This window comes from Callithrix jacchus, chromosome 6 (assembly GCF_049354715.1).
Source record: "Callithrix jacchus isolate 240 chromosome 6, calJac240_pri, whole genome shotgun sequence".
In the NCBI taxonomy this organism is placed as follows: Eukaryota; Metazoa; Chordata; class Mammalia; order Primates; family Cebidae; genus Callithrix; species Callithrix jacchus.
The window spans coordinates 6839233-7415948 of record NC_133507.1 but is presented as its reverse complement, the minus strand read 5'-3'; the positions used below and the strand labels follow the sequence as shown (position 1 = coordinate 7415948).

Here is a 576716-nt window from a genome sequence, read left to right as displayed (position 1 = left end):
TCAAACTATTCAAGTGCCTTTAAGGAGCTTGGCGTGTTGCGCATGACCCAGTGCTGCTGTGGGAGTGTAATTTGGTGACAGCATGGCGGGTGGAAGGGAACCCCAGAGCGCGACCAGCACAGTCTGAGACCAGCGCCAAGTCCTACAAGTTATGATCTACAAAATATCTGTTAGCAAAGCGTGTTCAGGGTTTGCCTTGAGCCACCAGCCTAAAATTTAACTCACATTTTGCATGATTGCTGGAATTGACCCAAAAGAACAGCTTTTCATAAATCTGGTTCTAAATGGTTGACCTCACCCAGGAGTGGGAAACGCACTACAGAAATTCCATGCCGAGTGTCTTAGCCACAGAGCTTTGTACAAGGTGAATTATTTGTTGAAATGCCAATCGATTTTTCAATTACGATGACTGTTCAGAATGGCACATCGGCCAACCAGTAAGACTCAGGTGAAGTGATTCCCGAAGTGTCTCCTGTGCACAGCCCCTCCCCACTCTCCTTCTGCAAAGAGCTGTGTTTATGAGCTTCCTCGCTGAACTCCAATTTCAACTTAAATTCTCTGCCACAAATACATTTCTTCCCCACTCTTTTCTCCTGCCTTTATAGTTCAGTAAAAATGCCATATGAGAGGAACAGCTATTTTCCCCGTGGCTTAGCGTGGCAAGGTGGCTTCTGACATCAGGGAAGGGCCACATTTAAATTAAACTCTTGGCACTGCTGGTGAGAGGTGATAGGTACGCTCCCAGGAACTGCCTCCTCTCAAAACTGAATTTGAATTTGACCAGAAGCCAGAGGGAAGTGAGTGATGCTTCTGCAAAACATGAAGCGAATCCAGTTTCCCCCTGAACTCACCCCACTGCGTGTTTTCTGTCTCTTGTTTTATTTATGTTTCTTTATTGCCCGAAGATTTCTTTTAGACACCGGAGTTGTAAGTTACCACCCACCTACGATCCAAAAGAAAAGAAAGGTCAAGGGCAGGTTAGATGCAGGAAGGAGGGCGCCAGATGAAAGAAACCGATAGGGCAGCGCTTTCTTCCTGTGATTCGGTGGGAGATTCTGGACACAGATTTCCAAAATCGGTTACTGGCACATAATGACTTCAGTGGCAAGGCAAGTGAGCGCTGATGGTGAGGTGAATTCTCCCTCCCTGACTCCCTCCCAGCAGAATGAGAGGGCTAAGTTAGAAAAACAGCATGGACCGTATCCCTCAGAAGCATCTTAGTGAGACCAAAGGACACACTTAGGCGGCTCTCCCTCTTCTCTTTGTCTCAAAACCCCCTCTGGAGCCCCAGACCACAGGGGCAGCTCACACCCTCTGTGTGGGTGGGCAGGCCGCAGCCCCATCCCCCACCCCGGTGTCAGCCTGGTTGAAGAGGAGAGATGGAGGAGACCAGCTATCTGATTGAAGTGGCGGGAGATGAGGCAGGCAGAAATGTAATTACCGGAGCTGAAATCGGACGGAGCCACAGGGGCCCCCCTCACCTGCCCAGTCTCCTCGGGAGCTCATTATTTGCAAGTGTATCCCCAAAGCAATTCTGAAATAACACAAGGATTGAAAACTTGTTTTCTGAGGTGGCATGGGGTGCCTGGCGGTGCCCATGTGACGTGTGTATAGTGTGCATCACATGCAGACATCGAATCCGGGAGACCCTAAGTCAGGGATGGCGCAGCTATGCCATCCAAGGTGGAAACCATGCCCCACACAGAACAGGCAGAACGAAGATGGGATAGAGAGCAGTGGGGGTGTAGCCCTTCCCTCAGATTCCGAGGCCTCTCCAGGCAGAATCGAAGTCTGTGCAAGAAGAAAGCTGAAAAAAGCAGGGCGTGGTAGCTCAGACGTATACTCCCAGCTACTGGGAAGGATGAGGCTGGATTGCTTAAGCCCAGGAGTTTGAGGCTGCAGTGAGCTATGACTGCACTACTGCACTCCAGCGTGGGCCACGGCATGAGACTCTGTCTCTAAAATATATAAAGAAAAGAAAAATAAATAGAATGTCACAAAAGATCGATGACGGTGCAATTTGACATCAGGATTCTGTGGCCCTGTTGGGCACACCGATTGCAAAAGTTCACAAAAATAGGCTTTGGGTCAGGCTCGGTGGCTCACGCCTGTAATCCCAGCACTTTGGGAGGCTGAAGCTGGCTGATTGCCTAAGGTTAGGAGTTTGAGACCAGCCTGGCCAAGATGGCAAAACCCCATCTCTTCTAAAAATACAAAAAACTAGCCAGGCGCAGTGGCAGGTGCTTATAATCCCAGCTACTAAGGCAGAGTCGCTTGAACCAGGGAGGCAGAGGTTACAGTGAGTGGAGATCACGCCATTACACTCCAGCCTGGGCAACAGAGCAAGAGCCCATTTCAGAAAAAAAAAAAAGAAAAAACTAGGCTTTGGCCTCTGCAAGGGTGACTTGAACCCTCAGACCTCACCTCATAAATATAGGGGAGAAGAGTTGAGCTGTGGGTGAACTTTATTTTCTTCTGAGTTGGAGTCTCACTCTGTCTCCAGGCTGGAGTGCAATGGTGTGATCTCGGCTCACTGCAGCCTCCTGCCTCACCCTCCCAAGCAGCTGGGACTACAGGGACGCACCACCACGCCCAGCTAATTTTTTGTATTTTCAGTAGAGACAGGGTTTCACCATGTTGGCCAAGATGGTCTCGATCTCTTGACCTCGTGATCCACCCTCCTTGGCCTCCCAAAGTGCTGGGATTACAGGTGTGATCTACCGTGTTGGGCCCAGGAGACAAGTTTTAGTGCCTGCCCTACTGTGTTGTGTTCCCACGGATGACCCACCTTGACGCTTTCCGTTTCTTACTGTAGGTTACAGGTATAGATCAGCAGGTGGCTGAGTCCAGCTCCGGGGATCCAAACACCAGTGCTGGCTTCAGCACTCCAGGTAATCTTACCTCTTTCCGCTTCTGAAGTGGGTGTTCGTGTTTTCGAGGATGTCTCTTTTCCTCCTCATCCTGTTTTCTCCTCTTCTTCCTCCTTTCTCTATTCCTTATTTAAGGGGCTGGAGTTTGCAACAGCCTTTCCCATTAAACACTCTCCATGCTCCCCACATTCCTTCCTGTGCCTGCGTCCTCTACAGTTGGCATCCTGGGAGACCTCCCACGCTCTCTGGGGAGACCTCATCCCCTCTGCCCGCTTTCTCACTTGAGGGGTATGGATTTGAAGAAGAGCACAACTCCATCTAGGGTCGCCTTTCCAGAGCCAAAGTTTTACCCACCGGGTGAACGGCATCTCCCTCTGAAGAAGGTGCCTGGGCCGGGCAGCTGGAAGGGGGGCACAGGCTGGAAGTCATGTCCTGGAGGGCATTGAAGGACACGTGTGCAAGGGTCAGATCCCCAAACAGACAGGGTGGAAGTCAAGTGCAGAGCCCGGGCAGGGGAGGTGGTCTAAGATTCTAAGAAAGCAGGAGGGCCCTTTGTAGCAGAGGGAGCAAGGACACAGAGGCCAGGCGAGCCCAGAGAGCCACCATCTGAGGCCTCTGCGAGGCGCCACGTGGGCTGGCTTATTTGGAGACCACAGTTAGATAACTCATTTGATCCCACAAAGGGCCAGGACGATAGTCCCAGGGCACTCTGTCCTCTCCCCAACGCTCACTCAACGTCTAAGAGAACAGGGAAGGAGCCGTCTTTCTGGGAGGCCACCTTGAGAACCGGGAAGGGGCTTCTGGGAGGCCACCTTGAGAACAGGGAAGGGGCCGTCTTTCTGGGAGGCCACCTTGAGAACCGGGAAGGGGCCGTCTTTCTGGGAGGCCACCTTGAGGTTACAGAACGCAGCGTCTTTGCAGTTGTGAGACTGGAAGTAATCTTGTCCTTCCCTTGGTCACTCCAAGCCATCAGAAGCTGTCCAAGGTGCTCAGTGGCCTTCCCGGGGCAACCCAGGGTACAGTGTGTTTCAGTCACTGTCACAGGGTGGCCACACCTGTGGCACATCAGGGTTTGGGCTGAGGGGGACCAGTGCTACCAGGCCCCTGACTGTTTGCCATCTCAGGGCAGGCTGAAATAGACAGGGGTGCTCCTCACCCAGAATTCAGCAGAGCTGGATCTTCCTCCCTCCTAGGACCTGGGTGCTGAACTTTACAGCTGACTCAGGCACCAGCAGAGCTTCCTGCACCCAGGCTCCTGCTGGGCTACAGAATCAGGGCTCTACTAAGGAGAGGAGCACCTTGGTGGCCATGTGACCTTCAACGCTGCTCTGCCTAAGCCCATTTCTGCAGCTATGGGATGGGAGTAAACCAGGGCTGCCTCACAGACAGGCAGTGAGGATGAAGTGGGAGGTGCCCGGAAAGGCCTGTCACCCTGGGGCAAGGTCACAGACTCGGGGGAGAAAAGGGTGGCAGGAACAGACCTGAAGCCCCCACGCCTGGAGGAGTTGAGGCTGCCATGATCTCCAAAGTGCCCCCACGAAGGGGATTCACCTTGCAGTATCCATCCCAGCACTAGCAGGGGGCTCTGAGGGCACCTGGTGACTGGAGTGAGAGTACAGGAGCACTTCTCATGCTGTCTCATGCATGCACACCCCGTGGAGATGGTTTTAAAACAGATTCCCATTCAGCCCCCGCGGGGTCCAGCCTTGGAGTGGTTCCGGGCAGGAGCTCAGCCCTGACCCACATCCTGGTCTGGAGCAGCAGTTCTTACAGTTTGGAGGGCACCAGAATTCCCTGGAGGGCTTGCTCTAACCCCGGTGGCTAGGCCTAGGACCAGGGTCTCTGCTTCCATGGATCTGGGGTCCAGCTGAGAATCTGCATTCTGGGATCGTTCCCAGGCAAGGCAGCTGCTGCTGCTGGCCAGGCATCCACACCCTGAGAGTCAAGGCCAGTGTCCTGTGGGCGGAGCTTATCCACCTGCCTGCACTGCCCTGTCTGGCTGCACACCAGGCCTGGGGCTGCATCCCTGCATGGGTGGGCCAGATCTCAGGTCCACTAGGACCTGGCAGGGATGCCTTGATGTCCCTCAGAGCTGCTGTGTATCCCTGCACCAGCCCTGTTCACCCAGACCAAAGCATCTGATTTCTAACTTTTAATCTCTTATGTAGTGTGAAGGGTCTAAGCACCACACCCATGCCATTCCTGGAATGATTTTGGGGAACTCACTTGGTTCCCCCAACTTTCAACAGCATAAAAGCGGTGATTGTCAATTTTTTTTTTTAAGACTCCGTCTCACTCTTGTCCATCATGCTGGCGTGCAATGATGCAATCTCAGTTCAGTGCAATCTCTGCCTCCTGGGTTCAGGCAATTCTCCTGTCTCAGCCTCCTGAGTAGCTGGGATTGCAGGCGCCTGCCACCATACCCAGCTAATTTTTGTATTTTTAGTAGAGACGGGGTTTCACCATGTTTCCCCGGTTGGTCTCAAACTCCTACCTCAGATGATCCACCCGTCTCGGCCTCCCAAAGTGCTGGGATTACAGGCATGAGCCACTGCACCCAACCATGTCAATTTTATTCAGTGTTTCTGCACCCCCAGGGTTTCAGAGTTCATCTAGGTCTGGAGTTCGAGGGGCAGGCCATGTCCCACATGAGCATCCCCTGAGGTCGCCCGCCCTAATGCCATGTCCCTTTTCTTACAGTACCAGCTGACAGCACAAGCCTCCTGGTGTCCGAGGGCATCGCCACGCCAGGTTCCAGCCCATCCCCCGATGGCCCTGTAGGCACCCCAGCGCCCCCTGAACCTGCCCTTCACCCTGGCTCTGTGTCTCTGGAGGATCCTGGCATGGGCTCACAGGTGCAGCCAGGACCTGGGCATGTGTCCCGCTCTACCAGCGACCCCACCTCATGCACATCTGGCACAGCAGGTATGGCTGGCCAGGCTCACCCATGTCCTAAGAGTGTGGCTGGCTTTCCCTGGATGCTGCAGGTCTTAATGACCCCTGAGACTGGAGTCCCGGCCCTGGGAGTCCTGTCTGGGACCACACTGGGAATGTGTTCTTGATGGCCCCTGAGCCGGAGGTGGGTGGGGAGCAGCCTGTGGGCCCCTCTGCACCCCACCAGGTTTGTCACTCTGGCAGGGAAGGAAGGATTCAAGGGACCCAGAGGCCAGTCCCAGACATTAGCTGTGAATGCTGCACACGTGCTCCAGGACCCAGAAAAGCCCTAGAGTCTGGCACAGGACAGATGACCCCCAATGATAACTCTGGGTCGTGGGGGGGTTTCGTCGGCTGGAGCCGCCCCAGGCAGACGGGTGTTTTCAGCAGCACTTCACAGGCACCTTGGCCGCAGTCTGCACACAGCCCAGAGTTTTCCAGGAATCGCCCCATGCGACTGTGTCCACAGGCAGTGCACTGGAGTCTAGGACCTGGCACCAGGTCCCTATGGCCAGCAGCCCAGAGTCCTGGGCACCCTGGGGTTGGAGACCTCACACCCAGTCCTCATCGCTGTGTTTCGGAGGAAGCACAGTTTGTGCCAGTAAAGACTGGTGGGACTTTTTCATGACAGTGAAGTGCAGGAACTGCAGCAGGTCCTGGCCCAGTCTCCTCTCTGTGGTCTTGCCCAGCTGATTCTGACCGGAGCCCAGCCACACCAGGAAGAACCGAGTCCCTGAAAGGAACTGGGGCCCACGGTGGCCAGTTGCCTGGAGGTGCCCTCCTGGTGGAAACACCAGGTGTGGCACGTGTAGACTCCCTGGCTGCGGTCATCTCTGTATTCCCCCTCCTGCATCCCACTGCCGGCTCACAGCGGTCGAGTCCTGTCGGAACCCTCTGAAACACCCACCTCTGCTGGTTCTTCAGAGCTCCAGAGCCTCTCCACAGTAGGGCCACAGGGGCCTCAGGCCCACATTCACTCACTGAGGTTTGGAGGAGGATGCCCTGTACTTGGAGGCGCTCATGGGTCCACTCTGTGGGCCCCTGATGGCTTTGTGTGGCCTGTCCCCCTCAGTGAAATTCATGCCTCGGCACCCACACACCTGTCTGATGCCTCTGTCCCCTCTTGGCTAGGCTGATCCGCATGCCGCAGGCACGTGGTGGGTATTCCCATGAAGGGTGCAGGGCTGTTTTTGAGTCACTGGCCCATTGCACTCTGCTGGTGTGGGACCCAGGACACCACTTGACCCACGGCAGACCTGGCCAGCTGCAGGGCGGTTCCTGTCTGATCTGCCACTGGGTGGGTCACAGTTCAGCAGGTTTCTCCTGCTTGCTCGCCATTTAAAGTACACGTCTTAGTCACAGGCAGGTCATTATCGTTTTACCGGTAATTCCTCTTTCCCTTTCACATGTCCACTGAATTCTCCTGCTGGTTAAGGCAATGCCTCTTCGCACAGACCCTCGTGTAGCCAGGATTCTAGCTGAGCGGGTGGAAGGCGGGTCCCTGCTGGCTGCAGCGGCCTTTCCCCCAGGCCTCGCTCCTGGAGGCTACAGCCCTGGAGGTTGACACCAGCTCAGCTCGGTTGAGAAGGGGAGGGGGTTGCCGACAGCAGGGCATGCCCAGAGCACCGGCCCAGGAACGCAGAGACCACAGCGGGGGGCTTGTCCCGAGAGCAGGCACCTCTCTGCTTTGGTGCTTACCTCTTTAAGGCTGCCTTGGCTTTTGTTTCCAGTGAGTTTCAAATGGCATCTTTTCCTTTGATTTTTAGTTTCCATGTCTCGCTCTGCCACGGCTGCCTGTTGGGCCCAGCTTTCACCAGCGGGAGACCCAGATACCTCGAAAGTTGACCAACGGCCAGCACCAGAGGCCTTGCCGGCGGCCTCCAAAGAGCAGCTGCGCTCTTTAGTGGACAGGAAGGCCTATGTGGACACCAGGGTTTTGGTGACTAAGTTTCTGGAACACTCACACCGTGCCCTTCCCACCGAGGCGCAGCACGTGGGGGGTGCCGTGCACGTGGCCGTCACCTCCGAGGAGCCCCCCGAGGAGGAGGCCGTCTTCAGTGCCAGCGTTCTGGACCAGGTATGAAGGAGCCACAAGTCTGGCCGTGGACAGCAATGGGCCTGGTGCCACAGATGTTCTTGCCAGAAGCCGCCTTGCCTGACAGAGGCCTCAGGCCCAGCTTGGCTGAGGACAAATCGGGGGGCGGGGGGACACCCAGCATCATCTGGGGGCAGTGAGGGCAGGAAACTGTTACTCCCTCTCTTGAGGGGAGCTGAGCAGTCGTTTCCTAGGGGATTGCATTTCCTGCCTAGCCTGGTGATTCGGAAAGATGACTCTCATGTCCGCAGTGAACTCTCTCTGGCGTGGAGGAGCCTGAACTGAGCAGCGTTGCACAAATGTGAATACAGCAACAGGGGACACTCATGTCACCTAAAGACTCTAAGTATCTCCAAAATCAGGGCCATCCAAAGCAGGAGTCTCCCACCCCCAATTTAACTTAGTGTTCAGTGGACAGAGAGTGGCATCGAGTCATGGGACATTTTCTCACGTGGTTCTCGGCTCTAGCATCACACATTCATCATGCTCTGGCCCATTTCCTATGAAAGGAGATAGGTAGCTTTTTCCTTTCCAGAAAGATGGCAGCCTGGGCCCAACTTCCTGCCCCCAGGGCTACGGTATACACAAATGTCCAGTGAGGGCTTCTGCCACAGCCCGGCCACCCCAGGGGACAGGCCAGCATTGTGGGGGGTTGGAGGTACCCACCATCTCCCAGTCTCCTGGGCCTTGAGCTCAGCCTCCCTCTGTGGGCCTCCCTCCTCCTGGGCCCCCTTTCTCCAGGTTCCTGTCCTGTTCCTGGAGCAGACCCTAGTTTGATCCTTAACAGTAAGTGCTGATTCCCAGCCCCTTTGGAGGTCTCCCTTGTATCTAAGCTCAGCTGATTGAGCTCGGTGGGTCCAGGTCTGGGGGAGAGGGGCTGGTTTCTCTGGGAAGTGGTCCCTCTTGATAAAGCAGGTCCCCATGACCCAGAGCCACCCTCCTCCGGGCAGCAGACACACCTGCGCAGGAGATCGTAAGCCACTGACAAGCCCACACAAAAAGGAAAGCAGACCCCCACCATGCTGCTTATGCGGAAGCAGGCCCAGTTTGGGGGTGGCTTGATCATCTTTGACTTTTTCAGCCCCCAGCCCCCTGTTTTCTGGTGGTGTCAGTGGCAGCTGTTCCCAACAGTGGCCTTGGAACAGTGCCATCCATGAGAACTTTCTGCAGTGATGGAAATGCCCGTTCAGGACCACTAACTAGCAACAGCCCCTGAGCTGCGATGGGTGGGCTCTCTGGCAAACAGAGCAGCCTCGAGCCCACGGTCTCCCCAGAGAGCCTATGGGCTTGGCATGGGGACACAGGGGGCATCAGAGGGTGCCCACCACTGCTGGGGGCCAGGGCTCATGCTGCTTTTTCCCTGGGCTCTTGGGGGCTTGTCCTTGAGCTCCCCCAATTCCCCAGCGCCACTGGGGCCAGTGTGCTGAGGAGCGTCTGTGTGGCTGGAAGCGAGGCAGGTGGGGAGGTTCCAGCCCAGCTGCGCAGAGCCTGCCTCCAGCCCTTACCCCGCCCTGGGGCTGAGATGTAGGACTCTGCCAGCTGTGGCCACTTGAGGTTTCAGCTGCTTTAGAGAGCTGAAAACACACAAACCAGGCCTTTCCATGACAAACTGCACTTTTCCAGGAGAGACGTACTAGAGATGAATTTATGGGCACTTTATTCAGACTGTAAGACAGGAAACCTCTGATGTTTCTCAAGTAGGGGCTTCTGAATTCACACAAGGCAAGTCCCTCTGCAGGTGCGAATAATTGATGGCTTTTCAAAATGGCTGCCCGGAGCAGCACTTCAGCCGCGCCTGACGCCCTGGCCTCTGCATCTCCGCCATCTCCGAGGTACGCTGGGGCCGCGCCGCAGGGTGTCACCTGCTTGGGGGGTCCACACAGCATTGTCCTTGGGCTGAGCCCTTGGGTGGGCCAGAGCCGCAGTTCCGGTGAAGCCAGCGCCGCCCCACCCAGTGGAATCGGCTTCTGGCGTGTTTTCATCATGCGGCTGGGGCACAGGCCCCCTGGACCACCCAGCCTGGTGTTCGGTGTCCTTCCCTTCTCTGCAGCAGGGCCCGGACCCACCAGTCCCTGCGGTCCCCACACCAGCACCCCCCCCACCCAGTTCTGGGTTTTCACTGGTGGCAGCTCTGTTTTATGGATACGGAAACTACCCAACTTGATGCCAGTGGGCTGGAATGCTCTGCCTCCTGGAAACGAGGCAGTCAGGGATGGGGTGGGGTGCCCCCCTCAGCCCAGCTGCTCAGGGCCACTCATGGACTCTAGGAGGGTCCAGGCTCTGGGCATCCCAGAAAGGTCCGCAGAAGAGAGAGGTGCTGGTAGACTAGGGAATGCGCTGGCAACTTGACCCAGCAGCTGTGGTGCCCTCGACCCTGGCTCCCTGGCATGCAGGTACCAGTAGCTCCAGCAGCAAGAGCCCAAGTCCCAGGCTGTGTGTCGGCTCACAGAAAAAGGGAAGGCTGAATTCCTCCCCTCCCTGTGCATCCTTTCCCCCACTCCACTCCTGCTCCCTGTCTGGGATCTTAAATAGGCCAACGGTGGCAGCTTTGGGGGCAACACCTCCTTCTCCAGCTCAGCTGGGCCCTGGGCTTCCCCTGCCCTCCTGAGACCCAAAGGGGGCTGGGACCTGCTGTGACACCACCACTGACCCCAGCCTGGGGGCCATGAGGATGCTGAGAGGGGAGAACCTGGACCCCAACTCTTTGAGATGCAAGGTTGGAGAGGGGGAGTATCATTTGCAAGGACCTCAGGCCTTCCTTGGGTGGAGATGAGGATCCACATTAAATGCTTATAACACACCAGGCCACAGAAAGCTCGTTACCCACGGATGCTTCTCCCCACCCATGCTGACTCTCAGAGGCTGCTAAGGCAGAATTTATAGGAAATAGTTTTCAAGCCACCAGAGACCTGTTTGTACAAGTGGAAGGGTTGTATTTATTTAATGTACCTCAAGGTGTTTTAATAATGATCAGTGTTTTAATAAAAAGTATTTCTGGCCTCTGTGTCTCTGAGGTATAACTGGGACAGAGGCAGGCTGAGAGCCCGTGTGTACCGCTGGCCAGGGGCAGGGTCCTGAGTGGGCGGGGTCTCAGGGAGCCTGAGACACCCATGCCTCTCTTGGTGCTTCCAGGAGCCTCAAGAGGCTCAGCTTTGGGGCAGCGTGGGGAAGGCAGGGCCTGGACACACGCAGGCCCGCCCACACTGGCCATGGCAGCCTCTCCGTGGATGCAGCCTCCAAGGGCTGCTGTGAGGAATGCGGGTCTGTAGCTCAAAGTTCTCCATGTAGGTTTTTAAAAGATGTGTAGGATTTGCTGGGAGTCCTCCTCACCCCGACAGCCCGCATGTCCTCAGCTGGCCAGGGCTCTCCTAGCTAGGACCTTCTTCCTGGCCCTGTCAATAAGAAGGTTCCCCTTGGCCTGGGCCTCCTGAGTGGTGGCCCGTTCCCTCCAGCTCTGACTCAGGTGCCATTTCTTTTCATTCCGCAAAGATGTGGTCATCTCCGGCATTTCTTGCTTCTTGGCCACGTCAAGAATGTATTTCTTCTCATTCTTCAGCATATTCAGAGCAAGCGCATATACTTTTCAGTCTATGACGGAGTTTCCTATGGAACAGCTTTCTTTGCCTCTACAATGTATACTTTCTGGGAAGAGGGAGGCATGGAGTGGCGGTGTGCCTTGAAAGGCTGTCTCTTAAAGGCCCCTGATGGCTAAGGTCAGCGGAGGCAAGCCCTCGGCCCACATCCCCCAGGCGGCCAGCTGATAAAAGTGAGTCTTCTCCTTACTCTGCAGTTCCCCAAGAATTCCGGGCCCTGAAGGTGGTCAGTGCTCATAGTGTGGTGCGCACGCTTCTGTGGGCAGGCCAGAGAAGAGGGCTCCTCCCCACCCAAGGCCCTCAGCCTAACCCAGCTGGACCCCAGGCCCCTGCCGGTGACCAAAGCCCATGCTTGCTACCCAGCACACCAGCTGACGCCAGAACGGTGGCCATGAAGAAAGGTAAGTGCTGGCAGAGCTGCCAGAATCATCGCTAAACAGGCTGTCAAGGCCTCACAGGTGCAGAGAGGGTGCTGGACAGGCCTCAAAGGTGCAGAGAGGGTGCTGGACAGGCCTCACAGGTGCAGAGAGGGTGCTGGACGGGCCTCACAGGTGCAGAGAGGGTGCTGGACAGGCCTCAAAGGTGCAGAGAGGGTGCTGGACAGGCCTCACAGGTGCAGAGAGGGTGCTGGACAGGCCTCAAAGGTGCAGAGAGGGTGCTGGACGGGCCTCACAGGTGCAGAGAGGGTGCTGGACAGGCCTCACAGGTGCAGAGAGGGTGCTGGACAGGCCTCACAGGTGCAGAGAGGGTGCTGGACAGGCGGTATGGCTTTCTGTTACACGCCTTTCCAGGGGTCGTTCCCATCATAATCTGAAGCAGCCCAGGGCTCTCTGGCTCCCTCATTCTGTTAGTGCTCTGCGGCCTGGTCTCCCTCCTGGGGCAAGTGGGTTGAGAACCCGGTGCTGACCCACTTACCTGGCATCATCGCTGGCACTTCCCGTTGCCCAGCTGACACCTGGTACCCAGAGTGCCCACCCTCCAACCTGATTAGTGACAGCTCCCGAGGCTCAGGGTCTAGGAGGGGCACAGAGCAGCTTCGGCTGCCACCACACAGCACACGTGCGGAGTCACATCCAGGCTTTGAGTGAGAGGGCAGGCGGGCACCGGCCGCTCGCGGAAGAGACCAGCCGCATGCAGGCTCTGGGTGAGAGGGCAGGTGGGCACCGGCCGCTCGGGGAGCAGACCAGCCGCATGCAGGCTCTGAGTGAGAGGGCAGGCGGGCACCGGCCGCTCGGGGAGCAGACCAGCCGCATCCAGGCTATGAGAGGGCAGGCGGGCACCGGCCGCTCGGGGTACAGACCAGCCGCATCCAGGCTATGAGAGGGCAGGCGGGCACCGGCCGCTCGGGGAACAGACCAGCCGCATCCAGGCTATGAGAGGGCAGGCGGGCACCGGCCGCTCGGGGTACAGACCAGCCGCATGCAGGCTCTGGGTGAGAGGGCAGGCGGGCACCGGCCGCTCGGGGAACAGACCAGCCGCATGCAGGCTCTGGGTGAGAGGGCAGGCGGGCACCGGCCGCTCGGGGAACAGACCAGCCGCATGCAGGCTCTGGGTGAGAGGGCAGGCGGGCACCGGCCGCTCGGGGTACAGACCAGCCGCATCCGGGCTCTGGGTGAGAGGGCAGGCGGGCACCGGCCGCTCGGGGAGCAGACCAGCCGCATCCGGGCTCTGAGTGAGAGGGCAGGCGGGCACCGGCCGCTCGGGGAGCAGACCAGCCGCATCTGGGCTCTGAGTGAGAGGGCAGGCGGGCACCGGCCGCTCGCGGAACAGACCAGCCGCATCCGGGCTCTGGGTGAGAGGGCAGGCGGGCACCGGCCGCTCAGGGAACAGACCAGCCGCATGCAGGCTCTGGGTGAGAGGGCAGGTGGGCACCGGCCACTCGGGGTACAGACCAGCCGCATGCAGGCTCTGGGTGAGAGGGCAGGTGGGCACCGGCCGCTCAGGGAACAGACCAGCCGCATGCAGGCTCTGGGTGAGAGGGCAGGTGGGCACCGGCCGCTCGGGGTACAGACCAGCCGCATGCAGGCTCTGGGTGAGAGGGCAGGTGGGCACCGGCCGCTCGGGGTACAGACCAGCCGCATGCAGGCTCTGGGTGAGAGGGCAGGCGGGCACCGGCCGCTCGGGGAGCAGACCAGCCGCATCCAGGCTATGAGAGGGCAGGGGGGCACCGGCCGCTCGGGGAACAGACCAGTCACACACACGGCTTTTCATCATGACTTCTGGTTTATTAGTGATATGCACGAAGTCTTCGTACGGGCAGCTGCATGCAACACGGGGCACTCCTAGAATACAGTCGTCCTAAAGCTTTAGTTACTGCGTGGTAAGGCTTTTTAAGTCACAGTGTATTCTTCAAGGCCTGGGCCAAAAAAAGAGACTTCGGGACAAGATGACATCAGAGTACATGGATCGCTAATGAACTGGGCTGGACTAGATCTACACACCCGCCACTACAGCTCAGGGCCGCCGCGCCACACTGGCCGAGGGGTCTGTGCTCACGGCTGGCTACCTTAAGCATGGCTGAGGTCGCGTTTTCTGGCATGGGTTTCGTTTCTTCGGGCGAGCATGTGCGTGGATGAGAGTGTGTAGATCGATTTTAAAGGGGGGGCAGATGCCTGGCCCTTGTCTCTGTGGGAGCCCGGCCCAAGAGAGACGATGGGAGAGGCAGGTGTGGTCACAGGTCACGTCAGAAAACCCTAGAGTCTGAAACAGCCTGCCAACATAAAAGTCCAAATAGTAACAGTATCTAAATAAATAGGGAGTTTTCAGGTTGAGGCCATCATCCTTTATTTACAGTCAATCACATGTCCCCACACTTTCATTACACGTTACGTCCTGGGAGCTGGGCTGCCTGCGTTCCTGCAATCAGTGACAGGCAGCTGTTTAGGACCATTGTGGGGGCCCACAGGACCCCAGATGTCCCTACTGAGGGGTCAAGAGCGACGGCTGCCCTGCCCCAGGAGCTGCGTCCCTCGGAGGCGCCAGTCTGCTCTGCCCAGCTTCAGGGAGGACACACACACTCCACACCACACACAGCTACCGAGATACACCCTGGCTGGCGGCAGGGGGAAGACAGTCCAGAACGTGGCAAAACACGAACGCTTTAGACATTTGTTCTGTGACTCTCCCTTGAGAAAGACATACCCCTTTTTGGCAAAGTGAAATAAAAACCAGGTAGGTGGCGAGGGCACGCCCTTTGGGGAGCCGGTGTCCGTGGCTGGGCTGTGGCGTCGGGGTCAAGTCTGCGGCCCGGCTCCTCTGGGCCCAGATGGGCCTGCCCAGTGTCCAGGCTGCGTGGACAGGCTGGGGGGAGCCTAGATGTACAGTGGGGTCTCCTGGCCTGTGAGGAGCTTGAACATGGCAGCAGGCATGGTCTTCATGTGGATCTGCCGACAGAGACAGGGGGCTGAGCCGCTGCCCTCTCCCCCACCCGTCCCTCAATCAGGTGAAAGCAAATGACAGATGCATACCCCACCGAGTTCCACTTCAAGTGCCCATCTCCTAGAGTGGAAGAGGAAGGCCAGCCTGTCCAGGCCCAGGGAAGACATAAAATGCCTTACAGGTACAGCAAGCGAGACTCGGGTCCCTACCCCTGGCTTCAGAGCGTATATATAGTTGAGTGCTAGTTTTGCTTCCCCTCCAGCTGACACCTGGGGGTGGAGAAATGGGACTTCTGGAAGGGACCACAGTTTGCTCATCTGCTGGGGCTGGCTGGGGGTGCCCAGGCCTCAGCAGAAACTTTGAGGGGCACATTCTGCTTCAGTGAGGAGGTGGCCAATGAGGGAAAAAACACCTCTTCTTATAAAACTAACACCGGCCAAGCCAGTGTGCTGGGAAGGGTCTTACTGGGGCCCAGGGTGCCTCACAGCCCTAGCCTTTGAGCATTTGAGCAAATGACCCTTCAGAGCCTGGCCTCACGCCCTGGCTTGAAAGGGACTGGGTATACAAGCAAGGCCTCAGACCACCCCAGGGAGGCCAACCATGGCGGGGGGGGGGGGGGGCGGGCAGGGGCGGGCATGCCTCATAATCCTTTAGAGGCACTGGGAAGAAGCTGACCCTAAATGTCTGCTTCCAGAACAGAAGGGGAGCTCTGCTGCCCACTTCCCCGCCCCTGAGCACCATGCTCTCCTCTGTCCGGCCTGGGGCCTCGCTGGGCTGTGGCCCTGGGTAGGGGCCCCTGCTCTGTACGGTGGGCTGCCACAGGCAGTGCTGACCTTCCCCCCAGGTTGTGGCTGCCTACATCTGCCCCTCCTCAGGCAAGCAGGGCTCAGACCCTGGGCTGAGCAGCATGGCATGCAGCCCTCGTTCCCCCACTGGGATCTGTGTGTTGGGGGTAGGTTTCCACTTTTCCTGCTCCCAGCCATCTATGTGGCCGTGGAGGGTTCTGCTCCTCCTCCTACTTCTCCATCCATCATTCCTCAACTGGAACCCACCCCGAGGCCCCATGTTCTCACACGTCCATCTACACACACGCCCCCAAAACACACCTCCACACCCAGACTAGGGTGCATTCACACAGCTACACACGCACCCTGATACTCATTTCCCACGCCTGCCCACCATTCATACACATCACACCCCACACACATGCACTGGCCAGGCCCCTCCCCTCCATGTACATGCCACCCCCACCAGCACCATCCCCCACTATGATCCTGCCTTGTGAGCTCTGGAGAAAAACCTTGAGCCTCCCCCGCACCATCCTCACAGTGCTGTGGAAGTGATGCCAGAAGGAACTGGACTGTGGGGGGGTTCAGCCAGTGAAGGATAGGGTGAGTAGCCTGGCTGTGGGAGGGGATGGCCAGCAGGGCCACAGGGCAAGCCTGCCAGGGTGGCCAGAGCTGTGTGCCCTGCAGAGCTTCTGAACTGGGCGTACAGGTCCAGTCTCAAAAGCAGTGTTCAGGGAGCTCCCCCAGGGGGCCATGCCCTCCTGGTCACTCAGTTGGAGCCAGACTAGGATGGCTCTGCTAGCCTGCTGCTCCACTCACCCTTGTCACAGCAGCTCTGGGTGGGAGCCACAGCCTGGCAGGCCTTCAGATGCCCTGTGTCCTCTGGAGCGGGAGAGGCTCACAGGGGGCAGGCTGGAGCACCTGTGAACCGGCACACAGAGGCGCCCAAGGTCCTCCTTACCTCCCCGACCGAGTTGGAGAGAGCCTGGACTATCTTCTCGTGGGCTGTGGCCACCACACTCTGCCCGTTGATCTCGATGATGCGGTGGCCAACTCGGACGCCCCCTCGCTCAGCAATGCCTCCTCTCATGAGGCTGCAGATCTAAGCAAACATGGCCAAGTCAGCACATGTTCCTGCCACACCTGACAGGCACTCCGCCATGTCCCCAAAGTCCCAAAGATGGGATGTGTGGAGGGAAAATACATGCACGTGCAATTCATCCACTGCCCTCTGTCCTGGCTTCACAGGTGCCCACAGCACTCTCCTGCTCTCTGAGAAGGTGGGTACAGAGCCCTGCACCTGGGCATGGCCAGGTGATGTCCCCTCCTTTCCCATCAGCTTCAGTTAGCCCCCCCACAAAACACAGTCCACACAGAGTTCTCCCCTTCCTCATCTCCCTCTCTCCCCACCAGTGCTCCACATAGCTGTGTGATCTGGGGCAAGTCACTAAACCTCTCTGTGTCCCAGCTTCTCCAGTTCCTATGCTCCTCATGGGGTTATATATCCAGGGAGACCAGCAGACTGAGGGGGAATCAAACTCATCCGGGGCAGGGTTGAATTCACAGGCCCCCATGAATGGGCGGCCCCCAGGCCACCCCATGGTGGGGAGAGCCAGCCCCTCCTTCAGGACTCACAGCAACGGGACCATCCGTGAGCAGCATCGGCCACCAACCTGGGCCCACCTGCCTCCTAGGCTGGGCAAGGGGGTGTGGGAACGGACAGGCAGCTCCCCAGTGCCACTCAGGAGGCAAAGGTGGTGTGGTCACCAGGCTTGGCTGGGCAAGGTCAGCCCTGGGGACAGCACACAGCACCCCAGACTCTGCACTGCAGGGCTCCTTGTCAGAGCCCACTATCAGCCCCCAGCTTCCTCCACTGTCCCCGGAGCTGAGGTGGGAGGCACACAGGCAGGGCCTGGTGATGGTCAGGGGTTGCAGAGCCCAGGTGGCTCTTCCCAGCCCTCCTCCCCGGGGCCCAGCCATGCCTGGCCACAAAGTGCTAACAGCAGCCACAGACAGGGCCCCAGCTGACTTTCTGCAGAGCTGCCAAATTAGCTGGAGCAACTGCTTGTGCCCAGGTCACAGGTGTGCAGAACAGCCAGGCAGAGCCAGACCAGGCCAGACCACCAGCTGGGCAGCTCCTGTGGCACCATCCTGGATAGAAGTCCCAAGTGGGGTGCACACGACTTGTCCCAGCACCTGTGCCAGGTCCAGGGGCCACAAGGCTTCCTCCTTGGCAGGGAATAGGACCCTCGGGCCCACCTTGGATAGCCTGCGCTACTTTACGGATTTTCTCAGCTGATCTTCACAAGCACCTTTTGAGGGGAATCCAGTGAGCACAAGTGACTTGCCGAGGGTCACACAGCAGGAAAGGCATGGCTGACACTGGCCGATGCCCTGTCCCTCTTGGTCCTCAGCACTGGGTAGCTCTCCCTTCCCAGACTCCCCGTGGGTCCATGGCTGAGCTATCTGGCCTGTGGGCTGTTAGCAGTGGGCAGAAATGACAAGGGTCACTTCCGCCCTGGCCCTGAAAACCTTCACGAGGTCTTCTGGGCTGCCTCTCTTCCTGCAGTGCCAGCCAGACACAGAGCACCCAGTGGGGGCTGCCAAAGCAGCAAGCTATGCCAGCCACTGTACCTCTCTGTGCCCCAGCCCCGCCTTCCCCACTGCACATTAGCAATATGCTTTCAGTGTATAGAGATTCACGGGACTTTTTATAGCAGCCAATCTGCTCTAATGCAGCAGGGTCAGAAACGGAGCCTAAACCCAAGCCCTGTGACTCCACCCAGATGGTGGGGGCGCCCTCCACACCGCTTCACCAGGAAACGATGGAGGAGACCTGGTGCCTGTCTTCTTGCAATGTTCTCCCACTGTCTCCTCCATGGCTGCGGGGGGCACACACCCCTTCCTGTCACCTCCACGACACTGCCCCCAGTCCTCAGTCTCTCTCCTCCTGGGCTCCTTCATACTCAGGGCTGGTTAAACAATTTGGGTATTGCCAGCCCTTTTCTTTTTCACTCCATTCAGTGGCCATATCTCTGCCCTCTGGGTCCTTTGCAGGAGGAAAAACAAAGGAAAGAATGGTCCAGGCCCCAAATGCAGGTCAGAGACAGGGTGCCAACTCTGGGCTAAACAGCTTTGGCCCGGGGAACTGGCACAGGTTTTTGGGCAAAACCACACTCAAACCCAGCATCACCTCCTCCGGGCAGCACTCCTGCCTCCCCAGTGCCTGGCACAAAGCTTGGTCAGGTACTTCACAAATGTCTGCTGAATGAATGAGTGAACATGTTTGTTGAGCACAGTGAGTGAAGCCACGATTGGCTATGTCCAAGCTACAGTGGCTGGCAAAGCCTGCTGCCCTCCCTCCAAAGGCACCTGGAAAGGCTGGAGGACCCAATCCATGGCCATGCCCTGGTCTTCCCCTTCTACCCAGGACCTCCCAGAGAGTCGTGGAAAGTGTGTGCCCTGGTGGCCTGGGTCCTGCCCCATCAGACAGGAGCTGCTTCCCCTCCCTGACCCCTGTAGCGGTGATGGTGGCCCAGGGCAGAAACAGGAACTCACAATGCCATTCTGCACACTGAAGCCCAGCTGGTACTTGAGGTCTGGTCGCTTGATGAGGACTGTGGTGACCGGGGGACAGCTGACGATGTTGAGCTTCACCTGCGTCTGGTTCTTCAGGCCCTGCAGAGCACGGGGACAGGAGTCACAGGCTGGGCCTCAGACGTCAAGCCCGACCCAAGAGGAGTGAGGCTGGCAGGGTGGAGGCCGGGGCGGTGAGAACACACTCTGGGCGAGACACACAGTCCCCTCTCAGCCTCAGTGGCCCCTCTCTGCGGGGGGCGGGGGTGGTGGTGGGGGTGGCGAGCCCTGCCCTGGCCCTTAGGAGGGCTGCCAGGTTTCCAGGGTGACATTGTGCGCCCTCTGTCCCACCATGCTCAGGGTGCCTCTGCCCTGAGGAAGATGAGCTGCTGTGGGAGCAAGGCCAGGCTCTGAGTGCCAGTGGGCACAACCAACACACCTGGCACCAGGTCACCCTCAGGGTGCTCAGGCGGGCCATGATCATCCACATTCAGGAGATCTTCCTACATTAGGATGTGGGACACTTTCCTCAAAGCCCCGTGCCTTCCAAGGACGGACCTGCAGGGCAGGGGGTGACCACAAGAAACTGTGAGTGAGGACGAAACTATCAGTGGGTGCCCCAGGCTGCTGGGGTCCGGAGGGGGTGAGGAGGCACAGGGAGGAGAGGAGCCCAAGCCTCCACCTGGGAGTTCTAGCCCTCGGCAGGTGGTGCTTGGCGCTGAGCCCTCTGATGCCGCTGGCAGAGGCCTCTCCCGTGCCTCTGTGTGGCTGCCCATCAGGCAGAAGCTCTGCCAGGCCAGCTCTGAGAGCCGGTCCATGGGATGCTCTGGCCTAGGGAATGCCCTTCCATCTCTCAGTCTGAACAGAGAGGAGGAAGGCGTTTCCTCCAGCACCAAGACCACAGCAGGGTAGGGAGGAACATGCCTCCCTACCTTCAGGGCTGGGGGTCAGGCCATGGTGGCTCACAGGAGCTGCCAGCAGCAGGCAGAGCCCACTCCTCTGTGGGCAGCCAGTGAAAGCCCCACCCCACCTGCCAGTGACCCTTCTGCCTGACCCCTCACAGCAACAGGCGGTCAGCCCCCAAAGCTGCAAGCTCGTGAGTCTGATAATCAGGGTGGCCTTCTTACTTAAGGAAACCTGTGTCCCGGCACTCAACCCAAGAGCACTGAAGGGACTTTCAGTGATAATCTAGGGAAGTCCCAGGCAGAACAGGATAAGCTGGTCACCCCAAACTCACTGGTCCTTGGGTCCCTGCCCAGGGCCATATGGCTCAGCAGAGGGCTCAGACAAGCCCTCCCTTCCTGCCCCGGGGCCGCCTGGGTCCACCTCTGATTCAGACATGGAGAATGGTCTTGAGTTCAAATTTTGATGCTATCATCAACCATTCACTGGGTGGGTCTCCCTGGGCCTCAGTTTCCCCATGAGTGAAGTGGGGGTTTGCAGATCAAGTGAGGTGAGGCTGAGGCAACCCCTGGGCAGAGGGTCCCAGGGCACCCACCTTGATGATGCCTTGGCAGGTGGCGAGGGGCAGCCCCACCAGGCTGGTGCCATTGATGGACATGATCTGGTCCCCGATGCTCAGCTTCCCTGAGCGGGCGGCTGGGCCGCCATTCATCATGTTGGCCAGGATCACCGTGGGCAGGATGGAGCCCCAGCCTGACTCCACCACCACAACGCCCAGGATCTCGCCCTTGTGCTTCTCCAGCTGCAGCTGCAAAGGGATCGGCAGTATGAGGGGCTGGCAGCGGGGCCAGGGCCTCTGCCAAGGACCCATGGGAGGACAAGGCTGACCCTGTCCCAGCACATCCCACCCTGCCCTGGGATCCAAGGCCGGCTCATCTCAGCCAGGAGAGGTCTTGGGCTGGGAGCCCTGCCCACCCACCTCCAGCCTCACCCCACTCTGGCTCCCACACCCTCCTGGGAACCTGGAAGTACGGACCCCATCCCCACCATGCCCAGCACTGACCGTCCTGCCCCAAGCAGGGCTCCAGTGTCCTGGCTCCTGCTCCTCCCATCCCACCATACCCACGAGGCCAGAGGAACGTTATGACTCCAGCACCCATGTCTTGCCCCCGCCTCCCGCCTTCACTCTTGTTGGAAAAGTCCTTCTACAGGAACTGGCTGGCATGCCTTCAGCAAGAAGCCCGGATCATGCATTCACTCATTCAACAAGCAGCAGAGGCCGTCATCCACTCATCCACAGCAGACAGAATCATTCAGCCGTTCAACAAACAGTTAAGCTATGGGCCATCCTCAGGGTATTTGCTCCTCTGTCCCATAAGAACTTTCCAAAGACACCTAGGGGAAGCCACTGGGACCAACTACACCTCTGCTGCTGGCAGCTTCCAGCCTCCCCTGCTAGAGCACCCACGCTCCCTTAGAGATCCCACATGCCTTTCAGAACTATCTCCTGGGTGCTGAGCACTAGCTGATGATAATAGCAGCATTAAAAGGCATATTTTCAAGGTCATTAAAGCTGACTGTAATCAGCTTCTTTGTTACAAACACCTCATTTCACACGCAAGTGCTCAGCTGGAAGGCAGGAGCGAGGTGCACATTCAGAGCTGCACTGGAGTCTCATGGGAAGGCAAGGAGCCCGGGAAGGAAGGCAAGGATCCTGGGAAGGCTCGCTTTGCAGGAACCTGGGAAACAGAAGCCGGCAAATGTGGCCTCCCTGAGGCCAGCGGGCACAGCTTACCTCCTTGCAGTTCTCTGAGTTTGAGAAGTGGATGAGGTCGTCGTTGTACATCTCCTGGGTGTTAATGATGTCGCTGTACTCCTTCTGGCTCAGGTCTTCAGGGTTGATGCCATTGGCTCGCAGGAATTCCTGGTAAGCCACGCTGAAGGCCTGGCCAATGGACTGGGCGATGAGCTGGGCCTGTATGGAGGGCAGGCCCGCTGGAGACAGGCACGAGACACAGGCTCCCTGCAGCCTCTTCAGCAGGGGTTGCGGCAGGGCTGGGTGCAGGATGCACCCGTAAGAAACTGGGGGCCCTTCCTCATCTGGTAAAGGCTATCTCCACCAGCACTCCCCCATGAGCAAACCCTGGTGTTCCCCTGAACCCCGGAGGTTCCTGCCTTAGCTGTGGCCTGGCCCAGACGCTCCAGGTCAAACCCATTTCAAAGAAGGTCTGGGACAACAATATTATTTACTACATGTCATATTCTTGTTGCTTGAGATGAGGTCTCACTCTCTTACCCAGACTGCAGTGGGAATGCAGGTGAGCACAACCACATCCAGCTAATTTAAAAAAAAGTGTTTTCTTGTAGAGATGAGGTCTTGCCAGATTGTCCAGGCTAGTCTCAAACTCTTGGACACAAGTGATCCTCCCACCTTGGCCTCCCGAAGTGCTGGCACTGCAGGTGTGAGCCACTGCACCCAGCCCCATCTGTATTTTCTTCCCACTCATTCCGAAAATGGACTTTCAGTGTGTTTTCCGGGAGCATCGCCCGTTAGTTGTCTACCCTGCATGCATTTCTCAGTAGCAACATGACCCAGTGCCCACTGGAGGCAGGGCGTGCCTGGCTGCTCTCCTAGGGATGTGTGGCTGTGCCAGGCTGGGCCTGCAAGACCTGGGACTCCACACAGGCCCCACGGAGCACGACGCTTCTTTCTACTTCCACAGAGCTGCATCAGAGGACACCACGGACTCTGACATGGCAGAGGCCTGGACACTGAAACAGCACTCAGGGCCTGGCCGGCCACCTGCTGATACGCAGACAGGAGACAATGGGAGGTGAGAGCTGGGCTGAGCTCCCGGAGGTCACCGAGCAGGCTGGCAGCTGTGCAGCCCTGGGAGCGCCACGGGACTCTTGGTGACGCCTCAGTCCACAGCGGGCCTCCTGCCAGGCTCTGGGCTGTGTGAGCCCTAATTACGCTCTGTCCTGCTTGTCACCTGCCTCCCCAACTACCCTCAAGGGGGTTCTGCACCGGCACCCCTCCCCAACCACTACTAAACAGGATCCCAAAACAGGTAAAAACAAGGGCTTTGGCCTCAATTCCCTTCCCACTCTCCATGTGGCAGGATGTAAGAGCGGCAGATGAATATGCATTGGGAAAGGGAGGCTGGGCCGGATCAGAAGCGTGCAGCAGGAGGCCTGCCCTCCAGCAGGCGTGGACCTGCCCTCCCGGACGGGTCCTAAACGGTTTCCAGGATTTGCGGGTTCCCACACCAGCATCTCCGCCGCGGGCCCACCTGGCTGGAGGCGCGGCGCCTGGGCACCGCCAGATGGCGCCGCCGGGCTGGCCGCTGCAGAGCTGGTGGGCACGTGGGGCTCGGCGGCGGGAGGGCCGGGGGTGGGGTCCGTGCAGGGGAGGGTCGGGCCTCTGGGAAGAGCAGAGTGAGGGACCTGCCCCTGCCCCACGCACTCGGGATCTGGGGGTTCAGGGACGCAGAGCGGCCCCCAGGCTGGGAAGGGCAGCCTGAGAGCACTGGAGCCCCGGGAGCACCCCTCCACCGCCCACGGCCCTCGGGCTCCCTCGGGCCACCCCCATTCTCCCTCCCCTTGGACGATACTCTCCGCCCCTGCAGAAGCTCCAAGCCCAGGGAACCAGCTCCGCGGGGCTGCACCTCCTTCAGGCGTCATCCGGGCCACTGCTGTGCCGCCAGCCGCAGCCTCCCCATCCTTCCACGCGGGTCCCCGCTACCTCGTGGGAGGTGTGGGGTTCAGGGGGATTTCTCTGCGGCTGGCCCTTCGGAAAAGGGGGCACCCTGCCTGCCCCAGCTCGCAGCCAGCCCGTGGGCGTTCACTGCTGCAAGGCCAGGAGCCAGCCCAGGCCCCACCCAGGGGCTCAGGCGGCCTCCTGCAGGTGGGCTGTGGCCAAAGCCTGCAGGCGCCGGAGAGGTGGGGACGGAGAGGCTGCGGTACGCAGGACCACCCTTCAGCTCATCTACCCCGCCTTGCCCCCCCCGCCCCCCCGGCCACTGAGCTCCACCACACAGGGGAAACCAAGATGCCAAGCAGCCGGTGACCACCTTATGGTGCTTTCTGTGGTCTCCTGGGCGCCCCACTCCACTCTCCCAGACCTCAGAACCCTGTACTCACCCCAGCAGCCCACCTGGATGGAGCTGCCATCCGGGTCCTCCTCTCCCGGCAGCTGCTCAGGGGCCCCCAACGTGCCACCAGCCAGGCCCTCACCTCATTCCTTCAAGGACCACTTGGTGCCCCACGCACCACCGCCTGCACTAGCTCTCACCCTCGCCTCCCACTGAACTGAGGAACCCGAGGCTGCGGCGGCATCAGCTGGCTTTAACCCTCCACGTCCACTGCACCTGGGGGCTTCGGTCACCAGCTGACTGCCAGCCTTCGCCACCGGGTCTGCTCCTGGCCTCATTCTGCCAGCACCTGTGGCCCATGCCAGGTCTCAGTCACACAGAAATACCCATCCAGGTGTCCAGAGGTCTCCATGTAGCGGAGGAAGGCATGTGTGTGAGTGTGCTGTTGAAACCCCTTCCTCCTGTAAATCTGCCATTGTGCCGAAGCATTTCAAGTGGACCCAACTTCTCAGGAAGATGACTGCGCCAGCCACAGGTTTGAACGCTGTGTCTTCAGAGTTCAAATCCATGCCATATTTAAGGATTATGACAATATGGGGACCTTTCCCTATTGCCCAGGTCCCCAAGACACCCTCAAGTCCTTATGTGAAAAAGAATGCCGTGGCCAACTGCCCATGAAGGATAGATCTTTTTTTTTTTTTTTGAGACAGAGTTTCACTCTTGGTGCCCAGGCTGGAGCGCAATGGCACAATCTCAGCTCACTGCAACCTCTGCCTCCCAGGTTCAAGCAATTCTCCTGCCTCAGCCTCCCAAGTAGCTGGAATTACAGGCATGTGCCACCACACCCGGCTAATTTTTTGTCTCTATTTAGTAGAGACAGGGTTTCTCTGCATTGGCCATGCTGGTTTAGAACTCCTGACCTCAAGTGATCCACCTGCCTAGGCCTCCCAAAGCCCCGGGTTACAGATATGAGCTACTGGGCATGGCCATAGATCATTTTTTAAAATTTCACTCTGGCAACACCCACAAAACTGGCTCACCAGCAGCCCCCCTGCTGGTCTGTGAGTTAGATCGGCCCGCAGGAAGGGCAGTTTCTCTCTGAGTTGCCCTCTTGGCCCCGGGGCTCCCTCCTCAGCCCCTGTGTCCCCCTCCAGGCTAAAAACAGTGCTCTTCTCCAGCCCACGGAGGGAGCCCAAGGCCTGCGAGCTCTTCCTGAGTCTTCGGTGTCTTTTCCTTCAGAATCCCTTTCTACTTGCTCAGAAGACACAGCACACACAAAGGCAGAACTAAGCCTCATGTGCAAATGTGCTTTCTTAAGACAGCATGCCAGGGGCATGCGGAAATCTGCATTTTAATAACAAAAGTTACACAAAGATTAACTTCATTTTAAGTGGGGAAAATGTTTTGTAAAGGGATTTCTTCAAATAGATAGCTCCCTCATATATTTAACTACAGCTCCCGAAGAACCTATTTCAAGAAGTACAATAAACCTGTGTTCACGATCTTTGCAAGCCCAAATGGTACTTGAAAGAGCACTCATCCACTGCAAAGTCAGGAACGGCCAGAGGGTTACCACCCGAGCCTGGATTCTGCGGCGCCTGAACCCTGGGGCTGCCTGGGCTGGGAACCTGGGGAGTGGAGTGCCCTGGCGAGGGCGTACTTACGTCCTCCGACTCGAACACATGGCAGATCATCTTATACTGCTTCTTGCCTTCCTGGGCCCCGGGCGTGGTCTCGATGCAGTCCTGAGAGGCCGACCGGGGCATGCGGCGTCTGGCCATCAGCACCACGATGTTCCCAATGTCGGCGATATAGGAGATGGTGCGCAGGGCATGGTCCATCATGGTTTCCTGTCGGGAGGGAGACGACACCACGTCAGGGAACGAGACTGGGACAAACCACTGAAAAGCGCTCCAATTCCGCTTTCACCACCATGATCCTCCTGACATTTGGGGCCGGGTCATCCTTTGGAGGGTCATCCTTGTGGAGGGCTGTCACGTGCTCTGCAAGGTGTTAGGAGCATTCCAAGCCTCTCCCCAGGAGAAGCCAGTAGCACCTCTCCCTTCCCAAGTGTGAGAACAAAAAATATTTCCAGCCATTACCAAATGTCCCCTGGGGGACAAAAATCATGTGGACTGAGGACCACGGTCCTACTTAACAGAGCGTTTTAGGGCACTGATTTGCAGTCAAAGTCACTCTGCCCTCGTCTCAGTCCCAGCTTCCAAAATGGACTGTGCGGAACCTAGGGAGGCATGTCAGGCGAGCTCTGGGTGTGCCTCTGCTGGAGCAGGGGCTTGCCATGGAGTGAAGCCCATACCCTCTTGGATGAGAGGCCACCCATGGCTCTGGAGAAGGGTCCCTCCTGAACACTGAGCTCCCCGTGGGCCCCGCAGTGGCCTGACCCAGCCTTCCTGCCAAGCAGAGGAGGAAAGCATCAAGGCCAATGTTTGCCACTCGGTGAGCTCTTAGGGAGCCCCAACAGCCTGGGCCTGGGTCAAGAGAAGCCCAAGGCAGCGCACGTGACCCCAATTCCCTTGAGGTCAGTTCCCTCGGCCTTGGGCAGACCCATGACTCTTGATGGGTTTTGTCCTTGGACAGGAATCTCCAGCCAGCATTTTGCCCACAGCCCCTACCTAACAAGACTGCACACAAAGCTCAGAAAAGCTAATCCATTGGTCCTGTGTGCTTCTGTCCTGCATTCACAAAAGAAACTCGGGTGTTTCTGCAACCTATGGACCCCGTTTACTCCACACAGAATCCATCTTGCAGTAAATGCTGCTCCACCTTTGTCTCGGTGGCCAATTTTTTTTCTGGCCCAAGCCATGGGGGTGTTTCATAACCATGAGAGTCACCTTCCAGGGAGGGACACTGGAAACAGAGTGGCTCTTCAGCATGTCCTGATTTCTGTCACTGTCATAAATGCCTGAATCAATCCCCAGGTGTCAGAAAAATGCTTCTTCCCCAGCTCCCCAAGCTCCCAGTTCACATCAATGGCTGTATCTGCTCTCCTGCCCGACTGGCTATTGTGGCCTTACAAGTCTCTCTCATCTGTTCCCTCCTCTCGAGCTCCTCTGCCCCAACAGCTTTAATTTGCATGCCCTGTTCAGAATCCAGAGATTTCCAGAGGGGGAAGAAAAGGGAAGACAAGACAAGGGGCTGGTGGGGTGAGCCCTGCACTGGGCCAGGCTAGATTTCTCCTCTCTCCTTCCCAGGATCCAGCAGAGGAATTACCCACAGTCCCAGCTGAAAGAGTAATAAGAGGCCCAGAGATGTTCAGGAACTTGTTTAAGGCTATACAGCTCATGAGGATGGAGCCCAGCTTCAATTTCCAGCCCCATACTCCCGCCCCAGGTGTGGCATCTGCCGTGAGCACTGGTGAGAAGGGTTATGGTGGCAGGCCTAGCAGCTGTCCCCAGAAAGGCCCGCCTGCAAGACTGGCTCTCGCTGGCATCTGGGAACATGGATCTCAGGAGGGTTCCCAGCACCCAAACTGACAACCGTGGTTCCTTCTGCCTAAACTGTTCATGCAAACAGCGTGGTGTAGGCTGCACACCTCCTTTCCCTCTGGGGTCTGGAATTTTTGGCAGATGCCAGGCAGAGGGTGCCTGTGGCCAGCCCCCAATAAACACCTCAAGTGCGGAGTGTCAGCGAGCTTCCCTGGTAGACACCACCTCACTATGTTGTCACAGCCCCTTGCCAGGGAGTTCAGTGTGTCCTGTGTGAGTGCGGGGAGGGCTCTGGGAGCCTGCATCCCTTTTGCTGATTCTGCTCTGGAGCCGTCTGCTGAAATAAATCTTAGCTCTGAGCGCGCTGAGTCCTGTCCGTCCTCTGAACCCATCCAGCCTGTGGTGGTCTTGGGGACCCCCCAGCACAGATGGGTGATGACTTGTGGGGCTCCGAAGGTGGGAGGGGGATCTAGTCTAGATGACTTGCCCACAAAAGATCAGAAAATGAAGTCCAAGCCTGTGAAGTGTCGCAAGCCAGTGCCTGAGCCCTGACACCGTCTCCCTCATTTCACACCAAGTGTCAGGCTCCAGGAGGGGCTGGTATGGAGGAGTGGGGAAATGCAGGACACAAAGATCATGCTACAAGGCACAGACCTGGACACAGGGGACTGACATGAGGAGGAAGGGTGCCACCGTACCCACATCAGGGTGTGCCAGGGCCTGGAGGGTGGGCAGGGCACGGCGCTGGGGTTGGGAGTGGGCTGCAGCATGAGCGACACGATGGAGCTGCTGCTTCCTCTGTCCCCAGGTGTCAGGATCCCCAGGAGTGGGGAGCAGGGAAGGACCCAGGGCTCCCAGTAGATCTTCCTGCTCACAGAGCCCTGGGGTGACGCCAGCAGGACTGCCACCTGCTGTGTGCTCCCCACTGCTCCCGCAGCCCGGGCTAGGGGCCTTGGATTGATGCTTGTGGAGGGCACAGGAGAGAAGCACTGAGAACCAGGGCCGAGACCGTGGGACGAGGCGGCGGCGAACCTAGGAGCGTATATGATTTGAACGACTGTCAAACGCTTACCTGCGTGTCCGCATTTAAAACCTTGATCCTCTGGGTGGAAATGAAGAGGTCCACTTCCGTCAGCGTCTGGGTGTCCCCCTCAGAATTCTAAGAAAGGACCGTGATACTATTAAAATCCAAAACCAACTTGGAATAGAGGACATGCAAATGGCATCATGACAGAATGCCCAGCATCTCTGATCACCACAGAAATCCAAATTCAAACCACAACGATGTATCACTTCCTATCTATCAGAATGGCTGTGATCAGAAAGATCAGAAGCATGGGCACCGGGTGGAGAAAAGGAAACCCTGGTACATTGTGTCAGTGCAGCCACTGTGGAGACCAGACCAGCAGTTCCTCCAAAATCTCAAAACAGAACCTCCACGTGATCCGGCAGTCCCACCACTGGGCCCGTGTCCAAAGGAAATGCAGTCAGCGTGTCTAAGAGGTACCTGCACTCCCATGAGCAACTGCAGCCCTACCCACAACGGCCAGGACGTGGAGTCAACCCAGCGTCCACTCACGATGAACGGATAAATACGTTCACAGACACTGGAGTCTTACTCAGCCTCAGCAAAGAAAAAGGTCATGTCATTTCCAACACATGGAGGAGCCTAGAGGACACGACATGAAGTGAAATAAGCCAGGCGCAGCGAGATAAATGCCGCGGGATCTCACTCGGGTGGAATCGGAAAACGCTGACCTCACAGAAGTAGAGAGCTGAATGTGGTTACCAGGGGCTGGGGCAGAGGAGGAAGGGGGAGTTATTGGTCAGTGGACTCTCCTGCTAGATGGGAGGAATGAGTTCAAGAGCTCTATGGTGTAGCATGGTGACTGTTAATAATATTTCAATTCTTAAAAATTGCTGAGTGAATATAGTGTTCTCATTATAAAAATTATAGCTGAGGGCCGGGCGCGGTGGCTCAAGCCTGTAATCCCAGCACTTTGGGAGGCCGAGGCGGGTGGATCACGAGGTCAACAGATCGAGACCATCCTGGTCAACATGGTGAAACCCCGTCTCTACTAAAAATTACAAAAAATTAGCTGGGCACGGTGGCGCGTGCCTGTAGTCCCAGCTACTCGGGAGGCTGAGGCAGGAGAATTGCCTGAACCCAGGAGGCGGAGGTTGTGGTGAGCCGAGATTGCGCCATTGCACTCCAGCCTGGGTAACAAGAGCGAAACTCCGTCTCAAAAAAAAAAAAAAAATCAAAAAAAAAAAAAAATTATAGCTGACATAATGCACGTTAACTAGATATATCATTTCACAATGGATATATTCTTCAAAATATTATGTCATATGTAGTAAATACATACAATTTTATCTGTCATTGTATAAAGTAATAACTCCAAGGAAGGCTCAGCAATTTTATCAATTACCATGAGTCCACGGAGAAGGAAATGCTACTCCATAAAGAAGCAGCCATCCAAAATCCACCTGTGCGCTACCGGCCACATTGTCTAGCTAAGCGTGAGTCCTCGAGGTAGCCTGTCAGAGGCACCCAGAAAGGCGGAGAGCCGGCCCTGGGGGGAGTGTGAACAAGAGAGGGTGGGACGCCTGGGTCTGCCACCACGGCCCCTCCTGTCAGTGGCAAGCAGGGCCCCTCTGGCTGACCCTTGTGGAATTTGTAGACTCAGGATACGTTTCCTGGTTTTGGGAGGCTAAGTATCCTTAAGAAATGGGGAAGACATTTTCAGAGAAGCTGAATGAAAATGTCAGCCTTTCCTTCTGATTTAAACAGTCACCATCGTGTCTGCCCCACAGCGGCCTTGGGGGACTGAGCCCTGGGACTGGCCTGAGAGCTGACTTCACAGTGACAGAGAGAAGCCAAGAGAAGTGCCACACAAAAGGCCTGAATTTGTCACCACCACTGCAGTGTGCCCAGCATATGGCCGTGAGACAGGTTTTATGGGCTGTTCCGAGCTGACTGAACACTTCAGGGTCTGCCCCAAACCAGGATAGCCTTTAGCTGGTTTTTACATTTGTAAGAATCCTAATAACCACTGCAGAGTGGCAATGAATTTCAAGTTCTACTGGTTTGCCCACCGAGGTGAATAATTCTCCGTGGTCAGCAGAGCCCAGGGTGGTTCCATTTCAAAATAGCATAAACTTTGATTTAATTATTTGCTAGAAAATCTGAAATAAGAAATCTCCCTGCTGACAATTCTTCAAGAATTCTGAGTTGCAGAGAGGCCTGGTATCATAATAACAAATGTATTTTAGCTCAGTTATCAGGGGAAAGGGTCTTTGGGCTTTCTCCCAGGGCTGACGCCGCTTTTGGCTTATTTAGAGAGAGAAAGGAGTTGAGAGCAGTGCGGCTGACCATTGGCAGCCACCGTGGAACTTTTCCTGTTTTTAAAAATTGGGTTACACTCAACACCAGCATGCATTTAAAGGTTATATTCATGGATTGTGGCTCAAAATGATCTTGCTAAAAAGTAGGTCAAGCCAGAATTGAGTGAGAAAAGTTGCAAGTGGACCTTGGCATTAATGATAGCCGTGTAGGAAACCGGAGGCTGGGATCCCTCGATGGGAGAAGAGGGCAGCCTGAAGCCACCCAGGCTCGAGCAGAAACTCGTCAGCAACAGGGCAGGGAGAAGACACCCGTCATCCTCCTTGGCAGAAGAAGGGAGGGTGTCAACGGCACAGATCCTACAGATACCAGAGAACAGGCCACAGGGTGGACCTCTGCACGTCTGTAGATGGGGGTATCACCTGCAGTCATCAGCATGGCCAGGTCAGGAAAGGGACCGCTGGCAATGATACTAAGCACCCATTTGCCAAAAAGAAAGAACAAACCATAATTAAATGTAAGCTGGCTGCAGTCCATAGGGTCTCCCTGCTCCAGCTGGACTAAGAGGCTGCAGGCAAGGGCCCCTCTTTTTTTGGGAAAGCACACCCCCAGCTGCAAGTCTGCAATGCATGGCACGTTCTGCCTTGCCCTGAGGAAATCAGCCCAGGAAGAGGAGCATGAGCAAGTTCCTTCTTCTCCTGTACCTGAGCAGAATCAAAGGAGATGCCGCTGGGCGAAAAGTAGACATCCTAGCTGGACCAAAGTGTCACTGCAGAAGACGGAGTGCTCACATGGGGCCCTCTGGCTACCGCACCAGAAAATGGCATTACTTCAAAGCAGGAGGGGAACTCAATCTCCTGCTGTTTAAACAGATGAAAACAGTGGGCAAGAAGCCAGTGCCCAGGCCCTTGGGTCTGACCCCGGCCTTGTGACACCAACTATTTTGATATTTTCTGTATGAGGAGGATTGGAAAAGCCCCAGCATTTACTAAATGACCAGGTGACAAACAAATGACTCAGTGTCAACCCAATTTTTAAAAGTCTGCCAGCGTTTAAAAATCTATTTTCTTTTTTACTTTCTTTTTCTTTTTTTAAGAGACAGGGTCTCACTCTGTTGCCCAGGATGGAGTGCAGTGGTGCAAACATGGCTCACTGCAGCCTCCACCTCTCAGGCTCAAGTGATCCTCCCACTTTAGCTTCCTAGGCATATGGGACTTCAGGCATGTGCCACCATGCCCACCTAATTAAAAAAAAAAACTGACTGGGCATGGTGGCTCATGCCTATAATCCCAGCACTTTGGGAGGCAGGTGGATTACCTGAGGTCAGGAGTTCAAGATCAGCCTGACCAACATGGTGAAATCCCATCTCTACTAAAAATACAAAAATTAGCTGAAGTGGTGGTGGGTGCCTGTAATCCCAGCTACTTAGGAGGCTCAGGCAGAAGAATTGCTTGAACCTGGAGGGAGGTGGAGGTTGCAGTGGGCCAAGATCGCGCCACTGCACTCCAGCCTGGCAACAGGAGGGAAACTGTGTCTCAAAAAAAATTGTGTAGACAGGGGTCTTACTGTGTTACCCAGGCTGGTCTCAAACTCCTAGGCTCAAGTGATCCTTCCCACATCTGTCTCCCAAAGTCCTGGGATTACAGGTGTGAGCCACTGCACTCAGCCTAAAAACTCATTTCCAATTAAGAAATCCCCGCACGGGCAAACTGAGCTGCTCACCCTCCTGACTTAAGCCTAAAGTACCTTTACCTATCAGAACAATCCAGAAATACTGCACGGGAGGCCCAGGCCCGAGACCCACCACACTGTCAAATCAACTAAAAGTCACAGGAATTTACAATGTCCATGTAAAGCAGGGACATCACGGCATTATCCGGGCTCCAGGACGCAGGAGAGGCTAAAAAAGGGGAACTAGTGAATCCTGGGTGGTTAAAGAAATGAAGTGTCTGTGGTTTCATTCACAAACGTCTGAGATTCGCCTGCCAAGGAAAGGAGGAAAAGCTGCTTTCCAGCATTATTTGGATCCCCAGGGAGCCCCCCTCAGCCCCCACCACCCAGGACAAGCCATAGAAACACAAGCAAACACCACTGTCCCAAGGCCTCAAGGCCCCACACACCGCTTTTTTCTTGATCTTAGCAGCCTTTTGCATCCTCTGAGAGCATGGAAGACAAAAGAAAAGACAGGTTGGCAGGCAGAGAAGGCAGGCGCACAAGGTTATGTTACGCTGGTGGTCAATGCTCCCCACACGCTGGCCCGGTGCCTGGGTGGACAGCCACTGCCCGTGTCAAGCACACACAAGTGCCCCTGGAGCACTAGCAATGACTGTCAACCACCCCATCTATGGAGGACGGGAAAGATGCCACCAGCCAGCAGGAAAGTGAGGCAAGCTCCAGGCATCAGAGCAAGGCGGGGGCAGGGGGCAGGGATCAGGGGTCTGGGGCGGGAGGGCCGGGCCTTTGCTGAGGGGCACTGGCTGCCAGGGCTCAGAAGTGCCCTGGGTTATCTGGCTTTCTCCTGCCCACCCAGGATGGCCTCATGGTGCTCTTCTGCCTCTGTTAGAGGAGGCTGTGGTGAGGGCTAGGAAGGAGGCTGCCACCATTTCTCACCCCCTGGGCTGGCGGGCATCTGCAGATCCTGTCTTGCTCAGAGAGCTGCAATCCCCTCCCACAACCCCATTTAATGTTGCTGGTGTGGCCTCATCTTCACCTTGCCTGGCCTCACCCACCATGCAAAACCAGACAATCCAATGAGCACTTTGAGCTACAAGGAGGTCAAAGCCTTTCTTGAGGTCCTGAATTTAAATAAAACATGATTCATTTATCCCCCTTTCTGGAAGCACTTTGAATAGCACTAAAAACACACATACTGTGGAACTGGGATTTAGAACTGTTTTATGACTAGAGTGCTTTGGAGCGATGATCTTTAAAGGTCGTGCTTCCGGGATTTCGTGGGCCTCTCATTAAGGAGCTGGCTGCCTCTGCCCAGCCCAGCTTTCTGCCAGCCAAGGCTGCCCTCAACCTCGCGGGCACCTGGGCCGCTCCTGCTCCCTGTGTCGAAGGCTTTGCAGTCAGAGCTGGAAGAGGGCCTGCGCCCCCTCACATTCCCTCCCGCCAGGGGCCCCCAAAGTGCATGGGCATCCCGGAGGGCCCCCGGAAGCACCTCTACCTTGACCCGGCTGACGGCCTCCTGCGCTTGCATCATCCTGATGTTTTTGGAAGGGTTCCGTTCTGACAGCAGCTGGGTGGACCCCAGGTAATTGGCAGCAAAGATGATTCCATCAATGAGGTCTTCCGGTTCGCAGGGCCCTGGAACTGACGGAGGGCAGAGTCAGAGTCTCCCTAGAGGAGAAGTCCCCTGAACAAAGGACTTGCAAGCCTGGTCACAGCATACAAACAGGACTTGGGGCAAAACAGAAGGGCCCAACCCTCACAAATCTGCAGGCAGCCAGGGGCGGCCGGTCTGCTTCCCTCACTGCACAAAGTCAAAACTCAGGCCAGAAAACGCAGCCCAAACGGTGTCAGGAGGACAATGCCAGTATTCCAGATGACTGTCAATAAGGTGACAATCACAGGCTGCACATCCAGAAGGCATCACATCCCAAACATGACAGCATTTTCCATGCCTTCCCCGCAGCCCCAGAACCCTGAAACTGTGCTCTGGGCTTCTCCTTGGCCTCTCCCTGTGCATCTGTCCCAGGGTCTCCAGCCTGCCTGCGGCCTCTCAGGATGCCCGTGTAGCTCCTCACACCCATCGCACAGCAGGCCCACGCTTGGCGACATCATGCTTGTTCCATCTGCTGCCCCAGACCATCGGGGCCCAACAGAACTTCCCACCAGCCACAGTGTAAGGTTCCATCTCTGTGGTGTCCAGTACAGGAGCCACTAGCCACATGTGGCTTTGAGCACTAGCACTGTGGCTCCTGCAGCTGAGGGCTGGATCCTCTTCTGGTATGTCATTTTAATTAATTGAAATATAAAGAGCTACATGTTAGAGTCATACCCAACCTACCCCAAGTCCAGCCTACCCCCCGTCCATGTTGCCCACAAGCTGATCTTGAGTGGCTCCAGCTGGGGTGGGCAAACCTTTTCTGTAAAGGCTGAGATGGCATGTGTTTTAGGCTTTGTGGGTCTCTGTTGCAACTATTCGCTGTTGCACCTGAGGCGCAAAGGCAGCCGTAGATGATTCGTAAAGAGGAGGTACGGCTGCATGCCAAGAAAACTTTATATGCAAAATCAGGTGGCCAGGAGGATTTGCCACTGCGGCTGCAGTCCTTAACTGGCGGTGAGTGCACGTGACGGGCTGCGGAAGGTGTTACTACCCATCAGCAGAGCCGGAGACCTGGGTCCAGGGCGCCCGCCCACAGGTCCCCGTCCAGGCTGCACAGGCACCTGGAGCCAGCAAGTGTTCGGCAGCAGGCAGGCTGCCTGCAGTGAGGCGGCCGGAAGGGTGGGCCTGCGGCAACTGCCGCTGGCCCACACTGGACCCAGAGCACATGTCCCAAGCTACCCTCTGAAACTGTGCTTCTCTTTAAGCCCACATCTTTGGAGCTGCCTGGGAAGAAATCTGTGTTATGCATTCACTTCAGCAACCCCCAGCCCTGTGGAACTGAAATCAAAGCTCCAAAAGTGGTCGCAGTGTGGATCCATGAGCCTAAAACTTGTCTTTCCGAAGGCCGATACCAGGGGCTCACACATCAGGCCATAACACGGGAAGCCGCAGACGCAAAGATGCAGCAGTCATCTTTCTCACCCCATGCCCACAGCTCACGCACTAAGGCCAATTTCGTAAAGCGCTTTAGAACAAGGCAAAGTGTTCTCAAGTGTCGGGGTCTAGAATTGGGACCCTGGAAGGTCCCAACTTAGGAATGCCTAACACCTCCCCTCCTGGTGCAACCAGCTATCAGCACTGACTAAGTGGCGTTGAACATCAGGGCTGTGTCCTGGGGGTGCAACAGCCATGGGACCCAACACTGGGGAAGCCCACCAAAAACACCTGGAGTTGTACAAAGTAAACTAGGATGCCAAGTCTTTTCAGGGGATGTGAACTTGCGTGAAGGCAGCCAAACCCAGGACAAAGAGACAGCAACTCTCTTTGGATGGGATGGTGGGAAGGCGATGCTGAGGGGTGATGGGTAAGTGGAGACACAGATACCAGGAGGTCAGATGCCTGGAAAAGGAATTCAATCTGTAAAGTGACATCATCCTAGGCCCCATCGGAAGGGAGGCTGGCAGCTCTTGGGATCCAGAGACCCAAGGGAGTCTCCCAGCTCTTCCACCAGCCCTGATCGGCGAGGTTCTGTGCCCTGGGTCAGGCACCCAATTTTTGTTTTTTGGCCTCTATTTCCTCACCAGCAAAACAGGGGGTGGGGAATTCCTGATTTCTACTTCCATGGAGTTACTGCAAAGATAAATCATATGAATCTCCTAAAGCCTAAAAGCATTTAAAATATGCAAGACAGGCCAGGCGCGGTGGCTCATACCTATAATCCCAGCACTTTGGGAGACCTCGATCACGAGGTCAAGAGATCAAGACCATTCTGGTCAACAAGGTGAAACCCCGTCTCTACTAAAAATACAAAAATTAGCTGGGCATGGTGGTGCGAGCCTGTAGTCCCAGCTACTCAGGAGGCTGAGGCAGGAGGATTGCTTGAACCCAGAAGGCGGAGGTTGCGGTGAGCCGAGATTGTGCCATTGCACTCCAGCCTGGGTAATAACAGCGAAACTCCGTCTCAAAAATAAAAATAAACAATAAAAAATAAAAAAATAGAACGCAAGACAGTCGTTGATGAATTATTAGTTTTTGTGTCTAGCTCAAAAGACAAGTCATAAACTGTGGCTAAGGAAGGGCCCCCGGCAGCAGCCTCACCGCAGGCAGCATCCCAATCCAAGTCCTGCTCCCTCACACAGCCTCGGAGAAGCCTGAGGGCACTGGGGCTGGAAGGGCAAGGCACACCCACTGCCACACTGACAGTGGAAGACAGGGCAGGAATGGATCCAAAGATGGCCGCATCCTGGACAGTAGCCTCCACCATCGCCAACGCCCCGGAACCTCCCAGCTGCAGGTGCGAAGTGGCACGAACCTCTTCTAAAGCCTGTGCCTTAAGGGGCGGTAGAGACGTGACAGGTCACGGAAACACCTAAGCTTAAGTCACTTGGGGAAGAGTAGGGGGAGGAAAGCCCTGAGCAGCCTCAGCTGTGCCTGGCCTCCCCCGTGGGGCCTGCAGAGTCCCTGACCCCAGAGAGTGTGACTCACTAACCCTGGGGTGGGGACCAGGAGCCTGTACTGTTCACACACACACCATTCACACTGATGTGCAGCCAGTTTGGGGACACCAGGCCTCTAGCAGACATAACCTCCTGCCCCGGAATCATCTCTGGAGCAAATGAATCAGCAATCTTCAGCCTAACCCCTCTGGGAGGCGCAGGCCTGTGCATGCTTCCATGCAGGGGCAGTGCCAGGTGGGCTGCCGGGGGCTGCTGTAAGGCTATTCCTACAACCCAGGCCCCCAGCGGGAGAAGCCTCGGCTGACTGCAGGGGTCCGAGATCAGGGTCAAACCAGGTTCCTCCTTCCACCACAGGCCCCTCACCCCTTGGCTCTGGAGCGGATAAACCTTCTCCCGGCTGGGCAGGGCTGCAGCACCAATATGGGGGACTGCAGGACTCAGGGGTGGCACCAGGGAAGGACGCCCTGCCCACCTGTCCCTCGGAGGGTACACTGGGGCCTGTCACAGGGGAAGCAGCAGCAGCCCCACAGAGGGGACAGGAGCCATGGATCCCAATGCAGCACCCCCACCCTACCCCGGGGCTTCTTCAGAGTGAAGTGCACGCATCTGCCTGGATGGGTGGCTGGGACAGCCTGTGGGACAGGCCTGACTGCCACAGGCTCGCCAGATAGGCCTTATGCTCCCTTCTATGGCATCCAGCTGTGGGGCCAGGAAGGACCCCAGAGCCTGAAGTAGGCCCGTTCTTACCACCTCACACCACCCTGCAGTCCCCAGTGAGCGTGGCTCAAGGGCACCCCTCAGTGAAGCCCGAGTCACCCCGTGGGACCCAATGCAGTGGCTCTCACTGACCACTAGATGGCGTCACTTTGTTCTGCAGGAAAGCACTGGCTCTCCCAGCCTCACAGCCCCATCGGGTGCCCAGGCCCAGGGCAAGTGTCCTCATGTCCTCTCTGTGGTGGGGGCTACCTGGCACCCTGTGGGCTTCAGGCCCTGGGGAGGCTGGGAGGCCGGCTTTCCCTTTGGAATCTGACTCCCACCTTCCCAGGCCCTGCCCCCTAGTTGCTCCCTCGCCAGCCCCCAGGGTGGCCCTGGTCAATGCACCAGACCCTTCTCAGGTTCACATTTCCGCATCGACCCACGTCCTTGAGTGGATTTAGGAAAGACTGACCCACCTCCCCCTGAAGTGAGCACCGCCAGTTCTGGGGCCCCTCTGGGCACAGACTGCTGCATGTGAAGGGTGCCCCATCCCAGGCAGGGGGGTCACCCCTGGCACCCACGAATGCCTGCTCCTCCCAGGACAGTCGCGGTGAAGCACTCAAGGGCCTTGCTGCAACTCCACCCGCCGCCACCCACCTCTGCCTGGGGGCCTTCCGTGCCTGTCTTGCTCTTTGGTTCCATGGGAAACAGTCCAGTCCCCGGTGGCCCACGTATCCTGCCTCCCACTCAGACTTACCAGGGGAGGAGAACCCAGACCCAGAGAGGAGTCTGAAGGGGACAGCACGGTAGGGGGAATATTTCAGATACATAGGCACAGCTCTCAACTTCCACAGGAAACGCAGAACCAGAATCCAACAGCTTTGTTAGGAAATGAAAGCAGCTGGCCCCACGTGTCTGGGAATAAATTGCTGTCATTTTGCTCAAGTCTTGCACTGACCCTAAGCTGAAACCACCAGAGGGAGACAAAATGACAAGAGAATCAAGATACAGGTTTAAAGGAGATATTGTCTCCCCAGAGAGGGATTCCTCCTTTTCACACCGTGTATCTTACTCACATAGGCGTATGCTCAGTGTATCTGCACAGTCTGGAGAAGAATAAGGCGCTCCAGGGTCTCCCCTGATGGAAGAAGCCTCTGTTTGAAAGGCCGCTTAGGAAAGCCCTAGACCCTCTGGACAGGGAAGGGGTAGGGAGTCCCACAGCTTCAAGCCTGAAGGTCTCCACCCCACCACCTTTGGAGAAAATTAACCTGAACATGGGTGGTGGACAGAGCCTTCTAAGGTGCCCGTGTGGCCCCAGGGGGTCTCATTAGCTCCAAGACCTGTCCCTGCATCCCTGGGGGTCTGGGAGAGCAGCAGCACAGGTGCACATGGAGCTGTGGGGGTGCATCCACAAGGCCCACTGCTCTCTTCAAAGGCAGACCTCAGTGCGACAATGATACATTGTTCAGGCAGATCACAAGGTCAGGAGATCAAGACCATCCTGGCTAAAATGGTGAAACCCCGTCTCTACTAAAAATACAAAAATTGGCTGGGCGGCCGGGTACGGTGGCTAAAGCCTGTAATCCCAGCACTTTGGGAGGCCGAGGCAGGTGTATCATGAGGTCAAGAGATCGAGACCATCCTGGTCAACATGGTGAAACCCCGTCTCTACTAAAAGTACAAAAAATTAGCTGTGCATGGTGGTGCGTGCCTGTAATCCCAGCTACTCAGGAGGCTGAGGCAGGAGAATTGCCTGAACCCAGGATGTGGAGGTTGCAGTGAGCCGAGATCACGCCACTGCACTCCAGCCTGGGTAACAAGAGCGAAACTCTGTCTCAAAAAAAATAAATAATAATTATCTGGGCATGGTTGCACATCCCAGCTACTTGGGAGGCTGAGGCAGGAGAATCACTTGAACCAGGAGTCAGACGTTGCAGTGAGCTGAGGTCACACCATCTCACTCTAGCTTGGCGACAGAGAGAGACTCCATCTCAGCAACCACCACCACCACCATGGATTATTTGAGAGTTTCCGTGATCAAGAATCTGGGCATGGCTTAGCTGGATGTGTCTGGCTCAGGCCCGCTCATCCGTCAGGACAGCAAGTGCTGAGTGTTGCTGCAGCCATCTGCATGCTTGAAGAGGAGGGATCCACTTCCAAGTTCTCTCATCAGGCCGCTGGGCAGAGACATCAGTCCTGTGCCATGTGGGCCTCTGGATGGGGCGACTGCCAACCACACCAGGCTAGCTTGGTTCCCTCAGAGGGAACAAGAGAGAACAAGGGCAAGAGATCCTTGTTTGTAACCTGATCTTGGAAGCCATAGCCCATCGCTTCTGCCATATTCTCTCAATAGAAGTAAGTCCAGCCCCTACACAGGGGAGGGAACAACTCAAAGCCATGAATACCATGAGGTGAGGTCACTGGGGGCCATTTCAGAGGCTGCCTTCCACACAGACCTATACACTGTCACCAAATCTACAGCAGTGAGCAACCACACCACCCAGGTTACAGCCTCTAAATGTTGTGTCACAGGCTCCTTGGAGAAAGAACCAACTGGTTCCAATCCTCGGGCATGAAATATTTAAGATGATCCTGGAATATACCAGAAGGCAAGGAAATGATCAAAGACTGCTGGGTTCACACTGATGGGACTCAGAAAACAACCTAAGGAGGCTCCTATTGGTAACCATGGTAACAATACACAAAACACACCAACCGCGCTAACAACAGTGCACACAACCTGACTGGTTATCTTTAAACACTGTCGGGGAAACTCATTCATTTGTAAATTTTTCAATAACGATAAGAAATCAAGCATTTAAACTGCTTTTCTTACAGGAGCCATATTCAGGGTAAACACATACTTAAGGGAAGGTTTCTCTGCATAGAAAAATTCCAGCTAATTAATGGAGAAGAAATGATGAAATTAGAACACCACCATATGGCAACCTCTAATCAATTAACAGATCTAGGCAACGGTCGTTAATGGTCGCTAATATCACCAAAAAAGAGATGATCAGATATCACATGCCTCCTGATAGAACACCACAATAATATGTAGGAAAGTTTTTGCCTAAACAATCAAACTAAATCTGATCAAGCCTCTATGTCTAAAAACAGCCACTATTTTATAGGACACAGAGAACAGAGGAACACATTAAACAACACCATGAAGATGAAACCAGCAAAATCCACACGGCAGGAAACTCTACCGGATAAATGATACAGATTATTCCACAGCAGCAGCAACAAAAAACTGGGAGACAGAAAAAAAGAGATGGATGGACACCCTACAAGAGACGTGAGAGAATTATGAAATGCATTTATCAGTCTCAACAGCGGATTTCGTTTGGCTCCCGATTCAAACAGCACCCTGTCAACTGGGAAAATACAAACATTAACAAATATTTAATGCTCTAAATAAATATTAACTTTATTTTAGTTGTGATAACAGGATTGACATTACATTTAAAACAGAATTCCTATATTTTAGAGATTCAATGTGGAATATTTAAAGAGGCTATAAGATCTGAGATTTGCTTTAGAATAATCTGGGAAAAGGGTCAGGGTATAGATGAAATACCACTAGCCCTGAATGGGGAAATACCGAAGCTGGTGATGAGTATAATATTCTATGTTTTCGAATGTTTAAAATTTTGATGATAAAATTAAAAGTATAGATCTTTCAAAAAGGTGTTATTTTCAAGAAGCCACATCCTTCTATTATGTAAAGTTGTTTCTTGTGGTCTACCCAATCTGATTAGGCAAGAAGAAGGAATAGAAAACAAGAAAGGAAGCAGCAAAAGTCATTCTTCTTTGCAGATGGTATGATTGCATGCCAGGAAAAACTCAAGGAAACAACTGAAAATCTATTTTAAAAAAGTAACAATTCACTAAGGCAATGGTTTCAAATGTAATACATAAAAATTGATAGCTTTCTTTCTACCTACAAACAGGAATATGTTGAAAAATAATAAAATGAAAGTCAGTATTTACAAACACAATAAAAGGGATAAACACCAAGGAACAGACAAACAAGATGTGTGTTGGATTTTTATGAATAAACTTTATCGATGAAGATAAATGAGCTTGAATAAATGGAAAGATAAATCCTTCGTTGGCTAGAAAGACTCTATGTCATAAAGCTGACATTTTCTCCTCAGTGGACAGATTTAAAGCATGAGTAAAATACCAGTAAGAGTCTAATAAAATACCAGTAAGAGTCTGTAGTGGGCTGGGCGAGGTGGCTCATGCCTGTAATGCCAGCGCTTGGGGAGGCCAAGGCGAGCGGATCACCTGAGGTCAGGAGTTTGAGACCAGCCTGACCAATATGGCGAAACCCCATCTCTACTAAAAATACACAAATTAGCTGAACGTGGTGGTACTCGCCTGTATTCCCAACTACTTGGGAGGTTGAGGCAAGAGAATCGCTTGAACCCAGAAGGCAGAGGTTGCACCACCGTGAGTCGAGACTGCTCCACAGCATTCCCGCCTGGGTGCTACAGTGAGACCGTCTCAAAAAAGCAAAAACAAAAAGCAAACAAACAAAAAGAGTTTGTGGTGAATAACTAGACGAGCTGGTCTTAAAGTTCCTATGGAAAAACAAAAGTACAAAAATAGCCCGGAAAAAAAAGTCTGAAATGGAATGATGCCGGCAAGGTCTTAAAGTCACCCTACCAGGTGATAGAATGAACCATAAATCCCCAGTTAATAAAGCAGCCTGGGTCTGGAGCCTGAATGGGCCATTCCCGTAACAGATCCATAAACAGATCGAGACCCACATGACGATTGGGGTCTGGTAAAGGCAGCATTTCAAACCTGCAAGGGAAAGATTCCTTGGATAGCACCGGCATAACCGGTTAGCTGTTATGGGACAAAATGCCTAAAATGTAACTTTTCCGGCATCCATCCACCAAGATAAGTTCCAGAAAAATCAATTATTTAAAATAATATCATCAAAGTTCTAGAAGACAACTTTAGTTTTATTTCTGGGTTTTTTTCTTTTCTTTTTTGAGATGGAGTCTCTCTCTGTTGCCCAGGCTGGAGTACAGTGGCACAATCTGGGCTCACTGAAACCTCTGGCTCCCAGATTCAAGTGATTATCTTGCCTCCCAAATAACTGGGATTACAGGCACACGCTACTGCACCCAGCTTATTTTTTGTACTGTTAGTAGAGATGGGGTTTTGCCATCTTGCCCAAGCTGGTCTTAAACTCCTGAACTCAGGTGGTCCACCTGCCTTGGCCTCCCAAAGTGCTGGGATTATAGGCATGAGCCACTCTGCCTGGTCAACAAATTTTCTTTCATTCGTTCATTCATTCAGAGACAGAGTCTCACTCTGTCACCAGGATGGAGTACACTGGCATGATCTTAGCTTACTACAACATCCGCCTCCCGGGTTCAAGAGATTCTCCTGCCTCAGCCTCCTGAGTAGCTGGGACTATAGTTGTGTGCCACCACACCAAGCTATTTTTTCTTCTTTTTAGTAGAGACAGGGTTTCACCATGATGGCCGGGATGTTCTTGATCTCTTGACCTCGTGATCTGACCAGCTTGGACTCCTGAAGTGCTGGGATTACAGGCGTAAGCCACCATACCTGGCCAACTTTATTATGAAAATCAGTCTCAGGAGTGTGATGGTCATCCTAACCTCAAAAACTCAGTAGGCTCAAAGGAGAAAGACGGATACATTTGATGAAATGACATGCATAGCAAAGTAAAAAGCATACCAAAAAAAGAAGAAGAAAAGAATGGTAAGCTGGGGTGAACTTTTACAATACAAACCAAAGGGTTCATGTCCTTTATATGTAAAGAATAAAACGAATCAGTAAGAAACACCCAAATTCCCAATTGCCAGGGGCTGCGGGGTGGGAGAAATGGGGAGATATTGGTCAGATGGTACAAACTTTCAGTTATGAGATGACTAGTCTGCGGTTCCAGTGTGCTGAACTATCACGGTATTACACCCTGTATTGTTCACTAGGAATCTGCTGAGACCATAGATCTTAAGTGTTCTCATCACACATAAAAAAGGTAGCTACGTGACTTGATGGCTATGTTTTGTTTTTATTTTTTCTGAGACGGAGTTTCGCTCTTGTTACCAAGGCTGGAGCGCAATGGCACGATCTCGGCTCACCGCAACCTCCGCCTCCTGGGTTCAGGCAATTCTCCTGCCTCAGCCTCCTGAGTAGCTGGGATTACAGGCACGCACCACCATGCCCAGCTAATTTTTTTGTATTTTTAGTAGAGACAGGGTTTCACCATGTTGACCAGGATGGTCTCGATCTCTTGACCTCGTGATCCACCCGCCTCGGCCTCCCAAAGAGCTGGGATTACAAGGCTTGAGCCACTGCACCTGGCTATGTTAAAAAGCTTGACTACCATTTCACCATGGAACCTTGTATGACTTGAATGTACAAAACCTTTGTCAATTATTTGCCAGTAAAGCTGGGAGTGAAAATCTAACAGAGGAATGAACGCAGGAAACAAACAGGCAATGCACTGAAAAGAAAAGCCCCTTATGAACACATGAAATAGCATTTGGCTTCACTGACTATGAAAGACATGAAATCAACAAAACATTTCTTCGCACTCACCAGCCTGAAGCTCACGTCAAACAGCTGGTCATACAGTGTTGGTGACAATGTGGGAGCCTCATACATAATCAACTCTCATACATAACCAACAGCAGTGTACACTGTCCCCCCCGGGAAGGCATTCTGCCCGTATCTATCACACTTAGTGTGCTCCTGGCCTGTACCTCTGACATAGCCAGGAACTGTCTCTATAAAAGAACCCACACCCGAACAAAAAAGGCATAACCCCAAGGCTGTTCATTTCTGCACTGACTGGAAATCTAACAATTGGTCCGAGGGGGCTGGTGAATACCACATCCCACATCCACTAAACTGATCCTGTGCTGCATTTAAATAATCAGGTGGACCTACTGTTGTCTCCAAGATCTAGCAAGAAACGAAAAAGCTCAGTAGAGATCCATGCAGCCAGCGCAATGTCTATTTAAGGAAAAGGGTCTGTGGATAGGGTGGTATAGGTCTCAGAAATTCCTGGAGAAAATCACGAGACATTTAAGTGGCTTCCCCTGTACAGAGGGACTAGGGGTCTGGGATGTACGAGAGGTACTGAGGAGGTACTGTGGGGATTTCCAGGGCAGAACTCTTTAACTCTTGCAGCTCTTGCTCTGATTCAAGCACTACTCTGAGAAATCTTTAACAACTTCTACTAGTGAATGAAAGTTCAAGTTTTAAAACATGACTAATTCTTATTTCTGTTGACTACATACAGTACTGCAGAAACATGATCTTGTTTGGAAAAAAGATAAAGTCATCTGTGTTTTCATAACCCCTCTTTAGAATGCTCCACATCCCTTGTAGTTCCACAGGGTGACCTTCCCTCCTCTCCTCCTGTCCATCTCCAACCCAAATAGGCCAAAGAGGAGGAGGTGGGAGATGTCTTCACTTTAAGAGTTTTATCTGGGCCGGGCGAGGTGGCTCATGCCTGTAATCCCAGCACTTTGGGAAGCCGAGGCGGGTGGATCACGAGGTCAAGAGATCGAGACCATCCTGGTCAACATGGTGAAACCCCGTCTCTACTAAAAATACAAAAAAAAATTAGCTGGGCATGGTGGCACGTGCCTGTAATCCCAGCTACTCAGGAGGCTGAGGCAGGAGAATTGCCTGAACCCAGGAGGCGGAGGTTGTGATGAGCCGAGATCGCGCCATTGCACTCCAGCCTGGGTAACAAGAGCGAAACTCCATCTCAAAAAAAAAAAAGAGGAGTCTTATCTGAACAGGTTTACCCCAATTGTCCACTTTAAGAAATAGCAAACTAAGTCTCAGATCCCACGCTCCCACCGCATGAAACCAACAAAGCAGCTTTACCGCTGCGAGGAGCCGAGAGAAGGAAGGGGTGACAGGTGAGCGCAGCTCTTGGTCTGCTGAATGGACTGGTGTGGACTTCAGCCCTTCTCCTTTTTTCTTTCTGCCTAGAACAAGATGCAATGGCTGAAGCTGCCCACACAATGTGTGACGATGAGATGACAAGCCTGAGAGGAGGCCATGAGACACATCGGTGCCGACCCGGACATCACAGAGCCACTGAACCGGCAGCCTCTTGCCTCTGAACTTCTTTACGGAAGACACACGCCTCCTGTTTGCACAAGCTGATGTTAGGTGGGTATTTTGATACTGTACCCAAATGCATTCAAACTGATACAGGTGTTTAACTGGAGGAGCTTCTGCCAAATTCATTCCATTCTAGGGTTTTGCCTCACCATTATGATGATCTCTTCCGGGTGCTGGGTAGGATTTTTGTTCCCTGAAGGCCTTGCTGACTATAAATGCTATAATAGTAAGGGATGTTCTTTTGCTTAAGTTTTCTCCATTTTCATAACAAAGGGCTTCTCTTCTACAGAAGAAACTATAAATGCAGGCTTCCCACATTGGCTCCAGTTGGTCACAGCGGTTTAGCCCGTTTGGAGTGGCGTAAGGCATCCAGCCTTGTTTGGATCTGTTTTGGAAGAGTGTGAGTGGTGCAGGGAACTGAGTTTTCTGGGATGCCAGGAGCTAGAACCAGAGGAACCCCAGGCACTGACACTGTTGCCCAATCCCTCGAAATCCCACTCTCTGCAGATACGAGATTTGTTCAAGGGCCGGAGAATTTAATGTCCAAATCATGTCTTAGTGCGAGGGTTCTGTCCAGATGACACCATGAGACACTGAAAAGTGAGCTTCTTGGACCCATGAGACCCTGCCTCACGGGAGCAGTGTGACAAGCACCCCCACCGTGGCTTCTGCCCACCCAGGAAAATGGTGCAGTGATGTGCTGCATTCACCCTGCTCATGAGGTGCCAGCTCCTATAAGTCAGGAGCTCCATCAAACCCTACGAACAGGCATGTGGGCAGCGTGGTCTCTCCCAGGAATCATCACAGCCTGCCCATAGCCTGACGTGGCCTGAAGAGAACCAGTTTCAGCCAGTTTAAACCAGATAAAATGTACCTAAAATCACATGTAAACTGCTGGCCAAAACCCATTTGAGCCTATTCGAATTGGTCAAAATGGAACCAAGTCTCCCTGAATTGCCTGATGTTAAGTCTGACAGTTTAAAGCAGATTTCTACCCAATCTGAGCAGCATTAAGCCAGTCGTAACAGTCAAAATTGATTTGAGCCAGTTAATCCAGTTTCATCCAGTTGGAACTGGTTTAGCTTGGTTCAAACTAGTCCTCTAAAGGCAAATTTGGGGGCTTCCGTTTCCCCGGCTTTAGTTGTTTGCTAAAAAAGAAAAGCAGCATGGGAAGGGCTGAACGTCATTTATTTCTGAAGACTAATTTACCTTGCTCACATAAATATTTATAAGAGTTAATTACCAGCTTATTGAAAGAATTAATGAAATTCACATTGTTTATTCTAACACATTAGCAGGGGCAGGAAACATCCTCCTGACAAAGAGAGAGAAACCCTCCTGAAGAAGCTCTTTACTCTGAGGCTGGAGCACTAGCAGCAAACCCCGCAGACCTCCTACAGGGGCCCCGTGGGGTCTCTGGATGCTCAGCTCCGTCAGAGCCAGGCAGGCGTGCTCCCCATCCCCAGGAGTGACACGGAACATATCAAACAGTCTCATCCTTTACTGAGTGTTGAAATGCACTATTAACCTCCTCAAAAAGGGTGGATCAGTAAAGAAAACCAAAGGACCAAAAAATAATAATAATAAATAACAGCTGAATTGGGATACGCTTATATCCACCCTGAGAAGTGTTAGCTATAACCAGCGGTTTATAAAGACACATCTCAATCTATTCAATCAACAGTGTCGTCAGTGACGTGATTAGCAAGGTTCATCAAAGTGGGCAGATCAGCTGGACCTCCCCTCCCCACTAAGTGGACTACATCGTGGTCAAACGGCCAATGGCCAAGTGTCTTGCTGGAAGGCGCACTTTGTAAACAAGCTTTGCAGGTCAGTGCCGAAAGTAAAAGCACCATTCGTTTTGATGTAAAAAGAGGCCGGATGCCCCTTGAGAGATAAAATTCAGAGTCACTTACCAGCCACAAAACTTGGAAATGAGGTCACCTTCTTTGTCTGTCAGGAAATATGGAAAAATCAAACACATAGCAGTGGTAAGTATGCAGTCGACCCGGTGAAGGCAGGGCTGTGGCCCACGCCATGAGAACAGCGAACCCCCCCGAGTGAGGGCGTTCCCAAGATGGCAGCTCCATACAGCAAAGTAGTCTTGTGCAGGCAACATGATGTTGGGGAGGGGCCCAGAAGCCCACCTCTAAAATGTAGGGACCCTCAGACTAGCATATCCTGACTAGAAGGGAGCCTAGAGACCATCCAATATACTGGTGCTCCAGCCGCTGGGTGTGACCCGCCTTGAAAAGCAAGATAAAGGAGACTGGATACCAGTCCATCGGTGGCCACTCTTACTTCATCAAAGTTAAACGATCTCATGTAAACTATGTTACCTAGAAAGGGAAAAGAACCTCCGTCACAGCGGCGTTACTTTATAGGAGATTGCTTGTCAAAACCTGTCCTTGATTTAGAAAGCTGGCTCTCAACTGGGATGATTTTGTTCCCAAAGGGACAGTGGGTAATATCCGGAGACATTTTTGGTTACCACAAATCAGGGGCGGGGATGGGGTAGCTGCAGGATCTAGTGGGTTGAAGCCACAGATGCTGCTCAACTCCCAAGTGCACAGGACAGTCCCCCAAGGAATTACCTGGGCCTCAATGTCAACAGTGTCACTGCTGAGAAACTCTAGTCTAGAACATGGTTATAAGACAATGAATAGAAGACTTTCTATCAAATTAAGAAGCACCAATGATCCCCCACATCCATACATACACCATCTGCAACACAGGAGCCCTCCATGGCGTGGTCCTAAGAGCAGGGAGGCCCTCTCCTCCCTCCTCCCAGGCCTGCGTGCCCTCACCTCCTCCCCATATGGTGACACCAACTTGGCTTGACCTGGACTCACTCTCCCCCAGGCACTGGGTGGGAGGAGAACATCATGAACAAACTGAGCAGACCACCATTGAGCAGGCCACTCCATCATTAGATGAGCGTTCTGGCCCAGACCTCTCATCCTTGAAACAAATTACCTCTGGGATGTTGTTATTGTCAACGGGTCCATTGAGATCAGAGCGCTGCTGCTTCCTTGGCTGCTCCAGACCATTGCAAACCTGGAAACGGGGAAGTTAAAGATTCGGTTTTTACAGGTTAGAGAAAGGCAAGATGCCAAACCTGGATATGCAATGTGATACGATTCTGTAACACGCATGTGTACGTAGGTGTGTATGCAGACAGCTACTTCATTATACTTAAACTGCTATGCACTTAATATGCTATTTTCATACTTCTAAAGAAGTTACGTTAAATCATTTTTAAATGTATTATCTTTTTTTTTTTTTTGAGACGGAGTTTTGCTCTTGTTACCCAGGCTGGAGTGCAATGGCGCCATCTTGGCTCACCACAACCTCCGCCTCCTGGGTTCAGGCAATTCTCCTGCCTCAGCCTCCTGAGTAGCTGGGATTACAGGCACGCGCCACCATGCCCAGCTAATTTTTGTATTTTTAGTAGAGATGGGGTTTCACCATGTTGACCAGGATGGTCTCAGTCTCTTGACCTCATGATCCACTTGCCTTGGCCTCCCAAAGTGCTGGGACTACGGGCCTGAGCCACCGCGCCCGGCCCAATGTATTATCTTTTAATTGCCATCAAATGCACAGAACGTCAAGTTCACCATCTGACCATTTTTACGTGTACAGTTCAGAGGCACATCCACATTGTTGCAAAACCACGGTCCACATCCACCTCCAGAACATTCTCCTCTTCCCAAGACTGAAACTCTGTACTACCCATTAAGCAAACTCCTCAGTAGCCCCAGCCCCAGCCCCAACCTGTGCCCCTGGCAACCACCATTCTGTTTTGTTTCTGTGAATCGGGCAGCTTTCGGAACTGGCTTACTGCACTCAGCAAAATGTCCTCAAGGGCCATTCACACTGAAGCACGTGGCAGGATCTCCTTCCTTTCAAGGCTGAATCACATTCGACCGTGTGTTCATGCCACATCTTGTTTATATCCAGTCATCTATGATGAGATGACACTTGAGCTGCTTCCAACGCTCGGCTGTGTTGAATGGTGCTGCGGTGAATGTGGGTGAGCGAGTATCTGCCTGAGTCTTCACTCTCACTTGCTGGGCGTACATACCTGGAGGTGAAATCACTGGATCATGGGATGATTCTATCTTTCTTTTGTTAAGGAGCCTCCACACTATTTTCCACAGCAGTAGTACCATTTTACGGTCCCGCCAACAGTGCCCAAAAAGGTAAATGTTTTTAAAAACTCTAAATTCTTGGATGAGAATAAATGCAAATTAGCCAATCTATTACTAAAAAAATGGCCCGAGTACATGTCATAAGTCTTCTCTTAAAGAAGACACCAACCTACAACTGCTTCTACTTCAATTAATAAAGTTTAAGGATAGGTATATTTTCTCTGTTTAGCTCCTTGTACCGTCCAGAAGATGGAAGCCAGATCCATAGCCCTTAAATCCCCATCCAAGCCCCAAAGGAGGATCCGGAGCCTGCACAGTAAGTCCAGTTCCAGAAATTTCTGAAAATAAATTATCAAGCAATAACAATATGATGATGGCAAGGAAGACACTGATGATAAAAGTTACATTTACCAGCTGGGCGCAGTGGCTCACGCCTGCAATCCCAGGACTTCAGGAGACTGAGGCCCAGGCTGGAGTTCAAGACCAGGCTGGAGTTCAAGACCAGCCTGGCCAACATGGTGAAACCCCATCTCTATTAAAAATACAAAAATTAGCTGGGTGTGGTGGTGGGTGCCTGTAATCCCAGCTATTCAGGAGGCTGAGGCTGGAGAAGCACTTGAGCCTGAGGGGCAGAGATTGCAGCGAGCGGAGATGGCACCACTGCACTCCAGCCTGGGTGACATAATGAAATTCAGTCTCAAAAAAAGTTACATTTACCTAGCACCTTTGGGTTTACAGAAGCCTTTTGCGTACACAATGAATATTCTCCATCCTGCTTGACAGGTGAGAAAACTGAGACCCCCAAGTGTCGGGCCAGCTTCTCTTGGAGTCGGGTGAAGCCTCGAGGTGTGGCTGCCAGCCCTGTCCCCTGTCCTAGTCTATCGCTGTCTTCCTCTTTGGTTGAACTCTGCCCCTCCAGGGGTTTGAGAAAAATTAAAGGACCAGGGCCCACCCTCCCAGCACTGATGGGGACAGACATGCAGTGCCCCAGGCAGTCAGAATGACTGCTGGCTAAGCCTCCCCTCCAAGATCACAGACACCACTGGATTTCAGAGGCGATGGGAGTGAAGGGTGGTGGGGGAGCAAGTGCCAGTACTGGGCTTTAAGGATGGTGAGGGAGAAAGAAGTGCATTCTGCTACATCTCAAGAAAGCTACAAGGGGCTGCCCTTCTGGAGCTGAGGGGGTGCTGGGGTGCAGCTGGGACCCAGAGGGTCTAGATTCAGGTGGGTCCTGCATCCTTGTCCTGCTGTCCCTACCCCGAGCCCCATGAGTTCACAGGCCTGGCCAGACCACACCCTGCTGTCCTGGTACAACCCAAGGCTCGGCTCTGGCTTGTGTGGGGCTGTTGGTATGCTGCCCTGCTTTTCGAAGCCTAGCATCCCAGGAGCAAACCTATCCTTCATGCATGAGAGGGCTGCGATCCACCCGGGCCTCCACTGCAGCACACCCCGCGCTGACCATGCTGAGCAGTGTCCCTTTCTGTGGGGCTGGGAGAGGCCCAGGTACTGCTTCCTCCCCCCACCCAGCCCTAACACTGCCTTCCTGCTATGGCCAAGGAACACCAGGCAAAAGCTTCCAAAGGATGCAGCCAGAGAATCTTGCCTCAGATGCCGCTCATGTTCTCCTTAAGTAAATCTAATTTAGGACATCCCCCTAGAGAGCTCTGCTGAGGACACTTTGCTGTTTCAAGGTTCACATAGCACACATCAGTCTTTTACCCTCTAGTCTGAAAGTTCTCAACACAGTGCCCTTCTGGGTGGACTTGGTTTCCTGAAGGGCTTGACTGCCTTACTAGCTGCTAGACAGGCACTGGTCATCTCAAAAAAACCCCAAAGAAACCAACTAACCAACCAGTCAATGAAATCAGGTTAACAACATCCCTTCTCCAAGCTGGGGGTGGGATTTAATTTTTCAGGCAGAAGGAGCACCGCAGATGTAAGGCCACAGACTCTCATCAGGCGGCCACATACGACAGCAGTTGGGGGACACAACAGGAGCTGCACCCCCCATGACAGGGCTTGGCCAGCCATTGTACCTTTGCACAACTTCAAGCCAGGGCTCAAGGCCTGGCCAGGGACACACACTGATTCCCACAGCCCCATGCTCTGCCCACTGGACTCCTCAGTGGGGGGCCACAGTGTGGGGCATCCCTGGGCAACATGAGGTCTTCTCTAGGGGTGACCCTTTCCTACACATCAGCGTTTCCTCTAACTCCCTCCCAAGCGGGTGTCCACTCGTCACCATGACAACCACATCTCACAGTAAACAGCAGGGGCTGCTTTCCAAAGAGGCAGGAGGGTGGGCTTGTGATGCTTCTCCTTGGGAGAGCCCATCTGGTACTCTAATTTCCATCTCAGGGGTGGCGGGGTTGGGGGCTGGCAGCATCTGAAATTTGCACAGTTGAAAGCACACACGGATTTGGGGCTCCTGGCATCCTAAAGATGGTATTTAAATCCTGTTATGCCCTCCCCCAAGGTACAGCAGCCAACCACCCCTCAAAATCAGATGCCAGCCAGGGTCACCTCAACTCCCCACAGCCAACAGGGGACATGGGGTCCCATCCCTCACTGAGTAACTGTAGTGGGGCCTTCCCGATGCCACGGACTGAAACCCACATCCACTCGGAGATGGCAGTGGGCACAGCATGAGAAGCATTGTGTGCCCCCGGAGCTCTGAGGACAGAAAATTAATGTGTGGTGTGGCACAGACTGTTCACAGCACACCAGGACGAGGGACAGCTGTTCAGGGCAGAGGTAAGTGATTGAAATAAAAATACATTAATGCCAATAAATCTTTCTAATAAACGTCTTGGTTCCAGTTGATGAAACTAAAGCCTGCTTTTTAAGTGTCGATTCTGATTTTGCCTGCTTGATGAAACTGAAAATACCCCAACATAACCACATTGCTTTGGATGAAACATCAAACCAGTGCACAGCGACTCTGCTCAGGCCATCTGCAACAAAGGCAGCATGCTTCCGAGCACGCTGAAGAATGACACGCATGTCAGAAGCTGAGGTTAGGGACAGAGAGCAATAGCAGAAAGCCAGGCTAGCCACAGCCATCCCCAGTGGCCTGTGAAAATTCTCCCCAAACGTGACCTTGTGACACAAATCCTGGGCGGATGAATGACTGTTAGACGGCAGTCTTCTCTGGGAATCACTTCACAGTCCTGTTTTCAAAACAGGCAGTCAGGCTGGGCGTGGTGGCTCACGCCTGTAATCCCAGCACTTTGGGAGGCCAAGGCAGGTGGATCACCAGGTCAAGAGATCGAGACCATTCTGGTCAACACGGTGAAACCCCATCTCTACTAAAAATACAAAAAAGTAGCTGGGCACAGTGGTGTGTGCCTGTAATCCCAGCTACTCGGGAGGCTGAGGCAGGAGAATTGCCTGAACCCAGGAGGCGGTGGTTGCGGTGAGCCGAGATCGCGCCAATGCACTCCAGCCTGGGTAACAAGAGCGAAACTCCGTCTCAAAAAAAAAAAAAAAAAGGAAGAGTTGATCATCCCTATTCATCTGCTATTTCAACAGGCACTTCTTCCTCCACCCAGCTCAGGAGCGGCGGCCGAGACCTGCTGTGGCACCAGAACTCCAAGCAGGACCCACGAGAGCCTGACTCCCTGGTTGGATGGAAGGTCTCACTCAGCAGCATGGAAGTCTTCTTTCAGAAGCCCCTGGAAAACATGACAGTATTGTTCTTTTTCTTCCACCCCTCTTTACAATTCAGGTCACTCCTGTGATATTTATCTTGAGGAGAACGGGCGCTCGGATAGCATATTTATTCAAATAATAGTTACTCCCCTGGGGGAGATACCTGTTCAAAGCAGATCTGTGGCTTTAAAGTATCACAACAAGACACATTGGGAAAACCAGCCAGTCAGCTTGTACTTAAACATCTCTAGGCAGGCCTGAGAATGGGAGGAGGAAGGGGAGTCCCTCCTGCATCCGGTATCCAGACATTTCATGAAACATACTAAAAAATTATCCACTATCTATCTGAAGTGCAACTTATTTTTTCAATTGCTTATTATGGTAAAATACACATACAATAAAATGCACTATCTCAATCATTTTTAAGGGTATAGTTCGGTGTTATTAGATTCAGAATGTTGTTCAACCATCACCACTATCACTATCTTTGGTTTTTTGTTTTTTTTTTTTAAACGGAGTCTCACTCTGTCATCCAGACTAGAGTTCGGCGGCACAATCTTGGCTCACTGCAAACTCTGCCTCCTGAGTTCAAACAATTCTCCTGGCTCAGCCTCCCAAGTAGCTGGGATTACAGGTGTGCACCACTGTGCCCAGCTAATTTTTGTATTTTTAGTAGAGACAGGGTTTCACCATGTTGGTCAGGCTGGTCTCAAACTCCTGACCTTGAGATCTGCCCACCTAGGCCTCCCAAAGTGCTGGGATTACAGGCATGAGCCACCGCGCCCAGCCCATCAACACTATCTTCATAACTTCTTCTTCTATACCCATCTGAAATTCAAATGTAACTGGGCACCTATACTGTTACTTGCTAAGTCCAGCAGCTCTATGGGGCAGACAGGCTGGCAGCACACTCTGGCCTGGCTGTGTTCTCCATGCCTGGTCAAATCTCTCCTCCATCACTGATCACTGGCGCCACCTGCACACATCCTCCACTTCATCGTTCACTGTCTCCTCACAGAGCCCTGTAAAGTGCAGGCAGTGGATGGCTATGCCCAGTGCCACATTTCAGAGCAGAATCATATTTGTCTAAAGTTGTCACTGCATTTTCAGGCATTGTCAAGTACTGTCCAAAGGTGAGTCCACATGGCCAGGTCCGAGGAGGTCCCCGTTACATGTCTCACACTGCGCAGGGCAGCTCTTGCTGAGGACACAACAATGCACACAACAAAGACCCTGACCTAGGACAGCTCATCTTCCAATGTGGAGACAGAACCCAGTGATCCTGCCAGCCTCAGACACTCCACAGGATGAGCCAGGGTATCAACAGATACACACATGAACAAAAGCAGGCCCTGGGAGACCAGGCCAGAGGAGCTGAAGCCCGGAGCCCAGAGACCAAACCATCACGGTGACAGGGCTGTTTAATTTTTTTCCTTTCCTGTGAAAGCAATCAGAACCCTCATGCATTGCTTGTGAAAATTTAAAATATTCTGTCACTGTGGAAAACATCTGTGGTTCCTAAAAAAGGGAAACATTGAATGACCATATGATCCAGTAATTCCACTCCTCGAGATACACCCAAAAGAGCCGAAAGCAAGTGTCTACATGAAGGCTTGTACAAAGATGATCACAGCAGCACTATTCACATTAACCAAAAGGTAGAAACAACTCATCAATGGATGAGTGGATAAATAAAATGTAATGCAGTCATTCGGGGGAATATCATTCAGCCAGAAAAATGAATGAAGCACTGACACACGCTACAAGAGAGATGAACCCTGAAATCACTAAGCTGGTGAAATAAGCCAGACGCTAAAGGGTACACATTGTCTGATTCCATCTTTATGGAATATCTGGAATAGGCAAATCCAAAGGGAGAGAAAACAGATTTTTCACTGTGGGGGCTGGGGAGAGAAGGAAGATGCCTCCCAAGTGCAGGCTCTCCTCTGGGGGCAGTGAAAGTGTTCGGGAACAGCGGAGGTTGCACAACATTGTACTAAATGCCACTGAATTGTACGCTTTAAAATGGCAAATTATATGTTATGTGTATATTAATACAATTTAAAATAGTGGGAGAATCAAGAGTTAAGGAGAGCCCTGTAACAGTCTCCAATATCCTGGCCTATGAGAGCCCCTTCACCGAAGCTCTAAGGAGGTCACCCGCCAGCCTGTACTGAACGAATGCTCCCGTGACTGACACCCAGGCAAAGTGGGAGATGGCCCAGGCAGGGGATGGGTCATCCAGGCGGCAGAGGCAGCTGCCCACCAACCACTGACACTCCTCCTCCTGGTCATCTGTCTCACATACCAGATGCCGTGCTGGGTCCCTTTGTGGGGAAGATGGGAGCTCCGCCTCTCACAGCCACCAGTGCTACATAACTAGGGAGTATTCCACTTGGTTTTGTCCATTCCCAAATGAGAAAAAATCTTCAGCAACCCTTTCTTTTTTTTTTTTTTGAGACAGAGTTTCACTCTTGTTACCCAGGCTGGAGTGCAATGGTGCGATCTTGGCTCACCGCAACCTCCGCCTCCTGGGTTCAGGCAATTCTCCTTCCTCAGCCTCCTGAGTAGCTGGGATTACAGGCACGCGCCACCACGCCCAGCTAATTTTTTGTATTTTTAGTAGAGACGGGGTTTCACCATGTTGACCAGGATGGTCTCGATCTCTTGACCTCGTGATCTACCCGCCTCAGCCTCCCCAAGTGCTGGGATTACAGGCTTGAGCCACCGCGCCCGGCCCAGCAACCCTTTCTAAGCCACTGCTCAGGAGCCAGCACCGCTGCTTCTGCCACCGGCTCTACACATTTGCTGCAAATGCCTGCAATTTTTCCATCCTGCTAACTTAAAATCAAGAAACCCTGTGTGTACAGTTTAATGACGGCAACGCACTGGGGCTCAAAATCAATCACGCAGCTTTATCAGAGCCTCAAGCCTGTGGTCCTCCCAGGAGGCATGACCGCTGCCTCTCCTGTGTTCTCCCAGCGGCCTCCACGCTTGACCAGGAGCCCTGCACACATTCTGACGGAAACAGCTTGACATGTGAGAAAGGAATGTAACGATGGTAAGCAAGCCAAAAGGAAATTCAACGACCAATAGTAAGTAGATATTAGACTCTGAATTCCAGAGGGCGCTTTCTACAGCATTTAACTTCCACTGATTTAGGTAGCCCAGTTATTTGTTCTCCTAATATGAGGAGTCCACAGTTCTAGTCAATAAGATTAGTCCCAATACAAAAAAAAAAAAAAACTGAGTTTATTCTCAATGGAACTGCCTGAGGTCATACACACTAAAATTAAGTCCTACAACTCATAATTTGAAAAGCAAGCTTCACCAGACGATAAAAAAGACACCAATGATCCAGTTAACTTCCACTAAATCTACCTGTCTACTTTTATGAATATACAAAGTAGAACATCTGGGATATTTAAACTTACGGAAAAGACAAGAGGACAGCAGAAATAGCAGTTATTTAATGTGGAGTCCACGATACATGTTTATGTCCATGACACTCACAAGGCACGACCACAACCACTTTAGTGTAAGCCACACCCTGGAGGATTTACGTTCCTTCCACTCCTGCCAAGGTGGGATCATGACCCATACAAGACCTAGGAGAAAAGGGGAGGCTCCCCTTCCCACTCAGGTTGTGGCTGTATTATTAATCCATGGCTCATTTTGGTCTTGAATGTCCTCCTGAAACCTCCCGGGGATGTGCCGACCCGCCACCCTACAACTGCACACACCAGGTCCACAGGTCCGCAGGCCTGAATGGGTGTAATCAGTTCATCCCTACTGTGGCTAAATCCAAATAGTTCTGATTGGCCCGAAATGTTTTTACTTCTTTGTGGGTGATATAGTTTGGATATTTGCAATCCCCAGTGCTGGAGGTGGGTGTAGAAAGTAAAACATTCTTTTTCTAAGTTTCCCTTCTTGTTCAAGAATAATAATAATAAATGTTAGAAAGAATAGTTTCTTTTAAAGACTAACTTAAAGCCTTCTTGCTTTTTGCCAGTAACGCATGTCCCAGCTCGCAGCCTATGCCCCTTCCTTATTTGGAAATGTTACTGCTTTTCTAAGTCCTTTTGAAAGCAACTTCCTCTTTTCCTTTGTTCTCCATTGCTTTACCTATTCTGGAAAGTTTTAAGTTATTAGCCAATCAGGTTTAGCTTAAACTGCGAGGTCTGGCTCCAATCAATGAGATCAGACACAACAGTAAGGACCCAATGCATAAGGGATAAATATGCCTGCCTTTCCTTTGTTCATTGTGCTTTCATGGTTAAGACTGCTGACACACAGCACCCTTTCTGCAGAAAGTAAAACTGCCTTGCTGAGAGAGCCTTTGTCTCAGTGCTGATTTTTCTTTGCAATACAGGGGCTGATGAGACAAGAGGGTGAATGAGTTGATGCTGCCACTGACAGCAGAAGCCTCCACCCTGACATCACACCCGAGCAGCTCTGGGGAGCAGTGTCTCCGCAATGTAAGCCCACCTTGGGCTCCCAGACCTGCACAGCCTGGCTGCACCCACAGCAGACCACGCAGGCCACCTGTGGGGCAGACCCAGCAGTGAGTCAGCTCCCAGTGTCTCTGAAAAGGACCAGGACCAGATGGAGGCCTGAACCCCAGGTAGCTATTGACACTGGAGGAGTGGACAACAGTTTCTGCAAGTCTACCCAGCCCAAACGTCCTTCAGCTCCAGCAGTTTGGGCCTTGGCTTGGTCTCAGCTACAGGGAGACCAACTTCTCTTCTGAGAAGGTTGACTGGAAAATTGGGGGCAGATGTGGGTGTGGCAGGTCCATTCCATTCCACATCTCCTTTTCCCACATGTCTGAGTTGTGTGTAGTTTTCCTGAGCTGCCCATGGTATTCTCTGACATAGGATAAGGAGTTATTCTTGGTCAGCCCCTACTACCATAGTCCCATGTCTTTTCATAGTAGCTGATTAGCATTGGTCGTGATCTAATGCTTTGGTGTAAAATTCCCGTGCCTGCCATTGCCACACTGTCACATCTTGGGCAAGCACACCATAGGTGACAGCATACATCTCAGCGTGTTCAACCACGGGATCCTTCCTCCTAAACAGATGTCTCTAAAACTTCTTCACTGAGCCCTGCACTTTCTAGGGAACATCATGGACTAACTGATTTTGCCAGCTGGGTGTCTCTCAAGCCTCTGGTGCATGAGAGGCATGATGCCGGCACCATGGAGGCCCACAAATGGAAGGCATGGAACCTTGAGAAACAGATGCATGTAGAGAGCTCGGGTTCCGTACCCAATGCTCTCACTCCCCGCAATCTGCCCTAGGCACACCACAGGCAGATCAGTGCAATTCAAGCCAGTATCTCTTACACACACACAATGAGCACCTCAGCCTGCTGGCAACTCTTCAGACCCGCTGTGCAAGTCCTTCTAGACACTGCCCATCTACCCCCCGCCATGCCTCTCCCTTCCCAATCACCAGAGCTGCTCAGGCTCAGGGGACCCTGCCACTGGGTGGCCACCACCAATGGGTGTTTTCTTCCCTAGCCAAGATCTCTCCTGAGCGCCCTGCTGCATCTGGCCTTCCTGATGTCCCTCCCCTCAGCTCCTCAGGTCTCTCCTGGCTCCCCTCCACACCCCAAATAGAACCCTCTGTCCCTCTCTCATCACCATCCCCAACCCAGGTCCTTCGCCTTCCCATCGTCGTTCAGAGCTCAAATTCCTGTCACAACTCCAGCCTCTCCATGCTGAGGACACTCGCACACCTCCACGTTCAGCCCCACCTTGTCGGCTGCCTTCCCAAAGCCCCCCTCAAAGTCCCAGAGCCTCTCTGCCTGTCCCCCGCTCTGGAGCCTGTCCCAGAAGCCAGCCTGGAACTTGCCTCCTGAGCACATGGCCACACCTAAAAGGGGGCAGGAGAGCCTCATGTGTTCGTCTCCCTCTAGAACGAGTTTAAAATGCAGGATGATACCACTTTCACCCTGGCAGCCCCAGTGACTGGCACATGGCAGATACCAATTCACATGGGTCATGTGGGAGGGATGCAGGGAGGCCCAGCCCCCGACATCAGGAGCTGCCCAGCAGGGGAAGTTGGCTTTGAGCTGGGGTGGAATCTGGAAAGAGGGTGTCCCAGGTTAAGAGAGGCTTGGCTATCATTTGGAGTCAGTGAGAGACAGTGGTCCCAGGCCCAGCTTGCCTGCCTGGAGGAAGAGGTGTATGGGTTTCTCAGCTAACTTCCTGTTAGACATAGGGTGTGAGAAAATCAGGGCAGCCCTTGGGGCTGCGTGGCTGTGGCCCCAGCCCCCAATCAGTGATTCTCGAGTAGAAAGAGGTGTGTGAGAACACCCCAGCAGGGCATAAGCCACACTTAGGAGGGTCCTCAGAGGGGACAGTGTGGTGGCACATTGGGTGGCCCTTATCCCACCTCACCCCCAGCAGCTCCAGTGTGGCCCTGGCCAGTCCTGGTCTTCCTCTTGTCCTGTCTCATAAGCAGGGCTCACCACCTCCCCTGTGTCACTCCCAATTACAGGGCTGTCATCTCCCTCCACTGGTGTTCGCCCCCGCCCAGCATGGCCTGTACCCTAAGTGGGTGCAGGGCCTTGCCCACCCGCCTCCCCCAGACCCAAATTGGCTTCCCATGGACTGAAAACTCGTCATCATCTGCATGAGTACCCCACGCCCCGAACCATCCACACAGACACTGACCCAGATCAACTCCCCTCCCACAGTTCCAGGAGACGAGGGTCGCTGGCGAGGTAACCCATCCAGAATGTTCCGGGACCCCGAGCTGCTGCAGCAGGGTGGTATGCAGGCTTCCCGGCTGTGGCCCCAGCATTCCTAACCACTGTACTCTGCTCTATCCCCGAGGACTGGGGTGTGTGGGAGGAGGTACCTTTAAGGTCACCATTGGTGGGAGAGCTTTGTATGTCCACCCTGTCACAGTGCTGGGAGGGGAGGAGCATGGGGAGGGCTCAGTACAGATGACAGGGCACATAGGAGCCTCCCAGGAACCCTCCTGTGCAGGCTCCCCAAGGGCAGAGCAGGAGTGCTAGGCCTGATGCCACGGGCAAGTGGGGATGAGGAGCGCTGCAGAATCTAGGGCAGGGCTGCAGAGAGGGGCAAGCCAGCTGTACTCCACTGAGGCCCGGGGGCTGGAGAGGACCTTCCCCTGCCCAGACAAGCCATGCCCCATGCCCCCATAAGCCCCTGCCCTCAGCACCACCTACAGGCTCTTTCCCAAGCTCCATCCTACTGTGGGCCAGGTTTAGACAGACCCCAGACCACTCCCTCCTGGGTGTAGTGCAAGCCCCAATGCCCCTCTTTGCAGGACCGCCCCATCTGCACACCTGCTGCCTCTCTACCTGCTGATGGGGGAGGGCACCTGGGCGCCAACGACCCCATGCCAGCCCTGTCTCATTTCTCTTCTGTAAAACAGATACTGACACTCCACATGCTGCCCAGCAGGGCACGTGTGTGAGGCCCTGGCTCGGAACACACGAAGTGCCACTGCCTCCCACCTGGGGGGCACACCCAGTTACCTGTGCTCTTGGCACCTTCTCTCCCTACCTGGCACCAGACTCTTATCACACTCTGACAAGGTTTTTCAAAAAGCGAGCCACTGATGAATCCTAAGTCACGCACAAAGCATCTCTACGATGAACAATGATAACAAGTCTGCGTTTGATGCGGCCTTGGGGCCCTTGATCACGCTTCCCTTTAACCGTTGTATTAAGTTGGCTACGCTGTATTGATTTTTCTTTTTTCATTTCTTTTTGTTTGTTTGTTTCTATTGTCAGAAGGCTCTTTCTAGAAAGCAGCAGCTGGGCCAGGGATAAACAGAAATCATGAAAACCCAAAATAATCATAACGTGTATTTGGTTTGCCATTCCAAGGTGTGGAGCTATTCGGCACTTGCTGAGTAAATCAAGTATCTCAACTCAACAGTCACGGAGGTCCTGGACGAGAAATGCCTGCTGCTCCGGAAACTTCCACGGTCCAACGGAGTAAGCCTCTCCGGGGAGAATATCATACAGGGCTGACTTTTTCAGAGCACCTTATCTCCTGAGAGACATCACAAGGAAACAGGTGTGATGGTGGCACCAAAACAATCCGTCCAATCCTTGCCAAACCTGGCTGCTTCACAGGCCACCCAGAGAACACGCCATCCAGGGCCACCCCACAGACCCACAGAGCTGGAATCTTTGGTGCTGGACAAACAGGCTCTTACGGTCACCCCTCCCCCAGCAGTGTGGGTGAGCTGCCCTAGGGAAAGCGCTGATCTGCAAACTACTCTTTTCAAGGGAAGTGTGCCAAAGAGTGCCAGGTACACACATCCAGCCTCATCCCTGGAGCTGTGAGACTGAGCCAGGCACTGGGCACCCAGGTGGGGTAGAAGGCCACACGGGGAGGTGTAGGAATACCCGTTCCATCAGGTCACTCAGTGCGAGCCTGGCTGGACCCAACCCGTATATTCCTCAATCACTGCGTGTAAACAAAAATCAATACTTCATGTCAATAAGGCTCACTAAAATTAAGAAAAATGCCACATGAACAATCTTTACTTGTTTGATCCATGCCTGAGCCCTGGTGAAGTCAGGACATGTTAGCACTGAGATGGGGACATTTTACAGACCGGGGGCCTGTGTGTGTGCTAGTCACCTCACTGGTACCATATCCCACTCACTGACAACAACAGGGCACGCCAAGCTTTTCAACAGCAAGGAAACAGACAACAGAGAACAGCCCATCGCTCTCCAGGCGGAGCACTGCACGGCTCCCCCACACTCACTCACTCTGCAGCAAGCAGGCTCAAATGCGGACTGCACAGACCTGGACACTTCCGAAGGCTCTTCAAAGGCAGCATTCTGCAGTGTTTAGAGGCATGGGTTTTGGCATGACACAGTCTGTTCACCAGGAAGGTAGTTAGCTGTGCCATCTGAACACAGGACTCTAGCTCCATCTCAGTCGTTCTGGAATTACTGAGATCATATTCCCAACACCCTTAGGTGTCAGGTGCTGGCAGTCACCACCAACACCGCTCCCACCTCCTCCGACACCCATGGACTTTCCACAAACCACAACATAAGAAAGGTTTCACTGGGCACAGCAGCTCACACCTGTAATCCCAGCACTTGGGGAGGCCGAGGTGGGTGGATCATAGATCAGGAGTTCAAGACCAGCCTGGCCAATACGGTGATACCCTGCTTCTACTAAAAATACAAAAATTAGTCGGCCTGGGGGTGTGCGCCTGTAATCCCAGCTATGCAGGAAGCTGAAGCAGGAGAACCCGGGAGGTGGACGTTGCAGTGAGCTGAGATCACGCCATTGCACTACAGCCTGGGTGACAGAGTGAGACTCCTTCTCAGGGTGGCGGGGGGAAGGGAGGGAAGGAAGGAAGGAAGGGAGGGATCTGTAGAGGCCGAGGGTCCTGATGATAACACAGTGACAACCTTTCTTTCCAGCATCACCATTGGGGGTGGTTGATTCATCCTGAAACGGAAGAATACAGGGAGCAGTCTTGGGAGTGCATGTGTCCTGGTCCTCTGCCCCCTAGGGTGTAAGGCTTTGGTCTGTATTCTCCCACAGGCCCTGTATGGAGGGAAAAGGGCTTGCTGATCTACCACGTTTGGGAAGCACTGGCCAGGCAGGCTGGTGACTCCACTACAGCAAACACAGGACTTTACGCCACTCATGTGTAAGAAATCAGAAAACTCCACGAAGGGAAAGACTTTACAGCAAAGTTCCCCAAACTCATTTACCAACCAAATGCAGCCAATTCTCATTCACACAGTTGTGTTCTCTAAAGCTGCCCTGAGCAGTGAGTTGATGATTACTGAATACACAGCTCCTAGAGATGATGTAGGGTTAGGTTCCTATGAGTCTTGGAACACATTTTTGTCAATGAATCAATACACAGCCTTGTTTTATGTGCATTTCTGTTTAAAGACACCTTGTTTAATACACATTTCTTACAAATGATGAATTACATGCCGTATTTCTTTATTGTAAAATACTAGCTGAGAAGAACTTAACATTTCCCTGACCCTAGATCACAAGACAGTGACGTTCTTGGGCTTTCTGCCTGTCCACTGTGCTTTTTTTTTAATCGGTCACTGTCCCATGAACCTGCAAATTTAGCCATTCCTCCCTCTTTTCCTCGACTTCATCACACACAACAGAAGTCACGTTAGCAGCTCCCAGAATGGCAGCATAGACGAGTCAGCTCTGTTGCTCAGGCCTGAAGAAAGCATCTCCGGCACACATAAGGCACATGGCAGCCATTCTGTGCTCAGGATCACTAGACTTCAGCGCTACACTTGAGGGCCATTGTATCACCCACACACACACACATCAACAAAACGCAAAGAACACTAAACGGATCGTGAAAGGAATAGCTGTTTACAGCAGGAGAGCCGCAACAAGGAGGCAAAGCCCTGTTCAAGCTCAGCTGGGAACCTGAGAGTGGGTGACTCAATTCTTCTCCTCTCCACCTACATCCTGGAAGAAGTTACAAACCCACGTTAGCATGTTAACAAAGCTGCAAATATGAAATCCATGAATAGCAAGGATCAAAAGGCACTTTGTTTACAGAACACCTCCAGGAGGATGTTTTGGGAAATCCTGACCTAGGTTTGTCTCTTTGATGCAAAAACTCTCCACAATGGAATTCTACAACACTATACAAAAGATTTTTTTGCCTATATTTTCCAAGTTTTCCTCAGGAAACTTGCAGTGCTTCAAGAGAAGCTTCTTTTATTTTACTAAAATAATTCATGTGTAGATCTGTTCCCCATCCTGTCTTCCTACAATTTTAGAAATTCCATCGCCTTCTGTCTCTCCTATTGCAACCCCCGTGCAGACCTCTTGGTCTCAGCTGACTTGCAGAGGTGAGAGGGCTACTGCAAACTGGAGCTTTTCTAAAATGCCCAGCATCCTCCAGCTCAGGAGGGCTCCAAAGGCCACACCTTCCACTTCCCAGCACATGCAGCAACTCTTTTTTTTGGGGGGGGGGAGGGGCGGGGCCAGAGTCGCGCTCTGTCGCCAAGGCTGGAGCACAGTGGCATGATCTCGGCTCCCTGCAGCTTCCACCTCTTGGGCTCAAGTGATTGTCCTGCCTCAGCCTCCGAGGAGCTGGGATTACAGGCGCACATCACTACACCCAGCTAATTTTTGTTTTTTTAGTAGCCAGAGGGTTGCCCCATTTTGGCCAGGATGCTCTCAAACTCCTGACCTCAGGTGATCTGCCTACCTCGAGCTTCCAAAGTGCCGGGATTACAGGTGTGAGCCACTGCGCCCAGCCGGCAACTCGTTTTTCGTATCAACCAGACCAAAGCAATGTCCTTTGTGAATACATCCACCCAGACTGGGAAGAAGGAGCCATCCAATTAAATGCTTCTGCACCCAAAGGAGGGGGCGGGGTCACACATGAGTCATCAACGTCTTAAAATGCTGCTGAGATGATGAAAATAATATAAACAAAATCAAAAGGAAGTGCACTGAAGAGGAACACATGCGCAGCGGAAAGTCACACCTGCAGTGTAGAGCGTGCTCCCATGAGACGGAAGCACATCTGAACCAAAGATGAAGTGGGGAAACAATTAGACAAGGTCGTCGGGGGGAAATGGTCAGTGCTGATGTACAGCATGGGGATTTATCCTCAGGTAAGAAACCCAAAGAGGGAAAACATGATTTGTACAAAGATGTCTGTGGCAGCCTTACGCCTCAGGGAAAATGCCACCCGCAAGCTGCATGCTCAATGGCAGAGTATGTGCAGAGAAATCAGTTATATGGCACATTGCCCAAATGGAACACAAAAAGGTCAGTAAAAATAATCGTGGAAATTATATAGCAACATGGGGAAACATTTATCACATGTCAGATTTTAAAAGCTGTACGACAAAAATGCATTTGGGTTATGATGACAGCTACATGCGTCATTTATGCTCAACGCTATGGTCTGAAAAGGAACACAAATGAAACATGGAGAAAACAATTTTTATATTTCCATTTTTTCTAACTCAATTGTACTATTGCCATTCATTCGTGCAATGACTAAATGCTACTCAGTGCTCTTAAAAATATCTAGGACAGCTGGGCGCGGTGGCTCACGCCTGTAATCCCACTTGGCACTTTGGGAGGCCAAGGCGGGTGGATCACGACGTCAAGAGATTGAGACCATCCTGGTCAACATGGTGAAACCCCGTCTCTACTAAAAATACAAAAAATTAGCTGGGCACGGTGGTACGTGCCTGTAATTCCAGCTACTCAGGAGGCTGAGGCAGGAGAATTGCCTGAACCCAGGAGGCGGAGGTTGCAGTGAGCCAAGATCGCGCCATTGCACTCCAGCCTGGGTAACAAGAGCAAAACTCCGTTTCAAAAAAAAAAAAAAAAAAGAAAAAATCCAGGACATAATTATTGAAGCTGTGAAATGAGTAGAAGAGGTGAGGGTTGCCACACACTCTCCTCCAAGTGAGTCATCTGCAGCATCGCTTCTGCAGCTGGAATGTGGCACGTTGTTGAAATGAAGATTCGGATTCAGCAATGTGTGGGTGGGGCTCCCCAGTAATGCCGATGCTGCTGGGTTAGGGTTAAAAAGCAAGACTCCTACAGCATCTAAGTGACCAATGTTGCCCATTTCTCCCTTCAGATTTTGTTTGTTTATTTATCTATTTATTCTTCACCGCAACGTTAACCAGAGGCGTCACTACGCTAAGTGGACAGCACTGGGAACAAAGAGGCGGGCGTGGGACGGATGGCGTCTTATGCACCTGTTTGAGGCCAGGCCTCTTTGGCTCCTGGCACAGCCTGGCTGTCTCTCAGGGGAGTAAGGGGATTGCTCTTAGGAAAGCAGGTTGCGATTTCAAGCAAGACACCACCAAGTCTCCCAGTGCACATGCTTCGTATGGAATCTTGCTTTCAAGATGACTCCTACGGCTCTTTCTGGTCAGGTTTCAAAGAGATCCTCGTCTGGAATGGGGTACTCAGATCTACACGCGTGGAGACCCTGCCCACATGCAGTGGGTCTGGTGGAGTGCTCAGAAACAGTAGTCAGGGCCCCCGGCACCAGGGCCCTTGTCAGGGTGGAACTCTGGAACTGCCAAGTGCTCCCCTCGACAAAATTAATTTGTGAACTGATAAAGAAAGAAAAAGGACAAGCCAGCACAGCACAGGACAGGGAAGGGAGGGCAAAACAAAAAAAGCCATACAATCATTAACCAGCTTAAATGAGCTTTTCCAGTGTCTCAGACAAGAGCATTTCCTTCAAGGACACCCTCTCCTTAGGGAGAGAAGCGGCCTCCTTTTCCATCCAATGCCTCTTCTGTGAAGAACAAACCTCCTCTTGACCCTCCACAATGGCTGCGGATGTCCTCCACCTTGACGTGCCCTTTTTTTTTTTTTTGAGATGGATTCTTGCTCTGTCGCCAGGCTGGAGTGCAATGGCGCAATCTCAGCTCACTGCAACCTCCGCCTCCTGGGTTCAAGCGATTCTTGCGCCTCAGCCTCCTGACTAGCTGGGACCACAGGCGCGTGCCACCATACCTGGCTAATTTTTGCATTTTTAGTAGAGACGGGGTTTCACCATGTTGGCCAGGGTGGTCTCGATCTCCTGACCTCGTGATCCCACCACCTCGGCCTCCCAAAGTGCTGGGATTACAGGCGTGAGCCACCGCACCCAGCCCTCCATGTGCCCTTTTAAGCAGCAACTACCACCCACCCATTCATTCATTACCATTCATTCATCTCCCAGCTCTCCAACCCCAAGATCTCTGGGTTTTGTACCCAAATTAGGATCTGGTTAGCATGAAGCACAAAAGCAGAAAAACATCAGGTCTTGCTTACTCCCCAACAGGCTCTAAAGATCATTCTCCTTGACAAGAACCTGGCCAGCAATGCGCTTTGTCACAAGATGCAGCATGTCACACGCAGTGCACAGCCCACATCAACCTCTGCAGTGCCTTCACCATTGTTGCAGGACAAGCCCAGGGCCCACCAAAGACCAAACACAGAGGCGCTCTGGCCTAAAGCCCAGACCCAGGGTCCAGGCCTCCTGGCCTTACGGGAGAACTCATCCCCTAAGGGAGAGTGCCTCATTATCAACATCCGCTAATATCATGGGAGTTCCTGTGCATCCCACAGCCCCGTAAACATGGCATTGCTGTGAATCACAGGAACACCCCCAACGTGAAGTCAACTGACACTGAACGTGCTTTAGAGAAAACATAAGACATCTAAATACAAGTGCGGAAAATCCAAGTGTCAATATTTCTATTCCAAACCCAAGCTCTCAGTACACCCCTCCACACACACACTCAAACACACACACTCACACACATACTCACACTCACACACACACACATACACACACACTCACACACACTCTCTCTCAAATTCATGAACTCTTCTCAGAAAAAACAGTTAAGGCTTTAAAAAATATGAAAGCAGTCCACATAACTGGACAAACAGAAGTTCCTTTACACAAGTCCAACAATCAATCACATCTTTATATACTCACAGTGAGGCTTTTTTCTTTTTTTTGGAAGGCAGCTTTTCAAATGTGTTTATTAGAATGCATGCTGACTCTGGTATAATTAAAAGAAAACACAGCAATGCTGACATCCACTGCCCTCATTAGCATGTGTTTCTTCCCCAAGGTTTTGTCAAACTTTCAAAAAAATTCCTTTTCCAAATAGTTATTCACAGCGAATTGCCCACCAGACCAAGGTCCCCAGGCTTTCAGAGACACTTCTATTGTGAAATGCATAGCGGCCCCCACCCCAGCCACCAGGCCACCCACCACTGGCCACGGCAGTGTGTGAGCAGCAGCGCCCCCACGTCTTTGCCACTGCCCTGCTGGTCTGAGTACACCCCTGAGGATTGACAGGCTCTCCACAGACACTGCCCCACCATGAGCAGATCCAGGGTAGCGGGGGAGAAATGGACCCTCTTCTAGGGTGGGAGTCAGGGCATCTTCTGTGAAACACCAGTGGCCAATCAGCCCTCAAAAAGACTTTACTTCTCAGTCTGAGGGGTGAGCATAAGAGTGGCCAGAGCATTCACACAACATGCTTTGTAACTGGACCAGTGAAGGGCTCAGCCACCATTAGAACTGCAAGGCACCCACCCCTCCCACTGCCTTGCTTCAGCATCTGCAAGGGCTGTACCAGGAGGTTCTTCGCTCTTAGGCCCCTCTGCTCCCTTCCCCGGGACAGCTAGAGTCCTACCTGCTCGTGGGGCCACTTCGGTCTCTCCTCTGGGGTCCTGGTCTTGGGCTTGAAGCCTCTCTGGGGGTCTATAGGATGCTTGGCCTCAGGAGGGAGGTTCAGTGACTTAGGCCTGGCCTCATGCCTGCTGGGGCTGCAGCTGGCCTTGCTGGGAAGGCAGGCCTCTGCAGAGTCCCCAGGCTCTGGCTCAGGCCCATGCTCAGGGCTGGCCTCACTGGCACTGGTGATACTGGTCATGCTCAGGCTCATCTTGATCTCAGCCACGATCTGGTCGATGTCCTCCTCCTGGTCCTCCAGGTCCCCGTCCCCGCGCCTCAGGCGATAGGGGGAGGCGCTAGTGTTCCCGCTGGCCTCTGTGGGGTAATAGTCCTGGTATCCCTCTTTGCTGGGACAATGGGGGCCATCTTCTTCCTGGTCGTCGGCCTCCAGGACTGAGGGCTCGTCCTCTGGGATGGGCAGGTGGCCGTCTGGGTAGTCCTGGCTGCCTTCAGCACCATGGCCATGGGGGTGAGGGCCTGCCGAGTCTGTCCAGTCCTCCACCGCCTCCTGGCACTCATCGGTGTCCACGGGGTGCGTGCCGTGGGCCAGGTACTCCTCCCCGTTGCAGTCCATGCCCTCTAGGTAGCTGTCGTCCTCGGGGCAGTAGCGGATGTAGTAGGTGATGCCCTCCTCCTCCTCGGGGAGGCCCTCATCGTAGTCCTCCTCCTCGGAGGTGTTATTCACGTAGTCAGAGCTGGAGTCCCCATCGGGGCTGTGGTTGTGGCACTCCTGCTCCTCAGGCGTGGGGCTCTCTGGCCGCAGGGCAGCCAGCTCCAGGCCCTCAGGCACATAGCCCTCCAAGGGCAGCTCCATGTCCTTGCTCCCAGCCTCCTGGCTGTGGGGGACAGGGCCCGGCCTCACCCTGTGGTCCAACATGCTGCTCCCCGTGCTCTCACGCTTCCGGTGGGCCATGGCGGGCACTCACGCAGCCATCATCTCCCGGAGGCAGCCACTGTGGGGAAGAACATTGGGAAGGACAGAGTCAGAACCCCACAAAGCCCGGCCACGCGTGGGTCCACTCCACCGCCACGGCGCCTCCCACCATGGTCTCCTGCAGCAATGTGAACACACATCCATTCAAACAGTGCGCCATCCATACCCCGGCTGACTCATCATCAGGAACAATGTGCATCTGTGCCAAGGAGAACGAGGGCACATGGAGCTCCATGAAAAGCAGACAAGCGAGGCACTGGCAACTTGCCAGGACACCTGCCTCTACCCCAGAGCCCACAGGCTCATTCCTGACTTCTCCCTCAGTTTGGGTAGCCCAGGTGACCAAGACAAATGGTCATAAGATCAGGTTGTTTGCTCTCAAGGGGACAAAGGATGCGGCTGTGGCCTGCAGGTATAGTGGGGTGACAGAGGAGCTGCCGAGACCTGGTAGGCCAAACTGGGAGAGGGCCTGGACCCACTGTCCACGACTCGGCACTTTCTTCCTCAAACCACACTGCTGTGGCTTCACTATGTCCCCCAGAGTTCAAGTGTTGAGAGGTGGGACCTTTAAGAGGTGATTAGGTCATGAGGTTCATGAATAGATTGATGTCTTTTTCTCAGGAGGAAGTTCTTCATTGTGAGAGTGGGTTTGTTATAAAAGTGACTTCTAACTGTCCCTCGCCTTCTCACACTCTTCCCTGGGATGACACAGCAAGAAGGCCCTTACCTAGATGCTGACACCTTGACCTTGGACTTCCCAGCCTCCAGAACTGTGAGAAACAAATCTCCATTCCTCATAATCACCCAGTCTCCAGTATTCTGTTGTAGCAACAGAAAACAGACTAAGACATAGGCACTGTCCCTGAATAATTTTCAACAGTTTTTCTTTTAGCCCTGTCTCTCCGGGCCTGGCATGGGGACAGAGGCTGGAGGCAGGGAGACCAGCAAAAGGCTATTCTACCCTCTAGGGAAAGAAAGGGGCTAGCATCAGGACAATGGCACAGAGGATGTCTAAAAGTTTGCTTAATGCTCTGCTTCTTCCCCAGATGTTTGTCATATTCTTTAAACTGTATTCTTTTTTTTTTTTTTTTTTTTGAGACGGAGTTTCGCTCTTGTTGCCCAGGCTAGAGTGCAATGGCACAATCTCAGCTCACCACAACCTCCGCCTCCTGGGTTCAGGCAATTCTCCTGCCTCAGCCTCCTGAGTAGCTGGGATTACAGACACGCACCACCATGCCCAGCTAATTTTTTGTATTTTTAGTAGAGACGGGGTTTCACCACGTTGACCAGGATGGTCTCGATCTCTTGACCTCGTGATCCACCCGCCTTGGCCTCCCAAAGTACTGGGATTACAGGCTTGAGCCACCACGCCCAGCCTAAACTGTACTCTTATATTACACATGCCTTTATGCTTGAATGATAGTTCAATTATTTTTAAAAACTATATTCCAGTAGTAAGAGTTTACACACTTAAAAATGCTTAAAATGGTAAAAAAAAAAAAAAAAAAAAAGAAAGAAAGAAAATACTGTCTATTTTACTGCAATTTTTAAAAAGGAAAAAAATGGAGAGCTTCAACTAGAACAGTGGCAAGGACAGAGAAATGGCTCACCTTAGATGGCAGGAGCAAAGGGATCTGAGCTCAGATGGCAGCAGGGAGTGAAGACGAAGGGGAGCTACTAGTGACCCCCCGCAGCCACTGCCCAGGCTCTAATCCCTCCTCTTCTTTCCCTCTTGTCTCTTTAGGCCACAAACTCAAGGCCTTCCAAACTGTGTATCCCCCAGAGCTCCCGACACAGCACCTCATTTGCAGTGGTGCCCAAAACACATCTTGTTATGAGACTGAGCGTACCAGATGGTCACAGTCACAGCAGTATGAACATTCCCGAAAGAACAAAGGAGGAAATAATGATTTCATCCAGTCCAGACCCTCAGAGTGTGAGCACAATCACTGATGGAGCCATATGTTTTCAGCATGTGAATTCGCCCCAAGGACACTTGACATCTAAAGAAGCCATGTTTACCCCGCCACCTGCACAAGGCTGGCCCACGCCGTGTCTCTATGTGGAGCAATTCACAGCACTCCCCCCAGGGGTGGCCCACAGACAGCAAAGATGCCCCACACCAGAAAAACTGTCACTGAGTAGGACCCTGTGGGGTCTGTCACCCCATTCCCAAACTCTGACACTGGCAGGGCAATTCCAAATAGCTGTTCCCAAGAAGAGAACAAGGGACCAGCACTAAGACATCAGCAACTCAGATACAATCAGAGTACACATGAAGAACACTGAGCTGCCTCAAAGACCACACATAACTTGACACCAGATTTCTTTCTTTTTTTATTTTTTGAGATGAATTCTCACTCTATTGCCCAGGCTGGAATGCAATGGTGCAATCTCGGCTCACTGTAACCTCTGTCTCCCGCCTCAGCTTCCTGAGTAGCTGGCATTACAGGCAGCTGCCACCATGCCCGGCTGATTTTTTTTTTTTTTTTTTAAGAGACAGAGTCTCGTTCTGTGGCCTATGCTGGATTACAGTGGTATGATCTCGGCTCACTGCAACCTCTGCCACCTGGGTTAAGTGGTTCTGCTGCCTCAGCTTCCCAAGTAGCTGAGATTATAGGCACCTGCCACTGTGCCCAACTAATTTTTGTAGTTTTTGTAAAGACCAGGTTTCACCATCTTGGCCAGGCTGGTCTTGAACTTCTGGCCTAGTGATCGACCCACCACAGCCTCCCCAAGTGCTGGGATTGCAGGTGTGAGCCACTGTGCCCGGTCGATATATATATAGATATATAGATATATATTTTTTTTGAGGCGGAGTTTCGCTCGTTACCCAGGCTGGAGTGCAATGGCGCAATCTCGGCTCACCACAACCTCCGCCTCCTGGGTTCAGGCAATTCTCCTCCCTCAGCCTCCTGAGTAGCTGGGATTACAGGCATGCGCCACCATGCCCAGCTAATTTTTTGTATTTTTAGTAGAGACGGGATTTCACCATGCTGGTCAGCCTGGTCTCCACCTCCAGACCTCAGGCGATCCCCCTACCTCAGCCTCTCAAAGGGCTAGGATTACAGGTGTGAGCCACCGTGCCTGGCTAGATTTCTTACACTTCACAGAGGACAGCCAGCCACAGAGACAGGCTGGGCAACCACAGCTCTTGGACAATCAGAGCACACGTGTAGAACACCAGTAGCAACGTTCCTCAAAACGGTCCCTCAGAAGCATGTGCTGAATGCAGCCGCTCACATGCAACCAGACTGCCATGTCTTGCCTGTCAGTACAGCAAAGGGCAGACGGTGCATCACTGGCACATGAGCACACGGCTCCCATTCCTTGCACAGAAGGCCCATCTCTACAGCACCCCTGTGCCTCACCAGGCTCTCACGCCAAGCTGTGCACATTGAAGGTATGCACATCCTTGTTAGAGAACAAACTAAAATACACAGTACTCTTACTATCTTAACTTCAAATTCTCTGTCATTTGGGGGGAATAAAATCTGTAATATGCAAGTAGAAATATGTGTTATCAACACACAGTAAAACATTCTCGAGGCCAATATAAGACATAAAGACAAAAATATACATTTTACAGTAACATGAAACAGTCCCAATCCTAATATGTTATCCAAGTTTTCAAAAATGAAAACACTGAAAGACATTGTAGAAGAATTATAATGGAACCAGGATTTTATTTTCCACTGGTGTTTCTCATTAGCTCTCCAAGTCTTCAGATGATTTAAGAAAAATGTATTCCAGATGTACAACACTACTACAACCATATAATTTGGACTATAATTACTCAATTCATCACTTACCACTGCTTCCTATACTTTCTGCATTTCTTCCTCTTGAACTATTTAGTGGGATTTCATTTTTATTTTGTAAAAATAATTGTTAGGGTCATTTTGCTTAGGAGGTAACCCTTTTGTGTCTATAGAATGGCTCTGATCGCACACAGAATGACATCTTTGCTGGGTATAAGATTCTTGCACTGCATGCTTTTTGTAACACTGTTCCACTATCTTCTAGCTTATATCCTCGAAGATGTGCACTTTAATACTAACTGAATTCTTTTTATCTTGATACAAAAATCTCTTCCTTCAGTCTGGAAGCTGGTACAATTTCCTCTCCACTCTTACAGCTCAGAAATTCCAGCAAACTATGTCTGGATGGGGGTCTTTTTTGATTTTATGAGGGTCTCATTAATTTTATGTGAGATTCATTTGCTGAGCCCTTTCTGTATCAAGTCCCACATCTTACTTTAGGTATAGCAAGATTCTTGCTATTTCTTTTTCATTTCTCTCCCTAATGGCCTTTTTCTCTTTCTGGAGTATCTCTGGAATTTGCCCTCCGAATCACTTAAGTTTACATTCACAGCATTTCCTATTTTTTCTTTGTGGCATCAATTAGTTCCTCCATTTGATCTTCCTAAACACTAATTCACTTTTCAGCAAGATGTGGAACATGACCTGTCTTTGTTCTTGCTAGCAACAAACGGCCCCTGAGACACCAGTGCAAGTCTCTCGGTGAGTGGTGGATGGCTGGACAGTGTAAGATACCGTGGGAGATGATTTTATGGTGAGCTGGAGGCAGTCAGGGTGGCCATCCAGTACTTCACTGTTGAGATGTGAAGAGGTGCCTGTATTTTTTAGGTATGAAAGAGATGGGCTGTCCTCAGCCAGATCAGCTTGCTTCCAGGGAAAATGTCCACCCCTCCTAGAGGCACAGGAATAGCTCCTCTGAAACTCCCTGAGTCTGCGTGCTGCACCTGCCCGCAGCTCCAAAAGTTCCAGACTTCTCATGGGAGGAGTCAAACCTTTTCTTTTGGAGCAAGCAAATCTAGTCACTGTCTAGAATCCTTTCTTTACATAGAAATATTTAACCCATCAGAAAGTGCACACATACAAGATATGGATCAGTTTCGTGTTGCCCCCGATGGTGACCCCAGTGATTTTCAAGCTTTGTTAACCATTAAAAATCCTGATGCCCAGGTCACACCTCTTGCCAATGAACTTGGAATGTTTCAAATAGGAACAAGGCATCAGTATACAAAAAGGTTTCACAGGTATTCCTATGTACAGCAAAGTGTAGGCACCACAGCTTTACTCAGGTAACCCAATACCCTTTACTAAACAGACCATTCTGCTTCCCACGTCTTACAGTGACCAAGCATCTCAACTTTAACACTGAAAGTCTCATGTCCCAGGAAATTCCTCAGTCCCAGAAGAACTGAGATGGTTGGTCACCCTGTATGTCATACGCTAAATTCTGACAGAAACTTAGATCTGTCCCTGGACTTTCTAGTCTACATCATTTCTATCTTCCCAGAAATAGTACCATGCCATTTTCATTATTATGACTTTAGAGCATATTTTAATATGACATAAGGCAAGTTCTCCCTCCTTATTCTCATTTTTTCATCTTCCCCTGCTATTTTCACATTTATTCTCCCAAATGAACTCAGGAGTTAGTGGTTCCAAGTGTCCTCAGTATTCCACTGAAATTTTGGCTGGAGTAACTTTAGGTTGTAAATTACTTCAGGGAATTTGTATTCTTTTGAGACAAGGTTTCACTCTGTCACCCAGGCTAAAGTGCAGTGGCACAGTCTCAGCTCACTGCAGCCTCTGCCTCCTGAGTTAGTGATTTTTGTGCCTCAACCTCCTGAGTGGCTAGGATTATAGGCATGTGCCACCACCCAGTGGCTAATTTTTATATTTTTTGTAGAGATGAGGTTTCGTCATATTGGCCAAGTTGGTCTCCGACTCCTGGCCTCAAGTGATCTGCCCACCTCAGCGTCTCAAAGTGCTGGGATTACAAGAGGGAGCCACCACGCCCAGCTTCAGAAATATTTCATATTTACAACATTAAGTATTTTTACCTAATTTCACCCAAAAATATCTTCATACTTATTCACCTTTAAGTGTCTATCAACAGCTTTGTATTTTTCTTTACAGCTATAGGCACCTCCCATTAAGTTTTTTCTTAAATATAACATTTTGTGGCTATTGTGAATGGATCTTCTCTTCCTTATATACGTACCTGGTTATTGTTGGCATACAGAAAAAGAAATGATACGGATTTTGTAAAAATAGATGTTACTACACTATTTTTAAATCCTAACAGTTTTTAGTTGATGATGTTTTTCTCGGTAAATGACGTCACCTTCCGAAGTCACCATCTTGCTTCCCCTTTCCAGCATGTGGTCATCCTGTCCACCCTGACCTGCACTTTGCTGTGCAGTAAACAATGGCACTAAGAGGCACCTCTGACTTACTCCTCATTTTAATGAAAATGCTTTTACTTCACCAGGGGAGGCAAGGGAGGCACCAAAACTGAACCAATCAAAATAAATATTTTAATGCAGTCCTTTAACAATCAAAATTAATGCAAAATAAATCCCTGATGAACAAAATATCAAAGTTTGTTTTTTGTTTTTTTTTGAGACGGAGTTTCGCTCGTTACCCAGGCTGGAGTGCAATGGCGCGATCTCGGCTCACCGCAACCTCCGCCTCCTGGGTTCAGGCAATTCTCCTGCCTCAGCCTCCTGAGTAGCTGGGATTACAGGCACGCGCCACCATGCCCAGCTAATTTTTTGTATTTTTAGTAGAGACGGGGTTTCACCGTGTTGACCAGGATGGTCTCGATCTCTTGACCTCGTGATCCACCCGCCTCGGCCTCCCAAAGTGCTGGGATTACAGGCGTGAGCCACCGTGCCCGGCCCAGAATATCGAAGTTTTAAATGAAGATAGAACTGGTATTCCTGATTTTTCCTGTTGCCTCAGGCTGCAGTTATGGCTTTGCTGTGGACTGGCAATGATCCTGTTTTTCACCATCAACTACAATGCTAGCGCTGGCTAACGGCAGTTCTTTTCCCAAGTTTGACACCACAGACATTCTGATCCAGTTCTCTTTCCCATGGATACAAAGGGTAAGGGACCCACAGCGGCTGCCCAGAAAGGCAGCCACGTCTTCAAAGATTCTGCAGAATTACAACGAACCTACCGGGGCACTTTTGGTATAAGACAAAGAGCCCGCCTGTTGAAGATGAAGACTCAAGGTCCGTGTTTCATTTCGGACCTCTGTTTACTGTGAGGCCTTGGGCAAGATATTTAATGGAGGGATGGCCTTCCCCCACTTAGGAAGTTGAAAATGACAGTCCATGCCTGCAGGGCTTGAGGTGAGTTCAGGAAGAGAGTAACGTGTGCAGTCTGAACTCCATAAACACTACATAAAGGGAGTTGAGGAAAACGTCCATGAAATGGTACCGGAGAGGATGCCTGAAGAGGTGTTTGAGATGGGAGCAGGGAACTCTGCTGACACAGGTGACTGGGAGTGGCTGTGGCCAGGTGACACTGTCCCTGGCTGTGTATGCGAAGTGCGTCTCTGCAGTGGGATATGGGTGCATCTCGGAGGGACTGTGGAAAGGGGAGAGGTTCTTGTGAAAGCCAAGAGTTATTCCTCCAGTGCAGTGATTCACTCTTTGGTGGGCACAAGGTCCCCCTGGAGAGTGTGCAGGTCCATGGCCCAAGATTCCAAGGCGGTGGGCCACAGGCCAGGCCTGGAGCTGCAGGTGGTTCTTATGTCGTAGGTCCAAAGACTGCACTTGAGAACTCTGCCCTAGATAGATGCTTGTAGGTCTCTGGTGACTGCCTGGGGAATGGGTCTGACCTCCTTGTCAAAAAATACAAGGCCCTCCCCTGGAAGCCTAAGCCCACCACATCCGAAGCCTTCTTCCCCTACTCCTGGGGGTGGACGGTGAGGGCAACTGTCCTCAGCTTCTTCAACAAGGGCGAAGGTGGGTGGCCCGGCAGGACGGGGCTATTACAGCAGGTAATTCCCAAGCCACAAAGGTGGGGTGCGGCCAAGGGGAGGTGAGAAGGAAAGGTGGGCAAAAATGTAGGTAGAAACAAATGATTCTTTCAAAGAAATAGTTCTCCTACCCATTTCTGGCATCTCATTTAGTTCACTCAAAGCATACTCGTGCAAGGAACTAACACATTGCCTTTTGCATGGAAGCAGTTTGCAGCCTGATGATAAATAATTTCATTTAAGACACAGCAATAGGCCGGGCGCAGTGGCTCAAGCCTGTAATCCCAGCACTTTGGCAGGCCAAGGCGGGGGGATCATGAGGTCAAGAGATCGAGACCATCCTGGTCAACATGGTGAAACCCCATCTCTACTAAAAATACAAAAAATTAGCTGGGCATGGTGGTGCGTGCCTGTAATCCCAGCTACTCAGGAGGCTGAGGCAGGAGAATTGCCTGAACCCAGGAGGCAGAGGTTGCGGTGAGCCGAGATCGTGCCATTGCACTCTAGCCTGGGTAACGAGCAAAACTCCATCTCAAAAAAAAAAAAGGCAGAGCAATGTAGAAGCAACTTTTTCAGGAAGCCCTTTAGTGAAGGAAGGTCCCATGTAGCTGCCGAATCCCACGGTTCTGGGCTGCCAGGCTCTCAAAACGTCTGGTGAAGGGACCTGCACTTCCTTCAACTGCATGCTCCTCCTGGGGGTACAAGTGTTATGTGGGGACAGCTGCCCTGTGGGAGGGCAGCAGAGAGCCGGAGATATGACTCATCTAGCACATCATTTGTGAAACTGATGTGGGCAGACTCCTGTACCCAGAGGGCGACTGCTTCTGCGGGCACATTACTTCCCGGCAACAAGGACCGCCATCTGTTCTGCTCTGTTTTCTTAATAGGAAATCCAGAGAAGGATGGATGCCCACTCGCAGTTGTTCTACCCACAGAAAGCCAGTGTTCGCTTGTGTTTTCCTCCTTTCTGGCCTTTTATCTGTGCATCTCTTTTGCATAGCTGAGGCCTTACTGTAAACACGGATCCACGCTGTTCTCTTTTAACACGCGGTAAGCAACACAGGCTCTCCATAGGAATCCTTTTGATGGTCACCTCCTATAACCCAGCTGAACAGGCATCCCTCTGACCACTACAGACTGAATGTTTGCATCCCCCCAAATCCTCATGTTGAAATCCTCACCCCCAGTGTGATGGCGTTAGGAGGTGGGGCCTTTGGGGAGTGATGAGGTCATGGGGGGGAAGCTCATGGGTGAGACTGGCCCTTATGAAAGAGACCCCCGACAGCTGCTTTGCCCCTTCCACCATGTGTGGACACAGAAAGACAGCGACCACCTAAGAACTGGACAGCAGGCAGACCTCACCAGACAATGAATCTGCACAGACCTTGGTCACAGACTTCCCAGACTCCAGAACCGTGAGAAATAAATGTCTGCTCTTGGAGCCACCAAGTCTATGCTGTTTTTTGATGCAGCAGCCTGAGCTGACTATGACACTAACTATTCCCCTGCTGAACCCACGTTACGTTCTGGTTTTACATAATAAGTAAAGCTGTTTATTCTGTGTCTCCCTCAGAATATACTATAGGCCTTTTTCCCCCCTCCCAGGGCATTTATCCAGGATCCTTTGAAACTGTCTTTGCTAGCCGGGTGCGGTGGCTCACGCCTATAATCCCAGCACTTTGGGAGGCCGAAGCAGGTGGATCACCAGGTCAAGAGATCGACACCATCCTGGTCAACATGCTGAAACCCCGTCTCGAAAGAAGAAAAGAAAAAGGAAGGGGAAGGAAGGGTAAGGGTAAGGGTAAGGGTAAGGGTAAGGGTAAGGGTAAGGGTAAGGGTAAGGGTAAGGGTAAGGGTAAGGGTAAGGGGTAGGGGTAGGGGTAGGGGTAGGGGTAGGGGTAGGGGAAGGGGAAGGGGAAGGGGAAGGGGAAGGGGAAGGGGAAGGGGAAGGGGAAGGGGAAGGGGGAAAGAAAGAAACTGTCTTTGCTTTATACAGTGACAATCCAAGGCCCAGGTCCTCAGGTGAGCCCAGGAGGGGTGTGGCCAGGAGAGAGTTCACCATCTGTACTGCGGGGCTGGGGCTTTCCACTGCAGAGCATGTCAAGCACCCTCAGGTCTTTGCTTCTGGTCAATCCTATTAAAGATAAATCCTGTACAACACACCATCTGGAAAGCAATTCGAATGTACAGGAGAAGCATGATTACCTGCTACATGTCCAGGAAAATGAGTCCCCATGTCCAGGCTCATTTAATTCTCTAACAGCACATAAACCAACAGGAAACGCAGCCCCCGACACCGTGCTCACCACTCGCCTCCTCAAACATCCTAATGAGATGTGGGAAATAAAGGCTCATTGTCAACAATAAAGAGCCCCAGTGTCCTTACTCTAAACCATGGTTTTCTTTTGCACAGCAAATAGCATTAGCTAGTGCTTAGAAGAGCTGGTGATATAGCAGACCGAATGAAAAATAGCTATTCAGTGACCCCAATACACGCTGGGTGAAAGCGTAGCATACAAATGAGAAACAGACTCAGCCAAATTATTCCTGACACCAATCTTGTCCCCCATTTGGTCTCACATATTGTAAAGATATTATTATTTTGTTGCTTTCCCTGTACACGATGTGGATTTGAATAGTCTTGGAGTACACTTGTATAATCAGCCCAAGCACTCCAGACAAAAGTCACTGAGTAAGTATTTCACTTCAAGATCACAGCCAAGCTCAAGCCCTGAAAAGATGCTAATAAATTAATCTTTCAAAATCCATATTGATGTCTGGCCAGGCGCCGTGGCTCACGCCTATAATCCCGGCACTTTGGGAGGCTGAGGTGGGCGGATCACCTGAGATCGGGAGTTCAAGACCAGCCTGACCAACATGGAGAAACCCCATCTCTACTAAAAGTACAAAATTAGCCAGGCGTAGTGGCATGTACCTGTAGTCTCAGCTACTCAGGAGGCTGAGGCAGAATTGCTTGAACCCAGGAGGCAGAGGTTGCAGTGAATCAAGATTGCACCACTGCACTCAGCCTGGGCAACAGAGTGAAACTCCGTCTCAAAAACAAAACAAAACAAAAAAACACTGATGTCCAGCACTGTCGAGCAAGGCCCTCTAACCTAGCTTAGCTCTAACCTTAGCTTAGGGTCACAAAGGGACGTGTTTCTCTCTGGAAAATGGCAGCGAAATGGACAAAACTACTGAGCGCACACTAAACCTTCAATAACGGGATCCTACATAAATCAGTGTTAGCATACCCCCAAGACAATTTTGTAGCAACTGAAATATTTATAAAGGGCTTAGCATATAAAATGCATTGTTATGATTTATGCACAACCAATAAACATAGAATAAGCTGTGAAGACATGCACCGAGACGCTAGCAAGGGCTGCCTTTGAGTGATGGGAGAACGGTACCTATTTCCCTTCTTTCATCATGCCTGGCTACGGTACTTCTACAGACAAATACCATTAAAAAGATGAGCACTGAGGACTGCAAGCCCGCTGCAGCCCAGCAAGCCTTGGGCAGCCATGCCTGCCAGGTGGCATTTCTGGGTGGGAAGGGTGTTAGGTCTCAGCAGCCCTTGGAAGAGGCCTGGGGTCCATGTTGGGCCTAATTTCTTCCTTCTGGGCATTCAATATGCCGGGACATCTGCCCCACTGCATCCTCATCTTGAAAGAAGCAAAGGGCGATGATCTGCCCTTTAAACATCATTTTAAGCGTTGCTGTCAGGCCCTCACATCAGTAGGCAATCTCCAGGAAATGGCATTTTCAGTATCTCACGAGGCAGTCCACACCTGAAAGCAGCACCGACGCTGTAACAGGAACAGGGCACCTGGGTGCACTCCTGGCCTGGCAGGTATTTGCTGTTCCTCCTGGGTTACGTCTACCAGGAAGAAGGCAACTCTCTCCCACCAGAACTTCTGGAAATCGTGGTGGCTTGGCAAAGCCTACCTCTGCATGCCATGTTTGCTCCTGCATGCCTTTAGGGGAAAAGCAAGGAGCTAGATAAGAGGGCAACTGAACACATTACCAACCCTGACCATTTTCTTAACATGCTCAAGAAAGAGGCGTTAACTTCTTCGCCATGCAGAAGTACACTGCTAAATACACCCTTACCAGATCCATCCTCAGAGACAGAGAAATCTGCCACCCCCAGAGAGGGGGCCACAAGACTCGAGGGAAAAAATCTGTTCCTGCGGGTTACCCTGTGATTTTCACATTTTTAAAAGTCATTTCCAAGTATATGCAGCACTGTGCAGATTTTAAATAAGCTAGATCCATGTTATGGCTGAACTATGTCCCCTCCAAATTCATATGTTGAACTCCTGATCCCCCATACTTCAGAATATACCTTGTTTAGAAATAGGATCACTGCAGATATGATTAGTTGAGATACAGTAATTTGGGTAGGCCTAACTCAAACACTTAAAGTGTCCTTTAAAGAGGGGAACTGTGGAGACAGTCACACAAACAGGATGAAGGCAGGACTTTCTCTGAAACCTAAAGAGCATCAAAGATTGCCGACAAACTACCAGAAGCGAATGGAGAGGCAGGAGACAGCCGTTCCCTCACAGCCTTCACAAGGCACCAGTCCTGACGACACCTGGATCAGAGACTTCAGCCTCCAGATCGGAGACGGTAAATTTCTGTTGTTTATGCTACCAGTGTGTGGAATTTTTTTTTTTTTTTTTTTAGACAGGCTCTCACTCTGTCGCCAGGCTAGAGTGCAATGGCGCGATCTCGGCTCACTGCAACCTCTGCCTCCCGGGTTAAAGCAATTCTCCTGCCTCAGCCTCCCAAGTAGCTGGGATTACAGGCACACGCCACCACGCCCAGCTAATTTTTGTATTTTCAGTAGAGACGGGGTTTCGCCCTGCTAGCCAGGATGGTCTCGATCTCTTGACCTTGTGATCCGCCCACCTTGGCCTCTCCAAGTGCTGGGATAACAGGCGTGAGCCACCGCGCCCGGCCGCATTTGTGGACTTCTTACAGCAGCCCTTACCAAACTAAAACAGTCCGTAGGGATCGTGTACACTTTACTCAGAGCTCCCCCGGTTTTCGTCTTCTGGGAAATTCTCCCACATGTAATCAGGAATATTTTTTCCACTTGGGATCTAACCGTAGTTTCCACTATTGATCCCTTGTTTTTCTAAATAAATTTTAGAATCCCACTATCAAGATCTGTTTTATAAATCCTGCTGGAAATTTGACTGGGATTGCAATGAGTCTATAGGTCAATTTGGGGAGAATTAACAACTATACTGTATCTTCCCATATATCAATCTATCTTTCCATTTAGTTGGGTCTTTGATTTCTCTCGTCAGGATTTTGTGGTCCACAGCATACAGATCTTGCATATTTTCTTATTTATATGGATTTCTTTCTCTTTTTTGGGGGGAAGGGAATGCGATTGTAAATGATACCATTTTTAATAATTGCTTTTTTTTTTTTTTTTTTCTGAGGCAGGGTCTTGCTCTGTCACCCAGGCTGGAGTGAAGTGGCACAAACATGGTTCACTGCAGCCTCAACCTCTGAGGATCAACTGATCCTCCTGCCTCAGCCTCCTGAGTAGCTGGTACTACAGGTGTGTGCCACCATGTTCAGCAAAATTTATTTTGTAGCGACAAGGTCTTACCATATTTCCCAGGCTGATCTCGAACTCTTGGCTCAAGTGATCCTCTCACTCCTGCCTCCCAGAGTTCTGAGATTACAGGTGTGAGCCACCGCACTTAGCCTACTCATTTCTTAAACTCATTTTTCTCTCTTTTTATGATAATTTCTACAAATCTACTTAGAGTTAACTGCGATTCTTTATTCTGTCAAACACATTTTGCTTTTGAGCTCATCCAGTAATATTTTATTTGAGATATACTTTTCATTTCTACAACTGCTATTTTTTCTTTTTCATAGTTTATATTGCTCTGCTCCTTTTCCTGGTTCCTCCACCCGTAAAGTTGGGGCTCTCAGAGTTTTAGCCTAACACACCACATTCTTCCATAGATTTTTGCAACTGCAGCCCCTGCTGAGGGCAAAACAGGAAGAGGAAGACAATGAGGCTTCTTCCCACCATCTTTCTACAGTAACTGGTTCCTCCACCCAGAGAGCTGGATTTTCTCTCAGGGTTGTAGGTACTACTGTTCTGGGTCTGGCAGAGCCAGGAGAGAGGAAAAGACAGAAGTGAACAGCGATCCCTCCTCCTTTCCAGCCTGTAGCGTTCCTCTTTCAATTCTCTGGCCAGAAAAATGGTTTTCTCACAGAGTTTCTGCTGCCTCTGCCCACTGTGCTATTTCCCTAATCAGTCAGCCCTCAGATCAGAGGAAGAAAACCAACCACAGAAACTCAGTTCTAATGTGCTAGGAACTCAAGCTCCACCCTCCTTCCCAATGGGGTTGCTTTTCATTCTGTTCAGAGTTTTGAGTTCTCATCAGTGAGTGGAATGGGCTAGAGTGGCTTCATCCATCCTGGACCACACAGTGTGTCCTCTGCTGATCTTACAGATTTTGAGAGGTACATTAAGTTAAAACGTGCTTGTTTTTATTTCATTCAATTCATCAGACACCTGTCACTGCCCCTCCATGTTCAGCTAGGCTTGACATCATCAGCACTGCCATCAGCGGGAAAGGTCACACCACGGGACAACTGGTGAGCTCTGGTCCTCAAGGCCTAAACCCCACTTGGATGCTAGAACCAACCTGGGAGTTTTTTAAATTATCAGTTCCTATATCTTGTCCCAGCTCCATGCAGTCAGGATTTCTGGGTGGTTGACATGCAGCCAAGGCTGAGAACCACTGAATTGAATGGGACAAAAATGTGTAGGGCTCATGGCCCCATCATCTCTCAGGGTTCACAGTTTCTGATGGGGAGCTGGATGCCAGGAGGATAAGGAGGAACTGAGGAAGGAATGGGAGAGTCAGGTTGTTGAGGGCTGGCCTGACAGCCTCTCCTCCACCACTGCCCCTCGCAGGGGTCTAAGTGTCTTTGTGGTAAGATGTGACCTTCTTTAGTGACATACAACTTCAAAGGCCTCTCTGACTCCCTTACAGTCATCTCCCTGGTGGGCCTTAGAGAAGCAATGTAACTTCTCAGCAGCAGCAGCGCGCGCGCACACATACACACACACACACACACACACACACACCCTCTTCCTTCTCTTCACACCCTGACATATAGCTGAAATAAGGCTACATGTTCAAAGGACACTTTTCTTTTTTGAGACAGAGTCTCACTCTGTTGCCCTGGCTGGAATGCAGTGGCGCAATCTCGTTTCACTGCAACCCATGCCTCCCGGGTTCAAGCAACTCTCTGCCTCAGCCTCCCAAGTGGCTGGGATTACAGGGGCCCAACACCACACCGGGCTAAGTTTTTGTATTTTTAGTAGAGACAGGGTTTCGCCATCTTGGTCAGGCTGGTCTTGAACTCCTGATCTCGTGATCCACCCGCCCTGGTGTCCCAGAGTGCTGGGATTACAGGCATGAGCTACTGTGCCCAGCTCAAAGGACACTTTTAAGGCAGCATATCTCCCCACCCTCAGCTTCTTCCTTCAGCAACAAGAGTAAATCATCTCAAGCTCCTTCTAAAACATGCATGCACAGAGGACAGAGCCTAGAAGGAAGTGGGTGTGTGTGTCCCCCCCCAGGCCCCCTACTGCAGATAGAGAGCCTGGGCTTCTGACCCCACCCTTAACCTAATGCTTCAGTACTGTCTTGAGGGCTCTAATCCCAGGACCAGGAAATTCAACTGTCAAAGTTTCAGAGCTTTGCTGATCTGGTTCAGCATTATGGAGACAGGACAGGAAACCAACCCGTACTATGGAAAAACGCAAAATTATTTTCAAAAATTAACCCGTCAAGGGTGACTCATAGTTTCAATCCCCCAAGTGTCTGTGCTTCTCCATAGCTGAGGTCCTGTTAATTCCCAAGTATCCCTCTGAGGCTAGCTCACTTGGAGCCAGAAAAGGGGATTTCTGGGATGCTGTGGAGGGAAATGCCTGGGGAGGAGATCTGTGGGGAGCCAGAGTCCTCCACACCAAAACAAGGAGACCCTAGAGTTCAGACAGGGTAGGGAAGGCAGAAGGTATCATCAAAGCACAGAGGTGGCAAGCATACCACCAGCTGCCTTGGCTGGAACTCAGAGAGTGCTGGGGGCAAAACCAGAGGTGCCAGCAGTCAGAGAGTGGACTGGGCCCAGGGTGCGGGACACCAGGATCCATGGGGAAGGCAGCCCTTCTGCTCTGGTTTAGAAGTCCCTGCCAATACTCATGTGGAAATTTGATTGCCATTATAACAGTATTGAGACAGTATGCTGTCGAGGTGATTAGGCCATGAGGCTCGTCCCTCATGAATGGATTAATGCCATTATCCAGGGAGAGGGCTCCCGGTAAGAGGTTAAGTTCAGCCCCTAGCTTGTCTGTCTCTTTGCCATGTGATGCCTTCTGCCATGTTATGAGGCAGCACAAAGGCCCTCACCAGATGGCGGCACCATGCTCTCAGAAGTTAGCCAAGTAAACTTTTCTTTATAAATTACCCAGTCTGTGGTACTCCATTACAAAAGGACAAAATGACAAAGACACTCCCTAACAAAGGGAGTCAAGGGTCCCAGTCGGTCTGGGCTGATTTCTTCCAGCCCCACCTAACTCTGGCTGTCTCTCCCTGCCTGCCTAAGGTCCTCACCCACAAAAGACATGTTAAAGACCCTCCTTTCCTGAAAGGCCTGGAAGCTGCCCCTCTAATCCCAACAAGCCCTCAGAGGCACGGGCCCATAGCCATCTCCCACAATGATTCACATCATCCTTCCTGCAATTCACCCCGAGCTGTTTACCTGGTCCCTGGAACCATCTTTAACTTTCTGTACATGGTGGCTACACACCCACCCAGTCCATAAGCCAGTGGAGGCAGGGGCTGCATCTCATATTTAAGTGTCCTCTAGAGCTACCGACAGGGGTTCAAGGACAGGTGCTAACAGGGTAAACATGAAACTCAAATGCTGAAATTCAGCTCCTCAACTGGATAAATCACAGCTTAATCACTTGGATAAATGATTATCTTCTGAATGAAAAATCTCCCACAAAATGTCTTTAAGTGGTAAGTTTCTCCTGGCTTATTTAAAATAATTTAACTTTTATTTTAAATAATTTAAATTTATGCAAAACTTTTTGTTTTGGGAGACAGGGTCTCACTCTGTCATCCAGGCTGGAGTATGGTGGTGCGATCTCAGCTCACTGCAACCTCCACCTCCCAGGTTCAAGCAATCCTCCTACCTCAGCCTCCAAAATAGCTGACATTACAGGTATGCACCAGCTCACCTGGCTACTTTTTGCATTTTTTGTAGAAACAGGGTTTCACCATGTTGCCCAGACTGGTCTTGAGGTCTTGGACTCAAGCAATCTGCCTGCCTCAGCCTCCCAAAGTGTTGGGATTTTAGGCATGAACCCCCACGCCGGGTCCATTTAACGTACAACTTCTAAACAAATGTTACCACTGTAAGAAGCAGGAACTCTGGGGTGTTCAGCAGGAGATGATGCAAAAGAGATGTGGGAGCACCTGCTGGGCCTCTGGCCATGCCTCCTTTGAAGGCCGCCTGGGGTCTCTGCACCCCAAACCCCCCAGCACAGTTCCCCAGTCCAGTGGGGAGCCTCCACATCGCTTGCTGGGGCAGAGGCAGCTTCACCCCCCACCCCGCCGGGTTTCTTCAGAGCTGCTCCCACCACCCCTCGGCTCAGCAGCACTGCCTGCCCTCCTGGCTGTGCACCTGAGGCTGCTAGTGAGGCTCCCTTTGAAGTGAGCATCTCTGCCGAAGCACCCCTTCCTCAATACAGGTGATGCTCATCCTCCCTGAAGGAGACCTGGAAGCCTTTGTCTACTAAGCAACATTTTCTTCCCCCAAAGCCTGGCGAGGGGACAGTCTGTAGATACATTAAAAAAAAGGGGGCGGGGCCTGTCTCTAGTTTTATATGACAGAAATTAAAAAAATGTATGTATACACACACACACACACACACACACACACACCCAGGCCATCTGCCAGGCCCTGAGGCCTGGGCAAGGAAGTGTGGCTGGTGGGTGACAGGAAGGCATAGGGGTGAGGGCTCTGCCTACAAGGACACAAGGGAGGGGCAAGGCAGCCTCTGGCAATGAACCCTGGCACTTCTCCAGCCTCCGGGCCCAGCCCTGAGCCAGAGCGCACAGCAGGGCCAGGTGAGGGGCTCACCAGGGGTGGAGTTCCTGAACCTTGGCTTGCAATGGGGAAAGTCTCCAAAGCTTCCCCGGGTTTCGGGCTGCTCCAGGATGAATATGGCACTCCGAGGGGGTCCATATTCAGCCTCAGGAGCCTTGGTCTGTTCCCACCCTCTCTGGCCTGCTGCGTACCCCAGCAGTTCCTTCACATACAGCAGAGCCACCTGCGGGGGTGGGTCCCACCCCTACAGCTTCCAGCTCAGGAGGTCAGCAGGAGGCTGGGAGTGTGCACTGCTCACACGTGCCCAGGGGATGCTGAGGCTGCTGGTCCAGGGCCCACCCGTCATGAAGGACCCCTGCTTTAAACATGGAATGCCACATCGATTTCCTTGTCACATAATGAGCCAGCAGTCTCGCTGTTGAAATCAATAATAAAAATCCCATGATTACTTCCCAGAAAAACATCAGGAGCTCCCACATCTGAGAGAGACTACATCATCATATGGCCCCTCCAATGTCCCCCACACACTCCTAATTCCACCACCCTCATGAACATGAGGGAACACAGGATTTCCAGGCCACATCCACTGTCAGTTAACTGGCCTGAGCAGAGTCCCCTCACAAGAGCCCCTACCTGAGAAAGCAGTTGAGTCATGCTTTCCCCCCACACTGGGAAAACACACCCAACTGCCCTCCCAGGCTGTTCCTGAAACTATTTTTTAACCCGTGATAGCTATTTACTAATTAATCCTAATGAACCCTCAAGTGCAACCATTCAGTGCCCACCCCCAACCTCCCCGCCACCGGTGGCAAGCCCTCACACCCCTGGCTGCCTGGCTCGTGGGGCCCCACAAGACGGAAGGAAGGGCAGTGGCTCCAGGTGCCCAGGCCCCAGGCCTAGCAGCCCAGGCAGAGGCAGCAGCCTCATTCATGCTGAATATGCACTTCACAGTCTCTGCCCCAGGAAGTCAGGGGGGCCTGTAAATCTGACATTGGTTCAAAGTGTCACTCCTTGAAGTAAACAAATAACATGCATACATCCTTCCCAACACTTTCATTTCATGTGGTCTCTATCTGAGGAGTCATATCAGGCCTGAACTCTAAAGGAACCCCAAGCCCCACTCTTTATTAAGTCAGGGCAATCGGTTGGTATGTAATAAAGAACTCGGCTGGCCTGCTGGTACCTTGGAGGAGCCTCGACATCCTTGGAGTCTCCGAGTGATAGGAGTGTCCTTGTTATTCATGGTGGGTTCCAAAGTATATGCAAAAGAGATGACTCAGGATGCAGGCTGGTCACACCAGAGAGAGGCCAAGTAGCTACTAGACGGGTAGGACTTTGAGACAAGAAACACGGGCTACTGGCTGACCACACGTCCAATGATTTAATCAATTCACTGATGCAATTCATCATGCATCATCCCTACATAAAGAATCCCAAATAAAACCTCTAGACACCGAAGCTCAGGTGAGCTTCCCTTGTTGGCAATATCCCTTGATTCCTGCCACACTCAGATGCTGGGAGGATAAAGCATCTCTGAGGCTGCCAAAGCTTTGCATCTGGAAGCCTCCCAGTCTCCGGCCTAGGTGTCCCTTCCTTTCTCTGGAAATTTTTGCGATAATAAAACTGTCACTGTTAACTATAGTGCTGTTCTGAGTTCTGTGAGTCATTCTAGCAAATTATCTAAGATTGGTCGTGGGAACCCCTGAAATTATAGTCAGCTGGTAAGAAGGATGGGCCTGGGGACCCCCGAATTTGTGGCTGGTGTCCAAAGTGAGGGCAGTCTTGTGGAAGATTGTGCCCTTAATGGCTTGCTTGGCTGACTTTGGAGAGCTGGTGAAGCTGGTTTTGAAACACGGATTTAAGGGGCAGGGAAATGTTAATACACGGTAGCTGAACAAGCTGGGTAACACTGTTCCTGCTGCAGGCAGAGAGGTCTTATCACATAAACCAAGGAAAAAGAATGTCAAGAAGAGGTGTCTGGTACAGAGAAGACATCAAAGAGGAGAGGGCTGGGTAGCAGATGTGGGCCCTGTCTGACCCCAGTCCCCGATCGTCCTTCTGGAGGTGTGTAGTGCAGACCTCAGCAACCTGTAGCACATGCACGGATCACCTGGGCATCTGGCTGCTATGCCAGTTCTTATTCAAGAGGCTGGGGTGGGGGGCCCACAGTGCAGCCTCAGGGGGCCAGCCCTGAGGGACCCAGGCTGGATAAGGATGGCAAATCCTCCCACTCCTCGGCACACAAGAAAGCCAGATCTCACCACAGAGCCACACTCCCCACGCTGTGGCTGACCAATTGGTGTGTCTGTTTGACCTGTCCACGCATACTGTCCACCTTCTGTGTGATTTCCATGGCAGGGGTGGAGCAGCCCAAAAAGAAAGGGTCTGGGATCTGGCCTTAGAGGCACAGAACCCGATGGGATGGAAGTGCTGAGCGCCGCAGTCTTGTAGGAACTGGAGCTCAGAGAATTGAACAGGGCTGGGCAGTGCTACTAACGTGGTGGCATATTTTGGCATGGGGCTGTGCTTTGGGGATGGGGGGTCTAGGAGACACATGACATCTGACTTTGAGGCTGCCCCAAGGCAGAAATAGCCAGATGGATCACCAAATGAAAAAACTACAGTATTAGTCAGGAATTTTCAGAGAAAGAGAATCAGTAGTACGTATGAACGGAGATTTATTTAGGCCGGGTGCGGTGGCTCACACCTGTAATCCCAGTACTTTGGGAGGCCGAGGCAGGCAAATCACGAGGTCAAGAGATTGAGACCATCCTGGCCGACAAGGTGAAACACCATCTCTACCTAAAGTACCAAAATTAGCTGGGCGTGGTGGCGTGCACCTGCAGTCCCAGCTACTCAGGAGGCTGAGGCAGGAGAATTGCTTGAACCTGGGAGTTGGAGGTTGCAGTGAGCCGAGATCACAGCACTGCACTCCAGCCAGGCAAAAGAGCAAGACTCGGTCTCAAAAAAAAAAAAAAAAGAAAAGAAAAAAAGGTATCTATTTCAAAGAATTGGCTCACATGACTGCAGAGGCTGGCACATCTGAAATCTCCGGGCAGGCCAGCAGGCTGGCAATTCCAGGAGGAGCGGAAGTTGCCATCTTGAGTCAGAAGGAGGTCTGGGGGCAGGCCTTCCTCTTCAGGGAACCTTGGCCTTTGCTCTTAAGGCTTTCAACTGATCAAATGAGGCCCACCCAAATAGGAAGGACAGTCTCCTTTACTCAAGGTCTATTATGTTCATCTTACCCAGAAATGACCTTCCCCACCACATCCAGACTGGTGTTTGAGCAAGCAACGGGTCACAAGGGCAGAGCAAAGTTAACACACAAAGTTAACCATCATGACTGCAAAGGAGTGACTCTGCCCCTTTGATACACACCAGCCACAGGCACTGGGGAGATGGGAGCAAGTAAGACGAAGTCCCTCGTCTCATGGAAGTGTCACCTCTCCGTTTTCTGCCCAGAGTTACTCACACTTCCTCTACAGCCCTTCCAAGGAGAGCCCCTCTGCTACATAACTCTCACCCCTGGCCATGAAATTCTGTGGTTACCACCCCCTTCCTTTTCTCAATATCAAGACAACATCCTGTGCACGGCCTGCCCTACACCCTCAACCTCCCTGGGGTAGCTGTGGCTGTCCTGGGATTCAGAACTTATGTATGATGCAGGCTGGTAGACCCTAGGCAGCCATGGCGATGGGGGTTGTGCTCTCCCAAGCTCAGCTGTCACTCATACCTGCTGACTAAAGGAAGAGTCCCTCCAGAGACACCTCCTGAAAGCACCAGATCTTCCTTACACCAGAGCAGGGGGTCCTTATCAGAGATCACCCTGTCTTCTAGTATATGCAAAATTCTTACCATCCGTACACAAACACTAGTTAACCACAGCATACACAGGCCAGTATTGTATATTAAGTTCTGTATAATTTAGGGGATGGGTCTCATAATTCATAAAAATAACACTGAAGTAGGTGCCACTGATTAACCCTCAGGAATAAACGTGGAGGTCTTTCTACCTACCCCAAGGCCTCGGGAGTTCTCCACCTTTCCTGAGCACCTAGTGCTGCTTTTTCTTAAAATGACTCAGAAGCAGATAGAAACCCAAGGCAATGACTACAACGCTATTTCAGAACGTGCTGGGAGATGGGCCTGGGAATCTATCTTCGTATGAAACATCTTGGATAATTAGTATATATCTTAGAGTTTGAAAATATCTGGCCTAAGGGATCCCTTCTATGAATGGTTAGCCTACTTTAAAGTAACCAAAAAAACACGCTAGATTAAAAAAAAAAAAAAGGAGGGTGACGTCGGTGGACCAGAATCTTTGTACAGCACTGAACGAGAAGGCAGATGGAATTCCACAGAAGGATGAAACTGCAGCCCAGCAGAGCACAGCTGGGAACGTGGGGGAGACTCCAAGGGGGCTTCAAGGCAGCAGACTCCAGGGCAGAAGGGCCTGAGCAGCGGGCTGATTAGCTGGGGCACTAGAGGAAGGTCCGCTGGGCGGTCTGCCGCTCAGGCTGCTGTCTCCAGGGCCAGGCACCACTTGGAATCGGGATTTGTCAGTAAGGAAGAAAGGCGGTGGGAGGACAGATGTCAAGAGGCCACCCAGCAGTTCTGGTACTTCCTGTACAGCAAAGATAAGAGCAAACCCTCCATCTTCAAAAGGCAGGGGTGGGCATTAAATACAAAGAAGCAAGACCAGATGATGGGACTGAAATCAGACTTCTCATCAGCAACACTGATGCAGAAAGACAATGGGAGGATGTGTCCAAAGTTCTGAGCAGGAAAAAAAAAAAAAACTGGTCAGAATTTGTATCCACTGAAACTATCACTCACATGAGAGGGCAAGCTACAGATACTCTCCACCATGCACATAGAAAAGTAATTCAAGAAAAATATACCATTTCTAAATGAAAAGACAGATACCAGAAGAACAGCACTGATGAGGAGGAAAAACAACTGAGCCCTTACAAGTCTTAAATAATGGACGATGGTAAAACATGTCCCTAATCTGGTATTCTAGAACTAAAATCACATATTGTATTAACACGGGAGGAGGAGATGGCTGGGGAGGAAGCAGAGGTGAGAGGGTGCTGATATTTTTATTCTGTAAGGGAGGAAGATGTATTTATTAACTCTAGATGTCAATACAAAATACAAGTTTATCTTTGACTTATAAGGGTCATCAAAGGTATAATTTCTAAATCATTAGAGGTAAACAAAAACACCCAGAAAACTCGACCCACTCAACAAAAGACAGAAAGGGGCAGACAGAAGCAATTGGAAAAATTAAACCCAAATGTCAAAAATAGTCTGAACCTACCAGTATCACTGGATTAAACTCATTTAACAAAGAGATTTTCAGATCAGACTGCAGAAGCCAAACCGAATTCAGCTGGGTGCCTGTCAGGGTGTAAGTGTCCCCCCAGACTCATATGCAGAACCCCTCACTAAGTGCCAGTACCTGAGAATGTGATATATCTGGAGGTCCTGCCATGAAGAGGTGACTAAGTTAAAATTGGGCTGTTAGGTGGGCCCTAATCCAACCCGACTGGTGTCTCGAAATAAGATAAATTGGGTTACACAGAGAGACCCCAGGGGCGCGCACACACAGAGGGAAGAGCACGTGCAGAGGCAGCAAGGCCATCCGCATGCCACGGCGAGGCGCCCCGGGGAGGCCAGCCCTGCGGCATCTTGATGTTAGACTCCCACCTCCAGGACTGTGGGGCAATACGTTTCTGTAGATTCTGACACCAAGTCTGTGGTGTGTCATTACAGCAGCCTGAGAAAATGGATACAGTGCTCTTTTTACTCTCTTAGTCCATCTGTTGGAAAAACACAGGTTTTTAGATTGTTTTAGAAAATTAAACCGTGAGTTGCTTAGTCTCTTGTGATGACACCTGAAGAAAAAAATGGCACAAAGACTGCTAAAAATAAAGGTATAAGAAAAGATACAAGAGGCAAGTGCTAATAAGAAGGCAGCTCATATGGCGATATTCAGACAAAAAGAATGTAAACAACCAAGTATGTAAAAGCACAGAAAACATTCCCTCTAATAACAAAAATAATCCACCAAAAGGCACAAAAAACATTCCCTCTAACAAAAATAATCCACCAAGAGCATCACATACCTTCACCAACTTCACAGCACAGCTTCCAAATATAAACCAGCCAAATAATGATAAAAGGTGAAATAGCCACATTCATATTGAGATTAAAATTTAAATAGACAGGATATAATAATTAAAACAGTTAGATTTACTTAGAACCCAGTACCTAACAAATACAGAAGGCAGAGGTTACACACACTTACACACACACACACACACACACACACACACACACAGCTTTAACCCAACTGCCTATGTAGTATCAGGCCACAAAAGAAATGTGACATTCTACAAAGACTCTATACTGGCTGTACCCACTGAATACGATGGGACAATTAGAAAGGAATGACAAAAAACTTGTGTCAGTTATCAATGTGCTGCCTCCCAATTCTGAATGCACCCCTCAATATCTTCTCTAAACAAACAACGGGATTCCCTTAAGCATTTCTGCTTTAAAGTAAGCACAAGGTTAAGCTTTCTTGGCAGAGGGTGATGGAGGAACACGGAAGGAGGAAAAGAGTTCCCGTGGTTCCTGACTTAGGCCACAGAGGCACCTAGTTCTTCTGCAACCCTGCCGCCTTATTCAGGTCACCCGTTCATCCTGGAACCCAGAGCCCACATGGCCAGCCATCTCTGGACTCCCCCGACAAACCCCGTGTAGCCTGCATGGTCTAGAGAGTCTTGCGTTGAGCAACCGTTCCTTCGCATGGCCGGCATCTCTGGACGTGCTGGTGCTTGAACTCCCACAGCAGACCCACCTCCAGCCTCTGCTCCCCAGCCTGCACTCCAGGGAGGGCCCTACTGTGACCAACAGCACCTCCAGACCAGCGCTGGCCTGCTTGAACCAGCGGCCATCCCTGCTGTCCCTCTGAACCACACCTTCCCTAACAAACTGGTCCTTCCCAGGAGCTCTCCCAGGTATCCCCTCCCTCTGCTCCATAATACCACACAGAACTTCCACCTCTTGTACTTACTCTCCCATTGTGCCTACTAATTCTATTAAGTATGATGCTGCCCTTGGGCTTCCTATCTCCCGACTAGACCCAGACTGTTAAAAGATAGTTAAAAATCCAAAACAAAACAAAATATGATATGCCTGGAAAATTCTTACACATAACTTTAAATAACTGAGGCTTAGAAAACACTCAAAATGTAAGTGATACAGTTTTAGAAATGGACAAAAAATTGGCTATCACAACTAGGGGATATGGTCCAATCAGTGCTCATTAGGAAATATACACATTTACTACAGAGGTGTGTGTGTGTGTGTGTGTGTGTGTGTGTGTGTGTGGTTTTTTTCTTTTTGAAGAGTGGGTTAATGTCATCTGATCTTCAACAAATCTGATAAAAACAAGCAATGGGGAAAGGATTCCCTATTTAATAAGCGGTACTGGAAGAAGTGGCTAGCCATATGCAGAAAACTGAAACTGGATCCCTTCCTTACACCTCATACAAAAATTAACTCCAGATGGATTAAAGACTTAAATGTAAAACCCAAAATGATAAAAACCCTAGAAGAAAATCTGGGCAATACCGTTCAGGACTTAGGCATCAGCAAAGATTTCTTTTTTTTTTTAATTGCATTTTAGGTTTTGGGGTACATGTGAAGAACGTGCAAGGTAGCTGCATAGGTACACACGTGGCAGTGTGATTTGCTGCCTTCCTCCCCTTCACTATATCTGGCATTTCTCCCCATGTTATCTCTCCCCAACTCCCCACCCCCCGCTGTCCCTCCCCTATTCCCCCCAACAGACCCCAGTGTGTAGTGCTCCCCTCCCTGTGTCCATGTATTCTCATTGTTCAACACCCGCCTCTGAGTGAGAATATGCGGTATTTCATTTTCTGTTCTTGTGTCAGTTTGCTGAGAATGATGGTCTCCAGGTTCATCCACGTCCCTACAAAGGATATGAACTCATTGTTTTTGATGGCTGCATAATATTCCATGGTGTATATGTGCCACATTTTCCCTGTCCAGTCTATCATCGATGGGCATTTGGGTTAGTTCCAGGTCTTTATCAGCAAAGATTTCATGGTGAAATCACCAAAAGCAATTGCATCAAAAGCAAAAACTGAAAAATGGGATCTAATTAAACTAAAGAGCTTCTGCACAGCAAAAGAAACTCTCATCAGGGCGCACAGGCAGCCTACAGCATGGGAGACAATTTTTGCAATCTAGCCACCTGACAAAGGTCTAGTGTCAAGAATATACAAGGAACTTAAACAAATTTACAAGAAAAAATCCAACAACCCCATTAAAAAGTGGGCAAAGAACATGAACAGACAATTCTCAAAAGAAGACATTTATGTGGCTATCAAACGTATGGAAAAAAAGCTCAACATCACTTATCATCAGAAAAATACATATCAAAACCACAATGAGATACAACCTCACACCAGTCAGAATGGTGATTATTAAAAAGTCAAGGAATAACAAATGCTCTCTAGGTTGCGGAGAAATAGAAACATTTTACACTGTTGGTGGGAATGCAAATTAGTTAAACCATTGTGGAAGACAGTGTGGTGACTCCTCAAAGATCCAGAAACATATACATTTGACCCAGTAATCCCATTACTGGATATAAACTCAAAGGAAAATAAGTCATTCTATTACAAAGACACATGCACCCGTATGTTCACTGCAGCACTCTTCACAATGGCAAAGACACGGAATCAACACAAATGCCCATCCATGATAAGATTGATAAAGAAAATGTGGTACATATATACCATGGAATGCTATGCAGCCATAAAAAGGAATGAACGACATCATATCCTTTGCAGAAACATAGATGGAGCTGGAAGCCATCATCCTCAGCAAACTAACACAGGAACAGAAAACCAAACACCACAGGTTCTCATTTTTAAGTGGGAGCTGAACACTGAGAACACGTGGACACAGGGCAGGGAACATCGCACACTGGGGCCTGTTGGGGGAGTTAGGGGAGGGAGAATATTAGGAAAAACGGCTTATGCATGCAGGGCCTAATACCTAGGTGATGGGTTGATAGGGGCAGCAAACCACCACGGCACACATTTACCTACACAAAACTGCTGCACATCCTGCACATGTACCCAGAACGTAAAAACTAAAAAATGAAAAGAGGGTTCATGTATAAGTCTAACAAAGGAAAGTGAAGAATCAAACTGCAGGAATTAGAAAAATGTAAGATTTTAAAAAATTTTAAGACACAGGCCGGGTGTGGTGACTCATGCCTGTAATCCCAGCACTTTGGGAGGCCGAGGCAGGTGGATCACGAAGTCAAGAGATCGAGACCATCCTGGTCAACATGGTGAAACCCCGTCTCTACTAAAAATACAAAAAATTAGCTGGGCATGGTGGTGCATGCCTGTAATCCCAGCTACTCAGGAGGCTGAGGCAGGAGAATTGCCTGAACCCAGGAGGCGGAGGTTGCGGTGAGCCGAGATCGCGCCATTGCACTCCAGCCTGGGTAACAAGAGCGAAACTCCGTCTCAAAAAAAAAAAAACAATTTAAGACATAAATTCATTAAAAGTTGGCCCAGTATAAAAAGATGTAACATAAGACAAATGCCAAGAAAAGACAAACATTAGAACTGAAAAGGCCATAATTACAGATGCAGATAAGTTTTAAAATTATAAGAGAATACTTTTCAGAACTTTATGCCAACAAATTTGCAAACCTACCTGAATCAAATGTAAGATTTTCATAGAAAATATAAATTAACACAATTGGCTCAAGTAAAAAAAAAACTGAATAGCTATAGAAGATATTTCAAAATAACAACGTAACCTAATAAAGCCCAGCCCCAGATGAATTTACAAACAAGTTTTATTAAATTTTCAAGGAATACATTATTGTGATGTCACATCCCAGAAAAAGACGAAAAGCAGAAACAATTTATTTTATGACAGGATAAGCACAAACCAGTGTCCAGCATGAGAGGCAAAGATCCTACCTCAAACTTTAACAAAAGGGTTCAGCATTAGCATTAGAAACCAACACAGGACCACGATGGTTTATATCATAAAGAAGACGGTGTACCCTGAGAACCGATCATACCATTACAATTGGCTACTGCCAACTTCTTATCCTGAAAATTAATAATTGAAGGGAAATAAAGATTTGTTCAGTTTTAACGATACTGTTGTACTTAAGGGTGGTCTAACAGCCCCAGGAGATGAAGAAAATCTCTTCTTTACAGAAAAATAACAGCTAATAAATGAAAACAGCATGAGAGAACTGTGAAACTACCTATCTTCAATAACTCATGAATTAACTGATTCAGGCCAGGATCACTCACGGGTAACAGAGGTGGCCACCCATATATGTGGTGCCAAAGAACTAGCCACAGAGTTCTTGTCAGTCTCAAGCATGAGAAACTTTATAAAAGACGTTGCTATTAGCAGCTGTAGGGTACACACACCTGACAGCGATGACGTAGGCCTGGCCTCATAATGACCCTGTATGGCAGATGCACCTGAGTGTGTGTTCCGAGCTGGGGAATCAGACGCAGCCAACTCAGAGATTGATTCCTTGTCTATGAAGAACACCTGAGCCCCTGGCCCATCTGCGGAACACGGGCCATACAGGGCGCGGAGGCCCTGAGTTTTGGGGTAAATGAAGGTTGCCAGGTAGAGGTGGTTAAGAAGAGGGTGTTGAGTAGAAATGCTACATAAACTGCATGACACTGGCAGGAAGGTGCAGCTTTCCTGCCCAGGCGCCTGCCCCAAGACTGTAGGAAGGCCAATACGTCATCCGGCCCACAGTCACCGCACCATTTCTGTACGTAAGGCAGTTCTCCTGTCCAACCCGCCACCACCCACCTCCCCTGTGTGTTAGCCCCTAATAAAACCCCGAGTCTTGGCCAGGTGCGGTGTCTCACAACTGTAATGCCAGCACTTTGGGAGGCCAAATCGGGTGGATCACGAGGTCAGGAGTCTGAGGCCAGCCTGACCAACATGATGAAACCCTCTCTCTACTTAAAATACAAAAAGTTAGCTGGGCGTGGTGGCATGCGCCTGTAGTCCTAGCTACTCAGGAGGCCGAGGCAGGAGAATTGCTTAAACCTGGGAGGCGGAGGTTGCAGTGAGCTGAGATCGTGCCACTGCACTCCAGCATGGGCAACAGAGCGAGACCCCGTCTCAAAAAACAACAAAAAAAACACCCAAGTCTCATTTCCTGGCTCTGGGTTTCTTCTTCGGCCTCGAACCTGGTGCTTTCCCTACTGAGGTTAACAGAGGCTCAGCACAGCCTCTTAATAATAAATGTTAACTAGTCACATCAGTTGCTAATGAGACAACCACGTATTATGTGAATTGTGACATGTTGCAAGAGAACACACACATCACCACTTAGGAAGTATTCTTGCCAGGAAATTTTAGTCATGCTTTGGTGGTTGGATTTCTCATTCAGCAAATGCCCTGTCCTCCTCCAAGAGACCAGCATACCGCCCACTCCATTGGCACTTACCAGCGGAATATGAATCACCTACCTGGAACTTCCAAGGCTACACCTCAGGGCATCTCCTGCTTTCCATCCACTCCTTCTGTGTTCCTCTGACCCACGTGGGCAACGTGATCCCCATGCAGCCCCTGCCCTCTAGTTCGGATCTCAGAATAAACACGTCAGGCAGAGCCACCCCAGCAAACCTGCAACTTGAACAAACCTGCCCTTTTGCTGACCCTGCCTAGGAACAGGAAGAAAAAGTCTCTTCCTATGAGATTATGCTGCTGTTGTTTCACAGCAAAAACGAAAACACAGAAGGCTTTGGACTGAAATTCCCACTTACAAGAACCGCAAGAGCTAGAGGGAAAGGCTAAATGCTATCCCAGAAAGCAGTTGGGTGAATGCTGAAGATGGGATTTGATGCAGGACAGCTGGTCCACGTGAGTCTGCAATAGAGAGGCATGGTGGAAGGAAAGGGAAGAGGGCGATTCCAGTTACAGAAGGCGTGGAGACATCAGAGCCCACCCTGTCTGAGCAATGAATGGGCCCTGGTAAAGAAACCAGCTGTAGAGGACATTCTGGTAACAACTGAAGAATGTTTACCATAGACTGGGTATTAAATGTTATCAATGAATTACTGGGAATCTTGTTACTATGATGATGGTCTTGTGGAAATGTAAGAAAATGTGCTTATTTTTAAGGTGCACACTGAACTTGTATGGCCAAATAATTATGGCTACGACTTTTAAAACTTCAGCAAAAAGGCCAGGGGCAGTGGCTCATGCCTATAATCATAGCACTTAGGGAGGCCAAGGTGGGTGGATCTTTTGAGGTCAAGAGTTCAAGACCCCTGGCCAATATGATGAAACCCCATCTCTATTAAAAATACAAAAATTAGTCAGGTGCAGTGGCTCACACCTATACTCCCAGCATTTTGGAAGGCCAAGGCACGTGGATCATGAGATCAGGAGATCAAGACCATCATGGCTAACACAGTGAAACCCCATCTCTACTAAAACTACAAAAAATTAGCTGGGCGTAGTTGCACACACCTGTAGTCCCAGCTACTTGGGATGCTCAGGCAGGAGAATCACTTGAACCAGGAGGCAGAAGTTGCCGAGAGCTGAGATTGAGCCACTGCACTCCAGCCTGGGCAACAGAACAAGACTCTGCCTCAAAAAAAAAAAAAATTAGCCGGGCATGGTGGCACACACCTATAATCCCAGCTACTCAGGAGGCTGAGGCAGGAGAATCACTTGAACCAGGAGGCAGAGGTTGCAGTGAGCTGAGATCATGCCACTGCACTCCAGCCTGGGCAACAGAGAGAGACTCCCTGAAAAAAAAAAAACAAAAAAAAAAAACTAATGCTGGGCCGGGCGCGGTGGCTCACGCCTGTAATCCCAGCACTTTGGGAGGCCAAGGTGGGTGGATCATGAGGTCAAGAGATCGAGACCATCCTGGTCAACATGGTGAAACCCCGTCTCTATTAAAAATACAAAAAATTAGCTGGGCATGGTGGCGCGTGCCTGTAATCCCAGCTACTCAGGAGGCTGAGGCAGGAGAATTGCCTGAACCCAGGAGGCGGAGGTTGCCGTGAGCTGAGATCGCACCATTGCACTCCAGCCTGGGTAACAAGAACGAAACTCTGTCTAAAAAAAAAAAAAAAAAAAAAAAACCTAATGCTAACAACAAATACTAAGCAAATATGGCAATGGATATGTTGTGTTTATTATACTTTTTTCTCTTTTCTTCTGAATCAGAAAATGTTTACTTCCATGAAAAAGGTATAATGGGGCCGAGTGCAGTAGCTCTCACCTGTAATCCCAGCACTTTGAGAGGCTGAGGCAGGTGGATCACTTCAGGTCAGGAGTTTAAGACCAGCCTGGTCAACATGGTGAAACTCTGTCTCTACTAAAAATACAAAAATTAGCCAAGTGTAGTGGTGTGCACCTGTATCCCCAGCTACTCAGAAGACTGAGGCAGGAGAATCGCTTCAACATGGGAGGCAGAGGCTGCACTCCAGCCTGGGCAACACAGTGAGACTCTGTCTCAAAAATAGAAAGGAAAAAGGTAGAATGGCCATCAAAAAGAGTTTGAAATTCAACAACCCATTCCTGATTTAAATAAACCTTAAAAGGCAGACGAAAAAGCAAACTCCGTTAACTTGGTAAAGGATATTTATCAGCGACGTTCAGCAAAACATCTCATTTTATAGTGATGCCATAGAAGCACCCCCTGTCCATTTAGGGACAAGATTAGGAAGGCTGCTGTCACTGCCACCTTTCAGTCTGGTGCTGATCATCCTAGCTAGAAGTACTAACATGAAGAGACAGCTCAAGAGTTATACAGTTTGAGAAGGAAGAGGGGAAGGAGGAGTCATTTTTTTCAGATAATAATCTTGTCTTTATAGAAAAACGAGAGAATCAACAGACAAATTACTAGAACCAAGAAAAAGGTTTAGCAAGGTGGCCAGGTGTGAGTTCAACATATAAACCAATGGCTCTCGTAAGTACCAGAAATAACCAAAGAGAAAATGTAATGATGAAAAAGATCTCGTACACAATTGCAACAAAACTAAAAAACATCTGGGAAAGAACATAACGGAAACGTACAAAACATTCATGAAAAAATACCCTATATTCCCGGATAAAAAACAAATAATACTGCACTTTGATACAGTACATATTTCAATTTTAAGTATTTTAATTTGGTCCAAATCAACTTAGAAAGTCAATGCAATTCCAAAAGAACCTCCAATGAGAATAAAAAAATTTAGATGGCGGAGGAAATAATTGTAGAAACACTCTAGAAGAACAATGAAGGATATAAAAATAAAACCACAGAATTTTAATTAGCATAAGAATATAAAAATGGACCAGTAAAAGACAGTCCAGAACCATTCATCATCTACAATAATCTACTATATGATAAAGGTAACATTTCAAATCAGTTGGTGGGGGGAATGGGTTTTCAACTTTGCAACTCATTTTTTAAAAGCTGTATCCCTGAGCTACACTAGTCACAAAAATAAACTCAAGTCAACTAAAGACTCATTCTAAAATAGATGACTCTAAAATGTTAGATACTCAAGTGACAGGGGACAGACACAGCAAACCACCATGGCACGTGTATACCTATGTAACAATCCTGCAGGATCTGTACAGAACTTAAATGATAATTTTAAAAAATGTCAGATACTCTGTAAGGAAGGCCTTCTTAAATAAGACAATGAAAAATTACCAAGGAAAAGACCAATCGGGAAAGTACAAGTCAGACCATTACCGGTAAGAATGGCAAGAATAAAAAAGATGAAAGATAAGCGCAGGGAGGGAAATCCTGTACCTTGTTGATAGGAATATAAATTGGTATCACCATTACGGAAAAGAGCATGGAGGTTCCTCAAAAAATTAAAAATAGAATTACTGCATGATCCAGCAATCCTACTGCTGGGCATACATCCAAAGGCACTGAGATCAGTATTTCAGAGAGAAGTCTGCACGCCCGCGCTCACCGCGGCGTTGTTCACAAGGGCCAGGATATGTGAATAATCTCAATGTCCTTTGAGGGATGAACGGATGGAGAAATGTGGTATATACTCACAATGCAGCGGTATCAGCTTTTAAAAAGGAGATCCTGCCATTTACATCCTCATGGATGAACCTGGAGGACATTAAGTGAAATAGGCCAGGCACAGAAAGATAAATACCATAGGACCTCACTTATATTCGGAATCTTAAAAAGTCACCTCGTAGAAGCAGAGAGTAGAATGGGGGTTTCCAGGAGATGGGGTGGGGGAGGTGGAAAGCTGCTGGGCAGCGGGTGTGCAGTGTCAGCTACCCGAGCTGAGTAAGTTCTGGAGGTTTCCCATGAAGCACAGTGCCTAGCTGACAACACTGCATTATACAGTAAAAATCTGCTGAGAGGTGAATCTTCTGTTAGGTTTCTCATCACAAATCATCATCATCATAAATACAGTAGCCGGTGACGGATCTGTTTATGGCACACGCTGTGACAATGGCGTCATGCGGGGGCAGCTTAGCTCCAAACTCACAAAGCTGTCCATTCAATGTGTACAGCTTTCTATGGTAATCTTACCTCAATAGACTGGGTTTTTTTGTTTATTTGTTTTTCTTTGCTTTGTTTTGGTTTTGAAGAGTCTCGCTCTGTTGCCCAGGCTGAGTGCAGTGGCGCCATCTTGGCTCACTGCAACCTCCGCCTCCCAGGTTCAAGCGATTCTCCTGCCTCAGCCTCCTGCGTTGCTGGTATTACAGGTGTGCACCATCATGCCTCACTAATTTTTAGTAGAGAAGGGGTTCCACCATGTTGGTAAGGCTGGTCTCGAACTCCTGACCTCATGATCCGCCCACCTTGGCCTCCCAAAGTGCTAAGATTACAGGCGTAAGTCACTGTGCCCAACCTAAACTGTTTTTTTTAAAAGAGAAATAACTTCCATAATACTAAGAAAAAGGAATGGAAATTTCCTTTCTACATTTTCTTATAATACCTAAAGAAAGTAAATTATTGAGCTGCAACAATGTTTAAACCTGCAAGAAAAAGAAAAACACCTAAAACAGAAGACAACAAACTGAAAGAAAATAACTGAAGTACATGTATCAGAGAATGAGTGTCCAGGATGTACTAAACCTTCTTTGCTTGTATGCCCACGCCCCCAAACACTCACACGAACGCCAAAACACCCTCCTATATATCAGTCAGAAAAAGACGAATAACCTGTGGGAAACTGAGCAAAAATTACAAGAGGGCAACTGACCAAAGAGAAAATACACACGACAGTAAACACAGGCACATGTTCTCGACTCCACAAATAATCCAGGAAATGACAAAGTAAAACTGAGACTTTCTTCCTATCACATCAGCAAAGTGACAGTGTCAGGAACTGAAGACACTGTAGGGACCAGACCACTCTGTAGCCATTTGGGAAGGGAACCTGGTGTCTGTGAAACTGCAGAATGAGGATGACAGCCCGCACTTCCGCCTCTTGCTCTCTCCCCTGGAGAAGCATTAACCCACAAGCATCACGGTTTGTGAGCGCAACATTAGGAGACAGCCTAAATGTTCATCGGTAGGAAAGTGTTCATTAAACAGTATCTCGTACTGTACACACGGTCCCTGGAAGCCTCTGCAGCAGTTAAAACAAATGAGGCAGATCCCTAAGATAGGCCTGTTTGTGCAGTCACACGGTTCTCTGCAATACCGTGTCCTGAGCAACTCCAGTTGTTCGCACAGACTGAGATGCCGTCTATGTGCATTAAAACAAACACAGTCATCTACATGCACACAGCTTATGTAAGATCATGGAAGAAGCCGGGCGCGGTGGCTCACACCTGTAATCCCAGCACTTTGGGAGGCCGAGGCGGGTGGATCACAAGGTCAAGAGATCGAGACCATCCTGGTCAACATGGTGAAACCCCATCTCTACTAAAAATACAAAAAATTAGCTGGGCACAGTGGCGCGTGCCTGTAATCCCAGCTACTCGGGAGGCTGAGGCAGGAGAATTGCCTGAACCCAGGAGGCGGGGGTTGCGGTGAGCCAAGATTGTGCCATTGCACTCCAGCCTGGGTAACAAGAGGGAAACTCCATCTCAAAAAAAAAAAGATAATGGAAGAAAACATGCTCACCACAAAGCGGTTCTCTGGGAAGAGGGAGGTTGCAGAGGCAGCCAGGGGAGAGTTATGCTTTCTCTCTCATGTCTCTGAATTTTCTTCCAAAATGCACTCCTGTGTTGCACAATTCTTCAGATGATTTACAAGGAAAATGCAAATCATTTCTGCCTAACCATATTATCCTTAGTCAAAAATAAGTGACAATAAATAACGCACCAACAGGGAATGCCAAAGGCCAACTACCTCCTTCGAAGAATGACCACATTAGACCCAGCCCCGCAGAACAGGAGGGGGAACAGGAGAGACACACATAGGCAGGTGACCCCCTCCTGGGCCCTCACGCCAAGAGCACAACTCACCAGGGGTGAGGGCCAGCCTGCAGTGTGCCCTGTCCTCCACATACTCCTTTTCCTTTCCAGCTCTGGCCTTGGCTAGTCTGCAGGTTTAGGGGCAAACCTAGTCCCCACAGCATGAGAGGAGGTGATATCATCAACTCCAAGAGTCATAAAAACACCACGTTTGCCTCCCATGCTCCCCTCTACTGCCTCACAACACATCAGCCCATTTCCTCTCCTGCGTGGCAGGGAGGGTTACAATCCTCACTTCCCAGTTTAAGCAGCAAAAACTCTAAGAGGATGTGTGGCAGGTGCAAGGTCACCAGCAGCAAGTCGGGGCCCAGGTTCTGACCACCTCTCTTGGGTGCAGAGTATCGCTCAAAGGCCTCCCAGTGAGGCCTCACTTCCAACTCAAGGTTCCTCCTCCTTATGGAGCTGCCATACCCTGTCATTCCTGGAATCCACTGTTTTCCCAGAGCCTGGGAGAGGAACAATTGGCTTCACCTGAGCCCAACAGCCCCATTATCAGGCCTCAAAGCTTCCCTGGCTGCTCCAGCTCCATCCCCAGCCAGGGGCTGCTCCGTGGCCACACCTGCCATGAGGTGGCCCTTCCCGGATCCCACTCTGCACAGCTGGCCTTCCCACACTTTCTGTCCCAGCCCCGTTGACTGCTCCGGCAGAAGAACTGCTGGCCCCTCCCCGGGATGTCAGTTCATCCTTCTTGCTCACAGGTCCCTGAAACTTCATTTGCTGAAAAGTCTCTGCAGGGATATATAATCCCTCCCAATCTGCAACTTGCCAAATGCACAGAAAGAGAATCATTATGGACGCAATCGAAGTCTTCCAGGCATCCAGCGCAGTAAAGCGCTCTCTCCCGGCCAGGTTCACTGCCTGAGTTGCAAGGTCCACAGTAATTTCAATGACTCTCAAGAGGCCCGGCACTGTCACCCAAGACTATACAGTACTCAGCCCTGGCTGCACAGGAGAATTGCTGGGGAGTGAGAATCTGTGTTTCTATCTACGTATCTCTACCAACGTCTCTATATATCAGCCTATCAATACACAGACCCCACTCCAACAGACCTTCGCCCAGTGGACCTGGGACAGTCCCCCAGGAGAAATAATTTTTAATGCTTCCTTCTGGGTGACGGTAATGTGCAGCCACAGTTGCAGGTATTCCAATCCGTTTTCAGTGCTTCGCTCCTCAACGGGAATTAACAACCATGGCTCCCAGATCTGGGAGGAAGACCCCAAACAGGAAGAAGAAAATCCAGGCAGGAAGTGCAGGGAAAGCAAAGGAAAGAAGACACTGAAGGAATCAGAAGTAATTGGCAAAAAAAATAACAAAATACCTTCAAGTAAATAAAAGAAGACATTGCTTCAAAACACAAACAGTGTTACAAAATAGAAAATGATGGAAGAATACAAAGAGCCCTCTGAGAGCCCTCAGAAAGCAAAAGTAAAAGCATGCATAAACATTTCAATAAAGGTATTTAAAGTAATTGAACTGTCTAAGAAAGCAGAACAAAAAGAAAAGATGGTGCCAGGCACATTGGTTCACGCCTATAATCCCAGGACTCTGGGAGGCCGAAGTGGATGGATCACTTGAGGTCAGGAGTTCGAGACCAGCCCGGCCAACATGGTGAAACCCTATCTCTACTAAAAATACAAAAATAAGCTGGGCATCGTGGCATGCACCTGTAATTCCAGCTACTCAGCAGGCTGAGGCAGGAGAATCGCTTGAACTAGGAGGTGGAGGTTTCAGTGAGCTGAGATTGTGCCACTTCACTCCAACCTGGGCAACAGACCAAGATTTGGTCTTAAAAAAAAAAAAAGACAGAAAGACAGACAATCAAAAAGACAGACAGTCGGACAGACACATGGGTGGACAGACAGACGGATGGACAGAGGAAGGAAGGCAAGGAGGGAGGGAAAGAAAAGAAAAGAAGGTAGAAAAATATGAAAGAAAAGACAGACTTCAAAGACAGAATGAAGAGGTCCAAAATCAGATAGATGGGAATTCCAGAAAGAGAGAAAAGAGAAAATGGAGAAGTTAAAATGGAGAAAATAAGAGGGAACCTCCCAGAAGTACATGCGGAGCACTCCAGGTGCATCTGGCCTTGGTTCTGACCCTCTTCCCACCACAGCCCTTCAGATGCCCCAGCCCAGGGAACAGGGCCCTCAAACTGCAAAGCCTATCCTCAGGCAGGCAGGCACCATTCTATGCACAAGCACCGGCCAAACCATGGGGAGCTGGGGCCAATCATCCTTCCTCCAAAGCTCTGCCCAGGGCGAGCTGGGGCCAACCATCCTTCCTCCAAAGTTCTGCCCAGGGCGAGCTGGGGCCAACCGTCCTTCCTCCAAAGCTCTGCCCAGGGGGAGCTGGGGGCCAACCGTCCTTCCTCCAAAGCTCTGCCCAGGGCGAGCTGGGGCCAACCATCCTTCCTCCAAAGCTCTGCCCAGGGCGAGCTGGGGCCAACCGTCCTTCCTCCAAAGCTCTGCCCAGGGCGAGCTGGGGCCAACCGTCCTTCCTCCAAAGCTCTGCCCAGCTGCCATCATTACTGTCTTTTCAAAGACCGAACTTACACAGTCATTTTCATCGGCTTTCTTAGAAACAAATATATAAATCACCAAATGTATTTAATAAGTATCATTTGATGAAAGGAACAGGTTAAAATGAAAATAAAAAAGGAAGGAAGGAGGAATAGAAAGAGATGAAATGCAGGGAGAGAGAAACGGAGACAAGAGAGAGAGCAAAGAAGGAAGGGAGGGGAGGGAAAAAGCCCAGAGACCATCAGACAAGACCCCTGCACCCAGTAACACATTGACAGGGGGTGACACATGGACAGAGAAAAAGAGCAGCCACCCCTCTCTCCCCGTGAGACTCAGTGCCTGAGGTGCAAGGTGCACAGAACAAACACTCCCTTCTCAACAGCCAGCCAGCCCTTCCCAGTCTTCCACTGGCTCCTGATCTCCAACCTTCCCTCCTAATAATCCAGGCCAGCACATGTGCCACCACACACTGCCAGTGTCACTTAGTCCCCACCACTTCTGCAAGTCAGAGTCTGGGATTGTCGTCTCCACGCTGGGAGGCCTTCCCTGACTCACCAAAGGTCCCACAGAGAATATCGGGACCAGGAAGTGAGGGATCTTCCCACAAAAATAACAAGCGTGCATTTGCGCCTCCTCGTGACATGCGTGCCCATGAAGCTCCACTGCTTCGTGTATCCAAGAGGATAATAAAAGCTTATGTTGTTCCAGTGTTGACCACAGATAGACATGTTAACCCAGCTCCTGCAGATACACACTCAGTTCCTCACAATAATTCTGGGAAGCAGGAGGGGCAGTGGGTGAAACCAAGACCTAGCACTGCAAGGACCTGCCCTGGGTCCCATGGCTGGTGGCCAGGGTCCCTGCCTCCTGGCCCAGAGCTCCTTCCTCCAGTTCTCCCTTCACTCTTGTCCCCCCACATGCCTGGCTCATGATCTGCTACTTGAATGCAGTTGTCGCTGAGCAAGCAGGTTTCCAAACAGTGGGTGGATTTTCAAAAATCCTATTAGCATAAGAGCAAGAAATCCCAAGTGCCTGACGAGCGCTGTCTTATCATTTTTTAAAAATGTATTCACTCAACTAACAATGATTTTTTCTTCTTCCCGACTTGATAATAAGCTGTCCATTAACAATGCTCTCCTGGATCCGGTCCTAGAAGTTTCCCTCCCCCTCACCATCCACCCACCAGCAGACCAAACTGGTGAGTGTGCCTCCCAGGGGGCAGCAGGCACATCACAGACAGAGAGGGCTCCCCCCTCGGGAAGGGACTTAGAACTGAGACTGTCAACCCGGGGAGAGCTGGGGAAATTTTCGTCTCTTAACACTGGAATTTTCTACTACTACAGATGCTGTCAAGAAACAAATGGGGCCGGACGCGGTGGCTCACACCTGTAATCCCAGCACTTTGGGAGGCCGAGGCGGGCAGATCACGAGGTCAAGAGATCGAGACCATACTGGTCGACATGGTGAAACCCCGTCTCTACTAAAAATACAAAAAATTAGCTGGGCATGGTGGTGCATGCCTGTAATCCCAGCTACTCAGGAGGCTGAGGCAGGAGAATTGCCTGAACCCAGGAGGCCGAGGTTGTGGTGAGCCAAGGTTGTGCCACTACACCCCAGCATGGGTGATAGACAAGACTCTGTTGAAAGAAAAGAAAAGAAAACAAAGAGAAAGAAAAGAGAGAGAGAAATGAAGAAGGAAAGGGGAAAGGAAAGAGGAAAGAGGAAAGAGGAAAGGAAAAGGGAAGGGAAGGAAAAGGGAAGGGAAGGAAAAGGGGAGGGAAGGGTAGAAGGGGAGGGAAGGGTAGAAGGGGAGGGGAGGGGAGGGGAGCGGAGGGGAGGGGAGCGGAGGGGAGGGGAGAGGAGGGGAGAAGGGGAGGGGAGAGAAGGGGAGAAGGGGAGGGGAGGGGAGGGACTCCAGACACTCATTGTCCAGTGTGTTTACACTGCGACTGCTCTGGACGACATCCGCTGCAGAAAGCTTGACGGCTGATTCTCCAAGAGCACGCCTCTCAACTCCAACAGTACTCAGAATGGGTATCCTGGGCCAAGCAATGTGAACCCCACTCATTTCTCCTTATTTCCCTGATCACAGTCATGTAAACATCACAAGACAGAAAGTGCTGTTCTTCAGGCACAAATCCTAGAACACCAAAGGTGGCCTCAGCTCATCCATAACGCGGCCTCATTAGAAACCAAACAGAAAGTCCACACCCAACACCTACACTTTAGACTGCTTTGGGCACAACACAGAAATGGAGTCGGTGATTTTGGAGGAAACATAGAAAATGAGAGGTGACAGGAAAAACATAGTAAATGTTTCTTAAAGACTCCAATAATGGCCTGGGCTGGTGGCATGCACCTCTAGTCCCAGCTACTCAGGAGACGGGCAGGAGGGTCACCCGAGATCAGGAGTTTGAGGCTGCAGTGGGCTGTGATGGCACCACTGCACTCCAGCCTGGAAACAAGGTTTTAGAACAGCTCTCTTCAACAGAAATTTCTGCAATGACAGGGGTGTTCTATCTGCACTGCCCAATATGGCAGGAACTGAACACTTGAAACGCGGTTAGTCCAACAGAGAAACTGCATTTTTCATTTGTTTCATTTTAATTTCGTTTGAATTCAATTTAAATGGCCGCATGTAGTGAGCAACTGCCATTATAAACAGTGCAGTTCCAAAATGCATTTAAGGATTGTTTTGGGATCACGTCTACGAAAAGTGGTAATTATTAGAGAATTATTAGAGCTAAAAATGAATTCAGTAAGACTAAGTTTGAAATTAGCCTCACTTCTTTCTCCGGTGAAGTGGATAAGGGAGTTCTGGAAGAGAGTATACCTGGACTTTAGCAAGCCAGGAATCTGAAACATGCAAGCTGCATGCAGGAAGGTGAGATGGAGTAGGAGCCACCGACACGAGCACACCAAGCAGGCATTCAGGGATTCAGGGAAAACTGTCAGTCTGTGGGGATTCTCCAGTGATTTGGCTCTTTTCAACCCTGGATGATGATAAAGCACACAGCAGCTCTTCGGAACTGTAGATGACACAAAACTGGGATGCAGACTTGAAGGGGATGTAAAAATATCAAGTCAGGTTCAGGGATGGCAGCAGTAATGTTTGGCAAAAGCATACACGAAGATCTTACATATCCCGCTTGATGGCGAAAGGTATGCTTTCATAGCCAGATATGCTAATGTGAGTCACAAACCTCATCTCTGAAGCAATCTTCTTACCCAAGTCTATTATTAACCACATAGGGAGGCTTAATTTCTTTAAGGCCTAACTCGAAATCTACACCAGTAATTACGCTGTCCCATTAGACTAAAACGCCTATTTTACATGGTTCACTCCCATTGCTCCTTGTGTCAAACGCTTTTACGATGAAGACTGTCTTCCAAGATCATTATTTACTTCCTTACCTTAAAAGGAGGGTGTAAGCCACTTCTTTGCTAAAGCCCTGGTGAGTAAGGGCATAAATGAATGAAATGCGAAGAATGGCTCATTTTTCTGTACGACACAACATCTTCATTAGTCAGGATAGTTGGTGCACGGATGAAAAGCATCAGATATTAAAATATTATGAGGCACCATCAACCATGACATCTGGGAGAAGAAAAAAATATATTCTGTCTGAAGAATTCCACCGCCTGATAGGACGCACTAGCTTGTGTCAGACTAATCCTCTCAGCAAGAACAACGAGAAACTCTTGATGATTTTTTTTTTTTAATGATCCCTGTGGAAGCATCAGAGAGCTACCCAGGCAGCTAGGACCTGAGTGGCTAAGATCATGACAAGTAGAGAATTACCCAGAAATAAGCTCAGCATTCTATGCTGCTTTTCTCAACAAGGCAGTTGGGGATCCATGAGTGATGGAAGCCAAAGGGTTAAAACACACACAAGAAGAAGGTAGTGGTTAAGAGGCAATAGAGTTAAGAAGAACTTCAGTAGTCTTGGAGGATGGGGGAAATAAGAAATTGCGATTTATGGCTAATAAGGCAATGAGAACTTGAGGGTCCAAATTCATAGAGTTGAAACAACACAGCAGAGTGAGTTGCTGTCTTAGAAAAGGGCTAAGGCTGGAACTATCTGAACAACAAAATTAAAATGCATTACTGGTTTATAACCCAAAGTATAAAACGAACAACCATGAGTCCATACACATATAAATAACTGAATGAGAAAATAAATGAGTGAGAATAGACCAATCTCCCTGCGCAGAATGGCAAATGATTTGTGTAAATACTGTCCCCTCAAGGAAATGGTGCACAACACCCAGACGATTGCGGGTAACATCAACAGTGATAAATTACATACCCCTGATTTGACAGGATAAGAATGGCAGTTTTTTTTAGATGGATCTTCTGCCCCAAAGCCCAGTGCTCCTATCGAATCATGAGAAAAATGTCAGCCGAACTTAAATTGAAGGATATTCTGTAAAATACCCGACCAGTACTCTTCAAAACTGTCAAGGGCATCAGAAACAAGGAAACTCAGAGGAACAGTCTAAAAGAACCTAAAGCCACATGATAACAAAACTCGAAGCAGTATCCTATACGGAATCCTGGAACAGCAAAAAGACATTCAGTAAAAACTAAGGAAATGTGAATGAAGTATGGACTTCAGTTAACAATAATGTATTGACACCGGTTTATTAATTGCAACAAATGTACCATACTAATGTGAGATGTCAACAATATGGAAACGTAGGTACAGGATGGATGGGAACTCTCTCTACTGTCTCTGCAACATCTCTGTAAATCTAAAACTATTCTAAAGCAGTAAGTTAAAAAAAGAAAGTTTATATGCCTTTTTTTTGTGTGACGGAGTCTCGCTCTGTCACCCAGGCTGGAGTGCAGTGAGGCAATACAGCTCATACATCTGCAGGGAAATGGATTCTAGAAATTCTCCTGCCTCAGCCTCCTGAGTAGCTGGGACTACAGTTGCACGCCGCTATGCCCGGCTAATTTTTCGTATTTTAGTAGAGACGGAGTTTCACCGTGTTGCCCAGGCTGGTCTCGATCTCCTGAGCTCAGGCGATCCACCTGTCTCAGCCTCCTAAAGTACTGGGATTACAGGCATGAGCCATCGCACCCAGCTGAAAGTTTGTATACTTACACTGGTAACTAAACAAACTAGATTTTAGGAAAAGAAGCCTTCTTAAGGAAAAGAAAGAATTCGTAATTAAAAAGGGCAACCTACTAGGAGTAAATTATAAATTAATATGTATCTAGTTAAATACACTCAAAATGTATAAAGGGAGAATTGACAGAACTAACAACACACGGTGCACCCCATACGTAAGGCTCGGGAGGTAAGTGGTGGTCTCTCCTTGCAGCCCCCCACTCGCTGACCCCCTGAGACCAGCACATGGCAAATGCTGTGGACTTTCTTGTAATGAAAGTCTCTTATGAGATGGTAACAGCTACCACTGCTAGGAGCCCTCCCACCATCCAGGGTGACGTGCCATCACCCTTTTCCCTGCAGATGTATGAGCTGATTGACGGACTTTAAGTGCGTTGCCGAGAAAGGAGTTTAGTTCACAGCAGCCCGAGACTGTATGGAGATGAAATTCTTTGCAGTATGCTCTGCTTGGATACAGGAGACCCCTGGTGTGACTCTGGAAGACTCAGGAAACACCTCCATAAACATGTCCATTGCTCATCAGTTCGCCCAGCACAACTGGTGGCGTGAGAGTCAAACGAGCATGTCTGGATGTGCCTGGCAGCACACGTGGGATAAATGAGTGTGGGAAATGGTAGGTTACACAGAGTTTCCATAGTCCCCTTTCTTGCAGGACTCCTGAAGACCTTTTATGTGGTGCTTTGCGAGTGTCTGACACCGGCAGTACAAACAGCACTTTGCGGCCTAATGTGAACGTGAACTATATTCAGGAACTACCCCCGGGACTCCTCCGAACAGTTTGGGAATGCCAGTTCTAATTAACGACATTGCACACTAATGTCATTAATTAGAACTGGACATCATTAATTAGACCCGAATGTCATTAATCAAAAGTTACACAGAGAAATGGCTAACTTCCTTCCGTTTCATCACACTAATTATATTGGCCTCAACCTAGCAGTAGTTCCTCATGCTATTTTCTTAACCCATTTTCCATCTTTTGGAAAAAAAAAAAAAAAGGGTGTTGAATTTTTTCTCTTCTGAAATGCAACTTCAAACAAGAACTGGGTGTCAGAGCAGGAGCTTCCCATTTGAAAGCACACATCAAGTCTGCAAGCAAACAGTAAGAGCCAGCTCCTTGCTCTCTCTCTGGCCCTTCCAGGGAAGGAAACCAGCAGTACTGGGGAACTCGCATGTGCTACACATCCCGTATTCATTATGCGGTTTATTCTCACAATCTACCCGCCCCCCCAACTCACGAGTCTCCACTTTACAGATGGAAAGTTGAGACTCTGAACATTTCTGAAAGCTACGGGCAGTGGCTCATGCCTGCAATTCCAGCACTTAGAGAGGCCCATGTGGGAGGACCATTTGAGGCCAGTAGTTCAAGACCAGTCTGAGTAATATGGTGAGATGCCCTCTCTACAAAAAAAAAAAAAAAAATTAAAGTTAGCTGGGCATGGTGACACTCACCTGTAGTCCTACCTACTCGGGGGTGCTGAGGTGGGAAGATTTCTTGAGCCCAATTCAAGGCTGCCGTGAGTTATGATGGTGCCACTGCACTCCAGCCTGGGTCTCAAAACAATAAATAAATAAAAACAAGAAACTAGAGCTTTGTGACGACCACATACTCCTTGAGCATCCACAGTACATGAGGCACTGGGCTGGGCACTGGAGGCTATGGGACGAGCAGGCCTGCAAATCCACAGAGACGGAAGCCAGGCAGGAGGGAAAGGGACTCAGATGTCCACCTAAGGTCCCAAAAAGGGCAGCCCACGAGCTTTGTCTGTGAAGATGGAGAGAAGCACCTGAGATAGGAATCAGCCACACAGACAGGGCCAGAAGGAGCCTCCCATGTGAAAGCAGCAGTTTAAGAGCAGAGCCAGCTCAATGTGCAAAGCCTGGCTCATTCAGAAATCCTACCTGTTTCATGTGGGGAACAGTAGCTCATACTTATAGTCCTAGCACTCTAGGGACCAAGGAGTTCAAGACCAGCCTGGGCAACATGGTGAAACTGCACCTCTATAAAAAATACAAAACTTAGCTGGGTGTGGTGGCAAGTGCTTGTGGTCCCTGCTACTCAGGAGACCAAGGAGGGAGGATTGATTGAACCCTGGAGGTCAAGGCTGCAGTCAGCTGTGATTGTATCACTGCACTCCAGCCTGGGCAACAGAGCAAGACCCTGTCTCTAAATAAATAAATCCCACCCTTAGCCGGGCGCGGTGGCTCACGCCTGTAATCCCAGCACTTTGGGAGGCCGAGGCGGATGGATCACAAGGTCAAGAGATTAAGACCATCCTGGTTAACATGGTGAAACCCCATCTCTACTAAAAATACAAAAAATTAGCTGAGCATGGTGGCGCATGCCTGGAATCCCAGCTACTTGGGAGGCTGAGGCAGGAGAATTGCCTGAACCCAGGAGACGGAGGTTGCGGTGAGCCGAGATCGCGCCATTGCACTCCAGCCTGGGTAACAAGCGAAACTCCGTCTCAAAAAATAAATAAATAAACAAACAAATAAATCCCACCCATTTCATTGAAGAGACAAACAGAACTGCCTGTAGAAAGGTGATGCCAGGTGGTCAGCTAAGGTGGAGAATGAACCAGCAAGACAGGAGTAAGACGGCCCCATCAGAGGGCCCCACAGTACAGAACACAGCAGGGCAGGGGGGTGCCTACATCCAGGTGTTTAGCTTAACACCTTTTCTCCTCAACTCTGCACATACACACCAGTATAGAAAGCAATGTGGCAAACCTCCGTGAACACACCATTCAGGCTTCACCATCACTGGCAGCCCCATCCCCTCGCATCCCCCTCCTCAGGATCACCATCATTCACTATGCAGAGCAAACCCTGGTGTCTTCTATTCTGTTCCCATCTGGTTCATATTTTTAGAAAACGCTGGTTGTGACCCACTTGTGATGGTTAATTTTATGTGTCAACTTGACTGGGCCACAAGGTGCCCCTGTGTCTGGTTAAACACTATTTCTAGAGAGTCTGAGAGGCGCTTCTGGAAGCGGTCAGCACTGGAATGGGCAGACTGAGTCAAGCAGAGGGTCCTCTTCAGTGCGGGTGGGCAGCGTCCACCCCAGTGAGGGCCTGCAGAGAACGAAACGGCCGAGGAGGGGTGAATTCACTCTCTGCCTGCCTGCTCGCCAGGACACTGGTCCTCTTCACCCTCCACGCTTCTGGTTCTCAGGCCTTTGCACTACGACACTGGCCTTCCTGGATCTCTAGCTTACAGACGGCAGACTGTGGGACTCCCCAGATGCCGTATCACGCAAGCCAATACCTTCTATCAATCAACCAATCGATCGATCGATACATACATAAACTCTAAGATAAATTGATCCTGTTGGTTCTGTTTTCGAGAGAACTGACTCATACATCACTGAATCCATTTCATGGCCTGCTAAGGGAGGTCCGGAGTGGAATTTCTGGACCACGGGGGGGATCCACATTTCAACCTTACTTGACAGCACCTAATTGTTCTCAGAGGGGTTTTACCACTTTTCCCTTGGTAAATAGGACATAAAGGACCCCTTGCTTCACACTCTTGACAACTCTTTGATTATCAAACTTTCTAATTTGCCAACACATGAGTATGAAGTGGTATCTCACGGTCCCCCTGGCAGTTCCCTGATTAGGAGCCAGAGTTCATTTGTCTATTCGGCCCTCACGTTTCTTCTTCTTTATACTATTTGCCCATTTTTCAATTCTATTGTCGTTTTAAAATTAATTTGAAAGAGTTCTTGATACAAACAGAATACCAATCTCTTACAGTAAATTCATCATGAGTATTTATTCCAGCCTGTGGTTCTCTTAACAAAGTTGCTAATACTGATGTGTTAATCTACCTTTTCTTTCATGATGAGCGTGTGTTTCCAACCTCAAGAGCAGATTCTTCTATGTATTTTAACAATTTGTCTTTGCATTCAGGCCTTTAATTCTTTATTTTATTTATTTATTTATTTTTGAGTCGGAGCCTTGCTTTGTCACCCAGGCTAGAGTGCAGTGGCACAATCTCAGCTCACTGCAACCTCTGCCCCTACCAGGTTCAAGCAATTTTCCTGCCTCAGCCTCCTGAGTAGCTGGGATTACAGGTGCCCACTGCACGCCTGGTTAATTTTTTGTATTTTTAGAAGAGGCAGGGTTTCTCCATGTTGGCCAGGTTGGTCTCAAACTCACAACTTCAGGTGATCCCCCACCTTGGCCTCCCAAAGTGCTGGGATTACAGGTGTGAGCCACCACACCCAGCCTAGGCCTTTAATTCTATGGCCATTTACCAGTATGTATGCTGTGAGGTAGGGATCCCACTTATCTTTTCCCTTTTCCTATGTGGCCAGCCAGCTGTCCTGCATCCAGGTTATTTCCCATCTGGTCCATATCTCTACCACCTCCTGGCTTCCTGTACATATGAGAGCTGGCTCCTAGCCTCGCTACCCTGTCCCAGCCATTGCCCTGTCTCTCCCTGCACAGTCGTCACACATTCTTCATCATCCTGGCTCTCCATCAGGAACCTCACTGCCTAGGTCTCGTGGCCTCCTCCCTTAGTGCTCTGGCTTTATTTTCTCTTCATGCCTGGTAGCTGGGAATTTCCAAGCCTTTCTTTGGATCTTGTATTTTCAAAACAATGTGGCTGGATTTTACATAGCATTTATATGCGTCTATACTGAGGCACATGCTAGTATCACATCAGCCAGTCATTCTCAGAACGTGATGTCTTCTAACTTAATATATGTTCTGAGACTCACCATGATTTAAATAGAGCTTATTAATCTTTTCAGTGTTCCTTCAGGATAATCACTGAATTTATATATTTCATTATTCACACATTTTACAGATCAAGGGCCTATAGGATGAATATCATAGGACAGTGCAGCCTAGAATTGAAGAGGAGGAGGGAGGAGGGACATAGAGGAAGGAAGGAGGAGGAGGAAGAAAGGGGAGAGGAGGAGGAGGGAGGAGGAAGAAGGAGGAGGAGGGAGGAGGGACACAGAGGAAGGAAGGAGGAGGAGGAAGAAAGGGGAGAGGAGGAGAAGGGAGGAGGAAGGAGGAGGAGGAGGGAGGAGGGACATAGAGGAAGGAAGGAGGAGGAGGAAGAAAGGGGAGAGGAGGAGGAGGAAGGAGGAGGGAGGAGGAACACAGAGGAAGGAAGGAGGAGGAGGAAGAAAGGGGAGAGGAGGAGGAAGGAGGAGGAGGAGGGAGGAGAGAGGAGGGACATAGAGGAAGGAAGAAGGAGGAGGAAGAAAGGGGAGAGGAGGAGGAAGGAGGAGGAGAAGGGAGGAAAAAGGAGGGGAAGGGGGAAAGGGAAGGGGAGAGGGGAGACGGGAAGGGGGAGGGGGGAGGGAGGAGGAGGAGAAGGAGGAGAAGAGGAGAGCCTCAAATTCTTCCTGTAAGTGGAAGCACATTCACAAATTATCCTATGAAAAGACATCAGGCACAGCAAGGGTATTAGTATTCTGAAGCTACAGAAGGATTCCATTTGCAGTAGAAAAATAAATAAACCCAGGCCCTTTCTTCTCTTCACAGATCTCACAGAGACTATTCTGGCATAATTGGCATTTAAAAATATCCATCTCCTTGCCGCCTTTCTGTCTGAGAAGGAATATGCTTTCCTGCTGGGAAGCTGCAGAGATCTGTGATGAGTATGTTCACTTACGTGATAGGCCTGTTACACTGCAGATGGGGGAGAGCAATCGGGAAGAGGGCCCAGCACCTTGTCTACTGCAATTCACTGTGATCGTCTAATAGGATTTCAGGATACATAAAAATTCCAGCAGGTCTTTTCTAGGCTCAGAAGAAAAAAATACCTTACACCTTAGAGGCATAAATAGAACCACCTTATGACTCTCTCAGAATGTAATGACAACCCAGGTTCCATATGAAAGATGTCAAGAAGCCAGTTTCACAGTGGACAGTCTCCAGAGGGTGGATGGGCTGAGGCAGCTGCTTAACCCTGGGCTCCCAGAAGATTGGAATTTCATGGAATCGTGAACTGCGTCCCCAAAAGTGACACCTCCCTTCATAAGCTGTCCTTACTGCTGATGACAATCAAAATCTCCAGCACTTTGAGGGCTGAGAGTGGATGATGCATCTGATGACATTACAGCTGAAGTATGTTTACAATGGTTAAATAGAAAGTCAAAGAGAGCTGGAAAGGCCTTTGGAGAGCATAAAAGTACGTTCACAAACTCTGAAAACTGACAACTCAGAAGAAGTTCAGTAAACACTCCAGCTTATATCCAGACCCATTAAGAATCACACAGCTAGCCGGGCGTGGTGGCTCACGCCTGCAATCCCAGCACTTTGGGAGGTGGGCAGATCACCTGAGGTCAGGAGTTCAAGACCAGCATGACCAACATGGAGAAACCCCATCTCTACTAAAAATATAAAAATTGGGCCGGGCGCGGTGGCTCAAGCCTCTAATCCCAGCACTTTGGGAGGCTGAGGCGGGTGGATCACGAGGTCAAGAGATTGAGACCATCCTGGTCAACAAGGTGAAACCCGGTCTCTACTAAAAATACAAAAATTAGCTAGGCATGGTAGTGCACGCCTGTAATCCCAGCTACTAGGGAGGCTGAGGCAGGAGAATTGCTTGAACCCAGAAGGCAGAGGTTGCAGTGAGCCGAGATCGTGCCATTGCACTCCAGTCTGGGTAACAACAGCGAAACGCCGTCTCAAAAAAAAAAAAAAAAAAAAAACTTAGCCGGTCATAGTGGTGCATGTCTGTAGTCCTAGCTACTCGGGAGGCTGAGGCAGGAGAATCACTTGAACCTGGGAGGCAGAGTTTGTGGTGAGTTAAGATCGCGCCCTTGCACTACAGCCTGGGAAACAAGAGTGAAACTCCATCTTAGGAAAAAAAAAAAAAGAATCACGCAGCTCCTCTACGTTTCATCCTGATTCATGGATGAGGGCTGATTGTGCTACATCTCTTAAATGCCTTGAGAATGTGCCCCCTCCACAGAAAGCCACCATGGAATTCACCCAGGACATTTGTGACAAGAATGCTCCCCAACTGGAAGCAAGGGAATTCTGACCTTGCACGCAGAACAGGGATGGTGAGTGGCTACCACAGTGTGGGGAAGATTGGGGGCAGAAAGCGAAATCCATAAAGCCCGCTGCTTTACAAGTAATGGCTCTCTAGGTCGCTTCACACAGCCAGACCTATGGCCTTGTGCTGCCCTGGAGCAAACACTGTGATTCTGAACCTGAGTCTTGACACTCCAGAATCCCATCCTCACTGCTGCTGGTCTTCATCCATCCCCTCACAATTGGCACAGAGCTTCCCCACTGGGACACACAAAGTGTTCCTCACCTTGGGAGGGGAGGGGGTCCCAAGGCCACTGGTGCCTTGCCTGTGACACTCTCAACTGCCACCCTGTCCTAGCCTACCACATGCTCCTTCCCAAGGATATGTAAGAACCCCCACAATCCATCAGAAGCTCAAGGCTGCTCTGGCTGTCAGGATGTGAACACCATCCCTAACTCTGCTTCTTCAACTCCAGCAACTCTGCCCTCCGCTCCTCGATCTCCAAACACGCCCCACCCCGTACAGCAGCTTCCCTACAACCACGCCATTCTGTGTGTCTCCGGCCACAGAAGAGGGCCAATTCATGTGCAGTGCAGAACCTGTCCCTTCCAAGGCTCCCGTGTGTGGAGCACTCACTGGCACCAGGCTCTGCTCCTACCAGTCCTGCAGGGCAAGGGCAAGGCAGATGCTGACTGTGGGGTGGCGTGATGGGGGCCACAGTCCTGCACAGGGAGGTAGGACGGGCCACGCTCCATCCCTGGGAGCTGAGGAAGCCTCTTTTTATCAAAGTCAGATTTCTTCTGCTCAGTTTCCTGGTATCTCACAAAGGCTGGCCACTTCTCAAGTAGACCACGCATTCCCCACAGGGGAGAGCAAAACGTTCGAGTGGTACCTACTGTTGCCAACGTACATGTGTCTGCTTTTGCTGTAACTAGGGACCTAGGTAGGGGTGACACAAATCAGTGACTGAGTCTGGTGAGGACCGTGGTTCACAGAAAGACCAGGGTGATGAGGAGGGGACTGACGGGGAGCGCTTGTCCTGCTGTTGTCATTGGCTGGCGGGCGAGGCGGTTCCAGGCAGGGTAAGGGCCGGCAGCGTCCCCAGCGTCCGTCCACTCCCTGACTGTGACTCGAACCCCAGCTTCACACTCCCCGACTCACTCACACAGGATCCCAGAAGACACAGAACCGCGGCGGCTGCCACTTCTGTCTGCAGCAGAGCGTTTCCCCTCCATCGAAACGTCCGCCCCCCACACGGCAAAAGCAAAACCTCACTCCATGCAACGCTGCCTCGGATTTCTTACCGAAAATGAGTGGTTTGGTAACGTCCCGAAAAATCTCCCAGTGATCCAGTCTTTCTGGAATAAAGCAGAAGAAAACAGAGGAAATTACTTTCATTTCAGCAATGAAACAGGTGCCCACACAGAGCTCCTTCAAGTATAAAAATGTAAATATGAGGCTGTGACTCACCTGTAAAAGTGAATACATTATCATTCTAATGAGATGATCAGAAATTACCCTAAACAAATAATTAAAATGTTTCTCTAGTTATTCATCGCATAATTATTGCCTTAAGAACAACGTGTCGGGCAAATAAAGGGATGGCTTCTGTCCCATTCTGAAAGGAGAGACTCCGAATTTTAATGAGGGGCCTCAAAGCCCTCATGACTATGTATTCTCCCACAACAAAGCCTGACCCCAAGCAGAGCTGGTGCTTCACGACACTTTCAGACCGTGGAGGGTGTGCATGTGGAGGTGGGTGGGGAGTGATGAAAATGAAGGGGGGAAGACGGACCACCTCTCCCTCCCAACGCTCAGGGTCTCAGCCCACCTTCTCCTGGGCGAGACAGCTTCACGAAAAGAATGAGAAAGAGGCCACCAGGTCTCAGACTTCCCTAAGCAGAGGAAGCTGCACAGAAGGCTGACGAGGAAGCTACTGCCAGCAGACTCAGGGGCTTCAAGGCCAGGCCCTTGGGTTGGGTCAGGAATTCAGGGCAAGGGCATTAGAAGGCTACAGGCAGGAAGCCAGGGGTGGAACAGGAGGAGGGGCGTTCATTTGTCTGCAACATCACATCTGAATTCCGCTTCTCCCTCCATGTTGCCTACAGACAGAGAGAGTCACAAAGGGCTGTCTGTGTTCCTTTGCAAAAGGACAGCAATACAGCCTCCTCCCGGGGCGTCAGCTGTTGGGCTGGGCCAGGCTGGGAGCCCTTCACAAGTCGCTGCACTGCTGGACAGTGCAACTGCAATGTGGTCCTGGGGGCTGCAGTCGTAGGGGACAGCCCTGTCCGCTAGGGAAGGGAACGACACAGGCAGACGGTGGCTTCAACTTCATCACAAAGGTTTAGTCTGCACACAGCGTCTTCACTTCGCCAACAAAGCAGCCAGTGGCTCTCACTTCCCAGGCAGACACTCCTAGCAGAGGGTTATAATTACGGAACTTCCTCCACCCAGAATGGCCCAGTGCGGCCACCTCCGGTCCCCAGGTAAAGGACATGACCGGACGTCTCTGAGGAGGCTGAAGATGTTTCCGTGTTGAACAAGGTACCATTAAGAGAACTGCAGAGTAACCTGCCTGCCTCTGCTCTGGGGAAACTGGCCGTCGGCATCGTTGTTCCATTTCTTTCCCAGGGTACAGTGCTCATGTGGCTGTTCGGGGCCTGTTCAGTGAGGCAACGTGGTGATTCACAGATCCTTTGCAAGGAGGCCTCTTTATCGCGCCGCGCATAAAGCATGTCAATCACACACGCTTCCCACCGTGGAGGCTGCGTGGGCTGCTTGCTTCCTGCGTGAACGTCAGCAAATCCCTCCGCACCATCTCCATCAGTTTCACCATGTGTGAAACTGCACAGTAAGAGCTACTTCAAAGGTGGCTGGGAAGGTGAAGCACAAGGAGACCTCTAGAATGTTGCCTGGAAGCACATTAGCATCGAATAGTATCCCTTCCTCACTCCTAAGCTCACCATCTGTCTTCCTAAAACAAGGAATTTCTGGGTGAGTGCAGGAGCTAAAGGTCAGTCCAGCAGCCAGAGCCCTGCACTGGGAGTCTGGGGATGTGGCCTCCACTCCTCACTCAGTTACAGGTTAGCTCTGGGGCCCCAAGCAGATCGGTGGGAAAGGCCTGCCAGCCTTTCCCCTGTCAGCTCCAAGTACCCCAAACCCCAGCTCTGGCAGCCATAACTTGACCAGGAAAGGTGGCAAGAAGAGCCGAGCGACCCGAGCTCACCAGCACGGGCCCAATTCTCCCCAGAAGCCCACCACGTCCTCCCTGCCCCTCCTGGCCCCTCTGGCCCACAGAACTCCCTGCACCACCCCAATCTACCATAGGCCTGGGGAGGTCCGTGTCTGCCCTGGAGTCCAGCTTTTCCTACTTGGTCCTGGCCCTGAAGCACCTCGGGAAACCTGGAGCCTGTCTCAGGATGGCTGCCCAGCCCTGGGAGGCCGGCCCACTGCCCAGCGCCTCCTTCCCGGAGTCTGCAAGTCTCCAGAAAGGCCAGAGCTCCTCCATCTGCATCCCCAGCAGCCCCCCAGGCTTCACACTGACTCCCAACAAAGGCACAGAATCATCGCACCGCCCGGGAGCAGCAGCAGCACCGCACCTTACGTAAGGCCTTTCCATAAGAGGAAGCAGCCACGTCTCTACTCCATTTAGAACGGGTTTGGATGTCTATTTATAGGCATCACACACTCAGCCTTCGCGGAGGGTGGAGGAATCAGGCCTCTGGGTCCCTGTCCACCATCCTCATTTGCATTCTTTCCATGTTTCTCTTCTCTCATTTCCCGGCAGCATCTTCGCTCAAAAGCCAAGTCACCTACCACTTGGACCGAGCACCCCTTCTCATTTTCTCCGGAGAAAAACCTTCCGTTTCTTTTCCACACAGGAGCGCCCTGTCCTCTCCCTCTCCAGGGCCCCTGGCTTGCATTTGCTAAAGCACTGCTGTGTGATTGGAGTGACCTGAAAGGGGAGTCACAGAGGGCTCCCCTGAAAGTCATTCCCAGCTGGTAAGGTCACAACAGCCAGGAAGGCCCTGCGGGCAGCTGGCTCTGAGTCCCCACTGGCCCAGGCACATGTGGGCAGTGGGCTCCGTCCCAAAGGCCAGAAGAACACAGAGGATGAAACACTGCCTGGGAACCCCTGGCTTCTCCCCCTGCCTGGCCGTTCCTGCATCCACCAAGCACATTGCTCCATCCCCTCCAGGGACAGGACCAGGCCACTTCCCCAGTCCCCCTTGGCCACTTGTGATCAGATTGAAAGGCTGGGGCCTGCTCTTCTCCCACCGCTTCTGAAACAACTGAATCCTTCTCAATCTTCAGATTATAAATTAAGTACACAGGTCTCCCCATGAGGTCAAAACACTCCGCTCTCCACATCTGTCCATTCACCAGCCTTTATTTTTGTTTGGAGGCTTTGGAGCTGGTTGATTCTGCAGCCCTGAATCCGAGGGACACACAAAGGAGCTCCCTCCTTCTCCAGGGTACAGGGCCTCCCTGAGCCCCCACCCCTGGGAGCCAGTTCAGGACAGAGGCAGGCCTTGCCTAGAGCCCAGAACCCACAGCAGAACTCGGCCACAGAGAACATGTCCAGTACACAGCCCTCAGATGCCCAACTTCAAACACCACGCATGAGGTTCACTTCTCTCATGAATATTTTGCTGAGGCTGTTGGCATTTGGTTTCAGAACTAATTAATTTTCTCCGAGGATACCACTTCAGCCGCCATCACAGGTTCTGCATTATTCTATGTGCAAATTTCTGGCCGTAAATTGGACTTGTGATCTAACAGAGCCTTTGAAATGCCACGTTTCCAGGGACTCTGGAGTGAGCAGAAATACTAAATATTCCTCAAAGAAGACGATTCATACATTTCCTGATTACCTTTGATTATTGTGTCATAGGGGTAGGTGAGAGGCGGGGAGGTCCAAGATCCAGACGCGATCCTCAGGGCCCCAAGGTGACCCGAATGGTTGGGGAGGGAGCCAGAGAGAGGAAGCCACTTAGATTAAGAGAAACTTCACAGACCCCCAGTAGGGCAGCTCACATGAGCATCCCCTCAAAAGCAGGGACACTGGCCCTGGAGCCAGGCAGGCACATGGGTGGAGGAATGGGTGAAGGAACCCATCTCCCTAAGCATTGTATTTCCTTTTTTCTTTTTTTTTTTTTTTGAGACGGAGTCTCGCTCTGTCACCAGGCTGGAGTGCACAATCTCAGTTCACTGCAACTTCTGCCTCCTGGGTTCAAGCAATTCTCCTGCCTCAGCCTCCCAAGTAGCTTGGACTACAGATGCGCACCACCACGCCCGGCTAATTTTTTTTGTATTTTTAGTAGGGACAGGGTTTCACCATGTTGACCAGGATAGTCTCAATCTCCTGACCTTGTGATCTACCGGCCTCGGCCTCCCAAAGTGCTGGGATTACAGGCGTGAGCCACCACGCCTGGCCTCCCTGAGTGCTGGGATTACAGGTGTGAGCCCCTGCACGCAGCCTCCCTGAGTGCTGGGATTACAGGTGTGAGCCACCATGCCTGGCCTCCCTAAGCATTTTCTTAGCAAAGCTAAGGCAACAATCACAACATCACAGACTCCCAGACCTGGCAGTTGTCCCAGGAAGACACACTCACACTCTTTCCTCTGGCTGGCCCCAGAGCTACGGCTGCACTTCCTAGAGTGAAATGGGGCTGGCACTGGGCACACGGGTTTGGGAATATGATACACTATGCCTCGGCTGTAGAGCACGTGGGATCTGGTGAGCAGTAATAACCTGAAGGCAGTGACACATGAGTTGGCAGGAGGCTCAGGCCACACGGAGCAGAGGCCCTGGGAGGGGTTGAAAGGGGTCTGTGCAGAGCATCATGGTCAGAAGGATGGGGGAAGCATCAGGGTGCATCAAAGATAGAGCATCACCCCAGCGCCAGCTCGACCTGGCTCCTCCTGGTACAAGCCTAACGGCTGAAGCCGGTACCAAAAGGCAGGTACTCCTGGGACTGTAAGCACCATTTTATGAGGGAAAGCTTGGAATGAGGGTTCACACTCATGTGGCCTTGGTGGGCTGGCTGGGCTGCTAGCGAACTTGCCTGCATGGGGCAGCCTCACAGTGGGGCCGAGCGGCTGGCAGACCTCAACACCTGGCAGGTGAGCGCCAGCACAAGGAGGCCGCCTGCGGCCCAGCCCTGCAGCTCAGCCAAGCTGCTCCAAGAGGGAGGCAGTGAGATGGACGGCAGTGTCCCCACAGCTGTGGCTGGAACCCCAGAAAATCCAGGATGGGACTGGGGACACGGGAGATGGATGTACCCTTAAACAAGGAGAGACATTTTCCTGATAGGACACACATGGTCGGTGCTGAGACAGGCAGAGCAAGGCCCTTCCAGGACAAGGAATGGAAATGGGGCCCCAGGAACTACTCCAAGAACTGGCCAAAGACCAGTGACAGTGGGGAGGGAGGGGAGGGCTCAGAGGGGCTCCAGATCCTCAGAGCCAGACAGGGAGAAGGACACCCAGGTTTGGGAGGGAAGGGTGGGAGGGACAGTGACAGTGGGGTGCTCCAGCTTGGGTGGATACCCACGTGCTGTGTACAAATTGAACGTTTAGTCTGGATAACTGAGTCCCTCAGCTGGCTGCAATGTAAAGGACTCCAATGCTATGACTTTATTTATAAACATCAGCATGTATTATTTTTCTCCTGGGCAAGAAGCTGAGCCTTTAGAAAAAGCTCAAACCTCAAGACTCTCTCATTTGTGCAAATGTTTTGTGAACAAACTGGATTTAAAGTTAAGTCTTCAAGAATCTAAGTGCCAAGAACAATTGTTTTGTTTGGGAAGGTGTCTCGTAAACACGGCATTAGAATTACTTGGGAATAAGGTGCAAGCTTCTATCATGAAAAAGCTCTGTTCTTGGAAATTTATCTTAAGTCTAGCGGTGACGGGCCACATGTGACGGGTAACATCCGGCCTCAGGTCCTCACTTCCTACTCCAGATGTGAATTCAGAGACTCTTCATGGGTGATTAGTTCACCCTGTGGGGACCACTTCTTTCAAGGAGACCATAGGAATTCACGCAGCCACCCAGAAGGCAGAGCTGGGGGTGCTGACATAGAGTAGTTCAGCCTGCTTCGAGACTCAGAGATGTTATCTAAAACCGAAGTGGCTTTTAGAGCTCAGAAATCTGCCCTCAGGACAAATGTTCAATCACTTTTTCCACATTTGCTTTTATGTAAAGTTATCTGAGGCTTGCCTAAATAAACCCAGGAGTTCCTTGCAGTGGGATTGAGCTGACTTTTTTGTTTTAAGACAGAGTTTCTGTTGTCCAGGCTGGAATGCAGTGGCTCGATCTGTGCTCACTGCAACCTCTGCCCTCTACCCCTGGTTCAAGCAATTCTCCCACCTCAGCCTCCTGAGTAGCTGGGACTGGAGACTGGGTTTCACCGTGTTGGCCAGGCTGGTCTTGAACTCCTGACCTCATGTGATCCACCCTCCTTGACCTCCCCATGAGCCAGCGCGCCTGGCCAAGCTGACTTCTATGTGGGGTTTTCACTAAACGTGCCCTCTTGCCCTTGGCTGTAACCTTCGGGAAGTCTAACCTTGTGCAGCCCACAGCATGAAGTGGACAGAAACACAGTGCCCTGTGCCCTTCTCAGCAGGGTTCTGACACATCCCCAGTGATTCTCGATATTAAACCGACCCTGTTTGCTGCAATTCCTGCCCACCTTTGGGAAACCAGGCGATGGTGTGACACTGAGGTATTAAAAACTGGAGCTTGGTGCCAAGACAGCCCACGTCCCAGGATGGACCTGGATGCCCACAGCAGGCCACGATGAAGGGGCAGGGAAGGTCTGCAGGCAGCTCAGCCACGTCTGCATCAGACCCCAGGGAGTGCGGGGGGAGAAGAGGGTGTACACAGCCTGCCAAGGCCGCCTCTGCTGGCTTGTCTCCTCATTATTGTTCTCTCTTAAGCAAATGAGGCTTCTATTTTTGCCGTGAGGAGCCTGATGCCTTGCAATTCCCAGGCGTCCCCTGGAGCGGGGCTGGGATTTCGTTTTCCATTCAGGCAGCTGGGGGATGGAAGCAGGGCCACCCAGGAGACTGGGAGCCAGAGTGAAGCAGATCTGCCAATCTTCTCAGACACATCTGAGCTCCAGCTCCGGCCATGGTGACAAGGCCTGTGCGTGCAGCCTGATGTGACCACACACAGGGCCCAGCATACCAAGTTGCCTTAGTCCGTCTCGTGCTTACTACGACAGGCACGAACTGCTTCACCGATACAAACCTGCTCATCCTCCAAGGCCCACCACAGGGAGCCATCATCCCATTCTGCAGATGAGGACACTGAGGCACACACAGATTTAAGCCTAAGGCCACACAGGAAGCACTGGATCCCTGGCCATGTGGCCCCAGAACCCACACTCTTAGCTTCTACATTATGTTAGGAAGAAGAAGAGAAAAAAGGTATTTATGGCACATAAACTCAACAACAGATCAGACTGATCAATAAGAAAACAGAAAAAAGTGGCTGCGCACGGTGGCTCACACCTGTAATCCCAGCACTTTGGGAGGGGGAGGTGGACGAATCACCTGAGGTCAGGGGTTCAAGACCAGACTGGCCAATATGGTGAAACCCCGTTTCTACTAAAAATACAAAAAAAAAAATTAGCCAGGTGTGGTGGTGCACACCTGTAGTCCCAGCTACTCGGGAGGCTGAGGCAGGGGCATCACTTGAACTCGGGAAGCAGAGGTTGCAGTGAGCCACGATCGCGCCATTGCACTCCAGCTTGGGCAACAAGAGCAAAACCCCATCTCAAAAAAAAAAAAAATAAGAAGGAAAATAGAGAAAAGGTGCAAAAGGTATAATCAGTCATTCACAGAATAACAAATATATGAAAAAACCTATATATGAGGAAATAAATATATGGAAAGATGTCAGCCTCACTGGCATGCAGGGAAATGCAAATTAATACTTCATGTAGATAGCACTTTCATTAGACAAAAACGTGAAATGTCTGACAACAGCAGGTGCAGTCAAGAAAAAGAAGAGGAAGCTCATGCACTGCCAGTGGGACCACTCCTGAGGACACCCGCCCTCTCAGGAACAGAATTTAGCTGTTTCGAGTACAATTGAAGATTCTTGTACTCTGTCCCATCGCAATTCCAATCCTTGCTAAATATTCTGACGAATCCAGCTCATGTTCACAGAAAGACAGACACCTGAGTGCTCATGATAGCTTTGTCTGTAGCAGCAAGAATCTGGACACCAGCTAAGCATCCATCAATGGAGAATGACAGATAGCTTTAGGTTTGTGTGATGCAATACCAACACAGCGGTGAGAATGCAGGAAACACAGCCACCTGTCTCACGGGGACGAATCTCACAAACACAATGTTAAGCCAAAAAGACACACTGGCTGGGCGTGGTGGCTCACGCCTGTAATCCCAGCACTTTGTGAGGCCAAGGCAGGCAGCTCACTTGAGGTCAGGGGTTCAAGACCAGCCCGGCCAACTTGGTGAAATCCCTCTCAATTAAAAACACAAAAATGAGCCAGGTGTGGTGGCGCATGCCTGTAATCCCCGCTACTCGAGAGGCTGAGGCAGGAGAATTGCTTGAACCCAGGAGGCAGAGGTTGCCACGAGCTGAGATCATGCCACTGCACTCCAGCCTGGGCAACAGAGGGAGACTCCATCTCAAAAACAAACAAACAAACAAACAAAAAAACCACAAAGGCACACTATGGAAGAAATACAAGTTGATATCACTTACATAATGCTTACAGACAAAATGTAAAACTAACAGGCATAGGCATGCTTATACGTGTACTAAGCTATAAACAAGTACCAAACTTTAACTGTAGTTACCTCTGCGTGAAAGGCAAGATGCAATTGAGGGGTCCAGCTGCAATGCTGTTGTGATGCTTTAGAATATATCCACAGGCTGGGCGCAATGCCTCACACCTGTAATAGCAGCATTTTGCGAGGCTGAGGCAGGCAGAGCACTTGAGGTCAGGAATTCGAGACCAGCCTGGCCAACATAACGAAACCCTGTCTCTATTAAAAATATTCAAATTAGCCAGGTATGGTGGCATGTGCCTGTCAATTCCAGCTACTCAGGAGGCTGAGGCAGGAGAATTGCTTGAACCTGGGAGGCGAAGGTTACAGTGAGTCAAGATTGTGCCACTGCAATCCAGTCTGGGTGACAGAGTGGTGAGACTCCATCTCAACAAAAATAAATATATGTATGTGTGTGTCTGTGTGTGTATGTGTGTGTGCATATATATACACATAGACATATACATTTCCACAAATTCTTTGACATTCCCTTCAAAGAGTGGAACCTAATTCCTCTCTCCTTGAGTGTGGCCTGAATTTAGTGACTTGCTTCTAGTTAAGAGACATAAGCAGAGATGACAGTGTATGACTAATGAGGCCAGGTCATAAAAGGCACAGCAGCTTCCTCGCTACTCTCTCTTGAATCACTCAGGCTGGGGGAAGCCACCTGCCATGCTGTGAGGACACTCAAGCAGCTCTGTGGAAAAGTCTATGCGGCAAAGAACCGAGGCCTCCTGCCAGCCAACAGCCAGGTGAAGTCCATCTTGGAAGCGAATCCTCCTGCCCCAGTCAAGCTTTCCAGTGACCCAGTCCACACCTTTCCCTGCACGAGAACCATCCAACTCAGCTGCTTCCAGATTCCTGGCCCACAGACTGTATGTGAGGTAATAAATGTTTATTATTTTTTTCTTTTTTTTTTGAGACAGAGACTCACTCTTGCTGCCCAGGCTAAAGTGCAGAGACACGATCTTGGCTCACTGCAACCTCCACCTCCTGGGTTCAAGTGATTCTCTTGCCTCAGCCTCCCGAGTAGTTGGGATTACAGGCATGTGCCACCATGCCCAGCTAATTTTTTGCATTTTCAGTAGAGACAGGGTTTCACTATGTTGGCCAAGCTGGTCTCGAACTCCTGACCCCAGGTGATTCATTGGCCTCGGCCTCACAAACTGCTGGGATTACAGGTGTGAGCCATGGCGACCAATCTGTTTCTTTCATTTTTACATAGACATTACTATAACCTGGAGTCATCACAGAAGCTGGTCCATTCCTGCGATCTCCAATTTGGCTTCTCTAGAGCAGGCTGGACACCAGCCCTGCAGGGAGCCATGCCAGGGCCCCCAAGCTTGGGAAGGACACTTGTACTGAAGACATCAACGTGTTCCCAAATTGGTCACAGTGGTCCAACGCCTCTTTCTAGTCTTGCTTTGTCATGACACATTGCTGCTTTATTTTCTTTAGTTCCATCCATATCAACTTATTTTCTAATGAGATTTTAAATAGGACATGAGGACTTTGAGGATCGAATAGAAACCCTCCATTGCCAAAGTAGAAATATATACCATCAGAATATCTTCCCTGTACCAGGCTTAGGATGAAGCTGATAGAGTAAAAGGGTGAACTGAGGGAAAGAAATCAGACTCGTGATAATAAGGTCAAGCTGCTAGATCAAGCCTTGCCTGAACCAGGCATTCTGGACTTTCCAATGACGTGAGAAAAAGTTTATGTTACCATAGGATGGGTACTTTGTTACATTAAATGGCTTAATGGATATGGAAACAGCCCAGTGAGAAATCCTGACTTTATTAGCCCAAAGGGCAACAAAATTACAGCCTAGTGACATTGCACTAAGTCCTGCCTTGTGTCAATATGTTGGACTGAGTTCAATATGGTTTAAAATGAACACAAAATCCTTAAACTCTTTATCAGTATGGGGGGGGAGTCCCCTTTTCCTTATTTTTTGACTAATTTCCACTTTCATTTTACATTCAGGGGATCTATGTGCAGGTTTGTTACCTGGTTATGTTGTGTGATGCGGAGGTTTGGGGCACGATCAATCCCGTCACCCAGGTACCAAGCACAGTACCCAACAGTTAATTTTCAACCCTTGCCCTGCTCTCCACCTCTGCCCCCTAGTAGTCCTGGCATCTAGTGCTGCCGTCTTTATGCCCGAGTACCCGATGTTTGGCTCCCATGTATAAGTGAAAACATGTGTTACGTGGTTTTCTGTTTCTGCGTTAATTTTCTTAGGATAATGGCCTTCCATGCATCCATGTTGCTGTAAAGGACACGATTCTGTTCTTTTCTAGGGCTGCATAGTATTCCATGATGTATGCGTAACACAATTTCTTTATCCAGCCCACTGCTGATGGGTACCTAGGCTGATTCTGCATCTTTGCTCTTGTGAATAGCACTGCAATGAACATAGGAGAGCCTGTGCCTTTTTGGTAGAAGGATTCCTTTTCTTTCGGGTATATACCCAGGAATGGGATTGCTGGGTCAAATGTAGTTGCTTTAAGTCCTTTGAGAAATCTCCAAACTGCTTTCCACAGTGGCTGAGTAGTTTACATTCCTACCAACAGTGTATAAGAGTTCCCTTCTCTGTGGCTTTTTAACTTCTTAATAAAAGCCAGCCTGACTGGTGTGAGATGGTATCTCACTGTGGTACTGATTTGCATTCTTCTAATGATTAGTGATATTGAGCATTTTTTCATATGTTTGATGGGTTCTTATATGTCTTCTGAGAAGTGTCTGTTCATGTCCTTTGCCCATTTTTTAATGAGGTTATTTGGTTTTTGCTTGTTCAATTGTTTAAGTTCCTTTTAGATTTGTGATATTAGACTTTTATTGGATGCATAGTTTGTGAGTATTTTTTTTTTTTTGAGTTGGAGTCTTGCTCTGGTGCCCAGTCTGGAGTGCAGTGGCATGATCTCAGCTTACTGTAACCTCTGCCTCCTGGGTTCAAGTGATTCTCCTGCCTCAGCCTCCCAATTATAGCTGGGACTACAGGCACATGCCACCATACCTGGCTAATTTTTTGTATTTTTAGTAGACACAGGGTTTCATTGTGCTAGCCAGGATGGTCTTGATCCCCTGACCTCATGATCCACCCGCCCGAGCCTCCCAAAATGCTGGGATTACAAGCGTGAGCGACTGCGCCCAGCTGTTGTTGAGTATTTTCTCCCATTCTGTAGGTTATCTGTTTACTCTGGTGATAGTTTCTTTCGCTGTGCAGAAGCTCTTTAGTGAATTAGGTTCCACTTGTTGATTTTTGTTTTTGTTGCAACTACTTTTGAGGACTGAGTCATAAATTCTTTCCCAAGGCCAGTATCCAGAATGGCGTTTCCCAGGTTTTCATCTAAGATGCTCATAGTTTGAGGTCTTACATTTACATCTTTAATCCAACTGAGTTAATGTTTTTATATGGTAAAAGTAGAGGTCCAGTTTCATTCTTCTGCATATGGCTAGCCAGCTATCCCGGCACCATTTATTGAATAGGGAGTCCTCTCCCCATTGCTTATTTTTGTCAGCTTTGTCAAAGGGCAGATGGTTGCAGGTGTGTGGCTTCATTTCTGGGTTCTCTACTTGGTTCCATTGGTCTATGTGTCTGCTTTTGTATCCATCCCATGCTGTTTTGGTTACTGTAGCCTTGTAGTATAGTTTGAAGTTGGGTAATTGATGTCTCTACTTTGTTCTTTTTGCTTAGGATCGCATTGGCAATTTTGGCTCTCTTTTAGTTCCATATGAATTTTAGAATAGTTTGTTCTAGCTCTGTGAAAAATGACCTTGGTAGTTTGATAGGAATAGCACTGAATCTGTCACTAGCTTTGGGCAGTACGGTGATTTTAACAATATTGATTCTTTCAATCCATGGGGATAGAATTTTTTTCCCTTTGTTTGTGTCACGTTTGGTTTCTTTCACCTCCCTGGTTAGCTGCAGTCCTAGGTATTTTTGTGTGTGGCCATTGTAAATGGGACTGTGTTCCCGATTTGGCTCTCAGCTGGTACACTACTGGTGCACAGAAATGCTACTGGTCTTTCGACATTGACATTGTATCCTGAAACTTTACTGAGGTTGTTCATCAGTTACAGGAGCCTTCTGACAAAGTCTTTGGGGTTTTCTAGGTACAGAATCATATCATCAGTGCAGACAGAGAGTTTGCCTTCTTCTCCTCTTTGGAAGCTTTTCATTTCTTTCTCTTGCCTGATTGCTCTGGCAAGGGAAGGTTCACTTTTCAAGTCTTACATGACCAAACTCTGGCAGAAACCAGATTAAACTCAATCAGATCATTTTTGGTTCCCCCAAAACAAGCAGAACAAACCTACATGGTCAGCACTGAACCCACCAAGCGTTTAGCTAAAAGGCACAATTTACATTGAGCATTTCTACACCATTTCCCTCTCTCTTAAAGACAGCTTTGACCCTGGCTCACATTCTTGTGCTTACAGAAAATCTCAAGGCAGCTTTCAAAAAGAAATTTTCTCTTAATTAACCACATAAATAAGCCCTGCTGTGCCGATCAGCCGAGTATGACTGTGTTGGCTTGCTTTTCTCTCTTTTTGTTAATAACTGATGCAAGGACCCCAAAAAATCAGAAAAATAGTCTCTTAACTCCACCGTCTGTCTCATTTTGAACCTGAGCATGAGGACCCAGAGGTAAGTGACCTGCTTAGAGTCACAGCCTAGGCCAAACCTACGGGGTCAGAGAACCCTGGGTCCATCTCACCCCACTTTGGCTGCCCTGCCAAGAGACTGCACGCTCCGCACACAACACCATCTGCTCACACAGGGCCGGGGGCACTCCTTAAGGCCAGAAAGGGACCAGGGGAGAACCTATGCTGGACACAGCACCCTGCCGACACAGATGGAGAGGACCTGACAGGAAGAAACTCTGGACTCCACCTCAAGAGAAGGCTCCAAACAGCTTCATCACCCTGCACCCCCAGGAAAGCCTGCTTGTCCAACAATGACAGGGTCTTGGAACCCCTGCCCCAGATGGGTGGGCAGCAGAGTCCTTTGCTGGATGAATCGAATGGTGTTAGGAGGACCGCACACACTGGCTCAAAACACAACTGAGGCCGGAAGCCGGCTCCAGCAGATAGCATTTGTTCCCACGTGACAGGAGCAGACCAGGACCCAGGAGGACCACCTGATGCTGAGGAATATGGCTTGAGGGACAGAAGAGAATGGCAAGGAGAGGGCTTTGTGTCAAGGCCCAAGAGAAAGAGCCACAGACAGATGAGGAGGGGGACAAAGCGGGAAGGGGAGCCAGAGGTCCAGCCTGTGACTGGGGCGGGCCAGTCAGTGGGTGTGGGTGGACATGGCTGTAGGATGCCTGCTGTGCACCCGGCACAGTGCTCAGGGATCAGCTTGCCTCTAGCACTTCTGGGAAGATGAGCAGGTCACAGCTATTGCCGCAACCCTGGGGACCCACCATAGCCACAGAGAGCAGAAGGGGTCAGACCCACAGGATTTTAAGACCTTCATGTCCCCTGACCTGCCGCGCACAGAGCCCTTTGGATTAATTGAATGCTTTCAGGCCCATTAAGCAGCTCAGGCTGCTTAAAATACTTAATGTGTTTGGAAAAATACAATCCAACTCCTGGTGCGAGCAGAATCCTTTCAACTGCCTGCTGCATTTCAACTTTCACAGAAAGAACGCCGTGTAAAACCTCCTGCAGACCTGGAGAAGAATGTGACACACGATTCCATGCCCTGGGAGGCACCTGCCGGATTACCACGAAGGGACAGGAACTTCATGTCAAGACAACAAACAGAAATCCTCGTGGGTGATTCTGTTGCAGCTCAGAAGCCATTACAATAGGTCTACAATTTAAAGAAAGGTGGGGAAGAAAGACTCCCCCCTTCAGAACATTCACCACCAATGCTCCTGAAAGTGCACTGCAAACCGGCGGCACGGCACAGCAGCCAGACTCGGGAACTCCCTGCTCTTCCTTCTGTCCCACCATTAAAGTCATTCAGCCCCAGTTCTGGGTGTACCACTGGCCTGGGGCAAGCCTCACCCCCTTAGCTCTGGCGGCTTGAAGCTCTACAGAACCCCAGAGCTGAGACCAAAGATCACCAAGGGTACCTTCTCATGTCATCTGTGGCAATGAAAGCAAACACTGCTGTGTGAAGGAGCCAGGCTCACAGATAATACAGCTTATAGCTTCTGCCCTGCAACATGGTAACAGCAAACCGGGAAGTGACACGAATGAGCTGCTGGGTGTCCAGATCTTCCTTTGGCAAATGCCCAAGAGGGACAGGACCCTCATCTTGCAGTGAGAGGGAAGCTGGAAATGGAGAGGGGGATTGAAATTAATCCACCTGAGCCATGGTCCACCAGTCCTCTGCCTAAACCCTCATCACAGCCCTCTGAGACAGACTGTTTTGTTTTTCCCTGTGTCAGCTTTGTACAACAGATACAGCCTATCTGCACACACAGCCTGAGTGGCAGAGCTGGGATTTGAACCAAGGCCTGCCTGAGTACACAGCCCAAACCGTTCTCTACCTTTCAACTGAAGATGGCTGCAGATAGGTATATGGGTCTACCTGCTCCACACCCGACTGTCTGGGAGAGACACAGCAGCCAGTCAGTAGGGTTTTCACTCCTGTGCACTCGGCATTTCTGTGCTAGGCGGTGAGACACCTTCTGGAAAGGCTGTGTCCCTGTCACATCCGGGAGCAGGAAGGTAGGCCCAGAAGTGTACATATCAGGAGGGTGGCTCGCTTTCCCCGAATCCGGAATGTTTCAGGTGGTTGGTGTGCTGGACAGAGGTCACCCAGAGGAACTGGAAGCAGCACCGGGCACCCTAGCAGCTGAGCATGAATGCGTGTGTTCATCTCGCTGGCAGGAGGGCATGGGGCTGTATCACAGCCAATGGAATCAGGAAATTCCCACCTAGGCCAACCCCAGTCATGAGAAACCTCCTTCTAAAATGCTCTCACAGACCAGGAACAAGGCTAGGGAATGACTATGCATTCACTTGGGAAAATCGTGGGGGTAGGTTTCTGCTCAGGGCTGAATGCACTCCTCCCAAATTCAGATGCTGGAGCCTAACCCCTAATGTGATGCTGTTATGATGTGGGGCCTTTGGGAAGAATCAGGTCATGAGGGCGGAGCCCTCACGAATGGGATGAGAAGAAAAGTCATGAGAGAGATGATCTCTCTCTCTCTCTCCCCGATGTGAGAGCACAGGAAGGCGGCAGCCATCTGCAAACCAAGGAGAGAGCCCTCACCAGGGAGCACCAGCCCCCTGATGCTGGACTTCCCAGCCTTCAGAGCTGTAAGGAATGAATCTCTGCTCTTTAACCCAATCTATGATATTTTTGTTATAGCAGCCTGAACTAAGACAGGCTCACATACTCACGAGTATGTGAAGAAGAAAAATGCTTAGAATGGGATCATTTAAAAATCTGGAGACAACAGATGCTGGAGAGGATGTGGAGAAATAGGAACACTTTTACACTATTGGTGGGAGGGTAAATTAGTTCACCCACTAGGGAAGACAGTGTGGCAATTCCTCAAGGACCTAGAAATAGAAATTCCATTTGACCTAGCAATCCTATTACTGGGTATATATCCAAAGGATTACAAATCGTTCTATTACAAAGACACATGCACACGTATGTTCACGGGGGCACTGTTTACAATAGAAAGACCTGGAACCAACCCAAATGCCCATCAATGATAGACTGGACAAGGAAAATGTGGCACATATACACCATGGAATACTATGCAGCCATCAAAAACAATGAGTTCGTGTCCTTTGTAGGGACATAGATGAATCTAGAAACCATCATTCACAGCAAACTGACACAAGAACAGAAAATCAAACACCATATGTTCTCACTCACAGGCAGGTGTTGAACAATGAGAACACATGGACACATGGACGGGAGCATCACACACTGGGGTCTATTGGGGGGCGGGAATAGGAGAGGGACAGCAGTGGGTAGGAAGGTTGGGGAAGGATAACATGGGGAGAAATGCCAGATATAGGTGATAGGGGGATGGAGGCAGCAAACCACATTGCCATGTATGTACCTATGCAACAATCCTGCATGTTCTGCATATGTACCCCAGAACCTAAAGTGCAAAACATATATATATATATATTTTTTTTAAAGACATTAAAGCTTCTCATTAGAAACTTTAACAACAAAAAAAAAACAGAAAAATGGTAGTGTTGAAGGAAGCCAACCAGTGAGGTAAGGTTTACTTCCTCATTGTGAACAAACTTCAAATATTAAGGAAATTTAATTAGTCACTTAAAATCTGGACACTAGTAATGCACTAGAACGAGAAGGTGTTACAGGTGAGTTCTAACAACACTGTGAGGGAAATATCACCTCAGTCTTATGTTAATTGCTCTCCAAAAGAGAAAGGAAAAGATGCTGAATGTTATGGGTCTAATATAATCTGCACACTAAAACCAACGAAAAGGCACAATGAAAGGTAAATTACAGGCCAAGCTCATTCATAAACACAAAACATCCTTCATAAAACAACAGCCAAGTGAACCCAGCAATTCTTAAGAGACATAGCATGATGAAATATGGGTTTATCCCAGGAATGTCAACTTGCTGTGATATTAGAAAAGCAATTATCATAATCACAGAATTCACCACATGAACAGATCATCTCAACTGATGCACAAACACCATTTCATAAAGTTCAACATGCATTCATAATTAAAAGGGGGGGAACTCTTAGCAAATGAGGACCAGAAAGAGACTTCCTTAACAGAGTGAGGATCTAGCACCAGCCCACGGCACACTCCACGCTTCATGGTGGACCATCAGAGATCGCCCTACACGAAGGAGTAAGACAAGAATTTGCAGTACCACTGCTTCTGCTTAACACTGTCCTGCCACTCCTGACCACAGAAATAAGAAAAAAAGAAATTAAAGGATGAAGACTGCAATGGATGGCTCAGATCCAACTGCCATTATATGCAGGAGACATGCTGTCCCCAGAGAAAATCCCCAAGCTCCTCTTCAGACTATTCAGCAAGGTTGCTGGGTATCAGATCAAAACACAAACTCCACAAAGGTCGTTTCCAGAAAGCTGCCACTGGGACTGTAGCCAGAAGTTCATACCTAAGAATCAATTTAACGTAAAAACGGAAGACCTGTATAGAAAAATACTTATTACTTTATGGAAAGACCTAAAAGAGCCCCTATTAGTTTAAGACCTCCGAGTGCCATGAGCAGTTTGGATTTGGGGTATTTTCTTCCAGGTGAATTCAGGAAGGACGCTATGCAGCCAGACAGACCCATGGCATCCTGCTTCCTCCGGGGAAATCTGAACTGTTGCTCCACAGCCTCGCCAACAGAGGGCGCCATCAAACTTTGATTCCCCCCGCCCCCTCCTCACCTATCCTGCCTGTGAGAAATGGTATCTTGTTATAATGCGTATTTCAGAGGAATGAGCTTTGTGATCTAAGTTGCAAGTATTTTCTACAGGTTTCTTACCTGGCTTTTCTGTTTATACTGTCCCTCCCCCCGATACGAAAGCAGGTTTTTTCCCCCGCAATGCAACCAAATTTCTCAATCTTTTCTACATTGCTTTTGGATTCTGAAGCATAATTTTCCCTACCCAGAGGTTATTTTAAAATGTATCCCTGTTTCCTTGTGGTAGTTATTTATTCTGGTAACTATCTACCTATCTAGAGACACTTGAAATGTATGATTGTATATGATGAATGACATCAACAAAATTTTAATCTTTTTCCAAATGCCTATCCAGTTGTCTCAAAACCTTTTTTTTTTTTTTTTGAAATGGAGTTTCGCTCCTGTTACCCAGGCTGGAGTGCAATGGCGCGATCTCAGCTCACCGCAACCTCCGCCTCCTGGGTTCAGGTAATTCTCCTGCCTCAGCCTCCTGAGTAGCTGGGATTACAGGCATGCGCCACCGTGCCCAGCTAATTTTTATATGTTTAGTAGAGACGGGGTTTCACCATGTTGACCAAGATGGTCTCCATCTCTTGACCTCTTTATCCACTGCCTTGGCCTCCCAAAGAGCTGGGATCACAGGCGTGAGCCAGCACGCCTGGCCAAAACCATTTTTAAAGAGTTCTCTCTGCCACTGTTTTATTTAGGAATTTTACATCAATATTACTAAGTGAGACTGGCGTGTGGTTTTCTTACTGAATAATCTTGAGGTTTCTTTTTCTATGACCTGGAATAATTTAAGTAGCATTGAAAGACCTTCCTAGGGAAGTTCCCTTTCTATCCAGGTCTTCACATTTATTTGCAAAGCACAATACAAAAGTGAGCCTTTTTAAAAAACGTTCTATTAATGTTATTATTTCGTGTGTTTGGGGTCTCTCTCCCCTCCAGGATTAGCTTAAGACTTGGTTTTTTCCTATGATACAGTATTTTCTGTACTTATTAGTTTCATTTTTTTCTCATTCCTAAAATTGATGAATTTCCAATCTGACTCTTATTTTTGTCATTCTGCTCTCAGTTTATTTGACTATTGTTATTAACACTTTTAGTTAGATGATAAATTCATTCAATTCTTTGGCTTCATTTCTGAGGTTATAACCACAGCTTTATGTGTATTCCACAGAGTGATACATTTTAATTATCAACAAATTCAAAAAATTATGCACTTGGTTTATATATTTCCTTTCATAAAAACTTATTTAATAGAGTTTAATCTTGTAACTTTTCGAGTGGAGGGGCCTTTATGGTTTCTAATCTTATGATTAATTTTTGGTTTTATTGCATTGTGAGCACAGAATATTGTTTCTATTATTTCCATGTTATGGAACTCACTGAGGTTGTCTTTGTAACCTAATATATGTCAAGTTTCATAAGTGTTCCAAGTACTCTCGAAACAAAGTTGTCTTCCCTATTATCACAGGGCAAAGTCCGGTAATCTGGGGCATGTGTCTTGGTCCCCCTTCCCCAGTCTCAGGCTGAGCTAGGCGGTCACAATGTCCTGGAACTGCGTGTCCCTCCCGTCTCCCTGCCTCCCCTGTGGGTTCCACATCGCAGAGGTGCTGGTGATGTTATGTGAAGCAGGTATAACCACAACTAGTATCTCTTCTCAGCAAATGGCAGCTGTTAGCTGTGACAGCAGCCCTCTCTGTTTCCATGAATGCTTTTGGCCTGACACTAGTTTGGTTGCAGTCAGGATTAAAACTCCCAAGGTCTTTTTCTCTTTTTTTTTTTTTTTTTTTTTGAGGCAGAGTTTCGCTCGTTACCCAGGCTGGAGTGCAATGGCGCAATCTCGCCTCACCGCAACCTCCGCCTCCTGGGTTCAGGAAGTTCTCCTGCCTCAGCCTCCCGAGTAGCTTGAATTACAGGCACACACCACCATGCCCAGCTAATTTTTTGTATTTTTAGTAGAGACGGGGTTTCACCATGTTGACCAGGATGGTCTCGATCTCTTGACCTTGTGATCCACCCGCCTCAGCCTCCCAGTCATTCTTATATACCAATGTTACCACTTTCTTACCTGCAGGGCAATCAATGAGCTGATTCTCTGTTCTTCTTTTTCTCTTTCTACTCCAACTATTATTTTTATTCGTTTTTTTCTATTTTGTCAGAATATGTAACATTTACAGCCATGCCTCCATATTTATCCCTTTCTTTCAGTTGTACATATACAATTTTTTCCGGCATTTTAAAATACTTGTTTAAATGTAAAAATACTACCAGTGCTTTCACCAAAGTTTCCCACATCATCTTTTCATGGGATGAGGCCTGTCCCCTGCTACGTAGCATACATAATGTGGCTAATTTTTAACACTTCCATCCTCTATGTGACAACAGTATTTTCAGGAATTATCACATAATGACCAGTAACAATCACTATTTCCTTGATCAGATCTGTAATTATAAAAACCATGAACCATTTTAAAAGATGAATTTCAGTCTTAATGGTACAGCTCATATTCAGTAAGATATTTCGCGCGTCAACTGGAAGTTGCACTAATCAAACAACTCTCTCTGATCCACCATCTGTGCTGTTTACTCTTCAAATTTTACACACCACTAAAAACCCCTAGTGTTCACACAGAATGACAGAATTGAAGACATCCAAGTTCTGTTTCTTTGTCTTCACCTACTGTGCTTTATCACTGGTTATTCCTAATCTGCTACCAAACAGAGGAATACACAGGGCCGCAGGAGAGGGCCTCAGTGGAGTTTGCATGATTCTGGATTGCTACAAACTTCCTCTCAAAATAAACATGTGGGCTGGGGGTGTGGCTGAAGCCTGTAATCCCAGCACTTTGGGAGGCCAAGGTGGGTGGATCGCTACGTCAGGAGATAGAGACCATCCTGGCCAATATGGCAAAACCCTGTCTCTACTAAAATACAAAAAATTAGCCGGGCATGGTGGTGTGGACCTGTAGTCCCAGCTACTTGGGAAGCTGTGGTGGGGGAACTGCTTGAACCTGGGAAGCAGAGATTTCAGTGAGCCCAGATCAGGCCACTGCACTCCAGCTTGGTGACAGAACAAGACTCCGTCTCAAAAAAATAAAATAAAATGAACATGTGTACCTCAGTCTGCAGATATTAGAGGCTGATTGCATAATTGGGAGTTCTCCAAATTAATTGCCATGTAGAATACAATGTTTATTCAATGTTTATACAATGCTTCCTTTTGCATTTCTTTGGGTATGTAAGATGGTCTAGGCTGGGCGCAGTGGCTCACACCTGTAATCCCAGCACTTTGGGAGGCTGAGTCAGGTAGATCATGAGTAAGGAGATCCAGACCATTCTGGCCAACATAGTGAAACCCCAGCCCTACTAAAAATATAGAAAATTATCCAGGCCTATAAGTGATATAAATATGGTAATTTGAGGTTTACACATATCATTAAAATGCGATTGTAATAAGAAAAATTGCTTAGAAATTAGACCAACAAATTTGGTTTAGGAGGAGTATGTTTTGGCTGACATTGTTGAAAAGTGTTGGATCACAGGGCCAGGCGCAGTGGCTCAAGCCTGTAATCCCAGCACTTTGGGAGGCCGAGGCGGGTGGATCACAAGGTCAAGAGATCAAGACCATCCTGGTCAGCATGGTGAAACCCCGTCTCTACTAAAATTACAAAAAATTAGCTGGGCATGGTGGCACGTGCCTGTAATCCCAGCTACTCAGGAGGCTGAGGCAGGAGAATTGCCTGAACCCAGGAGGCAGAGGTTGCGGTGAGCCGAGATCACGCCATTGCACTCCAGCCTGGGTAACAAGAGCAAAACTCCGTCTCAAAAAAAAAAAAAAAAAAAAAGTGTTGGATCACAGTGACAATAAAAAGCAGACCAACTTTTAGTCAGTTTTATTACTGTTTTTGAATTATCAACAGATGATGAAACTTCTCATTGCCTGCAGCCAGGACAATTAGTGATATTTCTGCTGTCCAGCCTCTGACATATCACTAATTCTAGCAGATTCTTTAAGTGCACCTGGTAGGCACCATATTTTTGTTCCTGAATCACTCAAAGAACCATTCGCTGGGCATAAAATCCTTCACTGTGTTTTCTTTCCTTGAGTTTCTTCAAAGTGTCTTCCCACTGCTGTCTTGCTTTCAATGCTGCTGTTACAAGTCTGAAACTAGACTTTGTAAATAACTTGTAACTTTGTACATCTCTGTAAATTTCCGTAAATAACTTGGTCCTTCTGCCTGGATGCTCTGCTGATATTCTCTTTATCTTTAGAATTTAGTCTTTATAGAGCGTTAAGTGTTGAGTCGACCATTCCTGGAATGGCAGAGGACTATATTTCCATGTACATTTGGGTCTGATTTTATTTTAGGAAAGTTTTCTTGACTTCCAGTTTTAAATTCTTAGTTCTGTTTCATTGCCTTTAGTTCTTCAGGGTCACCAGTTACAGGTAAATTGGATCTCTTTTCAACAGACACTTTGGTTTTGATTTTTTCTATTTCCTTCATTTCTATCCTTACTGTGCTTTCAGTTGTAACTACTATCCCTCTGGGGCACCTTATCATTTACTATTAATTTCAGAGATTATCTTTGACTTTTCTTCATTTGCTTTCCTTAATTAGCTCTCTTTTCATATCTCCCGTTGTTTATCCACTCCCCCAATCTCATTTTATGAAGAGCTGGCTCAGGGTGTTTTTTCACATTTGCAATTGCCTGTTAATTACATTTCATTTGTGCTGTTTTACTCCTTGGCTGTTTTCGGCCAGTATTTTGTTACACATTTTCTATTTCTTTTCCTGTGGTTATATTGTATGATGCTAGGTGCTTAGGTTTATATTAATTGACTTAGACTCCGCAAGCTGATGAATGGAGTCAGAACAGAGAGAGCTGAGGAACACAGCTCAGCCATGCACTCTTCTCTTGCTTCTCTAAAGTACAGTTTAACTAGGAAGAGAGATTTTCTTCCTCTTCCACCTCCCCCTACCCTTAGGGGAGCCCTTCTTTGGGGGATGATTTGTTGTTTTACTAAGTTCCTTATTTTCAGCTAATTCTTCTCTTCCCTTTCACACCAAACCTCCAGGAAACAACTCCCAGGAGCAGAATCTCCCAACCCATGCACTTTCCAAGACTCTCTCTTTTATCCCCTCAAAAGCCAATGCTGGGCCAGGTGCGGTGGGTCACGCCTGTAATCCCAGCACTTTGGGAGGCCAAGGTGGGTGGATCATGAGGTCAAGAGATCGAGACCATCCTGGCCAACATGGTGAAACCCCATCTCTACTAAATACAAAAAAAATTAGCCGGGCATGGTGGCACATGCCTGTAATCCCAGCTACTCGGGTGGCTGAGACAGGAGAATCATTTGAACCTAGGAGGCGGAGGTTGCGGTGAGCAGAGATCGCGCCACTGCACTCCAGCCTGGGTAACAAATGCGAAACTCCGTCTCAAGAAAAAAAAAAAAAAAAAAGAAGCCAATGCTGAATCACATTTCACAAGTCTCTTAGTATCTCCCCAGTGAGGGTGGGACCGGCCCCTGCTGCACTCTCTTATGCCTGGTACTGATGGCTCAGGGCTCTGGCCTGGCCCTGAAACCCTGTCTCCTGGTCTTGGGAGGAAACAGAGGTTTGCTACATTCATTGTCCCCTAGTTGTGGTATAATCGTGGACTATGGGCAACTATATTTTCTTCCTGATTAACTGTATGGTTTTATTTCAGGGGGCTATATGGAGAGATTCTGATTTGGTGGGATCCCCTATATCCAATCATGATTTTAAAAAAATCGCAAGCACAGACAGAAAAGAAATCAAATAAAAACAACTTCTTAACCATTATAAATAGACTAAGACATCACAGGTTGTTGTTGTTTTTTTTTTATAAAACCCTAAGATAATTACTTGTTGAAGAAAAGTGACATGAAATTAAAATAGAAAACACAGTTTACATGGTGAGAGTGAAATGGGCATGCAGATTATTGCCCTGGTGTCCATGTCCTGGGTGTCAGGTGCCGTCTGAGGGGATTCTATCGATTAGGAGACGTCAAGGCACAGCAGCTGATGACATGCATTTGCTGGTAACTCAGGGGACCCAGTGGTGTCTGTGTGCACAGCAGAGAGTGGCCTAAGACTGACAGGCTGGGACTCCCTTTCCTCACTGAGCTACTTAACCGCAGCCTTGGAGTTGGCTTTTTCTTGTCGTTGCTTTTTTTTTTTTTTAATTCAGCAAGAGAAAAAAAAAAATCAGAATGTTCTTATTTTCCCTCATACCATATGAAATTTTCTCAAAGCAGCCTTCCTGGTGACTGTTAGAACTACGAGACACTAGCATGGATTTTCCAGGATACTTTCAGGTGACAAGATCTAACTCTGCTACACAGAAAAAGTAAAGTGTGTTTCCAAAATTGTCCTTTAAAAATAGTCATAGGAGGCTGAGCGTGGTGGCTCACGCCTGTAATCCCAGCACTTTGAGAGGCCGAGGTGGGTGGATCACAAGAGATCGAGACCATCCTGGTTAACATGGTGAAACCCCGTCTCTACTAAAAGTACAAAAAAATTAGCTGGGCATGGTGGTGCGTGCCTGTAATACCAGCTACTCGAGAGGCTGAGTCAGGAGAACTGCCTGAACCCAGGAGGCGGAGGTTGTGGTGAGCCGAGATCATGCCATTGAACTCCAGCCTGGGTAACAAGAGCGAAACTCCGTCTCAAAAAAAATAAAAATAAAAAATAAAAAAGTAGCCGAGCGTGGTGGTGCATGCCTGTAATCCCTGCTACTCAGGAGGCTGAGGCAGGAGAATCGCTTGAACCCACGAGGCGAAGGTTACAGTAAGCCGAGATCATGCCATTGCACTCCAGCCTGGGCAACAAGAGCAAAACTCCATCTCAAAAAAGAAGAAAAGAGTCATAGGAATAATAACAAATTACTATTGTGAATTTTTTTTTTAAAGAAAGGCAGGATCTCACTGTGTTGCCCAAGCTAGTCTCAGACTCCTAACCTCAAGCAATCCTCCTGCCTCAGCCTCCCAAAGGGCTGGGATGACAGACATGAGCCACTGTGCCTGGCCAATTATTTTTATTATAATAATTATGTTATAAATTATTACATAGTATATATCATTTATTAGATCATACATTACATGCTATCTAATGTATAATATTTCACATTGTATAATTCAATGTATATTAACATAAGTTTTGTTTTACAATTTAGAACAATATAATCTATAATAATACATCATAAAACAATCAGGATTCGGAAACCATTCGCCTCTATATTCCTTTCAGAGCCACTGGCACGCACACCTGCAGTGGTTTCGGGCTGTGGGGTGCGTGCTGCACTATTTGGTTTTTGCGGCATGATGGGAAGGGTTTAATATTATTCTAGAACGTAAAGGAAACTACGAGAACAGACAAGAGTCCAAGTTTTCCAGTCCAAAAATCAGGTATCACCTTGAACAAGCAGTGAAGGCTGGAACGCGTATCTGAAATTTATCAATTACAAAGCCAGCAGGCGGTGAGGAGGCTCTGCCTGTCTGGCCTGGCCTGCAAGCAGCTGGCAGCACCTTGGCAGGCTCCATGAGTAGGCACCACACTCCCTCCAATTCTGGCTTCAGCCCCTAAGTTGGAATATTCCAGGAACCAGGAAATGATTCAGACCCGAATCTGCCAATCAGCCCCCGCACAGAATTTGGTCTGCTTCTGGCCCCTTCAATCCTCAGTCGCCTCACCAGTCCTGTGAGCAACAGGACCCTCAGGCAGTGAGCATCCTGGAGGCCACCTCCGATGCTGGACACCTTGCCAAAGCCCTTTCTGCAGGGCCAAGGGGTCTGGAACTGACAGGCATGTGTGACACAGCGGGACGCCTGCTGATCAGGAAGTGGCACATTTCAAAACACTATGTATGTCCTTGTATCTCTATGCTGAGAGCCCACTCAGAATACCAAGCTCTCTCATTTTTATTCTAAATGAAAGGGTAAGGTTTTTGTAGACAGGGTCTCCCTATGTTGCCCAGGCTGATCTCAAACTCCTGGCTCCGGTGAGCCTCCCACCTTGGCTTCTGAAAGTGCTGGCTTTACAGGGGTGAGCCACTGTGCCTGGCCCTTAAGACTTTGACATCCTCCAGAAAAAAAGAGAGTAGCCTATTGAAGACACACAAGGATTTCTGGTCCAGCAAAGCTTTCAAGAATGAAGGACAAGAGACAGCTGTGTTTATGTTCACATGGAGTTACCACATCTTCCCATCCTCCCTCTGCATGTGTCTGTTTCTGCATCTCCTCTTCTTAGAAGCACACTGGGCATACTGGAATAGGATTTACCCTAATAACCTCATTTTGCCTTGATAAGCTCTGTGAAGACCCCTTCTCCAAATAAGGGCAGGTTCTGAGATGCTGGAGCTTAAGACTTCAACGAATGAATTTGGAGGAGACACAGTGTTACTCAAAACAGGCACTGAGAATCAACGGCTGCCAGCTCACAGAAAGATGGGTGAACAAACACAGTTCTTCCTCTAATCCTGTAGAGGAAGCAGGATATGTGGTTCCTCTAATCCTGCCAAAGAGACGGGACCAAGTCCGACCAAGTACTGGATCCAGCTGCCAGTGTACAGGAGAGAGAGGGCTGACCTTCCCAGGAGTGCACCCATCCAAAATAAGACAGGAGACATTCCACAGGTCAAATGTCCCGAAGTCTTCAACAGGTGTTTATAAGGAAGAGACAGGGACGAACAGGATAGCGGTTCCTCAAAAAATCAAACACATAAATTTCCTCATCATTCAGCAGTCCTACTTCTGGGTGTATACCCAAAAGAATTAAAAGCAGGGTCTATCTCAGAGAGACGATTTGTACACACATGCTCACAGCAACATTATTCAGAGTCCCCAGAAGGTGGAAACAACCCAAGTGTCCATCCTGGATGAATGTGGTCTCTACACACAGGGTAGAATATTATTCATCCTTCACAGGGAAGGAAATCCTGACGCTTGCTACAACACTGTGAGAACATTATGCTAAGGGAAAGAAGTGAGTCACACAAAAATCATTGTAGGATTCCACTTGTGTGAGGTGCCTCGAACAGTAAAATTCACAGCCAGAAAGCAGGATGGTGCTGGTCGGGGGATGTGGGAAGAGGAGAACGGACAGTTATCGGTGAATGAATACAGAGGTTCCATTTTGGGAAGATGAAAACATTCTGGAGGTGAATGGTGGTGACGGCTGGACAATGTGATTGTACTTGATGTCACTGAACGGGACACTTCAACAATGCTTAAGATGACGCGTGCGTATGGATCTCTCACCACAATTAAGAATAAAAACTTGGAGCAGTGTGAAGAAGAGGAGGCGAGAACAACCCCCGGGCCCATCAAAGCCCACGCACCACTGCGCCCAGCGCCTGCATCCCACGGCCATCGCCACTATGCCCAGGAGAAAGGCGGAAGGGGACGCTAAAGGAGAGAAAGCTAAGGTGAAGGATGAACCACAGAGAAGATCTGTGAGGTTGTCTGCTAAACCTGTTCCTCCAAAGCCAGAGCCCAAGCCTAAAAAGGCACCTACAAAGAAGGGAGAGAAGGTACCCAAAGGGAAAGAGGGAAAAGCTGATGCTGGCAAGGAAGGGAATAGCCCTACAGGAAAGGGAGACGCCCAAACAGACCAGGCTCAGGAAGCCGAAGGTGCTGGAGATGCCGAGTGAAGTGTGTGCGTCTTGATAACTGGGTACTTCTGGTGACTGTACAGTTTGAAATACTACTTTTTATCAAGTTTTATAAAATGCAGAATTTTGTTTTACTTTTTTTTTTTTTTTAATTATGTTTTTAGCACACAGAACACTTCATTGTTGTTTTGGGGGAAGGGACATGTCACTAATAGAATGTCTCCAAAGCTGGACTGATAGAGGAAAACACCTTTCCCTTCTAGTTTTGAGAGACTTCCTCTTGGCTCCCAGGAGGAGGGATTCCCTGACTTTGACACACACGGCCACCTTGGCACACAAAAGCCTTGTGGTATGAAAAACAAATTCCTTTTTATGTCCCCTTCTCCCTTTCTGTCTTTCCACATAGACTTAACTCCCTTAAGCCCAGGCATCTCCTGGGACCTGACCCCAGTCACTGGTTCCCAGTGTGTCAGGCAATCTGGAATTGCCAGTGATGCCACTGAGATGACACCTGTCAAAAGAGCAGTGGTTCCATTTCTAGACTGTGGATCTTCAGATAAATTCTGCCATTTTCATTTCGCCTCCTGAAAGTCAGGGTCAGCTCGTGAAAAGCTGCTAAACAACATGCGAAAGGTGAACTGTCAACCCTCCCTCTGAACTCTCCCTGTTCAGGGCATCAGAAGACGACTTCAGTGGGGTTTAGAGTGGCTTTCTGATTTTCGGTGGTCCATCAAAGAAGGGAGTTTGAAAGTTGTTGTATACTGTTAACGACTGGCTGCCCATGTCCTGCCTGAAATACCATGATTGTTTACGGGAAGTATCTTTAATAAAGCTGGGTACAGTTTGAAAAATAAATAAATAAACAAAAATAAAAACTTACAATACATTTTTAAAAATAAAGAGGGGAAGGAGAGAGGAACCTGCAATTTGTAACACTTGAAGACTATCAACTTCTAGATGCAGAGCAAGATGGTACAGACTGCTTTTCCTTCTCCCCTCTACTGTATGGAAAAGTCAGACTTACAATTTTAGTACATTAGATTGTAGTTATGATTCAAAACTCTGTGAATGCAGTAAAAACCACTGAACACTACACTTTGAAGGTGTGAATTACATGGTATGTGATTTATGACTCAATAAAGTTGCTACCAAAAAAAAATAAATGAAGGAGAGATAAAGATATTCTCAGAAGAAGAGAAGCTAAAAAATGTATTACTAGCAGATCCACCTTTAAAGAATGGCTAGTCTCCAAACAGAAAAAGAAACTAAGAGAAAACTAGGACTGTTCTTCACCTCATGAGGTTCTTTAATCAACTTTAATTTGAAGCAAAAGTTATGACATCATACGATAAGGTACTCAGTGGATATAGAGGAAATATTTAAGACAATTATATTTAAAAAGTGGTAAAACTCTAATCCCAGTAGGCTGACATGATATTTACAGCAACCATAAAGAACACTATACTTGGCTCACGCCTTTAATCCCAGCCCTTTGGGAGGCCAAGTCAGGTGGATCACCTGAGGTCGGGAGTTCAAGACCAGCCTGATCAACATACAGAAACACTGTCTCCGCTAAAAATGCAAAAAATTAGCCAGGCATGATAACACACACCTGTAATCCCAGCTACTTGGGAGGCTGAGGCAGGAGAATCGCTTGAACCCAGGAGGTGGAGGTTGAGGTGAGCCGAGATCACGCCACTGCACTCCAGCCTGGGCAACAAGAGAAAAACTCCATCTCAAATAATAATAATAATATTTAAAAAATAAGAACACTATACAAAAGCCATCCATTCAAACACAGTATAAATAAGAAAACATGGGACTCTCAAAATATGTTTGTCATCCAGGAAGGCAAGGCAAGAGGAAACAGGAATGAGAAAGAGAAGAAAAAAAATCACAAAATGCAGACCTAAACCCTAACAAGTCAGTAATTATTTTAAATATGAATGGTCTAACTACATCAAATAAAAGAAATGGGAAGAATGGATTAAAAAAAATAACCTACAGGCTACCTATAAGAAGTTCACTTCCAGTAGAATATTGGTAGGCTGAAAGTAAAGGTGGGAAAAGGTTTGGCATGCCAACATTAATTATGAGGAAGCAAAAGTGGCTATATTAATATCAAAGTAGACTTCAGAGTAGAGAAAATTAATAAAGACAAGGAATAATATTATATAATAATAAAATGCTCCACCTACCAAGAACATACAGAAGTTCTAAATGCATACTCACCAGACAACAGTGCCTCAAAATTCATACAGCAAAAACAAAACTTGCCAAGGAGAAAAACAGACAAATGTACAACCGTATATGGGAACGTCAATACCCACTCCCAGCAAACGACAGAAAGAGACAGAAAATCAGCAAGGATATACAGAAGTGGACACCACCATCCACCGAAAAGATGGCACTGAGAATTTACAGGATGCTCGACCCAACAGTTGGAGAATTCACATTCTTTTCAATTGTCCACGGAACATACACTCACATAGACCCTATCCTGAGTCACAAAGAAGCCATAATAAATTAAAAAAATAAATAAAATCATGCAAAATATGTTGACCAAAATGGACTCCAATGAGAAATCATTGACAAAAAGAAAAAGAAAAAAAAAAAACCTACAGGCAGCACTGTTTACAATAGCAAAGACCTGGAACCAACCCAAATGCCCATCGATGATAGACTGGACAGGGAAAATGTGGCACATATACACCATGGAATATTATGCAGCAATCAAAAACGATGAGTTCGTGTCCTTTGTACGGACATGGATGAATCTGGAGAACATCATTCTCAACAAACTGACAGAAGGACAGAAAATGAAATACCGCATGTTCTCACTCATAGGCGGGTGCTGAATAATGAGAACACATGGACACAGGAGGGGAGCACTACACACTGGGGTCTATTGGGGGGAAAAGGGGAGGGACAGCGGGGGGGTGGGGAGTTGGGGAGGGATAGCCTGGGAAGAAATGCCAGATGTGGGTGAAGGGGAGGAAGGCAGCAAAACACACTGCCACGTGTGTACCTATGCAACTATCTTGCATGTTCTGCACATGTACCCCAAAACCTAAAATGCAAAAAAAAAAAAAAAACTAAAGGAAAATCTCCAAATACTTGGAAATTGACCAACACACTTCTAAGAAATTCATAGGTCAAAGTGGAAATCTCAAGGGAAATTTTTTAACTACATAGAATTGCACCAGAATGACAACACAATATACCAAATTGGTGGGATGCAGCTCAGACAGCACTGAGAGAAAAACACAGGGTTCAGTAAGGTTTCAGGGTGTAAGATCAACATTCAAAAACGGATTGCATATCTACACACTAATAACGAAGAAGCGGAAATCACGACTGGTACCTGCGACACCATCTAAAGTCGCTCCAGAGATAGTAAGAAGATACATATGAATACATCTAACAAAACATGTACAGGATCCGTAAAATAAAAATTACAAAATGACAAGGAAGGAAATCAAAAATCTAAACACTGAAGAGACATATTCATAGAGTGAATTCATACTCAACAGAGTTAAGAGGTCAATTCTGCCTAAATTGATTGATAGGCTTAACAAAATTCCTGCTATATTGTAGATGCAGACAAACTTATTCTAAACTTTATTAGAAGAAGAAAAGCTTGAGAATAGCCAAATAACTTTGAAAAAGAAGAATAAAATGGGGGAAATCACCCTTCCCGATATTAAGGCTTCCTACAAAGATAGAGTAATCAAGACAGTGGTATAGGCAAACGGAGAGACACAGAAATCAAATGGAACGGAGTGGAGAGCCCAGGAAAAAATGATCCCTACAAATACTCCCAACTGATTTCTCACAGGAGCAAAAGGAATTCCACAGAGGAGAGACAGCCTTTTCAATAAATGGTGCTGGAGTATTTGCACATCCACAGGCAAAAGAAAGAAAGAAATCTGACATAAGTTTCACACCTTCTACAAAAACTAATTCAAAATAAATCAAGGACTTAAATATAAAACCATAAAACATGTAGAAGAAAAATCAAAGGAAAGAACTTTGGCACCTTAACGATTAGACAAAGAGTTCCTAGACACACACCAAACACCATATTCATAAAAGGAAAAAACTTGATAAAAGTTGGACCTCATCAAAATGAAAAACTTTTGTTCTGTCAAAGGTCAAGGCAACAGAAAAAAAATTACAGTCTGGGAGAAATTTTCTGTAAACCATGTACCTAACAAAGGACTCGTATCTAGAATAAAGAGCCCTCAAAACTCAACAGTAAAAAAAAAAAAAAAGAAAAGAAAGAAAACGTAATTAGAAATGAGCAAAAGTGATGAACACATTTCACTCACAAGGATACTCAGATGGCAAATAATCATATGAAAGATGCCCAGTATGATTACACATGAGAAAAATGCCATCTAAACCACAACTAGGGATCACCACACACCTGTGAGAATAGCTAAAATAAAAATGGTGAGAGGCCGGGTGCAGTGGCTCACACCTGTAATCCCAGCACTTTGGGAGGCCGAGGCAGGTGGATTACGAGGTCAAGAGATCAAGACCATCCTGGTCAACACGGTGAAACCCCATCTCTACTAAAAATAAAAAATTATCTGGGCATGGTGGCGCGTGCCTGTAATCCCAGCTACTCAGGAGGCTGAGGCAGGAGAATTGCCTGAACCCAGGAGGCAGAGGTTGCAGTGAGCCGAGATCGTGCCATTGCACTCCAGCCTGGGGAACAAGAGCGAAACTACGTCTCAAAAAAAAAAAAAATGGTGAGAACACCACAGGCTGGCAAGGATGTGGAGAAACGGGTCATTCGTTGCTAACGGGAATATAAAACGGAAGAGCCACTGTGGAAAAGAGGGTGGCAGTTCCTTTCAAACTAAAAATTAATTTACCATACAATCCAGCAATTGTAGATAACTGATCCTAGAGGAATAAAAACTTATTTTCACACAGAAACCTGTAAGTGAATGTTCATAGAGCAGCTTTGGTTTGTAACAGCCCCAAAGAGGAAACCCCAAATGTTCTCCAGTGGTTGAGGTGGGATGGGAACGATGGAAGATGGACAGTGCGCGGCTACAGTGGGGTAGCATGAGGCAGGCCTTCACTGATGATAAAATTCAGTATCTTGATTATGTGTGTGCATGAGTGCATGTGCATGTACATGTGTGTGCCTGCGTGTGTGCACGCATGTGTGTATGCATGTGCGTGAGTGTATGTGCATGTACATGTGCGTGTGCCTGCGTGCGTGCATGTGTGCGCGTGTGTGCATGTGTGTTCATGTTCACATGAAGCTGCACATGCAATTGGACAAACACACACACGCCCGCACACACACACCCATGCACACAGACACGCGCACAGGCACACGCACATGTACATGCACATACACTCACGCACACACGCACATGCACACACACGCACACATGCACGCACGCAGGCACACGCACATGTACATGCACATACACTCACGCACGTGCACACACATGCACGCACACCCGCACGCACGCAGGCACACGCACATGTACATGCACATACACACATGCGTGCACACACGCAGGCACACACATGTACATGCACATGCACTCATGCACACACACACACACGTGCACACACGCAAGCACACACATGTACATGCACATGCACTCATGCACACACACACACACATGCGTGCACACACACACACACACATTGTAACTGCTGGAGCCTGAACAGGTTCTGCTGACTGCACCGCTGTGCACGTCCTGCTTTGACTCTGGTGTGCAGTTATGCGTAGCACAGAGGTGGGACTAAGTGAAGGCTGTCCGGGACCTTCTCGAATATTTCTTTGCAACTTCCTGTGAATCTAAAAATATTTCAAAATAAAAAGTAAAAAACAAAAGAGTCTATCAACTCCAAACAAAAGAGTCTATCAACTCCCCCCAAATTCCTTGAGTTTTATATTCTAAAGCAAGCCTATTTGTTGGATTATGTTGTCCACGAGACCTTGGCCACAACCCCTGTTTTCTGGACTGTGGCCGGCTTTCTCACCCGCTTCTGCTGGTAACAGAAGGGAGTCACTGCTGAGTTCAAATCCCGACTCTGGCACCTGCCAGCTGTGTGGCTTGGAGTACCCATCTGGAAGGTTCTCATCAGTCCTCCACTTCTCATCTTTCAGTCAATGTGTGGGGCACAGGGAGGGTCCCTCACCTGCTGAGGATCTTCTACGATGCCCACCCCCCCACCCCAGGCCCGGGCTGCATGACTTTCCTTTCCTAGAGCACCTGAGTAACAGAAGCATCTCCGACAAAAGGGCGTGCCTGCTTCCCAACTCTAGGAAGACCTATACATTGAAAATGCCATATCCCACATCAGGCCAGACCAAACGACCAACCAAAGAAACTAACCGAATCACAAAAATATTCTTTAAAATATGAACCTGATAAGCAACTAAAACTCACACCCGGCCTTTTTCACAGGCTTTGGGTCTAGTCCTGTCTCCCACAGCACCCCGTCAAGTCCTCAGTGCACCTGCCACCCACCTAGTGCCCCGCCAAGAGTTTTCAGGCCTGGATTGCCACCAAGGTCTCCCGGCAGCTGTCAAAACATACTGATCTCTGTGTGGGGGGCGTACTGGTGAGTGCAGCTGCCTTCCACACCATACCGACATCTACATGCCAAGTCCCTGCCTTGTCCAGGGAGTGGTTAAAGTGCTAAAGACCATCACCGCTACCATCTAATGAGTCTGCAGAACATACTCTCTAGGACAACCTAAAAGAATAATAAATTAACACATACTTCACAAGTTAGTGGAAGAGGGGTGGGAAATAAAATTGCTTCACTCTTAAAAGGCGAGGAAGTTAGGCTGGGCGTGGCGGCTCACACTGTATAATCCCAGCATTCTGAGAGGCTGAGGTGCACAGACGGCTTGAGCCCAGGAGTTTGAGACCAGTCTGAGCAACTTGGCAAAACCCATCTTTTTTTATTATTATTATTAATTATTATTTGGTTTTGTTTGTTTGTTTGTTTGTTTTGAGATGGAGTCACCAGGCTAGAGTGCAGTGCTGTGATCTCGGCTCACTGCAACCTCCACCTCCCGGAGTCAAGCGATTTCCCCGCCTCAGCCTCCCAAGTAGCTGGGACTACAGGTGCCCGCCACCATGCCCAGCTAACTTTTGTATTTTTAGTAGAGACAGGGTTTCACCACATTGGCCAGGATGGTCTCAATCTCCTGACCTCATGATCCTCCCACCTCGGCCTCCGAAAGTGCAGGGATTACAGGTATGAGCCACCATGCCCAGTCAAAAATCATCTTTATTATTAAAAAATATATATAATTGTAATTTTTTTATAGGTAACGAAAGTATCAAAGATGACTAGAAGCAGGTCAAACGGTCTCAGAGGCCAAGCCAAAGACACCACCACCAGCCACAGTGAACTTCAACAAGGGTGATGACTGCAATGGTTTGAAACCTAACAAACATGTTCCCGCCCCGAGTCCATGGGGATAGCTTGAAATAAATTTTTAAAAACCAGCTTTGGAAGGTCACGGGAAACATTCATCATCTTCGAACAACTGGCAAATGAAGAATCACATGTCATGCAGCCTTTTCTCTCTGAACTGCCCCACTGGGTGACCACATAAGGGACAAGGGGAGGTATCTCTTTATAGAAGCAACGAGCTGAGAAGGGAAAAGGAAATGATAGAGTATCACTTCATTTAAAAATATGCTTAAAAATACTAACATCCGGGATCTATACCCAAGACCGATGAAATCCAAACCTCCCGGAGTGGAGCCCAGGCACCGGTTTTTAGAAATGGCGGCTGGAAACCTGCAGCCAGAGTTGAGAAGCCCTTGGCGTCCCTGCAGTTCCCTTCAATGCCCTCATCTGTGACAGGTTTCTCCTTCCATTCGCCTCAGTCACGCACCCGGCGCTTCCCCAGGATCTTGTTCCTCCATTGGCAGTCCGCTGCAGCTGTCCCTCCTTACCAAAGACACTCAGCCATTCACATCCAGCTCAGAGCCTGCTTCCTACACGAAGACTCCCTTGATTCTCAGAGCTGAACTGAGTGGCTTCCTCAGCTTTCCTGAGGTAGAACTTAGGCCCTGGCCAGGCGCAATGGCTCAGGCCTGTAATCCCAGCACTTTGGGAGTCCGAGGCAGGTGGATCATGAGGTCAGGAGTTCAAGACCAGACTGCCCAATATGGTAAAACCCTGTCTCTACTAAAAATACAACAATTATCCAGGTATGGTGGTGCTCGCCTGTGGTCCCAGCTACTAAGGTGGCTGAGGCAGGAGAATCACTTGAATCCAGGAGGCGGAGGTTACAGTGAGCCGAGATCATGCCACTGCACTCCAGCTTGCATGATACAGTGAGACTCTGTCTCAAAAAAAAAAAAAAAAAAAGAACTTAGACCCCACACAGTTCACCCTCCACCAGCGCAGAGGACTTCTAGTGAGTGTAGCAGTGGCTCAGCCACACAACCCACTTTCAGAATCCTCATCACCCTGAAGGCTCCTCATGGCTGCCTGCAGCCGGTCCTCACTGACCCCAGACCCCGCAAGCCCTCATCCACTTTCTGTCTCTCTGATTAGGCCCTTTCTGTAAACATCCTATACATGGAACTACACCCCATATAGTCTTTCGTGTCTGGCTTCCTTCAGTGAGCACTGTTTCTGAGTGAACTCGGTGTTTTTAAGCGTACATGGGGATTTGGTATTTAAAGGAATCCCGGATGAACTTACAGTGAGCAAATGAATCACTTCCCGCTGTGACTCATTATCTCCCTGGGGCTTCACTGTGTAAGAATGATGGGTGCATCCCGGTTCCTCCCAGGCCGGCTCACTCCCATGGGAGGTCTGAATTTTGGTCCATGTGATAAGTTGGCTCTGATGGGGACAAAGCTGCTCAGGCCATGATTCTCATTCCTTTTTCATCCATTTACTCCACAAACCCTTCCCATACCTGAAGCCTCAGTTTCAAAAGGGGAACCTAGAAGGGTGTGAGAATCCATCTGCACCCCTGGCAGACCACCAGCATTGGGTGTGACCACCCACCAGCGAGGGTGTCTAAGGTAGACAGATGTCATGTGATTATGAGAATTCCAAGTGCTCTTTTTTTCTTTTTTGAGATAAGGTCTCATTTTGTCACCCAGACCTGAGTATAGTGGCACGATCACCGCTCACTGCAGCCTCAACCTCTCAGGCTCAAGCAATCCTCCTGCCTCAGTCTCCTAAGTAGCTGGGACTACAGGCATGCACCATAATGCCCAGCTAATTTTAATATTTTTTTGCGGAGACAGGAGTCTTGCTATGTTACCCAGGCTGGTTCTGAACTCCTGGCATGAGCCATTGCACTCAGCCTCAAAGCACCTTTTATTTTCCCTGAAACAAGATCTCTGTCACCTGGGCTGCAGTGCAATGGCGCAATCTCAGCTCACTGCAACCTCCGCCTCCCAGCCTCAAGCAATTCTCCTACCCTAGCCTCCTGAGTAGCTAGGACTACAGGCTCCTGCTAATTTTTTTTTTGAGACGGAGTTTCGCTCTTGTTACCCAGGCTGGAGTGCAATGGCGCGATCTCGATTCACCACGACCTCCGCCTCCTGGGTTCAGGTAATTCTCCTGCCTCAGCCTCCCGAGTAGCTGGGATTACAGGCACACACCACCATGCCCGGCTAATTTGGTGCCTGCTACTTTTTTTGTATTTTTAGTAAAGACGGAGTTTCACCATGTTGCCCAGGCTGCTCTCAAACTCCTGGGCCCAAGTGATCTGCCCACCTCGGCCTCCCACAGTGCTGGGATTACAGGCTCAAGCCCCCACACCCAGCCTCAAAGTGTTGTTAACTGAAGCTTGTCCTCATGATTGTTTCCAGTCTCCGCAGAGTATAAGGTCAGCAAGGGCGGGGGCTGCCTAGTTCTCCTCTGTAGGTCCCATGCTCCCTGTGTATCAGAGGCCGTCCATGAAGATTGCTTCAAAACTGGAACTGCAGACGCTCAACAATAGCACCTGGGCGCTGCGTTAGTTTTCTAGGAATGCTATCACAAAGTACCACAGGCTGGGGGTGTAAACAACAGAAATTTATTTTCTTCCAGTTCTGGCGGCTGGAAGTCTGAGATCACGGCGTCGGCGGGGCCGGTTTCTCCAGAGGCCTCTCTCCGTGGCTCGCACACAGCTGCTTTCTGCCTTGTATGTACACGGCCATCCTTCTGTGCTTGTGTCTGAATCTCTTCTTTTTTTTTTTTTTTTTGAGATGGAGTTTCACTGTTGTTACCCAGACTGGAGTGCAATGGCGCGATCTCGGCTCACTGCAACCTCCGCCTCCTGGGCTCAGGCAATTCTCCTGCCTCAGCCTCCTGAGTAGCTGGGATTACAGGTGCACACCACCATGCCCAGCTAATTTTTGTGTTTTTAGTAGAGACGGGGTTTCACCTTGTTGACCAGGATGGTCTCGATCTCTTGACCTCGTGATCCACCTGCCTCGGCCTCCCAAAGTGCTGGGATTATAGGCGTGAGCCACCGCACCTGGCCTGAATCTCTTCTTATAAGGACATCAGTCAGATTGCACTAAGCCACCTTGATGGCATCATTTTAAATCAGTTACCTCTTCAAAGACCCTCTCTCCAGCCAGGCATGGTGGCTGACGCCTGTAGTCCCATCACTTTGGGAGGCCGAGGCAGGCGGATCATGATGTCAAGAGATCGAGACCATCCTGACGAACATGGTGAAACCCTGTCTCTACTTAAAAAAAACACAAAAATTAACTGGGCGTGATGTCATGTGCCTATAGTCACAGCTTCTTGGGAGGCTGAGGAACCGGGAGATGGAGGTTGCAGTGAGCTGAGATTGTGTCACTGCACTCCAGTCTGTTGTAACAGCCAGACTCCATCTCCAAAAAAAAAAAAAAAAAGACCCTCTCTCCAAATAAAGTCACACTCTCTGAGGTCCTGTGGTTGAAGATTTCGACACATGAATTTGCAGGGATCACAATTCTCTCCATTTTTTTTGTGTATATTTGAAAAGCTCAACAGAAGAAAGTTAAACTTAAGATGAAGATTTATTTAATGAATAGTTACCGAATGACCAAAACAGTACTAAACACAAGACTATAGTCAGGTAAGGAAAAGCCTTAGATATTTTCTGATATTAAAAAGGCATTTCTGCAGTCAAAAAAAAAGAAAAGTTGGGAAGAACTCTTAAAAACAGTGACTCTCCTGCTTTGGAAGTGTAGTGAGGTCCACAGCGTCTGAGGTTGTCTCCTAGAATGTCAACGGCTCCGGATTTGTTAAGTGCTGGAAAACACAGAGGCCATTAGAGCCAGGCAGAGCTGCGGGGCTCCTGAGTTCTCATCAGCTCCCTGCCCCGGCGGGGACAGGCCTCAGCACGCATGAGCCAGAGCTCTGTGCCGCTGACAAAATGAAAGCATCACCAGCTGATCATGAACTCCTCAGCAGGAGACTCAGCTACAGGAGAGTGCCGCTCCTTCACCAAGTCTTGAAACTCCTTGAGATACTAAGAAGCATGTGGAACTATCCCATAGTGCTACACGTTCATCTTCACCTATCTGCGCATATGTGTTTTAAGAAACACTTTTCAGATTCCTCCTGGATCCGTGAGGACAGGCTGGGCTGGGCTGCGCCAACAAACAGCTCCCACGCCACGGGGCCTGGGCCCAGTAACTGCTGCTGTGTTGCTCACCCAAAGGCCACTGCGAGTCCAGGGCAGACTGCAGCCACCTGGCTATCACGGCCCCTCCTCCTCAGCATGTGCTTCTACGACCGATGTGACCGGAGAAAGGACAGCAGAGAAAGTCCCTTCCAGCTTCTACTCACAAGTCCCTTCTGCTTATGTGCCACTGGCGGAGGCAAGGCACATGGTCTTCTCTAACTCTGGGAAAGTGGAGAAGTACAATCGTGTCATGTTCCCAGAGCATCAAAAATACTACTGGGCAGTGCAAGTGCTGGTCACTTCTGCAAGGACACCAGAGCGAGGGACACATTTTTCAAATGCTCCCTCACCTGTCTCAGCTCCTCTGACTTCAACCTGGTTGCAGCAGGACACGGTCATAGGGCAAACGTGGCAGGCCTGGTGTAGCACAGGCCACACATCAAATGAGACGGTGCTCATCCTGCCTTGGGGACGACATCCTGGATATACCATGTTTCCAAAGAAGCCACTAAGTAGCATGAGGGAGGCTTGATGTGCAGGTGCAAGGGGCAGTGTCCCCATCACCCCAAACCTGATGCACAGTGGGCAGCCCTCTCCTGCAGCCCTCAGCACACGTCTCCCCACCACAGACCCCCTGCTCACCAGGCGACGGTGCTCCCACACAGGAGAGGTGCTCCCCACCACTGGGCATCAGGAAAACGCCATCCAAACCACAGGGAGCTGCTACCCCACTCCCATCTGGATGGCCACAATCAAAAAACCAGAAAACAACAAGTGTTGGTGAGGTCATGGAGAAACTGGAAACCTTGTACATGGTGGGTAGGAGTATAAAATGGTGCAAATGGCACAGCCCCTGTGGAAAACGGTATCCTGAAAACATTGAACGCAGAATTACCACATAATCTAGGAATGACTCCACTTCTGGGCGTACGCCCGAAGGAAGGGAAAACAAGAACCCAAAGAGCTTGTGCCCCCATGTTCGCACCAGCACGATTCACAACAGCCAGCAGGAAAAAGCAACACAGGCAACCTTCGCCAGATGAACGATCAACAAAATGTGTTGTATTCACACCATGAAGTATCCCGCGGCCTTAACAAACAAGGAGAATCTGACACAGGCTACAACGTGTGTGCACCCTGAGGACACCGTAAGTGAAATATGCCAGTCACAAAATATAAATCCTGTACGATTCCACAAATATAAGGCATGGGGAAGTAGTCAAAATCGTAGACAGAAAGTGCGATGGTGGGTGCCAGGGGTTGAGGGGAGGCGGATGGGAGGTAAGTGTTTAATGGGGACAGTGTTTAAGTTCTTTTTTTTTTTTTTTTTTTGAGACGGAGTTTCACTCTTGTTACCCAGGCTGGAGTGCAATGGTGTGATCTCGGCTCACCACAACCTCCGCCTCCTGGGTTCAGGCAATTCTCCTACATCAGCCTCCTGACTAGCTGGGATTACAGGCACGCGCCACCGTGCCCAGCTAATTTTTTGTATTTTTAGTAGAGACGGGGTTTCACCATGTTGACCAGGATGGTCTTGATCTCTTGACCTTGTGATCCACCCGCCTCAGCCTCCCAAAGTGCTGAGATTACAGGCGTGAGCCACTGCACCCAGCCCAGTGTTTCAGTTCTGCAGGATGAGGAACATTCTGGAGGCGGATGGGGGCGATGGCTGCGCCAGTGTAAATGTACTTAATGCCACTGAGCTCTGCACTTCAACATGGTCCAAGAAGGTGAATTCTATGTTATGTGTACTTTACACAATTTTTTAAATAAAATGGTGTTTAATTTTTTAAAAAAAGTTTACAGTGGCTTCCATGACTCACTGGATAAAGTCGAAATATCTAAACGTGAGACCTAAAGCCCCCAAAACCTAGCCGTCACTGCCACATTCAGGTGCTGGCTATCTCCTGACTGCACCTGCACCCCTCCAGCCTCTGTGCCTTTCCTCATGCAGTTCCCCCTGCCTGGGACCCCACCCCACCTGCTTTCCCTCCTTGCATCTGAATCCAGCCAACCCCTAGGGTCTACAGCACTCATGCTTTGTAAAACACCATTGTGTACAGCTACATAGGCCAGCCCCTGCCTGCCCTGGAGACAGCAAGTCCCAGACGGCAGGGAGGACTCTGCCCACCCTCCTGTTACCCCAGCACCCAGCACGTTGCCCTACACATGGTAGCCAACCACACTCCCTACTGTTGAGGATGACCAGCTACATGATAAAAACTAGGAACCACAGACCCAAGTCCCCTGGCCAGAGCTAGAGCAGCTGTGACGTGCATACAAACCCCCAGTCTCATTAACATGCAGGTCCCGAGTCAGCAGAGCCAGGGTGGGGCCTGAGACTGTGCATTTCTCACAGCTCCTCTATGGCTGCTGAGCTAAGGGTCCACCGCCGTGCCTGCAGGAGCAAGCAGCCAAGCGCCAGAACCAACACCTACCTCCAAGCACACGGTTCTGCCCCAAACACACCCCAGCGCAATGGAACTGTGCCGCTGGCCCAAGGCCTTGGCTCTGCCCTCGGGGAACCCACCAAGGCCCTCCCTAGGCACCGGGAGGTGCTCTAATGAGCACCTTTTCTAATTCAAACCACTCATATGTTCCTGCAGATGGAACCAGCTTTTGAGTTTAACCTCATTGTTATCTACAGTTAAATCGATGACTATAAAACTGGCTTCTTAGACTCTCTTAATTACCCAGAAGAAATCCCACAGAAGATGCATTTCCCTGAATAGAGCAGGTGGGCAACTAAAATAAAATGTCTTTGATAGAACTGATGGTCCTCCTGGGGTAATTTAAATAAGCCACAATGGTACAATCATTAAAATTAATTACACAAGCCTGAGAAAGCCACAGGATGGAATCCTAGGACAGAGCTCCAGTCCTGGCTGTTGGATGAATTCACTGGTGTGACCTTAGCAAGACCCTAGCTCTCTGACGCTCAGGTTTCTACTCTAGAACAGGAAGTGTGGCTGAGAACTGCTAGGGACTGACAGGCAGATTGCCAAGTGAATTTATGGAGCAGCACAAGAAGTTTGAAAATGAAACCGAAGATCACACAAAACGCATCACCTCTCAGGAGTTTAAGAAACGCTCCTGAAACTTCTGCTTGCAGTGGTTAAGTAAAACGTATTTTTTACGGGGTTGAAGATCAAACTGTCTGAGGAAGTCCTACAATTGTAAGCTCTGTTCACTGCAACAAATACAGAGGCACACAGCATCGGAAAGGCCCGGGGACTGGGTGAACCGTGGGCGACGAGGCTGGGGGTGGGCCAGCTGCACCTCTGGCCCAGCTCTCCGTGTAGGAAACCAATCCCACTGGTCCGTGTTCACATGCACGTGGCCGTGAGGGCCCCTCCTGGACAGAAATCCACAGAGCACATGGTCCCCAAGCAGCCAGGTCTTAGAAAGGTCCCCAGGGTTGGAGGATGCCAGGGCAGATGGGGAAAGACATTCCCTGACTGTCCTCCAGGTGTGCCCAGGACTAGCAAGAGGCAGGTAGGGGCCAGCGTGTAGCCGGGCAGGAGGCCCTTACTGACAGGTGTCAACTGTGCATTTACTGCCGTCTGCCCGTGAGCACCGTCTTCAAGCAGATGCCAGGCCTGGGAGGCCAGGGCTGAAAGAAGCAGACCGAGCCCCCACCCTCCCAGGCTTCCTGCCTTGGGGAGCGGGGGCACCGACATCAATCAATCAATAAGCCACAGAATTAATGTGGGGGTGCTTGTGCAAGGCGGCGGGTTACAAGCACAGGGATATGGGCCAGTCCCAAAGTCTGCAGAAGCCACCTGGAGAAGAGAATGTTGGAGCCAACACAAAGAAAGTGATAAAGTTACTAGCCAGGCAGGATTCTGCAGGATAGAATCTTAGGAAATACAGTCAGTTGAGGAAGGGCCTCCAGCATTTACTCTGAGTGGGATGGAGGGGGAATGGAGGGCTGTGGTCCGAGGAGCAATCTCTTTAAGTTTGTATGCAATAAACCAGCTGCTGAGCAGACGCAGACCTGGGTGGGAAGGCATGGAGTCAGCATGGAAACCGGAACCATCAGCAAACTGGCACAGCAATCTAGCAAGGAGAGGACAGGGTAGGCAGCAGGGCAGGTGTGACCAGGGGCAGGTTCCGGAACAGATTCCACGTGGGGTTTGAGAGAGACGGGAGTCAAGGCTGGCTCCAAGGCTACAGGCCAGGCGTCCAGAAGCATGGAGCTGCCATTTACTGAGAAGGGGAGATTGGGGTTGAGAAAGCCCGGGACAGCTTGGCACCTGCTGTGTAGGGACGTCCATTAGAACTCTAAAGGGGGCCAGGCGTGGTGGCTCAAGCCTGTAATCCCAGCACTTTGGGAGGCCAAGGCGGGTGGATCACGAGGTCAAGAGATCAAGACCATCCTGGCCAACATGGTGAAACCCTGTCTTTACTAAAAATACAAAAATTAGCTGGGCGTGGTGGTACATGCCTGTAGTCCCAGCTACTCAGGAGGCTGAGGCAGGAGAATTGCTTGAACGCGGGAGGCGGAGGTTGCAGTGAGCCGAGATTGTGCCACTGCACTCCAGCCTGGCGCCTGGTGCCTGGTGACAAAGCGAGACTCTGTCTCAAAAAAAAAAAAAAAAAAAAGAACTCTAAAGGGAAGTGCAGAGTGGGCAACTAGGTGTATAGTCTGGAAGTCAGGAGAGAAATCACAGCTAAAAGATAAATGTGGGATCCTTCAGCATGAGGATGGCATTCTCAACTGTGGTGGGAGCGTGGACTGAGCGAAGACTGACCGCGGGGACACTCCAACACTCACAGGACAGTAAGGGGACTGAGCAAAGTCCAGCGAAGCAGGAAGAAAATCCCAAGCACAGCGTGCCCCCCAAGCCAAGGGAAGAAAGCACTTCCTGGGGGAACAAGTGTGGCAAACGCTGCTGTGCTTGCCAGTCACGTGGGACAGGACAGAGCTGACCACGGATCTGCAGATTTGGAGTCTTAGAGATCTTGATAGCAACAGCGATGGGGTCAAAAGTGTCAGGAGAAGGGTCAGTGTGAGGGGCAAAAGTCCCACCAGAGTGGGTGTGAGAGAGAATGGGAAGAGGAAATGGAGAAAGCCACTGCAGACAGGCCTTTCAGGAAGTTCTACAGCAAAACAAAGCCCCAAAACAGGCCCGCAGCAGGAGGGGGGAGCAGGAGCAAGAGACTTTGTCCTCTTTCCTACCGTGGGAGTGGAAGGCAGTTGTTTCAACATTAAGTGTGAAGGCTGTGATCCCAAGGATCACAGGCAATGCTGCGGGAGGGCAGAGGGAAACGAAGGGCAGCATCTGGTGCTAAAATAAGGAGGGGCTGACTTTTGAGGCAGCCACGAAATATTTCCAGGCTCAGGAGGAGAGGAGGATTCTGCAGAAATGCTGGTAGGGAGTGATGAGGGGGCGGGAGTCTCAACCAGCCATATGGAACCTCATTTCATCAAAACTCCTGGAGCCTGCAAAACGCAGAGACTGGGATTCCAGGCTAAGGGAGACACTGGGACCCCCATGCTCCAGGGGAGCAACAGGGTCACAAAGTGACCAACAAGACCTGCTTCTTCTTCCTTTTCCTGATGAATCTCAACATTTGCGCCATACGAAGAGCATGGACTCAGGCTCTGAAGATACAAATGTGAGTTCATCTTTATTAGCTGCTTGCAGTTAGCAAAAATCAAATCATTGCTCTACGTTATCAGTTTCTCTATCTGTACAATGGAGACAGTGACTCCAGCTTTTCTCAGGATTGCTAGGAAGATACATACGTGTATAAAACGTCTCAGTTAATGAACGTCCCAGTTGCAGGAACACAGTAAGATGTCATTTCTACAAAGTTTGAAAAATATAACTATGGGATATATCATTTAGGCATACATGCAGGATAAAAATAAAACACACTTCCAAAAAATAAACAGTAAATTCAAGTTATTGTGTTTCATAGGGGGAGTTAGGGGGCAATGTTCACAGAAGGCTGAATTATATCTGTGCCTGCCTTAAACTGGATAGTAGGTACCCAGATGCTCCTTTTTTTTTTGAGACAGAGTCTTGCTCTATTGCCCAGGATGGGATGCAGTGGTGCTCACGGTTCTCTGCAGCCTCAACTTTCCAGGCTCAAGTGATCCTCTCACCTTAGCCTTCTGCGGTGGTGGGACCAGTGGTGCATGCCACCACATCTGGCTTTTTAATTTTTTTTGTCGAGACAAGGTCACCCTATGCTGCCCAGACTGTTCTTGAACTCGTGGGCTCAAGCGATCCTCCCATCTCAGGCTCTGAGAGTATGTCCTCTGATTATTCTCAGTGTTTGTGTATACTTGGAAACTATTCCTTAAGCCTTCTGAATCGTTTTCACTGTGGCTCCTGTCTACATAGTCAGCTGTCCAAGTTTTCTTTCCTACTACGGGACACGAGGACATGGCTCCCATGAGTGTCAGGAGGCTAGGTCCAGGGCTTGGCCATCAGACGGGGCCATGCATTCAAAAAGCTATAGGATGCAATAATTACTTGGGCGCGGTGGTGCATGCCTGTAATCCCAGCCACTCGGGATGCCGAGGCAGGAGAATCCCTTGAACATAGGAGGCAGAGGCTGCAGTGAGGCAAGACTGTGCCACAGCACTCCAGCCTGGGCGTTAAAGTGAGACTCTGTCTTAAAAAAAAAAAAAAAAAAAAGGCCAGGCATGATGGCTCATGCCTGTAATCCCAGCACTTTGGGAGGCCAAGGTGGGTGGATCACAAGGTCAAGAGATCAAGGCCATCCTGGCCAACATGGTGAAACCCTATCTCTACTAAAAATATAAAAATTAGCCGGGCATGGGTGGCGCACACCTGTAGTCCCAGCTACTCAGGAGGCTGAGGCAGGAGAATTGCTTGAACCTGGGAGGTGGAGGTTGCAGTGTGCCGCTACACTCCAGCCTGGTGACAGAGTGAGACTTTGTCTCAAAAAAAAAAAAAAAAAGATGAGAGATACGTAGGTATACACAGATGAGCATACACATGTATGTCCCAGCTCTGTCTGCTGAGAGGCCCTGGAAGCAACACACCTCAGTGGCAACAAGCACCCTCAGCGTCCAGACCTCAGTTTCCGGATACCATTCTCCAATACAGTAAGGCAGGGTCCTCGCAGAAATGGCTGAGTCCAGGGCTGGGTAGAAAAAGTTCAAGATGAGCCTGAGTATCTTGTGCCTAAAACAGGTACAGTTTTCTTTCGGTACCTGTAAGGGATTGGTTCTAGGCCGCCTGCAGATACCATAAGCCCCAATGCTCAAGTCCCTTCTATTAAATGACGTAGAATTTGCATATCACTATGTGCATTCCTCAGTGGATTTTAAATCCTTTCTAGATTATGTATAATGCTTAGTACAATGCAAATCATTGTTCTACTGCATTGTTTAGGGAATGAGGACAAGACAAAAAGTCTGTTTGGTGGAGACACAGCCGTCTACTTTTCTCCCAAACATTTCCTATCCAAGATTGGTTGAAACCACAGACGCAGAACCCACTAATACGGCTGACAGACTGCACTCAAATCAACAAAAAGGGGACATGGGAGGCCACCTGAAAGAGCTTTGTATCGTCAAAGCCGGGACACTGGGAGCAATAAGATAAACAACAGCACTGCATTACAAAGCAAGGTATAAATTATATATCCAAAAATCCATATTGATGTAAATGTTTGAATAAATAAATGGGGGAGAATAGGTAAGTCCCCCATATAGAAATATTCCAAATAATGTATACAGATACCCCCAACCCCAACGAAGGAGGTGGAGTGTAACTCCACATTCCTTAAGCACGGAGGACACACAGTGACCTCCCTCCAGGGAGGACTATGGAGAGAAGGCCAGGTAATGGTACAGTGAGCAACTGGAAATGCTCCCTCAGCCAGGTGAGCGGGGTCGACATGAACAGTAATAAGTCACGTTGCCATCACCTAACACTGATAGATGCTGACAGCGGTGCTTCACTGCTGTGGTTTTCCTCCCCAGAACTCATAGCTCCAACCTAACTATGAAAAGACTATCAGATAAACCCGAACTGAGGGACGTTCCACAAAATACCAGACCTGTACTCTTCAAAACTGTCAAGGTCATGAAAAACAAGGAAAGCTAAAAAACGGTCACAGACCAGAGGAGGCTATGGAGACACAGGACTACAGGTAACGTAGTGGCCTGGATGGGCTCCTGCGACGGAAAAGTAACTTTAGATAAAAACTAAAGAAACTGGAATAAACTGCAGAGTTTAGTTCACAGCAATGGGCCCATGTTGCTTCCTCAGTTACGCCAAATGCTCCGTGTGACGTAAGATGTTGACGAGAGAGAAGGCTCCAGGAAGAAAGCACGGGAACTCTCTGCGGTCTCGGCAACTTTTTTATAACTCTAAAGCTGTTCTAGAATTACAAGTTTACTAACGGGCTGGGCGCGGTGGCTCACGCCTGTAATCCCAGCACTTTGGGAGGCCGAGGCAGGTGGATCACGAGGTCAAGAGATCGAGACCATCCCGGTCAACATGGTGAAACCCCGTCTCTACTAAAAATACAAAAAATTAGCTGGGCATGGTGGCGCATGCCTGTAATCCCAGCTACTCGGGAGGCTGAGGCAGGAGAATTTCCTGAACCCAGGAGGCGGAGGTTGCGGTGAGCCGAGATCGCGCCATTGCACTCCAGCCTGGGTAACAAGAGCAAAAGTCCATCTCAAAAAAAAAAAAAGTTTACTAACTATAACAAGAGGCTGGGCGTGGTAATTCACACCTGTAATGTCACATTTTGGGAGGCTGAGGCAAGAGAATCACTTGAGTCCAGAGTTCAAGAACAGCCTGGCCAATACAGTGAGACCCCGTCCCTACAAAACATTTAAAGTATCAGCCAGGCATGGTGGTGCTTGCCTGTAGTCCCAACTAATTGGGAGGGCAAGGTGGGAGCATCACTTGAGCCCAGGAGGCAGAGTCTGTAGTGAGCTGAGATCGTGCCACTGCACTCCAGCCTGGGTGACAGAGAGAGACCCTGTCTCAAAAAAAACAACAGAAGCAATGGAAAAGGCACAGCTCCCAGAAGGGCAAGTGCCTCTCCTCGGTGATGTGTAGGAAATAGCTGGTTAACACACCCATCCATGCAGCCTGGAAAGCGCCCTAAGACTTCCAGATACCCCGGGGGTTTCTCCCCGGCCTGACTTGCTGCCTCCACTGAACCTTGGTCTTCTGGAAGCTCTGCTCCTTGCAAGTATTACTGCCCCCAACACACACCTGCCCGAGTCACTCTCTGGGTGTGGCTTGCCTTTCGGAAGGTTTCAGTAGCATAGCAGTTTGTATCACAGCAATGCAAACAACTCCACGTGAACGGACAACCTGTCTGGGTTATTGATTCCTTTACCACCCTGCCATGAGGCTCAGCCAGCCTCTCTCCCCCGCCTTCCTGGTGTGTTCTCCTCACTACAAGAAGAAACAAAACAGGTTAAAGCGAAGCCAAACCTCTGCCATTTCTTATGCAGAGCCCCTGGGCCCCATGGTGCTTCCTCGAGCTGGACTTGCTGGCTGCCCCACTGGTTGACAACCCCTCTGCAGCCTTGGTCGCCCACCCATGCCTATCCTCGCCACCGCCTCCCACCCCTCGCCACTGCCTCTCACTCAGCGACATTTACTGAGCAGCTGCTCTGCACCTGGCCTGGGAGATCCAAGATCTCCCACCACGTGGCTCGTTCCCAAACAACTGCTTCAGGCGCCTGTGTGCACTGAGCGCTGGCAAAGATGCTGGAAGGCCCTAAGAACCACCACCACAGGGCACAGACTGTATCGGCCTTTGCAAAACCTGCCTATAATGAAACAACGGGTACAGTAAGACCACCAAGCACTGACACAGACAGAACAAGAAAGAAGAAGGAAAAAAGAAATTGCTGTTAGATATTCCCGGGCGCAGCCGCAGACAGAGGCCGTGGCTCTGACAGCCGGGGAAGCTGCAGGGACAAAATCGGACGCATCAGTGCTCCCCAGCCAGCGTGTTCCCATCACCTGCCGAACTCCGAAGTCACACAGCACAGGGAGCTAACACGTTGGGCCAGAAATCTCAACGAAAGGGGACTTTTCTTCAGTCTCAAGGTCCCCTTTTTTTTCCCCAAAATAATCAGAATTCACCAGTGGCCAAAGGGAAGATGGATATGGGGTGGAGGAGTGGCCATTATGAAGAAGGAAAACCGCACAGCAGAATTTCTGTCTCACAAGAAAGCAAGCACCTTGGCCTCGCCCCAGAGGGCCCCTCTGAAGAGCTGGGACCCCTCCAACCCTGAACCTCTGTGAGCCTCTGACTCCTTCTCTACATGAACTAACCCCGGGGGGCTGCTCTGAAACTGAGATGCAACCATGGACCCCAACGCCCCCTGCAAACAGGAGACTCTACCCATGGGAATAACCACACCATCACCTCCCTGCATGGCGCAAGGACCCAGAAGTCCATGTCCCCGGCATGGAGGACTGGCTCCCTAACCGCCTGGGAGGCCAACCCAGAGCCTCAGCTTGGCTCTGAGTCTCCTGGTGCAAGTGGCTCAGTTAGGGTTCCTTGAAAAGCTGCTTTATTTATAAATAAGTTGCCTGACAGCAAATCTTGAAGCAGGGCCATCAGTCAGCTTCGAAAATTTCCACTTCAAACATGAGCAATTTAGAAGAACAACCCGTAAATGAGCTAGCACGTAGTACTGGTACGGAGTGAAAAGCCAATCATTAACTCCCAGTGAGACTTACAAGGTGGTCCGAGTCTCCGGAGGTGCTCTGCTGAGGCTGACGCAGCCTGATTCCAAGGCTTAGCTCTGTGATGATCCAGGCCAGGAGCTCGGTCCCCAGGAGGCTGCAGGGCTGCCTCTCCATGCCTGATGATGGGGCCAGGCCACAGGCCTCGCATGTCACAGGTTCCAGTGATGGAGCTGCTCCGAAGATAGGAAGAAGCCTGCAGAAGCCAGGCCTGAGCACAGCCACCGCATCCCCCAGCCTGAGAGGAAGCTCAAGGAACCCAGCGCTCATGGAAGGACAGGTGAGGCCAGGACAGGTGATGGCTCCCTGACGGCGCTGGCTCCAACAGAAGCAGAGAGAAGGCATAGCCTCTCAAGGATTCTCTGGCCTCTTTGTCCACCTGCACACACACCAGGCCACACCCACGAGAACGACCGGTCAACGTGGCCAGCACACAGCCAATACACCCACAGAGGGGAGCAGCCCTCAGCCCAGCTGCAGAAGGCCCGCTTCGGGTCCTGTCACCGCCCCCAAGGAGCGCCTTCCATTTCAACAGACATTTCCACTAACAGCCAAGCACTCATCATCCCAGAAGGGCCACAGGCAGAACCTGCACCTCCCAAGAGCTGCAAGGGCACTGAAGTCTGCTCCTGCTCTCCAGGAAAAGAGGGATGATGCCACAGGACTTGAGCAAAATGGGAGTCCCAAGATGGGGGAGAACAACTGACCAACATTGTCGCAAATGAAAGGCTTGGACCCTGGGTCTGTGTGTTAGCCTCCTATGGCTGCTGTAACAAGTCACCGTAAATCAGGCCGGCCGCGGTGGCTCAAACCTGTAATCCCAGCACTTTCGGAGGCCGAGAAGGGTGGTTCACGAGGTCAAGAGATCGAGACCATACTGGCCAACATGGTGAAACCCCGTCTCTACTAAAAATACAAAAATTAGCTGGGCATGGTGGCACGTGCCTGTAATCCCAGCTACTCAGGGGGCTGAGGCAGGAGAATCACTTCAACCCAGGAGGCAGAGACTGCATTGAGCTGAGATGGCACCACTGCACTCCAGCCTGGTGACAGCGAAACTACGTTAAAAAAAAGAAGTCACCATAAACCTAGTGACTTCAGACGATACCAATTTACACTCTTTTAGTTCTATAGTTTAGAATGCCTGTGCAGAGCTGAGCGTGGTGGGCATGCTTATAACCCCAAAATTTGGGGAGGCTGAGGCAGGTGGACTCCCTTGAGCCCAGGAGTTCAAGACCAGCTTGGGCAATGTGGGGAGACCTTATCTTTACAAAAAAATGCAAAAATTAGCCAGACACGGTGGCATGTGCCTGTAGTCCCAGCTACACGGGTGGGCTGAGGCCCAAGAATGGCTTGAACCCGGGAGGTGGAGGTTGCAGTGAGCTGAGATGGCACCACTGCACTCCAGCCTGGATGACAGAGCAAGATCCTGTCTCAAAAAAAAAAAACAAAAAAGAGAGGAAAAAGAAAGAAATCCCAGGCAGGTCTCCTTGGGCTAAGGTCATGTTGACTGGCCTGGTTTCTTCTGGTAGCGCTAGGCAAGAATCTGTTTCCTTGCCTTCTCTGGCTTCTGGAAGACACCTACGTTCCTTGGCTTGTAGCCCCTTCCTCCATCTTCAAAGTGCATCACTCCAATCTCCACTGTCATTGTCCCAGCACTTTCTCCTCTGACAATAACCCCTTCAGCATCCTTTTCATGAGGGTCACCACGATTAGAAGGGCCCTCCTGAATAATCTAGAAAAATCTCTCCGTCTCAAGATCCCTAAGTTCATCAGATCTGCAAAGTCCTTTCCGCCATGTAAAGTAACAGATTGACAGGTGCCATGGCTAGGGTGCGGCCATATTTAAAGACCACTTTTCTGTCTACCACAGTCTCTGAATGACATACTCTCTTTCAACTGGAATCCTATCTGTAATAAAACCAAGATCTAAATTAAGATTTTGAAACTCGTTAGGGAGAGACATATGCATGAAGAATGCAACTATGCCGCCCACATTTGCATAACAGTAATAGGTTTGTTACCCACCGCTTCAACCCGTCACACCCAGTGTGGGCACAAACACCAAACAGCCTTGGGAGGCGGAACCCTCACACTGTCCGCCCAGAGTCGTCCTTGTCACGACTATCTAAGACGGCTGTAAACACGGGATCTCCTCTTTGGAGAGTATGTTTTCCCTCCAACAACATTCTTGGAAGGGGGTGGGGGGGATCAAGGAGCAGCACCCCTATAATCTCAGCACTTTGGGAGGCCAAGGTGGATCACCTGAGGTCAGGAGTAACAGCTTGCCTGACATGGCCAAAAAACCCCATCTCTACTAAAAATACAAAAATTAGCCAGGCAGGGGCGGGTGCCCGTAATCCCAGTTACTCCGGAGGCTGAGGCAGGAGAATTGCTTGAACCTGGGAGGCAGAGGTTTCAGTGAGCCAAGATCAGGCCGCTGCACTCCAGCCTGGGACACAGGGTGACTATCATCTCAGATGAATCATCATCATCATCATGAATGAGCAGGGACCCTCATTTTCAGATGTCTAGCCACCAGCCACCCTAAACACACAAAACTGCACTTCTCCCTTTTTTGTAACATGAAATTTTCCCATCAGACCCCCAAATCCTGGAGTGCTGACAAAGCCATCGCAACGTCAGCCAGAGGGGTTATTTCAAGAGTCTTGGACAGCCGTGAGAATCGATGTGATTTCAAACTTGAACAACGGTCAGTGGCCAAGGTCACCCTGAGACGTCCTGAGCTTACATTGCTTCCGACTTAACTTTTTAATGATTGGTTGAATACTTATGCTCTGCTAGTCTCCCCTCCGGTCGTCCCTATACCAAACAGAAACCTCGTTTTACAGAGTCCCAACAGTCCTGCCACGGCTGGCTGCGAGGTGCCCGGTGGATCTCTACCCACTCTGCCGCACCTCCTGCGTGGCTGTGGTGTGCTCAGAAGCAGCATCAGGCTCCCTAAGAACAAGGAAGGGCCAGCTCTTCAGGGCAAAAAATCAGGCCGACACTCTTTGGAAGTCGCAGATGCTGGGCATGGACAGGAGATGGCATGGGCAGGTCCTGCTCACTGAACAGCCTGGGAGCCTCCCATGCTTCTCAGCATCCCTAGGCTGGGCCACATGGCAGCTCTGATCCGTGGCATGTGAGCAGAGGGGACCATGTCACACCCGGGCAGAGGCAGGTCCGAGCTGTGAGCCCTGGAGCCTGGCCGGAAGCGGTGTCCTGAGGCAGGGAAGAAGTCTTTAGCATGTTGTTCACGCCATGGGAGCTCACCCAGCCTGACCGGCCAGAAATCAGTCAGGCCACGGACACCCCTGTGGCCTTAGGTAGAGGGACACTGTCTCATACTAAGTGGTAGTTTTCAAAAACTCCGGGAAGTGCGTGAGGGAGGAAGGGGGATTTATAAATTCCCGATTTCATTAGCTTTGCTCTGTAATTTTGGGTGAGTCACAGCATGCACAAATCAGAGGGGTGAAAACATCTCCCAGGCAGAAGCCCCCACTGAGAAGGAGGAAACCGAGGCCCAGGAAGGAGCAGAGTCACTCAGGGGCTGCTCCAGTGGCCATGGGCCTTGGGGGACAACACAGGCCCAGCTGAGGGAGGAGCCCCAGGGCGCCTTCTCTCTCTCCCTGCAGGGAAGAGGCAGCCACACAACTGGGCATGTCCTTCTGGCCTGTACACCTGGGGACGCTCACGCTGGTCCTGGGATGAGGATGCCTCCCAGGTCACTTACTGGAGAAGGAGCCACATGTGTCCCTGGGTCTGATGGGTACAGGAGGAAGAGGCCTTGCTGTGGGACAAACGGCTCTTCAGTTAGTAACTAGTAAGGCAGGAAAAATAAAGTGAGAGGTGGAGGCACAAGCGGTGGTTAAAAGGGACACACCAAGGCACACATGGTGTGTGTTTAGGGATGTGCGCCGGGTGGTGAGACACGGAGCAAGGGGGGATCCCACGCCAGCAGGAAGACCCCGGCAGCCTGCACCAGGCAGGTGGGTCCAACAACCAGCCTCAGGGTGAGCTCAGCCTGCAACAAACCACACTGAGTCCCTCCCTAGGAAATACCAAAGACGGCAGCCATATATTCCACGTGCTCCCCATTCACCGCTCACGGGAAAGGCCAAAAGGCGTGAGTGACCATCGAGTCATCGGGAAAGCTTTCCCGACACCATTCCTTATGGGAAAGAAAATGGAATGAGGTCACAGCCAACAACAGAACTCCAAGGTCTCCTAGTAAAGCGCAGACACCAGACAACAAATATGTGAGTGGGTCGGAGTGAAGACAGAACACCCGGGAAACAGCAGCAGTGAGCTCGTGTGCTGCAGGAAGGAGCAGGCTTGCAGTGGCGGAGATGGCGCTCCCACGACAAGGCACCGCGTCCTGCAGGCAGACAGTTCACAATTGCCCACCTGCAGCTTCAAGACCACTTCTGGGCACTTCTTCCTCGGACTATTTTTTTTTTTTTTTTTTTGAGACACAGTCTCACTGTCGTCCAAGCTGGAGTACAGTGGCATGATCTCGGCTCACTGCAACCTCTGACTCCTGGGTTCAAGCAATTCCCCTACCTCAGCCTCTCGAGCAGCTGGGATTACAGGCGTGCACCACGATGCCCAGCTAATTTTTGTGTTTTAGTAGAGACAGGGTTTCACCATTTTGGCCAGGCTGGTCTTGAACTCCTGATCTTGTGATTGCTCAGCTCGGCCTCCCAAAGTGCTGGGATTACAGGCATGAGCCACCGTGCCTGGCCTCCTTTGACTTCCATGCTGTTAAAATAATTTCATTTTTTTAGAAAGCAGAGTGTAAATATTTTGCTTAATAAATGGCTACGAAACAACCTTTACAGTCTTCAGACGGGGAAGAAGAGGGGCCCTACGCCGCTCCAGCCCTCGGGACCCAGCCTCCCTGTGTGCCCGTCACCATGCCCTGGTTGTACCACACCCTGCTTGTGAGGCAATCACAGCCCCCTTGCTCCGTGTCTCGCCACCCGGCGCACATCCCTAGACACACACCATGTGTGCCTTGGCGTGTCCCTTTAACCATCGCTTGTGCCTCCACCTCTCACTTTATTTTTCCTGCCTTACAAGTTACTAACTGAAGAGCCGTTTGTCCCCCAGCATTTCCCACGGGTGGGATTTGGAAGGCCAGGTGCCTAAAGCACAGCTGAACATCGTCCTCTGTCCTTTGTGTTGCTGCTAACTGGTGGTTGGATCTGGAAGCCAAATGAGATCCCCGTTAGAATCAGAGCAGACCAGCTCCTGGGCAGGGTGGCTCTTCCTCCCTTCCGGGATGGCAGCAGGCCCCAGGGCCACCAAGTGCCCAGCTTGTGAATTCATGCACTGATGTGCCGGGACACTTCTACACTCAGAGGTTCCGTCAGAACCTCCCGACCTGCCACCTGCTCACCCAGTGGTGTGGCCTGCACAGGAAAAGCAGGAAACATATTTCAGAGTTTTCCTTTCGTTACTAGTGTTCAAAAATGAACAACTGGTTCCCTGGCGTTGTCCAAAGGTGATGGATTAGGTCTGTTTCCTGAGTATCGTTACAAACTCATGGGTTTAAACATAATCTCAACCCCACTGTGATTTTACTTTTTTTTTTTGAGACGGAGTTTCACGCTTGTTACCCAGGCTGGAGTGCAATGGCGCGACCTCGGCTCGGCGCGACCTCGACTCACCGCAACCTCCACCTCCTGGGTTCAGGCAATTCTCCTGCCTCAGCCTCCTGAGTAGCTGGGATTACAGGCACGCGCCACCATGCCCAGCTAATTTTTTGTATTTTGGGTAGAGACGGGGTTTCACCATGTTGACTGGGATGGTCTCAATCTCTTGACCTTGTGATCCACCCGCCTCAGCCTTCCAAAGTGCTGGGATTACAGGCGTGAGCCACCACACCCGGCCCAATTTTTACTCTTAGTGATGTTCAGACTGTCCATCTCCGGCCTCGTCAGGTGAGCTCACGAGTCCTTTAAACACTATCCTCGTGGTCTTTGATTTTAATAGTTTATTTTAATGCTCTCTCCCAGCACAATCACAACCTCACAGTCCTGGGTGGCTCCTGTATTATCTGCTATGATGAAGCATTCACATTCAACTTGTACTTTTCCTGCCTCCAACCTGGCACCAACCATTTGTCCAAGTAGCCCCAGCTTCTTTCAGCAGAAAACTGAAAGTCAAGATAGGAGAAGGGCCCCACGGGGCTGGACGTAACTGGGTTAGCCACTGATTCCAGGCCTCTCCAGGGAACACTCCAGGGCTCGGTCACAGGTTCGCGCTGTTGCTGGAGTTTTCCAGAGGCTTTCTTAACCCGGAGCACCTGTCCTCTCTATCTCATTTCTCCTCCCCACTGAAAATCTTGGTCACGGTCCTCAAGGTTAAAAGATCACATCAGGGCTGGGTGCAGTGGCTCGCACATGTAATCCCAGCACTTTGGAAGGCCGAGGAGGGCAGATCACAAGGTCAGAAGATAGAGACCACTCTGGCTAACATGGTAAAAACCCCGTCTCTACTAAAAATACAAAAAATTAGCCGGGTATGGTGGCGCCCACCTGTAGTCCCAGCTACTGAGGAGGCTGGAGCAGGAGAACTGCTTGAACTCAGGTGGTGGAGGTTGCAGTGAGCCAAGATCATGCCACTGCACTCCAGCGTGGGTGACAAGGCAAAACTCCATCTCAAAAAAAAAAAAAAAAAAAATCACATCGGAGATCACTTGCTTCATCTCACATTACACACAAAAGATGCTGGGAATAACAATGCTGAGACTCTCACCACCCACGGGATTCCGGGAAACCACACAGAACTTTTTCTCTCCCATCTCTCCTGTTCTCTCCCACTTTGTAGGGCTGTAAGCACGAAGACGGAGCCCACAGCCACGTACACTACACTCACCCCTCAGCTGCCTCCGTGAATCGTGGTTCTGCACGGAACTATGGACTGGACGCTCCCCCCAGTCCTTATGGCTCTGTTTCTGTGCTCATCTGCTCATCTACTGGTTCCCAAGCTGCATGGAGGCACCCTGGGGCTGCTGCACCCACAGGGCCATGGCAGCATAGCCCAGATGCCCACGGGGAAGGCAGCGACCCTCGGTACCTGTCAGCACCACATGCACCAAGGCCTCGAGGCAGCTCTCAGTTCCAAGGTGAGATCACACTACATTCCTCTTAAAGATATCTTTGTGAGGCCAGAAGCTGCCGTAATTAAGAGCAAATTCCTGCTATCACGCTTGGGATAGTACTATGTAAAAAGGGAAGAAGAAAGAAAAGAAAAATGAAGAAACAAGTGCTGGTGAGGATTTGAGGAAACTGGAGCCCTTTACACTGCTGGCATAATAGAAGCGTAAGATGGTGCAGCTGCTGTGGAAAATGGTATGGCACTTCAAGGAACTTAAAACAGAGCTACCATATGGCCCAGTCATTCCACTTCTGGGCATATCCCAAAAGAACGGAGAGAAGGAACTCGGGCAGACATCTGCACACCCCTGTTCACAGCAGCCTTATTCACAGTATCCAAATGGTGGAAGCGATCCACGTGTCCAGGAGCAGAAGAACAGATCAACAAAATGAGGCATATTCACGCAATGGAGTGTTATTCCCACACACACAAAAAAAGCGATTCTGACTCATGTCACAACACGCATGACCCCTGAGGACACTATGTGAAGTGAAATAAGCCAGTCACAAAAGAAAACAGGCTGCATGATTCCACTTACATGAGGTACCTAGAGAGATGAACTCGGAGAGAGGGAAAGCGGTGGGGTGGCTCAGAGGGGCTGCAGGAAGGGGGAAAGGAGAGGTACTGTTTCAGGCACATGATTTCAGTTTTGTGAAGATGAAAACGTTCTGGAGCTAGATGAGGGTGATGATTGCTAAACAACACTGATGTACTTACACTTAAAAATCACGGAGATGGTGTTTTATGTTACAGGTACTTTCCCACAATTAAAAATGTATATGCTTGTATCAAAATACCACATGTAGGCCAGGCATGGTGGCTCATGCCTGTAAACCCAGCTCTGGGAGGCCAAGGCAAGCGGATCACTTGAGGCCAGGAGTTTGAGACAACAGCCTGGCCAACATAGTGAAACCCCATTGCTACTAAAAATATGAAAATCAGCCAGGTGTGGTGGTGCACCTCTGCAGTCCCAGCTACTTAGGAGGCTGAGACATGAGAATCACTGGAACCTGGAGGCAGAGGGTACAGTGAGCTGAGATCCCCACTGCATTCCAGCCTGGGCAACAGAGCAAGACTCTGTCACGCTGTCTCAAGGAAAAAAAAAAAAAAATCACACGTACTTCTAAAATATGTATGACTATGATATATATATAGAAAAATTAAAAATTAAAAAAATGTAAACAGCAAGTCCCATTAAAAAGTCAGCGTGGAACAGGAAGTGAGAATGTGCCGATCTCACTGAGCAGGCACACTTCTGTTTCTAAGTGTGGTTTAGGGTGAAATATATTCGTTTCAATTTATGAGTATTATTTCTCCTGCGGCTTCCAAGTTGTTGGGACATAAATACCATGTGGTTTGGACCCAGCTACTTAAAACGCAGAGTTGTCAGATATGTGTTTTGGTTTAGAAACATCGTGAATCGCTGAGATCCAGGGCGCTGTGATCTGAGAGTTTAGCAACGTCTGCCCTGGAGGCTGCTAAGGGTGCTGGCTACTTGGCTGCTTTTTAATAACTAGGTCCAAATCCCTAATGACTTCAGGACACCTGCTTCTCAGGTGGAGGGTGGGGGATGTGCACACAGTGGCAGAGAGGCCACAGGAATGGAGTTAAAGAAACCAAGTCCAGGGTCCGGGCGCGGTGGCTCACGCCTGTAATCCCAGCACTTTCAGAGGCCGAGGCGGGTGGATCACGAGGTCAGGAGATTGAGACCATCCTGGTCAACATGGTGAAACCCCGTCTCTACTAAAAATACAAAAAATTAGCTGGGCATGGTGGCGCGTGCCTGTAATCCCAGCTACTCGGGAGGCTGTGGCAGAATTGCCTGATCCCAGGAGGCGGAGGTTGCAGTGAGCCGAGATCGCGCCATTGCAGTCCGGCCTGGGTAACAAGAGCGAAACTCCGTCTCAAAAAAAAAAAAAAAAAAAAAAAAGAAACCAAGTCAGTCCAACACCCTCCATCCTCAGTGGAATCCCTGAGGCCCAGAGCGGGTTAGGGGCCTAACTCTAGTGACCAGGAACTTAACAGCGGGGTAGAGAGTAAGCAGCCACCAGGAGGCCCTTTCTCCTGCAACCTCCGAGCTTCAGGAACTGAGGGAACCTGGGCACAGCCCCCCAGAGCAGCCAAGCTCCAACTGACCTGCCAGAGATGCTCAGAGCCACACCCCAAGCGCATTCTGTGACATGGAAATTCAGTCACAACAAAACTGTCGTGAAAGGGTTTGGTCCCTCAGAAGATGGTGCACCTGACCGTGACTGTCAATACATCCTTAGATACTGCCCTTCTTCCTCAGCACCATCTGAGCAAAGCGCCCCCAGCCCACGAGGAAGCGGAAGAGGCAGGAAGCACCTCAAATCCTGGCTCAGCACGCCACTGTACGACGCCTCTTCTGGTGCCCCTCCTGGCAGCAGAGTGTCCCTGGTACAGAGGGGTGGACAGTGGCTCTGGTGACCAAGACCATCACCAGGCACATAGGAGGCCTGCGTCTCCTGAGATAGCAGAGGCATACTATCCTGGAGGTAGCACCAGGAAGATCTGAATAATGCTTTGCAGTTGTGAACTGCTTTCTCTTTCTGCAGATTTATTACTGAGATGTGCATTTTTATTACACCCATTTTACAGACTGGAGGAAGGGAGACTGAGGCTCAGAGACGCACAGGGCTCCCAGGGGAGGCCACCCTCCATGTGACGACGGGTTGGGGACCATTTCTGTCACTGGCCCCTGGTATCCTGTCTGTCCCAAGAGGGCCCCTGCCTCCCATCCCCCACCAGGTCTCACTGTCACCACCAGAGACTCCAACTGCGTTTCCCTTTAACTTTACTCGGGGTCTATCTGCCTGTCCTTAGGTGGCACCGCCCAGGCAGGGAGCCCTGGGGCTCTGTGGACACTGGCTGTTATCAGCCAACTCTCTGCCTCCTCGCTCCCCTCTGTAGGGGACAGCAGGTTAGAGAGAGAAACAAAGGAGATGGCCAAGCAGGCACCCCACACGTGCCCAACGCACTGGCACTAGTGTCTTGGGACTGGAGCTGCTGTCTCTTCTGCGGGATACACTAGGGGCTACACTGGCCTCTGAGGCACAGAACCAGTGGATCCAAACCCGTTTCTGACCTAAACAGCCATTCACCAGGTCCCACACGGGCTCTGAGACAGGCCGAGGCCTGGGTGCTCTGCTCCTGGCTGTGCACAGATGCTTTTCCTGCCCATGACTTTGTAGCCTAGGAGGAGGTGCTCATAGGTCCCTAAGTAAAGCCGGCTGGCAGGTCACAGAAGGACAGCAGGCTGGGGACTGAATGGACCACAGCTTCTCTTTAGAACATCTCTTCAAGAACTAAATGTGCAAGAGGGCTGGCAGAAAGAGAGCCGTGGGGCGCAACCGGAGGAGCGCACGCAAAACCACCACGTCTTCCGCATTAAAATGTGCAGGGCAGCTTCTAACACCCCAATCACTGCAAGCCGGAGTCTGTGTCTGTTTTCTACTAGATTGGAAAAACTCTCAGGAGAAAAAAAAAAAAAAATTTCCAGAGGGCCAAAAACCTTCATTCTTCTGCAAGCAATCAAATAAACACATAACGAAACAAAATCAAGACCAAAAATGGATCTCGACGCCCGCACTGCGTTTCACCGCGCCGGTGTGGGAACACGGCTTCCTGCCTAAGCACACATCTTGATTTACAGACATGTGGTCTGCATGAATAACCTGGTGTTAAAGAATGCGAACTAAAATAGTATAAAACTTAGCTGGACGGAAATTAAGGCTTTTCTTCTCTTGGACATTGAGGGGACCCAAATTAGGAACAAACTCACTGGCCCTCGCCCTGACTCCCTTCTTGTAACCTCAGCCGAGACCGGGTGGCTGTCCTCATGCAGGCCTGGCCTTGAATCTATAGTGTCTGGTGAGAGGCTGAGGGGAGGGCCCAGATGACTCCTCCACCGCCACCCCCCCGCCAGTCCTCCAGATTGAGCCCTGCCTGCTAGGATGGGCGCTGCAACCTTGAACTTTAGCCCCAGATGCCTCTGCTTCCTCTGCACACCCCCTGAACAGCTGCTGTCCATTTCCAGAGGGTCACCCCCAGCAATTCAGACATCCCGGAGGCCCAGAAAGCAGCAGCACTGAGCTCAGGCCTCTGAGGCACAGAACCAGTGGATCCAAACCCCCTTCTGACCTGAACAGCCCAGAAGACTCCTCCTCTGTGCCTCAGAGGCCCTAGAATCCAGATCCCACAGGGGCAAATTAAAAGCCACCTGCCTGGACTCTAAACTGCAGGGTCCCACTCCCCATTGCCATCCTTGCCATGCAGATGACACGTTCTAAATCCACAGGCAGTGCTGTGCATGCTGAGCAGGTAAAGACTGGGCCATGAGGTGCGTCGAATGGAGGGGGGTCCCAAGGGTCCAGGCCACCGTGCAGGGCTCTTGCTCTCTTTTAAGGCAACCTGCGATTTAGGGAAGTATCGACCAGCACAAAAATCCATATAAAGCTAGTGTTAGAGAAATATCAGTCTCTCCTCGTTCTACTTCACTCTGCAGGGACATGGAGAATCCCTGTTTTTTTTTCTCTTACAGTGACTAGGCTACACTGAGCATGCCAGGAACTGTGTGGGCATCATCCATGGATTACACTCATCATGCCCTGGTCGCACTGAGAACGTCTGGCCTCGTTCCGTAAGCATGCAGCTGGTCAGTACAACAGAGCAGAGGACACCCAGATCTCCAGGTTCTATCCTGGTGCCAGGACCTGCCTCCCCTCCCACCTGCTCTCCTGCTGGGGAAACTACCAAAGCAACCATAGCAAGGTGTAGGTGGCAGGACAGAAATGAGCTCGGCCCATGTGGCCCATAACCCACCTCTGTGACAGCCCTGGGCCACCAAGCTACTGGGCACAGCATGGGGCAGTCCTTCAGAGATGAGCCATCTCCTGTGTTTCCGGGGAGGCCCCAGGGGATAAAACACTGAGACTGACAAGTGACAGCCCTGAGCCACCACCAAATCCAGGAACCAAAGCACCTACAGCCTAGGCAGAACCCAGTGTGGCGTCTGTGGCTGGCAGCAAGCCTCTGGTTTCCTGCCTTCTCACACAGGTGTCAACAGACCTCACCCACCTAGACCCCATGGGGAGGTCACTGGTCACTGCAAGGTCTTTGTTCTGCCTCTAAAGTCTTCCCTTTTAATTATCTCAGAAAGACCAGCGTTTGGCTTGACAACAGGGTCTACAGACCAGACAAAGACAGCTGGACTCCAGGCAGGTAGGCACCTACTTTGCCCAATCAGAACCTACACGGAGCCCTAGGCACTTGCCTGCAGAGAGGAGTCGACAGCTGCTTGTCTTGCCTCCCACCTCGCACTCACGATCACACACAGCAAGCTCCAGAGTCCCTCCCGACTCCAAACCCTGCAGTGGCCCCAGCCCCAGGACACAGGACACAGTCCAAGCTCTTCACTCTGTTCGAAAGGCCATGGAGGGCTGGCCAGCCTGCGAGTCCTGCTCTCCTCCACCCCGTCTCTTCTCCCCAGCCCCCTCTTCCCAGGTTTAGAGACCGGGGAAGGGGCCACCCACTCCGTGCCTCACTTTCCCCTGTGCAAGCTGCTCTCTCTGCCTGGAACTACCCCCAACCCCAGCCCATGCCCCCCTTTCTCCTGGGCTGCCTCTAGCCCTGCAGCCTACGCACACAATCACTTCTTCCCGGGACTTTCCCGGGCCCTCTGCTCTGCCCTCGTGAGCTGTCCTCCTTGCGCTCCAGCATCAAACCCAAGATTGTGGACTCCTCCAGGGCAGGAGCTGTGCCCGTCATTATTCTATCCTCAGTCCCTGCTGAGCCTGGCACATGGCAGAGGAGGGATGGGTGCTCTGGAGAAAACTGCTCCACAGACCAAGCGCATAACCTATGGGGCTCCAGGAGACCCTGACTTCAGACCAACAAAGCCTCAGGTGGAGGACTTCACTCCTAACTCAATGATAAGGTCTGAAAATCCCAGCCAGCGTGGGCTTGCCATTGCTCCTACAACAGTCTTTACCAGCAGACCGTGAGCCCCACACTCTTGCAAAAAGCAGGACATTTGTTCGAAGGGAGTCTTAGTTCATTCAGGGTACTCCCACGAAGTACCATAAACTGGGTAGCTTATAAATGACAGAAATTGACTTGTCTCAGTTCAGGAGGCTCGTTAAGTCCAAGACCAGAGAGCCAGGAGATTCCGTGCCCGGTGAGTACCACGTGATGGCTCAGAGGCGGCACCTTCTCACTCTGTCCTCGCATGGTGGAAGGCGGGAGGATCTCTCTGCAGCCTCTTTTAAAAGGGTATATGATTCCATCCTGAGGGCTCCACCATCAGGACCTGATCACTCACTGCTATAGTTGGAATGTGCCCCCCAAAGTTTGTGTGTTGGAAACTTAATCCCCAATGCAACAATGTGGAGAAGTGAGACTTTTTTTTTTTTTGAGACGGAGTTTCGCTCGCTACCCAGGCTGGAGTGCAATGGCGCGATCTCGGCTCACCGCAACCTCCGCCTCCTGGGTTCAGGCAATTCTCCTGCCTCAGCCTCCTGAGTAGCTGGGATTACAGACACGCACCACCATGCCCAGCTAGTTTTTTGTATTTTTAGTAGAGACAAGGTTTCACCATGTTGACCAGGATGGTCTCAATCTCTTGACCTCGTGATCCACCTGCCTCAGCCTCCCAAAGTGCTGGGATTACAGGCTGGAGCCACAGCGCCCGGCCGAAGTGAGACCTTTAAGAGGTGAGTAGGTCCTGTAAGCTCCCCCATCATGAATGCCATTATCTCGAGAGTGGATTAGTCACTGAGGAGCAGATTCCTCATAAAACAATGAGTTCGGCCCCTTCCTTCTCTCGCCCGCTATATGATGCCTTCCGCCATGTCAGGACGCAGCAAGAAGGCCCTCAGCAGACGCAACCCTCAATCTTGGCCTTCCCAGCCCTTAGAACCATGAGCCAAATAACGTTCAGTTCATTATAAATTACCCAATCTGGGTTGGGCGCGGTGGCTCACGCCTGTAATCCCAGCACTTTGGGAGACTGAGGCAGGCATATCACAAGGTCAAGAGATTAAGACCATCCTGGCCAACATGATGAAACCCTGTCTCTACTAAAAAAAAAAAAAAAAAAAAAAAAATGCAAAACTTAGCCAGGCGTGGTGGTGAGCACTTGCAGTCCCAGCTACTCAAGAGGCCGAGGCGGAAGAATCACTTGAACCAGGAGGCAGAGGTTGAAATGAGCCAAGATTGTGCCAGACTGATGTCAGAGCAAGACTCTGTCTCAAAAAAAAAAAAAAAAAAAAAAAACAATTACCCAATCTGTGGTATTCTGTTACAGCAGCAGAATATAAATTAAGACACCTCCCTAAGGCCCTACCTCCTTGGGGATAAGAATTCCGAAGGCCTCCTCCCAAAGGCCCCATCAACTTGGGGATGAGAATTCCAACATACGGATTTTGCAGAACGCAAGCATCAGATCACAGCAAAGAACCCCTTATTTTCATTCCCTCTGCAGCCACAGTGGGATCTGGCTTTAAAAAATCTACTACCACAACAGGTGGTACTGGCCACTAAGGCCACACAGGTCACTTCTGCTGGCGAGATGGGACCGACCCTCTGGGGAACCGTCCACCACCTCCACCAGCAGGGAACCCTGGCTGTCCTGCTACAGGCCCTGCAGGAGGCTAAGCCACCCCGGATGTTGCTTTTACCGCCCTGGTGGATCAAGAGGGTGACATAAACCCACGGATATCTCTGAGCCTGCAGCACCAGGCCTGCCTGCATGTCGCATCCTGCACGTGCTCAGAGGAGAGGGTCTCTCTCTAAGCACCTGGGTGTGTGCCCCAAGGAGGGCTGCCTTCTGGGTATTCAACCCTACCCACTTCAAGGGATGGGCACCTCATAGCACCTACATCCAGGATTCCTAGGTGTGGGGTCTGCAACTGCACTAGCGTACCGAAGTCAGCATCTCGTGCTGTGGCTACAGAGGCACCTCAGGCATCCCCTGCAGCTCTCCAGGGTTCGGAAAACCCGCTCCTTGGTGACTGTGAACTTCTCTTCTCCCAGCATGAGTGTCTGCTCTACCCTGTCACTCCTCCTACCCCCTATGTCATTGGCTGGTTCCCTTCCCCTCCCAAGGACATCTTGCCAGAAGCAGAGACACTGATTCTGACACCAGGTCACTCTAGGCAACTGTGGCCCCTGTGGCCATATTCCCTGGGATGGACAGCACAGAAAGGAGGGTTGGTCTCAGCTGCAGCCATGCTCAGACCCATCTGGGAGGGCCACGTGCTGTGGAAGCTGTGCTGGATGCCCCTCTGCCAGGCCGAGGCTCACCCACAGGCACTTTTTCCACTTGAACGTCTGTGCATTGTAATATGACTTCCCAAAATATTACTCTGCAATTATTTCCAAAGACTCAAATGGGATCTCCAAATACATACAATTAAGACTAAAATTGTAATTTTAAATTACTGTTAATTTAAATAAACATAAAACGTTCCTCTCTCTAAGCCAAACGCAGGCAATAGCATCCCAATTAACCCTTAGTACTGCCAAACTCCTGCAACGACCACTTTGGACCCTGAGAGGGAGAAACAACTCCTGAACTGTGTGGAGCCTGGCAACAGACTCTGGAAATGGCCATCATCTTCCACCTGTGCAAAGCCAGCCGCCTCCCCGGCCGGGCCCTACAGAGCAGCGCTGCGTTGCTGAAAGGGCGGTGGATGACTTGGGCCCGTGGTGGCACCAGCACCAGGTCCCAGTAAACAAAGGCCAAGGATGCAAGGTCATCCCTTGTCAGCCCCACTTTGCTAGGGGATGGAGCGCAGGGGGCAGTGGCGCGAGATTCCCTCTGAGTCTCAGCGGCTTCAGCTCTGGAACCTCCTCATAGCCTCCCGTCCCCAGGCCCCCACTAAGGTGTGGGAGCAACAGGGGACCGATTCGAGTAGTCTCTAGACAGAGGCCGCTGGCAGCGGGAGATGTTCATGGAAGCTGTCCTGCTGCCCTGAGGGCCAGGAGAGGTGACAAGCACGCCTACCTCCCACAGCAACAAATGCTCCTAGCTCCCCACCCCGCATGGTTTCTGCCTTACAGGGCACTAGGAGAGGAGCAGGAACTTTCTGCTGAGGGCTGTGCCCCATGGAGGGGGCTGGGGAAGTGGCTTCACCTTGACTCCCAAACAGGGCTTCTAGCTGACCCATAGGAGGGCTGCACCGAGTCCCCAGTGTCTGGGGGCAGGGGGCCAACACCTGGGTCTCCTGAGAATTCCAGAGGCAAGAGGCCATGACCAGACCTGCCTCACAAGGGAAGAGGGAGAGCAACCCAAGGAGGAGCTGCCTGCTGCTCACATAGCATGGGACCACCCGAGGGGCCACCTTGAAGGAACACAGCCCTCCTACCAGTGTGGGGCCAGTCCGGGGCTGCCTTGAAAACAGCCCAGGAGCACTCCCTCGGGACACAGGGGAGGTTGGGGAGCACTTGAGAGCATCAGCCCAGCGAGGCCTCCCCCGGGGTTGCAGGGATGAGCTGCAAGTTGCCAGCAAGGGCACCTCTGAGAAAGCCACCCCAGGGTCCCCAGAGAGGAGGTCCAAATGAAGCACCTGCCGGACCCTGGAAGTGCCACCCAGCCCATTCGTGGAGAAGACTGCCCCCTCCCCAGACACTCCATCCCTCGGGGCGCTCCCTGGCCAGCAAAAACAGAGGCAAAGGAAGAGAGAAGGGGACACAAGGCCCTCCCTCCCCGGTCAGTTCCAGGACAGGTCAGACTCCAGCCGGGTGGGAGAAGCTTCAAAGAGTCTGTAATTACGCCTTTTCATGGCTGCTGGGACTGAAAGTAACCAAAGAACCTTTTGTTGCCTTAGAGTGACAGAAAGTTGCAGGGCCTGTCTGGATTGTGAATTTGAGCAGGAAAAAAGCCCTCCCCCAGGGCCGGCTCAGAGGGACAGTGAAGGTCAAGGTACTCATTTCTATCCTAGTCCCATCGTGGAGAACTCAGCACCCACCCGGATGGACCTCATGGGCTTCTAAGGGAGGAGTCTAAGCCTGAAACTGGGCCTTCCTCTGGAAACAGCCCCAGCAGCAGCAGGGACCACCACGATGCACCCCCACCCAACCATTCCCGCCTATACTGGTGGGGGCTGGAGGGCTGGGGAGCTGCAGTGTCGGTGAGGGATGGGAGACATAGCCTTTGCCCCCTTCCATGTCACCAACTCAGCTACTTCCACCTTCTTCTGCCTCGTTTTTATAGAGATGTGAACAGGCCAGTTTTACCCTCTAGGTAAATAACTGCTCAAGAGCTTTGATGATGGGCAGAAGCAACCTTTCCTTTAGTAGGTGGGCGGCAGGTCTGCGCTTCCTCATACAAGCACTGTGGTCTTTAGGAATACATATTCTCCCTCCCCTTAACGGAATTAGGAAAATAATATTTTTTACACTTGCAATTAAGAGAGGAACAGATGGTGACGGTTTAGAAATCTGCTCATGAGGACTGACGCTGGCAGCGGGACCAGCAACAAGACATGCAGAATGGGGGTAAACTGGCTTTTTGCAACGTGCACACAAGTTCCACTATGGCAATCTCAAAAACCAAGCACTGGGGATACAGGACAGGTGCGGACAGAAGGTTCAGCCACGGGAAGAGACAGAACAACTGGCAATGCAGAAGTGACCACAGAAAAGCCCCCTGTTTCTTCTGTGTCGACTGGGCCAACCTGCTGCTCCAGGGAAGCCTGGGCGCCAACACCACACAGAGTGCCATGCTAAAGACAGCCCATCAGCTCCCCGTGACAGGCGGGAAGGGCTGCACCCCTGGACCTGAACAATCACTCCTCTGTTTGTTGAGGACATCTGGGAGTCGCTCATTGGCAGCCTCACTCACCTGTGTCTCAAATTCACTGAAACCACAAGCATGAGAAATCCTGCAGCTGAGCAGCCACCCATAGCCAGGTGGCTTGCCCTCCTCATTTATCCCTTTTGGTGGATTCATTCAGAGGGTGCCAGGCCATCTTGTGGGTGCAAGGATGAGAGGGAACACTGACGACAGTTCCCTGGTGGCAACTGAGTAAATCATCAAATAACACGCACGATTTCAGGTGGGAGTGAGAGTCAGGAAAATCATAAAAACATGTTCTCACACTACAGTGGAATTCAAGTCAGCAATAGGAAGGTGGGTTTCAGTGGTGAATTCTACCAAACATTTAAGGGAGAAATTACACCAATTCTTCACAATCTATTCCAGAAATTGAAAGAAAATGCAACACTTCATAATTTTATGAAGAATTATCCCAACATCAAAACCAAAATTATCAGAAAATGACATATCACTACCTCTCAGGAGCAAACAAGTTAAAAATCCACCACAAATTATTAGCAAATCAAATCTAATAATGTTTAAAAAGAAGGATACACTATAACCAAGTGGCATTTTTTCCAAGGTTGCAATGTTGGTTCAACATGAGAAAAATCAATGGATATAATCAACAGACTAAAGAGAAAAAATCATATGATCAGATCAACTGATGCAGAAAAAGCATCTGACAAAACACCCAACACCGACTTCCGATTAAAAACCACTCACTAAATTAGGCAGAGCCCATCCTCAGCTTGATAAAGACCATCTACAAAAACACCTACTCAGGAAATGCCAATAAACAGTCAGATCCCACTTCAAACCCGGTAGGCCGGCCATAATGAAACAAAGAAACAAAAAACCAGAAACTAAGGAGCTGGCCAGGATGGGCAAAGTGAGAACCCTCACACACTACTGTGGGAATGTAAAATGGTGCAGCTGAAGGGGAAAACAGTTTGACAGTTCCTCAAAAAGTTTAACACGGAGTTACCACATAAGGGAACAATTCCACTCCTAAACACACACACACACACACACGAGTCAAAACAGGTACTGAAACACACACTGTCCACACATGCTCACAGCAGCATGACTCCTGACAGCCAACAGGTGGAAACAACCCAAACTCATCAACTGAGGGCACACACAAAAGTGGTGCACGTGCAGAGTGGAATACTGCTCAGCCCTAAAGAGGACGGAAGTTCTGGTAAGTGCCGCAACATGGATGATCGTGTCAACTTTATGCCAAGTCAAAGCAGCCAGAAAGAAAAGGCTACAACGTATATGGTTTCTGATTTATAGGAAACATCCAGAATAGGTAAATCCATGAAGACAGAAAGCAGACTGCGGTTGCCAGAGACTGGGGTTGGGGGCTGGGGAGTGACTGCTTAATGGAGCATTTCCCTCTGGGATGATGGGAACGTGTGGGAACTAGACACAGACGGTGTGTGCCCAACGCTGCAAATGCACTACGTGTTACTGAATGATACACTTTCAAATGGCTAATGGCTAAGGCTATGTTATATGAATTTTACCTACATTTTTAAATTTTTTTTTTTTTAGCCGGAGTTTCGCTCTTGTTTCCCAGGCTGGAGTGCAATGGCGCGATCTCGGCTCACCACAACCTCCGCCTCCTGGGTTCAGGCAATTCTTCCACCTTAGCCTCCCGAGTAGCTGGGATTACAGGCACGCACCACCATGCCCAGCTCATTTTTTGTATTTTTGGTAGAGACGGGGTTTCACCATGTTGACCAGGATGGTGTCGATCTCTTGACCTCGTGATCCACCTGCCTCGGCCTCCCAAAGTGCTGGGATTACAGGCTTGAGCCACAGCGCCCGGCCGAATTTTACCTAAATTTTTAAAAACACCTACAGACATCATCATATCTAATGGTGAGAAACTGGCCACTTTCCTCCCGAGGCTGAGAACAAGGAGGGGAGAGGGAAAGCAACAGCACCAGGGCTGCCGGGCGCTCGGGAAGGTGAGGGCAGAATCCCTGCGTTGGGTCTGTCCTTGTGGGGCCTGTCACAGTGGAGTGACAGGGCGGGAAGCCCACTAGAGCAGGCTTAAGGGTTGCCAGGCTGACTGTTGGCTTTTAGAGGTGGGGTCACAGCCTTTCTGCATCTTCTCTTGAAATCACTCAAAACCAACACAGAGAATGAGAAATGACAACGGTACCTGCAAATCTGGCCAGACCAAGTGCTGAGGCCACACAGGGATGAGGAGTCCTGGGGAAGAGGGGGAGGCAGAGAAGCCTTTTCATGTCCAGCCTCACAGTTCACCTCTAAAACCCCGAAGGGCCCAAGCACTGAGATACCAGCTCAGAAAGGGAGTGAGGCAGGAAGCAGGGGGCGGGAGCAGTCAGACCCCTAGCCACTCAGAGGAGGACACCCTGACCCCCGAGCAGGGATATCCTGGTGAAATGGCACCACAGGTTCCATACGAGAGGAGGGCGGGGAACACTGTGACACCAGTGAGCACCTGCCTGCTAAGCACTGATGCCCCTCCCCCACCCAAACCTACCGCAGACTCAGCGCCCACCCCCAGGGCAGGAGGCTGGAGAAATGGAACTCTCTCAGCTCTGGGGATGTCTGTTCCTGCCTCATGAGGCAGCCTATCCTGACTGATATCCTACACACTGCGTAAGGATTCACCTAATGATGACAGAACTCTATACATTACAGTTAGGGTTAGCGTTAGATGGAGCAGCTCTCAAGAGGGAATCTATGAGTTAAACCATCTTGACCACACAGGGGACTAAGAAATAGCAGCATGCCCATATTCTTTACAAATGTGGAGATAAATCCAGAGGACGAAGCAGCAAGAGCTTGGAGTGGTGGTCTATGGGAGTGGGCGGGGCAGGGGCTGTGGGGAGATGGTCTGGGAGGCCAGGGGCCTGCTATCTTTTTCATAAACCTTATAAAACTCTTTGACATCTTAAAATATGCATACGTACCATACTGACAACACAAACACTAGGTTAGAAAAAGCAGACCGAGCCTTTGCGGTGTGAGGGGGCCAGGGTGGGCGGTCTGGGTAAGTATCCCAAGGCACAAGCCCATCCTAGCTTCCTGGTTTCCCCAGCGTCCTGCACAGGGCATGGTGTGGTGACAGAGGCGTGGCTGAGGTTTTGAATTCCAGTTCTACCACGTGAGCAACAACCTCAGTTTCCTCACCCCTAGGAACCATTAGGAGAGTGACCGTGGCTTCCTCAGCACAATGCATGGTGTGTTTGGGATACATCCTGCCGTCCCTGCTTCTGAGGTCTCACCTAATACCTGAAGGAGCTGGACTGCTCTGGGTTGAGAAGCAGGAGCAAGACAGGCTGGGCAGGTCAGGATGTTCCCTAAGACAGGGTGCGGAGCAGGATGGTGCCGAGCCAGCTCCTGGGAACAGGGTCTGGTTACAGATCAAAACTGTGGGGAAGCCGGTGTGTCAGAACAGGCAGCTGCAACGTGGCTCAGGAGGCCCACTAAATGACAGAGCATGGCTGTGACACAGCTGTGGCCCTGCTGTGCACTGCACCCAGATATTCCGCTGGGCACGGGGCTCCTGCGGGACAATCGCCGGCTGTGGAAGATGCTCTCTGGTCTTGGGAGGGGGCTGAGCTTCTCCCAAGACCAGACCCCGCAGGCAGCTCAAGAATGGGCCCTGCCCCGGTAGGAGACTTGTCAGGGGTTAAATTTTGTCTCCGCCAGTCCCCAGCTCCTGTGTCTGGGACCTTGTTTGGAAATAAGATCTCTGCAGATAATCAAGTTAAAATGAGGTCCGTAGGGTAGGCCTTCATCCAATATGACTGCCGTCTTCACTAAAAAGGGGAAATTTGGATGCACAGATAGAGACACGGGGAGACGGTCAGGCCAAGCTTAGAACTGTGCTACCAGGGCAGCGTGGTGGTCTGTAATCCCAACACTTTGGGAGTTTGAGGCAGGAGGATCGCCTGAGGTCGGGAGTTCAAGACCATCCTGGCCAACATGGTGAAACCCAGTCTCTACTAAAAGTACAAAAGTTAGCTGGGTGTGGTGGCAGGTAGCTGTAGTCCCAGCTACTTGGGAGGCTGAGGCAGGAGAATTGCTTGATCCCAGGAGGTGGAGGTTGCAGTGAGATCGCGCCATTGCACTCCAGCCTGGCGACAGACACAGAGACTGTCTCAAAAAAAAAAAAAAGACTTCCCCAGGAAACTAACTTAGGCCTGGTCACTAGCAGTGCCCAGCAGATGACGGTCCTGAGGTCCCAGTGCAGAACATGGCCAGAGTGTCTTGCATAATCGCCTTGTGGGGACTAACTGTGGTGACCACCAGTGTGTCTGGCTGCCCGGCTGCTGCCCCTGGGGTGTGCCCTGCTCAGGCTGGCGACGCCTGGGACTGGCCACCTGGGTCAAGGCGAGCAGCCTGGGGTACAGAATTTAGGAATTGTTGTTGCCGCCAGATCAGGCGTAAAGAGCCTGCCCACTTCCTGTGGGCCCCTCCTCCTGGGCCCTGGGAAGAACTGACCACCAGGATGCCCGGGCCCATCTGCACTCTGTGGGGAAGAGCAGCTGCCCCAGGAAGCAGCACAGCTCCACTGGAGGACAGAGGCACTCAGTGCAACTGGGAGAAGAGACCTGGGGTGTCCCAGGGACCGGATCTCAAAGTCAGACTGACAGGAAATCCACGGTCTTCTCCTGGCAAGTGGTCCCCTACAAATGGCTGTTCTTCCTTTCACCTCAAAATAAATTTAAGTTTGTAAAAGCAGGGAGCAAAAATATTTAGTATAGCTGTGTTTAAGCTTTTGTGTGAGAAAGGTGAGGCCATGTTGGCTGCACATCAGCCCAGACTCATGCACAAATGCCACATCGAGAGCAGTGGTGACCGTGATGGGCTCTACTCACTCAGAATCCCCAGGCGCAAGAAGAGGCTCACCCCGTCCGTCCACAGGACAGTCTTGGCCTCTTGCTGGTGTGGCCACAGGAGATTCGGCAGTGCGTAAGTATTCAGGGGACTGTAAAGAAAAAGAGCACAAATGAATTAAGTGTCAACCAGCCGAGAAAGGAAACCACTGATTCACCAGAGAGGGGCGGTCATAGGTGGCAATGACGGGCCACACGCTGGGGAGCAAATAGCTCCCTCCCCAGAACCTCTAGAGCAGCTGGAACTCCAAGGCTCTCCAGAGCGGCCCAACATCTGAAAAACCAAGTCACAGGCTGACTGTGATTCTCCCCAAGTCTTCAAGTGAAACCTCGTGTTTATTCTCAGAGGTCAGCTAATGCTTTTGGGCCACGGGCAGCAGGGCTGCGTGCTAGGCTCGTGGGGAATGCATTTTTCAAGCCCTTTCGTAGGAAGGTAAGAGAAATATGGTGCCATTCATATTTCAGGTTTCATTTGCTCTGACAGGAAATGAAACACATTCATCAAGGTTCTGTTCCCAACTTGTTTTTTCAAATTACAAAATGCTGCATGAGATACAGAGACTGTGGAATTTGGGTCATTTATCTTAAAATAGTGCATGCCACACGTAGCAGGCTGGGGGATGCTCTACCACACACACACTTAACAAACCCCTTGCCGAGAAAGGGTCATGGTGCCTACGTGCTGGTGCCCAGAGGAGCCATCAGATTAGCAAGTGACACTGTTTCTCCTTGAGATGCAGGTAACCATCAGCGCTCAGAAAGCACCCCTTACCGACCAGCGACATCTGCCTGGACTTCACACAGAACTGAGGTGCAGAGACAGACACCTTGGTTTACATCCTAGCTCTGCCACTGACATGCTAAGACTGTGTAACCTGCCTGTGTCTCAGTTCCCTTATCATAAAGAATGGTAAGAGCACTGATATGGGGGTTCAGGCCCCAGCTCCAGCACCTGCTCCCAACCCCTCAACCCTCATCTTTCTACCACGTCAAACAAGGGAGCTGACATCCATTCCTTACGAGGTTCCTCCGCAGCTGCTGCCTTCCGACTTGCTACTTCCTCTAATCTGTTTCCTGCCTGGGAGCAGGCCACCCAGCTGGAGGTCTCCTAAACCCCAACATTTATTCCCACACCATGGGACCACTCTGATATGGAGCACAAGAGGGAGTACTGTGCATCTGGGGGAAACCCAGCCCAAACCCCACCTGCCTGCCCCCACCGTGGTGTAGGCATGAGGGGCACACCAAGAGCCGGGGACTCTAAAGGGTCCCATACGGGCACAATGCTACATGACAAGGCCACTGCCTCCAAGCCACGGTGTGCAAAGCACCTGAGGTCCTGTGCCTAGACCCTGCCCATGGCTGCCTGGCCCATCACACACCATGTCCCTGTGCCATCTGTGCCTCACCTCTTCTGTGCCCATGTGGGAAGCTTTCTGTTGCTGTTCTTCCTCTAGAATCTTCCTAGCAAACTCCTATTCATTCTTCAAATCCCAGCTGGTGCAAGCATCCCTGAATTCTGGGGGTAGTCACACTTTTCTCAGCCCTGTCTTCTTTCGGTCCTCACCATCACGCATGACCACTTCTCCCACTTCCTCGCAGGCTCCTACCTGGTCCCAAGAGGGCACACACTTTATAGGCTGGAGATGACACTGCTGGCCAGCAGACCCTCAAATGCAGCCTTGAAGAAGGCAGATAAATGCAAGCCACTGCCAAGGCTGGGCAAGGGCCTCTGGTGGGTGAAGAGGGAGCGTCGGGCTGGGGGTCAAAGATATTGGGCTACAGAGGAAGGAAACAGCCACAGAACATGCCACTGATGCCGCACGGAGCACGGACAGACATGCTCAAGCCCGTTCTTATCCCACGGACAAACGGGACCACCAGACATTTCTGACTGTGGAGGGGGTTATCACATCAATATGGAGCAGGATAATCTGGGGGAGCAGGGCTCATCTGGGAGCCCCCAGAAAGGAAATACAGAGGTTGCCCCGAGGGCCGAACATGCACAGCCCCCCGGGACAAGCAAGCTGGCTGCAGGATGCTCACCAGGTCCCTGCTGCAGGGTGTGCTGATGAAACTGTTTAGGAGACACGCACAGGGAAAGAGCTCCTCCCTGACCTCTGCCTGCTCTGGGAAGAGCCAGGCCTGCATCCCGAGCCAGAGAAAGCCTGGCCTGCCCCACTGTGCCAAGAGCCACATGCCGGCCCCACAACACACTACAAAACCACCGTGACCTGCCCCGGGGCTGCAGGCTGCCCCTGAGGCTAAGCACACAGCCGGTTTGACCAGGGGCAGAGGTGCAGCGCCTGCGAACGAGGGAGTTGGCAGTTGTTCATTCTCCCTCCACTCCACAACCTCGGGTGGGGCTCAGGCTCCTGGCTCTCTGCGTGTCGCAGTGCCCTGCAGGGCACAGGCGGCATCCTGCCTCCCTCCCTTGGCTCAGCCTCTCCCCCAGTCCACCCAGGTACAAGGTTTGCAGGGAAGTGCAGAATGCTCCAGCAACTCTCAGATAATCCCCACCATGAACTGGCAAGCGGCCCTGCCTAGCCTGGCAGTGAGTGGACGGGACAGAAACGCTCAGTGACCCGGACATCAACCCCATGCAGGCCACCAAGTGACCAGTCGCCTGCTCTTCAGCCACCACGGTGACACCAGGGCCAGCAGCAGCCTCTGAAGCAAGCCCCCTCCCACTGGGATCCTGCACAGGCCCAGCTGCACCCTCACACACCCACTCCCATCCCCACACACCCACACCCATCAGGCACTCTTTTAACATGCATCCCACCACATTGATGCAGGCACCAGGGGTGACGGGAGGGAAGGCTGGTGAAGAGGATGGCCAGGAGAGGCCATCCAGCTCACCTCACACACCTGGGAGTCCTACCTCCCCTGAGGACAGGAACTCAGGGCCTGGAAGGGCTGCAGCGCATTAAGGCTGCTCCTGTGTCCCTCTCCCTTCAGGAGTGAGCCACGCCTCCTTTCCTGAGTTCTCCCCGTGTGCCAGTTGACCAGGTGGCCATTCCAAAATAAAGAAGGGGCTTGGCTACCGAGGGCAGTGGTCTAGGTTGGGACCCGGCTCTGCCACTGCCTGGCTCTGTGGCGCCAGGAACGCTTCTTCACCTCCCTGTGCCTCTTCTCTCACCCACAGAAAGGAGACGACCATGGCCCAACACAGGCAACACTGCGAAACCCAAGGAACCCAACTGAGCCTGCAGCCCTTCCCACAGAACCGGTGGCTCCCAAGCACTCAGCAAACACTCACGGTGATTCTAATCCCGATCTGGGCAGAATCCTCAGGGACCAAGTGGGGGTGGCTTCCTTGCCCCATGGTGGCATCTAAATAGCAGGCAGCTGTGCTGGGGTAGGCAGGTGAAAGGAGCAAGAGAGGGTGCTGAGACCAGAGAGGGGCAGAGGGGGGCAGGATACAGTGAGTGCTGCTCTCCAGAGACCCCAGCACCCCTGCCCCACACCACGGGAAGCCAGGGTGCAAAAGGGTGTGACAAAAGGGTCTTCTCAGAACAGGAGTCAGCTAGTGAGAGGAACAGCAACCGACCAGCTACTGAAACAAACACGTGCTACCCGAGTCATTCTGCTTCGTCAAAACCCATACAATACACAACATGAAGAGTGAACCCTAACATGTTTTAACTATGGACTCCACTTAATAATACTGGCTTTTTTTTTTTTTGAGTCGGAGTTTTGCTCTTGTTACCCAGGCTGGAGTGCAATGGTGCGATCTCGGCTCACCGCAACCTCCACCTCCTGGGTTCAGGCAATTCTCCTGCCTCAGCCTCCTGAGTAGCTGGGACTACAGGCACACGCCACCATGCCCAGCTAATTTTTTATATTTTTAGTAGAGATGGGGTTTCACCATGTTGACCAGGATGGTCTTGGTCTCTTGACCTCATGATCCACCCGCCTCGGCCTCCCAAAGTGCTGGGATTACAGGCTTCAGCCACCGTGCCCGACCAATACTGGCTCTTATTACAGGGTGCGGTGGCTCACACCTGTAATGCCAGCACTTTGGGAGGCCAAGGCGGGTGGATCACGAAGTCAGGAGATTGAAACCATCCTGGCTAACATGATGAAACCCTGTCTCTACTTAAAATACAAAAAAAATTTAGCCAGGTTGTAGTGGCACATGCCCGTAGTCCCAGTTACTCGGGAAGCTGAGGCAGGAGACTTGCTTGATCCTGGGAGGCAGAGGATGCAGTGGGCCAAGATGGCACCACTGCACTCCAGCCTGGGCAACAGAGCAAAAATCCATCTCAAAAATAATAATACTGGCTCATCAATGATATCGAACGTACCACACCAATGTAAGATGTTAATAATGAGGAAACAGGGGAAATGGGGTGAAAGGGTACAGGAGAATTCCCTGAACTTTCTGCTCAATTTCTCTATAAACTGCTGAAAAAATTAATAAGCCTATTAATTTTTTTATATGGAACTTGATTGACTCAAAGGGCTAAATGTTTGAATGGGACACCATTAAAGAGCCAACGAGTAAAAAGAAGGTGGGGCTATGGGATTCTCCCAGAATGCAGTGCAAGTCAGACGCTGGGGAGGACCCCGGGATTCTCCCAGAATGCAGTGCAAGCCAGACGCTAGGGAGGACCCCGGGAGGAAAGCGGGCTTTTTCTGACTCTGGGGCAGGCCATCAGGCTCCGGGCACCATCCCAACCCCCCACATCACAGTCCCTCTCTCTCCAAATCGAGGAGTGTTCATGAGAAGTCTCAGGATTTTAGTTATTTACCGACTTTCCCCAGTACTGCTTTCCTGAGGGTGTGGAGGGAGGGCAGGGAGGATGGAACAGCAAAGGAAACCTTAGTAACCGTGTCACCCTTTGCCCGAGTCCCTGGCTTCTCCCAGGCTGCCACATTTCCCTCCTCACGGCCTCAGAGAGTCCCCCTCTCTCTATTCAGCTGTTGGCAGAGAATTGCTTTTTTGCTAGCTTTCCCTTTTTTTGAAAAGTGTGTTTCTTTAGAAGGCGTCCCAATGAAGCCTTTCAGAAAGGCAATTCAGCATTCTCTATCAAGAACTTAAACAGGCATATCCTTGTGCCCAAAAACTCCATTTCCAGGAGGATTCACATGTATAAAAAATGATGTCTGAAGATTTTCACTGCAGCAATCTTTTAAAAAACTGGAAACCTAAGCACCCATAAGTAAGAGAACTGTTAAATAAATGACAGCAGAGTTTGCATGCTGCTAAGAGTCCATGGTGTATATGGGGTATGTGTGTGTTGTGTGTGGTGTGTGGGGCATGTGTGTGGTGTGTGTGAGGTAGGCATGGCATGTATGTAGTATGTGGTGTGTGAGGTGGGTATGATATGTGTTGTGTGTGGTGTGTATGGGGCATGTGTGTAGTGTGTATGAGGTGGGTATATGTGTTTGGTGTGTGGTGTGTATGGGGTATGTGTGTGGTATGTGGTGTGTATACGGAATGTGTGTGGTGTATATGGGGCGTGTGTGTGGTATGTGAGAGGTGGGTATATGTGTTTGGTGTGTGGTGTGTATGGGGTATGTGTGTGAGGTGGGTATGATGTGTGGTGTGTATGGCGTGTGTATGGTGTGTGTGAGGTGGGCATGGTATATATGTAGTGTGTGGTGTGTGAGGTGGGTATGATATATGCATTGTGTGTGGTGTGTATGGCGTATGTGTGTGGTGTGTGTGAGGTAGGAATGGTATGTATGTAGTATGTGGTGTATGAGGTGGGTATATGTGTGTTATGTGTGGTGTGTATGGGGTATGAGTGTGGGGTGTGTGAGGTAGGCATGCCATGTCTGTAGTGTGTGAGAGGTGGGTATGATATGTGTGGTGTGTGTGAGGTGGGCATGGTACATGTGTGGTGTGTGTACATATGCACACACATGCATACCTGTGCACTGCAGATGACAGGCAGGCCAGCTATCCAGGACACCCAGCGTTGACCAGCTCAGCCAAGGTAGGGCTCAGCTGGGGAGTGGCCAGGCCCCCAGCAGCTTGGGACCCTGAATGCACTAGCAGCCAGGAGGAAAAGAACGATCTGTGTCCCCATCTCCACCCAAAGCACCTTCACAAGGAGCTGATCAGGAAGCCCAGGAATCCTGGGGAAGACATTTTCTGTAACTTCCTGGGCAGGGGAGGTCCAGCGTGCGTGGGCAGGATCAGTCCCTCCTGGGATGTGCAGCTGAGGGGGCGGCAGGACCGCGGAAGTGTGCTGCACGGGAAGAGAGTGGCTGGGAGCACAGCCACCCGAGCTGCAATCCCAGTGGAATATCCAGCCCCACCCTCAGGCCCCGTGGGCATCACAGAAGAACAAAGGCACTCCGGAAGGAAGCCATGCACGAGATGGCCCAAAACCCGAGCCGTCCTTTGAACTTCTGCTGCAATTCTGAATCCTTCATAGATGAAGTTCAAAATACAGTATTTTCACATATACAGATCTTCTTCCAAAAACTGCTTTCCCTTCGAATGTCACCTAGTACCATTATGCTCTCTTACACCAAGCTTGGAGGTGAGCTGCTTCCCCAGGGCCTAGACCACAAAGCAGCCCTTTCGAGAACCCAGGAGGAGCAGGGGGAGCCTGACTGCTCCCCTCCCCTCCCTCAACTGCAACACTAATTGAAAGGGGGAGGAGAATATCTCAGACCCTTCCCGTAGGAAGCACATTTGCAGAATTAAAAAGCGAGTAAGTAATCTTCAGACTAGACGCCATAGAAGGCTAAAATATTTTCTAAAACTCCAATGTTTCACCTCAAGGACTTCCACATGGAGGGAGGCAGAGCATGCCGTTGGCATATTCGTCCAGGGCCCCAGTGTTCCTAGAGGGAACACTGAGTTTCCCACTGGCCCGCAGTCTGTCACTGCAGCTCAAGACAGGAGGCTCTAGGGAGAGGCCGGAGCTACTCACTGACCCCAATGGCAGCCAGAGCGAGGACTATTCATGGAACAGAATCTACCAAACTGGCTTCACAGTCACCAAACACACTGAAAGAAACTCAGTGACTTTAGGCTACGACCAGTAGAATGAATTTTTTTTTTTAAATAAGTGCTAAGGTTCTAAAGACGGTGAGACCCACAAGTGGAGGCTCCCCTGTCTTATGTGCTGCTGTGGCTCCAACTCCTAAGCAATTCCTGAATCCATTCAGACTCCGCTGTGGAGAGACTGGAGGTGGCAGGCTGTCCGTTCCACCGCCTAGTGCTGGACTACAGGAAGCAGACAGGCGCAGTTCCAGGGACAGTTTCCCAGGGAGTGGCTTGGGAACCTGGGCCCAGGAGACTGAAGTCAGAGCCCCTAGGATCCCAGAGGAAGGGACAGGAGGTAGTACAGTGGCCTGACAGGTCCCGGAGGTGGAACAAGGCAGCAGGTGCAGCGGCGGGTGTGGGCCACTGCTGAGCAGCCTGGTGGTCCCCGCAAGGTGTGAACGGGCACCAAGCCTCAACATGCTGCCCCACCTGCTCCTTGGGTTACTGTGAGGACAAACCCACCTGACAGACAGGAAGGCTCTGTGTCACACACAGTCAGCAAGGATCCCTGTATCAGGAGGGGTGGCACAGGCTTTCACCTCAGCGACTGAGCAGCCTGACCCAAGCCAACCTCTTTTGGCCCAGAAGTTTTTGCATTCAACCCTGGCCCATCTACAGTGCACACAAACCGCAGTGCAGACACACGCTGCTTTATATATAACAAAACGCAATGGCTCCTGTTCCAGATAGCGCAGATGCGTGAAAATGACTAGAATTCTAGAAGGCAAGCTCCTCAGAGCAACAAAGCCCTCTGGCTGGCCCACTGCAGTGCGTGGCACACAGCAGGTATTCAACAGGTGTTTGCTGAAGGATGAATGAATGGATCAATGGATGTTTTTAAAACCTTTTTCTTATACACACTTAAATGTGCTTTCACAGTAGATACACACACAAGGTATTCAAGATATCTGCAAGTAAAAGGCCTAGGGAAGGTCGGGCGGGGTGGCTCAAGCCTGTAATCCCAGCACTTTGGGAGGCCAAGGCAGGCGGATCACAAGGTCAGGGGTTTGAGACCAGCCTGGGCAACACAATGAAACCCCATATCTACTAAAATACAAAAAATTAGCTGGGCATGGTGGCAGACACCTGTAATCCCAGCTGCCTGGGAAGCGGAGGCAGATGTATTGCTTGAACCTGGGAGGCAGAGGCTGCAGTGAGCTGAGATTGTGCCACAGTACTCCAGCCTGAGTGACAGAGCAAGACTCCTTCTCCAAAAAAAAAAAAAAAATCAGGAGACATTAGGGCCCTCCTCTGACATCTCTGCAGACTGGAGGATTGCTCAATAACCATAGCAGGGTGCCTGCCAGAAATGAGGCCAGCTCCTCTCCTGCCTCCAGGGAACCTGAAGAGTAAAGGTGTTCCCCGGGCCTGAGCTGTAACACCCTGTAACAACCAGGCAGCCATCAGGACTCCTCAGCCCGAGCCTCGCTCACCCTGCTGCTCCCAGAGAGCACTGGCTGACAGCTAGAACTCAGTGCTCTTATGAGCTCCCTCTCCTTAGCAACGCTGTCGGGGACTGGACGTGGTTCCCAAATACAAGATCCTGTCCTGATCAGCCCCCTTGCAGATCCTGAAACTCCTCCTCGGTGAGGCCACAGTTTCCACGTTTCAGATTCGAAGCACAAAAGGACAGATCTTTGAATAACCCACATATCCTAAACCATAGTATAGTCTCAGAAACACAAAGTCTCTCCTCTGGCCCTTCCTTGAAATGGCCTGACTCTACATGTCACAAAATGGATGGGAAGCAGCATCTCCACGACCCAAAATATGAAAACTGTAAACACTTCCAGGTCTTCCAAATAGCAATAAAAATTATTTAATATAATTTCATATTAAGTCCATTTAATAGAAGTCAAAATATCTCAAGCACATACACTACCAGAGTGAACTGACAGGAAACTAAAAATTCCAACAGATACAGCAACATAAATTAAAATGAAAATGTGAAAAAAAAAATCACTTCATTGCTATACAGGATTTCCAAAGATGATGCTCCTAAAATCGCTTTCAAAACAATATGTTCCAACTTCCCACTAATCCAAATTACTCTAGTGACGTCTGGCTTAGGCAGCTCACTGCAAATATGCAGCCTCATTATTTTACTTGGAATGGTAATAACGACGAAGCATCTATTTCCATCCCTCTATCACTAAGGCTAACATGAACCTATAATCTGCACTGAAACTGTTCCATTTCTGATTAGAATCAGAAACACTCCAGATGGGCTCAGCACAGCCAAGGGGGGGCTGTCCCACAAGGCCACGGTGTAGGCAGGCACCAATGAATCACGGAGGCAGCTACCTTTTGTTTTTTAAATGTGAAACGTTTCTGAATGGCTTATGCAGCATGTATTTAATTTAGAACTTCTACTGAGATGAAGAAAGAAAAAGAATACACGCTCAGCTCCAGAGACATGTAAATGAGATTGGGGGAGAGAAGGCAGAGCATTAATTCCTTCCGTGACCCCTGAATAGCAGCAGTGGGTCTCAGCATCTTATCTCCACCAAGCAGGCCAGCAGGCAAGCTGCCACCTCGTCCTGTGCAAGCCACAGGCACCGTCCCCAAAAGCAGGCAAACGACTATCTCATTTGTTCAGGGATAGCAAAACGGTCCAGGGTTGGTAGCCATGTTTTCTTCCCAAGGAGACCTAACTGCTGTCATCTTTCTCTGGGACCCAGCCTCCCTGAATAGAGTAGAAAGGCGGCCAGCAGAACCCAAACTGTTCTGCCCACAGGCTCCTCCCTACAGACCACACCTCAGTGCAACACAGTTACCAAATCCAAGATGCGGCATCCATGAACTGAAAACCTTCTGGAGCAGAAGATACTTATGGCTCTTTTTTCCTAACATAATCAGTATTTCTTACTGCAAACCCTAGAAGATGTTTACCACTTATAACCAGAAATACTGTTTCTTATAAAATAACCATAAAAGGTAAATTATTCAGTGACCAGTCTTTCTGGAAAAGAGTAACCCTGCATGAAATTGAGGTACTGTCCCAAAAATCTAGATGATGGGTCCTGTAACTCTAAATATGTGAATTTTTAAATAACTCCGTATCAGGCCCATTTAACAGAAACTATGTCAAGCAGACACACTATTAGAAAAAGTATGAAAATAAAATTTCAAACTGATCAGCTATATCAAGAAAAAAAAAAAAGAAAAATCGCTTCCCTGCTTTTTAGGGTTTCCAAAGATGGTGTTAAACCCAGCCACGGTTCTGACGTCCAGGAAAGCAAGTGCTATGGTGCAAAAGGACAAGGGCTGGCCGGGCGCGGTGGCTCACGCCTGTAATCCCAGCACTTTGGGAGGCCGAGGTGGGTGGATCACGAGGTCAAGAGATCGAGACCATCCTTGTCAACGTGGTGAAACCCCGTCTCTACTAAAAATACAAAAAATTAGCTGGGCACGGTGGCGCGTGCCTGTAATCCCAGCTACTCGGGAGGCTGAGGCAGGAGAATTGCCTGAACCCAGGAGGCGGAGGTTGCAGTGAGCCGAGATCGCGCCATTGCACTCCAGCCTGGGTAACAAGCGAAACTCCGTCTCAAAAAAAAAGAGAGATCAGTGGCAGCTCTTTCCCAACTAACCCAGGCAGCGTGACAGAGAGGCTTTCAGCACAGTCCAGGGTGCCTGGGATTCAAAGCTCCTTCACCAACCCCCTCCATGGGTGGAAAATGCCCAGATCTTCGTTTCTATGACACGAGACACTGAAGGTTGCTGAAAAATGCTAGTCCCATCTGACTGGGGCAGCATTTTCATTTATTGCACACCATTAAGGTTTTGGCAAGAATCATTGTGCTAGATGCCGTTATCCCACCAATCACTGAGCACTTCTCATTTCCTGCCCCTGGTGCTGCTGGATACTCTATGGCAAGTGGCCGTCCCTGCCCACACACCTGAGGACAGAAACCTCCAAGTCTGCCTTGCCAGAGAACTGACCAGTGTGTCTGACAGATGGTGAGTCCTTTGCTGTACATGGCCCTAAAAAAAGGAGATAATTCTTTCACTCAGACCAAAGTAATCAAATGCTGAAAGGGCTTACAATGAAACATCATATTCCCCAATCTGGACTTCCCCACTCCACTGGCCATCCTGGTCATTATTTCTGATTTTAATTCTACTGGTAGCTATTTTCCACCTCTCTAAATAATTTTTAAACTCCCTCTCCGGGTATCAACTTCAGATAATATTTATTGGAATCCCAGTATGAAAGGTGAGCTTTGCAGGCCACAGCTGACCTCCCAGGCTCCGGTGCAAGTGACCAGATGATCACACCAGCTACCGCAGTCACACTCACACCGAGGGGATCCATTCTTAGCGAGAGCACTGGGATAAAAGACATCCTTCCAAGAGCTCCCACCTAACTCTGGGAACACAGAAGCATCCATTAGAAAGCCAGTGGTCATGCAGCCTTTGGGATGGATACAGGCTCTTTTCTTAACTTTATAAAGCCCTGGATTAGGCTGGCACTAATGTGGCATGTCACTGCCGCATGTTGAGGGCAGGAACTGGCTCCTGCTCCAGTGTGCATCCTCTGCGCCCAGCACCAGGCCCGTCTGCTTGATGCAGGATGAGCAAGTAGCTCCACCCAACCCTCACAAAGAGTGGAGCGGCCAAGATGAAGTCCTCACAGGCTTCTTTGATTCTTTCCACTATATGAGATATTCTCCGTATCTGAGGGATGAACAGCAAACAAAATGTGCTTTATCCATACAAAGGGGACGGGAATCGACCCTAAGAAGGAAGGAAATTGATGTGATGCATGCTACGACACAGATGGGGCCTGAGGACTTCAGGCAGAGTGAAAGAAAGCCAGGTGCAAAAACACAAATGACTGTATGATTCCACTCAGATGTGGCACCTGGAGTCGTCAATTCACAGAGACAGAAAGTAGAATGGTGGCTGCTGGGGGCTGGAGGAGTTAGTGTTTAATGGACAGAGTTTCTGATTGCAAGATGAAGAAAGTTCTGGAGATGGATGTGGTGATGGCCACACAACACTTTAACGCCACAGAATCATACACTTAAAAATGTTTCCCATGATAAATTTCATGTTATGTGTATTTACCACAATTTAAAAAAACTAAGAAAATGAAGATATCCTTGATGTCAGAAGCCAGGAGAGCGGTGCATCGGGCATCACACCAGCAGATTCTCCCAGAACGTTTCCTCCGTCAGGTAACCACGAGCCTGGGCTATCCCAGAGAGAAGCCTCAGAGTAAAATCAACAACCTCAGTGGAGTGGCTCCATCAGGGAGTGACAGGGGCATGACTTACTACTGGAGGACAAGGCAGCAGTCAGGGAAGATGGTCCACACCTGTTTTGAACTGTGCGGAACACGCAGAAGCTCTTATCCAGACCCAGAGGGCTGCCCTGTCGACCACAAGCAGCTCAGGACCAGTGGCATGGGCAAACCCCGGGGTCCAGCCGGGTCCTGGGCACAGGCCTGCACTCACCGGGCACTACAGAGAGGATGGAGGTTTCACTGCAAATGTGTAAAAGGATATTTTCGCCAATGGTAAAGTGGACTTTTAAATAACATTAAGGCTTTTAAACAGATCTTATAAATGAAAGGGTTCCCCCTGCCTCTGTTGAGAACCAGAGTTTCTTTCTGATTCTTGGGAAGGCCCCTTTAGAGTTGATTCAAATGGAAAACACACCATGGCAGCCATTGCCCTGGGGAAAGGTAGACTTTATGGCTGAACTGGATGCCTGAGTGCTCCTGGTTTTCAGCATCACATGGAGTGGCTCAGCAGCCCATTCATTTTATGAGCCAGCCCCAGGGAGAGGCATGGATACCAGGTCATATCTATGATGGGACACAAGCTCTACCCTTCCCAAGCATTGATCCTGAGATTGATCAATCCTGAGCATTGACGTCTGCAAAAACAAATCACTTAGGTGCAGAGACACCACAGTGACCATCCCGCCGGGGTTCCCGCCTGACTCCTTCCACATCCTGGTTAACATTTCCCGCCAACAGGGCAGGCCACAGACAGCTGCTCTGCCTTGCTCCTGCTGAAAGCCAACAGCAGAACAACTGAGCCCTGAATACAAAAGCCACATGGGCCCTCGAGGTGGTACTGTGGCATCTCCTTTGCCCCCACTTCCTTGCACTGCGACCGGCCTGGAACTTGCCCTGGGAGATGAGCTGGGGTGGCCCAGGCTTGGGGGCAGAGCTGTGAAGCATGCTTCAGCTATGCATTTTCCATTAACCAGAGGAAAATCAGCTATTGTGAGAAGAGTCACACGAAAGTACTTAAAAGCTGTCACAGTCCACTTATTTGAAATAAAACCCATCCCATTAGAAACACTGTCAGTGCAGCCCATTACCAGCACTCTGCTCTGTATAAAATGCTGACAGCTGGAAGGTAAGACTTTAAAACTAAAAATCAACAAGCCATTCCTCAGCCATACCCAGGAAATGAGGCAGACAGGGGCAGATACTAGACCCACCCACACAAAGAGTTGCCCTACACCCACGCCAAGAATCCTAAAAGTTACCGTATAAATTGCTAGCTTTCTTTTTTTTTTTTCTTGAGACGGATTTTCACTCTTGTTGCTCAGGCTGGAGTGCAGTGACACAATCTGGGCTCACCGCAACCTTCACCTCCCAGGTTCAAGTGATTCTCCTGCCTCAGCCTACCAAGTAGCTGGGATTACAGGCATGCACCATGCTCAGCTAATTTTGTATTTTTAGTAGAGACAGGGTTTCTCCATGTTGGTCAGGCTGGTCTCGAACTCCCAACCTCAGGTGATCCACTTGCCTCGGCTTCCCAAAGTGCTGAGATTACAGGCGTGACCCACTGCGCCCGGCCAATTGCTTGCTTTCAAGCAATACATAATGATGCAAATAAGGCTGCATGGGTTGAGGCACTGGACTTCTAACGACGCCCTCTCTCAGTTCTGGGGCCCACAACAAAGCTAACCCCACTGAGATGAAAAGCCACCTACCCCTTTTTCATCACTTCCAATACACATTTCTGAACCCATCCCAAACTGGAAGGAAGGAAGCAACTGAATCTGAACTCATGCCCAGCTAAACCGGGAAACACGCCCTCCTTAGAGAAGGGAGACCCACCAACTCCCGGTGTCAGATGTCACATACCCTCTACTCCCACCCAGGGCTGGGGCCCCTCAGGAGAGTTGGGTATCCCTGAGAAACACCCAGCAACATGCAGAACCACAGGGATAGGGGAGACAAGGTTCCAGGCAAATGCTCCTGGGAGACAGTTAAAGATTTCAGAGCTGGAGAGAGCTTAGGACACCCCGGTCCTCAGGCTGTAGCTTAGGACACCCCAATCCTCAGGCTGTAGCTTAGGACACCCCAATCCTCAGACTATAGACAGCAGGTAGACACCACTGAGCTGGCGACAGTCCCAAAAATGGTCAGCTTGACTGGGATGAGGGAACCTGGTCTTGATTACCTGTCCAATGCCCTGTGACATCACTCCCCCTGCCTCTTGCAGCTGTGTTCGATTTACATGGAATTAACCTCATGTATAAAAAATGTTCCTGGTTCATTTGCAAACAGGTAGCTCTGAGTAGCACATTCGGAGGTTGCCAACCTTGGGAGGCAGAGGAGTTTGAGACCAGTCTGGGCAATGTGGTACAAGCCCATCTCTAGGAAAAATTTTAAAAATTAGTTGGGTGTGGAGGCACATGCCTGTGACCCCAGCTGCTTGGGAGGCTGAGGTGGGAGGATCACTTGAACCCAAGTTGTCGAGGCTGCAGTGAGCCAAGATCCTATCCGTGCACTCTAGTCTGGACGACAGAGCAAGATCATGTCAAAAAGAAAAGAAAAGGAAAAGAGAAAAGAGAAAAGCAGCTGCCAAGTGAATCCAGTACACACTTCTCTCAGTAGTAAATTTTGTATTTACAGCCAGTTCCCAAATTGACTCATAAAAATAGCATCTTGGAAGCATGTGCTTGATTTCCTGCTGAAAGGCCCTACCACTGGATGGTTAGGCTCACAGGCCCTGGCGTCAGAAGGGGGTTGGAATCTCCCCTCTGCCATGCCTGGCATTTAGCCTTGCCCTTTGACCCCAGTTCTTTCTTTTTCTTTCTCTTTCTTTCTTTCTCTCTCTCTCTCTCTCTCTCTGTCTCTCTCTCTCTCTCTCTTTCTCCATCTCTTGCCGATTCTGCAGATACTCTACAGGCCTTCCATGTCCCAGGAGCCAGCTTTGCCCACAGTGCTCTTCCTGTTCCTGCTCCCGGCCAGCTCTCCTGCCAAGGCCTCTCGGAGGCACAGAGAAGAGTGGGTTCTCTTCCTAGTTGCTCTTCCACTAGGCTGTGACACACTGGTCAAGCTCCTCCTCCACAGGCTCTGAAGACAGCACAGACAACTGTTCCACCTCTGCCACTTCCACTGAGTAGACAAACTGAGCCTGAATGAAGCCACAAATGGGGCATTTGGGGACACAATCAGCCTGGCAGATGGGATGGCAACAAACTCACAAACACCCTAGGCCTCGAACCCAGGCCTCGAACCCACACCTCCACTCAGGCTCCCTCTCCTTGCCATCAGACTCCAGATCTCGTAGGCCTGGATCAACCTTCCCTTCCCTGAGGGCTGACTACCTCCCATGCCCCCAGCCCCAGCCTACCATCAGAGGACAGCATGGGGCCACATGGTGTCACCCACATGAATAGATCCAGGCTCTGTTGGAAGAGGCTGAATTCCAGGCAACACCTACCCATCAGTCCCAAGGCCCCAAGCATCAGTACCTTTATGCAAATGGCACCAGGCTGGCTGGTTACCTCATAACATGAGAAAATGAAGCCAGCCCATCACCACAAACACACCGTTAGCTGGTATTGACAGCTATCATACCCTGAACAAAGAGTCTATAAGAAAATGATGAAAAATACTAAAAAGTCCATGCTGTGCAAAGTAACAGAGTCTAACCACACAGGAGCCACTCCCTTCCCCCTGTCAGAAGGAAGCACCAATAACTCACAGCAACCGGCAGCCCCTGCAGAGTGGACACTCCAAGGTCAAGGCTAGAACATAAATGAGAGGAAACAATTCAGGGTGACCCACGGTCCCCTCAGCCACTGATTCACCTATGCTGGCCCTATCACCTACAGAGGGAAGCTTAAAGAACTCCTTCCTCCTCCCATCCCCCGCCACCTGCCTGTGCAACCCAGGGGCCACCACTACAGCCTGGGGGCCTCTACCAGTTTGGGGAAAGGAACAGAGGTTACCAGTGGCTGTGAGCCTGCTAGCATGGGTCCCAGACATCGCCACCAGCACAGCCACCAACATCCCCTGAGGAGACACAGGGCCCAAAAAGGAGGCCCTGAGACTCTGCTTGAGGGCTGAGCAGCACAGCAAGCCACATCCTCTAAGGCCCCATGGGTGAGCCCCCATGGGACAGTCCCTGCTGGACCACTGCCCTTGCCTGGAGAACCCACTCCACAAGACCTCTCTTATCCAGCTTGCCTCGGCCATACAGGGAAAAAAAAATTCACTTCCACTGGCTACCAGCTTGCTTCCACTCTGGGGCACAGCAGCTGCCCTGGGGACTAAGCTACAGAGACCCCCAGTTTAAAAGCCAACCCACTGACCATGAAACAAAAAGGCCCTCCTGAGGATCTGCAGAGTGGTCTAACATCAAAGCCTCCCTCTACAATGAACTCCATAACAAAAGCCATAAATACGAGAAATGAGTCAGGAGCAGTAGCTCCTGCCTGTAATCCCAGCATTTTGGGAGGCTGAGGTGGGCAGATCACCTGAGGTCAGGAGTTCAAGACCAGCCTGGTCAACATGGTGAAACCCCATCTCTACTAAAAACACAAAAATCAGCTGGGCATGATGGTGCATGAATGTAGTCCCAGCTACTTGGGAGGCTGAGGCAGGAGAATCACTTGAACCCAAGAGGTGGAGATTGCAGTGAGCCGAGACCACGTCACTGAACTGCAGCCTGGCGAACAAGAACAAAAGTGTCTATTAAAAAAAAAAAAAAAAAAACGGAAATAAAAGGTCAACATTGACAAGTGATTCTCCAGTCAGAAAATCCAAGAGGAAGAGCAAGCAAACCATTTACATCAACAGAGAGACTGAAGCAAGCTGGGCAGGCAGTCCAGAAATTCAAAAGGCAGCAGCCTTTCTACGGACCAGCGATAATCATGAGCTAGGAAACGAGATGATCCCAGTGACAAGAGCAACAGAAACAAGAAATGCACAAACACACATGAATGCAGCACCAGCGACGGAGGTAAAGGACCTTCTAAATAAATCAAAATCCAGATGAGAAGAAAATACGAAAGATGTCTCCTCTCCCCACCCCCAGCCCCCAACATAAAACCCACAGAGCAACCTTAATCAAAATCCCAGATTATGGGATGAATTCAGTTTATTCTAAGGTTTATCTAGTAGCTAGGTGGGATGGCTCATGCCTGTAACCCCAGAACTTTGGGAGGCTGAGGCAAGAGGATCACTTAAACTCAGGAGTTCAAGAGAAAAACATGGAAAACCCCATCTTTACAAAAAAAAAAAAAATTCAAAAATTAGCTGGGTGTGGCAGTCTCTGCTACTTGGGAGGCTAAGGAGGGAGGATGGCTTGAGCTCAGGAGGTCAAGTCTACAGTCAGCCACGTTCAGACCACTGCATTCCAGCGTAGGTGACAAAGTAAGACCCTGTCCCATAAAATAAATAAAATAAAATAAAGTTTATCTGGTCAAAGGAATACAGAAGAAAGGCTGGGGGTGAAACAGAAAAAAAGCGGAATGAAGAGGTAATGGCCCTTCAGATAACTAGGTCTTACCAAAAGCCACAGTAACTCACACAGGAGACAGTGGCACGAGAATAAACCAGTAAATTAGAATGCAGAATCCAGAAACACAGGAGAGACACTCAGAACACAGCAGCAACTTAACCCACGACAAACCTGCCAGAACAGATCGCTCAGAGTGGCTGACCAGGAAATTACGCTGGGAAACTGAATGCTCCTATTAAAAAACTCGACATCCCAACTCACACCATATCTAAAATACATCTTAGATTGAATAAGACATGTAAATGTAAAAAAATCTAGACTATCGAGTATTACTAGCAGGGCATGCAGCAAGGTGCTTATATTCATTAGGGTAGAGAAACCCTTTCTCTAAGAAAGATAAAACATTTGGGGTTTTTTTTTTTTGAGACGGAGTTTCGCTCTTGTTACCCAGGCTGGAGTGCAATGGCGCGATCTCGGCTCGCCGCAACCTCCGCCTCCTGGGTTCAGGCGATTCTCCTGCCTCAGCCTCCTGAGTAGCTGGGATTACAGGCACGCGCCACCATGCCCAGCTAATTTTTTGTATTTTTAGTAGAGACGGGCTTTCACCATGTTGACCAGGATGATCTCGATCTTGACCTCGTGATCCACCTGCCTCGGCCTCCCAAATTTCTGGGATTACAGGCTTGAGCCACCGCGCCCGGCCCATTTGGGGTAATTAAATCAAGATTGATAGATTTAACAATGTAAAAATTCTAAGTTTTTGCATTGCCAAAGATGTCTTTAAAAAAATCCAAGGACAAGTGGTATCTTCGAGAAAGTATCTGCAATGTATACAGCAAATGAGGAAGAACTCTGTGTACCATGAACACCTGTAAATCAACAAGGAAAACCTTCACAGGCCGAGAGAAAAACAGGCAAGGATAAACAAGAAAATCATAAGGAGAAATTCAAATTAGTATTAAGGACATGAGAAGCAGCTTGTTGTCATTCACAATTTTTACAAATACAGAAGGAAATAAGCTACCGCTTTATACCCACATGACTAAATAAAACCACAAAGACTGGTAATGTCCAGAGAGTATCAACGTCCACAGAGTGTCAGTGGGGACAGAGCTACCCCACACACCGGCATCATTTAAAATGATCACCACCTGCCCAGAGAACACCTTGGAAATATCCACTGACACTCCGAATGCCCAAACCATTCAGCCCGGCAAGTCCGCTTCTAGGAACCTATGTATGAAAACAATCCCACACAGACGCAAGGGTTTCATGCTTGAGACTCCACGTGTCAGCATTCCCCGTGAGTGTGAAAATGGGAAAAACCCAAAATCAACAAGTCCACAGTGACAGATTGTGCAAGCGTCAGCTGCTGCTGCTTCCGGCTTCATCCAAGTCCCTCCAAAGGACGTGAACTCATTGTTTTTACGGCTGTATAGTATTCCATGGTGTATATGTGCCATATTATCTTTATCTAGTCTATCATACATTCTGCACATGTAGCCCAGAACTTAGAGTAAAACAAACAGAAGAACGCTGCTTGCGTGACAGAAAGGGACCATTAAGACACTCAGTTGGGGGAGGGGGTCGAACTGCAAATCTTATTTACAATAGGATCCCATGTTGTTGAAAATACTTCTAAAATATGTATGAATTTGTGTAAAAGGCAAGTAAAATATTTGCACAGACAGAAAAGAAAATGGGAGGAATCTCCGCCCCAAACTGTGAACAATGATTATCTTCGTGGGCACTGAAAGGGGCAGCGGAGAAGCTGGGGGGAAGCTTTCATTTTCTATTCTACATCATGCATTTCTTAAAGTTCAAATCCTAATTATAATTAGTACATTTTTATTTCATAATCAGAAAAAATATGTAAAGGATCTCAAGACCTAGCGTGTTGGATGCCAGCCCCCACTGATGGAGCCAGGGTCCTTCTCAACCCCAAGTTCCACTGCCAGAAAAATGGCTCCTTTCTCCTCCGAGATACAAGAGAATTCCTACAAGCCAGGTGCACTGGCATGTACCCGCAGTCCTAGCTGCTCAGGAGACTGAGCCGGAAGGATTGCCTGAGCCCAGGAGTTCAAGTCCAGCCAAGAGAAACATACCAAGACCTCCATCTCGAAAAAAACAAAACAAAAACTAGAGATGTCAGATATATTTGTTTTAACGATTAGCTCCGGTGGGGAGTGGTGCCCCTCAGACCTGACCTACCCAGGCAGCCTCCAGTCATTAAGACTTCTCAGTATTGGAGAATGAAACAAAACAGACGAGCACTTTAAAATTCATCAGAAGTTCCCAAGGAATTTGCTTTCACACATAGAAAATAATTGAGTCCATTTTTCCAAAAACTTGCTTCAAAGTCCAATTTGGGGGAAGTGATGCAGATGGTTTTATTTTAACTTCTAAAAATTCTTCCTTCCAGCTCAACAGCTCAACTGCTTCTGCAAAAGGAGGGCAAAGATCCTCCTGAGGCCACAGAATTCGACAGCTTTTCCTTGGATTCCTGGGGCAACCAAGAGCTCCGGGACACCAGGCCAAGCTTCAAAAGGCAGCCTGCCAGCCATCAGACTCCCAGGCACCCGAGCAGTCCCAGACGGCTGAGGAACTGGGGGAGGGCTTGGTTTCAATCCATTTACCAAATCACCAGCAAAATAAGACATGTTTAAAAGAAACAGCTGCACACCAGCCAGGGCTCTGGTTCCCCCGCCCATCAGGTCAGCGGCCCAGCCCCTCGGTGTGCTGGCGAGGGGGACAATCAGAAGAGGCCTCTCTCCCAGGAATAACTGTCTCTCACCAGCCCCACTCCCACTGCCTCGTGTGTCATGGGAAGTCTCTGAAATCCTCCACAGGCTTCCCCACACATTCGATTTCCTCTCAAATACCACCAGCCAGCCCTGGAAGCTGGGTCACAGGGACTGGGGGAGCTGCAGAAACGGAGCAGGGCTGCAGTGCTGTTTGCTGGACACCCGGGTTTCACATGCTGCAGACACCAGAGGAGGCCCGGACACTGTCTGCTGGATGCTGCTCACTGGTGTTCCGTCAAATGGGTGTGGGGAGGGAGGGAAGAGGGAAAAGGAAGGAAGAGGGGAGGGCAAGGAAGGAAACCCCTCCCTCTCACTGTCCGTGGGCAATAAAACCTTTCTGGATGGCTCAAAAGCTTTAACATGTTGCCTGGCAATTCTACATCATAAAGAAGAGATCGTGAATATCTGCCAATAAAAAACAAACAAAAAAAACCCAACCACAAGGATATTTATTACAGCATTCATTCATAGCAGAAAAACATTCTAAACCACTTCCATGTCCAACCCTGCGGTTTAGCTCTAGAAAGGGCAAACTCCTGGGACTGGATGCAGGAGAAACCATCCACGATGGTGGAAACAGCGCCTCACGTGCTGTCAGGAGAAGGCACGCTGGCAGCCTGGGTGCCAGGCACAGGGAGGAATCGGGGGCCCTGGCGGGCGGAGTCAGGTATCTCAAAGCCTCCTCCTTTTGCTTTCTGCTGCTATTTTCCAATACAATGAACGAACTCCTATGTAATAACTAAAAATAATGTTTTTTAAATAAAAGTGTCCTCTCTTGCCAAAAATCATGGTAATGCTAAACTGCTGAGTTGAGGCATATGAAGCTGCCTAGATTGGACAACTTTTTGACATACGGAAATAACAGTTTCATATGGTTCAACCTAATTTTGTCACAAAATCCGGATGAGTGGTAGGACCCATAGGAATCATTTCCTCTCACTTGTCCTTGTTCCTCCTCAGGGACAAGTGAGGAGGCTGTGACTTGCCCAGGGCCCTGGCAACGTAGCTCTTCCGCCTTCCAGAAATGTTCTTCCCACCACCGGCCCACCACTGGCCCACCACACGGCATTGCCTGCCCCTCACCCGGCGCTTCCCCTGTGCCAGGTCCCGGCTCTGTCGTGACTCATCGTGCAAAGTGGATGTCACTGCCAGAAACAAGCCAGACCACAGGGAGCTGGTAGGGTCCGAGGAAGGCGCGTCTGACTCTCCACTAAAGCAGCTGTCCCTGCTGACTCCACACAAGCAGGGGTCCACGCCCACTTACAGGACAGCAGCCATGCCCTCCCTGGGCACTCTTTCTCATGTCACGCTGGGCCTCCAGCAGAAATACAAGAGCTGATGCTTATGTAAGTTGAAGCTGAATTGACCATTTCAGTGGTCAGAGCTGTTTTTCTGTGTCCCCAGCAGGCCACCCTTTCTGTGGGAACAAAGTGGACGGATCAGCTACTCAGCCATGCTGTGGCCATAAACCCCCAGGTGTCGGCCCAGTTCACACAGATGTCAGCTCTCCTCTGCCTGCTCACAGGATGGTCAACCGCACGTCCGACAGTTTTGGTCACGGCTGTCTATCGTGACCAGTGTCACTCCCCCAAAAAAGCACGGCCTCTGTCACTGACTGTAAGTGAGCCCAGAGGCTGAACAGGGGCTGGAGCATCACAGGACATAGTCTTCTTTTCTAGTGAACATAAGAGAAAGGCAAAGGCCAGGCATCCTTGGACCCATGGAGCCCGGCCGGAAAAGACCCGTGGAACCTGGCCGGCACCCCAGAAAGTGAACTGGGCCACGGGCCGCCAGCAAGCCAGGCTGATGTTTTGTTTTCGAAATCTTCCATGCTCAAGTTACTGGGCTTCTCTCTCTCCCCCAGGGATGGCCCCAGCATCCAGGCAGGCTGCATCTGAGAAACTGGTCATTTTCAAGCACCCAGAAACTTGGGGCACTAAAACATACATATTCTAAATACTAACCTGAGCTTGCCCCCCAGTTTTCATGGGGACAGTAAAGAGGAACCAACAAGGATGACAGCCTGAGGGTCCTGAGGCAGATGGGGGAACAGTGAGGCTCAGAGCCAGCGTCCACCACCAGGGACATGGTGGGCGGACGCAATCTGCCCTCCAAGGATTCTTAATAGCCTTCCTTTTTAGAACACTTCTAGACTTAAAGAACAACCCAGCAGACTCCACAGTTCTCATACACCTACAGCCACCTTCCACAATTATTATCATTGGCACACGTTAGCACACTATTAATCACAATGAACGAATCTCCGTCCACTGTTAACTAACGTCCATACTTCACTGGGATTTCCACAGTTTCTCCCTACCGCCCTCTTTCGGCTCTGGGACTCCCTGCAGGACAGCACACCACATTCAGCTCAGGCTCCTTTCGGCTGTGACAGCGACTCGGACTGTGCTTAGTTTTGATGGGCTTGATGGTTTAAAGAGCATTGGTGAGGTATTTTGTAGAATGCCCCTCAACTGGAATATGTCTGGAGTTTTCTTTTTTCTTTTTCTTTTTCTTTTTTTTTTTTTTTTTGAGACAGAGTCTTGCTCTGTCGCCAGGCGCCAGGCTGGAGTGCAGTGGCACAATCTTGGCTCACTGCAACCTCCGCCTCCTGGGTTCAGGCAATTCTCCTGCCTCAGCCTCCCGAGTAGCTGGGATTACAGGCACGCGCCACCATGCCCAGGTAATTTTTTGTATTTTTAGTAGAGTCGGGGTTTCACCATGTTGACCAGGATGGTCTCGATCTCTTGACCTCGTGATCCACCCGCCTCAGCCTCTCAAAGTGCTGGAATTACAGGCGTGAGCCACCGCACCCGGCCAAATTTTCTTCATAATTACATGGAGGTAATCGATTTGTGGGGGGATCGGTACAGAGGGAAAGAGTGCTCTCCTATCCCGATGGCACCCAGGGCACATGCCACCCACATGACTTGCTGTTGGCACCAACCGTGGCCCCCAAGCTGACGCAGCGTATGTTGGGTTTCTGCCTCCCCTTTCTGCACTGGGCTCCGTGGACGGAGGTCACTGTGTGCAGCCCACCTGAGAGGGGTGACGATGGAAGGGCACCCCCGTTACCCTCGGGATTTTACCAGCCCCACTCTGTGATATCCACTTCATTCAGGCCTGAATATTCCCTCCTGTTGTCATACCTCGCTGGAGCCCCATCCGGCCCTTTATCTTTATCTTCCCCTCCCCCATCCCAGGCCCCCAACACACACACACACACACACACACACACACACACACACCCCCCAAAAGGTCCCTGAGGGCAGGGTCCAGGCTTCCCCATGCTGGTGTGTGTATCACACACTGCCAGAACCCGGCATGATGCTTTCAGCACTGCTGACCGTGGAACGCTCACTCCTGAGCTGTCCCCATCCCTGCAGGGTGGCCAGGAATCAGTCCTCGGGCCAACGTGGGCAGGGAGAGTCTCTGGCCACAGTCCAGCTCCCAAAGGGGCGTGGCCAGGGCACAGGGAGATGAGAAGGGGCGGGATCCAGGACCACTCAACCCTCTCCCAGATGCAATAAACAAAGCGCCACCCCCCACCCAAGAACACGACAGATGCAGCTGGAAAGCGTCCTGGGCACAGAGAAGTCATGCATCTGTGCTTCTGAGCCACACACACCACCACATACAGAAAACCCACCCCAAATCCCAGCTGTGCTGAAGGCAAGGGCAGGCCCATAGGAAAAGGGGCCCTCCATCATGCAAATGTCAGCCAGGAGACCACGGAGAGAGCCTGGCCCAGGCCACATGGCCCGTTGTCCAATGCTGGCTCCCACTGGGTCTGGGAGGGTGGGGCCTGGGAAGGTAGGGTGGGGCTCAGACAACCCCAGATTGTGGGGGGCAATAACACCAGGCCTACCCCTCGGATACTCTTTCAGATCCTCAGGCCACAGTGATGGCTAATGAAGCCACTATACAGCCCAAGCACCGGGACAGAGCCAAGTGTGCCTGCAATAGGGCCGGAGACTCTGAGGTCGTAGAGTGGCCACATCACTAACACCAGCTTGCTTCACACACATCCCGGGAATGACCACTGGAGCAATGCTATTCTTGGTACCCTAGTCTCTCCAGCATGGGACAGGGGTGTGGAGCTGCTAAACCATCTGACCACTTCCCTGGAGCAGGTATGCAGTTCCAGGCACTGTGCCAGGTGCTGGAATCCAGGGGTGAGCCCCAGCCGGGGGCAGGGCAGCAGGCCTCATATATGTGGAGAAGGGTAAGTTGTACATACACAATTTACAATACGTATTACAAAGAGGCCCTGCGTGGCGGGGCGAGCGTTCAAACAAGTGAGTGCCTGCCTCTCTGCCAGGCAGCCCCAGGACAGGGACACATGAGATGTCCCTGCAGGGTGAAGAGGCTGCAGATGGGGCAGGACACCCTGGCAGGGAAACAGGGCACCACCCAGGTGCCTCAAAGCACAAGGAAGCAGCCCCCGACGGCTCATCCTCACATTTGTAGAAGCAGCCACAGCAACAAAGGGCACAGCAAAGTCATCACATTTACAAATGTCACGAAATACACTGCAGTAGTAAAATGCCAAGGTGACAAGAAGTCTGTCAGGACAGCTCCCTTGCCTGGAAAGAAGATGACAAAGCCACAGGGAGGCTTCGGTTTGAGCAATGACAAAGTGTCACCAAGCATAAAGTGACCTGAGTGAGTGGCCAGGGCAGCGGATGGTGGCCTCTGTCATGAGGGACCCTCAGAGCCCCTGAGACGGCACAGGAGACATTCCCTGAAGATCCACCCAATGCTGCTGTCACCGCGACGCTGTACACGGTGCCCAGCATTAGTGATTTGCACTGGGGCGAACAGTGGCTGTCACTCATTGACACACAGCGCCACACCGCCAGGCTGTTCAGGTCTGATGAGCTGGAAGAAGCCTGGGTCCAGTCAGGAAAGGCTGGGAAGAAGGGCTGGAAGGTCCCCCGGGCACAGGGTCAAGGTCTGGTGCAAACACAGGCTCTGATTCTGCAGCCCATGACCACAGCCCAGTCCTCCTGTCTGGGGCTCCAACTCCTCACCTAGAAAGGAACTGACACAACACGGAGGTCCTCTCTTAGGGGGTCCCTCGCCTCCTGCTCTCCGGCCTCCACCCCTGCCCTGTGTCCTCCTCACCTCCTGCTCTCTGGCCTCCACCCCTGCCCTGCCTCCTCCTCACCTCCCCCAACACGGCCTCCCATGCTTCACACCACTGCATCACAAACCATCTGGGGTGAATGTCAGGTTTTTTCCTAGAATATCACAGATCTCTACTTTTGCAAAATAAGATAAAACTGAATTACTACCTAAATGAAAGTTTTAAAAGAGACATTCCCAGGTGGGTGGATCACAAGGTCAAGAGATCAAGACCATCCTGGTCAACATGGTGAAACCCCGTCTCTACTAAAAATACAAATAATTAGCTGGGCATGGTGGCGCGTGCCTGTAACCCCAGCTACTCAGGAGGCTGGGGCAGGAGAATTGCCTGAACCCAGGAGGCAGAGGTTGCGGTGAGCCGAGATCGCACCATTGCACTCCAGCCTGGGTAATAAGAGCCAAACTCCATCTCAAAAAAAAAAAAAAAAAAAAAAGACATTCCCCACTTCATGATCAGATCCAACACACAGAGGCACCCCTGAAGGTCTGGAAATGCTCATTGTGCATGTCTACACCCTTTGCCCTGTGAACCGGAAAGAGCCCGCAGATACCACGGTTGCAGGAATGCTGTGACCAGCCCAAATTATCCCAGGGCCTCTGTGAGAGGCCGAGGAGGAAGTGAGCTCATACGCACAGATGAGCTGTGCAGAGCAGGGCCGGGCACACACGACGCCCTAGCATGCAGAAGTCTCCAACCGGCTGCAACACAAAACAGCTTCCATGAAGCCTTAGGAGAACCCACACCATGGCTGTGCTCACTCAAGCACACTGTGGCTCCTGAAGCTAGGGGTTACAAGGTCAACAGTCACCAGACAAAGAGTCTGTCTCCTCTGAGGTCAGCAACATGGCCCTATCCTGGTGGGCTCACAGCCAGACCAAGAGATCTGGGAGCAATTGGGAAGGGCCGAAGCAGAGTCCACAGGAATGAGAAGGAGTTCAGAGGTGGAAGAGGCAGGGAAGGCAGGCCAGGGACAGACATGGGCAAGGGAGAGGCAGGGAAGGCAGGCCAGGGAGACATGGGCAAGGGAGAGGCGGCACCTCTGGAGACCTGGAGGGTTGGGCCCTTGCCTGGGGAGGCAGGTGGCCATGTGGTGCCATAGAACCTCCACCCAAGACTTCTGGGATCTGAGGACATGGGGCTCCCCAGAGGGGTTCTCCACACGCAGCGTCTCCCCGACTGCTCTTCAAATGCTTTGGTTTCCCACTCAACTGCAGCCAATACCATGTGATGCTTAAACACTTGGGTTACTTGTGTCTGGTTCTCTTTAAAAGCACAGCTTTTTACATGCAGAAATAAAAATACATTTCCTGCAGATAACTTATGCATACCAATCAAATCTATACAGATCTTAGCGTCCTACCCGGGTTTACATACCCTGATCTCACTTAGAAAACACAGTGTGAGTCTAAACATTTAGAAGCACTTGTTGAAATGGCAAAATTTAATTATCTCACATAATCGAGTGTAATCTCGATTTGGATAGCATTGTTCCAGCAGTAAAAGAAGCCATGACTCACTCCATTCAGATTTCACCTTGGAAACTCCAAGAGGATGAACTGCCCTGTTTTTATACTTTATCTTGAAATATACATAAAGTTCCATAGCATAAATGGAAACTTCCCATGCAAGCTGAGATGGAGAAAGGGAACGTTCTCAGCACCTCCAGAAGCTCAGCTTCCCTCCCACAGGCCTCCTCTAAGTACCATCTCCCGAGGGCAGCCTGACTTGCACACAGGACAGCTGCCTGTTGCCCTTCACAGACACAGAACCAGGCAGTGCGCACTCCAGCATCTGGGGCTTCTGGCTCGACATTACATGGCAAGCCCCCGGGCACAGCTGCACACACTTCCAGAGCGCCCTGTCTCAGCCTGCCGTGTCGTCCGCCCTGTGAGAAGACCCTCACGCTACCGATCCATTCTGCTGCTGATGGCCATCTGGTTGATTTGCACTTTGGCAGTTCCCATCACGCTGCTAAGGACGCTTCTGTGTGCCTCTTGATGGCTGCAACAGTTTCCAACGGCTGCTGAGACAAATTACCACAAAACCAGGTGGCTGAAAACACATTTCTTCTCTCACGGTTCTGGAGGCGAGACATCTGCAAGCAGTTTCACTGGGCTGAAACCAGGGTGTTGGCAGGGCCACGTTCCCCAGAGGCACTGGGGGAGAATCCTTGCCTTGGCCTTATCCAGTTTCTCTTGACTACTGTGTTCCCTGAGCTTCACTCCAGTTTCTGCCTCCTTGGTCACTTCTCTCTCCGCCTCTCCCTTTTTTTCCCTTTTTTTTGAGATGGAGTTTCACTCTTGTTGCCCAGGCTGGAGTGCAATGGTGCAATCTCAGCTCACCACAATCTTCGCCTCCTGGGTTCAAGCGATTCTCCTGCCTCAGTCTCTCGAGTAGCTGGGATTACAGGCATGTGTCACCACACCCGGCTAATCTGTATTTTTCATAGAGATGGGGTTTCTCCATGTTGGTCAGGCTGGTCTTGAACTCCCACCTCAACCTCCCAAAGTGCTGGGATCACAGGCGTGAGCCACCGCACCCAGCTCTCTGCCTTTTACTACAATCCTTGAGGATGGCATTTAGGACCCACCAGATAATTCAAGATAATCTCTTCATTTCAAAATCCTTAAACACATCTACAAAACCACCACCATATAAGGTAACATTCCCAGGTTTCAGAGATTAGACCCTGATGTCATTTGAAAGGCACTAATGCGCATATGCCCATTTTACTCCGTTTTATTTGGATTGAGACTGCTGGTCATAGAGTGTATGTGTGCTTAGCTTTAGTTAATTCTACAAAAAAGCTTCCCAAAGCAGTGGTACAAATTTCTACTCTGACCAGCAGTCAGAGGTCCATTTGTTCCACATCCTCACCAACATCTGCTATTTTCTGCTTTTTTTTTTTTTTTTGAGACTGAATCTCACTCTGTTACCCAGGCTGGAATGCAGTGGTGCAACCTCGGCTCACTACAACCTCTGCCTCCCGGGTTCAAGCAATTCTACCACCTCAGCCTCCCGAGTAGCTGGATTGAAGATGCCCACTACCATGCCCAGCTAATTTTTTTGGATTTTTAGTAGAGACAGGGTTTCACCACGTTGGCCAGGCTGGTCTCAAACTCCAGACCTCACGTGATCCACCCGCCCTGGCTTCCCAAAGTGCTGGGATTACAAGCACCTTGCCTTTTCTGCTCTTTTGATGTTAGCCATTTTTGTGGATGTGGAATGGTGTCCCATTTACAATTCATTTCGCATCTCCCTGATGACTAATGGAGTGGAACACTTCTTCATCTCTTAAGTGGACGTGTGTGTGTGTGTGTGTGTGTGTGTGTGTGTGTGTGTCTCGTGTCTTTTGCCATTTTCCTACTCAGTATTCTCTCATTTTCTTGTTGATTACATAGTGCATTATTTTAAGATGAGTCATTTGTTAAAATAGATTCCACTAAGACATTGGCAGATGGAGGCCTAGTTTCTGGTGTCAGGGCTGGAGATGTGAGGTCCAGCTGTGTCCAAGCAATCAAATGACATGAATTATGTACCTTGAACATCCATAATAGACTCTAAGCCTCTGTCACCCTGAAAGTTTCCAATAAGGAACATGATTGAGAGTTTGGGGGCCCCTGTCAGGGACTGGATGGGTGGGACAAAAATCAGTCCCAAATTAATGTGTTATATCTCCAGTTACTTCCTTGAAACCAAATCTAATTATACTTAAAAGGGTGGCCACTGGAAAGTAAACTCTATTAGGATTTCTACAAGTACACATGGGTTTTATGGGACTTTGGGGAAGCAGCTACTGCTGACCCAGTGGGCACAATTGGAGCCCGTCTCCAGACTCAGGCACTGCCCCACAGCATGATGGGTGAGTGAGGCAGTGATGCTACCAACAATAACCATTTGAACTCTGCTGTGAAATATGAAATACACCAGAGTTTGGTTTCTCTACATCAAAATAAAGAAAGCAAGCAGGTTTGAGACATCAGTTGATGTGAACTACAGCATAATATTAGACCTGTGATTAAAACCATCAAGATGATAGAAAGTTCTACTCACAGAGGTGCTTTCTTCCCCCAACCACTGCATCAAACAGAGCTCTCTCTTTCAAATCAGGTATTTTCTTTTTGAGACAGGTTCTCACTCTTTCACCCAGACGGGAGTAGAGCGGTGCGATCACAGCTCACTGCAGCCTCAACCTCCTGGGCTTGAGCGACCCTCCACCTCCACCTCAAGTAGCCAGGATCACACGTGTGAGCCACCACATCTGGCTAGCTTTTCTATTATTTGTAGGGATGGGATTTTCCTATGTTACACAGGCTGGTCTCAAACTCCTGGGCTTAAGCGAGCCTCCCTCCTTGGCCTCCCAAAGTGCTGGGACTACACCACGAACCACTGCCCCCAACCTTTAAATCAGATTTCTAAGAAGCCTAAGGAGTAGAAAGCCTTTTCAGTTACGGCGCGTAAAAGTAACGAAAGCAGCCTCAGCCATCGTTCAGTGCAATCCCAGCAGACGGGGATAAGGAGGGGGACGTGGGCCTCATGGGAGGGAATACTGCCCCCACCTCCACACCCTGCCTGTGAGAAAAACAGACTGACTGCAGCTCTGAAAGACACAGCAACCTACCCGAAAAACAGGGACCTCTGATGCTTGACAGTACCAGGTACGAGATGTTTCTGACCCAGCAGCCCCCAGGGCCCCAAGCTGCAGGCTCCCAGGTGTATCCAGGCCATGGACAGAGGGCACCCAAATGTCTCCCCAAAACCCCCCACCACCACTGCTGCAGAGGCCTCTGGAGCCCATCACCCTGCAGTGCTGCTGCTCCCACTCCCTTTCCCAAGCCCTCTGCAGTCCCCTCTCCTGACACAGGGCCAGAAAGCCACCGGGAGCCCCGCAAGGACAGCCTGCATACCCAGCCAGGCTGAAGCCCAACACGTGGTGGGCAGGGAAGCCACACATGCGCTGCCTTCACACTGGAGCTGCCAGAAGGACCCAGCCCTCCCTGTGTGCCCAGGGTAAGTCAGCGGAGCCGCACCGGTTAACACTGGGTGAGCAAATTAATAACGTGATGGTTTGTTGCGGATTTTGTCGTTCTTGTAGAAGAACAGAGGCAATTTAATCTAGAAATCCTGTAAATCTCTAAAAGGTAAAATTAAACGTCCGCACTAGCAAGGCTGGGACTTGGCAGCAGCCACCACCTCCCACAGAGCACAGTAGGGAGCGGGCTCCTGAGCCCCACCACCCCACCCCCCACCATGACGCAGGCGCTGCCTCGGCCAGACACCTGCCCCCGCCACCCTCCTGCATCCTCACTGAGCCCCTCCCCAACCCATGCCGCACCTCCCTGCACCCTCCCCTGACCTCTGAGTGCGTCCCTAAACACGCCCCTGAGCCCTTCCTTCTCCCACACTGACCTGTCCACTAGAAAAGCTGGCTGCAGAAATCAGTCTCCAAGAGCTCGCTGCAAGGACTCTCCAGGGCCCACAAGCTCCTAATGGTCAGGGACTGCCCTCCAACCCCCATCTCCAGCTCTGACCTGCACAAATCACATAGTTCTCCTGACAAAAACTTGGCCCTCCCTGTGCCCAGGGTGCCCCACTCCAGGTTGGCCCTTCTGCCTGGAGGGCTCTTCTGACCCGGGGTCTGAAGGGGCAGACCCACCCACTCTAGGATGGGGTCCAGGGACCACCCCAACCTACCGTGGGGCTCTCACATCTTCCAGACTGCGCCTCTCTAGGAGGGCCTTGGACCCAGAGCCAGAATGGGGCTCTGATGCCATTGCACGTTCTCCAGCAGCCCCTTCCATGCCCTCCCTCCTAATCCCACCAGCTATAAACTGGGAACGAGAAAGCTGGAGTACGGTAGCTGCTCAGAAAATACCTACTGGATGCATGGGTGGACGGACGGGTGGGTGGGTGGATGGACAGAGCTCCAGGCAAACGGACTCAGGGGTAAGAAAAGTGAAAGGTACCTGCCCCCAGTTCTACCACTGCACAGTCCCTGACTGTCAAAGGACTGAGGTGAATGACAGGCAAGGTGAGACCTACCATGTTAGTGTCCCACACAGCTGTTTCCACTATAGATAAACCACCCTACCTGATGGATACAAGGAGCAACACACAAAAGGAGTTGGGCCGGAGCTGCCAGTGTGAGGGCTGGGAATGCTGCCGGTCCACGGGTCCCCCAAGGCAGCTCCCCAAACGAAGTCAAGACAAGTTGAACGTGAGGCTGCCTCTGGGTGTTTCAAATCAACTGAATTAGCAGCAGTCCTCAGTGCTGATTAAGCACAGGAACACCTGTGATCAAGAAGCAAACCATTACTTAATAAAATGCAATTAACTTAAAGCTGAAATCTGTGAGGGCCCAAGGGAAAGACACAGTCAGTTCTTGGTCTGAAGGGGCTTCTGCTCTCAAAGCCTCCAACCCAGGACAGCACAAAGCCGTCTTCCCCAGCAACTGCACATACAACCTGCGGAACGATGGCAAGCTCCTCTCCAGGTACCTGAACCTGAGGACTCAAAGGGTAGAGAAAGTTCTCAGGCAGGATCTTCACAATACATGCACAAAAGAAAGGCGCTTCTAGTACAGAATGTGGGACAGGCAAACCTCAACTTCACCAGTGCCATTCCCTAGAGAATCAGCCATCAATGTGACCCACTCAGTCCTGCCTCAGGGGCTCAGAATCTAGCAGTCAGGCCAGGTGGGCAGTGCAGGATCTGTGGCCAAAATCAGTCCATTCATCACTCTGCTGACAGCTTTCATGCTCACTAGCCAGAACCAGTTAAGAGGCTGAAGGAATTGTCGGGTATCTGAAACCCAGCAGTCAAGTTGGTAAGAAAACACACACACACACACACACCAACCCTGGTGACTGCACTGACCGAATGCTTTACTGTAGCAGAACACTTGCATGCATCTCATCTCCATCCACAGTAACTCAGTGGCAGGTGAGGAAGGAGGCACGATCTCCACGTGCCCTTCTTGGGATGAGTCAACCTCTGAGCCGTGATGCTCTACAGTTGGCTCGCTCGTGGAGGCAGAGAGCCTGGCTTCCCAGAGCTTCCAATTCCTAACACAAGCCTGGCCCCACCGCATCACACCTGTGAGAGCTGCCACCAGCTCCACCTAATACAGACAGATGCTGGAGCACGTGGCTCGCTTATTACACCAAAAGGCTGAGAAACAGAAACCGTGTTTTATCTGCACAATGCACACTCTTGCCTCCAGACAGACCTGAGACATCCACCATTCCTAAATGCCCGAGTTCACTCAATTAGTGGCTTTCTTATTTTTTGAAACAATGGGCTTTTCCAAGACAGTTGACAATCAAACCAATTGCGGGAAACCATAAACTGTGCTTTTTTATTAAATTAACAATGCATACAACAGTTCAGAGGAATTCCTATTTAGAGCTGCCCTGCTGGGGAGTCAATTCTAGGAATGTAAAACCAACCAAATAAAAATCCATACCCACACACACACACACAATCATGCGTCGCTTAATGACAGGGATGTGTTCTGAGAAATTTGTCATTGGGCAATTTCATCACTGGGCAAATATCACAGAGCATACTTTGTACAAACCTACTCCACGCCTTGGCTATGGGGTGCAGGCCACTGCTCCGAGGCTACACACCTGGGCAGCATGGGCAAGTGTAACACAATGGTAAGTACGTGTGTATCTAAACATACAAAAGGCATGGTAAAAATACGGCACGAAAGATAAAACCCGGCACCCCTACCTAGGGCACTTACCATGAATGGCGCTTGCAGGACTAGGAGATGCTGGGTGGGTCCGGCTGTACACTAGGGCAGACTTTATAAACATTGTACCCTTAAGCTACATTAATTTTTTTTTTAAAGTAACTGGGCCAGGTGCAATGGCACATGCCTGTAGTCCCAGCACTTTAGGAGGGCAAGGTGGGCGGATAACAAGGTCAAGAGATCAAGACCATCCCAGCCAACAGAGTGAAATCCCATCTCTACTGAAATACAAAAGTTAGCTGGGCATGGTGGCGCACGCCCGTAGTCCCAGCTACTCAGGAGGCTGAGGCAGGAGAATTGCTTGAACCTGGGAGGCAGAAGTTACAGTGAGCCGTGATTGCGCCACTGCACTCCTGCCTGGTGCCTGCTGACAAAGCAAGGCTCTGTCTCAAAATAATAATAATAATAAATAAATAAAGTAACCTGCACTACAACTTTACAAAAATGTTAGTAGGAAATAGGAATTTTTTGGCTCCATAATAATCTTATGGAACCTCTGTCATACATGCCATCTTAGACCAAAACATCGTCATGTGACGCATGACTGTACATATGTATCCAACTGAGAATTCTAAATGTCAGTAGTGTTCTCTGACTCACTATTTACTAATAAGAGTTTGCTCAGAACTGTCTCTGCCCGAGTTTCAGAACCAACTGTCTGCCTGCCCAGTTGATTCCAGGGAAAATAAGTGCTAAGAAGCCATGTTGGCTTCAAGTGCAAATGTGAAAACACCTTGGTGCCCCCACCAACCACGTCAGCCTCTTCCTGGAGGGCAAGCCCCGGACCCTCTCCCAGCCCTGCGAAGGGCCCACGTTATCTGCTGCATTTCCACGACTCTCCAATGCCGGCCATCAGATTCTCTCGGCATGTGTTGAAAATCAGCCCCTGTACGTGCCCACCAGTGGCCATAAGTCCTATCATGCCCACCCCGTTAAAAACAAATCTGACAGAAAATGGGCCCCAGCAGGAGACAGGGAGGAAATATGGGCCTCATACTCTCCAGCTCAGGCCCAAAGGCCAGCACTGCCCCGTCTCAGCAGCGTTCTCTGGCAACCCACAGCTGCCTGTCCTCAGCCTCCTCATGCAAACGTAAGACCCGTGACCAGACGTGGTGACTCACGCCTGTAATCCCAGTACTTTGGGAGGCCGAGGCGGGTGGATCGCCTGAGCTCAGGAGTTTGAGATTAGCCTGGCCAACACAGTGAAACCCCGTCTCTACCAAAAATACAAAAAAAGTAGCTGGGCATGATAGTGGGTGCCTGTAATCCCAGCTACTTGGGAGGCTGAGGCAGGAGAATCGCTGGAACCCAGAAGGCGGAGGTTGCAGTGAGCTGGGATGGCGCCACTGCATTCCAGCCTGGGCAACGAAGTGAGACTGTCTCAAAAAAAAAAAAAAAAAAAGATAAGACACACTGTCAGGAAGTTATTTAAAATGACAAAGAGGGACGGAACTCAACAAACAAAACTGCCGACGATGTGTGTTTGATTCCAGTGGTTTCGCCATCAAAACCACCTTCAAGTGTCAGAGGACTTCACTTTACAGAAAATTTCTAGACATGAAACTATTTTCACAGTCACTCAATGCAGGAATTTCAACCACATATTTTTTCTCTTAATTTTGATCCTTCAAACACAAAACAACAGGCATAGCGCCTTACATTAAAACAGCCCCTTAGAGTTTATGATGTGCTTCCTCTGTGTTCTCTCACTAGGCCGTAGCTGTAACTCACAAACCTGACCCTTAAAACTCTCAGGACAAGAAGAGAAGCCACACAGGCCGGAGCCCATGCAACCATGCCACAGAGCCCACGCAGCCACGCCACAGAGCCCATGCAGCCACGTCATGGAGCCCTTGCTGTCATAAAGTACCTCGCATCTCGTTTGTGCCTCAAAACAACCCCAGGCAAGAGGCCTCGTGGGTATTACAGGTGCGGAGAAAGACTCTCAAGCCAGGTGACTGTCCCAGGGCCCCGGGATTAGTGGCAGGGCCTGGCTGGGATACTCCAGATCCCATCCTCTTTTCCGACCTCCCAGTCCCTTTCTCATAGAACCAAAGCATCTTCTCCAGCCAGGCCCTGCCACTAATCCTTGGGGCCCTGGGCCAGGACACAGGCAGGAGGGACTCAGGCAAGAGGAGGCTTGTGGAAGGAAAGGAAAGCAGAGCGGCTGGGAGCCCTGGGATAGAGTCTGACGTTAGGTACAAGACAAGTTTGGAAAGATCCACATGGAGCAGGAAGGGAACCTGGGTGCGGGGGGACGGGTGCCTCCTTCCAAAGCCCACCCATATCCGAGGTGACTGCAGGGAGACGCAGAGCTGGCTTGGGCAGCAGGGACCGCCTGGGTGCAGAGAACCCAAATAACTGAAAATCCAAAAAGGAATCTTGGTGCAGAATCAGAAAGCGTACTCTTTGGGCTGGTTACCTTCCCAACCACGTTCTCCTCCGGCCCACGTAAACCTGGCATTGCCCTGTACAACCCTGACTGCCAGCTGAGTGAGGGTCTGTGCTACGGTCTAGAAAGATCCACACATGAACGCAGCTCGGTTTCAGCTCTGGGACTCGGGGAAACGAGGAGCAGGGAGCAGGACATGTGCCACAAGGAAGAGCAGTGCTCCCGTGTTTCATTCACTCACTCATCCAACTATAGCGCCAATGCTTTACCATACGCTGGGCACTTCTCTAGCTACGGGGATCCAGAGGTGAACAAAGTCCTTGGCATTTGAGTGGTAAGAGAAAGAGAAGAAGCATATAAATTACACACTGAACAGTGAGCACTACGGAGAAACACAGAGCGAGGTTAACAAGAAAAGGGGGGGCAGGGCGCAGTGGCTCACGCCTGTAATCCCAGCACTTTGGGAGGCTGAGGCGGGTGGATCACGAGGTCAAGAGATCAAGACCATCCTGGTCAACATGGTGAAACCCCGTCTCTACTAAAAATACAAAAACTAGCTGGGCACGGTGGTGCGCGCCTGTAGTCCCAGCTACTCGGGAGGCTGAGGCAGGAGAATTGCTTGAACCCAGGAGGCGGAGGTTGCAGTGAGCCGAGATCGTGCCATTGCACGCTGGGTTACTCCAGCCTGGGTAACGAGAGCAAAACTCCATCTCAAAAAAAGAAAAAAAAAAAAAAAAAAAAAAAAAACCAAGAAAAGGGGAAGTAACACTAATTTGTGTAGGGCTGTCAGGGAGCTGGCAGTAAGTGAGAAAGCCGGCCAGCTGGACATCTGGGGGCGGCTCATGCCAAGGGGTGGGAACAGCAGGTGCAAAGTCCCTGGGGCAAGAGTGGCCTGGCCAATCTGAGGACCAAGGGATAAGATGGAAAGAGCCCACATTCAGTTGGGACTCTCCGGCATGGACACAGGCCAAGATGACAGGCGAGGATGGTGTGGGGACAACCCGGAACAGATCTGGGCAGTGAGCCTGTCTGCCTGGAGCGGGGCAGCCTGGAGGGACCGTGCCTGGGAGCAAGGGGGGTTACTTGAGAAAATCCGGCCAAGTAACGTGGATGCAGAGGGGACACTAGAAAACCACTGAAGGCCTGGGCAAAAGTGACACACCTGGCCTGGGCCAACCCACTGAGTTAGCGGTACCCCACAGCCCAATCTGGGAAACCTCACAGCCGGCACAGAAATCATAATGCACACGGTAATGGCACCCCACCAATACACGGGGCTCCACAGAGACAGCCTGGCTGCAGGACCTTGAGGTCCCCTACCTCCCCTGGCTCCCTTGTTTGTCCGGACAGGGAGAGAGGGAAGGATTGGATTCAGGAGAGGCGAGAAAAGACGGAGCCCACGACAGCTGACTCAGCCTGTGCCAACAGCCTGCTCTGAGACACGAGCTGGACCCAACCCAGGCAGTGGGCGGCGGGGGGTAGGGAGGAACTCAGGGAAGGGAAGGAGCCAGAGAAGCCTCCCTTGGGCGCTCGACCCGACCACCATCCAAAGGAACAAAGAGCACCCCCAGCCCCCACCGGGCACACAGGCTGACTTCTGGAGAGCAACCATCTCAAACTTGACCTACATTGGGGCGGCCTGCCTGGTAGTCAGTGGCTACCTCACACCCTACCTGTGCCTCCACGTCCACAGTCCTCATGGCCACCTGGCAAGGGTGAGGAACTGAGACCGTGTGGGGAAGGCACACAGCCTGTGAGTGGCGCAGCCAGGACCGCCGCCCAGGCCCTGAGCTCTCTCCACTTCTGTAAGGACCAGGCTGCAAGGCAGGGCATGCGATCTCTGCCACCTGTACCAGCAGATGTTCAAGGCCAGCCAGCGATGTGTTCAGGGTCTCGATCCCCACCCACCACCAGCCCTCTCTGACTCCCAGGGACAGTCAAGGTTTCTCCAAGGCTTCGGACCATGGTGTCACCTGAGGCCCACGCCTGTTGAGTCACCGGGGCAGGTATTCATGGCAAAGGACAGCGAGGAGCGCCAGAGAGGAGCTGAGGCCTCGACGGGGCCTCTACAGCCAGGCTCAGTCCCCACTCTCCCCACTCCAACAGCCCTCACCTCAGCCACCAAGGCCCAATCCGAACAAAGCCCAGCCTGATGTCAACCTTACCATCAACTGTTTTTCCTCTGACTTCCTCTCAGTTTTGTCTAGGAAAAATCAAGGTGTCTTATCACCCCTCTCAGCTTCCAGGGGTGTGATCAGTGTCTTTTACAATTATCTCTTATTCTTATCCAGTATTTCTTAGCTCAGTTGGCAAATTGGGTATTTACACACCTCCATTTCACAATCCATCCCCACCAATTATGCCTGTGAAACTAACATTTTGTTTAAAAAAAAAAAAAGGTTAGAACTACTTAAGAAGGTTATGTAAATAAGTTAACTCGAAGGCCACAACTTGGGTCTAGGGTGTCAAGAAAACAAGCAAGGTGGAAGAGAATGAGGAGCTGATGGTCACCAGCTCCACCTCCTTCCGGTGCCCACCCCACCTTTCCTGCTCACACACACTCACACTCAGCCTGCAGCTTCTCCCAGCCCAGGACCCCAGGAGCCCAAGAGCCCAACAGTGGGGAAAGGCACAGACCACACTTCCTAACAAATGAAAGACTCAATAATCCATCGCAGGTGCCAGTACCAGCCCAGACATGGAGCCCACTCCAAGGGCCCCCCTGCCAGTGCTGCTAGTGCCCACCGAGAGAGGCCCTCGAGCACACAGCCACAAGCTCCAGCTTTATCCACTCATTCCCTGGACACCACCGGGAGCCCCAGCAGGTTCCACCACCGTGTCACATCAGCCCTCCTGCCCCACAAATCCTAGGCTCAGGAGACCCTCTCCAGCCCAGGCTGCGGGGCGGGGTGGGGGGGGGGCAGCCCCCATAGTCTACCAAGAATCAGCACAGAGAACAGGGCATCCTGGACACCCCCGACTGGGAAACCCAGATCGTGTCCCCTGCATAGTGGCCACTCCTGGGAGAGGAGAAACCCCTGCCTCAACCTCACTGGAGGGACCCTGACCCAGAGGCCTGAGAAAAAGGCACCTGCAGGCTCCTGGCACCTGCCAAGCTGCACCTTAGTAAAACTTGTCCCACTTCAAAGTGCAAAGCTCTCAGGTGATTCATTATTTCTAAAATCTCTGTCCTTTCTCATAGGGGACGGAAAATAGGAAAAAAACAAACAGAAGGAGGCACAGGAGGCTGAAGAGGCCAGAGGCAGTTTAGCCCAAAAACAAAGTGCCAGACGCATGATGCCGAGTTTGGGGGGCTTCACCCTCCGCATGCCCATTTAGGAGCGGACTGCATTTAACCATGGATTTACGTCTGGTGCCTGCCAAGTCGTATCTGAATAGATCTGAAAAATTAAGACTTCCTTCTGCCAGTAAATACTAAGCTAAGACTGGCAGGCCCCTCTAAGGCTCTGCTCTCCACCGGGGTCCCGCAGGGCAGGACCCTCGCGGGCTTCCCCCCTCCATCCTCCCTCCAAGTCGGCCCTGGGGAAAGGAAGTTCGCCCCCCGCCTGGGCACACCGAGACCCTCTGCCCGTCCCGTGGAGCCCTGCTTGGGGACCGGGGCGTCAATGTTCTCCTTCAGCATTTTCGGCCAGACCTCCTGCCAGCAGCCTTGCCAGGCAGTGCCTGCCGTGGAGAAGGGGCCCCGCCTAGGGGCAAGTCCGCACCGTGCTCCCAGCCTGGCACCTGCAGCGCAGGAGCCACGGGGTGTTTAATTGAGAAGTTTTCCCCTCTGGGCGTTATTAGGAAGGGGAAGGGAAGGGGGCAAAGATTCGGGCTGGGGTTCTCCCTGGCAGCGAACCCCGAGGCGACCCCAAACTCGGTAGTTGCCGCCGGGCACGGGGACTTGATGCCGGCGCCAAGCGGGGCCACAGAACGCACCAGCGGCCCGGCCAGCCCGGCGGGACCCGAGCGGGCGCCACCCCCACCCCGCAGGCAGCGCCGCTCGCCGGCTCCCGGTGCTCCCCGCCAAGGATGCGAGAGCCGCCGCCCGGTCCCCGCTGCATCCGCCCGCCGGTCGTGGGAGGGGGAAGGGACGGTCCGAGAGGAGTGGGGCCGCCGGGCTGCACCCCCAGACCCCAGCAACGGCCGCCCGGGGCGCCCCCCCCCGAGTCCAGAGGGCAGCGCTCGGGCCGCAACCTCCGCGCCGCCCCCCACGCGTCCCGGTTCCCGCGGCGCCCCGGGCGGCCCCGGCTGCCGCGGCCGGCGACTCTGGCAGCCCAAGCCCCCGCTCACCTGCCCAGGGCGCGGGAATGTCCGGGTGCGCCGCCGTCCCCGCCTCGCCGCCGCCCGCTCGGTCCGCGAGGCCGAGCTCTTTGTGAGCCCGCGCCGAGCCGACACCGCGACTGCTGATGAGCCCGGGAAGCTGAATAGCTTCTCGAATATCGGCGGGCGCGCCCCGGACGCAGCGTACGGCACGCAGGGCCGCCTCTGCCAGGCGCACGCGGCACGGCCGCGGGGCGAACCCCGCACCGGCCTGCGGCTGCGGAGCCCGCGCCCCGCCCCGGCCGCTTCCGCCTAACCCTCGCCGGGCACACCGGGGCCGGAAAACGATTCCAGGCTACATCGCGCGGCGGGAAGAGAGGGAACACAAAGATGCGGCCGTGCCGGGCGTGCGCGAGGCCCTGCGCACCCTGGCTCCGGCGCTGGGACAGTCGGCGGGGCGGGTGGGACGCGGGTTCGCCGGGCGGGTCTCCAGGAGCGGGGCTGGAGCCCAGATGCTGGAAGGCGCGGCGCCCCGAACGCCCCGGGCCCTGGGGAGCACACAGATTCCCGGGCGTGTCCCGGCCCTGCGGTCTGGGGAGCTGCAGGGGTCTGGTCCTGCGGGTAGAGCCGGTGAACGCGAGGCTCCCACCCTGCCCGCTCGGCCCGCGCAGCTGTAAGTGGGACCGTAGAGCGAGGGACCCTCGGGGATCGCGGCCTCCGAAAGCCCCATCGGGTAGGAGAGGCCCCGTGCTGCCTCCCACCGCAGCTCACCCAGGCGGGTGCTGGACTCCAAGTCTTCCCTGCCGATTCCCGCTAAGCACCCCAGCATCCCATTTCCGATACGCTGTGGTGCTTTAACCCCCAGCTACGGCCTCACTCCAGGCCATTCTCTCCTTGCAGTCCTGAATGGAGAGGACCCTGACCTCCGCGGGGCCCTGGGGAACATACCCTCACACATCCCCAGGGGAGCCAGTCTTCCGCCCCCGCAGCGCGAGAAATACCCTGGAGGCCCTGAAAGGTCGCGCTGGAGACTCCGGTGTCACCTTCGGCCCTCTGGCCCTTTCGTAGAGTCCCAAGCAGATGTGGTAAGCCATGGGAGACGCACAGGGTGCCTTGTCTGGACAGTGCGGGGCCTCAGGTGGCTCCTTCCCCCAAAGCCTGGTGATTTGCCCTCGTTTTCTTTTCTCCTTTTGTCTGGATTACGTGAAACTGTGGCATGGAAAGTTCTGAAGAGAGGGGCACAGGGGGACAGGGGACCTGCGGCGTGAGGAGAGCCCATCTTCCTGCTGCTCTGAGGGCCCGAGCTGAGACCTTAAGAAGGGGCTGGGGGAAGCGGAATCCTGAGCGGCACTAAGGTTAAATACAGTGTGGACTTGGCCTCTCCACACTCTGCCCCCACCAAACACTCAGAAATCCCCAGGGCCAGAGCTGCCAGTGGGGTCTGCTCCTGATAGGGCAGCTTTGTAGCCACAGGACCAAACAAAGGGGCAAAGGCAGAGCTGGGGCAGGCCAGCGAGGTTCGTGACTCCCTCCCCGCTCAGGTGAGCATACCTTCACTGCTTACTTTCCACCTGGATAGACATTCTGCTCACCTGGCCAACACAAAGTTCATCCAGCCTCCTGTGGCCCAGCCTTTCTCCAATGCCAATAGTGGGAAGCAGTGATTCCAGGAAGACAAATTCAGTCATCTTCTTGCCTGTTACATAGTCACATCCCATAGGAAACCAGACACCTGTGCCTGAAGCTGATCCACACAACCCCCCCACCTCCTCAAACCCCCACTGCCATCTATGGGAATGTGTGCGGGCGGACAAGTTGCATGCTGTTGCTTCAGCAGCCTCCCTTGAGATCTTCCAGGGTCTGGGCCAGTCACTGGAGATTAAACCTCGTCCCAGCACCCAGGAGTGAGTGGCTGATGTCCACAGTCCACAGGATGAAAGGTACAGGCCTAGGGCCAGAACAGTGGCTCCCACCTGTAATCCCGATGAAGCAGGAGGCTCACTTGCGCCCAGCAGTGCAAGTCTGCAGTGAGCTATGATCATGCCGCTTGCACTCCAGCCTTGGTGACAGAACAAGACCCTATTACTTTAAAAAAATGAAATAAATAAATGTAAAAATAAAGGTACAGGCCTGCCCCCAGCCTCACTTAGATTCCCTACATCTAGTGGGCTTGAGCCAACTGCCAGTATTCAGAGAATTTTTAAAGGATCATTAGGACAAATAGCTAATGCATGTGGGACCTAAAACCTAGATGATGGGTTGATAGCTGCAGCAAACCACCATGGCACACATAACCCCGTGGCACGCATAACCCCGTGGCATGCATAACCCCATGCAACAAACCTACACATTCTATACTTGTATCCAGGAACTTAAAATAAATTTGTTTTTTTTTTTTTGAGACAGAGTTTCGCTCTTGTTACCCAGGCTGGAGTGCAATGGCATGACCTAGGCTCACTGCAACCTCTGTCTCCTGGGTTCAGGCAGTTCTCCCTCAGCCTCCTGAGTAGCTGGGACTACGGGCACGTGCCACCATGCCGAGCTAATTTTTTGTATTTTTAGTAGAGACAGGGTTTCACCATGTTGACCAGGATGGTCTCAATCTCTTGACCTCATGATCCACCCGCCTCGGCCTCCCAAAGTGCTGGGATTACAGGCGTGAGCCACCGCGCCTGGCATAAATTTTTAAATTAAAAAAAAAAAGCATCAGGCTGGGCGAGGTGGCTCACACCTGTAATCCCAGCACTTTAGGAGGCCAAGGCGGGAGGATCATGAGGTCAGGAGTTCCAGACCAAGCTGGCCAACATGGTGAAACCCCCACCTCTACTAAAACACAAAACTTAGCTGGGCATGGTGGAGGTCACCTGTAATCCCAGCTACTCGGGAGGCTGAGGCAGGAGAATCGCTTGAACCAAGGCAGCAGAGATTACAGTGAGCTGAGACTGTGCCGCTGCACTCCAGCGGGGGCAACAGAGTGAGACTCCATATTAAAAAAAAAAAAGTATCTTGTAAATGGGAAAGGCCCCCCTAAGTATGCCACAAAACCAAAAAGTGGTAACAAAATACCCTGGAGGCCCTGGAAGTTCGCACTGGAGCTAAGTTTGACCTCAAAAAAAAAACTCTGGCATGGCAATCAATAAGCAAAGTCACAAAGGAGGAAAAAAGTATTTGCAATTCACATCACAAGCAGTTAATTTCCCTAATACATAGATAACATCGAGAAATTGACAAGAAAAAAAAAAATCAAAAGAAGGCGTCTTGGATCATCACCAAGTTCCCACCATGGCTCACACCTGTAATCCCAGCTACTCAGGAGGCTGAGACAAGTATCACTTGAGCCCCAGAGTTCCAGGCTTCAGTGAACTGTGATCATGTCAATGAAATAAACCTGGGCAGCAGGATGAACCTATCCCTTAACAGAAAAGACAAAGAAACAAGTAAACCGTAAGAAGCAGACAATTCACAGGGAAGGAAATACAAATGTTTCTTAAACATCTGAAAAGCTGACCTCCCTTATTGATAATAAATGCAAATTAGGCCAGGCATGGTGGCTCATGCCTGTAATCCCAACACTTTGGGAGGCCCAGGTGGGTAGATCACTTGAGGTCAGGAGTTCTAGACCAGCCTATCCAACATAGTGAAACCCCGTCTCTACTAAAAATACAAAAATTAGTTGGGCGTGGTGGTGAGCGCCTATAGTCCCAGCTACTGGGGAGGCTGAGGCAGGAGAATTGCTTGAACTGGGGAAGCGGAGGTTGCAGTGAGCCGAGATCACACCATTGCACTTGAGCCTAGGCAACAAAGCGAGACTCCATTTCAAAAAAAGAAATAGAAAGAGAAATGCAAATTAAAACTAATGTGAGATGCCATTGTGTTCACCAACGGGAGACCCAGGAGTTCGGTAACACAGTATGTTCCGGAAAGCAAGGGGAAACTGGCAGATTCCCACACTGCCCATGGGAGTGTGAATCAGTTCAACTACTGTGTAGGAAAATTAGATGGTGTTTATCAAAATTACAAATGCACAAGCTCTTTGACCTAAGAATTCTACTTCTAGGCCGGGCGCGGTGGCTCACGCCTGGAATCCCAGAATTTTGGGAGGTCGAGGCGGGTGGATCACGAGGTCAAGAGATGGAGACCATCCTGGTCAACATGGTGAAACCCCAGCTCTACTAAAAATACAAAAAATTAGCTGGGCATGGTGGCACGTGCCTGTAATCCCAGCTACTCAGGAGGCTGAGGCAGGAGAATTGCCTGAACCCAGGAGGCGGAGGTTGCGGTGAGCCGAGATCACGCCATTGCACTCCAGCCTGGGTAACGAGCAAACTCCGTCTCAAAAAAAAAAAAAAAAAAAAAAAAAAAAAGAATTCTACTTCTAGCTGCTTCTAGGAATTTTTCAACTTGTGTATCACACATGCAAACTAGGCATGCATAGAATCGTTCATGGTGCTATGTTTCTGTAGTAAATGACTGCAGACAACCTTCATCTCCATGAAAAGGGGACTAGGGACTGTTATTGCACGAGGGCGCTTCCATACATCGAGATAGTATGCAGCCATCAAGGAAGAAATGCATGATAGATTAACACAAGAAATTCTCCAAGATTAATTGTTAAGTGAAAGACCAAAGGGGAGAAGGCATGTGTAGTATGCCACCATGTGAGTAAAAAAAGGAAAAAGGAAACAAGAGTGAGCCTGTAGACGCTCATGTACAATCATAAAGCCTTTCTGGAAGGATCACAGGAAACTGAAAAATGTGGGTTACCCTTGGGAAAGAAACTAGTGTCTGGGGTGGAGGTGACAGGAAAACTTTTCAGTGATTTTCCTTTTCATTTTTGAAGTATAAGATATTATCTATCCCTGAAAAAAATTTTAATTATCATTCATAACCCTGGTTCTTAAGCCTTTGGAGGGTAAAAGGTCTCCGAAATCTTTGATCTATTTTCCTAGGGGGGAAAAGAAGAAGGAAACTCTATGACTCTGTATTTAAACCACGTGGCTGTGATCCCTACCACCACTTAGTGGCAGCATACCTGAATTGCAGGCTTAATGCCAATACCGTTCAGCCTAGAGGAGCTCTTGGACCAGGCCAGATTTTGGGCAAGGTGTTAACAAGTGGAGCTGGAAACTTGTCAGTTCCTCAGCATTCAAACCCTAATTTATTTTTTTAAAACTAACATATGCCTTTCCTACATAGGACAGAAGATTAATGCATTGTTTTATAGGCTGGACAAGATGTTCCTTCACAAAACTTCCAAAATGTCAGAATACTATTTTTTCCTTCATTCTTTGGCTGACTGTAAAAATTTGCATGATTAATAAAGACATGTCCTCTCTCTGTGGGGATGGCAGAATAACTTCCCACTCATAAAGTTACTGATTGGCACAGGCCTTGTTGGGACTGTTAATATCAATCTCTTGGCAGGCGTAGTGGCTCACACCTGTAATCCTAGCACTTTTTGAGGCTGAGGCAGGTGGATCACCAGGACAGGAGATCAAGACCATCCCCATCTCTACTAAAAACACAAAAAATTACCCAGGTGTGATGGCACACACCTGTAATGTCAGCTATTCGGGAGGCTGAGGCAGGGAAATCACCTGAACCCAAGAGGCAGAGGCTGCAGTGAGCCAAGATTGCACCACTGCACTCCAGCCTGGGCAGCAGAGCAAGACTCTGTCTCCTAATGCTATCCCTTCAGTATCTCCCCACCTGCTGCTATCCCTCCAAAATACTTAATGTAGAAGATGGGGTGATGGATGCAGCAAACCACCATGGCACATGTGTACCTATGTAACAAACATGCACTTTCTGTACATGTACCCTAGAACTTAAAAAAAAAAAAAAAAAAAAGACCGACTCTGTCTCAAAAAATAAAAGACAAAAAAAAATCAAGCTCTTAGTCTCCTCCTGCTGACTGCTGATTTTATTCTTGTGGAGTCAAAAGTGGCCTGAAACAAGAGCCAAGAGGCCTGCATTCTGGTCCCAGCTAAGGCAGCAGCGAGGGTAGAGACTCAGGTAAATCCTCCACGGTTCAGTTTCCTCCTGGGTTCAGGTGAGGAAGTTGGCCCAGAAAATCCCCAAGGGCCAGGATGTGTGAGAAGGAAATGCTAAACCCCACTGTGGGAGTCTGATTTTCTGGCCTTCAGGGTTTAAGTCAGTGGAAAAATCACTAACCAGATCACACTCTAATAGGTTTTTCCAAGACCAACTGCCTTATTTTGGAAGACACAAAAAGATAGCATGGAAATGTCATTGACAACCGTAGAAGCTAGTATCTTCCCAAAAAGTAAATGCCATTGATTTATGTGGCTGATCTCAAGACTCAGATTCTTCAAAGTCCAGGCTTTGTAGAAATAAATGGATAATTGTAAACAATGGAAACCAGACCCTGGCCTCGGGAGCCACAAAGAATAGTCAGCAGGCTAGACTATCTGTGGAGGAACTTGAAGTATAGCCCTTACCCACCAGCAGGGCCTGCAAGGAAGGACCCACCGTGCAGGTGCTGGTGTGCCGGAAGGGTAGAGGTTTGTTCCTTTCATGAGATAAGTTACCGACTGCATTTTATTTTTTATTTTTTTAGACAGAGTCTCACTCTTTTGCCCAAGCTGGAGTGCAGTGGAGCTATCTCGGCTCACTGTAACCTCTGCCTCCCAGGCTCAAGCGATTCTCCTGCCTCAGCCTCCCAAGTAGCTGGTACTACAGGCACCTGCCACCATGCCCAGCTAATTTTTGTATTTTTAGTATAGACAAGGTTTCACCGTGTTGGTCAGGCTGGTCTCAAACTCCTGACCTCAAGTGATCTGCTCACCTCAGACTCCCAAAGTGCTGGGATTATAGGCATGAGCCATCACACTCAGCCACCAGCTGCATTTTACTAGACATAGGGGTGGAAAATCACCGCAGTGCAGACCTTCTTTATTCTAGAGACTTTTCTGTGTAGTTAACAGAGTGGAGGTCGCAGAGGTCATCAGCTGTGGCTATAGATAGCATCTATAGTAGAGGCAGTATGTAGTAAAAGAGCAAAGTTCTTATTGTATAAAATGGTCTAGACAGGCACTTGAGCATGTCCAGTTACACGGACGTGGAACAAGTCAGCAAGTATCTTGGTGAGCCAGATGGTGATAGGATCGAAGCCACCCTCCAATACCCCCCTCTATGAGTCTGGTCAGTGGCAGAGTGCTGGAGGTGAGTCACTGTCCACAAGGAAGTCAGGGCTCCCGGGAGGGAAGGACTAAGATTGCAACTGCCCCTTTCCAAGGTACAGCACAGGAAACCTTCCTAACGGGCCAGCATGACCCAGATCAGAGCCGGGAGACACCAAAGGGCAGACGGGCCGGCAACATACATTCCCCAGACGAACAGGCATCCAGGCAGGACCCCAGGACCAAGCCTGAAAGTTCCAGAGAGCACAGCCAGAGGGGATGCTGGAAACTTTTCTGATCCCAGCCCCACAGGGATGTGTCTGGGGACAAGTGGCCAGGCATGGCTGCAGATCAGGAGCAGAACCGTGAGCCGGGCAGAGCCCATTGTGTCACCACAGTAGGGAACAAGGAGCAGGGCGGGCAGCACCCATCTGCAAGGCTGCCTGTGGGCATCAAGGGGCCTCCACCTGCAAGGCCTGACAGCCCTGTCTGATGCCCATGGGGCATTTGGAAGGGAACTGAACTCCCACGGCAAGAAGCATTTCCAACCCAGAATGGGACGGCTTCCTGCTGGCAGGGCAGACAGTGCATCAGCAACTAACAGGAAAAGAGAAAGAAGCAGCACCCCCGATCTACCCTCCCTCATCCTCAGTCCCCTACTTTAGAAGAAGGGGCCTCTCTGCCCCACTCAATCCTCCTGTGTCACCTGGAGTGGGCAGGTGGCCGCTCCATGTATTCCATCCCCTTAACTCCAGGGCTCAGCTGAGGGGTGGGTACCGACCCAAGCCCTTAAGATTCCACCCCAGGACTTCACTGGAAGTACTGGCAAGGCAGCCCTCTCTCCACTGAGGTTGTAGGCAGCAAGGACCATTAGAGCCTGGAGCTGCCCTGTTAGGGGGCCTGCAGGAGAGTGAGGCTTTGGCAGAGGGAAGCGGAGCTGAAGGTGGACAGCATCTGTGGCTCTGGGTCCAGCCCTGCGTGATCTCCCTGCCTTAGACTTTTCAGTTACTTAAGTCAGCTCAAGTTGAGCTCCTATCTTCTGTAACCTTAAGGGTCCTGAGGCTGGGCATGGTGGTTCACGCCTGTATTCCCAGCATTTTGGGAGGCCAAGGTGGGAGGATCATGAGGTCGGGAGTTCAAAACCAGCCTGACCAATATGGTGAAACCCCATCTCTACTAAAAATACAAAAATTAGCTGGGCATGGTAGTGTGTGTCTGTAATCCCAGCTACTCAGGAGGCTGAGGCAGAAGAATCGCTTGAACCTGGGAGGTAGAGGTTGCAGTGAGCTGAGATCGCACCACTAAACTCCAGCCTGGGCAACAGAAGGAGACTCTGTCTCTAAATAAATAAATAAGTAAGAGTCCTCACTGATACGGTGAGAATCATGGTGGTTATTTGTCGTAGCTGTAAGTACTGGGAAGAGACGAAGCTGTGGGGTTCCAGAAAGAGCAGCAGCATTCATTATCACAGTGCCTATTTCGGTTCCTGAAACAAGCCCATGTGAGCAGCTCCCCTGGAGCCTTAGATCATGTCCGAGAAGGAACTGAAGCAACTGAGTGCATAAAGTACGTGGCAGTAATGGCTCGGGGAGCTCTTTCTGTCTTTCTTTCTTTTTCTTTCTTTCTCTCATTCTCTCTCTCTCTCTCTCTCTTTCTTTCTTTCTTTTTATTTTATTGTGACGGAGTTTCGCTCTTGTTACCCAGGCTGGAGTGCAATGGTGCAATCTCAGCTCACCGCAACCTCTGCCTCCTGGGTTCAGGCAATTCTCCTGCCTCAGCCTCCCGAGTAGCTGGGATTACAGGCATGTGCCACCATGCCCAGCTAATTTTTGTATTTTTTAGTAGAGACGGGGTTTCACCATGTTGACCAGGATGGTCTCGATCTCTTGACCTCGTGATCCACCCACCTCAGCCTCCCAAAGTGCTGGGATTACAGGCGCGAGCCACCACACCCGGCCCTCTTTCTCTTTCTTTCTCTCTCTCTTTCTTTCTTTCTTTCTTTCTTTCTTTCTTTCTTTCTTTCTTTCTTTCTTTCTTTCTTTCTCTTCTTTCCTTCCTTTCTCTCTCTCTCTCTCTCTCTCTCTCTCTCTCTCTCTCTCTCTCTCCTTCCTTCCTTCCTTCCTTCCTTCTCTCTCTCTCTCTCTCTCTGTCTTTCTTTCTTTCTTTCTTTCTTTTCTGACAGAGTCTCACTCTGTCATCCAGGCTGGAGTGTAGTGGTACAATCTCAGCTCACTACAACCTCCACCTCCTGAGTTCAAGCAATTCTCCTGCCTCAGCCTCTGAGTAACTGGGATTACCGGCATCTGCCACCACACCCAGCTAACTATTTGTAACTTTAGTAGAGGCCAGGTTTCATCATGTTGGCCAGGCTAGTCTCGAACTCCTGACCTCATGATCCACCTGCCTCAGCCTCCCAAAGTGCTGGGATTACAGGCATGAGCCACAGTGCCCGGCCTCAGGGAGCTTTTTTAAGAGCTGCTTTCCGAGGCTGGACTGGCTGGCATGTGGGGTGACAGAGACCTGTGCTGGGGCCAGTGCTGCAGAGGGGTCCACAGTGCAGAGGGCGCCTGAGGAGCAGCTGCAACCATGGCTAGTGCTGGGCTGCACAGTAGCGTTCCGTACTGTGGGAGCCCGCCTGATGGCCCTGGTGAGCCACACGTGGGGACTCTGAGGACAGCTGCACAATGTGGCTTCTCCCTAGGCTGGAGACTGTGACCTGAATGACCTCACCCCAGGCTCCCCATTCACCTCTCCTGTTCTTCAGTCCTGCTTGTGCTTGGCTTATGCAAAGAGAACCATTATTTGTTAGTCTCATCTGAGAACTTGGGGCCTGACCTTGTATGTCAGTGGTTCTCAACTGGGGCTGATTTTGCAATGACCTGGTAACGTCTGCAGATGTTTTTGGCTGTCCAAACTTAGGGGAGTGATGCTACCAGCATCCGGTGGGCGGGGTTCGGGGATGTTAAACATTGTACAATACACAGGACAGGTGCCCACCCATACAATGGGCTGGTCCCAGCCAAGACATCATGTCAGCCGGGTGCGGCAGCTCATGCCTGCAATCCCAGCACTTTGGGAGGCCGAGGCGGGTGGATCACGAGGTCAAGAGATCGACACCATCCTGGTCAACATGGTGAAACCCGGTCTCTACTAAAAATACAAAAAATTAGCTGGGCATGGTGGTGCGTGCCTGTAATCCCAGCTATTCGGGAGGCTGAGGCAGGAGAATTGCCTGAACCCAGGAGGCGGAGGTTGTGGTGAGCCGAGATCGCGCCATTGCACTCCAGCCTGGGTAACGAGTGAAACTCCATCTCAAAAGAAAAAAAAGATAATCATGTCAAGATGTGCTGAGATTAAGAACGACTGCCATTTTTTTCTTAAGATGGAGTTTCACTCCTGTTGGCTCTGCTGGTGTTCAATGGCACGATCTCAGCTCACTGCAACTTCTGCCTCCCAGGTTCAAGCAATTCTCCCAAGTAGCTGGGATTAACAGGCATGGGCCACCATACCCGGCTAATTTTGTATTTTCAGTAAAGACAGGGTTTCTCCATGTTGGTCAGGCTGGTCTCGAACTCCTGACTTCAGGTGATCCACCCGCTTCGGCCTCCCAAAGTGCTGGGATTACAGGTGTGAGCCACCATACCTGGCCCCACTGACATAGTATCTTCAAATATGTCCATTTATTTACATGGAAGAAAATATATAAGAGTGAATCACAAGTAAGGAATGACTTAGAACAAGTAAAAAACCATTGCTGTATTTCTGTAGTATGGGATGACAGAGACCCAGGCAGTGGTGGGACTGTGACCCCAGCCTTGGGGTTCAGCCAGAGAACCTGCAGGAGGCCACCCAGATGAGGTAAGGCCCCTGTGCAATCTGCCCAGCTGTCCTTGGCTGCTGCTCCTGAGCAGAGTAGTGGCACCTGTGAGTCACACCCGCCACCCCATGCCTATTCTTCTCCCCCTCAGTACCCTCAGCCCAGGCCTACAGAGGATCATCCCAGATCCAAGAGCAGATGCCGCCCAGCACCAGGAAAAGGAGAGGGCTCAGGGCACCTGTGTGCATTCTTCTCCCAGAAGCATAGTTGAGTGCCTGCTCCACTGGGCGAGGCCCCAGGGCTGCTGTCTGGCCAGGCCTGAGGGACTGCAGTGCTGAGTGACAAGGACAACCCTGATGCCTGCATGAGGGCAGATGACAGGTGGTTCCCCAGTGGAGAGAAAAGCTGCAGGGAGGGCTTCCTGGAGGAAGCGAGGAGCCTACCCCTCCTGCTCCTCCTCCACCGCCATGCCCTGGACTCTGTGCCCCCACCTTCTCGCCAGTGCCCCTGCTCTCCACCCTCACCCTGCAGCAGGCTCATCTCCCTGGGTCTGACTACCTGTCTTGGAAGCATTCCTGGAGCCCTTTACACAGAATTTAGTGATCCCAGGAAGCTACCTTAGGGTTTCCAGGGCAAAGGCTTTGCAGCATTGTTCCCCTGCCACAGGGTTGCTTTCTCTCTGCTGTGGCCTCTTTGATGCTTCCTCACAGACTGTCTTGTCAAAGCCACTCCCCACAGAAAGCCAGGCCTTGGAGGCTGAGAGTTCCAGATGGGCCGGCAGGGCGATCCCCACCACACCAGCCTCCGCAGGCAGGGGAGGGAGGCCACTGGCCCTGCTCTCCACTGCTCCGTGAATGACCCCACTCACAGCCTTCTCAGTGCTGGGGGCTCCTGGCCAGAGAGTGCTTCCTACAGGGCCCTCGGCTCTCCAGGAAATCCTCCTACTGCCACCCCACTGGGCGCGATCCTGAGGGCTGCACGCTGGTGCCAGCCTGCGCTGGTCTCCTGACTTCACCGCAGCTTGCAATCCTTTGTTTACTGGCGTGATTAGCGATTTTCTCTCTCTCCTCCGTCCGTCTCTCAGAGGACTGTACCTGCTTTGATCCCCCCACCCCACGTAGCACAGACCATGTCACGGTTCCCAGACATGAGGAGGCCCTCAGTAAATGTTGTGCTGGCTGACTGAATGAAGAAAAATAGTTCAGGAGCACTTCAAGGCCTTCTTGACCCCAGAGGTCTGTCTTATCAGACTTGCACGCTGCCTTCCATTCCCACCACTGACCACCTGTTCAGATAAGGTGTGGTGTTGTGTCCAGCCTGGCCCTTGCATCATGGATCGTAGGTTGATTCATAAGCACAATGGGAACCCAGAGACTTCAGCAAAGATTGGCAAAGAGAAGCTGGGGCTGGGACTGGGGACAGGAGAGGGGTTCAGACCCAGAGTCGGAGCTGCATTGCAGGGCTTTGCCGGACTCCAAGCTGGTCAGCCTCTCCTGGGGAAGAGGATGGGGGTGGGGACTGACTCCAGGCTGGGGTCTCACCGAGTTTCCAGGCAGCAGGAATACTGGAAGAGTCTATCCCAGGCCTCATTTATTTCAGTGTGAAAGCATTGAGGCGGAGTCCGATTCTGTAGCCCAGGCTGAAGTGCAGTAGCACGATCTCAGCTCACTGCAACCTCTGCCTCCTGGGTCCCAGTTCAAGTGATTCTCCTGCCTCAGCCTCTGGAGTAGCTGGGATTACAGGCATGAGCCACCATGCTCAGCTAATTTTTGTAATTTTAGTAGAGACGGGGTTTCACCATGTTGGCCACGCTTGTCTTGAACTCCTGACCTTGTGATCCACCCGTCTCAGCCTCCCAAAGTGCTGGGATTACAGGAGTGAGCCACTGCGCCCGGCCAAGATTGTTCTTATAGGTATGAAGGCAGCAAAGAGAGAGGACGTGGGAAGAACGAGCCTCACCTTGTCAGTTTCCACAGGGCCTTCAAGTCACAGACACAGCTGCATGCTTCCTCTGGCAGGAGTGCTGGGGATGGGTGGAGTCCTTTGAGTTGCCTGAAGCTCATTCTCATTATTGCTACCCCCTGCCGCCCCACTATTACTGAACCGATGCCTTTTCAGAGGCGCTGGAGGTGTCAGTTCAATGACTGCAATAGAACCACGCAGGATCAAGTTTTAACTGAGAATCTGTCTCTATTTGAATCCTGTATATAACCACAGGGTTGTATTATGCTTGGAAATATTTTGTGCATTTAGGAGACCTAGTCTTAGTCAGAAACTTTATTTATATGTATATAAATAAAATATTTATTTATATATATTTATTTATATCGTATATAATATATATTTATATATAAATATATTACATAATTATATATAAATATATATTATATACGATATAAATAAATATATTTATATTTATATTTTTAGACTGAGTCTTGCTCTGTTGCCAGGCTGGAGTGCAGTGGTGCAATCTTGGCTCACTGAGACCTCCACCTCCTGGGTTCAAGTGATTCTTCTGTGTCAGCCTCCCAAGTAGCTGGGACTACAGGTGTGTGCCACCACGCCCAGCTAATTTTTGGATTTTTAGTAGAGACGGGTTTTCACCATGTTGGCCAGGATGGTCTTGATCTCTTGACCTCATGATCTGCCCGCTTCAGCCTCCCAAAGTGCTGGGATTACAGGCTTGAGCCACCGCACCCAGCCTGGTCTAGAATTTTAAAACCACATTCCTGTGCTGCCTGTTCAAAATATAGGTACACAAAAATGTATCGTGCTGCGGTTGGGTGTGGTGGCTCACACCTGTAATGCTAGCACTTTGGGAGGCTGAGGTGGGAGGATCATGAGGTCAAGAGATCAAGACCATCCTGGCCAACATGGTGAAACCCCGTCTCTACTAAAAATCCAAAAATTAGCTGGGCGTGGTATTGCACACTTGTAGTCCCAGTCACTTGGGAGGCTGAGGCAGAAGAATCAATTGAACTCGGTAGGGGGAGGTTGCAGTGAGCTGAGATCCCACCACTGCACTCCAGCCTGGTGACTCCATCTCACCAAAAAAAAAAAAAAAAAAAAAAAGAAAGAAAGAATTCACTCTCTGGCTGCGTAGTGCAGAGCAGATTGGATTGTGTGGACCACAGTGGATGGGAGAGCACAGATGAAGGGGGATGGGGAGATGGAGTGCCGCAGATGGACTGAGAGCTGTTTGAAAGCCTCAAGAAAGAGGATTTTGTGAGCCGTGTGTGTGCACACGCATGCTCTCAGGGAGAGGGCTGGTGAGGGAGAGGTAGTGCCAACACTGGCCTTCAGTCTCTGGCTCCTGCAACTTGAACAAAGATGATGCCCTTCCCTGAGACACCCAGTGCTGTAGGGGGCCAGGTTTATGGGGGAAGCTCAACTATATATTACGCTGTTGCTATGAGAACCATTAACTTCTTACATTTACTATATGCTGTGCCTTCCTCCTACACCTTAGCGGTGTTTTAAATTTTAATGCGTGTCTTGGATTTAGCATATTTAAAATACCAAGCTAGCAAATCACGTATGCAAAGAGTATGTCAGGTCATCTATAAAATGTTGATTATTTCTCTGATCGTCTAGGTAGTACTGAGGGAGCATTTGCAAAAGGTGGTGGCCGCTGGGAATCACGGGGGCGTGGCCAGCCGTGGACCCTGCTGCTTAGGTAACTCACACAAACAACACAGGCAGGCAGGGCTCCCTGGAACTGGTTTTCTTCCATCTGCAGCCTGTAAAGCCAGTTGAGGCATCTCGAGTTCTTCAATTTTTCGCTTCTAAGGGGCCTTCTGATCCGGGGTGTGTAGTACTCATGTTGTCTGGGTTGGCTGTTCCCATCCAACTCTGAGTCTGCTGTCGCAGGGATCTGAGAGGGAGTAACTACAAAAAAGAAAGAAGTAGGGCCACGTGTGGTGGCTCACGCCTGTAATCCCAGCACTTTGGGAGGCCAAGGTGGGCGGATCACAAGGTCAAGAGATCGGGACCATCCTGACCAACATGGTGAAACCCCGTCTCTACCAAAAAAATACAAATATTAGCTGGGTGTGGTGGTAAAGCACACCTGTAGTCCCAGCTACTTGGGAGGCTGAGGCAGGAGAATTGCTTGAACCTGGGAGGTGGAGGTTGCAGTGAGCCAAGATCGCGCCACTGCACTCCAGCCTGGTGCCTGGCAACCGAGTGAGACTGTCTCAAAGAAAAAAAAAAAGAAGGAGGAGGAGGAATGAGAAAGACAAAAGCAAAAGAAAGCAAGACATGAAAGACAGGAGAGACAAGAAAGAAAGGAAGAAAAACAGAGAGAGAAAGAAAGAGTAAGAAAAAGTCTTTCCTGTCTTGCAAGATGGCAGGTGAAAAAGTTGAGAAGCCGAATAGCAAAGAGAAGAAACCCGAGGCCAAGAAGGCTGACGCTGGTGGCAAGGGGAGAAGGCAGAACCTCGAGGCTAAAAAGCCCAAGAAGGGGACATCCCATTGCAGCCGCAATCCTGTCGTTGTCAGAGGAATTGGCAGGCATACCCGATCTGCCGTGTATTTGAGAAAGGCCGTGTCCAACAGGAAGTACTCAGCTGCCCAATCCAAGGATGAAAAGAAAAAGGAGAAGGTTCTTGCAACTGTTACAAAAGTGGGTGGTGGTGACAAGAATGGCAGTGTCCGGGTGGTTGAACTTCGCAAAATGCCCAGGCATCATCCTACTGAAGATGTGCCTTGAAAGCTGCTGAGCCATGGCACAAACCCTCAGTCAGCACGTGAGAAAACTGTGAGCCAGCATCACCCCGGGACCATTCCGATCATCCTCAGTGGACGCCACAGGGGCAAGAGGGCGGTTTTCCTGAAGCAGCTGGCTGGTGGCTGGTTACTTGTGATGGGCCCACTGGTCCTCAATAGAGTTTATCTACGAAGAACACACCAGAAATGTGTCATTGCCACCTCAACCAAAACTGACAGCAACGTAAAAGTCCCAAAACATGTTACTGATGCTTACTTCAAGAAGAGGCAGCTGCGAAGTCCAGACACCAGGAAGGTGAGATCTTCAACTCAGATAAATAAAAATGCAAGATGACAGAGCAGCACAAGATGGATCGGAAAGCTGTGGACTCACACATTTCACCAAAGAGCAAAGCTATTCCTCCGCTCCAGGGCTACCTGTGATCTGTGTTTGCCCTGACAAATGGAATTCATTGGTGTTTTTTTTGTTTTGTTTTGTTTTGTTTTTTTGAGACGGAGTTTCGCTCTTGTTACCCAGGCTGGAGTATAATGGCGCGATCTCGGCTCACCGCAACCTCCGCCCCCTGGGTTCAGGCAATTCTCCTGCCTCAGCCTCCTGAGTAGCTGGGATTACAGGCACGTGCCACCATGCCCAGCTAATTTTTTTTGTATTTTTAGTAGAGACGGGGTTTCACCATGTTGACCAGGATGGTCTCAAACTCCTGACCTCGTGAACCACCCGCCTCGGCCTCCCAGAGTGCTGGGATTACAGGCTTGGGCCACCGCGTCCGGCCCTCATTGGTGTTTTAAATGTCTTAAGAACCTAATTAAATAGCTGACTTCAAAAAAGAAAAAGAAAAAAGAGAAAGAAGAAGATTGATTTTCATGTCTCACTCCAGACTCACAGAATAAGACATTCTGGGGTACAGTGCCCGGATATCTATAATTTAACAAACTCTCACGGTGCTTCGGATGCACCACTGACCTCTGAGAACCACTGAATTTTGACCTCCAAGGGCTGAGAGAATTCCCCAGGCCACCACGCGGGGGCAGTAAAGACACGGAGGAGCTACCTGAGACACGGGGCCTCACAGAACTACCTGCAGCCCTGGTGGGAGCGGCTTGGCCACTGCAGGACAGGACAGGGCAGCTGGGTGGGCTGGGCCAGGACAAGTTGACGCTGAGACGCAGAGAACTTGCACCACAGATGCAGAACCCTGGAAGGAAGTGGACACCTCAGCCAACACCAGCGTGAGGGCGGAGTAGGCACGAGAAGACCCCCACGGTGTGGCCAGAGTAAGCTGGAGCACCCGGACTCAGGCCCTGACGCTGCTCTGCCTCTGCCATCTTCACTCCAGTCTGGAGCCATATTGAGCTTCTGGCCTGCAAGGTCTTACTATTTCATGGAAAAGACAGACAAAGACAGCCCACTGTCGGCCGGGCACCAGGGTTCATGCCTGTAATCCCAGCACTCTGGTAAGCTGAGGCAGGCAGATCACCTGAGGTTAGGAGTTCGAGACCAGCCTGACCAATATGGTGAAATCCCATCCCTCTAAAAATAGAAAAATGAGCTGGGTGTGGTGGCGGGTGCCTGTAATCCAGCTACTCAGGAGGCTGAGGTGAAAGAATCCCTCGAATCCGGGAGGCAGAGGTTGCAGTGAGCCAAGATCATGCCAGTGCACTCCAGCCAGGGCGACAAGAGTGAGACTCCTTCTCAAAAAAAAAAAAAAAAAGAATCCATTGTCAAGATGGCAGCGTGACCACATGCTACGTCTCTTTCTTCTATAAATCATCATTAGGCATAGTTTAAAATATTTATATATATGCTGGGTGCAGTGGCTCACGCCTGTAATCCCAACACTTTGGGAGGCTGAGGCAGGTGCATCACGAGGTCAGGAGTTCGAGACCAGCCTGACCAACATGGTGAAACCCCATCTCTACTAAAAATACAAACAAATTATCTGTGCCTAGTGGCGCACACCCGTAATCCCAGCTACTCAGGAGGCTGAGGCAGCCGGATGGCTTGAGCCCGGAAGCCTGAGGTTGCAGTGAGAGGAGATCCGCCACTGCGCTCCAGCCCGGCGACAGAGCGAGATTCCGTCTCAAGAAAAAAAAAAAAAAAAAAAAAACGAAAGGAATTTTGGAGACAGCTCAGAGGGCTTGGGGTGAACGGTGGCGATTTTTGGTTCCCGCACCCCATGCACCCGCGAAAGCGCTCGCGCTGCCTTTGGCTCCGGCAGGGGCGTCAGTCCGGAACCTGTGAGCTACGGAACTTACGGCTCTGAGCACCAAGTTGTACCGGGCGCATCCTTTCGGAGCGGTTTCCGGGGCGCTCCAGTCGCTCGCCTGCATCCGTGGTTGGGGAGTTGCGGACGGCCGTGGTCCTACGGACCTGGCGCTGACGGACCCCGGAGCGGCGTCTGACTGAGGTCTACGAAGCCACCGGCGGCGGGAGCGCTTCCTCTCTGAGGTCGGAGCCCGGGCTCGCCCAGCGACCGGGGTCTCTCTCCTGTGGAGGCGCGTTGCCGGCATCCTGCGCTTGTGGAGCCAGGGCAAGGTAAGGGGACGTGTCAGTCACTTTCCCCACGTTTCAGTGTTCATACGTTCCTAGGCTAGAACATTTTAAAGATGGTTAAAATGTTTAAAGTCTGGATCACTCCGTTGAATGTTTTTTTGTTTTGTTTTGTTTTGTTTTTGAGACGGAGTTTCGCTCTTGTTACCCAGGCTGGAGTGCAATGGCGCGACCTCGGCTCACGGCAACCTCCGCCTCCCGGATTCAGGCAATTCTCCTGCCTCAGCCTCCTGAGTAGCTGGGATTACAGGCACGCGCCACCATGCCCAGCTAATTTTTGTATTTTTAGTAGAGACGGGGTTTCACCATGTTGACCAGGATGGTCTCGATCTCTTGACCTCGTGATCCACCCGCCTCGGCCTCCCAAAGTGCTGGGATTACAGGCGTGAGCCACCGCGCCCGGCCAGTTGAATGTTACTGAAATCAGCCTGACCTCACTTATGAAGCCCTAGAAGCCTCCCTTGAGGCTTATTCGGGCCCCCATCCCTCTACACATACACTGTTGGTTTCCCCTTCTGCCTCTGTGCTCCTAAGGCACTCAGTGTTTACCCATCCTCATACTTTCCTGAAAGTACAAATTTGTCACATGTCTGTCCACCCCCATAAGCTTCTTGAGAATGAGAACTTTCATGTCTCTTCCCAGCACAAGCGTTTTATATGTATATGGTTGAGGAACTTCAAATATGATCTATAAAATGGTGACTCATTTATATTTCCAACCCCAGCCTCTCCCTTGAGTTCCCAGCTCACAGCAACTACAGACTGAACTTAGTCTGAATTCAGTAGCACACAACTGGAATATCTGCACTGAGCAGCTTTTCACAGTTTTTAAAATTTTGGTACTCTCAGCATCGCCAATTCACCGTGTCTGAAATAGAGTAGAATGTTGTTTCTACCCACCTGTACTCTGCCATCCCCTGAAGTCCTTCGCCCCACCACTCAAGGGGTGCCTATCACTTATCGCAGTAAATGGCACCTCTGTCTTTCCAGTTGCTTACACGTAAAATTAGGCTGCTACTTTGATGTCTTCATTTTTCTCTATTCTCTATCGAATTCCCTAGCAATCCCGTCAGTTCTGTCTCCACAATGTACTCAGCATACTCACTGCTGTACCTCCTGCTTAAATCACCATCATCCTTTGCCTGGAAGGCTGCATCAACCTTCTAATGACTGTCCTTTCCCCCTCCTCCTTCCTCCCTTTCTTCTTCCTTCGTGTAAATCATCATTTCATCCTTCTGCTTAAAATCTTCTAATGTTTTCTTATTATACTTAAGATGGGAAACTCTTCCCCTTGAGCCCAGCAGAATTTGGCACCCTTCAGTCTCCAGCTTCTGCTTCTGCCTCCTTCACAGTCTAGCCATGCTCGCTTTTTTTGTTCCTCAGGCTTACCAAGCTCAGTTGCATCTTAGAGAATTTGTTCTTGCTATTTCTTCTACCTGGAATACGTTTCCCAATCTTTATAAGACTATCTCCTTATCTGTAGGTTTCACTTCAGATGTCACATCTAAAAGAGGTTTTCTTTGACCACTATAGGCAAAGCAAATGTTGAGCATTGAATGAATAACTGAATGAATGAATGGAGTGGTATATAATGTAGCAGAGTTGATAATTTAAGGGTAATTCACTGTGTGTCTCCAAGCAAATAGACTTGTAGTGCTTTTCCAGCCTCAAGGCTGGAATCTATATAGCTGATTCACAGATATTTGGTCAACAGGTTTTATGTATCGGTGTGGCTCATCAGCTCATATGTTGTTGGGTCCAAAATCTATACTTAAATTTCATTCAAATTTGAATTTACCTAAGAGTTGGGGTTTTTATTTTTCTTTTAATTAAGAGTACTGTGAAATTATTAGCTATAACTCTAAATCTCATTTATTTATTTATTTATTTTTTTAAATTTTTTATTGGATTATAGGTTTTGGGGTACATGAGCAGAGCATGCAAGACAGTTGCGTAGGTACACACATGGCAGTGTGCTTTGCTTTTCTTCTCCCCTTCACCCACATTTGGCATTTCTCCCCAGGCTATCCCTCCCCACCTCCCCCTCCCACTGGCCCTCCCCTTTTCCCCCCAATAGACCCCAGTGTTTAGTACTCCCCTTTCTGTGTCCATGTGTTCTCATTTTTCATCACCCACCTATGAGTGAGAATATGCGGTGTTTCATTTTCTGTTCTTGTGTCAGTTTGCTGAGGATGATGTTTTCCAGATTCATCCATGTCCCTACAAACGACACGAACTCATCATTTCTGATTGCTGCATAATATTCCATGGTGTATATGTGCCACATTTTTCCAATCCAGTCTATTATCAATGGGCATTTGGGTTGATTCCAGGTCTTTGCTATTGTAAACAGTGCTGCAATGAACATTCGTGTACATGTGTCCTTATAGTAGAACGATTTATAGTCTTTTGGATATATACCCAGTAATGGGATTGCTGGGTCAAATGGAATTTCTATTTCTAAGGCCTTGAGGAATCGCCACACTGTCTTCCACAATGGTTGAACTAATTTACACTCCCACCAACAGTGTAAAAGTGTTCCTTTTTCTCCACATCCTCTCCAGCATCTGTTGTCTCCAGATTTTTTAATGATCGCCATTCTAACTGGCGTGAGATGGTATCTCAATGTGGTTTTGATTTGCATCTCTCTGATGACCAGTGACGATGAGCATTTTTTCATATGATTGTTGGCCTCATATATGTCTTCTTTCGTAAAGTATCTGTTCATATCCTTTGCCCACTTTTGAATGGGCTTGTTTGTTTTTTTCCTGTAAATCTGCTTGAGTTGTTTGTAAATTCTGGATATCAGCCCTTTGTCAGATGGGTAGACTGCGAAAATTTTTTCCCATTCTGTTGGTTGCCGATCCACTCTAGTGACTGTTTCTTTTGCCGTGCAGACGCTGTGGAGTTTCATTAGGTCCCATTTGTCTATTTTGGCTTTTGTTGCCAATGCTCTTGGTGTTTTGTTCATGAAGTCCTTGCCTACTCCTATGTCCTGGATAGTTTTGCCTAGATTTCCTTCTAGGGTTTTTATGGTGCCCGGTCTTATGTTTAAGTCTTTAATCCATCTGGAGTTAATTTTAGTGTAAGGTGTCAGGAAGGGGTCCAGTTTCTGCTTTCTGCACATGGCTAGCCAGTTTTCCCAACACCATTTGTTAAACATGGAATCCTTGCCCCATTGCTTGTTTTTGTCAGGTTTATCAAAGATTGTATAGTTGTATGTATGTTGTGTTGCCTCCGGTGCCTCTGTTTTGTTCCATTGGTCTATATCTCTGTTTTGGTACCAGTACCATGCTGTTTTGATTACTGTAGCCTTGTAGTATAGTTTGAAATCCGGTAGTGTGATGCTCCCCGCTGTGTTCTTTTTGCTTAGAATTGACTTGGCTATGCGGGCTCTCTTTTGGTTCCATATGAAGTTCATGGTGGTTTTTTCCAGTTCTGTGAAGAAAGTCAATGGTAGCTTGATGGGGATAGCGTTGATTCTGTAAATTACTTTGGGCAGTATAGCCATTTTCACGATATTAATTCTTCCTAACCATGAACATGGAATGTTTCTCCATCTGTTTGTGTCCTCTCTGATTTCGTTGAGCAGTGGTTTGTAGTTCTCCTTGAAGAGGTCCCTTACGTTCCTTGTGAGTTGTATTCCAAGGTATTTTATTCTTTTTGTAGCAATTGCGAATGGCAGTTCGCTCTTGATTTGGCTTTAAGTCTGTTATTGGTGTAGACGAATGCTCGTGATTTTTGCACATTGATTTTATATCCTGAGACTTTGCTGAAGTTGTTTATCAGTTTCAGGAGTTTTTGGGCTGACGCGATGGGGTCTTCTAGGTATACTATCATGTCGTCTGCAAATAGAGACAATTTGGCTTCCACCTTTCCTATTTGAATACCCTTTATTTCTTTTTCTTGCCTGATTGCTCTGGCTAGAACTTCCAGTACTATATTGAATAGGAGTGGTGAGAGAGGGCATCCTTGTCTAGTACCAGATTTCAAAGGGAATGCTTCCAGTTTTTGCCCATTCAGTATGATATTGGCTGTTGGTTTGTCATAAATAGCTTTTATTACTTTGAGATACGTTCCATCGATACCGAGTTTCTTGAGGGTTTTTAGCATAAAGGGCTGTTGAATTTTGTCAAATGCCTTCTCTGCGTCAATTGAGATAATCATGTGGTTTTTGTTTTTGGTTCTGTTTATGTGGTGAATTACGTTGATAGACTTGCGTATGTTGAACCAGCCTTGCATCCCTGGGATGAATCCTACTTGATCATGATGAATAAGTTTTTTGATTTGCTGTTGCAATCGGCTTGCCAATATTTTATTGAAGATTTTTGCATCTATGTTCATCATGGATATTGGCCTGAAGTTTTCTTTTCTCGTTGGGTCTCTGCCGGGTTTTGGTATCAGGATGATGTTGGTCTCATAAAATGATTTGGGAAGGATTCCCTCTTTTTGGATTGTTTGAAATAGTTTTAGAAGGAATGGTACCAGCTCCTCCTTGTGTGTCTGGTAGAATTCGGCTGTGAACCCATCTGGACCTGGGCTTTTTTTGTGAGGTAGGCTCTTAATTGCTGCCTCAACTTCAGACCTTGTTATTGGTCTATTCATAGTTTCAGCTTCCTCCTGGTTTAGGCTTGGGAGGACACAGGAGTCCAGGAATTTATCCATTTCTTCCAGGTTTACTAGTTTATGTGCATAGAGTTGTTTGTAATATTCTCTGATGATGGTTTGAATTTCTGTGGAATCTGTGGTGATTTCCCCTTTATCATTTTTTATTGCATCTATTTGGTTGTTCTCTCTTTTATTTTTAATCAATCTGGCTAGTGGTCTGTCTATTTTGTTGATCTTTTCAAAAAACCAGCTCTTGGATTTATTGATTTTTTGAAGGGTTTTTCATGTCTCAATCTCCTTCAGCTCAGCTCTGATCTTAGTAATTTCTTGTCTTCTGCTGGGTTTTGAGTTTTTTTGATCTTGCTCCTCTAGCTCTTTCAATTTTGACGATAGGGTGTCAATTTTGGATCTCTCCATTCTCCTCATATGGGCACTTATTGCTATATACTTTCCTCTAGAGACTGCTTTAAATGTGTCCCAGAGGTTCTGGCACGTTGTGTCTTTGTTCTCATTGGTTTCGAAGAACTTCTTTATTTCTGCCTTCATTTCGTTGTTTACCCAGTCAACATTCAAGAGCCAGTTGTTCAGTTTCCATGAAGCTGTGCGGTTCTGGGTCGGTTTCTGAATTCTGAGTTCTAACTTGATTGCACTATGGTCTGAGAGGCTGTTTGTTATGATTTCAGTTGTTTTGCATTTGTTGAGCAGTGCTTTACTTCCAATTATGTGGTCAATTTTAGAGTAGGTGTGATGTGGTGCTGAGAAGAATGTGTATTCTGTGGATTTGGGGTGGAGAGTTCTGTAAATGTCCACCAGGTTTGCTTGCTCCAGGTCTGAGTTCAAGCCCTGGGTATCCTTGTTGATTTTCTGTCTGGTTGATCTGTCTAGTATTGACAGTGGAGTGTTAAAGTCTCCCACTATTATTGTGTGGGAGTCTAAGTCCTTCTGTATGTCATTAAGAACTTGCCTTATGTATCTGGGTGCTCCTGTGTTGGGTCCATATATGTTTAGGATCGTTAGCTCTTCTTGTTGTATCGATCCTTTTACCATTATGTAATGGCCTTCTTTGTCTCTTTTGATCTTTGTTGCTTTAAAGTCTATTTTATCAGAGATGAGAATTGCAACTCCTGCTTTTTTTTGCTTTCCATTAGCTTGGTAAATCTTCCTCCATCCCTTTATTTTGAGCCTTTGTGTATCCTTGCATGTGAGATGGGTTTCCTGGATACAGCACACTGATGGGTTTTGGATTTTTATCCAATTTGCCAGTCTGTGTCTTTTGATTGGTGCATTTAGTCCATTTACATTTAGGGTTAATATTGTTATGTGTGAATTTGATACTGCCATTTTGATTCTAAGTGGCTGTTTTGCCTGTTAGTTGTTGTAGATTCTTCATTATGTTGAAGCTCTTTAGCATTCAGTGTGATTTTGGAATGGCTGGTACTGATTGATCCTTTCTATGTGTAGTGCCTCTTTTAGGAGCTCTTGTAAAGCTGGCCTGGTGGTGACAAAATCTCTGAGTACTTGCTTGTTCGCAAAGGATTTTATTCTTCCTTCACTTCTGAAGCTCAGTTTGGCTGGATATGAAATTCTGGGTTGAAAGTTCTTTTCTTTAAGAATGTTGAATATTGGCCCCCACTCTCTTCTGGCTTGTAGTGTTTCTGCCGAGAGATCTGCTGTGAGTCTGATGGGCTTCCCTTTGTGGGTGACCCGACCTTTCTCTCTGGCTGCCCTTAGTATTCTCTCCTTTATTTCAACCCTGTTGAATCTGACGATTATGTGCCTTGGGGTTGCTCTTCTTGCGGAATATCTTTGTGGTGTTCTCTGTATTTCCCGCAATTGAGTGTTGGCTTGTCTTGCTAGGTGGGGGAAATTTTCCTGGATGATGTCCTGAAGAGTATTTTCCAGCTGGGATTCATTCTCTTCGTCCCCTTCTGGTACACCTATCAAACGTAGGTTAGGTCTTTTCACATAGTCCCACATTTCTTGGAGACTTTGTTCCTTCCTTTTTGCGCTTTTTTCTCTGATCTTGGTTTCTCGTTTTATTTCATTGAGTTGGTCTTCGACTTCAGATATTCTTTCTTCTGCTTGGTCAATTCGGCTATTGAAACTTGCGTTTGCTTCGCGAAGTTCTCGTATTGTGTTTTTCAGCTCCTTTAATTCATTCATATTCCTCTCTAAGGTATCCATTCTTGTTATCATTTCCTCGAATCTTTTTTCAAATCTTTTTTCAAGGTTCTTAGTTTCTTTGCATTGATTTAATACATGATCTTTTAGCTCACAAAAGTTTCTCATTATCCATCTTCTGAAGTCTAATTCCGTCATTTCGTCACAGTCATTCTCCGTCCAGCTTTGTTCCCTTGCTGGTGAGGAGTTTTGGTCCTTTCTAGGAGGCGATGTGTTCTGGTTTCGGGTGTTTTCCTCCTTTTTGCGCTGGTTTCTTCCCATCTTTGTGGATTTGTCCGCTGGTCGTCTGCGTAGTTGCTGACTTTTCGTTTGGGTCTCTGAGTGGACACCCAGAATGTTGATGATGAAGTATTTCTGTTGCTTGGTTTTCCTTCTACCAGTCTAGCCCCTTCGCTGTATGACTGTTGAGGTCCGCTCCAGACCCTGCTTGTCTGGGGTGCACCTCTAGTAGCCGTGGCACAGCGAGGGATGCTACCAGTTTCTTTTTCTGCTCTCTTTGTCCCAGGATGATGCCTGCCTAATGACAGTCTTTTGGATATAGAGAGGTCAGGGAGCTGCTTGAGGAGACAGTTTGTACTTTATAGGGGTTTAATTGCTGAGCTGTGCACTCTGTTGTTCATTCAGGGCTGTTAGGCTGCTATGTTTGATTCTGCTGCAACACAGCTCATTAAACAACCCTTTTTTTTTTCTCAAATGCTCTGTGTTGAGGGGTTTGGGCTTTATTTTTGGATGTCCAATCAGGTGTCCTGCCCAGCTCAAAGGCAGACTAGCCACTGTTTGGCTGCCGAGGCTCCGCCCTGCTGTTGTGTGATTCGCGCTGTTCCTGCCGGCTCTGCTGTGGTCTCCGCCACGCCCTGCGGTGGAGTCTCTTCGTTGTAGCGTGTTGCCTCAGCAACGGCAGGCTGCGTCAGCAGTGGGCGTGTATCTCAGTAGGGACGGGTTGCCTCGGCAACGGCTGGCTGCGTCAGCAGTGGGCGTGTATCTCAGTTGGGGCGGGTTGCCTCGGCAACGGCTGGCTGCGTCAGCAGTGGGCGTGTATATCAGTTGGGGCAGGTTGCCTCCGTAGTGGTGGACGCCCCTCCCCCACAGAGCGTCTCGGACCGTCTGCCCGGGATAGTTTGAAATCGCGGTTTTGTTCGTCCCACTGGGTATCCCAAACGATCTGTCCGTGCAATCCCCTGGGCTGGACTACTGTGCAAGTCTCGTTCAGTCTCAAGTCCAGCCCTCTCAAGTCTCAGGTTGCCGGTTCAACAAGGCACCCGGACAAGCGCGCCCTGTGGGGATTGCTGGGTAGGGCCGGCCGCCGCCGCCCCGGCTGCCGGCTTCGCCAGGCAGACCTACTGCCTGGCGTCCCGTGTCTTTTTATACTTGGGAGTTTCCCCGTTCTGTGGGCAACAAAGATCAGTCTGGAAATGCAGCACTGACTCACCGTTTGCGAATTCAACGCGGGCTCCAATCCTGGGTTGTTCTCACAGCGCCATCTTGAGTCCCCTCCCCCTAAATCTCATTTAATTCCTCCCAATAGGATTCAAGATGGATTGACATCAAAGTTCATTTCTTTTTTTTTTTTTTTTTTGAGATGGAGTTTTGCTCTTGTGACCCAGGCTGGAGTGCAATGGCGCAATCTCGGCTCACCGCAACCTCCGCCTCCTGGGTTCAGGCAATTCTCCTGCCTCAGCCTCCTGAGTAGCTGGGATTACAGGCACGCGCCACCATGCCCAGTTAATTTTTTGTATTTTTAGTAGAGACGGGGTTTCACCATGTTGACCAAGATGGTCTCAATCTCTTGACCTCATGATCCAGCCGCCTCAGCATCCCAAAGTGCTGGGATTACAGGCGTGAGCCACTGTGCCCGGCCCAAAGTTCATTTCTTTAGCAGAAGTGCTTTATGGCTTTAAAAAAATGTTAGAGAATGGTAGGATGCATCGAAGCCCTTTACAAAAACTTGCGATAGAAAGTTTTGACAATGGGCAGATTTTGCAACAACTGGAATTGCAAAAGGTACCAATTTTACAATACTTCTAGAATGCAGTTAGTGAAACAAAGATGAAGATATCAGTCTTCTCCCAAAGATACAGGCTGATGGCCAGCAGAACCTAGAAGATGTCTAGGAGGAGGAGGAAGTGTCTGACATGGGTAGTGGCAATCCTGAAGAGGGTGAGAGAGCTAAAAACTCAAGCAAATTCCATCTGAGGAAAAGCCCAGTTTTCAGTGATGAGAATTCTGACCTTGACTTTGATGTCAACAAACTGGACCAGCGAGTGAGGTGCAAAACGAAGGACATGAAAATCCAAGAGGAAAGTCCATAGCACATGAGAAATTCTTCAGACTCTGGAATGGGGGCCTGTTTAGAAAACAGAAAAAGAAGAGGAACGAAAAGATGGTCATGATGGTGAGGTAGAAGATACTGATTTCTCTGAAGATACTGATTCTGATGAAGATGAAGGGGGACTGTTTGGAAGTAAAAAACTTAAGGAGTCACTTTCCTCCTCCTCAAATTAGCTTTTGTTCTGTTTTTCTAGGAGAGGTGTAATTGCAGTTAGAAGATTTAGAGATAAGAAGTACTGTGCTCTGTCTTATCAGTTACAAATGAATCTGTGCTTCCATTCAGTTTACCTTCCAGTTGTTCTTATACTAGGTTGATGTTAGTGTTCTTAGTTGCCAATCTCCCCTAATGACTACGTTTGGCTTGTGTTGTTATTAAGTTAGAAAGTAACGTATCCATACAGTATACATACAAATATATATGCATGTGTTAATAATGTATTTTTCTCTTCCTAATTAATAGTTTGAAAAATCTTTTCATTTTAATCAGCTAACAGTTCCAGAAATCTGAAATGGAAAGATTTTTTTGATCTGGTTGAAAGTGATGAAGACATAGCAAGTGATCATGATGACAAGCTGGGTTCAAACAAGATGATGAAATTGCTGGAGGAGCAGCAGAAGAACGAAGGGTTTCTGAAATGTGAGTATTTTGAACCATCCTTTACATTGTGGGCTGGAATTGCCCACTCCTGTCTGTGTACTTGTGGTTGTCACCTATGTTTGCTTTAAGGAGTTAGATTCTCTATTATTAGATGTCCTGAAGATAGCCAGAGGAATGTCTCTGAATTTAAAGGAACATGAGAGAACATTTAATGAAGAAAAATATTACTGGTCGTAGCAACCAAACCTTTCTTACCAAGAAATTTGATTTACTTTTGTGCCCAAAAAGGTCCTGTTATTTTTGTGAGATAAGAGGTTTGTATTATAGATTGAGGAATAATTTATTTTCTCTATGTTGGACGCTTTTTGTTCCTTTTCTTTTCTTTTTTTTGGGGGGGGGGGATGGAGTTTTGGTGTCATTGCCCAGGCCAGAGTGCAATGGCACAATCTCAGCTCACTGCAACTTCCGCCTCTCAGGTTCAAGTGATTCTCCTGCCTCTCAGCCTCCTGAGTAGCTGGGACTGCAGGCATGTACCACCACATCCAGATGATTTTTTTTTTTTTTTTTTTTTTTGTATTTTTAGCAGAGGCAGGGTTTGTCCATGTTGGTCAGGCTGGTCTTGAACTCCCAACCTCAGGTGATCCACCCACCTCGGCCTCCCAAAGTGGTGGGATTACAGGTGTGAGTCACCCCATCTGGCCTGTTCTGTTTCTTACATAGCATTTCACTTAAATAATACCTTCTGTTCATTAATAACTGAATGATTTTGTAAGTTCTGAGCATTTAGTTGCATTAGGCATATAAAAGAAGAACTTGATTAAGGGAAATTTTTTTTTTTAATGGAAAGCAGTCCATTTCTTTTTCTTTTTCTTTTTTTTTGAAACAGAGTCTCACTCTGGCACCCAGGCTGGAGTGCAGTGGCACAATCTCTGCTCACTGCAATCTCCACCTCCCGGGTTCATGCAATTCTCCTGCCTCAGCCTCCTGAGTAGCTGGGATTACAGATGCACACCACCACACCTGACTAATTTTTCGTATTTTTAGTTGAGATGGGGTATCACTACGTTGGCCAGAGTGGTCTCGAGCTCCTGAGCTTGTGATCCACCCACCTCAGCCTCCCAAAGTGTTGGGATTACAGGTGTGAGCCACCACACTCAGCCAGTATATATATATGTTTTATAAGAGTTTTGGTATTGTAGGGAGGAAGATGACCTTGCCAAAAGTGAAGACAGTAAACAATGTAAAGAAAGCCTGAAAAGAGTGACCTTTGTTTTGCGGGATGATGAGGAAACTGAAGATACAGGCGTTTTGTTTGTTTGTTTGTTTGTTTGTTTTGAGATGCAGTTTCACTCTTGCTGCCCGGGCCGTAGTGCAAAGGTGTGATCTCAGCTCACCACAACCTCCGAATCCTGGCTGCAAGCGATTCTCCTGCCTCAGCCTCCTGAGTAGCGGGGATTATAAGCACACACCACCACGTCTGTCTAATTTTGTCTTTTTAGTAGAGATGGGTTTCTACATGCTGGCCAAGCTGGTCTTGAACTTCAAACCTCAGGTGATGCACCCACCTTGGCCTCCCAAAGTACTGGGACCGCAGTAAGCCACCGTGCCTGGCCAATACAGGTGTTTTAAATGTGAAGAAAAATTCTGAAGTTAAATCCTCTTTGATAAAAGACAGGTAATGGTAGTTAGGAATTTAAGGCATTTTTAATATGTTTGACATGATTGTGGAACTCACAGACTATTTAATCTTCCCTATTTTCTTTCTTTTCTTTTCTTTTTTTTTTTTTTTTTTTTTGAGATGGAGTCTTGCTCTGTCACCCAGGCTGAAGTGCACTGGTGTGATTTCTGCTTACTGCAGACCTCTACCTCCTGGGTTCAAGCCATTCTACCTCAGCCCCAGGGCGACTTTGAGCCGGTGACTCCCGGGGCTCCCCACTCTGTACTCTGCCCTCACCTCCTGCTGCCCCAAGCCCGACCTCCCTGGGCTCTTTGGGCTCGCATCTCTAAGGACCTGGGTTCCCCGGTGCCTGCTCTCACCAGTTGCCTCAGGGTAACTTTGGGCAGGTGACTCCTGGTGCTCCCGCTCCATACTCAGCCCTCACCTCCTGCTACCCTAAGTCTGAGCTCTGGGGGCTGTTTGGGTTTGTGTTTCCAAGGACCTGGGTTCCTGCCCTGCGCCCCCACCCCATCTCAAAGTGGCAACTCGGGCATCACACTGATGTGTCCCCCCTGCCCCACGGAGAAGTGGAATTTGGTGAATGTCACAGTCCCCCAAGAACTGTCATTACTGCCACTAGACTGGCCTGATCTTAGGACCCAGTCCCCTAACTGTTCTTGCCCTGTGTTTGGTTCCTCTGGTGGCAGCAGAGATTTTCAGCTGGAAGAGAAATGGGGCCCGTGGGACCTAGGAGTGAGAGGTTTCAGGCTGCCTCAGTCCTTTACACAGACATTGACAGTGTGAACAGCTTACCCCTCCCCTGTGAGCTCAAAACATTGTCAGTGTCATTTCTGAGTTGGGGATGGGAGAATGGGTTTGGTTTGGTTTGGTTTTCTCCCAGGCTTCTATTCTCCAGAGAAACTTTAACATTGTTTCTGAGTTCTCCACCTCATATTTGAATTCTCCATGGTTCTGGGGCCAGAGTGCCCTTCAGTCAGTGGTTTCTGGAGTGAGATCTGCTTCTCTTCTGTGGAACAGATCTTGGGAATCTGAACTTGACAGCTTGAATCTTTCTCATCTCATCTCAACCTGGGGTACTTTGAGTGCCACAGGGTAAATATGGGGCATCTTTCTGAAGCATCAGTGTCCCTTGATTCTCTTGAGAGAGACAAAACATTATGGACTTAGGGATGAGAGTCACACAGATTTCTACCAGACTTCTCTCTGAAATGAGGCTTGGGTTGTCCTCTTCCTATTAAATTCTCAGATTTAACAGAAAGGCTGCCTTCTGCCATGAAGATACACTGATGTAAAAGTTGGAGAGGTACCGGTGCCCTTCTTAACACTAACAGATGTGTGAGGATGTATGACTCTTAAACCACACAGTATACAGTTCCTGCCTATGTCATATTTGCTTTTCTACCTCTGCCTCTGGTTTTGGTCCTTGGCAGCTGCTGATTTATGGCAAAATCCCAGAGGTCGGAGTCAGAAGACTGAGTTTAAGTTCCATTATGGCCTTGGTTTTAGCCACAGCGTCAGTCCCTCTCAGTCACTGAGTGAGACAACACCTCATACAGTTGGTGGTGGCATGAAATCAGATGCTCTATAAGAGTATTTTGTAAAACCTGTGAAGCAGGGGCTGGGAGTGGTGGCTCACGCCTGTAATCCCAGCACTTTGGGAGGCTGAGGCAGGTGGATCATGAGGTCAAGAGATCGAGACCATCATGGCCAACATGATAAAACCCCCTTGTCTACAAAAACCACAAAAATTAGCTAGGCCCGGTGGTAACACAAAAATTAGAGGCACACGCCTATAGTGCCAGCTACTCAGGAGGCTTGAACCCGGGGGGCGGAGGTTGCGGTGAGCCGAGATTGCACCACCATGCAAAAATTACAGAAACACAAGAGTATTTTGTAAAACCGGTGAAGTAGGGACTGGGCGTGGTGGCCCACACCTGTAATGCCAGCATTCTGGGAGGCCAAGGCGGGCAGATCATGAGGTCAAGAGATTGTGAACAACCTGGCCAACATGATGAAACCCCTTGTCTCCAAAAAATGCAAAAATTATCTGGGCATGTTGTCATGCGTCTGTAGTCCCAGCTACTCAGGAGGCTGAGCCAGGAGAATCACCTGAAGGATTGCAGTGAGCCGAGATTGCATCACTGCACTCCAGCCTTGTAAGAGAGTGAGACTCCATCTGAAAACAACAACAACAACAACGAATAAAAAAACAAAAACTGTGAAGTAGGATGTGACTGTAGGGGCTTGTCGTTCTCATGAGTCACTGCTCTTTTCACAGCTGAGAGAACATCATCAGCACAACAGCCCTGGTGTTGGTACAGGAGCTACCGACAGGAGAAGGCAAAAATAATGGCAGCAGCCCTGAGACAACCACTTCTGCTGGCTGCCACTCACCCGAGGAGGTGAGTCTGGGCTGGCCAGGCTTCTGGGGACAGAGGGCCCAAGGGACAGTAGAGGGTAGCTGTGAAGATTGAGGAAGAACTGCTGGGTACTGATGAGGAATCCTGGGTTTGAATGCTCTCTCTCCGTCTGCTAAGGGTATGATTTAGGGCCAATTGCTTGAGCTCTGTGGGCCACTGTTTTCACATCTGTAAAATAGGGGTGCTGTTGTTTTACTTACATTTGTGAAGTTTCAATGAGATTTGTTCTTGTTCTTATGTTAATCCCTAGAACAGGGCCTGCTGTGAACACCTCTCCTCCTTGGGCTTGTGTTTCCTGAGGAGGTGGCTTAGAGAGTATCACAGGTTTCTGTTAGCTCCGAGAGTCCAAGATTTCACGGCCGACGAGAGTGGAAATGTTGGGGCCAAGGGCTCCTGTCTGCCTTTTCCATCGCATATCCCCACTGTGAAGAACCGTAGCTGGCCCGTATGTGCTCCGTGTTTGTTGAATGAACGCACCTTTGTAAATGACAAGCTGGCAGAAGGGTGGGCTTTTCTCATGTGACTGTCCTTTGGAGAGAATCTAGTTTCAGACTTTCCATTCTGTGGCTCTGGGTGAAAACCAACAAAGACCCAAATCCTCTTCCTTTGGGAGCTGGAGGAGAGTTTACTAGTTTAGGTTCCCATTGGGTCTGAGAACTTTCACTCCAAACTCCACTCCCGGCCCCTGCCTACGGCTTCCTGGCCTGGGGAATAGAGTCGAGGGGGCCACCCTCAGTCACCTTCCTTTGACTCTCCCCGTAGAAACAACAGAACCGAGCTCAGCTGGATGAAGTAACGGGATTGCTTTGTTTGCCCTTGACATGACTGCTGGGTTTCGGGGGGCACTGAGATACAGAGGCCCCAGTCTTGTCTCGCCCACTGCCATCCTGGGGAAGAAGCCTCACCTCCCAGATTCCACCCCATCCGACAGGGTCCCTGATAACCTGCTCCCATGGGTGGTCCTGTCCTGGGGCATTGGTGGCATTCTGGGGGCATGTCTCGCTGTGCCGTGTCTGCCACCCCCTAGTAAGAGCTCTGTCTTCCTCTTCCTATAGGAAAATAAGCCAAGCCACCACCATCAGGCAGCGCTCAGGAGGCAGGCAGAGGTGAGTAGAGGGTGTGGAGTTTTCGCCTCTCCTCTGGAGAAGGTTTCTTTGCTTCTCTTTCTTTTTCTTTCTTTTCTTTTCTTTTCTTTTTTTAAAGACTGGTCAAGTGCAGTAGTGAGAAGGGGAGAAAAAGTAGAACAAGGAGTTCAATCTGTAACTGACTGTGAACAATCGATTGAGATGACTCACTACCTTCGGGCCAGCCTGCTTCTCTTTCATCATGTGCTTGTCGGTTCTTCCACAGGCTCAGGCTCACACCATCGGTGCCCTGGAGAGAGCCCTATACTTCGGTGAGAATGCAGCCAGGCAGCTAGAAGGTAGGAATCTGGGCACCCTGTCATCGTCATTTCAAGCTGGCCCTTGGACAGGCTCTTAGGGGGAGTCCCTTGGAGTACAATGGTGTGATTTTGGCTCACTGCAACCTCTTGCCTCCTGGGTTAAAGAGATTCTCCTGCCTCAGCCTCCCAAGTAGCTGGGATTATAAACCTGGGATTACAGGGTGTGCCACCATGCCCGGCTATTTTTGTATTTTTATTAAAGATAGGGTTTCTCCATGTTGGCCAGGCTGGTCTGGAACTCCTGACCTCAGATGATCCGCCCCCTTTGGCTTCCCAAAGTGTTGGGATTACAGGCATGAGCCACCATGCCCAGCCCCAAGCTCTATTCTTGATGCAACAGGAAAAGGGGTCCTTTTAGAGCTTATGCTACAGTATCTTTGTCTCCCCTCCTCTCATCTTACTCAAACTCTATGCTCAAATTCATACAATGACCTGCGGGGTCCTACATCAGGTGCTGGCTAACAGTAGCTGGATGGCAAGTTAGCCAGCTATTTTTGTAAATAAAGTTTTATTGGAACAAAACCATACTCATATGTTACATGTTATCTATGGCTGCTTTCACACTACAAAAGCAGTGTTGCATGGTTACGATGGAGGCCACTGTCAGGCGTCAAGGTCCAAGCCTGGCCATTATAGCCTTTGTGACCTGCACATACACCTCTGAATGGTCCCCAGGAGCCAGAAAGTCTGACGTAACCACAAGTAACCAGGTGGCCACAGAAAGAAGTGAAACAACTTATTCCTGCCTCAACTAATTGCTCTTCTCCTGCAAACTGCTTGATCCTTGATCCTGCTCAGCCTTGCGAAAATTTCCCCCTGGACATTGGGTTTCTCAAGACCCCCACCTATAACTATGTAGTTTACCACACCCTCACCTCTGCTTGCAACCCATAACCCCCACCCTTATTGTCCGATAAGTCCGACCACCCCCTACTACTCGTGTTCCCCCAGGAACGGCCGAATGAGTAGACTAGGCGAATTAGGCGTTCAGGCTTTATTGGGGGGGGGGGCTCCGGGCGGACCGAACACCCCGGGTAGAGAGTAGATCGGCCGCGCGCAGGCAATGGGAGACAGGCTTTTTATACTGTGGTAGAAGAGGCTGCAGTAATTTTCCACTGCTGTTGAGCAAGAGACGGGATGTGCTTTCTCAGGCGGAAGGGAAGGCCGGTCCTAACATTCGTCACTCTTTATTATGGAATTTGGGCATAGTTGTCTTTCTTAGCTTCCTGCTGGTGTGGGGCGTTGTGGGGAGGAGTTATAAAGAGTTAGGTTATGTTAGTTTTGGCTTCTCCTGGGATGAGGGGTTGTAGGAGCATCTGGTTCACTGTGGTGCGGGTTAGTTCTTGGAAGCGGCGTTGAAGGAACTGTAAGAAACAAGGAGCAATTAGTAAAATTAATCTAATTGCAATAACTGGGCTTAATAGAGGAGTTAAGAGAGTGTACATAGAGGAGGTCCACCAAGTGGTGGCTTCAGTCGAGAACTTTTGTTGGCGTAGGTCTGTGCTGATCTTCTGCAGGTTTTCAATCCGGGTTTCTACTAGGCCGGACTCATTGATGTAGTAGCAGCATTCTTCTTGTAGGAAGATGCAGGTTCTTCCCCGCTCGGCGGTGAGGAGGTCCAATGCCCGGCGATTTTGTAGGGCGACTTATGCTACTGAGGTGATCTGTCTTTGGAGAGAGGCTAAAGATTCTGCAGAATTGTCAATGGCGGCCTGAAACTGAGAAGTTAGACGTGCTAGAGCCTAATGGGAGTGGGCCAGGGCTCCCCCGCCAGTCCAGCTCCCAGGGCTGATCCGGCGAGAGAGAGACCTACTACTAGGGGTAAAAAGGCGGCCCGTCGTACACGATGATGTATAAATTGTTGTTGGAACTCTGCTGGGGAGTAAATAGTTAATCGGGGCACGAGGGTTACTGGTAAGCATAGGCTGGGGGAGTGTGTAGAGGGGATGAGGGTTTTGAAAAGTGTTCTGTTGCACCATAAAAAGGTTCTATGAGGAGCGGTGAGATTGGTGGTTATGGGTATAGTTCCGTTGCAGGTGGGTGAGCTGTTCCCATAGCAGACTGGTATTCGCTGGTTTGGGGGTAGGTAGACCTCTACATCTGCTATGGGAGTAGCCTGGGAAGGCGGTATAGAGGAGTTGGCATGAGTGTTAGATGGAACTGCGACTAAAGGGGTCTGTCCTAGGGTGGCGCACATGAGGCATGAAGTTAGGTTTGGTAGACTCGTTCGGTTGGCAAGCTGGTTAGTTATTTTTAGGCCTTCATTAAGGAGGGTTAGCCATAGAAAGGCTGGGTGGATGACTGTTGGGTTAGCGCTTGTTCTTGGGTGTGAATGGAGGAGTGAATTTTTTTAAGGTTAGGGGCTAGAGCTATTAAGGTTTTCCAGATATAGAGGTGGGAGGAGGGGTACCCGGTGGAGACTGTATCGTATACTGCTGCTTTTTGGAGTGTGGTCCAGCGGGAGTTTGAAGGGTCAGGGATTTGGAGAGAGAGATAGGGATAGCCGAGGGAGTTGGGGGTGCGGTGGTATTTTAGTTTGGAGTTCCTGTGGTTTCTGTTGGGGAGACTCGGGTGTATGGTGCAACTAGACCAGGTACATCCCATGCAATTTAGGTAGGAAGATGTTTTGCAGGCGCCTTCCTGATCATAAAGAAAACAGGGCAGGATTATAACCCATGAAGATGTGCGAGGCTCAGTCTATGTTGTTGAAGTTGGTGAAGTTTAGAAAGATGGGTGAATTGCACCCTGTAGGAGAGCAGTCAAAAGTGGCGAGGAGGTGGTTGTGGCTGTAGGGAGGGGTGTTGCAAATGTGTGTGGTCTTTGTGTAATTTTCAGTTAGGTAGAATCTCCATATAAGAGGGTTACTGGAGGTGTTGTGGGGTTCTGGTAAGCTTAAGAGATAGAGGACCAGTAGAGGTAACATTCTAGGAGGGTTTGGGCGGCACATGAGGTGCTCTTTTTACTCTGGTTAGGTGCACCTACGAGGAGATTTTGGCGACTCTTACTGCTGAGGGGGTGGTGAGGATAACTGTATAAGGGCCTTCCCACCTGGGAGTTAATGGCTTTGGAGAGAGTGACTTTATAAAGACCAGGTCCCCTGGGGAAACTTTCTGTATTTGGTCAGAAGAGGAGTCGGGCTGGGGTAGGGAGGTATTTGCGTGTTCTTGGAAAAGAGCTCGGAGGAGGGTGAAATAGGGCCGGTAGGTAGATGGGGGGGGGTCTGGTGGTAAGGGGGAGGAGAGCAAGAAGGGCTGTCAGTATAGCAGCTCAAAAGGGCTGAGTTGTGAGGGGCCCCGGGGGCTTGCTTGGAGCCTTGTTAAAGTGATAGGAAGTAAGGTAACCCAAGACTGGTGGAGTTCGAGGGCAAGTTTTGTTAGGTGTTCTTTGATGAGGCCATTGGCCCGTTCTACTTTACCCGAGGATTAGGTATGGTAGGCCGCATGCAGTTTCCACTGGATCTCTAAGGATGTGGAAACTGCAGCGGTGATCTTAGAAGCAAAGGCAGGTCCGTTGTCTGACTGGATGGTGGAAGGAAGGCCGAATCAGGGAATGATGTCCCGGACGAGGTGCTCGGCTACAACTCCTGTGGTTTCAGAAGCTCTGGGGAAAGCTTCGATCCAGCCTGAAAAGGTGTCAACCAGGGTCAGTAGGTATTTAAACTGTTTGTGTTTTGGCATATGAGTAAAATCAACTTGCCAATCTTGGGCTGGTAGGTAGCCGCGTAACTGGTGGAGCGAATGACGCAGGTGACAGGCTTCCTGACTATTGGTTCTAGTGCAGGTTACACAATTAGAGTGGATTTCTTTTATTGTGGAAAGGAGGCCCTGAGGATGGAGGAGAGGGGTGAGAAAGTGAAACAGGGCTTTTGGTCCTATATGTAAGGAGTTGTGGATGTCTGTGATAATTTGGTGCCGCTGGTTCTGGGGTAGGATGAGGAGGTTCTGTTTAAAGGCTCATCCGTCTTTAAACTTGACGTCTGGGGAGGAGGACAGTTTGGTGCTTTCTTCCGGGATATACTGGGGTTTGTAGGTCTTAGAGAGAAAATAGATGGAAGCTGGGGGTGGACTACTTTGGGCAGTGGTTCAGGCTACGGAGTCTGCAAAGGCGTTGCCCCGAGCTACAGGAGTATTTGCGGACTGATGTCCTTTACAATGGATGATAGCTACTTGGGCTGGCAGCTGGATGGCCTGGATAAGCTGAGAGATGAGCTTTCCATTGAGGACGGGGGTTCCTTTGGTGGTGAGGAAGCCACGTTCTTTCTAAATCATGCAGTGAGAGTGGGCGATGAGAAAGGCATATTTAGAATCAGTGTAGATATTAACTGTTTTCCCAGTTGCCCAGGTAAGGGCTCGGGTGAGGGCAATCAATTCAGCTTGTTGGGAAGTGGTTCCCTGAGGTAAGGGTCGGGTCTCTATAATATCAGTGTCAGAGACGATTGCATAAGCGGCTTTCCTGGTCCGGGGGTCTTGAGAATAGAACTGCCGTCAACATAAAGGGAAACTGAGGCTGACGGTAGGGGTTGGTCAGTAAGGTCAGGTCGTGGGGATTGGCTTAGTTCAAGGATTTCTAGGCAAGAGTGCTGGCTCATTGGAGTTGGAAGGGTGGGAGTTAAGGTCGCTGGGTTAAGGGGGGAACAATGTGAGAGTGTAATGGTGGGATTCTCGATGAAGAGCAGGTGAAGCAGTTGGATCCTGGAGGGTCCAAGGTGGGCTAAAACCTGGTGGGAGAGCAGGTCGGTAAGCCGATGTGGTGAGAAGACCTGTAATGGTTGGTGTAGGTTGAGTTTTAAGGCTTCGGTGGTGAGTTCTGCCGCTGCAGCAAGGGCTCGCAGGCAAGGTTGCCACCCCTGGGTGGTAGGGTCTAGCTGTTTGGATAGGTATGCTACAGGTACTGAGGTGGGCGCCACAGGCTGGGTAAGGACTCCAATGGCTACGTGATGCTTTTCATCTGTATACAGGTGGAACGGCTTATTGGGGTTGGGTAAGGCTAGGTTTGTGGCAGTACAGAGGGCTGTTAGAAGAGCAGAGAAGGCCTGAGTCACAGTGCCTTGGGAGGTAAGTGGTCCTACTGGGGACTGTTTTGCCGCGTGGTACAGCGGTCTTGCTAGCACTGCGAAGTTAGGGACCCAATGCCTGAAGAACCCTACTAGACCCAGGAAGGAGAGGATCTCGTCTGCTGATGTAGGTGGTTGGAGGGCTTTGAGAGTCTGGAGCTTATCAGCAGTTATAGCCCGGTGTTTGGGGGTTAGATTGAGGCCTAAATAGGTAACTGAGGAGGTAGCTATTTGAGCTTTAGTAGCGGATATCTGGTACCCCTTGCTTCCTAGGAAGTTTAATAGTGTAGTGGTGGCCATAATGCAGTCGCGGTAGGACGGAGAACAAATGAGGATGTCGTCAACATATTGCAGTAGGGTGGAAGGGGTGATTTTGCAAGTCTGAAGGTCGGCTGCTAGGGCTCGTCCAAATAAATGGGGGCTATCCCGGAAGCCTTGGGGTAGGACCGTCCAGGTGAGCTGTTGAGAAAGATTGGAAGTGGGGTCTTCCCAGGTAAAAGCAAAAAGGAAATAGGAATCTGGGTGTAGGGGAATAGTGAAGAAGGCATCTTTGAAGTCTAGAACTGAGAAGTGGGTGGTTGTAGGGGGAATGTGGAAAAGGATTGTGTAGGGGTTGGGGACTACTGGATGAACGGGAATGACTGCTGCATTGATAAGGCGGAGGTCTTGGACCAGGCGGTACTGACCTGAGGGCTTTTTCACAGGCAGAATGGGAGTGTTGCAGGGAGAGTTTGCAGGAATGAGTAGTCCTTGAGCCCTCAGCTTATTTATGATAGGGAGGAGGCCGAGGCAGTGAATTTTGGAGATAGGAGACTGAGGGCGAGAAGGGAAGGCTGTGGGGTCTTTTAGGCGTATGAGTATTAGTTGGTGGTGCGAGGCTACAGTGGGGGTATCAGTATCCCATACTTCAGGATTTACGTTGGGGAGGAGTTTGGCCGGAGGAGGGGGGAAGGTGAGTTGGTGATGAGGGGTAAGAGGAAGGTCTCTGTGTGTGGAAAAGTAATGGTAGCTTGCAGTTTTACTAGAATATCTCACCCTAGGAGAGGTACAGGGCAAGAGGGAATGACTAGAAAGGAGTGGGTAAAAATGGAAGGGCCAAACAGACAAGTTAAGGGAGGAGTTTGGTGAGGAGTGGAGGGGGACCCATCAATGCCCATGACAGAGACTTGGGAAGGAGTGGTTTTGCCTGAATGTGAGGGAAGTACGGAGTAGGTAGCCCCCGTGTTTAATAGAAAAGAGACACTCTTACCCGCTACCTGGAGCTTAACCCTGGGCTCGGCAAGGGTAACCGGAGTTGGGAAGCCAGGGTACCGCCAATCGTCCATAAACCCTAGTAGCTCTGGGAATAGCCCTCTGTACTGACTCCTGACTGGCATGGACAGGGGCCTGGTTTTCGGAAACGTGGCCTTGCTGCTCCCCAGTGCGTCGGTTTGGAGGAACTGAGGCCTTGGGGGAGCTCAGACAATCGGATTTCCAGTGTCCCATGAGCTGGCAGATTGGGCAGGGCTTTGTAGGAGGACGAGGCTGGGGGCAGGCTTTGGACCAGTGCCCTTCCTTTCCACATTTGAAACACGCTCTGGGAGGGGTGCGGGTATTTGCTTTACCCTTGTTATTTTCTGCCGGCCGAAGGGCTGCTACTAGGGCTTTGGTCTGTAGAGTGACCTTTTGTTTCATACGTGCTTGGCGGGCTGCCTCAGCTGCGTCTTCCCTGGCATTAAAGACTTTAAAAGCCATTTTTACCAAGTCCTGTATAGGGGTTTCAGGGCCGTCTTCTGCTTTTTTTAGTTTTTTCTGAATGTCAGGGGCTGATTGGGAGATGAAGTGTGATGCTAGAACGGTGGCTCCATTTTGTGAGGCTGGGTCAAGGCGGGTGTAGCTGACTAGCGCTTCTTGCAAGCGAGTTAGAAAGAGGGCAGGGTTTTCATCTGGTAATTGGGTGATTTCTCTTAGTTTGTCATAGTGTATTACTTTGTTGGACACTACATCTATGCTTTTGAGGAGGTATCGGACCATGTGGTCTCTGCGGGGTATGTCGGACCCTCGGCCTGCCTGATAATCCCATTGGGGATCCTTGTTAGGAATAGCTTCAGCTCCAAGGGGGACCTGGTTATCTATAGTGTGGTCTTTATCTGCCTGATGCCGAGCAGCAGCGAGAATGCGCTCGTGTTCTTCAGCTGTGAGGGTGGAGGTGCAAACTACCCGAATGTCATGCCATGTGAGGCTGTATGCCTGGGTGAGATATTGAAATTCTTTAATATAGGTGGGCGGGTCGGCTGAGAAGGATCCTAAATGTTTCTCGATTTGGGACAGGTCTTGGAGTGAAAAGGGGACATGGACCCTTACTAAACCTTCGGTCCCTGCAACTTCCCTGAGGGGTGCTATTACTGATGAGTTATGAGATCTGGTGTGGGCAGATACGGGGGAAGTCATGGGGGGAGGTGTTTCTGGGGCGGAGGGCTTGGGGGCGCCTGGGGAGGAAGGTGGAGGGGGACTGCCAGGATTAGCGGGTGGAGAAAGGTGTTCGGGGAGTTTGTCCGGAGGGGAATAAGGCGGTGCGCCAGCGGTTGTGGTGGACACTTTTTGGGGGGTTCGGGCTAGAAGGATCTGGTGGGTGGAGCAGGAGGAGCAGAGATCGGGACGGGAGCGGAGGTCCCAAAAAGCCTGGACATAAGGGACTTCAGAGTTTTTCCCGGTACGGCGGCAAAAATTATCGAGGTCCCGTAGGGTATTGAAATCGAAAGTACCAGTCGGTGGCCAATGAGACTGGTTGTTAAGATTATATTGGGGCCATGCGACCTGAGAGAGAAATGTTAATTTCTTTCTCCACAGGGTCTGAGAATAGCCTAACTTTGAGAAATTTCGGAGCAGGCTGGTGTTAGGGTCTATTTTAGACTCCGAGTTCCCCATGGCTTACAAAGCTAGCCGGCGCCAGGGAGGGAAGAGGCAAGGAAGACGCGTCCCTTCTCGTTGCGTTCCCTTTAGGGTTAGGTTAGTGAAGTGAGCAGTCAGAGAGGCGTCCCCGTCTGGCTACTCCCTTCTTCGGAAGACTCCAGGAGTCGGATGGAGGACTGCCTTGGCTCAGCCGAGTCTAGGGCGAGGAGTCCGTGTGGACTGGCACCGGGAAGCTGGTTGCCTTAGCCCTGTGTAGAAGAAGGGGTAGAAGGTAAGTAAAAGTTTTACCTTGTCTGGAGTCTTGTGATGGCGACCTGATGGGGGGGGTGGACGGGCGGACGGGGGCGAGAGGGGGGACCGTCGCCCGGCCTCAGAGGCCTAGGGCGAGTCAACCCACCCTCTCCCAGGTTTCGGCACCACTTGTCTGATAAGTCCGACCACCCCCTACTGCTCGTGTTCCCCCAGGAACGGCCAAATGAGTAGACCAGGCGAATTAGGCGTTCAGGCTTTATTGGTCGGGGCTCCGGGTGGACCGAACACCCGGGGTAGAGAGTAGATCGGCCGCGCGCAGGCAATGGGAGACAGGCTTTTTATACTGTGGTAGAAGAGGCTGCAGTAATTTTCCACTGCCGTTGAGCAAGAGAGGGGACGTGCTCTTTCTCAGGCGGAGTTTCTTGCGGCTTATCGGCTATCTCCTAACAAAGGAGGGTTTCGAGGCCTGCCGCGAAAAGGGAAGGAGGGGGATGGGGTCTTGCAACCAGCTCATATGGGAACCTAGCTAAACATGAATGGTAGTACTTTTCCACTGTCCTTGGGGTTTTTCCAGTTGGCTGTGATGGGGGAAGGGAAGGCCGGTCCTAACACTTATGATCATGCCTGATTGTAATAAATGACCCCTACCCTTGTTATGCCTCCCTTGATGTCCGTCCCCTCCCTAAAATAGATTCCCACCTTAACCATTTGCCCCAATCTATAAAACCAACTCCTATCCCACCGCCCTCCACTGACTCTTTTCGACTCAGCTGGCTTGCACCTGGGTCACTCACACAAAGCCTGCTTGGTGGTCTCTTTATGTGAGTGACCTGCCTGACAGCCACGTGGTCTCAAAAGCCTCAAACATTTACTACCCGGCCCTTTATAGAACAAATTTGCTAACACTTGCCCTCCATGATCCGGCTCTCTGTGGCCTCCCTCACTTTGTTTTCTTCTGCCCCCTTGGTGTTCTTAGAGCCTGCTGGGCAATCTTCTGCCCCAGGGCCCATGTGCTGTTGCTGTCCTGGCCTACTGTGGTCTCTCAGTCCACAGCCTTACCTCCTGCAGGCCAATGCCACTCTTCAAATGACATCTTTTCACTGAGGCCTTTCCTTACCCTCTTTCAAAATTGTAATCCTCTCACCCCCAAGATTTTTCTGGCTTTTCTTGTCTTCAATTTCACTACATAGTTTACTTTTTAAATTTTATTTTCTCTATCCCCTTCCACCAGAATATATCCTTCATGACGACTTCCCCGCCCCCCCATGGATTTCCTCCCATATGTTTTCAGCATCTAGAATGTCACCTGGAATGAGGTAGGCACTCAATACATTAGAGTTAATGAATTCCCTTTAGGTCCTTTTTCTCTTTGGTTTGCTCATTTATTTATGCCCTCATTCAATGCATGTTTATGAATAATTACACAACGCTACCCACCAGCCGCTGCTGCAGGCAGTGTCAGATGTTTTAGTAAAGGCAACAAACACAACCTCCTGATCTCAAGAAGCTTGCGTTCTATTTTTTTCTTTTTGAGAAAGAAAAAGAGGAAAAAAAGAGGGAAAGAGGGAAAAAGAAATATTACTTCATTCCTGAAATAGGTATCAATAATGGCCGATCAATATTTTGTGTGTTTAAAGTGGATAATATATATTTTGTGTGTTTAAAATGGAGAGCTCTATTGAGTTTATTGTTCTGGATCTGAGTTCAAGTCCTGGATATCGTTATCAATTTTCTGTCTCGTTGAATCTAAATCTTATTATGGGTCTTATGTATCGGGGTGTTAAGATCTCTTATTATTACATTAATCCTTTTACCCTTGTATCCTTGTAGCTTTGAAATCTATTTTATTAATTATGAGAATTGCAACTCCGGCTTTTTATTTATTTATTTTTGCTCTCCATTTGGTTGGTAAGTTTTTTTCCAACCCTTTATTTTGATATCTTTAGATATACTGTTAGATTTTGTCTGTATCTTTTGATTGAGGGATTTAGTCGATTTAAATTTAGGGTTACTGCCATTTGATATTAACTGGCTATTTTATCCTTTCATTAATGTAAATTCTTCTTTATGTTAATGCTCTTTACTTTTTGGTGTATTTTTAGAAAGGCTCATACTGGTTATTCCTTTCTATATATAATGCTTCTTTTAGAAGTTCTTGTAAAGCAGGCCTGGTGGTAATAAAATCTCTGAGTACTTGCTTGTTCCTAAAAGATTTTATTTTTCCTTCAATTGTAAAGCTTAAATTGGCAGGATATGAAATTCTGGGCTGAAAATTCTGTTCTTTTAAGTATATTGAATATTGACCCCCACTCTCTTTTAGCTTGTAGGGTTTCCGCTGAGAGATCTGCTGTAAGCCTGATAGGCTTCCCTTTATGGGTAACCTGATCTTTCCCTCTGGCTGCCCTTAATATTTTCTCCTTCGTTTCGATACTGGTAAATCTAATGATTATGTGCCTTGGTGTTGGTCTTCTTGAGGAATATCTTTGTGATGTTCTCTGTATTGCCTGGGGTTGAATAGTGTCCTGCTTTGCTAAGTTAGGAAAATTTTCCTGGATAATGTCCTGAAAAGTATTTTCCAGCTTGAATTCATTCTCTCCATCACATTCAGGTACACCAATCAAACGTGTATTAGGTCTTTTCACATAGTCCCATATTTCTTGGAGACTTTGCTCATTCCTTTTTTCTCTATTCTTGTCTTGTCGTTTTATTTCATTAAGTTGGTCTTCGACCTCTGATATCCTTTCTTCTGCTTGATCCATTCGGCTATTTAAGCTTGTACATATTTCACTAAGTTCTCGTGTTGTATTTTTCAACTCCATAAGTTCATTTGTATTCCTCTCTATATTGTCTATTCTTTTCATCATTTCATCGAACCTTTTTTCAAAGTTCTTAGTTTCTTTACATTGGGTTAGAACAAGTTCCTTTAACTCCCAGAAGTTTCTTATCATCCACCTTTTAAAGCCTACTTCAGATAATGGAACACAGTCCTTTTCCATCAGGACTTGTTCTGCTGCTGATGAGTCCTTTTCCATCAGGGCTTGTTCCGTTGCTGATGAGTCCTTTTCCATCAGGGCTTGTTCCATTGCTGATGGGTTCTGATTTGGGGTATACTCGGCCTTCTTAGGCTGTTTTTTTCCCTTCATTGTAGATGAACCCCCCCCTTTTTTTTTTTTTTTTTGAGACGGAGTTTCGCTCTTGTTACCCAGGCTGGAGTGCAATGGCACGATCTCAGCTCACCGCAACCTCCGCCTCCTGGATTCAGGCAATTCTCTTGCCTCAGCCTCCTGAGTAGCTGGGATTACAGGCACGCGCCACCATGCCCGGCTAATTTTTTGTATCTTTAGTAGAGACGGGGTTTCACCATGTTGACCAGGATGGTCTCGATCTCTTGACCTCGTGATCCACCCGCCTCGGCCTCCCAAAGTGCTGGGATTACAGGCTTGAGCCACCACGCCCGGCCAAGATGAACCGCCTTTCTAATTAGGTTTCTGAGTCGACTTCCGATTTATTGATTCCCAGTGCTGGGATCCGAGCAACCCACTGTGGCAGCCTAAATAGCAGCGATAAGACTGATGGTGCTCTTCTGCCTGGGAATCTCTGATCTGGCTTCCCTCGAGTCCGCAACAAGCGGCTCTGACTTCCGGGAGCTCCAGACTCTGGTCAGTAGGGGAAGCGGTGCCGTTTGCTCTGCATGAAGAGCTGCTGTGCAGAGTCGCTGGCAAAACCGCTGCTGTGGCCACGAGAGTCGCGCTGGCGACTCGTGGGGCTCATCCACTGGGAATCGGCTGATCCGTAAGTGACGAAAATTCGTCTAAAGGTGTGGCATCGTCGTTCTCTGAGCTTTCACTGGGAGCTACAATCCCGAGCTGTTAGTGATCGGCCATCTTGGATCTGTTTTTGAAGCTTGCGTTCTAGATCATTCGTGGTGGGCTGGGACACGGTGGTGTCAGTGCTTTGGGGCTGATTGTTAAATTTTCAACTGTTAAACACAATCATTAAAAAAAGTTAAATAAATCACATAACTTTACAAATAAATTACATTAAAAACAGAAGTAATAAATACTCCAGAGGCACCATTTCCCAATCGCTACGTTCTATTTCTTGGTTCTTGATGTTATTACTTCAAGGGTATCAGATAACCAGGATCAGCACTGTCTTTTGGAAAACCCAGCTCAGTGGTTTTCCAACAGAAACTCCCTCTCGCTGATTCTCAGGAGTCTATCTAAGTAGAGTTAATGTTATCCACCTGTTGGTTACAGAAGTAGCCTGTCTTCCCCCAGGAGGCTGTTTGCTCGGTTTGACACTGAATGCTCCCCCTTCCCCCGACTGGGGAGAGGAGTATCATCAGAGTGCACAGCCGCAGTGGAGGCGCACGGGGGCGTGCAGGGGCGCACAGGCTCCTGCCCCTGCGGGTGGGAAAGGCAGGAGGTGCCCGGGTCCCCGCTTCCGGGCTGAGCCTGCCTTGGCCACTGGTATGGGAGCCTTTAAGGTAGGAAGGAACGGAGATCGATCACTCGAGCCTCCACTTGCTGAGCCTGTGGAAGCGAGACGCGGGGATCGGCTGGGAATGCCTGGGAGCGCCGGCGCGCGGAGCCAGGTGGGAGGTGCGAGGCGGCTGCGCGGCGTTCTAGGACTACCGGGCACCAAAGGTGGGTGGACGCTGGGGCAGCCGGGCCTGGAGGGGACAGGGAGGGCGGCTCAGGTTTAGTCGCGTGGCCCCAGGTGCGCGGCCTTCGCCCCGCAGCACCCGTGGTGCTGGCCCGGGCCTCGGCTCTGCGGCAGAAGTCGCGGTTGTGGCAACCGGCGCCGGCGCAGCTGCCCCGGGCCGGGGCGTTTCGTCTGCGCGGGCCCGTGGGGCGGGCATCGCCCTGGGCCACGCGCTGATAGTCTCCATCTCTCAGAAAAAGTCACGCCGTGGTCTGTAAAGGGTCCGCCCCGAAGTGGTCAAAGTGTTCATTTTTAGAAACGGATAGTGTGAGGTCGTAAAGACGTTCTGGAAATTACCTCTACGAGCCCGGCTCTGGCATTTTATGGTAAGGGATACTAATATCGCCTGCGGAGCTGGTGGGAGGGGCTTGGTCTTCTGTCTTAGGCTTAGGGTGGTCTCCATCCCAGGAGACCTTGCTCTTCCACGTTTTAGAGATCGCTTTTCCCCTTGCTGAATTCATAAAAATGTTTTCAATTCACACGTGTTTCATCTTGTAGGAAGAAGAAATTGTCTGGACGAATAACATGAGATCATATAGAATCCCACTTTTGGTGCTTTCAAATCAAGAAAGTAAAAGTAAACCATTGCGGTCTTTCACCTTAAGTATCCTGTGTTTTACTGCTCAAAACACCCGGTTTTTATACTATTCATGATGTCAGAAGGGAAACCTTCTGACAGAAAAAAGCCTCGTAGAAGCTTATCAATCAGCAAGAATAAGAAAAAAGCATCTAATTCTATTATTTCGTGTTTTAACAATGCACCACCAGCCAAACTTGCCTGCCCCGTTTGCCGTAAAATGGTGCCTAGATATGACTTAAACCGGCACCTTGATGAAATGTGTGCTAACAATGACGTCGTTCAAGTTGACCCAGGGCAAGTTGGCATAATAAATTCTAATGTGTCTACGGTAGATGTAACCAGTGCTGCTTTAGAAGATGTAATGCCAGAGAAGTCACCACCACCAAAGGCAAATTTAACTGCTGGCCAAAGTGATTCAGCAAAAATGGCCGTAAAACACAAGTCCAGTCCCTACTTTAAAAGTAATGATGCCTTGGTGTGTACAAATCAAGATGAGCTGAGAAATCGTAGTGTGAAAGTCATTTCTTTGGGAAGCCTAGCATCTAAATTGTCCAGAAAATACACAAGGGCTAAAAAATCAATAGATAAGGATGAAGAATTTGCCGGTTCTAGTCCACGGAGTTCCAGATCCACGGTCATTCAGAGCCTGGTTGATAACTCTTCAGAAATTGAGGACAAGGATCAAATTTTGGAGAACAGTTCTCAAAAAGAAAACATGTTTCTATGTGATTCTCTAAAGGAAGAGTGTATTCCCGAACACATGGTAAGAGGAAATAAAATAATGGAAGCTGAAAGCCAAAAGGCTACCCAGGAATGTGAGAAATCAGCCCTCACCCCTGGCTTCTCAGATAATGCGCTCATGTTATTTTCACCAGATTTCACTCTTGGGAATACATTAAAGTCTACGTCAGACGACAGTCTTGTAAAGCAAGAGTCTATCACAGGAGTGGTTGGACAACGTGAAGCATGTAGTTGTGAAGAAGTAAAAATGACTGTTGCCTCAGAAGCTAAAATACAGCTGTCAGATTCAGAGGCAAAATCTCAGAGTTCTGCAGATGATGTTTCCGCATGTAGTAACATCCAAGAGGCTCCTCGGCAGGGTGACAGTGGCTTAAGCAGTGATATCTCTCGTAGCATTCCTTTGGACCAGGGGTCAAGCTGCGATGGTCCTGATCAAACAACCAGTCATCCTTACTACCTTCGAAGTTTCCTTGTGGTGCTGAAAACCGTACTTGAGAATGAAGATGATATGATGCTCTTTGATGAGCAGGAGAAGGGAATTATAACTAAATTCCATCAGTTATCAGGTATCTTAAGCATGTTTTCAAGTTTTCGTTCCCCATTTGCTGCCCTGATTTGGGCATGATGTGATGGGCCGTAATCTAGTGACCACAAGGAGTCACTGTGGTGTAGTGAGTGCACTGTGGGAGTGTTCGTGGGAGTCAGAGCATACTCAGAGGTTTTATTGAGAGGGATGCATGGAAAAGAGACAATATTTTGGGCCAGGTGAATTTACTCTTGCTGAACTTTGGTTACATCAGAAGCAGCTGTTTTTCTTTTATAGGTATATTTGACAGTTATAAAATAATCTTCCTGATTAAAAAAAATACAGTGTGACTTAGAAAAGGATACCTTGTATTTTCAGCAGGTAATCAGGCTTCTTGTTAAGTTGTTTTGTTCTTCAGAGATGAAAGAATATAATACAGGAAAAAACAACAAACCAACCTGAGGCTTATTTTCTTTCTCCCAACAACACTTTAGACTCAGACTGTGCCTTTTAAAAACAGGCTGTGGAGGAAATGGAAACTTTCAAGTTGAAATTGGTACATTTAAAAATATTAGTCTATGCCTCAAGTCCTTGGCAGCCAGGGGTGGCTCCAAGCCAGCAGTGCAGGTTTGTAGTAAAAAGCCACCCTTGTGTCCTTGCAGTGTTAATTACAGGGGGCCATGATGGGTCTGTGGAACTGAGTCCCTGAGGATAGGAAACAACTTACTTGCTGGCCACACCATCCTTCAGTAAAATACAGCCATGCCCGACTCTTCAGTAGATAAAAAACGAAAAATCTGAGCATTACTGTTAATGCTTCTGTTTTAAATTTGCATGGTGCAATTGTGGTATTCCTTGTGTTACTTTTTAACAATTGAGCAGTATTTCTTCTCTGGGCACAGCTGTGTGCAATGTCCACTTCCATCTCTGCTTTTGCTGTTCTCATCGGAAAATGAACATAATAGCACATTGGCTGTTCTATCCAGACTAGTCACAGATCTTTGGGGGCTGACTGCTTTCATTCGAGTATTTCAGTGATTGGTGGCTCTGTGCTTCCATATAATTGAGAAATATGAACAGTTTTCCTAGTGCAATTTCTGCATATGCTTGTGTTTTATACTCCATGGAGAATCATGTTCAGTCTGTGTGTAGAAATAATTACTGCTAATTGTTTTTGCCTTTTTATTTTTGTATTTTTAAGTTCTTTTAGAGACCGGGTTTCTGTCACCCAGGCTGGAGTGCAGTGGCATAATTATAGCTCACTGTAACCTTGAACTCTTGGTCCCAGGTGATCCTCCTGCCTCAGCCTTTCAAAGTGCTGAGATTACAAGTGTGAGCCACAGGCTGGGCATGGTATAACCCTGTCTCTACTAAAAATACAAAAGTTTGCTGGGCATGGTGGTGGGCGCCTATAATCCCAGCTACTTGGGAGGCTGAGACAAAAGAATTGCTGGAACCTGAGAGGTAGAAGTTGCAGTTAGGGAAACTCGGTCTCAAAAAAAAAAAAAAAAAAGCGTGTCCGGGCACAGTGGCTCATGCCTGTAATCCCAGCACTTTGGGAGGCTGAGGCGGGTGGATCACGAGGTCAAGAGATCGAGACCATCCTAGTCAACATGGTGAAGCCCCGTCTAATAAAAATACAAACAATTAGCTGGGCACGGTGGCGCATGCCTGTAATCCCAGCTATTCGGGAGGCTGAGGCAGGAGAATTGGCTGAACCCAGGAGGCGGAGGTTGCGGTGAGCCGAGATTGCGCCATTGCACTCCAGCCTGGGTAAGGAGCGAAACTCCGTCTCAAAAAAAAAAAAAAAAAAAGCGTCAGCCATGATGCTGGGTCAATTTTGCCTTTTTAAAGAAAAAAGAAAAATGTTGGAAATATTGAAAATACAATTAAGCCATTTTAGAGTTGGCTGAAATTTAAAGATAATCTGGGTAATAGAGAGATTGAGGCCAAACAAATTAATTAAGAAGCTTGGCCAAGATTACTGGGTTAGAGATGACTATCCTACTAAAGCCAGACTTTTTTTTGGGAAAGTTATTTTCAGATTATTTCAATCAAATCAGAATAATGCATATTAAACCAAAAGCAGAGAGTTAAATAATTCTGGGTAGGGCCTCTCTGAGGGAGTAGAAATGTTGATGGCCAGAAAGTGGGGAAAGTGATTTTAGAAGTTTTACAATGACCCATTGTTACCCAATTTTTAAATGTGCTTTCAAAATGGTTTATACCGTCAAATGATGGCCTTATACATATGGTGAGCATGTGTGTATTTCCAAATAGTACATTTATTCACTTTAGGTTTTAAAGGTAAATGTAGTGTTTTTCACCATTTTTCTTAACTTTATTGCAGGTACTGGTCAGAAGTTATACGTAAGGCTCTTTCAACGTAAATTAAGCTGGATTAAGATGAGTAAATTAGAATACAAGGAGATTGCCTCAGACTTAACACCTGTGATTGAAGAATTGCAGCATGCAGGCTTTCTACAGACAGGTATGACTAGTAAAAGAAAATGTGAAATGAAAATATAATTCACAGAGCTGAGCTTCTGCAGAATGGTGGCAGTATTAGTATGGTGCCCTCTCCTGGGTGGCGCCTGGTAACTTACTGTTTTTTAATTGAATTTTTAATCTTAGAACAACAATTTGTTCATGTGCTGCTAAAGCCATTCTTAGCTTGAGTTAAGAATGAAAGATTGCTGCTGTTTTCTTGACTGTGGCAGATTTAGAGTGAAAGTCACCTGGGGATAGACATGGGTGTGTGCCATAGAAGAAATAACACCCCTTCTTGGTGCCCTCCTTCCAGCAAGAACTTGACTCATCTTGCTCAGGGTCCTCTTCTTAATGATAGAGTAGAGCTGGTTGTCTGAAACCAGTATGGCCTCCAAAACTTCATCTGCTGCACGTGCACACACATACAGCTCTCTGATGACGCTGATTGCCTGAAGCATTGTTGAATTGCTTTAAGCCTCTGTGAACACTAAGGAGAATCTGTCTCCTGCAGTGATACCCTTCGTTATCTAGCATTCGTTAAGTACCTACCCGTGTATTGGGTACAAAATTGTACTGTATTAGAAAAGGAAAACGTGAGCCTTGGCTTCAAGTTGCTGACATTTTAGACCCAAATAAGCAAATCAGCCCGATGGTTTCTTTGGGGCAGTTTGTTGTGGGGAGCAGTAAGTGGGGATGAAGGGAAGGAAGCAGGAAGTATTGAAGGGTGATTGTTAGGGTGGGGCTGGATGCGGCGGGCTGGGGAAAGTTTTGGGAGAGGCATAAAGCTCAGTGAAGGAGCTTAGATGTGGATGGTTAGTGTGGGACAGAGGACATGCTGCAGAGCAGTGCTTCCCACACATCAGTGCCAGCAGGGTCACCTGGGAGCTTGGCTCAGTCCTCACCTGACTAGGAAAATCTGGTGCAGATTCCATAAATTCATATGTGTGACAGGCATGCCAGGTGATTCCTGCAGGTGAATCTTGACTTACCTTCAAATAAGCAACAAAACCAGGATCCTAGTGCTCACTGTAGCACTCAGTCAAGTGCAAGTCCTACCCAAGCTCCAGCCCCATGAGACCTGGCCCTGGCTGTCCCTGTCACTCTGCCACGGCCACCCATCCCTCAGCATTCTTCACCAGGATGGGTGCTCTCCTGTCTCAAAGCCGTGGAGTGACTTTCCCCTCCACCCAGGTCAGTTTCCACCACATAGCCACACGGCCTATTCCTGGTTTCCTTCACCTCTGCGTGGTGTTGTTTTGTCCCAGGTTTGCCTGACTGCACTGTGTGAAATACAGCAAGCCTCCTGCCAGCTTGTTTGCCTCCCCAAGTTGTGATTTTCTTTAGAGAGGTTATTACCACCTGATATATATGCCTATTCATTTAACTATTATGCTGGGAGGTTCCTGTGGATGGGATTTCTTTCACTAGCATCATGCCCGGGGCCTTAGAACGTTACCAGGCACACAGTGTACACCAATAAATATTTGTTGGAGGAGGAAGGTGCTGCCCTAAACTGTGAAGCCTTGACGGTAAAGACCTGCCAGGTCTGACTGAGCTGAATTCCTATGTGAAGGTTGGTGTCGGGGCCCACAGTACAGAACAGGCTCATGAATGCGGAATGAGCAGGAGAGGCTTGTGGGAGAAGAGGGCTGATGATCAGTTCATTCTGACCTGGTCTGAGAGGTCCTGTTTTGTAGGGGTTTTGTGACGAGAAAGGCAGGGAGTATATATTCCAAAGCAGTGGTGGGATGCCCAAACCATAATGGCTATCCATGTGTGTCTTTATTTCCTTTACATTTTAGTGAGAAATTCTACTATTTGATTTTTTTTTTTTTTTCTTTTTTGAGATAGTATCTCGTTCTGTTGCCCAGGCTGGAGTGCAGTGGCGCAATCTCGGCTCACCGCAACCTCCACCTCCCAGCTTCAAGCAATTCTCCTGCCTCAGCCTCCTGAGTAGCTGGGATTACAGGCACTGCCACCACACCTGGCTAATTTTTGTATTTTTAGTAGAGACGAGGTTTCACCGTGTTGGTCAGGCTGGTCTTGATCTCCTGACCTTGTGATCCGCCTGCCTCGGCTTCCCAAAGTGCTGGGATTACAGGAGTGAGCTACCATGCCCGTTCTTGGTAACTTTTAAGAGATAGGATAGTAGCATTATGAATACATTAATAATACCATGTTAATAATTCCACATTTAATCATTGGTTTGGCCAGCTAATTAAAATTTTCTAAGTAGAATTTCATTTTATCTTCATCCTACTGAGGTAAATAAAGCTAGAAAATGGTAAAATTTTAAAAACCCTTTTTTTTTTAACCATTTCAGAATCTCAGTTGCAAGAACTCTCTGAAGTGCTTGAACTCCTTTCTGCTCCTGAACTGAAATCCCTGGCCAAGACCTTCCACTTGCTGAATCCCAGTGGACAGAAACAGCAGCTGGTGGACAGCTTTCTCAAATTGGCCAAACAGCGTTCAGTCTGCACTTGGGGCAAGAATACGCCTGGAATTGGTGCAGTGATTTTAAAAAGGTTCTGTTGGCTATCATTATAGTAAAACAATTTAAAATGTTGATAGCACTTAATGACCTATAATAGATCGTATACGTGAGTGAACTGTAATAGTACGCTGCGGCTGCAGTTAGATTGAGAAGGCTGAAAAAGCCGTAACTGTGATAGCCTGGGTTCTTTCTTCCGTTACTATACAACATCTTTGTTATAACACTGTACTGATTTCCAGGACCAAGAAAAATCGAAAGGCAATAGGCCTCTGGTAAATTCTAGTATTTTATTTTCCAGGAAAAATACAGTTTTAAGTGATTCTTACAGGATTTTAGACTAAACTATTCAGTCACATTTTTATTATAGTTAAGTTTTTGTTTACTAAACAAAGTATAATCAGGCAGTCTTAATGTGCAAATTTTCCTGAGTTTAAACACAGCAGTTTACCAAAACTGTTGGTGGTTTCTTTTGTCCTTGAGAAGCCCTTGAACTAATTTGAAAATTACACAAACTTTTAGAATTGATTTATTTTGCCCATGATATCAACTTTAGTCTGGGAATTCACTACTCTGGAGTCATTGAGGATGAAATGAGAGGATGCTTTTGAAAACACTTTAAAATGAAGTTAGTTATTTTATATATTTCTTTTGTATATTCAATTGTTATGAGCCCATCCTTGCTGAGGTACTATAAATACGAATCTTTAATAAAACTTAGGTACAGTAAGGCAGACATTAAGAAAAACATCAATACCAACACTTCAAAAAGGTTTATATTGTAGATTTTTAAAAAATGCTCTAATTACTTATTTGTGATTAACTGACTTGAGAAGTATGGAATCCTTATCCATGTGATAAGTTAAATGTCTTCTAAGTCCTTTGTCTAATTTTATTTCTTAAGTATTTGATGTTAACCTTATATGTAACATTTTGTGGGCAAGTACACATTAAAATTAGTGGCCCTCTGACTGGGCATGGTGGCTCATGCCTGTAATCCCAGCACATCGAGAGGCTGAGGCAGGCAGATCATGAGGTCAGGAATTAGAGACCAGCCTGGCCAATATGGTGAAACCCCATCTCTACTAAAAATACAAAAATTAGCCGGGCGTGGTGGTGTGCATCTGTAATCCCAGCTACTCAGGAGGCTGAGACAGGAGAATCGCCTGAACTCAGGAGGTGGAGGTTGCAGTGAACTGAGATTGCACCACTGCACTCCAGCCTGACTCCATCTCAAAAAAAAAAATTAGCAGCCCTGTCTTGGTATATGCACTTAGCATAGAACAGATAAAATAAATAAGATGAACATATTTTGTCATTGACTATGGACTTCTAGGAAAATAGAATCCTCAAGGCGGTTTTAATTTTAGTAAAAACCACTGTCTAGTTTGTCCTTTATTTCTTCATTTTGATGTAAAGCCCAGCAGTGGAATTTCTGAGTCCCTGGCAGCCCATGTCAGGACAGTGCCTGGTGCTCTTTCTCTGCTGTTATCGTAAAGAAACAGAAAAAACGCACATTATTACAGAAAAAGGCACATTATTTATGCTTTCTTAATCCTTGCAGGAGTCCCTGCTTAGTTTTCTCCGTTTGATGCTTCACAGCCTGGAGGCTGTGTCCACTGGGAGCATCCCTGGGATTCTGCCTGGAGGTAGATCAAGTGGGCACTTTGGGGCACTCTGCAGATGAGTGGCTCTCAGTTCAGTGGTGGTATAATAAGAATCCCACCCCTTCCCCTTCAACTCCGTGGTGGTGATACTCATCTCTCCCATGCCCTCAGGGATGCAGTGCTGCTTTTGGCTTAATAGCTTCTGCACCAGGAGGGTGTGACATCTTTCACGAGGCCAGTGGTTCTCAACTGGGGGCATCTGGCATCATTTGGAGACATTTCTGGTTGTCAGTACTGGAGGTGGTGATACTGATGGCATCTAGTGACTAGAGGCCAGGGACACTACTGAGCATCCTATAATTTACAAGACAGCCCCTGACAACCAAGAATTATTTGGCCTAAATGTCAATAGTGCTGAAGCTGAAAAACCCTGCTTTCGATGTTGTCTAAGCTGCTAGAGTCAGAGGACCCACAGGATCCTGGATTTAATTCAGACCTCCAAGCCCACCTTGCAGATACCAGAGTTGAACTGAATTCACTCCAGTGTTAACGTAGAATAGATATGCTGCTGGACTACTCTATACACTAGAGCAGGGGTCTCCAAGACCCAGGCCGCAGACTGGTAACTGCCCATTGCCTGTTAGGAACTGGGTGGCACAGCAGGAGGTGAGCAGTGTGCCAGCAGGCATGACTGCCTGGGCTCCGCCTCTTGTCAGATCAGCAGTGGCATTAGATTCTCATAGGAGCATGAACCCAATTGTGAATTGCGCTTTTGAGGGATCTGCGTTGGGCATTCCTTATGAGAATCTGAGGTGCAACGGTTTCAACCCAAAGCACCTCCCCCAAACCCAGTCCATGGAAAAGTTCTCTTCCATGAAATCACTCTCGGTGCCAAAGTCATCGACTGCTGCACTGGAGAACAGCACCAGACTTTGGTGTATACATTTGTACCACACCTTGGTACACAAAATCTGATGTTTTGCCCAGAGCCTATTTAAATACCATTATTTAATCTAAATCATCACTTGAATCAAAAATTGAGAATTTCTTAATGTTGATCAGGCAATAATTTTATGAAAGTTTTCCTCGTATTTGAAGTGCTCATGACCAGGGTAAACCCCACCCTACTCTATGGCCGAGGAAGGAAGCACTTTTATGGAGCCAAACCATGTGTGGAACCATTTGGAGATGTATATTCATTTACTCCCATGTATCCCTGGGTGAGCTCTGCGCCCCAGAGCAGTTCAGTAATGCTCCAGTGTTTAAAATAGTGAATGTCATTTCTCTTTATTTTAGATGAAAATAATTTGTAAATCTGATACCCAAATGTTTCAAAAGCTAAAAGGTATTCTACATTGTACATTTTTCAGAGCTAAAGCCTTGGCTGGGCAGTCAGTACGAATCTGTAAAGGCCCCAGGGCTGTGTTTTCCCGGATCTTGCTGCTGTTTTCATTGACCGACTCCACGGAGGATGAAGATGCTGCTTGTGGAGGTCAGGGGCAGCTTTCAACGGTCCTGTTGGTCAACCTTGGCCGAATGGAGTTTCCTAGTTACACCATCAATCGGAAAACCCAAATCTTCCAAGACAGAGATGATCTTATTAGGTGAGATGATGTTAGCTCACTTTAATAGCTATGTGTGCATTTCACAATTTAGTACAAGCTTTTATTTTTTTCCAGCCAAAATAGAAACATTAAGTCCATAGCCAAAACAGTTTTTAATCTTTCTTTGCCCCACTTGTATACATTTCTGTGACTATAGGGAAAATGTAGAAATGTGCCGAGGTCATGGTTGCCATAACCAAGGAATTTTGAGTTAGAATTGATTACAAAAGCTTTCTCTGGTTTATGTTTCCAAGTACCTTTAGCCGGGAGTTGTTTTTTATTTTTAATTTGAGACAAGATTTTGCCCAGGCTGGAGTGCAGTGGTATGATCACAGCTCACTGTAGCTGGGCCCAAGTGATCCTCTCACCGCAGCCACCCAAGTAGCTGGGACCACAGACACATGCCACCACACTTAGCTAATTTTTGTTGTTGTTGTTGTTTTTTGGTAGAGATGGGGTTTTGCCATGTTGCCCTGGTGGTCTCAAACTCCTGGACTCAAGCAATCTGCCCACCTTGGCCTCCCAAAGTGCTGGGATTACAAATGTGAGCCACCACCCTTGGCCTGTATTTTTTTGACACAGACATTTTAACAAACTTGGCTTATGAACATGTGTTGGCATGAACAAGACTGAAGATGAATGTTTTCCTAGTAATAACACTTTAGGTAAAGCCATTAATAACTTGTATACTGTATATCATACATATGATAATCAGATCTCATACAAATGATAAATTAGAAGTTTTCACTAATTTATATTGGCACATGGATTTAGTGAAAATTTGGTTTGTCCAGTAAAAGTAGTTTTTGAACTAAAAATAGAACTACCATGTGATCCAGCAATCCCACTACTGGGTATATATCCAAAGGAAAAGAAATCGGTATATTGAAGAGAGATATCTGTACTCCCATGTGTATTGCAGTCTATTCACGATAGGCAAGATATGGAATCAACCTGAGTGGCCATCAGTGGATGAATGGATAAAGAAAATGTGGTGCATGTAACACGATGGAGTACTATTCAGCCATCAAAAAGAGTGACATTCTCTTATGGTGGCGATGTGGTTGAACTCGGAGGACATTGTGTTACATGAAATAAGCCAGGCACAGAAAGACACATACTGCATGTTCTCACTTATATGTGGGAGCTAAAAAGGTGGATCTCACAGAAGTAGAGAGTAGAATTGTGGTTCCCAGAGGCTGGGAAGGATGTGGGGGCAGGGGACAGGGAAAGGTTGGTTAACAGACACAAAAGTGCAGCTAGATAGAAGGAATAAGTTCTGTTGTTCTGTAGCAGTGTCAGATACTGTGATTCATAGTTTATTATGTTTTTCTAAATAGCTGGAAGAATGGATTTGGAATATTCCCAACACAAAGAAATGATAAATGTTCGAGGTGATGCCTGCTATGGCAGCACATGCCTATATTTCTAGCTACTAGGGAGGCTGGGGCAGGAGGGTCACTTGAGCCCAGAAATTCAGGACTAGCCTGGGCAACATAGTGGGACCCCATCTCTAAAGCATTTTCAAAAAAGTTTGAGGTGCCGGATATGCTAATTACCCTAATTTGATCATTAAACGTTGTATACATGCACTGAAACATCACACTGTGCCTCATAATATGTGCAGTTACATGTCAATTAAAAATAATAGGTGCAAAACAAATAATGGGATTACAGTATTAAAAAGTAGGTTTTGATAAGAAAGAATAGCATAGATCTTACAGAAAAAAAATTGGATTTCCTTAGAAAAACACCTTTTATAGGAAAAATTAATTTGGATTTCCTAAAATGTCACTTCTGATTCTTGATTTGGATTTCTGACTCAAATTTTTTTTTTTTTTTTGAGACAGAGTTTCGCTCTTGTTACCCAGGCTGGAGTGCAATGGCGCGATCTCGGCTCACTGCAATCTCCGCCTCCTGGGTTCAGGCAATTCTCCTGCCTCAGCCTCCTGAGTAGCTGGGATTACAGGCACGCGCCACCATGCCCAGCTAATTTTTGTATTTTTAGTAGAGACGGGGTTTCACCATGTTGACCAGGATGGTCTCGATCTCCTGACCTCGTGATCCAGCCGCTTCGGCCTCCCGAAGTGCTGGGATTACAGGCTTGAGCCACCGCGCCCGGCCTTCTGACTCAAATTTAACCAAAATCGATTCTGATACTTGATTTTAGGAAAGTCCCTTAAATGTTTCTAGGAAAGCCATGTGCTTTAAGAAGTTCTGGAAATTTCTGAATCACAGCAGTGTCAGTATAATCTGATTTTAGCCATTTTACCTTAGCTGTCAGGAAGCTTACTATCTTCTTTGTGTTCAGTTGGAATAGCTTTTTTAGTGAAATATTATTAGACTATTTCTTCATACTCTGTTTTCAGTTGTCTCATATCTTTTTTTTTACCTTTTTTGTTTTTACTGGCTTTATGCTTTTCCGGCTTGTGAGAATGTGTACTCTGAAGCCACGTTCCAGTTTCTATACCAATGAATTAAGAACCCACCCTGTGCCTCAGTTTCCTCATCCGTCAAATGGGGAGAATAACAGTATATACTTACAGACATGTGCTGGTGTATGGGAAGGGCTTAGAGCCTGGCCTGTGGGGAATGCCTACTACATATTCATTACCGTTTTAATCATCATCGTTACTGTCATACCCAAGTTCTATAACAAAACCACAGTTCACAAGTTTAAAAGGTATCTCATGTTCTTTCTAGAAAGTAAGTATGCTGTAAGTAATAAAAATAATGAAAACTTCCTTGGTTAAGCAGAGGGCTTTAACATGTAAATGAAGCTGGATTTAATTGACTTATGGAAGGGAATAGTATACAGTATCTGGTAATGCAATAACTGACATGGAAACTTTTGTTGTCTACCTCTGTACTCGAGATAATTTATCCTTTTTTTTTTTTTTTTAATTGAGATGGAGTTTCGCTCTTGTTACCCAGACTGGAGTGCAGTGGCGCGATCTCGGCTCACTGCAACCTCTGCCTCCTGGGTTCAGGCAATTCTCCTGCCTCAGCCTCCTGAGTAGCTGGGACTACAGGCACGCGCCACCATGCCCAGCTAATTTTTTGTATTTTTAGTAGAGACGGGGTTTCACCCTGTTGACCAGGATGCTCTCGATCTCTTGACCTCGTGGTCCACCCGCCTTAGCCTCCAAAGTGCTGGGATTACAGGCTTGAGCCACCGCGCCCAGCAGTTTATCCTTTTTAAAATGTTCCCATTCATTCAATAAAAATGAGTGTTGAGTACCTATCTTGTGCCTTGGTTGCAGCAGGGAACAAGAGAGGGCCTCAGCCATCATGGAGTTATGTTTTCTTAGGGAGATAGGAAATCAATAATATTTCAAGTGGGTGAGAAGTGCTGTGATAATTGAGGGGCAGGCTGAAGAAGTTCTTTATAGACTGAGTGTCAGAGAGAGTGGCCCTGGAGAGGTGACATTTGAAGTGGAACTTGAGGATGAGTTCTGGGTGCCTGCATCCTGGCCGCCAGGTAGCGTGTGCACAGGCCCCGAGGCAGGAAGGAGTTTGTTGAGTTGGAGGAACTCAGGAGTCCCCTGGCTAAGATGTGGGGGTGGCCAGGACTGGGTTGGTGGCAGTGGAGACAAGTGAATGCATTTGAGACAGTTTGGAAGCAGAAAAGACAAGTCTTGATTGTGATGAGGGCGAGGAGAGGAATGGACCAAGGATGGCTCTGGTGTTTTGCCTTGGGTGGTGGCGCCATCCAGTGAGGAGAGGATTGGGAGAGGTGTTGGTGCTGGAAGCATCAGTGTGTTTGGTTGAAGCTGTCATGTGTGGCATTGGACTTGCTGTCAGGAACTCAGGGAATGGGTCTAGCCTGGAAAAAGTCAACAGTTTTGAGAGTCACTGGCATATGGACAGTGTTTGAAGCCATGGAGCTGAATGAGCAGCATATTATAAAACAATTAGATCTAAGAATTTCTGAGTAAATGTTTACATTTGGAGGCAATTTCTTTACTCTAACTTTATAGTGTTTGTACATCTGTTATTGTCTTCTTTTCTTTTAGATGTGAGACCAAAATACAATGAACGTGGACTCAGAGTGTTAACAGAATTTGTTGGTTAAATGCCTTTGTTTTTGGGTAGCTAAAGGAGCAATGAAAAATTGTCTTTCTTAAGCTAAGTTATGTTGTAACATTCCAGCGTCCTCATCTCCCAAAGAGCATCGTTTAGTTATTTTGAAATATTCCAAGTAATTCTCTTAGTGTGGGCAGAATCCCTTTGGCTACCTCTGCTTGTAAATGATTAGATTCTCAGATCTACATCTGATTATAATTCTGACATGGCTTACATGTTTGCTGTCATATTGTTGAGTGAGTGAATGGATGAATGAATGAATGAGTGCCACCATCAGGAATGATGAGCTGACCCGTATCATATTTATATAATGGAGCATGTTATGTAACAATACAGCATAAATGTTTTCATCTTCCTAGTTGGGCTTTCTGTATCAGTCCTTCCGGGCCACTCCAGTGATTACTTAAGTTAGATTATTACTAGAAGGAAATTTAAGTGCCCTCATATTTTAAAAAACACACTTTCACCCTTCAGAATTAGATCTGTTGGCTAGGATGTGGTGGTTCTATGGGAATGCTCGTTCATATCTGGAACTTGGATGCCATGTTCCTCCAGATATGCAGCAGCCGTGCACATGCTGAGTGACATTTCTTCTGCAATGGCCAACGGGAACTGGGAAGAAGCTAAGGAGCTCGCTCAGTGTGCAAAACGGGATTGGGACAGACTGAAAAACCACCCTTCTCTGAGGTGAGAGTTTTATAGGTACCTGCCGCAAGTTGTTCCAGACACAGTAGTTTTCTTCATGAAGAATATACTCCTTTTGTACTGTGGTTAAACCAGCTGTGGAATTGAATTTTTACGTGCTGTGCCTAGAGTGAAAGTGCTGTGTGAAGTAGAAGGAAATGTCTGAAGGTTTAAAGTGAATTTGATAGAACTCAGATTCCTGGGCAACACACCTGCCAGTCCCATTCTTGGCTTGTCGAATGCCGTTTGTAGGGATGTTGGCCCCCCTGAGGACTGGTGAGCTGAACTGAAAGGTGAGAGAAGCCAGCAGCAGGTCGGATGTGGGTAGCATGATAGGTGTGTTCTTCTGAAGGAGGTTCAAGTAGGTGTTAGCTCTGAAAAAGACAGCCCAAGTGAACTTTCAGAGTTCCAAGTACAGAGCAAGTGATCTTTTTGTTTGAAAATGTTAAACATCTTCAATATTTGTTAAGACATGTTTTCCTCTGTTGTTACATAGTGATGAAAAAAAATTAGTATTTTCTGACACCTCTTTCAAAAAACCGTTTAGGATATACAGTTGACCCTGGAATAACGGAGGGGTTTGGGCAGCAACCTCTCACACAGTGAAGAATCTGTGCGCAACTTCTGATTTTCCCATTACTTAATTACTAATAGCTTACTGTTGACTGGAAGCCCTACTGATTACATAAACAGTCAATTCACACACATTTCATACGTTATAAGTATTATATGCTGCATTGTTATAGTAGAGCAAGCTAGGGAAAAGAAAGTATAAAGAAAATCTAAGAGGGCTGGGCACGGTGGCTCATGCCTGTAATCCCAGCACTTTGGGAGATGGAGGCAGGCAGATCACATAAGGTTGGGAGTTCAAGACCAGCTGACCAACATGGAAAAACCCCATCTCTACTAAAATTACAAAATTAGCTGGGCTTGGTGGCACATGCCTGTAATCCCAGCTACTCAGGAAGCTGAGGCAGGAGAATTGCTTTAACCCAGGAGGTGGAGAGGTGGCAGTGAGCTGAGATTTCGCCATTGCACTCCAGCCTGGGCAACAAGCAAAACTCCATCTCAAAAAATAAAAGAAAATCATAAGGGACCAGGCGTGGTGGCTCATGCCTGTAATCTCAGCACTTTGGGAGGCCAAGGTAGATGGACCACTTGAGGTCAAGAGTTCTAGACCAGCCTGATGAACATGGTAAAACCCCATCTCTACTAAAAATACAAAAATTAGCTGGGCATCATGATGGGTGCCTGTAATTCCAAATACTCGGGAGGCTAAGGCAGGAGAATCACTTGAAATTGCGAGACAGAGGTTGCAGTGAGCTGAGATCATGCCACTGCACTCCAGCCTGGGTTACAGAGTGAGACTCCCATCTCAAAAAAAAAAAAAAAATCAGGCCGGGCGTGGTGGCTCACGCCTGTAATCCCAGCACTTTGGGAGGCCGAGGCAGGCGGATCACGAGGTCAAGAGATCGAGACCATCCTGGTCAACATGGTGAAACCCCGTCTCTACTAAAAATGCAAAAAATTAGCTGGGCATGGTGGCGTGTGCCTGTAATCCCAGCTACTCGGCAGGCTGAGGCAGGAGAATTGCCTGAACCCAGGAGGCGGAGGTTGTGGTGAGCCGAGATGGCGCCATTGCACTCCAGCCTGGGTAACGAGTGAAACTCCATCTCAAAAAAAAAAAAAAAAAAAAATCATAAGGAAGAGAAAACATATTGACTATTCATTAAGTGGGTGGAAGTGGGTCATCATGAAGCTCTTCATCCTTGTTGTCTTCACATCGAGTAGGCTGAGGAGAAGGATGACGAGGAGGGCTTGCTCTTGCTGTGCCTGGTTGCAGGGGCAGAAGAAAATCCACAGATAACTGGACCCATACAGTTTAAACCCATGTTGTTCAAGGGTCCGCTGTATATTTATAAAGAAATAATGTTGATTAAAAATCACAGAAGTTAGATGACTATAAACAAAGGTTGATACACTTCTTCTGTAAAAGGTGCAGGCCATGTGGTCTCTGGCACCAACCTGACTCTGCTGCTGTAGTGCAAAAGCAGCTACAAGTAGGACGTCCGCAGATGAAGGCGCCTGGCTGGGTTCCACTTAACATCATTTGTGGACACTGCAATTGGAGTTTCATATAATTTTCACATATCACAGTGTTATTTTTCTGTTTATTTTAACAATTTAAAAAGGTAAAAACCGGTGCGGGGCGGTGGCTCATGCCTGTAATCCCAACACTTTGGGAGGCTGAGGTGGGTGGATCACAAGGTCAGGAGATTGAGACCATCCTGGCCAACATGCTGAAACCTTGTTTCTGTTAAAAGTGTAAAGTTAGCCAGGTGTGATGGTGGGTGCCTGTAGTCCCAGCCATTCGGGAGGCTGAGGCAGGAGAATCATTTGAAACCAGGAGGCGGAGGTTGCAGTGACCCAAGATCGCACACTGCACTCCAGCCTTGCAACAGAGACTCCATCTCAAAAAAAAACAAGGTAAAAACTATTCTTAGTTTGCAGGACATAAAAAAGCAGGTGGCAGACCCTGGGTTTGGCTCGTGGGCCGGAGTTTGCTGACCTTGGTTTAGGATGACTAGTTCTCATCTTACTCCACTGTCTGAGTGACCTAGGACATAGCAGCTCGCTGTGAGAATGTAGGTTTGTGGTGTAGAAAATTGTACACAACTGAAAGTATTTAGAATATATCTTTTTTTAAAAGATAGGAATTCAGTCTGCTTCGTCACTTCTTATTGTTGTCTTACAACAAATTAACCGAGTTATTAAACTACTGGTGTATATCTTCATTTTAGATGGCACGCAGAGTTACCAGTCTTTCTGCGGTGTTTCACTGTTGGATGGATTTATACAAAGATTTTGTGTCGGTCCGTGGAAATCCTGCAGAGACTTCACATGTATGAGGTTAGAGCACAGGTTCCTGCCCCCCATTTCTGCTGTGACAGCGTTAAACGTGAAGGACAGCGATCGGGCTCTCCGCATCTCCTACTTATTTGGTTAGCACACAGTAATATAATGGAGGTGTATTTGTTTTCTTCTGTTTTGTTTTGTCTTTTTGAGACAGAGTCTCACTCTGTCACCCAGGCTGGGGTGCAGTGGCATGATTTGGCTCACTGCAGCCTCTGCCTTCCGGGCAGAGGAAGTCATCCTCCTGCCTGAGCCTCCTGAGCAGCTGGGACTACAGGCATGCACCACTATCCCTAGCTAATTTTTATTTTTGTATTAGAGACAAGGTTTCGCCATGTTGCTCAGGCTGGTCTTGAACTCCTGGACTCAAGTGATTTGCCCACCTTGACCTCTGATGCTGGGGGGCCTGAAATGCTGCAATTATACCACTGCACCTGGCCAGTGAAGGCATAGTTAATGTAGGCAGCCTGCTGTCTCTTGGATTAGTAGAGAGAAGACAGGTGAAGACAGACAACTGTTCTGTTTGCTTGTGTTTGATGAATCTGTGTACCAGGACAGCCTGGTAGTGGTGGCTGGCATCCTGTAGGGTCCCCTACAGGTTTGCAGCCTAAGCCTGAGTTTCTTTCAAAACTCCGTGAGACTTGGGAGGTCCCCAGAAATCTCTGAGGGGGAAATCTCATGTTTCCTTACGCTTCCCTGTCAGCTGTCATGGATTGTCTGGAGATAATTTATAATCACAAATCAGAAATTTGTTGTAGCCTTATAGTAAACTTTGTGAAATTGCTAGGTTTTTTTTGTTGTGTTTAATATTTCTATATTGAAAATGTTATCTCCAGGCCAAGCATGGTCAAAGTATATTTTAAAAAGGCCAGGCTCAGTGGCTCACGCTTATAATTGTTGCACTTTGGGAGGCCAAGGCAGGTAGATCACAAGGTCAGGAGTTTGACACCAGCCCGGCTAACAAAGTGAAACCCCATCTGTACTAAAAATACAAAAATTAGCTGGGCTTGGTGGCAAGCGCCTATAATCCCAGCTACTTGGGAGGCTGAGGGAGGCAGGAGAATCTCTTGAACCCAGGAGATGGAGGTTGCAGTGAGCTGAAATTGCACGACTGCACTCCAGCCTGGGTGACAGAGAGCTAGAATGTGTCTCAAAAAAGAAAAGAAAATGGTATCTGACAAAGAGGATGTGCTAAGCCGGGTTCTTGGCCTGGAGTCTGTGAATTCCAAGGGATCAATGGGTGGGCTTTGGGGAAGTCTGTGAATCTCAAGCTTGCCTGTGCGTGGGGGTTTATGCATTTGTCTGGTCTAAGTCATTCCATATTGCAAAGACATCCATGAGCCACGGAAGATTAACGAACAGAATGACTGAACAGTCTGTACATAAACCTAGACCAGAGTCTCCCTGTTGACTTGGGGTGTTTGCATGAGGACAGCCCTTATTACTTTCCTGCCCACCCAAATCCTTCTTGCAGTTAGTCCTATGACCTGCTGGGTTCCCAGAAGTATGTGGGTTTGCCAGTTCTGACCAGTGCTCAGCTGCCTGGAGCTTGACCCTGAGCAACTCTGCACTGGTTGGTTGGTTTGCAGAGAACATTCTTCAGCACTCACAGATGTCTGTACTCCAGGGCCAGCCGGCAGGGACCCAGGTGAAAAGTAGGGATGACTCAAGGAACTCACGCCCACTCCAGAAGGTACCTCAGAGTCCCTGTCCTATCAGTCCAGGGTCCTTGGCCTTATTGTAGAACGGAAAGATACGTATTATAAATAGACTTTACTAATCCTGTGGGCTTGTAAATATCTACAGCTGGATTTTCTGTGAATCTAATGAGTTTTTGTTGTTGTTGTTATTGTTGCAATAGGAAGCCGTCAGGGAACTTGAAAGCCTTTTGTCTCAGAGAATTTATTGTCCTGACAGCAGAGGCCGATGGTGGGATCGACTGGCTCTTAACCTACACCAGCACTTGAAGCGCCTGGAACCGGTACTCAGTAACAAAACATGCCTGACCCTCCTTTTTATTTGCAGTCAATTTTTAAACTGTGGCAAACTTAAATGCCTTAAAGTCTCCATGTAATTAGAACATGTATCTTTTGTTAATTCTTCTTTTGTCTGTGTTCTTCTGACCCCAAAAGAATACCAGGGATGCCAGCACAGCCTCAACATAGAGACCAGAAGCTTTTGTCTTCACTGATGAGCGAGATGGGCTGGCTGTGTACTCTGTGCTGGGATTTAGGAATCAGGATCTAGGAATTAAGGGAGAGTCAGGTGACTCACCCTTCAGCAGGTACCTTCAGGGAAGGTGTTTTGGAAATGGTGACTGTTCATTTGTGGGACAGGGTCTCTAGGTAGAAAGACTGGCAGGAAGGGGTTCCTTGCCTTATCTTACTGCAGGGCCTTCATCAGTGACTTTGTATTTCTGCGAGGTGTTTTGCTCTGCCATTGGGAAGGGCTATTTGACCTTGAGCAGGCACCAGTGCTCCCTGTGGTGGTGATCTTGAGGGACTTGGAAGCACAGGGATTCTGTGGCTGCCACAGCCAGGCAGGGTGAGGCGGCAGAGGCTGGGCCTCTGGGCTAGGCGCAACAGTGGTTCTTTGTGTGGCCGCCAGCAGGCCCCTCCCTGTCTCTCTTTCAGCCTTGCATTGGAGCTGAATGGAGAGGACTGTGCCTCTGGGGGCTTTTGGTTTTTTCAGTGGTCCATTAAGTGAATCAGGGTGATGTAGGGGTGGAAAGAAATGACCACAGGATAGGAAATAGAACATCTTGTTTTTACTGCCGTCAGCTGAAAAAGTGCCTTGTTACCTAAGTATCAGGGAAAGAGCCAGTAAAGCTATTTCCTCTCGTGGAGGAGGGCATGGGGCTTCCTTACCACTCAGTGTTTACTGAGGCTGAAATAGCAGGAGAAAGCATCTGGTAGCCCAGAACCAAATACAGAAGGAGAACTCTTGTGTTTCTGTGGCTTTCTTTCAGTGAAATCAAAGTTCAAGAGAGTTCCTAGTTCTGCTAGTGGGTGGACAAGCCACTGGGCTGATTTTTGAGCCTGGAGCTAAGCCTAGTCCCTCCAAACCTTTTCCCAGAGGTCTTACTGGCCACACTCCCAGCTCTTGTTATTTCATTAGTTTCTTTCATCTGTACCTCAGTCTCCAGGGAAGGGATCTCCTAGCTGAGTGCTTGCTCCTGCAAAGTGCCCTGCAGCCAGCCCAGGCCTGGCCAGGGCAGAGGTGGAGCCAGCTGGGCCTCTCTCTCTGAGGCACCATCTTCTGCCAGTGAACAGGGTGCACTTCAGAGTCTCATTCTCCTGTCCTTTCCTTCCGGCCACTCAACTCCTGATGGCCTGAGCTTTCATTGATTTTCAATTTCTTCGTTTTTATTTTTTCTTTCACTTTTTATTTTTCTATTGTGGTAAAACAAGTTTAATATCCCTAAAATTTGGCATTTTAGTAATTTTTAGGCATACAGTTCAGTGGCATTAATGGTACTCGCAATGTTGTGTGACCACTGCCACTCTCACTACTCCAGACAGAAAGTCGGCAACCATTAGGTGACAACGCCCCGTTTCCCATCCCCCGGTCCTGGCCACCTCTCATCTACTTTCTGTGTGTAAATGTGCCTGATCATTTCAGTGGAACCCTACGATATGTGTGGTTCTGTGTCTGGTCTATTTTGCTCATCATCATGTTTCTGAGCTTCGCTTGTATCACGGCACAGGTCAGGACTCTGCTCCTTTTCCAGGCTGAACACACTTCCACTGTAGCACCCACCACATTTTCCTAGGTACTCATCGGTCCCTGGACACGGGTTCCTCCCCGTCGGCCTTTTTGAAGAGTGCTGCATGAACCTCTGCTTTTGTCCCTGCTTTCAGTTCTTTTGGGAAATACCTGAGAGTGGAATTGCTGGGTCCTCTGGTGACTCTGCATGGAGGTTTTTGAGGAGCAGCTGAACTTTCTTCACAGTTGTTTACACCAGTCTCACATTCCCACCGGCAGTCTGTGAGGGTTCTGGTTTCTCTACCTCCTTGCCAGCACTTATTTTCCATGTTTCTGATTATAGTCATCCTAGTAAGTGTGAAGTGGTATCTCCTTGTGGCTTTCTGTATTTCTGTTTATTTGTCCGACTCTGAATCACCTTGGGAAATACTTGTAACTCCTCTAAACCTTAGGTTCCTGTCCCTGTAAATAAGGAATCTGAAGCCACTCCACGGTTCCTGACTGCACATGAGATTAACCCGGAGCTCTGATGTGGCCACACACCTGGGCTCCTGCTCTGGAGGTTCTCATTGTGTGGATCCGGGGTGGGACACATGTTTTCTTTCAAAGCTGCCTAGGTGATGTCCTGAGAACCACCGAGCCAAGCTTTCCTGTAAAGTCAGGCATCCCTGAAGTTCACGCCCTTTGTGAGGGGCAGCTGCTGGGATCCGCTGTCCACCTGGATCACGGCCCAGTCACGCTCCAGCATGTTGACTGTGAAGGCTATGCTTGCCATGTGCATTGAAAGCATCCGAATGAGATCTAAAGAAACAGCCTGATTTTCTAGAAGTGCTGTTTGCTCATTTGCTAATCAGCAAAATTCAATAATAGTGGGGTTTTCCGTCATAGAACAGAGGGAAGCTGCCATGGGGTCTTTTAGGAGGCTGATGTGTGACCACACTCTTTGCCAGGCTATCAAGTGCATCACAGAGGGGCTGGCAGATCCGGAAGTCAGAACAGGACACCGCCTTTCCCTGTATCAGCGAGCCGTGCGCCTGCGAGAGTCTCCGAGCTGTAAAAAGTACAAACACCTCTTGCAGCAGCTCCCAGAAATGGCTGTGCAAGATGTGAAACACGTGAGGAAAGAGCCTTTGGGTGCTTTGGACTTAGACGTGTGTACCTGTTTTTTTGGGACTGAAGCAACCTAAGAGCTGTTTTTAGTGTGTGTTTCTTTTAGACTTGGAATAATCTAAAGCTTGTTTTGGATGGCTGTGTGGCCATTGCAGCCAGTCTCCCCCTAATGCCCTCCTCCCTGAGGAGCCCAAGCTGCTTGGTGTGGTCACACCTGGGTTGAGTGACAAATCTCCTGAATGGGGCCTCTCAGCATCTGCCAGTTTCATTTACTTGTCAGGGCCCTGGAGAGCAGTTCTGGTGGTTGAGTCTCTCCCAGGGTGAGGCCAGTGAGCTGCTGCATCCCTGCAGGCAGGCGAGTGTGAGCCCCGCGCTGTGCCCTCTGATAAATGACTGGCTTTGTGGTTAAGGAGGTCGATCTTCAGGATGCTACAGGCAGGTTTTCAGGGACTTTCGCTGACCTGAGGCTAATAGATGTTGTTCTGCTGCTGTTTCAGGTGACCATCACGGGCAGGCTGTGCCCACAGCATGGGATGGGCAAGTCTGTGTTTGTGATGGAGGCCGGGGAGACTGCTGACCCCACCACAGTCCTGTGTTCCGTGGAGGAGCTGGCACTGGCCCATTACAGACGCAACGGCTTTGACCAGGGTAACTGAGCAGCCTTTCTCTCGTGACACCCAACCCCCATGTGGCTAAGCAGCAGCACTGGATGGGCTGTAGTGGTGGGCTGCTGTCTTCTGTCCTCTGCAGGCTGGGGGATTCTTCTTCCCATTCTTCCCCTTATCAATGATAAGGAGTAGGACAGGGATAGTTGTCCTGGCTCTAATCTTTTTTATTTTTTAAAAACTCCTTGTTGTGGAAGATACTGCGCAAGTCTCTGTACAAAAGTCGGGGGGACAGTGTACTCAGCCCCACAACCTACCCACTTCCATCCAGTCTTCCTGCTGTTTTCTCCTGCCCCTTCCCTGGGGTTTTAGAAGCTGACCCCAGATGTCGTCTTGGGGCCCTGCCAGCAGCCCCTGTGAGTCACTTCCAGGAACACCCACTGAGCCCTCCTGTCCTCATGTCTGGGCAGGACTCTCCCTAGTGCCTGGGCTGTGGGGTTCCCAGTGTTAAAAACACTCTGATATCTTCAAATGCGTGAAAATCAGGACATGATGTCAGTATTCCCTGAGTGTTCAGAAGATAAACAAGTACTATAGAAAGACAACTACAAGACAGGAGTTTATAAAGTGCAGGTTTTTCTGATGAGTGTTGCGATTCATCTACATAATATCTTTATTACTTACAGGGAAGGGTGATGCTATTGGGGAAGAAGTGCAAACGTCAGTGAAGACAGAGAGAGACAGTAGGCCTGAAAAGGTTAGAAACAGAAGAGTAGAATGCACATTCAAGGCCCCAGATATGTTTCAGGAGACGTGGAAACTGGGCACTCGCTGGAGGAGGAAGCAGGCTGGGAGCTAGGAGCCCTAAGTGCTTTTGGTTGAGCCGTGAGCCTGAAAAACACACAGTTCCTTTCCCAGAATAGAAGCGATTTCCCCTGGTTAAAATCGATGCAGTGAAACTGAGCTGAACTCTGGCTGCCAGGCTTTATGCCACAGGGAATTTTGTGTCAGAGCAGTCTCAGCCTCTTCTGGGAGGCGATTTCTGAATTACTCAGAAGGACTGCACCAAAAATGATTTCACTTATAAAAAATGCACAGCATGGACCACTTGGGAGTTAAGGAATGAACCAGGCGTGGTAGGTTACATTTGTAATCCCAGCACTTCGGGAGGCTGAGGCAGGAGGATCACATGAACTCTGAAGGCAGAAGAGGTGGGAGGATCTCTTGACCCCAGAAAGTCAAGACTGCGGTGAGCCAAGACTGCCACTGCACTCCAGCCTGGGTGACAGAGTGAGACCCTATCTCAAAACAAAACAAAAAATAGAAAAAGAGAAAAAAGGGGTTCAGAAATGATCTGGCCTCCATATTCCTGCCTGATCATCAGTGTATACAGCAGGACCGAAAGCTGGCTGGAAGTCAGGTCCTAGCCTAATTCCTGGCTAGGTAAGAGTGTGAAGTGTTCTAGGAAAAAATGTCCTCCTGGAAGACTTGGCAACAGCCAGGAATCCTGAGCGAATCACTGGCCTTTTGAATCCCTGAGACGGGCTGCAGGGATGAGGGGCTAAAACTGAGAGGAAGACAGGACAGAGAGCAGCACAGCCTTAGTGCAGGACAGAGGTGACCCTGACAGGCATGATGGGCTGTGGCCGCCTGGTTTCTGCTCTCACAGCGCCCTCCAACCCTGCTCACTGTGGTCTCGTGCGGATGGGCTGGGGCCTGTACATGTAAGGCTGGGACCAGCCAGAGGACCTGGCATGTCAGGATGCGGGTCTACCTTCTCTGGCCAGTGTAGTCTTGTGGGGAGAGGTGTCCATATGGCCTCCTACCCTGTCAGGCGTGCTGATGTGCAGAGCAGCACAGGCTTGGAGGGCAGCTGGATGAGCTGGGGCTTGCTCAGGGTCACAGGTCTGTGTGTTGTGCCAAGGTCCAGCCCTTTATCCCACACTGCCTCTGACTCTGTGACCTCAGTACCTGACTTCCATCTCTCGGGTGGTCTTCCAATCAGTAAAACATTTGTGTGATATGAGGAGGAGGACTGAAGTGGGTGGCCTTTTAAGGCCAGAGGTCTCTGTGAAAGCCTTGGCTATTGGAAGCACTGGGCTAGGGCAGTGTAGTGCCCGGGGGCATGATGTACATCAGAGCAGTACCTGCTGAGGCCAGGAATGGAGGAGGCCCTTTTAGGGAAGTGTTTCTTCAAGAGTGGCTCAGGGACCTCCTGTGCTAGGGCCCACACAGGGATTCTGTGCTTGCCCTACCCTGCTAAGTCCCAGCCTCTGGAGCCTGAGGAGGAATCTGCCTATTTTTCTTCTAAATATGTTTCTTAAGTTGTTCACTAAAGTTTGTGAACCACTGCTTTGTGGCTTTGAGATGTTCATTTAAATTTTTCTATGATTGCTAAGATTTTTGCCCTTAAGGTGCTGTATATAAACAATATACTGCACAAAATGAGCTAGGAATGGCATGAAAACAGCATTTGCTTCTGAATCTAAACTATTTGTTATTTCTTGAAATTGAGTGTGCAGTGGGTTACGGTGGTGTTTGGAAGAAGTAGACTTTTTTCCACTTGTGTGACCTTGTCTTAGGGATTCATGGTGAAGGCTCTACCTTCAGCACCCTGTATGGCCTCCTCCTGTGGGACATCATCTTCATGGACGGGATTCCGGATGTCTTCAGAAATGCCTGTCAGGTACTCCAGTGCCCCTGCCCCACGAGGAGGTCCTTCTGCGCACATCCGTGGCTCTCGCCCACCTGGGCACCGTGTGTCCACCACTAGCAGAAACCATCTCTGTTATGGTCTTTTGGGTCATCCACAGGTCAAGGTGATAACTTTTATTTTAAAAATCCAATTAATAGAATTTAAGATGCAAGTATATGAAGTTCTAGACTTTAATTTAGCCTTCACCTTACATTTACACCTTTCATATAAAGTGCCTTCAGTGCCAGCCCTCCCCAGCCCCTGCCATGTCGTAGGCACTGCCAAGGATCTCACAGACATGGGCACATGTACCTGCTAAGAGGTCCACCCAGCGAAGCAAAAAGCTGTTTTTGCAAATTATTACTCTAAAAAACACGTTTAATAAATTGCTTTTAGATAATTTTTACATGTCTTTTGAAAGAGAATGCATCAGTCAGTTGGCTAGTTTCCTAGTTTTGTAGGTCCTGACTAGTCGTCGGGTTCACTTTTCTCTGCAGGCACAGTATGACAGCTTGCTTTCTCTGTGACACAGGCTTTCCCCCTGGACTTGTGCACAGACAGCTTCTTCACAAGCAGAGGCCCGGCCCTTGAGGCCAGGCTGCAGCTGATTCACGATGCCCCCGTGGAGAGCCTGCGCGCCTGGGTGGCAGCCACGTGGCAGGACCAGGAAGGCAGAGTGGCTTCCCTTGTCAGCTGGGATCGCTTCACGTCTCTTGAGCAAGCTCAGGTAATGGTTCAACTGCACAGCAGGATTTGCTCTGAAAGTAACACCTCCCCAGCGCTGTCTTTTCAGCAACTTTATCAAAATACCTATGTGTATATGTAAATACATGTATGTGTGTGCATGTATATATATAGAATCCCGTCCCCCTAGCCCTGATGCCATTGTTAGTGATGGAAACACGCTAGGGTGTTAGAAAAGCCCCAGCTGTGCCTTTGCCATCCCTGAGCTGAAAGCTTTCTTTTGCTTGCCCTGTGGCTGAGGCAGGGAGGATACCTAGTGTGTTACTTCAACTGCTGGCCTCTGTGAGTCTGCGCTGTCATGATCCTGAGTGGGTCCTCTGCATCCCTCTTCCTCAGCGATCCCCAGCATAGCCACACTGGCAGGAGCCTGGAAACTGATCATAGGACCAGTCTTCTACCACTTACCAGTGGCTGCAGCCCCGGCACAAGCAGCAGAAGTGCGCGTGATGGGCCTGGGGTCCATGTGCACTCAATTACAGTTTCCTCCGTCTTGTGATCCCTGGAGCCTATTTCCGTTCTCTGTCACAAGGGAAGGGACTAACTGTCTCGTGTTTTGTGTTCAGGATCTCGTCTCCTGCCTGGGGGGCCGTGTGCTCAGTGGTGTGTGCCGGCGCCTGGCTGCTGACTTTCGACATTGCCGAGGGGGCCTCCCTGACCTGGTGGTGTGGAACACCCCGAGCCATCGCTGTAAGGTCAGTTGAGCCAGAATGGAAAGTGTGTGGGTAACCTTATTAGCAGCTGAATCAGAGCCTGCAAATAGGCATTTTTTGAGTGGTTGTTGGCAAGACTGTATTCCTTGAGAGCTTTGGGTTGAGGGCCTGGGTTCCTGTGGGCCTCTCCCCTGAGACTGGCTTCATCAGAGCAGGTGGGTGAGAGAAGCCCCAGGGTGAGCAAGACAGGGCTCCATCTCTTATGACTTGATGTGGAAGTGACGTTCCAGCACTCCTGCTGTATTCTGTGGTTACAAATGAGTCTCTAGTCCAGCTGACACTCAAAGGGATGGGGTCAGACAGGGCATGGACACCAGGAGCTATTTTAGAAGCTTACTGATAATGGTACATTTTAAAATGACTTAAAGAGTGAAATGAATTGTTTGTAACTCAAAGGATAAGTGCTTGTGGAGACGGATACCCCATTCCCCTTGATGTGCTTAGTTCAACATTGCATGCCTGTGTCAGAACATCTTATGTACCCCATAAATATATACACCTACTATGTACCCACAAAAATGTTTTTAAAAAGCTCACTGAGAGCGAACACTTCCTTGAATGCTGTCCACTAGCCCAGCCTTGCTGCCCATCACTGGTGATTTGTTTTCTCATTATTGAGTTTTGAGATAACAAAATTATATACTCTGAATACAAGTCGTTTATCAGTTACATTTCATCCCATCTGGGGCTTGTCTTTTCATTTTCTTAATAGTGTCTTTTGAAGAGCAGAGGTTTTAAAGTTTGGCAAAATCCAACTTATTTGTTCTCTAGTGGTTCAGGCTTTTGATGTCACATGTCATAACTACTTGCCTAATCAAAGGTCACAGAGAGTTTCTCCTTGGTTTTCTTCTAGAAGTGTTATAGTTCTAGGTTTTACATTTAGTTTTATGATCATTTGAGACGCTGTTTGTATACAGTGAGGCGTGGACTGGAATTCATTTGTGGCATGTGGATATCCACTTGTTCTGCTCCATGTGTTGAGAAGACCACGCTTCCTCCACTGAATTGCCTCTGTATCCTTGTCAAAAATCAGTGAAGCATATATACGTGGGTCTGTTTCTGGAGACTCTTCAGTTCCACTGTCTGTCTGTATCTCTTGGTTATTGTAGCTTTACATAAATCTTGGAGTCAGGTAGTATAAGTCTTCTAATGACTCCTTTTTCATGGTTGTTTCGGCTCTTTTGCATATTTATTTGAATTATAAAATAGAATTTTAAATTTCCAAGAAGAAAAAAAGCCAGCTGAGATTTTAATTGGTTCCTTTGAATCTGCAGACCAATCAAAGAACTGGTATGTTAACAGTATCAAGTATTTTGATAGTCAAACATAGTGTATATCCCCATTTACTTAGATTTTCCTTATTTTGGCAGTGTTTTGAGTTTTCAGTGTAGAGGTCTTGCATATCTTTTGTCAGATTGATCCCTAAGTACTTTGTATTTTTTTTATGCTAAACAGTATCGTTTTTAGAAGTTCTAATTTCCAGTTGTTTGCTGCTCTGTAGAAATACGGTTGACTGTGTATATTGATCTTATATTCTGCAAACTTGGTACACTTACTTATTTGTTCTTGGAGCTTTTTTGGTATATTTCCTTGGATTTTCTACATTGATAATCAGATTGTCTGCTTAGACAATTGTACTTCTTCCTTTCCTCCAGGAAAGCATAGGCTGTAAATGGTGAGACTGGACACCTGTGCCTTGTTCCCCATCTTGGGGGGGAAAGTAATTAGTTTTCCATTATTGAGTATCATGTTAGATGGAGATGTTTTTCAGATATCTTTTATTATATTAAGGAGCTTCCCTGTACATCCAGGTTTTCTGGGAGTTTTTATCAGGCATTGATGTGGGATTTTGTCAAATACTTCTTAAAAAAATCTAGTGACATTATGCGATTTTCCTCTTGAGTACACTTATTAATCATGTGATTCATGTTGGTTTTTGAAACTTAAACCTACCTAGCATTTCTCTGGTAAATCTCACTTGGTCATGATGTATTATCCTTTTTCTGTAATGTTGGGAGTTGATTTTGTAAAATATTAAGAATTTTTGCATATAAGTTCATGAAGGATACTGATCTGTAGTTTTCTTGTAATCTCTTTGTCGGGTTTTGGTTTCAGAGTCATACCAGCCTCAGAATGGGATGGAATAGTTTGTGTGGAATAAGTATTATTCCCTAAACATTTGATAGAATTCCCCAGTGAAGCAGTATGGGGCTGGAGATTTTTAGGGGAGGAAAATTAAAAACTATAAATTTCTTTTTAAACAACATAATGCTGTTCATATTATGCTGCTTCTTGATTGAGCTTTGGTAGTTTGTGTCTTTCAAGGAATTTGTCCATTTAAATATTGGCTTAAAGTTGTTCATATTTGTTTTTCTCTTTTTTTTTTTTTTTGAGACAGAGTCTCACTGTGTCACCCAGGCCGGAGTGCAGTAGCCTCACTGCAACCTCCACCTCCTGGGTTCAAGTGATTCTTGTGCCTTAGACTCCCTAGTAGCTGGGATTTACAGCTGTGCACCACCATGCCTGGGTAATTTTGTGTGTGTGTGTGTTTCAGTAGAGATGAGGTTTTGTCATGTTGGCCAGGCTGGTCTTGAACTACTGGCTTCAGGTGATCCACCTGCCTCAGCATCCCAAAGTGCTGGGATTACAGGGGTGAGCCACCCGCCCAACCCTGTATTTGTTTCTTAATGCATTTTAATATCTGTAAACTCTATCATGCTTTTGTTCCTGATATTGGTAATTTGTGTCTTTTCTCTTTTTTTCTTGATGAGTCTGGCAGGAGGTTTATCAATTTTCCTGATTTTCTCAAAGAATCAGCTTTTGATTTCATTTGTTCTTTTGTCCCCTAGTTTTTTAAGGTAGAAGCTATGGTTATTGCTTTGAGACCTCCTTTTCTAATAGTTTGCTAGTGCTCCAAATTTGCCTCTCAGTGCTGCTTTATCTGAACCTCGCAAATTTAATATGTTTTCATTTTCATTCAGTTCACCCCTTCTGATTTCCCTTTGGACTCTTCTTTGATCCTCAGCTTATTTACAAGTCAATCATTTACATTCCCAAACACTTAAGAGATTTGCAGGTATCTTTCTGCTATTGATTTGTAATTTAACTCCATTGTAGTCAGAGGACATATTTTGTGTGACCTGAATCCTATTAAATTTATTGAGACTTGTTTTATGGTCCAGAATATGGTTTTCCCTGGTGAATATTCTGTTTGTACTTGAAAAGAATGTGTTCAGCATTTGTTGTGGGCAGTATTTTTAAATGTCAGTCAGGTCAAGTTGCTTGATAGTGTTGTTTAAGTTGTCTGTCCTTACTGATTTCTTATTTACTTGTTCTATAAATTATTGAAAGAATATTGACAATCTGATTAAAACCGTGGATTCATTTATTTCTTTATTTCTATTTTTTGAGACAGAGTCTCATGTCACCTAGGTTGGAGTGTAGTGGTGGTGTGATCTTGGATCACTGCAGCCTTGACCTCCCAGGCTCAAGCAATTCTTCTGCCTCAGCCTCTTGAGTAGCCAGAACTACAGGCATGCACCATCATGCCCAGCTGATTTTTAAAAGTTTTTTGTAGAGATGGGGTTCCACAATGTTGCCCAGGCTGGTCTCAAACTCCTGGGCTCGTGGCCTCCCAAAATGGTGGGAGCATTCTGCGCCTGGCCGATTTGTGTATTCCTTCTCGCATTTCTATCAATATTTTATTCAAGTATTTTGAAGGTCTATTATAAGATGCATTAACTTTTAGGACTGGCATGTCCTCTTGATGACCCCCCCCCTTTATTCCTGATGATCTTTGCTCTGAAATCAACTTTGCCCAATACTGTTAACATGTAGGCACTTCAGCCTCCTCTTGGTTAGTGTTAACATGATACATTTTTCTATTCTTTTACTTTGACCTGTTTTATCTTGTTTTTAACGTGGGTTATAGGCATCTCTCTTAGAGGCATCATAGAGTTGGGTCTTACTTTTGAATCCAACTTAACTTCTGCCTTTTAATGGGGTGTTTGGAACATTTACATTTAATGTGGTTATTCATATCCTTAGCTTTAAATCCTGAAACCGTCTTTTCCTTGAGTAGCTGGGACCACAGGCGCACACCACCATACCTGGCTAATTTTGTAGTTTTGTATTTTTTAGAGAGAGATGGGATTCCACCATGTTGTCCAGGCTGATCTTGAATTCCTGGGCTCAAGCAGTCCACCTGCCAGGGTCTCTCTAAGTGCTGGGATTGCAGGTGTGAGCCACAGTGCCTGGCCCTGCCTTATTTTTAAAGATTGCATTTTATAGCTTTGTTGGCTTGTTAACTGTAACTGTTCATTGTGTGTAAGTGGTGGCATTAATATGTACAGTATATATCTTAAACTTAGCTACCCTTCAAGTGATCCACACTTTAATACAGAGTAAAAAGAACCTTTCAGTAATATCTTCCCTCCTAGCCTTTGTGGTATTTTCATATGTTTTACTTCTGTGTGTTGGACATTCTGTAACATATTATTTTTGCTTTCTACCATTGATTAATAAGAGTCTCTATGTACTCATGCAGATAGCATTTCCAGTGCTTTTTTGTATAGATCCAGATTTCTGTGTGATCTTACTCTCCTGCTTGCAGGATTTCCTTTCATGCCTGTAATCCCAGCACTTTGTGAGGCTGAGGTGGGTAGACACTTGGGCTCAGGAGTTGGAGAACAGCTTGGGCAACACACTGAAACCACATCTCTACAAAACAATAAAGAAATTAACCAGGTGTGGTGGTGTGCATTGGTAGTCCCAGCTACTTGGGAGGCTGAGGTGGGAGAATTGCTTGAGCCTGGGAGGTCAAGGCTGCAGTGAACCGAGATCATACCAATAATAGAATAAGACCTTGTCTCAAAAAAAAAAATTTCCTTTAACATTTCTTGAAGTTCTGCTGGTAACGAATTACAGTAGTTAGCCCTCTGTTTCCATGGTTTCTGCTTCTGTAGATATAACCAACCATGGATTGAAAATAACTGGAAAAAAGAAAAACAATAAAAAGTAACTACAACAATAAGTAAAAATACAGCATAACAACTATTTTCATAGCATTTATATTGTATTAGGTATTATAAATAATCTAGAGTTGATTTAAAATATATGAAAAGATGTGCATAGAATATGAAAATGCTGTGCCATTTTATACCAGGGACTTGACCATGTGGATTTTGGATTCAGAGGGGTTCTTTGAATCAGTCCTCCATGGATACTGAGGAATGACTGTATTTAGTTTTTGTATGTCTTAGTCTATATTTCACCTTTGTTTTGGAAAGATATTTTCTCTGGGCAAAGAATTCTATGTTGACTAATATTTTTAAAGTACTGAAAAATATCTGTCTACTATATTTAGACTAATATTAGTCTAACTAGCATGGTTTCCAATGAAAAAACCTTTTTTTCCTCTGGCATTAAAAAATTCCGGCTGCTGAAATGGAGAGAAAAAAAAGCAGAGGAGTTGCAATCCTAGTCTCTGATAAAACGGACGTTAAACCAACAGAACAAAAAGACAAAGAAGGGTATTACATAATGGTAAAAGGATCAATGCAACAAGAAGAGCTAACGATCCTAAATATATATGCGCCCAATACAGAAGCATCCAGATACATAAAGCAAGTTTTTTTGTTTTTTTGAGACGGAGTTTCACTGTTGTTACCCAGACTGGAGTGCAATGGCACGATCTTGGCTCACTGCAACCTCTGCCTTCTGGGTTCAGGCAATTCTCCTGCCTCAGCCTCCTGAGTAGCTGGGACTACAGGCACGCACCACCATGCCCAGCTAATTTTTGCATTTTTAGTAGAGACGGGGTTTCACCTTGTTGACCAGGATGGTCTCGATCTCTTGACCTCGTGATCCATCCGCCTCGGCCTCCCAAAGTGCTGGGATTACAGGCGTGAGCCACCGTGCCCAGCCATAAAGCAAGTTCTTAACGACCTACTAATAGTGGGAGAGTTTAACACTCCACTGTCAATATTAGACAGATCAATGAGACAAAGAATCAACAAGGATATCCAGGACTTGAATGCAGATGTAGACCAAGCAGATCTAACAGACATCTACAGAACTCTCCACACCAAATCCACAGAATATAATTCTTCTCAGCACCATATCGCACTTACTCTAAAACTGACCACATAATTGGAAATAAAGCACTCCTCAGCAAATGCAAAAGAACAGAAATCATAACAACCAGTCTCTCAGACCACAGAGCAATCAAATTAGAACTCAGGATTAAGAAACATACAACTAAATGGAAACTGAACAACTGGCATCTGAATGATGACTGGATAAACAATGAAATGAAGGCAGAAATAAACATGCTCTTTGAAACCAATGAGAATGAAGACATAATGTACCACAGTCTCTGGGACACATTTAAAGCCGTGTCTAGTGGGAAATTTATAGCACTAAATGCCCACGAGAAGCAAGAAAAGATCAAACATCGATACCCTATCATCAAAATTGAAAGAGCTAGAAGAGCAAGATCCAAAAATGTCAAAAGCAAGCAGAAGACAAGAAATAACTAAGAACAGAGCAGAATGAAAAGAGGTAAGAGACACAAAAAACCCTACAAGAAAATCAACAAATCCAAGAACTGTTTTTTTGAAAAGATCAACAAAATAGACTGCTAGCCAGCTTAATAAAAAGGGAAAGAATCAGATACAATAAAAAATGATAAAGGGGATATCACTACCAATTCCTCAGAAATATAAACTACCATCAGAGATTACTACAGACAACTCTGCACCTAAACCAGTACACCTGGAAGAAATGGATAAATTCCTGGACACTTGCACCCTCCCAAGCCTAAACCAGGAAGAAGCTGAAACCCTGGATAGACCAATAACAAGGGCTGAAGTTGAGGCAGCAATTAATAGCCTCCAACCAAAAAAAAGTCCAGGTCCAGGTGGGTTCATAGCTGAATTCTACCAGACGTACAAAGAGGAGCTGGTACCACACCTTCTGAAACTATTCCAACAATCCAAAAAGAGGGAATCCTTCCCAAATCATTTTATAAGACCAACATCATCCTGATACCAAAACCCGGGAGAGACTCAACAAAAAAAGAAAACTTCAGGCCAATATCCATAATCAACATAGCTGCAGAAATCTTCAATAAAATACCGGCAAACCGATTTTAACAGCACATCAAAAAGTTTATCTACCATGATCAAGTAGGCTTCATCTGGGGGATACAAGGCTGGTTCATCATACGCAAGTCTATAAATGTAATCCACCATATAAACGGAACCAAAGAGAAAAACCACGATTATCTCAATGTATGCAGAGAAGGCCTTCAACAAAATTCAACAGCCCTTTATGCTAAAAAGTCTCAAGAAACTAGGTATTGATGGAATGTATCTCAAAATAATAAAAGCTATTTACGAGAAACCCACAGCCAGTATCATGCTGAACGGGCAAAAACTGGAAGCATTCCCTTTGAAATCCGGCACTAGACAAGGATGCCCTCTCTCACCACTCCTATTCAATATAGTACTGGAAGTTCTAGCCAGAGCAATCAGGCAAGAAAGGGTATTCAAACTAGGAAAGGAGGAAGTAAAATTGTCTCTGTTTGCAGATGACATGATTGAATATTTAGAAGACCCCATCATCTCAGCCCAAAATCTCCTTAAACTGATAAGCAACTTCAGCAAAGTCTCAGGATACAAAATGAATGTGCAGAAATCACAAGCATTCCTATACACCAAAAACAGACTAACAGAGAGCCAAATCAAGAGCGAACTGCCATTCACAATTGCTACAAAGAGAATAAAATACCTAGGAATACAACTAACAGAGGATATAAAGGACCTCTTCAAGGAGAACTACAGACCACTGCTCAAGGAAAAAGGATACAACAGATGGAAAAACATTCCATGCTTATGTTTAGAAAGAATCAATATTGTGAAAATGGCCATGCTGCCCAAAATAATATAATGATTCCATGCTATCCCCATCAAGCTACCTATGACCCTCTTCACAGAACTGTAAAAAATCACCTTAAACTTCATAGGGAACCAAAAGAGAGCCTGCATAGCCAAGACAATCCTAAGCAAAAAGAACAAAGCTGGAGGCATCATGCTACATGACTTCAAGCTGTACTACAAGGCTACAGTAATGAAAACAGCATGATACTGGTACCAAAACAGAGATATAGACCAATGGAACAGAACAGAGGCTTTGGAGGCAATGCCACACATCCACAACCATATGATCTTTGACAAACCTGACAAAAACAAGCAATGGGGAAAGGATTGACTATTTAATAAACGGTGTTGGGAAAACTGGCTAGCCATGTGCAAAAAGCTGAAACTGGACCCCTTCCTTACACCTTATACTAAAATTAACTCCAGAAGGATTAAAGATGTGAACATAAGACCTAACACCATAAAAACCCTGGAAGAAAACCTGGATAATACCATTCAAGACATAGGCACAGGCAAGGACTTAATGACTAAAACACCAAAAGCCAATGGCAGCAAAGGTCAAAATAGACAAATGGGATCTAACTAAACTCCAGAGCTTCTGTACAGCAAAGGAAACAATCATTAGAGTGAACTGGCAACCAACAGAATGGGAAAAAATTTTTGTAATCTACCCATCTGACAAAGGGCTAATATCCAGAATTTACAACAGATTTACAAGAAAAAAACAAAAAAACTCATTCAAAAGTGGGCATAGGATATGAACAGACACTTTCAAAAGAAGACATATATGAGGCCAAGAAATATATGAAAAATTCTCATCATCATTAGAGCATTAGGTCATTAGAGAAATGCAAATCAAAACCACATTGAGATACCATCTCACGCCAGTTAGAATGGCGATCATTAAAAAGTCTGGAGACAACAGATGCTGGAGAGGATGTGGAGAAATAGGAACGCTTTTACACTGCTGGTGGGAGTGTAAATTAGTTCAACCATTGTGGAAGACAGTGTGGCGATTCCTCAAGGACCTAGATATAGAAATTCCATTTGACTCAGTAATCCCATTACTGGGTATATATCCAAAGGACTATACATCATTCTATTATAAAGACACATTCACATGTATGTTCACCACAGCACTGTTTACAATAGCAAAGACCTGCAACCAACCCAAATGCCCATTGATAATAGACTGGACAATGAAAATGTGGCACATATACACCATGGAATACTATGCAGCCAAAAAAACGATGAGTTCGTGTCCTTTGTAGGAACATGGATCAAACATGGAACCATCATTCTCAGCAAACTGACAAAAGAACAGAAAACTGAACACCTCATATTCTCACTCATAGGCAGGTGTTGAACAGTGAGAACACATGGACACAGGGAGGGGAACATCACACACTGGGGCATGTTGGGGGGTTGGGGGCTGGGGGAGGGACAAGGAAGGGACAGGGGAGGGACTGCGGGGAGGTTGAGGAGGGATAACACTGGGAGAAATGCCTGATGTAGGTGATTCGGGGGCTGGAGACAGCAAAGCACCATGGCATGTGTGTACGTATGCAACAACCCTGCAAGATCTGCACATGTACCCCAGAACTTAAAGTACAATAATATATTAAAAAAAGCCAATATGGTAGACCTAAAGATATGTTTAGAAAAATGAAAATGAAAATAAAAATACATTCTTGCTGCTTTGACTGTATCCCCTCTATTGCTGATTATACAGGTCTGATATTTCCTAGGGTCCTGTTACATTTGGGGGCTGGGATTCACTGATTTTCTTGAATCCTTAAATTTATAGTTTTCTCCAAATCTGGAAAAACTTTGGCTGTTTTTTTCTTCTGTTCCTTTGGGGACTCTAATTAAATGTCTGTTAGGCTGCTGAATGCTGTATTTAAAATATGTTTTTTCTACACTTTAGGATAGTTTTTATTGTCTTCTACTAGTGTGCAGTGGACAACACACAATTGCTGCCATTATGAAGATGACATGTACATATTTTTATGTTATGAACGCCATGAAAGAAATGCTTAGGGAGGATCTACTTAGAGCTGTGACCTCTCAAGATGAGTTTAAGCTGAGCATTTAAAGGTAAGAGGTCAGGCATGCCAAGAACAGGGCGAAATGTCCCAGGCAGTGGGAACAGCAAGTACCAAGTGGAAGTGAGGGCCTTGGGTAGGGAAGAGACTGGTCATGGCAAGAAGTTGAGATCTAATTGAAAATGTAACAGGTAACTGGAAGGTTTTAAGTAGCAAAGTAAAACCCAGATGCCTTAAAACAATTTTTCGTTTGCTATACTAAGAATGCACTTAACTGTTCTTCTGTGAAGAACTGTGTAGTTTCTATAGAATAGAAACATTTCTGAATAAATTTCTTAGCTACAGATGGTCCTCAACTTGTGATAGAGATATGCCCTGATAAATCCTACACATCAACAGAAAAATTTAAGTTGAAAATGCGTTTAACATACTTATCCCCACCAAAACCTCATAGCTTAGCTCAGCTTACCTTCAATGTGCTCAGAACACATGCATCAGCCTACAGCTGGGCAGAATCATCAAGTTCTCTGCACACCGTAGAGTACTGGTTCCCCTCATGATCGTGTGGCTGACTGGGAGCTGTGCCTCACTGCTGCTGCCCAGCATCAAGTATCATACTGGGAAAAGATCAAAACTCAGCATGGTTTCTATTGAATGCGTCACTTTTGCACCATTTTAAAGTCAAAAAATCCTAAGGTGAACCACTCTAAGTGAAGGAGCATTTGTATATTTGTGTTACAAAGACAGTGAGAAAGCAGAAGAGCCATTTAAATCGTTGTCAGTGAAAAGTACAGTAACTTACTTTGGATGGCTTTTCAGTTTCAGTAGGATACTAACTTTTAAGAATCTCTCTTACAGCTGGTGGAAGTTAAAGGCCCCAGTGATCGCCTTTCACATAAGCAGATGATCTGGTTGGACGAACTGCAGAAGCTGGGGGCCGAAGTAGAAGTCTGCCATGTGGTTGCCGTTGGAGCAAAGAGCCAAAGCCTTAGCTAAAAGCTACGGAACTGGGTCATACACTGATGTAAGATTTTTATATAAAACATCATGTTTTAATTAATTTTGTTATTGTCCATTATAAACCTGATAGTTTGACTTGTCATCGTACAGTGTCAGTGTATCACAAAATAGTGTTTGCTTGAATAAACTCATTGATTCCACACATAGTAAGTAATGAGCTTTTTTTTTCCCCCTGAGACAGAGTCTCACTTTGTTGTCCAGGCTGGAGAGCAATGGTGTGATGTTGGCTCACTGCAACCTCTGCCTCCTGGGTTCAAGCAATTCTGCTGCCTCAGCCTCCCCAGTAGCTGGGACTACAGGTGTGCACCACCACACCTGGCTAATTTGTGTGTTTTTAGTAGAGATGGGCTTTTGCCTTGTTGGCCAGGCTGATCTTGAACTTCTGACCTCAAGTGATCCACCCACCTTGGCCTCCCAAAATATAGGGATTACAGGTGTGAGCCACCACACCCAGCCAGTAATGAACTTTTTAAAAGGGAAAAGCCTTGTTGACCATTTTTGGAGCTGGATGCAGTTATACGATTAGACATGCAAAAAGCTGGAAAACTCAAAAACAAGTGATGATTTGTACTTTCAGATTTTTTTGCAAAAAAGTAGCATAACCAACGTTTCCTTCAAGTAATAAATATGGGAAACCGAGAATCTTCAATTTTTCTTTACTGCCCTACACATTTAGCTGTTAAACTTTGTTTTATGATTACCTAAGGTGGTAGAAAGTTAAATTCCAATTTCTTTAGGAATTATTTAAAAACTGTCTTGAAGCTGTGTTAATTTAAGGTATCTAAATGCTTGTTCTACTGATCAGGCCCGGATCATGAAAGGAGTGAAGTCTTTATCCGAGGCAGTTGGCCCCCATTGTCCTTCTCCTTGGGACTATCCCTGACAACTCGATTGGGGTGTTTTCTCTGTTGACAGTACAGTCAAATCAGGGCTGCTCATTTGTGGGAGGGTCTCAGGCTGGGCAAGGGTGTGGTAGAAAGGTGATTTATCTATATGCCAGGCCCAGGAGTTAGGGAGTGTAATCCCAGTCTCTTAACTTGTTCTGAGGCCTTGTTGGGGGGAATATTACTCCTAGCTTTTATATTTATTGAATGGAAGGACCAGTTAGGGCACTGTCCATCAATATCCACATGGCTTTAACTGGAGCCACTTCTGAATTTCTGTTAAAAAAAGTTACTGATCACTACCTGTGATTAGAGGGCAGGCAGAAACGTCCCATGGATGACACAGAAGTACGGAATGGAGAAGACACCTTCACATCTTCCATCACCGTGTTCCTGCAGATGATTTCATACTGATAACGACAAACAGTTGCTGTGGAAATTTTATTAAGCAATCAATTTCCTTCACATTCATTACTTTTCAACAAGAAGATCTCACATCTTCCTGCTCATCCCACTTGAACTCAAGGCATCACTTTTAGGCACTAAGGTTTTCGTTTTCTCTGGAAATAAAGTTTTAACCACTTGGTTACTACCGCAGCAAACAGATTTTGCTGACGGATGTGAACAGCTTTCACCCTCTGTTAGTACAAATTAATATCCTTTCCTTCAATAAAGTTAAGACATGTTTCATTTCAAAATTGGTTTCCATCATAAAATGACAGCAAGAAACTGTACACCTTTACTTTCAATACTAGAAATTTCATCCAGCGCCTCAGCATCTGTGGGATGTTCCCCCACATGGGCTCTGCTGGTGCTGAGCTCTCTAGTGTGCTCTGCGCAGCCACCACGTGTCCCTCTGACGGCAGAAGCACTGAGCGGTTGCTTTAGCCTGGCCTGACTAAAGGCTGTCATGGTTGCTTTTCATATTATGCACAGTAAACTGTGGCACAATAATCATGATATAACAACTGTCCAGCAAAAATAAAACTCTCACTACATCTGGTTATCAGAAAAATAGGCATTTTTCTATTTTCAACCATTATTAATAGTACCTAATACTTTTAAACTTGTAAATTAACAGCAATAAAATACTACAGGAGTTAAAATACAGAAAGGTGAGGGAAGAAAATTACAGAGGGAAAAATGCTCAATCCAAACATTTAGTAGTAATAAAAAAGCAGCTAAATCAAAAAAGGAGAATTACAATTACACTGTCAATGGTAGGATACCCTGTGGTGTTATAAGGAGACTGGGTCTGGTTTCTAATCAAGGACTGTAAAAATGTTTAATAATTCTATTTGTATAAACTAAAAATAGCCCTTATTTTCTAGGCAACAAGTTGGCAAAAACCTTGGGTTTACCCATACATTTCTTAAGATATTTTCTAAGAACTCTTGTCCTGTTATATCCAGAGACAACATCAATTTTTAAAAGGCAAATAATTCAAATAGAAACAGCTACTCAGTACATACAAAGATAAAATATAGCTATCTTGAAAAAACTTGTTTTAGAAAAGGAAATAACACTTACTACTATAACGATTTTCCGTATCTTAGGATGGCAGTTTAAGAAATGAACAAATTTGAAAGCATCCATGTTTTCAGCAGGGAATAAGGAGTGTGGGGGAGGTGGTGCCCCCCGTCTCACTGCTGTAAGCTTCAGCTTTGCCCTCTACCCTGGTGGGCAGGCTCCTGTCACACAGTTTGGAAACTAGGGAGTTTCAGATCCAGCAAACTGTCTGCTCATTCTCAACACTGCTGTCAAAAGTTGGAGGGTTGGGGAGCACTTCTCTCCCTATTTATTCAAATGGCAGTGTTCTGAGAGAATCCATTTTTATTTATCCTGTATTCCTAAGCATTAGGAGCTATGAGAGAAGGAGAGTATCTGTGCAGGCGCCCAACTCATGACCTCATTAGTTATTTCCAAGAAGAAGTGCCGGCAATAGTTTACCATGTTAGAAAGACTGATGGCCGAGCCCAGCACACCTCCCAGCAAGCCTTGATTCTGAAGGTGCACTCTCCTGCCTACACCACTAACCTCTCAGAGGAATCGGCATCCCACAGGCCACTCCCCAGTTGCTTTCAGAGGAACAGGACTTTGGGGACTCCTGGTTATGAAGCTTAATAAGAAAAGCCTATTTCCGATATGCAATGGGATTTTCACACCCCAATTTTAGAAGTAAAATTATAGTTTCTTCTGTAATAATTTGTATCTTAATGTTAAAGGCACTTCTAAGTTTAATTATCTACAGCAAATGCTTTAGAGTTAGCAGTGCATATCATTTTAAAGTTAGCCCTATGAAGTTAAAAGCAAACTCCTGATTTCAAAACACAGTGATCTAAGGTCTCCAAGAAGGTGATCTAAAACAAATTCTGGCCACAGAACATTGAACCTTCATCAGGTGAGTTCAATTCGAAATGACAAAGTGACTGGAAAAATATATGAACACTTCCTAAAGCCTGCTGGAGGTCTTATCAGATGTAACTGAAAATGATACAAAACGCGAATTTCTTATCTTTCCTGTTTGCTGCTTGGCGTTGCTAATGCGACTATCAGATAGCCTTCAGGAGGCGGTAGGAAAAATGGATGGAGACACAAATGTAGCAGACAGAGAAACGAACAGTCTGGTCACAGTTACAAGAGCCAGACCTGTAATGACAGAGGACAGAAACAAGATTTATATGTTTTACAGTAAGTGTGAAAAAAAGCATGATTCAACATGTTTTTAAATATTAGTGCAAATTCCAACTATCATTCTTACATATAAAGTTATTAGAGCTTCAAATGCCTAGGTTAGCAATTTGAATCTGGAGGAAAAAAGTTTACGGCTTCCCTCAAAATGTTCAGAAAACATCCTATTTTAGTCTTCATTTGCTAACGTCTCAGTAGACAACCATATTTTGGCCCCACTTAAAAATTTGCTTAATGGCGTTCCTAAAATGCTTCGTCTGCACAGATTCCCTACAGGAGAAAATGGGAATGAGGAGGAGAGAAACTCTGGCGTCCCTGAGGCGTCGTTGGGGCTACTGGCTCTGAAGTACATCCTGCTCTGGCCCAGCTCCCCATAGCAGGCCTCTAGGGGGCCACTGCACTGCTGCCGCAGCATCCTGCTCAGCACATCGACTTCATCGGCCAGGACGGAGAGCTTGTGAAAGGCTGTGATGGGGCCGCCTAGGCTGATCTGGGCCTCGGGAACCCAGCGGAAGTAGCACAGTTTCCACAGTTTTAAGTGTGTTCCAGAGACACGTGGCAGAATAACAGCGTGCAGGTCAACTGGCTTGGAAAACCATTCTCTAAAATACTGCTCCATATCACTGTTCTGGCTGTTGGTTTGCTGAGGTGGATCTGGCTTTAGTTTTAATATCAGTGAATTTCTCCTTGGAAGTAATTCTTGGTCACTGATGATTCCATTCTTTAAGGAAGACGGCATTCCTCTTAGTGTGGAGCTGTAGCTTTTCTATACAGAAGAGATTTTACCATTATGTTCCGGGGTTTCCCTTTTTAGAAAGATTGTAACGATGCAATGGCAAATATAAACTCAACACTACGAAAAATTAATGGAATTTCCACTTCAAAGAACATTTTCCTCCCTTCTTTGCAGTCTGTATTCTAATCCTCCTCCCTTTAAAATTCTTCTTAGGTGTTGACTCTTCCTAGGCTATCAGCATCAGCCTGAATAGGGTAGGGATGAGAGTACCTGCTAGCCACTAATTTACTTAAGGATAAGTTCTAAGACTAGGGTTGGGGGAAAAAACCCAGACCTGGCTGATTGTATCAAGAACAGCAGACTGGATGGGTTTCAGTAAACGGGGCTGGCAGGCTCAGAGCCGCAGTCTGCCCACGCTCAGGTACTGAGGCTTTGTGGAACTCAGACACCAAGAAGGAAGTCGGGATATAGTCATTTCAGTTAAAAAGGCAATGATCCCTCAGAAACTGGCATTAGCAGTGTGTTACTGTTGGAAGTACCTTTACTTTTAATGCTCTCTGTTCTGAAACATGTGTTTGGTTACATGTGAGCCAACATGAGGTTTTGTTAGCTGTCATTTACCTTTGTCCGTTTAAAAGACTTCATGGAGCCGTTCTGTACACAAGGTGTGCTCTTTCCAATGTAGAAGGGGTTATGGAAAAGGGTGCGGTCCTTTGCTGTAAACTGGAGTGACCAGTCCCAAACAGAGGGGAATCTTAAGCCCTTCTCATCACCCAACTGGATATTTTTGCTTATTGCAAATTCCTGCAAAATAAATAAATAAGTATTTGAACATCTGTGAAGAGATGCAAAACTAAAGATTTTCTCATGAATTCCTTTTCTCAGATGAGCCATTCATCATTATATAAGTTAAATGTTCTGTACTGCAGCCCTCAAGACCCACCAGAGCGGCACTTTCACTTCAAGAGAGGAGGCGCTCCTGGCTCTTGAGCACAGAGAAGCCCGACAGTCCCCATAAACAAGGAGTGTGTTATTCAGGTGCCTTCTGCCTTAGGACCCCAAGGAAGCTGTGCCCTTAGTGCAGTAAGAATGTTATTCAGAGAAATTTCACTAACCTGACACCAGAAAGTCTTAACCAGGTTGAGTTTATTTCTGTAGTTACAGTATTTTCCTTTTATGAGCACATGATCTGCACATTTAAGCAGATACCTGTTGGTAAGTGGACTAACAAAATCTTTGGATGGAAATCACTACCACCAATTTTATAACTTATTTTCTAAGTGGGGAGCCTCACTTCACTGAGTCAGTGATCTCAAATCACAGGCCACAGACTCGGGGTAGGGAGGAAGGAATCAACTCTCCTATAGTCCTAGCAGGTGGCTAAGACCATGGAGACCATGTACACAGGAGACCCCTCTTCACAGGAGTCCACCTCTGGCCTGGACTCTGGGCTGGTACAACTTGGTTATCTGGCTTCTCACTGTAGTAAACTGAGGCAACACAAGGCTACAGGGTGACAGCCAACCACTTCTCTGTGAGGAAGACATGGAGCTCCTCTGAAAGGCAGCCTAGACCATCTCCATGAAGCAGTCACATTTAGCAATGTGGAGAAAGGACTCTCAGCTGAGTGACGGCAGAAGGCTACCACAGCAGCGAATACACAGCAGTTACCTGGAGGACATATCCCCAGAGTCTCTGGATGGTGGGAAACGTTGGATTCTTTGCTCTGTACCTTTTAGTACTCTCCAAATTTTCTACCAAAAAAACTCGAATAATTTATTTGGAAATTATTAAAAAAACAACGAATGTTACTAGGAAAAAATATATGGCAGTCAGGAGGCCAGGTGGCATTCCCTGCCACAGTGGCGGCCTGGAATCATCAAGAAATGGATACGCTGTCTAACAGCACAGAGCATTTTTTAAATGTTTACAAAATTTTCTATTTCAAATAAGTAAAAATTCATTAAGAACCAAATACACATATTCTTAAAAATTTTTAGTCACCTGAAATTTCATCATACACGTACGTGGATTAAAAACAACCCATTTGCTTTAGACACTGTCAAGAGCTGAAATCTAATAAAACGTGAACCTGAACCTATTTTAATGGCCCTTCAGTAAGTATACAGAAACTGTCCTCCTGGCTAAGTGTGGTGGCCCATGTCTGTAATCCCATTACTTTGGAAGGCTGAGATGGGTGGACCGCTTGAGTTCATGAGTTCAAGACCAGACCGGGCAACATGGCAAAACCCTGACTCGACAAAAAAACAAATTCAAAAATTAGCTACGTTTGGTGGCATGTGCCTGTAGTCCCAGATTCTCAGGTGGCTGGGGTGAGAGGAGTGCTTGAGCCCAGGAGGCAGGGGTTGCAGTGAGCTGAGATCACACCACCTGGTAACAGAGCCAGATTCGGTCTTAAAAGAAGAAGTCCTCTTTTTTTAAAAGGTGAAAATTAAAAATATTTATCTCCAAGGGATATCAGATTTTCTATAAACACCACCTGGCCACTAGCACCTAAGGTAGCCTCAGAATGGAAAAAAAGAAATGCTTTGGGCTTTTGGCTGTGTGGAAGGGGCTGAGGACAGTTAAGAATCAAAGAATCATGACCCTTAGTCAGTCAATGACCAGTTCCTACTATGGAGGAAGGGAGAGGAAGATTCATGTTAGTATTTGTCAGAAAAAGCTTTTTTTTGGGGGGTGGGGTGGGGGCTTTCTGGCAAAACCCAGAAAGCCTGCTAGATAAATTCTAACAGAGCTGTAACACTAGAAAAAGCTTTTGAAAAAGCCAAATTAAATAAATAGGGCACTAGAACATGAACAGAGAAAGCAGATGAAATACTTGTACAAAGTATTTTGTACAGCTCCCTCGATTCAGTAGCGCTCACTCCTGGTGAGAAGTCTCAGCATATGCAGCATCCGCCAAGCAGCAGAGGTGGTGGGGTCTGGGGGCCGGGGGTCCTCCACGCAGATACCAACTCAGTGCACTGCCGAGTCCCCAGACCCCGAAGTCTTTGTCCTCGCCTCATGCACCTTTTGTAGGCTCACACTGTGTGCACAGGGTAGTGACGGGAGAGAATGGGGAAAGAGCTGAGAGAGGCAAACAAGGCCAAGGGCAAGCCTAGCTCAAAGCAGATGGGGGGCCCAAGAATGATTATGGTGATGACAAATGAAAACAAGCAACTGGGAGAGCGTGTATTTTAGAAACAAGTAAGTGTTCCATGCCTCAGGAGCCTCTGAGCCTGTATCACTGGTCCAGGGGACAGACTCTGGCTCTGTCACCCAGGCTGAAGTGCAGTGACAGTCTCAGCTCACTGCAATCTCTGCCTCCTGGGCTTAAGCCATCCTCCTACCTCAGCCTCCCCAGTAGCTGGGACCACAGGTGTGCACCACTACATCAGGCTAATTTTTTATTTTTTATAGAGACAGGCTGACGGTGTTGAGTTTCTTTGAGCCCTGGGCTCCCCAAAAGTGGCAATGTTGGACAATCCCTCCTGCTTTTCATGTCCTGAGAACTGACTCCCATGAACTGAATCAGACCGCCCTCCCTCCTGATTCCCGTTTTCTGACTATAAAATACCCCAGGCTTTGGCCTTTTCTTTGGGACACCCATTAATTAAATTCTCCCTCCTACAATAGCCTGAATAAAATCAGCCCCTTAACTAACCAGTGTGTTGTGTCTTCTACACTAACAAATCCAGAATAATTCATATGTCTTTAGGAAAATTTGCATAATGCTTCACAGTTTACAAAATGTTTTCACCTCATACAATGAGACTAAAGGCAGAATTGTTAGTCTGATAGATCCATTTTACAGATAAGGAGCCCGGACTCACAAGCTGCACTTTTCCCAGACCAGGGCCAGAATTCAGGTTTCCTGCTCCCCAGGCCACACTGCCCAGCCCAGGGCCTTACTGCTGAGGCTGAAGACCCCGGAGCTCACTGAGGGTAATCAACTTCCTAGACAGGCTTCCTGAAGGCCCACAAGAGCTACCCCTTTCTGTTTCTCTCAACGGTCTCTGCAGCAATTGTCAGCGTCTGTTGTTGGTTCAAGCGTGGGTGAGACAGCACTTTGGTCCAGAATGGTTCCCCCCAGTGGCAAGCAGTAGCTAGTTTGCCTTGAGACTCTGCTTAGTCACAAATGACTCTTCCTCTAGATCAATAATGAATTGTGACGGGAAACTCAGAACTCTTGAAGGAAAACAATCTTGTTTTGTACAACTTTTTATCCTCCTGACCAGGAAATAAACGTCCTGTAACAGGCCTTTGGCTTTTACTACCCAGTAGCCCAAATGTGAAACATAAATACAAAAGCATGACATTTAAGGTGGTTAATTTACATCTTTAAAGGGGTTTACTACAAAAAATTACATCAGAGTAAAACATAAAAAATGTTCACTCATAAAAATAATTTCCTAGATTTTTGTCTTTAGTTCATTCAGAAATTTCAGCTGAAAATGGCACTAAGAGAGTTTTAAATCATAGATTTTAAACAGACAGTTAATTATACTTCAATTATGCCTTGATAAAGTTGTAAAAACAAAAAAAAACGTAGCCAGGGCCACAGGGTCGCTTACCGTGCTTTGCTTCACTCGCTGGTGAGGGGAGTTGAACAGGAAGGTGCCGAACAGTGAGATCCGGGTGCTGTCATACAGCACTGCCAGGTAAGCTTCTGAGAACTCGAACGCTGCAGGGTACTGTTCCAACAGCTGCCAGGTAGCATCCAAGAATAGCAAAAATAAAGGAGACTGGCAAATACAGAGAAATGGGATCATTTCATGTTATCCTTCAGCCATTCACACTGACTTCAAAATGTACTGCTGATGTTAAAGAGATGAAACATCTGAGCCTAAAACACTCGGCTCCTAAGCTGGGCTAAGGAGAGACGACAGACACCTACCAAACCCAAGAAGTAAGGATCCACCATGATAAACATCACAACCCTCTGCCCAGTAAGTGTAACAACTTGAACTGGCAAAGCAGGCAGCTGAGTAGGTTGCCACTATGTAAAGGAGGAAGAGCAAAATATGTGTCTAAGCATGACCTAGAAACAATTCTTTAGATTTGATAACAAAACCAAACCATCAACAAACTTCTGTAATTTTTGGTTGATCCTGTAGGCTCACCATCAGAAAACACTTTGCTATCAGCCTAGGTCACATGGTGTGTCCCCAAGTGCAGCAGCTGATGACCACTATTTTTTATGAGACACCACAAGTCAAACGGTGGTCTCTGAAACAATCTTCTAAAAACTGATCTGACTTGCCCGGCCTGTAAGCTATTTGTTAGGCCTTCCACAGTCTAACTATAAATCTATGGCAACCACTAATTCCACAGCTGTTACAGAAGTGGCCCTCTCATCATAACTTCCCATCATAACCTGGATATCCCATTTTAAGAAAATGTGATATTCCAAAAGTTATTTTTCCAAATAGCTAATGTGCTTGTTATCTGTTTTACAAGATTTTATTCAGAATTTTTTCAGTACTTTTACACTAAGACAAATTCAATAGACAACTTTAAACACTTCGCCTCATAGTTAGGAGAATCTTTAATAATAAACACATCAATTTGGACTCTAGTCCATTAGCTAGCTTTGGACTAAGGAAGCTATGTTGTACGAAATACAGTACTTTTTAAAAGCCCCTGCATCTTTTCAAGACTGATATAAAGGCATGAAGATTTTGTTACCTCTTTCTCTGATCTCTTCAGATGGTTGCATCTGTCTAGGAATTGATATCCTGCCATGACCCACTCCTTTTGTATCAGACTCTGAAATCCAACAATTGTCCTAAAATAGGGATCCAGCATCACTTGAACAAGAGAAGCGACTAAACAGCTCAAGTCTCTTCCTTCCTCCTCTGTCAATAAAATGCAAAGAAGATGATGACAACATACAAAAATTCTGAGAGAGAAAGGGAAGTAAAGGAAATCTAGGTAACTAAGTGTTCTACGCACCTAGGCTGCCTTCCAGATAATCTGTATAAGGAAATTTTACTGGATTCCAGCAACTCTAAAATATTACAGACTTGTAGATAAACTAAAGTAGCACTTAATAGAAGATGTGCTTTTATAATGGGATTTGCCAGATAATAAAGGCTCATCAGTCACACTTTTTACATTTGAATGACTGTGGTAGAAAATCCTTCTGGACTCCACTCTACTGCTCTTCTGTCAAGGTATTAAGTCTAAGGTAATCTTTCTACTGACAACTCCACGCAGCAATACTGAGAGGTGAATGGGGAAAGTGGGACCATTCACTACCACCTGGAACTGTGGCCAACAATTCCCTCCTGTCTTTTACAGTTGTCCTTTTCAATGAGGTCGGAATTATCAAAGCCAGGGAAATCAGAAGAAACCTACTGACCAACATCCTTGTTGATTACAGATGTAAAAAATAAAAATAAATATGACTAAACCAAATTATCCAGGAATGCAAAGTTGGTTTAACATCTGTCAATCATAGTAACATACCACCGTAATCAAATAAAGGTCAAACTAACACGATCAACTCATCAGATGTAGAAAAATTCTACATTCATTCCTGTTTAGGAATAAAAGGGAACTTCTTTAAACTGATCAGAGACATCCACAAAAAAACTACAATTAATGTTATTCTCGTTGGTAAAAGACTGGATACTTTCTCCCTAAGATCAGGAAGACTACAAGGATATCTGTTCTCTACACATCTCCATCTGATTGTCCTGGAGAATACAGCCAGAGCAATTAGGCAAGAAAAAGAAAATAAGAGGCATCCAGATCAGAAAGAAAAAGGTAAAAACTGTATTTGCAGACAATATGATCCTATATGTAAAAACTCCTATGCAATCCACAAAATAACTACTCGAACTAATAAATGAGGCCCATAAGGTCACAGAAATTCGATATGTAACAATCTGAGCACACTATAAACCTGAAAATGAAATTAATAATTATATTCACAGTAATATTACTTAAGAGATTTAACAAAATAAGCATAAGACTTGCACAATAAAACACTGCTGATAAAATGAGAAATCTAAATGGAGCAGCATAATTCCTAACAGCCACAAAGAAGAAACAACTCAAATGCCAATCAACAGGTAAATGGGTAAGCAAAATGCACTTAAATAGTGAAATACAATTCAGAAATAAAAAGGAACACATTGCTGATACATGCTACATGAACGAACCTCAAAAACATGTATGTTGAATGAAAGAAGCCAGAGGCAAAAGACCACAAATTTTATGATTCCATTTATATGAAATGCTGAGAAAAGGAAAAATCTACAGACAGAAAGATTAGTGACCGCCTAGAGCTGGGACAGGTCTTTTTGGGGTGATGAAAAATTTCTAAAACTAAACTCTGTATATTTACTAACAATTATTAGGCTGGGCGCAGTGGCTCACACTGCGCCTTGGGAGGCCGAGGCAGGTGGATCACAAGGTCAAGAGATGGAGACCATCCTGGTCAACAAGGTGAAACCCCGTCTCTACTAAAAATATAAAAAATTAGCTGGGCATGGTGGCGCATGCCTGTAGTCCCAGCTACTCGGGAGGCTGAGGCAGGAGAACTGCCTGAACCCAGGAGGTGGAGGTTGCAGTGAGCCGAGATCGCGCCATCTCACTCCAGCCTGGGTACCAAGAGCGAAACTCCATCTCAAAAAAAAAAATTATTGAATTACAAATTCAAAAATCAATGAATTTTATAGTATTTAAATTTTAACTAAACTGTTTAATATAAAAATGTTAGTAAAATGAAGGTTCAGTACTACTTCTGAGGCCTTTTGTATTACAAATGCATGGAGAAATGGAGGATAAACAGGGTTCTCCAATATGATGATAACACCCCCTGGATGAGAGAGAAATTTCGACTACTAGGCTCTGCATGCATTTGTGAGTTACACACACACTGGCCGCATCAGTTCAGGATTACTTTATATGGCACATTACTATTTTATTTTTTTCCTAAAAGTTTTAAAGATTTTTTCCTCATCAAAGTCAATTAAGTTTGACAGTTATTAAAAGTACTTTTGCAAGCTTGGCTGGGTGCAGTGGCTCATGCCTATAATCCCAGCACTTAGGGAGGCTGAGGCAGAACACCTAAGGTCACGAGTTTGAGACCAGCTTGGCCAACACGGGTGAAACCCCCGTCTCTACTAAAAACACAAAAATTAGCCAGGCATGGCAGTGCATGCTTGTAATCCCAGCTACTTGGGAGGCTGAAGCAGGAGAATCACTTGAACCCAGGAGGTGAAGGCTGCAGTGAGCCAAGACTGTGCCACTGCACTCCAGCCTAGGTGACAAGAGTGAAACTAGGTTTCAGAAAAAAAAGTGCTTCTTCAAGCTTAAGCAATATTTTGTATTCATAAACTATGCTACATGAATATACAGTCGTCCTCAGTATCCATGAGGAACTCATTCCAGGACCTCCCTTGGATACCAAGATCCACAAATACTTAAGTCCCAGATATAAAACGACATAGTATTTGCACATAACCTGTGCACATCCTCCTGTGTACTTTAAATCACCTCTAGATCACTTACAATACCTAATACAATGTAAATGCCATGTAAATAGTTGTTAGACTGTACTGTTTAGGGAATAATGACAAGGAAAAAAAGTCTGCTCATGTTCAGTATGGCTGCAATTCCCCCCCCATCCCCGCCCAATATTTTCAGTCGTGAGTTGGTTGACAACAGATGGGAAACCCATGGATAAAAGGGGCCTACTGTATTATCGGAAGGTAGTTTTTAGTCTATCTGCAAACTTAGAAATTTTATTAGCTATAAAGTTATTTAATGTTATCCTTTGCTTAACTGTAAGATTTTTTATGTTGCTGTTTATTCCTACCAAATATTACATTACTAGCTATTCAGTTCAGTCTATTACTTCATATCAAACTATTCCCTTACAGTCAAAATTTAGCATGAGCCAGAAGGTATCTGAACTAAAACAAATTTGTATGAATTAGAAAGAGCAAAATTAGAGAGAATGACCTGTCAAAATTGTCACTAAGTATTAATCCAATAAAGGATGGGACCCACCCTTGCCATAAAATAGGAAGGATAGTTTAATAAAGGGTAAAACCTGGACTCCCTTCTAGTCTTCTATTTTCAGTCCCTGTGCCACTGGTTTTTTCTGAGTCAGAGTCTCTCTGTGTTGCCCAGGCTGGAGTGCAGTGGTGTGATCTCGGCTCACTGCACCCTGTCTCTGAGGTTCCAGTGATTCTCCCGCCTCAGCCCCCCAAGCAGCTGAGACTGCAAGTGCACACCCCCGCGCCCGGCTCACATTTGTATTTTCAGTAGAGACGGGGTTTCGCCTTATTGGCCAGGCTGGTCTTGAACTTCTGACCTCAGGTGATCCCCCCACCTCGGCGTCCCAAAGTGCTGGAATTAGAGGCTTGAGCCACTGTGCCCAGCCCATGCCACTGTTTTACTGAAATGATGTGCAAATTCTGTCATGTATTTGCTGGTACCGTGGTAATAAGAGTCCGCTAAAACATGAATGGGACAAGCAGGAACTACAGTTGGCTGGCAGGGTGGGCAGGGTGCTCTCAGGAGTCACTTTAGTTACCTTGCAGGACTACAGAGACATGTTTGCTTTCCAGCATGTATACGAGTTCTGCTGAATGCTTAAGGAAGGCCCTGAAGAGAGAAAAGAAAAAATAGTGTTAACAATCAAATTTCCACTACAAATACATATTTAAAGTACTTGAAGTCAAGCAAATCTAATTTCTCTCACTTTATCGATACTCTCTGACTCACGATGTTCTTATGAGTCATGCTCCACGATGACTCAATGGGTTTATCATGACTATGTCTTAACTTATCATGACTCAAGTCCTGATGAATCCATTGTAAGCTGAAAATATCCTAAACTGAAAATGCGTGGCTGACTGGCAGCTGTGGCTCCCTGCTGCTGCTCAGCATCACAAGAGAGAATTGGCTACTTTCTACTGAATGCAGGTAGCTTTCAGATTACTGTAAAGTTTCTTTAGTATTTTTATGACTCCTCCAAGGAGTGCATTTTGTAATTTTTTTTTCTTCTTAAAAGACAAAATCTCATTTTGTCACCCACACTAGAGTGCAATGCCATTATCACAGCTTATTGTAACCCTGAATTCCTGGCCTCAAGTGATCCTCCTGCCTCAGCCTCCAGAGCAGCTAGGACCACAGGCATGTGCCACCATGCCTGGCTAGTTTTAAAATTTTTCTGTGGAGAAGGGGAGTCTTCCTATGTTGCTCAGGCTGGTTGTCAACTCCTGGCCTCAAGTGTTCCTCCTGCCTCAGCCTCTCTAGGAAAACAGGCACAAGCCACCATGCCTGGCTTCTTTTACGTTTTTTTGTGGAGATAAGGTCTCATCATGTTGCTCAGGCTGGTTGTGATCCTCCTCCTCAGCCTCCCAAAGCTTTGAAATTATAGGCATGAGTTACCATAACCGGCCCCATTTTGTATTATTTTTTTTTTTGAGATGGAGTCTTGCTCTATTTCCCAGGCTGGAGTGCAGTGGCACAATCTCAGCTCACTGCAACCTCTGCCTCCCAGGTTTAAGTGATTCTCCTGCCTCAGCCTCCTGAGTAACTGGGACTACACAGGCACAGGTCACCATGCCTGGCTAATTTTTTTTATTTGCAGTAGAGACAAGGTTTCACCATGTTGGCCAGGCTGGTCTCGAACTCCTGATCTCAGGTGATCCACCTGCCCTAGCCTCCCAAAGTGCTGGAATTACAGGCATGAGCCACCAAGCCCGGCCCCATTTTGTAATTTTTATATCAGAGAAATTCATTAACTCTTTATAAAAAGGAAGGGGTTGACTTATGACAAAAACTATAGAGATTGAGATTAGTGGTACCCAACAGACACAGATGGGGATGGGGGTACACCTATAAGAGGGCTAGCACTGGGGAGCCTTGCCATGGAACAGTTCTGTACCTTCCTGTGGTGGTCACGCAAATCTACACGGGATAAAATCGCATCGCTCTGTCAAGTGCATGCACACATACGAGAGCACGTATGAACTGGTGAGTAAGATCTATGCAGTGTGCCAATCGACGTCAGCTTCCTGGTTTGGACGCTGTATTCTAGTTACGAGATGCTTGTTACCACTGAGGGAGGCTGAATGAAGAGTAAGTACATGGCTCTCTGTGCTATTTTTGTACCTACAGTGAGTCTGTAATTACCTCAAAATAAAAAGTTAAAGGAAAAGAAAGAACTGGTACAAACCTTATGTACTCTAACCATCGAGTATTTTCCAGTGAAGATAACCATTTCTCTTCAGTTTCTTCAAATGGCTCTGTAATACATTATACACATACATTTTTATTTTTTAATTTTATTTTATATGATCTCTATCAGAGTTAAGCGATACATCAGTTTCTAATATTTAAAAGCTGGCTTTAAGTAAATATCATGCATTTTCACTTTCATAACATGAAATAAGCATTTAAGAAGACATTACAATTCCGGGCCGGGTGCAGTGGCTCATGCCTGTAATCCCAGCACTTTGGGAGGCTGAGGCAGGCAGATCACCAAGTCAAGAGATGGAGACCATCCTGGCCAACATGGTGAAACCCTGTCTCTACCAAAATTACAAAACTTAGCTGGGTGTGGTGGCAGGCGACTGGAGTCCCAGCTACTTGGGAGGCTGAGGCAGGAGAATGGCTTGAACTCAGGAGGTGGAGGTTACAGTGAGCCAAGATCACACCACTGCACTCTAGCCTGGTGACAGGGTGAGACTGTCTCAAAAAAACAAAACAAAACAAAACAAAACATTTACAATTCTTTTAACAAAATAAAACAAAGCAAAGCATTCCCCTGGGGCTCCATCATCTTCTCTCTCACTCTTTCGGAAAAATCTTGGAAAGTCCAACCAACTCTGACTCTCAACAACTAGGAATTCCACCCTTCCCTGCTCAGCCCATGCCTTGATGCTGGCCCTCCTGACCTGTGAGGTCAGGTGCCCAGGCCCTAGCCCTCGGCTTCCTCACTGCAAGCCTTGCCTTCCTGCTTCCCTGCCCCTCCCCTGCTGCCAGTGCTGCCTTTCTGCATGGCTCGTGTGGCCTGAGGGCTGATGAGAGGCAACTTCAATTCCCTGGCCAGAGTGCACACTAGTTTTTTCAACAATTTGCCCTTGCCCCACCCCTGCAAGGCCCTCCCCCAGGGAAGTGCTCACTCATTGCTCAAGATCTGCTGCAAGGCTGCCTTTGCCAACTCCCTCGTGACTTAGAGGCTCTCTCAAGGAGGACCCACATTACACCAAAGATGCTGTCATGTCACTCATCACCCAGGATACATTGAAGCCACCTGATGTTTGCTCAGATGTATCAGAACTTGAGGCTACAGATACAACACAGCTGTTTGATACCCATGTCCAGTCACCTATCTCAAAGTATAACCATATGTATTAAAATCTTAATAAGTTTGTCTGTAAGGTAATATAGTATTCTACTCAGCAAATGCTTTTATACAAGTATTGTACTATAGCTTTCATGACTTAAAAGGAAATTTAATATATTCATTTTTCCCTTTCTAAAACAAAAAGTAGTTTAAACTTAATTCCGTAGGAGGTTCTGAAGTTCTCATACGATAATAAATAATTCATACAAATACTTCCATAGACTTCTTAAATATATCTATTTCTATATGTTTAAAGGAACGTCACTTTTCATGACATCTCATACAATTCGGTATCCTGGGTTCATTATATATATGAAATAAGAATGAAATTACCATTAACGCATAGCTGCTTCAGTTTTACAAATGCTGCCTGTACTTCTTGAATATTAGGCAAGGTCTTATCCAAATCTGACTTGTAAACATCACTCCTCTGTGGGTGACTTTTAGTTATTGCATTACAAATCCTAATAAAGACAAAAATCCTTTAGTCATTACTCATTCACTGAGCATGTATTTATTTAACGCTCACTACAGGCCAGGGCATTATTCTAACAGCTGGGGAGAGAGAGAGGAATGAGACAGGTAAGGAAGGTCTCTGTCTTCATGGAGTTCACTTTTTTTTTTTAAAGACAGAACCATTGCTTATTTTTTAGTTTTAGAGACTATTCCCGTCAGGTTTCTTTGCATGATTTTTCTGGATCCTGATGAAACTGAGAGCAAAATTGAGAGGAAGACAAGTAAACTTTGTTTCCGTCTTATCATCCAACTTCTCACATGAATCTGGTTTTGACTAAGGCAGAGGGCTGCCATTCACATCACCCCCACCCCCACATGCAGTGGACAGAAAGAATTCGATCATTCCCTTATTTCTGATGGGAGAAAACAAGCGCATCCATTGGAACACTTGCCCAGGAAACAGGAATACTGCTGAGTGGGCGGCATGGCATTTAGACTGAGGAGACCCTTCACTCCCACATCTTTCCACATGATGTAGACAGAAGGATGGCAAAGCAGACTCACATTCTCCAGCTCTAGAGAATGCAAAGCACCTATCCCCAGTGTTAACGATTTGCTGTGGGATGAACTGCAAGCACAGACATTCCCCAAATTCCTCCCACCCTTCCTCTGTTCTTAGGAGAGAACGAGCTGCTATAAATGTGTGCCATGGGGTCTCTAGATGTTTTCAAAGGCAACAGCCAGAACTGGCATTCCCATCTATATTCAAGGGGCAACTTCCACATCACTAAAACAAACAAACAAAAACAAACCGCTATTTTTCTTCCAGAATAAAGTACTATAAATTAGCGTGGAATGTTTAAAAACACCTTAAAAAGATAAAATCACTGAGAATTCTAAAATTTTGATGTAAATCTTTGTGGATTTCTTTTATATGCACCTTGATGGAATTTAATGTACAAATGTACACTGTACATTTGCTTGATAAACTGATTTTTAAAAATCAACTAATCAACATGAATATGCTCTCATTTCATTAAAAGATGTAATGTTTCATGAATCTGCATTTCATCTTGGTGCAAGGGCCATGCTAATCTTCCCTGTATCATTCCAATTTTAGCTGATGTTCTTAGTGGTGGTGGGGTAGACGGTAACAGTCAAATAAATGGGCTGTGGTGAATGCCATGGATGATGTAATTAATCATGGATTACAGGCTACTTCAGGTCACACGGTCAAAAAAGGCTACCCTGTGAAGATGGTACAAAAGCTGAAACCTAATGAATGCAATGCAAAGATCTTGAGGAAGTGATGCTTAAACTGAGATGTAAAGGATCAGTGAGTGAGCTGCACATGGTGGCTCATTCCTGTAATCCCAGCACTTTGGAAGGCTGAGGTGGATCACCTGAGGTCAGAAGTTCAAGACCAGCCTGACCAACATGGTGAAACGCTGTCTCTACTAAAAATATAAAAAACAGCCAGATGTAGTGGTGGGCGCCTGTAATCCCAGCTACTCACAGGAGGCTGAGGCATGAGAATCACTTAAACCCAGGAGCTGAGATCATACCACTGCACTCCAGCATGGGTGACTGCTGTCTCAAAAAAAAAAAAGAACAAGTGAGTCCAAGCGGGCAAGTGTGGAGAGTGTTCCCAGATGAGCACAGAGGAGGAGTCCAGAAGGGAAGAGCACTGGACAACGTCAGGGGGTTGAAAACACCAGGGGAAGTCCAGGTGGAAGGAGGAAATGATGGCACTTGTAACACACAGGCAGAGGTGGAGCTGGGTGGAAGCACACAGGTTTGTACAGTGTCTGAAAAGTGAAGTGACAAAATCTGAGGAGGAACTGGAGATGGGGAAGAGAAAGAAAGAAGGCATCCAGATGACCCTTTGGTTTCTGAGAGCAGGCTGGGGGAGGGCATGGAGGCCATATCCTTGAGTTTGGTTTTAGACATAGTAAGTTTAAAGGGCCTTTGAGACCTCCATGTACAAGTCAAGTTAGACTGAAGATATAAATGCGTTGGCCACCAAAGCCATATTCTTGGGGGAACTTCTTTAGGAAGGAATACAGAACACGAGGAAGAAGCGGCCTTAGAATCTGTGTAATGTCCGGAGAGAAAAGTATGGGTCTGCAGAAGGCACAAAGTGCCAGCGAGGAACAGGAGCTTCGGGAGCATGGAGAGGAGCAGAGGCTGAGGGCGTAGGCAGCTTGAAGGAGAGAGTGACCGATAGAACTCCCCACTGCTCTGAGCACAACCAAGAAAGGCCTCCTGCTTTAGTGACATGGAGGATACTGATGACCACAGCAGAGGATCCCACACTAGTCTGTGGTGGCTCATTAAAACCACTGTTCTAGCTACTGCAAACACGTAGATCTAAATAAGACACATCAAACTACAAGAAAACATGGTGCTAACTAATTAAAAGACTGCGCTTTGCTAACTATTTTCAATTAGTAGGCAACTCACTGTACTTATACATGAGAAGTAAAACTATCTAAAGCGACGACCGTTTCTTGATTACCTCTGGTCAATCCTCCTCTGCTGCAGAGCATCTTTGATGAGGGCCATTCGCACGAGAGCACTGCCGTTAGAGTGGCTCCAGCACCAGAGCTAGGGGAGAGGCAGAGTCCTTACTTGACTGTGCAGAAACAACGGATGGCAGCATTCATACAATCCAACAGAAATCACTTACTGGCATCCTTCTCCCAACAAAGGAATGGGAAAAGATCTTTAGATCTTGGTCTGCTAAAGAACTTGGTACTACGAAGTATTCTGGAAGGCTGGAGAGAGAGAGAAAAAAAAAACATTATACATGAGTCCCGTGCTAAAAGCAGGAAGAATGTGCTCCTAAAGACCCCATAAATAATTAAGCACATTTATCCCCATTTAATGTGCATCACTCTAGTAGCCACATGGTAGGCACCATGGGGGCAGTCACAATCTTAGATATCTTAATCTAAAACATGCAATACGGTCAATTCTTAAAAACTGAAATTTACAGCATGACAAAATTCCAAAGAAGGTATTATAAATATTTTCCAGAATGACTAGTAATCAAACATGTCCGTGTTAGCTGAAAAATACATCCACCTTTGTTCTCTTGACAGGCTACAGTTTAAGGAGACGCCAGGAAAACAAAAGAAAACCCCATAAAGCTACCATAAGCTTTAACTCTCCTCTTCTCAAGTCCTTCTTCCACCTTTCCTCATCCCTAAAAGGCACAGTCGGACTCCATGACACCGATTAGACAACAATTACCAGTGGGCAAGCTGCCTGCACTTTAAGACATCTTCCTTCTTTCCCCGACGTGGCCGGGCAGCCCGTCACGTTTCTCAGTACATACACCAGAGTGTGCTGGTCATGAAGCTTAAATTCCAGGGAAAGCAGAAGACAAGCTACACGCTGCAAAGAACCTTTCTAGAACTGTACAAGAAGTTCCTGGTACTGGATTAACCAGTAATAACAGAGCAGTGTTTTTCTTCTTTCCTCTAAAAAGCTGCTTATTTGCATAAACTAATGAGGACTTCAATGACCTTGAAATAAGGCATTCCAGAAAATGCATAATAACTAAATGACATTAAACAAATTAAAGAAACAAATTCCTAGTCATTTTTGGAAGATTCCCTAGGGAACCAGCTCACTATTCGGAAAACTGTTGAGTAAAGGAGAAAATATAGATATTTATATTGCTTTTCTTGAATGAACTGTGTTACAGGGCACTCGAGCTGGTGAGAGAAAAGTTCCATGAAGCAGAAAGATGAAAGAAGGTGAACAATCGCAATCCTTAGTGAAATGACAGATCTGGGCAATGATCCTCCCTCCCTCCCAGTGTAAAACTAGTTTTTGGAATTAGAACCATGATATAAAAGGGGAACTTTTACTGGATGGATCGGGTTGACAGCCTCTAAGCGCACTGGTCAGTCAGCATTATACAATGAGAGACACAGCCAGCCAGCCTGAGATGGAATGTGACCCCACAGGAGAACACAGCACCACCTAATGAAACACTCTTGCCACACTGAGCCTGAGTCCAATTAAGCCTCTGTTGATAACATCTTAAAGAAATACTAGAGACAGGGGACCACATTAAGGGACAGCATGGGGATAAAACCAGCAATATCTTCAATGTGGAAAACTCCGGGGAACAAATGATCTAGTTTGCCAACAGATAGTAGGTAAAGAAGAGGTGGGAGGTGACTGTTGTAGAGTAAAAGGCCTAAAGGACATATTAAGCAGATTCAATGTGAAGACTTTAGATTCTAATCTGAACAAAACAACTGTAAAAAATCAGTTACAAGATACAGTGCAATAAACACTGACGAGATTACTGATGACAGTTAGGAACCACTGTCAACTTCTTTTTAAGGGATACTGTAATTTATATTAAGAAGCCCTGATCTTTAAAATAAAATATTCATTAAAACATTATTAAAAACAGGCTGGGTGTGGTGGCTCACGCCTGTAATCCCAGCACTTTGGGAGGCCGAGACGGGTGGATCACGAGGTCAAGAGATCGAGACCATCTCCGTCAACATGGTGAAACCCCGTCTCTACTAAAAACACAAAAAATTAGCTGGGCATGGTGGCGCGTGCCTGTAGTCCCAGCTACTCGGGAGGCTGAGGCAGGAGAATTGCCTGAACCCAGGAGGCAGAGGTTGCGGTGAGCCGAGGTCACGCCATTGCACTCCAGCCTGGGTAACAAGAGCGAAACTCCGTCTCAAAAAATAAAAATTATTAAAAACAAATATTCCATTAACCACAACTAGAAAGTCATCAATAGCAACAGACTCTGATTATTCTTCATAGGGAAGTGACTTCCAGCTATATGTAACACTGTTAAAATTGGGCTTACCAAGTGGATATCATGTAACCTTCGTTAATAGAACAAACTCTCCACCCGGAAGCAGCTGTCCTCTTGATTTCTCTGTCCCAATCTGAGTAAATTTCAAAGAGTGGAGTTTTCTGGCTGCTGTCACCACCACCTCCATTACCTTCTCCTCCTCCTCCTCCTCCTCCTCCTCCTCCATCTCCTGAGGGAATTCCATTAATTTTGTTGGCTGTAGGAAAAAGCAACATTAGGAATTTTAAGTCACATTTTCCCCAGCATTCCCTCTCCTCTTTCTGAGCCTCCTGTCACATGCATACTCTGATGTGCTGTCTCTAACCTGGCTCACCTTCCAAGTCTCTCCATGAACCGTCTTGCTCTTTCCATCTAAAAATAACTTTTTTTTTTTTTGAGACGGAGTCTCATTCTGTCACCCAGGCTGGAGTGCAGTGGCATGATCTTGGTTCAGTGCAGCCTCTTCCTCCTGGGTTCAAGCTATTCTCCTGTCTCAGCCTTTTGAGTAGCTGGGACTAGGACTAATTTTTGTATTTAGAGATGGGGTTTCACCATGTTAGCCATGCTGGTCTCCAACTCCCACCTCAGATGATCCAACCAACTCGGTCTCCCAAAGTGCTGGGATTACAGGCATCAGCCACTGCACCCGGCCTAAAAATAACTCATTTAGTCTTGTCTTTATCCAACTCTTTAAACAGCTTTGATTTTTCTCTCCTTATACTGGCTGTATCTCCTTTGCCTTCAAGCGTCAACAGGTCAGTCAACATGATATTGAGAAAACTTTGATCTGATCACACTGGACCACTCTAGCTACTATGCTAAACATTTTTCTTCCTTCCTTTTACTGACCACCTTTCCCAAGGATGAAGAATGGCTGCTGCCTGTATTTCCTCTCATTTTCTTGTTAATTTTTAATTGTCTTCCATCCCTACCATTCTAACAGAAATTATTCCTAACCCTTCCTCATCTGCCTGCCAGTAACTGTGGGGTAAATCCATGTCATTTGATTATTTTCTCCAAATATTTTGCTTGGAAAAATGAAATATCCAACAACCATCTATGTTCTCAAGCCCTTCAAATCTTTAATTTTTCTAATACCAACTTCTCACCTACCTACTCTTCTATCTGCTCATTAGAGAATTCTTGGTTTTCTGTATCTGCTTGATTTTCCTTGGAAAAACTCATAAAGTTTCTTGTGCTTTGCTAATGTGCTGTTCTCACATGGAGATTAGAGGAGGGCAGGCCTAGAAACCTGCATTTCCTTAGTAAGAAGCCTTCTCTGAGAGAGAAGTAATGCTATCTTCTAGGTATATGCCCACAGCCTCAAGACTGCCTGCAAAGTGATTACTGAGAAAGAAGCTGTCCCACCACCCAGCCAGATCTATCTTGGCAATATCTGGTGACAGATGGCACAACCCATTCTAGCCCAGGGTCTTTCCGTTGCAGGTTGCAAATATGGCAAGTCTCCCAGCTGGCATCCCCAATGGGATATTCTGCTGCATTTAAACCAGGCAGCAGCTTACCACAAGACACACTTCCCTAAAAAGATGCATTTATGATGCTGGTCCCCTGCCTTAAACTTTCAATCATGCTCATTTCTCAATCGAATCAAGTAAACCAAAATGGCTTTTCTTGGCCTTAAAGGTCCCTCACATAACTTAACCAGTCTTCATTTCCCATTCTCCTCTGCAGCCATGCAATACCCTCCACTGTCCCATGGACCTGTCATGTCCATTCCTATTGATTATTGATTAACTCCTGGTACAAGACAGGTATTTTCTGAGAACTCCCAATGTGCTAATGCCTCAGAGCAAAAAGATGAGTGAGATTTTAACTCTGTCTTGAAAACACTAAGAAGTGCAATAACCACAGAGTACCAGATGTGTGAGTGCAATGAGGATGCAGAAGAGAAGGCCCCTAACTCTTGCCGGAGAGAGGCTGGGGCAGGAAAAGCTTCATGACTTGACCACATCTAAAGAGAGTTGTAAGGAAAAAGTCAGAAGTTGCCAGGTAGCTGGTGAGGAGAAGGTAGGCATGCTAGACAGAGAAGAACCTAAAAAACATGGTATAACTGTTTGACATGAAGTAACTAAATATAGCTAGTGCATCAGGGATTCAAGTGGTGGTGGAAAAGAGGCTGGGAGATTAAACGGGGCCTAGGCTCTAGGTCTGTGCTTCCCTGAAAAATAACTTGTACTCATACATGCCCATTTAAATTTAAACTGAAATGAAAAATAAAATTAAAAATTCAATCCCTCAGTTGCACTAGCCACATTTCAAGTGCATAACAGCCACATGTGGCCAGTGGCTGCCCTACTTCCATCACTGGACAGTGCTGCTCCACATTATGGAGGGGCTTACGTATCATGTTAGGAACTGGGACTCCGCTAAGTGCTATCAGAATTATCCAGTGATTCTGATTTTAACAAAGCTCATTAAAAATTGAAAAGCTAATTCTAAGCCCATATCCTAGAGTCCCACTCCATCTCAGTGTCTTCTCTGGATTAACACAACTAAAAAGCGTGTCTGTGAGGAGGACTTAGGAGCTGTGATCTCTCCAGAACACAAAACCTACATGGAATTTTTGGGCAAAGCCCAGTCTATACAGTGCTCCAGTGTACCAAAGCACGGAAGCTATTCAGTATTAGACAAGCTGAGTAATTCACCACATGACTAAAGAGGCAAACAACTATATAGCTCAGTAAGTGCAGAAAACGTGAGTTAGATACCTGATTACAAAACAAACAAAAACCAACGTTAACAAATTTGGAATAAAAGGAAATTTCCTTAACTGGAGAGAGGGTGTTTATCAAAAAGTAATAGCTAACAGCATCCTCATTAAAAGCAGGAACTGAAATGATGCCTGCTGACGTTACTGCTGTTCAGCACTGAACCAGAGCAACTAGCCACACAATAAAACCACCACCACCAAAAAAGAATTAGAAGGAACACGCTCAGAATTTTAAGAGTTCTGTCAAACAGTTTGGTGATTGAGTCTAGCACTGAATACTTGGTACTTGTTTTGGGCTGCAGTGTGTGATGTAAACTCAATCTGCTTTTACAGTCCAGGAGTTCAAATGCTTTCCAAAGTCCAAAAAACCTGATAGCAGTGGCCTGCTCGATGAGAGAATCACTATGAAAAGTTGAACCAACACAGTGACAAGGTGGGTCGTCTCAGGCAGACCGGGCTCTGTTGACTGCTACCTGCCTGAGGTTTTATGACACAGCTCCTCAGCAGATCAAGAGTCAAACAGATATTACAGGCTCCTGACCTAGGCTACCTTATGTGATATAGTACAAAAGTCTAATCCTATACTGTTGGGGTTACTTTAGAGAATTTCCACTGAATCGGCCTAATCGATATTTAGAATGGCTTCAAGCAACAGAAAATACAAGTCGTCAACATATGAAAAGAAAGTCTATCACTCTGATGATACTGCAGAAATTAGAAGTCATAAAAGAATAAGGTAGAAAGAGGACTGATTATTCCTAAGTTCAGAAGCGTGAGTCAACAAAGTGGTTCTTAACTAGAAGATTCTAACCTCTGCTGGAGCCAACATGGCTGTATTTCTAAAGGCTCCTCCAGTGATCCTGACGTATGTAGCTGGCTGGAACCACCAATATTCAAGAGACAATCATTTATAGCAATACTGAGAATCTTGCAAGAACTGACAAGCAACAAACTTAAAAAATTCCTATACTGTTTCAAATGGATTGTGTACCTCGTGTTTTTCAAATAATCATTTTAAGGAAAATCTAAAATCAAGATCTGTTAACTAACTTTCACTGCAAATGTACAATTACAATGTACACTGTACACTGATGTGAAATTTCGTTACGACTTCAGATGACATCACAGCGTCTGTACGCAGGATGTCTGTCGTGAAGCGGAGCTGCTGACACTAAGGCTGCAGATAACTTCATGAAGCTTTCAATACTGTTAGTCCAGAAGCATAATCTGACACTTTATCAATTATGTAAGAAAGATGACTCTGTACTCTTTTTTTTTTTGATGGAGTTTCGCTCTTGTTGCCCAGGCTGGAGTGCAATGGCGCGATCTCAGCTCACCGCAACCTCCGCCTCCTGGGTTCAGGCAATTCTCCTCCCTCAGCCTCCTGAGTAGCTGGGATTACAGGCATGCGCCACCATGCCCAGCTAATTTTCTGTCTTTTTAGTAGAGACGGGGTTTCATCATGTTGACCAGGATGGTCTCGATCTCTTGACCTCGTGATCCACCCGCCTCGGCCTCCCAAAGTGCTGGGATTACAGGTTTGAGCCACCACGCCTGGCCACTTTTTTTTTTTAAGATGACGTTTTGCTCTTGTTGCCCAGGCTGGAGAGCAATGGCCCAATCTCAGCTCACTGCAACTTCCACCTCCTGGGTTCAAGCCATTCTCCTGCCTGTCTCCTGGGATTACAGGCATGCACTACCACACCCAGCTAATTTTGTGTTTTTAGTAGAGATGGGGTTTCTCCATGTTGTCGGTCTGGTCTCGAACTCCTGCCCTCAGGTGATCCGCCCATCTCAGCCTCCCAAAGTGCTGAGATTACAGGCGTGAGCCACTGTGCCTGGCTGAATCTGTACTTTTTTTTTTTGACATTATTTGCCCAATAATAATCTGACTTATGACAATCTTCATGGTTTCTTTAAAATTAGAAGAGAAAAAACAGAATCCTTGTTCTTGTCCTAGGGTGTCTGTGCATAGCAAAACAGCAAAGCGTGGGTGCTACACATCTTACTGTACTTGGGAATACTCACATAAGTACTGGAATGACTGCAGGACCTTTCAGAGATGGCTTTTACTCATGGGATGCTGAATATGAATGAAAACCTGATTGACTAAGGCCAGCTAAAATAGTTTTCTTAGATAACTGCAAGGGAGCTCCTCCAACTTTGAATCTTATTTGTGGAAACAGCTTTGTCACCTACCTGCCTGCAAAAAGGACTTCTTTAATCCAGCCAGTGAATCAAGATGTCATCCAGAAGTTCAAGAGTGGGAGAGTGGACATCTTTCACTCACAAATTAATGAATTCTGACTGCAGTGTGTGGAACTTTCAGGCTCCTTTTGATCTTAAAGATGCAGTGTTTATGCTTCTGTAACAGCATGGAAGGATATTAAAGGATGTTACCCTATGAGGAATCTTAACAAAACTATGGCCAGTGTTATGTTTATGAAGTACTTGTCAAAGGAGGAGTCTGAAAGATGTAATATAAAAAAGTATCCCTATTTTAAGTATTAATCATCAAATTTTACCAATAAGCTATATGAGAAGAAACAAAGGAACTAAATGAAGTAAATTTTAAAATTCCAGTAGTAGAAGACCTATGGGCGGATAAACTTCAGTACGATAAGCCAGAGACGCCCACAAGGAATGAACAAAGAAAAATGTGGAAAGCATTTCCACAGGAGGCACTGCCACGAAGCAGGCAACATTATACAATGTTATACCCATTGCACAACAAAGTTTACTGTCTTTGCCGAGCCCTAGTCACTACGTTACCGGAGAAGCTGTGGATCTATATACACTGGAATCAATCATTTCCGTCGGGAAAAAATAGCAGCATGAAGAACTAGTCTATATCATAAAAATTTAAGCAGGAATCAAAGAATCACTCCTATAACTCTTGCAACTCTAGGTGAGGATCTCAGTGAAGATAACCTTGATCCCTGTTCTGTAGCCCGATCATGATCCCAAGGAGTGTTCACCTGACTAACAGTGCAGGATCTAGAATTTATTTTCAGACAGTAAGTGAATTTACTTACTATTAAGAAATAAACTTAAAAAATAACTGTACTGCTTAAGCCTAAGTTACATTATGTACCTCTTGAAAAGAAAACTTAACTTACAAATACTTTTGCCATACAATTTCTATAAATATAATACCAAATGATAAAAGCTGTTCTGCAAAGCATGATTTTCATATATTATCTCTACAGTGTTATGTTTCTTTTTTTTTTTTCCTTTGGTCCTTTTAGTGCTTAACAGCAAGGTAAGTATCTTTTAAGGAACAGAAAATGTACTTACACACATGCATCTTCAGGTACCATACACTGATACATTTTAATGTGTTTACAATGTAGTTATAGTTTTGCTGGAATATACTTTTATTATACCAGTTATTTAAATTACTACCATATGTTTTATGGTAATGAAATAGAAAAAGTCAGTACAATTAATAATTTATTTGTATGGCCCAGACCATGCTGGGTGAATGGATTTTTCATTATAAATACACAGCTGATTTATTTTTCTTACTTAAACAGTAAAAGAACACATGCTTCACTCAGTTAACTGACGTGCAGTCACTAACCGACAAGGGGGCTAACAGGAGACACGGCTCTTTGTTTTTCTCTATCCTTTTAAGAGATTTAAGAAAATGGTTTATTAAAATTACGTTTGTAAAGAAACAGAATGTACAGAATTGTACATCAGCTGGAATCTTCCTCGGTCATGTCATGACTGTCAGATACATAGACAAAACTACTTTCACAAAAACTGCCTAGAAGATACCTGTCCTTGGAAAAATGCTCATCTTTGTTTCATCAATATTATTCAGAAATAGAAACTCAGTATTTTGGGAATCTTAATGAAGTCCACAAAAAGTTTTTAACCACTTCAACTTTTTCATGAAATCACACCTTGCCAGAAAATATTATGCTTTTAATATATATTTTAGTTTTCTTCCAGCTTTCTTAAAAGGTAAGATTACTTTAACTCAATCTATCAATTAAAAAGGGGAGGTTATATATTCTTCATCACGAAATACAAGTCAATGACTAGAGGTTAAATATATGCCATAACTCATAAGCTCATACTGACAGCATTACAGGTTCTTCCTGGCAACCTGTCAAGAAATAATCTGACAAACTACTGGCTCTTTAGCTTACTTCTCTAAGGTATGAAGCTAGCAATTCTACAATCATTAAAGCTCATGTACTTTGAGGCTTCTGGTAAACATAAGAGTAAAATTTATACATGTAAAATTAGTCACAATATTTAATATTTTCATATTTACCTGAATTGTGGTATTTTTTCCCAACATATTCAAATGCAAAGAGTAGCTGGAGGTCTGTTGGCTGGGAATAATGAGCTATTGCAAGGCATACCTAGGAAAAATTCTACATTTAGAATTTGTTTTTAACACACTTAATTAAATGAAATGTACAATAAGGCCTTGGGTACTGGGCGCATCATCTTGGGGCAGCGACAGATACTACTGACATGTTTTTCTGCTGACCTAGAATATAAAAGAGCCCCTTAAGGCCAGGTATCTCACTCACTGCTGTGCCCCCAAGATACTGTTTATCTTTAGTTACCACAAGGGAAGTATTCAGTAAGTATTTGCTGAGTTGAATTTTAATTAGAAAGTAATTTTAGCCCAATAAAGAAAACTTGAAACTAAAGAAGCATTCTCCAAAAAGGAAGTGACAACTTATTCACTACAAAAAGGAAGAAAAAAGTTTCATTTTTGGTGGACTATAAAGGATTGATACAAGGCATAAAACGTTAAAGTTTACGCCTCATGGATTAAAAAATCTAAATAGAGAAACATATTTACAAAAAATTAAAATTAGCAAGAAACTCCAAAAAGTTAAGGGTGGCTCAAAGATGTTCATAAAAAAATAAAAACAAAAAAAACCACACACGAAAACTGTGTTTAAGTAAAACGGTCTGGGGCTGTGTTCCCTGTGGTGGAAAACGTGCGGGCTTTAGAGTCAAACAGATGGGGGGCTTGAATCCCAGCTCTATCAAGCACTTGCTACACAACATGTGTGCAGTCAATTCCTCTCTCCTAGCCTCAGTTTGCTCACTTGTAAAACAAAGTAATACCTAGGCTATGGTAAGAATTAACAAGCTTAGTGCACGCTAGGCCTTCGCAGGAGCTCCATATATGGAAATATGGCGGTTACTATTCTCAACTGCTGCTAGATAGAATGAGGGATGGTGCTCTAGGCTTACAAACCCTGGACTAGAACGCAGGAGAAAATGCTCTTCAGTGAGCAAAGATGAAAGAAGAAATTTAAGACATGCAAGAACACAGCAGAAAAATCTTACTTTAAAAGATTAACTATCATTTAGAAGGTAAAGCGTTGAGCCAGAATGGTGTACTTTTGACAGGGAGCAAGTAAGAAAAGTTAATTGTTAGTTCAGGGCAAATTAGTGGTGTTTGGGGTGGGGGTTAATGTACATTCCATTAACCAGCAAGCATGTGTCAGCTTGTTTAAACTACATTTTAAAAGTCTTCTATATAATAAATGTTTCCTGTCTTACTAAGTTAAAATATACAAACAAGAGGACAGAATTTGTCATTAGTTTTGACCAAAAAGAAAAAAGAAAACCTTCTTCTTGAAACTTAGGTAGTATCTTGACTTCTTAATACCCATGAGAGCTTTCTACGAGGGTCCCACTTGGAAATGTAGGAGCTGGTTATCTACATTCCATTCCTAATCTTTTCAACAGTTTTACATAAAGCATCCGAACAGCAAAATGACTGAAATGTGTACCTGGAAAAAGTTCTCCTCACTTCCTGTTCCTTGGGGCACCGTTCAGCTTTGCTGCACTTTTCTCCAGACACTTTCACATCTGTGTGCACTTTGCTACACTGCCATAGCCACGTCCTTAGGCCACACTCACCTTACGGCACCTCTGTGGGCTTCCCTACATTCTAGAAATCCACAGCACTCAAGAATTACCTACCAACGATGTAATTTTGACTAATAAGTTTGCTCTCTTAATAATCTGCTGTGGTTCCCAGACATCTGCATAACAAATTAAATTTCCTCATTCTCGATTCTTCACAAAACTGGCTCTCCTCATCAGACAACTGTTACCTTCCCAATATTTTCTCAGTCATCTCAGGTTGGAGAAAAACAGGTTTGTACACATTCTGTCTGACTTAGCCCCAGCCATCTCCTCTGTCACACACTTTGCCTGGGAAGTCCTACTGCTCTTAGCCAGCTATGCTAAGAAACTGTCATATCTGTTCGACACTACTCTCTTCACAAGCCTTCCCAGAAGGAGCCAATTTCAGAGTATTAATTCCAGAAACCTACAGCTACAGTTTCAATATAAAGTGTCTCTTTAGTTAGTTGTGCTTATGTTGCTTTATTTCCAAGGTATTCACATAATAGTTACGATGTGGATGAAAAGTAGGACACAGGTGGTTCTCTATACTTCTACCATTAAGGTCAATTCCTTAAGGGTAAATGCCACATTTCTCATTCATGTAACAAATATTTACTGAGTACCTACAATGTTCTAAGCCCTGGAGATTCAGTGAACAAAACAGACACTAATCCCTGTCCTCAGGAAGCTTACATTCTAGTGGGAAGACAGATACTAAACAAGATGAAGGAGAAAAAATACAGGAAGTTAGATAACTATGAAGGCTAAAGGAGAAAAAAGGGCAGGGAAGGGGAAGATGAAGTGTTATAGCGAGAGGAGGAGGAAGCAGGTTAAAACGCAGAGAAGGAGACGAGAAAGACCTCTCTACACAGACAGGACCTGAAGATATTTGCATTTTGTAGCATCATTTCAGTAGTTTTCTAAAGGTGCTCTGTGACCAACAGCGGCTACACTAACACTGGCTGACAAAAGTAATTACCAATATATTAAGGAAGATGCTCCAAGCCAATAATAACAACGTCTATCACATTCTCTAAAACAATTAGAAAGCAGTCACATGCTCTGTTTACAGAAAAGAAATTCGCAGATCATTGATTATGGACTTTTTTTTGTGTGTGGCCATGAGGCAAAAAAGAAACAAAGCCTATTTTCAAGGCAAAATGCAACACAGCGTATTTTTTAAAAGCCCCTTAAAAACAGCACAATATCACATTAGGTTAGGAAACAAATGAGTATGTCTAATAGCATCTACATTGAAAGAAGTCTATAGAAATGTAGAACTGCAGGTCAGTTTAATCACTGAGTGCTTTTTTGGGGGGTGGAGAAGTTGAACTAAATTTATTTAGTTTTTCAGTAGTTCATTGCCGGTGTATAACTTATGTTCATATGACCTAAGTAAGGGGTCTCTTTGGGTACACACACTAAGGCACATACAAACTTGTGCACCTGGGTTGTCTTCAGGCTGTTACTGTGGAACACTCTGAGAAGAGAAGGAAAGCCAGGGCCCCATTCTTTGTACTTTTGCATACACACTATTTTAAAAACCTAAGTCCAGATTCCTACCTTCCATCCTAAGAGTTTTTGAAAGATCTGAAATAGTTCATTTTTCCTAGCTACTGTAGGAAATGAAGAAAATGTTGATATTAAAGACATTAAATTACAGTAAATTTTTTTTTGAGAAAAAGAAGTAAACTACTTTTAAATCAACTTTTGGACCAAAGCTGATAATCTTCTCTGGACAGAAGCCAGAAGCAGCCACAGTAGACGGTTTCTCTTCGAAGACCACCTGGGGTATCGTACTGAAAAAGCTCAAATCCAGGAAACACTCAAACCTCATTAAGTTCTACCTCATTTGCAAACAAAAGTGGTCTCCTTTATTTCTGTGGCCTGAAAGCCACCAAAAAATAAGTATCAGATTCAAGTCAAAAATGACAGTTCACAAAAAGGCCACCTTGTTCTTTAATTGGATGAATGGAATTCACTTCTATTAAGTATGGCTGAACAAGCGGTTCACAAGGAACTAATCAGAGAATACAGTGGAGACAAAGGGCACATATTTCACTTGTCATCATGTATCTAACTATCTTTATCTACATAGATAAGTAAATAGATAAATCATTAAAAACTTCTTTTTTTATCCTTCAGTTTTGAGCAAAGGTTCTGACAAAAAAAAAAGGTGGCTCAAAGTTGCTCTGGGGTTAGCGGTCCAATTCTGCATCATCGAATTCCTTCTTTCTTTATATCGACCTTTCCCAAGTATCACTATTTTCCTGTGACAGCTCAAGAATAGTAAGGATGAATATACGTGACTACAAGTGCAAAAAGCAACCTAATTTTGTCATAATACAAATGAGACAATGTCAACAAGACAATCAGAAGGTTTTAGAGCATTTAACAAAATGTGAACCAATTTAGTATTTTCAAATTTCATTTTTCAAAACAAAAATATAAATGTATTAGGTATTTCAAAATTAATCAATGGTTTACCCACCAGAGAACTCCAAAAACGCATTTGGTCATTTTAAAGCAACTGATAAAATATCAAAGCATTTTCCAGAGAGAACAGTATTCAAAGCTTCCAGGAAGTAAAAATAAGCCATAACTTCCTAACTGCTACCAAATTTTAGAGGAAAAATTTTTGCTTGAAATAAAAGAATATGCCAGAATTTTTGTTTTTAATTCACAAAGTCATCAAGATTCGGTAGCCACATACAACTTAACCATGTGTTTGAAACGCATAAATCAGAAAACAGAAACAAAAACTCTATATTCTCATCACATCTGTTTTATTTATTCCGTACCCTCCCCTGCCCTGCAACCTCCATGACTACACAGAAGACAGAGCCACATGCTTTTTATCTTTTACAATACTGGGGAAAAGATTTTTGTCTGACACTGGGTCTTAGGAAAGGACACACGAGGGACTGGATTGTTTTGTGCAGACGGTTTAGCGAGGCCCTCTCCATGAACCAACAGCACAACACACAGGTGGTATTCTGAATTTCCACAGCACTTACTATGCTCTGTTCATCTGGAAATCAATTGTGTAGAAACAACTTTTATGCAGCCACTCTGTACTATTACTTTTCATTTTTTTCATGCTTTCTCTTCCTCACTAGATTTAAGTTCTCTATGGCAAGAAACTGCATCTTATCCTTTAAACGTGCAAAATTTAGCATACTGCCTCAGCATCAAAAATGACCAACAAGTACTACAGACAGCTCAAGAACTACCAAATAATTATTACTTCTACTCATTAAAATAATGTCAACTTAAAAATACAGTAAAAGAGAGAGAATTCAACTTTCTGACAGAGATCAGGCCAATTCTATCAATTTCTTTAAGAATATGGTATCCTAACTCAATCTGGAAAGTTCTGTGATGTCCCTCATCTTGAGATGCTACATCTTGAGATGATTTTCATAAGCAGGTCCTTGATGCTTTAATCAATTAAATTACAAGCATAAATAAGCTTGAGGAAGTAACTTGTCTAAAATATTTTATGTACAGTCTAATACATAATGAATTTGGAAGTCCTTCTATGTAATAGCCACGTTAAATTAGTAAAATGCCAAAATTAAAAAGCACAATCGAATAGCTGAAAGAGGCTTGAAGAGTTATCTAGATGATTTTTCAACATGCAGCATGCTGAGAGATGGCTGTACATACTTTTTGAAAACTTTTACCCACAGAGGAGCCTACAACCACTCTACTATTGCTAGACAGTCATATATTTTCAGATATTCATTTCCTGCTTGCATTCCCGTAAAGAAACTGTTGGTTCTCATTCTAAAAACAAATCTGCCACCTCTTCACCAAGTATATGAAGACGGCTGCCTTACAGTATTTTTGACAGCCTTGTTTTGATATCAACAGAAAACATACTGCAGTCAGCTGACTGACCATGGAAAACAAAGGCACTCATTGCTTAGTGGTGCAAAGGCTGCCTCCATTCTGAGAGAAAGCCACTTCCTGTTCTACCGAGATCCTGTTGCTCTTTTCTCAATGCGCACGAGCAGGCTTCCTACTGGAAAGTCAGTTACTCTGCACGTGCTGCAGCACAGACTGGGACAGTCAATTCACAAGCTAGACTTACATGATGTGAGGCTTAGGTAACTATATAGTTACAGGAAAGGCCTAATAATTATTAGTGGTTTAAAGAAATATTATGCATTGACTTGAGTGACACTTCAACACGGGCAACTCAAAGCTGGTAGCTTTTTAACTCCCTTATTTTCCCCCGGCCTTCCAGATGTTTTATCACCCTACTTGTAAAGTACGAGTCAAGGCCAAAAAGTTCCTCCTCTTTGACTCCATGTTTTGCTTGGCCAGAAGAGTGAAGCTGGTAGACTAAGACGCCCCTCCTGTTCTAGTCTGCAGCAAATGCAGAGTTACAGACTTTCCAGTAGCAATATACTGTAATTAAGGTTTGTTTAGGCTTTTAAAGTTCTGCACTACTGAATTAAAAGCCTAAACAAACCTTAATTACACTATATTTCCAACTTTTCAATCTTTTTAACCAAGAAAGAAACTGACAACTAATGACCTTAATGTAAAAAAAAAAAAAAAAAAGCTCATTTCCACATTAAATCAAATGTGAGTCTTTAACATCTTAGAAGCTGATTAAAAATTATATAGAATACTTTAAAACAGCCATAAAATAATCCAAGGAAATAGTTCTATTAATATTCTTGGCTTTGACTTTACTTAAGAAGGTATCTGGTAACTTCTAAAACACATCTGAGCAATTGAGAACTGAAAACTGCCGTAAAGAATTGAAATCAGAAAACACAGTGCAGAACCCAGAACATCATAAAATTTAACAGCATTACCTTTTTAGCACTTTCGGGACCTGATTCATCAAAGCGAAATCTGACAATTCTGAAGTCTTTACAATAAATAATTAACTCTGTTGGATTAAATTTCAGTTTCTGGTTGGGGCCTAGGACTTTCTGCTTCCTCTTGTGGTCATTTACTAAAAAAGAAAAAAATAAAATTAAAATGCATAACAATTATTTCTTGTTACTCACCCTATATTACAAATTCTTAGTGAAAATAATTGCAAGGTCACCCATCACTTGCGCTCTGCTTGTCTAGAATATTTCATACTTGTCCATAACTCCTAGAACTTGGGGGTTGGTTTTAACTTTGCTTTGGAAGATACTGTAAATGATTATTTACATAAAACCACCAGATACATTTAATGATTAAAATTTTAATTAAAAAGACAAAAAACTTAGAAACTATGGAAAGTTACATTTTATATTCTCCTTTTAAAATAATTTATTGATGTCTCCCTGTTTCATTAATGTTCCTAGGATTCAAAAAAATGGCAAAAGTAAACTTACAGAAATAAAACTCCAATCCAAGTATGCTGAGGTGTCAAGTTAGTCTCAAACAATACTTCTAGAGCGGAACTGACATTTAGAGCACGTACAGAATAATACATACCTGTGACAATTTGCTCAATACATGTTAAAGGGACATCATGGTCACCAAGAAGAAGGTTTCTGTAATGGAATTTCTGAAATAAAAAATTATGTTCATATTAATTATTTCCCCAATAATCTCACAATGGTAGTATAAGCCTTAAACCGTGACAACAAACTGTGACAACTATCTCTTTATTTTTTTAATTTATTTTTATTTTTTTTTTACAAAAAAAGACAGGGTTTCACCAGGTTGGTCAGGCTGGTCTTGAATTCCCAACCTCAGGTGATCCGCCTGCCTTGGCCTCCAAAGTGCTTAGATTACAGGCATGAGCCACCACGCCTGGCCGTGACAACTATTCTACAAAGCATTCTAATGTTTACAGAACTTAGGTTAAAATGTACACCACAATCTTAATATCCAAGATAGGGAATATCATCAATCACTTTACCAGCAAACATCGCATGTCTGGATCTGGATAAGCTGGCCACAACATATTAAAGACAAAAGGGCCCTTAGGTCATCAGATTTTAAATGGGTAAAATCATGTTTGATTTTCCCAATGAAGATTTTAAACTGGAAAATAACTATCTTTTTAAAGCACAAAGTCCACTAGAAATAAAAATCTTTAGAAAAAGGTTTTGGCAAACCATAGCTTTTTTTTTTTTTTTTTTTTTAACTCGTTAACAAACACTTCATACACATTTTCGAACTAAGGACATAGTTAACACTATCAATCTGCTGTCAGTAGGCCATTGGTTTATTTTTTTCCTAACAGTGGTACTGGATTTAAGCTGTCCTGCTTCTTATTTACAGTGAAATCTGGGGCCAAGGATCATTATGAAGCTAAAAACAAAGAGAAACACCCAAAGCCTACATGCAAATAAGCTACTGTCCCTACACAGTAGATACCTTTAAGTCCCTTAAATTTAGTCTAAATAATCCGGGCACGGTGGTTCACACCTGTAATCTCAGCACTTTGGGAGGTCGAGGCAGGCGGATCACCTGAGGTCTGGTGTTCGAGACCAGGCCAACCAATATGGAAACCCGTCTCTACTAAAAATACAAAATTAGCCAGGCGTGGTGGCACATGCCTGTAATCCCAGCTATTTGGGAGGCTGAGACAGGAGAATCACTTGAACCCAGGAGATGGCGGTTGCAGTGAGCTGAGATCGCACCACTGCACTCCAGCCTGGGCAACAAGAGCAAAAACTCCGCCTCAAAAAAAGAAAAGAAAAGAAACTTTAGTCTAAATATGCCTACATAAGACTATAATGAACACACAAATATATAGTACAGTAAATATTTGTGCAGTACAGTGATATAGTAAATTCGTGGATGACTACATGAAATATACTTACACTAAATTATTAGACCCTTAAATTAAAAAGTTTATAGTTCATATGCAAATATTTCAGTAGAGAACAATTACTATTATAAAGAAAGATCTAGGGGTAACTGTGTATAATACTTTATAAATCAAAAAGAAAATGGCTGGGAGAAAGTCCAGGGTTTTTAAGTTAATCACATGAATGCCTGAACTTCTAAAAACCAAAATTATATGGAACTATTACTTTCCAGTAAGAACTGAAAATATCAAGAGGGCTATTAAATTTTTAAATCGATACTTTTCTTCACTCTTCATAGAAACTAGAATTTGAATTTTAGAAAAAGAACTAATCAATTAAAAAAAAAAAAAGGTAGGCTGGGTGTAGTGGCTCACACCTATACTCTGACACTTTGGAAGGCCGAGGTGGGCAGAATGCTTGAGCTCAGTCTGGGCAACATAACAAAACCCTGTCTCTACAAAAAATAAAACGTTAGCCAGGAGTGGTGGCATGAGCCTGTACTCCTCCAGCTACTCAGCAGGCTGAGGTGGTAGGACAGCTGGAGCCAGGAAGTAGAGGCTGCAGTGAGCCGAGATGGTGCCACTGCACTCCAGCCTGGGAGACAGGGCGAGATCCAGGCTCAAAACCAACCAACCAAAACCCAACAACAACAAAAAGCAATGAAATCAGTAAAATACGTGCCGTTTATAAAAGCATTTAGCAAGCAATTTTTTCTCTTTATGTCATTTTTATAAGCAGGTGAAAAGATCTGGAAAAGACAACTTCCTTAATGAAAAGGACATATAACCAATGATCACAGAGGATAAATACAGAAGGTGACTTACAATCCTCTCACTAAGTATACTTCTCAAGCAAGTTCCAACATTCTTCTTAAACTTTAAATGGAACTTATCCCAAACATTACCTAATAATTTTATTATCATGTTTCCATATCTATGTTTTATAATATATACGCTTAGAGTTGAAAACCTTGACACAATTAAACAGCGTACAAATAAAACACACCTGTAATGGCATTGGGTCATCTGTAATAAAGGAGATTTTGAAGTTACTGCATATCAGCTTTCCCCACAAATCGTACTGGCTTGTGTCTGTGGCGATGCATTTTCTCACAAAATTGACTTCATTTACGACAATTTCTCCTTCAAAAAAAGAAAAATATTGTGTAAGCTACTTTGTCCTAAAATACTAATGGTCACTGTGGGACCTAGAAGGAGTGTTTCAAGAGGACACTGATGAGGACAGTAAGAACAGTCACCATTGCCCACCAGGTGCTAGGCACTGTACACACTTTACCTCCTCAAGAGGCGAACAGTAATGACAAGGCATTGTTCTCTTGTTCTCCAAGGTGTGGAAAAGAGGCAAAAATAGCTCAGGGGTCTGAGCTGGTGGAACTAGAAAGGCTGACCTGAGCGTACTTGCACTTCTTCCTATGCGTGCTACCTCTCATTATTTATCAGGTGGAAGACTTTCTGGAGAAGAAATAAACTACACCTTCTCCTTCAGAGTATTTCTTGATGGAACATTTGTGTTCTACTAACACACGATTCGATCTCTCAAACCAATGTCTTTGATCTCTCTTCTAAAGGAGGAGACACAGAGCTCAGCTTCACCGAATGTAAAATGCTTGGTATGTAAAATTCACATACCAAATCAAGTTTCCGTCTGCACTCAGACTATAATTTAGTAGGCAACAAAACCTTAAAATATAGTTTGAGTTAAAAGGAGATTAAAAGAAATAAATATAAGAAGCCAATACGAAAGGCACAATATGCTTTTGAAAGAATAATTTTCTACAATTTAAAGCTTGCTCATCATTAAACCTTAATTTCGGCCTGGCGCGGTGACTCACGCCTATAATCCCAGCACTTTGGAAGGCCGAGGCGGGTAGATCACGAAGTCAAGATATCGAGACCATCCTGGTCAACATGGTAAAACCCCGTCTCTACTAAAAATACAAAAATTAGCTGGGCATGGTGGTGCGTGCCTGTAATCCCAGCTACTCAGGAGGCTGAGGCAGGAGAATTGCCTGAACCCAGGAGGCGGAGGTTGCGGTGAGCCGAGATCGCGCCATTGCACTCCAGCCTGGGTAACAAGAGCGAAACTCCGTCTCAAACAACAACAACAACAACAAAAACACCTAAATTTCAAGAACTAAAAGTCAACTATACAGAACATTTTAGGCCATCTGTCTCCAGGATCAACAGCAGAAAAGTGAGTGTCCTGATCTACTTTACCTATTTCTATCATTATCAAAACCTTTAGCACTGATGGAATGCTTGCTGACAATCCACAAACATCAATTCATGAAGAATGAATCTACAGCCTCAAAGCAATCCTCTCTTTAACAAATATGTTATAACAAATCTGAGTTGCAATAACTTTGATTTAAAGTTCTTAAAAATGTACAAGGCTAGTTTTATTAACTGCCCCTTAACATTTACTTAAAATCTGCTCATGTCAAATTCAGTGCAAATAGCTTGAGCTAACTTCTATTTTGAAGACAAGCCTCCTCTTGTGTCCTGGGAGCCCTGGACACCCAGCCAGCTACCAATCTTCCTCACCCTTATTCCTCTGCCTACAGTGGCGGCCTATTAATCCCTGATGGGACAATGCTTCTTCCCATTTCAACGAATATTCTTTCCTTCTATCTTAGTCCAGCCACTGTTTGGGGAATGCTATTTAAAAAAAAAAGACAAAAAACCTTCCTATCTAGATTAAATTCACATATCAAAGCACTATACTTGTAATTCTACCACTCATCAAAGCTACAATTATATTTACATATTTTTTAATTAATGCCTCATAACCCACAGGATTACATGCTCCATGAGGGTAGAAGATGGGCTGATTTTATTCACTGCTGAAACGTTAGTGCCTAGAATGGTGTCTGGCACAGGGTAGGTGCCTGTTAAGAGTGCTGAATGCAAGAATGAATAAAATCACTTCACGACACACGGTTCTGTCCAGCACGAGCTGGGCAGTTGTTCTAGTCACCAAGAGAAACTAGTAATTCCATACGGCTAAGCAGTCGAGCTGGCTGGGAGATAAGGGCTGCTCGGGTAAACGATACATAAGTCAGAGAAAACTCACAGAACCGCCACTGCTCGCCTACATACCCACTGAAGAGCTGTAAGTAGGACATCTGTTCTGTCTGATTCTTTCAACAACCTATAAGGTAAGGAAGGCAGATGGTTTCCTTAACACATAGATAAAGGATTTGGACCCAAAGAAGTTAAATCACTTTCCTAAGATCTTAATAAGCAGTAAACTTGGCACTGATAACCAAGTGTTCTGATATCAAATCCAATATTCTCTATAATTACATACACAAATGTACTGCAGTGACAGAGCAAGTACCAAAACTGTATTAAAGTTCAAATATTGGCCTTAATTGAATTCTAATGAGAAAAAAATTGAGGATGACTGTGTGTGTGTGTGTGTGAATAAAACGCACTGAGTAATTGAAATGTATATAATTTAAAGCGTCTCTACTCCTTGAACATAAACCTTATCAATTCCCACAGCAGATTCTGGGCCACTGAATACTCAACCCTCTCTCCTCGCCAGTACATCTTAGATACCAGTTATAAGCAGGCCCTTAATTTAAACAACTAAACTAACCACGCCAGTTCAGACAGGGGACACGGTCCTGTGACACTGACTTTACATGGAATCATCACATACTGTGCCACCTTTCTTAGCAAACTCATCTAAAAAGACTCTTCGAACAATGCTAAAAAAAAATTCATCCGGTTCCAGGACTTATCCATACAAATTTGTTAGGCATGTTATACTGAAATAAAAATTCACTTAACGGCTGGGCACAGGGCTTTACATCTGTAATCCCAGCACTTTGGAAGGCCGTGGTGGGAGGATCACCTTAACTCAGGAGTTCAAGACCAACCTGGCCAACATGGTGAAACCCGTCTCTATTAAAAATACAAAATAAAAATTTAGCTGGGCATGGTGGTACATGCCTGTAGTCTCAGCTACTTGGGAGGCTGAGGCAGGAGAATCACTTGAACCCACGAGGTGGAGGTTGCAATGAGCTGAAATTGTGCCACTGTACTCCAGCCTGGTCAATAGGCTCAAAGAAATAAATCACTTAAAAACAAAAAAGAAAACTATCACAGCATTTCAGTTTCCTGAGAAGGGAAGCAGAAGTAATAAAGTGAAGGAAGAGACAAAGCTTGTGTGACCACACTAGTACCATAAAGCAACTGTACTTAGGAAGAGAAAGCTCACAGACAGCCTGTCTTTTCTAGAAACCAGATTCTTTTACTGATGCACAAATGTTAACGTATCAAGCCAAAGAACTCACTGAGAATGAGACAAAGAAAAGGAGAAGAATATATTTAATGATGGTAAACCATGACCCACGGGCCAAATTAAAACCCCATTTTTGTAAATAAAATTTTAGTAAGACATAGCCATACTCATTCATTCATGTACCATCTATGGCTGCTTTCACAAGACAAAGACAGAGGTGAGTACTTGAAACAAATACCTTATGGTCTGCAAGGCCTAACACATTTACGGCACTTCACAGAAAAGGTTGCTGACCCTGTGTTAGAGATGGTTATTAAAGTGACAACTCTTAAAATTCTCTGAAACAAGGCTTAGAAGATACAACCGGGCATGTACCATGTGAAAGGTGAGAAGTGAAGCACCTGAAAAGCAGGTGTTTTTCGCCTGCAATGTTGTAGCCATCTCAGAGAGCTCCGGAGGCCCACTCTGAGGCGTGATGAGGACAACCTTCCTGATGCAATGTGTCCATGAGAATTAAGCCAAAAGATCCCTTTCTCACCAGTGAGCTACAGCACTCAGCAAAAAGTAAACATGGAAACCAGGTTTAACTGCTCTACTGCCCGTACTCCATCATCAAAAAGCAAAAGCACGAACCTGGGAGTGAACCCCAGGGGCTAGGTTACAGCCTGAGATAGCAGAATGAACTTACGCCTGCCTTAGTAAACATACGAACAGAGAGGCAGTAACAGATGTGTGTACACCTGGGCCGGTACACATAGGTATGTTTTCTAGCTCTGCCATCTGAAAGTTCTCAAGGAAGTGACCCTCCAGCAACAACAGGCAAACTCAGTACCCAGATCATGCTTTTAAAGCACCGTTTTCCAATAAAAAGAACCAGGGCTCTTTGGAGAAATGGCTGATTCCCAGGCTGGGGCAGGGGAAACAGAAGACGAATCTGTGGCCTCCGATAGTGCCAGAATACCAGAAAATAAGAAAATGGGGGTGAAAAAAAAGGAGGGGACAGCATTTCCGCAGGATACAAGAGCCAACATGAAAGAACTCCCAATGGCCAAAACTGGAACAACCTGAGCAACCAAAGAAATAACAAAAATGCTGGATTAGAATGTAAATTAAAAAGTATCTGTGATTCCATACTGTTGTAAACAGATGACTGAATAAAAGATAAACGGAGGAAAAGAGACAAATCTTCCTTACAAAGGAATTCCAATTAATACATGGAGGAGAAATTAGGGAAACAAAATCACGATTAGAACATCACAGTAAAGATCAAGAAACTATCGAAGACTCAATGCCACAGACTGAATGGCTGCTGCGTGCAGTGTGCATTGATGAATGCTAAATTCAGTGAGCAAACTTCTAAGGAGAAACAGGTTATCTGTATGAGCACAAAGGTACCTTCCCCAAAGTATTAACTAATTACTGTGGTGGTTCTAAGGTTTGTCCACAAACTCGTGATTCTCCTCCCTCCAGGATGTGTAGCTTAATTCCCAATCCCATGAACGTGGGCTAGACTTAGTGATTTGCTACCAACAAACGGTATGGAAAAGGAAAAACAGTCACTTTCTAGAGGAGAGACCTGACAGATACCACTTTAACCTGAAGTGATCAAGGTTAACATCACCAATAACCAATCATGCTGCTGTCTTGTGCCTGCTCACATGACACAAGGGAAAGGGAGACCACCAGAGAGGTGGTCTCCCCCACAATCCATAACCTCTGCTTAACCAGAAGAAAACATCAGACAAATCCAATCGAAGAGGCATACTACAAGACACTAATGGAACAACACTCTTCCAAAGTGTCAAGGTTTTGTTGGGGAATCTGAGGAAAGGGTATCCACAGATTCTTCTGTTATTTGCAACTTTTCTGCTAAAATTATGTCTATATTAGAAAAAGTCAATTTGATGACATTTTTAGGGGGTGGTTTATTATAACAGAAATCTAGTAATTATAAAATCATTCCTTTTGTATTGGTATATTTCTATGTTTAAAAGGCTTTAATATATATTATTTGAGGTGAAAAAAAAAACCTAATTCGCATGCCTATAATCCTAGCACTTGGGGAGGCTGAGGTAGGCGGATCACTTGAGGTCAGGAGTTCGAAAGCAGCCTGGTCAACATGGTGAAACCTCGTCTCTACTAAATATACAAAAAATTACCTGGGCGTGGTGGTGTGTGCCTATAACCCCAGCTACTCAAGAGCAGCCTCTTGAGTAGACAGGAGAATTGATTGCTCGAACTTGGGAGGCGGAGGTTGCAGTGAGCTGAGATAGCACCATTACACTCCAGCCTGGGTGACAAAGCAAGACTCCATCTCAAAAAAAAAAAAAAAAAAATCGAATTCAATAGGAAAAAACACGTCAAGGTCTTGAAAGATGAAATGAAGAAAACTGCAACAGACTGAGACACTGAGAATAAGGAGACATGACAACTAAATGCTACATAGTATCCTGGATGGGAACCTGAAACAGGTAAAGAACGTTTGTGGGAAAACTAGGCAAAAGTGAATAAAACCTGCAGTTTAGCTAACAGTATTGTTAGTTTCTTAGTTGAGTTACATTTACCAAGGTTACATAAGCTATTAACATTAGCGGAAGCTGGCTGAAGCGTTCACATTAACTCTACTTTTTTGTACAATTCTTACAAATTCAAATCCATTCCAAAATAAAACTACTAAAGAAAAAAATGAACAAAAGACACATTAACAACGGCCAAAAAAAAAAAAAAAAAGCGAAAGGAGGACTTTCTAGGCCAGGGTCTTTTAAGTGTCACACAGCTTTTTCTTACGGAATGGAAATGAGCCCTTGGAAGAGAGCAAAGAACAGAAGTACAGCAGGACAGAGGGGAAGAAAAAAGTAAACAAGGGCACTTCTGAGGATATGCGACAACTGGGTCTTCCTATGATGGTAATTAAATGAGCGCCAAGTCAGTGACACAAGTTTCATTTGGTAACGCTAAATTTTGCTCATGCAAACCAGTCTTTAAAATAGCTGGATCACGTAGCACAGCTGTCTGCTCACGTAAGTTACGTGCTCATAACTTAAAAAAAGAAAAAAAAAAAAAGGAATGCTGAGGAGCTGCTGTCATAAGCTACTGCCATGCACTGAAACACTGTGGGCCAGAAAACTAGCTTATAGACAAGGAAGAAAAAGAAGACACAAAGTGGCCTCTCCCCAGATAGGATGTATAAAGAGAAGGGTACTGAGACTGCTCTTGTTCACATGTTAAATTAATGATTTTGAAGAAAAAAATCCTAATAAAAGCTTCAAAGCTCTGAGAGATGTGAAGTTTTCAGGGAGACTATAGGCTTGTGCTTTTTATGCAGTAAAAGGGTGGTGCGCTAGAGACGGCTGGCTGGCCTGCCTGTGAGAACCCACCAGGCTCATCTCTCCCAGCTCGGTGCTATGCCATCAGGCACGGTGGGATCATTTACACCAACAAGCACTTCCTAGGACACCACAAGGAAGCCTCATGAATATAGAGAAAGCAGGAAATTAGCTTCAGTGTGTGATAAGCAAAAAGCATCACAGAAAAACCTTCTAAATTAGAAGGTTTTTGTGCCTGCTCACATGACCCAAGGGCAAGGTTTCACCACTACCTGGGAAGAAATCAAGAAATGCAAGTTTATTTTCTCAAGACCCTTTCATCTGTAAATATAAATGAGAAGGAAAATGTAATCACAGTTAATAAGCCTCTCAATGATATGGCTAGGAAAGTATTAACTCCCTGAGGACCGCAAACCCATGTTGTATTATCTTTCCTGACATCTTACACGTTTAGAAAGTCAGCACATGTTTGATGGGTTGAGACAATAGTTCCCATATATTTTAGCTTGAACAGTTTAAGCAAAGTCTCACTGCACATGTGGCTAATTAACCTGTGGGATGCGTATAGGCCAAGAGCATAACTTAACTTGGCCTTTTAACAGTAGGGTGACTGCTCCAGTTTGCCCAGGACAAAGGGGTTTCCCTGGGATGTGGTACTTTTAGCACTAAAACCAGGACAGTCTCAGGCAAACTGGGACAAGCTGGTCACCCTAGTTTTAGGTAAATTCAGGAATTAAAGTGGCTCAAAAGTTACTATAGTAAATTGAAACTATGTGGAAGATAAACACAAAATACTTAATGCTGGTACTAACACACAATATAAACAATCAAGCACCATATCCAGTGAGTAGCACCCAGGATGGGGGCAGGAGGAAGGGTATAGTGCCGATCTCAGGAAAAGAGCAGAAGGAAATCTTGAAGGAAGAAGAGCATTGAGATAGTAGAGAATGTGTAATAACAATAGTAACGAGTTCCTAAATAAGGAATAAGGCATCCGGAAGAGACCAAGCAGCCAGTGTGATTGAAGCAACTATCAATACTGGGAAATGGTGAGAAATGAAGTCACTGAGGTACAGTGTTAGCAAATTACAAATGTTGAAGAATTTGGATTTTATTTATGGAGGCTCATGAACAGTTACTGAGCAGGGGTGGCATGGTACCGATAGTGAGGAGGTTGGAGGGGTAACAAAATGTTGGCCTAAGGTACTGCAGCAGGAGCCTAAGGAATGGACAGCTCCAAACATTCCTAAGGCTCTAAGGGTTAAGGTACAAAGCTAATGCTAAGACAGAACAGTTACACTGTTCACTGTTCTAAGGGTGTGTTACAAGTCCTTTGGTCTTTCAAAAGCAATGTATCAACAAATTAAAATACTACAACAGTCAGTCTACAATCATCTATGAAGCCTACCTACAAAAAGGAATTACATAAAACACCAAAAACATTAAGTCTTTGCCTTTGGCCCGGCACGGCGGCTCAAGCCTGTAATCCCAGCACTTTGGGAGGCCGAGACGGGTGGATCGCGAGGTCAAGTGATCGAAACCATCCTGGTCAACATGGTGAAACCCCGTCTCTACTAAGAATAGAAAAAATTTAGCTGGGCATAGTGGCATGTGCCTGTAATCCCAGCTACTCAGGAGGCTGAGGCAGGAGAATTGCCTGAACCCAGGAGGCGGAGGTTGTGGTGAGCCCAGATGGCGCCATTGCACTCCAGCCTGGGTAACAAGAGCAAAACTGTCTCAAAAAAAAAAAAAAAAGAAAGAAAATAATAAAAAGTCTTTGCCTTTAAGGGATTCATAATCCAACTGAGGAAATAAGACATATGGTGAGGCAGAAAACAAGAACAGTATGGGCCAGTGCGCATGTCAAAAATAAACAAGACATCTATGCAACAATGGCTATTTTCATTTCCCAGATGGCCAATGGCTGTATGTTTTTCTGATCTGATTACAAAAGACTCTGACAATCACTGCATTCATTATCTAACAGTTAATCTCAAGAATGAAAGTGCTGTGAGCACTGTAGACGGAACAGGGAAAGAACTGGGCTGACCGCACGGCCTTGAGCACAGTGGGCAAGGCACAGCAGGAATTCAAGATTCAGAGCACCAGCATTTGATTCCTGAGTCTTTCTCGACACCCCTACCCCACACTAAATCTGGCTTAGGTGACCTTCCTCTGAGCTCTCATTACCTTTTCCTCTCCTCTACTGAAGCATCTCCCTAGTGAACTGAAACTGCCTGAGAGCAGAACCCCATCTCTTCACATTTTACCCTTCTGCCAAATTGTATCAAGCACACGCTCAATACCTGCAGGACACAGTAATTCATTATTGTTAGTAGTGGCCTTTCGTCTCTTCTCCCTTAAAAAGAGCATGCCCTGGGGTGAGAAGACAGCAAAGGCCATCAAGCCCCACTCACTACAAATCTTAAGTCCTCAACACAAAGCTGCTAGCATTTCACCAGCCTCTGCTTCCACCGACTCCCCAAGACATTCCATTTTCTGGCAGCTGAAATTCTTTGAAAGTTCTTCCTCATGCTGGGTCAAAATCTGCCACTGTTGTGAAAAGGGCAAAGACAAGGACAGAGCTCTTTTTACCTCGCAGGAGAACTCTCTCCAGGCTGACAACCAATCTACTCCCCAAGAGTTCCAAAGCACAAATGTGTACCCAAGTGTCACCAGTGCAGCCAGGTGGGCCATACTGCTTAGTGGTTAATGGTATAGTCTGGCAGCCGGACACAGAACTCTGACTCTGCCTTGCTAGCTGTGTGACACTGGCAAGTTACTTAACCTCTGCAAACTACAGTTTTCACATCTGTCAAACGGAGATAAACTGGTATCCCAGCTGACAAGGCTGTCATGAGGATTAACCTGTAAACTCTATTAGTTAAGGATCTAAAGTATGTTCAGAAACATACCTGGTAATAGCTTAGCAAAAAGAAGAATACAAGGTTTTTGTGTTAGCTGGAGTACAAGGACAATGAAACCGAGGGACTTCAACACATTAGTACACTCCCTTGGGGCTCTTCACTCTTTGAACAGATTTTCTGGAACTGTGGCCACTTGCATTACCAAAGGGGACCTCTTCCCTTAGTACCAATAATACCCAGAGGCAGACCTGCGTTTATGCTTGATGTCCAGGTGGGTTACTACCCTTGCTAGCCACACTGGAACCCAAAGTTGGGTAGAGTTAGGACAGAATAATTTGTCAAAAGAGGGAGGATGCATTTTTCAGAGGATGGCAGAAGGGGACCAGATGTGGTGGCTCACAGCCTGTAATCCCAACACTTTGGGAGGCCAAGGTGAGCCAATTGCTTGAGCCCAGGACTTTGAGACCAGCCTGAGCAATATAGTTGGACCCCATCTCCACAAAAAATACAAAAATTAGCCGGGTATGGTGGTGCATGTCTGTAGTCCTAGCTACCTGGGAGGCTGAAGTGTGAGGATGGCTTGAGCCCAGGAGGTCGAGGCTGCAGTAAGCTATGATCACACCACTACAGCCCAAACTGGGTGAGAGAGTGAGACCCCATCTCAAAACACAAACAGAAAAATGGCAAAAATACTCCTAGGCAGACCAAATAATGTTCTCTGTGTGAGTGCTCGCAAATTGTATCTACGGTATTATTATAATCTCATCTAGTGGGTTCAAGTTTAGATTCTAAACCAGGCACAGTACAAAACTAATTTAAGGGACCAATACAGCGTTTTTAATCTTTTTATTTTGTTAACTTAAAAACCTTTTTTAAAGCCATAGCTATTATCACCATTTAACAAAAAAACCTACCTATAACCAAGTAAGTTAGAAGAACATAATCTCAGAATAAAAGACAATCTTTTAAATCAAATAAATTTAGCTTTATTAAAGAAAGCTACACTCCTTAATTTTCTCATTTTGACCAGAGGCTGGTAAAAACTTCATCCAACTCTGATGCCAGGCACTGGCTAGAATCTGGAAACCAGTGATCCAAGTCATAGTCTTCTACCTTGTCAGCAGGCAGCATGGAGCTCACCCCAGCCTTGCTGTGACACAGGCAAACGACACCTCCAGCACTCTCCCTATTCAGCACAGACCTGGCACCCAGGAGATACTCACACCCTCACCGAACCAATCCACCAGTCCAGCAGCTAAACAGGGTACAGTCTGGCATTACATGCTCTTAATAAATACATGCTGGACACACACACTTTATAATTTTCAAGTACTGGATTTTACACATATACAATATAATCACTGAAAGAATGAGATTCGCGTAATGAGGGGAAGATAAAGAGAAAGCCTACACAAAAGCTGACTACTTTGACAAGTACTCTATTTCAATGCCAGGCTCAGATGTAATTCTCTTGAAATATTTGGCATAAAATAATGCAGTCTTTCCTTTACTCCTAAATCTGAAAGTCAGTCAGTCTGTGTGTGTGCATGGCCAAGGTAACAGTTTAAGCAGGTGGTCTGAGGGGTCCTTTCATTCAGTCATTCAGTAAACGTCTAAGTGTCTGTCACATTCCTGGCACTTTGCAAGACATTGGGACCGCAAAGCTAAAGTAGGTCCAATCTCCATGTCAAAGATTTTTATGAATCAGGAAGCCTGCAAATTACTAACACAAACCACAATCTAAATTAAACTACTAGTCATTTTCTTCTGTTTTCTTTACTTAGTAAAAGAGGAGGATCATTCTGAATTTAGCCTCACGTTCCGACAGTGCACACGGTGACAGCACACAAATAACTGATTTTGTGTTCTAATTTTCATCTGCTTATTGAATTAAAAGTTCAAACTTGGGGCAAGGGAAGTAGGGTACCCTTGAACTGAAGGCATCATGCCAAGGCACAGCATGCATACCGTATCCCTGAACAATTATTTCCTTTTTAAATTTTACTTTAAGTTCTGGGATACATGTGAAGAACGTGCAGGACTGTTACAGAGGTATACATGTGCCACAGTGGTTTGCTTCACTACCAGCCATTATCTAGGTTTTAAGCCCTGCACGCATTAGGTATTTGCCCTAATGCTCTCCCTCCCCTTGCCCCTCATCCCCCAACAGGCCCCAATGTGTGATGTTGCCCTTGCCATGTCCATGTTGAACAATAACTTCTGTGTCCTTGTATATAGCCACAGGTGACGTGGCCAAGTTTTCTATTGATTTTGGATAGTAACGAAGACCAGAACTATATTTACTCTCGCTGAGTAAAAGCCCTATCCTAGCCTAGGTCTTTAGATCATCAGTTACTTCAGTTACTTTCCACTTGCCTTCCAGATTTCATGGGTAGAGCAGTAGGCTGCAGGCCAACAAAGAGCAAATGGTGGCAGTGAGAGATGTTGACAGGGGAGGTGAAGCGGGAAACAGAGAACACATCAGGGCGGCCAGACAGAACACAGCCAGGATGGGTGCAGGAAGGCCAGAATGAGAGAGGGTAAGAACAGAAAGGGAGAGGAAGGGGGCAAAAGACATCCTAACTCAGGACTGGCTAAATGGTAAGGATAAGTCAGGTACAAACAGAATGCTAGGTGATAGAGCTATCATGTATGCATGCACAGATTTCAGCAATGATTTGGCCACCAATGCAAGAAAAATTAACATAGGTCAGAGAACTCATTAGGCTCAGACTTAGTGTTACAGCTCTTTTAGAATTTGTCTAAAAGCAATTCAGATTTAGCTACTATTTCTGGGACAAGAAAAGCACAGCCAGAAACTGGGTTTAAAATTTCCCAGAGAACTCAGACTTTTCAGCAGAAAGGTAAGCATTTAGTAATTTTTTTTTTTTTTTTTTTGAGACGGAGTTTCGCTCTTGTTACCCAGGCTGGAGTGCAATGGCACGATCTCGGCTCACCGCAACCTCTGCCTTCTGGGTTCAAGCAATTCTCCTGCCTCAGCCTCCTGAGTAGCTAGGACTACAGATGTGCCACCACACGCAGCTAATTTTTCTATTTTTAGTAGAGACGGGGTTTCACCATGTTGACCAGGATGGTCTCGATCTCTTGACCTCGTGATCCACCCGTCTCAGCCTCCCAAAGTGCTGGGATTACAGGCTTGAGCCACCGTGCCTGGCCAAGCATTTAGTAATTTTATAAAATGAATAACCCTTCAGTGAGAAAGTTCTTCAAGCTTATGCATACTTAGTAATACTTTTTATTAGCATATCTTAAATTTAAAAGCTAATTTTTAAAAAGTGGCCAGGCATGTTGGCTCACGCCTGTAATCCCAGCACTTCAGGAGGCCGAGGCAGGCGGATTACCTGAGGTCAGGAGTTTAAGACCAACCTGGCCATCAGGCAGAAACCCTGTCTCTACTAAAAATCCAAAAATTAGCCAGGCATGGTGGCAGGCACCTGTAATCCCATTAGGGATTACACAGGTGAGGGAGGAGAATTGCTGAACCTGGGAGGCAGAGGTTGCAGTGAGCTGAGATCATGCCACTGTACTCAAGCCTCAGTGACAAGAGACTGTCTCAAATTAATAAAATTAATTAATTAATAAGCAAGCACTGGCATTTATAGCTAAGACCACGTTGTTTCTGAGTGTGAAATCATAGTATGCAGTGTGGAGGAATCAAAGCCTAAGAACCAGGCCTGTTCAAAGAAAAGTCAAAATTGAATAGCTCATATGCACTCATTCAAGATGAGTACTGCTTCCCATCCCTGCATTTTAAATGGTCACAGTGACTAAGACTAAAACACAGGGAGCAAGGGTTACTTAGCAATTCTATTGTTCACTCTGAGGAAAAGTACAAAGAATTAATTAGTATACACAGTTGAGTGAAGAGCACTAACAAAATCAAGGGAAAATATTTATGACTCCCACAGAAAAGTTTAAAAAGCACTTTTTAAGAGTTAGCATCTACCATATAGAACCAAAGTTTGGTGTTTTTAGTATTTTGTACCTATATAATATTTAAATGTCTTTTTGTTTTTCTTTTGAGACAGAGTCTCACTCTGTCACCCTGGCTGGAGTGCAGCGGCTCAAACCCAGTTTACTTAAATCCCCGTTTCCAGGGTTCAAGTAATTGTCCTGCCCCAGCCTCCCCAGTAGCTGGGATTAGGATTACAGGAGTAATCCCAGCAGATTTTTTGTATTTTAGTAGAGACGGGGTTTCACCATGTTGACCAGAATGGTCTCGATCTCTTGACCTCGTGATCCACCCGTCTCGGCCTCCCAAAGTGCTGGGATTACAGGCTTGAGCCACCGCGCCTGCAGATTTTTGTGTTTTTAGTAGAAACAAGGTTTCACCATGTTGGCCAGGCTGTTCTGGAACTCCTAACCTCAGGCAATCCACCTGCCTCAGCTTCCCAAAGTGCTGGGATTATAAGTGTGAGCCACCACGCCTGGCCTATAATATTTAAAATTTTTAAGTTTCCATATTTGTTCAATTTTTACCTACAAAGTTGTAATTATTTTATTAGATTTGGCTTTAAGTAGTGACTCAGATTTTACAATGCTGATAGCAGCCACACAAACTAGCATTTGATTTCAGGTTTAAAACAGGGCTTCCTAAGTAACTGGCTACTTCCCCTAATAATCTCATTAAACAACGAACTTTTCCTAATTATTATACAATTGTTATACAATTCAAAATACCAATTAAACAGTATTTTGGAGGCTCTAAAACAAACTCCTCTCTACCACAAATCCCTATGCCTATCTCTAAGGTCACCTACGGTAAATTTTGTTCTAAAGCAGTGATTCTCAACTGTGAGATTTTTGTCCCTCAGAAGTGGGGGAGAAAAAAAAAACTGGCAATGACAAGAAGCATTTTGGCTGTGGCAACTAGGTCGCAGCTAGGTGGCGGGGGATAAGGGTACTACTGGCATCTAGTGGGTAGAGGCCATCTTTGCTGCTACACAGAGGAAAGCCTGCCCCTCCAACAATAAATTATCTGGCCCCAAATGTCAATTAAGCGTTTCTGTCGGGAAAAGCCTAGTTCTAATTGAAACAAGCAAATTTGCAAATACAGCTGACAACTTCAAAAAACAATTGCCCAGTAAGTAATTCAGAGTTAGAGACACAGACATAGTAAAGGCCTCTTTTTATACTATCAAAATGCAGTAAAACGAGTTGACTATTAATCATGACTGCGGTAAGCGGCAGACAAACGTGTAGGCGGAGTACTTCTACTACCCAAGCAATCAAACATATACGTCTTTTCAAAAAGAAATAAGGCGATAAAAAAGCAGATGAGGTAATGATATTCTTGACAGTTATTTTTTCTCCTCTCAGGCACTAGATTTTTAACTGGAGAAAGTTTAATGAGAGAAGGGAAGTTAACCACGTGATACTATCGGCAGAATAAACTTAGAGCAAAACACGCTGCTGAAGTATCTGTTAGAATTCTAAGTGATGTTTACCTGGCAAAAGGACTGGCTCCAGTTTTTTAATCTTCGGTTCCGAACTGATCTTATCGTCGGTCTGAAATACATCAGCAAAAGAAATCAGAATCTCAATCCTCCCCACCCTCCGTAGAACACTACAGCAAACGCTGTTTTCTAAGTGATGACACGTGAAAATGCTGTTTTCTAAGTGACGACACGTGAAAGACCCTTACCCTCCCCCCCATTTAAATTCTTTCACCTATTAACTGAGCTCTTTTTGAGTTGTGCTCATTATCGACTTGGAAGGCCGATAATAAAAATCATTTAAACTGCCAGCGTCGCTTCCAGGTGTTCACGTTTGAGTAGCCGCCTCGGCCCGTGGCCCCAAGAGTTGCAATCATGCCGGTGGTCACAGGAGGTGCGGTCGACGGGTTTGAAACTAAAAACACCCAGCTCTCAACGCCCCCCTGGGTCTCAACATTTAGCAAAACTACATAGGACAGGACTTCGGACAGAGAATGGGGGCACAGGAGTTTTACAAGTTTTAGCCGAGCCAGTGGGGGCTCCCGAGAAGGCGCATTTCGCAGCGCCGGGGATTTGACACCCGCGCGGCTGACGGCAGGGAGACGCGCGAAGCCTCCCGGGGTTCTTCGGTTCCTGGGGGTCGGCCTGGAGGCTCCAGGGAAGCGTCCAGGAAAGGGGCGCTCGCGGGAGGTGGGGGGGGGGGTTGTTTACCTGGAGCGGCGGCAGGAGGTAGGACCTGAAGGTGGGTCTGGGGGCCTTGAGGGAGAACATGGTGCCGCCGCCTTTTCGCCCCGTTCCCGTCGCGGGCCAGCTGCAGCGCCGACGCCTCCCGACGCCTCCAGGCGTAGAACTTTCAGTGCCGCCGCTCAGGCCCCTTCTGCGGCCAGCCGAGCCGGGCGAACTGACGGGCGGGGACGCGGCGCAGCGCCCGCCCGAGCGGGGAGGGGCCGGGCACGGCCAGGCCGACGCGGGCGCCGGGGCCCATCCCCGGAAGGGGCCCGGTGCCCCGCCCCGAGAGACGGCGTGCGCAGGGCCACGGCCCGCCACTGCGGCCCATAGCCCGTGCTAGCGCCGGGACGCAGGGGTGGCGCTTAGCGCCCGCCGGCAGGCCCTCAGCCAGGGCGCTCCTGGGAGCGGAGCCCAGCAGCCATCTCGAGAACGCAGCCTCCGGAGGGCGCTCCTACGGCGGCCCGCAGGGGGCTACGGCGGCCCGCAGGGGTCAGGCGGCCGGCAGGGGGCTACGGCGGCCTGCGGGGGCCACGGCGGCCGCGGTAGACGGCTTTGGACGGCGGCGCTGGGCATCCTCTGTTTGGACTGCAGTCCGGGGGCAGTTCCCTTGATTTACTCACAGGCAGACTTCGCCCTCCGGGCCGGGCGAGCATTATTTTGAAGCTCTTGAGGAGGAGCCCGGGGTAGGGGAAGGGGACTCGGGTCACGGGGTCAGGCGGTCACCCCCGTCTACCCCCAGCGTGCTAGGAACCTGCACTGGGAAAGTGGGCCGGTGCCGCCAATGACGACCAGGTTCTGACGTCCAGCGCGGTCCTCACTGTCTATGGTCAAAGCCCTTCCAGGCCGGGCGCGGTGGCTCACGCCTGTAATCCCAACACTTTGGGAGGCCGAGGCGAGTGGATCATGAGGTCAAGAGATCGAGACCATCCTGGCTAACACGGTGAAACCCCGTCTCTGCTAAAATTACAAAAAATAAGCCGGGCGTGTTGGCACGCGCCTGTAGTCCCAGCTACTGGGGAAGCTGAGGCAGGAGAATCGCTTGAATCCAGGAGGCAGAGGTTGCAGCAGTGAGCCGAGATTCCAGCCTGAGTGAGACTTTGTCAAAAAAAAAAAAAAAAAAAAAAGCCCCTTCACAGCCTCACTCTTGGGGAAGTGTTTCTTCCATCATCCCTTCTGTTGTCCTTGCGCAGAACTTTAAGACAGGGATGTCCTCCCACCAGCTGAGCTGAGCATTGGTTTCTATGGGAGGCTGAGCCTTGCGGTGGGGCCTGGACTCCTCAATGGAGTTAATTTCTACTGTCCTTATCAATGTGAAAAAAGATACTATGCACGTTGCCTTCCTTTCCTTTCTTGCTCGTCCTCACAAAGATGCTAACAAGCAGATAAATGATCAAAAGCCCAGCATGAGGAAGGCCCTAGCAATGTGGGGGGTTCAGTGGACTATGAAAGGGAAAAATCTGCCCATTAATTGCAAAGAACAGACGAATTACAGCATATCAAGGACAGGTCACTTCTGAGCTCTTACGGTAATTCTGACTGGAGCCGACTTTGGAGGGAGGGGGCTAGTGGTGTTACATTTTGTTACTTGAGACTAAGTCCTTATAACTTGAAGAATCAAACCCCAATCCAGCATTTTATGATTAATACCACAGGGAAGCTTCCGTGTAGCCTTATCAGTCACAATCATGCTGATGAGTGCTACTCACAGGAATGTTTAGCAATTTAAATAAAGATTCAGAAAGTTACTCTTGTCCTGAAAACAATTTATCCCGGATTTAGAACCCTACTGATCTTTCAGGTTAACCTGTTTGAATTCCACTCTACCCAGGAACCATAACTGTAATTGTATTTTTTTTAAGAGCCAGAGTCTTACACCATCACCTGGGCTGAAGTGCAGTGGCATGGTCAGAGCCCACTGCTGCTGCCTCGGCCTTCTGGGTTCAAGTGATCCCTGTCTCAGCCTCTCAAGTAGGCGGGACTAGGGGCATAAGCCACCGAGCCTGGCCATAACTGTACTTTAAAATGTTAGTTCCGGCCGGGCGCGGTGGCTCAAGCCTGTAATCCCAGCACTTTGGGAGGCCGAGGCGGGTGGATCACGAGGTCAACAGATCGAGACCATCCTGGTCAACATGGTGAAACCCCGTCTCTACTAAAAATTACAAAAAATGAGCTGGGCACGGTGGCGCGTGCCTGTAATCCCAGCTACTCAGGAGGCTGAGGAAGGAGAATTGCCTGAACCCAGAGGGTGGAGGTTGCGGTGAGCCGAGATCGCGCCATTGCACTCCAGCCTGGGTAACAAGAGCGAAACTCCGTCTCAAAAAAAAATAAATAAATAAAGTTAGTTCCATTGGATTAGAAGTATTAAAAACACTGTTGTGCACACTTTAAAAAAAATTTTTTTATGAACATTGTTATTCCTTTATACTCAATGGATATTTCCTGTAAATGCTCTTCAAGCAATAATCGGCTTTTTCTTTATAGTTAAATGACTCTGTGATTTGGGTTTTTCTGTACAGGTTTTCTTAGGATCTGCAACTCTTAATGTGTGACCTTATAACTGAAAAGCGGGAAAACTCTGATTTCCAGATTTGTTATTGTCTTAACAATAAATTTTATGACATTTCCAGGTATCTGGTTGTATTAGTCTGCTCAGACTGCCATAACAAAATACCACAGGTTGGTGACCTAAAGAACAGACATAAATTTCTTCCAATTCTGGAGTCTGGGAAGTCCAAGATGAAGGTGCTAGCAAGGTAGGGTTCTGCCTGACTTGTGGCAGGCAGACAGGCAGGGTTCTCTGCCAGACTTGCAGGTGGCTGCCTTCTCACTGTGTCCTCAAACTGCGGGGAGGGCAAGCTCTCAGGATCTCTAGGTGTCTCTTCTTGTAAGGACACTAATCTTATCAGATTAGGGCCCCACCCTTACCTTACTTCCCCTTAATTACCTCCTAAAATCTCTGTCTCCAAATATAGTCATACTAGGGCTTAGGTTTCAACATAAACATTTTGGATGAACCTAATTCAGTCCATAGAACTAGTTTGATAACCTCAGATCCTGATGCCTGTGACTACTTTGTATGTTTGCTGTTATTGCCTACCCCCTCCTTTGGGCTCTAATGTCACTATATTGTCCTGCTTCACCCATTTTTCTGTTTTCTGTTTATTTTTTGAGCTAGAGTCTTGCTCAGTCACCCAGGCTGGAGTGCAGTGGTGCAATCTTGGCTCACTGCAACCTCCGACTCCCAGGTTCAAGTGATTCTCCTGCCTCAGCCTCCTGAGTAGCTGGGATTACAGGTGCCCACCACCACACCTGGCTCATTCTTGTATTTTTTAGTAGAGATGAGGTTTCACCATGTTGGCCAGGCTGGTCTCAAACTCCTGACCTCAGGTGAACTGCCAGACTCGGACTCCCGTCACCCATTTTTCTGACCACACCTCTGTTTCCATTATTGGCTCTTCTATCATTGGGAATAGCAGCATTCTTTAAAGATTACTTCCTTCTCCCTATCAAGAAAAAACAAAGCTAACACTTCTTGAATACTGATTCAGTGCTAGGTACTTTATATATTCATTCAGCAAACTAATGAATTTGTGTTGAGTACTAACATTGAGGCAAGCACTGTTCGGGACACTAAGACAATGTGTCTACTTCATGGCATTTTCATTCTTGGTAAAAAGATAAAAAAATACATAGCATGTCAGGCGGTAATGTGTGCTGTGAGGAAAAATAAAACATAGGGCCAGACAGGTGGTTTCGTTTTTCAATGGGGGGAGTTGGATATGGCCAGGGAAGGACTTTCTGATTATAGGACAATTGAGCAGAGACAAAAGAAGTGAGGGAGCAAGCCAGGTAGACAGGAAGAGGAAGAGCATTTAGGGAAGAGAAGATAAGCAGTGCAGATGCCTTGAGGTAAATGCCTTTAAGGGGTGTTTGAGGCCCGTGTGGCTGAAGCAGCCTAATGTAGTCAGGGAGGAGGACAGAGGGAAACAGGCCAGATCACAGAGACCCCAAAAGTGGAGACGATTTTACAAGGTTTTGAGATCTGACTTGCGTTTTAAAATAATCATTTTGAGTGCTGTAGTGGTGCAGCATGGTGTCGAAGCCTTTTGTAACCCTTCAGTAACAGAAGGTGATGGTGGCAGCAGTGGAATTGGTTAGAAGTGGTTGTACAGAATGTCTACAAAACAAGGCCATTGCTTGAGTACATGGTTTTCTTTTCTTTTCTTTTTTTTTTGAGATGGAGTTTCACTCTTGTAGCCCAGGCTGGAGTGCAATGGCACAATCTTGGCTCACTGCAACCTCTGCCTCCCAGATTCAAGCGATTCTCCTGCCTCAGCCTTCCCAGTAGCTGGGATTACAGGTGCCCGTTACCATGCCCAACTAATTTTTTTGTATTATTAGTAGAGATGGGGTTTCACCATATTGGCCAGGCTGACCTCAGATGATCCACCTGCCTCAGCCTCCGAAAGTGCTGGAATTACAGCCATGAGCCACCACACCCAGCCAAGTAGATGGTCTTTTAAGATTACTGAGTAATTTAATAAATCTGCTTCGTTTTTTTTTTTTGAGACGGAGTTTCGCTCTTGTTACCCAGGCTGGAGTGCAATGGCGCGATCTCGGCTCACTGCAACCTCCACCTCCTGGGTTCAGGCAATTCTCCTCCCTCAGCCTCCTGAGTAGCTGGGATTACAGGCATGTGCCACCATGCCCAGCTAATTTTTCTATTTTTAGTAGAGACGGGGTTTCACCTTGTTGACCAGGATGGTCTCGATCTCTTGACCTCGTGATCCACCCGCCTTGGTCTCCCAAAGTGCTGGGATTACAGGCTTGAGCCACCACGCTCGGCCTTAAATCTGCTTCTTGAGAGAGAACTGTGGAAAGATGACAACAGCAGCATAGTTTTTTCAATCTCCACATAAAAAACAGAGCAACTATATGGCAAAACCAAAACCCAAGGAGAACATCTGTAACAAATCCAAGTGAATTGGTGTAATCCAAGTGTGTGGGAACAAACCAATAGCAGTAACATGGCAGAAATAAGGCCCTTGTGGTATCAGCATAGAGGATCAATGAAACATCTGGAGAACGCCGAAATAGCTGAAAGGTGACCCTGGAAGGTCTAGCCAGTCACACTGAGAACAGCAGCAGAAACAGGAAGGGGTCTTTGCCTTCTCTGAAAACATGAGAGTGCAGGCGGCTCCTGTAAGGTGGGGAGGGCTGGAGTACTATAACTAATCTGCTAGGCTTCCTTCCAGGAAACAGACCTACACCGATGGCAAACCGTTGGGCATGGAAACAAAACTGAGCAAAATAGACAATAGAGAGAAAGGAAAATGGTGTTCCAGATAAAAATGGAAGACCTGGAAATCTCCAAAGTAAGCCGACTCTTAACATTAAAAAAGAAAAATCCACACCAACACTACACAGTAAAAACAGAGGTTCCCTATGAAGGTAGAAAAACTATCCTTAAAACAGCCTCCTTCAAAAGTTCAATAAAACCAATTTCACATAAAAATACCCACGTGAATATATGGCAGTCAAATCACATAGAAAATCATTGTCATGAAAGAGAGTGAGAACAGAATAGCACTCATACTGACAATAAGCGCACCAGAAAGGCAGCTCACAAAACAGATGAAAACTAACATCCACTGTTTCAAAACGAGCCAAAAGATACTAAGAAAATGATATGAAGCATGCAAAGAACTAGATAAATCACAACTAGAAACATTCGAAATGAATAAATTCAAAATGGAGGCCGGGCATGCTGGTCATGCCTATAATCTCAGTACTTTGCGGGGGCCGATGTGAGCAGATCACAACGTCAGGAGCTCAAGGCCAGCCTGGCCAGTATGGTGAAACCCCATCTCATAGGACTCGGGGTGGGGGCAGGAGGGAGGGCCCAAGGAAACAGAACACTACAAACTATAGTTTAAGGAAACTTACTCTGCTCTAGCCAGAGAAGACCCCTTTCTGCCACCTCTGCTTCTTTATGTATAGCTAAGAGTGGTGATGGTGGTGTGGCCTTCAGGGTTCCTAGACAGTGGCCCCTCTTTTTTTTTTTTTTTTGAGATGGAGTCTCTGTCACCCAAACTGGAGTCCAGTGGTGTGATCTCGGCTCACTGCAAACTCTGCCTACTGAGTTCAAGCAATTCTCCTGCCTCAGCTTCCCCAGCAGCTGGGATTACAGGCACCCACCACCATGCTCAGCTAATTTTTTTGTATTTTTAGTAGAGACATGATTTCTCCATGTTGGCCAGGTTGGTCTTGAACTCCTGACCTCAGGTGGTCCTCCCACCTTGGCCTCCTAAAGTGCTAGGATTACAGGTGTCAGCCACTGTGCCCGGCCTACAGTGGCCCCTCTTGGAACCCTTGTATAGGGGTTCTGTTACTCTTGTGGATATTTGTTTGAACTTCAAGTTGAAGCACAACACGTGCTGTTCTCAGCTAAGAGTAGTCTCTGTGGTTTGTGAATCTATATCCTTTAGATTTCAGCTACAGCTTTGTACAAAGCATTGTGTAGACAGGCACAATTAACTTGTATTTGCTATTGAGGACTCTATGACAACAAAAAAATGCATACTGGATACTTTATTTTTGCACATTAACAAAACTCTAGGTCACCCTATATTATTAGAGTATGATGTTTGATATAATTGTATACTTTTTTGCCACTGTGTAATTTAAATCATTAAAACAGAAAAAAATGAAAAAAAGACCCCATAAAAACATATTTATGGCTCCTTCTCGCATCTCATAATTTTATTTTTCTTTCTACCCCTCCTGTTTTTCATGCTTGCGTTTTCTTTAGCTTTTCTTTCTACGTGCTTTCTTCTTCTTCTTCTTCTTCTTTTTAATAGAGATGAAGTAACACGTGTTGCCAAGGCTGGTCTGAAACTCCTAGACTCAAGTGATCTTTCTGTCTTGGTCTCCCAAAGTGCTAAGATTACAGGAATGAGCCACTGTGCCCAGCCAGCTGCTTATTTCTTATGTGACCTAATGGTGACTTCAGTGCTCAAGGGCACTTCCTAGGCATCTGGTGGCCCTCAGTAATAAAGAGATTGTATAATCTTGCATGCTGATTGGCTGATTTATCTTCATTACAGTATCGTCACTTTCATTTGATACTGCTCCAACTGAAAAAGCTAAGCCTACTAACACATGCTAACAAAATACTGCTTTTAGTACATGAAATTTGAAATCAAGTGTGAATTTCCAAAATTTTTTAAGGAAAATGTTTTCAGAAACTGATGATGTTTAGATGGCCAAGATGACACCCATTAGTGGCTCTGACTGTTGAAAACAAACAAAACAGACTAGCATGCAGTTTCTGTGGAAGCTTTCTCTTTCTTAACCTTTCCTTCCTCCGCTGTAATTCCAGACAGAATTACTAAGCTACTCACACTATTGGCATGTCCAGATCTGTCTAACTTTCCCTGAATGGATGTTACGTTCCTAGGATGTCCATGTAAACTCTTTGACCTGAGAGATGGGAATCCCAAAGTTTGGTCTGGTTTCACAGACAGTAAGTTTTCTATCCCATTTCTGTCAGTAACGGTTAGGGATAAGCGAGGGATTCGAGGAATTGCTTCAGCGACACAGCGTTCGTCTTCCCTATCTGCAAACTGCTCTTTCTGCTCGGCTTGCACTGCGGCTTCTGACACAATGTAAGGAATATCGGTGCTATGAGAGCGTGTGATCTTTTGAACTTGGCATTTCCATTCCGTCGTCCATTGCTGGTCCATGACTGAACTGTACTCTACATCCTGGTTAACCCCACTGACCAGCTTTCTTCCCCGGGAATACATGACGCTTCTGGACTTCATTGTTTTAAAAGCATTGAACGTTTCATCAGGGTAATAGCGTGTAATTTTGGTTTCTTCCAGGGGACAGGAAACAGTGCCTTCTATATTTGTCGTATCCACTGTTAGCTGAGCGTTTTGAACATCCGATTTGTCCGGTCCAGGTATCACATCTGTTTTATTTAAACTTGGGGAAATAGTTTCTTCTTTTTTAGAGTCTGCCTGTCTTTCATCATCTTCCCTTGAGATCCAAGTATCTGGACCTAATTTTGACTCTTCAGCATTCTTTAAGTCATCTACAGCAAGGTGACTGCCTTCTGGGGTTGCTGATGTGCTGGTGCCCAGTGAAAGGTGAAGGCTGTTCTGACGTTCTGGGACTAAACGTGTTTTTGCATCCTTCTCTTCCTTTATACGGAAGGAACAGGTTTTTTTCCTGACTCCTGTCCCCGGTGACATGGAGAGAGAAGTATCCTCAAACAGTAACTCTTCTCCATTAAAGTGATATCGATACAAGCTGTAACCATCAGCGCTGTTGACGCTGCTTTGCCGCAGAAGATACGTCGCCTCACATTCAGAAGAAGCCCGGGACCGTGCCTGGATCAGGTCAGACCTGTCGATTCCCACAAGATTTTCAAGAGCATTCACCATTCTGTTAGACAATTCTTCTAGCTGAGCAAGTCGAAGGTCAACGGTCTGCAGGGAAGTTTTCATAAAAGTTTCTCTTTCATTGATTTCTTCCAACCTCATTGACATATTTTCGACTCTGGCAAATATAAAGGGATAGATTGATTAAACTGAGATTAAGTAGATATTAAAAATCAAAATACAATGTCATTGCTATGTGACTTTTCAGTCTTTTAATAAATACGGAACTGTTTGAGCATATTTATAAGCTTCATAAACCCTTAACATGACAATTCAAATGACCATGAGGAGCCACCAGAAAATATTGGAAATAGTGAAAGCATATAGTACTTACTATTCACCAGTCATTGTTCTAAATGCATCATGTATTCACTAAGAAGTACTCACTGAAGTTCAATCCTCAGCTTACTTCATCTTCAGAGCAGTCCTTGGAAGTAGGTCTATTATTGTCATCCCCATTTTACAGATGAGGACATTAAGTCATGGAGAGGATAAGCAATTTCCCTAAAGGTAGGAAGCAGTGGAGCAGGAATGTGGGCACACGCAGCCTCGCTCCAGCACTCACTCCAGTCCTGGTCTCTCAGATGCTACATCACGCTGCCTCTGGTAATCACGGAAGCTGCTAGTGCTTAGTTTTTAGAGCTTTGACTATGGCTGTCAGCAGTGAATGGTTATAGCAAAATAAAGAAAATCCTTATTTGAGGTTCAAGGGATTCAGAAAATAAACCATTAATAATTAAGCTGAGATTATTAGATAGTTTGCTTAAGGGACAGGTGATTTAATTGTCTGGAGAATATCAGTAACTTTAAATGATGCTTTATATTTAATAATTAGTATTTCCTTAACAAGGTTACACACAGAAAGGATCATGGGAGATTATAAATGTCCACTGTTAGATACTTTTTGGAAAATTATTGGCAGATCAGGCAACAGCCTATGAAACCATAATGTTGCCTGGCCTAAAATCCACGGGTGAAGACTTTATTTTATATTTTAATATGCATAGTATGAATTATTTCAACAGGAATTTAACTCTAAGAGGTGAGATATGCTCAGAATTGAGGATTGCTTTCTAAAAGCTGAATTTGTCCCAAGGATGGAGCTGGGAGTCCTGGCCCCTCTATTCTGGCTGATTCATCCCTGTGCGAAGGCAAACACTTAGGCCTGATTCCATTATGCTTTGATTTTCTCCCACCTTCCTTAAAAACATAAAGAGACTTGGCTTGCATTGCAGTCTGTATGACCTAAGATCTTTGCTACCTTCTCTGCATATCCTTATACATGTCCTTACTCATTCTGCTGGCTCTCCTCTCATCCACCCATTTCATGGGTCTGCCGCCCCACTCTTTTTTCTTCTGGGCAGTTTGCCTGCTGCTCTTCGCACTGCGAAGTCTGCACTGTGCTTGATTCTTCTCCCGAACTCCGCCCCCACCCTGCAGCTTCTGTGGCTACCTTGCCCCACCTTCTCCCAGAATTTTTTTTGCTAATGCCACTCTTCTGTTGGCCACATTGACAGCTGTGCTCTGCCATGTGTGTGTTTGTGTGTGTGGTTCCTTGGTTTCTATTCTTAACTCTTTTCGTGGGGCCAGGACTATTTATATGTACGATAGGAAACCACATCATTTGAGCAGGAAGGGTCTGGCTTCCTGGAAGTGTGACACCAGGGAGGACCAAATTCACCATGTATGAGAAGTCCTGGCTTCCTTTTTTTAAAGCCTCTCTATCATAGGCACTATAGATTGTAAGGGTTATCCCTCCTCTTGCATTTGAGAGACCAACATAAGAATTTCTCATGACTAACTTTTCATTACTTCTGAGTAAGACTTGGTGTTCTCCATTAAAAATAATGGCTCCTTTGGCCGGGCGTGGTGGCTCAAGCCTGTAATCCCAGCACTTTGGGAGGCCGAGGCAAGTGGATCACGAGGTCAAGAGATCGAGACCATCCTGGTCAACATGGTGAAACCCTGTCTCTACTAAAAATACAAAAAAATTAGCTGGGCATGGTGGCGCATGCCTGTAATCCCAGCTACTCGGGAGGCTGAGGCAGGAGAATTGCCTGAACCCAGGAGGCGGAGGTTGTGGTGAGCCGAGATCGCGCCATTGCACTCCAGCCTGGGTTACAAGAGTGAAACTCCGTCTCAAAAAAAAAAAAAAAAAATGTCTCCTGGCCAGGCACAGTGGCTCACACCTATAATCCCAGTACTTTGGGAGGCCGAGGTGGATGGGCCACCTGAGGTCAGGAGTTTGAGACCAGCATGGCCAGCATGGTGAAACCCTATCTCTACTAAAAATACAAAAATTAGCCAGACACGGTGGCACGTGCCTGTAAACCCAGCTTACTTGGGAGGCTAAGGCACAAGAATCGCTTGAACCCCGGGGGCAAAGGATGCAGTGAGCCGAGATTGTGCCACTGCACACCAGCCTGAGCAACAGAGCAAGACTCTGTCTCAAAAAAAAAAAAAAAAAAAGGCTCCCTAATCCCTTTAAAATTATTACTCTGACAACTCCTTTTGTATCAAAAAAACACATTGCCCCAAACTTGAGTTCCTTTACAAACATACACTAAGAGATATTGCAGCTGTGCAAACTTTTCAAAACAAATACAATGGTGAAATGAAGAAAAATACCTTTCCTTTCAAATCTTTTATAGTTTTTGTCTATGTTCCCTTTATTACCTAATTCAGATATCAGCATTCTCAGTCACTCATATATGAAAAAGAAACCCCAAAGTCATTGGATTCTTTGGTCTCCCTTATACTAACTCTCTCCCCTCCCCTCCCCTCTGCGTTGAATCAGTTACCAAGCTTCTTTTTCAGTGTCTCAAATCTCCCATCCCTACTGCTCCTCCCTTACTTGAAGCTGTGGAAGAAACAATGCCTAATGATGTACCTTGGGTTGAGAGAAATTGTCAGTTGCTTGTTTGGACCTTGTGAACAGCTATACTGCAGATACAGCAAATTTTAAACAGCTATGCCAAATGAAGGGAAGTCGTATTGAGTTTTTTAGTGCATACGAAAGAAGAAAGAAAAAAAATGAGTTTAAGTTCACTTCCATCTGAAATGATTAACCTAAAGGACAAATGAGGATCTGTCTCCCTTTGTTAGCCAGGGCTGGTGACTTCCATAATTGTTTAAAACATGCTTCACAAACCTTGACACCCACGCCAGGAGAGGTTTCCATTTCAGATGGAGAAAGGCTGTCTAGGAATCAATCAGACAAGAGCCCGACATTTGTTTACATATTGAATGGCAGAAAAACACAAGAGACTACCTCATTCGTGATAGAGCTCATAGTGAGATAGGATTAAACGGCAAAAAGTTATTTATGTAGCTTTCCAAGTCTTAGTCCAGCTTTTCTTTCAGGACATAGTGAAAAATCTTTTTCATCACATCACAGAATACAAAAGCATTCCAGATCCAACTAATTCTCTTGGCTTTTCCTTTAAATAAAGTTGATGCTCTCTTAAAGTTACATTTCTTTCTTTCTTTTCTTTTTTTGAGGCAGAGTCTCACTTTGTCACCCAGGCTAGAGTACAGTGGCACGATCTCTGCTCACTGCAACCTCTGTGTCCAGGTTCAAGCAATTCTCCTGCCTCAGCCTCCTGAGTAGCTGAGATTACAGGCACCTGCTACCGCACTTAGCTAATTTTTGTATTTTTAGTAGAGATGGAGTTTTGCCATGTTGGCCAAGCTGGCCTCAAACTCCTGACTTCAGGTGATCCACCTGCCTCAGCCTCCCAAAGTGCTGAGATTACAGGCATGAACCACCACGCCTGGTGAAGATATATTTCTAATAATGGATGTGCCACAGTACCTGCTGAAGGACATTTGGGTTGTTTCTATTTTTTGACAAGTATGAAGAGAGCTGCTGTAAACATTCACGTACAGGTTTTGTGCAAACATGTTTTCATTTCTCGAGGATAAATACCTAGGAGTTAAATACCTGGGATTGCTGGTTCATAGGATAAATGTATGTTTAACATTATAAGGGACTGCTAAACCATTTTTCAGAGTGGCTGAACCGTTTTTTATCCCTACCAGCAATGTACGCAAATTCCAGTTGCTCAGCATCCTTCTTGGCTATTGGTATTTTTAAACTTTTTATTTTTAGCTCTTGTATTCGGTGTGTATTTCATTTCACTGATAGCTAATGATGTTGAGCAACTTTTTATGTATTTGACAATCTTATATCCTCTCTGATGTGTCTAATATTTAGCTTAGTTTTTAAATTGGGCCATTTTTTCCTTATTATGAGTTATTAAGGGTTTTAGAGTTCTTTAGACATTTTGTATAAAAGTCTTTTGTCAGATATATGATTGACATGATTGTGCTTTTGTGTTGCATCTTTTCCTATTCCCAAGTCATGAAGATTTTCTCTTTTGTCTTCTTCCAAACGTTTTTTAGTTTTGTGTTTTATGCTTAGATTGTGATCCATTTTTAGTTAATTTTTGTATGTTGAGATCCATTTTTTGTATAAGAATGTCCCAGTGTCCTAACACCATTAGTTGAAAAGATGATCATTCCTTGTTGAATGACTTTTGCACGTTCGGGGAAAGAAATCAATTGTCTCTATTTGGGTAGATCTACTCCAGGACTCTTTATTCTGTTCTATTTATGCATGTGTTGGGCCCTTCACCAATACCACATTGCCTTCATTACTATAGTTTCACAGTAAGCCTTAAAACTGGGTAGGGTGATTTCTCTAAGGTTATTCTTCTTTTTCAAAATTGTTTTACCTAGTCTAGTTCCTTGGCCTTTCCATTTAACTTTTAAAATCAGTTGACATAGCTGGGCACAGTGGCTCATGCCTGTAATCCCAGTGCTTCGGGAGACTGAGGTAGGAGGACTGCTTGAGCTCAGGAGTTTGAGACCAGCGTGGAAACAGGGAGACCTCATCTACAACAACAACAAACCAGTTGGCCTATATCTACAAAATATCCTGCTGGGATTTTGATTGGTATTGTGTGAAATCTATAGATAAATCTGGGGAGAACTGACATCTTACCACACTGAGTCTTCCGATACATGAATATGGTATATCTTCCCATTTATTAAGTGATCATTGATTTCTTTCATCAGCGTTTTGTAGTTCTCTGCATGCAGCTCCCATACATATTTTACAAGATTTATACGTATTTCATTTCTGTTGGAGCTCTGTGAGAATGGTATTGTTTTTAAAATTCCAGTGTTCAATTACATACTGATAGTATATATAGCAATGAGATTAATTTTTGTTTGTTGACTTCTCTGTAGCCTTGTTAAAGTCATTACTTCTAGGAGATTCTTGTTTCATTTCATTTTTTAAATATTTTACGTGGTTTTCTACATAGAGAATCATGTCATGTAGAAACAGGAATGGCTTTATGTATTTGTGCATTTCTCTCCAAGACGTAAAGCTTCTTTTTTTTCCTATTGCCTGAGACTTCCAGTACATTGTTGAACAGCAGTGGTGACAGTGGTCATCCTTCCTTGTTCCCAGTTTTAGGGAGAAAGCATTCAGTCTTTTACCATTTTGCCATAGGTTTGATGTAAATGCCATCTGTCAGATTAAGGAGGTTCTCTTCTGTTCCTAGTTTGCTGAGAGGCTTTTAGAAAACGTATTTTTATTATCACGAATGTTGAATTTCATCAAATGCTTTTTCTGCACCAACTGCCAGAAACATAGCGTTTTTTCCCCTACTATTAATATGGTAAATTACATGGATTATTTTCAAATATTGACCCAGGCTTTCATTCCTGGGATAAACTACCTGTTGTGGCTAGACTCAGTTTGCTAGTATTTTGTTGTGAAATTTTGTGTCTACATTCAGGAGGAATATTGGTCTGTGGTTCTTTTTTCGGTTGTCTTTGTCTGGTTTTGGAATCGTGGTGATGCTGGCCTCAGGGCATGAGTTGGGAAGTGACTGAAGTATTTACTATGGATTTGACAGTGGTTGTTTTAGAGACGACGGATAGATAGTAACATTTCACAGTGTGCTTGGTGTCAGCATTTCACCACACAATTTGAATGTAGGGACATTACTACCATACGGCTCTTTGTGCAACAGTTGTCATGTGATGTAGCTACATATATGGAAAATCCCATCAGACAAGGTGACAGTTTTTGCTTTCAACTGTCAAATATACTTTAAAGAACTCAGAAAGAGAAGGTTCATCTTTACATTTATCAACATATTTACTATTTCTGATGCTCTTCTTTCATTTCTGATGTTCCAAGTTCAATCCTGGTATTATTTCCTTCTGTCTTGAAGAATGTTCTGCAGTAATTCTTTTAGAATTGGTCTGCCAGCAATGAATTCTTTGTCTATTGTCACTTTCACTTTTGAAGAATATTTTTGTTGGGTATGTAATTCTGGATTGATTATTCTTTCCTTTCAGCACTTCAGAAACATAATGCAAGGTATGGTGACCTGTGCCTGTGATCTCAGCTTCTCAGGAGGCTGTGGTGGGAGGGTTGCTTGAGCCCAGGTGTTTGAGTTTAGCCTGGCAACATAGGAGACCTGATCTCAAAAAATAAATAAAAATGAAAATGAAAAACACTGCTACGTCCTCCTGGCCTCCATTGTTTCTGATGCGAAATCTGCCATCATTCAAATCACTGTCCTCCAGTAAGTAATGTGCTATTTTTCTCTGGTCAATTTTTTCTTTGTTATCAATTTTTTTTCCTTTCTTTAGTTTTTGATATGGATTCATTTGAGTTAGTCCTATATAGCTTTCTCTAAATTTATTTAATCTGCGGGTTTATGCCTTTCATCAAACTTGGGAGGTTTTTAGTTATTTCTTCAAGCAGTTTTTCTGCATCATACTTTTTCTCTTCTTCTAGGACTCATACTACAAATGTTATACCTTTTATTATTGCCTCAGACTTCTCTGAGGCTTTGGCCTTTTTCTTCAGCCCATTTACTCTCTTGTTAAAATTGAGTAATTTTCTGTTGAAATACCTTCAAGTTTACTCTCTCCTCTGTAATCCCTGTTTTGCTATTGAGCCTATCCAATGAATTTTTCATTTCACTTACTGTATTTTTTGGTTAAATTTTCTTTGTATCTTCTATTCTTTTTCTGAGACTTTCTAGTTTTCTATTAGTTTAAAGAGCCTTTGTAATTTTTTAAAGCATTTTCATAATAGCTGCTTTAAAGCCTTTGTCAGATAATTTCACTATCTGTGTTACCTTGACATTGACATTTCCTGATTGTCTTTTTCTCCCAGGTGAGTTGAGATTTTCTAGATTCTTCATACTTCAAATGATTTTGGACTGTAGCCTGACATTTTTAATTTTTTAATTTTTTTTTTTGAGACAGAGTTTTGCTCCTGTTACCCAGGCTGGAGTGCAATGGCGCAATCTCGGCTCACCACAACCTCCTGGGTTCAGGCAATTATCCTGCCTCAGCCTCCCGAGTAGCTGAGATTACAGGTGCGCGCCACCACGCCCAGCTAATTTCTTGTGTTTTTAGTACAGACAGGGTTTCACCATGTTGACCAGGATGATCTCGATCTCTTGACCTTGTGATCCACCCGCCTTGGACATTTTGAATATTATGTCACATGACTCTGAATCATGTCTAATTTTCATGGAGAATGTTGATTTTATTTTTTTGGTTTTAGGAGGTGATCAACCTGGTTAGTTTCAGGCTGCAACTTGCGGCATGCTTTCTATGGACTATGATTCCAATGTCAGTTCCATTTTCAAAGTCTTTGCAGTGCTATTGAGATCTGACCTATGTGTGTGCAGCCCAGTAGTCAGTCTGGGACCTTGGTGACAGTCTGTTCATTAGTCTAGTTCTTAATGTCTTTGAGATCTTTCGTCTTTTTACATGTGGGCCTTTACAGTTATAAATATCCTTCTGAATACTGCTTTTACTGTTTTGGCATGTTGTGTTTTCATTTTTTTCACCTTGAAGTATTTTCCAATTTCTCTTGTGATATTTTCTTTGGTCTATTGATTATTTAAGAGTGTGTTAATTGTCACATATTTGTAAATTTTCCAAATTTTCATTTGTTATTAATTTATCATTTTATTTTGTTGTGGCCTGAGAATACTTTGTTTAATCTTAATCCTTTTAAAACTTATTGAGACTTGCTTTATGGCCTAAGAGATGATGTATATTGGAAAATGTTCTACATGCTTATAAGAGGAATATATATTTTGCTGTTGTCGAGTGTTCTGTTGATGTCTGTTACCTTGAGTTGGCGTATAGTATTGGCCAAGGTTTCTATTTTCTTGATGAACTTTTGTCTAATTATAGTACTAGACAGTTTAGAACTTTTGTCTAGTTCTATTACTAGAGTTTACAACTATTATTTGAGAACTGTTTCTCCCTTCAATTTTGTCAGTTTTTGCTTCATATCTTATGAGGCTCTGCTATTGGTGCATATATGTTTATAATTGTTATATCTTTTTGATATATTGACCTTTTCATTATATCAATCATTATGTCATGTCCTTCTTTGTCTCTAGTAACAATATTTGTCTTAGAGTCTATTTTACCTGATAGGTATAGCCACCACAACTATTTTTTGATTACTGTTTGCATGAAATATCTTTTTCCATCTTTTCACTTTAAAACTTTAAATTTTTTTGAATTTGAAGTGAGACTCTGTAGACAGCATATAATTACACCATATTTAATATATTCACTGTGCTAGTCTCTGTCTTAAAAAGTCTAATCTATGTTCATATAATATAATTACTGGTAAGGAAGAGCTTACCTCGACCATACTGCTATTTGCTTTCTATGTATCTTTTTTTATTTTGTCCCTCAACTCCATTATTACTGTTTTCTTATATGTTAAAATAGGTATTTTCTAATGTATCATTTTAATTCACTTAATATTTCTTTTCTTTTTTAAGATATGGGGCCCCACTATGTTTCTCAGGCTGGCCTTGAACTCCTGGGCTGAAGTGATCTTTCTGCTTTAACCTCTTGAGTAGCTGGGACTACAGGCATGCACCACCACACCTGCCCCCTGTTATTTCTTTTCTCGTATGTTTTTGAGTTATTTTCTTAGTGCTTACTCTGGGAATTATCATTAACATCTTAATTTATAACAGTCTACTTTAGTTTAATGCAATTACTTTTTTTTTTTTTTTTGAGATGAAGTCTCTCTCTGTTTCCCAGGTTGAAGTGCAGTGGCAAGATCTCAACTTACTGCAACCTCCACTTCCCAGGTTCAAGTGATTCTCGTGTGTCAGCCTCCCGAGTAGTGGGGATTACAGGCATGTGCCACCACACCAGTTAAGTTTTGTATTTTCAGTAGATTTTTGTATCAGTAGAGATTTGCACCATGTTGGCCAGGATGGTCTCGGACTCCGACCTCAGGTGATCCACCTGCCTCGGTCTCCCAGAGTGCTGGGATTAGAGGTGTGAGCCACTACACTTGGCCTAATACCAAATACTTTCAATAATATACACAAACTTTACTCTTATAAAGCTCCATCCTCCCCCATCATGTTATGCTGTTATTATCACAAATTATATCTTTGTACATTGTATACCCATCAACATAGATTTGTAATGATTGCTCTATGCGGTTGTCTTATAATTCACAAAGAAAATAAAAAGTAATTACAAACAAAAAGTACATTTATAATGCCTTTTATATTTACCTAAGTAGTCACATTTACTGGTCCTCTTTATTTCTTCATGTATTTTGGTTATTGTCTTATGTTTTTTCATTTCTGCTTGAAAAACTATCTTTAGTATCTCTCGTAATAGGTTTGCTGTTAATGAATTCTCTCAGTTCTTGGCTATCTGGGAAACTGTCTTAATTTATCCTTCAAAGGATAGTTTTGCTGGATATGTAAGTTTTAGTGGACAGTCCTTTTCTTTCAGCATATTGACTATGTCATCCCAAGGTCTTCTGGTCTTCCTGGCTTCTGATGAGAGGTCAGCCTTTTTATCTGACTGAGCATCCTTTGCATGTGATAAGTTGCTTCTTTCTTGCTGCTTTCAAGATTCTTTTCCTTTGGCTTTTAACAGTTTGGCTATAATGTTAATTGGTATGGATCTCTTTGAGTTTATCTTACTTGGAGTTTACAGAGCTTCTTGGATATGGAGATTCATATCTTTCATAAAATCTGTAAAATGTTGGCGATTAGATATTATTTCTGCCACTTTTGCTTCTCTCCTTCTGTAACTCTCATAATGCCTATGTTATGCTGGATGGTGTTCCATGGGTCTCTGACACTGATCATTTTCTCTTCATTGCCCCTGCTGTCCTTAGACTGAGTAATTATAACTGATTTATCTTCCAGTTTGCTGATTCTTTAATCTGCCTGCTCAAATCTGCTGTTGAGCCTTCTGTAGTGAACTTTTCATTTCAGTTATTGTACTTTACAATGTCAGAATTTCCCTTCCTCCCTCCTCCCTCTCTTCCTTTCTTTCTTCTTTTTGAGACAGTGTCTTACTCTATTGTCCAGGCTGGAATGCAGTGGCAAGATCATAGCTCACTGCAGCCTTGAATTCCTGGGCTCAAGCAATCCTCCCACCTCAGGCTCCCAAGTAGCTAGGACTAATGGTACCACCATACTTGGCCAGTTGCCATGGTATGCACCACCATTCTTGTCTAGTTTTAAAAACAATTTTATGTAGGTTAAAACAGTCTTGCTATGTTTCCCAGGCTGGTCTTGAACTCCTGGCCTCAAGCAATCCTCCCACCTTGGCCTCCCAAAGTTTTGGGATGACAGGCATGAGTCACTGCGCCTGACCTAATTTTAAAAAATATGTATAATTTCTACCTTTTTTTTTTTTTATACCTCATCTACTACTTGATATAATTTCTACCTCCTTATTGATAGTCTCTATTTGGTGAAAAATCCTTCTCATACTTTCCTTTAGTTCTTTGGAGATGGTTTCCTTTAGGTCTTTAAATCTGCTTAAAATAGCTAAAATAATTGAATTAAACTCTTTGCTAAAATATCTAATATCCAGGATTCCTAAGGGATGGTTCTTAAGATTGTCCTTTTTCCTATGTGTGGACCATAGTTTCATATTTCTTTACATGTTTTGTCATTTTTATTTAAAAGTTGACATGTTAAGTATTATAATGTGGCAACTCTAGAAATCAGATTCTCTCCCCTCTCAGGCTTGTCGTTATTGCTTCTTAGCGTAGTTGTTAGTTGGTTTAGTGATCTTTCTGAAATAATTTTGTAAAGTCTGTATTCTTTGTGTTGTATGGCCACTAAAGTTTGTGTTTTATTAGCTTAGGGGTCAGTTAATACTTAGAGATTTCCTTAAGCATGTGGAACAACCAGAAAAAAATCTAGTCTTTTCTGAGAAGCTGTATGTGTATGTAGGGGCACATCCTCAGTACTCAGGCAGTTTACATCTTTGCCTTAGCCTTCACTTCCTGCTTTCACAGAGCCTCGAGGCCAGGTCAGCCAGAAACAAACTTACAGCGTTCTCAGGTCTTTCCTGAGCCTATGCACAGCCCTAGCATGCACACAGCTTTCTAGATTCCCAGGAAGGTGTCAGAGCCTTTCAAAGCTCTTACCGACATCTGTTTTTCTCCCTAACTTTTTGGTTAGTCTATTGTTTGCCCCAGTTGTCATCTGCCACCTCAGAAAGCAAGCACTAAACCCTTTGCCTGGAAATGTTTTTGACAACCCTTCCTCCACCCCTTCTAACTAGAAGCTTTAGTACTGGGCCTGTTCCAGGTCAGGTGAAATAAAGACGAAACTTTCAGCCAGACTTCCAAGGAACTGCCTTGTAATTACAAAACAAGTAATTATAATTCTTTGCATATGAGATTCTTTCTGCTCCTACTGGTACTAGGAATGCAGGTTGTTGTTTTCAAGGCCGCCACTAAACTGGAGAGCAGAGGATAGGGCAGGGGTAAGTTAAAATGTCACAAAGCTCACTTTAAAAAAAAAAAAATCAAGATCCAGCCATTTCATTTAAATAAGAATGGCCTAAGTTGCTTAATAAGCCATTGCTTAATTCCCAGAGTTCCACGAAATATAGACTCTGACAGTTTTTGCCAACTCTGTTGTTGCTCTTATGGTGAGGCAGAGTTCCAGAGTTCCTTACTCCACCAGCTTTTGCTCATGCTGCCCCACTCAGTGCCTTTGGTATGTGAATAAGGAGCAGACTCCCCAGCCTTTGACACGCACAGTGTGGGGTGAGTTCATAAATCTATGGCACTGCTTTTCCAAGTTCCCCCCTCCCTATCTCCCTGACATCTCTAGTTCCTGGGAGCTCCCCTTTGCTATGCTCCAGCCAGAAAGCTGCGGCTCAAATCAATCCTCCGTGCCCTGCACTTCCACAATCGCATTTACTGTCAGGGCCAAATGACAGGAGCACACAGAGAGCAAAGAGCAATGGTTGGTTGCGCCGTCTTGATTCTGATGCAGTGTGTGGGGACTTCACCAGACTACTGGATTTCCTGCACCTGACAGGAGGTGGGGGGTGAGGGTGGGGCGATGGGACAATAGCGAGAGGAAAAATGACTCTTAGAATAAGCAGAGGGGATGAGGTCAAAGAATAATTTCACATATCAAAAGATATATGACCTTGGCTGGGCATGGTGGCTCATGCCTGTAATCCCAGCACTTTGGGAGGCTGAGGTGGGTGGATCATCTGAAGTCAGGAGTTTGAGAGCAGTCTGACCAACATGGTGAAACCCCATCTCTACTAAAAAATAAAAATAAAAAGTTAGCTGGGCTTGGTGGCACACATCATAATCCCAGCTACTTGAGAGGCTGAGGCAGGAGAATCACTTGAACCCAGGAGGCGGAGGTTGCAGTGAGCCAAGATTGCGCCATTGCACTCCAGCCTGGGTGACAGAGCAATACTCTGTGAAAAAAAGAGAGAAAAAAGATGTATGACCTCATTTTGTACCCCTGATAAAGCAAAAAATGTTAGTTACAAGGAATAGCCTCTTTGCCTCCAATGTCTTTTCTCACTCTAATCCAAAAAGGTATCACAGAAACACAACCATGTTAATCTTCGCTTAAAACCAGTAGCAGCCTCCCATCACGCTTAAGATAAAAACACAATTTCCAGGCCGGGCGCGGTGGCTCATGCCTGTAATCCCAGGGCTTTGGGAGGCCGAGGCGGCTGGATCACAAGGTCAAGAGATCGAGACCATCCTGGTCAACAAGGTGAAACCCCGTCTCTACTAAAAATACAAAAATTAGCTGGGCATGGTGGCACGTGCCTGTAATCCTAGCTACTCAGGAGGCTGAGGCAGGAGAATTGCTTGAACCCAGGAGGCGGAGGTTGCGGTGAGCCGAGATCGCGCCATTGCACTCCAGCCTGGGTAACAAGAGCGAAACTCCGTCTCAAAAAAAAAAAAAAAAAACCCAAAAAACAAAAAACACAATTTCCCTGTAGTGTTGGGTACCAAAGAGAGTATTAAAGGAAGACCTTATAATCTCCATTGGCAACCCTATTCTGTGATACAGAGATTGACACATTCTCATACTATGTAAAATGCTATGAAAATGTAGCTTTAATTCTTCCCTTCCATCCATGGCAGCCCTTAATCTTAACATCCTATAGAGATTTCTGTTCCCCCTGTACATTCAAAGCCCTTCAGAATCTGCCCTCATCTTCCCATCCTGCCTCATCTTGTTCTTCATCCCCACATTTGCTCAAGGACCCTTTGCAAACATGCCGTCATCATCAAAGTTAAAAACTGAAGTGATCTTAGAACTTGAGAACCCCACATCCCAAGTCATTCGATGACCCCAGCTGTGGGAAAACTGGTCCTAGAACTTTCAGCTACCTCTGATGGCTGTGGATGAGCTAGATGAACCTCAGCCATTGCATGTAAACGTATGTTGCGATGCTGGCTTTAGGCATGATCTAATTAAACTATCATGCCTGTGTTATTTATTATGGGGTTTTCAAACATTTTCAAAATAATTCTCACTTTACAAAATATGCCAATACCCTCAAATATTTCAAATCACATAGTCAAATAACTTATCACTATGTTTTTAGTATAACAAGTATTCAGCACAAATAAATTATTTCTTTGATTACACAAAGTGTGCTTTCTTACACACGGTGACACTGATTTCTGATCAGATTGATTATCTTCCTTACTCTCCATGTGAAGTGTGCAGTTTCTGTAACTATTTCTGGGTTTGGATTTACTCGTAGATCCTATAAGTAGCTCTACTAGGTTTTTATTTTTCACATTATGGCAGCATTGACTTTACAGGAAAAATTCCACTTACGAATACTTTGGAAAAGAGCATTGAGGCCATTTTTCTAACCACCAAACACATGATTTCTCAACTGGCAGACCTGAAGAGCAACTCCTAATGGCCACCTTCCATCCTTCTGTATCAGAGGAAATGATAAGCAGTGAAATATATAAACTGTCTGAGCCCCAATTAATCATTCTCCTCACTTTGAATAGAAATTTAAGCCACACTTGATTTATTACAATATTTCTCTGTTCTTTTTTTTTTTTCCTTTTTTTTTTGAGATGGAGTTTCGCTCTTGTTACCCAGGCTGGAGTGCAATGGCACGATCTCAGCTCACCGCAACCTCCGCCTCCTGGGTTCAGGCAATTCTCCTGCCTCAGCCTCCCGAGTAGCTGGGATTACAGACACACGCCACTATGTCCAGCTAATTTTTTGTAATTTTAGTAGAGACGGGGTTTCACCATGTTGACCAGGATGGTCTCAATCTGTTGACCTCGTGATTCACCCGCCTCGGCCTCCCAAAGTGCTGGGATTACAGGCATGAGCCACCATTCCTGGCCTTTTTGAATTTTTGAGACACAGTCTCATTTTGTCGCACAGGCTGGAGTGCAGCGGTGCAATCTTGGCTCACTGCAACCTCTACCTCTGAGGTCCAAGTGATTCTTGTGCCTCAGCCTCCTGAGTAGCTGGGATTACTGGCATGCACCACTACACCCGGCTAATTTTTGTAATTTTAGTAGATAAAGGGTTTCACCGTGTTGGCCAGGCTGGTCTAGAACTCCTGGTCTCAATCAAGTATTGATTAATAATAGCTGTGTCCCTCTAGGCCCACATTTCTCTTTTGACTCAGAAATTGAATCTTTAGGCTTTTCTGTTAAAAGTATACACCTGAATGCCCTAATCAGTCTCAAAACCTGGCGTACACACACACACACACACAGACACACAGACACACACGCGCACACTTGTTTTTTAAATTAAGAAAGTGAAAGATTATACAAGATTAACAGCTGACATTACATATCATGACTCTTTTTGTTTAGTTTGGTTCTGAGAAAAAACAAAAGCTGTTTCTGATTAAGATGTGGCCAGTGTCAGGTGCCCTTTGGGATGTGCCCATCCACATTTGCTTTTGGGATGAAGCTACTCCACCAGCTCCTCTTTAAGTGCTTCTGTCCCTGGGGAGTGATTTATCACACATTAACAACAGTTGCAGCCTGATAGCAACTAAATTAAATGAACAAAATGAAATTGTGTGCTGTGAACTGCAAATGGTACCCAAGTGTCAAAGGCCACGGCTGTGTGAGTAAGATACCCCTGCAAATTTTCTCTACACCTTGCTGTATCTATTATGAAGGATACCTGATTTTGAACACGATGCCACTAAGCCTGAAGGTAGTTAAATGAAAACACACTTTTTGTTAAGTGGTTGTAAATAATGTGCTCTGTTTCATTCAAATAATAGGAATGACAACATATGAATCTGTGGAACTTTTGTATTAATTTCCAAGGGAACACCTATGTATGGCGTAACTCGACTGGACTTTGCATAGACTCTTGCCTGTGAAACGTAAGGTCCAAATTCATGTCCTTGTGGCAGGACTGAAACATCTGGAGTTCTGTGGTAAGCCAGTTGTTAAAACTTGTTTTATTTTGTGTGTTTATTTTTTAATTAATTAATTTTTTTAAATTTTATTTTGGTTTTGAGATGGAGTTTCACTCTGTGGCCCAGGCTGGAGTGCAGTGGCATGATCTAGGGTCACTACAACCTCTGTTTCCCGAGTTCAAGTGACTCTCTTGCCTCAGCTTCCCAAATAGCTAGGATGCCCATGCCATCATGCCCAGCTAATTTTGTATTTTTAGTAGAGACACGGTTTCGCCATGTTGGCTAGGGTGGTCTCGAACTCCTGACCTCAAGTAATCCACCGCCGCAGCCTCCTAAACTGCTGGGATTACAGGTGTGAGCCACCGTGCCTGGCCTTTTTAAATTTCTGAGAGAGTCTCACTTTGTTGCCCAGACTGGAGTGCAGGGATGCAATCTTGGCTCACTGCAAGCTCCGCCTCCAGGGTTCAAGTGATTCTCCTGCCTCAGCCTCCTGAGTAGTTGTGATTACTGGCATGAGCCACTACACCGGCAAAGTTTTGTAATTTTAGTAGAGATGCGTTTCACTATGTTGGCCAGGTTGGTCTCGAATTCCTGGCCTTAAGCGATCCACCCACCTTAGCCTCCCAAAGTGCTGAGATTACAGGCATGAGCCAGTGCCCCCAGCCTAAACCTTGTTTTATATGCAGTCATGTTTTTATAGGAAACAATCACCCTTCACCTGCAAGGATCTTATAAATTATATGGGAACATTTCCTTAATGATAGAGTTAAATGAAGACATGATATTAAGGATACCAGTTCATACTTGCAGAAACCCCTGTTTCAAGATCCACTGGTATTCTATACTTGAGTTCTAAAGCTATTCCTACCCTATAATTTAATTCCAGAGCTACTGATCATAAAGTTGTCTTATCCACTCTAAATTTTATATCCAGGCACCTTAATTTCCATCCACTTCTTCACACAGGCTCCCTTTTACATTTAATAATTATAGGAAGAACACCAGGATAGAACCTTGTTGCACTTACTTAGAGAGTCTTTATGTGTGAAAGGCTAAATTAAAACTAATCATAAAAGAACAAGACTCACGTCTTTCTTTTTTTTTTTTGAGATGGAGTCTCACTCTCTTGTCCAGGCTGGAGTGCAGTGGTACGATCTTGGCTCACTGCAACCTCCACCTCTCAGATTCAAGCGATTCTCCTGCCTAGCTTCCTGAGTGGCTGGGATTACAGATGCCCAGCACCATTCTCAGCTAATTTTTTTTTTTTTTTTTGAGACAGAGTCTTGCTCTGTCACCTGGCTGGAGTGCAATGCTGTGATCTCGGCTTAATGCAACCTCCACTTCCAGAGATCAAGCAATTCTCCTGCCTCAGCCTCCTGAGTTCCTGGGATTACAGGCCACCATGCCCGGCTAATTTTTGTATTTTTAGTTGGGGTTTCACCATGTCGCACCTGACCTCGTGATTCACCCACTTTGGCCTCCCAAAGTGCTGGGATTACAGGTGTGAGCCACTGTGCCCGGCCAAGACTCATGTTTTTCTTCTGGCTTTTTCATTCTTTGTAATAAACAGTAAACTGAAGAGTTACTAAAAGAATATTAGGCCAGGTGTGGTGGCTCACTCTGTAATTTCAGCACTTTGGGAGGCTGAGGCAGTCAGATCACCTGAGGTCAGGAGTTCAAGACCAGCCCAGCTGACGTGGTGAAACCCCATCTCTACTAAAAATACAAAAAATTAGCCGGGCATGCTGGCACATACCTATAATCCCAGCTACTCGGGAGGCTGAGGCAGTAGAATCACCTGAACCCAGGAGGCAGAGGTTGCAGTGAGCCCAGATTGTGCCATTGCACTCCAGACTGGCAACAAGAGTGAAAGTCCATCTCAAAAAAAAAACAAAAAAGATTAAGCTCTCTGGGATTCTAGCTCTCTGCTGCCTCATTGAAATATACCCCAGACTTCTCAGGTTTCTAGAATTCAAGTCATCTAATCATTAGCATTTTCTGGTTATGTTCTATTTTCTATTCAGGCCAGATTCTGTGGTTGGCCCCACAGTGAACCCATCATTAATTGCCTATGTTCTTTCTCCCTTACCTGCAACACATTAGTGCCAATCCCTACCCTTCACCTACTGCTACCAGGACTCAGGGCTAGGCAAGGAGATTTGGTGCCTGGAGGCAATGTCATCTGTTTATGCCGCCATGCACAAACACTAGTTTCTTAGAGGTCTCTCCACGGACTGGTTTTTGAGTGCATGGCCCTCTTCCATGCCCCACGTACAGTTGTCTTTCTGCATCCTTGCCTTTGGGCTATACAGTGTCCCAACAGAGGTCATGAGAGCCACACGGACCTGGTCCAGTACAAAGTCATGGTATCTAATTTCACTTGCATCTTCATTATACCTGCCAAGCAATCCTGGTTAGCTCCCTTCCTACCGTATTTCCTCTAAAAGTGAACTCCCTTGACTTGAATTTTTCCCACTGGCTTTAAGTCAGTAATGTTGATTGTCGGGGAGGTATACTTTCTCCATGCCCGGTATTTCTTTCTATGTGTGTGCGTTTTTTATTAGTAATGCTCTGTCCTCACTGCAGGCCTTTATTTACTCTGGAGGAGGACTGCTCATCTGGTTGGAGATTGGGGCAGGACGCCGCATGCTTGTCTCTCTTTGTCTTGGTCATCTGGTAGGCTTGGCACGCAGGCTGACTCTGCCTGTGGGAAGGGAGGCCTGTGGTGGCTGCTGCTGCCTGTGGCTGAGTGGCTCTTCCTAATTCTGGGTGAGTATTAGGCAAGAATGAAGCCTCACCCTCCAGTACAACTTTTATTACTAATAAAAGTGACATTTTTATCTCTACCCTCCTGCAGTCTGCGTCTGTCTCAGAGTTGCCTTTCAAAGTCAGATCAGGAATGAGGGTGTCATCCACTGGCACAGCAAAACTCCAACATTTACTGCCATCCCCTTCCTGTTATCCAGGCAAACTTGAACCCTATTAATTTAGAAGATGAAAGCATTCAGACAGGATCCTCCCCGAATGTCTTCCCCATCACTGTGTATTTGCCATTCTACAACTTCTCTACGTTCGAGGAATCCTGCACTTCCTTCCCATGACTAATCTCTCAGTTTCTCTAGTTACTATCTTGTCCTCTTCTCGGTAGGTCTCCATGACCAGCGACTTCTCTTTCTGGTCACATGGGAAGAGGATGCCAAATAAAAAGATTTCAAAGCCACAAATTGCTGATTTCCCATCAAGCCTGCAGGAAATCCAAGACATTAATCCAGGATGGGGCATGATGTCTCATGCCTGTAATCCCAACACTTTGGGAGGCTAAGGCAGGAGGACTAGTTGAGGCCAGAGTTCCAGAGCAGCCTGAGCAACACAGTGAGATCCTGTATCTACAAATAATACAAACATTAGCTGGGCATGGTGGTGCATGCCTGTAGTCTCAGCTACTCAGGAGGCTGAGGCAGGAAATTTAGTTGAGCCCAGAAATTTGAGGCTGCAGTGAGCTACGATCATGTCACTGTACTCCAGCCTGGGCAACAAAGCAGTACCCTGTCTCTAGAATTAAAACAAAACAAAACAAAACACTTCAATCCATATCCACAAATCTGACAAGAAACCACTTAACCCAGAAGTTTTGGGACAATCAGAAATGCCATTATAGGTTTGGCTTATCTAAGACCCATAGCTTTTTAAGTACAAGCCCAACTACATTTAAAATTTATGACATATGAGTTATAGCCTGCATACTGTGAAATGACAGACATTAATATGTAAATGAAAGTAGAAGATATAAAAAAGCAATGAGAGGCATTGTGCCCCACATATTTCAAAATCCTACAGTAATATACTTTTATAATTTAATATTAAGTTTGGTGTTAAGCGTCCTTGAAGCCATGGAAAAAGGAAAACATGCTGGATAACATAATTCTCATTGTTTGAGGAAAGGAAGTTTGATCTCTGACAAAATTTTGTCAGGAAAGATTCTTTCTAGCCCAATTGCTCTTGAACTGTGAACCTATGATAAGGGATGCTGAACCACAAAGAGAACTTCTGCTCCATCGTGGATTTGCAGAAGACACAGATAGCCTCAAATCTCCCAATGATGAGGACTCATGTTGCCAAATGTTCTCCTGGCATGATGAGGATAGAACACTTGGGTAGACAAAGTCTACCTTGGCCAGGCTGCCAGAAATTGATCAGACATGGTGGCTGGCCCATGCCTGTAATCCCAGGAGTTTGAGACCAGCCTGTGCAACAGAGTGAGACCCCATTTCTACAAATAATAAAGAAGAAGTTGTCTACAAAATGTTGCTATCCCACCCTCTTTGATGTTATGTTTTTGAGCAGAGATGGTGCCAACGCCAGCCCTTGTTTCTTCCTGACCATTACAGGTGGCCTAATGCTTTGGTCTTGAGTCTGCTCCTACTTCCTTACTATAAAACCTTGAACCCAGGCCGGGTGCGGTGGCTCAAGCCTGTAATCCCAGCACTTTGGGAGGCCGAGGCGGGTGGATCACAAGGTCAACAGATCGAGACCATCCTGGTAAACATGGTGAAACCCCGTCTCTACTAAAAATTACAAAAAATTAGCTGGGCATGGTGGCGCGTGCCTGTAATCCCGGCTACTCAGGAGGCTGAGGCAGGAGAATTGCCTGAACCCAGTGGGTGGAGGTTGCGGTGAGCCGAGATCGTGCCATTGCACTCCAGCCTGGGTAACAAGAGCGAAACTCCGTCTCCAAAAAAAAAAACCTTGAACCCAGAAGGAGCACAGTTGGTTTCCTTTTTGATACTCCAGGAAGGAACTCATTGAGGATGGGATAGAAATTTATATTCAAATCAGGAGACAAACTTTTGAGTCATTCATTCATTCAGAAAAATCTTGAGGCTGAAGCAGGATTGCTGAGGCCAGGAGTTTGAGATTAGCCTGGGCAACACAGTGAGACTTCCTCTCTACTAAAAAAAAAAAAAAAAAATTAGCCGGGCATGGTGCATGCATGTAGTTCCAGCTACTCGTGAGGCTGATGCAGAAGGCTCACTTGAGCCCAGGAAGTTGAGGCTGCACTGAGACCTGATTGTGGCACTGCACTCCAGCCTGGGCAACAGAGTGAGACCTTGTCTCAAAAAAAAAAAAAAAAAAAAAAGTTCTACTCCTACTGTGTGGAGATATGCAGGCTCTGGGAATATCATGGTAGACAAAAAGCAGACTGGCCCTGCCTTCATGCAGCTTAAGGCCTGAGGGTTCTGATCTAGTCCAAGGTGTGAGGTGGTCAGAGAAGTTTTCCATAAGGAATTGGCATTTGGGCAGAGATCCAAAGAAGAGAAGCAGGGAAGGAGGAAGGTATGAGGTACCCGCCATGTATGGAAGTGAAAAATGATGGAAGCAGAAATGGATACGGAGAGCTCAGGTAGAGGCAGCTACGGGAACGGAAGTGGAAAATGATGGAAGCTTGTACTAGGTGCATCGGGGTAGGGATGAAAAAACAAATGGACCAGGATTTATTACGAGGGGAAGTAAACAGAATGTGATGATTGTTAATGATGAAGAGGGAGGTGCCACAGTGTTTGCCAGTTTGCTGACTGAGCTTCATGGTAGTGACATTCACAGAGACTGGAGCACTGGAGATGTCCAAGTTGGGAGGAGAACCCTGACATCAGGGGCCCTGAGACATGAAAGTGGGCGTGCTTGGCAGAACCTGGGGTTCAGTACCCTGCTGCCACCACTGTTGTGTCAATCAACACTGAATCGTATTGCAAATCTCACTGCAGGACTGAATGTTGGATCTGACAAAATGTTGGAACTTTATAATAAAAACAAACAGTTAAATTGTTAGCATTTAATGTAACTTTCCAAGCATTAGGAGAGAACCATGAATTTGGATTCCGCACAGAAGCACTAAAAGCACCCTGCGTGGAGGAGCATGATTAATGGGTGCCCACCCTGTGTGAACAAGCTTGTAAGACTGAGTCATGAGAATCAGTGGCTCAGCTCTGAAAGGCAACAGGGAGACAAGGCATAGGCTGACATGCTCCCAAGCAGACCCTACAAACTGACTGGCGGTGGTGAAGACATCACCAAGAGAAGAGCAGGAAGACCATTAAATGGGAAATGATGATGCAGAAAATAAAATTAATCTTTTTTTTTTGATGGAGTCTCGCTGTGTCACCCAGTACGGAGTGGTCATTCGATCTCAGTTAACTGCAACCTCCACCTCCTGGGTTCAAGCAATTCTCCTGTCTCAGCCTCCTGAGTAGCTGGGATTTCAGGCGCACGCCACCACACATGGCTGATTTTTGTATTTTTAGTAGAGAAGAGGTTTTACCACATTGGCCAGGCTGGTCTGGATCTCCTGACATCAGGTGATCCACCCACCTGGCCTCCCAAAGTGCTATGAAAGCGTGAGCCACTGCGCCCGGCCTCAGAACTAATCTTATATGGAAAGAATTTCAAAGAACTGGCAGAAATGCCTAAGTACTTCAAGTATGATTTTTAAAGTAGTCACAGGCACCCAAAGCTAGGTACAAATAACTACTTTTTGCTGGCCTAGCTAAGAGGGAAGGAAGACTCCCTTTTCCTCAAGCCTCCTCTTTCTGTCTCGGGCATTCACCTGTGAGTCAGCCTAGCCAAGGCCAAGGGAAATGGAGGGGCAGGAATGTGCTCCCATCACTCCTGGGATCTCAGCCGAGGGAAACAGGAAGCAGCATGTTTTTCTGCCCTCCACACTTTCATCCCTATTACGTGTGTACAGAGCCCCCAGAGAAAAATGCTATTTGGTAGTGACCTGATAAGCACATTCTTGGAGCTTTGGTCCAAGAATGGTAAAAATCCACGGAATGCCAGGGAAGGGAGAGGAGAAGCAGAGCAAAACAAAACACAATCTCCACTGTAAATGACTGGCTAATATTACATTCGAGTTAATGTCTAACTAAAAAGTGGAAATTTTAGATGATCTACATGGGGTGCCTTATCTTTCTCATGAAGAAATAATTTTGATATTTTGAAAGTTTAGCAATTACTCTTAAGATATCAAACAAGCATTTCAAAGTCTTATTAATAAAAGATTTGCCTTAGTAAGGCAGAAGGTGGTGCAGGTAACCCTGGGGTTTGGCTGCTTGGATCACAAGGTAACTGGGTCTAGAAGGGAACCGGCTCCAGGGACCCATAGGTGCCATCTCCCCTCCTGCACTGGCCTGAACGTGCACCAGGGAGACCTAAGTGCATCTGTGAATTCCCGTGACTGGGAACTGCCAGCTGCAGTATCTTTCTGAAGTCCCTCCCTGTTACTATGGCTCTCCATGTGTCTGTGTTCGGAAGCTTGAATTCTGTGTACTCAAGGATAGAATGCAGAGCTGGCATCGCATAGGCATGGCTCCTCTGAGCTCATCCTTCTGGCCACACTGTTAGCGAAACCCCTTGGAACAGTGTGTTATCAGTCGCAAGATCTTTAGCAAGCTGAAATTGCTTTTAGAAAGTGAGACGGGCTCTCAAAACTTACAATGATAAAAAGCGCAGAGGGAAGGTTGATTGCTCCTGTCTACCCTTTGCCAGTTGCTCTTTCCCAGCTTAGGGTGGAGCAATACTACAAAGTTTGGAAAATGTCACCATTTCTGTCCCAGCCTGATTTCGTTTACTTACTCATTGATTCACACATCCTGCATTCATTCACTCTGCATTTGTTAAGCATTACCATGGAGATTAGGCTGACCTGTCTGGGTACCGAGGATGCCAAGGTGTCTGAAAGACAGACCCTGCCCTAGTTTAGCAGCTCCCACCCTCATGTGGGCAGACACCTCAGCCACACCCTGCACTGCCCCGCTCCAGTTCCCACTCACAGGGCAGCCCCAGGAGGGAGCCTTTCCTCTGCCCCGTGAGGCTGGGAAAGGTGCTGCAAAGATGCAGCAAACAGCTAGGCAGGATGAGGAGGGCAGCCCCAGGGGAGGACCACGTTGGCAAAAGGAAGTCAGTAGCAAGAGCAGGGAGAAAGACGGCTTTCTGTAGCTTCCACTAACCTTGTGGAAACGCCCCCACTTTGGGGTAGAGGGTGAAGGTAGGCAAGAACTGTTAGGTTTTCTTTTGGCCCAGAATATGTGCAATAAATGTCATTCCCTTCTATATCCAATGCACAATCATCACCTAGGAACTTCCTCACCGTTTCCAGAGCATAAAACCTAAAGTTTAAATAAAACATGAGAACTCGGGGTGAATGTTTAAAGGGACACTGGCATCCCCACAGAGTGGGGCGTCCGACCCTGGCCCACGGGCCCGCGGTGGGGACCCTAAGCGTACCTCTCACAAGTGACGCGGATGCGCTCGTCGCTGGACGACTGCTGCTCGTCCTCCTTCTCCCGGAAGTGCTCCTGCACGCACTGCTCCTCGAACTCGTGCAGCCTCTTCAGCTCCTCATCGCTAAGGAACAGCTCTGTGTGAAGGGAGAAGTGTCGGCCACGTGAAAAACAAGAAGAACATTCTGTGGCCTCAGGGTGAATATCACTGCGCCACTTTAATTAAGCTTTCTTCAAGGCCACTCCTAAGGCAGTTCGCCACTACTCCAATTTGGTCTGTATCCAAAATGTGGTTGGCCGGGCGCGGTGGCTCACGTTTGTAATCCCAGCACTTTGGGAGGCCAAGGCGGGCAGACCATGAGGTCAGGAGTTCGAGACCAGCCTGGCCAACACAGTGAAACCCTGTCTCTACTAAAAATACAAAAATTAGCTGGGCGTGGTGGCGGGTGCCTGTAGTCTCAGCTACTTGAGAGGCTGAGGCAGGAGAATCGCTGGAATCTGGAAGGCGGAGGTTGCAGTGAGCCGAGACCATGCCATTGCACTCCAGCCTGGGTGACAGAGCTAGATTCCATCTCAAAAAAAAAAAAAAGAAAAGAAAAGAAAGAAAGTGTGTGTAGGGGGTGGTTGTCATATGCCTCTTTCAGTTGGAGCCAAATGGCCTGCTTTTAAACATAAAAAAACAAAACTACATCTACTGGGAAAGTAAGGCCAAGTAATATTTCCTGGAAAACTTTTTGTAACTATTTTTATGAACAGAGTCAAGCCGATAGCATTATTTTCTCATTTCCTTTATGCAACAAATTAAGACATTTTGAAAGGAGCATTGAATTTATCCAGAAACTTACAGAGTCATTTGAGAATCAGCTCAACTGATCTCCATGAGCTGGCTTTCCATGATGTTAATTACTAACAAATTAACAAAACTAGAATAAAATGGATACAAAATGAGAAGCTTTTTGCAAAGAGAAGCAGTTGGACTGAGTGTGGTGCTTTTCACACGTGCAATTAGAGTGAGATTTCTGTGAGGATGTTCAATTGGAACACTATTTTGAAATCAGCCCAACCTAGAAAGGAACAGCCCTGCACATACTCAGTCCACGATCCCGTTCCTCTTGGTCCCCTTCTCTCTTTTTCCTGCAGCGGGCACTGAGACGCATAACGATGATATAGATGTGGCTTAAAATGATCATCGGTGGGGGCAGGACTGGCCTGTCATGAAATGTCATAATAAGCTGATACCGCTGGAACTTCCACACCTGGTTGGATATTGATTTTACTTCGAAGAAGGTATTGCTTTAAAAAGAAGACATTTTTTACAGTTAGTTACATTACCTTGTATAGTGATTGCCCAGAACAGTCAGTTACTCACATTTAAATGAAAAAATGAAATGGCCTTTTAGTGCCCTTTAGTACTGATGCCTTGATCAGTCGATCTTCCGCTTCATCCATCCGTGTGGATTATCTATGCTTAACAACATTGTACTCAATAGCTAAGTGTAATAAACTGCTATGTACTACTTTCTTGAGAAACCACACCATAATCCACTCATATACTCAGGAAACTTAATTTCCTACATATAGAGGGATAAGCCATTTAAGCATTTTATCATGTTTAAACTTTCCATTAGTCTAACAAGTAGATGACTACTTTTTTTTTTCAACTGAATTGATTAGTTATTGAACTTACTTGATTGAAGTTTCATTATTTTGGACGTGGGGTAGGTACAATCTTTGTCTTACTTTAGCTTCCAACGGGAAGCAGTAAGTGGATGATTTCATGGCCTACAACACAGACCTTAGGAAAGCCAGTTACCTTCCATGACTTTAGTTTTCTCGTCTCTCAAGCTGGAAGTTTGGACCAGGTTTTCTCCAATGCCCTGTCCAATTCTAGGATCGTATATTTCCGTGAAGGCTTTTTCCCTCTATATTTTTCATCTTAGAAGCTAAAATCATTTTTTTCAACATTTATTGAGCATGGTCAACATACTCAACACAACATGCCAAATAGGTTTTATAAGAAACTTGATGTCATGCTTTAAGCCATTTTTTAGGCCATTTTATCTTGTATAAATGATCAGAACGAAATGTTTTACATAGTTTTATAGTAACTATAACAGCTTATGAAAGTATCACTGCCTTGTACACCTCTACTGATGAAGGAAAAGCATGACCAGATCAAATCTTCTGTACCCCAGGAGACTTTCATCTAAGAAAATATTTTCATCAGATTAAGATACATGATAAAGTGTTAAAATACTAACCGTGATTACATTTAAATGCATTTAAGTGTCAGCTCTTAATTTATGAATACATTAAGACTGATTAAGTTTGAACAAAGAGACTGCAAAAATTGGATCTACTTAAAAACCCCAATGAAATTCTCTGCAAATAAATTAGTAGCCTGGGAGATTTCTGAGATTAAGTGGCGAATGTGTACAGTAATAAATAATAAACATGTGGTCACTGGCTGTGACACGCACTTGAACACAGCAATCAGCAGGTTCACCAGCAGGATGTTGGCCACCAGTAGGTAACATGCCATGAGTGCTGGTGTGAGCCAGGCGCCAGGGATACAGGGAGGAAGCCGCTTGCCCTCCTCATCATATAGGTTCTCACCACAAGGAGCTGAAAGAAAAAAATTGTTTTGTGTTTGCTTTTTACTTATGATGAAAAGGATAAACATCTCTTACGTATGTTTTTCAATGACCTATTTCTTTTTTAATATGATTCTTTCTTATTTCACAAGCAATATTTTTCCATGGGGAAAAAATAAATGCATACAAAGAAAAAGGTCAGAAACTCATATCTGTACTCGGATATAGTCATTCTTTGTCATATTTCTAAACATTTTCCCATTTCTTTATTGTGGCTTTCAAATATAAAAGTCTTCATTTTTAAGCAGACAAATGAATCTTTATGTTTTTTTCCCTTCGTTGTTATCCATTTGAAAGTCATTGTGGTGGCCGGGCGCGGTGACTCACACCTGTAATCCCAGTACTTAACGGAGGCTGAGGCGGGTGGATCACCTGAGGTTGGGTGATTGAGACCAGCCTAACTAACATGGAGAAACACCATCTATGGAGATCGAATAAAGAAAGAAAGAAAGAAATCCCATCTCTACTAAAAATACAAAAATTAGCTGTGTGTGTTGGTGCATGCCTGTAATTCCAGCTACTCGGAAGGCTGAGGCAAGAGAATCACTTAAACCTGGGAGGCGGAGATTGCGGTGAGCCAAGATCGCACCATGGCACTCCAGCCTGGGCAACATGAGCAAAACTTGGTCTCAAAAAAAAAAAAAAGAAAGTCTCAGTGGCTTCTAATTATTTAATATTAGCTTATGTTGCCTTCTGGTTGCTTTCTTGGTTTCACTGACACATTACATTTGAAAATATTTTTGTGTCTTATGGGGTAGTGATCCCCTCTACTTCCCAAATTGTTTAATCAACTGTTTCAATGTCATGTTTGAAAAATAATCTTTTCTGCCTCTGCTCATTTGAAATGCTACTTTATGTCATAGGGGGTCTATTTCTCCCCTAAAAAAGTAGGGTGATCCCAACAGTGAATTTATGGTTCTCTTTACTTTTCACTTACAGTTTAAAAAGTACTGGCACCAAAAAACAGTTTAAGACTATTAGTAATCAGCTAAGGAAAAGGTAATTAAGAAACACATTCCATAGACTAGAATAATCAATTCCATGTAAACTTACGATTAATTTCCATGGCGTAGACTACATAACGATTGGAAAGCAGGATTTTTGTTTTGTTTTGACAGGAGGGGAGGAAAGAAGATAAGAGGATGGTTGAGAGAAAAGTGAAACAAATGATTTAACAACAGAACTGTTTTGCTGTGAAGAAATGCAGGTATTTTAAGCTTGGGAATTACTGATTCACACTGAGAAACAGTGATCTACTTAGAAGAATTACACGTTATAATTCTGGAAATTATATTTCATGGATATTTATTTTACCATCTGTCATCAGTAAGAACAAAAGCTCACTAGTTAAAAATACTGTGAAAAGGACATGTTACTGGCAGATGATCATTCGAACGTACAGGTTAACCAATCACACACTCCCTATATTGCAACACAAACATCTCATAAGCACTAATAACTACAAGATTATTAGTTAATAGTCAGATAGAGAATTTAAAAACCTACATTTAATCATGTTACTGAGAATAGCACTGCCTAAAGTTTACCTCTTACCTTCTCTCATAACCCAATATAATTTTTAAAGAAAGCCCAACAATAGAAACATTACAGTTTATGTGTGGAATCCAGGGACTTTTAACATGTATGTATGGCTATCTAAACTAATATGCTTTTGAAACCAAATTAGATTTTTATATTCTGGCTTACCAAGCTACTCAGACATGTCAGTAGTCGACTCTGTGATACTTGCAATAGTGATATGGTCAGAAGGACATTAGACAAGTTAGAAAGAAGGTAACGACAGTCCTACACTGTATATGAGAGGAAGATGAGAACTTTCTGTTCTCAAATAGCAGAGCTCTGGAAACAGCGATCTACACGCTATTATAGCTGACGCTTTAGGATAAAGTACAGTATGCAAATGGAAATGTTGGTCCTGAAATGAAAATGGGATAAAGTGCCTCCTTCACTGGTGGAACATTTATTTAACTGTCCTGGTGAAACAGGTACAAGAACATTTAAGCTTGATATCCCTTCAACCCAGAACACGGCTCAGACTGCAGAGGAGCTGGGGCTACGTTCCCCAGAAATCTGGGCAGGATCACAGCCCATTCCCTCTGCTAACATCCAGATTATTTTTAATAATACAAAATAGCACTCTAATAGTGAAGACAAAATGGGTAGCTATGTCGAAAATGGGCTCTGATGGCTTGAAGAAGAGGATAGTGGGAAGCATCAGTTACTCTGCCATGTCACCAGTTTATTCTACTGGAAAACATGACCAGCCTTATCCTGGGGTGGGGAGATACTGAGTTGAAGAAAGACTAGGCTATTGGCATTGGAACTGCATTCATGTGACAGGATGTCCATCAGATCCAGCTCAAGGGAAGTGAGACTCTTCTGGAGTTCTAGTGAATTATTTTTAGAATAAAAGAAGTGACTGATGTCTGAGAAATAAGTACGAAGTTCCATCATTTGTACTTATTTCTTTGTAAAATAATTTGATGCCTATGGTGAAGAGACAAATATTTTTTACTTCCAAATTAATATATGTTCTTCCATTAATTTGGAACTGATCATCTGCCTCAGAAGCAGGGAAGAGAATCTTACTATGGATTCTACTCTTACGGTCTATCTGGTCTGCAAACACCTCTCCATAGATCATCCAGTAGGGCATGTAGAAGATGTTTCGGGCCAGTTTCCAAGACGGCTTCTCCTCTGGGTGCAGAATGGCTTGACGGGCTACTCCGAAGCTCATGAGCACAACCAGCATGATGACCACAAAGTAGAGCATGTCGATCATCTGAGGAGGGAGAGCATTCGTCTGCCACTGTCCTGGCTCAGTGGACCACATTCACCCTGGCTCATTACATTGCTTTCTCCAGCTAAGCCCTTCAGGAGTGCTTAATTGGGATGATGAAAGCCTCTTTCCCTTCCTTCCTTCCCATCCACGGGAAGGCTTCTTCCTGCCCCATGCAATGCTTTATGTCTAGAATGTCTTCTAGAACATTCCTATCCTCATCTGCTCTTCATCCTTCTTGCTTCTCCTCTTGTTACCCTTAGTAACTACAACTGCAGATGGAGAAAGGAAAGAATCATGAGAAAAGATGGGAGTTTGTAAGGAATACTAAGGAGTAAGAGGAGGAGATACCTAAGGAAATAAAAGGATAATGAATTGAGGGTGCAGGCCAACATTTACTCATTTATTACACAAGTGCTGAGCGGCTACAGTGAGTAATGCCATGGATACTGTGGATCCTACTGGCGTAATTCCTAATTTTGAACGTCCATGAAGATGGAGGCCCTTGCTGGAATTAACTAAAGCATGCGTCCCTTAGCTGAAAACCACTTGCCATATAAAGAGTCCTTCCTAAATGCAGGCGGCTTACTCTCTTCTTGCACCAGCCCTAACACTGAGGCTCTTTTAGGTAACGTGAGGACGACCCGCTGCTTCATTTTCACTTTCATATGCTCTGGCCTGATCTGGAGGACAGGTCGTCATGGTCTAATCATGTTACCTTCCTGTGTTCACTGCAGGTCGGAGGGCATGAGTTGAAGATCATCTGGAGCACAGACTGGGGAATGGCCCTGGGCTCCCCTTATCTCTGGCTTCTACCACATGTTAGGAGGTTATAAATCAGGTGGGTTTTTTTTTAGGGGGTGCCCTATATGCATTCCAAAGTGGATGAGGTCTCATAGGACACCAAATCCATGTCCCTGTACTAAAGAATGCTGAAAATATGTTTCCAGCCATCAGGAAGTAAGTATTTTGAGACATCTGTTTTGCTACTGAATTCCTATTGCATCAAAACTTGATGTTTTCCTATGCCCTGGGAAAGTGAAGTAAGCTTTTATTAAAAAGGAGGCTATTTTCTTTTATATTGCTGTCAAAATAGACTCAAAAATAATAAATCAAAAGGAATGAAAAACAAAAGTAGGCTGGGCTCAGTGGCTCATGCTTATAATCCCAGCACTTTGGGAAGCCGAAGCAGGTGGATCACCTCAGGTTGGGAGTTCGAGACCAGCCTGACCAACATGGAGAAACCACATCTCTACTAAAAAAATACAAAATTAGCTGGGCATGGTTGTGCATGCCTGTAATCCCAGCTACTCAGGAGGATGAGGCAGGAGAATTGCTTGAACTTGGGAGGCGAAGGTTGCAGTGAGCCAAGATCACACTGTTGCACCACTCCAGCCTGGGCAACAAGAGCGAAACTCCATCTCAAAAAAAAAAAAAAGCAATTAGTTATGCTAGAGTTGAAATACGGACATGGTATGGAAGAAGGAAGACAGTATATATTGAGTGCCTGATATATACTTATATATGTGTGTGTGTGTATGTATACTATATATGTATATATACATACGTACATATATATATACACACACACACACATATATACAGTGTACGTATGTATACTATGTATGTACATATGATATGTATATATACAGAGTAGGCCCTCAACTCATGTTTTTCTATTGGATTTTATTAAGTTATCAACATGTAGGAGAACTGTGTATCTTAAAGCAAAGAACGTTTCCTTTAAAAAGCCAATTCAAAAGAAAAAACAAATGAAATTGAAGAAAGCCATGCCCAAGGCCTGTTCTTATGTCCTAACCACAGCCAAAGTCTCTCTGGTCACCCACAGGATGTCATTACTAACCATCTTTCCAATCATCATCACATATGGCCCCAGATACTTGTTGACACCAAAGATGTCCAGGACGCGGATGTACCAGAAGATGATATCCACACAGTAGATCACCCGGCCGTAACCCATATAGGGCTGGTTCTGTAGGCGAAGAATTGCTCCAATCATGAAAGTGGAAATGGCCACGAGATCTGTGATGTTCCAGTACTCCTGAAGCCAAACTTTGATTTTCTGGCTGAGTTTGCCCGGTTCTGACATGAGGATCTGAAAACAAACCCCAAAGAACAATACACTGAGATGCCGAATTGTGAGTCTTGTCTTAGAATCTTGGAACAGTAAGACTGGTGCAACATTCCAGGGCATCTGGCCCCTTTCCTGCTCAAAACCTCTTAACACTCTTCTTCTCAGGCACAGAGAGACATCTAGAAAGGGAAATTCCACGGAATCCTCCCTATTCTTAGATTCAGGGTTTTACAAACTCAGGAAATGCCTTCTAAATTATGTCCTTCTGGCTGCAATTAAAGCAGCTGCATTTTGATTTCTTTCTTAATTATCTGGACACGTGCCTGTTAATCCACATTCCACACTCACACAGAACAAAAACTCTAGAGCAGTGATGCGCCCTACGCGGCCCCACAGAGGTTCAATTCACTCAGTGGAGATGGCAGAATGGGACTAGGAAATGTTTTGATTTGCCAAAATGCCTTTGCAACTTAGACATGAGAAATCAGGGCGAAGTTAGACCAGGTTTTCCCCCATGTGAGATATTATCCTTTCAAAATCACTGCTGCTTAAGGAGAGACTCCCACAGAGTAAAATGCAAGATATTTAGCAAGCAGCCCACACGGGCATGTGCAGAGCCATTCCAATGGCACAGCTGTCTGTGGTGCCACAGCAGGGTGGAGGGTTGCCGTGCCAGGTGGTTCCCCTTCAGGTGCAGAGGCCTTGGGGATCTCTGCGGTAGGATGGGGCAGTGGCTATCTATCAGCCCACACAGAAGGGATTCACTAGTTTAACAACCTGTGCACACCAGCTGATGGCCACCCTCTCTCTCCTGTAATGGGGGACAGGTTCCTGGAATAAAGAACAGTGTCTCAGTGTATGGTGGACCCTCAGCAAGGTCATGACGGCACAGCAATGGTAAAGAGGCCACTCAGGAAATCCCAGTTGCAGCGCCTGCAGAATTTGAATGAAGCCCAGCTAGAAAAGGAGCAGTAAAAGATGGAATGCATAATCTTAGGTTCAGTGCTCTTTTAGTTTCTCAGGCTCTCATTAGACCGATGCCATCAGATTCCAGAGGGAATCTACCTGGAATAGGTTAGTAATGTTTTTCAGTTCAGTGAAAGGGTCAATAATAATTGCAAAATAGTCGTATTGGTTCTATACCAGTTGGAGAAAGGATATGAGATGGTGCTGTGGACTTTTTCGGTTCAAGTTGCTTTTTTGCTTGCATACATGCTTTCTCTTTATAAGCAAAGGTAGTAAAATAAAGCTTCTGAATGACATTGGAAAGGGAAGTACCTGGCCCATCTTTCCTCTGCTGTCTGCAGAGATTGCCTTCTAGGAGTTACATTTTCTCTCCAGCCCTCTGGGATAATAAGTGTCATGTGTGAGATGGTATCTGTTCTTTTTCAACACTGAGTTGAAAATCCTGTTCCCTATGTTTGCAGCAAATGCTCCAGGCCCCTTCCACATGCCCTGGAGCTTTTCCCCAGGTGGGCTTGCCCACCCTACCTGCTGCAGGCACTGCTGTTAGGCCCACCCCTGCCCCCTTCTGGGAGGCTTGCTTTTGGACACTTGGAGCCATGTCTCTGGTGGGTACCAACGACTGATTGAGGTGGGGCCCAAAGGTGAGACAGACTCCACGGTGTCCAGTCCACGCAGAGTCCCCTGCAGGATTAGGCCAAGGGCAGGGTCCACCTGAAGCCACACCTGGCTTGGCACCATTCCCTCCTCACCAGGAGCCCTCCTTTCATCAACCTCTGGCACAGGGAGATAACATTTTTCTCCCTGTAACTTTGGATTTTGGAGCACACTGTGCAAGTGTCTCTTGTAGCTCTCTTTCTTGTTTCCAGTCCCCCCCAAATAAGCAGATACTCGTACCCAGGTGCAGTAACTGGGTTATCTCAGGTTGCTGGCAGCATTTGCTGATGTTTTCCTACTGATTCAGACCTGTTTTCATCATTAAATATCATTTATTTTGCCTTGTGTTTTCATTTTCAAGTTCAGTTGAAGGAGAAGATGATACATATTAAAATGAATGGAATAAACTTGGGATTCTGACACTTCCAAAAAAAGTCCCACAGTGTGTATAGTTTGGTTTTTTGGTTTTGTTTGTTTTTGAAATGGACTCTCACTCTGTCACTCAGGCTGGAGTGCACAATCTTGGCTCACTAACCTCTGCCTCCTGGGTTCAAGTGATCCTCCCTCTTGAGGAGCTAAGATTACCGGCACCCACCACCACGACTGGAAAATTCTTGTATTTTTAGTAGAGACGGGGTTTCACCATGTTAGCCAGGCTGGTTTTGAATTCCTGACCTCAAGTTAGCCTCCTGCCTCAGCCTCCCTAATAGCTGGGATCACAGGTGTGCAGCATCATGCCCGGCTAGTTTTTGTATTTTTAGTAGAGATGGGGTTTCACCATACCGGCCAGACTAGTTTTGAATTCCTGACCTCAAGTGATCCATCCGCCTTGGATTACAGGCATGAGCCACTGTACCCAACCCAACATGTATAATTTGCATGAAATGTTTTTTCAGTTAGGAGCCATATCTGCATTTGCAGTCAGTGGTTAGTGGGCTGGGGCAGGCCTCTGGGGTGGTCACCTCTCGTATCTTCTCCAACGCGAGGCTCACAATGTAGGAGATGACGATCCACTCCTGGAGGGAGGGCCAGCCGTCCATCCGAACCAGGATCACATAGTTAAACAGCAGCAGGTACCCCAAGTATGATATCTGAAAGAAAGAGAAGCTGGTAGCCGGGTGTGGGGGAATCACGTTGCTATCAAATTTTGAAACCCTGTTTTCTCTCAGGGTGACAAATCTAAAAACATCTTTGTTTCCAACTGCCCTGACTTAGTGGGAGGAAAGCTTCCCTGCAGCTCAACAGAGCAGACAGAGGACCTGGCAGGATGGGAGGCATTTTATGCTTTGGCCCACATGGGCCCTGACTTTTCATTTTCCACATGGAGACAAATTTGTTGGCGCTGTCATCCTTGTGGGGAAACTACGAAGTTGCAAAAATTATGATAAATGGGAAACGTTTAATAGTTTGCTGGTGTGTCTTCTACATTCCTGGAAATTGGAAAATGTGACTTACTCCTCCCTGCCTCCCAAATTTCCCTCCTGATTCTTTCCACACCTGGGAAGCTAGATGAGAGGATTGTGGATGAGCTGACCCTGGAGTCCCCTCAGGTGGCGGTGGCATGTCCAGGATTTGCTGTGGCCGCAGCAGGGCCCCTGTGTCTGGGGCAGGGGAAGAGGCAGAGCTGGAGGTAAGGGTGGGGTGAGGCAAAAGCGAGGAGGGAAGGGGTTGGGGGAGGACGTCTGAAGTCAATCACCTGTCCCTGGTGATTCACCGTGACGCCAAGGAAACTTCAGCTGTGGGTCCCTCACTGGCACAGGCCCCTTTCGAAGGATTGGGGGAGGAGTGCTAGAAGTTGAGTATTTGTACCTGGGCAGTTTTTTTTTCAAGATCCCACCTCCCAATTGTGTCAGCTTCACCAGGAGACAGGCAGGCCCCTCCAGATCCACCATCCACTCCCTGAAGAAAGATTCGAGCCAGGTTCTCAGACTGCGGGCTGCATCCTAACCCCTGGGAAGCTGCACACTGTGATGACTCCACCTCCACCCCATCCAGAGGGTCTGGGGTGAGGGCCAAGGCTGAGAAGCCTTGACAGCTTCCTGGCCCAGTCCCCAGCAGCAGTCTCTGTGGCTGAGTTCTCCTGCAGGCTGGGTGCACCCCAGACCATCAGATGGTTCTGACCAGAATTGGTGGGCAGCAGTGGCTTCGACTGCATCGTCAATCGTGACTGCCACAAGGTTGGGTGTCCAGGCCCACAGCTGACCCTTAAGGTGGGGCCCCACACAGAGCTTTGCTCTGGCCCCAGCCCACCTTCATTCACCACCCAGACCATGGCCAGGGACCCAAATCCTCATGTCTCACACCCTGCTCTCACCTTGTCCCCCGTGCAGGCACAGTGCCCAGGCCTGCCTGGCATGGGCTGTAGCTTGGTGCTTGGGGTTTCATGAGATGTCTCTCTCCTCCTGACTGACATGATTGCACAAGGCACAGCGTGTCTGGCCACCGCCACTGGGACTGCCTGCAGCTCCGCATTTCCCCCAGAAGTGCTCTGATCTGCCCTCCTGCCCTTGTTACCAGAGAGCCACACTGGGAGCTGTGTAGACCCAGGCCTCGGAGGGGGCTGGAGGATGGCTTGCTGGCCTAGCGGGTCAGTTTGGTGAGCACTTCAGAAGAGAGAGGCCTTGATTTACTTCCCTATCCCAAGAGTTTACCATTCGAATTTAGTCATGCCCTTGTAATGACCAGTTTCATGAAAAATGGAGTCTGTGAATTTGCTCTTTAAATCACTGGTCATCATTTAAAGACAAAATTATAGTTCCCTAAGTTTGTGTTGCTAAAGGCATCAAAAGAGTTCATCTTAAGCAAACAGCATGTGATGATTCTGCCTTATGAGATGGTACATTTGGGACTAGGATGGCCATGTATCAATATATGGCATATATCAATATATGACAGGATATCAAGATCCGATGCTAGCCAGAGATCTCAATTAGTCCCCGTTTTATTTTCATAATTCATTTTAATTCAGTGAATTTTCAGATACCTTTTTAAGCCCTTGAAATTTTTCCTGATTCCGACTTATCAAAGCATTCCAAAGATGCTGAACGGCAGCTGTTGAGGAGGCGGCCTTACCGTGTAAAACCAGAACTTGACAATGGGTGCGTTATAGAATTCACAGATCTTTGTTCCGATGGGAATACTTTTCTGTCTTTTGTGCTCATTCTCCTCGTCCCCCTTTCTTGAGCTGGCATCTGCGTTTGCATCCTGGAAAACAGAGCACACACATGGCAGGCAAGTTGCTAAGTGGGAAAGGCAAAGCACACGGGCACCACGTTCTAAAAATACCCTTAAGCTAGGAGATTGCTCATCCACGGTGTGAGGAGTCTCAACAGTTTCGAAAACAGGATCACGCTGATACTTTTAGGGTCGAGCGTGTCACTGACCATATTCTCCTCTTCTTTTTCCTTGCCATCTTCATTTTCCTTGGATGTTTGATACGAGAAATCATCATATGTGCGAAATTCCAAAAACAAGATGGTAGGGGGAAGAAGAATCCCCATGATAACCTACGGGACAGAAATAGATTGTTTTAAGCCATGGCAATTCTAGAAAAATTGCCCAGTATAGTTAAAATTTTTAAATTATGACCTTCAACATTATTCAATGACCTAGGAGCCCGGGAATGTTTATCCCTGCTCTGATGTTCACTGACTTCTGCTTGGTAGCTTGGCAGAATTGCAGACAGTCAAACATGTAAGAGCATACACTAAATTTTTTAGATGAATGGCAAGCAGCACTATTGGTAATCCTGACTTTAAAAAGAAAAATCCTGTCTGACATGGTGGCTCACACCTGTAATCCCAGTACTATGGGAGGCCAAGCGGGGTGGCTCATATGAGGCCATGAGTTTGAGAACGGCCAGGCCAACATGGCAAACTCCGTCTCTACTAAAATACAAAAATTAGCTGGGCATGGGTGATGCACATCTGAAATACAAGCTACGTGGAAGGCTGAGGCACAAGAATCACTTGAACCCAGGAGGCAGAGGTTGCCGTGAGCTGAGATTGTGCCACTGCACTCCAGCCTGGGTGACAGAGCAAGACCCTGTCTCAAAAAAAAAAAAAAAAAAAAAGTAAAAAAAAAAAAGTCCTTACATGAAATTTCTAGGAATGCAAATCTTTAAATTAAAATATAAATAAAATAAAATACCTGTAGTGAAGTAGAACAGAAGTATTTTATATAGAAATAACTTTGACATAAATGAGATTATGTGAACTAAGAGTTACAAGACAAATGTGACTCACAAAAGACGGACTAACTTGGGCTCAGCCTAGACAACAAAAGGATGCCCAGGCTCATAGATAGAAAACGTGGTTCCCTTTTTTTATTTTTTGAGACAAGGTCTTGCTCTGCGGCCCAGGTTGGAGTGCAGTGTTGCAATCATGGATAACTGCATTCTCGATCTTCTGGGCTCAAGTGGTTCTCCCACCTCAGCCTCCCGAGTAGCTGGGACTACGGTGTGCACATTACCTGGCTAATTAAAACACTTTTTTTATAGAGATGGGGTCTCACTATGTTGCCCAGGCTGGCCCTGCACTCCTGGGCTCCAGTGATCCTGCTGCCTTGGCCTCCCAAAGTGCTTGGATTACAGGCATGAACCCCTTTGCGCGGCTGCGCGTCCCTTTCTGTAGGTGTTTTTCTACACTCTACCAATGGCTCCAGATCGTTTTAAACTAGTTTGAATCATACTGAACTTGACCTTTTATGTGAACTTTATTGTTTTCCTAAAATGTATGGATTCACCTTCTATTTCCTTGTTAAGGATTATACATTGTTTTGTTTCCCTAACCCGTATTTCTGACATGTGGTGGCTTCTTAGTCATTCTGTCTATTTATCGGAATCATTTCTGTTCTTCTAAGCACTTCCTTTTTGGATCACACAGGCTCCTTGGCCTCATTTAATCTGACTGCCTTTTCCTGGCTGCACAGCTTTTGTATGGCAATTTATAAATCTTGGGTCTTGTTTCTTACACTCCACTCCATATTTTTCATTGTAATGTTTACTTTTTTTTGGCTTAGACTACCCACCGAACTAATTCTTCTAAATGGGGAGGTTAAAAGTGTATAGTTTGAGTCTTTGCCTGTCTTAAACAGATATTCTTTTCTCAGGCTTTGAAATAGTTGGCCTGGGTTAAAAACAGTCCAGGCTCCAAATGCTTTCCCCTCAGAACTGTGAAGGCCTTACTCCACTGCTGCCTTCTGGGTTTCAGTGTTGTTGATGAAAAGTCTGATGCCAATTCGATGTTCATCTCCATGTAGGTGGTCTACTTTAATTTCCTGAAAACCTTAAAGAGCTCTTCATTCTTGGTATTCTGAAAACTGTTTATTAATATCCTAAGCTATGTATAATATCGGCTTAGCATATTACATAGAATTAGACAATTAGGCATAACATTCACATTTCTAAGAAACAAAAGGCTATTTGCTGGAACCATACTACACAGTATAACTTGAATAGTCTTTTCTTCAGCCCCATGGAGATCTCTAAGGTAGGTATAATACTGCCATTAGATTGTTGAGTTATCTGCAGACTAGAATCTCTTCTCAAGATATCCTAGTAGTTAACAGCAGTAAACCCCAGAGATAGGGCTTGACTGCAATATAGTTTTCCCCCCACTATATATTTTTCAAACCCTTTCATAGCTTCGTATTTTCTCATAATTTTCTCCCATGTCATGAAAATATCCTCACCAGTTAAAATAATATACAATCTCAGAGCCATAAGGGAATCTAGAAATAAGTTCCAGATCCTGCCTTAATGGTGGGCAGACCACCCAACCAGGTGTGTGTGTGTGCTGAGTTACGGGGGGCTCTGTTAGGAGACTCTGACTGTGGCAGGGGTTTGTGGAGCCAGGTGGGCTGGTCAGGTGGGGCTCTGGGGTCAGACCACCAGGGTGTGGGTCCTGATCCCATGCTGACCAGCTAAGATCCTAGGAATGTCACGTCATCTCAAAGCTTTGGGTTCCTCGTCTGTTAGACAGGGATTGTCCCGGCATCTCCCTCAGAGTGTTGCTCAAAGGAATCAATGAAATAACCCACAGGAAGTGCTCAGCTCACACTGGCAGGAGCTGCTTGTCACTGTCGCCCCAGACCGCCTCCCAGTGCACTGCACGCACCTTCAGGCCAGGGTTCTTCCGCATCCGCAGCCTTCCCATCCACATGTCGGTCAGCAGCATCTGGCTGCAGGTGTGAGCAATGAAGTCCCGGTGTTTGGCTGCCACGGCCAGTTTGAGGCAGGTCGAGTTGCTCCAGTTTTTCAGCTCATAGGTCAGGAGTTTCATGGCGATCTGCTCGTCGTGTTTATAGGACTGGTCTAATAACTCCAAAGCAAGCTGGCCAAAGTCTCTGGGTGGAAAGAGAAGGGACCAGGGTGAAGCCACAGTGGCCACAAGCTCTTTCTTTGACAAGCATATCCACAGGGAATTATGGAACCATGAGACACAGACTCCTTCACTGGAGGGGCTTTGCGGTTCTCTGCAAGCAAGAAGCTCCAGAGATGTGTCCCCAAAGGGGGACAGCCAGGGACAGTGGCTGGGAGCTCAGTCAGGAGGTGGGCTGACTGCTACAGCTGCAAATGGAGCTGTAGGTTGAGCCCACATCTGCCCCTCAGGCTGCAGTGACATAGAGACAAGAAGACAAAGTCCCTTCCCTCAAGTTGTGCACAGATCTAGGAGGCAGACAGAAAAGAGCAAAAGCGACTTCAAAAGCAGTACCTGTGGGGTTGGAGGCTACAGTAGCGGAGCTGCCAGTGGTGGTAGTCGGGGGAGGTGGACACTGAAAGGGGTCATAGGAGGGCTGGGGGGTGCCGACTAGGTTCTTAGTTGATCTAGGTACTGTGGTGCCGGCATGTCCCATGTGTGGACTGTCACCAACTGGGCATTTCGGATGTACGCCTTTCTCTGCGCGTGTAACACTTCACTATCACAGTGACTGCGAGAAGCCAACATTCTCAGTGCTATGACAGAGATGAGGCAGAGCTGTCACAGGGCCCAGGCCAGAGGGCGCCTAAGGACTGATGGGGGCAGTGTTAGAAGTTTGGGGGCATGGAGAAGCTGGCAGAAGCTGAATTTTGAGCATAAAGTTTACTGCCTTCCCCACATGACCTAGATTCAAATATGTGGCGATAACCATAAACATTCCAAGTTCTTTCGACTTTTTTATAATGGAATATGGTTAAGACGAGATCCCGAAGTGATCACCCTCCTCTGCTTTTGTTTTTCCAGTCTACAGATTTTATTCCAGTGATGAAGAGGATGAGGAAGGCAGAATCATGTGTGGAAGAATGGCCTTCTCTGTCCTTGAAAAGGAATGCTATCTTCAGTACCTCCCGACCTTCCTGCAGGCCGCGCGGTGATGACATGTCACCATGTGGGACTCTAGTAAGTAAAAGATGGCATCGACAAACCCACGAGGTAGGTGGACATGGCCCCATTATTAGGGAGTCTTGAATTCCTAACGTTTAGAAATCAGCTAGTAACTTTAGAAATAATTGAGTCCAAAATAAAAGCCGTGAACTTCAGAAAACAAAGGTGTTAGATGTTGGCAGAGCTGCCTGTGCCCACCTCAGGTTTAGGCTCCTATAAAGTTGTGCTGGAACCTCTGGTTTCCAGTGTGGCATGGAAGGAACTTGGAAGTCGCCATCCATCCTAACAAGTAACAAACTAAACAAGCTGAACATCAAATCCTTTTAGTGCCACTGGAGAAGTGGGGTCACAGGGCAAACTGCTGTCCCCCAAACTGGAGAGACAGGCGGATACTGAAAACCACAACTTACTGGGGCAGAAACCTCTGCGGGAAGCAGCGCAGAGTCAGGAAAATGTGAACTGTGACTGAGTTTCAATTAATCGTGTTTCAATTTTAATGCAAAGAGAAGGCAGTAGACAAAAACAGTGACAGTCTAAAAATACCTCTGAGAGACAGACAGAAAAATGCTGACGTGATGGACAACGTGATTTGTGATCGAGCTTTAACCACCACTGTCCTTGAGTGAGAAGTATACCGGCCACCCCTCCCTGCAGAGACAAGTACTCAGGATGGTCGTCTATCCTGGGCTTTAAATCCCCGCTAGATACTAACTTGGAATTGTTATCCAAGTCCTGGGAGATGTCATCCACCAGATCGCTCTCGGAGGACTCGTGGGCCATGGCCTTGTAGAGCTTGCAGGCCACCAGGGCCTTGGCCATGCTCTCCTCCCCTCGCTGCCAGAGGAACACCGCCATTTTCTGGCGTTTCATCAGCACGGCCCACACCATCAGCTCGTGGAAGGGGTACTGGAACCGACTCACGGCGGGGTCGTCCACATCGATGTCGATCTCTTCCTCCTTTTTCTTCTTTTTCTTTTTCTTCCCTTTAGCTGGAGGCTCATCATCCTGAGGGGAGAAAGATGGATGTCACGGCTTTGCCATAAAAGTGTGTAACAGAGAGTTCCAGAACTCACTGAGAAAGGGACACCTTTCTGTCAGAGGTAATGAAGAGACTTCTGAAGTACACCTTCCATTTCCACTCTGCATACTAATTCTTTTGAAAAGATGCACAAGTTTACTATGAGAAGCCATAGGACTGTGGGTAACCTGCACCACCGAATCAGCAGATTTACGTAGAAGCATTTATCTGAGGAAATGCTGCAAAACGAAAACAAGCAAAACGTCCCCCAAAACTAAACACATAACATCACAGAAGAGGGGGGTCCACAGTTTATTTCCTTGGGGAAGTCTCCGCAGTGTAGCAAAAATAACACTCGTTTGCCAGACATAGCTGAACCAGAAATTAATAAGAAACATGCAAAGGGGGCTAGAGAAAAATGTTTTAGATTTCCCTCCAGTATTTTAAGAAAGCAAACATTCCATTTTGAATGAGCATCATCCTTTTCCCCATATGGCGCAAAAGGGAAGGCCAACATTTCCCATTTCCTAAAGGGATTACGAGAACTGTTCTGCAAACGGATCAGGATGAGTAAGAAAGGCAGATCACGATTGGGAAAACTGGCATGAAAAATGTGGGTCTCAGACTATTCCAGGCTAGTACTTTAGTATTCAATGGAGTAACAGAAACAGATGTTTGCTCTTTTGCAAACAGTGTTCCCATCAGTTATCTTCTTTCATTCTTTTTTTTTTTTTTTTTTTTGAGACGGAGTTTCACTCTTGTTACCCAGGCTGGAGTGCAATGGCACGATCTGGGCTCACCGCAACCTCTGCCTCCTGGGTTCAAGCAATTTTCCTTCTTCAGCCTCCCGAGTAGCTGGGACTATAGGCGAGCGCCACCATGCCCAGCTAATTTTTGTATTTTTAGTAGAGACGGGGTTTTATCATGTTGACCAGGATGGTCTCGATCTCTTGACCTCATGATCCACCCGCCTTGGCCTCCCACAGTGCTGGGATTACAGGCGTGAGCCACTGCGCCTGGCCTCTTCTTTTATTCTTATGAGGACTCTGAGAGGTTGTGAATTCCTTCCATTTCCTCAGATTTGGAAGTTGTGGCTCAGTCCAAATAATTCAGTATTCACGCCGTTGGAGTGGGCTGCAGTGTGGGGGGTTATGGGGGGCAACCTGGCCCTCCAACTCCTATCTTGAATTGTTTACTAGAATGACCCAGTTTTTATAATATCCTAATGAGCTGTGGTAACATTCTAATGGAAACTATAGTATCTTGACTCCAATTTAAATTTCTTTGTTCTAATTTCCTGATTTTGTAACAGTGAAGCTACAATCAAGTCATGTAGGAACGATTAGTCTGCACAGGTTAAAAATGAACACTGTAGAAATTTTAAGATAAACATAGATTTATGTTCAAGAATATAAAAAGATAAAATAAGGGCTGGGCATGGTGGCTCATGCCTGTAATTCCAGCATTTTGGGAGCCCAAGGCAGGCAGATCACTTGAGGTCAAGAGTTTGAGACCAGCTTGGCCAGCATGGTGAAACTGGTAAAGCCGTCTCTACTAAAAATGCAAATTAACTAATGCCTAATGAGATGTTATAAAACAGAAGTCCTTTGAAGCCTACCTTTCAATAACATATATTATTAAATGTTAATTGTATGTAAGTTCTCTTTAAAAACTGCCAGAGAGAGAATATAAGAAACAAAGAGTGAGTTTTCCTAAAATGCAAAAGTCCGTCACAAATCAGTGAGGAAAAGGGAAAGAAACCAATAAAGTAACAAGGAATCCGAACCGGGAGCGTAAGGAGAAACTGACATAGTAAAATCACAGTAAGAGTCTAAACACACCTTACTTAGCAGTGAATTTGAAACAAATCACAGGGGATTTCTATACAAGGAATAACATGTGAAATCAACAACCGTGGGGTAACAACAACAAAAGCTGTATCTGGGAAATTTGAAATACACTTCTAAATAACTCCTGGATTGTAAAGGAAATAACAAATGCCCTAGAAAGAATGACAAGGAAGGTTCTATTTACCCAAACCTGCAGAATACCGTGAAACAATGCTCAGAAAAATGTATACCTGTAATGCATTTATAGGAACGCAGGGAAGATAGGAAATGAGTGAATTTTCCTTTCAAACTGAGTTAGCACAAACAATTCAATAACACTAGGGAAAGCATATGGGAGAAATGAATAAAAATAAAAGCAGACATTAATAAAATAGAAACAGAAAAAGGAAGTTGCTTGAGAAAGCAAAAATACCAATAAAATATGTAGGAAAGAATGCTTAAGAATAAAACAGGACATACAAATTTTTTAAAAATTGGCTTAAGAGGCTGGGCTTTGGCTCATGCCTGTAATCCCACCTTGGAAGGCCAAGGTGGGTGGATCACCTGAGGTTAGGAGTTTGAGGCCAGGCCGACCAACATGGTGAAAACTGTCTCCACTAAAAATACAAAAATTAGCCTAGTGTGGGAGCAGGTGCCTCCTTTCCCAGCTACTGGGAGGCTGAGACAGGAGAATTGCTTGAACCTGGGAGGCGAAGGCTGCTGTGAACCGAGATTGCACCACTGCACTCCAGCCTGGGGGACAGAGTGAGACTTCGACTCAAAAAAAAGGCACAAGAAATGACATACAATTGATGATACTGAGGAGACTGAAAACTATCTTTAAAAAGTCTCTTCCAGTGCTCGCTTCGGCAGCACATATACTAAAATTGGAACCATACAGAGAAGATCAGCATGGCCCCTGCGCAAGGGTGACATGCAAATTTGTGAAGCGTTCCATATTTAAAAAAAATTTTTTTTAAGTCTCCTCTAGTGAACTTCAAAGTCTAGATGAAATAAATCACTTGGGGAAACTATAAATAACCGAAGTCGACTCTAGAAAATAAAAAGCCTGAATGGACTTACATTTATAATAGCTATCATGAAGCAGTGAAAGGTACACGTCTAAGAAATAGGACTGGACCCGGGAATTTTACAGGTGAGTCCACCAAACCTTCCTGGAACAAATAAACCCTGACGTGGAGAGTTTGAGAGAACAGGAGATCACGGAAGGCTCATGACCCTTCCAGGAGCACCACATTAAAGGTCAGTCTTAATTGCCAACACAGAATGAGAGCCGTCTACACTGAATCCATGAAGAATCAGGATACTGTTTAGCACATACGTTTATCTGAAAAGAATCTTTCCAGGACTCAATCGTAATATTCCATAATATGGCATTTCTTCCATTCATTTAAATATTTTTAGGTCTGGAACTTTTTTTTAAACATTTCAACTGTGTTAAGAAACATTAGTTTTATTTAACCAGTTTTCACAGCTGAATATTTATTCTATAAAAACTTTACAGACTGTACAGTTTATATATAGTTCCAACTACTGAACGAAAAGGTAGGTCCCACAGATGCAAAAATACTGTACCAATCAATCCAAGATGAAGGCAGATTTACACACGGTGCAGCTCTCCACGTGGCTGGGAAGGTGGTCAGTTCTAAGTATAAACTTCAAAACTGTTCAAAAATAAGGATTTGATTTTATTTCGCTCTTCATACATTCAATATGATTGCAAGCTCAGAAGCCTAACTAATAATAGGCATCTGTAGTCTGGAATCAGTGCCCACTCCTGAAGGAATGCACCTGTCTAGCCACACAGGGCACTCTTGCACACCATACTGAACTCAGTATACTGTATAGACATCCAAGCAGAGACCAAGAACATTAAATGTTGAATATAAGGTAGTTCTTTTTTGTTTTGAAAGGAGTTTTTGCATTTAATAGTGTGCCAAAATAATTTTAACGTATTAAACATATTCTAAGTGAATCTAAAAATTACACTTTATAAACATAAAAATACTTTTGTTGTGATACATCAATCATACCTGTGCATAGAAAACCAGAACTGTCTATAAAGTAGTATTTCTCACCCAGCAACAAGAAGCACTTAGGTAGTTATTTCTCAAAAGGGTCAGAAAAACTATTTAAAACCCACTAAACACTAACTTATAACTCAGTCATACTTAGGCTATTCAGTGATTCACTAATACTGCAAAACAAGCTGTCTTCTAGAGACAGTGGTTTCTTCATGTTAACCGGGCAAGAACTGGACGTATTTTAAAAAGACGGGGAAACCCAACTGGTATCTCAGCATGAATCCTAAGCATATGTCTGGTTTGGGGGTATGCTCCTCGGTGGATTTTTCATCAGAAGTATTTATCCTAGAAGCTACGTCTTCTGATTTAGAGTTTCCCAAATCTGAGGTATCTGTACCTTCTTGGAAAAAAAGCCAGTGCCTCAGATCACTCTGTCTCTATGTGAGGCAGGGGAGGCGAGGCTGGCTAATACCCCTTTAGATTTTGTGTTCCAGAAGGAAGAAATGAGGAAAACCAACATCATTCCAGACTTTTCTGTCGTCCTAAACCAATGAAACACAATTCTGCTCTTTATACAGTACTAGCCAAAGAAAACACAAATGAGAGCTTCTAAGAGCAGTCTAGTGCTCACCTTTACACGTTTACACTTGCGTGTACAGAAGTATAAAATAATGACGTTTGGATAAAGCAGCTTTGTCGTTATTTATTTTAAAGTTACAGTACTTTTAAAACTCCCCGTTAATAAGTAGCGTGGATGTTCCCAGTCCTGCTTCCCAGCGTGAGCTACGAGTGAGCCTGTTTCCGGCGGTGGGAATGGATCAGGGCAACTGGAGCCAGTGGTGTTTTTCTGCTCAGCCGGATCCTGGTGTCACTGGTGGGCAACCCGACACTCAGAACTCAATCTTCCTCTGCAAGTACTTTAACATGGAGTCCATCCCTTGCGCCGAACCCCAGATTTTCTTCCGCACGTCACACTCCCTCTCGTTGGCCTGCTCCAGCTCCAGCCTCATGTTGCAGCGCACAAGGGCTCTGGACTCCTCCAGCACAACTGGGTTGCACGAGGCAAGCTCCTTAATGCGAACCATCACTTCCTGAGTGAACGTCGCGGGCCAACACACCTGGGAGACCAGGCCCTTGCCACACGCCTCCTGCGCCGTCAGCTTCCGCCCGCTCAGCAGCATCGCATTTGCAGATGCTCCTCCCATTATCTTGGGAAACATAGAACAGCCGTCTGGACTCTGTCCGAAGGCAGTATAGGGTGTCTGAAACCAAGCCTTTTCGTTAGCCCAAACCACATCACAAAGAGGCAATATAGATGCTCCTAGCCCAATGGCCGGGCCATTGACTGCTACAATAATGGGTTTCTTAAGTTGAATGAACGTATTCACGAAGTTTCTGATAGCTTCTGCCATTTCAGTGCTTTCTCTTTTCCTGTCATCTGTCAAACGTCGTATAAAATAGTCAAGTCCACAGCGGAAGACGCTGCCAACGGCGCTGAGCAGGACAAGCTTGCTGTCATCAGCAGCAGCCATGCTCAGGGCACTCTGGACTTCTCTCATTACCTCCGGATTTAGTGAGTTATTCTCTGAGGACTTTGTGGATAACAAGATGTGGGTGAAGCCATCCTGCATCCTGACCACAATATCTCTGTATCTGTAGGCACTTTGTTTGCCTCACGCTGAAACGCAATCGCTTGTCAAAAGGCTGGTCTCTTCTGTCATCAATAAATTTCCTTTTGCTGGTGGTCACTCTGTAACAGATGTCTATATGATGATTGTCCCATTGGCTGTTAATGCACCCATGAACGGCGATGTACCTTTCCCATGAACAGCTAAGCCTGTGGCCATGGCTGCAGTCACCGGGCCGGGCACCTGAGGCACTAGCCGGTGTATCCGGGGCCTGCTCCCCATCCTGGCCCGCTCGGCACCGGGGCCCAATAAAGCTCTGACTGGCTTTTCCGCTGCCACTTCAGGTGCCACCGTGTCCTCCTGACCCTGCCCAACAGGGTCCAGTTTCTCGGGGCTCTCGCTCTGAAAGCCATCCACTGTGGTCCTGCTCTTTTTTTTTTTTTTTTTTCTGAGACGGAGTTTCGCTCTTGTTACCCAGGCTGGAGTGCAATGGCGCGATCTTGGCTCACTGCAACCTCCGCCTCCTGGGTTCAGCAATTCTCCTGCCTCAGCCTCCCAAGGAGCTGGGATTACAGGCACGCGCCACCATGCCCAGCTAATTTTTTGTAATTTTTAGTAGAGACGGGGTTTCACCATGTTGACCAGGATGGTTGGTCCTGCTCTTAATGGGGCTCTTAGGCACGAGGATCTTGATACCTGACTTTGCTAGGTCCATGTTCTTCGGGCTGGAGAGAGATGGAGCCGTGTTCTTCCTGAACTTCTGGCTGGCAGCAAACAGCTGGCTGTTTTTGGATTCATGGTCTTTCCCAATCACGAGTGCCTTAGAAGAGGACTTAGAAAAGTTGCTGTTGGTGGATCTGGAGATTTGTTTCCTAGCATCGTCGGGAGAGGTCCTGTTTGTTCTGCCAATGCGCTCTCTATCTGTTTCTCCGTGTGGCATCTGTTGAAATCGTGGGTGTAACCCTCACAGTTGACGAGGTGCTGCTCCGGCTCCCAAGTGTCATCTTCGCTGTCATAGCCTTTCCACTGAACCAAATACTCTGTCTTCCCTTTTTTATTTTTCCTTTTGTCAACAATCCTTTCAACCTCATACAGCTCCTCGGAAGCCACGGTGGGCGGCGGAGTTGCAGGCGGGAGGGGCAGGGTTGGGGCGGGCACCGGCCCAGGCGGCCGACACTTGGTTTCAGTTGGGTCCTGCGTGGCCTGCGCTTCCTGCTCCCGCGGCCGGTGGGCGCTGGGCATGGACCAGCCTCTCGCACTCCGCGGCCAGTGCGGGCCGGCGGCACGGCCTGGGACATGGTTCTTAAGGTTTCTGGTAAAAGTAACTTCTGGTACTTTTGTCCTATTGTGAGGGAACTTTAGTTGATTTTCCTGGATTTTCTAACTCCCCGCCAGATGTTTTTGCCGATAATAACGTCTCCCCTGCTTGCGTATTCTTTCTTTAGCATTTATTTTGCCTTGTGGTTCAATTTCCAGAACGCTTTTGGCGACAGTGGGAATAATGACGTCTACAATACTGGGCGTGCTTGCCTCGTTCCTGATTTTCATGGAGATGACTTGAGGTCTGCATGCTCATCACATATTTCCCTCGCTCTAAGATACACGTGTATTTTAATCATCCCCAAAAAGTATCTTACCATTCTATTCTGAGAAAACAATATACTTTTCAACAAAGGAAGGCGTATGTTTTGCATGCGTTTCAGATTCTTCATTAGCACCTACTGAGAAATGGTCATGTCATACTTTCCTTCTTCGGTTTATTGATATGACGCCATATATTGAACACTAACACTGCATTCTATTTGCATTCTTGGAGGGCTCTACCTGTCTAGGACTCTGAAAATAGTCTGTTGAGCTATTTTGGTGTTATTTGTGATTTTTGCATACATAAGTGGTGTTATTCTACAGCTTCTTGTCTGTCTATCCTTTTATTTTTGAAACGGTGGATTTGCTAGCTCTAGAAAATGAACTGTGCAGTTTTTATCCCCTTTAAAGAAAATGTGTGTACTGCCCTTTTATATAATTTGACTCAGACACCTACGTGAATTTTGGTGAGTCGTATGCTGTATTTGCAAATACAGAACTTCAAGGGCTATGTATATCTGACTAAGATATTATAAAACTTTTGAAAACAAATTCTACTTACTTCCATTCCCAGAAGCTTAAGCGCTTTAGGCTGCATGGTGAAAGGGGAAGAAAAACGTCAATTTACTCAGATAAGCAATGTTAGTCATTCATTAGTAGTACTGTTGGTAGTGGACATACTAATTGATTAAAAGCACTTTGTATCATCAACGATTAATGATAATATCCATGGAAAAGGAGTGCTTTAACATGGAAACTCTTCTTCTGTCAGAAGTTAATTGAGAAGAAAGCATTGCAGACACATGCCCCTTACTACAAGCAGAAGCAGAGAAGTTCCCTAACAGACATCCAGAGAGCTTTGTGGGCTGTAAGGGGGGTATATGTGAGGGGAGGGCGTCATGAAAGATCAGATATCTGATTTGGACTCGTGATAAGAGTGGGAAAGGCACTCATAACTGGGAAAGACATGGCAGGTACATGTCTTTGATTTGATCACAGGATTGGATTTTGGTGCAGGTATGTGGTCTCCCAGGGAGGCTGGGGCCAGCTGGCACAGGGCCTTGGCTGCTGTGATAGAGTTTGGCTATGGTTCTCCAGGAAGTGAGGGGCTTCGGGAGGTTTGGAGCAGGGAATGCTGGCATGTCCTTTGCTTTGGAAGATTAAGGCAGGCACAGTGGTGGGATGGTAGGACAGGCTGGAGCAGGCAGACAGTAGCCCTGGAGCCCAGGAGGAGGTCTGCTGTGGATACCGGAGGGCAGATGCAATGGGTGGGCAGGGTGGCCCCACGTGCTCAGGGGAGCTGGAGAATGCTGTGGCTTGGGCCTGAGAGTGCTGGAGGAGGCAGGGCAGGTGTGCTGGGGATGGGAGAAGGGCTTGGCTCTGAACCGGCCATTTGTGAAAAGCAAGCAAGGAACCACGTGTCACTCTGAGAGCCACAGAACACTACACAGGCACCAAGCTCTACCCTCTTGGGTCCGAACAAGTTGTTGTAAAGGGTGCGAAAGCTCTTCCGAGTGTAGTTGCAGCGGTAGGCGCCTCCCATGAGGTACTCCAGCACGAGCCCGATGTCTATGAGGCTGATGTGGTAATCCGGTGGAAGGTTGCTCTGTAAGAAGAGAAGTCTGTCTCAGGCCCCGTGAGAGCGCGTCCGCAGTGTGGACCTCATCTCATGCCTCGGGCGGAAGCGGCTGTCCTGGCCCCACTTGGGGTACGTGGAAGGGGCGGCTGGGTAGGGGACTGAACAACACTCAGGCTGTGAAAAGCAGCTATCCCTCGATAACGAGGTGGGAGAAAGGGCCAAGAACAGCGGCTGCAATCAACAGAACAGAGAACGACTTGAGGAACCTCCTGCCAGCGCTTCTGGAAAGAGGCACGAGCAGTGGGTGAGAGATCTCAATGGAGGGACAGAAGGGGAGGCTGCGTGGACAGACGGCAGTGCTCGGGTCAGCGGCTGGGACACCCCCTTCCCCAGCCCCACCCAATGGCCGCCCTGGCCTTGTGCTGGCATCAACCAGTAATCCAGCTGTCACTGAGCATGTCCCTGTCATCAATTTGGATGATCCTACAACTTAAAAAAGATTGTCCTTGGCTGGGCGCGGTGGCTCATGTCTGTAATCCCAGCACTTTGGGAGGCCGAGGCGGGGAGATCACAAGGTCAGGAGATCAAGACCACCCTGGCCAACATGGTGAAACCTTGTCTCCACTAAAACACAAAAAACTAGCCGGGTGTGATGGTGCGTGCCTGTAGTCCCAGCTACTCAGGAGGCTGAGGCAGGGGAATTGCTTGAACCTGGTAGACGGAGGTTACAGGGAGCCAAGATCACGCCACTGCACTCCAGCCTGTGACTGAGCAAGACTCCATCTCAAAAAAAAAAAAAAAAAAAATTATCCTTTTGCTTTATTTTAAATAGACCTTTTTTGAAAGAAGGAATTCATTATCTGCTGTGCCTGAAATAGAAATACATTTTGAAAATTTAAAAATTGCTCTTAAGAAATGTTTCTGTGAAAGATGCCAATAGTTTAGGATTAGGAAACAGTAGACTGACCTTCTTCACGTCCCTCACCAGCAGATGAAGTGTGTTTGGTGGACCCAGTCTCTGAAAGAGAAGCATTCATGTTCGTTACATTTATTTTTCTTGGTTGGGCATGGTGGCTCATGCCTGTAATCCCAGCACTTTGGGAGGCCGAGGTGGGTGGATCACTTGAGGTCAGGAGATTGAGACCATCCTGGCCAACATGGTGAAACCCCATCTCTACTAAAAATACAAAAATTAGCCAGGCATGGTGGCACACACCTATAATCTTATCTACTAGAGAGGCTGAGGTGGGAGGATCACTTGAACCTGGGAGGTAGAGGTCGCAGTAAGCCAAGATTGCGCCACTGCACTCCAGCCTAGGCCATAGAGCGAGACCCCATCTATAAATAAATAAGGTTTTTTCTTGAACTATTCAAGTGAATTCCTGCCCTACTGTATATGATTAACGAATTGTGAGAGATGGAGTGTAACCCATACCAACCTTCTTCTTTTACAAAACACAACTGGTCATGGTTAAAACTTATCCAACAGAAAGTTGTGAAATACTTTCTGTTCCATTTTTTTAAAGAGTATCTTAAGGTGCAAGATATAGTGTTACAAATTCACCAAGTTGGCCAGGATCAGTGGCTCACACCTATTATCCCAGCACTTTGGGAAGACGAGGGAGGTGGATCACTTGTGGTTAGGAGTTCGAGACATGCAGAAACCCTGTCTCTACAAAAATTACAAATATTAGCTGGGTGTGGTGGTGTGCACCTGTAGTCCCAGATACTCAGGAGGCTGGGGTGGGAGGACAGCCTGAGCCTAGGAGGTTGAGGCTGCAGTGAGTTGAGATCATGTCACTGCACCCCAGCCTGGGCAACAAGAGAGACCCAGTCTCAGAAAAAAAAAAAAAATTCACCAAGTTTTAGCAAGCAACTGCTGAGGACCATTTCTGCTACTTAAAATCTTACAATAGAGAAGGAAATATAAATTCTCAAAATTTATATTGTAATAATATAAGCCAAGGGCATTTTACTCAAACCCTTCCAGCAGAGCTCCTGGCTGTGAAACTTAGCTCTATGTTCTCCCCAAAAGTCTCACCAAATGTGAAGGTCCCAAGGAGCAATTGACTTCTCATCCCTCGTAACATTTCACTCTGCTAATGGCTTGGGGAGCTAGATTCCCTCTTTGTAGAAACAAGTGCTCAGACGCACCCTCAAAGGAGGGACAAGAGTTGATACTGCCCGAGAAAGGAGTGCCTGGCGGGGCAGGGCAGGAGGCGGTGAGAAAGGAGTGCCTGGCGGGGCAGGGCAGGAGGCGGTGACAATGCGAACACAGGCTGCGGCCAGCGGCAGGTGAGAAGTCGCTGCCTGCCATTAGATGTGGGCCTCCCGGCTGAAGGAGGTCAGATGAGTCTGTGCTCATCTGACCACATTTATACACAATACGCACCAGTGACGAACACGTTCAGATGGCTGCCTCCCTCTTCCCCCCTTTTCCTAGAGCACTCACTGTGTTATAAAGCTCCTCCAGCCTCGGAATGGTCAGGAAGTGTTGCATGTTCACTCCGTTTTCAATCAGGAGCTTCACAAAGTCGACGCGGTCTAAGACTAAAGCATCCAACATCGCTTGCTCCAAAGCATTCACCTGCAGGGACCAAGAGCGGGGAGCCCATGAGTGGCCTCTCAGAGGCAGTGGGGAGGCGCAGACCGGAATCACAGACGAAAGGATATTCTGAGCCCCAGATCCCTGAGCACTCCAACATGGTTCTCTTATTGGATAAACACCCCCTGTCTCCCCTCTCCTTTCTTCTCAGTTTGGCCTTTACATGTTCCATCCGTGTTTGTAAATTGTTTTTTCCTTTTAAAGATAAATTGAAGAGAATTCAAAATCTCAGCCCTCCTGGCATTTCCCCGCCCAGTCTCCACCATTTGTTTCCTTGACTGATTTCTGCCAGGCGGAGCTAGCTGGGCAGGCAGCATGACCAGCATCACTCATGCCATGTGGGTGAGTGGCCATGACAATGGCAGGCACACGTCACCGCAGAGGCCTGGTCCCCTGTCTTGCCTGTGTCCTGGTGGCAGCAAGACCGAGAACTGCCGAGCAGTGTGCGGCTCCAGCCTCCCGCCCCCAAACTGCTGTTACCCCCACATACCCAATCATGGGCTCTGTCAAAAAAAAGGGATTTTTGCACGAATTGCATTTATTTGGTGACAACAGGCTTGTCTGCCATATTTTCATGCATCAAGCATTAAGCAGAGAGCCCCTGCTGAGCAAGGTGACCCAGGGCTCCTTTCTGGGTGGCATCAATCTCCCCAATGCAGGAACGTTTGGTGTTTCGGACAATCTACAGGGCTCATCGCAACGAATGTGCTGTTGTAGTTTGAAATGCTGACACTACCCAGTCAAGCCTTTACCCACCCCTCCTGGGAACGGGGCCCTGGATGGGACTAAAGCACGGGCAAGAACCATCCCTTCCCCTAGGGAAGCGTGATGCCAAGCTGGTGATCTCCGTGACCCTCCACATACCCAGTTCAGCAGCTCTATCTTCCGGGGGTCAGTTTCTTCCTCCACTTCCTCCTTCGCTTTCCCTTTCTTCTTGCCTTTTCCTTTTCCTCTTCCTCCCTTGGTGGTTGCCGTGGGTGGCTTCTTCTCCTTCTCTGTGGCTTTGCTGTCCGCTGGCGGGGCCAGGCTTCCCAGAGGCTGCATTCCACAGCAATCAGAGTTGGGAAAAGGTATTAAGGCTCTTTCTTGTCCCCAAACAAGCTCACTGACCCTCCCACCGCTGTTTGTGCACACATGCACACCGTGCATGCACACATGTGTACAAGTATACATGTACACACATGCAATGTATATGTGCACACCCACACAGTGCACACGTGCACACAGGCTCCATCCCATACACCGACACACTCGGTCATCGCAGACCTGGCTGTCTGAAGAAGGCTGTGATACTGGGAACCTCTGCTACTCACGTGCACAAACACACACTTGACTTCATGCAGCAGCTTTGCATACTTAAAGCGGCTGACATTTTGATCAATGTGCGCTTTTGCACGAAAGAAAGGGTGCTGAAAGGAGAGATGTGCCCGTGGTCATTTAATGACGGGAGAGAGTGACTGTGAAGGGGTCTGAGACAATGGACGGAAATGAGGATGCCTGCCTGCATATCAACGTAAACTGGAGCTATTTGGTGGGTAAAGAAGCTCTCTGGGTATCACTGAGATGCACGCAACGTGGTAATAGACTCAGTCATCAAGGGGAGTGTGTGCTCTCCTCCAAAGAACAGGAAAGAGAGCAGAAGTGGGCCTGGCCCTGTGGCCTTGTCTCCTGGTCCAGTGGAGAATGCGGGAGTGTGTCCTGGTGCAGACAGAGCCAGCACCTACACAACCAGACCCTCCAGCTGGCGTCCTCTCTTGCCAGACCCACCTGCTCCTCCCACCAAATGCTCCTGGTGGGATGGCTACCCGTGGAGCCTCCATTCCCTCCCTTCCCATCTCCTGCACACAGTGGAGCCTCCATTCCCTCCCTTCCCATCTCCTGCACACACTCTGCTGCTTCTTCCCTGTCTGTCCTGAGCTCTGCGTTTGGTTGCTGAGAACTGTGCCAGTGTCTGCCTTGTGGGCATTTCACGCTGGGTTCTCAACGCATCTGATTCCACTGCCTGCTTCCTCCTAGAGTCTCTTCCCTTGGCTTCTTGGCACCACAAGCTCCCAGCTTTCCTCTTCCCTGTCTGGCCACTGCTTCTCAGTGCAGGTTTAAATGTCAAGGTTCCTCTGGGCTCTGTCCTCAGCCTCCTTCCCTTCCACTCTACTCTCTTCCTTGACAACCTCATTGACGCCATGCCAGCAGTCACCACTGACTTGTGCACAACTTCTCCCTTCTGTCAGCAGTCTGCCTCTCTCCCCAGAGCTCCTGCTGTCTGCTCAGCATCCCTGCTTGCGTGTCTCAAAGATACGCTGCTCCTTATGTCCCAAACCACACTCAGGAATGCCCCCAACCCAGTCCTCTTCCAGGGTCCCTTATCTCAGGGAATTGGCACCACAGCTTGCCAGTTGTGCAAGTCAGAGAACTGGGGAGCACGGCTGACATTTCAGCCCCTCCACTGCCCTCAATGACTCATCTACTCCTATGAGCAGCCATGTTTAATGCGAAATTTTGCTCAGTGCTCTGATGCTTGCCTTCTTCTCTGCCTCTGCTCTAGTCCAAGGCACCCTCTTTCACCTGAATTATTTCAATAGCCTATTAGCAGGACTCTGCACACCTGCCATGGCACCCACGCAGTGCATTTTCTACAGTAAATCTAGAGTGACCTTTAAGTATAAAAATAGAGCCCAGTAACTCTCCTGCTTAAAACCCTCAAGTGCAGCTTAGGCAGAGATCACGTCAGGGGAGGTGTGCCTTTATCTAGTTCCTGGTCAACATACAGATATGCATGAAAAAGTGTCTTGGCTGGCTCCTCATGCATATAAGGCCATTATGGTCCTGAGTGACAGAGTTACACCACATTCAACAAATGGTGCTGGGAAAACTGGATATCCTCATGCAGAAGACTGGAGTTGGCCCCTTACCTTACAGCATACACAAATACTAACCCAAAATAGATCAAAGACCTGAACGGAAAATCTAAAACTACTAATACAAAATGCGGCTGGGCATGGTGGTTCTGCTTGTAATCCCAGCACTTTGGGAGGCCGAGGTGGGTGGATCACCTGAGCTCGGGAGTTCCATACCGTCCTGGCCAACTAAACCCTGTCTCAACTAAAAACACAGTAATTAGCCAGGCATGGTAGTGGGTGCCTGGAATCCCAGCTACTCAGGAGGCTGAGGCAGGAGAATCGCCTGAACCCAGAGGTGTAGGTTGCGGTGAGCCGAGACTGTGCTGTTGCACTCCAGGCCATGTGACAAAAGTGAAACTCAGCCTCAAAAATAAATAAATAAGTAAATTTTAAAAATTAAAACGCTTAGAAGAAAACACAGGGCAAAAGGGTCACTATATTGGATTTGGGAATTCAGTTCTTGAATATGACTCCAAAGGCACAGGCACAAAGGGAAAAGTTATTAATAACAAATTTGATGAACTTCATGAAAATTTAAAAGTTTTATGCAGCAAAAGATGCCATTAATACAGTAAAGGCAGCTACAGAATGGAGCAATGTGTTTGTCAATCATATCTATGATAAGGGGTTCACATCCAGAATATACAGAGAACTCCTAAAATTCAACAAGAAAACCCAACCTACTTTACCTATTTACCAAAAATAGGTAAAAGACTTGAATAGACATTTCTCCAAAGAAGATACACAAACGGCCAATAAACACACACAGAAATGCTCAGTCATTAGGGAAATACAAATCAAAACCATCTGAGATACCTCATACCCATTACGATGACTATCATCTTTTTTTATTTTCTTTTTGTTTTGAGACAGAGTTTTGCTCTTGAAGCCCAGGCTGGAGTGCAGTGATACGATCTTGGCTCATTGCAACCTTCACCTCCTGGGTTCAAGCGATTCTCCTGCCTCAGGCTTCTGAGTAGCTGGGATTACAGGCACGCACCACCACACCTGTCTAATTTTGTTGTATTTTTAGTAGAGATGGGGTTACATCATGTTGGTTGGGCTGGTCTCAAACTCCTGACCTTAGGTGATCCACCCTCCTCAGCCTCTCAAAGTGCTGGGATTATAGGTATGAGCCACTATGCCCGGCCGAGATGGCTATGATCTAAACAACAGAAAATGACAAATGTTTGTGAAAATGTGAACAAACTGGAACCCTGTGCACTGTGGGCGGAAATGTAAAATGGTGCAACTACTATGGGAGGAGTTTGACGATTCCCCAAAAAATTAAAAACAGAATTACTGTATGATCCAACCAATACACTTCTTGACATATACCCAAAAGAACCGAAAGCGAGTCTCAAGGAAGTATGTGTACACCTACATTCATAGCAGCATTGTTCTAAAACATGGGAGCAACCCAAGTGTCCACTAACGGATGCTTGGATAAGCAAAATGTGGTCTATCCATACAAAGGACTATTATTCAGCCTTAAAAGGAAGGAAATTCTGACACATGCTATAACACTGATGTACCTTGAGACATCGTTCTGAGTGAAATAAGCCAGCCACAAAAGGGCAAAACATGATTTCACTCATATAAGGTACTTACGATATTCATATTCATGACAACAGAAAGTAGAATGGTGGTTGCCAGGGCACAGGGAAGGGCAGGATGTGGAATTATTATTTGATGGGCATAGAGTGTCAATTTTGCAGGACAAAAAAGCTCTTGCAGTAAATGTTGGTGATGATTTTCCTTCAAAAATTGTTAATCCAGGAGGGATCCAAGATAGGCAAATAGGAACAGCTCTGGAGTGCAGTTCCCAGTGAGAACAATGCAGAGGCTGAGTGATCACTGCCATTTCCAAACGAGTTATTACTGCCCCCAGACCAGGAGATTCCTGGGCTGAAAAGTGCCATGAGTTTCCAGCATGGCTGTTTCATCCGGCACAGTGTGTCTGCACAAAAACTCACACAAATCTGAGTGGCCATTTCAACTGCTGCCTGCAATGCCTGGGAGACAGCTGCCCATTCAACTGAATAAAAGGGGACTGAAACCTGAGCCAGGTGATCTGGCTCAGCAGGTCCCAACCCCACAAAGACCAGCAATCTGAAATGCTCTGGATTGAGAGTTTCACAGCAAGCGCAGCTGGACCTAGGATGGTCCAGCTCTGTGAGGGGGAGGGCGTCTAACATTACTGAGGCAGTCCACCACTACTGAGGCAGTCCACCATTACCAAGGCAGTCTGCTGTTACAGAGGCAGTCCACCATCACTGGGGCGGACCACCATTACCGAGGCAGTTCTCACTATACCTCTGTAAACAAAACCATAAGTTCACACAACAGCTGGGCAGAGCCCACAGCAGCTCAGCAACACCTCTGCTGACAGACTGTGACTAGGCTACCTCCTTGCTGGGCAGGGCATCTATGAAAAAAGTCAGTAGCACATTAGGAACTTATAAAGAAAGCCCCACCTTCCCAGGACAGAGCACCTGGGGAAAAGGCGGTTATGAGTTCCACTGCAGCAGACTTAAATGTACCTGCCCAGCAGATCTGAACGAACAACGGAGCTCACAGCACAGCACTTGAGCTCCTGTAAGGGACAGACTGTCTCCTCAAACAGCTCCCCAACCCCTATATATCCAAAGAGACACCTCATAAAGGAGAGCTCAGGCTGACATCTGGGAAGTATCCTTCTGGGACGAAGATAACAGAAGAAGAAAGTGGCAGCAACCCTTACTGTTCTGCAGCCCCCACAGGTGATCCCCAGGCAAGCAGAGTCTGGAATGGACCTCCAGCAGTCCCACAGCAGAGGAGCCTGACTGTTAGAAGGAAAACTAAAAAACAGAAAGAAATAACTTCAACATCAACAAAAAGGACATCCAATCGCAGACCCCATCTGAAGGTCACCAACTACAAAGACCACAGGTAGATAAATCCACAAAGATGGAAAGAAACCAGTGCAAAAAAGCATGAAAACACCCAAAACCAGAACATCTCTCCTCCTCCAAGGGATCACAACTCCTCACCAGCAAGGGAACAAAGCTGGATGGAGAATGAGTCTGATGAATTGACAGAAACGGGCTTCAGAAGTGGGTAATAACAAACTTCTCTAAGCTAAAAGAACATGTTCTAACCCAACGCAAAGAAACTAAGAACGTTGAAAAAATGTTTGATGAAATGCTAACAAGATTAAACAGATTAGAGAATATAAATGACTTGATGGAGCTGAAAAACACAACACGAGAACTTCGAGAAGCATACACAAGTTTCAATAGCCAAATCAACCAAGCAGAAGAAAGGATATCAGAGATGGAAAATCAACTCAATGACATAAAATGAGAAGGCAAGATTAGAGAAAAAAGAGCAGTGGCTCACACCTGTAATCCCAGCACTTTGGGAGGCCGAGGCAGGTGGATCATGAGGTCAAGAGATCGAGACCATCCTGGTCAACATAGTGAAACCCCGTCTCTACTAAAAATACAAAAAATTAGCTGGGCATGGTGGTGCATGCCTGTAATCCCAGCTACTCAGGAGGCTGAGGCAGGAGAATTGCCTGAACCCAGGAGGCAGAGGTTGTGGTGAGCCGAGATCACACCATTGCACTCCAGCCTGGGTAACAAGACTGAAATTCCATCTCAAAAAAAAAAAAAAAAAAAAAAGAAAGAAAGAAAAAGAAAAAAGAAATAAAAAGAGTGAAAAGCCTCGAAGAAATATGGGATTATGTGAAAAGACATAATCTACATTTAATAGGTGTACCTAAATGTGACAGAGAGAATGAATCCAAGCTGGAAAATACTCTTCAGGATATTATCCAGGAGAACTTCCCCAACCTAGCAGGGCAGGCCAACATTCAAGTCTAGGAAATACAGAGAACACCACAAAGATATTCCTCAAGAAGAGCAATCCCAAGGCACATAATTGTCAGATTCACCAGGGTTAAAATGAAGGAAAAAATACTAAGGGCAGCCAGAGAGAAAGGTCGGGTTACCCACAAAGGGAAGCCCATCAGACTCACATCAGATCTCTTGGCAGAAACCCTACAAGTGAGAAGAGAGTGGGAGCCAACATTCAACATCCTTAAAGAAAAGAACTTTTAATCTAGAATTTTATATTCTGCCAAACTAAGCGTTATAAGTGAAGAAGAAATAAAATCCTTTATGAACAAGCAGTTGCTGAGAGATTTTGTCACCACCAGACCTGCCTTACAAGAGCTCCAGAAAGAAGCACTAAACATAGAAAGGAAAACCAGTACCAGCCACTCCAAAAATGTACCAAATGGTAACGAGCATCAACACAATGAAGAAACTGTGTCAACTAATGGGCAAAACAACCAGCTAGCATCAAAATGGCAGGGTCAGATTCACATATAACAATATTAACCTTAAATGTAAATGGGCTAAGTGCCCCAATCAAAAGACACAGACTGGCAAATTGGATAAAAAGCCAAAACCCATTGGTGTGCTGTATCTGGGAAACCTATCTCATGTGCAAGGACACACATAGGCTCAAAATAAAGGGATGGAGGAAGATTTATCAAGCAAATGGAGAGGAAAGAAAAAAGGAGGAGTTGCAGTCCTAGTCTCTGATAAAATAGACTTTAAACCAACAAAGATCAAAAGAGACAAAGAAGGGTATTACATAATGGTAAAAGGATCAATGCAACAAGAAGAGCTAACAATCCTAAATATATATGCACCCAGATACATAAAGCAAGTTCCTAACTACCTACAAAGAGACTTAGACCTCCCACACAGTAATAGTGGAAGACTTTAACACTCCACTGTCAATATTAGACAGATCAACCAGACAGAAAATTAACAAGGATATCCAGGACTTGAACTCAGATCTGGATCAAGCAAACCTAATAGACATCTACAGAACTCTCCACCCCAAATCCACAGAACATACATTCTTCTCAGCACCACAGCACACCTACCCTAAAATTGACCATATAATTGGAAGTAACTCACTCCTCAGCAAATGCAAAAGAACAGAAATCATAACAAACAGTCTCTCAGACCACAGAGCAATCAAGTTAGAACTCAGGATTAAGAAACTAACTCAGAACCACACAACCTCATGGAAACTGAACAAGTGGCTCTTGAATGTTGACTGGATAAACAATGAAATGAAAGGAGAAATAAAGATGTTTTTCGAAACCAATGAGAACAAAGACACAACATACCAGAATCTCTGGGATGCATTTAAAGCAGTGTCTAGAGGGAAATTTATAGCAATAAATGCACATGTGAGAAGCAAGGAAAGGTCTAAAACTGACACCCTGACATCAAAACTGAAAGAGCTAGAGGAGCAAGATAAAAAAAAAAGTCAAAAGCTAGCAGAAGATAAGAAATAACTAAGATCAGAGCACAACTGAAGGAGACAGAGACACAAAAAAACCCTTCAAAAAAAATCAATAAATCCAGGATCTGGTTTTTTGAAAATATCAACAAAATAGACCACTAGCCAGATTAATAAAAAAGAAAAGAGAGAAGAATCAAATAGATGCAATAAAAAACGATAAAGGGGATATCACCACCAATTCCACAGAAATGCAAACTACCATCAGAGATTACTACAAACAACTCTATGCACCTAAACCAGTACACCTGGAAGAAATGGATAAATTCCTGGACACTTGCACCCTCCCAAGCCTAAACCAGGAAGAAGCTGAAACCCTGAATAGACCAGTAGACAAGGGCTGAAGTTGAGGCAGCAATTAATAGCCTCCAACCAAAAAAAAGTCCAGGTCCAGATGGGTTCACAGTTGAATTCTACCAGACATACAAAGAGGAGCTGGTCCCACACCTTCTGAAACTATTCCAAATAATCTAAAAGAGGGAATCCTTCCCAAATCATTTTATGAGACCAACATCATCCTGATACCAAAACCTGGCAGAGACTCAACAGGAAAACTTAAGGCCAATATCCATGATGAACACAGATGCACAAATATTCAATAAAATACAGGCAAACCGATTGCAACAGCACATCAAAAAGCTGATCCATCATGATCAAGTAGGTTTCATCTGGGGGATACAAGGCTGGTTCAACATACGCAAGTCTATGAATGTAATCCACCACATGAACAAAACCAAAGACAAAAAACCACATGATTATCTCAATAGATGCAGAGAAGGCCTTCAACAAAATTCAACAGCCCTTTATGCTAAAAACTCTCAATAAACTAGGTATCAATGGAATGTATCTCAAAACAATAAAAACTATTTATGACAAACTCACAGCCAATATCATACTGAATGGGCCAAAACTGGAAGCATTCCCTTTGAAATCTGGCGATAGACAAGTGTGCTCTCTCTCACCACTCCTATTCAGTACAGTATTGGAAGTTCTAGCCAGAGCAATTGGGCAGGGAAAAGAAAGAAAGGGTATTCAACTAGGAAAGGAGGAAGTCAAATTGTCTCTATTTGCGGATGACATGATTGTATATTAAGAAGATCCATTGTCTCAGCCCAAAATCTCCTTAAACTGGTAAGCAACTTCAGCAGAGTCTCAGGATGCAAAATCAATGTGCAGAAATCACAAGCATTCCTATACATCAACAACAGACTAACAGAGAGCCAAATCAAGAGCGAACTGCCATTCACAATTGCTACAAAGAGAATAAAATACCTAGGAATTCAACTAACAAAGGATATAAAGGACCTCTTCAAGGAGAACTACAGACCACTGCTCAAGGAAATAAGAGAGGACACAAACAGATGGAAAAATATTCTACACTCATGGTTAGGAAGAATCAATATTGTGAAAATGGCCATGCAGCCCAAAGTAATTTATATTCAACTCTATCCCCATCAAGCTACCATTGACCCTCTTCAAAGAGCTGGAAAAAAACATCTTAAACTTCATATGGAACCAAAAGAGAGCCCACATAGTCAAGATAATTCTAAGCGAAAAGAACAAAGCTGGAGGCATCATGCTACATGACTTCAAGCTGTACTACAAGGCTACAGTAATGAAAACAGCATGGTACTGGTACCAAAACAGAGATATAGACCAATGGAACAGAACAGAGGCTTTGGAGGCAATGCCACACATCTACAACCGTCTGATCTTTGACAAACCTGACAAAAACAAGCAACGGGGAAAGGATTCCCTGTTTAATAAATGGTGTTGGGAAAACTGGCTAGCCATGTGCAGAAAGCAGAAACTAGACCTCTTCCTGACACCTTACACTGAAATTAACACCAGATGGATTAAAGACTTAAACATAAGACCTAACACCATAAAAACCCTAGAAGAAAACCTAGGCAAAACCATTCAGGATATAGGCATAGGCAAGGAATTCATGACTAAAACACCAAAAGCATTGGCCACAAAAGCCAAAATAGACAAATGGGATCTAATTAAACTCCAGAGCTTCTATACAGCAAAAGAAACAATCAGTAGAGTGAACCAGCAACCAACAGAATCGGAAAAAATTTTTGCAACCTACCCATCTGACAAAGGGCTAATATCCAGAATCTACAAAGAACTAAAACAGATTTACAAGAAACAAACAAACCAACCCATTCAAAAGTGGGCAAAGAACATGAACAGATACTTTTCAAAAGAAGACATATATGAGACCAACAAACATATGAAAAAATGTTCATCATCATTGGTCATTAGAGAAATGCAAATCAAAACCACATTGAGACATCATTTCATGCCAGTTAGAATGGCGATCATTAAAAAATCTGGAGACAACAGATGCTGGAGAGGATGTGGAGAAATAGGAACACTTTTACACTGCGGGTGGGAGTGTAAATCAGTTCACCCAAAGACTCTGTGGCAATTTCTCAAGGACCTATAAATAGAAATGCCATTTGACCCAGCAATCCCATTACTGGGTATATATCTAAATAATTATAAATCATTCTATTATAAAGACATATGCACATGTATGTTCATTGCAGCACTGTTTACAATAGCGAAGGCCTGGAACCAACCCAAATGCCCATTGATGATAGACTGGACAGGGAAAATGTGGCACATATACACCATGGAATACCATGCAGCCATAAAAAATGTTGAGTTTGTGTCCTTTGTAGGGATATGGATGAATCTGGAAACCATCATTCCCAGAAAACTAACACAAGAACAGAAAATCAAACACCGCATGTTCTCACTTATAGGTGGGTGTTGAACAACGAGAACTCATGGACACAGGGAGGGGAGCATCACACACTGGTCTGTTGGAGGGGAACAGGGGAGGGACAGCGGGGTGTAGGAAGGCTGGGGAGGGATAACATGGGGAGAAATGCCAGATATAGGTGACAGGGGGACGGAGGCAGCAAACCACATTGCTATGTATGTGCCTATGCAACAATCCTGCACGTTCTGCACATGTACCCCAGAACCTAAAGTGTAATTATATATATATTTCAAAAGGAAAAAAGAAATCACCAAGACATGGCAAATATCTGAATAGTATAGCAGGCTATAGAGTGACAAAGTGGGCTTCCCTCCACCCTAATGTCCTCTCCCTCCAAGGCACCTACTGTTCCCTGTCTCTTTGTGTGCTTACAGATTTCAATACACATATCAGCTGCCATATCTTGCCCTCAACACATTGGAGAAACACCTGTTCTATGCATTCTTTGCTCCATTAACGATAAATCTTGAGAACTTCCCCAGAAAAACAAATTGTTAATCCAAAGGTTTTATGATTCAATATAAATAAATAAATAGCCTTTTTGTTACTTGTATATATCAAACAACTCTCTTTTTCTCTCTGTTTTTTGTTTGTTTTTTGAGATGGAATTTTGCTCTGTCACCCAGGCTGGATTGTAGTGGCAAGATCTCAGCTCACTGCAACCTCTACCTCCTGGGTTCAAGCAGTTCTCCTGCCTCAGCCTCCTAGGTAGTTGGGATTACAGGCATGTGCCACCATAGCAAACTAATTTTTGTATGTTTAGTAGAGATGGGTTTTTTCCATGTTGGCCAGGCTGGTCTTGAACTCCTGACCTCAGGTGGTCCACCTGCCTCAGTCTCTAAAAGTACTGGGATTGCAGGAGTGAGCCACTGTGCCTGGCCTTTTCATTACGGTTAAAAGCATGTTTAAAGGATTTTTTTTGGCAAAGCTTTTAATTAATTATTTTAATTAACAAGTGACAAATTATATATATTTATGATATAGGTGATGCTTAAATATAGGTGTACACTGTGGAAGGATGAAATCAAGCTAATTAATGTATCTATTACCTCACAGACATAATTTTTGTGATGAGAACATTTAAAATCCACTGTTTTAGCAAATTTCAAGTGCATGATACATTATTATTCATTATAGCCACTATGTTTTACAATAGGTCTCCAGAATTTATCCTTCTTAACTGAAACTTCATACTTTTTAAACCAGTATCTCCAAATCTCTCACATCCTAGCTTCTGATAATCACCATTGTACTCTTACAAAGCTTTTATTTTTGCATTTAATAATAGAAAAAATTGAAGAATTTTGACTAGCAATATATAACAAATCAGACCTAAGATTGATTTGCTGTGTTGAAATTCTTATGTCCTCCCTACCACAAGTTTTCTATTATATGAAGAATTCTAGATAGACTATGGATTCACAGGCACACAGTTTCTTGAGTGCTTCAACTATTAAAGGAAGACTTTGGAGACCTTACCGCATTGTAGGGAGACAGAGGAGGACTTTTGGCTCCAGGTTGCAGCCTGAGCATGTGTTTCCTGCTTTCTCTCCCTCCCTAAATACTATTTAAATCACAGCGAAGGACTATAAAAAAGAAAAATCTATTTCAGGGGGAAGAGGCAGGCCAGAGAGTTTTTGACAAATTTCTGGAAGCATCGATGGGCCAGTTAAAACTATGGAGAGGAAGCCAAAACCCAAAATGTGTAATGTGGAGATTGCTGTTGAGGTGAGACCAGATTTTCCAAGATACAAAGAAGAGGGCAGGTGGTGGGCAAAAGGCGCGGTGACTGGAAGGTGGTCTTCAGAGTAGGAGGCCACTCATCCCGTCCTGGGCTCCAGGCTGCCACTGTGGTTCATGGGTACAGTGCAAGCAACCGCATTCCTGGGCTTCACTTCTAGGAAGAACTGGGAGGATGTCTGCTAAAGACTAGGGAGGCCCAGAGCCCATCAGCCCTCTCCAGTCTGCCCTCAGCAAAGCAGAGAGGTTCAGGCGTCACTCGCCTTTCTAAGCAGGGAATTCCTGGGCAGTCCTCCCAGGGAGGAGAAAAACCTGTTGGCAAAATGGGTTTCTATACTAATTAAGCAGTTCTATCCCTCATTCTGCAGTGTGATGGACAGCCAAGGATCGAGAGCATTTGAGAAAATCAACAGCACAACAGAAAAGCCCAAAATGAACAAAGAAACAGCAGACCAGGGAGAAAAGAGAGATCATCTAGGCAACAGAAGAGAGTTTCAAAAAATCTAATTCATATCCTTAGATATAGCGTCTGTGAGATGAAAATAGGTTATTAAGAAAATGAAACTGTTAAGGAACAAAAACACTTTCTTAAATACAAAAAGTGTGTGTGCCTAAAACTTAAAAAATTGTATAAAAGCTAAAGAAAAAGTTGAGATTTCCAAAAACATACATCAAAATGATAGAGAAATAAAAAACTGATAATGGAGGATCAATCTGGGAGGAGGAGCAACTCTTGAGTTGCTTGACTAATAGAAACTCCAGATGAAGAAAAAGAGATAATAAAGAAAGAAATACTCAAAAAAGAGATAGAAGAAAATTTCACAGAGCTGCTTCAGGTCTTCAGCATAATGGGACCTTTGACAGCCAGAATAATTAAATGCCTACATGTGTGACGATATGGGTGGTTGAGTTTGTATTCTCTATACACATTTATTTTCATTTGCCTGAAATAGAAGAGATATTTTTGTGAAATTTCCAAGCACCAAAAAAAGAGCAGAGAGCAAACAATGGTTCATCTATAATTGAATGAAAATCATAGGATGATCTCGAGCCTCATGTTAGGCAGACGTTTTTCAGACATGTAAAGACACAGAATGGTGATTGATATGGTTTGGGAGTGTCCCCCAAAGTTCATGTATTGGAAACTGAATTCCCAGTGCAACAGTCCTGAGAGGTGTGACCTTTAAAATGGATTAGATTATAAGAATTCTGTCCTCACGAATGGATTCAAGCTTTTATAGAGGGAGTGGGTTCATGATTTTGAGAGATTTGTTTTAAGAGTTCAGCCCTCTCTTACTCTCTTGAGCTCTCTTACCCTCTTACCTCCCATCATGGGATGATACAGCAAGAAGGCCCTGAGAAGATACCAGCCCCTTGATCTGGACTTTCCAGTTTCCAGAATTGTAAGAAATAAATCTCAGTTCTTTATCAATTACCCCATCTATGGTATTCTGTCACAAAAACACAAAACAGACTAAGACAGTAATCCTCCCACACGCTTTTACGTAAAAGTTACTTGAAGATATACTCTAGCAAAATGAAAAAAGAATCTGAGAGGGAGGAAGACATGGGGTCTAGGAGGCAATGGGCAGTCTCAGAGCGCAATGAAGGGATGTCTGATGTAGACAGCTGTACAGCGGGCATTGAGAGAGCATTCAGGGAAGATGTGGGTAGGAACTCAAGGGGCTCTGAAAGATACTTCAAGAAGAAATGTGCCAGTAACAAGAGAATAGATATGGCTGCAGCCATAAAAAATGAGAAGATTATGTCCTTTGCAGGAACATGGATGGAGCTGGAGGCCGTTATCCTTAGCAAACTAAGGCAGGAACAGAAAACCAAATACTGCATGTTCTCACTTAGAAGTGGGAGCTAAATGATGAGAACGCATGGGCTCAGAGAGGGGAATAACAGACACTGGGGCCTTTTAGAGGGAGGAGGGTGAGAGGAGGAGAGGACCAGGAAAAACAACTAGCAGGTACTAGGCTTAATACCTGGGCAATAAACATCTAGCAGGTACTGGGCTTAATACCTGGGCGATAAACAACTAGCAGGTACTGAGCTTAATACCTGGGCGATAAACATCTAGCAGGTGCTGGGCTTAATACCTGGGCGATAAACAACTAGCAGGTACTGGGCTTAATACCTGGGCGACAAACATCTAGCAGGTACTGTGCTTAATACCTGGGCGATAAACATCTAGCAGGTACTGGGCTTAATACCTGGGCGACAAACATCTAGCAGGTACTGGGCTTAATACCTGGGCGACAAACATCTAGCAGGTACTGGGCTTAATAACTGGGTGATAAACAACTAGCAGGTACTGGGCTTAATACCTGGGTGACAAACATCTAGCAGGTACTGGGCTTAATACCTGGGCGATAAACATCTAGCAGGTACTGGGCTTAATACCTGGGCGACAAACATCTAGCAGGTACTGGGCTTAATACCTGGGCGACAAACAACTAGCAGGTACTGGGCTTAATACCTGGGCGATAAACAACTAGCAGGTACTGGGCTTAATACCTGGGCGATAAACATCTAGCAGGTACTGGGCTTAATACCTGGGTGATAAACATCTAGCAGGTACTGGGCTTAATACCTGGGTGATGAAATCATCTGTACAACAAACTCTGTGACATAAGTTTACCTACACAACAAACATGCACTTGTACTCTTGAACTTAAAGTACAAAACGTATTTTAAATATAAACTATGTATATGCAAATAATAGTACAAAACGGCATTTTAAAGTAACATCTACATGGCCTCAGTTTGGAAACAGTGCAATAATTTTGCCCTCGCTCTGTGCTAACGTAGCCTTTGCCAAAGTCATGTTTGATATATCCACGTTGCTGACGAGAACCTTGACGTGGTTTGGCCTGTGTCCCATCCAAATCCCATCTCCAGTTGTAATCCCCAGGTGTCCAGGGTGGGACCTGGTGGGAGGTGACTGGATGGTGAGGGCAGTTCCCCCATGCTGTTCTCATGCTGGTGAAAGAGTTCTCATGAGAACTGATGGCTTTGAAAGTGTTTGGCAGCCCCGCGTGCTCTTTTCTGTCTCGCCTGCTGCCATGTAAGATGTGTCTTTGCTTCTGCTTTGCCCTCCGCCATGGCTGTAAGTGTTTTGAGGCCTCTCCAGCCATTTGGGGCTGGGAGTCAATTAAATCTCCTTTCTTTATAAATTACTCAGTTTCAGAATACTGCTATTCTTTATAGCAGTGAGAAAACAGACTGAGATAAGCCTCAACACCACAGTGGCAAGCGTACGTAGGCGTGTGCCAAACTTTACGCCTATTTGTCTGGAACAAACTAAAGTACAGTAAAAATACTTTAAAAAACAGATCCAGCAATGACCCCAAGGCAAATGTTTGGAAGAAGAAAGAGAATCAATTAGAAACATGGAGGAAAGCAAATATCTGTCCAAAGAAGTCACGGTCTAAATACGAAGGAAACTAAAACGTCACATAGTTTTAAATAGTTGATCAATGACAGAAACCCTGATGCCTGTCACATTTTCCTTTGCGTGAGCCACAGAAGTGACCCAGGGCTACCTTTCCTCCTCTTTGAGTTCAGTCCTACTTTGCGGAGCAGCAGTGAACAATCTCCATGTAGTCCCAACAGTGCCAAAGCTGCTGGTTTCTCCATGGTTTAGAACCAACACAGAGGCCGAGTATGAAAACTGAATGATGATTAAAGAGCAAGATGTGAGCAGAACCTCGATGATGATTAAGGAATGGTATGTCCACGTTCACCACGTCAAGCAGCATGTGAAAGGTAGGAAGAAGGAACTTGTCAGGAGAGGAAGGAGGAGTAGAGAGTGAATTTCCTCATTTCACAAAGTGGGCGTCCGAAGTGGACAAAGCAAATGGATGGTTCCACAAACCTGTCACCATCGTAAAGGGGACCAGTATAAGAATGAAACAGGGCCAGGCGCGGTGGCTCATGCCTGTGATCCCAGCACTCTGAGAGGCCAAGGCAGGCGGATAACTTGAGATCAGAAGTGTGAGACCAGCCTGGCCAACATGGTGAAACCGCATCTCCGCTAAAAACACAGAAAAAGTTAGCTGGGCATGGTGGGCACCTATAGTCCCAGCTACTTGGGAGGCCGAGGCAGGAGAATTGCTTGAACCTGGGAGGCGGAGGCTGCAGTGAGTTGAGATTGCACCACTGCACTCCCGCCTGGGCAGCAGAGTGAGACACCATCAAAAAAAAAATACATATATTCAACAGGCAACTATCAAATGCAGGAGGAAAAGGAGCAGTGGAAGCAGAGTGAGCAATCCACTTGCTTCTATTTCCAAGTGGAGAATTGATGGATCCATCTGCACATGATCAATCAATAAAGAGTGATAAAACACGGTATGGCAAGGTGTAGCGGCAACTTCCAGGAGACCTGAACACAGAGGCCGTGAAACGCTTTGGGAGACCTGAACACAGAGGCCATTAAATGCTTTGGGAGACCTCAACACAGAGGCCATTAAATGCTTTGGGAGACCTCAACACAGAGGCCATTAAATGCTTTGGGAGACCTGAACACAGAGGCCGTGAAACACTTTGGGAGACCTGAACACGGAGGCCATTAAATCAAATGCATTGTGCAGCAATATGCCACGGATGTTTTGAGAAATGATTTTGCATTGTTTTCTGTTTTGTGTTTTAGAGATGGAATCTCACTCTCACCCAGGCTGGAGTGCAGTGGTGTAACCATAGCTCACTCTAACCTCAAATTCCTAGCCTCAAGCAATCCTCCTGCCTTAGCCTCCAGAGTAACTGGGACTACAGGCATGCACTCCCATGCCTGGCTAATTTTTTAATTTTTTTTTGTAGAGATGGGGGTCTTACTATGTTGACCAGGGTGGTCTCGAACTCCTGGCCTCAAGCAATCCTCCCGTCTTGACCTCCCAAAGTCCTTACAGGTGTGAGCCATCACGCCTGGCCAAGAAATGTGGCCATAAACCAACATAAGCCCTGTAGGTATTCCTACTACCTTTCCTAAGCAACACAGCCTGTTTTGCAAACACAAATATATCCTGACTCCTAATCTATAAAATAGATCAAAGAAGCTGCTTTGATGGAAGGAAGAGTAGGCGGCCTGGAGTCCTTTATCATGCAGACTTATGTGTGTTCACACACACATGCACACGCACACACACATGCACACATACACACACGCTCATCCCCATGTCACCCACATGCACACACACGTTCATCGCCATGTCACACACGCACACACACATGCACACACATGCTCATTCCCATGTCACCCACATGCACACACACACACGCTCATCCCCATGTCACACACATGTGCACATGCACACACACGCTCATCCCCATGTCACACACACACACATGCACACACTCTCATCCCCATGTCACACACACACACATGCACACACTCATGCCCATGTCACACACACATGCATGCACATGCACACACACACGCTCATCTCCATGTCACACACATTAGTACTTCTCAACACCCCCCCACACTGCTCATCGCCGATGACACACAGCACCCTCCCAATGACACACACATACATGCATAAACACGATACCACCCAAACCCACACACATTACTCACCTACACATAATCCTACCACACAGAGGCACACCACATATCACACACACACAGACACCCTATACACACACACATGCACATACACATGCTCATCCCCATGTTGTACACACTCACGCACACATGCACACACACCCACCCCCACCCCACGCACACTTCTCTAGGCCTCCAGGGTTCATAGAACATCGTTTGAAAAAGCAGTGCCTTGGATGGAAGCATTGCATTCAATTTTAATAAGCTATTTCATTTCTTTTGCTTTAAAAAGGTAAAAACCCACTTTCACCAGCAACGATAACATATTTGGTGATCCGTTTCTTCAGGAGCACTGGTTTGGCTCCGGAATTTCTGCTAGTAGCTCTAACTTCTTGCTGGTTTTTTGAAGTTAAACATCTAATGACCCTAACGGATTACACATCGTATCAGCAGAAACCCCACATAATTTCCTGAGCTCCACATCACAAGGGAGAACATACTAATATGTCACTTGTACAAAGTCATGAAAGATGACATGAAATGAAAAAAAAAAAGTTTCACCGGCCAGTGGGGTCCAAAGACAAAGATCTGGCTCCGTGCGATGTCCACACGGTTCCAAGCCAGGGCCAAGCTCAGCTGATCTGGAGCAGACACATTTGTTCCTGGAAAGGCAAGAAACCAGAATGATTTTCCCTCCACGCCTGGACCGCCAGGGTTTGGCGGGGGCTGGGCGGTGAGCACAGGCATCCCCTGGGCTGCTGGCCTGGAACTAAGCATTGCTGCCTTTACTTTCACCCTGAATGAACGCTAAGGCCCCAAACTCAAATCGCTTCCCGGGAGGAAGGTGGAGGCAGCCTCTTCTCATGCCAGCTTCTCATGCATGGTCTCCTTGGGAGGGACAGGAAAGGAACCCAGTGACTCAGGGACCCTCATCTCCAGGAAGAGTGGAACCCTGGGACTGCCAGGCCAGGCCAAGGGACACCAAGAAAAGCAGCCCCCCGGCCCCACAGGGGGATGAGCCCCGTGCTGCATGGCAGCCAGCCTGACAGTGACCCCTCTCCTCTCTGTAGTCCCTGTCCCCTCATGGCACCAGGCTAACCAAGAGGCAGGGAGGAAGCGTGAAATCCAGAGCCAGACCCCCCTGCCCATCAATGCCAGCTTGAAGCCTATCATTATAGCCAGGACGGGGAAATTGGACAGAGCACTGTGGAATGTAGTGACTGCAGATGAACCCATCTCGTGTTTACACTCAAGGAGCAAAAGCCCTCAATGAACCAGTTACAAATAGAAACGGTTCTGACCTCAGCCCATGATGGTCCAAGAGCACCCACAGCCCTCTGCCCCGCAGAAACCTGCAGCAAGCCTTGTCATTCTGCTGCGGCTTCACGCTGAGACTGCCCAAGTGACCTGGCTCAGGACCTAGCACCAGCAGACATGGTCCGTGGAAGCCAGGAGGGGAAGGATTGCCGGCCAGGCCAACATCAAAGGCACAGGAGTCACCATTTTCCAGAGCTCACCTTTCAGCAGGGCAGTTAAAATTGCCATCTCGATGTCCTGCTGGCCCTCAGAACCCATTCTGAATACAGTGACCTGAAAATGTGAAAAGACTGAGGTAAAGCCAAGTTGAAAACAAGAAGGTGACACGGGGTGTTCTTACAAAATGAACAGAGATACTGACGCAGAATAAAATAATCCTGAGCGCTGAACAGTTTCAAACCAAGCGCTGTTGATTTCTTTTTTTTTTTTCTTTTTTGATAGAGTTTCGCTCTTGTTGCCCAGGCTGGAGTGCAATGGCGAAATCTCTGCTCACCACAACCTCCGCCTCCTGGGTTCAAACGATTCTCCTGCCTCAGCCTCCCGAGTAGCTGGGATTACAGGCACATGCCACCATGCCTGGCTAATTCTTTTTGGTATTTTTTTTTTAGTAGAGATGGCGTTTTGCCATGTTGGCCAGGCTGGTCTCAAACTCCTGACCTCAGGTGATCTGCCTGCCTCAGCCGCCCAAAGTGTTGGGATTACAGGTGTGAGCCACCATGCCTGGCTGATTACCAGAAGTTACAGTATTGCTCTGGGGTCCCCGCCTGCCTGCTGATTTTATTATTTTCCCCATCCATTCGAGAGGAGAGGAGCCACACTCCAAAATCTCAGTTGCCATGGGAGACGCAAAGTCGTATCTAATCAGACAGGAGATATTTGTAGGAAATACGTGTGTTTCGAACTGTGAAGAGGCTGTCTTATGTGCACAGGAGTGCCTTTTCCTTATAAATACCACTGAAGGGCCGGGCATGGTGGCTCACACCTGTAATCCAAGCACTTTGGAGGCCAAGGCGGGCGGATCACCTAAGGTTGGGAGTTCAAGACCAGCCCGACCAACATGGTGAAACCCCGACTTTATTAAAAAATAAATAAATAAAAGAAATTAATGTTTTTAGTATTTTATAATAATGAAAAAAAATACCACTGAAGAGGGAAGAGTAGGAAATTATTTTCGCATTTGGAAAATAAAATAACATAACTTTGTAAGCACGTCTGACAGGGTGCTCTGTGGTCCTTTCCCCCAAAACTATCAATCTGAGTAATGTTGTGAGCCTTCGAGGATGTTGTGTGATGTCAGGTCCCATTTGCTAATGTTCGAAAGCGCCAGGGGCCCTACCCCTGTGTGGGCGTGTTCAGCTTCTGTCATGTGCCCACAGCTACCAATTTGGTATACATTTGTACTGCCTCTCAGAAAAGGCCAGACTAAAATATGAATAACCCTGTCATGCACACATGGGCAGAATTAGAAAATGAAACATAATTCTCTCCATAGAGCTTGTTTGGAAATAAATTTGACACTTACAAGTTCCTTTTTCTTCATGCATTCCATTATAATTGCAAACAGCTGATGGGATTGTGCCTTATTGTAATTAAATGTCTTCTGAATGGTGACTAGAAGCTGCTCCCTGAGGGACTCACTTATTATCCTGTTCAAAGAAGATGCAAGAGAACAAAACAAGGAAAGTTAAATCTATATATGAATAAGTCAGACATCTCTCTTACGTGAGACTTTGCTGTGGGAGACATCTGACATAGGGGACAAAAAGTGACCATTGTCAAACACTGTATTCTCACTCGTCCTACATTCCAGTTTCACTGCAAACTTTCTAAGGGAAAATGGAGCTGGAAGCGAGGGAGAGAGCATTCCATCGGGAACACCCTGCTCCTGAGAGTTCCCCTGGATGCTGACCTCAGAAAATGGGGAGAGGACATCTAGCAAATCTTCCTGATTTAAACATGGGATGTCCAAGCAGACCACTTCAGATTTTCTCCTTGGCCCAGCAAAGAGGCAGTCGCGCACCCGCCCTTCCTCACGCATCAGAAATCCTACCCGCCTTCTTCACAGTACTTGTGCGCAAAGGACAGGATGTCTGAGGCACGTCCACTGCCATCGCAAATCACCACGGGGACGGGAGGGTCTTCTCGCAGGTATTCCAAGACGATGGACGCCACGTTAGGGCCCCCCTCCACCACGAGGCCCACGAGGGGCACGCCCTGCCCCAGTCCTGCAACAGAAACCACATTCGCCAGTAGCACCTGGGCCCTGTACCGACGGCCCACTCGTTTAACTCTTGAAGTATGCGGAAGTGTAAAAACATCATGACCTGGGGCATGCTACGTCTGGCTGGAAGGCATTCAGGCACGTGATAACAATTTTCTTCTTTTTCTTTTTTTTGGAACAGGGTCTCACTCTGTCCCCCAAGCTGGAATGCAGTGGCACAAACATGGCTCACTGTAGCGTCAACCTCCCCCAGCTCAGGCAATCCTCCCACCTCAGCCTCCTAAGTAGCTAGGACTACAGGCACCCGCCACCACACCCAGCTAATTTTTGTATTTTTGGTAGAGATGAAGTCTCACCACGTTGCCCAGGCTGGTCTCAAACACCTGGGCTCAAGTGATCCACCTGCCTCGGCCTCCCAAAATGCTAGGATTACAGGTGTGAGCCACTGTGCCTGGCCCTATTTTTATTCTTGCTTTCTGTCACATATTGTGTCCTCACGGGGAAAATCAGAACCTCAAAATCAGGATCTTTCTGACCCAGACATGGTTAAACTCCTGAATAACCCACCCTCCTCATGTTGGGTCTACCTCAAGGTGAGCACGGAGAAATATTCCTTGCTGGAAAAATACCTACCTCCCTGGCTGTTTTAGCCCATGGTCTGAAATTCCCACCCTGATGGCTGTCCCTGAAGAATGAGACAATGAAAGGGTATCTGGACCAGCCGGGGAGATTGCAGTTCAATTCCTGGCCTCTCCCTTATGATATTTGGCAAATCACCAGAAGCCTTAGACATGAGTGAAAGGTAAACAATTACAGTGCCTCCCTTACCTCCTGCAGGTGTAAAAATATCAGAACATGTGTTTGGCTATCAAATAATTTTGTAACGTTAAGTAGCATACAAATGTGGTACGCTGTTCTTGATGACATTTCTGTCTTCAATGATGGGAATAAACCACTGATCTTGGAGGCAACCACATGGACCACCAGTAGCCCATCAGTTAATGACCTGTTCCCAGAGTCCTCTGTCTGTCTCTATCAGGTAATAGGATGCTTCAAGAACACAGAGGGCACCAGCTAACTTTTGGTGGCAGAGCATGCAGGGATGGCTCTGGGAGGCGGGCGGTGGTGGGAGAATTCCAGAAAGTTGGGATTCTGGAGTGGGAAGGAAATGGAGGCACATTTGCCTGCTTCCCAATTTTATGCCCAACTGGCCGTCACGGATCACACTCTGAGCCTGTTTCACCAGCTGTCCATTAGTTTGTGAGGGGAATTAGTCGATCTACATTAACTAAAGGCAAGTAGGAGCTGTTGGCCTCAGCTTTGAAGGGCTTCAGATAAAATCTGCTAGCATTGGTTATGAGAAGATGGGAGAATTTCAAATGAGCTACTTCAGGGTTTCTAATTTGCTTCCTGATGCATTTCTAGAGTCAGGGACTCTTACATATTTTGAGTGACTCTGCTGTGTCCTACCAGAGTAATTATGGTTAAGTTCATTTCAGCAAACATGCAGTGAGGGTCTGCGTTGTGCCACACCCTGACCAAGAGACACTGGAAAACTGAACCAGGATATCCCAGACTCTGCCTTTGAGATTTCCAACCCAAGCAAGGCTCGGTATTTTCAATCTTCAGGAATATGGTGGCCAAATCACCTTCTTTTCTAGAAACAGTGTAGAACGGATTCTTCTTGGCTTAGGCTGGAGTCCTTGAAGCTCTGTGCTGTAGGAAGTGACAACTGAGCAGCCCTTTGCTGTCCCTGCCCTGCTCAGAGCCGTAGGCAAAGGATGACAAAGGGAAGCCCACAAGTCACATGGCCAGGCGAAGTGGGGTGGAATAAAGACTTGTAAGTCCAGAAAAATCACAGATTTGAGATAGGATGGTATAAAGTGGAGTATAAGTCCAGAAAAATTAGAGATGTGAGAACAAAAAAAATCAGTCATCGACCAATTTATTCATCGAGACGGATTCCTGGAAACCCACAGATTTTCCTAGTAGGCCATCCCCATTCTACCCAGTCTGCAGTATCACAGTCCCATACACAGTGCTTCACAGTGACCATTCGCCAGGACTAGATGCTCATCCACAGATATCTTGCCAGTAATGGGAAAAACAAACTAGGCTTTCTGACTGTTTAACAATTGTCTGATGTTAAGAATTACTGGAGTGTAAACATGCTCCGAGATTATACCAGTTATTTTAATTCTAACCAGCTGTTACCACTGTTTCATCTGGTTGAGGTTCATTTCTTTCTCTCTAGTTCCACCTCAGCTTTCACCTGAGGGTGGCAGCTCCCGCTCAGGACCAGCAAGGATGATGCCCCTTCAGGAGCAGGTGGATCCTGCTGCCCTCACCAGAGCTGTCCCCATCCAGCCATCTTAGTGTACATGAGAGGCCCAGAGTTAGAGAGATACTTAATGATCACATAATACTTATCATCAGATAGAAGGAATCACACTAAGTCTTTGAAATTTTTTTTTCCTGTTAAAACATATTTTTTTTCTTTGAGACGGAGTTTCACTGTTGTTACCCAGACTGGAGTGCAATGGCGTGATCTCGGCTCACCACAACCTCTGCCTCCTGGGTTCAAGCAATCCTCCTGCCTCAGCCTCCCGAGTAGTTGGGACTACAGGCATGCACCACCATGACCAGCTAATTTTTGTATTTTTAGTAGAGACGGGACTTCACCTTGTTGACCAGGATGGTCTCAATCTCTTGACCTTGTGATCCACCCGCCTCGGCCTCCCAAAGTGCTGGGATTACAGGCGTGAGCCACTGCGCCTGGCCTAAAACATTTTTAAAAATAGCAACTAATTATAGGGAAAAAGAACCACCGGATAACCATGGTGGGCAAGGCCATCACCATGGCGAGCACCGAGGGTTGTTTCTTGTGCCGACCTGTGAACCTGGGGCAGGACATCCCCACATAGATAGCTAGCCCAGTGGAAGTGATTTGGTGGGTGACTAGGGCATCCAGGTAAGTCATTTTTCATTGACCTAACAAGAATCAAAGTTAATCTTCCAGTCCGCTTGGGCAATCTCCTTCTCAGGCTGATTTTCTCTGCGAGGGCAGCAGCCCAGGAGGAGCGCGTGCCTTCACCAGCACTTACTTGTGTTGATCTTCTGCAGGGAGATGTGCTTTTCCAGCAGCCTTCGCAGCTTCACCTCGGCACCGTACTTGCCCAGGGTGCCATTGTCAGCCAGGATGAAGTGGGTGTGGGAGTTGTTGAGCACAGAGAGCTTACTTAGAGGGTTGGACATGGCCTGGTACACTCTTGTTACCTGATGAAGTGCACAGAGCAAATCAGACCTGCAGGACTTGGACGTTAAGAGCAACAAGGAAGCAAGCACAGTACACACTGTACACACAGTACACACGTGTGCAGAGAGCACTGCACTAAAACCTATTCTCGCCTCTCTACCCTGCCTCTGAAGGTTTGATTTTTGCCACTTGTGACATTAAAATGGAAAGAAAGTTAATTGTTTCAGATCATGACAGTCTAGCAATGACACTCCCGGCATTTATCACAGAGAAATGAAAACTTATGTTAACCTCAAATCCTGCACGGGAATGCTTACGGCGGCTTTATCTGTAACAGCCAAACTGTCCCTCAACAGATCGATGGTCAGAGAAACTGGCTCATCCCTACCACGGGATGCCGCTCAGCTGTAAAAAGGAAGACCGATACACATGGGAACTTGGACGCACGTTCAGATAACTATGTGGAGTGAAAAAAAGCCAGTCCCCAGAGGTTACAATACTGTATGATCCCATTTGCAGAATCTTCTTGAAATGCAGTGGAGACAGATGAGCGGTTTCCAGGGGTTGAGGAGGAAGAGGGGTAGGAAGGAATCAGATGTGAAACGGCAACAGGAGAGCTTGACCATGTCAAGGTCAGTATGCGGGTTGTGATCTTGCATTACGGTTTTGTAAGATGCTGCCATTGGAGGAACGGGACAGGGTGCAAGGGAGCTCTCTTATTACTCTTACAACTGCATCTGAATCTACAGTTACCTCAAAATCAGTAATTAATTTTTTTTGATTGCCAACATTTGCAGAGAACATACTTACATCCTTTCCCACCAGGTCTTCCTTGTTCTCCACGATGCCCCATGGAGCAATTCCTATAGCACAAACCCGGCCTCTGGACTTGGAGGAGTGGTCTTTCAAGGCGTCCCCCACGTGGCTGATGACACCTGTGAGCAGCCATCAGTCATATTTTAGGCCCTTCTACTTCCCAGCATACCATCATTCATGAACTTAATGGACACCTGCCCTGAGTCCCTACATTCTCTACAGACCGGGGCAGGGGTGGGGGAGACATACTCATCTTTATCATTAAAATAAAGTACACTGAAAGTCTGAGCTCATGATAACTAGTAATCTTGCATTAACTCCAAAAACAGTAAAACAAAAACAGAAAGCAAAACAGCTGTGCAGGGAGTTCCTTTACACATCTAAGACATAAGGTTGGAAATAACTGGAGTCTTTCTGGCATTCCTTGGCTGCCTTCAGTGAAAGTCGAGAGCCAGGGTGCCTCAGTTTCCTCTCCTGTAACAGGAAAAGGATTGTCAAGAGGTCTAACGAAGATGATGCTTGTACAGGGCTCAGATCAAAGAATACTGCCTGTGGCCGGGCGCGGTGGCTCAAGCCTCTAATCCCAGCACTTTGGGAGGCCGAGGCGGGTGGATCACGAGGTCAAGAGATCGAGACCATCCTGGTCAGCATGGTGAAACCCCATCTCTACTAAAAATACAAAAAAATTAGCTGGGCATGGTGGCACATGCCTGTAATCCCAGCTACTCGGGAGGCTGAGGCGGAGAATTGCCTGAACCCAGGAGGCGGAGGTTGCCGTGAGCCAAGATCGTGCCATTGCACTCCAGCCTGGGTAACAAGAGCGAAACTCCGTCTAAAAAAAAAAAGAATACTGCATGTGATGGGTGACCCAGAGATGTTGACCATTATGACAATCATCATTATACTTGCCGGTCATTTTATTTATTTATAAGAATCATACCAAGGTAAAATCAAAGTTATTGAAAGCTCTTTGGGGACCACAATGAGTTCTGGGTGGTACATTTATCATCAGGAGGGGAAAGGCCTGCCCTTACCTGTGCTGACGCCCCCGGTGAAGATCCAGGCCCCCGTGGTCATGGCAGCCTTGATCAGGCCTTTCCCAAAGACTTGCTTCAGCTTGGGCTGCATTTCAAAGTTCTGGAGGCCTCCATGCACCGATATCAAGAGCTTGGGGAGCTCCAGCTGCCAGTCTTTCACCATGAGGTGCAGCAGCGAGTCTGGCTTGGTGTCATAGGACACACGGATGTACTGTGAAAGAGCGTGTGGCACTCAGCCTCTGTTCTTGGTTTTGCTTCTCATGTCAAAGGGGAGTGAGGCTACGGCTCACGTCCAGACGAGAACTGTCTGGCTTATCTCTTCCTCAGGGCCCTGGAGCCCTCCGTGAGAGTCTGTGGCCAAGTGATGGAAGGGAACTTTGGGGAAGACTGTGAGGTTTAGCAAATACAAATACAAAATGTCTGGTGCCATGGTCTGAATGTTTGTATCCCCCCAAAATTCATGTGGAAACCTAATTCCCAGTGCAATAGTGTCAAGAGGTGGGGTGTCCTAATCAGGTCATGAGCGTGGATCCCTCATGAGTGGGACTAGTGTCCTTATAAAAGATGACGCAGAGGCTGGGCGCAGTGGCTCACGTGTGTAATCCCAGCACTTTGGAAGGCCGAGGCAGGCAGATCACCAGGTCAGGAGTTCAAGACCAGCTTGGCCAACATGGTGAAACCATAAAAATTAGCTGGGCATCCCAGCTACTCAGGAGGCTGTGGCAGGAGAACTGCTTGAACCTGGGAGGTGGAGGTTCAAGCCGAGATAGCGCCACTGCACCCCAGCCTGGGTGACAGAGTAAGACTCCTCAAAAAAAAGGACACAGAGAGCTTGTTCTTTGCTTCTGCCATGTGAGGACACAGCAAGAAGGCACCATCTATGAAGCCGAGGGTGGGCACTCACCAGACACAGATCTGCTGGCACCTTGATCTTAGGCTTCCCAGCCTCTAGAACTGTGAGCAATAAATTTCTGTTGTTTATACATTACCCAGCCCAAGGTGATTTGCAATAGTAGCCAAACAGACCAAGACACCCAGTTAAATCTGAATTTCAGAAGAACAATGAAGAAGGTTTTAGCACAATGTTTTTATTAAATGCAATAAATCATGCAATATTTGGGACATACTTGTACTGACAATTTATCCATTATATGTCTGAAATTCAAATATAACTGGGTGTCCTGTATTTTATCTGGCAATCCTAACCTTGGAGAAATCTGTTCCAAAGCTGGCTTAGCTCGAACAGTGGCCCAAGAAGTTGGATGAAGATGTTGTCGAGTAAATGGGAAAGGGGATCGTGGGCCCACATCTGAACTTGACCTTCTCTTCAAAGTGAGGAGAAGGTTCACGATGCTCAGACGCCGTGTCTCCTATGACTGCTTCTTTGTGTCCGGGCTAATACATGGGGTGCCATTTCCAAAGACTGTATATTGTGGCATTTGAAACACAACTAAATTTTATTTGAACAATGATATTGGGCCAGTGAAATAAAATGAAATTGCAAAAAGGCTGTGACTGGGCACGTGGGAGCGTAATTCAGAGTGAGCTGCAACAGATCACAGAGCTGAAGCCTCCCGCCTCTGGCAGGGCTCACTGGAAGGGCAGAGGGCACTCCCTGTTTACATGCAAATGTGAGGGACCTTGGTCTTTCCCGGGCCAGCTGGGTGCACGCCCAGGGAAGCAGTGGACAGACCTCAGAGGAAAATATTTCCAAAGACTCTCAGCCCATCTAAGGGGGCTGCAGGTCCACAGTTATTAGAAAAAGGAATTTGTCTTTCATTACTGAAGATGGAGCAATGGAATACGGTTGCAGGGCTGGGCCAGAGCCCGGTTTGTGGACTCAGAGCTTCGGTATGGATTTACGGGACACTGCACATTCTTTACAGTGGTGTCCACTTTCCAAGCCTCATGGCTAAAAGCCACATGCACAGATATATCTCTTGGCTTTTCAATGAAATTATCTAGGAAGACTGAGCCACAGCCATAAAGGAGACCAAGTTATCTGCAGTTTGGGGCTGGGAGACTGGCTGCCAGTGACAGCTGTGATCCCAGTGGCACCATGTCTGAATGCCTGTCTCACCATGGCTTTATTGGAGTATCCGCCACCCTGGAATTCAAGAACTCCATAGGAATCCGTCGGGTAGCTCTGGGTGTGCTTGGCGACAGACCATTTCTCAGGCTGAGCCTCCACCTGTTGGTTTTCCTCTTCATTTTTGCTGGGCGTTGCACTCGGCAGAGGGGGGATATGCTGGTTGGCGAACTGGCCACAGCAACACCTGAAAGCAAAGGCAAGGCAGGGTGTTTCTACAACGATCTTCTGCTTTCCCCTTCGTTAGCAAAGATAAATGAACCTCAACAAGAGTCTATGAACACTTTAGTAAGCCAGCTCTATTAGGGACAGAATGCCCCTTCTGATGGCCTTTGCCGGATAATCAGTGCATATCTCTGTATATGCCAGTTAATTTTAGACACATTGGATGGTTGCCTTTCTTTCTGAAAATACTTTAACTCGTTTTGATATGTGGAGTGCTGAATATTCCATGACAGAGTACAGACATGCCCTCCAAACACAGAGTTGACCTTCCAGATTTTTCTTTCCCTTGACTTTCAGGTTGGAGTGCAGTGGTGCTATCACAGCTCACTGCAGCCTGGATCTCCCCAAGCGCATGTGATTCTCCCACCTCAGCCTCCCGAGTAGCTGGGACCACAGGCGTGTACCACCATGCCCAGCTAGTTTTTTGTATTTTTAGTAGACAGCATTTTGCTATGTTGCCCAAGCTAGTCTTGAACCCCTGGGCTCAAGCAATTTGCCTGCTTTGGCCTCCCAAAGTTCTCAGACTACTTACTTAGGTGTCAGCCAAATTTTTCAATAGAGTTGAATTCTTCTGTTCCTTAGCAACACATTTCTCCACCTAAGTAATGCTAAAAGGCTATTTCAAAAGTGACCAATATGTCTTTCCCTGCCTTGGACAGATGGCCCACTAGGCCATAACGTGCCCCGGCATCAGGGATCTTCTAGTTCCACAGCGTCTCTCCCAAAACCCAGCCCATCTCTCGTGCTCTCCCTGTGCTCTGGCTTCTAGGCTTCTCTGAACGTGTTCCCTGGCTTTGTGCCAGCTCTCTTTCCTAGTGTGCCTAGGATTTTATCTGTTTTTCTGTCATTTGTGACGCTGTTGTGAGTGGACTGGACCCACCAAAACCTTGAACAGTTACTGCAATAGCTTGGAGTGATATCTTGGAAGAGATGGAATCGGGGATGGCATGCAGGGCAGGTCTGTTCCTGGGCCCACCAGAAGTCTGAAGGGGCAGTTGTGCACCCTAGCAAGTGGGGAAGGTGCTGAGGTGGAAGAGCTGCGGATGGAGTCGGCTTGAGGGCTAGGACTGTAGTGCCAGCACAGAGTTTCAGGATGGCCTATGTGCCATTGAAATGAGGAGGGGCATGCGGGTGCAACAGAGGAGACTTTTGTGATCATTGGCATTGTTTCAGAATGGCGTGTCTTACCTCTGTGGCAATTACTGGGGTTTAAGCAGGGAGAAGAATCTGCAGGTGGCGCGGGGCAAGGGGCAGCTTGGGGATGTGGAGGGACCAACTGCATGTGTGAAACAAATTTGAACCAGGTGATCTCAAAGAGTGTGTGCTTCCAGGTCATGATTCTACCTGCAAGGGTTTCATATTGGATGAATATGTGGATAAACTGTTCCCCCTCCCGCAGACTCAGCCTCATAGCTTTTGCCCTTAGAGGTGAGACATTTTAGCTAAATTGATCTCTGCTTGCATGACTTTACAAGGCTTATAACAGATGCATTTTCATGTAGGTGAATACAATTGTTTGACATTTTGTGTACAAGCCAAATCCTTTAATAAAGTTATAGCCGGTTCATTCAACCGCTCACATCTTTCCTGTGATGGAAATTCCGTTTCGTCTAAATACATTATGAAATGCTATTGAAGAAGCCTGGAACACATCCTGGAAACCTGCTGAAAGCCCTCAGCTCCTTGATCTTGCTAAGACTAAGAGGAATGATGTGGGCCCATCTGGTTATGAGTTTGCATTAGGGCGAATGGTAGATAGAAACTCTTTCCTGTGTGTGTGTGTGCTATGTGTGTGTCTGATGGACATGTGTTGTATGAGTGCAGTGTGTTGTGATGCATGTGTGGGTGTGTGATGAGTCTGTGTGTGTTTGCGATGTGTGTGTGGTGTTATGTGTGGGAAGGAATGATGTGGCCCATCTGGTTATGAGAGTTTGCATTAGGGCGAATGGTGGATAGAAACTCTCTCCTGAAGCCCTTTGCATGTCAATGGAGTAACAGGGAGCCTGAATGACTCCTTGGTTAGCGACTCCCATGGGGAATAGACGCTGGCCACCCTTCTGGACTCCTCCAAACACTAGAATAGTGGTAGACAAGCATTGGTTTGGAGAATATCGTTAATTACAGCTTCCAATTTACCTGTTAGGGTCTTTCGGGCTAGGAATTACAAAGATGCATTCCCGTTTGCAAAAGGTTTTCTCTATCCAACATTTCTGACCCTGGAAGAGAGAGAAGTGGATATTAGACCAATATATTCCCAAGCCATCATCAGAGTCCATTCTTATACTTTTAGGAAACAATATGTCTGCCCACCATATCTGAATAGTCATCTCCAATAATGGCGGATGCAAGTCTTTCAGGATCTTAGCTCTAGTGCCTGTTAAGAGAAATGGCTTGAATGTATGTATTTGATGGTTCTCATTTTGCACTTTAATTCATTCATATCCACCTGTTGAAGATATTTTTTGTGCACAGTTCTGTGCTGGGAGCTGGGGGAGATTTCCAAGGAGATAAACTGCAGTGTAAGTGATCTTCACCATCTGGAAATGGCATGTTAGGGGCGCAGCTCAGGGAGGCCACCTGGAGCAGAGGGAGGAGGCAAGGAAATCCCCTGTGGAGGCCCTGCTGGTGCCGGATGCTCAGCGGTTGCTGCTGGCTTTATCCCACATGGTCTCTTGTTCTCAGTCACCAGGGACACCTCACACAGAGACTGGGCACTGAGATGGGAATTGGCCTGCATCTGAAGTGCCCCACTGGGCCTGCCTCCCAGGATTTGTGGAGTCAGTTGGTGGAGAGTGTTGGAGAGAGCCCTTCCTGCAGGCAGAAGGTAGGTGCAAGCAGGCTGCGGGGCGGGGGCTTGCAGGTTCCCCAGAAAGACATGTGGGAGGCAGGGAGAGAGCCAACTCCCTTTGCTGGATCTCCACGAGGCCTGGCTCAGTGCGTGTTTGTGCTATTTATGGATGTACAATGTGTGTGTGTGTGTGTGTGTGTGTGCGCGCGCGCTATGTTTTTGTGTGTCTGATGGACACGTGTTGTATGAGTGTAGTGTGTTGTGATGCATGTGTGTGTGTGTCTGTGATGTGTGTGTGGTGTGATGTGTGGTATGTGTGCAGTGCAGTGTGTGGCCTGTCCATGCCTATGATCTGTGTGATGTGTGTGTGTGATGTGTGTGTGGTATGTGTGCCGTGCAGTGTGTGGCCTGTCCATGACTATGATCTGTGTAGTGTGTGTGTCTGTGATGTGTGTGTGGTGTTGTGTGTGTGGTATGTGTGCAGTGCAGTGTGTGGCCTGTCCATGACTATGATCTGTGTGGTGTGTGTGTGTGATGTGTGTGTGGTATGTGTGCAGTGCAGTGTGTGGCCTGTCCATGCCTATGATCTGTGTGGTGTGTGTAGTATGTGTGCCATGCAGTGTGTGGCCTGTCCATGACTATGATCTGTGTAGTGTGTGTGTCTGTGATGTGTGTGTGGTGTTGTGTGTGTGGTATGTGTGCAGTGCAGTGTGTGGCCTGTCCATGCCTATGATCTGTGTGGTGTGTGTAGTATGTGTGCCGTGCAGTGTGTGGCCTGTCCATGACTATGATCTGTGTAGTGTGTGTGTGATGTGTGTGTGGTGTTGTGTGTGTGGTATGTGTGCAGTGCAGTGTGTGGCCTGTCCATGCCTATGATCTGTGTGGTGTGTGTAGTATGTGTGCCGTGCAGTGTGTGGCCTGTCCGTGACTATGATCTGTGTAGTGTGTGTGTGTGTGTGATGTGTGTGTGGTGGTGTGTGTGTGGTATGTGTGCAGTGCAGTGTGTGGCCTGTCCATGCCTATGATCTGTGTGGTGTGTGTGTCTGTGATGTGTGTGTGGTGTTGTGTGTGTGGTATGTGTGCAGTGCAGTGTGTGGCCTGTCCATGCCTATGATCTGTGTGGTGTGTGTAGTATGTGTGCCGTGCAGTGTGTGGCCTGTCCATGACTATGATCTGTGTAGTGTGTGTGTGATGTGTGTGTGGTGTTGTGTGTGTGGTATGTGTGCAGTGCAGTGTGTGGCCTGTCCATGCCTATGATCTGTGTGGTGTGTGTAGTATGTGTGCCGTGCAGTGTGTGGCCTGTCCATGACTATGATCTGTGTGGTGTGTGTGTCTGTGATGTGTGTGTGGTGTTGTGTGTGTGGTATGTGTGCAGTGCAGTGTGTGGCCTGTCCATGCCTATGATCTGTGTGGTGTGTGTAGTATGTGTGCCGTGCAGTGTGTGGCCTGTCCGTGACTATGATCTGTGTAGTGTGTGTGTGTGTGTGATGTGTGTGTGGTGTTGTGTGTGTGGTATGTGTGCAGTGCAGTGTGTGGCCTGTCCATGACTATGATCTGTGTAGTGTGTGTGTGTGTGTGTGTGTGTGTGTGTGTGTGTGTGTGCGCGCGGGGGGAGCTTATAAGGTGGTTGCAGTCATGGGGAAGTGAAGCGTTTAGCATGTGACAATCCTGAGTCAGATCCTAGAGAAACCATGGTTGGCTGAACCTCGTGTCCTTGGCTACTTTCCCACAACCACCATGAGTAGTGCCCCATGTGCCTGTGACCAGGTGGGACAGAGGTGTCTGTGGGGTGAGGCCTGGAGCTGGCCTCCCAGCTGTCCCCATCCACCCAGGCAGCAGTGCTGCTCTGGGAGGTCCCTTGTCTCTCGGGAGATCACCTCTGCAGAGGTCTGCAGTGACAACCTCATGTCACAGAGGCCCTCCACAGCAAGGTCATGCCGATATCCCATCTGTTATTTCAGGACAGCCCCAGCCCTAGTCCCAGCTCTGCCGACTAGGGCCTGCAAGTACCCCCCAAATTCAGCCTTTTTGGGGAGATCCAAGTTGGTTTGTTACTTGGCCTTTTGAATACTGGGAATGGTATTAATTCAAACCTTCCCCAGAAGCCTTCAAAAAGCAGCACCGTACACTTTTCTCTGTAAATGATTTAATGACTGCTTAAAAACACCACCACTGGCCTCAGAGGTTGGTGCTTTCATGTTAACGCAAGGGAGGCAGGCAATGTGGGCTCGGGGAGAAAGCAGAAAGCACGGAACAGGGGCCTCTGAAGCCCTGCCTACCCTTCTGTTTGCATTCTTCCCTTCTGGTGTGCACTTCTCCAGTGCAAGACAGTGAAGCCCAGCACATGCTGCCTGGAAAGAAACTGTGTTTTCCCCTTTGCATCTCATGCCTTACTTCCCGGAAAGGCAGGGAAGCCCTTGTTGTTGTTGTTTTTTGTTTTTGGTTTTTTTTTTTTTTTTTGAGATGGAGTTTGGCTCTTGTTACCCAGGCTGGAGTGCAATGGTGCAAACTCGGCTCACTGCAATCTCCGCCTCCTGGGTTCAGGCAATTCTCCTGCCTCAGCCTCCTGAGTAGCTAGGATTACAGGCATGCGCCACCGTGTCCAGCTAATTTTTTGTATTTCACCATGTTGATCAGGATAGTCTCGATCTCTTGACCTCGTGATCCACCCGCCTCAGCCTCCCAAAGTGCTGGGATTACAGGCTTGAGCCACCGCGCCCGGCCCACCCTTGTTTTTTTATAACACAGGGGTCACAGTATTTGGACTCTATGCCAACTAAAGACAAGAACTTTAAACAAAGATTGAATTCCCATGAGCAGGTTACTTTTTCTGGAACATAAGATAGCAATTCTGAAGCTGCTTTTTATGTCTTCTAGGACTGAACAAAGAGATCAATACATTGATCAATACATTGTAGATGATTGGAGCTGGGTTTCTCACTGCTGGAGAAAGGAGTTACAAATGTGGAAAGTGGGGAAGGTCTCAATGAACCCTGCGGCGCTGAACTAAAATTTAAGTTATGGGTGTGAACTCATGGTTTGTAACATATAGAGACAGGTATAAAAACAGATATAAATGTATGTGTCGTCTCTTTCTCTATACACACACACACATATATGTAAAACTTCTGTATCAATTATCTATTGATTAACATAACAAACTGCCCCAAACTTAGTGGCTTACAACAACAAACATGTATTATCTTTCAGTTTCTACGGACCAGGAGTTGAATGTGGCTTAGCTGGGTACTTCTGACTCTGGTCTCTCACAAAGATTTGATGGAGCTATGGGTGGGGGCTGTAGATTTACGGGAAGGAATGAGACCCAGAGGCATCCATTTCCAAGCTGACTCCCGTGGCGGCTGGCCCCAGGCCTCCCTTAACTCCTTGTCAGGAGATCCTCTCTCCGGGCAGCTCACGAAGGGGCAGCTGACCTCCCTCTGAGCGAGCAAGTGAAAGAGGGTGTGCAAAACAGAAGCCGGTTCTCTTTATAACACGTGTCAAAAGTGACAGCCCCTGGCTTTCGCCATAGTCCATTCATTAGCATTGAGTTACCCAAGGGGGTGGGGGCTACACAAAGCATGCATATCAGCAGGCAGGGACCTTGGGGCTGTATGCCCACAAACATATGCACATACCCATGCATGTCTGTATACTTACACTCTCATACATTCCCTGGTTCCCTGAACAGGCTTCGCAACAACACCTCCATAGCAGTGAGCATACCTGTGCCCCAACACTGGTTTCCAAATACCATTCTCCACCAAAAGGAATCCAGGGCTACAGCAGGAAGTATGAGAGCCTGGAACATCTTATTGTACCAGCAAGTGGGAAACTTGGCTTTTGATATGGGAACATGCCAAAAGTACATAGTAGCCACTTGAAGGTGCCCCCAACGGCTTTCTCTGGGGTTACTTGAGCATGAAAATAAGTGACTACAATGAAGAATTATAACCCATGAGTCTACACTGATATATAAACATACGTAAATAAATACACGGGCAGAGAGAAAGCTCTCTCTTCTTGGCAAGTCCCTATTAAATGTGGAAGGGATGATGAATCAGAAAATCACCATTTGCCAACCATCAAGAATCTCTGATGAATGCTTAAAGGCAGTGGGAAGAAGTTTGAAGAGTAACAATGTATTTACATAATCTCAGAGTATCTCCCATGGATACTTACTAATTACAAAGGAGAAATTAGTAACTCGACAGTGGATAATTCTGGGGAGAACCACCTCAAACAAAGTGCACATCGCCTGTCGCGGAACAAATATTCATCACGAGGCTCTGGGTGAAATGCACCAAGAAGAACAAAGTGCCCGAAGTGCATCATCTGAACCTGACCTGGAGGAAACATCATCAGACAGCCGAACCGAGGGGCATCCTACGAAATAACATCTGCGCTCCTCAAAAAAACAAGGCCACGAAAGACAAGGAAGGACTGAGGGATGACTCCAGAGGCTGGAGACAAGACCTGACACTGTACCGCCCTGGCCCCAGGCCCACTTCCAAGCCCTCCCCCTTCACCCTCGACCCCGCCCCTCACCCTGCGCGCTGCCCCCTGCCCCCTGCCTCCTGCCCCCTCTCAGGGCCCCGCCCTCTCAACTCTGTCCTCCAGGCCTCACCCCATGCCCCGCTCCAGTCCAGCTCCCTCTCACAGCCCCGCCCACCTCCCCGCCCCCTCCTCCAACTCACGGCCCCGCCCTCTCAGCCCAGGCCCCACCCCCAGGCCCCACCGCCAGCCCTGCTCCATCTCACGGCCACGCCCCTCGTCCTTTCCCACACACCTTCCCTGGCAACCCCTCTCACCACCCTAGGATAAGAAACTAGCGCTGGGGCCCTGCCCAGAAAACCTGTGCCAGCACAGCGTGGGGAATCAGAGACTAAAGGCCAGGCTCCGAGGCTTAGGCCCCACATTGTGAAAGGGGGAAACACCATCTACCCTTAATGGACTTAATGCCACCTGCGGATGAGGGAGCAGCAACGTGCCTCTTGCTTGCTTTTGTGGCTAAGTCTGTTCCATCACAGGGGGTGTTTAGATGCCACCTTCACAGCGGGGCTCCCGGTGCCCTTCTTGTGCCAGTGCATGACATCTGTGACGCCTCTGGGGCATCGGCCTTGCATTTTGTCCCCCAAATTCTGAAAAGGAGGGCTTTTCCCGGTGCCGAGCGCCAGCACTTGCTGTGGCTCGGCACCAGGGCAAGTGCAGCTGGCACGATGGCCCGAGACGGGCTTACTCCACTCCTTCCGCATCACTGGAAATCCGGTGTTTCCTAATAAAAACGCTAGCCCGTGACGAACGTACATTCTCAGGGGATGGGGAGAATGGAAGTGCTTTACTTAGGTATTAACCATTAGTTTTTAAAAAGTTGATATAAAGGAATAGCCTCAGTCCAGCACTGCAAGCTACAATGAGTCCCCAGAAATCTAGAACCTACGAGGATAAACAAGAGGAGTGAGAGCCACTGCCTGCAGCCTCTCTCTTAGGAAGCAAGATGAGCAAATCCTGCCCTCCCTTTGTTCCAGCCTCTGCTCTAATGTGGCCTCTTCACCAGGGCTCCTTGACTCCCCATCTAACCCCAACCCCTGTACCCTGTTCTCCATACACCCTCTCCCCACCTCTCCCCTCCCCCCCCCGGAAAACTCGCACCAAAGCCACAGAGGCAGCAGCCCCCTTCGGTTCTCGGCTCTGCCTCCTGTGCCTCCAGGAGTACCTGGCAAGAGCTCAACATCTGCTAATGACTCAGCGATTTACTCAGTCCCCCGGAGGAGCAGCGCCATCTGCTCAGCCCTTGCTAATGCCACTACAGCAGCAGAGCCCTGCCGCCCACGCCTGCCAGGAGGGCACCACATGAAGTAAGCCAGGTCACCCCAGGAGAGGCACGGCTCACCCAGGGAGGAGCTGGGTCTCCTGAATCTGCTCAGAGGCAGTGTGCAGGTAAAAGGCAATGGGTGGAGGCCCCTCAGTCAAACTTTCCTCCTTCCCCTCCTGCCACGCTCCAGGGCTGAGCAATGCCAAGGTCATAACCAACAGCCGAACCCGCCCTGACTCCTTACAGATTGGTCATGCAAGTTCCAGTGCAACGATAACCCCACTGCAGGGGAGACCCACCTCTCCTTGTGAAATGGGAGGAGAGAGCAGGGCTTCCTGTGCTTCATCCACAAGCCTGTGCTTCAGAACCTCCCACCCCCATTAGGTGAGATACTGCCCACTCGTGCAAAATAGTCCAATCCATCAGAAATGGTTATTTTGAACGCCTTTGTGCAGAATGATAGGAGTGCTGGCACTGGAGGTTGAAATCCCACTGAGATTTTAAGAGTGCTCATCTCACTGGGAAGTCTGTCCACCCTGGCTGAGTGAAGGGACAGTGGAGGTCATGCTGGAGGCAGACTGCTGGCACTGCCACCATGCCCCCAACCCCTCTGAGCTGTGATTTTTCTCATCTCTGAAAAGGAAATGGGTTTGAGTGGTTTTGAGCCTTAGTGTTTGGGAGGTGCTAGATTTACATGCTATCCCGGTCCACACTACGAAGAGTAAATCCCTTATTTGTTCTTTAAAGAAATATCTGCTACAAACATGGCCAAGGAAACCTTTGTACCATGTGGGTGGTGGCTGCTCAGGTGCACATTGTTAACGTTATTCCCTGGGCTGCTTAGAGTGAGGGCCGAGGAAGTGTGCCTTGCTGAGGACCCAGCAATTTTTCCTCTGCAGCCAGGACCATGTGTCCATGCAGGGCCGTGGGGAGGGCACAGGAAGAAGGTCTAAAAGGTGGGCTGAAGGGCAATGGGAAATGTTCTGCCAGCTCTGTATTTATTTCTTTTTTTTTTTGGACATAGAGTTTCACTCTTGTTGCCCAGGCTGGAGTTCAATGACCCAATATTGGCTCACTGCAAACTTCACCTCCCAGGTTCAAGCACTTCTCCTGCCTCAGCCTCCCGAGTAGCTGGGATTACAGGCATAGGCCACCACAACAGCTAATTCTGTACTTTTAGTAGAGACAGGGTTTCTCCGTTGGTCAGGCTGGTCTCAAACTCCTGACCTCAGGTGATCCACCCACTTTGGTCTCCCAAAATGCTGGGATTACAGGTGTGAGCCACTGCACCCGGCCCTTATTTATTCTTTAAAGAAAGAAATATCTGCTACAAACATGGCTAAGGAAACCTTTGTACCATCTGGGTGGTGGTTGCTCAGATGTACATTGTTAGGTTATTCTCTGGGCTTTTTAGAGGGGGCCCACAATCTGTGGACAGCAAATGTCAGCCCCGTGGTGAAGTCTTCCCCTGAAAGGGAGCCCAGATATGGTGGGAGCTGGAGTGGAATGAAGGGTCACAAAGGGGGGGCTTTAACAATCTGACATTCTAGGAGGCGTTTACACACACAGGTGGGGGTGACCTACAAGGAGGTGTACAAGAGGATGCAGGGGCATGCCTTGAGAAGCCTGGACGGAAGCAAGGAGGGAGGCTGCAAAGACAGGGTGTGACTCTGGTCTGGGAAGACGCGATTTGGGGAAGTGGCTTCTGAATGTCAGAGCTGGTGTACTGCCAGGAGAGGCTCTGTTTACTCAATGCCCTGTGTCTTGGGCCAGAATTAACAAGCAAACCCCACAGTGAAATGACTGATGTGTGGACTAGTTTATCCAGAAGAAACTGCTTGTTTTGTGTGTATATTTAGAGCAGAGAACTAAACTCTCATTCCCACAGCTGCATGTGGCCCACACATCGGCTTGGTTTGACCCTTGTATAAAAACTACATTTAGCTGCCATTATTAAGCAAGAGGGAGATTATACTTATGGCTTCTCTTGAAAGCCCGCAGGATGTGGGAACGCTGGGTGGAGTCCCTGCACAGCTGCAGGTGGCAGCGGGTTTCCACATCTGCACTGACGGCTCCCTGGGACCTGCCCTTGCCTGGCTCCTGGGGGCACCTCTGGGCCCCACCTGGGTTAGCACCTGCGTGCCTGAAACTCTCCATGCCAGAAAGTCAAACAAGCTCCCCAGCCAAAGCACTGCACAAGCCGCCCAGCCTTATGTGCACAAAGGATGAAAAGCCACAATCACTCCTTCCTGCTCCACCCTCCCTCCCCCTTGCTCCACTGCCACTGAAGGTCCTGGCCTGGCTCCAACAGGCCTTTCATTTCTGGGTGTCTCAGCTGAAAGTCGCTCTGGCTCCTCATGGATACTCTCAGGTCTGATGCAGCCTCCCGCCTGTAGCTGCAGAGCACAGGTAGGAGGGCCCAGCTGAGGGTCACCTTGGTCCCAACTTGTGGATCCTCATCTGCAAAATGAGGACAATGATGTCCCTTGTGTCTGCCCCACAGGCTGGTGTGAGAGCTTAGTGACATCATGCTTGGAAGAGCTTTGAAACTCAGTGTCCTCCTTCATCATCGCCATCCTCAGGAAGGTGACAGGCCTGGCTTGCAGGAAACGCTGGAGGTGATTGCAGCCGATCCCTCTCCTGGGCCAGGGTTCCCTCTCCCCTGGGTTTCTAGCCCTCTTCTCTCCCAGGGCCTCTCCTCTGGGGACACCGAGAGAACCCCCTCTAGACTAAAGTCCAGGAAACAGAGCTGGATCTTTAAAGAACGTGACATTTATCTTTTTACTTTTTAAAAAATTGAGATATAATCCACATACCCTAAAATTACCTTTTAAAGTCTGCAGTTCAGTGTGTTACATATAGTCCCAAGACTGTGGAACCGTCACCACCACCTAGTTCCAGAGCACTTCGATCACCCCTAAAAAAAAGGTCTGTACGCATTATCGGTCACTCCTCCTTCCTCCCTGACCCTGTCCAGCTCCTGGCAACCACAAACCGACTTTCTGTCTCTACGGATGTTCCTATTCTGGGCACTTGATATGAATGGAATCATTCAACATGTGGCCTTTCACGTCTGGCTTGTTTGGCTCAGCATGTTTTCAAGGGTCATCCAGGTAGCACGAATCAGGACTTTATTCCTTTCTATGCCTCTGTAATATTCCATGACACGAATTCATCAGTCGATGAATTTGGGCTGTTTCCACTTTTGGCTAATGGGAATGGTGCCAGCAGTAAAACGTTTTTCTTGTTAAAGGGAATATGAAACAAGGCTAGGAAGAAAGGAAGGAAATTCAGTAGCTTGTTCACTTTGGGGCTGTGGGAGGGTTACAGACTTTTTCCTCAATTTCCTCACTGTCCATGTTGTGCCTTTAATTTTCTAAAGACAAACATAGCTTATTTTAAAAAGGAGAAAAAGGAGAATATGCCCAGGGTCACCCAGCGAATACCAGGAGGCCTCGGTCCAGGGTCTCCCCAGCCTCAGTTACACCCTTGGAATGTCTGCAGCGACGCTCATTTTGCATTCTCCAGTGCACTGCTGCTTGTCTCTCTAGAACATGCGCATATTTAAGCTGCAACTGCAAATAATGGAATCATAGGGCATGTGTCTACTGCTAACAGTTGTCATTAAGAGCCATGAAAAGATCACAAAATGGAAGGAAGCCATATCAGAATTCAAACAGTGGATTTTGTCAACATTGTTGGGTTTTACTCTGAAAATGTGAGCATGTGTGGGTTTGATGTGGGACTTTTCACTGCAGTTGTCATGACATGATTTACAGTCCAATCACGTGTGTTGATGTCTTAATTCAAGGTGGCGCTGGCCAGATACCAGGTACACTGTCGCTGTTGCCCCTGCCAGGCCACCCTCGTCGCCAGTAATGGGGTAGCTGACTTTCGGGCAGAACACTGGGTGTTACTAATTAGCCCTGACCCGGTTACTGCAAATAGCCAATTAGGAGAACAAACCAAAACAAAAACATAAGAGCCACCGTGCAGACCCCAGTCATCCAGGCGGGCCGCAGTGCAGACCCCAGTCATCCAGGCGGGCCGCTGTGCAGACCCCAGTCATCCAGGCGGGCCGCAGTGCAGACCCCAGTCATCCAGGCGGGCCGCTGTGCAGACCCCAGTCATCCAGGTGGGCCGCAGTGCAGACCCCAGTCATCCAGGCGGGCCGCTATGCAGACCACCAGTCATCCAGGCGGGTCACACAGACAGCAGCCAGGGTCACGCTTCTGAACCTTTAATATTTGCTTCTCATTTTTGACCACGGACAGAAAAGGTACCCTGGACCCACAGCCACAGGCCCCATAGACTTGGAGAAAGACCCCAGGCCCAGACTGATGGGTGTGCAATGTCCTAGAATGAAGACATGTGACTAACTCATATGGCCACTGCTCTCTGACCGTTCCAGGGAGGGCAAAGGGAAATGGGCTGGGTACTGGAGTATCCAATTCTCCCACCCTTCAGAGCGCTACCTTCACACCGGTCACAAACAAGGGCTGTCACAAGCAGGTAACTCCAGCTAGGGCATCTGCTGGGCCTGAGGAAAAGGGGCGGACTGCTGGGGAACACCTGGGGGCTATGGGGATAACCATGGGCAATCAGTCCAGGTTGGGAGGAAGGCAGAGGAGGAGAGGGAGAGCAGTGAGGTTGGCCTCTAACCCCTCAGGCGGAGCGGGCAGAGCAGGGAGCTCTGGCTGGTGTCAGACTCCACTGCTCTCCATTTACAGAGTCACACGGCGATAAGCCAGGCAGGCACTTCTAACACAAGCTGCGCTTTGCAGATGTGTGTGGCCCCCCTCCCCATCACAGAGGGGACCCCTGAGCTTTTTGGCATCATGCTCTTTCAGGGGGTGGTGACCAAGGACATGACGTGCCCTGAAAATGAGGAAGGGCCCTGGTTTCTGGGTGCCTGTGGGTGCTCAGGTCAGCATCATCACCTCTCCCAGCAGGGGCCCCGGGGGCTGAGTGGAGCCAGCACTCCTCCCTGTCTCCTCCCCTCAGGCCCTGCCCCTAGGTGGAACATGGACCAGAAAACTGCTTCTAGAAAGGGGCCCAGAGATCCCGTGCTGGTGTGTCTCAAAGCATTCCTTCCCGGGTCCAAGGGAGGTGGTTAAAAATGCAGATATCTGACAACCTATACAGTGGGAGGAAATACTTGCAAATCATATATCTGATAAGGGATTAATATTCAAACTGTGTTAATATTTAGAATACCCTACAACCCAGTAACAACACACTGATTAAAAAAACGGGTGAAGGACTTTACATATTTCTCCAAAGAAGATGCATGAATGGCTAAAACACATGAAAAGATGCTCTCCATCACTCCTCTTAATTAGGGAAATGAAAATGAAAACCACAGTGAGGTACCACTTCACACCCATTAGGATGGACACTCTGAAAACACAGGAAATAGCAAGTGCCAGTGAGGATGTGGAGAAACTGGAAAACTTACTCATTACCGGCAGGAATGTGAAAGAGTACAGACACTATGGAAACCAGTACGGCAGGTCCTCAAAAACGAAACGCAGGATTATCACACAATCCAGAGTTCTACTGGATCTACACCCAACAGCATTGAAAGCAGGTCTCAAGAGGGATTTTTATGCTGTGTTCATAGCAGCATTATTCACAATAGCCAAGAGGTAGAGGTAACCCAGGTTTTCAACAACAGATGAGTGGATAATAAAATATGATCTATGTACACAATAGAATATGATTCAGCCTTAAAAGGAAGGGCATCCTGGTTGGACACAGTGAGTCACGCCTGTAGTCCCAGCACTTTGGGAGGCCAAGACGGGCAGATCACGTGAGGTCCGGAATTCGAGACCAGTCTGACCAACATGGAGAAATCCCACCTCTACTAAAACTACAAAATTAGCTGGGCGTGGTGGCACATGCCTGTAATCCCAGCTACTCGGGAGGCTGAGGCAGGAGAACTGCTTGAACCCAGGAGGTGGAAGTTGTAGTGAGCCGAGATCGCGACATTGCACTCTGGCCTGGACTAAAAGAGTGAAACTTCATTTCAAAAAAAAAGAGAGAAGGGCATTCTAACACATACCACACCAGATGGATGTTGAAGACACGATGCAAAGTGAAATAAGCCAGTCACAAAAAGACAATTGCTATGCGATATGAGGTACCTAGAGCAGGAAATGGAGTGGTGGCTGCCAGGAGCTGGTGGGAGGGAGGAATGGGTAGAGTTTCCAGTTTGCAAGATGAAGAGAGTTCTGGGGACCGGCTGCACAGCAATGAGAATGTTCTTAGCACAACTTGTACATTTAAAAGTTTGTAAGATGGGTCCGGGCGCGGTGGCTCAAGCCTGCAATCCCAGCACTTTGGGAGGCCAAGATGGGTGGATCACGAGGTCAAGAGATCGAGACCATCCTGGTCAACATGGTGAAACCCCCGTCTCTACTAAAAATACAAAAAATTAGCTGGGCATGGTGGCGCGTGCCTGTAATCCCAGCTACTCCGGAGGCTGAGGCAGGAGAATTGCCTGAACCCAGGAGGCGGAGGTTGCGGTGAGCCAAGATCGCACCATTGCACTCCAGCCTGGGTAATGAGAGCAAAACTCTGTCTCAAAAAAAAAAAAAAAATTGGTAAGATGGTACATTTGATGCTATGTGTATTTTACCACAGCTAAAATAACCTTGTAAATTAGAGATGCAGATACCCAGATCCCACTCTAGTCCTTACACTCAGACTCAGGGACTAGGAGTGGGCATTTCACACTAAGCCCCCTTGGGATTTGGGGGCGGTCACGTGAGACTGACCGCACATGCTGCACTCAGCTTCCTCCCATTTGTTGGGGCCTTCCAAGCCAAGCTCTCAAGAAACCGCAAGTTCATCGTGTCGGGGGATGCATCCGAGGGGGGCCCAGATGGCAGTACTGGCACCTGGACGCCCAGCGGGAGGTCAGCATCTGCCCGTCAGAAGTGCGTTTGCAGAAGCGCCTGGAAGCTGACGAGCTGGCTGGATGCCACTGGGCCCCCGGTGCTTTCTTGGGTGATGGGCAGGGCTAGATTTAGGGTGAGGCAAGTGAGGCACACACCTGGGGGTACCAGGAATCTAGTCATTAGGATAAGTAACATTTAATGCCATATTTAAAACAAAAATAAAAATCAAGGCCTGGCGCAGTGGTTCAAGCCTGTAATCCCAGCACTTTGGGAGGCCAGGGCGGGTGGATCACCTGAGGTCAGGCGTTCAAGACCAGCTTGACCAACATGATGAAACCCTGTCTCTACCAAAAATGCAAAAATTAGTTAGGCATGGTGGTGCATGCCTGTAATCCCAGCTACTCGGGAGGTTGAGGCAGAAGAATCGCCTGAACCCAGGAGGCAGAAGTTACAGTGAGCTGAGATCGCGCCATTGCACTCCAGGCTGGGCAACAAAAGTGAAATTCCATCTTGGAAAAATAAATAAAAATAAAAATAAATGTAGAAAACGCATGGTGAACGCCGTATGGAAACTGAAGACAGGCTGCTGTTTGCCTCATGGTCTTGCGTTATTGTGCAAGAGGAGTGGTCATTTCAGGCAGCTCACAATTCCTTGGCCGTGCGGCCAGCATGTGCCCCACTGGCGGGGTTTCTGAGGGTTGATAATGGTGGGCCGACATGTCAGGCAATGGGAGGCTTTATATATAGTCATGTTTTTTTGGTCTTAGAGCTCTCATTAACTTTTCCCACTTAGTTCAAAATCTGGGAGGATATTTTGGTAACTGTCCATGAAGTACACATTGTTCCTTCCCCAAGAGAATCCAGTAGGGTTTGGCTTGATGCCTATGACAGGTCATTGGTGACCATGGCCCGCTGACCCTCATGCTGGCACACATCGCTGCTGGAGAAGAGTGGGGAGGCCCGTGTGCAATAGCACATTCCCGGGGCCAAGACAGGCCTGAGAGGCACCTGGGCTCTGTAACTCCAGGAGGCCCAGAGGTCACTGGCTGGGAGAGTGTGTAATTGAGAAGGGCCCAGGCCCGGCTGCCCTGTGCCACTTCACCGCATGGTTGAGGAAGCGTCAGCTCCAGCGTCGACACTGGCATGACCTCTCCAAGGCCTGGAGCTTGCTTTACACTTGTAATAGTTGAGTGTCATTTTCCTCAATATGGTGTCGTACATAAGCTTTTGGGCCCCAGAGCACCACGGAATGCACTCCTGGCTGCCCCTGTGAGTGAGGGGACACCTGTGCCATGTGGCCCACAGGGAGCTGATGTCACCTGGGGCAGAGCATCCTGTGCTGGCCTGGAGAACCTGTGGGGGTGTGAAGAAACTGTGGGGTATGTGTGTGTGTGTGTTTGGTTTTTCTTTGCTTAAAATTAAAAACAAATGAAAAATCCCTAAATGAATATGTGCTCAATGGAATAAATTAGAAATACACGGCAATATTAAAACAGAAAAGTGATTCTCTTTTTCCCTCTGCAATCCTAACCTCCATCAGTAAGCCCGGTGAACAGCCTGGTGTGTTCCCTTCAGCTACTTCCTCCTGCTTCCCAACACACATACTCTTGTAAAGGACTTTTTAAAAGGAAAGTTTAGCAACATTTGTGGGAGCCTTTTTGAGCCCTACGCAGAGAGCTTCCTCACCCTGTAAGCCACTGCATGGTACTCCCCAGTGTGGCTGTCACTGGCATTCCTGCTTTCTGAGAGTGATTCCATCTGGTATTTTCCACATGAAACTGCACCCTGGAGCTAGGCGTGGCAGCTCACGCCTATAATCCTAGCACTTTGGGAAGCCAAGGCAGGCAGATCACCTGAGGTCAGGGGTTTGAGACCAGCCTGGCCAAAATGGTGAAACCCTATCTCTACCAAAAATACAAAAATTAGCCAGGTGTGGTGGTGGGTGCCTGTAATCCCAGCTACTTGGGAGGCTGAGGCAGAAAAATTGCTTGAACTCGGGAGGCAGAGGTTGCAGTGACTCGAGATTGTGCTCCAGCCTGGGCAACAGAGTGAGATTCCATCTCAAAAAAAAAAAAAAAGAAACTTTACCCTGTAAAAAAGTCTTCCCAATAGGCCTGAATGGTGCTGGAAAGCTTTCCTCTTAAGGTCATTTCTTCAGGTTTAAGCTTTGAAAGTGGCTCTTTAAGTAAAAATACAGTAAATAGCGTGGTGGAAGGAGGACTTTGGATTTAGATGTACCTGAGTCAGCTCCAGATCCACCATTTCTTATCTTTATGACATTGCCTGACTTAACTTTCCTGAGTCTTGATGAGCTTGTCTAGGACATGGGGTAATGAGGCTGCTTTTCCATGGTTTTTGTAAGGATTAAGTGTGCAAAACTTCGAGCTCAATGTCTAGCAGAGATTGTATTCAGTAAACAGTTTTCAAATTTCTTCTTTTTGAGACGGAGTCTTTCTCTACCACCAGGCTGGACTGCAGTGGCACGATCTTGGCTCACTGTAACCACTGCCTCTCGGGTTCAAGCTATTTTTCTGCCTCAGGCTCCGGAGTAGCTGGGACTACAGGCACACACAACCATACCCAGATAATGTTTGTATTTTTAGTAGAGATGGGTTTCACCATGTTGGCCAGAATGGTCTCAATCTCTTGACCTTGTGGTCCACCCACCTCAGCTTCCCAAAGTGTTGGGATTACAGGCGTGAGCCACTGCAACCGGCCTTCAAGATTCTTAAATAAGCATTACCTGATTTAAAAAAAAAAAAAAAAAAAAGTGCAACGAGAGTAGGAGTTCTGCTTCTGCTTCTGTTTCAATGCCCGGGATCTGTTGCGTAGGTCGGGTAGACTCATGACATTGTCTGCAATTCCCTCATCCACGGCCAAAGAAGCAGGAGGCCAGTGGGATGGCAGAGCTGAGAGCGAAACCAGGGCCGCACGCACTGTCCCAGAGATCAGACACAATGAGACAGAGACCCTCTACTGCAGAACTCACAGCTGTCATCAGCCCTCACAGTGCTGGAGATAAATCTTGGTTTGGTTTTGCAAGGCTTTCTCAAGTACCTGCCCACTCTGCCCTTGTTGACAGTGTCACCATCCACATGCAATGGGCTTCTGGGGCTGCTGGGGGCCAGCGTGCACATGTTACGTCAATAAGTGCCTCTCAGGCCTCAGCACGACCCGATTAGCAGATTGGCCAGTTCCCAGAGGTCAGCTTTGAGGGATGGAGACCCGGGATGGAGACTCAGGATGGGGCAGATTCAAAGGACAGGGAAGCGCACTGAATGGGCACTCCTGAAGGGCCGGGCTTGGGAACAGCAGGGATTGCTTCTGGCAGGCAGGCTGCGTGGGAGTGGCCCTGTAGAGAAGGATCGGGGGTGGCTCGTGGTGGTGAGGGCGGGTGGGACCTCCCAAAGGGGTTCACATGTGCACTGTGTTCCTCTGGGGCTGTCTTGACCCAATGTGGTCTGCAGTGTCCAGTGACTCATGCTCTGTCTGGGCTGCTCATATGTTTATAGATAAACATTCCCTCACGCCTCACAACTCAGCTTGTAAAACTTCAGAGGGTTATGGGGAAAAAAAAACCCATCTTCAAAAGTTCAGTGGGGCCTTTGTAGCCTGGACCACTTTGAATGTCACACAAAAAGCCTAGCATGCATGTGGCTCACTGTTAGCTTGCAGGTGTGTCAAGTGGACTCAGCCCCTACGAGCTCCCAGGGGGGCCCAAGCCCCCACAAAGTAGGCTGAGAGGGGTTAGGACGAGAGAGAAAGTTTTTCTCTGTGGTTGATTGTGGAGGCCCTTGAGGGGTGGGGTGGGGCATTGGAGTAGCCCTGAGGGATGAGAGGTCTGGTCCCAGCAGGAGCCCTGGAAAATGCTCGTGGGAGTGAGAACAGCAGGGGCAAGGCAGAGCGTGGGGTCTCATTTCTTTACTGTGGGGACCACCGTGCCTGTCCCACAGAATGAAGGTGTGGTGCAGGCACACAGTAAGTCTGCAGAGAACGCCAGCTCCCCTGATTTTACAAATGAAGAAACTAGGGCTTTTTCAAATGAAGAAAACCAGGGTTTTACAAATAAACGGAGGGGTTAGGGTTTTGGCAGGGGCTCTGGGAGGCAAGTGGCACCAAGAGAGGAGATGGAGCCATCAGCCCAGGCCGGCCACGCAGCCAGGCAGCCAGGCCCTGGCCCCCACCCCCAGCCCTGTCCCTCATTACTTAGGGCCTCCTTTGGCAGATTCAAAATGTTTTCTCCAAAATGGGCTTTTGCTTTTGAGCCTCCCCCTTTCAGGAGGACAGAAAACAATTTCTCATTGTCTCAGGAAGTGGAGCAGACACATTCTCCACAGCCCAGCACTTCCACACTGAGGTTTACTCCAAATATACTTGTGTGTGTACGTGCGTTCCGGGAGACCACATGCGCATGTTCTCAGTAGCACTGTTCATAAGCACTCAATGAGAGCCGCCTAGATGCCCTGCCACAGCAGGACACATGAGGACGTGGCTGCGCAGTCCTGCGGGAATATCACACAGCAGCGAGAACAGACAAACTTCAGCTACTGTATGGGTGACTATCCAAACACAGCACAGAGGAAAGGAAATGAGTCATCAAAGACAGACAGTGTGATTCCATTAGCATAAAGTTCAAAAGCAGATAAACATAAAGAATGCATTATTTAGGCATATACACGAAGTTCAAAATAAAATGATAAGAGGCCAGGCACAGTGGCTCATGCCTGCAATCCCAGTATTTTGCGGGGCTGAAATGGGTGAATCACCTGAGGTCAGGAGTCCGAGATCAGCCTGGCCAACGTGGTGAAACCCTGTCTCTACTAAAAATATAAAAATTAGTCAGGTGTAGTGGCGCACACCTGTAGTCCCAGCTACTTGGGAGGAGAATTGCTTTAACCTGGGGGGCAGAGGTTGCAGTGAGCTGGTATTGCATCACTGCACTCCAGCCTGGCCAACAGAGCGAGACTCCAACTAAAAAAAAAAGTTAAGAAAAAATCCCAAAGAATTAAAAAAAAAGCTAGAGCTCTATACTACAAGGCTACAGTAATCAAAACAGCATGGTACTGGTACCAAAACAGAGATATAGACCAATGGAATAGAACAGAGGCATCGGAGGCAACACAGCATATCTACAACCATACAATCTTTGATAAACCTGACAAAAACAAGCAATGGGGAAAGGATTCCCTGTTTAATAATTGTTGGAAAAACTGGCTAGCCATGTGCAGAAAACAGAAACTGGACCCATTCGTGACACCCTACACTAAAATTAACTCCAGAAGGATTAAAGACTTAAACATAAGACCTGGCACCATAAAAACCCTAGAAGAAAATCTAGGCAAAACCATTCAGGACATAGGAGTAGGCAAGGACTTCATGACCAAAACACCAAAAGCATTGGCAACAAAAGCCAAAATAGACAAATGGGACCTAATCAAACTCCACAGCTTCTGCACAGCAAAAGAAACAGTCATTAGAGTGAATTGGCAACCAACAGAATGGGAAAAAATTTTTGCAGTTTACCCATCTGACAAAGGGCTGATATCCAGAATTTACAAAGAACTAAAACAGATTTGCAAGAAACAAACAAACAAGCCCATTCAAAAGTGGGCAAAGGATATGAACAGACACTTTACAAAAGATGACATCTATGAGGCCAACAAACATATGAAAAAATGCTCATCATCACTGGTCATCAGAGAGATGCAAATCAAAACCACATTGAGATACCATCTCACGCCAATTAGAATGGCGATCATTAAAAAATCTGGAGACAACAGATGCTGGAGAGGATGTGGAGAAAAAGGAACACTTTTACACTGCTGGTGGGAGTGTAAATTAGTTCAACCATTGTGGAAGACAGTGTGGCGATTCCTCAAGGACCTAGAAATAGAAATTCCATTTGACCCAGCAATCCCATTACTGGGTATATATTCAAAGGATTATAAATCGTTCTACTATAAGGACATATGCACACAAATGTTCATTGCAGCACTGTTTACGACAGCAAAGACCTGGAATCAACCCAAATGCCCATCAATGATAGACTGGACAGGGAAAATGTGGCACATATACACCATGGATTATGCAGCAATCAAAAACGATGTCCTTTGTAGGGACATGGATGAACCTGGAGAATATCATTCTCAGCAAACTGACACAAGAACAGAAAATGAAATACCACATGTTCTCACTCATTAGGCGGGTGTTGAACAATGAGAACACATGGACACAGGGAGGGGAGCACTACACACTGGGGTCTGTTGGGGGGAATAGGGGAGGGACAGCGGGGGGCGGGGAGTTGGGGAGAGATAGCATGGGGAGAAATGTCAGATATAGGTGAAGGGGAGGAAGGCAGCAAATCACACTGCCACATGTGTACCTATGCAACTATCTTGCATGTTCTTCACATGTACCCCAAAACCTAAAATGCAAAAAAAAAAAAAAGCTAGACCTAATAAACAAATATCACAAAAGTGCAGGCTGAAAGATCACCACACAAAAATTAGATGTAATTCTGTACAGCGAAAACAATTCCATTTATAATAACATCAAAAATCAGAAAGTATCTGGAAATAAATTTAAACAAGGAAGTGAAAGGCTTATACACTGAAAGTGACAGGAACCTGCTGAAAGAAATTAAAGAAGACATGAATAAGTAAATGGAAACACACCCTGTGTTCATGAATTGCATTGCGCTTAATAGACAAAGCAGTCTTTTTTGCTTTGAGATGGAGTCTCGCTCTCTCGCCCAGGCTGGAGTACAGTGGCATGATCTCAGCTCACTGCAGCCTCTGCCTCCCTGGTTCAAGCGCTTCTTGTGCCTCAGCCTCCGGAGTAGCTGGGACTACAGACATGTGCCACCATGCCCAGCTAATTTTTTTATTTTTAGTAGAGTCAGGGTTTCACCATGTTGGCCAGGCTGGCGTCCGACTCCTGACCTTAAGTGATCTGCCCACCTTAGCCTCCCAAAGTGCTGGGATTACAGGTATGAGCCACTGCACATGGCTGACAAAGCAATCTTTAAAAAAAAGAACAAAGTTAGAGGACTCACATTTTCTGATTTCAAAACTTCAACGTACCAGTAATCGAAGAATGATACTAGCATAAAGACAGACATGCAGGCCAACGAAATAAGACTGAGATTTCAGAAATAAGTCCATATACCTACAGCCAAGTGATTTTTAGCAAAGGTGCTAACACCACTCAACGGGGGAAAAGACAGTCTTTTCAACTAATAGTGCTTGGAAAATCAGATATCCACATGCAAAAGAATGAATGTTGACCCCTACTTCACATTAGCTATAAAAATTAACCCAAAATGGATCAGACTAAACTGTAAGAGCTAAAACCATAAAACTCTTAAAAGAAAATACAGGTGTGAATCTTCATGATCTTCATGGCCAGCGGATTTATAGATATGATACCATAAGCATGAGCAACAAAAGAAAAGGCGGGAAGTTGAGCTTCATTAAAATAAAAACCTGTTCATCAAATTCATCAAAGACAAGAAAGTCAAAACCAAAAACCAAAAACCCACGACCTATAGAATGGAACACAGTATTTGCAAATCAAAATCTGACAAGGGTCTAGTATTCAGAATATATAAAAGAACTCTTCCAGCTCAACAACCAAGAGACAACCCGATTAAAAACTGGGCCAAGGACTTGAACAGACACTTCTCCAATGAAGATATACAAACAGCCAACAAACACACGAGAAGATATTCAACATCCTTAGTCATTGGGGAAATGCAAATCAAAACCACAGTGAGGGGTCGCTTTACTCCTACCAGGAGGATTCTAATTTTAAAAATCCCAAAATAAAAAATAGTAACCAGTGTTTGCAAGGATACAGAGAAATTGGAACCTTCAGACATTGCTGGTAGAAATGTAAAATGGTACAGTCACGGCCGGGCACGGTGGCTCAAGTCTGTAATCCCAGCACTTTGGGAGGCCGAGGCAGGTGGATCACGAGGTCAAGAGATCGAGACCATCCTGGTCAACATGGTGAAACCCCGTCTCTACTAAAAATACAAAACATTAGCTGGGCATGGTGGAAGGGGCTGTATTCCCAGCTACTCAGGAGGCTAAGGCAGGAGAATTGCCTGAACCCAGGAGGCAGAGGTTGTGGTGAGCCGAGATCCCGCCACTGCACTCCAGCCTGGGTAACAAGAGTGAAACTCCGTCTCAAAACAAAACAAAAAAATGGTACAGTCACTCTGGAAAATGATTTGGCAGTACCTCAAAAAATTAAATGTAGAATTACCGTATGACCTACCAATTCTACACCTAGATATATACCCAAGAGAAATGAAAACAGAGGCTCAAATCAGCGTGTAGCATCCCACTATTCATGACAGCCAAATGGTGGAAATGGCTCAGATGCTCATCAGTGGAGGGTGGATACACAAATTGTAGTATATGTTATACAAACAAAAGAGTATTATTTACCCACATAAATGAATGAAGTTCAGAAACATGCCACAACATGGGTGAACCTTGGAAATATGATGCTAATTGAAAGAAAACAGACATAAAAGGTGACATATGATTCTATTTAGATGAAACATCCAGAATAGATAAATCCATACAGACAACGCACAAACTAGTGATTTCCAGGAGCAAGGCCACGGGGAGGGGAAATGGGGAGGAACTGCTTGATGGGTAGGGGGTTTTACTTTGTAGTGTTGGAAGTAAGGACAGATAGACACGGTAGCTGCATGACCTTGTGACTGTACCAACCACCACTGAATTGGTCACTTGAAAGTGGTCAATTTTATGTGATACAAATTTCATCTCAATAAATTATTTAAAAATAAAAAATATGCATGTACCCCAAAACCTAAAATCCAATAAAAAATTAAAAAATAAAAAATAAATAAAAAATATGTAAACCCCAAAATGAAACAAAGAAAAGCCAGGAGCCAGGTGCTAATCCCAGCACTTTGGGAGGCTGAGGCGGGTGATCACCAGGGTCAGGAGTTTGACATCAGCCTGGCCAACATGGTGAAACCCCGTCTCTACTAAAAATACAAAAAAATTAGCCAGGCATGGTGGTGCGTGCCCATAACCCCAGCTACTTGAGAGGTTGAGGCAGGGGAATCACCTGAACCCAGGAGGGGGAGGTTGCAGTGAGCTGAGATTGCACCACTGCCCTTCAGTTTGGGCACCAAGAGCGAAACTCTGCCTCAAAAAGAAAAGAAAAGAAAAGCCCCACAGAAGTTGGGCAATGCTGCTTCTGGGAGGGAAGGAGTGCAGTGGGGAAGGGCCTGTGGTAAAACACAAGGATCTGTTTTATTCTCTGAACTATGTGCAGACATCTTACACACTTTTAAAAATGCTTTATTTAGCAATAAAACATTTTAAAAGAATAAACAAAAAGGGGAGAGAGAAGCAGAATCTTGTAGCTTGGGATCCATGCATGTCCCTGTCTTCCTCTCCCGTCACCAGCTCTACCCTGATTGTCTGGGAACCTGGGGATTCCAGCAAGGATCTTGGGGCCCCTCAACAGCTCCCCTTCCTGTTGAGAAACATGAAGTTCACCCTGCCCCCATGGTTCCTCTGTGGAGGGTACCTTTTAGTTTGTCATTAGTGGTAGGTGGGTAACAGCTGCCCACTTGGTATATTCTTGAGTTATGTGTAAATGTAGAACATCGGTGAACCAATGAGAATTCCCCTGTCTAAGAGCAAATATGAGGATGAAAGTCTGCTCAGGGCCTTCAGTCTGGAGAGCTGTCAGCCCCAGAAGCTCTCAAGCTCTTGGTCCCCAGGATAGATCCACCCTGTTGGGCTTTCCGGGTGTCTGCCTCGCAATACCTTCAGCTCACCTGGGTGGGGGTCTCCCGACTGAGCTGATTCTTGGTACCTTCCTGCTTTGGCCAACATCACCCAGCCAGCTTACTCAGAAGAGCATAGCAGTTGGGAAGCTGCTGTGTTGAGGGGCTCCCCCTATTGCCTAAGTGCCTGGTTTGGTTTTCAGGGGCTAAGCAGGTGCAGCCAGTGCCCACAGGAGAGAGGTGCAGAGGCTCAGGGCCAGCCTCCTGGGCCCGCCTGGCTCCCACAAGTTATTACCCTCTCCTTTCCAGGTGTTCTTTGTCCTTTGCTTCTCCTCCAGGTCCCTGCCCTCAAGCTTCCTCTCTTAGGGCTCCCACAGTCCAGGAAGTACCCCACCAGGGTGCCCAGGCACTAGGCCTGTGAGGTGTAGGCATCTGTGTACCCAAGCCTCCTGGCCCTCAGGGACTGTGATGCGTGCTGGAGCCACCAGGGTGGGGAAACTGCACACCAGCAGGAGTGCGGGGTGGGCGGGTGAAACCCTAGACATTCACCACAGCTCAGCATGATGGTGGAGGCTGCCAGCACAGGAATCAGACTCCCGGGCACCCTTGCTGCACCCTTGTTGCTCTGCTCTTTTTCAATGATGACATTTAATGAATAATCCATACTCATGAAAATTAGCCAAACAGCAATTTTACAAATAAAAGAGTTGGGGTCTTTTCTGAGCGTTTTCTGCCGACCTAGACAAGGCATGTGTGGTTAGTCTGCTTGCCTGATCCACGCCTGAGCGGCAGTGGGAGCAGGTACCTGTCACCCACCCAGCCAAGACTACCTTTGCCCAAGGCATTGGTGGGAATTGCCATGGAACTGAGCATTTAGGAACTCTGGAGGGTATCCAGCCCAACTCTTTGCTTTTACCTCTAAGGAAATGAGGTCCAAACCCCAAGGCCAATTGGTGGCCAGCTTGGCTGAGAACTGACCTGCCTCTGAGAGCAAAGTGTGCGTACCTGTCTTTGACCCAGCACTTCCACTTCTACAGACCTATCATCTGGAACTACTTTTGCCTGTAAATAGGCAATGTACGGGTGTTTGTTGCAGTGTATTTTAAGCTAAGTGAAAAATCGGAAACCTCCACTTTTTTGTTAGTCTACCTTGGGGACTGGATAAAACCAATTAATGGTGTACGAAATCACGCAACCATGAAGACGACGAGCATATAACTAACTCTAAAGTATAACCATCTCCATTGTGGATTGCGTAAAAAATCGTAGAACAATCTTTCCAGCGTGATCCAGCTCTACAAGAACAAACTTCCCGATGTTCAAGAGCGGAACTGCCCGTGTGGTAGACCCTGGCTACCTGGGGTTGCTGCACACCTGAGATGTGGCCAGGGTGAACTGAGACATGCTATGAGATGCCACGCTAGTGTTCACTCTGACACGAGAGCTGAAATGAGGTGTGTGGCAGAATTTGAAAGACAGAACAACAACAAAAAAAGACATAAAATACCTCATCAGGGGCCAGGCAAAGTAGCTCACGCCTGCCATCCTAGTACTTTGGGAGGCCAAGGCAGGAGGATCACGAGGTTAGGAATTTGAAACCAGCCTGGCCAACAAGGTGAAATCCTGTCTCCACTAAAAATACAAAAATTAGCCGGGCATGGAGACTGGCACCTGTAATCCCAGCTACTCAGGAGGCTGAGGCAGGAGAATCACTTGAAACTGGAAGGCAGAGGTTGAAGTGAGCTGAGATTGTGCCACTCCACTCCAGCCTGGCAATAGAGTGAGACTCTGTGTCAAAAAAAATACAAAAAACAAAAAACAAACCCAAAAAACAAAAAAACAGAAAAACCTCATCAGTATGTTTTTGGTATTGACTACATGTTGAAACAATAATATTTTAGATATATTGATTAAATGAATTATAGAATTAAATTTCACTTATTTGTTTTTCCTTTTTTGAAAAAGTGGCTACTACACAGTTTGAAATTATTTCTGAGGTGCATGTGCTATTTCTATTAGGCAGCAGAGGTCTAAAATAATACACTTCAGGCCAGGTGCGGTGGCTTGTGCCTGCAATCCTAGCATTTTGGAAGGCTGAGGCAGACGGATTACCTGAGATCAGGAGTTTGAGAACTGCCCGGTCAACATGACGGAGCCTCGTTTCTACTAAAAATACAAAAACAAGCTGGGCGCAGTGGTGGGTGCCTGTAATCCCAGCTACTGCGCAGGAAGATCGCTTGAACCTGGGAGATGAAGGTTGCAGTGAGCTGAGATCACGCCATTGCACTCCAGCCTGGGCAACAGAGTAAGACTCTGCCTCAAAAAAAAAAAAAAAAAAAAAAAAAAAGAATAAAGAAGAAACATCAAACATTAAGCATGGTCTGCAGCACAATAGAGTAGTTATCAAGAGGAATGTGTAAGCAGGACTTCACTCAGCTCTTCTGCGGGGCTTTACAACTTTATATATTCATGTAGGGTGCTTTTTAATGATTAACAAACCGAAAAGGGCACTGTGGCCAGGATTCCTGAGCAGCAAGCTTTCCACCTCACCATGTCTGCAGAATTTGCCTGCTCTTGTGCCTTGTCTCCAGGAGATCCAGGGCCGCCTGCCATGAGCATTACCCCTACCTTAAGGCATTTCAGACATACTCACCCTGGGAGAGAGGACACAGGATGGATAAGCTGTGCTGGAGGAGGAGGATACCTGCGCTTGCCACTTTCATGGCAGGGGTAGACTGCAGTGGGTGGTGGGAGGAAGCCGGAAGCTGGGTGCCGGAAGCCGGAAGCCGGAAGCCGGAAGCGGTGAGAGAGAGTACAAGGTGCAGCAACAAGAAAGCCATGGCGGCTGCAGAGGGAAGTGCTGTGGCCTAACGTTAACTTGTTTTCTTAAAGTCATCTCTAGCATTGTAAATGCATTTTTCCCCACTTGGCAATTGAAGATACAGTTTTTGAAAAGCAGGGAGATAGATACTAATAGGTGCTTTCTATAAGAGGCTGGGAAAATTGCTCCTGGCATGATGGGCATCTGGGGCAAGGGGCCAATCTGTTTCCTGGACCCTGCCTGCTCCTAATGGATGCTGTAATTCCTTCACCCATTGCTAAGTCTAACCGTAGAGCTTGCAAAGAGGAGAATGGCAGGTACTGACCCACCGGATGCCTTTGCATATCACTGAAGGCAGCATGTCTCTGGCTACTGTCTATTTAATGGAAGTTTTAAGACGTTGAATCCCCTTAACCTCTAGGTCTTAGAAGGCTTGGGAGTATTAGGTCCTCTTATTCCCCTGGTTGAGGGCCTCCATTTTCCCATGCCCAGCCTTTACGCACATACCACACACACAGATTATAGGACATCTTCCAAACATTTTCAACCAAAGCCAAAGCCAATTTTCTAAAAACATCTACTGCCCCCAATAAGAGGATTTTAGGTTGATAGAAAATCTTTTGTTTTCACTTCAGAATGAAGATGACTCGCATCTTAAAATGCCTGAGTGTCGTTTCCCTTCTTGTGCTTGTCAACTTTACAAAGCAAATAAACGAGGTTGCACACAGCCAGACCAAACACAACTCCCAACTTCTCCCAGAAAATACCCAATAAAGCAGAAACAGTTATAGCAAACACATCCAACATGAGTTGATATTTCCAGTTACATTTTCTGGGGCCTAAAAAAATACACTGCAGAGAATAGACAACTTATGCTATAAACATAATTGCAAATGCCGTGAATTAAAACTGCTGCTGGACAGTTCAAAACAATGGCATTTGGAGAACATTACCAAAGACAGTCTTTCCCAAAATCAAACCTGTATTCATCAAGCACACTCAGAGAGAGGCAGTGCTCTGTTCTTAATTCCTCCCTAAAAGTCTGGTTCTGACAGAGAAAATGTGTTTCATCTTCCTTCTCCATTCTCGGTTCCTATCCCTTGTCAACCCAAACACAATTCCTGCAAATATTTTCTTTTCTTTTTTGAGACGGAGTCTCGCCCTGTCGCCAGCCTGGAGCACAGTGGTGAAATCTTGGCTCACTGCAACCTCTACCTCCCAGGTTCGAGTGATTTTCCTGCCTCAGCCTCCTGAGTAGCTGTAACTACAGGCGTGCGCTACCATGCCCAGGTAATTTTTGTATTTTTAGTAGAGACGATTTCACCATGTTGACCAGGATGGTCTCTATCTCTTGACCTCATGATCTGCCCACCTCGGCCTCCAAAAGTGCTGGGATTACAGGCATGAGCCACCACTCCTGGCCCTGCAAATATTTGCATTGCCCCTTTCCTCCCCTATTACTCTTGCTAAATTTTGCTATGGTTTTAAAAAACATACACATTGCACACATGCACCAAAATAATCACATGTACCCCAAAATATGTACAACTATGATGCAATAATAAAAAGTGCAAAAGATGGATTTTCTGGGATAAAAGGAAAATGAATTTGTGATTGAAAATGATTAAAGAAGCAGAAAAATGTAGAAATGTACAAAGGAATAAATAAACACCACCCATAAGGCCTCCGTCCTAAAACGACTGACATTTCAGTGTATTTCTAGGCTTCTTCCATGACTAGACACGTGTGCGTAACGAAAAACACGGTAATTCTGCGTGGTTAATATGCCTTTTTCTCTTTCTTTTTAAAAGTGCCTGTATGATGTTTCATCCCATGGACAGATCATGACTTATGTGTCCAGCCCTCTGCTTCTGGGCATTTGGACTGTTCGCTATGCTTCCCGGTAGCAGGCGATGCTGTGTAACTGTTGGCATCCCTGCAGGATTCTCCCGAAGAGGGGTTCCTAGGCGTGGACTGTCGGGGCTTTGCCACATGTTGCTGAACTGCCTTCCAGAAACCAGTTGGCACTCTTCCCAGCATGAGAGGGAGTAATAATCTCCCCTCCTGACACTGTTCTGTGTAACCATGGAACACACGGCTGTTCCCTCTTCCCCAAGGCTTTCACAGGTAAGATATCAGCTGATAAAGGCTTACGAGTATAAGCCATGTCTCTCCTAGAACTTCAGCATTTTCTGGGGTTCTAAGGAAGGTGCACCTTTTCCCCGAAGCAAAGTGAGATGCTAAGGAATGACAGGCAAGGGGTGGAGCCCTGGAGCTGGGGATCCTGAGCAGATCCCTGGCACCTGTATTTAGAAGCTGGCCCTCAGGGAGGCTCAGAGGGTTTCAGCCTCTCTGTGACTGGCTGACAGAGTGCTTGTCCCCTCTGTTAATCAACCTGGTGAGTCCCTTCTGCTGAGAGAGCCTCTTGAACCCAGGCTGAGCACGGGTTCACCCCAGCTGCTCACATACGGTCCTGTCCAGTAGCCTCAGAAGCAGAGGATCAACAGGCCCCACAAAGCACACCTGAGCTTGCCTGCACCTTACCTTACTGGAACCAGAGCCTACCTTCACCTGAGGTTACCAGCGCCTGAGCGTACCTGCGTCTGCAGTTACCTGCGTGTGCCCATGCTTGAGTTTACCCACAACTGAGCTTACCCGTGCCTGAGGATACCTGCACCTGAGCTCACTTGCCCTTGTGCTTACCCCCATCTGAGCTTACCTGCCGCAGCAGTGGGACGGAGAGGGCCCGACCCAGGCTCCTCCAGCCTCCTCGTTGGCCAGGGCAGGGAGCTGGGAGAGGAGGGCCCACCCTTTAAGAGAAGCAGTCCCCATGAGGAGCATGTGAGCACTTGGGCCTGGGCCCTCATGATCCTTGTGAGGTGATGGCCCCGTGACCTGGCTCCCAGGCCAGAAAAGGAAGCGAGGGCCCAAGCTTCCAGGCTGTGCTGTGTGCAATCCCACAAAGGCAGCCTTGCGATCTGAGAGGTGGGGGAGCTAGAGCTCTTCCTTTGAAGTGGCCCGGCCATGTCCCCCTCCCACGCAGCCAGCCCTTCCCCAGCTGGAAATGTCAGCAGGGTTTGCATAATCGAGACAATTGGACATAATCGTTCTTTCAGAAGCCCCTCATCAGCGTGGCAGCGATCCCGCCCCGGGGAGCTGGGAGAAGGGGGCACATGGCATTAATTACTGCTAATCCTTCTTCAATTCATCTGAGGTTGGACCTGAGGTCAGGATGAACCCAGCTGCGAATGCAGTGTGAGCCCCACATGACTCTCAGCCCCTTCTGGGCGCTTCTGATCCCTGCTCTCCCCACTTCACCAGCAGCGTGCCTGCCTGGCATCCACAGTCACCCGAAAACCACAGTGGCGGGAGCTTTGTTGGATTTGTTGAAACAATATGCATGGCTATTCCAGCTTCTCATGAGCGTTCTCAGCCCAGTAGGAAAGAAAAAACCCAAACCCTGAACTGTCCCTCTCTGCAGAGGGGCTGGGTCTTCCCAGCATCTGTGAGGCGCTTGGACAATCCGCCACTTCCCCCTTCTCACAGGAGCAGACAGGTTGGACCCAAGGGCAATGAGGGGTGTTCCCATCTTACAGAGGAGGACTCTGAGCCATGCGAGAGGGTGGCTTGCCCAGAGAGCAACTGGGGTGGAGCAGGAGAGCCCAGGTTGTCACGTTCAGCCCATATGTAGAGTCCAGACGCCAGAGGCTGGGCTCACTCCCCCAACCCATGCCTGGCGGACACCTGGGGCTCAGGGAGTCTCTGAACTTCTGATGGAAGCACGTGTGCCAGGCCATTTTCTGGGTCTGTCTTTGCTTTCATTAGCTTCTGTCGGGATCTGTCCCCACAGAGTGGGCGTGCAGAGAGTCAGATGAGCAGCTCCCCCATGCTTTGCTGGAGTGAGCAGAGCCCTGGGATGCACAGGGTCCACAGCGGCAGCCCTGGCCTCGCTCCTGGGTCTTCTTTCTTGAACTGATGTTGGCTCTTGAGACCTGAGAGTCTCAGCTTCAGTGGGAGCCCTTCCGGGGGCTGAGAGAGGGTGCAGAATTCTGATGGCACAGTCAGAGCAATCCAGGACATCTGAAATCAGTCTTGGAGCAGTGGGGAAAGGCCACATGAGGAAGTGAGCCGATGGCCAGCATTGCCACGGCTGGGAGGTGTGGAGGCTCTGTGGTTAGTGCCAATGACTAGCCCCAACCTGGCCGGCTTCCCGTCAGTGACTCTCCAGTGCGCCCTTCACTAGACAAATAGGCTCTTTTTCAGATTCAGATAAGATGGAAACAATGAACCCTAATCTTCCCCAAGAGAACACCCCTCCTCCCCAGGGTCCATACAGTGGGGCCTGCAACTGGGAGCTGAGATGTCCCACATAATGGCCACAAGCCACACGTGGCTACGGAGCACTGGAAACAGAGCCAGTCGGAATTGAGATGTGCTCTGAAATAAAATATACACGGGATTGCCAAGACTTGTGATAATAATTGATTGCACATTGAAATATTTAGAACGGCTGGGCACAGTGGCTCACACTTGTAATCCCAGCACTTTGGGAGGCTGAGGTGGGCTGATCACCTGAGGTTGGGAGTTCAAGACCAGCCCGACCAACATAGAGAAACCCTGTCTCTACTAAAAATACAAAATTAGCCAGGTGGGGTGGAGCATGCCTGGAATCCCAGCTACTCGGGAGGCTGAGACAGGAGAATTGCTTGAACCCAGGAGGAGGAGGTTGTGGTGAGCCGGGATCCTCCTGCCATTGCATCCAGCCTGGGCAACAAGAGTGAAACTCCATCTGAAGAAAACAAAAGCAAAAGCAAAAAAACCCCAAAATATTTAGAACATATTGGGTTGGATAGAATGTTACTAATTTTTTTCACCTGCTTCTATTTACTTTTCAAAACCGACTACTAGAAAATTTAAAATCAGCCAGGTGTAGTGGCTCATGTTTGTAATTCCAGCACTTTGAGAGGCTGAGGCGGGCAGATCACCTGAGGTCAGGAGTTCCAGACCATCCTGGTTAACATGGTGAAATCCCCATCTCTACTAAAAATACAAAAATTAACCAGGCGTGATGGTGCACACCTGTAATCCCAGCTACTTGGGAGGCTGAGGCAGGAGAATCCTTGAATCTGGGAGGCAGAGGTTGCAGTGAGCTGAGATCATGCCACTGCACTGCAGCCTGGCAATAGAGTGAGAGTCTGTTTCCAAAAAAAAAAAAAAAGAAAAGAAAAGAGAAAGAAAAGAAAATTTGAAGTTGCCTCTCCCCTGTGGCTCACAGCTGTGGCTCACCTCATATTCTGCTGGGTGGCATTGAGCTGCAGGGGTGGGGGTGGGGGTGGGGGTGGGGGTGGGGGCCCACCCGCCAGAGGCATCCTCCCTCATGAAGTCACCTGGATGACCTGGTGCATGGACACCATGTGTGAGGACTGTGGAGAGACGCTGTAAGGGCTGAGACTTATTCTGAGGAAACAAGAACCCCACCATGAAGGGTGAATACTGACCGCTCACTCACTCCTCACCCGGCTGCGGGGAGGGGGTCCTTGTCATGGGTGAGGAATGAGGACACATTCCTCAGAGGGAATAAGAGGCTGGCTGGCAGTCACAGTTGGTGAGAGTATGGGGACAGTGACCTGTGTGCTCATCTGTGCGGGGCCCTGAGGAGGTCGTGGGAGGTCCCCAGGCTGGCAGGGGACCCCAGGTAGAGGCCCAAGGTTCCTGGCTGGACTCTGAGACAAGATGGAGATGTTGTTTCTCACACTCTTTTGTTCCCTGCGTTTCCTGACCCATAGTTATGTCTCAAAACCTGCTCCGATTCAAAGAGGACTTTTGCGACAAAACTCTTTGCTGGTGGTGTATCCTCCCGTCTGGAGACGTCTCTTTTGCCATGTCATTGAACTGTCTAGGACCATGATATCCCTAGGACTTGCAAAACGCTGATCTTCTCATAAGGTCGACTCTTCTTTGTTAGCTAGATTCATCCGTAAAGAGAAACTTCCCTGGGCAGACTGGGTCACCCTGAGGCAGTTTGCAGAAGAAAGGCAGGAAAAAGGTTTCTGTCTCCAGAGGAATCAGCTGCTTCCCTGGTCTCGTTCCAATGTGAGTGATTCCTTTTCTTCAGAGCATCAGTGTGAATTTGAATGTGTTTAAAACCTTTGGTGTTGTTGTAAAAGATAATTATAAACATAAATGCATAACTAGATTAGGCAAAGACATAGATTAGAGGTCTATCAGTGCTTTCGATTACCATCAACTCTGCTTCCATTTCTCCACTCACTGACAAAAAAAGTAAGTTCCCCACTTGGAGGAAAATGAGATCCTCAAACATTTGGAACATGGGTCCTGGAAACTCCTCTTTTTCTGGAAGGCAGAGGGTCTTCCTGGTGAGCCTTAAGATCCAAGTTGGCCACATGTGCTGGCCGTTCTCCGTAGGCTGCCCGGCCTTGTCAGCAGGTGAACGTTGGCAGCGGCCTTTCACACCGCTCTTCACCCCGCGGCTCAGGGTTCAGGGAGTGAGAGTCCTGAGGCCCTGCTGTTGCTCCTCATCTTCCACTGGAGGACACAGGCCCGTGAGGACCAGCCATGGAGGTATCAGTGGGAGGATCCAAATTGGACAATGACTCCCTGTCTGATTATAAGAACCTTCTTTTCGTTTTTTCTTTTTCTTCTTTCCTTCTTTTTCCTTTCTCTTTTCCATTCTCCTTCCTTCCTTCCTCTCCTTCCTTTTCCTTCCTTCCTTCCCTCCTTCCCTTTTTCCTTCCTTCCTCCATCTCTCCCTCCCTTTTTCCTTCCTTCCTTCCTCCATCTCTCCCTCCCTCCCTTCTCTCCTCCCTTTTCTTACTTCCTCCCTCCCTCCCTTCTTCCCTTTCCTTCCCTCCCTCCCTTCCTTCCCTCCTTCTCTCCCTTCCTTCCTCCTTTCCTTCACTCCCACCCTTCCCTCCCCTTCCTCCCCTCCTTCCCTCCCTCCCTTCCTTCTTTCCTTCCTTCCCTTTCTCCCTCCCTCCCTTCCTTCTTCCTCCCTCCCTTCCTTCCTGTTCCGTCTGTCTGTCCTTTTTTTCTGCTCCTCAGTGAGTTGTGTTGCAATGCTGGCAAATGATGTGTGCTAGAATAACAAACACATGGGTTGAAAAAAGCCTGCCAAGCATTCAATGTTTTTTTAAAGTCTTCAGAATACCCTCTACAATGAAAATAAAACCAGTGACTTTGTGGTGGAGATAATCCATTGTGTTACAGCCTCTCTGTGGCTGTGGAGATTGGTCCTGGATCCTGCCACGACATGCTGCAGCTGGAGCTTCTCCAAGTTCCAAGGAGAGCGCGTTATCTGAGCGGGTTTTCCTTCTCACCGAACTCCTGACATCTCATTAATCCGCAGCTCCAACTAACTGCCTGTAAGACGCCCCAGTGCTCACCGTGCTGACAACCCTTAGAATCTGAGTGTAACGTTCTGCCCTCTGCTGGGACCTACTGGAGGACTTGCAAATCCCAAGCACCCTGGCTAATGTTTCTCAAGTCTTTACTCTGGAGTGATGGCAAAACTCCGAAAATGTGGGTCCAATTACATAGAAGTTGATTTGACCTTTTCTTCCTTCAAGATGTCCCTGTTCCTGAGAAGAAATCTGGGCAGGAATAGTGGCGAGATGATTTTGCCTCAATGTGACTTCAAGCTTCTTTTTTGACAGCAGCAGACTGCACAAGAAAGCGATCTTTGGGGGACAAAATGTTGCGCCCGAGCCCCTTGTAGCCAGCTGTGCCTCCCCACAGTCCACACGGGAAGACATCTCAGTGTTTGCAAGAGTTCGACACACGGTGCCCCTCTTGGTCACCTGGCACACAGGGCGTGGTTTCTGCCTCCCGTTGGAATGGGGGAGCTCATAACAGTCTTCAAGTTGACTTCCTGTTAGTCTCGTCTCATCTCTCTCTTTTCTTTGGAGACAGAGTCTCACTCTCTTGCTCTGTCACCCAGGCTGGAGTGCAGTGGCACAATCTTGGCTCACTGCAGCCTCTGCCTCCTGGGTTCAAGTGACTCTCCTGACTCTGGCCTCCCAAGTATTTTTAGTAGTGACAAGGTTTCACCGTGTTAGCCAGGATGGTCTTGATCTCCTGACCTGGTGGCCTACCCACCTCACCCTCCCAAAGTGCTGGGATTACAGGTGTGAGCCACTGTGCCTGGCCTAGTCTCATCTCCTTTAACGCTTCAAACCTCCTAAAATCTGAATTTTACCCCATTTGGTTACAATAACTCATAAAAAAAAAAAAAAAGCACCCCCTCCAAAAAAAATTGGGTGTACCTAGTAAATTTCAGTGAAACTTTTGTTCTGGGAACACTGTTACCTGAATCTTTCATTTAAATAAGCAGAAAGACTTTGCATTTTAATCTTTTGAAAAAAATCATTGGAAAAATGGGAAACACAGGCCAAGGCAAGGCCACTAAGAGAAAGGCAGCAAGTGTGGGCACAGAGTTTCCAGGGCAAAGAGCAGCGCTGCAAAGTGTGGGCACACAGAGCTTCAGGGCAAAGACCAGGGCTGCAAAGTGCGGGCACAGAGCTTCCAGGGCAAAAACCAGCACTGCAAAGTGTGGCACACACAGACCTTCCAGGGCAAAGACCAGCACTGCAAAGTGTGGGCACAGAGAGCTTCCAGGGCAAAGACCGGCGCTGCAAAGTGTGGGCACAGAGCTTCCAGGGCAAAAACCAGCACTGCAAAGTGTGGCACACACAGAGCTTCCAGGGCAAAGACCAGCGCTGCAAAGTGTGGGCACAGAGAGCTTCCAGGGCAAAGACCGGCGCTGCAAAGTGTGGGCACAGAGCTTCCAGGGCAAAGACCAGCACTGCAAAGTGTGGCACACACAGAGCTTCCAGGGCAAAGACCAGCGCTGCAAAGTGTGGGCACAGAGAGCTTCCAGGGCAAAGACCGGCGCTGCAAAGTGTGGGCACAGAGAGCTTCCAGGGCAAAGACCAGCGCTGCAAAGTGTGGGCACAGAGAGCTTCCAGGGCAAAGACCAGCGCTGCAAAGTGTGGGCACAGAGCTTCCAGGGTAAAGACCAGCACTGCAAAGTGTGGGCACAGAGAGCTTCCAGGGCAAAGACCGGCGCTGCAAAGTGTGGCAACAGAAGAAGGCAGCAGTGTGGGCACGCAGAGCTTCCAGGGCAAAGAGCAGCGCTGGAAGTGTGACAACAGAAGAAGGAATTGTGGCATTCACTTCTTAAAGCTCATTTCTTCTTCCTGAGTTGATTCAGAAATTGAGCAAACAGCAAACACCCTGGTTAAAGACTGCTAACACAACAAGAAGAGCTAACGATCCTAACATATACGCACCCAATATAGGAGCACCCGGATACCTAAGACCTAAGGAGACTTAGACTCCCTAGACTCCCACACAATAATAGTGGGAGACTTCAACATCAATATTAGATAGATCAACGAGACAGAAAATTAATAAGGATATCCAGGACTTGAACTCAGATCCGGAGCAAGTAAACATAATAAACATTTATAGAGCTCTCCACTTTAAATACACAAAATATACATTCTTGTCAGTACCACATCGCACCTAATCATAGGTTTAAATGAAATATTGATCGGCCATTATTAAGCACAATTACTGGCATAAAAGAGGTTTTCAATACTCATTTTTAGAATAAAGCAACATTCCCGTTCTCTCTCCCTTTTTCTTCCTCTCCTTCATTCCTTTTTTTTCTTTCTCTCTTTCTTAAAAAAATAAAAAAAGGTTGCTAACAATTAGTCGCAAATCCTCCCCAGTCCTGGGAAACTTCACTTAGCAGAGGTTTCTCCTTCCCACCGTTCCCAGCTCCTTCCTCCCAAGGAGCCAATTAAAGTTTTTTTGTTTTTTTGTTTTTTTTTTGAGACAGTCTCACTCTGTTGCCAGACTGGAGTGTAGCGGCAAGATCTCGATTTACTGCAAGCTCTGCCTCCCGTGTTCAAGCAATTCTCCTGCCTCAGTCTCCCAAGTAGCTAGGACTATAGGCGTGCGCCACCACACCCAGCTAATTTTTGTATTTTCAGTAGAGATGGGGTTTCACCATGTTGGCCATGATGAGTTTGATCTCTTGACCTTGTGATCTGCCCACCTCGGCCTCCCAAAGTGCTGGGATTACAGGTGTGAGCCACCAGGCCTGGACACTTTTTTAAGTGGCTGAAATGAAAAGGAGTGATATCCACTTTGAGGGGTTCCTGGCTCGGAGATGGTTCTTCTTATAGTATTGCATCTGCCCAGGGGCAATATTCTCTAAACTGGACTCCTCAACAAAAAGGATTCCGTGTGAATACGTTTGGACAACTCTGCTTCCTGCATTTCCCACTTGGAGATTCACGTGCATATCGGCACAGTAACGCTCCGGGACGTCCTGCAGCAAAGAAACCCTTTCCTTTTACGGAAACCGTTTCCCAAACTCGTTTGCCCGTAAGACTTTTTTTCTTCTGAAATACCTCTTAATATTCTGCATAACCAAAGGATCACAGTGGAGGACTTGGGAAGAATCCGGTTAACACGAGCTTCCCCACCGGAGGTGCTGGTGTTGACTGGTGTTGGAGCACGCTGCTTCCTGAAGTCCCATTCAGCGGCTGGAGCAGCTTCCCGACAGCAGGACCCGTGTTGAGGGCTGCCGTCTTGGCTTTGGTGAGATAGGGTCACCTCCCAGTGTGTCTTCTATCTGAATCATCCCCATGGAAACTCACCATGGCCCATCTGCTCCAGCTGGGGAATGGTATCTCACAGGAGCAAGTCTCCCGGCTGCATTAGCAGGAAGGGGAGGACGCCCTGATTCTGCCTGCTCTTCCCTCACTGTCCAGGAAGACTGCTGCCTCCTGAGCCCCCGACTGGGCAAGACTTGGAAAGAGACAGGGGCACAGAGGACACTCCCATGGCCACAGTGTTCTTTGAAAGGTCACCTGTGCTCAGTCTTCTGGGCAAACTCACCCTCGTTGGTTCTATGCCCTCCCTATCAAAGCACTGCCTCTGCCCTTTCCCACGCAGAGGTCTTCTATGTGCCCTAGGAATCTACCCTCCTTCCTTCTCCTCGCCTTTGATATTTGTTAAGCTGGAGCCTGCCTTTCTGTGCCCCGACATGGGGCACCCTCCACCAGGAGGCCTTTCCGGATGCACCCAGCATGGGGGCTGTGTGTTCCTTGGGCACCCTCAGCACCTTCTGCCCTTGCACCTGCTGCTGTGAGTGGCTCTCTGCCAGGCTGTGACTTCCCTGGGGGCATCATCATGGTACTACAGTTCCAGGCCTGAGACTGCTGGGCTCTCTGGAAGTATTTGTTCAATTGTGCCTCATCTTCCCCGTGACTGTGGATGCCCACCCTGTACTACACCTATGCCCTGAAGCCTCTGTGTTTGCGCAGCCCCTCTGGGTGACCTGCCTGTTGCTCTCAGCTCTGATTGTGTCCTTGGCTTTTCCACATGCCGTATCTGGCTGCCAAAGCTCTTCCAAGGTCCCTGCCCCCTGCCACTGCCTCTTCTTCACTGTGGACCACCTGGCTTTCTCAGCCCACCCTCTCCTGCCTCGAGCCCCCATCTCTGCCCCTCCTGGGAGCTGCTGGCACAGGCCTGGGTCTCCACTCTAGAAGGTCAACACCTTCCCCCACCTGTGCTTTGCTCAGGCTGCAGGGCAATCTACAAGACGCAGACCAAGACTAAATGTCTTGCTCTGGTTTTAAAGAATGCAAATGAAAATTATTGTTATTGAGACCGGATCTTGCCCTGTTGACCAGGCTGGAGTGCAGTGAAACTGTCATAGCTCACTGTAACTGTCACAGCTTGCTGTAACCTTGAATTTCTGGGCTCAAAGGATCTTCCCCCCTCAGCTTCCTAAGTAGCCAGGGCTACATGTGTGTCACCATGTCTGGCTAATTTGTAATTTTTTAGTAGAGTCCAAGGTCTCACTACCTTGTCCACACTGGTCTTGAACTCCTGGCCTCAAATGATTCTCCCATCTCGGCCTCCCAAAGTGCTGGGATTATAAGCATGAGCCACTGTGCCCAGCCTAAAAAATTATTTTTGTTTGTAATTAACTTAATGTTTGAACAATTTATGTATTCACATGGCTCAGACACTTAAAAAGCGTGAACAGGTTTATGGTGAAGTCTCCCTCTCATAGCTGGTAACTGTGCGGTTTCTACATCTCTAAAACTGGCAATACAGGGATTGGTTTATTTTATTACCATCTAAAGATTTTCCTGTTTGCTCAGAAAACATGACTACAGGTTCAGCCACGGCAATGCTTCCGAGGGGTCTGCTCTGTTGCTCTGGAAACTTCCCTAGTGCCAGGTCATCCTTGGGCATGGTGGCGAAGTGGGGAGTTGCCTGATGGCAAGGATTTGGAAAACTCTGGGGGCTGGAATAGACTCTAGCCTGGGAGGAGAGGAGAAGCAGGATGGGGAGAAGCAGGTGGCTTCTCCGTGACATGTTCAGACACCCTGAGATTCCTTTACAGTGAACTGTGATTGCCTCCTTCTCTTTGTCCCCATCTCATAATAGCCAGTATTTTTAATACTTTTTTTTTTTGAGATGGAGTCTCACTTTTGTTGCCCAGGCTGGATCGCAGCCACTTCATGGGAGAAATGGTGTCATCTCGGCTCATTGCAACCTCCGCCTCCTGGGTTCCAGCGATTCTCTGCCTCAGCGTCCAGAGTAGCTGGGATTACAGGCACGTGCCACCACGCCCAGATAATTTTGTATTTTTAGTAGAGACGGGGTTTCCCCATGTTGGTCAGGTTGTTCTCCAACTCCTGATCGCAGGTGATCCGCCTGCCTCGGCCTCCCGAAGTGCTGGGATTACAGGCCTGAGCCACCGCACCCGGCCTTTTTATACTTTTATAAACACTTTAACTCTTATTTTTAAACGTGTACTAAAATATACACGAGTTACCATTTTAACCGTGATTAAGTGCACAGTCCAGGGCACTGACTACATGACACAGCATTGCGCCACCATGACCATCATCCCTTCCCAGGACATCTTTCCTTTCAGAAAACCGAAACTACGTATTCAGTATACATCAACTCCTTCCCTTCCTTTTTAAAGGCTTCCTGTGGTTTGAATGTTTTTGTCCTGTCTGAATCTCCTGTTGAGATATAATTCCCAACACAGCAATGTTGGGAGGCATTTAAGTCACGGGGGCTTCTCTCTCGTGACTGGGTTAATGTCCCCATAAAAAGGGCTTTGGGGTGGGTTCACTCCCTTTCACTCTTCTGCCATGTGAATAATGGCATCCCTCCCTTCCAGAAGATGCAGCATTCAAGGCGCCATTCAAGACCCATCTCTTACCAGACACAAAATCTACCAGCACCTAGATATTAGATCTCACAGCCTTTGAAACCATGAGCCAGTAATCTTCTATTCTTTGTAAAGCACCCAGTCTCAGACATTGCAGCGTGACGAGGACTAAGACCATGGGGAATAATATTCCATCAGGCATATACACCACATTGTGTTTATTCGTTCATGTCTTAAGGAACATTTTGCTTGTTTCCACCTTTTGACTGTTGCGAATAATAACACCCTGAGCGGCCAGGTGCGGTGGCTCACACTTGTAATCCCAACACTTTGGGAGGCCAAGGCAGGTGGATCATGAGGTCAGGAGTTCCAGCCCAGCCTGGCCAATATGGTGAAACCCCATCTCTACTAAAAATACAGAAATTAGCCTGGCATGTTGGTGCACGCCTGTAATCCCAGCTATGTGGGAGGCTGAGGCAGGAGAATCGCTTGAACCCAGGAGGCAGAGGTTGCAGTGGGCCAAGATCGCACTGCTGCATTCCAGCTGGGCGACAGAGCAAGACTCCATCTAAAAATAAAAATAGTAATAATGCCATGAACATTGGTGTCCAAATACCTGTTTAAGTTTCTGCTTTCAGTTCTTTTGTGTATATACCCAAGAGGAGAATTGCTAAATCGTGTAGTAATCATGTAGTAATTCTGTTTAATTTTTTTTTTTTTTTTTGAGACAGAGTTTTGTTCTTGTTACCCAGGCTGGAATGCAATGGCGTGATCTCGGCTCACCGCAACCTCCACCTCCTGGGTTCAGGCAATTCTCCTGCCTCAGCCTCCTGAGTAGCTGGGATTACAGGCACGCACCACTGTGCCCAGCTAATTTTTTGTATTTTTAGTAGAGATGGGGTTTCACCATGTTGACCAGGATGGTCTCGATCTCTTGACCTCGTGACCTCGTGATCCACCCGCCTCGGCCTCCCAAAGTGCTGGGATTACAGGCGTGAGCCACGGCGCTCGGCTGTTTAATTTTTTGAGAAACTGACATACTATTTGTCGTAGTCTGTTTGTGCCGCTATAATGGATACCTGAGACTGGGTAATCTGTAAAGAGCAGAAGCTGTACTGGCTCATGGTTCTGGAAGCTGGGAAGTCCAAGACTGAGGGGCTGTGTCTGGTGAGGGTCCTCTTGCTTCTCAGCACATGGAAGAAGTCATTGCACAGCAAGAGATGCATGAGGAGAGAAATAGGTGGCTGAACTGGCTTCTCTCACAAACTTACCCTTGAGGTCATGAAACTAACACCATGGTAATAGCATTCATCCTTTCATGAGAGAAAGGCTTACATGATGGAATCACCTCTTAAAGGGCTCACCTCTCCACACTGTTGCATTGAAGATTAAGCTGCCCACACATGAGCTTTGGGGGCACATTCAAACCACAGCCCTGTTTTCCACCGTGGCTGCACCATTTTACATCCCCCCAGTTTTGCAGAAATATCCCAATTTCTCCGTATCTATGTCGAGGTTTGCTGTTTTGTTTTAATGGATGTGAAATGGAAATTAACTCTTAATACCCACAACGTTAAAAAGGAAGTACTATAGTTATCTCTCTTTTACACATAAGACACAATAAGACATTGTGGGACTAAGCAACTCATTTAAGGTGTCAGAACATAGTCCCACAATGTCTGACTCTCTAGCCCTGGTCTAGGGGACCGTGGTAAACTCACTGTGTTAGGACCTTGAAGAGCTATTCTCTGGGAATACGGATGGGTAAAGCAGCTTGCGCAGGAACTGCAGTTCAGATTAGGGTTATGTGGGTGACCTAGATAATTTCAGTTCTTAGCACTGAAATAAGTTCATCCTAGATGGCTAACGCGTCAAGGAGAAAAAGGAGAAAAATCTACTCTGGAAGAAAATACCATCATCCTAAGCCTTAAGTTATTTCTACAAATAGTTTTTCAGATACGATATATGGGACACAATTAATGACAACCAGATACTTTGGGGCACAGAACAACATGAAAAGGAAGCAGCAGGAAGAGTGAAAAGGGGGAAAAGACCTCCAGGGGTTCCATATATTGAAATTATCAGACACAAATGTTAATGCAATGATACTTATGTAGCAAGGTTATGGAAGACGAAGCTGAACGTTTTTGCAGGAAGTTGAAATCTGTAAGTATCTTAACGGCTTTGGGAAACAGCCAACTGTAAACTGCAGAACTGAAACATCTAATAACTAACGTTAAGAACCCAATGGATTAGATGAACAACAGACCAGTCGTGCGGTCATTGAATTGAAAGCACCGTTAGAAGAAACTATCCAGAAGGGAGCAGAAGAGCAAAAAGTAAGAAAAACACAGAAGGGCACTTTTTTAAAAAGACATACAGAATTCAGGGCCAAGGCCTGACAGTGTTTCTTTGAAATCCCAAGGGAATAGAGACAAAATGGCTGAGACAGTATCTAAAACAGTAATGAATGAAAATTTTCCAAAGTGAGGAAAAATATTCTTCATTCTTTAAAATCGTTTCCATTTTTTAAAACTTTTAAGTTCCGAGGTACAAGTGCAGGTTTGTTACATAGGTAAAGCTGTGTCCCGGTGCTTTTTTGTACAGATTATTTCATCACCCAGGCTTTTTTCCCATTGCTCAGATTTTAAGCCTAGTATCCCTATTTTTTCTTACCTTTTCCCTCCTCCCGCTGACCATCCTCCAAAAGGCCCCAATGTGTGTTGTTCCCCTCCATGTGTCCATGTGTTTTCATCATTTAGCTCCCACTTATAAGTTAAAAGAACATGTGGTATTTGGTTTTCTGTTCCTGTTAGTTTGCTAAGGATAATGCCCTCCAGCTTCATCCATGTCCCTGTAAAGGACATGATCTTGTTCTTTTTTATGGCTGCATAGTATTCCATGGTATATATGTACCACATCTTTTTATCCAGTCTGTAATTGATGGGCATTTAGGTTTATTCCATACCTTGATGAAAGATGTTAATCCACAATTTAGGAATCTCAATGAACTCCAAGCATAATAAACACAAAGAAATGTACACCTAGTCAAACACTAGTGAAATTGCAGAAAACCGAAGATAAAATGTTAAGATGTTGCAAAGGGAAAAGATTATCTTCTATAGAGCAGACGGCTACTAAAGAGGCAGCTGACTTCCAAAGAGAAGCAACGAAGGTCAGAAGGTAACAAAATGATATATTCAGAATGCTAAAAGGAAATAATTGCCAACCTAGAATTTTGTGTCCAGAAAAAAATATTCTTCCACAACAGCAACAACAACAAAAAAATGGAGACATTTTTTAAACAAACTAACAGAGAGTTAATTCATAACAGACTTACGAAGAGCCTTCTTCAGACAGGAGTAAAAGTATCCAAGATAAAGGCATGGAACACAAAGGAATGGAGAACAATGAAAACGGTAAATTCGTGTGTCCATCTAAACGGATTCCAGTTGTACAGCATAACAGCAATAATACCTTGCGGGATTTAAAACATATCTGGAATGAAATACACGACAGAAACTTCCGATTCCTGCTTGGAGGTATAAAAAGGCCATCACTTTCATTCTCATGATATAAAAAAGCTGTTTAGGTTGATCAGAGAATTGAGGTTACAGGGGCAAACTGACACTCTGAAAAGTGAAGAGACAGGGAAATACAGAGAATTACAGCTTCTAGAATTGCAGAAAATGCTAGGGCCAGAAATAGGTAGGAAAATTGAAGTTGTAATTGATGAATGTCTGGCTGTGGACTAGCTTAGAAGTTAAAGGTTGCAGAGAGGCCCGGTCTTAGGGTACCCCTCACACTTTCGTGGGTTTTTACCTCCAAGCACTCCACCAGATTCTCACAGCGAAGATCACAGAAAAGTCCCCACCTCTTTCCAGGAGGAGGAGAAAAGTAACCATATTGAGACACACCCAGAGCACTCTCTCTCCTGCCTGCCATCAAGGGAAACTACCTTCTCAAAGCCTGTCTTTGTCCACTCAGGATGCTAAAACAAAAATAGCATGGCTGCCTGGCTTCTAAACAACAAACATTTACTTCTCACAGTTCTGGAGGCTGGGAAGTCCAAAATCAAAGAGCAGGCAGATCTGGGGCCTGGCAAGGGCTTGTGTCTTCATGTAAGATTCACCTAGCTGTGTCTTCACACGGCAGAAGGAGTCACATAGCTCTCTGGGGCCTCTTTTGTGGCGGCACCAATCTCATCCCTGAGGACTCCATCTCTTGATCTAATCATCTCCCCAACATCCCATCTCAATACCATCACATTTGGGGTTGCATATCAATAATTTGTTGGGGAGGAACATAAACACTGAAACCATAACGGAGCCAAACCAATGTGGGGGAGGAAAAATAAACTCCAGCCGTCTCTAGTCTTCCTGGTGTTGGAAGGGAAGTGCCACACTCCAGCCCTCTCTAGTCTTCCCAATGTTGGAAGGGAAGTGCCACACTCCAGCCCTCTCTAGTCTTCCCAATGTTGAAGGGAAGTGCCACACTCCAGCCCTCTCTAGTCTTCCCAGTGTTGGAAGGGAAGTGCCACACTCCAGCCCTCTCTAGTCTTCCCAGTGTTGGAAGGGAAGTGCCACACTCCAGCCCTCTCTAGTCTTCCCAGTGTTGGAAGGGAAGTGCCACACTCCAGCTTTCTCTAGTCTTCCCAGTGTTGGAAGGGAAGTGCCACACTCCAGCCCTCTCTAGTCTTCCCAATGTTGGAAGGGAAGTGCCACACTCCAGCCCTCTCTAGTCTTCCCAGTGTTGGAAGGGAAGTGCCACACTCCAGCCCTCTCTAGTCTTCCCAGTGTTGGAAGGGAAGTGCCACACTCCAGCTTTCTCTAGTCTTCCCAGTGTTGGAAGGGAAGTGCCACACTCCAGCCCTCTCTAGTCTTCCCAATGTTGGAAGGGAAGTGCCACACTCCAGCCCTCTCTAGTCTTCCCAATGTTGGAAGGGAAGTGCCACACTCCAGCTCTGTAGCCTTCCTGTCTCACATTGAGGGGGGAAAAGCTGAAGCACTTGTGGAAGTCACAGCCCAGGAGCACAGAGTGAGTTTTTACTATAGCATTCTAAAGGGCTTCCCTGCCAGCGTGGTGGCTCACATCTGTAATCCTAATAATTTAGGAGGCTGAGGCGGATGAATCATCTGAGGCCAGGAGGTGGGGACCAGCCTGGTTAACATGGCAGAAACCCCAACTCTACTAAAAACACAAAAATTAGCTGGGCATGGTGGCAAGTGCCTGTAATCCTGGCTACTTCGGAGGCTGAGGTAGGAGAATTGCTTGAACCTGGGAGGCGGAGGTGGCAATGAGCCGAGATTGAGCCACTGCACTCCAGCCTGGCAACAGAGGGAGACTCCGTCTCAAATAAATAAATAAATAATTGAAAATTTTAAAAAATTAATGTGTATGCATCTAATAATATGACTTAAAACACACAGAGTATGGCAGGCATGGTGGGTCATGCCTATAATCCAGCACTTTCGGAGCCCACAGCGGGTGGATTACCTGAGGTCAGGAGTTCAAGACCAGGCTGACCAACAAGGTGAAACCCCATCTCCACTAAAAATACAAAAAAAAAATAGCCAATCGTGGTGGCACGCACCTGTAATCCCAGCTACCTGAGAGGCTGAGGCAGGAGAATCACTTGAACCCGAGAGGCAGAGATTGCAGTGAGCTGAGATCAGGCCACTGCACTCCAGCCTGGGCGACAGAGTGAAACTGATTCTCAACAAACAAACAAAAACAATAAAAAAAAAAAACAGAGTGAAAATCGGCATAATCACAAGAAATCATAATGAGGAATCTAAACACATCTTTCTTAGTAATTGATAATAAAACAGACAAGAAATTCCAGAAGGACACAGATTTCAAGAATGCAATGAACAAAACTGACCAAAGAGCGTTCATGGAACCCTGCATCCAACAACTGCAGGAGGCCGCTGCAAAGCTCACGTGGGACGTGCTGCTGTCTCTCGCGGATACCTCCTGTGAGCAGCGCACTCACACACAGAACCCTTATAGCTAGTTCAGTAGCTATTCCCCTTCTCCTCCCCAGTCCTCTTCATTCCAGAACTCTCCCATCCTTGGCAGGGTTAGACATACCTATGGTCCCTTAGAGTGGGTCCAGTATCCTAGGAGGTGGTGGCCAGGAGCTGGGAGGATGGAGCTGATACTGGCAGTGTAGGCTGAGTGAGTTGCCAGAAGTTTTGTTTTTCTTAGGCATTTGACAAATGGCTTGCTTTTCAAAGAAAGCACTTTAAAAATGCATTTGCCAACCAGGCACAGTGTCTCAAGCCTGTAATCCCAGCATTTTGCTAGGCCAAGGCGGGCAGATCACTAGAAGTTGGGAGTTCAAGACCAGCCTGGCCAACATGGTGAAATCCTGTCTTTACTAAAAGAAATACAAGAGTTAACCAGACATGGTGGTGAACGCCTGCAATTCCAGCTACTCAGGAGGCTGAGGCATGAGAATCCCTTGAACCGGGGAGGTGGAGGTTGGAGTGGGCTGAGATTATGCCACTGCACTCCAGCCTGGAAGACAGAGCAAGACCCTGTCCCCTCCCCGCCCCCCCCCAAAAAAAAACTGGAAAAGAAATGCATTTGCCTGTGACGTTCACAACTGTAGAAGTTAATGGAAAGGACGCTATCATCCTATTTCTCAGCTGGAGAAAGCAAGGCGTTAAGCACTTCGCCTCGCGGCTCTGCCTGTGAAGGCCCAGGCTGAACCCCTGAGGTTTCTCATTCCTCTTGGGGTTCTAGGCGATTCCTGATCTTGACTGTGGAGAAAGGGCCACTGCAAAGGGTGTCTCGTGGAATCCCCGAGGATGCCCAGTCAGTTTGTGTATGTTTCTGATTCTCTGCTACTCGGGGCCTCTTGTGGGTAGCTGCCATCTGGGTGCAGTTCAGAGTGTCCAAAGGCCTGCAGTCCCCAGGGGCAGGTGGTCCTTTGTTTGGCACAAATGCATCTTAACGGCTCAGTTTCTGCAGAAGGCACAATTCTGAGAAGGCAGAATTCTGAGAAGGTCTCAGACAGGAGAAAGCCAAATAACATGGGAGAATTCAAAATTCCACAAGAGAGACATGGGGTGGAAGTGGAAGGTGGCCCTGTGGCAGCTGAGGGCAGCCCAGGACAGCAGGGAGGTGAGGCTAACATTCCGTCTGGGTCCCACAATCTTTCTCAAATCTACACTCCAACTTGACCTCACACAACGTTCTCAGCTAAGTCTTGTCTTGTGGAGTCACAAAGAGTTCAGTTCCCACTTGGGTGGGATGGGGTGGCGAGAAGGCAGATCTGCAGAGCTTCAGGAGGCCCTGGGTGGAAGGGGTGGAGGGTAGGCATCGAGATCTCACAGGAACAAGCAGTGACTGTAAAATGAGGGCATCCAGGGAGCCCCAGAAATGGGCAGGCACTGGGCTCCCAGAGGATGAGAAACAAGGACACAAGCCAATGGGGTTTAAGTGTTGAAGTGACGCCGAGGGGGCTGGAAGAGGAGGGGTGGCTAGTGGGGTCTGTGCCTGGACTCCAGGAAGAAAGCACTGGCATTCTTTCCCTCAGGCTCAGAGAGGCAGTGACTTGGCTGCCATCGCAGAGCTGGTCCATGGCAGAGCCAGGGCTGAAACCACATCTTTATCATCTGCACTGTCGTCTGCAGACCCTGACCTGTGCCTCCCCTTCCTGCTCTGCTGACCAGTGTGTCAACCACAGCACACAGGGTAAGAGCTCCCTACTGCCATAAGCTCAGGCTCAGGTGACTGCCTCTGGGGGAACCGACCTGCTGGTACCCAGGAGCAATATTTACAGTATTCAACAATCACCATCAATCAACATTCAACAATTAATGACTGTGGGATGAGAACGCCATCTCCCCGTCCTGGGCTGTGCCCGCCAGCTGCCATTGAACTCTGCCCCCCTCCCACCTTCCCTAGCCCACCCGCCTCTTTCACTTGTGGGCTGTACTGTCTGTATTTGTTCTGAATTGTCCTCTGTGAGCTCCGCTCCTGACTCATGAAACATAAAGGACGCTGGTCACTGTCACCTGGCCCGGTGACACCTGTGCACACCTGTGGTGCACTCCCCACATCACCAGGAGGGTGCCCAACACCACACCTGAGCCTCGGGAGCTCTGTGCATTCTTATTGCAGGTGCCACAACCCACTTCCTGCTCACAACTGAGGGAGATGGTGCTGGACGGGGAAGTGCCAGGGATTCTCTGCTTCCAGAGCCATGAAGGCACCGCATCACCGGTGGGCAGCACGCAGACAGAGGCAGCCCGAACCCACCCCATACCACTGCAGACAGGTTCTCCACCCAAGACAAATGCCAGGGCTGGCCCCTTGGGTGGGCGACCGTGCCATGCCTGTGGCTCTGCCGGCAGGAACTTGCATTTGGTCTTGCACTTTGCTGGTGCCATCTTGAAATTCTTTACAATTTTTGAACGGGGGCCGCCGTTTTCATTTTGCATGGAACTCAGCGAATTTTGTAGCTAATTCAGATGAAAGCCCCCTGGCTTCCAACCAGAGATGGCTGCGTCACTGCACTGGTTCAGAGTGCAGCATCAGCATCTCCAGCCAGTGCTGATGGCCACGTGCCATTCAGGTGGCGGCCTCCCCGGGAGCTTGCAGGAGGGGAACGGAAGGTGCTGGAGGCTCAGGTGCCTCAGCCACAGAGATCGTCCTTTGGAGCTTCAGGCAGCGCTGTTTTTGGACAAGTGCCGTATGTCATCTCTCCACTGTGGACTGTGGTCAGGAGGAGCTGAAGCTTGGCAGGTCCCTTGCCCTGGACGCTTGGCCTTGAGGGTTGGCAGGCCCAGACCTGGCAGGTGCCCCCAGCTCAAGTGCTGATGATGCCAGTGCCACAGCACCAGTGCCCACGTGTGCTTCCTGTGCAGGTCTGTCTAGCTAAGGGGCCCAGGCCGCCTGGCCCTCTCCACTGTGGGTCATGGTGGGACCCTGTAGGGTCACCTCTCTTACAGCTCTGTTGAGAGTCCTCCCTGCCTATGAGCTCCGGTTTCTGCCAGCTCAGCTCTCTGCTGCCCCCACCTGGCCACCTCCAGTGCCGACCTGGTCCTCAGTTGTAGTTTGTCAACTTCCTAAAAAATACAAGAAATTGCTGCCATCTGACTATGTTTGACCTACACAGACGGCCATTTTAAGGGGTTCAACATAATACCATTACTTAGGATGGTCTTATAAATGGGAGCAGAGGGACAGACAGGAGTGAAGGGTGTGTGTATCACAGAGAATCCTGTATGCTCAAGGTGGCCCGACGTTCGTGTCAGCTGGCTGTGGTCACTTTGGGGCCATCTGACACCTGCGTGTGGTGCCCTCCTTGCCCAAGTATTGCAGAACACTGGACAGTGAGAGTCCGCCTATGGGCCAATGGCCATGGGTTCCGGCAGGCCACCTTGGCAGAGAAGAGAGAAGATGTGAAATTCAGTGGCTGGCTGCGCCAGGGCCGTTCTGCAGACTCCATAAGCTCTCTAGCTCTCTGAGCCTTACTTTCCCATCTGTGATTTGAACCAAAGCACCCACTTCCTCCATGTCCTGGGCAGGGCTGGGCTTCAGCAGGGATGCACCTCCAGGTGAAAGACATCAGGGTGTTCCACACACATCGGGAAGCAGCCACTGCTCAGAGCTGCCTGCGTGCTGTGGCTCCCCTGAAACCCCTGGATACACTTTCATGACCCAGCAACTGAAGGGCTAATGCCGGGCACATTGGGACCTCCAGGACCTGCCCCAGCGTCCTACCTGGCATCTGACCTTTGTGCACCGCCCCCCTCCGCCCTGCTATTTACAGGGTCAAGGTGAGAAGCAACAGAGATCATAAAACCACCTGTGCAAAGATTCTAACTGAGGAAATTATGACAGCAAGAGAGACCTGACCCAGCTGACTTCCATCGTGCGTCTAACCTCCAAGCTGTCCTTGTCCCTTCCTGGGCGGACGCTGAACTAACTTTGGGAGGCACTTCCTTTACAGTTTAACTTTGAAACAAGGATACCAGCCCTTTCCAGAAACAAACCCTCTTCTTGCCTAGGGACCAATCTGCCTTTGTAAGGCTGAAAAATCCGCTGCAAGATGAGAAGTGAGGTTCAGGGGCCATGAAGCTTCCAAACCTCCTCAAATCGCTTCTGAAAATACCACCTCTGTTGTCAGAACCTAAGGCCAGTGCTTGAGACACTCTGTAGACCGTGCACGTACCAGCTGCCGCCACCCGGGCTGGTGGTAAACAGGCGCGTCTGGTCTTGTGGCCCCCACCCAGGAACTGCAGCGTGGGAGGACAGCTTCGGCCCTCCATGATTTCGTCTCCAGCCCAACCAATTAATGCTCCACACTCCCGGGCCCCCTACCGCCAAAGTATCCTTAAAAGACCCAGTCTCCAAAAGTTTGGGGAGACTGATTTGAGCAATAATAAAACTCCCGTCTCCTGTACAGCCAGCTGTATTAAACTATTGATTGCAATTCCCCTGTCTTGGTAAATCTGCTCTGTCTAGGCAGAGGGCAAGAAGAATCCATGGGGAAATGGTTACAATCAGGCACAGAAAAAACGTGCAAATCAGTAGTCCCTTCTTCTCGGCAGTTTCACTTTCTGGGTGTTACCCAGGGTCAAACAGAAAACTCCAGGAACAGGTAATTCATCGGTTTTAAATTGCATGCTGCTCTGCCCTGTCTTGGGTGTGAATTCTCCCTTGGTCCTGTGTATCTGCATTGTTTACACCAACCATCGGATACTCAGCGTGACTGTCACGCTGTGTTCAGGTCACCCTTATTCTACTTCACAGCCCCAAAGCACAAAACTAGTGAGGCTGGGAATTCAGATACGCCGAAGAGACCAGCACAGCACTTCCTTTCAGTGAAAAGACGAAAGTCCTCAACTTAAGGGGGAAAAAAAGCATACGCGAAGTTTGCTAAGATCTACAGTAAAAACGAATCTTCTATGTGTGAAATTAGGAAGAAGGAAAAAAAATGTGTGCAAGATTTGCTGTCACAATTCAAACTGCCAAAGTTACGGCCCCAGTGTGTGGTAAGAGCTTAGTTAAGATGGAAAAGGCGTTACATCTGTGGGCGGAAGACGTGACGGCAACGTGTTCTGATTGACGGCAGCCAGGTTCAGTACCAGCTGCCCTTTCAGGCATCCCCTGTGAACGAAATGGGGGCTGCTGTCGTGGCAGAAACATCCTCTGATCACTGGTTAGCCTGCAGGGGTCAAGGAGCGTCCAGAAGATAGTGTGAACCCAAGGGAGGTGACAGCGGGCAGGAGCGGTGAGTGGGTGGCTGGGGGTCCAGGGCACTTGGGCCCCCTGCTGTTTTCACACCTCCAGCACCAGACTCGCCTCATCCCCCTGCTGACCCCTCTCTGGGCTTTCTGGGAGTGTAGTTCCCACCCCTTTTATTTTTTTCCTCACATACTAAAATGACAGCTTGATTAAAAAGAAAATCGCTGGCCAGGCGCGGTGGCTCACACCTGTAACCCCAGCACTTTGGGAGGTCGAGGCAGGCGGATCACCTGAGGTCAGGAGTTTGAGACCAGCCTGATCAACATGGTGAAACCTCGTCTCTATATTAAAAAAAAAAAAAAAGAAAATCGCCAAAAATGACTCAGGCTCCCAGCATGACCAAAGTGGTGCTCCTGGCTGGGCTTAGCCGCTGGGCCTGCTTTCCTGGGATCAAGGGTTTATCCACAGCCATTAATCATATAAAAGCAGATACGGAGCAGCATTAGCCCCAGCCAGCTGCTGCACCGAGCCCCAGGCCATTACTCGGATTACCCTCCACAGCGCCTTTCCCACGGCCCGATGTCTGAGGTTTGCATGGGCCTAATGGCAGCCAGGTTGACCCCAAGGCTGGGCACAAGCCCTACCTCCCCTGACTCCTCCATGGCCCCAGAAGCAGCTCCTGTTTCTTGGGCCTACCGACTGAGGGGCCTCCATCCCCCCGAGGATGTCCATGGTCCCTTCCCCCCAGCCCCCGCACCCCAAAAGCTCAGGTGCTTGGCTCCTGATTCAGGGCTCCAGCCCCAGCTCCAGTCCACACACGCGGACATGGCTGGACAGACCCGTTTCTTTCACTCTCTACCCAAGGGGACCTAGCATTACAACAGAGCAGCCACTGGCCACCCGGTGAAATGAGGGCTCCAGGTACATCTGGCTGATGTCTCTTTGGTGGATCACTGTGATCACTCATGTGAAAAAGCACATTTGCTTCAGAGAATGCAAGGGATGTAAGACACAAGGGAAGGAAGCCGTGCCCTGGGGGCTCTGGAGTCCCCTTCTGGGTGAAGACCTCTGGTACCTTTACTCTGAGCACCACCAGTTCCTTGCCGTGGACCAGCGAAATGGTTCAGCTGTGTCCCCACCCAAATCTCATCTTGAACGGTGGCTCCCATAATCCCCATGTGCCACGGGAAGGAACCAGAGGGAGATAATTGAATCATGGGTTGGTTCCCCCATGCTGTTCTCCTGACAGTGAAGAGGTCTCACGAGAGCTGATGGTTTTATAAAGGGCAGGTCCCCTGTACTCTCTCTTGCCTGCAGCCACGTGAGACAGCTTTGCTTATCCTTTGCCTTCTGCCATGATTGTGAGGCCTCCCCAGCCACATGGAACTGTGAGGCCATTAAACCTCTTTCCTTTAAAAATTACCCAGTCTCAGGGGTGTGTTTACTGGCAGCATGAGAAGAGGCTAATGTAGTAAAACTGGAGTGCGGATGCATTTCCCTCTTTTTGTCATGAGTCCTCCTCAGAAAGTCCCTGTGACCCTGAGGACTTTAGAGACAGTGACCCTGGGAGTCAGGCTACAATAAGCAAACACAAGTGACCCACACCCGTAGTCCCAGCACTTTGGGAGGCTGAGGCAGGCAGATCACTTGAGGTCAGGAGTTCAAGACCAGCCTGGTCAACATGGTGAAACCCCGTCCCTACTAAAAATACAAAAAATTACCCAGTGGCACATGCCTACAGTCCCAGCTAGTTAGGAGGCTGTGGGGGGAGAATAGCTTGAACCCTGGAGGCAGAGGATGCAGTGAGCTGAGATCACACCACTGCACCCCAGCCTGGGTGACAGAGCAAGACTCTGTCTCAAAAAAAAAAAAGGAAAACTGAAGGGAAAGGACAGTCATGAGCACAACAGACAATGGGGAGGCCCCACCCAGCCTAGGCCTTCTCCAGACGAGGTCCCCATGGCCCTCGAGATGGCAGGTGGAACAGTATTTGTGGGGCTAGGACAAAGAGCGAGGCAGAGCCTGCCCTCTGGAGCTTTTCCTCAAGTGGGCCTGGGGATGTTGAAACAAGCAGGTAATCATATGGGGCAGTGATAAGGGCTGGGAGGGGAATAAAGGGAAGAGGAGCCCACGCGAGTGGCTCCTTCAGACAGAGGTGACAAGGAATCTAATGAGGAAGCGGCCCTCTAGAATTGCGTGCCACAGCTGTCTGTGCAAAGGTCCCCTCTCTGGATGGGTGGATGGGAGCCGCGGGAGGCCTCTGTGGCTGAAGTGTTGAGAAGGGATGGGAATGGGGCAGGGCAGGTCAGCCACGTTCAGCAGGTCACCCCTTTCTGGCTTTCAGTTTCCTCCAATGAAGGGATCAGACTGCTTCTAAGAATCTCAAACATCATCTATGTTCTAAAATGCGGAGAAGCATATTGGTTATGATGGCGATGGGGTCCAGGACATGCTGACCCAAAATATGACTGTAGGACACTGGAGCGTGCCACCCTGCATATGCCTCTTTGGCATAAGAGTTATTTTTTTATTTTATTTTATTTTTTTGAGACGGAGTTTCGCTCTTGTTGCCCAGGCTGGAGTGCAATGGCACGATCTCGACTAACCACAACCTCCGCCTCCGGGGTTCAAGCAATTCTCCTGCCTCAGCCTCCCGAGTAGCTGGGACTACAGGCGCACACCACCAAGCCCAGCTCATTTTTTGTATTTTTAGTAGAGACGGGGTTTCACCATGTTGACCAGGATGGTCTCGATCTCTTGACCTGGTGATCCACCTGCCTCGGCCTCCCAAAGTGCTGGGATTACAGGCCTGAGCCACCGCGCCTGGCCAAGAGTTATTTTAAGCTGGTTATTTTGGGAAACTGCAGGCATAGGGAAAGCTTTGAAAGCACCATAGAATTTATCCTTTGGCAAGGGAAATTTACATCTATAAAGGAAATATCCATTTGTAAGGGTGTCTGCCTCTCTGCACCAGGAAAAGGAGAATAAATCACCCGAGACTTGGTCAATGCAGACGGCACCTACTTCACTCTGCGTAACAAACCTAACCTCTGGTTTTCCTGGGCTGTTTCGGGCAATCTCATTTTAACCAGTCTTTCCCCACATCCTTCCTTCTTGATTTCAGAAAAAAGCTGCTATTGAAACCTGAAGTCTAAGACAACTCTTTGAGATCTGTTAGAGATTGACTTGGCCAGGCACCGGGGCTCACGCCTATAATCCCACACTTTGGGAGGCCAAGGGGGGCGAATCATGAGGTCAAGAGTTCTAGACCAGCCTGGCCAACATGGTGAAACCCCGTCTCTACTAAAAGTACAAAAAATTGGCCGGACGTGGTGGTGCATGCCTGTAATCCCAGCTACTTGGGAGGCTGAGGCAGGAGATTTGCTTATACCCAGGAGGCGGAGGTTGCAGTGAGCTGAGATTATGCCACTGCACTCCAGCCTGGGTGACAGAGTGAGCCTCCATCTCAAAAAAAGAAAATAAAGAAAAAAAAGAAATTGATATGTATCCTTCCTATAATCTGGGGGACAATCAGGGAATTGAGTATCCTTTGGATTACAGGAAAGATACATATGATTAAACTTTTGTTTGTTTCTCTTGTTAATCTGTCTTTTGTTACAAAAAGTCCCACTAAGAACTCATGAAGGGTGAAGGAGAAAATTATTTTTCCTCCCCTACCATACCACCTTTAGAAGTAAACACTGACAAAAAAACCTTAGAAATGTGCACACATTCTGCATACATACACATTAGTGCATGTTCACTCAGGCAGAGAATTATGGCAGGTTACACACCACCATAGCCCATATGGGCTTCCTAAGAAGATAAAGAGCTTATTAAAAGATTTTTTTTTTTTTGAGACAGAGTCCTGCTCTGTCCCCCAGGCACAATCTCAACTCACTGCAACCTCTGCCTCCTGGGTTAAAGCAATTCGCCTGTCTTAGCCTCCCAAGTAGCTGGGATTACAGGCATGTGCCACCACACCCAGCAAATTTTTGTATTTTTAGTACTGACGGGGTTTCACCATGTTGGCCAGGCTGGTCTTGAACTCCTGAACTCAGGTGATCCACCCGCCTCGGCCTCCCAGACTGCTGGGCTTACAGGGGTGAGCCGCTGCGCCCAGCCTGTTGAAAGATGTCTAAACATCATGTTGAACATGATAAATGCATACAATTTTTGTCAATTAAATAAATTAAATATAGATAAAATTTTAAATTAAAAAGAGAATGATTCATTCTACCCAAGTACATACATATGGATGAAACAATCAGAAATGCAAGACCGAATTAGATCTAGATCTACTACATATGCAGGGACACCCATCGCTGTAGGGTGGCTCTTTGTCCCCTGCAAATCTCATGCTGTAATTTTATCTCCAGCGTTGGAGGTGGGGCCTAGTGGGAGATGTTTGGGTCACGAGGGCAGGCCCCTCAAGAATCTCTCTGTGCCAACATCCTTGCAGTAATGACTGAACTCTCACTCTATTGGTTTCGACAAGAGGGTACTGTGAAGAGCCTGGCCCCCCGCCTTGCTTCCTCTCACCCCACAGGATCTCTGCACACACCAGCTTCTCTTCCCCGTCCACCATGAATGGAAGCAGCCCAAAGCTGTCATGAGAAGCAGATGCTGGCCCCGTGCTTGCTGCACAGCCTGCAGAACTGTGAGCCCAAGAAACCTCTTTTCTTTATAAGTTACCCAGCCTCAGGTATTCCTTTACAGTAATACCAAATGGACAAAGAAACCCTTGAAAGAGTCAGTGGAGCCCCAATAAAGTTGCAGCGATAAGAATTGTGTCATTTTAGTCCACTAAAGACAAGTCTGTCAATAACCCCTGAACGTGTGCACACATTTCAGTCTGTGTGGAACTGTGTGGAAGGCGTGGCCACGGTCCTGTTGGCCATCTCCTTGTTATCCCTGGGAGGGTGGAGGAGGGGTGGGAGGAGGTTGCACTGCCTCCTCTGGATGGTGTAGGAAGAGGGAGACCACCAGATCGGGGCTCCATGGGGTTGCCAAGGCAGCAGGAGGTGTCTGGAGGCCGAGACCTCAGCTGTGTTTCCACCCGACCCTGCCATGCTTGCCATGGGGACTGTTGTCTTCCACCACAAGGTGCATGTCACAGCATCATTTAAAATTGTGAGGTTGGCCGGGCACGGTGGCTCACGCCTGTAATCCTAGCACTTTAGGAGGCCGAGGTGGGTGGATCACCTGAGGTCAGGAGTTCAAGACCAGCCTGGCCGTAATGGTGAAACCCCATCTTTAAAAATAATAATAAAATAAAACTGTGAGGCATTTGAAGCACTTCATTGTTCAAACAAGGGAATGCCCTGTGCGGTAAACGCAGTTCACTCCCGCTCTCTCCGAGGTAACTGATCTGCCATCATCACGGGTTGGGTCTGACTGCTTCTGAAACAGTGTTGCCATCGTGGGGACCAAGGCCCTAATTGGCCAAATGGGCCACCTCAGTCTTCAATTGGCATAAGTTTCCTCTGTTTTAATCCTTAACCCGCAGTAACTGGTGTGGGCCAGTCAGCTTGCTGTTGTTCCAGCTCTGGCCTTGCCTTAGTGGGAAAACCACTTGGGAATGACCATGTGCTTTCTGGTCTTTGTTTCTGTTTCTTCAGCCCTTGTTTGCCTGTAAAACCAAACTCTTCTGCTCAATTCATTGGAACACGAATTCATTTTTATGCAATAAAGTATTGCTCAATTCTACAATTGCAAATAAAGGCAATCAGGGCATTTAAACCAAGTTTGCTGTAATTTTGTCTTTTGACAGATCTGGCAACCCTGAGACCCCTGCAGGAGCACAGGGAAGGCCCTGCCATTCTACCTTTCGGGGGGGCTCCCTGTGTTCCTCGTGGACCCTTAGAAGTCCTGCTCTCCTTTGCATTAGTGCTCCCCGCTGCTTTGGCATGTGGGGTACCAAGGTTAATGTGTGCTGTGGCAGGGCACACCACATTTTGGTTTGCGTGTCCGGGGAGTCGCTGTGGCAACAAAACTCATTTTTAGGGTAACTGATAACAGTGGCAGTAAGTGGTTATTACTGCGGGGGTCCTCGTTGCTACTCTCTTCTCAATGGTAAGGTCCCAGAGCAAAAGCCATCCTGGCTCTGAGAGACCCAGGAGCCAACATAAAAACGGAATCCCTAATTTCTAAAGACCTGATACCCTGCCTTCTGACGCGCCTGCCTTTTCCATGGACAAGAATTACGGCCCCAGAAATTGCAAATATTCTCAACAGTGGCAACGTCTTACTAAAGATAATTCAGAATGACAATGGCTGTTACATGGAATGTTCCAGGTGAACACAGAACTGGTTGTCTAAGAAGTGCACTCGAGTGTGAAGCCTCTTGAATGAATGAGGGAGAATGGGATTATTCTTCTTATAGGCATTCAGAAGTCTCAAAGAGACAAGAGGATTCTAAAATTGCTTTTTAAAGAACTCATTGTGCGCCAGGCACCGTGGCTCAGGCCTGTAACACCAGCACTTTGGGAGGCTGAGGTGGGTGGATCATTCTGTCAGGAGTTCAAGAGCAGCCTGGCCAAGGTGGTGAAACCCTGTCTCTACTAAAATTATAAAAATTACCTGGGCACAGTGGTGGGTACCTGAGAGAAACTATTTGAAAACTGACAAATGAATAATCTTAAGACCTGCCTCTGTCGTCCGTATGTATTACGTATATGTGATGTTTCTCTACCAAAATATACGTCATAATTAATTGGCTTACTGAGATGATGGCTAACTTTGTGTAACCAGCAATGTAAGCATAGTTGTTAAGTAAATTATGTGACTGGCTTTTAAAAACAAAAACAACAACAACAAAAATCAGTAAGTTACGTGGACGTAAATGGGATACAAGTATATAAATAGCATTCTCATAATTTCAAAATCTTTTCAGTACCGTAATCTTCAAGTCATGTTATGATTAATAGACGTGCATAAAATGCCAAGTCATTTCTAAGTCAAGACACTGAAACATTAACTGCTGGGCCTAAGTTTAAGGTTGAAATGCTTTGTGCTGTAGGTTGGGTACTTGGCCCTCCAAACCTCATGTTGAAATCTGATTCTTAGTGCTGGAAGTGGGTCCTGCCGGGAGGTGTTTGGGTCTGGGGTGGGATCCCCCATGAATGGCTTGCCTCCATCCTCGTGGGAATGAATGAACTCTTGCTTCATTCATACTGGTTGACCGTTCCCTTCCTCCATGGGTGGACGCAGGCTGATGCTGGCATCATGCTTTTCACAGTCTGCACCAAACCAATCTCCTTTCTTTATAAATTACTCAGCCTTACGGACTCCTCGATGGCAACAATGAACAGAATAAGACATTTTCTAATCTTTACTTGTTTGATTTTTGAGACAGAGTCTCGATCTGTTGCCCAGGCTGGAGTGCTGTGGTGCCATCTCAGGTCACTGCAACATCCAACTCCTGGGTTCAAATGATTCTCCTGCCCCAGCCTCCTGAGTTGTTGGGCTCACAGGTGTGCGCCACCACAACCAGCTAAATTTTTTGTATTTTTAGTAGAGATGGGATTTTACCATGTTGGCCAGGCTAGTCTAGAACTCCTAGCCTCAAGTGATCCACCCACCTTGGCCTCCCAAAGTGCTGGGATTACAGGCATGAGACAGCATGCCTGGCCTCCAATCCTGTTTTTATATGGTATGGAGAAGCTAAATATGTTTGGGTGTGTTAGTAAACAGTAAACATTGTTCTATGGGGAATCACATATTTCTAGAAATTATAACATGCATGTTTATAAGATGTTGGTATCTGACAGTTCAAACTATTTCCTAGGTTTTCACTAGAAATTAAGGTTGTTAAATATTAAAAGTTTTAAGTAATATAGGTAATTCTGTACACAAAGTGTATTTTAAAAAGTAAGTGTGTGTTTGGTGAGAAAATTGTAAAAGGACACGAGGATATACCTTTGTTGAAGAAAAGAGTAATTTTATCTAACTTGGAGGTTATTTAAAGCATGTCTCAAAATACGGACTAAGGAAGAAAATAGAAACAAGGCAGACAGAAACCAGGAAGTAGGAGAAAGTGGTGCAAAAACATCTATAAATATGAGTGTCTATTTTTGATAGAAAAAAGTTGACAGAGAAAGTAATTTTTTTTTTGTATGAGAGAGAATTTTGTGTGGTCATAATGACAGGGAAGAAAAGTATATATTTGTCCTTAGTTAGAATGGTTGGGTTTTCTAATAGGAAGAAAGAAATTTAGGACAAAACCGAAGATGTAAGAAAGCCGTAGAAGATGTGTGGCTCTTATGAAAGAAATTTTGTGTGTGATCACATTGGTTAAAATTGGTTGTGAGGGGATATCCAATTGAGCTCTAGTAATGAGTCCAGGAATAGAATGCCCTCTTTGCCCTATTTATTCAAGGGCTGTGCCCTGAAGTCAATTATCTAATTAAGAAACAGGGTAAGTTGGCCTCCAGTGGTTGCTCATGCCTGTAATCCCAGCACTTTGAGAGGCCAAGGCAGGTGGATCACCTGAGGTCGGGTGTTCAAGACCAGCCTGACCAACATGCAGAAACTCTGTCTCTACTAAAAATACAAAATTAGCTGGGCATAGTGGCACGTGCCTGTAATCCTAGCTACTCTGGAGGCTGAGGCAGAAGAATCGCTTGAATCCGGGAGGTGGAGGTTGCAGTGAGCCAAGATCGCACCATTGCACTCCAGCCTAGACAACAAGAGCAAAACTTTATCTCAAAAAAAAAAAAAAAAAAAGATGAAAAAGAAACAGGTTAAGTTGAAAAGACCAGACTGTGTGCAGTGGCTCACACCTGTAATCCCAGCACTTTGGGAGTCCGAGGCAGGAGGAGCTCTTGAGCCGAGGGGTTCAGGGCCAGCCCAGGCAATTTAGGGGGACCTCATCTCTATTTACAAGTTAATACATAAAGACAATTTTTTTTAAAAAAAGAAAAGACTATGTATCAACTAAGTGATTTCCAAAACACAATTTCTTGGCACTTAGCTGGCTTTTTTTGATATTCTTTGTAAAAGAAATTCTATTTTTAAGGGTGTCTCCCTCTCTGCCTCTAAAGCATTAGGAACTTTTACAGTGGGGAAGACACTGGTTTGAAGTTTACATGACAAACCTTACCTCTAAAAAGTTTTTCTAAAAAGTAATGTTTACTATCAAAAAATACACTGATGCAAAACTGAAATTTGATTTAAAAACAACAAATGTAAAAGCATTGATTGCTCTTAGTATATTATTGTGAGATTTTTGTATATAATTGGCCTAGAAAACAATACTTCTGTTTAATCAAAATAATTTCCTATGCTTCACATTTTCTCTACCATTAGGCCATTGATTACTTAGGAAAACAGACATTCATCTCTATTAAAGAGTTAAGGCTTTTTGACAATTACGTTACTTCCTGTATTTGCTTCTGAAGTATTTTAATTATCACTCTGGCTAAATGAATGACTATCATTTCACAGACAGTCACTTAGTTTTGACCAAGTGTTTTGAACTTTTATTTTTGACAAACTTCCCAAAATCCAATTCAAAATTAATTTTTGACCTCCAACTCACTTTTGGACATTACAGGAGGGCCCTGAAAGTTTAAGAGAGAAACATTAAACCAACCAGGCTTATTTAATGTGCTAAGTTGTGTGGAAAACATTGTCATATAAGAAATGTTAAATTTTCTTTGAGTTATATTTGTTTACATTACTAAGGTGTTCCAAAATTGTATGAGACGTCTAGAAACTGATGTTAACAAGTTCATAATGTCAGTTATTATGTTAAAATGTTGTACACTGCAGACACAACCACGTTTTCTTGTCCATTGTATCCTTTGTATAATAGATTCTCATCAGGCTTTTAACCGTGGCCACTTTAAATCTTGCTGTCCACAGATAACTGCTTTATTTTGATGCCTTTCTGAAAGGTTTTTGCAGGCAACGATAATTCTAAAGCATGTGTCTTCAAGGAGTTTCACAGAAAGAATGGAAAGTTTCCCATCACTTTGAGGTACTACCAGACTGAGTAAGAAAGTCTAAAACTCAGTCGAAGAAACTGACGGGTTTGTGAAACTGCTGACTGAGGTCAAACAGAGCAAGAACTAATCACATGAAGCCGAAGAAACTGATGATGAAGAATTATGAGTTTTTATAGCTTTTTGATTTGAAGCATTGTTAGTTCATTTAATATTTTGTTTTCCAGGTTTTTTGTTTTTTTGAAACAGAGTCTCCCTCTGTTGCCCAGGCTGGAGTGCAGTGCTGCTATCTCAGCTCACTACAACCTCCGCCTTCTGGGTTCAAGCGATTCTCCTGCCTCAGCTTCCTGAGTAGCTAGGACTACAGATGTGCCACCACGCCTGGCTAATTTTTCTATTTTTAGTAGAGATGGTCTTCACCATGTTGGCAGGGCTGCTCTTGTACTCCTGACCTCAAGTGATCCACCCACCTCGGCCTCCCAAAGTGCTGGGATTACAGACATGAGCCATTGCGCCTGGCCTGTTTTCCAGTTTTAAGGAAAGTTTTTTTTCTTTTAAGCTATCTATAGCTTACAGCGATTTTGTAAAGCATACTTTTGTAAACAAAAATTAGAACATTTGCTTTTCCTCCCTACCTGATCTTTCCAAAATTCAGAAGCTATTTGTGAATATTCTTATTTTTATGGTAATACGGTTATTTGCATAACTCCAATATAATTTGCTTTCTTTACAACGGGATACAATTAGAAACACTGTTTACACTACCAAGGCTTTGACTGGAATGTCACACTTGAGAATGTGCACAGGATGTTAGGCCTCAAGGGTTCTGAGCCTTACAGTGAGTGAGTAAAAGTCATCATTTCCCGTAGGTGCAGGAAATTCAATATATTAGACACCGCAGGCAAAGTATGACATCTGCCTTGATTTGGCTTCCTCGTGTCCAGGTTTTTCAAAGTCCGATCTGAGCCCAGGTGCAGGGGTTCACACCTGTCATCCCACCACTTTGGGAGGCTGAGATGAGCGGATCACTTGAACCCAGGAGCTCAAGAGGAGCCTGGGCAACATGGCAAAACGCTGTCTCTACAAAAAATACAAAAATTAGCCAGCATGGTGACACTTGCCTGTAGTCCCAGCTACTCAGGACGCTAAGGTGGGAGGATCACTTGAGCTGGGGAGTTCAAGGCTGCGAGGAGCCATGACAGCACCACTGTACTCCAGCCTGAGTGAGAGAGCAAGACTCTGTCTCTAAGTGAATAAATAAATAAGCTGGGCGTGGTGGTGGATGCCTGTAATCCCAGCACTTTGGGAGGTCGAGGTGGGTGGATCACGAGGTCAGGAGTTCAAGAACGGCCTGGCCAACACAGTGAAATCCCATCTCTATTTAAAAAAAAAAAAAAAATTAATGTTATAGCAACAGAAAATGGACTTAAGACAAAAAAAAATTTTTTTAAATAAATATATATACATTCAATCTGAGATTTTGTCAAAATATTCAACACTGCAAATTTAAAAGGAGCCTATTACTCTTGCTGCACTTATGTAAATAATTTACATAATTAAGCTAATGCTAATGATAGCTGATGCCCCCAAAAAAAAAAAAAAAAATTGCAAAAAAATCTCCTAACTTTTTAAGCAAGTTTTCCACTTCGTGTTGGCCCAAGCTGTGAATGCGACATTCAAGGCTGTGCTGGGCCGTGGGTTGGACACACTTGGTTTACGAGGACGCTGGCCAAGAAGTGCACTCCGTACTCAGTATTAACCTCCTTAGAGTCATAGTCGTCGTCTCCTTGGTGCACTGTATCCTCCCAAAAAATTTTAAATGTTTGCATGACATCCACCACATGTCAAATGGTCCCTTTTCAGCTGGAATGACCAAAAAAAGGGCAATCTTGAGGACATCACAACCTGTGAATGATGTGTTGAGACTGGAAACGGAAAGATGGCGTCTGAGACGAGGGTTAACACTCGTAGCTCCAGTCACCCTCTCATCTAGGTGACAGCCCGACCAAAATGGGGGGGGATTGTTAAATAAAAATTAAAAGAGGCCATTGCTTTGAACTAAGTTCCTGCTCTAGGCCCCCAGAGACCAGACTAAAAATCGAAATGGGATCACCCATGCTAAAGTTCCACATCACCAAATAAAAACTGCATTGTTACCTGGCCTTCTGGGAAATCAGGAGAGAGAGAGATAACGGCCTGATTTACCAGTTTCGGTCGTCAATCGGCATGATAATGAAATCTCTCCCCCACAACTTTAATCCTTAATTCGAGATACCCTCATGTTAACCAACCCATTCATTTTCTATTTTTCTGTTTCCCTGTCCCTGCATTACAGGTAAACTTTGAAATGACCAATTCAGACTGGGTGCAGTGGCGCATGCCTGTAATTCTAGCACTTTGGGAGGCTGAGCCGGGCGGATGACCTGAGTTCGGAAGTTCGAGACCAGCCTGACCAACATGGAGAAACACCGTCTCTACTAAAAACACAAAATTAGCGGGGTATGGTGACACATGTCTGTAATCCCAGCTACTTGGGAGGCTGAGGCAGGAGAATCACTTGAACCCGGGAGGCAGAGTTTACAGTGAGCCGAGATTGTGCCATTGTACTCCAGCCTGGGCAACAGGAGTGAAACTCCATCTCAAAAACAAAAAAAGAAATGCCCAGTTCGACATGTTCCTTGTTTCCGTTTTCTCCAACCCTTTTTCTGCCTATGAATACAATCTCCTTTGCTCGGCTCATTGGAAAACTTACTCTTTTATGGAATAAAGTATTGCCTGATTCCAGAATTGCAAATAAAGCCAACTGAGGCCTTTAAACTACATCTGTTGTCATTTGGTCTTTTCACAGCCATCACTGGCCCCCCAGCTCCGAGAACACTGCCCAGCATGCAGCTGTGCTGTGTGCACACATCGTCCTTGCTAAAGCACCTCAGTGGACTCGCAGAGAAAAAGAACACAGAAACAGCCTGAATTTCCATAAACATCTTACTAGCTGACAACAAGATTGTGCCCACCTTTCAGCTGGTGTTCTAAAATTAAATCTGTGACTTGTTACAAGGGTATCCTTTTAATGATATAAAACATGTAGAAAGCAAGGAATTTTCTAGTGAAGGGGCACATGCCACATTATTACGCTTCCCAGATATGAAAACTCAGGCCCAGAGGGGCAGAACGGCTGTCCTGTGGCCACACATCTGAACTGAGATTTGGACTAAGGATTCCCAGTGGCTTTTCGCATCACTCCCAGTTGCTCTCAGATTAGCTGCTCCTGCAGTCCCCAGGCTGGGAACCCAGGTGTAAGCGAGCCCTGTGTATGCAAAGTGCAGCTGGATGGTGCCACTCAGGGTAACTTGGGTCTTCTCTAGACATTTGCTTGTGTTCATTTGGGGGAGCATTTCCAAGGACACAAATAGACTGATGTGGAAAAAAGCCTATAACTTTTCTTAGTAGCTAAGACAACCCTGGGGATGGAGCTGCTTTGAATGGGACTAGGGGCCAGGGGCCCAGTCCCCAGGGAGGTGGGCAGCTGCCGAGCTTGCCTGCCAGTGATGGTGGCTTTGGTTTCTGGTTCTGATCTGCTGAGTACTGAAATCTCGCCTGGGGCTGGTGTGCCTGTGGAATTGCTGGGACCAATTAAAAACCAAACAAATAAACAAACAACATCAGCAGAGGCTGGGAAGAGAGAGATCAAGGAGGGACAGCAGGGAGGCACAGAGACGGTGCAGTTTGTCTACTGTGTCTTCAGCCTTCCCCAAGATTTCCATAACTACGTGTCCTTGCAGGGAACGGGGCAGCCCAGGCTGACCCAAAGGTCTAACAACGGGACAAAGTCCTGAGACAACTTTTCTGAGTCAAAGATCCTCAAATGAAATGGATCTGAATGGGGGGTGCGAGGACGGCAGGTCCCTGGCTCCTTGATCTTGGGAAATGTATTAATGAGCTTGGGGTGAGCAAGGAGCAAAGGGGGTTGGAGGGCTGGGGGCCTTTGGGTGGCCTGGCTCTGGCACAGCTGCACCTGGTTGTGTAGGAGAGAACACTCCATCCTGATTATGTAAATCAAAGTCCAACCGTCAACATTATGCGCTGGCAAAGAAGTCTCCTGTGATGGTGTGAATTTCAATAAAGCCTCAAGGCCTCCCTGGGTGGAGCAGTGACTTTGTTCTGTGAAAGGAGAAAAGGTAAACTCTTCATCAAAAAGCTCCCACGCCTCACCAGGGAGAATGAAGAGGCAGAAAAGCAGCTAGTGAGTGCTGCACACCTGTTAATTTCAGCAGCCTGTCACCCGCACAGATAAGAACTCTCCTCCGCTTGGTGCTGTGAGGGATGCTAGTCACCTCACCCCCCAGCAAACTAGTCATCCGCGCAGAAATCTGTGGGGAGCAGGAAGTAGCTGGCTGGTTCCTGCCAGCGCACAGACACCACTCCAGGGTAGCCTCAGTTCTGCTGTCTGTAAGATGGCTGGGTGGTCTGATGGTCCCCTAGGCATGCTGGGAGTCAGGCAGCCAGGCTGGGCACCAGGTCTCCCGCCTCCTCTCCCTGAAGGGCAGGGCAGCCTGCTGATGCCCTGCACAGCACACACTGCAACAGTGCAACCCACCCGTGTCCCTCCAAGCTGCAGTGGAAGAATGACCCCACAGGTCTGAGAGTAGCTGGTTCATGTAAGTTGCCATGACCAACCTTTCCAAGGTGGAAAACACTCAGGTAGCCTAATAGCCAACATCCCAGTTCTCCCTGGAAGAGAACTGAGGGCTGCAGAGGCCAGGGAAGAAACAAATCCAGGAAGGGCTGTGTTCATTCCTACAGGGGAAGGAAGCAGAAAGAGGGGAAGGAAGGCTGGAGCCAGAGGGGTGCTGGAAGAAAGACTGCCTGCCAGGGGCTTGGGGCCCCCCCGGAGGACACAGAAGCTTCCAGGTTGTCACTGTATAGGGTGCAGCCAGGACTCCCAGCAACTAGGGGTGTTCTGGGCTATGTTGGGAAATCCGTGAATGGCCAGAGGGAGACCTATTGGCTTCGGAGTGGGAGCAGGCAGGAGAAGGTGGCTTTCAGGGCCCCTGCCAGCCATGAGACTTACCCTGGTCTCTGAGGAGCCACTGCTAGCTATTGCTCCAAGAAAAGAACACCCTGGCTTAGATGAGGGGTGGATGTGTATGTTCTCTGGCTGTGCTTAAGAAACCAATTTTTTTCAAGTATTTCAGCAATTAGAAAGAGCTCTGTTGAATGCAGCATGCATAGGAACCAAAGGCTGTGCCCCTGAGCCTTTGAGGATAAACTGAGAGTTGCCTGGGCCCTTGGGGTATATGACCGCTATGGCTTGTCATGTGCAACTTTAAAAATCCCCCTTCCATCTTAACATTCTGCCAATTTCTTCAATTCTGAAACTTGAATATACTCTGTTGGTGAGCATTAACGATTTGGTAGTGACTCTGGGCAGCAAACTCTTTTTTTCTTTTCTTTCTTTTTTTTTTTTAAGATGGAGTTTCGCTCTTGTTACCCAGGCTGGAGTGCAATGGCACGGTCTTGGCTCACTGCAACCTCTGCCTCCTGGGTTCAGGCAATTCTCCTGCCTCAGCCTCCTGAGTAGCTGGGATTACAGGCACGCACCACCATGCCCAGCTAATTTTTTGTATTTTTAGTAGAGACGGGGTTTCACCATGTTGACCAGGATGATCTCAATCTCTTGACCTCGTGATCCACCCGCCTCGGCCTCCCAAAGTGCTGGGATTACAGGCGTGAGCCACCGCGCCCGGCTTTCTTTTCTTTCTTAAGCATCCTGTGCTTGCTGCATTCCCCTGCCTGGGCAGCAGGAGGAGCCCCATTCTCTAGCAGGGCAGAAAGTCAGGGGTAAAGCCCATTCTCCATCTCCATTAGCAACCTCAGGAGCTAACTCTTAATCTTGTGCTGCCGGCAGCCCTAAGTGTTCTTAGGTGTCCTCAGCCTGATGTTTCCTGCCATGGGCTCCAGAATGGTGATGTGATGTATTTTGCATGGAAAGGGTTTCTTCTACCGGTGACTCTGGAGGTTAATTTCCTGTTGGACTTATCAGAACCTTTAGTGTGTTCATGTGCATTGTGGGTGTCTATCGGAGGACTCTGTAGTCCCTTTGGTTTGGAGCTGGGCATGCCCTGGGGCTGGTGTTCCCAGGTGCATTTGGTGTTAGGCTATAGAGGGACCTCGAGAGGAGAAAGGAAGAAACTGGTCAGGCAGGCAGTTAGGGCAGGTCCTTAGTTGAATTCTTTCGAACAAAAGAACAGCCAGCAGGCACAGGTAAGTATTTTACCCTAAAATGTATTTCATTGACATTTTGAAATGGTGCTTTACAGCTATCTTTTGTGGGGGAAAATCCACATTCTGTAGGGAATCTCTTTCCCTTTCCAGGTATTTTCCCTAATACAGGAAAGAATTGACTAAGAGTCTGATAAGAAGCATTTACAATCTATTCTCTGAAGCTCTCTAACTAGATGCTTCATCTGCATAATAAGAACCTAACTCTTATCTTAACCCAGACACTCCCTCCTATGGATTCCAGGTCTTTTTTAAATTTATTTTTGAGTCTCACTTTGCCACCCAGGCTGGAGTGCAGTGGTGTGATCTTGGCTCTCTGCAGCCTCTGCCTCCAAGGTTCAAGCACTTCTCCTGCCTCAGCCACTAGAGTAGCTGGAACTATAGGCGCCTGCCACCATACCCAACTAATTTTTCCTTTTTTTTTTTTTTGAGATGGAGTTTCACTCTTGTTACCCAGGCTGGAGTGCAATGGCGCGATCTCGGCTCACCACAACCTCCACCTCCCGGGTTCAGGCAATTCTCCTGCCTCAGCCTCCTGAGTAGCTGGGATTACAGGCACGCACCACCATGCCCAGCTAATTTTTTGTATTTTTAGTAGAGACGGGGTTTCACCATGTTGACCAGGATGGTCTCGATCTCTTGACCTCGTGATCCACCCACCTCAGCCTCCCAAAGTGCTGGGATTACAGGATTACCGCGCCCGGCCAAATTTTTGCATTTTTAGTAGAGGGAGTGTTTCACCATGTTGGCCAGGCTGGTCTCAAAATCCTGACCTCAGGTGATCCACATGCCTCTGCCTCCCAAAGTGCTTCGATTACAGGTGTGAGCCACTGCGCCTGCCCAGATTCTAGGTCTTTAGGTGAACTCTTTTAACCAATCACCAGTCAGAAAACCTGTGAATTCACTTAGGATCCGGAAGCCTCCTCACTCCACCCTTCAAGATTTCCTGCTTCTCCTGACTGAACCAATGTGCACCTGCTCTCAGGACCTCCTGAGTCTGTGTCACAGGCATGTTATTGGAAACACTGATAAGTTTCAATCAATTTGAGACTTGTCTCAACTATCTGAGTCAATCAATACAGACAGCTTTTGGTTCACAAGGCCCCTTGGATAAGGCTCCCACCTCCGAGAATCTTTTTCAGTTGGAGAGAAGACCAGAGTCCTGCTTCCCAGGACTGGGGAAAGGATTGAGTGGGATGTATAGTCTCTTGGATCCTAGTACTCAACGTGTGCTCCATGCACCGGCTGCAGGCTGTGGGCTACTGGCCATGCCCAGAGGTTCAGACATGACCGCCTGCATTCACACCTATGTTTAGCAGTTTGAAGGAATCAGTGACTGTCTGGAATTTAATAATTAAAAAACAAAAAGGGCTTGGATTTTGTATGTCATGTTAAAATTTCATTTTTTGGCAATTCATTTTTATTGCATTCTATGAAAGTACATGTTAGAAATGGGATAATAATGTCAGGAACAGTCGGACACGGTGGCTCAAGCCTGTAATCCCAGCACTTTGGGAGGCCGAGGCAGGTGGATCACAAGGTCAAGAGATCGAGACCATCCTGGTCAACATGGTGAAACCCTATCTCTACTAAAAATACAAAAATTAGCTGGGCATGGTGGCACATGCCTGTAGCCCCAGGTATCTGGGAGGCTGAGACAGAATTGCTTGAACCCAGGAGGCAGAGGTTGCGGTGAGCCCAGATGGCGCCATTGCACTCCAGCCTGGGTAACAACAGTGAAACTCCGTCTCAAATAATAATAACATCATCAGGAAAAGTCCACACTGAGACAACGGATCACTCAGCAAGGCTAGTTTACTTCCCTCAGGAAGGGTGCAGCTCACCGGCAGTCCTGCCAGGAGAGCACACCCGAACAAAAGAGACAGGGACGTTTATCACTTTCATAATCAGACGGGATTGCTCTGCGGCTGTGTCCAGTTTCCATTGGCCAGAATGGGACCTCACATTCTATGCTTGACCAGATTGGTTAAAAACTTGGAAATTTCCTGAATAGATAAGGGGAAAAGAAGACAAGGAAGGAGAGGAAGCTAGTGAGAAGGTCAGGAGGGTTTCCAAATACGGAATGGCATGCACCAGGGTTTGCAGCTTGCTCAGTTCTGTTCAGACATTCCCCAGCAAGTCGACTTAGCTGATTTAGATAATATATATACAGAGGCATATGTTTATGCTAATAGTGGATAATGACCATAGAGCGAGACATTGTAACTCCTTATAATGTATTCTAAGATATAAACTTTCCCATGTCTCACAGTACTGGCCTTCAGTGGATTGAAAATTTAGCAAGACAGCAATGAGCCGTTCATCACAGACGGATTTTTGGTTTTATTCCTTGTGTGATGTGAAGCCATACGGAGATGGGTGAGGGTGGCATGGGGTGTTACCTTCAAGGCCTTTGATGAGGACTGGGGAACCGAGGGGTTTTCTGGGTCTCCTCCTTCTGCGAGACAGGAATTCTTTGAATCTGAAACTGCCTTTGCAAAATTATGACTGAGGCAGTGAAAGAAATCTTAATAGACTCCCTCTTGCCTCTAACCTCCAAGCTGTCCTTGTTTATTCCTGGATGTAGGCTGAACTAACTTTGGGGGAAATTTGGTTTAAAATTTATAGTTTAAACAAAGACTGTAACGCCCTTTCCCCAAAGCAGACCTCCTGCTTGCCTGGGGACTAGGCTGCCTTTGTAGGACTCACATTAGCCACAGGATTAGAGATTATGCTTCAGGAGTTATGCAGCTGGAGGCCACAAGATTCTGACCCTCCGTAAACTGCTCTTAAGATCAGAGCTTGAGATGTTTTCCAGACCCTGCACTAGATGGATCAGCTGGGACCACACAGATCAATAAACCGGCTCATCTGATCTTGTGGCCCCCACCTGGGAACTATCTCAGTGCCAGAAGACAGCTTCGACTCCCTATGATTCATCCCTGACCAATCAGCACTCCTGGCTCACTGGCTTCCCCCCACCCACCAAGTTATCCTCAAAAACTCTACTCCCAGGCGCGGTGGCTCACACCTGTAATCCCAGCACTTTGGGAAGCTGAGGTGGGTGGATCAAACTCCTGAGGTCAGGAGCTTGAGACCAGCCTGACCAACATAGTGAAACCCCATCTCTACTAAAAAGACAAAATTAGTCAGGCATGATGGCTCATGCCAGTACTCCCAGCTACTTGGGAGGCCAAGGCAGGAGAATCACTTGAACCAGGGAGGTGGAAGTTGGAGGGCGCAAAGATCGCAGCACTGCACTCCAGTCTGGGCAACAAGCACAAAACTCTGTCAAAAAAAAAAAAAAAAAAAAAACGAAACTCTGCTCCCTGAATGCTGGGGACTGATTTGAGTAATAATCTGAATTTTTCTTTCTCTGTTGTGATTCACCTGTCTTGATGAATAGTCCCTGTCTAGGCAGCGGGCAAGGTGAACCCCTTGGGTGGTTGCAAACTTACATGTGGAATTCTGCAACCAAGCGGATTCCAGACACAGCCTATGTGAGTGTACATGAGAATTCCCAGTTCCAGCAACATTCTCTGGGAAGTGGGGGTGCTGCGGCCTCAACGGGAGTCAAGCGTGGTGCGAGTGCTTTCGTCAGGTCTCCACATGCAAGCCCGGAGCCTGAAAGTCTGAAGTCCTGCTTGCCTCCATTGATCGTCTCCCATCCCTCCCATCATTCACCATTGTCCCTAATCTCCCAGTGGAGCTTCCCGGGACAAGCCCCTCTCCCACCCTGCCATTTTAGCTATAATGATAGTGTGACTACTCCTCACCCCCCCTCCCATCTTAACTACTCTTACCCCACCCGCCGTTGTAACTGACCCTATAGTCATATACACTCCTTGCCCCAACCACCCCCCACCCCGCCCCCCCGCTGTAACTGATCTTACTCTGTAACTTTCCACTGCCCACCCCAAACATGTAAAACCAACTCCTATCCCACTGCCCTTTGCTAACGCCCTTCTCGGCCTTAGCCCACCTGCACCCAGGTGAATAAACAGCCATGTTGCCCACACAAAGCCTGTTTGGCCGGGGCGGGGGGGGTCTCTTCATTCAAACCGTGTGTTTTTAACATTTGGTGCCAAAAACCTGGGACGGGGGATCTCCGGTGGGAGACCAAACCCCCGTCCCTGTTCTTGTGCTCCCTCCATGAAGAGATCTACCCACCGACCTGGGGTCCTCAGAGCAGCCCACAGACCACACCGCCGGCTATTCTTTTCTTTCCCATCCTTTCGTCTTTTCCTTTCCATTTCCTTCCCCTTTCAGTTTCATCCTTTTTCCACCACAAAGACAAGGAAAATCAGGTAGACCAAGTTCTTCCATGAGGTTCACGACCAGAAAAATCCTACATAGGTCACGGATCCAGGGACCCAGGTTTCCCCAAGGGTTGGACTGTCATGGAGACGTTCACCCTAGTCACTCACCCACCAGGCTCACGGCGGATACTGGTGGCAGGTCAACGTAGAGGACGCTCTCTTTGACCACTCACCAATGAAGAGATTCATCCCAGGCTCAACTAGGGACACCTGTTGAGCGGCTGGGTTGCATGCCTATTCTCCTTGTCTCTGCTGCCTTTCCAGAACCTTGGGCAATCGTCCATCCTCTGTCCCTCTCGCCTCTCTGCTGGCCTGTGTTCTAAAGAACCTCAAGCCTCTTCAACTGTCTCCTGACCTAAAACCCAAACATCCCTTCTTCTGTGACACTGCATGGCCACAATACAAGTTAAACAACGGCTCCAATTGGCCAAAAAAATAGCACTTTCAACCTCTGTATTTTACAAAATTGAGAAAATTTTTGTCGCAACACAGGTAAAGAAAGGGTCTGAAATTCCCTACGTTCAGTCATTTTTACACACCAATCCCTCCCTAATCTCTACTCCTCCTCTTCCCTTCCGTCTGCCCCTCCTCCCTCTGCCGGTAAACCAGAATCTTTCTTGTCCATCAACCCTTCCAACCATTCTCCTCCCCACCTGCCCAACCAGACCCTAATCCGGAAAACCCAATTCCAGCCCCCAGAGCCTTCCTCCTCTTCCTCTGCCCACAACCCACCTCCTCATGCCCCTCCTGTCACCTCCCCACCTCATATACGTGGCCCAGCTTACAGCTGAGTCCCGTGGCTACCTCCTCTACCCCTCCTCAACAATTCCCCCTTCCAGAGGTGGCTGGAGCCAAAGGCATAGTTACAGCACACATTCCTTTCCCTTTATCCAACCTTTCCAAACTGGCCTCCAGTTAGGCTCTTTTTCTTTTTTTTGTTTTTTGAGACGGAGTTTCGCTCTTGTTGCCCAGGCTGGAGTGCAATGGCGCAATCTCGGCTCACCGCAACCTCCGCCTCCTGGGTTCAGGCAGTTCTCCTGCCTCAGCCTCCTGAGTAGCTGGGATTACAGGCACGCACCACCATGCCCAGCTAATTTTTTGTATTTTCAGTAGAGACAGGGTTTCACCATGTTTACCAGGATGGTCTCGATCTCTCGACCTCGTGATCCACCCGCCTCGGCCTCCCAAAGTGCTGGGATTACAGGCGCACACCACCATGCCCAGCTAATGTTTTGTATTTAGTAGAGATGGGGTTTCACCATATTGACCAGGATGGTCTCGATCTCTCGACCTCGTGATCCACCCGCCTCGGCCTCCCAAAGTGCTGAGATTACAGGCATGAGCCACCGTGCCCGGCCAGGCTCCTTTTCATCAAATCCTCCAGTACGTAACCCAGTCCTATAATCTCGCCTGGAATAATACAGTGTCATCGTTACTTCCACTCTCACCCCTAAAAAACGCTTAATATGCATTTCATCACCCAATCAACCCCAATATCACAAAAAGATACAGAAATTAAAATCTGGTCCTCAAACCCCACAACAGGAATGAAGCAAGCTCATCTTCAAGGTGTTCAATATTAGGGAAAAATCTGCCTGGCGGCCGCGCACCTCAAAACTAAACATGCTGCCTCTTCCATAAGACAAAAACCAGCCACACCACCGACCGAGTCACAAACACTTCAAAGTGCCCAGACTGTGGCGCGTCCAGCCACCCCGCCAGGACCTTGCCTCAGGTGTCAGAAACCTGGCCATTGGGCCAAGAAACGCCCGCCGCCCGGGATTCCTCCCAAGCCCTGCCCCGTCTGTGCGGGGGGCCCCCACAGAAAGTTGACTGTGTGACTCACCTGGCTGCTCCCAGAGCTCCTGAAGCTCCAATCCTCAGTTTGGTGGCTAAAGACGAACGCTGCCCGAGCATCTCAGAAGCACCCTGGACCATCACGGACGCCAAACTTCGGGTAACTCTTATGTGGAGGATAAGTCCATCCCCTTCTTAATCACCTCGGAGGCCATGCACCCCACGCTGCCCTCTTTTCGCGGATCTGTCTCTTTGGCCTCCATAACTGTGGTGGGAATTGACGGCAAGGCCTCTGGGCCTCTCACAACTCCCCACGTCTGGTGTCAATCAGGCCAGCACTGCCTTCCACGTTCTTTCCTAATCATCCCCACGTGTCCGGTTCCCCTGTTAGGCGGGGATAACCTAGCGAAATTGTCTGCCTCCTTGACAATTCCTGGGCTACAGCCACGCCTCATTGCCACCCTCCTCCCCAAACTCTTACCTCCCTCAATAGCTCCCCTTATGTTCCCCAACCTTAACCCTAGGGTGTGAAACACCGCCTTCCCATCCGTTGCTACAAGTCACTCATCCCTCATCATCCCCTTAAAGCCTAACCACCCTTACCCTCCCAGCCCCGTACCCCATCCCACACAGGCTTTATCACCCTCTACGGCAACATGGCCTTTTAATTCACCCTCCTGCTTCTGCAGCATCTATACTCAAAGGGGTATCGTGTATCCCCTTCTGAAGCCCAAATTTCTTCCCCATCTGTTACACCAGCATACACGCGCTCTCCTGCCGACCGTATCCAGTTAATTTCCCAAACCCCAACCCGATCCACCAAACAGCTTCTCTCCTTCCTGGGTGTGGCTGCTGCTTTCACCTCGGGATACCAGGTGTTGCTATTCTAATAAGCCATTGTATAAACGCACTATCAATCCTAAATCCTTTCCTCACTCTTCCTTTGCCACATTTTTGAAATGGCCCTTTTCTGCAGCTGTAGAGAGTCTCTATTAACATAATAGGCTTTCCCCTTCCAGGCCCTCCCAGTCCCGAGGAGATTAGCCGAGGGTCTGGCACCTGTTAAAGACCTGAATGGGAAACACTTGCCATCTATTGTCTCTAAGGGCGGCCTCTGAGACTTCGTCTAGGTAATCAGAACCCTGAACTTCACAACCCTTAACCCAGACACTTCTTTCCATTGCTTCCAGGTTTTTGATAATAACTCTTTTCAACCAACCAGAAAACCTTCCTATCTACCTATGACCCGAAAGCCACCCTCCCCACAAGGTGTCCCCATTTCCAGACAGAACCAGTGTATACCTCACCAAACAACAAGTTTTGACTGGTCTCGTACGTCTCCCTGTAATGTATGGAACCAAGCTCTGGCCCGCTGCCTTGGGCACATGTTCTCCGGGCTTTTGAGAGTGTGCCTTGGGCACATGTTCTCCGGGCTTTTGAGAGTGTGCCTTGGGCACATGTTCTCCGGGCTTTTGAGAGTGTGCCTTGGGCACATGTTCTCCGGGCTTTTGAGAGTGTGCCTTGGGCACATGTTCTCCGGGCTTTTGAGAGTGTGCCTTGGGCCGTGATCACTCATAGTGGGCTCAGAATAAACCTCCTTAGATGTTTCACAGTTTGACTATTTCTGTCAACATTTACAGATACAACTAACCCCCTCCACTTTGAAGAGATATATGTATTTTGGATTTCTCTTGTGTGTTTTAGATTTTTCTGTAAATAGTGTGCTTTCATTTTTTTTTTTTTTTTTTGAGATAGGATCTCACTCTGTTGCCCAGGCTAGAGTGCAGCTCACTGCAGCCTTGACCTCCTTGGGTTCAAGTGGCCATCCTACCTCAGCCTCCCAAGTAGCTGGGACCACAGGCACACCACGCCTGGCTAAGTTTTTGTATTTTTCATAGAGATGGGGCTTCACCATGTTGTCCAGGCTGGTCTCAAACTCATGGACTCAAGCAGTCTGCCCATTTTGGCCTCCCAAACTGCTGGGATTACAAGCACGAGCCAAGATGCCTGGCCAGGGTCTTATTTTGTAATTCAGCAGTATGTTCTGAAGTTTATCCGTGTTGGTACATGTGGCCTGGTTCATCTGTTTTGAGCGCGGTGTAGTATTCCACTGTGTGAATAAACAAAAGCTTATCCATGCCCTTCTGAAGGAACTATTTGTCGTTCCTGGTTTTCTATAGCATGCAATGCAAACGTGAGCATTCTGCACATTTCCTTGTACACGTGTACTAGAATTTGTCTAAGGCAGATGGACACAATGGCGGGGCTGAACTATTACTTATCGTATCTAGGATCTTGAACTTCGACTCTTGACCTTATCTGTGTCTTTTAGCAACAACAACAAAAATGTAGACAGGGATGAAAGTGCCAGATGTGGCCTGGCTGGATAGCTCACACTTGTAATCCCAGAACTTTGAGAGGCCAAGGCGGGTGGATCACCTGAGGTCAGGAGTTCAAGACCGGCCTGACCAACATGGTGAAACCCCGCCCCTAAAAAAACGCAAAAATTAGTCGGGCATGGCGGAAGGCGCCTGTAGTCCCAGCTACTCTGGAGGCTGAGGCAGAAGAATCACTTGAACCCAGGAGGTGAAGGTTGCAGTGAGCTGAGATTGTGCCACTGCACTCCAGCCTGGGTGACAGAGTGAGACTCCGTCTCAAAAAAAAAAAAAAAAAAAAAAAAATGCCAGGCAGAATCACATTTTTTGTCTGTTGCATAAATATTTGGAGGCCGTTCCTGGAAGATGAACTGTTTTTGCCAGTGGGTCCTCCCAACAGCAGGCTGCTGAGGGATGGCACTGGAGAGTCCCAGGGTCCCCAGGGATTTGCTCACTGCCTCAGGAGTCCATGCTGTGCATCCCTGTTGGTCTAAGACCAAAGGAAGAGCTTCAGAGCTGGGAAGAGCTGACCAGCCAAGGACAAAGGATCAGATCGGCCTTGTACATAGAAGGCCAGGAGAGATGACCCTGGAAGACTTGTGCATGCTGTGGTTTGTGTTCGTGTTTCCCACAGGGCAGCTGGTGTGTCGCAGCACATATGGGGCAGAGGGGTGCTGCTTTCGGTCAGGAAACCGGGTACCAGCACCGAGCTACTGAGTCCGTGGAGGGCCAAGAATGCAAGAAGACAGGATGAAAACAGTCCACAGTGTGCCTGTGAGGTTTCACGGCTGCTTCCTAGCACTTCCTTCAAGAATGCCTTCCTTAAAGCTATAGCTATTGTCTTTCATTCTGCCATCATAATTTTACTTTTTTTTCAAGACGAGGTTTCACCATGTTGGTCAGGCTGGTCTTGAACTCCCAACCTCAGGTGATCCGCCCGTCTTGGCCTCCAAAGTGCTTGGATTACAGGCGTGAGCCACCACACCCGGCCTGTTTTGTTCTTTTTTTGTTTTTTTTTTCAGATGGAGTTTCTCTCTTGTTGCCCAGGCTGGAGTGCAGTGGCACAATCTCAGCTCACTGCAACCTCTGCCGCCCAGGTTCAAGTGATTCTCCTGCCTCAGCCTACCCAGTAGCTGGGATTACAGGCAAGTGCCACCATACCCAGCTAATTTTGTATTTCTGGTAGAGATGGTGTTTCTCTATGTTGATCAGGCTGGTCTTGAACTCTTGACCCCAGGTGATCCACCTGCCTCTGCCTCCCAAAGTGCTTGGATTACAGGCATGAGCCACTGTGCCCATAATTTTACTTCTCAAGTGAGGGCTTTTATAAATAGGTCTTAGGGCAAACTGTGCCATCAAGACTCTCAATGCTTACAAGTTTTTGTAGGAGTTTGACATGCACCAAACTCTTACAGGGCAGGGGTCCAGATCCCAAGAGAGGGTGCTTAGATCTCGTGCAAGAAAGAATTCAGGGCGAGTTTGCAGTGCAAAGTAAAAGCAAGGTTATTAAGAGAGTGGAGTGGTGAAGGCACAGCTGCTTTATAGGCAGAGTAGGGCACGCCCGAAGCAAGAGGAGGCGCTCACCCACCCGAGGTGCGATCCTCATACATATGGGGAAATGTGCTAGGCTACAGGGGTTTGTGTAAAGGATTAATTTTCTTAATTACTATATTTTGCCAGAATCAATATTATGACCCTTAAAGCAAACTTAGAAATGCCTTTGTTTTCCAGACATTGGGACTTCTGGGCACTCCCAAGTCTGGGTCTGTTTAGTAAACATGATTCATTTGTTCCCTTCACCGTAATGTCCAGAGGTGAGGAAGGCCTGACTGTCTGAGGATGCAGCCCAGCAAGCCCCAGCCTCATTTTCCAGCCCCCGCTCAGAATGGAGTCGCTCTGGTTCCAAAGCCTCTGACACCACCACAGCATGGGATCACCTCAGGTGGCGGGGTCGTCTTTGTCCTTGGGCTTGAAGTAATGCACGGTGTGAGGTCCTGCAGGAATGGTTGTGAGTGTGTGGGTGTAAAGGAGGTGCTGTTTTTCAATCTGGACCAAAATCGGAGCCTCCCCTTTTGCTGAACTCCCTGCTCCCAGATCCTACCCACTGCAAGTTCAGGGCACCACACATACAGCAGTACGCTGGGCACAGGTGAATAGGTGACATCAAATTCAAGAACAACAGAAACCCTGTTCCTTTTCAGAGCTTATCAGCAAGAACAGTGTGGGCCAGCTTTGCTGGGGAGGAGGTCACGTGGAGTCATCACTGCTTGGCGAATGACAAGTCTCTTGTTCCTGCCAAAAGCAGCAGTGCATTCGCGAATGTTCACTCACACAAGACCTCTGGTGTGTGCCGTCTCTAAAAATAATGCTGGAATACTATGCAGCCATAAAAAAGGATGAGTTCGTGTCCTTCATAGGGACATGGATGAATCCGGAAACCATCATTCTCAGCAAACTGACACAAGAACAGAAAAGCAAACACCACATGGTATCATGCATAGGCTGATGTTGAACAAATAGAACATGTGGACACAGGGAGGGGAGCATCACACTGCCGTCAGTTGGAGGGGACTAGGGGAGGGACAGTGGGAGATGGAAAGGGTGGGGAGGGATAGCGTGGGGAAAATTCCAGATATAGGTGATGGGGGGATGAAGGCAGCAAACCACCCTGCCACGTATGTACCTATGCAACAACCCTGCATAATCTGCAAGTGTACCCCGGAACCTAAAGAACAATTAAAAATGCTGATGGGGCCGGGCGCGGTGGCTCACGCCTGTAATCCCAGCACTTTGGGAGGCCAAGGCGGGTGGATCACGAGGTCAAGAGATCGAGACCATCCTGGTCAACATGGTGAAACCCCGTCTCTACTAAAATACAAAAAATTAGCTGGGCATGGTGGCACGTGCCTGTAATCCCAGCTACTCAGGAGGTTGAGGCAGGAGAATTGCCTAAACCCAGGAGGCGGAGGTTGCGGTGAGCCGAGATCGCGCCATTGCACTCCAGCCTGGGTAACTAGAGCGAAAGTCTGCCTCAAAAAAAAAAAAAATGCTGACTCACACATGCGCACAAAAGCAGATATATGTGCCTACCCCCCGACTGAGCCCCATGGATGCATCTTTCCTACTTTGCAATAAAGGCAAGTTTTAACTCTTTATTTTTGTTTTTGATTTTTGTGGGTTTTTTTTGAGATGGAGTCTCACTCTGTTGCCCAGGCTGGAGTGTAGTGGCATGGTCTTGGTTCACTGCAACCTCTGCCTCCCAGGTTCAAGCTCCTGCCTCAGCCTTCTGAGTAGCTGGGATTACAGGCGTGCACCACTATGCCCAGCTAATTTTTGTATTTTTGGTAGAGGCAGGGTTTCACCATGTTGGTCAGGCTGGTCTCAAACTCTTGACCTCGTAATCCGCCCACCTGGGCCTCCCAAAGTGCTGGGATTACAGGCGTGAGCCACGGCACCTGGCCTATTGTTATTTTTTAAAGAGGCTTTTATTTTTTCCATTTGCATTTTCAGGTTCATGGGATGTCAGAGACTTGCAAACACCTGGTTTGACATCTGCCTGTGCCCCATTTTATGCATGGGGAGACGGCAGCCTGGTGAGCTGAGTGTGGATGGGAAGCAGTTCCTGTCTGGGGCTCTGTTTTCAGCCCAGATAAATAACCTCTCTGAGTGTGGTCACCTGGCTCACACTGCTTTAGCGGTCTGTCCCAGCTCTGAAGCACTGGTGGGTGTGTCGCAGGTGCTCAGTAAGTGCCAGCTGGGGGGCTGCACACTCCCTGGCCCACCCAAGCCCCATACCCCTACCCGTACCCGCTGCTGCCTCCCCAACCCCCCTGCCCTTCTGTGTACCATGGACAGTGCCCTGAAGGAAGCAGAGATCTCCACTGAGCCCTCAGGGCTTGCAAGGTGTGTCCAGAGACCTCCAGTGTGGTCCAGGTGGGCCCCCCACTCCATGCTAGGGGCAGTCAGGGAGTTAGGGTGAGCCTGTGGCCTGCCCAGTCCCTCAGGGCTGAAATTGTCCTTTAAGGCAGCCCTGGGTGCCTTGGGCCACAGTTCCCAGGCTGGTTTAGAGTCACCTAAAAGAAGCACACCTAAGATTCAAATCAGCATGTGCCGAGCGAAGTCCTGTCTGGGGTTCCTGGGAGAGGCGGTTTTCTGCAGCTGGCAGAGTCCTGGGAACCTTTTGCCCTCCCAGGTTCTCACTTAGGGCCCCTCTGGCTCTGGCCCTCCCTCCTGTTGGATGCTGCTGTCACCTTTCCTCTGCGGGACCCCGTTCCCTGAGGGTGAGACCCATGCCTGAGTCATCCCTGTCTCCCCTGGAGCCCACACAAGCATCTGATGCAGAACAATGGGTGATCTTGAGTTCAGCAGAGAGAGCTAAGGGGCACCACCCTCTCAGGGAAAGCAAGAGATGCGCAATGGCTGACTCCAGATACTGACAAGAACTGTGCTGCCCAGACGCCTCCCAGGGGTGCCACGACCACTCAAAGGTGGGAGCAACCAAGACCATACAGTGGCAGGAAACGTAGGGCCACCTTCTGAGAAGAGGCCCTGACATCAGAGCTCTGAACACCCCATGCCCCATGCCCACCCAGCACAATTTGGGAGGACAGGGTCCGCTGGCCCAGCACTCTGAGATGACAGAGTTGGAGACCAGCGTCCCTCTGCCCTTCTGCCCAGCTGCCCGCAGACCGCCAGCAAAGCTCACTCACCTTCTGGGACCCCGATGTGGAGCTCTTGAGCGAGCCCCTTTTGAAGGAGCTCATCTCTCGGAGCCCATGAGCTGCCTGCTACCTTGCTCTGGTGGCCAGGAGAGTGGCACGGGGCTGCCCTCTCTGGGTGGACAGGAGCGAAGCCACACCCTCCAAGCAGCCCCACCGCACTGGGCAAGGGGACCCAGATCCTGGGGCGAGGCTGGCCGCAGGCTGGGTCGGCCCAGGAGGAACATGTGTTGGCTTTTGGTGGCCCCTCCTGCCTCACCCCTGCCACCACCCCCAACATCTGTAATCAGGCTTAATCCCTCCATCCCTAAAAGGTTTAGCGGGAAGAGATTTAGCAAATGGCGATTGAAAGTAAATCTACTTTGAGAAAGTGGTGGCTGCAAAGGGCGGCGGCTGCACATGGGAAGGATTTGGGCATCCAGAAAGGCACGTTTCCAGGTCACACAGCCCCCGCTGCTGCCATCTGAGGCCCCTTGGAGGATGGTGTCCAGATCCCAGAGGCCCGGAGCCCACCTGGCTGACCGCCTGAGTCTCAGAGCAGAATTCGCATCCAGGCCCGGGCGGTGGGTCTCAGCTCTCTTCTAGCTGCCAGAGTCCATTTTCTCCAGGTTATTCCAGCAGTGACACAGCGAACCTTCTTCTGAAGAGCCTGTGGCCAGTGGCCTGCCTGTTTCATGTGTGGGGCTGTCTGTGTCATTTCCAATTTCAGGGGTGCCTGTCTTGCCCTTCTTAAAGGAAGGTGGGGTCATGGGTCTTTGCAGCCCCAGCCTGGCCTGAAGCGTGCCTCATTGCTGCCAACCCTCCTGTCTCCAACAGGCACATGTGTGCCACCTCCCATGTGCGAGGGCACAGACTGGAGCTCAGAGAAGACGGGCCATGTATTCCTGTCTTCATAGACAGATTTTGTTTAAGGACCGACAAGCTGAAAATAAAATAATAGAAAGCTGTGGAACCCTCATAGCGGTGGGGCCAGCACCCACCACCTCCTCTGGGAGGCCTGTTGGCTGAGGAAGGCTGGAAGGTGGAGCCACAACCTCTCCCTCTTGCAGGTCTGGCTTATGACCAACACATCTCTTATGGGGTGGGGCTGGCCTTCTCTTTCCTCCTCTCTCAGAACCCCTGAAATGAATTCAACTGATATATATTGAGTTTGTACTGTGCAGGGCGCGGTGGCTCACGCCTGTAATCCCAGCACTTTGGGAGGCCAAGGAGGGTGGATCACGAGGTCAAGAGATCGAGACCATCCTGGTCAACATGGTGAAACCCCATCTCTACTAAAAATACAAAAATGCAAAAAAAAAAAAAAATTAGCTGGGCATGGTGGCACATGCCTGTAATCCCAGCTACTCAGAAGGCTGAGGCAGGAGAATGGCCTGAACCCAGGAGGCAGAGGTTGCAGTGAGCCGAGATCGTGCCATTGCACTCCAGCCTGGGCAACAAGAGGAAAACTCCGTCTCAAAAAAAAAAAAAAAAAAAAAAAAAAAAGAGTTTGTACTGTGGGCCACATATTGAATACATCAGGTACTGGGACACATTGGGGAACAGCAGATGAGAGTCCCTGCCCTCCTGCAGCTGACCTTACCATGGGGAGTAAGATGCTAAAGCAATAAACCATAGAGTATGCCAGAGGGTGTAAGAGCCAGGCAGGGAAAGACAACAGAGAGAAAGGTCAGGCTGAGGAGGTGGCAATTCTAAAGAGAAAAGGTCTCTGAGAAGACGGCTTTTGAACAAAGATTGAGGGCAGGTGGATGGTGAAGGAACCCACTGGGCAGGGATGTGGGAGGATGTCCAGACAGTGACAACAGACAAACGTCTTGACTCAGGCTTGGCTGACCTTTTCCAGGAAGAGCAAAAAGGCACAGATGGCTGGGAGAGGGGATGCAGGTAGAGGGGATGCAGGGAAAGAGCACGCAGGGAGAGAAGATTCAGGGAGAGGGGATGCAGGGAGAGGAGATGCAGGGAGAGGAAATGCAGGGAGAGAGCACGAGAAAGAGAGCATGCAGGGAGAGGGATGCAGGGAGAGGGGATGCAGGGAGAGAGCACGCAGGGATAGGGGATGCAGGGAGAGAGGATGCAGAGAGAGAGCTTGCAGGGAGAGGAGATGCTGGGAGAGGGGATGCAGGGAGAGAGAACGCAGGGAGAGGGGAATCAGAAAGAGAGAATTCAGAAAGAGAGCATACAAGGAGAGGAGATGCTGGGACAGGAAATGCAGGGAGAAAGGATTCAGGGAGAGATGATGCAGGGAGAGAGCATGCAGAAAGAAAAGATGCAGGGAGAGGGATGCAGGGAGAGGGGATGCTGGGAGAGGGGATGCAGGGAAAGGAGATGCAGAAAGAGAAATGCAGGGAGAGGGGATGCAGGGAGAGAGTACGCAGGGAGAGGGGAATCAGGGAGAGAGGAAACAAAAAAAGCATGCAGAGAGAGGGGATGCAGATAGAGAGAATGCAGGGAGAGGGGATGCAAAAAAAGAGCATGCAGGGAGAGGGGATGCAGGGAGAGGGATGAAGGGAGAGGGGATACTGGGAGAGGGGATGCTGAAAGAGGGGATGCAGGGAGAGGGGATGCAGGCAAAGAGGATGCAGGGAGAGAGCAGGCAGGGAGAAAGGATGCAGGGAGAGAGGATGCAGGGAAAGAGCATGCAGGGAGAGAAATGCAGGGAGAGGGATGCAGAAAGAAAAGATGCTTGGAGAGGGGATGGAGGGAGAGAAGATGCAGAAAGCGGGGATGCAGGGAGAGGGAATGCAGGAAGAGAGCATGCAGGGAAAGGAGATGCACGGAGAGAGGATGCAGGAAGAAAGCATGCAGGGAGAGGAGATGCTGGGAGAGGGAATGCAGAAAGGGGATTTAGGAAGAGAGGATGCAGGGAGAGGAAATGCAGAAAGAGGGATGCAGGGAGAGGGGATGCTGGGAGAGGGGATTCTGGGAGAGGGGATGCAGGGAGAGGGGATGCAGGGAGAGGGGATGCGGAGAGAGAGCATGCAGGGAGAGGGGATTCAAGGAGAGAGGATGCAGAAAGAGAACATGCAGGGAGAGGGGATGCAGGAAGAGAGAATGCAGGAAGAGGGGATGCAGGGAGAGGGGATGCAGGGAGAGAGCACGCAGGGAGAGGGAATGCAGGGAGAGAGCACGCAGGGAGAGGGAATGCAGGGAGAGAGCACGCAGAACGAGAAAATTCAGGGAGAGAGAATGTAGAAAGAGAGAATGCTGGGAGAGAGCATGAAGGGAGAGGGGATGCAGGGAGAGAGGATGCAGGGAGAGAGGATGCAGGGAGAGAGCATACAGGAAAAGGAGATGCAAAGAGAGGAATGCAGGGAGAGGGGATGCTAAGACAGGGGATGCAGGGAGAGAGCAGGCAGAAAGAGGGGATTCGAAGAAAGAGGATGCAGGGAGAAAGCATGCAGAGAGACAGGATGCAGGGAGAGAAAATGCAGGAAGAGAGCATGCAGGAAGAGGAGATGCAGGGAGAGAGATGCAGAAAGGGGATGCTGGGAAAGGGGATGCTGAAAGAGGGGATGCAGGGAGAGAGCATGCAGAGAGAGGAGATGCAGAGAGAGGAGATGCAGGGAGAGGGATGCAGGGAGAAAGGATGCTGGGAGAGGGGATGCAGGGAGAGGGGAGGCAGGGAGAGGGGAGGCAGGGAGAGGGGAGGCAGGGAGAGGGGAGGCAGGGAGAGGGGAGGCAGGGAGAGAGCAAGCAGGGAGAGGGGATTCAGGGAGAGAGGATGCAGGGACAGAGCATGCAGGGAGAGGGGATGCAGAAAGAAAGGATGCTTGGAGACGTGATGCAGAAAGAGAGCATACAGAGAGAAAGAATGCAGCGAGAGGGATGAAGGGAGAGGGGATGCTGGGAGAGAAGATGCATGGAGAGGAAATGCAGGGAAAGAGGATGCAGGGAGAGACCAGGCAGGGAGAGGGGATGCAGAAAGAGAGGATGCAGGGAGAGAGCATGCAGGAAGACGGGATGCAGGAAGAGGAATGCAGAAAGAGAAGATGCTGGGAGAGGGGATACAAGGAGAGAGCACGCAGAGAGAGGGGATTCAGGGAGAGAGAATGAAGGGAGAGAGCATGCAGGGAGAGGGGATGCAGAAAGAGAGGATGAAGGGAGAGAGCATACAGGGAGAGGAGATGCTGAAAGAGGGGATGCAGGGAGAGGGGATGCTGGGAGAGGGGATTCAGGGAGAAAACATGCAGGAAGAAAGCATGCAGAAAGAGGGATGCAGGGAGAGGGAATGCTGGGAGAGGGGATGCAGAAAGAGGGGATGCAGGGAGAGGGGATGCAGAAAGAGAGCATGCAGAAAGAGGAGATGCAGAAAGAGGGATGCAGGGAGAGGGGTTGCTGGGAGAGGGGATGCAGAAAGAGGGGATGCAGGGAGAGGGGATGCAGGAAGAGAGGAAGCAGGGGAGAGCATGCAGGGAGAGGGAATGCAGGGAGAGAGGATGCAGGGAGAGGGGATGTACGGAGAGAGCATGCAGGAAGAGGGGATGCAGAAAGAGGGATGAAGGGAGAGGGGATGCTAGAAGAGGGGATGCTGGGAGAGGGGATGTAGGGAAAAAGGATGCAGTAAGAGAACAGTCAGGGAGAGAAGACGCAGGAAGAGAGGAAGCAGAAACAGAGCATGCAGGGAGAGGGGAGGCAAGGAGAGGAATGCAGGGACAGGGATGCAGAAAGAGGGGATGCTGGGAGAGGGGATGCAGAGAAAGGGGATGCAGAGAGAGAGCACGCAGAAAGAGAAAATTCAGGGAGAAAAAATGCAGGAAAAGAGCATGCAGGGAGAGGGGATGCAGGGAGAGGGATGCAGGGAGAGGGGATGCAGAAAGAGGGGATGCAGGGAGAGGGGATGCAGGAAGAGAGGAAGCAGGGGAGAGCATGAAGGGAGAGGGAATGCAGGGAGAGAGGATGCAGGGAGAGGGGATGTAGGGAGAGAGCATGCAGGAAGAGGGGATGCTGAAAAAGGGATGAAGGGAGAGGGGATGCTAGAAGAGGGGATGCTGGGAGAGGGGATGCAGAAAGAGGGGATGCAGGGAAAAAGGATGCAGTAAGAGAGCAGTCAGGGAGAGAAGATACAGGAAGAGAGGAAGCAGAAACAGAGCGTGCAGGGAGAGGGGAGGCAAGGAGAGGAATGCAGGGACAGGGATGCAGAAAGAGGGGATGCTGGGAGAGGGGATGCAGAGAAAGGGGATGCAGAGAGAGAGCACGCAGAAAGAGAAAATTCAGGGAGAAAAAATGCAGGGAAAGAGCATGCAGGGAGAGGGGATGCAGGGAGAGGGATGCAGGGAGAGGGGATGCTGGGAGAGGGGATTCAGGGAGAAAACATGCAGGAAGAAAGCATGCAGAAAGAGGGATGCAGGGAGAGGGAATGCTGGGAGAGGGGATGCAGAAAGAGGGGATGCAGGGAGAGGGGATGCAGAAAGAGAGCATGCAGAAAGAGGAGATGCAGAAAGAGGGATGCAGGGAGAGGGGTTGCTGGGAGAGGGGATGCAGAAAGAGGGGATGCAGGGAGAGGGGATGCAGGAAGAGAGGAAGCAGGGGAGAGCATGCAGGGAGAGGGAATGCAGGGAGAGAGGATGCAGGGAGAGGGGATGTAAGGAGAGAGCATGCAGGAAGAGGGGATGCAGAAAGAGGGATGAAGGGAGAGGGGATGCTAGAAGAGGGGATGCTGGGAGAGGGGATGTAGGGAAAAAGGATGCAGTAAGAGAGCAGTCAGGGAGAGAAGACGCAGGAAGAGAGGAAGCAGAAACAGAGCATGCAGGGAGAGGGGAGGCAAGGAGAGGAATGCAGTGACAGGGATGCAGAAAGAGGGGATGCTGGGAGAGGGGATGCAGAGAAAGGGGATGCAGAGAGAGAGCACGCAGAAAGAGAAAATTCAGGGAGAAAAAATGCAGGAAAAGAGCATGCAGGGAGAGGGGATGCAGGGAGAGGGATGCAGGGAGAGGGGATGCAGAAAGAGGGGATGCAGGGAGAGGGGATGCAGGAAGAGAGGAAGCAGGGGAGAGCATGAAGGGAGAGGGAATGCAGGGAGAGAGGATGCAGGGAGAGGGGATGTAGGGAGAGAGCATGCAGGAAGAGGGGATGCAGAAAAAGGGATGAAGGGAGAGGGGATGCTAGAAGAGGGGATGCTGGGAGAGGGGATGCAGAAAGAGGGGATGCAGGGAAAAAGGATGCAGTAAGAGAGCAGTCAGGGAGAGAAGATACAGGAAGAGAGGAAGCAGAAACAGAGCGTGCAGGGAGAGGGGAGGCAAGGAGAGGAATGCAGGGACAGGGATGCAGAAAGAGGGGATGCTGGGAGAGGGGATGCAGAGAAAGGGGATGCAGAGAGAGAGCACGCAGAAAGAGAAAATTCAGGGAGAAAAAATGCAGGGAAAGAGCATGCAGGGAGAGGGGATGCTGGGAGAGGGAATGCAGGGAAAGAGGATGCAGGGAAAGAGGATGCAGGGAGAGAGCAGGCAGAAAGAGTGGATTCAGGGAGAGACGATGCATGGAGAGAGCATGAAGGGAGAGGGGATGCAGGGAGAGAGCATGAAGGGAGAGGGGATGCAGGGAGAGAGGATGCAGGGAGAGAGCATGCAGGGAGAGGAGATGCAGGAAGAGCAATGCAGAAAGAGGGGATGCTGGGAGAGAAAATAATGGGAAAGGGGAGGCAGGGAGAGGGGATTCAGGGAGAGAGGATGCAGGGAGAGGAGATGCAGGGAGAGGGGATGATGAAAGAGGGGATGCAGGGAAAGGGGACGCTGGAAGAGGGGATGCTGGAAGAGGGGATGCTGAAAAAGGAAAGGCAGGGAGAAGGGATGCAGGGAAAGAGCACGCAGGAAGAGGGGATGCAGAGAGACAGGATGCAGGGAGAGGAGATGCAGAGAGAGGAATGAAGGGAGAGGGGATGCTGGAAGAGGGGATGCATGGGGAGAGGGTATGCTGTGAGAGAGCATGCAGGGGGAGGGGATGCTGTGAGAGAGCACGCAGGGGGAGGGGATGCTGGGAGAAGGGATGCTGGGAGAGGGGATGCAGGGAGGGGATGCTGCGAGAGGGGATGCAGGAAGAGGAAATGCTGGAAGAAAAGATGCTGAAAGAGGAAATGCAGGAAGAGGGGATGCTGGGAGAGGGGATGCAGGAAGAGAGGATGTTGAAAGAGGGGATGCAGGGAGAGGGAATGCTGGGAAAGGGGATGCTGGGAGATAAGTTGCTGGGAGAGAAAATGCATGGAGGTGGGATGCTGGGAGAAGAAATGCAGGGAGAGGGGATGCTGGGAGAGAAGATGCTGGGAGAGGGGATGCAGGAGAGAGCACGCAGAAATAGGGGATTAAGGGAGAGAGGATGCAGAAAGAAAGCATGCACGGAGAGGGAATGCAGGGAGAGGGGATGCAGAAAGAGAGCACGCAGGGAGAGGGGACTCAGGGAGAGAGGATGCAGGGATAGAGCATGGAGAAAGAGGGAATGCAGGGAGAGAGGATGCAGGCAGAGGAGATGCAGGGAGAGGGATGCAGGAAGAGGTGATGCTGAAAGAGGGAATGCAGAAAGAGGGCACGCAGGGAGAGGGGATGCAGGGAGAGAGGATGCAGAAAGAGGGGATGCAGGAAGAGAAGATGCAGAAAGAGGAGATGCAGGGAGAAGGGATGCAGGAAGAGGGGGTGCAGGGAGAGAAGATGCAAAAAGAGAGGACGCAGGGAGAGGGGATTCAGGGAAAGAGGATGCAGAAAGAGAGCATGAAGGGAGAGGGGATGCAGGGAGAGAGAATGCAGAAAGAGGGGATGCAGGAAGAGAGCATGCAGGGAGAGCAATACTGGGAAAGGGGATGCTGGGAGAGGGGATGCAGGGAAAAAGAATGATAAGAGAGAGCAGTCAGCGAGAGGGGATGCCGGGAGAGAGCATGCAGGGAGAGGGGATGCACAGAGAGGGATGCAGGAAGAGAGATGCAGAGAGAAAGCATGCTGAAAGAGGGGATGCAGGAAGAGAGGATGCCGGCAGAGGGGATGCAGGGAGAGAACACGCAGGGAGAGGAGATTCAGAAAGAGAGGATGCAGGGAGAGAGCATGCAGGGAGAGGGGATGCAGGGAGAGAGGATGCAGGGAGAGGAAATGCAGAAAGAGAGCATGCAGAAAGAGGGAGGTAGGGAGAGGGATGAAGGGAGAGGAGATGCTGAAAGAGAAGATGCTAAGAGAGGACATGCAGGGAGAGGGGATGCAGGGAAAGAGGATGCAGGAAGTAAGCAGGCAGAGAGAGGGAATGCAGGGAGAGAGCATGCAGGGAGAGGGATGCAGAATGAGGGGATGCTGGGAGAGGGGATGCAGGGAGAGTGGATGCAGGGAGAGAGCAGGCAGAAAAAGGGGATTCAGGAATAAAGAATGCAGGAAAAGAGCATGCAGGGAGAGGGGATGCAGAAAGAGAGGATGCAGGGAGAGAGCATGCAGGAAGAGGAGATGCAGGAAGAAGGATGCAGGAAGAAAAAAAGCTGAAAGAGGGATTGCAGAAAGAGGGGATGCAGGGAGAAAAAATGCAGGAGGAAAGCAGGCAGGGAGAGTGAATTCGGGGAGAGAGGATGCAGAAAAAGAGCAAGAAGGGAGAGGGGATGCAGGGAGAGAGCATGCAGGGAAAGGAGATGCAGGAAGAGAGATGCAGGGAAAGGAAATGCTGGGAGAGGGGATGCTAGAAGAGGGGATGCAGGAAGAGGAGATGCAGGGAGAGATCATGCAGGGAGAGATCATGCAGGGAGAGGAGATGCAGGGAGAAGGGATGCAGAAAGACGGGATGCAGAAAAAGAGCAGGCAGAAAGAGTGAATTCAGGGAGAGAGCATGAAGGGAGAGGGGCTGCAGGGAGAGAGGATGCAAAGAGAGAGCATGCAGGAAGAGGAGATGCAGGAAGAGGGATGCAGGGAGAAGGGATGCTGGGAGAGGGGATGCTGGGAGAGGGGAGGCAGGGAGAGGGGATTCAGGGAGAGAGGATGCAGGGAAAGGAGATGCAGCAAGAGAGATGCAGGGAGAGGGGATGCTGGGAGAGGGGATGCAGGAAGAAAGGATGCTGGGAGAGGGGATGCAGAAAGAAAGGATGCTGGGAGAGGGGATGCTGGGAAAGGGGATGCTGAAAAGGGGGATGCAGGGAGAGGACATGAAGGGAGAGAGCACGCAGGAAGAGGGGATGCAGAGAGACAGGATGCAGTGAAAGAGCATGCAGGGAGAGGGAATGCAGGGAGAGAGGATGCAGGGAGAGGAGATGCAGGAAGAGGGGATGCTAGGAGAGGGGATGCTGGGAGAGAAGAGGAAAAAAGAGGGGATGCTGGGAGAGGCGATGCAGGGAAATGGGATGCTGGGAGAAAAGATGCTAGGAGAGGGGAAGCAGAAAGAGGGGACGCAGGGAGAGGGGATGCTGGGAGAGGGGATGCTGGGAGAGGTGATGCAGGGAGAGGTGATGCTGGGAGAAGGGATGCAGGAAGAGGGGATGCATAGAAAGAGGGAATGCTGTGAGAGAGCACGCAGGGGGAGGGGATGCTGGGAGAGGGGATGCCGGAAGAAGAAATGCAGGGAGAGGAGATGCTGGGAGAGGGGATGCTGGAAGAAGAAATGCAGGGAGAGGAGATGCTGGGAGAGGGGATGAATCAGGAGAGAAGATGCTGTGAGAGAGCACGCAGCAGGAGGGGATGCAGTGAGAGAGCACACAGAAGGAGGAGATGCTGGGAGAGGGGATGCTGGAAGAGAACATGCAGGGAGAGAGAACGCAGGGAAAGGGGATTCAGGGAGAGAGGATGCAGAGTTAGAGCATGCAGGGAGAGGAAATGCGGGGAGAGAGGATGAAGAGACAGGAGATGCAGGGAAAGGGATGCAGGAAGAGGGGACGCTAAGAGAGGGGATGTTGGGAGAGAGGATTCTGAAAGAGGGGATGCAGGGAGAGAGCACGCAGGAAGAGGGGATGCTGAGAGAGGGGAAGCAGGGAGAGGGAATACTTGAAGAGAGGATGCAGGGAGAGAAGATGCTGGAAGAGAAGATGCTGGGAAAGGGGATGCAGGAAGAGGGGATGCAGGGAGAGGGGATGCTGGAAGAGAACATGCAGGGAGAGAGCACGCAAGGAGAGGGGATTCAGGGAGAGAGGATGCAGAGATAGAGCATGCAGAAACAGGGGATGCGGGGAGAGAGGATGCAGGGAGAGAGCATGCAGGGAGAGGGGATGAAGGAAAAAAGATGCAGGGAGCGGGGATGCAGGGAGAAAGGATGCTGGGAGAGAGCATGCAGGGAGAGGAGATGCAGGAAGAGGGATGCAGGGAAAGGGGATGCTGGGAGAATGGATGCTCGGAGAGGGGGTGCAGAAATAGTAGATGCACGGAGAGAGCATGCAGGGAGAAGAGATGCAGAGAGAGGGATGCAGGGAGAGAGGATGCTGAGAGAGGCGATGCAGGGAGAGGGGATGCAGGGAGAGGGGATGCAGGGAAAGAGCACGCAGGGAGAGCGGATTCAGAAAGAGAGGATGCTGGGAGAGAACATGCAGGGAGAGGGAATGCAGGAAGAAATGATGTAAAAGAGGAGATGCAGGGAGAGAGCATGCAGTGAGAGGGGATGCAGGGAGAGGAATGCAGGGAGAGGGGATGCTGAAAGAGGGGATGCTGGAAGAGGGGATGCAGAAAGAGAGGATGCAAGAAGAGAGGATGCAGGGAGAGAGCATGCAGGGAGAGCGGATGCAGGGAGAGAGGATGCAGAAAAAGCATGCAGGGAGAGGGGATGCAGGGAGATGGATGCAGGGAGAGGGGATGCTGGAAGAAGGGATGCAGGAAGAGAACATGCAGGGAGAGGAAATTCAGGGAGAGAAAATACAGGGAGAGAGCATGCAGAAAGAGGAGATACAGGGAGGGGGTGCAGGGAGAGGGATGCAGGGAGAGGGGAAGCTGGGACAAAGGATGCTGGGAGACGAAATGCAGAGGGAAAGGATGCTGGGAGAGGGGATGCAGGAAGAGGAGATGCTGGGAAAAAAGATGCTGCGAGAGGGGATGCAGAGAGAGGGGATTAAGGGAGAGGGGATGCTGGGAGAGAGGATGCAGGGAGAGGCAATGCTGGGAGAGGGGATGCTGAAAGAGAAGATGCATGGGGAGAGGGGATGCTATGAGAGAGCACGCAGAAAAAGGGGATGCCGGGAGAGAAGATGCTGGGAGAGGGGATGCACGGAGAGGGGATGCACGGAGAGGGGATGCTGAAAGAGGGGATGCAGGGAGAGGGGATGCATGGGGAGAGGGGATGCTGTGAGAAAGCATGCAGGGGGAAAGGATGCTGTGAGAGCACGCAGGACGAGGGGATGCTGGGAGAAGGGACGCTGGGAGAGGGGATGCTGGGAGAAAAGATTCTGGGAGAGGAAATGCAGGGAGATGGGATGCTGGGAGAAAGGATGCTGGGAGAAGAAATGCAAAGAGAGGGGATGCTGGGAGAAAAAATGCTGGGAGAGGGGATGCAGGGAGAGAGCACGAAGAAAGAGGGGATTCAGGGAGAGGGGATGCAGAAAGAGAGCATGCACAAAGAGGGAATGCAGGGAGAGGGGATGCAGGGAGAGAGAATGCAGGGATAGAGCATGCAGAAAGAGGGAATGTAGGGAGAGGATGCAGGCAGAGGAGATGCAGGGAGAGGGATGCAGAAAGAGGAATTGCTAAGAGAGGGGATGCAGAAAGAGAGCACGCAGGGAGAGGGGATGCAAGGAGAGAGGATGCAGAAAGAGGGGATGCAGGAAGAGAGGATGCAGAGAGAGGAGATACAGGGAGAAGGGATGCAGGGAGAGGAGATGCAGGGAGAGGGGATGCAGGGAGAGAGCACGCAGGGAGAGGGGATTCAGGGTAAGAGGATGCAGAGAGAGAGCATGCAGGGAGAGGGGATGCAGGGAGAGAGGATGCAGGGAGAGGGGATGCAAGAAGAGAGCATGCAGGGAGAGGGGATGCAGGGAGAGGGGATGCAGGGAGAGCGATGCAGGGAGAGGGGATGCTGAGAGAGGGGATGCAGGGAAAGAGGATGACAAGAGAGAGCAGTCAGCAAGAGAAGATGCAGGGAGAGAGGATGCAGGGAGAGCGCATGCAGGGAGAGAAGATGCACAGAGAGGGATGCAGAAAGAGGGATGCAGGGAGAGAAGATGCTGGGAGAGGGGATGCAGGAAGAGGACATGCAGTCAGAGGGGATGCAGGGAGAGAGCACGCAGGGAGAGGAGATTCAGAAAGAGAGGATGCAGGGAGAGAGCTTGCAGGGAGAGCGGATGCAGGGAGAGAGGATGCAGAAAGAGGAAATGCAGGGATAGAGCATGCAGGGAGAGGGGAGGTAAAAAGAGGGATGAAGGGAGAGGGGATGCTGGAAGAGAGGATGCTGGGAGAAAAGATGCAGGGAGGGGGATGAAGGAAAAGAGGATGCAGGGAGAAAGCAGGCAGAGAGAGGGGATGCAGGGAGAGAAGATGCAGGGAGAGAGCATGCAGGGAGAAAGATGCAGAAAGAGGGGATGCTGGGAGAGGGGATGCTGGGAGAGGGGATGCAAAGAGATAGGATGCAGAGAGACTGGATGCACGGAGAGATCACGCAGGAAGAGAGGATGCAGGGAGAGGGGATGCAGGGAGAGGGGATGCAGGGAGAGGGGATGCAGGGAGAGAGGATGCAGAGAGAGTGGATGCACGGAGAGATCACGCAGGAAGAGAGGATGCAGGAAGAGGAGATGCAGGGAGAGAGCACGCAGAAAGAGGGGATTCAGGAACAAAGAATGCAGGGAAAGAGCATGCAGAAAGAGGGGATGCAGAAAGAGGATGCAGGGAAAGAGCATGCAGGGAGAGAAAATGCAAAAAGGAAGATGCAGGGAGAAAAAATGCGGGGAGAGGGATTGCAGGGAGAGGGGATGCAGGGAGAGGGGATGCAGGGGAAGAGCAGGGAGGGAGAGTGGATTAAGGGAGAGAGGATGCAGAAAAAGAGCATGAAGAAAGAGGGGATGAAGGGAGAGGGATGCAGGAAGAGGGATGGAGGGAAAGGGGATGCTGAAAGAGTGGATGCGGGGAAAGAGGATGCAGAAAGAGAGCATGCAGGGAAAGGGGATGCAGGGAAAGGGAATGCAGGGAGAGAGCATGCAGGGAGAGGGGATGCAGGGAAAAAGATGCAGGGAGAGGGGATGCAGGGGGAGGGGATGCAGGGAGAGAGGATGCAGAAAGAGAGCATGCAGGGAGAGGGGATGCTGGGAGAGGGGATGCAGGAAGAGGGATGGAGGGAAAGGGGATGCTGAAAGAGTGGATGCGGAGAAAGAGGATGCAGAAAAAGAGCATGCAGGGAAAGGGGATGCAGGGAAAGGGAATGCAGGGAGAGAGCATGCAGGGAGAGGGGATGCAGGGAAAAAGATGCAGGGAGAGAGGATGCAGGGGGAGGGGATGCAGGGAGAGAGGATGCAGAAAGAGAGCATGCAGGGAGAGGGGATGCTGGGAGAGGCGATGCAGGAAGAGGGGATGCAGGCAGAGGAGATGCAAGAAGAGAGCACGCAGGGAGAGGAGATTCAGAAAAAGAGGATGCAGGGAGAGAGCATGCAGGGAGAGAGAGTGCAGGGAGAGGAAATGCAGGAAGAGAGCATGAAGAAAGAAAGGAGGTAGAGAGAAGGATGAAAGGAGACGGGATGCTGACAGAGAGGATGATGGGAGAGGAGAAGCAGGGAGAGGGGATGCAGGAAAAGAAGATGCAGGAAGAAAGCAGGCAGAGAGAGGGGATGCAGGGAGAGAAGATGCAGGGAGAGAGCATGCAGGGAGAGCGATGCAGAAAGAAGGGATGCTGTGAGAGGGGATGCAGGGAGAGAGGATTCAGGAAGAGGGGATGCAGGGAGAGAGCACGCAGAAAGAGGGAATTCAGGGAGAAAGAATGCAGGGAAAGAGCATGCAGTAAGAGGGGATGGAGAAAGAGGATGCAGGGAGAGAGCATGCAGGGAGAGGAGATGCAGGGAGAGGGATGCAGGGAGAAAAAATGCTGGTTGAGGGATTGCAGGGAGAGGGAATGCAGTGAGAGGAAATGCAGGAAAAGAGCAGGCAGGGAGAGTGGATTCAGGGAAAGAGGATGTAGAAAAAGAGCATGAAGGGAGAGGGGATGCAGGGGGAGAGGATGCAGGAAGAGAGGATGCTGGGAGAGGCGATGCAGGGAGAGGGATGCTGGGAGAGGGGATGCTGGGAGAGGGGATTCAGGGAAAGGGGATGCTGGGAAAGGGGATGCAGGGAGAGGGGATGCTGGGAGAAGGGATGCAGAAAGAGGGGATGCAGGGAGAGAGCACGCTGGGAGAAGAGATTCAGAAAGAGAGGATGTAGGGAGAGAGCATGCAGGAAGAGGGGATGCAGAGAGAGAGGATGCAGGGAGAGGGGATGCAAAAAGAGAGGATGCAGGGAGAGGGGATGCAGGGAGAGAGCATGCAGGGAGAGGGGAGGTAGGGAGAGGAATGAAGGGAGAGGGGATGCTAGGAGAAAGGATGCTAGGAGAGGAGATGCAGGGAGAGGGGATGCAGGGAAAGAGGATGCAGGGAGAAAGCAGGAAGAGAGAGGGGATGCAGGGAGAGAAGATGCAGAGAGAGAGTATGCAGGGAGAGAGCATGCAGGAAGAGGGGATGCAGAAAGAGAGCACGCGGAAAGAGGGGATTCAAGGAGAATGAATGCAGGGACAGAGCATGCAGGGAGAGGGGATGCAGAAAGAGAGGATGCAGGGAGAGAGCATGCAGGGAGAGGAGATGCAGTGAGAGGGATTCAGGTAGAGAGCATGCAGGGAGAGGAGATGCAGTGAGAGGGATGCAGGGAGAAAACATGCTGGGAGAGGGATTGCAGGGAGAGGGGATGCAGAGAGAGGTGATGCAGGAAGAGAGCAGGCAGGGAGAGTGGATTCAGGGAGAGAGGATGCAGAAAAAGAGCATGAAAAAAGAGGGGATGCAGGGAGAGAGGATGCAGGGAGAGAGCATGCAGATAGAGGAGATGCAGGGAGAGATGCAGGGGAAGGGGATGCTGGGAGAGAAGATGCTAGGACAGGGGATGCAGTAAGAGGGGATTCAGGAAGAGAGGATGCAGAAAAAGGAGATGCAGGGAGAAGGATGCAGGGAGAGGGGATGCTGACAGAGGGGATGCAGGGAGAGGGGATGCTGGGAGAAAGAATGCTGGGAGAGGGGATGCTGAGAGAGAAGATGCAGGGATAGAGGATTCAGGGAGAGAGAATGCACAGATAGAGCATGCAGGGAGAGGAAATGCGGGGAGAGAGAATGCAGGGAGAGGGGATGCAGGGAGAGAGCATGCAGGGAGAGGGGATGCAGAGAGAAAGATGCAGGGAGAAAGGATGCTGAGAGAGGAGATGCTGGGAGAGGATATGCTGAAAGAGGGGATGCAGGGAGAGGGGATGCAGGGAGAGAGCTCGCAGGAAGACGGGATGCAGAGAGAGAGGATGCAGGGAGAGAGCATGCAGGGAAAGGGGATGCAGTAAGAAAGGATGCAGGGAGAGGAATTTAGAAAGAGGGGATGCTGAAAAAGGGGATGCTGAACGAGGGGTTGCAGGGAGAGGGGATGCTGGGAAAGGGGATGCAGGGAGAGGGGATGCTGGAAGAAAAGATGCTGGGAGAAAGAATGTAGGGAGAGGGGATGCAGGGAGAGGGGATTCTGGGAGAGGGGATGCAGGTAGAGGCGATGCTGGGAGAGGAGATGCTGGGAGAGAAGATGCAGGGAGAGGGGATGCATGTGGAGAGGAGATGCTGTGAGAAAGCACGCAGGGAGAGGGGATGCTGGGAAAGGGGACATTGGGGATGCTGAGAGAGGGGATGCAGGGATAGGGGATGCAGGGAGAGAGCACGCAAAAAGAGGGGATGCAGAGAGAGAGGATGCAGAAAGAGAGCATGCAGGGAGAGGGAATGCAGGGAAAGAGGATGCAGGGAGAGGAGATGCAGGGAGAGGAATGTAGAAAGAGGGGATGCTGGGAAAGGTGATGCTGAAAGAGGGGATGCTAGGAGAGGGGATGCTGGGAGAGGGGATGCAAAGAGAGGGGATGCTGGAAGAGTAAATGGAGAAAGGGGGAATGCTAGGAGAGGGGATGCATGGGAAGAGGGGATGCTGTGAGAGAGAACGCAGGGGGAGGGGATGCTGTGAAAGAGCACGCAGAAAAAAAAGAATGCTGGTAAAAGGGATGCTGCGAGAGGGGATGCAGGGAGAGGGGATGCTGGGAGAGGGGATGCAGGGGAAGGGGATGCAGGGGGAGGGGATGCTGGAAGAAAAGATGCAGGGAGAGAGCACACAGGGAGAGGGGATTCAGGGAGAGAGGATGCAGAGATAGAGCATGCAGGGAGAAAGGATGCAGGGCGAGAGCATGCAGGGAGCGGGGATGCAGCGAGAGAGATGCAGGGTGAGGGGATGCAGGGAGAGGGGATGCAGGAAGAGAGGATGCAGGGAGAGAGCATGCAGGGAGAGGAGATGCAGGAAGAGGGATGGAGGGAAAGGGGATGCTGGAAGAGTGGATGCTGGGAGAGGGGATGCAGAAAGAGGGAATGCATGGAGAGAGCATGCAGGGAGAGGAGATGCAGAGAGAGGGATGCAGGGAGAGAGGATGCTGGGAGAGGCGATGCAGGGAGAGGAATGTAGAAAGAGGGCATGCTGGGAGAGGGGATGCAGAAAGAGGGGATGCAGGGAGAGGGGATTCTGGGAGAGAAGATGCAGGAAGAGGGGATGCAGGCAGAGGGGATGCAGGAAGAGAGCACGCAGGGAGAGGAGATTAAGAAACAGAAGATGCAGGGAGAGGGCATGCAGGCAGAGAAGATTCAGAGAGAGGGGATGCAGGGAGAGAGCATGCAGGGAGAGGGTAGGTAGGGAGCGGGATGAAGGGAGAGAGGATGCTGGGAGAGAGGATGCTGGGAGAAAAAATGCAGGGAGAGAAAATGCAGAAAAAGAGGATGCAGAAAATAAGCAGGAAGAGAGTGGGATGCAGGGAGAGAAGATGTAGGGAGAGAGCATGCAGGGAGAGGGATGCAGAAAAAGGGAATGCTGGGAGAGGGAATGCAGGGAGAGAGGATGCAGGAAGAGAGCACTCAGGAAGAGAGGATGCAGGCAGAGAGCACGCAGAAAGTGGGGATTCAGGGAGAAAGAATGCAGGGAAAGAGCATGAAGAAAGAGGGGATGCAGAAAGAGAGAATGCAGGGAGAGACCATGCAGGGAGAGGGATGCAGAAAGAAAAAATGCTGGAAGAGGGATTGCAGAAAGAGGGGATGCAGGGAGAGGAGATGCAGGGGGAGAGCAAGCAGAAAGAGTAGATTCAGAAAGAGAGGATGCAGGAAGAGAGCATGAAGGGAGAGGGGATGCAGGGAGAGAGGATGCAGAAAGAGAGCATTCAGGGAGTGGAGATGCAGGAAAAGAGACACAGGGAAATAAAATGCTGGGAGAGGGGATTCTAGGAGAGGGGATGCAGGAAAAAAGGATTCAGAGAGAGAGGATGCAGGGAGAGGAGATGCAGTGAGAGGAATGTAGGGAGAGGGGATGACGGGAGAGGGGATGCAGGGAGAGAGCACGCAGAAAGAGGGGATGCAGAGAGAGAGCATGCAGGGAGAGAAGATGCAGGGAGAGGGGATGCTGGGAGAAAGGATGCTGAAAGAGGGCATGCAGGGAGAGAGCACGCAGAAAGAGGGGATGCAGAGAGAGAGGATGTAGAGAGAGAGAGCATGCAGGGAGAGAAGATGCAGGGAGAGGGGATGCTGGGAGACGGGATGCAGGGAGAGAGAATGCTGGGAGAGGGAATGCAGAAAGAGGGGATGCTGGGAGAAAAAATGCTTGGAGAGAAGATGCAGGGAGAAGGGATTCTGAAAGAGAAGATGCAGGGAGAGGCGATGCTGGGACAGGGGATGCAGGGAGAGGGGATGCTGAGAGAGGGGATGCTGAAAGAGGGTATGCAGGGAGAAAGGATGCATGGGGAGAGGGAATGCTGTGAGAGAACACGCAGGGGGAGGGGATGCTGGGAGAGGGGGATGCTGTAAGAGAAGATGCAGGGAGAGAGCCCGCAGGAAGAGAGGATTCAGGGAGAGAAGATGTACAGATAGAGCATGCAGGGAGAGGAGATGCGGGGAGAGAGGATGCAGGGAGAGGGGATGCAGGGAGAAAGATTCAGGGAGAGGGGATGCTCGAAGAGGAAATGCTGGGAGAAGGGATGCTACGAGAGGGGATGCTGAGAGAGGGGATGCAGGGAAAGAGCACGCAGAAAGAGGGGATGCAGAGAGAGGGGATGCAGAGAGAGAGGATGCAGGGAGAGAGCATGCAGGGAGAGGGGATGCAGGGAGAGAGGATGCAGGGAGAGGAGATGCAGAAAGAGGAAATGCTGGAAAAGAAGACGCTGTAAGAGGGGATGCAAGAAGAGGGGATGCTGGGAGAAAAGATGCTGGGGGAGAGGATGCAGGGAGAGGAAATTCTGGGAGGGGGATGCAGGGAGAGGCGATGTTGGGAGAGGGGATGCAGGGAGAGGGGATGCTGGAAGAGGAAATGCAGGGAGAAAGGATGCTGGGAGAGGGGATGCTGTGAGAGAGCACGCAAAAAAAGGGGATGCTGGGAGAGGGGATGCTGGGAGAGGGGATGCAGGGAGAGGGGATGCTGAAAGAGGGGATGCAGGGAGGAAGGATGCTGGGAGAAAAGATGCAGGGAGAGAGCACACAGGGAGAGGGGATTCAGGAAGACAGGATGCAGAGATAGAGCATGCAGAGAGAGGAAATGCGGGCAGAGAGGATGCAGGGAGAGGGCATGCAGGAAGAGGGAATGCAGGGCGAGAGCATGCAGTAAGAGGGGATGAAGCGAAAGAGATGCAGGGAGAGGGGATGCAGGGAGAGGGGATGCAGGGAGAGAGGATGCAGGGAGAGAGCATGCAGGGAGAGAACATGCAGAGAGAGGAGATGCACGGAGAGGGAATGCAGGGAGAGAGCATGCAGGGAGAGGAAATGCAGGGAGAAAGATGCAGGGAGCGGGGATGCAGGGAGAGGGAATGCAGGGAGAGAGGATGCAGAAAGAGAGCATGCAGGGAGAGGAGATGCAGACAGAGGGATGCAGGGAAAGGGGATGCTGGAAGAGTGGATGCTGGGAGAGGGGATGCAGAAAGAGGGGATGCACGGAGAGAGCATGCAGGGAGAGGAGATGCAGAAAGAGGGATGCTGGGAGAGGAGATGCAGGGAGAGGGAATGCACGGAAAGAGGATGCAGGGAGAAAGCAGGCAGAGAGAGGGTATGCAGGGAGAGAAGATGCAGAAAGAGGGGATGCTGGAAGAGGGGATGCAGGGAGAGGGGATGTTGGGAGAAAAGATGCTGGCAGAGGAAATGCAGATATAGGGGATGCTGGAAGAGGGGATGCAGGGAGAGGAGATGCTAAGAGAGGGGATGCTGAAAGAGGGGATGCAGAAAGAGAGCATGTAAAAAATGAGGACTCAGGGAGACAGGATGTAGAAAGAGAGCATGCACAAAGAGGGAATTCAGGGAGAGGGGATGCAGGGAGAGAGCACGCAGGGAGAGGGGATTCAGGGAGAGAGGATGCAGGGATAGAGCATGCAGGGAAAGGGGATGCAGGGAGAGAGGATGCAGAAAGAGGGGATGCAGGGAGAGGGCATGCAGGTAGAGGAGATGAAGGGAGAGCGATGCAGGGAGAGAAAATGCTGGGAGAGGGGATGCAGAAAGAAAGCACGCAGGGAGAGGGGATACAGGGAGAGAGGATGCAGAAAGAGAAGATGCAGGGAGAGGGGATGCAGGGATAGGAGATGCAGGAACAGGGGATGCAGGGAGAGAGCAAGCAGAAAGAGGAAATTCAGGGAGAGTGGATGCAGGGAGAGAGCATGCAGAAAGAGGGGATGCACGGAGAGTGGATGCAGAAAGAGGGGATGCAGGAAGAGAGGATGCAGGGAGAGAGCATGCAGAAAGGGGGGATGCACAGAGAGAGATGCAGGAAAAGGGATGCAGGGAGAGGGGATGCTGGAAGAGGGGACGCAGGGAGAGGGGAGGCAGGGAGAGGGGATGCAGGGAGAGAGCACGCAGGGAGAGAAGATTCAGAAAGAGAGGACGCAGGGAGAGAGCATGCAGGGAGAGAGGATGCAGGAAAAGGGGATGCAGGGAGAGAGCATGCAGGGAGAGGGAAGGTAGGGAGAGGGATGAAGGGAGAGGGGATGCTGAAAGAGGGGATGTTGGGAGAGGAGATGAAGGGAGAGGGGATGCAGGGAAAGAGGATGCAGGGAGAGAGCAGGCAGAGAGAGGAGATGCAGGGAGAGAGGATGCTGTGAGAGGGGATGCAGAAAGAGAGCACATAGGGAGATGGAACGCAGGGAGAGAGGATGAAGAAAGAGGGGATGCAGGAAGAAAGGATGCAGAAAGAAAAGATGCAGAGAGAGGGGATGCAGGGAGAGCGGATGCAGGGAGAGAGGATGCAGAAAGAGATCATGCAGGGAGAGGGGATGCAGGGGGAGAGGATGCAGGGAGAGGGGATGCAAAGAGAGAGCATGCAGGGAGAGGGGATGCAGGGAGAGCGATGCAGGGAGAGGGGATGCTGGGAGAGGGGATGCACGGAGGGGGGATGCTGGGAAAGAGGATGATAAAGAGAGCAGTCAGCGAGAGGGGATGCAGAAAAAGAGAATGCAGGGAGACAGCATGCAGGGAGAGGGGATGCACAGAGAGGACGCAGAGAGAGGGATGCAGGGAGAGGAGATGCAGGCAGAGGAGATGTAGAAACAGGGGATTCAGGGAGAGAGGATGCAGGGAGAGGGGATGCAGAAAGAGAGCACACAGAAAGAGGAGATGCAGGACGAGGGGATGCAGGGAGAGAGTATGCAGGGAGAGGGGATGCCGGAAGAGAGGATGCTGGGAGAGGAGATGCTGAAAGGGGATACAGAGAGAGGTAATGCAGGGAGAGAGGATGAAGAGAGAGCAGATGCAGGGAGAGGGATGCAGGGAGAAAGGATGCTGAGAGAAGGGATGCTGGGAGAGGAAATGCAGGGAGAGGGCATGGTGGGAGAGGAAATGCAGGGAGAGAAGATGCTGGGAGAGAAGATGCAGGGAGAGGGGATGCATGGGAAGAGGGGATGCTGTTAGAGAGCACTCAGGCGGTGTGGATGCTGGGAGAAAGGATGCTGGGAGAGGGGATGCAGGGAGAGGGGATGCTGGAAGAGAAGATGCATAAGAAGAGGGGATGCTGTGAGAGAGCACGCAGGGGGAGGGGATGCTGTGAGAGAGCACGCAGCAGGAGGGGATGCTGGGAGAGGGGATGCGAGGAGAGGGGATGCACGGAGAGGGGATGGTGAAAGAGCAGATGTAGGGAAAGAGGATGCAGGGAGAAAGCATGCAGACAGAGCGGATGCAGGGAGAAAGGATGCAGGAAGAGAGCATGCAGGGAGAGGGGATGCAGGGAGAGGGATGCAGAGAGAGGGGATACCGGGAGAGGAGATGCAGGGAGAGGGGATGCAGAAAGAGTGGATGCAGGGAGAGAGCACGCAGGGAGAGGGGATTCAGGGAGAAAGGATGCATGGAGAGAGCATGCAGGGAGAGGGGATGCAGGGAGAGAAGATGCAGGGAGAGAGCATGCAGGGAAAGGAAATACAGGGAGAGAAATGCAGGGAGAGGGGATGCTGGGACAGGGGATGCTAAGAGAAAGGATGCAGGGGGAAAGCATGCAGGGAGAGGGGATGCTGGGAGAAAAGATGCTGGGAGAGGGGATGCAGGGAGAGGGGATGCAGAGAGAGGGGATGCTGGGAGAGAAGATGCAGGGAGAGGTGATGCTGGGAGAGGGGATGCAAGGGGAGAGGAAATGCTGTGAGAGAGCACACAGGGGGAGGAAATGCTAAGAGAGGGGATGCTAAGAGAGGGGATGCACGCAGACGGGATCTGAAAGAGGAGATGCAGGAAGAGAAGATGCTGGAAGAGAGGATTCATGGGGAGAGGGGATGCTGTGAGAGAGCACGCAGTGAAAGGGGATGCTGTGAGAGAGCACGGAGAGGGAGGGGATGCTGGGAGAAGGGATGCTGGGTGAGAGGATGTAGGGAGAGAAGATGCTGAAAGAGGGGATGCATGGGGACAGAAGATGCTATAAGGGAGCACGTGGGGGAGGGGATGCTGTGAGAGAGCATGCAAGGAAAGGGGATGCTGGGAGAAGGGATACTGGGAGAGGAGATACAGGAAGAGGGGATGCTGGGAGAGGGGATGCTGGGAGAGGGGATGCAGGGAGAGAGCACGCAGAAAGAGGAAATTCAGGAAAAGAGGATGCAGAATAAGAGCATGAACGGAGAGGGAATGCAGGGAGAAGGGATGCAGGGCAAGAGCACGCAGGGAGAGGGGATTCAAGGAGAGACGATGCAGGAATAGAGCATGCAGAAAGAGAAAATGCAAAAAGAGAAGATGCAGGGAGAGGGCATGCAGGCAGAGGAGATGCAGAGAGAGGGATGTAGGGAGAGGGGATGCTGGGAGAGAAGATGCAGAAAGAGAGCACGCAAGGAGAGAAGATGCAGAAAGAGAGGATGCAGGGAGAGGGTATGCAGGGAGAGGAGATGCAGGGAGAGGGATGCAGGGAGAGGGATGCAGGGAGAGGAGATGCTGGGAGAGGGGATTCTGAAAGAAAGGATGCAGGGAGAGAGGATGCAGGGAGAGAAGATGCAGAAAGAGGAATGCAGGGAGAGGGGATGCAGGGAGAGGAGATGCAGGGAGAGGGCACACAGAAAAAGGGGATTCAGGAAGAGAGGATGCAAGAATAGAGCATGCAGGGAAAGGGGATGCAGGGAGAGAGAATGCAGAAAGAGGGGATGCTGGGAGATGGGATGCAGGGAAAGAGGATGATAAAAAAGAGAAGTTAGCGAGAGAAAATGCAGGGAGAGAGGATGCAGGGAGAGAGCATGCAGGGAGAGGGGATGCACAGAGAGGGATGCAGGGAGACGGGATGCAGGGAGACGGGATGCAGGGAGACGGGATGCAGGGAGAGAGCACGCAGGCAGAAAAGATTCAGGGAGAAAGGATGCACGAAAAGGGGATGCAGGGAGAGAGATGAAGGGAGAGAAGATGCTGGGAGAGGGGATGCTGAAAGAGGAGATGCAGGGAGAGGGAATGCAGAAAAAGTGGATGCAGGGAGAGAGCAGGCAGAGAGAGGAAATGCACAGAGAGAGGATGCAGGGAGAAGGGATGTAGGGAGAGGGATGAAGGGAGAAAGGATGCTGGGAGAAATGATGCTGGGAGAGGGGATGCAGGGAAAGAGGATGCAGGGAGAGAGCAGGCAGAGAGAGGAAATGCAGGAAGAGAGGATGCAGGAAGAGAGGATGCAGGGAGAGAGCATGCAGGTAGAGGAAATGCAGGGAGAAAAGATGCAGGTAGAGAAGATGCAGGGAGAGAGCACACAGGGAGAGGGGATTCAGGGAGAGAGGATGCAGAAATAGAGTATGCAGGGAGAGGGGATGCGGGGAGAGGGAATGCAGGGAGAGAGCACGCAGGGAGAAAGGATTTAGGGAGAGAGGATGCAGAGATAGAGCATGCAGGGAGAGGGAATGCAGGGAGAGAAAATGCAGAAAGAGAGCATGCAGGGAGAGAGGATTCAGAAAGAGAGGATGCAGAAAGAGCATGCAGGGAGAGGAGATGCTGAAAAAGGGGATGCAGGGAGAGAGCATGCAGGGAGAGGAGATGCTGGGAGAGGGGATACAGAGAGAAAGGATTCAAATAGAGAGGATGCAGGGAGAGAGCATGCAGGGAGAGGAAATGCAGGTAGAGAAAATGCAGGGAGATGGGATGCTGGGAGAGGCGATGCAGGGAGAAAGGATGAGGGGAGAGGGGATGTAGGGAGAGGGGATGCAGGGAGAGAGCATGCAGGGAGAGAAGATGCAAGGAGAGGGATGCAGGGAGAGAGCAGGCAGGGAGAGGTGATTCAGAGAGAGAGGATGCAGGGAGAGAAGATGCAGAGAGAGGGACGCAGGGAGAGGAGATGCTGGGAAAGGAGATGCTGGGAGAGGGAATGAAGGAGAGGGGATGCAGAAAGAGGAAATGCTGAAAGAGAAGATGCAGGGAGAGGGGATGCAGGGAGAGAGCACGCAGGGAGAGGACATTCAGGGAGAGAGGATGCAGTGAGAGAGCATGCAGAAAGAGATGCAGGGAGAGAGGATGCAGGGAGAGAGCATGCAGAAAGAGGGGATGTAGGGAGAGGAATGAAGAGAGAGGAAATGCTGGGAGAGGGGATGAAGAAAGAAACGATGCAGGAAAAGAGGATGCAAGGAGACAGCAGGCAGGGAGAGAAGATGCAGGGAGAGAGGATGCAGGGAGAGAGCGTGCAGGGAAATAAGATGCAGGGAGAGGGATGCAGAAAGAGAAGATGCTGGGAGAGGAGATGCAGGGAGAGGCGATGCTGGAGAGGAGATGCAGGAAGAGGGGAGGCAGGGAGAAAGCATGCAGAAAGAGGTGATGCAGGGAGAGGGATGCAGGGAGAGGGATGCAGGGAGAGGGATGCAAACAGAGGGGATGCAGGGAGACAGCACGCAGGGAGAGGGAATTAAGGGAGAGAGGATGCAGGGGAGAGCATGCAGGGAGAGAAAATGCAGAAAGAAATGCAGCGAGAAAGGATGCTTGGAGAGGCGATGCTGGGAGAGGAGATGCAGGGAGAGAAGATGCAGGGAGAAAGCATGCAGAAAGAGGTGATGCAGGGAGAGGGATTCAGGGAAAGGGGATGTTGGGAGAGGGGATGCAGGGAGGGGATGCAGGGAGAGAGCACGCAGGGAGAGGGAATTCAGGGAGAGAGGATGCAGGGGAGAGCATGCAGGGAGAGGAAATGCAGAAAGAAATGTAGAGAGAAAGGATGCTGGAAGAGGCGATGCTGGGAGAGGAGATGCAGGGAGAGGGGATGCAGGGAGAAAGCAGGCAGAAAGAGGTGATGCAGGGAGAAAGCATGCAGAAAGAGGTGATGCAGAAAGAGGGATGCAGGGAGAGGAGATGTTGGGAGAGGGGGTGCAGGGAGAGAGCACGCAGGGAGAGGGTATTCAGGGAGAGAGGATGCAGGGGAGAGGATACAGGGGAGAGCATGCAGGGAGAGGAAATGCAGAAAGAAATGCAGCGAGAAAGGATGCTGGGAGAGGCGATGCTGGGAGTGGCGATGCAGGGAGAGGAGATGCAGGGAGAAAGCATGCAGAAAGAGGTGATGCAGGGAGAGGGATGCAGGGAGAGGAGATGCTAGGAGAGGAGATGCAGGGAGAGGGAATGCAGGGAAAGAGGATGCAGGGAGAGGGGATGCAGGAAGAGAGCACGCAGGGAGAAAAAATTCAGGGAGAGAGGATGCAGGGGAGAGCATGCAGGGAGAGAAGATGCAGGGAGAGAGGATGCAGGGAGAGAGGATGCAGGGAGAGAGGATGCAGGGAGAGGGGATGCAGGAAGAGAGCACGCAGGGAGAAAAAATTCAGGGAGAGAGGATGCAGGGGAGAGCATGCAGGGAGAGAAGATGCAGGGAGAGAGGATGCAGAGAGAGGGGATGCAGGGAGAGAGCATGCAGAAAGAGGGGATGTAGGGAGAGGAATGAAGAGAGAGAAAATGCTGGGAGAGGGGATGAAGAAAGAAAAGATGCAAGGAGAGAGCAGGCAGGGAGAGAAGATGCAGGGAGAGAGGATGCAGGGAGAGAGCGTGCAGGGAAATAAGATGCAGGGAGAGGGATGCAGAAAGAGAAGATGCTGGGAGAGGAGATGCAGGGAGAGGCGATGCTGGGAGAGGAGATGCAGGAAGAGGGGAGGCAGGGAGAAAACATGCAGAAAGAGGTGATGCAGGGAGAGGGATGCAGGGAGAGGGATGCAGGGAGAGGGATGCAAACAGAGGGGATGCAGGGAGACAGCACGCAGGGAGAGGGAATTAAGGGAGAGAGGATGCAGGGGAGAGCATGCAGGGAGAGAAAATGCAGAAAGAAATGCAGCGAGAAAGGATGCTTGGAGAGGCGATGCTGGGAGAGGAGATGCAGGGAGAGAAGATGCAGGGAGAAAGCATGCAGAAAGAGGTGATGCAGGGAGAGGGATTCAGGGAAAGGGGACGTTGGGAGAGGGGATGCAGGGAGGGGATGCAGGGAGAGAGCACGCAGGGAGAGGGAATTCAGGGAGAGAGGATGCAGGGGAGAGCATGCAGGGAGAGGAAATGCAGAAAGAAATGTAGAGAGAAAGGATGCTGGAAGAGGCGATGCTGGGAGAGGAGATGCAGGGAGAGGGGATGCAGGGAGAAAGCAGGCAGAAAGAGGTGATGCAGGGAGAAAGCATGCAGAAAGAGGTGATGCAGAAAGAGGGATGCAGGGAGAGGAGATATTGGGAGAGGGGGTGCAGGGAGAGAGCACGCAGGGAGAGGGTATTCAGGGAGAGAGGATGCAGGGGAGAGGATACAGGGGAGAGCATGCAGGGAGAGGAAATGCAGAAAGAAATGCAGCGAGAAAGGATGCTGGGAGAGGCGATGCTGGGAGTGGCGATGCAGGGAGAGGAGATGCAGGGAGAAAGCATGCAGAAAGAGGTGATGCAGGGAGAGGGATGCAGGGAGAGGAGATGCAGGGAGAAAGCATGCAGAAAGAGGTGATGCAGGGAGAGGGATGCAGGGAGAGGAGATGCTAGGAGAGGAGATGCAGGGAGAGGGAATGCAGGGAGAGAGGATGCAGGGAGAGGGGATGCAGGAAGAGAGCACGCAGGGAGAAAAAATTCAGGGAGAGAGGATGCAGGGGAGAGCATGCAGGGAGAGAAGATGCAGGGAGAGAGGATGCAGGGAGAGAGGATGCAGGGAGAGGGGATGCAGGAAGAGAGCACGCAGGGAGAAAAAATTCAGGGAGAGAGGATGCAGGGGAGAGCATGCAGGGAGAGAAGATGCAGGGAGAGAGGATGCAGAGAGAGGGGATGCAGGGAGAGAGCATGCAGGACAAGGGGATGCAGGGAGAGGGATGCAGAAAGAGAAGATGCTGGCAGAGGGGATGCAGGGAGAGGGGATGCAGGTAGAGGGGATGCAGGAAGAGGGATGAAAAGAGAGGAATGCAGAAAAAGGGGATGCTGGGAGAGGGGATGCAGGGAGAGGGGATGCAGAAAAAAAGGATGCAGAAAGAGAGTAGTCAGGGAGAGGGGATGCAGGGAGAGAGGATGCAGCGAGAGAGCATGCAGGAAGAGGGGATGCAGGGAGAGAGATTCAGGAAGAGGAATGCAGAAAGAGGGATGCTGGGAGAGGAAATGCAGGGAAAGGGGATGCAGGGAGAGAGCACATAGAAAGCGGAAATTCAGGAAGAAAAAATGCAGGGAAAGAGCATGAAGGGAGAGGGATGGAGGGAGAGAGGATGCAGGGAGAGAGCATGCAGGGAGAGGAGATGCAGGGAGAGGAATGCAGAAAGAGGGGATGCTGGGAGATGGGATTCAGGAAGAGAGGATGCAGGAGAGGAGATGCAGGGAGAGGAGATGCAGAGAAAGAGGATGCAGGGAGAGAGCAGGCAGGGAGGAAAAATACAGGAAGAGAGGATGCAGGGAGAGAGCATGCAGGTAGAGAAGAAACAGAGAGACGGATGCAGCGAGAGAAATGCAGAAAAAAAGGATGCTGGGAGAGGGGATGCAGGGAGAGAGCATGCAGAAAGAGGAGATGCAGGGAGAGGGGATGCAGGGAGAGGGATGCAGGGAGAGGGGATGCTGGGAGAGAGGATGCTGGGAGAGAGGATGCTGGGAGAGGGGATACAGGGAGAGGGGATGCAGGGAGAGAGGATGATCAGAGAGGAGATGCAGGAAGAGGGATGCAGGGAGAGGGGACACTGGGAGAGGGGATGCTGGGAGAGGGCATGCTGAACGAGGAGATGCAGGGAGAGGAAATGCAGGGAGAGAGCACGCAGGAAGAGGGGATGCAGGGAGAGGGGATGCAGGGAGAAGAGATGCAGGGACAGGGATGCAGGGAGAGAAGATGCTGAGAGAGGAAATGCTGGGAGAGGGGATGGAGAAAGAGGGCATGCTGGAAGAGGGGATGCAGGGAGAGGGGCTGCTGGGAGAGAAAATGCAGGGAGAGGGGATGCATGGGGAGAAAGAATGCTGTGAGAGAGCACTCAGGGGGAGGGGATGCTGGGAGAGGAAATGCAGAGAGAGGGCATGCTGGAAGAGGTGATGCAAGGAGAGGGGATTCTGGGGAAGGGGATGCATGGGGAGAGGCGATGCTGTGAGAGAGCATGCAGGGGGAGGGGATGCTGCGAGAGAGCATGCAGCAGAAGGGGATGCTGGGAGAGGGGATGCAGGGAGAGACGATGCTAGGAGAAAAGATGCTGGGAGAGGGGATGAAGGGAGAAGGGATGCAGGGAGAGAAGATGCTGGGAAAGGGGATGCAAGGAGAGAGCACGGAGGGAGAGCGGATTCGGAACGAGAGGATGGAGGGAGAGAGCATGCAGGGAGAGTGGATGCAGGGAGAAAGGATGCAGGGAGAGAGCACGCAGGGTGAGAAGATTCAAAGAGAGAGGATGCAGAGATAGAGCATGCAGGGAGAGGGGATGCGGAAAGAGAGCATGCAAGGAGAGGGGATTCAGGGAGAGAGAATGCAGGGAGAGAGCATGCAGGGAGTGGAGATGCTGGGAGAGGGGATGCAGGGAGAGGGGATTCAGGGAGAGAGAATGCAGGGAGAGAGCATGCAGGGAGTGGAGATGCTGGGAGAGGGGATGCAGGGAGAGGGGATTCAGGGAGAGAGAATGCAGGGAGAGAGCATGCAGGGAGTGGAGATGCTGGGAGAGGGGATGCAGGGAGAGGGGATTCAGGGAGAGAGAATGCAGGAAAAGAGCATGCAGGGAGAGAGGATGCTGGGAGATGGGATGCTGGGAGAGGCGATGAAAAAAGAGGGGATGCAGAAAAAGTGCAGGCAGGGAGAGGGGATTCAGAAAGAAAGGATGCAGAAAGAGAGCATGCAGTGAGAGGGGATGCAGGGTGAGAGGATGCAGAGAGAGGAAATGCAGGGAGAAAGCATGCAGGGAGAAGAGATGCACAGAGAGGGATGCAGGGAAAAAGGTTGTTGAAAGAGGGGATGCTTGGAGAGGGGATGCAGAAAGAGGGGATGCATGCAGGGAGAGAGCATGCAGGGAGAGAGCAGGCAGAAAGAGAGGATATAGGGAGAGAGCATGCAGGGAGAGGGGATACAGGGAGAGGGATGCAGGGAGAGGGGATGCTGGAAGAGGGGATGCATGGGGAGAGAAGATGTTGTGAGAGAGCACGCAGGGGGAGGGGATGCTGGGAGAAGGGATGCTGGGAGAGAAGATGCAGGAAGAGGGGATGCTGGAAGAGGGGATGCATGGGGAGAGAAGATGTTGTGAGAGAGCACGCAGGGGGAGGGGATGCTGGGAGAGAAGATGCAGGAAGAGGGGATGCTGGGAGAGGAAATGGAGAGAGAGGGGATGCTGGGAGAGGGGATGCAGGGAGAGAGCACGCAGGGAAAGGGAATTCAGGGAGAGAAGATGCACGGATAGAGCATGCCGGGAGAGGGGATGCAGGGAGAGAGAATGCAGGGAGAGGGGATGCCGGGAGAGGGCATGCAGAGAGAGGAGATGCAGGGAGAGGGATGCAGAAAGAGGGGATGCTGGGAGAGAAAATGCAGGAAGAGGCTACGCAGGGAGAGGGGATTCAGGAAGAGAGGATGCAGAAGGAGGAGATGCAGGAAGCGGGATGCAGGGAGAGAAGATGCTGGAAGAGGGAATTCTGAAAAAGAGGATGCAGGGAGAAGAAATGCAGAAAGAGAGATGCAGGGAGAAGGAATGCTGGAAGATAGGATGAAGGGAGAAAGGATGCTGGGAGCGGGGATGCATGGGGAGAGGGGATGCTGGGTGAGAGCACGCAGGGGGAGGGGATGCTGAAAACGGAGATGCTGAAAGAAAAGATGCGAAGACGGGATGCTGGGAGGGGGATGCAGAGAGAGGGGATGCAGAAAGAGGGGATGCTGGGAGTAAAGATGCTGAAAGAGGGGATGCAGGGAGAGAAAACGCTGGGAGAGGGGATGTAGGGAGAGGGGATGGTGGGAGAGGGGATGCTAGGAGAGGCGATGCAGGGAGAGAGCACGCAGGGAGAGGGGATTCAGGCAGAGAGGATGCAGGGATAGAGCATGCAGAAAGAGAGCACGCAGGGAGAGTGGATGCAGGGAGAGAGGATGCAGGGAGAGGAGTTGCAAGGAGAGCGATGCAGGGAGAGGGGATGCTGGGAGAGGGAATTCTGAAAGAGAGGATGCAGGGAGAGGAGATCCAGGAAGAGGGATGCAGACAAAAAGGATGCAGGAAGAAAGGATGCGGAAAGAGGGGATGCAGGAAGAGAACATGCAGGGAGAGGAGATTCAGGGAGAGAGGATGCAGGGAGAGAGCACACAGGGAGAGGGGATTCAGGGAGAGGAGGATGCAGGGAGAGGGCATGCAGGGAGAGGGGATGCAGGGAGAGAGGATGCAGAAAGAGAGCATGCAGGGAGAGGAGATGCAGGGAGCGGGATGCAGAGAGAGGGGATGCTGGGAGAGGAGATTCTGAAAAAGAGGATGCAGGAAGAGAGGATGCAGGGAGAAAAAATGCAGAAAGAGGTATGCAGGGAGGAGGGATGCTGAGAGAGGGGATGCAAGGAGAAGAGATGCGGGGAGCGGGGATGCATGGGGAGAGGGGATGCTGGGTGAGAGCACGCAGGGGGAGGAGATGCTGGGAGAGGGGATGCTGAAAGAGGGAATACTGGGAGAGGGGATGCTGGGAGAGGAGATGCAGGAAGAGGGGATGCTGGGAGAGGGGATGCTGGGAGTAAAGATGCTGGGAGAGGGGATGCAGGGAGAGGGGATGCTGGGAGAGGAGATGCAGGAAGAGGGGATGCTGGGAGAGGGGATGCTGGGAGTAAAGATGCTGGGAGAGGGGATGCAGGGAGAGGGGATGCAGGGAGAGAAAATGCTGAAAGAGGAGATGTAGAGAGAGGGGATGGTGGGAGAGGGGCTGCTGGGAGAGGAAATGCAGGGAGAGAGAACGCAGGGAGAAGGGATTCAGGGAGAGAGGATGCAGGGATAGAGCATGCAGAAAGAGAGAATGCAGGGAGAGGGCTTGCAGGCAGAAAA

At 48.0% G+C, this 576716-nt stretch overlaps 6 protein-coding genes, 3 non-coding genes and 4 pseudogenes across 135 annotated transcripts in view; 7 read left to right on the top strand and 6 right to left on the bottom strand.

Moving 5' to 3' along the window:
• ENTREP2 (endosomal transmembrane epsin interactor 2) overlaps positions 1–25733 on the top strand; it is a 425727-nt gene extending 399994 nt beyond the window's left edge. For 5 of the 11 annotated variants that reach the window (XM_078375953.1, XM_054258239.2, XM_054258240.2 and 2 more), the window contains 3 exons: positions 2816–2891; positions 5571–5795; positions 7571–10898. In XM_078375953.1, the coding sequence (XP_078232079.1) occupies positions 2816–2891; positions 5571–5795; positions 7571–7887 (618 nt within the window). In that variant the 3' untranslated portion in view covers positions 7888–10898. Of the gene's footprint in view, positions 1–2815; positions 2892–5570; positions 5796–7570; positions 10899–11689; positions 11894–14934; positions 15052–19088 lie in introns of those variants that run through there. The other 6 variants (XR_013536572.1, XR_013536568.1, XR_013536569.1 and 3 more) reach the window with 6 other exon arrangements.
• APBA2 (amyloid beta precursor protein binding family A member 2) lies at positions 13697–234563 on the bottom strand. 50 transcript variants are annotated; one of them, XM_035306452.3, is made up of 17 exons: positions 234449–234563; positions 226096–226295; positions 194298–194407; positions 121541–121594; positions 69087–70077; positions 49063–49143; positions 48003–48039; positions 34193–34338; positions 33144–33179; positions 28750–28836; positions 25896–26081; positions 21933–22112; positions 20733–20945; positions 19217–19336; positions 16620–16760; positions 14960–15139; positions 13697–14875 (listed from the first exon to the last, which is right to left on the bottom strand). In XM_035306452.3, exons 5-17 carry the CDS (start codon positions 70035–70037, stop codon positions 14804–14806), a joined length of 2430 nt encoding a protein of 809 aa, XP_035162343.3. In that variant the 5' UTR covers positions 70038–70077; positions 121541–121594; positions 194298–194407; positions 226096–226295; positions 234449–234563; the 3' UTR covers positions 13697–14803. The 50 variants fall into 50 exon arrangements, with proteins under 50 accessions (XP_035162343.3, XP_054114210.2, XP_054114208.2 ...); XM_054258235.2 differs by having other exon boundaries at positions 34193–34332; XM_054258233.2 differs by having other exon boundaries at positions 121541–121590.
• Positions 148497–149191, top strand: LOC108592112 (non-histone chromosomal protein HMG-17 pseudogene; annotated as a pseudogene). Its single transcript, XR_013536579.1, has one exon. The product of XR_013536579.1 is annotated as a non-histone chromosomal protein HMG-17 pseudogene (transcript).
• A 15056-nt stretch (positions 234564–249619) lies between the features above and the next one.
• LOC144576847 (large ribosomal subunit protein eL6 pseudogene) lies at positions 249620–251339 on the top strand (annotated as a pseudogene).
• Positions 251340–252420: 1081 nt separating this feature from the next.
• On the top strand, positions 252421–281956 carry LOC144576500 (uncharacterized). 4 transcript variants are annotated; one of them, XM_078375891.1, is made up of 8 exons: positions 252421–252641; positions 262261–262410; positions 266328–266451; positions 266725–266914; positions 267525–267575; positions 267820–267892; positions 277342–277426; positions 281316–281956. In XM_078375891.1, the coding sequence occupies exons 2-8, from the start codon at positions 262362–262364 to the stop codon at positions 281344–281346; spliced, it is 603 nt and encodes a 200-aa protein (XP_078232017.1). In that variant the 5' UTR covers positions 252421–252641; positions 262261–262361; the 3' UTR covers positions 281347–281956. The 4 variants fall into 4 exon arrangements, with proteins under 4 accessions (XP_078232017.1, XP_078232021.1, XP_078232018.1 ...); XM_078375895.1 differs by lacking the exon at positions 277342–277426 and having other exon boundaries at positions 281316–281421; XM_078375892.1 differs by lacking the exon at positions 277342–277426 and having other exon boundaries at positions 266725–266973; positions 281316–281421.
• Positions 281314–324282, top strand: FAN1 (FANCD2 and FANCI associated nuclease 1). Of its 50 annotated transcripts, none has more exons than XR_013536531.1 (17): positions 281314–282704; positions 285015–285155; positions 287478–287679; positions 290623–290856; positions 295498–295629; positions 298428–298536; positions 300167–300232; positions 300401–300520; positions 303195–303359; positions 303852–304002; positions 304646–304716; positions 306542–306645; positions 307187–307381; positions 307962–308090; positions 317976–318145; positions 318952–319117; positions 322954–324282. XR_013536531.1 is itself a non-coding variant. In XM_054257184.2 (15 exons), the coding sequence occupies exons 1-14, from the start codon at positions 281468–281470 to the stop codon at positions 319087–319089; spliced, it is 3123 nt and encodes a 1040-aa protein (XP_054113159.2). In that variant the 5' UTR covers positions 281314–281467; the 3' UTR covers positions 319090–319117; positions 320287–320695. The 50 variants fall into 50 exon arrangements, 16 of the variants coding, with proteins under 16 accessions (XP_054113159.2, XP_078232005.1, XP_078232004.1 ...); XR_013536532.1 differs by lacking the exon at positions 322954–324282 and adding an exon at positions 320311–320695; XR_013536536.1 differs by lacking the exon at positions 300167–300232.
• On the bottom strand, positions 307015–373325 carry MTMR10 (myotubularin related protein 10). Of its 10 annotated transcripts, none has more exons than XR_013536560.1 (20): positions 373134–373325; positions 372435–372495; positions 357507–357643; positions 355174–355246; positions 354555–354697; positions 348113–348203; positions 341106–341310; positions 338946–339033; positions 338775–338863; positions 336134–336264; positions 334628–334697; positions 332978–333048; positions 329113–329282; positions 327999–328169; positions 324046–324228; positions 321528–323454; positions 320301–320427; positions 318931–319023; positions 318563–318710; positions 307015–309376 (listed from the first exon to the last, which is right to left on the bottom strand). XR_013536560.1 is itself a non-coding variant. In XM_035303654.3 (17 exons), the coding sequence occupies exons 4-17, from the start codon at positions 357516–357518 to the stop codon at positions 322858–322860; spliced, it is 2094 nt and encodes a 697-aa protein (XP_035159545.2). In that variant the 5' UTR covers positions 357519–357643; positions 359621–359672; positions 372435–372495; positions 373134–373325; the 3' UTR covers positions 320425–322857. The 10 variants fall into 10 exon arrangements, 2 of the variants coding, with proteins under 2 accessions (XP_035159545.2, XP_035159542.2); XR_013536559.1 differs by having other exon boundaries at positions 320301–320407; XR_013536561.1 differs by lacking the exon at positions 318931–319023.
• On the bottom strand, positions 326129–326190 carry LOC118154973 (U7 small nuclear RNA). The gene has a single exon (XR_004745215.1). It is a non-coding gene; the product is annotated as a U7 small nuclear RNA (small nuclear RNA).
• Positions 337294–337405, bottom strand: LOC118154921 (U6 spliceosomal RNA). The gene has a single exon (XR_004745175.2). It is a non-coding gene; the product is annotated as a U6 spliceosomal RNA (small nuclear RNA).
• Positions 369702–369739, top strand: LOC118154988 (U7 small nuclear RNA; annotated as a pseudogene).
• Positions 373326–379501: 6176 nt separating the features above from the next.
• On the bottom strand, positions 379502–545954 carry TRPM1 (transient receptor potential cation channel subfamily M member 1). Of its 6 annotated transcripts, none has more exons than XM_035303616.3 (27): positions 545740–545954; positions 465907–465986; positions 463537–463732; positions 461454–461667; positions 460414–460538; positions 459452–459623; positions 456177–456351; positions 455649–455772; positions 454327–454399; positions 453371–453471; positions 435322–435495; positions 434305–434439; positions 432820–432870; positions 431739–431879; positions 430836–430865; positions 422882–423174; positions 420922–421150; positions 418189–418311; positions 417878–418009; positions 415768–415896; positions 412955–413206; positions 410901–411093; positions 409344–409364; positions 408117–408261; positions 406727–406929; positions 405641–405773; positions 379502–381716 (listed from the first exon to the last, which is right to left on the bottom strand). In XM_035303616.3, exons 1-27 carry the CDS (start codon positions 545791–545793, stop codon positions 380468–380470), a joined length of 4947 nt encoding a protein of 1648 aa, XP_035159507.2. In that variant the 5' UTR covers positions 545794–545954; the 3' UTR covers positions 379502–380467. The 6 variants fall into 6 exon arrangements, with proteins under 6 accessions (XP_035159507.2, XP_035159508.2, XP_035159512.2 ...); XM_035303617.3 differs by having other exon boundaries at positions 410919–411093; XM_035303621.3 differs by lacking the exon at positions 545740–545954 and adding an exon at positions 494594–494854 and having other exon boundaries at positions 410919–411093.
• LOC118154875 (U6 spliceosomal RNA) lies at positions 425874–425980 on the top strand. The gene has a single exon (XR_004745126.1). It is a non-coding gene; the product is annotated as a U6 spliceosomal RNA (small nuclear RNA).
• LOC103793596 (chromodomain Y-like protein) lies at positions 426618–430829 on the bottom strand (annotated as a pseudogene).
• Positions 545955–576716: the final 30762 nt, after the last annotated feature.

What these genes read in the sequence shown, in the direction of transcription:
- APBA2 (XM_035306452.3), bottom strand. Translation starts at nt 70,037, where the DNA reads ATGGCCCACCGGAAGCGTGAGAGCACGGGGAGCAGCATGTTGGACCAC. An exon ending in AGGCCGTCAGCCGGGTCAAG is followed by an intron (nt 33,180 to 34,192) that starts GTAGAGGTGCTT and finishes CCATGCTCTCAG; the next exon opens with AGGATGCAAAAGGCTGCTAA. An exon ending in TTGAAGTGGAACTCGGTGGG is followed by an intron (nt 14,876 to 14,959) that starts GTATGCATCTGT and finishes CTCTGTCGGCAG; the next exon opens with ATCCACATGAAGACCATGCC.
- MTMR10 (XM_035303651.3), bottom strand. Translation starts at nt 373,193, where the DNA reads ATGTTCTCCCTCAAGGCCCCCAGACCCACCTTCAGGTCCTACCTCCTG. An exon ending in GAAAAAATACCACAATTCAG is followed by an intron (nt 341,311 to 348,112) that starts GTAAATATGAAA and finishes TTTTTCCTACAG; the next exon opens with CCAACAAAATTAATGGAATT. An exon ending in AGTCTTTTAAACGGACAAAG is followed by an intron (nt 323,455 to 324,045) that starts GTAAATGACAGC and finishes TCTTCTGTATAG; the next exon opens with AAAAGCTACAGCTCCACACT.
- LOC144576500 (XM_078375891.1), top strand. Translation starts at nt 262,362, where the DNA reads ATGATGAAATTGCTGGAGGAGCAGCAGAAGAACGAAGGGTTTCTGAAA. An exon ending in CGCTCAGGAGGCAGGCAGAG is followed by an intron (nt 267,576 to 267,819) that starts GTGAGTAGAGGG and finishes GTTCTTCCACAG; the next exon opens with GCTCAGGCTCACACCATCGG. An exon ending in TGCAGCCAGGCAGCTAGAAG is followed by an intron (nt 267,893 to 277,341) that starts GTAGGAATCTGG and finishes CCCTTCCACCAG; the next exon opens with AATATATCCTTCATGACGAC.
- FAN1 (XM_054257184.2), top strand. Translation starts at nt 281,468, where the DNA reads ATGATGTCAGAAGGGAAACCTTCTGACAGAAAAAAGCCTCGTAGAAGC. An exon ending in GGTGCAGTGATTTTAAAAAG is followed by an intron (nt 287,680 to 290,622) that starts GTTCTGTTGGCT and finishes TACATTTTTCAG; the next exon opens with AGCTAAAGCCTTGGCTGGGC. An exon ending in AGAGACTTCACATGTATGAG is followed by an intron (nt 298,537 to 300,166) that starts GTTAGAGCACAG and finishes TCTGTACTCCAG; the next exon opens with GGCCAGCCGGCAGGGACCCA.
- TRPM1 (XM_035303616.3), bottom strand. Translation starts at nt 545,793, where the DNA reads ATGAGCTCCTTCAAAAGGGGCTCGCTCAAGAGCTCCACATCGGGGTCC. An exon ending in GACTTGGATAACAATTCCAA is followed by an intron (nt 421,151 to 422,881) that starts GTTAGTATCTAG and finishes CTTTCCACCCAG; the next exon opens with AGACTTTGGCCAGCTTGCTT. An exon ending in AAAAAGAAGAGGAGAATATG is followed by an intron (nt 418,010 to 418,188) that starts GTCAGTGACACG and finishes TCTGTTTTCCAG; the next exon opens with GATGCAAACGCAGATGCCAG.